This window comes from Poecile atricapillus, chromosome 12 (assembly GCF_030490865.1).
Source record: "Poecile atricapillus isolate bPoeAtr1 chromosome 12, bPoeAtr1.hap1, whole genome shotgun sequence".
NCBI lineage: Eukaryota > Metazoa > Chordata > Aves > Passeriformes > Paridae > Poecile > Poecile atricapillus.
Window position 1 is genome coordinate 9887527 of NC_081260.1, and position 576716 is coordinate 10464242.

At 39.3% G+C, this 576716-nt stretch overlaps 6 protein-coding genes across 35 annotated transcripts in view; 2 read left to right on the forward strand and 4 right to left on the reverse strand.

The window, feature by feature from the left end:
• Nucleotides 1-12543: 12543 nt before the first annotated feature.
• On the forward strand, nucleotides 12544-247499 carry TENM1 (teneurin transmembrane protein 1). 5 transcript variants are annotated; one of them, XM_058847819.1, is made up of 34 exons: nucleotides 12607-12823; nucleotides 37800-38060; nucleotides 50892-50903; nucleotides 77846-77879; nucleotides 79966-79976; nucleotides 93649-93886; nucleotides 106165-106403; nucleotides 116818-116970; nucleotides 122240-122439; nucleotides 123685-123895; nucleotides 127106-127207; nucleotides 128249-128443; nucleotides 131339-131539; nucleotides 151112-151297; nucleotides 152164-152187; nucleotides 154458-154604; nucleotides 166225-166441; nucleotides 173394-173513; nucleotides 175257-175518; nucleotides 178063-178330; nucleotides 183670-183813; nucleotides 188420-188669; nucleotides 189532-189552; nucleotides 192941-193173; nucleotides 202801-202955; nucleotides 221420-221786; nucleotides 223552-224062; nucleotides 229054-229226; nucleotides 231461-231696; nucleotides 237673-237969; nucleotides 242130-242517; nucleotides 243230-244450; nucleotides 244941-245083; nucleotides 246500-247258. In XM_058847819.1, the coding sequence occupies exons 1-34, from the start codon at nucleotides 12607-12609 to the stop codon at nucleotides 247256-247258; spliced, it is 8196 nt and encodes a 2731-aa protein (XP_058703802.1). The 5 variants fall into 5 exon arrangements, with proteins under 5 accessions (XP_058703800.1, XP_058703802.1, XP_058703803.1 ...); XM_058847820.1 differs by having other exon boundaries at nucleotides 116821-116970; XM_058847822.1 differs by lacking the exon at nucleotides 189532-189552.
• A 7528-nt stretch (nucleotides 247500-255027) lies between these two features.
• SH2D1A (SH2 domain containing 1A) lies at nucleotides 255028-271429 on the reverse strand. Its single transcript, XM_058847938.1, has 4 exons — nucleotides 271210-271429; nucleotides 258369-258432; nucleotides 255890-256025; nucleotides 255028-255530 (listed from the first exon to the last, which is right to left on the reverse strand). The coding sequence occupies exons 1-4, from the start codon at nucleotides 271344-271346 to the stop codon at nucleotides 255490-255492; spliced, it is 378 nt and encodes a 125-aa protein (XP_058703921.1). The 5' UTR covers nucleotides 271347-271429; the 3' UTR covers nucleotides 255028-255489.
• A 51311-nt stretch (nucleotides 271430-322740) lies between these two features.
• On the reverse strand, nucleotides 322741-399581 carry STAG2 (STAG2 cohesin complex component). 6 transcript variants are annotated; one of them, XM_058847509.1, is made up of 34 exons: nucleotides 399398-399581; nucleotides 363402-363470; nucleotides 361428-361506; nucleotides 360064-360225; nucleotides 357231-357327; nucleotides 355888-355964; nucleotides 353512-353716; nucleotides 351168-351319; nucleotides 349883-349956; nucleotides 349645-349768; nucleotides 348522-348620; nucleotides 348348-348427; nucleotides 347723-347830; nucleotides 346759-346870; nucleotides 346024-346141; nucleotides 345209-345312; nucleotides 344254-344346; nucleotides 343971-344060; nucleotides 342701-342904; nucleotides 341114-341184; nucleotides 340697-340784; nucleotides 340511-340591; nucleotides 337350-337442; nucleotides 335053-335227; nucleotides 334452-334591; nucleotides 333221-333322; nucleotides 331568-331716; nucleotides 330921-331049; nucleotides 330370-330575; nucleotides 329787-329976; nucleotides 329588-329701; nucleotides 328680-328806; nucleotides 328278-328355; nucleotides 322741-325846 (listed from the first exon to the last, which is right to left on the reverse strand). In XM_058847509.1, the coding sequence occupies exons 2-34, from the start codon at nucleotides 363443-363445 to the stop codon at nucleotides 325823-325825; spliced, it is 3789 nt and encodes a 1262-aa protein (XP_058703492.1). In that variant the 5' UTR covers nucleotides 363446-363470; nucleotides 399398-399581; the 3' UTR covers nucleotides 322741-325822. The 6 variants fall into 6 exon arrangements, with proteins under 6 accessions (XP_058703492.1, XP_058703494.1, XP_058703490.1 ...); XM_058847511.1 differs by having other exon boundaries at nucleotides 329588-329671; nucleotides 363402-363543; nucleotides 399398-399551; XM_058847507.1 differs by having other exon boundaries at nucleotides 363402-363543; nucleotides 399398-399551.
• Nucleotides 399582-409151: 9570 nt separating this feature from the next.
• Nucleotides 409152-427146, reverse strand: XIAP (X-linked inhibitor of apoptosis). Of its 11 annotated transcripts, none has more exons than XM_058847515.1 (8): nucleotides 426688-427146; nucleotides 418022-418924; nucleotides 416414-416513; nucleotides 414857-414935; nucleotides 414225-414258; nucleotides 412129-412353; nucleotides 410578-410688; nucleotides 409152-410178 (listed from the first exon to the last, which is right to left on the reverse strand). In XM_058847515.1, coding segments are annotated over exons 1-8 (1722 nt in total). In that variant the 5' UTR covers nucleotides 426956-427146; the 3' UTR covers nucleotides 409152-410176. The 11 variants fall into 11 exon arrangements, with proteins under 11 accessions (XP_058703498.1, XP_058703506.1, XP_058703503.1 ...); XM_058847523.1 differs by having other exon boundaries at nucleotides 409152-410688; nucleotides 418022-418324; nucleotides 418625-418924; nucleotides 426688-427139; XM_058847520.1 differs by adding an exon at nucleotides 424604-424727 and having other exon boundaries at nucleotides 409152-410688; nucleotides 426688-426786.
• An 8498-nt stretch (nucleotides 427147-435644) lies between these two features.
• On the forward strand, nucleotides 435645-485219 carry THOC2 (THO complex subunit 2). 9 transcript variants are annotated; one of them, XM_058847499.1, is made up of 40 exons: nucleotides 435646-435832; nucleotides 441554-441609; nucleotides 442779-442870; nucleotides 444019-444070; nucleotides 446197-446267; nucleotides 446970-447091; nucleotides 447855-447988; nucleotides 449462-449628; nucleotides 450350-450442; nucleotides 452882-453037; nucleotides 455988-456160; nucleotides 456303-456498; nucleotides 458197-458238; nucleotides 458912-458953; nucleotides 459954-460084; nucleotides 460171-460272; nucleotides 460819-460903; nucleotides 461872-461965; nucleotides 462396-462476; nucleotides 462756-462852; nucleotides 464609-464726; nucleotides 465231-465410; nucleotides 466016-466180; nucleotides 466852-467127; nucleotides 467577-467718; nucleotides 470078-470235; nucleotides 470934-471062; nucleotides 471559-471690; nucleotides 471776-471960; nucleotides 472693-472877; nucleotides 473174-473279; nucleotides 473650-474086; nucleotides 474947-475005; nucleotides 476439-476555; nucleotides 480550-480687; nucleotides 481035-481104; nucleotides 481182-481339; nucleotides 481981-482057; nucleotides 482159-482206; nucleotides 484361-485219. In XM_058847499.1, the coding sequence occupies exons 1-39, from the start codon at nucleotides 435771-435773 to the stop codon at nucleotides 482184-482186; spliced, it is 4908 nt and encodes a 1635-aa protein (XP_058703482.1). In that variant the 5' UTR covers nucleotides 435646-435770; the 3' UTR covers nucleotides 482187-482206; nucleotides 484361-485219. The 9 variants fall into 9 exon arrangements, 7 of the variants coding, with proteins under 7 accessions (XP_058703482.1, XP_058703485.1, XP_058703483.1 ...); XM_058847502.1 differs by having other exon boundaries at nucleotides 476520-476555; XM_058847500.1 differs by having other exon boundaries at nucleotides 473177-473279.
• Nucleotides 485220-494406: 9187 nt separating this feature from the next.
• GRIA3 (glutamate ionotropic receptor AMPA type subunit 3) overlaps nucleotides 494407-576716 on the reverse strand; it is a 145782-nt gene continuing 63472 nt past the window's right edge. Inside the window, exons 4-16 of one of the 3 annotated variants that reach the window (XM_058848112.1) lie at nucleotides 574306-574493; nucleotides 557614-557667; nucleotides 555989-556150; nucleotides 551886-552053; nucleotides 548558-548662; nucleotides 547153-547260; nucleotides 545780-545986; nucleotides 535505-535881; nucleotides 528553-528751; nucleotides 514172-514419; nucleotides 497642-497756; nucleotides 495247-495494; nucleotides 494407-494662 (exon numbers count right to left, since the gene is read on the reverse strand). In XM_058848112.1, coding sequence (XP_058704095.1) covers nucleotides 495249-495494; nucleotides 497642-497756; nucleotides 514172-514419; nucleotides 528553-528751; nucleotides 535505-535881; nucleotides 545780-545986; nucleotides 547153-547260; nucleotides 548558-548662; nucleotides 551886-552053; nucleotides 555989-556150; nucleotides 557614-557667; nucleotides 574306-574493 — 2177 coding nt within the window. In that variant the 3' untranslated portion in view covers nucleotides 494407-494662; nucleotides 495247-495248. Of the gene's footprint in view, nucleotides 494663-495246; nucleotides 495495-497641; nucleotides 497757-513498; nucleotides 513614-514171; nucleotides 514420-528552; nucleotides 528752-535504; nucleotides 535882-545779; nucleotides 545987-547152; nucleotides 547261-548557; nucleotides 548663-551885; nucleotides 552054-555988; nucleotides 556151-557613; nucleotides 557668-574305; nucleotides 574494-576716 lie in introns of all 3 variants that reach the window. The other 2 variants (XM_058848115.1, XM_058848113.1) reach the window with 2 other exon arrangements.

A 576716-nucleotide genomic window follows, 5' to 3' on the forward strand; every position in this document is an offset into this window, starting at 1 on the left:
TGTCAGAACTTACGCTCTGGGAGTATCTGCAGACTTGTCTTTGTATGAAGAGGATCACACTGTACAGCTACAGAGATTTGGGTGGGGTTGGGGGGCTGTTTTTCATTTGGTTTGGTTGTGGTTTTTTGTTGTGATTGGTTGGTTAGCTGGGGTTTTTTTATTTGTTTCATCTTGAACAGTGCTCACTTGTTCCTTAATTTCACAGGCTGCTGTAGGTGCGCATGAAGTTGTATTTTATTTGATCTACTTCAGAGGAGTTAGTGCAGACATTTCTCATGTCTTTTTTAATGGTGATCCTATCCTTACTTCATGAAGGTCTTAAACTGGTCTTTGACTGTAAACAGATTTCTTAACTATAGAACAAGAAATTACTTTCATTTTTTTTTTGAATGTTTCATACTTTCCATTTTCAGTGTAATGTAATAGCAGAAAATCAGACATAAGCTTTTAAGAGAATGATGATCTTCACAAGGTTAATATATGTTTCCAGCCTGTCTCTGGTGCATGTCTGCAGTTACAACAGTGCTGGTAAAATGGTAGCATTTAGGAAGGTATCCTTAGGCTACTTAACTTTTCTTTTTAGAGCAGTTATATTAATATGAGACATCTTTAATAGAAGTTGACATAAACCTTGTCACATAGCAAATTGCTGAACTTTGGAACTCCTCTACACCTAAAAGCACTGAAATGTGTATTTAGAATTGCCTCCAGACCAGCATCGACTCCAAATGTTTTCTTAGGGGAGCTTATTTAGGTGACTACTTGTGATATGAGTTATGTAGGTAAGTTACGATTTTCATGGTCTTTTGTCCCTGAACTTTCTTAATTTTAAAAATATACTAAATACTCTGTGAAGCTCTATGGCACAATTTTCTTCAAAATTATATTTATCTTTCAGCATCATCCCCTGCTGACTTGCTCTCTTGTGCAGATCAGCACTGGCTTACTTCGTTAATGTCACAGCTGCATTTTTCTGCTTCCCCCAGCATCTTGTACATATAAACCAAAGCACAGTTGAAATACCTGTGCTGGGAATGTCTCTCATTTCATTACCAGCCTGCCCATAAATGAAGACAGACCAGAAATGCAAGTTGTTTCACAGAATGGGTAAGAAATATGGGGACTGTTTCAGGGCATTGTCATTCTGCACAGGGTCATGGTGCAGGACACAGTGTGAGTGAGTGTGGGTGGCAGACTTCTTCCTGACCTTTTACATGATCGTGTCATGGGGCACAATGCAGCAGCCAGTAACCAAATTCTGCTGGCAGAGTGTCCTTGAGGCTTTGAGTGTTTTTGGGTATTTACAAATGTTGCAAACTAGAATATGAGGTGGTAGATGAGAGTTAACATCCCTTCTCAATTGAAAGCAAGTTTTTGGAAGAAATTAAATCACTGGCAGATGTAAAAGGCAGGTGCCCATTTCATAAGCTCAGTATGGATGTATTTGATATGGGAGAATATAAAAAAGGATATGCACTGAACCAAGCATAATGCAATTCAACCGTAGGTTACAGAAAGGTCATTTTCTTGCCTTGTTGGCTGGAAAAAGACAGCAGAGCTCTAACATATAATTGTGTTCTGTGACAGTAAAAGGAGTCTTTTGGTGCTTTGGGAAAGGAAAGTGACATTTTCCTTGCTGAGAGAAACACAGCTTCACATTAAACGTACACTACAGTGCTCCCAATGTAAATAGAATTAGCAGGGGCAAAATTGTTACCCACAAGGATAATGATTCTATTTTTTTAATTGCAGCTAGTATAGACAGATGCGTGTGCACATGTATAAAAGCAACAGACAAGAGTCATATTTCAATTTCATCCTTCTCTCTCTCCTTGCTGTGATTTCTCAGCTGAAGAAAGGGAGCTGAGCTAAAAGAAGTCATTGTACAGGTGCTAAGAAGACTGTGTTCTTGCCAGGTAGGGTGGTCTAAGTGATATTATTATATTTGACACAGAAGAACTTAATTAGCTGAGAATTTGGAGCACTTAATTGAAAAACAGAAGTGTGGCATTGTTTAATTTTTCCTATTTCATGTACCTGTGGTGTGGTTGTAGTCACGCTTTTCTCCCTTGGTAGTCCCTGGGGTTCAGAGGCTATTGATTTCTTTCTGAAGGTTTATCTTCCTGTCAGCATTCAAACAGAAGAATAGGACTGCTTAATTTTTACATGTCTTTGTTTAGTTACTTGCTTAGTGGGAAGAAGCAGTTGCAGCAAAGTCCCATTTACTTTTGAACTGGAATTGGTTATTGCAGAATACCAGTTTCCAAAAAGAAGTAGGCTGCTTGAGTCCCTCTCAAAAAGGATTTTTGGGGATAGTATAGCCTAAACTAGGAGAAAGGACAGTCAGAAGCACTTACACTGAAAAAAAGGCATGGGCAAACAGCTCTACCAAGAGTAAATAAAAATTAGTACTTCAGAGATTGATGGTAAGAGTAGGAAGATTGTTTCAACTGGAGTTTACCATGTTAGAATTGTTTAAACGTAAAATCAGTGCCTCCCTTTAAGTGTATTTCTACAGAAGACTCTATTTTCCTATTTTTTTGGGAAAACAGATGTAGGCAAGATGTAGTCAAGAAGCTGCTTGTAATAAGAGTGCAAAAACTGTGATGCTAATAGGCAGAATATGTTAAAATGTGAATAATGCTTAAACAATAAGCATCTTACCTGTTCTAAAGTCTAAATTAAAGAAGGCCTGGGCATAAAAGGCAGTAGTCTTCCACAAACAAACTAGTTTGTAGTTTTTATATGGTTGCATGATTGTATGTTTGTAGTCTGTTACATTCCCAGATGTAGCTAAGCCTTTGGGAATACAGCTGGGAAATTTTTCAGTGCCAGCACTACCTGCATTTTCTTTGTAGAGTATTACAGAAAATTGTATAATCAATTTGCAAAAACTGCAAAGTTTTGGATGGACAACTTAAAATAATCTCTGCCAAGAAGGCTTTACAGACTGGTGAAAAAGGATGGATACATAATATACTTCCAGTGTGCACTACAGAAGACTCTCGGTACTTGCAGGAGAAATTTCTAGCAAACATTCATTACAAAGGATTCTCTATTGAAATGAGAACAAAGGTTCCACTAAAAAGATCTCAGAGGATTCAAATGTACCTTTTCATAGGTGACATGCTGATACAAGCCAGTTCTCAAGGGGTTGCATCAAGACATAAATCAGCAGTAATTTCAACCCTGCAAGATCACAGCACTATCATGAACAGAAAGAAAATCAATCTGACACCAGCTCAAATAATAGCAGTTCTGGGAGTCACAGGATATAGTACAGGTCTACTGGGAGGGTCTGCTTGTCAGAACAATGGCACTTGAAGACACTGAATACTTTGGCAGACATCAAAGCAAGAAGAAAAGGAACAGAAAGATCACTTCTCAGGCATGATGGTGTCACTCAAACGAATCACAACCTGAGCGATGCTTCAGCGGAAGGTGAAGCAGATGTTGGTCGTGTGGTCAGGCAGTAGTCAGGTCTTCCTGCAAAAAGTACTTCAAATGCATGAAAAGCTTTTCAAATTTCAACTTAGTGGCTGATATCGGAACTGCATAGTACTTGATGTTTCTTCTCAGAGTTAGAAGAGCAGAAGTTAAGAAAACTATTTTAGAAAAGACTGAAAAGTTCACTTTCTATGTGCAGTAAATAATGGTGGTTTCATGAAAGTTCTTAGAACTGCTGTGATAACTTAGTTGAGAATCTTGCAAGACATTAAACTACAGATCATATGCTTTCAGTGAGTACACCAGTGTTGTAAGCCTCTGCTGGAAATAAAACAAGTTGCTGAATCGGTGCTGCTTCTAGAAATTCTAGAATGTAGCAAAAAATAAATTGCCCCAAAAAGGTCATGAATCTAATTATGAACAAGCCACATCAAATCTGAGAAGTGGACAATGCTAAAGAGATGCTGATAATATTTAAGATAATGTGTCCTGTTAGGAAGCTTCACTTGGAGGTGGGGAGCTGGTGTCAGCATTTGCTTTCAGAGATTTTTAGTAGGTGGATTTTTTTATTTTGCAAAGGGAAATGAAAATTGCTAAGGTCCCATGAGATCTACCACAACAATTCCTAATGCCCAGAGAAATATTAAAAAAAAAAACTACCAGGAAAATTGTGACTTTATTGTGATGTCAACTGATGAAATCTTTTGTCTCATCAAATGTGATGATAATTAGACTTGTTCATATGATTTGATAGTCCATTTGATAGTCTGGTTAATGTCTAATTTGCTTAAAGAAGACTTCCATTATTCTAATTAAAAACAGGGAGAGTGAACATGAAGAAAAAATTGTCAGCTGAATGTTTTTAAACACCATTGCCATGGCATCCTTGTATCAGTGAAAATCTAATGCTTGAACTGAGGTTTAGATGTTCCACAGTATCCGTGTGTTGTAAATTATTCTCATATTCTAAGCTTATTGTGATACAAAATTTAAATTGGTGTCTCAAAAAATTAATAAGATCTACACTGAACATGTAATTTTCAATTTTTGTAATCTCTTCACAGCTAAACCTGATTTTAACAATTACTTTTTTGCTAATTAAGCATTAGTGGGTCTTCTTAATTAAGCACACAGTTGGAAAAGAGACAATAATTATCTCAATTTGATGGCTATGCCAATTTGCATTATCAAAAAATAACTGAAGCACATTCAATTTTCTTGTCATATACAAATACTGCTTGCCAAGCTCTGGTGTATTTTAGAACAGTGTACCTTCCAAAGTTACTCCTAGATGAAATAAGCGTTCCATTTTTCCTACCTGCATATGCACAATGCGCGTGTACACCTCACTGTTGTATTGCATTGTTAGATCAATTAGAGCAGTTAGATATATGTGTGTGTGTGTGTGTGTGTATATATATATAGAGTTAGAAATATTTTTAGAGTATTTGACTCCTCAGCTCAGAAGAGCACCAACATTCAACTGTATTTTCATAGAACTCAGCAACTAAGTGGAGTATTCCAATTTTAGGTCTTTACAATGCAAAAATATGCTCTTGTCAACAGAGCAGTAATCACAACAGTGAAAAACAAGCTGAGCTTCCACTGGCAAACCTGTACAGCCTGAGGAAGCTTAGTTGTCCCAGGCATTCTTGAATGTGAGGGGGAGCATTCCTTTTCTTCAGGTCTATTATCCTCTTAAAATGTCTTTTACTAAGACAGTAAAATGTCTTTTACTTTTACAGCTTTGACTGCACATCCTCCTTGGAGGAAGAAAATAGTTCTGGGAGATCCATGTTGGAATATCTATTCCTGTAGTCTCAAACTACACTCTCATATAGCCAGATTTCCTTTATCTCTTTCCCTGTAATTGTCCCTGCCATGCAGTTAGGAATTAAGTTGAAAAGGCAGTAAAGCACTTGACCATGTGCTATATGGATACTAACTGTGAAGCAGGGAGCACAGTGCCTGTGGAAAAGCAGGCCGCATAACTTTCTCAGTCTCACCTGAGAAAGTGGCCTGGGAAACCATAAGTAGGAATTAAAACAATCCTCAGAGATAGAAAACAGCCTTGCAGGTGCTGTTTGTCAGTTCCTTGTTTTCTTGCAAGAGGAGGTCGAGGGATAGTGTACCCTGCTGAACAATGATGGTGATGTGTTAGTTCACTAACCAGTAAGAGTTTTGCTTTCTGTACTTTCACGTATCAGTCTATAAAAAAGATCTGAGGTAATAAACCAAGAGAAATTCTCCAGTTCGACTCCAAAAGAGAATCTGTGTCATTCTTCTCGCCGTTCCCAATAGAGCGACAGTGCTAGGGGCTAAATCTGTAAATATTAAGCACTTGGCTAGTTTTACTTAAACCCAGACTTTTTCATGTTCTTTAGAATTCTTAGTTGAAGTATTGAGATGGTGGGAGACTGTTCACAATTTTTCCATTTTTTTAAATGCAAAAATGTTCACACTATGAGTTAATCTGCAATGCTGCCTTATGCGAGGCAGACACTCTGGTTCAGGAGCAGCACGGTGGCCATGCCCAGGCCACTGGGTCCATCTGCACACAACACCAATGTGATGGATGGCAGAAATGGCGTTTATTGCTGGAGAATTTGACACTTTATAACCTAGGTTCACAGTGTTACTCCCATCTGCTTTCATCACAGCTAGGTGCTATTGGCTAATTACAGGGCAATTACCATACACTGTGGAGGAGAAGGGTGACTATCTTTCCGTTACATCCCAAATTCTTCCGAGCGCTGGGCCCTAGCTTCCCACACTGCAATATAATTAGGAATTATATTTCCTAAAATACAGCTCTTCTGAAAGACTCTGTGGTCAAGAGATACTCTGAAACCTGTCCAGGATATATCACCCTGAATCCTGAATGTACTTTGTCCCACGGAAGTAGAACTTGAGCTTTTGTCCATGCATCTCAGTAACATCAAATTACGAGTTTCCAAAAGAAAACATTAGGGACTTGTGTGATTCTTATACTCAGTGAGTGGCAGTTCTCCAAGTAAAACGAAGGGCACGTGTTGGACAAGAATTCTGTGTCACAGTTGAGTAGCTGACATAACGTATGTTTTTAAGATCACTTTCAGTCTTGCCATATGCCACTAAGTACTGCAACAACCTGACTTTCTTTGCAATTTTATTCTGCGCTGTTTTTTCTTTGAAACTTGAGATGTAATGGACAACACTTTGAATTACTAAAATTAAATTAGACTTTGACTAATTTTAAATGATCATTAAATGTGAAAATGAACTTTATTCTGCTTGCATCTATCACAATGACATGTAAATGTATGAGCCAGTGTAATCCATCCAAAAGTTAAAAGAGCACATTCTCTAGGCTAGAGTGTGTTAAACCCATAGCGTGGCCCTGAAAATTCTGGTTTGCATCTACATATCTGATTTAGAAATATACGTGAAAAAACATATTCTAAGATTGTAATCTTATATCTGTGCATCTGTTCCTCTTAAGAGGTGCTGTGTAGTCCACCTGCAGGAATTATACAATGTCTCACCATTTTACAATCCCACTCATTCCCTGATAAACACTGGACATGTTTTACCTACTGATCCATACATCCTTATGTCATTTTCAAACATCTTTTGATGTGTTAATACTTTGTGAACCACAGAAAATGTTCATATGAATTTTGGTAGGTTTTGTTTGTTGTTTTTTTTCAATTCTGTTTCTTCAGGGAATTTTTAAAATTCTGAATCTTCTAGGGATTGCATTCTTTCTTGATTTTAGTATGAGGTTTTTCCTTCTGTTGAAAAGTATTATCTACTTCTATCCTCCAGACATAGGCAGATTTTCTATATTTCTCCCATAATATCTAATTCCGTGTACCACATAGAAACATAATTTCTTCCTGCTGTAATGCTGTTCAACTCCTTTAGCTGGTACCTTCCTTGCTGTGTTCTTTAAGACTGAATTTAAAGGTACTTTCTTTGTTTATAATCTCTACACAAATATTTGAGGGATAAATTTTTTGAAAGTATGTACAAGGTCAGAATGTTTTTCCTTTTTTTCTTGGTATTGCATTTCTCAGAGGTTTAAATCAAGAGCATTTGCTCTGTTTTGCCTTTCATATTTTGCAGTTTTATATTTCAGAAAGACCTGCACAATAAAGGTGCTGTTCTTTTTGCCTTCAGCAGTCCAGAGCTGATATTGCTGCTTAGCAGTGTGCTTTCAGAAACTACTGGGCTGAAAAGGCAATAAGCAAACAGTAGCTTTCAGATAAGGGTAAGCATTGAAAGAAAGGCAGTATAGGAGAGAAGGAACGCAGTTCTGTGGTTATACTTTAGCATTATAACTGCAATTACATTTTAATTCTAAGTAGCCTGGAATATCTGAGTATTAAACATAATGATTAGCTGAGGCCAACAAAGGTTACACTTTTTCATGTTTTTGATCTTGTACGCTTCTTGAGGACCCTGTTCATCTACATGAAACTCATTAGCAACCATAACCTGACCTCTCTAAATAATTCTGGACTTACTGGAAACCAACTGGGTATGCCACTGGTGATTTGATGGGGCTGATGGTGGGTAATCACTATGGAAATTTGTTCATTAAATGGGCACCCTATCAGAGCAGCTTATTAAGAATTTATAAAAAGCACTATTACAGTAACGTGATCTCTGGGGCACCGCAGTACTTGAGTGCAGAGCCTCTGTGCAGTGTAAATGCACACAGTGAGTTTCATTCTCAAATACTTATTGATGGGCACTGCAAACAGCCTCAGCTCAGCCTTCCTCATAGCCAGGTACCCTGACCTTACTGAGCTCTGGAGCAGGAAGGCTGATCTGAGTAGAACAGGGTAGTAGGAGGCTGAGGGGAGAGGATCTTGATGTAAGTGAAAGTTTAAAATAGTTTCTAATAACATCTACAATGTGCACTTAGAAGGCTGCACAAATCATACATAAAAATCCTATATATGTCCGTGCTAGTTCCATTATTTCAAGGGTGGCATTTTCCTATCCTGTAGACCTTTCTGCAAAAGTATTTCATTGTGAATAGTTGTTCATTCTTCTACAAAATTGACTGTGAGATGCATGTGATATCTATTTTAAAATATGGTTCAGAATTACCTGCTATTCAGTGCCTAAATATATATTTCACATTTATGTCTATGTATGTATATAATAAACACATAATATTTTCCTTTTGTATTTTTATTACATATTTTTTGAAAACATTCAATAACAGAACTATGATGGAAAGGGCAAAAAGTGCTACTTGTGAGGAGGGGAGCATTAAGACACTTAAGGAAAGGTCACTTACAGGAACTGAAAGCTTTTATGAGACTTATCATTTTGCTGACAGGGTCAGCTTGATATTGATTGGCTGGGTGTTCTGTTTAGTTACTTGAGGGCCAGTTATTTGAAGAAACCTGTGTAAACATCCAGCCAATGTTCTTCATACCCGTGCCCTCTTTCAGCATTTTGAGTTGCTTACTGCATTGTATTTTTCCAAACAAATATGAAATAAAGTTCAAGTATTTGATTGCTATTGTTTAAATTCAGGTTATCGTACCATACCATTGTTTGTTAAATTTACGTGAATCTCTTACTGTAGAAAAGGTTGAAGATTTGATCTGTATTAAATTATGTGTTTCTGATGCATAAAATTATTTTTTATTGAAAAATTTTATGAGGTATTTTTCCAGTTCTTGAAAATTGTTTATCAGCTGCTTTCATGTCAGGCCCAGGTGGCTGTGGGTTTATGAGACACTAATGCCCTAAGCAAAAATAAAGGAAGCACAAGCTTGGTCCCTGTGTGAAAGGAAGCCAAAGTTTCCTGTGACATTCTGTGCTCTGGTGCTGCATCTTTAAGTCTTTGTGAGCCTTTAGCACTGCTGAGTTTTTGATGGCTGTGGTAAACTGAGGTTGGCATGGGGAGGGAAGAGTTAGGCAGGTGAGCTGAAGGTTTTCTTCCTTCAGGTAGTGAATGAGTAGGTGAGCTGGGATGTGTCTACATTACATCTGTGTCCATATCCTTCCACCACAAAGGGTATAAAACTGCATGCTGGGTCTTTCTGATCTGTGCAGAGTGCACTGAAGATGATGGGGATTCCAGCCTGGTGCTGATGTGGCTTGGTGGTCAGAAGTACCGTGGTAAAGCTGAGCTGTGGCATCACACACATGTGCCAGGGCTTTGTCCTCCTGCTGCTGCAAATGTAGGCATGTGCAGCAATGGCAGCAGTAGCATTCCTGAGCAGGGGCAGTGGGATGTTATGGTATTCAGGAGTTGGTTATATTTTTTAATCATTTTTGTCCTTATATAACAAGGTATAATAAAAATATAGCTTTTAAGGGCATATTTCATTAGTTTAGAATTGAAAAAATGCACATCCTTTACATAAGAAGGTAGCACATATGAAAATACTGCAGTGAAAGAGAAATGTATGGAATATGTAATTAATATGAATTGCTTGCATTAAATGATTTCGTTTGTCTGCTGCCTTGGTTAACGTCATTACATATATTCCTGCTACAAACAGTCCTCACAGACTAAAGACTTTGGTTATTAAACCTTGTTTTAAAAGAATACAAATAAATCTTCCTTAAATAGTTGTTTACTGCAACTTAAGTTTTATGGGTCTCTGTGCATCCTAAAACAATTTATTACTTGTTTAAGAAGAAAAATCACTTGAAACCTCCCCCAACATAGATGCACAGCATCTTTTATGGGGAACTTCTGTGTTTTGGTTTTGTGGGGGCTTTTTTGTTTGTTTTGATAATGAGCCAAATTTTGCAGAATCATGGTTTTGCACTTTTGAAAGCAGGATGCACTGCCTACATCCAAGGCTGCTTGCACTTGTTGCCTTCCTGGCAAAATTTATTCCTTCTCTACTGCATCTTCTTAATATAGGTCCTGAATTTCTCCTTGCTTTCCTCTGGCTTCTGTAGCTTTGTCTCCATTTATTCTGTCAGACAGAATATATTGGAAGGCTTTTCCCTGTCAGTAACCATTTCTACAGAGTCATCAGTTCATCTTTTATGCCAGCTCTGTGCTTGCAAGTCACGGCCCCTTTGCATTCTTCTGTCCCTATTAAAGCAACTCACAGAATAAGTGCTGAACTTAGGCAATAATAGGAAGTCTTGGGAAATAACAGTAAATTATTTAAGCAAATAGCTTCGGAGAAACAAGGATTACTTGGTAGTAACTTGTGCAGAACCATCTTTTCACTATCTGGACGCAGTGCAGCCAGCCCACAGCACAAGTCCTTGTCCAGGGCTACAGCCCCATGATGTGCTGTCAGCTGGCCTTGCTCTCTGCCAGCTCTTTGCTTCATAGTTTTGATTGTCTCTATCTTGAAGACTTTTTTATTGGCTTGGGTGCTTTCAAGCCCACTTTGTTGAGTAGGACATGTGAGTTGTTTTTTGTTTGGGTCTCTTTGGGGTTACTAGAGCTCTTTATCCAGGTGCCATTGATTTCTGAAGGGCTGTGTTCCATGTCAGGTTAAAGGGCTGGACATAACTCCCTGAGATTTAGTGTTTCAAGCAAAGACATACCTTCAACCTCTTTCCCCAGATAACCTCCTGGAACCTGGAGAAAACAAAGAAGGCAAGGCTTGCACTCCACAGTGGTACTTCTGCTGCAGTGGTCTGTCTCATTTCTTCCCTCCCAGAGTTTTCTGGATTTTGTTTTTTTGTTACAATGTTAGAAGCCTTATTCCCTTCTCACATTATGTGTAGTGTTTCCCACTCCTGCTCAGGAAAGTGATCCTTTCAAAAGTATTGGGAGGACACACAAGCAGGAGATGAAGTTCTGGAACACTGTGCAGCACCACCAGGTGTCTCAAATACTCAGTTTCAGAAGTTGGTCATCTCTTTACCTCTCTCAGAAGTGCTTTCTGTGGGGTTTTTATGTTTACCTTTTATGTGTTTTCACTTTTTCTGTTTTGCTTTTGGAGATTCTGTTTTTATGCTCACAGCTGTTAGTACGTGGGGTTAAAGTCCTTGTTGCAGATGGGAAATGGGCTGATATCAAGCTGAGTATGAAACTTATTTCTGTGTACTGCTGACCTTAAAATCAAGAAGAAGCTGTGGGAAATTGCTTTCTATTTAAGCAAAATCTCTTTGAACTTCCATGGGGGCTTTTTTGTCTTCTAGCAGTAATGTTTACAGGCACCTTTTTTTTGTTACATTTGTTTTTCTAGGTTAATAATATCTGCTAATCTAAAAAGGAAATGACAAAAACTACCAAACCAAACAAAGCTCCCTGTTTGTGAGCTGTGCTTTTATGAATGCTGTGCCATAATCCCTGTTGTTTCATCCCAGAGTTTGTCTTAAAATTAGTGATGGAAACAGCTTAATGAAGGCAAGGATACAGGACAAGCGTCCCACTTCCAGCTGCAGTGCAGATGATTTTAAGGATATTGGATTTGAACATCATTATACAAATGCGTTCACGAAACTCAAGATGCTGTTTGGAAGCTTCCATTGAGGATTTGTATTAGCATGTGTCAGCAGAAATTCACATGGGAGTTGGAGGGAAGGAAAAGGGGTTGTAATGCAGGGTAGAAGCTTTTTCCTGTTGAAATGGCCTCAAAATCTAAAGGAAAATGGCCTTTTCCAATGCACACTTTTCTAGAGAAATGTGGAATATTTTTATTTTTTAAAAGTTTGGTGGCTTTCTAATGTCTGAAGTTTCTTATTCTTGATTAGGTGTAAGTCACCGGGGAATACTTAAAAAGAGCGAACTTTCTGCTTTCTAGAGTTCATATTTTAAAAGACTTAAAATATTATTTTCACTGAAGATGAATATGCATCCATTTAGAGAAATATTAAATGTTCCATTTTAGCTTTGATACCAAATAAAAGATTTTTGTATAAGATGCAGCTATTGCTTGGTCTTAAAGGACAGTGATTTGGTTTTAATTTTTTCCTTCAGGTAGTTGTTATTTTAATTCTATTTTAAAAAGCCCGAACAGTAAAATATGACATATTCAGTTTCTTTCCTGGATTATAGTGATATTAATGAAATTTAATTGGTTTATATAATAAAAAATAAAACTGACCTTTTTGACCTGAAAGTATATAGTATGTCTGAAAAGAATTATTGTTGTTGTTTTTTTTCCAGGACTGTTTCCTTAAGACACTCCAGTTGCTTGTTTTCATGACTTTGAGCCTATTTAATCAGAGATGGAGCAGATGGACTGCAAACCCTACCAGCCACTATCAAAAGTTAAACATGAAGTGGATCTAACTTACACAAGTTCTTCAGATGAAAGTGAAGATGGTGGAAAGCAAAGGCAGTCTTATGACTCAAGAGAAACTCTGAATGAATATAGCCAAGAGCTAAGACTTAACTATAACAGTCATAGCAGAAAAAGAAAAGCCATCGATCAGTCCACACAAGGTAAATAATTCATTTTATCTACTAATTATGATTATTAGTTCCTGATTGTGCACTATGAAACAATATCAGGAGTTGAGCAAACATTTTGTTCTCAAAGGCTTATAGCATCAACCCACTTTTTACCTATTTTTAATCGTACTACAATATGAGAAATTTTGGATTTTTTTTTTTTATTGAAGAAAAAGTGTTTTTTTAACCAGATGGACTGACTGCTATTCTGGAAATCATTACATGCTAACTACAGACAAATATTTTCTTTAGTAGGAACTACTCTTAGTAGTTTTTAGTGATTAATTATTTACTGCCTTTGCCTATGTTGGGTGCATTTTGCTATAAAATCAGAGTTGAGGCTGCAGGCTATCTCTGCATGTGCTTACAAAGCCTGTGAATTAATTCAAATACAACAATTCTCTTAACATTTCTAATCATATAAATAATCGAGTAATTTAAAAACTGAAGTTAATTAGTGTATTGTAAGAAAAAAAAACAAGAGTTAAGTTTCTGTTTTAGTCTTTTGCATGATTTGGACAAATATTTGAACAGTGATGATAGCTGAACTAAGGTTAGGAAAAGCTACTATTTGATTAGAGACAGAAGCTAAAGACTAAGACTAAAGAAATGGAAGGAATGAGCAGAATTTACTGCAACATTTCCTGTCAAACTGTGAAACCCACATGCTGCTTTTGTACTCAGTGAACAACAGGGCTTATCTGATGCTTTCAGCTCTGTCCCCAGTCCAGGCAGGATGGTGGGACAGGGAGAATATTTGTAGGAATCAGTGTATTAGAAGCAGTGAGAGTCCTGTCCCTTAAAGCTAACAGCAGCAGGGTTCCAGGGCCAGTCACTCCCTGCTATACAAGGAAGTGGTTCAATTATATTAAGGTGTGGCCAGTACTTACCAACTAAAAATTATGGTACTTATTTAAAAAAAAACAAACCCAAAATCTTCAAACAAGCCACATCATACACACACCCCCTGCCCCCAAAGCCCTCACTCAGAAAAGTCTTCTTCAATTTTCTGAAGATAAAAATAATTCTATTTTTCTGCAAGGAAATGAAAAATAGGCTTTTTGAAGACGGAAAATTTGTCTCTTCTGTGATATGTAAATTAATGTGAAATTTGGAACACCTGTGCTACATAGTTATTGCAGAGTTTTTGTTTTTTACTGTAGATATTCTGCTTCAAGTTAACACCCATAATACTGGTGTTGTCTGAAAGTACCTGTAATTCACAGGAGTAGTAGTACTTGGCTGCCTCAATTTATGTGCATATATTCCCTCCAAAGGGCTGCAAAACTGCTATTTCTGGGAAGAAAAAGTCATGAACATAGATTCAACAGAGGATTGTTTAGAAAACAGATCTGTTTGTTGTCTGTGACTTTATCTTGAACATGCTATGAGAGTTGAATTAACTGAGATATGGCTGTATTATTGTACCTCTGGGTGTACATGTTCTTGTAGATCTCCTTAGAGCAACTCCCTCCTTGCTTGGACCTGTGGCTGTGAAAGCAAAACCTCAGCATGGACCTGGCCCTTGAAGAACATTGGGTCTGCAGTGCTTGCTGCTATTGATACTCCTGTCAACTGCAGCATCACTGGCTTGGGCACCTCTAAAAGGGCATCAATCACTACTTGTAGGCATTAGAAACCAGCCTCTGTGTCGTGTTGAATTTATTCTTCCAGAACATTACCTTTGAAAGCAATCACATTAATAATTTTGGAGAAATGGCCAAATTAGTGTGCATTTCTGTAAGAAGTTGTCAGGCATGAACTTAGCTCAGATACTCAGGAGTGACCTGTAAGGAATCAGTTATGTGCATATGCAGACCAGAAAGTATTTTGCACTCATGTTGTATGATTATTTTGTTGAAATTATATGCCCCAAGATTTTTCCATTCAAATTATTTTTTATGAGATACTGTATGAATTTTCAGATCTTCTATTTTTCAAACACTGGTATTTTTCTTTTTGATGAAGGACAGTCTTTTACTGCTTCAAACTGCAGGATGAGGCTTGATATCTGTGTTTGTAGAAAATTTACTTAAGCTTCTAAGAGTACTTTGCCAATATGTAGGGCGGCTCTTAAATATTTCCTTATCTGCTAGGCACCTTCTTCCCTGAATCGTGTAGGTCAGTATATTATTATTTAATACTGTATTATTCACCTCAAAACTTTTTTGAAATCCTGTTCATGTGCACTGATTTGTTATGATGGAGTTGAACCTGTACTAGAAATCATAGTTTTCTCTTGTCTTTTGTAATGAATTTAGTTTGGAATTGCTGACATTGTAGTTGAACTGCCAAGTATATCCATTTGGCTTCTCTGGAATTCATCCTGGCATCTTTCTAGTCATTTAAATCATGCTTTTTCTCTGCCACAAATTGAACCTAAATATTTGGCCTGGCAGATTTGGAACATAAAACTGGTGGTGCTCAAAATTCAAGGAGCAAAACAGTTTGTAAAGCTGTGTGTGAAATTTCAGACTTCAGGCAGATGCGATTGCAGTTCTAGTGCAATCAGTCTGTTTCCAAAAGGATCCCAGGTTTCACAGTGTGGGACCTGGGAGTTCCTGGTGATAGTTGTTTTTTACTCAGTCAACACGAGGAAAAAGGTTCGGGTGTGAACTATGAATCTGGATGAATCCATAAAAATGTAAATGGATTTATTTTTAAAATCCATATATTTTCTAAAATGCCTCATCAGAATATTTAACAAAGCTGTTGTTCATGTTTGGTGTATCTTGAGAATGTAGAAAAAGAAATTTAAAAAGCAAAACCAAAACCCCCACAGCACCCCCTTCTCAAAGGGATGGTTCTGCAAGGAGTGCTGCATCATGCCAGTGCTGGAGACTTGCCTAAAATAATTCTACCTGTAAAGGCTGCTGGGGCATCAAAGGTTGTATCCCCAGTTAGTGCCATAATGCTCTTCTTTAGTGGCATAATATTCTTCTCTAGTTAGAGTTGAAATAGTACCCTGTGTGTGATGAATTAACAGAGTGCACAGTGAGGATAACACCCATGAACCTCATCCTGGAAAGGTGTGAGAGCAGACGAGAGCAGTACACACAGTAACAGTCCTGCATGGAGTGATAATGATGACTGTGAGGTGGCATTCCAAGGAGCTCTAATGATGGAATGTGAGAAGAAACGGTCAGAATAAAATCATTAGTACACAGAAACTTCTAACAGGAACAAGTGTAGGGGTGTGAGTACTGATCTAGTTAGGTTTGTGAGAAGAATCGGCAGTTCAGATGTTCATGGAAATTAAAAGAATTTGAATTGGCTACTTAAGCATGATTGGTTATATAAATTAGATTGTGCAGTCATCTGAATGTAGTAAATAGCTTCAGAGTAAAATGTTATTTGCACAAAATACTGCTGTATCTCAGCCATTTCTGTGAATATTTTTGTTATAAACAGTTTGTCTATTTCATTATTAGTGTCAATACTGAGGAATTATTTCTATGAAAATGTTCAATAGAAATCTGTGATTATGTAAAATCATAGTACATGGGTTTTATACATTTGCATAAATGGACAATCTGTATTAAACCAGAACTTGACATGACATGAACTTAAAGGAAGCTTTTCAAGAGTTCATCCTGCAGTATTGAAAAGCACTGATAGTGTTTTACAAAACATTTTTTGTGTCATTTTGAAAGGCTATGTGATCATATAAATGGCAAACACTGAAAACAGCATCCAAATACAGAATACTTAACTGCTTACACTTAATTCCTTACAGTTCCCAAAATTATATCTCAAATGCTACACTTCAGAGATGTTGGTTAGTTTTACAGGTCTTACAGGAAAAAATATCAAAGAAAAATACCTAAATAAGTACATAAATTATCTATAGATCAAGCAGATTTTTACATGCTGTTCTTCAGGTTTAGTACTGGTGTTCTTTATATAGAGTCCAGTCCTGAATTCTGTGTCTGGTGTTACTTGCATCAGAAACTTGCAGTTATCTGACAATTGGAGATTTACTAAATAACACCACAGACTCTTTCAAGCCCAACTAAATTTTACTCAAGTAAATTTGGCTCATTGTGAGCAGATACAAAAATCTCATGATGAAGCATCATTGACTCCCAAAGACTCAGTGCTAAGCACATAATGTGCATATCTAAAAATGCATTATCTTAGTCACTGGAAGGTTCTGAATCCTTCTTGTCTGAAGATATGTAAACCTGCCATATCTCATCCTGGCAAGATCCTCTTGCAAAGTAAATTCCTGGCAGACCCAATATCATATAGTTTGGAGATACTGGCAAACAGAGTAAATTAATTCTTGGAAGAATTGGTAAACATACAGTTTTGTCCTTGAAAGAGATGGAGTAGTAGATTTGGCAGAAGTTGTCAGAAATGTTGCTCTTCTAGGAAAATCATTGATGGACCTGGCTGTGAGGAAGAAAAAGTTCTTATAGATGCACCATACGTAGATTGCCTCTCAAGCTTATTTGTGACATGTTTACATAATTAGAACTGTTTTCTCCCACAGCTTTCTCTGTTTCCACCAAAGCAAATATGAAAGGAGCTGTACTCTACAAATACTGGAAGTACAGAAGAGCTTTCTGGCTTTTAGGTTAATTATAGATTTGTAAGAAAACACTAGTTTAGAGGAATGAATTCCTGATAGGATAATTATCTGGGATTGAGTCATTGGCATGATAAAGTTTATTGATTGTTAACAATATGAGCATATGGCAGTAAATTTCTGGTTAGATAAACGTTCCTTTCCTGGCAAGTATATTGAACTGCATTATGAGCAAGGCAAAATGGAGTTGTTCCTCACAGGAGAATCCAACAGCAAATAATTTCTGGTAAATCTGTGAGAAAAATCAGCATTGATAGTATTGTAGGAAATGACAGAATGCCTCAAAAAATTGGCCTATTTTGCTTTTAGCCCATTAAAAAGTAAGGAAACCCTTTTTGTGGACAAAAGCTCCATTGGTGACATGTTTTGTAAAAAGTGCATATAAGATTATCTTCCGGAGCAATAGGTAAACAGATCCAGCTAAATGTTCAAAGTCTTCATCAAATGAACTCCATTGACTTCATGGAGAGGCCAGGGTCACAGTGTGAGAAAGCTCTGCAGCCTAAGGCCACTTCTGTCTCATCCTCTCTCTTTTAGCATTCTGATGTTGCCATCTGATTCCTCTTTCTGCTCTCTGATATATCCTAGCAATAGCAAGAGTATAGAGGCAACAGAAATATTTCCGTGCTGAAAAGCACTTTTGTTCCCTAGAAGGGAGAAGCTGCTTGCAAGGTGCAGGAGTAGGAGGTCTGTTTTGCTATGTATTAAAGTTCAGCAATTTTCTGCTTACTAGGAAGGAAGATTTAAACACATCTTAACATCATATGACCAGTCAAAACCAGTTTTACTGATGGTCCTAGACATAAATAAAAGGCATGCTGACAAGCACTGGTGGGAAATTGTCCTGTCAGGAAAATGTCATGGTGGTGTTTTGTCATCTGTGAAGTAGCAAAAGCTTTTTACATAATAACTGTGTTCTCCTCTGATTCCAAAATTATGTAAATCCATTCAGGACAGCAGATCTTTGTGTCTGTGCCAGGACCATGGAGAGCTGAATTTGGACTGTATGTAGTATGTGCTTTTAGTTACAATTACCTTATTTTTAAATTATGTGTGAAGGAAAAAAAAAGCCTTTATTGGATTCTCCCCTTAATCTGTTATGTATAATACTAGATAACAAACTAACAAACCACAAGTCTGTGGTCTTGGGAGCTCTCCCAGAGGAAACCAATGTCAGTAGAGTGATTTTTCATTGTTTTAATAGAGATTTGGAGCACTTATCTGGGTGAATTTAGGACTCTATGCTCATAAACTTCCACAAAAAGCAGTTAGTGAAGGGGAAAATTTTATTGAGGGGCATCCCAAATCTCTTGTTATAAAGAAAGTAGAGCTCCAGTGGTAACCTGGTGGCCAGTGGAACAGGGTGTTACAGTTCAATATCACTCCACCTGCCAGTTATATATTTGGGTGCCATTTAGTACTCAGGTGATAAAGACTATCAATATAAAATATATTACATTGGCTGTTTATTAACATGTAAACAGCACGTGGTGAAATGCATGTTTTATGTTTGTAGCTGAAAGGGAGATGGTTAGTTTTGAGAAGGACAAGAAAAAGAACGTCAAAAGAAAAAAAAATGCTCTCAAGAGAACTACTGCTATGCAGTCTTTTAGAAGTATGGTAGTTTGGAACTCTTCAGCTAGGTGTAGTTACTTCTTTTGTTCCCTGTGTTTTCCTTATGATGAGAGTCATCGGTTAATGAAGGAAGAGATTTTTTTTTAACCTTTAAGCTGCATCATTTGTTCAGGGTTCTGCCTTGAGCTGCTGTGGAAGGTGATTGTAGGACAGTAGAATGATGCATTCCTGGGTACTGTAAGAGGAAGTTATGAGCAGGCTGGTTACAAATGAAACCAATTATTTTTGCAAGCACTTTCTTTGAAATTCTGATTTAAGGACAATTTTTTTTTTAAATGGAAGACTTCTGGTAATGTGCTATTACTAGAAAGGGTTAATATAAAAGCAGTTGAGGTGTTTTGTATTGTTAGGATTATTTATGGTTTTTTATTTTTTTATTTATTTTTTTTTACAAATGCCAGATTCTTAGACTTTTGATGTTTGGGGGGGTTGTTTTGCTAATTTTAGAAAATCTTCTGAAAACTTAAGCATGTTATGTACCTGTGTGCTTCAGAGCAGAGACTTGAAGCATAATGAAGTGATGTCTGTAGGTGCACACAGTTTATCCCTTGTACTGTCTCCTGAAAGGGGCTCAGCTCAGTAAAGGTTGATTTAAAGGTCCTTCAGATTTCTGGGCTGTGGACTAGCGGAAGGAAGCGACAGCTAATAAGCTCCATCTCCTGTTGCTGTATGTTACACCATCTGCTCTGAGAGTTTATGAGCTTCATGTTGTCCAAAAAAATCACATATGAGGCAGAGTAAAAGACTCCACACTCCTAAAGCTTCAGTTCATTGTCTCCTCCTGTATTCCCTTGCACAAACAGGGATTCCTGGTGTGCTGTGCTTTGTTTGGCTGGCTGTGTTCTAATCATGGTGGTGTTGCTGTCTCCCAGAGAAAAACAGTGCCATGAGGAGTTCCCTGTGGCGTCCTGGACTGCAGCCTTCTGCTCTGTGGGGAGTATCTGCAAACTCTAAGGAAAGGAAAAGCAGCACTTAGATTCAGACCCCTTCCAGAGACTCTTTCTTGATTTGCCAAATAATTGGAAATTTCTCTCCTTGGAATAACTGGGGTGAGAAAACTGTATGTTTGTGCCTGCATTTGAAACCTCAGGGGGAATACTTCTCCTTCCCTTCATCAAATCAAAATACATGAGCAAACTGATTGTGCAGGCACTTTTTTCCCCACGAGGCTGAAGTGGGTGCTCCCTTCCTAGATCACAGCCATGTTTCAAAAGCTTGTAACCTGCTGTCACCATTCCTGTACGGCTGCTTCCAGTCCTGTCTCAGCTGCCATCATCTCTGTGAAAAAAAATGCCTCATACAATCAAAAATAGTTTCATTCTCATAAGTAATTCTTCTGATTTAGAAAGTGAATATCTGAGAGAGAGGGAAAAGTGAGAAAAAAACCTACAGAGAGAGGAAATAAACTAGCAAAGGATCACAGTGCATTTCCAATCCCCTGCTAACAAATCTCATCTAAAGAATAAAAAAAAGCATTCTCCAAATGTTACACAAGCTTAACAATCCATTTGTCAGTGCACAGATACAAACTATCTCAATTTCCATTCTCTTCTCTGAATCACCAGTTTTCCATTGTGTCAAATGCCAGAAATCATAAAAGTAAAAATGCAGAGTAACACAGCCAGTGTAACAGGAGCCGAGGTATTTGTGGAGGACTCATCCATGGGCGTGTTCAAGGTCAGGTTGGATGGGGCCCTAAGCCACCTGACGTAGTGAGTGCCATCCCAGCCCATAGCAGGGGGAGTGGAGCTATGTGATCTTCAAGATGCCTTCCAGCCCAAACCATTCTATGATTCTGAGAGATATGGCAGCCTTTACAGTAACCTGTGAATACTGATGAAATACCTACAGGAGAGGCTTAAACTTTTGAGTTAATGTTTTGGAATTCTGTTTGTCAAAACCTGGAGTTGTATCTGTTAAATATTCTTGTTGTATTAATAGAGCCTCTTCCTTACAAGATGCCAAGGGTTAAACCAAGATAGGAACAAGCATCAAGAAGTGGGTGTCAGAGCAGCGGAACCAGCACACAACTCTGCCTCTGCCCCAAAGTCTGGTTTAATGTACATTCTCTTGCTGTGTCTTTCATGTCACTCTCTTTGAAACAAAGAAGAGCTGTCATTTTCTGGAACTAGGAATCTGGTTTGCTTATCTTCATTTGTAGAGCAGATGCTGAAACAAAATAACATTTCTTTCCAGGGTTTCTCATTTATGTATCTGTCAGAAGGTTTTGTACATCTCAAAATAAAGAACTGTCAGGAAGTAGCTCAGTGAGACGATGACACTGCTGGATATCTGGATAAACAGTGTGGTGGGTGTACCCTAAACAATAGACAGCTTGAATTAGTTTTTCATTTGAGAAAAAGGCTCAAATTCTTCTGAACTTAGGTCTTTATGTGAAATAAACTGTGAATGTGATTTAAAATCTAAGGTTCTCTTTTCAAAATTTCAGTTTTATTGGAAGTTGTTTAAAATCAGTTTCCTGCTGACTGTCACTCTTCAGGAAGGCTTTACAACTGGATGATGTAGCTTTAACTCAGATTGCTGAAACAGCATGGAAGGAATAAGGTAATAGTTAACACAAGCAGAACAATTCTTTCACTGCCCCTACCCACCCAAACCCCAGTTACATAACAAAAAATGTGAATACTGAGTAACACTGCTGTAGTCACTTCCAGCTGTAACCCCAGGAAAAACAGTCTGACGACCTAGGAAAGTCACATATCAAAATAGAAAGTGACTGTGAAAGTCACCAAGAGATTAGGGAGCCAGCAAATTCAAATTATAATATTAGCACTGTGACTAATCAGATGTAGATTATAAGTTTTGTAAAAATCTATGCCTTATTCAGTATTAATGTCCTGGAATTGATGACCTTTATGGAAGTTGCATGTGTAAGAAAGAACATTAGCAACTGGACTGTCAAAATATTGTACTCAGAAATTGACTATTATAGAAATCCTTGTCTTTTTCTCTCAAAACTGAAGACAGTAGTATCTGACAAGCTGGATTCTGTGTTGCCACTGACTTTATCGATGTGAGGCTCTTTGCTCCACCCTTGATTTTTGAAGTGCCAAGGAAAGCCTAGTCCTGTGAGCCAGGAGTGTTCGCTTTGCTTTACAGACAAGGGAGGGCTGTTATTAGTTCAAGATCAGCATCAGGTTGTGCTGCTCATGGCCTCTGGAAGTGAGACTAGTCAGTCTTTGAGACTGAAGTGCCAAAAACGCCCTTCCTACATACCTGGCAAAGGAGAGGAATCTGGACCTCCTGCTGCTGGGACTTTTTGAACACAGAAGTCCAGTGTGAACTGTGTTGATCTTTCCTTGCAAAGGAACTAAATAAAAAAAATCAGTTACTCTATTCAGGTAGAGATAGGAATTATTTTTATAATTTCTTCCCAGTGTTTTCCTTACATTATTTCTGTTGGAGTTTTCATATTTGCTGTTCCTAGTATTTTTTAGTACTATTGTTATTACTAGATATGTTTGTAGTATTGTCAGTAGTAAAAGTTCTACCTGCATTGCTTTAAGGAGCAATCTTGTACCTTACACTGTTTAGTCCAGAAAAGTAACCAGAAAATGTTTTGTAAGATTTTTTGGGATATATGGAGATGCAGAACATTAAAGGAAAGGCAGAAATCAGAAGTGCATGTGCACGTTTGTGAACTTCGAACAAATATGGGGTTGTTCTGTGTAACTGGAGTAAATAACTAATAGTTTAAATTGATAGGTATTAGAAATGTTGACTAATAGTTGCCCCCAGAGGTATTCACCTCTGCTGCTTGCAAAATGTATTAGTGATTTCCTCTTGCTGATGTTTTCTCTTTTTGTACTTGGGCATGGATTTTGAAATTAATTTGTCTTTTACTCCTTCTGGAAGGAGATACAGAATTCATAAAGAGAAGGACATGGTATGAAAAAATCCTTGCATGGCAATTGAGAAAGGAAAAAAGGAAAATAACTGCCTGTTCTTACTGGATGAATCTTCATTTATGTGAGCGTATCTTGCATGACCATCATGTCTGTTACCTACTGTAAGAACTGTGATGAAAACACATGCATAACAATATTTCTTCTCCCATTGTGACTGCACCCACATAAAGAATATCTTGGTTGTATTAATATATATTTAATTTCTCCTCCCATGTATCCAAATTTTCTGAGACAGTTCTATATTTAATACTTAGTGAGTTCTAGTGAAAAAAGTAAAATAAACAAAGAAGTAATAAATTGACTGGGGTATCTGTTTGCATGATGTCACTGAGCACAGCATAGTTTAAGGTCAGAACACCCTGTACTTGTGTCTGTGATGAAGGACACTGTGCCCTTCACCTGCCCAGCTGGCACAAGCAGAACTTTCAACTTTACACTCTTGCTGCAGGTAAAGCTAAAACTGAACATAGTAACTTAAACATCCTTATTCAAGATATTAGCCTTATTCAGCCTTATACCAAGCTGGTGTTCTGATACACTGATGATGGTTTGCATTGCTTCCCCAACATTTAAACTTAGCTTGAGGAATTTTCACAGATACTTTGGGGGTTTTGTTGATTTTAAAAATTAATTTCCTAATTATTAATTTCCTTAATAAATTAATCCATTAATTTTTGTATAGGTTTGTGGTTTTAGTCCTAGGAGAAACTATCTGACACACAGTTTTGTATTTTGCTGTGGTCTTTGGATTAAGACTTTCTTTTTTGTAGAATTTTGCTGTGAAGATACAGGAGAAAATTAATTTCCTATGTCTGTTTATGGATAAAAATATGAAAAATCACGTGCCTGCTTTTAATACTAATTCTATATGAAAATAGTTCTTTGCCTTCACTACTGTAAATAAGAAAATAATATTTATTCTTTAACAACAAAGGAGCATATTATTAATTATGTATTGTGTGTGTGTCAGTACATAACCTTCAGTAGTAACCTTTGTCAGAAGTGTGTAATTAGTGGCTTTGGAAAGGAAATATTTTTAGGATTTACTTGGTTGGTTTGGTTTGCGTACAGATTCTCAAAGATTCTCAAAGGATTAATTGAGATGTTGATTCTAGGGATATGATTCAACCTGATAACAGTGAGACTTATGCCTGTAGGTGTGAGTTTAAGCTGATACTGTAGCAGCAATTACTTAAAAGTTTGCAGTTAATTGTTGGATTGTTGGCTATTGATCTGTAGAATGTTGGTGTTCAAGGATGGATGCTAATAGTTTTACTTTTATTGTATGCTAAGGAAACTAATCTGCTTTCAGACAATTAAAAAGAAAAAAGCCTTACTGAATTATTTGTGCATCTTTATGCCCTAGCTGCTGGATTGGACTTTTGAAGATTTCATTGTTTTTAAAGTATCTCTTGGCTCATCCCCACACTTTCACTACTTCATTGGTAGCATTTGAGGACTTTTGGCACACATTTTCTTTGGGATTTTTTGGGGGTTTGGGTTGGCTAGTTGATTGGTTTGTTTTCCCCCAGTCTGATAACATCTATTCAAAAATAAGGAAAACATTAAAAATTGAAAGTGTCCTATTTCAGTCCCTCAGTGGTGGCTGTTGTGCTTTTGGGGCAGTTGCCAGGTGTTCAGCTGGCTGGAGGCTTGTGCTGCTCACAAAGAAGTTGGCAGAGACTGGCTGTACCTTTAGAAATGGTTGCCTCTGAAGAATTTTATTACTGTAAAGAAGGAAGGTGTTCTCTGACAGAGATTTTGGAGTTGTGGAGAAAAGGAAGGGCTGGTGTTGGGTACCCCAACGCTATTTACTGCTTGCAGAAATAATTGCAGTGATGTATTTCTTGGTGTAGGGATGGGCATACATTCAGGAATGAAAAAGCTATTTTAGCTAATTTTCAGCTTGTATTTAGAAACTGTAATGGGGGGTAGCTCTGCCCTGCTGCAGGCTGGGTCTCCAGTTCATGAATTCCTGGCACCCATCTGTGTGTCATACAGCTGCACTAGACCTCGGTACAAAGAGAGCTGTGTCAGCTTTGGCCAACTTCTGCCTAACATTATCCCAGCTATCCAGTGAAATATTATTCAGCCTTGAATTCACCCATGTGATGAATATTCATTTCACAGGTAATTATTGTCATCCTTGAACAGCTCCACTCACACAGACCAAACTTCTCACGCAACCCATCATTGCTGTCACTGTTTTGGCAGCATGGAGCTTATGATTCCTCATGCTTTAATAATGCTCCATCATCTGTGCTATCAGATTTGGGTCAAATGACCATCATAAGGGTTAGAAAACTCTTCATTTATGCAATGCTTTAGGAAAAAAAAGAGGTACCTACCACTCATCTTTGCATGTGCTTCCCTAAATCCCTGACCTGAGCTAACAGCACGGTGGCCACCAAGAAGGCGCTTTGTTTGCTGTAACTTGATGCTCCGGTTTAGATACCCAATGTGATCAATTGAGTGTTCAGACAATATATTTCAGGATTTTTAAGTTTTTCTACAAGATTGTACTTACTAAAAGAAATCTCAGTCCTTAAATTGGATGTAGTAATGGCTTAACCAATTGTCAATTGAGTAGAATAATGTTGCTAAGCAAGTACCTATATTTCAGTTTAATTTTACGATCTTTTTGGAAGAATTATGTGCATAAAATACATTTTAATGGCTAATAAGTCCTGCTAAAGGATAAAAAATATACATAAATACTGTTTTATTTCTATTCTCTAAGTAAATATTATTACTGTCATTATTATTATCATTTAAATGAATAAAAGTGCTAAATAGCTACAATTATTGGTAACAGATTATAATGGTAATGATAGTGGTAAGAGATCAATAAGTGTCTGAACTGGTTAGAGTTCAGCAGCAGATTGTTTGCAAATGAGGCATTTACAAACTTGATGTCTTTGACAACATTCAGAACAATTTTACAATGTTTGTATCATTATTTTTTTAAATTAGCCTCAAAACATATTTTACAAATGTGTCCATTGTAATTTCAGCAAGCTAGTCTAAGCAAGAAGACAACTGTATTAAACAGGAAAATACTGACTTGTGACATTTTCTGGCCAGTATCTCTTCAGTTATTCAGTAGCAGAGCATCTGACAGGCTTCTTCTCACTCCGTGTTTAGTTGTCTGTCCCAGCATTTGTCCACTGATTCCTCATTTTGAATTGAAGAAAAGCAGGGAGATATGGGAAGGGGACAGCTGTGGGGTGTACATACTCTTCTGAATGTGTATGTTGTTGACAAGATAGTTGAAGACTATCATGTTCAAACCCACTGAGTTCAAGCCCATCCTCCCCTCCTTCTCCCTCCCCTGGGAGTGCCAGCACTGAAAATGCCTGCTCCTAATTCAGTGCTCAGTTCATGTGCTCTCTGGAATAGGGCTCAGGCTGCTTTCTCAGAGCTCTATCTGATTAGAGTCAAGTCAGCGAGGGTCTTGCTGTGTTTTTAAAGATCACTTGTTTAATCTCCTACAGCCAAATGTGTTGGGGGTTTTTCATTGACAACCACTTCTGGATGTGCTGCTTGCATCCTTTGCCAGTTGTCCTGATCAGCTGTGCTGTTTATTTCCCATTTGCTCTGTCACTGCTGTGTCTAATATTGGACACAGCACGAGATGGTGCAGCTCAGGAAATGGTGAAGCAGCTGGTAGGGAAATGAGACAATACTAAATGGAAAAATTGTGAAAAAAGGCAAAATCCACATGTGACTTGTACATTCTATGGGGAACTGGATTTTGTAAAGACTCTGCACTCAGCATATTTGAATGAAACAAATTTAATAGGAAAAAACAATGGAAAAGGGTTTTAAGGTCTGGTTAACACATAGTGCTATCTGCTGAAGAAACTTTTTTACAAATGTTCCGTTTTTTCTTGATCTGAAAAAAAAAAGCTTACATAACTGGATATTAGCGGGGGGGGGGGGCTCTGATGTGTTTTTTCCCTGTAAAATAGTAAATATTAAACTGAAAGAAAAATAGACACTTAATTCTGTGGACTGTCTCTAAGTACCTCTAAAATGCAATGTTTATTACAAAGAGAATATGCTGCATGTGTTAAAACTGTGAAGTTTATAGTTACATGTTTTAAGTCTTTTCATTCTGGGGGATTTTTCCCCCCTCCTTAATATAGTGAGTGCATGTGTGAGCTGGACTTTTCAGCGGAGGAAACAGTTGCTGCTGCAGTCCTTCCAGAACAGCCAACAGTAGAGCTAAACTGTGTTTTCACAGAATAAAACCGAAATAATTCAGACACTGAATGCTCCTATAGCATTCCTGTTCTTAGATCTCCAGCATGATTGAGAATTGCTCAGGTAAGGGTGGGGCCCTCTTCCTCTCAAACCACCTGACCCCTTGGCATGCATTGAAGTATATGAAGTTCCTCTAAACCAAATGTATATATTGTGCTTTTTCCTGATCATCTGTGGCCTTAGTGTTTGAATTCTGCACAGATTCTTTTAGCAGTACATATAAATGTCGTTGAACATGGTTTAATACACAGTTGCTCTCATTATTGTTTGAATCTGGTGTTTTCTCTGGAGTCTCTGTTTTCAGTGCTTTCTCCCTTATGTGCCCCTTTTCTGATCATGGCTTAATTACATTTTAAGTGCCTTCTGTGTTACTGTCTCCACTGCCTCAATTAGTTCACCTCCAACTGTGTGAATATTTTAATAACGAGGCTCAAAGTATTTCTGGCAATACAGAGTGTGAGCTCTGCTTATCAGCCCATGGCAAGCTTTCCTTCAGGGCATGACAGAGTTTACAGAGGCACTGTAGGTTAATATGTTAGTGCCATTTGGGTTTGATTTATTTTCTTTGGGTTAGTCTCAGCTGCAGTGCAGGCTCTTAACTTTGACTCTTCCTGAGCATCGTTGATCAAGCACCTTTGCAGAACCAAGAATTATGGAGAGCTCACAGGCTCACAGCTGTAGCACCCAAGGTATGTTAGCTATGAAGAAAGTCACCAGTGTGCAGCTTCTGTTTCACAAATAAATGACTGAAAGGCAGATGCTGGAAAAATTTAGAAGCAGATTTTATGGTCAGTGCAGTACTGTAGGCAGTTCTTCCTTGGCTTTCAATCTGCTAAGATACAAATTATTTCATTTTCTGATTTCCTTTATCAGGATTTATCTAACAAAGTTGGTAACAACTTCGAGCTCTCTCATGTTAGGTAGTCAGCCTCCCAACTGTCTTTCTACACTTTTGCAATATATTTGTATCTATTTATATGAAGATGAAGGGGATTTGGTTTTAATTGTAGATACTCAACACTACCTCTGATTTGCCTTAGAAAGAGTAGGTGTCTGCCTGCTAATTGTCAACATCGAGAAATCAGAGAAAACTATTTCAGTGTCAGTCAGTGACTTGTCATTTCCCAAGTATCAATTATATGGCTGTGTCTTTGTGAAAGATTAAAGCAGGGTGGTTAAATCTCAGGCTGGAGGTTTCAAAGTCAGAGGCTAGAATATCTGCTAAAATGAATGCCACAGGTCTAAAGGAGTGATTTAGTATTTTAAAACAATTACAGCTCACATTAAGAAAGGGCAGGGAAACTAAAGAGGGCTAGAGCTGTAAAAACCGTAGCCAAGCGCTCCTAGTGATACTGGAGTCGTTTCATCATGTTGTGGCTGTGTTCCCAAAGTTGGGCTAAGTTTTGATGCCAGATCATGGGATCTCACACTTGTTTAAACTTCATGACAATGTACAGAAGCCTTTTGATTTTGATACTTAATGCCCTTTGGTGTAGCACTGGAATGACGGTGGCACTTCCCTCTTTGGGAGCTCTGTATCGAATCTCGAGATGGAAAATCTTGTAGATACCATATTATATGCTTGAGAACTTTATCATGCTGACAAAAATGTCTCAAATTTTCATCTTGGTAATTATGATATGCATTTTAGGATAGTATATGTTTTAAGATGTATTTATTTAACTCAATTGATAATGATGTTGTGTGATGTCATAGTGATGCAAGATTACCCCCAAACTATTTTCTGGGGATACACAGCTGGAATGGTGCCACCACTTTCAGCTGAATTTCTTTGATGCATTTTGGTGACATAAGGTCCAACAATTTTGTGGTTTGCAGTTGCAGCTACAGAGTGTAGTAGTCTTTATAACAAACATAATTGCCTTTAGAAATACAGTGTAGAAGAACAAATGTCTGAGAATACCAGAAAATCTAATAAAGATCTTGTAAAAAAATTAGTTAAACAGTTGAAAAAAGTTGTTGTGATTGTACATGTAAAAATACAATATGCAAACCCAAAGATTCTAATATTAAACTGCAGCAGAGCTGACCTTTAAGTTTGAACTGCTGTTACTGAAATTGCTTTGGTAAACCGAACACTTGAGGACAGGAGGAAGCAGAAGTGGTCAGAATTATGTGAAGGCAGTTAACTCTCCCATCTCTTGATCAGATGGAACATTTGATGACAAAACCCTCAAGAGATCTGGGGGGAAGAGGGGCTGTTTGACTGACAAGCTGTGTCCCCAGTCGGCTGATCAAATGGAACAGACATGCCAAGTTGTCTTCCATGTGTTCTCACTGATGTCAGATTGACAGCAGGATGTAATTGGATGTGAATGGAAGTGCTGAGGAGCTTGTGCACATGCTCATGTTTTCTCTTTCGTCTTCCAAGATTAATCTGAAGGGTGAATTTGTTTGAATGTTTCTTAGCAGTTCAGTTTAAATTAAAAAATACACTGCTTTCATAGTAGATGTTAATTTATTAAGTTCATGCCCCCATATGTAAATTTTTGCATAATCTAGAAAAAAAAGAGGAAAAAGAAGTGCACATACCTGCACCCTTAATCAAACATAAGTCAGAATCAAACTGTTTAGCTGCCCCAAGTTTCATTATGGGGCATCTTGCAGTCTGATTTCAGGTTTTTTTCCAGTAGAAAAACACTAAAAAGCTGTTAGTAAATTTATGGAGAAAATGGAATATTTCAACAGTGCAAAATTGATTCATGGATTAGATTTTCAAAATCACAAACCAAAGCTAGATTTCTGGTTTTATTTTTGGGGCATAACCCAGTGTCTTTTGAAAGTCTCACCTAAGAGGTAGTTTTAAAATGCTTCATAGTCTGGTAGTCTGGCCAGCAATCATTGCCCCAGGGCAGGGTGCTGCTCCTGTTCTACTTGCTTCTGGGATGGCAGCATCTATTGCTTCTTGTGCTCTTGTGCACAAATACTGTTCCTTGGTTCCCATTCTCGCTGCACAAGGTGTTGCTGGTGTTGGGCATCTCTTCCTTTAAGGGATTTTGCCTCTACATGCTTAGACCTCTCACTGATACCTTCTCCCTTGCAAATACTGTTTCCTAATTTTCAGCATTTTTAATAGTTAATTGGAATGTGAAGAAATGGGACTTGGTCAGAGCAGTCATGCTGAAGCCTTTTGGTCCCTTGTGCTGAACTGACTCATTCACCGATCACTCACTGAAACTGGCACAAGGGGATCAAAACCTCCTCCCTCTACTCCAGCCTGGCTCCGTTTGCTCTCTGCCTTCCATTCATGTCACTTCAAAGGAAGATGGCTAGTAGTACCCTTGATACTCTCTTCAGCTACTTTAAAATTATATTAGAGCTTTGTAGTTGCTGGTGAAAGTTAAGGTGAGGAGCTGAGCTACTCTGATGATTCTTTTTGAGCATTGTCTGTGATCTGCGTGCCTCAGGTCTGCTGAATGTCCCAACAGTAAAGGAGAAGATTTCTGGGAAATCAGTGTTGATAGCAGCTCTCTAAAAGTCTTTCCACTATTACAAAGTTATGCACTTGCCAGATGCTTGCTCTGAGACAGTCACAATGACCTAAAGCCTAAGTACTACCCTGGCCCACTGACTGCATCGAATTAACTTCTGGATTTACAGCCCTGAAAATTAAAATTGAGTTTGGACTTCTGGATTTCTGCATGTGTAGCCTTGTAAAACTATATCAGTGAAATTTATAAAGATATCTGCTTTGCACACCTTTTATTTTAAAAAGATTTTGGTACTCACGTATCTAAAGTTACTGGTTTGACTGCAAATTTAAAAACTAAGAAATTTCAGTATTTTGAGATATAAAAAGTGTGTTTTAAATGTATTTTATAAACCACAATCAAAACCGTTAATAGGCATCATTTTCATATCTTTGTCTCCTTTTTGTTTTAGGAAGTGATATCTGTCATGCTTAGGTGTCACAGACTTCTAAAACTGAGGTTTGAATGAAAGGGATTTTGGTTTAATTTTAACTGCTTTCAGAAGTTTTTACCAGAAAAGCATGGCAGAGTTGAATTCAAGTTTGTAGGGACAGAGCAACAGTCTGAGGGTAATTTCACTTTGAAGAATGTTGGTACTCTGCACTCTCTTTTGTCAGACTTGAAAACAAGATAGAATCACAACATCAGCTTTGCCTGTTGAGGATTGTGAATGCTGGACTGGACTAGAGGTAGCAGTAAAGTACCCCACTGCTTCACACTGCTTCACAGGCTGCTTAATCTTGAGGAAGACTATTTGTTCATGTGAAACTCTTTCAAAAGGAAAAGTTAGTTAATCTGCTTGACATAGTTTGATTCATAGTTCTAGTGCCGTACATGAAAGTCTTAGTTATGGCTAGGTTTAATTTTGAAAATTTAATCACAAGAAGACAGGATTCATTATCTATTGCTTCCCTCAAACACAAATGGAAATGCCAAAACTTGTAATAGAAAAATTATTTTAGAGCCAAGGAGCTTCTAATATACTTGAAAGAAAACTGGACTCGATGATCTTGGAGGTCTCTTCCACCCTAGTCATTCTATTGTTGTTGTTGAATCCTGGTGTTGGAATGCTTTTCTCTTATGATAGAGCTTTTAGAAACAGAAAATATTTTTTTCTTTAAAATCCTTAGCTTTTTAATAGATTTTTGCATATGGAGAATTAAATTATAAATGAATCTATTGTAAAACAAGCTTTTCCAGACTCTAGTTCATCTGTAATACTAAAAGAATTCAATTTATCGTCACAAATGATATTGAGGTTCTTTCTCATCTGTGATAATTGTATTTTTACCCTCTTGTCTTTAGTAGGGTACAGTTAGTGTGGTCATTATTTGAGAATAAGTTGGTTTCCTTTATCTGAAATTTAGGTTAAATGCTAATTCCTGGCATTTGCTATGGTTTTATAACTTTAAAATTCATTAAAGGAGAGATATTTATGAGTACCTGCAGTAGAAATTTTTATTTAACAGAATCCTGTGAATGAAAGTATTTTACCTCATAAAGCCACATTTTGGAGTAGTAAAGGCCATAACCAGTAATAATTCAGATGTATTTGAATTTCAAGGATTACATTTCCAACCAATATTGTACAGAGAGTGTTGCTTCCTAAATTAAAATGATATCTGCTGCATCCACACTGTAGCTCCAAAGGTGCCTCCTCTGGCATCTTGTTAGTTGAGAAACTCTTGAAAAAAAAAATCTCTAACATTAAAAATTTCAAGTGATCTCCAACAGAATATGCTGCTTTTGGGGACAAAGAAAGTTCATTTATGTCTCCATAGGGTCAAGATGATTTCTGTGCAAAAAATTTGTTATTTATGTTGATTTCAACAGTATTGAAAATAAAAATTAATATCTGAGGACTCCAGGAGAATAATTTAAGAGATTCAGTCTACTTCTGTGCTCTTTCTTTAAACTTGTAGAATTAGTCTGAAGAAGATACTAGGAAGATATTTTCCATGAGGCGTGAGTGAAAACCTCATCCTCCGGTACCTCTAGGGAAGGACCTGAAGAATAAAGACTTTTTCTTCTTTATAAGTTTCACAAGCCAAAGAGTTTCCTGAAAGTGCAGCCTCCTTTCCTAATCCCTTAGCTGCCTAACCTGCAAATTTCACTCCTTATTGTAGTAACAAACTCTGATTCCTCCTTTATTCCTCCTTTAATTGTTACTACTGGTATTTTTGAACTTCCTGTCATCTCTGCTGGTAACTGGAGGTTAATGTAGGAAAGTGAGCTACATAAATAAGGGAATGCAAGGAAAAGTTGAAATATAGCAAAATAAAATGTGCAATACAATGCATTTGCTATAGATGTATAAAAATTCAAAAGGTATATTTTATATGGTCATTTATGTGCAATATGTATATCAGTTTTTATTTACTAAAATATATGCAGCTGAGAAACAGTTCCAGGCTGTAGCAATAATGCAATTGGTGATAAACATGAGATTTCTAAAACAAATTAATATTCAGTGTAATATGGTTTTGAAAAATAATTGATTTTTGGCTGCTTCTTCAATGATTTTTGTATGGATGGTTACTTGAGCTTAATGTCTTTGAATTATATTGTTCTAGGAAAGATGTGGTATGCTTTCAACATGGAAACAAGTAAGATCTTTGACTAAACAAAAAGCATATACACAAAAGCATTCAAAAAATGTATGTAGCAGGTTGTGTTTCATGAATGCCTTTATAAAGCAGCTTAAGGTCTCTGCACATTTAATTCTCAAGTCCAGCAACCAGCCAGTAAGCCACAGTCCTCAGGTGAAAAATGAGAAATTTTAAGGGCTGTTGAACACAAGAAATTTAGCAAAGTGCTCAATAGCCCTCAAAATTTCTCATTTAGGAGAATGCATATATATTGCTTCCAAAATGAAGGCAAACTTCAGGTTTTTGTTGTTTTTTTTTTATTTACATTTCTTCCTCACTCCTTCCCTCCCTCCCAATGTCTCTGAGTCTCTTATACCATGAGTAGCTGGTCTGCCATTCTGCTTGTTTAGCAGCACAGATAATGCACTGCAGATTAAAGGAGTAAGTTCAGTGTGAAAAAATATACACCAAGTTGTGGTGTAACACTAAAATCCCAACCCATAAACAAAAGTGCATTTTTGGGATACTTTTCCCTTGCATTCCCAATATACTCCCTCAGATATAAGCTATAAACATGATGCTTTTCAGGTTAATGTTTGTTATTTGCCTTTCTGGAGTTCCTTCCTTGTTCTCTTCCCCAGACTCTGATATTTCCAGTGTTCTCAAAAACCCTCCAGTCTGAAAGAGGACACCAGGCCAGATATGTATCATGGATTTAAAATTCCAGGACTGATATTTTCTCCTTGACTTTGAGCTATTTAGTCTCTTTAATAATTTTATATTAACAGGAAGAGCAATTTGTATTTTTTCACCAGAGAATTGATTTTGTGTGTGTTTGAGCACAGTGCATCCTCAGAAAAAGAACCAAGAATCAAGAATAAAATTAATTTGTGAATCAGTGATGTTTAAAGACTTTTAAAATCAATAAATTGCAATTGCTTAATTATTTGATGGAGTTCATACAAGGCACCTAATTGCAAGATGTCAAACTATTCCAGTTTATAAATAAATTATATTTTTCTGTAAGCTCTTTCTCTAATTGATCACATAGGTCAATTAAGTAATTTAAGTGATTATTTATCATTTTGTTATTTATACAAAATTTCCATAAGTGAATAGGAGAACTGGAAAGGAAGGTTCTTCATGCCCATCACTATTTATACTCTCATTTTATATTTCTTCTATCTTCTTTGTTTTTGGGTTATTTTTTCTCTGTTCTGAATATTTATTTATCGAAATAAATATTTATTTATATTCCCGGTTAGTTGGTAGAAATCAGCAAAATTCTTGGAAAATTGCAACAGTGAGGAGATTCCACAAGTCCTGCAAGTCCAAGTTTGCAGAATTACTGGGTTGGGGAGAAGAGCCTCCATGGTCTTTCACTAGGGTAATTTTTTTTATTTTTTTTTTTAACCTGTGCCAGAAAAACTAAGAGTTGCAGAAAGAGTAGCTGGCACACAATTACTCCTGACCATACAGTGGACAAAGAAATAGTCCTGATGATGCACTGGGATAAGTGTTTTGTATCTTCATGATAATCCTAACTGTAGGTTTTTAACTGTAATGCTGGCTAAATTGATGGCATAATAAAAAAGCCCTTCATGAGTTGCCTGGAGTTTTCAGTAGCTCTGTTAGTGAGCAAAGCTGGAGCTGTGCTAGAACTGCCAGGTCAGCTGCCCAGTTCTCATATCAGCCTTAAACAGCAGAGGCACCACTATCCAACTTCTCTTTAACTGCTTATCTCTGAGGAATTATTTTTCTTTTAAATAAAAAATTGTATTTAGACGGAGAAAGGAAGGGGTCTGTTAATTGAAATGCTGATTTAATTTTTTTTTTTAACAAAGCCTTCTTTCCTTCTCTTAGTCATTAGATTTTTTATATTTCTTCATGCATTACTTTTTGGAAAACTGAATTAGTATAAATGTGAGATAAAGTACTTGTTTTTTTAATGATTGTGTTACAGTTGGCTCCATGAGGGTCAAGAGTTAAAAAATCCTCTCATCATCTTCATAACTGCCACTTTTTTTCTCTCTCTGTTCATGCTAAAACTTGAATTTTGTATTAATGTTCTCTCATTTCTCTTGTGCCTATGTCTTTGTGGTATACTGAATCTGTCATAAATCTACTTGAACTTTATCTCCTTGTGGAAATATGTAGTATTTTAGGTAAAAAGGTTAGCTATGCAGACTTAACAGCAGCCACTTCTGCCATTGTAAAAGCTTTTCAGGGAATGCATCCAGTGGGAGTTAAAATCCTGAAAAGGCTTGTATACTTAAGAAATAGACTATTAAGGCAATAGATTTTGTTAAACTCGAGTTGAACATGAGTTATATTATAAAAATTCTCTTGCTGCAAAAGAAATAAATAAATAAATAAAAAAGGAATTAACATATAGACTGAAGGGTAAATTCTGTCCTTCTTAAAAATGTGTAACCTAATTAGCATTTTGTGGGATTTCTGGGATGAATTTTCCCCTTGGCATATGCAAATACAAACAGGGAGAACATGGGCCCCAGGCTGCTAATGGCAGACATCTGCCTGAAGGGACAGCCATGTAAGAAAATGCCTGCATCCTTGCCCCATGAGGACCTGTCATCAGCTGAGGTGATTCTTGAAGTTACAGGAAGATTTTTAATTATGGGGAAGTTCCTCACATGGTGAAAATAGGCAAAGATCTCTTTTGAAGGGGAAGAAGGATCAGATGATGTTTCTTGAAATCACACCTTGAAATTGTAAGGTGGACAGAGTTTAAATGCCATATATTCCCCAACTGCTTCCAAATATATTGGAATAGTATTCTCTTAGCCATCTCCACCTAACCTTGGAGTCAGCCTCAGTGTATTTATGAGAGACTTGGAGGACAGGGCTCCTGAAGGCACATCTCACCTTCTCGAGGATAGGGCTGGGATCACATCCTCCTCCTGTGAAGAAGAGGGAAAGATCAGAGTGGTGATGGAGCCCTTGGGATCATCCCCACATGTGTCCAAAAGGAGAAGGAGCAGTGGTGACTGGTGCTGCTGGGATGGGCCACCCAATGCAGCAGCTCCAGGCAAGACAAGGTGTCCTTCCATGACTCCTGTAGGAAAGTGAGGCTGTGGCCATGCTTTTCTGTTTGCTGCCCACCTTCTACCCTTGCCCTCCACAAATGAGGTTTCTGTTCCCTGAGCTCAAAGCCAAGACTACAGCCAAGGCCTTCAGGAATTTTTGGATGGCCAAAGAAAGATATATAGAAACAGATGACTTACAATTTCCTCAGGTGGTTCAATTTATATTTTAGCATTTGGTTTGTAGGTTTTGGTTGATACCTTCAAGAAAATACTAGGGCTTTTTTTAATTTCAGAAAGAGTGCTTAAAATCAGAATCATTCCTCTCACTAGCTGGTAGGTGGATTAGTTTGGCAAATTAAAGCTTTAGTTACGATGACTAGTAGAAAAGAGTATTTGTCCTTAGTCTTGATCAATGACTCTTGTCTCTAGTGTTTCTTTTCTAGAAACTGAAATACTGTATTCATATTTGATATTGTATTTAGTCTCTCAAGATGGCATCCCAGGTCTGATGTTCAATTAGGGAGTGAAGTTCTGTAATCCTTATTTAATTAGAACTCCCTGTCACAGTCCCTGTGAGTTGTATTTGTAATTGGATTCTCACAAGTGAGAATATGCAGAGGCTACCTCAAAGGGAAGTTGGAATTTGCTGATGTGTGTTACTTACCTGTAGTTCTTCGAGATTGTTTCCTCTGCATATTCACATTATGGGTCCTGTCCACCTCTGTTTGTCCTTGGGTTTCTACTGCCCAGCAGCTGCAGTGTTCAGTAAGAATAACTTGCAGCACTGTACAGCTCTCAAATCTGAGATGGTTTGGTGTCATGAGATGGCCCTTGTACAGTCCTAGTAGTCACTGCTCTTCTAGGAAGTTCCAGTAGGCCACCAGCACTGGAGAACCTAAACCCACTGGTGTGAATATGCAAGGACAGCACTCTCAAAGAGCAAGCCAATGGTAAGTACCCTTCTTTGTCTTTCATGATAAACCAAATATTTTAAATATCATTTTGTAAAATCCCTATTGGCAAATTTGCTACACTTTCCCTAGGATAAAAATATACTGAGTTTAATTTGGAGCTGCTGTCTTCCTGGCAAAACGTGAGAAAGTATCTGTGTTTGCAGATGCTCACTTCATTTGTAAATTGATGTGCAACTATCAGTGTGTGGGTGTGTACGTTTGAGCTATAATACATATTTCTATCAGATAAAAAGGCACAATTACAGTACAGCAGTATATATTTTATTATATGTTCTTCTAGTTGTATTATACTTAGAGTAGATTAGATAGCAGAGTAAGTCACTAACCAAAAAAAATCTTCTAATAGTGTGAACAGTGTTAATTCTCAAAACAGATTCTCCAAAAGAAAAGCAAAGTTACGTTGCTTTTCACTGCTACATTTTTTTCTGAACTTTTATTTTTTCCAGACGTGGAATTCTGCGAGACTCCTCATATCCTGTGCTCTGGCTATCAAACTGACTTACATGGGGTAGCTGAGCACAGTTACCCGCTGGAGGTGGGCTCGGATGTGGACACGGAAACAGAAGGTGGCGCATCCCCGGACCTCGCCCTGAGGATGTGGATGAGGGGGATCAAATCGGAACACAGCTCCTGCTTGTCAAGCCGGGCAAACTCAGCATTGTCCCTCACTGACACTGACCATGAAAGGAAGTCTGATGGGGAGAATGGTAATAAAGAAATGCATCTCATGTACTCAATAGTAGTAGTAATTTTTTCAAGACTTTCTTTTTCTACTTTTCTTATTTTCCTTTTTTCTTTCATTTTTCTGTTTTGATTTGTTTATTTTTTCCCCTTCATTCCTAGATGCCTGTACTGTATGTAAGGTATATTTATAATTTAGAAAACAAGACAAAAAAATGAAACAGTGATTTTGTTAAAACATCGTTTCTCTAGAGATGAATAACTTTCCCACGTTCTTCATTTTTATGTCATAAGACATTTATCATTTTAATTTGGTGGCCTATGAATTAGGTTCTAAAGTAAATCTATGTATGTGCATTTATATTGCATTTTGCATACAGTTGTTCCTGTGGCTTCTGGGCATAGCTTTAGGGCTCTTCAGCCAGGTGACTTGAAAAAGACAACCTGGAGTCCTAAATTCTCTATTTACTTCTAATCTTATGCTACACCTGAAGACATGTCTTTATCAGTAGGACAGACTGAACAGGTCTTCATTGTATCTCAGTTCTGTATTTCTCTGCATATGGAGAGTGGGCTCGTGGGCCACTTGGGTTTGGTTTTTGTGTATGTGTTTTCTAAATATTCATTCTCATTCAGGATTTTTGTATATGTTTGCTCTTCATACAATTTAGTGTGTCACAGAAGGGAAAAATGTCTATTTAATAAATAACGTGGGGAATTCATATTTTTTTATCTCTGCATTAAAATTGATTGAAAGCTACTCTGGTTCCTTATAGAGTATAGTAAGTAAACAAATTTATCATGCTTAAGATCAACAAGCTTAGCTGATATTTTAGTTTCTGTGTTTAATAGCTGCATGTTATGGCAGGTCTAGATGTCATTAAATATTGACACTTCGTTGTTGACAATGACATATTTTAGTGCCCCTGTAGTCATAAGGTTAATATAACTGAAAGAGGTTTCAGTTATAGATGGCATTTCTGTACTTACATGTTTGAATTTATCAAAGATGAAGCTCATAATTATATAATTTCACCTGGACATCTGCCAGTACCAACAATAATGTCCAATGTAGGCTCAAAAACATTACATTATCTACTTGAGGTTAAAAAAGAGATATTAGTGCATGGCTTGTTTCTAATTAAATATTCCTTGGAGAATTAAGCATTCTGTGCTATCACATTTTATTGTGTTGCTGGAACCCCATTTCCACTATGCAATGGCTGCTTGTCTTCCAGCTTCCTGCTTCTGTGGGATCCATCCTCTGTAAAGTGTTTGTTGCACAGGGAAGTTTTGTTTGGGCTTGGGGGATGCTGCGTGTTTGTGTTTTCCTAAGACATTGGGTTATAGATGGTGACTGAAGGAATTGAATCTGGTCTGCCTGGCATTGGTCACCCCTTAACTCTGGAAGTGGTTGAAAGGGAATGCTGCATGGAAGGAATGTGCATACTTGTGCCATTTACACTAAGAAATACATATTTCTCCTGTAAGCTGCGGGGAAGCAGAAGTATTGAAAGCAAATTAAGCACATAACAGAGTTCTGTATTTCAGTCTGGAGTGCAGTGATGCAGCTGGGTGCTGATGATATTTTGCTTAGTCGTACATGTACCACTAAATAAGTAATCTTCTGTAGATTAAAATTACTATAAATAGTGCATCTTCATCATCTTGCACAGATATAGCAAGAACCATGGGTTAAGTGTTGTTAAGATAGGGGCATATAATCATTGTGCTTCCCCACCAAAGAATGGTTTCTTCTAAAGGTTTGTCTCTGAGAATGTTTTTAATCAATTCAAACTGCTGTAGATAGAGTAGTCTTTTTGCATGTAGCTTTAATATTTCATTTCTTGTAAGCCTTATAACAATTTTTAAATCAGAGATTCATGCTTGAGGTGCTTGAATACCAATTTTAACTAAATAGATGGGAGAGGAAAGCAAGGGCAAGACCAAGTTGGAAGAGTTAGAAACAGAGCACAAGTTCACTTGAACTGTTTCGATGTCTCCAAGCAGGGCCAACTAAACAGTGCTTCCTGTGGTGTTGAATCATTATAATAATTACAGTCTTGAAAGCTAATGTCTGCATAAATTTGAACACCACAGTTCAAGCTATATTTGTTTATATTATTTGTTATTTCACAGGTAAGTTCATAGCCAAGATTCCTACTCCAGCGGGCAGTGTGTTTTTCGTCTGGGTAGGCACTCAGCAACAGAGCACTCTTTGAATACAGAAGTTCATAAATCTCTATTTGAATTATGTCATAGATGGCACATCTTCCTGTTTCTATGCAGTCCTTTCTGCCAGGGGCTTTATCAGAGAGACACAAATGCTGCATTTATCCATGTCAGTTTCTGCCATGGGAATGTGGGGTTTTTGCACCCACCAGTAACTACTCTGGTGTGAAATGGGAGAGTGCATGAGATCTGTTGCTGGAAGTACATGATATATTAGTTTCCGTGATACTTTCTGATTGCTGTAAAATATTTAGCAATTCTGGATTTCAAGGGATTGGCAAAATGGTATGTTGATGCAGCTATTTGGAGCTGAAGTAAAATTAATGAGAAAGGTAGAGTTGTTGCATGATTTGAGAAAACGTTGTTGTCCATATTTTAAAAGGGTCAGTAGGGTTTGGGGTTAACTTTTGGTTAAATTTTTTTTCTTCCTCTATGAGCACAGTTTTGCTACAAATGCAGAATAGGTCTTTTTGTGGTAACACTGGAACAATTGATGGTGTGTGGACTCCAGTAGATGTGCTTTCATGGCATTGATCGAAAGCTAATATACTTTGTAAAATTTTCTTCTTTTTTAGCTACTTCTTGACATTCTGTTCATTCTAAGATCTAGGTTGAAGTTCCCTGGCACAGGATATATACTTCTCTATTTATTCTGGGTAGCCCAATTTGAGAATTTGAGGACTGTTTTCCTTCATAGACACACCACCTCTGTGGTAATCACTGTTAAAACACACTCGTTTTGGCAGCATTGAACAGATTGTATGAAACAGCAACGTTCCCATTTAGTGTTGTCAAGTTAATGGCAACTAATAATAGCCTATTAGTGCACAGACTGCCTTCAGCTTTGCCTGAGGGTAAGCAAAACATATATTGACTGCACAAAATGAATGACCAATTTCTTGGGGATCATTGCTTATCTCTGGTATAGTATAAATTGCTCCATTTAAACAGTGTTACTCGGCAGTCAGTATGTGAATGTAAATTTCAGACAGCAACACCACAGAATAACCATATCTGAAATAGTTCCTTTATTCCATTGAAGACTGCACTTGCCCTCAGTTCCCTGGTACAGTGGTGTCTGTCACTGCAGCATGTTAGAACATCGAGTTTAGTGCTTTCATCTGCCAGATTACTGAGCTGGCAAATATATTTATTTCTTTGTTTATTTTTCTGGGGTATGTGGTCAAGAAGAGGATACAAACCTGATCTGCAGAAAGGGTAATCTCCAGGTATATCCCGAAAATTACATATCTTGAGACAGATCTGCCTCCCACCCTAGGTAGTGTACTAAAGAGAAGCCCATAGTCCATTTTGTGTCCATATAACCTTCCTCATTGTAGTTTCTTCAGTTCTTATGTTTTCCTTTACAGGATGTGTATGCAGCTGTGACGTGAGCAATTTGACCTCAAGTGCATTTATGCCATGCCATAATCTGTTTTTGAGCCACATTTGGCACATCTGCACAGCCATCAACTATTTTACTTTTAGCTGCTACAATTCAGTTGAGAGCTAGTACAGAACTTCAGCTGTTCCTGCAATAACACAATTTTTAACCTTTTTTATTTTGTCATATGCTTTGACATGGTTTTAAGTCTGACTTGTTTGGCTCATTCCTGACATCTACATGTTTTTATGCAATTAATTACTCTTTCTCTACACCACAGTGACAACCAGTAGGAGATTACAGGATTCCCAGTGCTGGAGTGTACTGTGAAATGCAGTCTTGTCTTGGATCCAGATTCCTGCTCAATTTCTTTGGCTGAATTATTTTATGACAACTGGGTATTAGCTGTCGTTCACAATGACTTCTTTGAGATCTGTAGGCAAGAAATTAGGGTGTTAGTACAGGCTGAAATACCACTGGTCATGCAATGTAACATTAGATCACTTGTGAGATGTGGTCAGGGGACATTTTTTAATAACATACTTGTCTTTTCAAAAACAAAGCAAAAAGGGGAAAAAAACAGTTGTGGAAAAATAATTTTTTTCCTTTTTGCCCACCCACATAAATTGTTGGGAAAATTCTTTCTTAATGTGAGTGTATGGGATCAGATTCTATTTGAAACAATACTTCTAAAAATAACAAACATTTTAAACAGCAGACTGCAAAGATGGGATAATAATATTAGCCATGTATTAATAAGTGGATGTAGTAGAGAATTTAGTAGGTTTCAGATCAAAGCTGAGTTTAATGAGATTGAAACATGTAAGATTATTCTTGTGTGATTCATCTAAGTATTTGTTTTATAGCCTGGGAGCAGTGATCCATTTAACAGCGCTTTTGACTGTCCCTAAATCTCTGGGGATTTTTCATTTTGATTAATGGACAGATGGGTGAGTTTTGGACAAGTCACCTTAGTTCTTTGCACTTCATATTCAGTATCTTAAAAGTGTCTGTTGAAGGGATGAAGGTATTTAATTAGTAAAGGAAATACTAGAATTGGTGATGCTCTATGAGAAGCACAGCTTTCTGAATACTGTTGTTATGCAGACATGGGGAGCATTTAGCTAAGGACTAGGCTTTGATTTAATGCATGGTGTGTGTCAGTAGACCTACTGTGAATTCACACCTGTTTAAATTAGGCTTGAATTTGGCTCTTCATAAAAGTCATGTATTTAATGTAAGAAAGTGACAACATTGCAATTGATGTTGCTGTTATTTACTGTTATTTTGTAAACAAGTCAGGCATTAAGCTGATCTCTGGCTTTCCCATTTCTCCAGGAAATTATTACTAACAGCTAAATTACAATAACAATGCTCTGAGAAGTGGGCATGTGGCTGCCTCTTTATGCAGGTTTGTGTTTTTAATAATGATGGCTGAAGCATATCCATTAGCTCCTGTCCTGGCACTCTCTATTTACAGTAGTGCAATTACGAAATGGAATTACTAATTTGCAAGTAGACCCATTAGGTTAAATATGTGTAAGTAGCCTTGAAAATATAAAGGTAAATATTGGTCTTAATCCCATTCCCTCTGTTTCATTTAATATTTTTCTCTTTGTTGTATGCTTTATTTTGCCTTTTTGTTGTGGTATGGATTGCATTCTGTTTGTACACTCCTGCCTATCAGATCATTTATGGCACGTAATACATTAAGGCAACCTCATCAATAAAATGCAAAAGCCCCCATGGTGAAATTCCTTCAACTTCCGTATTTTACTATAGCTTGTCAGATATTTGATTTATGATACTTTCAGGTATTTGACAGAAAAGGGACACTTATCTTCCCTTAATAAAAGACCTCTGTTGCTTTTATTGTGAAGTTTTTTTCATCTTCTAGTTTTTAGGTGCGTTTATGTTGGTTGCTTCTGCTGTTATTTCAAAGAAGGCTGCTTGGTGTGAAAAGAAGCATGTGAACCCCTGCAGTAACATAGCAGTGCCTTTTGGGGAGCATTGGCATATTCACTGACATGGTAACTGCTCTGCTGGAGTTGTTAAGAATGTAAGATGCTTTTGTTGACCTTAGAGTGGTTCCTTTGGAAATGTTACTGTCTCAAAGGTAGCATGTAAGTTATCTGAATTGCTTTGGGTAAGTGTGAGATGCTTCTGTAAGTACTGCAGCATCACCTCAGCTGCAATATCATGCAAGTCTTGAGCTTGTGCCCTCAGTATTTAAGCCATTTATGACATTGTTTATGTATGGAAATTCAACTAATGACTTTTTTGTCAGTATTGTGGGGCAAATTTTGCCTTTTAAAATTGCCATCTTTATTGCTTTTTCTGACTACCAAGGGCATTGCATCTGCATGTCTGCTGTTCTAATCTTTACAATGTGGTCTATTAAAATCAGTACACAGTATTAAAACATTCCCTTTTTTGTGGTTGTCTTTTAAGCACAATGAACACTAATTTAAAGACAGATATCAGTATTTAGTATCTTACATTAAAGATAATGGACCAGTGTTTAGAATTAAGCAGAAATACTTTCTGTGTTCCAGAATCTAAATGACCTTTGCCCGCAGCATAGTAAAAATTACCAGTGCATTTGCACAAGGTTGTGTCATTTTTATCCCTGCAGATTTTTTTTTTCTTTCATAGCCTTGAAGGAGGAGATGAAGGAAAGCTTGAGGAGAAGAGTCAGGTCTAATTTTTATTCCAGAAATCAGTAAATTGTCATTAAAGCTCAGAAAAATATCTCTTGGCTTTCCTCCCATGTGATGCAGGAAGTGTGGTGGATGTGTCTTAAGGAGCCTGCAGCAATATAAATTATCACTCTTTCTTTCATTTAAATCCTTTTTATTTTCTCAGTATTCTGGATATGAATGCAAAGGAAAATTATCTCCAGAAATATTTTACAGTGCAAAAATATATTGCAGTGATTCTGCAATTCTTGGGACTTCGGTTTATCTAGGCTGCCACAGGGGTGAAAACTGAGATGGGATGGACAGATAAGTGTCTGCTTTCTCTCAGGATGCTGCAGTGCAGAAGTGTAAGGATTGTCTGAATTTTCATTTCACAATCTTTATGAGATCAGGCAAATACTGAACAAAATACTTTTTCTCTTGTTAAGCATTCACTGTGAATTCTACAGGAGGACATCTCTGGACAAGTGTGTTACTGGGAACAGTTCCATTCTAAACAGTTGGCATGTCTATCCTGATGTTTTATTTATGTTGTTTTATTAAGTTTACAGTACTTTTTACTTCTCATCTCTTTTGGTTAGATTTTAACATGTTTTAGAAGATCAGCAATGTGATCTACAGAAACTACCTATAGTCATATTTTTTATGTATGTCCTTTGGAATTATTTAGTTTAATTTGAAAGACAATCAGTTTTCCTTATATGTCTTAAATTGTAGATGTTTCTACCAGTTGTAATCTGTTTTTCATCACAGTTTCGGATGTTCTTGTTAAAGCTGAAAGTTGAATATCATTGGTGCAAAATAAGGCTAAGGGAAAACTTGTGAACTCTGATCATGAAAGATTACAGTTAAGGCTGCTAGATAAATGAGATCAGGTTACTCTCATTTGGTTCCTTACCCTGTCAGCCAGAATGGTTTTAAATACAAAGGGAACTGGAGCTTTCCATCCCCACAGCAAAATGCTTTACAGCTGCCACATCACAGAATGGTTTGGAATGGAGGTAACCTTGAAGATCACCTTGTTCCACTCATGCCATGGGCAGGGACGCCTTCAGCTATCCCAGGTTACTCCAAGCCCCATTCAGCCTGGCCTTGGACACCTCCAGGATGGGGCAGCCACAGTTTCTCTGTGTCAGAAGCCTCAGAAGCCCCTGTGGGGCTTCTCCACCTTCACAGGGAAGTAATTCCCTATTATTTCCTCTAAACCCACCCTCTATCAATTTAAAGCCATTCACCCTTTTCCTTTCATTCTATGCCCTTGTCAAAAGTCCCTTTCCATCTGTCTTGTAGCCCTTTTAGGTTCTGGGAGGTGCTCTGTGATCTCCACAGAACCTTCTCTTCTCTAGCCCAAGCCTGTCTCCTTAGCTCCAACTCTCTGAGCATCTTCATGGCCTCCTTCTGACTTGCCCAAGCTGTAATATCATAAGTGAAATAAAAAGGTATCTAGCAAATGAGTACAGGACGGACACAGAAGTGACAAATACTGAAAAATTATCCTTTTAGGGTCTAGCAAGGTGTAATCTAAATACTACATTTTCTTGATTATGTGAGATCTAAGAATTTATTGTTCTGTGGATGAGAAAGGTTGTTCATTCTTCCTTTCCAATATTTTTTTTATTTTTACCCATTAATTCATTGTGTGTTAAATTACATGAGGAAGTATTTTCTTACATTTTTAAATTTGTCAGTATGTCATTTCCATTTCCTCTTGGGCTTGGAAGTAAGATGAAGATCAGCATAAATCTGTATTATTCAGAGTTACAAATATTACCATATCCCCATCTTACAAAAGGGGAGTATTAATAATAGCAAATAGCTTTCATCTAGAAGAAATGTAGTGACTGCTTCCTATGGCTGCAGTCTTCGTATTCCTCTCAAAGTGAAAGCTAAACTAAATGTATTAGCCTATTTCTAATTTCTGCAATAGAAAATAGGTTAGGAATGAGTTTTATATGAAATTTGAGTTCATTTTTCAGCATAAAGCAGTTTTGAATGCTGCTTGTTTCAACTTGCTTTTATATGAAGGGCTTACAAAGTAAAATTCAGCATTTTCTATATTAATTTTCTTCATTAAATCTTATCTTCCTCTATGCCCTCACTTTACACTTTGTAACATGAGCATAAGAAGAAATGTGTACAATTAGCTCTTCTAGAATATGGATTCGGGAGCACTGAATAATTCCTGCAGGCTGCTTCTTTTCCCTAACAGATGTTTTTGAGTAATATTTTAATCAGATTCACATATTCTGATGACTAATTATATTGCCAGTGTTTTTTTTCTTTGTCTTAAATTTCTACCCCAGATGATCTGTAGATTGTAGATTTTTTCACCATGTCCCCAACACTGACTTTCATCTGAGGAGCGCATGTCAGCTTCTGATCAGGAGCTGCTGGCCAGGAGCTGTTCTGGCAGCGTAGAGACTTGTTGTAAAGGAACCACATTCCTTTGCCTTGGGTGATCCAGAAAGGGAGCTGGGAATGGTCTTTGATTCCATGAAACCACATATCCTAAAAGATATCTATGTGGGAGGAAATACCTGCAAGTGAGGATGGCCTAGGACATCAGGTTAGGGTTGTTCAGCTTTTTTGCTGGAAATCTTGTTAAAAGGTTTGTCAAAAGCAGGTAACAAAGGGACAAAAGTTGAGGTATTTCTAGACTGTGTATTGTATTATGATTCATAGCACTCCTCCCTCCTATTTAATTGGAAGAGTTTTACTCTCATCTTTCAATGTAGCTTTTAAACTTTTTTCTCTCTGCTTACAATTATTTTTGAGTAAATGTATATTACGAATTGATACATACCTTTTATATATACCAAAGTCACAGTAAGCGTTGTTCAGACTTGTCTGGCCTTCTCATTGCTTTGTTCAACATCAGTGTCAAGTAACACTTTGGGTTTTCCTGTTTGATTAATTTTTCTCCAAACAGTGCTTTTGAGACAACAAACTTTTTTATTGCCCAATCACTCTAAGGTCTTTTAGAGCAAGTATTTTTCTTTGGCAGAAGTGGTGGGGACATAATACATGCCTGGGATTTATGTTTTTCTTCGTAATTTCATATAAACATACCTCCAGTTAGTTACACAATCAGAAAGTATCTGATGTAATTTGCTTGAAATGAATCTTACTTGTATCTCCTTGAATTGTTGAGTAAGAGAGCTGCTTGTGAGCTGTGCACTGTCAGTGGAACCTGATGAGCGATGCAGGATTTACAGCCCAGCACTAGAGACTTCTGTGTTATTTTCTTTATGACAAAACAACTTGTGGATGCTTGCACCTTTTGATTACCATGGAAAGGTTTAGGTTATGCTGCTGATCATAGATGGGGGTGGAACATTTGCTGTAAAGCGATAAAGCTCCTGATGAAGGGAAAATCTCCAGGTTTATTTTTATGTACTTGTAAATTTTTGTTGAGGCCAAAAGATCTTCCAGAATATTACATAATTTCCTTTTATAAGGAAGATGATAGTGATATATATTTATAAGGAAGCATATGTGACTAGAAATGAGACTTCACATTTTGTGCCTTTTTCAAAAATCCTCAGCCTTTCTTTCTCCCAGCTGAGAAGTTGTTCCAGTGCTTCTCCATTGCTTTGAAAAAAGGAAGGCCTCCCTTCCCATTCTGTGTGTGTGTGTGGGCAGCATGTGCTGGTGAGCATTTGTGAAGGTGGGCACAGTGGCTGCAGGGGCCAGGGCTGCTCTGCCAAAGGCATCAGAGCCTAAATGTATTTCCTCCAGGGCGTCTCTAATTATTCACTGTTTAGAGTTGCTGTTCTTCCTCTGCAGCAAGGGGCACTGCCCAAATGCTTTTCTGTGATGTGTTCAATGTGTCTACAACTATCTTTTATGTCTTTGCCTGTGGGGTAAAACATAATTGAGTCATTCTTCCTGAAGCCTGTGTGGTTGTGTATTCAGCCAGTACAGTTTTCATTTCAGAATTCCTACTGATGGTTGCATTGATTATTTTTATTTTAGACTGTAATTCTGTCTCCAGTCTATCGTTTTAATTTTTATAGTTCACTACCTATTGAACAGCAAATTCACCTATGTTTGGTTGTGTGCATATTTTTTTTAGAAATATAATCTCTTGAATCCAGATTTCTCAGTAGTAGCTAATAGCCTACAGTACTTGAAAGCTCCTTTTTCTTTTTATAACCTATCTCTTTTCCAATACATTTTCTGATTACTGCACTACAGTTCGATTTTTATTGAATTGTTTTAGAGTGTAATAATTCATTTCTGATCCCTAGTACCTTTTGTCCATGTCTGAAGTACTCCACATTATTTCAGTCACTCATTTTGTTGACATCTTTTCTCTAAAGGCAGTCTTCTGCAATATCTCTCAAAATATCTTTCTGACATCACCATTTCAGACTTCTGATATCCAATTTCTTTTTAATACAAAATCAAATAGAAAGTATTTTCTGTACTTCACCACCCAGCTCTAGTGGAATTTTTTGAGCTTTCTTCTAGATATCGTATACATTGCTTGGTGGCTAATAATGGCAAAAACAGCCATTACAGCTGTACATGCAATAAAATAAACACATTTATTTGAAATTGCTTTGCAACTCAAATAGTGCTTATTAATGTTAAATAGCTATAATAAGTGAAGTCTAAAGCAACTGAGTTTTTGCTTAAATCTGTGTAGAATTATTTGTTCATTAATTACTTCTGTAACAGTTTAGATTGACTTATTAAGTACTTTCTGTTTGGAAAAAGGAAAAAAACCCACACATTCCTTCAGGTTTTGCAGAAAGCTAAGTCAAATCCTGCAGTTTCAGTTAAGTTTCTCTTTCAGGCACAGTAAGAGCTCTTGAGAAACTGAATTGTGGCCACTCATATGGCAAGAAGCTTCTGGATAGAGAAATAGCAGTGAGTTGCCATTTTCAAATGGTTTGAGATTGTTTTGTTCCAAAGCTTCAGATTTGTGCAGTCATGAAAAAAAAAGTTCCCATGCATGGACTCAAGTAGGTGCATCTGGACTCTGGACAGCTGGCAGAGCTCAGGCTGTAGGTTCCCACAAGGGAAATTTAGGAGTCAGAATGTGGAAACAGAGCCTCAGCCAGCTGGGAAGCAAGAAGGGCAGTCCACAAAGTGGAGATGTTTGACTGTTGGCTTTGCCAGCTCGTATCATGTTTCAATGATAATCTTTGACAGAAATTTTCTGTATCACAAAAACCTACCCACAGTCTCCTGTTCCAGTATCCCTCTTGTTGCTGCCCTTTCAGTATGTGACTATGGAATTTGAAGTTTTAGATGCCCATGGAAGAGAAATGAAAACAGCAACTGAGTACTCTTTGGAGTAGCTCAAGTGTACAGCATGGCAGCCAAAAAATACATCACAGAAGCTTTTCATCCTGCTGCTTTCCCTTCTTCCTGCTGTAATGTTCTCTGGTTGCTTGCCTGTCTTAAAGACTCCTTGAGTCCTTTGAGAACAGCAACATATTTTGGTGATAGTGTTAGTAAAGGCTTTAGTAATATTCTGAGGCTTGAATCCTAAGTATCAGTGGACTGATAAAGCTGAAAAAACAGCTTAGTCAAGTGAAGAAGTGGAAACCGGAGGTGTCAAATGAATTTTCAAATACATGTATAATTTTGCAAAGCAGTTATTTCTAGAGTACTAGAGGACTTTCTAATACTCCCGAAATAGAGAGAAAGATCTTTTAAAGTGCATGTCAACCTCTTGCAGGATGCAAGTTTGGAAGTGGCTGCATTGCTTATACTGATAGGTGCTAAATGCATGCCTGCTCTGTCTCGATTCAGCTGCTTCTTGGAGCAGCTTGGACAGTTTGAGGCGTGGCAGTATCTTTATACCTCATAAGTGTGAGTGGTTGTGCTGAAATCTGTCGCTACACAAGTTAAAAAGGTAAGCAGGTAAAATGTGGAATTTGTTTATCTCTGTAAATTTTTTGCTGGCGTTTGGATTGATTTGCACAACTATAACATCAAAATTTCAGTTAATTTGAAAAACGTTACAAAATTCTTCAGATGAGAGAATTTCTTCTCTCTGTTTCATGTAAATGATCGATGTGCAGATACAAGAAAAGCAAACATCCCAAAAAGTAAACATTTCTTAACTCCTCATCTTTGAATTAGTTTCTCGACTTCTCTTGAATGTATCTTGTTCTGCTAACGTGAGGGCACCCAGGGAATTAGGTAGAGACATGCTTCTGGGTCACCTCAGTTCTGTGATGAACTGGTAACTGTGACTGAAATTTATAGTTATCCTTAAAGAAAATTTCCAAGAAGTAGAAAACCAGGTTTCACTGAGCTGTTATTTCAGAAGCTGAAACATGACAAAATGTAGTGTAAGTATAGAGAAAGCCATAGTCACTCGCATTCTGCTGGGTGGAATTTAAAGCATTTGGAAATACTCTGTGTTCATTACACCAGATCGCCTCTTCATGCAGGTTGTCTAGTATTACTAGAAATGCTTACCTATGTTCAGTATATGGAATGAAGTTTTATCAGTTAATGAAATAGTAGGAAAAAATGCGAAAAATAAGCCTAATCAGAATAATACACTGCCTTAGAGACAGGATATAAGTACAGTCTTAGTTAACTTTGTTAACCTTATCAGCTGGCAATTTTCTAATCTCCCAAACAATGCTTCTAGGCAGTGATTATTATTATTTGCATTAGAAGAACGCTAATAGATCGTCATCAAAATCAAGACTTATGTTACTTCACTTTATACAGATACAGCTAAAACATGAGCCAGTCCTCTGAAGATCCCAAATGATATAGATTTATATATATATATATATATATTGATTATTTTATCACTTTTCTTCCACAGGTTCATTCTAAGCCTGTAATATGCATGAAGTTCTTCAATAAAGAATTTTGTTATTAACTGGGAATTTATTATTCTTATCTGTTTTTTGGGTGGTATCAGGTCAGACTTCACACAACTGTTTAGTTTCTGCAGAGGGAACTTTCATTGTGTCAAGGAGAATTGTTTTTTATATTTTTAATTTATTGAAACCTTTGTTTCCCACATAGTATTTTGTAGCATAAAAGTAGCAATAGTTGAAACAGGGAAGTGGAACAGACCATTAAAAGGGTTACTTGCTGCCTTTATTGCCTATGTTTTGAAACATTAATTACCAAATATACTTGGTATTTTCAATTTTTAAATTATAAAAATTGTAGGTGTTTATTACAGTATTAAAATGTAGCTGGTTAGGCTTTTAATATCTGAAATGTGGGGATGATAGCATGACACAGTGTTAGGGGCATAAAAATATTTATGAGAAATTGTCATGAAATGTGTCAGAAATGTGATTCTTACCTGATACTTAAACTGCAGACATTAAAACATCATCCCTGACACACAAGTCAATACCAAATATTTCAAAGATCCAGAAGGATACACAGAAAATTGAATGAAATTCAATATGGGGAATAGTAACCAAATATAAAATATTTAACAAGAGCTATTTTAGAAAGCAGTAATGCTGAAAGGGAGCCTTAAGGGCCAGTAAATGAGATAAATGGAGCCAACAAGTCAAATGCTACTTTAGGCTGCATCTTTACATGTGTCTTGTCAGGGAACTATGAAATATTGCAGCTGTCATTAAGACTTCTCAGGTGAGTCACTTCTGAGCATTTCAACACCGGGGATGTATAAAATCAAAGAATCTCAGAGTAGTGTAAAATGCAGTTGTGTCTTTAGGACTTTTTCTTCAAGGAAAGGCTTTTTAAAAGGCCTGAATCTGTAGAGATAGTCTTAAGTTGTTACTCAGGTAATTGAAACAAGTATGGGGTGCAGGGAGGGAGGAGCTCTGTAAGATCTCACATCCTGGGTGATGCTGTCATCACCAGGAGCACCGTGCAGAATAGCAGCAGAACTCTGCTGGCAGACAACAGACCCAGCTGTGTTGGTTCAGGAGCTGTAAGTGGCAGTCTGAGGAATTTAAATATGAAATCAGAGACAGTTTCTAAACAGTGTAGTCATTCAACATGGGAATAATTTGCCAAGGGACCAAAGTCCTTATTACTTGGAGCCCTTGTGTTATGAGGGTTAATGTGAGGGTCACTGGTTGAAACTTGTTCTGACTGTGAAGGTGATCAGACTGGACGGGTGCATTGGCTCTTTCTTTGCTTCTGTAAAGCTATTGTGTTTCTACTGACTGTTAAATTTTTCCAACTTGTCTGTTTTTGAGTAGTATGAAGCAATAAATGAAATGGTAGAAGTTTTGTGGCTGCAAAACTGGTTTGTTTAAAAGCAGCCAATACATTTGAGTATATACTACAGAGGACATGGCAAGCATGTGATTATTGATTGCTGTTCTTCATCAGTTCGTAGTCTGTCACACTATACTAGGAACAGCGAGGTAGTAACGACACAGACTCTCTTAGCTGTGTTGTCCAAGAGAGCAAAGTTTTTTATTCTAGTTCCTGTTTTATAAACAGGTTCGAGAAGGTCCAAGAGGTAAAACTCTCATTGGTCATTAAACTTACACATCACTGTTATTGATCAAGTGGAACACCACCCCTTGACTGTTTTCCTGAACAACACCTGCAAAGATTGTTGTCCTTTACCAAGGACTGTTTGGATTCTTTCTTACACTTTCTCAGACCAGAGTGAGAGAAGCCTGTGTGACTTAGTTTCATACAGGCCCTGTGTTCCTGCTTGCTTTTTGCATTTAGCATCCACAGTAGTCAAATGAAGTAACCCAATACATCTTTCTATCTTTCACTCGTGTGTAGTCTATAGATTTAGCAGCTGCCCTAAACATTTGGTAACCAGCCCAAGCCCAAAAATTAACACTAAAAAATTAATTTTCTATTAACTAATAAGACAAGGGCTGTTCAATTTCTTTTTTATGCAGGAAGTTTATTGAATCTGAAGATGATACATCTGGGAACGAGCTGGTGGGATCCATTTGTAAAATAATAATGCCTACTCATCACAGAAGGACTTGTACAATAATCAGTTAGCCATTAAATAAAGGGGATTTTTGGTAGAATACAGGTGAAGGTATTTATCTATGGTAACCCAAACAGGCAAATGTTTATTAAAGATTTATGCAAAGAAATTAAAGAAATCTACATCTAATCAAACTATGCCAAGATTAAATTATAACCTTCCCTTTATTATCCTACCACATTGCTGCCCTCCCCTGACAAGGTGTTAATCACAGCTTCTTCCTGTGTGGTTTGCACTTCAAATTTCAGGTATAGCAAGGTCTGTTTCTTTTGAAGTTTTTCATCTATTGCAGTGCACTGGCTTTTCTGCCTCAGTTGGAGGCATTTGGTTTGTAGTCTTTTGATGGGTCCAGACAGATGTAATTTTTTGGTTCTTAAAGCTCTTGATTAGGGTGGACATTGCTAATTAATCCACTTTGCATTTTGAGTGGCTGATCTGTAAGGTGTCTGTCAGTGCAGTGTATCTCACCTGTAATTATATTTCATCTCCTCTGTTAGAAGCAGGCTTTCCTGAATACTTCCTCTGGAAAATTTGGAACTGGGGATGTGGTGTATCTCTTGAGCATTATCTGTATGTCTTGCCAAGTACTTGACATGGAAATTGAAGACCTGGGAAACTACAGGCTGGTCAGTTTACCTTTGATGCTGGACAAGATCAGGGAGCAAGTCCTCCTGGAAACTCTGCTAAGATGCATGGAAAATAAGGAGGTAATTGGTGATAGCCAACATCACTTCACTAAGGGCAAATCATGCCGGACAAATTTGGTCACCTTTCATGACAAGGTTACAGTGTTGGTGGATAAGGGAGAAGCAGCTGATATCATCTGCGTGGAACTGTGCAAAGCATTTGACATTGTTCTCATGACACCTCAAGATGTTCTCAAGACATCCTTGTCTCTAAACTGGAGAGCCATGGATTTGATACAAGGATGACTTGGGTGGATGGTTGGACTTAAGGAGTTGTGGTCAACATCTCAATGCCCAGGTGGAGGCCAGTGAGGAGTGAGTGGCATTCCTTGGGTGAGAAATGGAGCCAGTGCAGTTTAACATCTTTGTTATGACATGAACAGTGGGATCTAGGGCACCCTCAGCAGGTTTGCCAGTGGCACTGACCTGTGGGGTGTGGGTGATGATGGAGGCAAGGGATGCCATCCAGAGGGACCTGGATAGGCTGGAGAGGTGAGTCTGCACAAACCTCATAAAATTTGACAAGACCAAGTGCAAAGTCCTGCACCTGGTTTGAGGCAATCCTTAACAAAAAAATTATTTTGAGGAGAATTCTGCTTGTCTAAACCTTACAGACTGTTTCTTTGGAATAGAACTAACAGTGATTTTCTTATCCATGGGCTGGAATGTGACTATTTTGAGACCATTGGAAAAAGTTAAATTGCTTTGGAACAAATGTTAATCAGGTGTTGCCATTGTTCATTGAGAACCAGAGAAGTTTGACTTACATTTGAATATAAAACAGTATATTAACTTTATTGCAGTGTTTTTAAATACATTTGCAAACACATTTGGTATGTGGAAAAGACTGTCTTCCCTTTCATTATCGATTGCAGTTGAGTGCTACTCTTTTGTGACTTCTGCATCTAGTGAGGCAGAGGAATGTACTAAAGGCATTTTATCATCTCACATTAGAGCATTACACTTCATGACTGCCCCATCAACATTAAGGCATAGGAAACAATGACCCTTGGCCTAGAATTTTTTTTAACAAGATCCAGAATTCAAGTTATATATCAGTCTGGTTTTGTTTCCAAAGCACAGTGAGCAGATGTGACTGCAGCGAGCTCCAACAGCAGCATGTTCTGTGAGCTTACAATTACAGGGCATCTGAGCAGCTCAGTCCAGCTCAGCACTAGTGGCAAAGCCCAGTCACAACTTGTTTTATTTCAAACAGTAGCGGTACTTTTATTTGGCTTCTGACTAGTTTCCTTGGGAAAAACATTTTTTTTGAACTGGGGGTTTTACCTGAGGAAGGGCTGCATGATTTGACATTCATTGAGCCAGTTACCAGAATAGGAACAGAACATGATCTTGTGCTCTAGAAGTTCTAAAACTCAAGCATTTTGCTGGCATTTTCAGACATAGTTCTGCTACCTTATTACGAATTAATTTACAAGTGCTAATAATAGCTCATGGCAAAGGCACTCGTTATGTGTAAATACACGTGATTAAATTAATTTAATTATTACTGTCATTTACATGCTGACTAATCCTTACATTTTATGAATGAGAAGGTTTCAGCCATGCTGTATAAACGCATTTGTATGGGAGCAGAATTTGCTTCATCATGTTTCTACAACAAATACTGAAATCTGTCTTTATTCTTCATATAGGCAAAGACCACAGAGAAGTGAGCAGGGGAATGAAATGAGAATGTGTCTATATTGTGTATATCATTATGCCATGAAATTAAACAAAACATGTTCCCAGGGAGGTTGGAATAGTGATCTTCTGCATTGTGAATAGAAATGTGCCATGGGAAAGAGGTCTGGAACAAAGGAAAGTCATGTTCCTATATTCCTCAGTTAGTATAAACATTCACTGAGAAATTAAAGGTTTCTAGCAAAAATAATTTAACAATGTGTTGCCATCTCTGTTAAACTCGAATCTTTTCAGCCCTCTGAATATCATTTTGTGCTACAGATGCATTTTCAGTGTTTGGCTTTTCATGTGAAATAGTGCTGCTTTTTTGTATTTATTCTTCTCTTGTGATAATGATCATTAGTCTAAGAACATCAAATCTAGTTATCAAAAATATATCTAGTGTCAGAATTAAAGGTCTGTATGCATAAACATTTTGTCATAGTCACTGATTGCATTTTCTGCCTGTGACCTCTCCCTGTCATTTTGAGTTCACAGAAGAGACTGTTGCCACCATGATGATAAATTATTTGATGATTTAGTTCGTTTTAATTGTTCAGTGGGATCTTAAGTCTCATATATTGGCACTATTCAACCCCTGTTCTTACAGTAGTATCAGATTTCTATTGGCAATTCTATGGTGCTCATCACTGCGGCGTTCATCGCTATGCTATTCAAATACTTCATCTATGTTTATGTATTTCTCTTTGCAATAACCCTGGGAAACAATGGGGGATATTTACCTCCATTTTATGGGTAGGGATTCACCTATATAAATTAAGGGATTCACCAATATAAATTAAGTGAAAAATACCTGCTAAACTTGGGCATCTACTTTGAACTGCTCAACACCTGCTTTGTTTTAGAATACTTCAGATATTAGTGCAATATATGACTAAGAATAGCTCTCACTGACTTAAGTTGCAACTCTGTAGATTTATAAAAAAAGGCAAAATAAAAAGTGTAATTATTGTCTGTCACCAGTTGGTTTTGAGCAGTTTCTAACATCTAGGTTCAAATATTACCATTTACTCTACTTGAGCTGGCAAATGTTTGATTGCAGTAGGAAGCTGTTTTGGGTGGGGTTTTTTTTGTTCTGAGGTATGGTGTTTTAGTTTGGTTTTGGTTTCTTTTTTTCTCTCCACTCCTTTCCTTGAAGTTGAGTTCTTCCCCTGGTCTTGTCCCAGGTGCTTTTTTTCCAAGCCTGAGCTTTGCCCCAGAGCTTTTCTCTTTCTTAATTTCTTCCTTACCTAATTTCTTCCTCATGGACCTTGCATTCAGATTCAAGTCATCACAACAGTCTTCCAAGAGATCTGATCTCTGTTCCTGCTCAATTTGGTTTTGTGTGTTCTTCCTTTCGCTCTTTTTATTCTTATTTTTATTTAATTTATTCTGTTTTAATGATTCCCCCCCTCACTTCTTGTTTCCATTTATCTGGTTTCTGACCAGATGGTTTAATCATATCTTGTCTCTTCTGTAGTAGTTTCAGTCGGCTGACAGTCTTCTCCATCGTACTGAAGTGCCTTTAAGCAGAGGTCTTTGGGAGTGCAGAAGGAGGAAACCTCTGGAAGGCTCATTCCCTAGTGCTATCCTTGCTGGATGAGTGCAGGGAGCAGTGAGAGCAGAGACTTGAGCACTGTAGCCCTGGGCTGAAGTCTCCTCAGCCTCTCTACAATGTGGTGTGAGCATTTTCTGGTTACCCAGGGGTCTCTGAGGACTTGAGTGCATTCAGTTTGGATGCAAGACTGACATAAAAGCTAATGCTACCACAATTTGCAAATATTCTGTTCCAGCAACAGCTGGGGGCCCTGGAGCATTTCAGAGGAGCAGTCTCCAGTGACACATATAAAACACATTGTCCCCAACATCATCCTTAGAGGTGTCTGGGTGAATCCAAATAACTGTCCTGCTTCCCTGAACACCCTGAAGTAGTATGAGAGGTTAATTCCAAATGGTTAAAATTTCAGAAAAAACAAAATAATGTCATATTGCTGCAAGGAATGTGTTCAGAAGATTAGACAAATAGTTTAAGTGATAAACCAGCTTCCTACAACTTTCTCCTGAAAATAATTCTTTCAAAATTTAATTTCTGAAGTTTTGTTACATTAAGTTAGTGACCTCCTCCCTACCCTTGTTCTCCATAACATTCAGAGCCTGTTGTAATCTTGCTTTGTAAATCCATACACTGGTTAATGTAATTTCTGCACACAGTACATAATAATTGATTGACAGCATTGAAAATATATGTATGCACACATACAGATCTCAGCTCAGTGAAAGATGTGATGTGCAGCCTGAAGGTTTTTTAATTTACAGGTAATGTGATGGTTGTTTCCCGATTTTCAGTTGTGTAGTGATTATCATGCTATAACTTCAGTTTAAAAAATAGCCAGTGAACAGTCATATTGCAGTGTTTCACATTAGTGTCTCATTCTTGCAATATTCCAGTAGCCTAAACACATTCACCAAACAGTATGATTGTATACCAGATAATTCACCTGCTCTGCTGGAGAGTTGAGACAAATCCTGCCCAGAATCATCTGGTTTCTGAATGAAACATTATCCAGTTTACTGAAGAGTTCTGTTTTATTAATGGGTGTGGATGACACACATATTCTAGCCAGAGAGTATGAATTGTTCGTTTGGATTGCTCATATTTGTTCTGATGCATATTTGATGGTTTGAGAAGTGCAGTATTCCAGGGAACCTGTCCTGACAGTTGGGGTGAACAAAGAAAAATCCATTCATGGTGGAATCAACTTTCTTTAGGAGCACTAACAAGACTGGTATCATATAAAAGAATGCAAAAGTCTGGATTTTAATTTCTACTGCTATTAGGACTGGATTTATGTGTAGTTCTGTTGCAGCATGTCTCACCCTAGTTCCTTTCTGAAACTGTGATTAAGCCAAATACATTTTTCCATGCAGCATCATACATAAGTTGCAAGAAGTAAGTTGCAAGAAATGCTATGCCCTAACCCATGCTTATCTACACTGATGTCCTTGAAAAATATGCATTTAATGAATATAAATGTAATTATTCCCAAGAGTGCAAGTATTTGTTTATGCTGCTGGTTGTGTTTCCTATAGAAAGCGCTACTTTTGCTAATAATTACTTTAAAGTTAATACTTCCTATTACCTTGAATTATTTATGAAATTAAGCATGTGCTGCCACTTAGTGACCAGAAAAATGGAGAAAAGTTCCTTGATCTCCAGTTTTATTGGTTGAGTTACGCTCTTAGAAAGTAAAAATCCCACATTCTCTGTGTTTTGTGGTTGCTAAAAGCTACAAACAGATACTGTAAGGAATATTGCTGTATTTCTAAAGGCTTAGCTGGGGTTCAGCTCAGCTATTCTACAGTGTCTTGGTACACAGCTGTAGTCCAAGTGGTATAAGAGACCCATCACCACATTTATTCCTCTAAAAAGCAAGACTGTGGAGAAATTTGTTCTCCACTTGTTTGTTGTTTCTCTTCATTGCCATGCTTTGAGAAAGGAAATATCTCCTCTTTGTATTTCTATCTAGGGCCTTCTATCAACCCTAAATCTACTTACTTCCTCTGCCACACATTAAGAGTGGTTCTCCTATTTCACATGTACATTTTGTTCATCTGTGGTTTTAAACTGTTTCCTGACACTTTTCCTCAAGAGGAATGTAGTTTCTGAACATATACCAAAGTGTGGGCTCTTGACATCTTTGTGTTCCTCTAGAATATGAAACTCAAACTTAGCAGATGCTGTGCTTTCCTTCTATCCTTCACAGCTCTCTGAGGTAACAGGTTTGTGGTGGCCCTTAAATCCTTTCAGTTTATTCTTTTTTTCCTCTGTTTTTCAGGCTGCTGAAATACTTTATAAGAGATTTATTGCAAGAAGTGTTCAGTATGCTGTTCCTCTAGAGGGTCTCTTCCTCAGGAGTCTGCAGATCATTTTGAGGTCACACATGATGTATTAATAATGCCAGAGAAGGGCAGAGAGGCTACCAGCAAGCCTGTCTACGCCACCACTATTAGTTTTAGGAGTTTTAGGAGTTTGTGCCAGTAAAACTAACAGAGGGGGAAAATCCATAAATAGAAGCAGAATTTCTGCTGCCTTCCTCTACTTGAGGATTTTTCCTATGGCATTAAAGTAAAAGAAACACAGTATTCTAGTTCAGTCATAGAACAAGTTTTATAATCTGTTATGATCCACTGGGATCAATGGAAATTCTTGCTTTTTAACGCTTGAGGGGGACAACGATTGCTTCTCTTGGAGAACAGACTGGCTTCCAGGTTAAGAGGGAAGAAGATACTGGACTTGAGAAAATCTGATGAGCTTCACTAGGAACCATATATTTTGTTTATAAACCAGATTCAAGTATTTTAAATTAACAAAATTTAAAAGCCTAAAAGCCTAATTTATTAGAAGCAAAACTGTTCAGTTCAGGGATATTAACATTCTTATATTGGCCTTATATTAATTAAGGAGTGGAAAATTCTTTCTTCACTTGGTTACTAATTTTAAATACTACTACTGCTCTGGTTTTGTATATAGGAAAAACATCTATCTTCATGTAGAAGCTTTAGAAAATAAGATGCTCTCCTGTTATTAAATTGTTATTTCAGAAATTGTGGTAATGTCCCACTGAACTCTTTTAAATAAAACAGAGATTGCTGAGTTCTGTATCATATGGCTTGAAAGCATTGGCACAGAAGTGGAAGAGTGGCCTCAACTCTGCCTTGGGTGGCTGTGGTTAACCCCAAGCAGCTCAGTTGTGTGCCGGTGCCTACTCCAGTTCAGAAATAGACTTTTCACTGGCACAGTGGTGTGGCCTCATGCACCATGAGCTGTGGTGATGTGTCGTGAGAAGGTGACAGAGGAAGCAGGGACAGAAGGACAATGTACAATGAAATAGAGGTGCACATTAAAGCTGAGAGAGATGGGGATGACCCAGAAACAAATTGTGGTGGAAAGAAGAAAGAGGGGGAAAATCGAAGGAATTTGTGAAGAGCATGTAGCTGTTGGAAGCCATCCTTAAAAAAGTGTAATGAGGTCCTGATAATGTTGTAGGAAACAACATACTCTCATGCTGTGCGCTTTGAATCCTAGATAAGCTATTGAAGTGATTTATTCTTTTTCCTTGGATCAAACATGTAGGAAATGTTTTTATTCCATCCAGCAGTGAATGCAGTCCCATCAAACAACCTACTTAAGTAGCAGTTTCCCTGAGCTGACACCTGTCTCAGTATCCACAAGAGTACTTAAAAATGCTGCCAAAAAGAGAGAAATATATTATTAACTTGGTTCTCCAGAGCATCTTTCCAAATGGATGAGAAGTCAGGACACATGAATGTCTTGCTGCATTAGGAAGTGCATTAGCTCTATTTTGCTGTAGCAGAATTCTACAGTGGAAAGGTTAATAAGGGATCCTGGCATTTAAGTGCTCATAATCAGTCCTCCAGGTTTCCTGTCAGAAACTACAATGGACAGTGAGGGTGCCCTGATTGTCAGAGTACACCCAGGCCAGTCCTGAGCAGAGCACAGAGAGCATCAGCTGGACATACCCTGAGGCACCTTTCATGATGTCTGCAAAGTTTATTCTTTCTTTAGGAAATTTGGCAGAAAGTAGAGCCTATTTCAAACTCAAAGTACAATGTATTATATTTGTGGAAGGTAGAAAAGATGGCTGAATCATAACATTATGATTTTCATGTGTTCTCTTGTTTCATGGATTACAGAAAATTTTTTTTCTTCCCCTTCCTGGCTGTTTGCTCAGAATGACAAAAATACATAGTGAGATGATTAAATGAAAATAATTTTTTTTGTTTTAAAATACTTTGTTTCTGAAACCATTTCTCCACAGGAGTCCCTGTCTTCCCAGCTCATACGCAAAAGCTGGGGTTGACTTTAGTGACTGTACTGCTAGGAGAAAAGTCTTACAGGCTAGGTCCTCCTATTTCCTTAGATGTTTGTATTGGGAATGGGATAGTAGAGAAGAGACAGCAGGAAAAGAATGTACAACTGCCCTTAGTAGTTCTTTATGGTTTAATTCAGTCAGCCTGTATTCCACAGTCCATAGCTCAATTAAATTAACTTTATTTTCTTGCCTTTTTTTTGTAAACTCAGTCTGATGTTGAAAAACTAAATACATAGGTATGTCCCAGCTGCCTTCTATGGTTTTGCTTCAGTTTTATTTTTTAAATTCCACTTTGAATGTGGGCATGATTAGAAGTCAGTTCCTGTGTTTGCAAGTTTTGGACTGGAAGCACTGCAGGGGTGGGAAGGGCACTGTTCCTTACGTTACCCTGAAGCTGTTCTTTCCTCACTCTTAAAATGCACTTACACCACAGATCACCCTGACCACCTCTGTAATGGCCTGGTGACCCTGCTTCTGCTCAAGATCAGAACTGACCTGTAGAAAAAATAGTTCTTTTTCTCTGTTAATTCTCAGTGCAGAACCCTGAGCTAGTTACAATGCAGTTGTACAGGGGGTCCAAGCCGGGTGAAGTAACCAGGGGAGGTTGAGCAGAATTGTGGTTTCTCCAACTTCTCTCACACATTAAATTAATTTACAGTATCCTTATTTGTCTGGAGGTTTATTAATTGGCATGTGATCAGTGAAGACCTGCTGATGGATAGTGAGAAGTTGGTAGGGAATTTAAAAAAAAAACAGCTGTAACAATATGTGCTTGTAAACTCACATCTGGAAAGCCCACTAGACTTGTTTTCAGCAAATTTTGTCTTCCATTTAATTTTTTTGATTTATATATCAATTTATTTGTATTCTAGCACAGCTAATGAAATGATAAACTCTTGCATCACATGAAAGGCTGACTCTCAATAGATTTTCCAAGTATAATAGGCTCTCTTCCTTTCTTCTCCCACACATTCCCATTATGGCTGAAGGCTTGGAAATGGCTGGTGGAGGTTGATTGCTTAGTACCAGTTTCCCCAGTAGCAGTGAGATTGTTTCTAGACACTCAGGAAGGTGGGAACTGCCTTTGTGACTTTTCACTGCCAAGAGAGGTCCTCAAGCTTAGGTATCATAAGGTCTAGATTCTGCAGAATTATTTTAAAAGGTCAGTTGGGAAAAAAATTCTCTCTTTTCTCTGAGAATGCATATAAATATCCTGTGATTTTGTTCTCTGTTAAACTGATGATAAAAGAATTGCAGATTCTGCTGAATGAGTTGATCCATGTGCAGTTGTTTCAACAACATATTTGTAAAATAATCATACTCCTTTGCAAAGATATTTCTGATGTCAATGGAGAGAGAGGCTTCGGTGAACTTATCAAGGGTACTCCTGGGAAACAACCCTATGGCTGGCTTTTGTATCTTTATTTTTCTACTTCATTTTCAGTCCAAGAGTCACCAAATGCCACAGCTGGTGCCTTCCTGAGAAAGAGCTCTTCCCGCTGCTGGTGGTGGTGCCATTGGATCTTATTTAGTACTTAGGCTCAGTCAGCAGAGCTGGAGCTTTACAAATGGACATTTGCGTCATTTTCTTCTGTGTGTTTGTGCATGCTGATCTTTTAAATCCACAACAAAAGACAATACAGGAAAATTCTACCCATTAGGCTTTGCAGTTCTGTTACTGGGTTGTGAAATCTCATTTTCTTCTGCATCTAATCCAGAGATGTGATAGAATTGACTCCTAACAACTTCTTAGATTAATATTTTTCCTAATAGTTCTACTAACTAGAAATATATCTAATAGTCTGTCAAGGCACATAAGTGATGTTCTTCATACCCTTTGAGTACAACAGAAAACCTGAACGTAGAAGAGATTTCCTTATCTCTTCATCTGTGTTCATAAATGTGTGTTTTTCTTCTGCTTTGTTTTTTTTTCCATGGAAACTAATACATTTGGGAGGAGCAGCCTCAGCCTCCAGTTTACCTTGAATAGTAATGATCAGCAAAAAACTTGATTCTTATAAAAGACAGTCTTGAAATCAACTTCTTGGGGGTAGTATTGCTGGGATTGGTGTGATCTCCCCAGCTACACCATCCCTTCAAAATACCTCTTTGCTGTCCTGTTCCTGTTATAATTGATTCAGTTCTCCAGAGCTGCTTTATTTAATTTCCCCATTCCTGTTTTGTTTTGGGGTTTGGGGAAGAGGATGGAGAAGGGAGCGTATGAAGCGCTTCCTCTGTGGTCCCCAGAGCGTGTGCAGGAGTGAGGAAAGCTGAGACAAGTTCTCCAGATATACTTGGAGCACTGCCAGCTCTTTCCTTACCTCCACAGAACATGACAGCTCTCAAATGCAAATCATTCTCTTGTAGAAGCCTGAAACCATCTCTCATCTGTGTGTGTCCTGTACGATACATAGGTACCTCAGAAGCATTGGGCTATAGCAAAGCAAATCAGATTAATAACAAGAAAGTTACCTCAAACTTTATTAATAAACATAATTGAAAAAATGCATATTAAATTAGAAAGTCAGGTTGAAATGTCAGACAAGGATTTCTTGTGATATTTACTGATGCAAGCTTTATATCCTGAATCTCTGAAGTGAAAGAAAGGGTAATTAAAGGTACAACTGTAAAAATATCAGTGACTAACATCACAGGAGGGAAATTTGGGCTCTTCAGAATGGAAAAATCTTACCCATGCAGCATGACTTCTATGGCAGTATAATATTTGTACTGGTTGTTTACTGGTTGATAGCCCTTATTTATAAATGATAACCTGATATATTAAAGATTTGCATTTATAGGAAGTGGTGGGCTTCAGAATGACAACAGGCAGAGTTAAATCACTATGGTGTTGTGAATTGAGTATGGTTTTCTTCAAAATCTGGACTTCTAGAAACATAATCTTCCAAAGAGCCAAAGCAAGAACCTGTGTTTGGGATTTTTTATTTTCAATATTACAAGATACACATGTATCTATTAACTCTTCCTGTGTAGGATCTTTTTCCTTATTCCATCAGTTCTTGCAGAGTTGAGGACACATATTTGATGTTGTCAGTTGAGTTATATTTTCTTGAGGATGTTAGAAGATTCTCATATAAAGTAGGCAAAGACCATTTTTTTTTCCCAAATGTAAATCTACTTTAATTAACATGAAGGAGAAAAATCGCTGTCAGAGTTAAAGAAAAGAAACTGACTTCCTCTGTCAAATATCACTTGGGAAAATAAGTAAAGGTGCTTCAGGGTATAAAACAACTGCCAGAAAGTTCTGTTGTTTATGGAGGGAGATGGAGAGAATTTCTAATAAAGTATTTTCTTCACAGTGAAGGAAAACTCATAGGTTCAAACCAGTTTGTTCAATAGTTGCTTCAGTATTAAAATTGTAGTTTTCCAACTGTCAAATTCAAGTCAATGTAAAGACCATTGCAAGCTCTGGTTTCCTTTAGGAAAGAAGTTACATCAGCACTTGTATTTGCTGATCTGTGTTACAAATCAGTATTTTAGTAACCATAAGTACAATACAATTTTAGCTTTCACCACCAAAAGAATTCTTCAAAATTAATTGTGATTTTTTAAAATACAAATAAATAAGAGAGCTGTAACTTAAATTGACAAAAAGTGAGAAATTAAGTTCAAACACTAAATCTTTACCTAATTGTCTCTATAAATTAATTCTCTCCTATTAAATCTGGTATTGTCAGATGTGAGTTACAAAGTCATTTGTTATAGAATGTCAGCCTTAACTGTAATGAATGTTTTGTCATTCTGTTTCACACTCTTGAGGGCTTAAATCACTATTTATTTTCAGATTTATCTTTCTCTATTGATTTTCCACAAACATAACTATTTTTTCTTTGTCAATTAAATATTACATAAAGTATAGCCTCTCACCTCACATTTAATCTTTTCCCCCTAAACCTAAAATATAGTGGGAAAAACACACCTTTAGGAATGCCTCTTACATTCTGCTGCGGATTTAGATTTTTCTTCCTGAACTCTCATAAAGTTGTTTTTTTACCTTGGTGGATAAATGGGGCTCTAAATTTCATAAAGATTGCATTTCATATCTTCTGCTGGTGTTTCTAAATACTGTTACTAAAAAGCCAAGCAGATTTAAAAGCAGAGGGGTGTCAACAATTTAATTTTTGCGTGCATAGCACCGTGTTTACATGTGTTTAATATGTGCACTTGTACAGTTCGATACTAGACTTGGGCTGAGAAACAGATTCGGGATGAGTCTTTCTTGCTTCTCACAACGTGATAAGTGATTTGTATTGTTCACTGTCATTATTGTGGTGGTTTCACATTGATTGATATTTGGTGAAGAAGGAAGAAACCACCCATGGAAATGAGTTTTCTGAGGGAAGCTGCTAAGAGCTTCCTCTGTGCATAGGACAGGCCAATAGCTGGCTGGTTCTGAGAACTGACTACATTTTGCACCATTTAGGAATTAGGTCCACCTCTGTGAATTCCACATTTTAAAAACCACAAGCCTGGAAACTTTTTCCTCTTTGCTTCCAGTCTCAGAAGGGAATGGAGCTCTGGTGAGGCTGGCCCTGCTCCCCCACAGCCTGGGCAGCCTAGGGGGGAGGCCAGGCTGGACCCCAGCAGGGGATGGAGGCTGCGGGCCCCGGCCCCAGGCTGGGCCTGGCCACAGCTGCTGACATCTTGTCGGTGTTAAACCCCCCTGCTCCAGCTGGACCCAGCCAGGCTGAGGGAGGGACCCAGTGTGGCCTGAAATCCATCATCATTGCTGCGGCCACTGCCCACTAACATCTGCAGGCCTGGAAAGATTTAACCCTTTCAGTGCACAGACGAGACCTGCAGACCACGATTCTCCCCTTGGATGAGAGAAAAGGGCAAAATAAGGATGCGTAGAAGACAATGTGAAGACACCAAGGTCAGTAAAGGAAGAGTAAAGCCCTAGACAGAAGGTGAATGAGGAGATGCCATGGTGTTGGCTGAAAAATTCTTTTGATAACGCCATGGAGATGGACAATGATACACTGAAATATCCCCTTAAATTCAGGAGAGAGTATGGGGGGATGAAGAATTCAATCTGTAGCTGATGTGAACTGTAGTAGATGTGAGTAGAGTCATCTACTGATGAAGCCAAGCAGATGTTGAAGTAGCTGTGATCCCATGAGAAGCTTGAACAGAGAGTGAGATGAGAGTGATGAAGACTCTTTGCCCCCAGGCAGAGAAGAAAACCTCTGTTCCCAGAGATGAAGATCACAGAGACAGATGAAGAGAACCTTTGCCTTTGAACAATTCATCCTTAAAATAATACCCTTAAAATAATACTCTATGAAATGAGTTCATGGCCCATGGACACAGCTGTAAGAAGGCTGTGAAAATGGGGGAAATTTCACAATGGCAGAACTTTTCCCAGGCAGCTGCTATTCATGGAAATGAAAAGCCATGAGAAAACTTTCTTGTGGAGAAGTCTCCATGGCATGGCAAGAGAAAACTCCTCTCCCTACAAGAACTGATGAAAGTCTATTGTATAGCTGGTAACTGATTTAACATCCCAGGTTTTGTCTCTGTGTTGTCAGTTGAGAAAGGAAAGAGTTGGGCAGGGGGCGGAAAAGTGTTCTGGAGGTTTTATTATGATGCTTCTTATTCTTGTAGTCCTGTTAATAAAGTTTCTTTATACCTTTTATGTCTCTTTTGCCCTTCTCCTGTTCCATGTCTCACAGCAAGAAATGAGTAAGTGTGCTGGTGATTTTAGCCATCACTAAGCCCACCACAGTCATCTAGTGTTTCTGTGCTTCTTTCCTATCCACATGTTTAGAACTGATTGTATGTGTCTGTGTGCACATATCAGGTTTGTTATTTTGGTCTTTTCTATCAAGTACTCAGTAGTGGGACAAATGGCACAAGAGATAACTGGAATGAAAAGTAGTATGCAAAGAGATTCTTTTTCTTTTTTCTGAAATATGTCTCTATGTACATGAGCATTCAGTGTTTTATTGTGTTAACTCTCAAGTGTGTTGAAGTAACTTTCCTGTCTTTAAATTATTGGGAAAATTACTGATAAAGATTATTTCATTATTCAGTGGAAAGCCTTGATTAGCATGAGTGGGGATGGGTTTGTTAACTTGGGAGAGGAGACGGAGCTGATTTTAACATCAGTTTGTGAAGTGCCCCCGCCTAGGAAGGCAAAGATTTCGTTTCAGATAAGCATTGATAAAGTGAGAGGCATGGCTTTAAAGCCCAGGAAAAGTAAATCCCACCCTCTGCCTCAGGGGATGGGCCCTGAGAGCCTGGGAAGAGCTTCCCCACCCTGGACCCTCCTGGGGCGGCAGCCCAAGGAGTTCTGATGGTTCTGTGCCCCTGGGGTTTCTCCCTTGCTATGTTCTTATTAGACCCCAACCTTAAACTCCACCCTGGTTCTGTCCTATAAAACCCCCCACCCTGCCTCTGTTTGGGGCTCTGTCTCTGGATCTAAGCTGAATTTGTTCCTGTGTTGAATAAATGGTTTCCTGAGCAGAAGCCCGTCTCATTGGAGTCCCATGCCAGTCACCAGAATCCATAACCTCCCCAGACTTGATCTTGTAGCTGCAGAATGCAGCATCAGTTTACATCACAGAAGGAATTACAGAGGGATGCAAGGGCCAGTGGAGCTCTCGGGGGTGGTGTGCACAAAAATGGCTTGGCTTGGCTTGTCTTGCTGTATGTCACTCTACTGGGAATGGCGAGAAGAATGACACAGACTATCTTGTGTGTTGAACAGGAGAGCAAAGTTTATTACCTCAGATCTTCTTTTATAGACAGACACGTGAAAGTACAGAAAGGTAAAACTCTTATTGGTTAGTGAACTAACACATCACCATCATTGGTCAGTGGGGTTCACCACCCCTCGACCTTCTCTTGCAAGAAAACAAGAAATTGACAAACAGCACCTGCAAGGCTGTTTTCTATCTCTGAGGATTGCTTTAATTCCTCCTTATGGTTTCCCAGGACACATTCTCAGGCGAGACTGAGGAAGTTATGTGGCCTGCTTTTCCACAGACACTGTGCTGCCTGCTTTTGCACATCTTTGGCATCCATACCTGTACCCCATGTGTTTGCTAAAACACTGTTCTGAGAGCATAATTCCTCTGTTGCTTCATTGGAGAGAGATGCAGCTCCACAATTTGACTGAACTCATGAGTGTCCTTGAGCAAACCATTCACAGGGAATTCAGTGGCCTTTTTCTGGTTAGTAGGCTAAATTTGTATAAGCTGTTTTTGATTTCAGGGAAACTTAGGTCTAACAAAATTTTATTTTATTCCATTTTGGAATAAAACATTAAAAATAAATTAAATTTTATTATTCTGAATGTGTTTTGATTGTGTGAGCTGTTTCATTGCATGAAAATTTATTTTCTGACCTATAAATGATCTCTGTGTGTCTGTAATAAAAGTCTGGTGTGGTTTGTTCTTAGCAAACAGTGTATTCAATGGATTTAGCTTTTCTGCATAATTTTTCTGAGAAATATCATATAGGACAATAGTAATTTGATCTGTAATAATGTTTAGGAATTTTATAATTAGAACATTAAAATAAACTGAGTAGTTGGGCAATATCTTCTTAAACAAGATTAAATTAGCAACATACAGCTAATTATGTTGTGTTTCTGTTCAAGAAGATATTCCTAAGTTTCTGAAACAAAGCAGAACTAAAAATTAAGTCTTAAATATTTCCTGAACATACTTACTACTAATATCTGATTAGAATTATTAGGAAATCTGAATGGATAGCCTGAAGAGTCAGAGTTCACTAGATCATATCTCAAGATTATATTTTGTATGATCTACAAAAGCTTGGCAGAATCCTTCAGGCTGTACTGTAATGTTAGATGGAAAACATTGGTGTACACTGCACTTGGATAAGTCACACATCAGTACTTAGGTATCTGGCTTTCTTTGTTTTCAGGTTACAAGATGCTGAAGACTGAGAGTTCTGAAATTAATTCTGGAGATGTGCTGGTTAGCAGCAATAATTGAGTGTTTTCAGGAGCAGTACTTGTATAGCAGTGGTAATTTTGCTGAAACAGCAAGTGTTTAAAAGAGATAAAGTGAATTAGCTGGGGATGTTTTTAAGAGCAGTTGTATTGGAAATGGCTCAATTATTAAACAAAAGTGAGAGGTAATGTGGTTTTCAGTTGGTCCAGGACAACTCTGTAGGAAGGACACTCTTTGGTTAGAAACTGGGTTGGAATTTTGAGCTTCATTATCACTGGTTTATTCTGAATGATAAAGTTTTCTGTAGGCACTTACCTTTTTCAGGGCAGCACTGTATGAACTTTTATTTTAAGAATAATACAGCAGATCACCCATCCAGCTAGAACAGCTAGAATTTTTTTTATCCTGTCCACAAGGTAACTGAGTCTTTCTGTTTTGTTTGTTGGGGCTTTTTGGCTGGTTTGGGTTTTTTCTTGTGGGGGAGTGTCACTTTACTGTTTTAAGTCAAAACACAAGTTCTTTAATCAAGCTTTGCCTTTTGGTATTATTTTTCTCCTGTATCTATGTGTTTTGGACTTCTTTTCAGTCTAATTCATTAATAATTCAAAATTAATGTTCAGTAGCTTTGCACATGTTTAATTCTTGTGACTGAATTAGATTGCTTTCACATTGTCCTAATTATTGGTGCCTTATATTTCACAAGCCCAGCTTTGTAAGACTGTATTTTAATTCCTTGTCAGTGAGGTGAGAGGAAAACATTGTTAGCCTCTTTCTATCCAGCTGAGGCCAGGTGTTGTGCATTAACATTTAAGTAGTGCAATTAGGGCCAATTATGATTTAAAAAGAAACAATAAAATCTACATGAACCCAGTTTGTCACCCATACTTTTTTGTGGTTTCCTGGTTTTGCTTCATTTTCTAGGCATCTGTTCTCACTCTCCTCTTGATTACAGTAGGGCTTCAAGCTGACATTTGCATTGACAGGTTCGGTGTGTGAATGGAAGAGACTCTGGATGATAATGCAGAAAAAAAGAACTTGGGTCAGATTGCGCTTGATCACTTAATTTTCCATTTTATTATACATCTAAAGGATATAAGGTATACTGCTAACTACACAGATCCCAGGGAAGCTGGGGTGCTTTCAGATGCTGTTGAATATGTGTGAATATAAAGGCAATCGGTGCTAGCTGTGGGGATAGCTTTTAGAAGAATGGTAAATCTGATCAGCCACTTTGAGACTTCAGAACAAATTTCACGAGATTTATTTGCTGGGATGCCCTGTCAGTTTGCAATACCTAGTGCATATACCATCCTTTACCCTGTAAATTCTGTTACTTGGGTACTAGTTACATGCTTTCCTGTGACACCTGAGCATCAGTCATAGTTTCTGTCTTTTTGGTTGTGTTGCCCACATGTGTTAATAAAATGCTTGTATTTGGTGTGTAGCTGTTACTGGTATTGGTTACATGCTACTTTTGCATGTTTCCATTTGAGCTCAAGACAAGCTAATATAAATTATATCCTAATTAGTGGACCTAAAATTTATGTAAGGTACTCTATTTGGACTACATTTCCACAGAAGTGTGCTTCTGTGGGGATCTTGGATTGTCTCATAGATCTGAGTTCTTTGATAAGCCCCTTCCATTGCCAGAAAGCTCTTTCCTACTCTTCCTTACCCAGCGATAGTTGGTACTAGAGTATCATGTCTCACTTTCCACTTGTGACAGGAAGTCTTGCTACTTCTTCAAGTGCATGCTGTTGAGAGCAGATTTTAAGTCTCTGGGAAAAAAAAAAAAAAGGGGGTTCTTCATCAATCTCTGCCTATGAGACAAAATACGGTGAATTCTAAATAAAACAGAATAAGGTATTTGTAGTGATATTTGCATTTATACGTGTTTTTGGCAGGAATGTAATGACAAGTGAAATGCGAATATTTCATACTGTTTTCTCTCTTTTTCAATGTACATAGAAATTAAGACTGCTGCTTGTCAGATCTTGTCAGATCTCTTAAACTAATGGGGAGGCATAGTTGTGTGACTGCTTTCTTAGGTTCTGTTCTTAATGTTCAACCTCAGTGCATTTCTGACCTGTTCTTTAATCTCATGATGATTCTGAGATGCAGATGTTCAAGAAAATCCCAAGTGCTGGAAGACGAGTACCTTTCTGTTTGTGTAAATTGACACATTGACTTTAAAGAAAAGTTGAGTACATTTAATATTGACATATGTCTTGTATCTGCTTCATCATGTGATCTCTCACAGAATAGTAATGCAAAAAAATTGTTGAACAGTACGGTTTGTTTTGTATTAATATTTAATCAGATACCAAAAGCACTTAAAGGAGCTGGGGATGTGAGTGTTCTATTAGAAAGTGCTTCTTTGTTGCACTGAGCAGTTGCTACCCAAATAAATGAAACCAAGAAGTTTGTTCAAGTATCATTAAGTAATAAAAATTGTTCTGCTGGGAAAGCTTTTGTTTCAGTTTCTGTTTTTAAAGATTGTTTCTTCAGAATCAATCAAAAAGCAACTTCCTTGATGTTAAACACAAAGGTACAAATTAAGGCTAATAAACTGATACTGAGTGAGTCAGAGAAATACTGATAAATGTGAATGCCTCTGAGAGCATTCTGCAGCTCTGAGCTGTGCATGAACTGGACAGCTTTCTAAAGAAAATAATCAAATCAATGAAACATCAATTATTAATGTTTTTTAATGCTGGATAATTGGAAGAACTGAAAGAAAATCAGTATGTTGTTCCAATCCCAGAGAACAATGAGCACACCCAAGGTTTTGCAAGCCTAGCTTTCCCCAGCTTTGTCTCCTTCCCTGAGAGCATGTTGGGAGGCAGTGCTGCCAGGGTGATGTGAGGATTTCAGCTTTTGTTTCAAGTAAAATAGTGTTCCTCAGTCATGGGAAAGCATGGAATTATTTCCATTGGTCCTAAAGGCACTCACAGGGAAATGGATAAAAGGGCTTAAGAAAATCTCATAATTTAGACCTATACCTTGTTTTTTTGGAGCTTAAGTCATTACTTCTGTACACTCAGTCATAAATACGGTTGCAACCCGATATGGTCTTGATAATTGGAGTGTTGGATTTGACCATTGTAATGTTTGGTTTTGACCACGGAGTTTGACAGCAGCTCAGGCCCACCTCTTAGTCCTGTGGTACAGCAGTGGGCTGCTTGCTTTTGCTATGCACTGCCATTGCCAGCAGCTATTGTTTGTGCACAAATCAGTTGCTCATTGATTAATGGGCTTTGCAGGGGTAGGAAAAGTAGGCAGTAATGCTTGCAGCAATCACTTCAGTGCTCTTCTCCCCTCCCAAATTATACCTGGGGCATAGGTAACTGAAAAGTGCCTTGTATATTGGAATAGGTCCTTCTTTGCCCATTAGGGATTGCTGTAGGTTGTGCATCATCTTAATGTGTCAACAAAACACATTTTTTTCCTTCCCCCATTCCAACCACATCACCTTAAGGTCTTTCAAATCTCGATTCCTAAAGTTTCAAACTTGCTGGAATATTTCGAAGTCAGAACTTCCTTCCACTCTGAAAATGACCATGTGCTCATTCATGAGTGAACTCCTCACAGTTTCCTTGGCATTCTGGTACCTGAGTTCTTAAGGGTGTTTGTGTTCATTCTGTACAGAACAGTACTTCAGCCATTAGCACATAAGTCAGGTCCTGCTGCTGACTGCAGGCTGGTCAATTTGGATATGTTCTTCTAGAGTAGCAATATTGAAATCAATGAAGTAATTCCTTTGGTTTCCAGCTGAGAATCTGTTTTTTCACTCCAGTTCTTACACAGACAGATGGTCTTTTCTACAGCTGGAGCAGTGTTTCATACTGATATCTTAGATCACTTGAATTTTAAGGAGGTAGTTTTTATGTTTTCAATTGTCTTTCGATAAGTTTCATTGTGTTGCACAGCACAGCAAGTGGGATGAGATGTGGGTGCTTTATATACTAATTTTGGCAGTAATACTTTGCAGCAGTGTTTAAATGTCTAGAGATGCTATTTATTGGCATTCCATTCATTTTAAATATTGATAAGAAAACGTTCATTTATTTAATGCATAATTTCTGTCACCTTGTTTTGGCTGTGGAAAGAACTGATCTATTAACTTCAAACACAATATTTATGGATAAAATCTTTAAGCTTTAAAATTATAAATAATTAGCTGTTGTCACAGCACTAATTATTGTATATACAGTGTCAGCAGGGCTATAATCTATCTGTCCAATATGTATTCTGCTCAAATTACATTAATCATAACTTGCTTAAATGTTAGCAAATGATTCTGTAAAGTACTTGCAATAGTGATTCTTGCAGCCTAGAAATAATGAAGATGTAAATCACTTCTACGCATCATTGCCATAATATTCTTATGATAGGATTTGAAACTGCTGCATCCGCTTTTATACTAATATTTAAGACAGATATTCTTTGTGATGGCAGCATGGTGTAGTTCCTCAGTTTATTTCCAACTGTGTAGGTCCATGTCATAGTCAATTGAATTAATGAATTTAGATTAATTTTTCAAACTAGTCACGAAAGTCAATACTAGTCAAGTATACTCTAAATTCAGAATAACAATGTATACTTTTTGAACATGGCACATCACATTAGCAAGCATGCTTTGAGTAGATTTCATCCTATGAAATTCTGAATGTCAGATATAATTGTGTTTAGGGTTTTGTGTGAATATTATCTTCCCACTTAGTGGAAATTGTCATGGTTTACTTGCTTCAGCAAGAATATGCAATTTTATATGACAATATACTGCTTAATTTTGCATGCACTTGTTTATGTTGTGCAATTTCTTGATTCGTGTTCGGCTTTCTTAGTGTTTCTTAGTTTTGGAGTCCGTGCTCCTTTGTATATTAGCAATACCAGCTGCAACATTTTGTGATCAGCTCAAAAGCAAACATGCCTGCAAGCCTGAATGTTGAGAAGCGTAAGCAGAGTTTATTGAAGAGACCACCAGCTCAGAGCCTCTTTCCTAATTTCTTCTTGTGGGAAAGTACTGTAGAACTATTTACTTGTCATGCAGGTTTCATTTCAGAAGCTTCTGTCTATTGTTGAAGTGATAAACCTGAGCAGCCATACCAAGAGTTGAGTCATGATACCTGTAAGGCTGAGGCAGGAAAGATGAAGCTGAGCTAGTTTGCTTAACTCATGAGCAATTTTTTCTTTTTCCAGAGGTATTTTGTATGTTAAATTTCCAATCTGTACCATAAATTCCCATGCAGAATTTAGTAAATATGCAGAAAATTATTATAGTCTTCCAAGAGGAATTTAAACAACAATATTTAGGTAAAATTTTCAAGCTCATCTAACATGAGCTCAGTGGAATTGAAATTTTTGGAGGCTGTAGATTTCAGTCATTTTTTGAAGAGTGTCGGTACTTGGAAGGTTTGAGACCTTGTCCCTAACAAGGTTATCAGCCATTTGATGGCCATCATCATGCCTGAGAATCTCAGGAGAAGGGGATTTTAAAAGTGTTTTTATAAACAAAATGAATAAAAGTAAGACAGAGTAATAATGAGGAACTGCATTTGTCAGCTGCTTTCTGAAGTGTGCCATACTTGTTGCTAGGATAATAGAGAAAATTAATACATCCTGTCAGGACCGCATGACAAGAACACTGAAAAGCTCTGAAGTGACTGTACACAGTGGAATAGAGGAAATCCACTTTGATCTACCATTTTTGATGTTTTATAATTGCACTTATTATCAGGTCCTTTACTCTCTTCTTATTTGACACAAGATCCATTATCAGTGACAGCATGAATGCGAACATGGGCTTGATTTGCAAAACTACTTGGGATGAGGTAATGGGTAAAAAAAGCTTTTTGTTCCTAACTGTTGAGAAAAGAAAAAAAATTTAAATCATTTATGTTAGTGCTATCAGCTAATATCTTCTGAGAAATGCTCTACTTCCAGTATAATATTGTTTATATTCTGTGTTTGAGTAGAGCTTGTTTAATTAGCTCCCTAATGAAATACTGTGTAACAAAATGAAAATTTATCATTTGCTTTTATGCCTTTGTTCAAGTGAACTAGGGCAGGTCACTGTGCCCAGCCTGGACTAGGCACCGTTTTCTTTCATGCTGCATTTGAATAGAACTCATTTAGTATTTTATTTTCTTTTAAAAAATGCTGTCTATTGAAGATTTTCAAACAAAGGTATAAAGTGCTGTCCTTTTTGCTTTCCATGCTGTCTCTTATCTTTCTCCTGTGTGAGATGAGAAGTACTGCTTCACAAAGAGGCAGGTATCTTGTATTTTATTTGGCTATAGAGTAGAATTAGACTGTTTATATAGCATCAGGGGTATGTGCATACATTCAGAATCCATGCAGTCTTTCTCTTGTAGATTAAAAAAAAAGGTAAATTAGTTATTCAAATGGACTGAAGTTATGCACAACGTTTTATTTATTTCCTACTGCAATCAACAAGAAGCCCCTGTTGGCTGTATTTAGGCTACCTGGCTTGGTAGGTAAAGAAATAAATGACCAAAGTGCTGGTGACACTGGTCGGGGCAGACGCACTGCCCCAGGCGCCAGCCCAGTGCTGCATAAGAGCCCTTGAGCATCATCAGAACAGCTCCCTGATTTCAGAGTGCAGTCTATGACAGAGAAACCTGCCTCCCTGACTTCTGCCTTGGTTCTAAGTGTTGCCCGTACCTCAGTGGTAAAGCTTTAAAATGTAAAATCCCATTTCTTTGAATGTGTGCTGAAACACAAACATTTCAGGAAATGTGTCAATGCCAGTGACATTTCCCCAGAAAAGAGATCTCTGTCTGGAGGGGAAGCTCGTCGTCAGAGCAGGAGACTAACACAGGAAAGGCAGTTGTCAACATACTCACCTGGAAAGCCAGATAATGGTGAGGAGGAGGGTTGCTAATGATACCCTCATACCTGGTACACAATTAGTCTTCTCCCTTCCTCACTCTTTCTAATCTCTTGCAAGCTACTTCACTGCATATAAATAATCAAAGCTGAGCCTCCCATGCTCAGATGAAAGCTGTAAAGATTGGCTTTTCAGATTTATGAGGAGTCGTGTTTCCTCTGCTTTCTACCCTTAAGTGTTCTCTGCGCTGCCTGGTTGTGCCTGTATGCATTGGAGTCTGGTGAGCCGCACTGTCAAGTCTCAGGAAACTTGTCACCCTACATTCACTATTGCCAAGCTTAATAAGACTTAGCACTTCTGTAGTGCATTTTTATGTTCAAAGTGTTATAGGAATATTAAATCAAATACTGCTCTCAGCTGAACTGGATCCCCATTCATTGCTCAGTTTTGCTTGACAGTAAGAACTTGGGACAGAAAATAAAGGGCTTCATTGCACCAGTGGAAGCATCAGCAGAGACTGTGAGAGAGAAGGAATGTGCTACCATGCCCATCAAGAGAGTGCACATGGCAGTTCCCTTGCATTCATCTGGCTTATGTAAAAGGAAAATTAGACAGTGTCTCACTCCATTTATGCTTTTCCATTCCTGCTTTTGGGTGGGGAACATCACTGACTTTAAAGATAGGAGCTTGCCACCAATTTTTGTTACACATAAGGACCGCTTGTGCTTTCTGTACACTTCCAGTAGTAACTTCCTGCAGTCCTCCTCTGGAATCTGTGGCATTCCAGGTTCAGAATTTTATTATAACTCAAAAAATCCATTCTTGAAATTTTCCAGATGATTTTGCATATTCATTGATAGTGTGGACGTCATTCGCTTTAACAGCAGCCATTCAGTGATTCTTTTAATAATATAATCTAATAGAGGAGCTTTGTCTTTGGCTAATGCCTATGTGGCAGCTTTTATTAGGAGACATGGGGGTCTTTGCTGTTGCTGTGGGATTGGAAGGGGTTTTCTGTAGGTAAATAGAGTAATTTTGAAAGCTGGATGACATGTTTTGTTTTGTATAGTTAAATCATGATAATTTTAGCACTGCCTTTACAGCATGTGAAATTAAACAAATGCTTCACAATGAAGATGAACGCAAACACAGACAGTATTGTCATCCTCAGGGATCCTCTGGAAGGGAAGGATTATCTGGAAGGGAATGAATCACTAATCAGTAGATGAAAAACTTCCCTAACCATTTTACTTTGTATTAATGTTGGAGCTTGATCAATACCATAAATGTCAACTACAGTTTCTGTCATTTAGTTTGTACTAAATGACATGAAGTAAACATTTTGCATTAGCTATGCTGTCACGTGTGTGCAGCAGTGCTTTTAATACAGATGATGTAGCAAAATAATCATATTGTGCTATTGATGTGAAAGATACTCACATGAGATGAATTTTAGCTCAGCAGATGTTCTTTCTGCACTGGCTCTTTGGGACTAGTGCCGGTGCTTTGCAGCTCGCAGAGCGAATCTGGGTGCTGGCACATGCACTGCAGAACTGAGCTGGTGACAGATCCTTCCCTTCCCTCTTTTTTCCTGTCTAATCAACAGGACAGAATTAGAGTTTTCGAGATCACTGCAGGCTGCAAACGAGCCTGGAAGTGTCTCTGCAGCCATCTGATGTTCTCTCTTACATTAGGCAAAATTCTCATCTGAATTTGGACTGTGAACTACCATACAGCTGGTTTAGATTATGTCTTTATACTCAGTTCTTCTTTTTTCAGCTGGAACCAATTCACTGACATGTTACTCAAACATTTTTCAGCCATGTATTTTTTTCTGCAGTAGGGTATGCTTCATTTTGATATATGGTGTGTTGCTTTTTCTTCAATATAAGATTGTAAAAGAGCAAGTGAAGGAGGAGGAGGAAAGCTATGTTTTAGCAGCCCTCTCCTTTTTGATGTGTATGATTTTTTCTTTCTTTCCTCATTTCTACTTAATGTGAAATTCTGAAAAGCTCAGTTTCAGCTGAATGCTGCAACTCAGCTCTAATAATTACTTCTAAAAGATAATTTTGAAATTTTATAAGCTGAAACTGCCTACAGATCTTCATCCATTTTGTCCACCCTCTTTGGTAAAAGGTAACTATTGGACATATTATTCCCAGCTGTTTCTTCCACTTCCCTGGTACGTTTGCTTTATTTGCATTCAGTCTGGATATTCCATAGTAAGGGAAGGCAGGTGGATAAAGCACAGTGCAATGAACAGAACTATTCATTCTGTCCTTGCTTCCTTGATTATTCTGTTCCTCAGTGCTATGAGTTTGTCAGAGGGTGCTTTGTTACTTGGTTATTGCATCATTCAGATTGAAGAGCAGGAGTCCCATTTGTACTGCTCACAAAATCTGTATGAGGTTATTTCTAACAGTCGTGTATTTCAAAAGAGTTTTTTTGATGCAAGGAGGCATCAAAATTAGAATTGAAACATAAGTGTGAGGATTAGAAGGAGGCTATTCTGTTTTGGACAGTAAATCATGTGTTAAGTTTCAAATTGCTGTTCAAATGTCAATACCCAGCTCCCTCTGAGATCTGTAAATGAACTATTTCTTCTTTAGCTTTTAACTTCAGCATTACTGATGGTACATGACTTCAAGGCAGATTCATTCATTTCTTTTCAGCCATCAGAAGGGATTGCCCTAAACTTGTTTCACCAGTTGGCTGAGTAAATTACACTCTCCTCTTATTTTCCCTAAATGTCTTCTGATGAAACTAGCGATAACCTGATCACATAGGAAGAAATTTACCAATGGCTGGAATTTGGATGAGGTTCTCTGGCTGGAGCAGGATGCAGTCAGTGTTTTGCTCCATGCTATTCTAATAATGTTCTAAAATTAAATCCTTCAAGATTGCAAAAATTTAGTTTTGTAAATAAAAGGAAATATCAGCCTAACTTCTGTTCTTTCCACTGGATGGAAATTCAGTGGAGACTTTGTGTGTGTGTAAAATGTATAGATATATGTTACATACCTACACGCATATACCTGTCTTTTATATGCAGGGTTTAAAGTTATATACACTGAGATTTGTGTGTATACATGCTTACTCTATGTGGATGAATAATTATCTATATAAAATTCTATATATAAAATATTTGCCTCTCCTCTAAGTGACAATTAGTAGCAACAAGTTTCTAGGTTGTATTTGTTGTTAAAAACAAACAAACCCATTCCAGAGTATTCCTTATTATCCATTTTAAATTTCTGTCCCAACAGTTTCATTTAGTGATGCACTGTGCTTTTATTGTGAGTGTAAATAGCTGTGTATGTAAGTTCATGATGATGTTTCTCTATCATTAACATTTTGCTTCTCTTTAGATGACATAATCTGTTTAGTGTAACATCGCTAATCTACTCATCTGTTTGTAAAATCCCTTATATTTTCACCAGATTTTTTATGAAAAACAAGTGTCAAGAAAGAACAAATTACTCTACAAGATGTGTGTGTGAGGATTTAACACTACTTGCCTTTTTACTTTCTGTCCATTTTGCTTTATTTGCCATGCTGCTACATTCTTTTACTAAATCTGTACACAGAAAAGAAGTTTTCATTGAGCTGTTTGCAGGCATACTCAGGGCCATTTTCTCAGGACTTGGAGTTAATTTAGATCTCAGCAATTTGAGGTACCTTGCCTTTGCCAAAGTGAGTTTTCATCTGCTGATGTATGGTCCATTTGCATTCCTCTGCTGGACCTTCTTATTTTACAAATTGAAGTATGTTTGTGCCAACCTGTATTTTACTGGTTCAGTACTTCATTCCTTTCTAAATTACAAATACAATAACCCTGTTCCTGGAACAGAACCGTACAGTATTGCACAGCTGATATTTTGAAGTGGCAAATTTTCTGTTTCTAAACATATTAAAAGTAGATACTCCCTCTCAAAGTTGGGCTGTTTTCTTCTGTAGTTACATCTAGCAAACCAAGACAGAATAACATAATTGAAATCAATGGGGTTAATCACATATCATGCTGTTGTAACCAGAAGAAGAGATGGGCGCTAAATTTACCCCTAAATCTTCCAAATAAAGCCCTCTGTTCAGGTGTTTTGTCACAACAGGTTTTAAGCCATCATTCTGGCAATAAAAGGAAAATTAATGATTCTGTGAGGCATACAGCTTTTTGTACATAAAAATGAAGCAGCCTTAAAAACCTATTGACTTTCCAGTAGGTTAGTATTTTCTAGTAGGTGACTATAGTCTATAAAAGTCAAGCCTGAAACAGATTAACCTTAGTTCTTTGGAGCTGCTATAAATTGCTGAAATTTGCCTGAATACTAACTGTGTAACACAATAAAGTCTGATGTTTGACCTTGGAGGTGTAAAATTAATCGGAATCCGTAAATATATGGCCTCAGTTTAAAGAGGCACTATATCCCAAATTTTCTAGTGCAGATGTGCACTGTTGTTAATAAGACACTGAAAGCGCTTGGTCAGTAATTTTTTTTCCATGGACTTCATAGGTATAAAAATGTGTGAAATACCAAATTCTTTTCAAAATTCAAATGCTGAGCTGCCTACAGAAAGTTTCCAGCCTTGTCAGGTGGCCAAAACCATCAGGTGTGAAATTCTCTGAGCAGTATGAGGAAGCACTCACTGCTTGTGCAGTGCTGGTCCTGCTTTGTGAGTCTTTGTTCTGGCTTTATTTTCATGGATATTTCACACTTTCAAACAGTTTTCTTCTAAAAGCCATTTTTTCTCCATTTGAAGTTCTGAAACACGTAGGAGTTTGGCATAAGATTTAGAGCTGAACAAAGACTAATAATCTGTTTTCTGTTAAGAACCTGAATTCCTGAGAAGTTAGTGGGCTTGTTTTTCCTTGGTTGTAAGTACTGTAAGTTTCACTTGAGGTATAATTTATTATTATTATTATTATTATTATTATTATTATTATTATTACAACTTCACCTAGTCTGGAAAGTAAACAAAAATAGCTAATAATGAGTTCTGAATAATTTGGAGTTAGGTTTCAGAATGATGTGCAAGTACTTATTGCATCAAGCTCTCAGACTTTGAATCAGTTAAAGGGAAATTTCTTCTCTAGGAAAAGGTGAGAGAAGTTTTTGCCTTAGCACCAACTCTTGCACAGTTCGAACTCAAATTTTTATTTTTTTTTTTAATTTCGAATGAGTGTTTTGGTAAATCATGGAGTCTTTATTAAGGATGTCGTCCCATTTGATGTTTTCTTTTGTTGAGGTTTCAATAATTTAATTACAGGTCTTGATATGAAACTAATCATGCATGCATCCATATGAAGCTGGCATACTGAAAGCATAAAATCATTTAACAGTCATTACTATAAGCTGACGTCGGCCTGTAATTTTTGCAGTTAATGGGGGAGTTGATGCTTGGTGAACAATCCAATTAAAACTGGCAACAAAAGACTTAAAATGTCAGCCAAATTGCTTTTTAATAGTCAACGCAGCCGTCACAAAACATAAACATTAAAGTCCCCATAGCAGCATAAAGCTTCATGGTGAAACAATTCTAGAAAATGAATAATAATTACAGTATCCTGAGAATTCTTTTAATAGATCTGCGCTCATTAAAATACTTTGTTGAGTAGATTCATATGAAAAAGTATTTTTCCCTTGATACTTCTTTATGCATTTGTTTTGAAGGTTTTATTCAGTATTTTATAGATGTAATTTCTAGTAATATTCAAAAATGTGTGTCTTATTTACAATGAGTTTAAATAACTGTATATAGATAATCTTTGAGTGAAACACAGAAATGTCTTGTGAGGTGAACTGAGGATACAGTCAGAAAGAACTTTTACAGCCTACTGATGCTGTAAAATAATGTAACCTTTATTAATTTTGAATTGCACTTGAATTCTTTTGTAAGCTGAGCCAGACTAGCAGGAGAAGCTTGTTGAACCTACCAGGATGAAGTTAACCAGCTGAATCTGCTTCTGCAACAGTGGCCTTATTGGTGCTCTGCTTAGAAGATGGTTGCAGATGGTTAAGAGAGTGCAGGGCTCCTAACAATAGACACCAGCATGAAGTTAAAAGTGTTAAATAGTTCTGTGGAATCAGGGCATAGTCCCCAGTTTAGTGGGAAGGTTGAAACATATCAGAAGATGCACCTACTTGCTTCTAAGTGTCCAAATATGCTTTAGAGAGACTGATTTGAAAGCTGTGGCCTTGTGTTATATTCATTTCCAGGCATTACATTACCTGTTTCTGTGTGGTTGTTTTGTCTTTCCCTACAGAATTTTGGCTTTTCTTTGAAAAATAATGGATTTCCTGTTTACCATCAGTTACACGTGTTCCATTGTCTCTCCTTCCAGCCAGCTCAGGACTATAGGAGAAGTGTCAGCATACCTAAATAAAATGTTAGCAAACATCAATGCAGGTATAGATCTTTTTGTAGAAATATTTGTTTTATTTGTTCATTGAGAGGGACAAGAACTTGTAAATTTCCTCCAGGGATAAAAGGCAGGAGTAGTCAATCAGCTAATTCTTCACTGAGGTATATTCTTAAACTAATATAGTGTAACTTAGATACCATGTAAAATCATTTGATGAGCAACAAATAGCCACCTGTTATGCTATCTGACAATTACATGCAGCCTCCTTAAACGGTCCCTTGTAATTCTAAGGGTTACTAAGAAAAAATTGATGCTAACTATCTTACAGTTAAGGTTATCATTCTTCTTCCTTTTAAAAAACTTTGTTTCCCTTTTTAAAAACAATATTTTGCTCTTTAAATAGATAATTAAAAGATAATTTGAAATTTATGTCCATTTAAAAATTTGTTTCTCTTCTAAAGCAAAACTTCAAAACGACAATATATGTTTTGAAATTATTATTTATCTTAAAGAACTTTTCTCTAGGAAATTTGTCCAGTAAAGTTTGTGAACTAGAATGTAAGTGAAGTTGAAGGAAACAGTCTCTGGTTTCCTGTGAGCTCTCTACCTTGGCCAACTACGAATTAATAAGGTTGCTGAGAAAAATCTATCCTACCATAATTTATGTTTTATTTGAAAATCGGTTTATAGGTCAGACTGCTCTGATGAAAAGATAGAAAAGGACAAATGTACTTGGATTTTATTTGTTTTAATGTTGTCAGTGATATTTCTTGACCAGTGCTAAGCACATGTGCTTGCTGCTTGTCAACTTATTAACTGTAGTTAAAACTAAATTTCACTATAATGAAGTGGAAATCTCTTTTTGAATGAGGAAGGGTAGATGATCATATTCCTAATTCCCATTACAAATTTGAATGTAGGTGCAGCTATTCAGGAAGAGACAGATAAAAGCATTACTGGTTTCACCAAAAGCCCTTCATTTTCCTGGCTGATAGCCTGGTTCTTTATAAAGATTTCTCTCTGATATCCCAAACAAGAAGCAGGACATTGTAGCATCTGCTATGCTACACAGTCTACAGAGAAAGAGGAATCTCTTTAAAACTAAATCTCAGGCAATATGCCAGAATTAATTTCTACAGAGCCAGTACAGGGGATACAGATTTATAATAAGATGCCACCCTGTGAATTCTGGTTAAACTTTGTAGGGGAAGGGATGTTTGACCTCAGCTGCTAACTTTGAGCAAGCTGTCTTCTACTTCACTGCTCCTGTAGAGCACAGCCATTTAGACAGCCCCCAGCACTGCTGTGGTGCCCACTACCAAATTTTGACAAATTTGAGGATGATGTGCATATAAAGCCACAGTTATATTCTATGTATGTTTACCTATTATGGAGACATTTTACAGATGTTTCTAACCCTCCACAGGTTACTATATAACCATAGGTGAATGATTTTCATTTTTTTTTATACTCCCTATAATTATATAACAGTCACTGTAAATATATGTAAAGATACTCATATCAAACAATTTAATGTCAAGGTGAAATCCATAATAAAGCATATGGAATGCAGTTTTATTGAATAAAACTATATAGTTGTTTAAGCTACGAACATATTATTCAGAATATTATAAATATAGGCTCTAGTCTGTACTTCTCTTGATGTTCCCTAATTAGTATCTTTCTAAAAGGTTTGTCTTAAAAATGAAGTAAATAGATGTGGGTAGAGTCAAGTCCCAAATGATCCAGGGGAGCTTCCATTTTCTACATCTGTACATGATATTGATCATAAAAATAGATATAGGATTTCTAATTATGCACTGCAAAATCATGTCAGGAGACATTCTGGATGTCTGGTTTTGACAGGATAATCCAGAGTTATCCTGAGAAAAGCCTTTATGTAGCTAGGTGGGAGAAACTGAAGTATGGTTCATCCTTGAAGTGAGAAGTTAAGGTGCTTCCACCTTGAATTAAACGTAGAGTAAGTCTACAGTGCTGCTAACAAAGCATCAGCTCTGTCTCAGTCTAGTTGGCTACAAGACACGCTTGGGATCTTGCCCCCAGTAATCTCAGGGCCCATCAAGATTGAAGTTTGGGTCCTGATGTAACTGGCAGGTTTAACCATGACTTAGGGCTTATCTTTCTGTAGAGCCACAGAATACTCTATGTTTGCCAAGATATAAATTAACAAACTGATGTCTCTCATGGCTGGGCTTTAAGTTGAAGAAGATTCTGTACTTTGGTGAACTGGTAGGACTCATGTCACTGTCCCCAACCCAAAGGAGGCAAGTACTAAAAGGGAGGTCTTCCCCTCAGCCCTCACGGGGCATCAAGCTCAGATGCTGCTGGGCTTTATGTTACTTAGGTCTGTAACAGGGCATGGTCTCCAGCAGTCTTTTTTTCCTGAAAATATTGCAAACTAACAGGAACACAGATGAAGCAGGTAAGAGGCAGGCAGAGTGGTGAGAGAGTGGTTGTCTTGGCTTGAAAAGACAGGTGTCTGTCAAGGAAGGTAGAAACTTCCCTTGAAATGGAAAAAAAATGTAAACCACCCCCCATGACTCCTCCAAATTATTATAATCTTGAAATCAAGGGGCTCTCAGGCAAAGATAGTGAAATAGGAATAACAGTTCTTTACTAGGAAAATTAAAATAAAAATGCAGTAGTACAAAAAACCCACTGACAGTCAGAATACAACTGACAGTCTAGTGGGCAAGGTGTTAGTAGCAGTTCTGTTAAAGGGTGGCTGCAGCCCTCCTGGAGTGACAGACCTGGTTCTGTTGAAGCAATGATCCTGTAGAAGGGTGCAGTTTTCCTCTGAAGGTCCAGTGGTGTAGATGGGTCCTGTTCCCTCTGGGAATCCAGTGGAGAAAGGCTGCCTGTGGTGTTCCAAGGCTGGGATTATATCCAGGCAGGAATGCTTGGCTCCTCCCCCTGGGTGGAGCATCTCCCAATGGGATGATGTCATTTTATCAGTCCTGCAGTGAGACTCAATGGCCATTAACAGAAGATATCTCTCTGGAGGGAAGGAGGGTTGTGGAAGAGATAAAGAACACTGCCACACCTAGTTTTAACAGATGGTAATAGAACACATACTTTTGTTTACATCTTGCATTGCAACCCAAGACAGTGGTTTAATATATCCATATTCATTTTATTTCCACTGACCTATTGGGCTGAATACATGGTGTATTTCAATATGATTTATAGTTGCTAATTCCATTACCCATAGATCCCTTTCAGAAAGCCCTCTCAGCTAATGAATTTAATAAGACAAGGGCCAAAACTTGAATATTTATCACTGCCAAGAACCATCAATAACTGTGGAAACATTAATTTTTACAGCCATGACAGCTTGCAGCCTATTTTACCAATCATAAACTGCTCTTTAATCAAAATCTGTTCACCTCTAAGGTCATCAAATATTTGCTGCCAGGCTACTTGTAAGTGCCTGTCTTTTGCAAACCTAGATGATAGGCTTACTCTGTAAGCTATAATTTCTCCCACTTTGTTCAGAGTTTTAGAATAGTGATTGTACTATCCCCTGTGAGTTCCCACTGATAGAAGTTACAGCTCGTGATATTGACTGAACCTACCACTTTTAAGTAATGGCAGGAATTACAATTTCTCCTGAAAATATCACCTTTAAGCTGGCTGGGAGCTGCCAGTCTTCACTGTGTGCTTTGAATGCTGTGTGATGTTAATTGTACCAGCAGCTGCTTGATCTGCTAAACAAACCACTGGAAGCCTGAGCTGATTGTTTAGGCTGTTCCCTCAGACTCCATCAGAACTGGAGTGCTGCTTTTCTTCTCCCTTCACATTTTGTCCTTGACCTCTCTGACTCAGCCACCAAGGGGCCTGTCTTGTGTTGGCACAGACTGTAGTGATTTAAGAGAATCCTGTCTCAGCTGGATGGGTATTAAAATCTGACAGATGTACCACCTGCAACGAAGGAGAGGAAGGGAGTGAGTAGTAGTTTCATTGCAAATTTTTCATATTAATTGACATAAATGTGAGCATTTCACATAAATAGAATGTTTTTCACATAAATATTATACATAGAGCACATTAGTAGTTAACAGCTATGTGAAGAAGTACCATAGAACAAAGCTATAATTCAGGCAGTTCAGTAAAATAAAAGCACTTCAGGAACTGTTGCTCTTCATTCCCCTCTGGCAATGTCAATTTTATATGAACACACATCAGCATGTTTGTATTGTCAGGTGCTTCTGCATGATAACATTTAAACCTTGCATTTCACCTTCAGTACACAGCATTATAACCTAAAACTCGTTTCAGGTTACAAACTACAACAGAGAGGGACATTTTATAGTGCAGTGTTTATGACCAAAATTATTCTACTTGAGCAATCAGGCTCCCAAGTTAAAACACTGAGTGATGGAGTTAATTAAGGAGGAGTAGTGCTGTTGTAGCTCTAATGCTCTACAGATATAAGTGCCTCTAAAGTGAGGCAAAGTTTGTCAGGAAAGGTAATGTCTTTCAATGCACCAGCTGATACAGCTGCAGAGAAAAAAGAACTAGCTTTGGGCCCAGAAGCCCTTCTTTTGGTTTGAGTATATTAACATTTCTGTCATCAGAAAAAGCAGAAACACTCCCCCACACACACTTTTTAAAAAAGGGTATATCAGCCTTATTTCAAGATTTGTGCAAAGTAAAACTGACAAGTATACAGTACAAAGACAACAGATGCCAGAATTTTTTGAGCCCTGAAAGACAGACTATTATTAAATGCATCCTACCCAGAAAGTTGGAAGAGGTGGTCTTGTGATAGTTACCTAGAGAAAAAACACTGCCTTTCCTTCTCTAATGAGTTCTAACCTCCATTCTTTGGCCTGATAAAATTCTCCCACGTCTTTCTACACCTGAGTCAAGAAATAGTTGTCTGCAGAGACCCTTTCAAGACACTTAAAATTTATTTTTGAAAACACTGAGATCTTAAGTATTTTTTTCACTTTTGTCATGCCACTAATGGAAGTTTTACCAGAAATGGAGCTCAGAAGTGTTACGATCCTGATGTGCAGTGATAATTACTGGCAAATGCAGGAGTCTTGCTGATGAAAATTCCTTTAATTAATACTTGATATCACATGAAGGTAATAGAGTCCCCTTATACTATTTGACTTGTGAAGATTCTCTAGTAGACAAGTTATACATTAATTTGTTTGTTAGAAATGGATCAAAAGTGTAAATTAAAGTATGGGAAAATCCCAGGCTCGTGTTAGTCTACCTAAGGAACCATAAACTTGCCTAAAGCTCCGTAAGGAATTTTAGCCAAGTTTGGTGCTATACTACAAGAGACTGTATTAATCAGAATTAAAGAAATACAAAACATACACTTCTGTAAAAACTGGAGTGTTTTATAGAAAGATCTGCTGGTGATGGTCCCATCATTCCTTTTTCCTCTGGTGTTCAAAACCAGGTAATTACATTTTTGTAAAGTCTCCTAGAATAAGATCCAGTATGAGTGTTTATAAAATATAGTTACTTAGGTCTTATAGGACAAGTTTAGCTTTTAATATAAAAACATTAAGAAAAGGAAGTGCTGCCATCATAAGCGGTCCTTACTGCCCCTGTGCTGAATACAGAGGCCTTACAGATCTTTCCAGTACATAAAGGGGTTATAAGAGCATGGGAGGGCTCATGCTTTTGATAAGGGCATGCAGTGATAGAAGGAATGGATTTAAACTGACAGAGACTGTCTTACATCAGATATTGGAAGTTCTTCCCCATGAGGGTAGGGAGGCCCTGGCACAGGGTGCCCAGAGAAGCTGTGGCTGCCCCATCCCTGAAAGGGTCCAGGGCCAGTCTGGAAGGGGCTTGGAGCAACCTGGGAAAGTGGAAGGTGTCCCTGCCCACAACAGGGGGTTGAAATTAGATGATCTTTAAAATCCCTCCCAGCCCAAACCATTCTACAATTCTAAGCATGCTTTAAAAATAATCACGGAGTGGTTTGTAAATGAGCAGTAATATACCCACAGAACTTTTAAATAAACTGAATTAAAGTCCCTGAACATATGTTGCTATTTCATTCAGTAAATAATGGATTGCTAGCTAATTCACACTCTACTGAGACACATCAAGTAAATTAAAAAAAATATATATATCCGGACATACCAAGAAATAATAAATTCAGGAACTGAAAAAATTAAAATACTTCAAAAGCACTACAGGTTAGATGCAAACCTTTTATGGTTCATTACGTTTTAGTATATTCTCTCTGATATACTTCACCTAATAACAATACAGGCTATTGTAGCCTTGTCAGTAAATGATAAAACAGTTCAATTACCCTGTCTTTTATATGGATCCAAAGAGTATAGTAAAGTATATTTCAGAACTGTTAGGAAAATAGTTCTGCCAAGGCTCGGCTAATTTTCAAAACTAACTTTAAATTATGTGTTAGCTAGTTGATTAAGCTGTTTATTTCATTTTTGCCAGTCTGTAAAGCAATTTGGCTACATGCTTATGATTACAAAGGCATTTTAGCCTGACTCTTAAGGAAAATGAGTTTGTATTAATGCTGCTCTTGTCCATCGTTCTGATCTGTCCATCTAATTCCTTTTGAACAAAACAGCAGCACTCAATCACCATGGTAGAGCCAGGGAAAGTCCTGAGTTAACTGACTTTCCACTGTCTGAAAAGCAGAAGCCTATTAAAAAAGCAAGATCTGAATTATTTCATATCCTGAAAGGAAAAGCAGTAGTATCAGAACTCAGGAGCTGAAGAGGAGCTGTTGAGATCTGTGCTGTGTAAGTGTGGAATACCAAGCTCCATTACAACAATTACCATGGAACAGCATGTGTTCAGTGTTATTTGTGGACCATCCAAAAGAACAAGCCAGAACCAAAGAAGAAGAAACATTCAGGAGAGAAAAATAACTGCTTCCTTCAAATTTCAAAGGAAAGAGAGAAAGTAGAACTCCATCAAGCTAGCAGAATTTCAAGGCGAGATTTTCTTGTTTCCAACTGCCATCTCTACTGCAGTTTCTCTTGGTGTGAGTGCATGAAGTTTGCTAAGTGCCTCAAAGAGTTCCTCAAGAGCAGAAGAGCTCAAATTAACACTTATTGTGTTAAAAAATTTAAAAAAACAGGTTAGAAGGAAGTTTGAGTAGAGTTTGTGAAGTGGATGGGGAATGTGCAAGTTGGAGTAAAAGAAATCACCAGAATTGTTGTCTGGATCTTTTCAGGAAACTTCACAGTTCTAGATGTGCTCTGCTGAAAGAAGAAAAATTAATAAAATTTATTTTAAAAAAATTACTCCTCAGGGGAAAGAATTTAGAAATTTTCTAAACAGTCTCTTTTGTCTGTAAAAAAATGAGCTAAATGCAGATGAGAAGGGCAGTGATGAAGACCAAGAGAATAATTTCTGGCTTGGTTACTCCTTAGGTGGAAATCTGATTTGAAGCAAATTATTCCAAGTGTAAAGTTTGAGCTGAAATATTGTTATATAGCAACATTTTTAGATGAATGAAAATTTCTATCACACCATGAAGACAATGAAAACAAATAAATCTCTATTTGTGTATTGTATAAATGTTTTAATGTACAAGAATTAAAAAATATGAACATTATTAGCAGCCATTAAAAATAAAAACAGCAGTTATTATAGATAGCATTAGGTAAGACAATTCCTGTATCGGTCTCATGCATTTTGGAAGCTTGTTGGCTTTAGACATCTTGCATAATATCCCCTTTCAGGTATTAAAATGATTTTTCAGCAAGTTATTTTATATAGTGTGCTGTTTATTTAGAGTCCTGAAGAATCCTAAGTGTACATACTAGATTTAATGCTGCTTTATATCCCAAGCAATATTTTTTGTCTCATAAAAATAATGAGATACAGACTTAGTTTCAAGCGAAATAGAAACAACTTTGCCAAATTAGAAAGTCTGTAAAAACTAATTGGAAACTCAGGCTGATTCTAAGCCTAATGAGTTTGCAGTGCTTCACTGAAACAAGGGTGTGATGAGGAAGACTTCTAAATCACCAAAATAATCAGGCTCCAGTGTAAGGCTTTCTGTGATGCCAATAGCTAGATGAGAGGGTGACAAGTGTGATAATTAAAAAGGAATCCCCCCAGGAAATCTGATGTATTGATATATGGTGATAAATTGCACAGGGAGATATAAGGTACCCTACGAGCCAGAGAGACTTTGTGTTCCAGAGGCAGAACCAGTCCCTTGCATGGAACAAACTAAACTCTGTCAGACAACTGTGTGCCATTGACGGGATAGGATAGATTAAAGGGGAAGAAGGGAACTAAATGATGTGTTGCCATATAGATTATGTCACAGTATTGTCACAGTACAGCTGATCTGCACTGGACAAGGTAAATCTGGCCATAACACAAATCCAATTTGGCTGGCCTAGTTCATGCCAGAACAAGTCCCTGGATAAGTTACACGGGACCCTCAGCCAACCCCGTTCAAGCTTAGTTGCAAGCACACCACTGGCCAGAGATCTGGGTGGAGATCGATCCCAGACAATGACCTGTCTAAGCCTGGGTGTTTTGAATTGACTAAATAAGTAAGTTCCAAACAATAATAAGGCCTGTTTATTCTGGTGATCAAGAGGACTTGAGTCACGGTTTCTGTCTCCAGCCGACAATCTGCACAAAACAGATTATACAGGTTTTTTCCCAAATACCTAGAGGAGCAGTCACCTTGGCATTTACTGCTCTTGATGTACCTTGTAGAGTCTAACTGTGTGTCCTGTTAAAAATCAGCATTTTTATAACAGGATAGTGGCTCAGCCATTGAAATGGCTTGTCATGCAAATTATAGGTTGTATAATAATCATGCAAATTTTCTGTGGATTGGATTTGAGATTGATACCTTAAACAAGGAAATGTCATTGATCAAACACATAAGGATGCTGGACATCAAATATTATGTGCAAAATTTGGGTAGCTTTCAGTTCTAAAATAGCGAGATACAGGATTTACCTAGATTAATTATTATATGAAAGTGCCTTAGCAGATTATTTTGGAGCCCTGGATTGTTGACTCCAGTGATTTAATTTACTGAGGTCTCCAGTTTTGTAATATGCTTAGAAATGCTTTTCTGGTGTATGCAAACAAATATTACAGCATAAACCTTAGTGCAACTGTAAGAATGCTGCCTTGATAAAAGATCAATGAAATTAAAAGGATTAAGCTTGGGCCAAATCTGTGACAGCTTTGCTTACCACAGCATTGAAAAGCTTATGTGGAGCACTAAACAACCTTGTTTCTCCAGCTGGGGTAAATTAGGACTGTCACAGAGAAAAAGGTGCTTTTTTTCCACAAGCCATTCCATGAAAGGAGGGAATACACTTCTGTCTTTCACCTTGAAGACATGTCATCTCATAATGTGAAGAAAGTATGTGTTGTAAATGGATGGCAACAGTTCCTTGCAGGGAATTTTTGCAGGGTCATCAGCGATTCACTCCAGCTGGATTTCTGCAAATTTAAATGGACATGTGCTAAGGTAAAAAGGGAAAGTGAGGGTGAGTACAGAAATGGGATACAGCTGTGTTAGACACTAAGGTGAAGTAGCTGGAGGAGTTTGTGGTTAACAAGTTCCCAGATCACTCAGTCTGGCAGCAGTTTTTACCACTATCTTTTTTACAACATGTTTGCTATTACCCACAGCTGTGTATCTGGCTGTACTGAGATTCTTTGGAGACTTTGGAGAAGTAGAGAAAGCAAGGTTTTATTGTTCCTTGAAAGTACCATTGCATCATGTTTGTGTCTTCATTGTCCTTTGCAGGAAGATTGAAGCTCAGTTGCTCAGGCTGAGCCACCTTGAGCCAAGTGGCAGCATTTGTTAGCACAGGAAAGGACCCTGTGCAGGTACAACATCTCTTTGGGGTCCTGAGGGGCAGCCTGAGGGTCCCATAGGGCAGTGGCAGCACAGGTAACAGGGTCTTGGGTACCCACCACAGGCATCATTGACATCAGATTGACATCAGATGACACAAGCATCTCCTTCTCAGACTGGTTCAGTGACTGTGAGCTCCCTGCCAGCTCATCTGCCTTTAGCTGCCATAAAAACCTTTTCTCTGGATGTCTTGATTCGTGCTTCAGAGACGTTTTCTCAGCTCTCATTTAACAAATGCAATAACAGACTCCAGAAGTGTATTAGCACTGTTTTATGAAATGTGTTTGTTAGGGGGTAGGACTTACTCAGTCATTTTTTCTCAAACTGAAGTGCAAGACTAATTTTTATACTATTTCTTTCATGGACGTTTTAAATGAGAATTATAGCTGGTGAAATCAGTTGGTATCTGTGCTGCCATTCAGTGTCAATTTATATGTTCTTTACTTTCATCCATGCAAAATTGTGACAAATTAAGTGAATGTTATACCACTATATTTTTTTGTTGTTTTTGCTTTATTTGTTTTGCTGTTGTTGTTGAATTACAGTGCTTTAGGGTGTGTCTGTATCTAATAGTTTCTGTTTCAATAGACTGTTATATTTTAAATTATTTCAAATATTGCAGCCACATTTACAGGAAACAGGGTAAAGAACATTATGAAGCACAATACTTTATTCGCAGTAACAGTTGTATCACAGGATCACAGAATGGTTTGAGTTGGAAGGGACCAGTTTCAAGCCCATGTTGTGGGCAGGAACACCTTCCACTAGACCAGGTTGCTCCAAGCCCTGTCCAACCTGGCCTTGAACTCTTGCAGGCATGAGTCAGCCACAGCTTCTCTGGGCAGCCTGTCCAGTGCCTCACCACCCTTACAACAAAGATTTACTTCCCAATATCTCCTGTGAATCTGTCCTACTCCAGTTTAAGACTTTAGTCTCCCCTTTCCTTTTTTAATTAAGATGAACATAACTGAACTACAAAACAACATCTAAAAACAGTCTTGATCTTTCTAAAATAATAATCCTCCGTGTGTTTGGTTGTCTTTTCCTTGCTGTTTCAGATATGCCTGGTAGCCCACATAACCAGTTCACCTTCAGGCCGCTGCCGCCGCCGCCTCCCCCACCGCACGCCTGCACCTGTGCCAGGAAGCCGCCTCCCTCGGCCGACTCCTTGCAGAGGAGATCCATGACCACGCGCAGCCAGCCCAGCCCTGCTCCCGTGCCCCCCACCAGCACACAAGATTCGGTGCATCTTCATAACAGCTGGGTCTTGAACAGCAACATACCCCTGGAAACCAGGTATGGACCAAGGGTGTGCGCAGAGGATCTCAGATGTCGAGGGAAAAAGAAACACAGTGGGGAGGAGGCCTGACATTGACACAAGCTGGTCATGGGTAATTACAAGTCTGCCATTTAGGACATGCCAATGTATTCTGCTTTGAGGCCATCTCAAGTAGCCACATGAGTCCTTATTTGCTTGATTCGTCTAGGTCAATAATATTCAAAAAAAAGCATGTTATGCAAAGTTTTGGAAGATAGTGATTCTTTTAATGTGTGTAGGTTACAGTGGCATTTTATGATCATGTGCAGTCAGGATTAGTGCTTGTGTGTTTGTCTTGCCCTCCCATATTCTCCCAGGACCATTTTGTAACCAGCAAATAGAAGTTTGGTTTAATCAGTGTACTTTGGCACTTCTGGAGTCACACAGAGTCAGGAATGATTGGGGTTTGAAGGGACCTTTGGAGATCATCTAGTCAGGCTGTAGCTTTCCTGTGGATAAGAAAAGACCAGAAATAATACTAAAATAGTATGTTTCTCAGTATGTATTTAAATACTTTATTGCATATATAGCCAAATAATATAATTTGATAATCATTTGGCAGTGGAGAAATGATACAGGTATTGGGCATGGCAAGACTCACCTCTGGGAGCTGGGGGAGGGAGGTACTCCAAAAAACAATTGAGAGCAAACACATTCTGTATTCAGGCAACTTACTTTTCAGTACCCCAAGGTCTGCACAATCTCCTCTGATTTTTTGGCTAAAATAAGCTTTTTTTTTTTTTTTTTTTCCCCCACCTGTTCCTCATAAGTATTAGCTAATTTGATGACTTTCAACTAGCTGTGTTTGCTGACTTGATTTTTAAAACAAGGTCGTGGTTTTCAGTCGTTTTCTTCTTCATTGTCAACAGAGCACTAGGAGGTTTTAACTAGGGTTTACTTTTGGTTTTGCCATTTTTAAGCATGTAAAGTGCAAGAGTTTGTGAACGTCATGTTTGGTGAAACAGATAAATTTCTGACATCCACCAATTGGATCCAGAAAATATAAGGTATCACACACAGAAATGTATATGCACAGAAAACAGTTTGGGGTTTTCTTTAATGCATATGTCCAAGGCCTAGTCATCACAATTAATCACTGAAACCTATATTTTGTTCTTTTTTAACAAGGTTGATTTTATTTTATTTTAAAAATTAATCTTAATATATATCTTTAAACACTTCTCTGCTGCTTATCAGAAGTGTCAAGTTTTAGTTCTGCTGTTAAGTTTGGGTTGAAGAACATGCCAATTCATTCTGAAATAAAACTTTCCTTATTTACGTTATGGACAAATCTCAAAAAGAATCAAGGAGGATGGAAAGTTTTCTGCAGAAGTGAACATAAACAACATTTTAGTTCAGCTGATCTTTCTAGAGCTAGAAGCTTCTGCTTACACAGTCTTTAGAAAGATAAACCTCTGCTGTTTCTGGTGTAACAAGCTTATATATCTGCCTATACTTTCTGCTGCAGGAAAGGTGGTCTCTGGGTGTTCTGTCCTGTGAACTTTTGGTTCTCTTCAATTAACAGTCAGATCTTCTTCAGGCTCTCTGCATTCATGTTCACTGCATTTCCATCACACTTCATTGGGGGAAATACTTTGCAATTTATTTTTCTTTTGAGTTCAGTTTAAATTTTTTTGTTTCTTATTATTTTTTGCAAATTTGAAGCTTCTAATACAAGACAAATACAGAGATATATAGCTATAACTGTAATTATATAAGGGGCTGTGCAGTGAATTAGGAATTCAGACTGGAAAACATCCTTTGGGTAGTCATTCACAGAGGCTGGAAATTTTCCATTTCTGACCCTTCAGTGGTTGTTTCAGCTGATTTCATGCCCCCACTGGTCACTCCCAGCAGCCTTTCATGAAGCTGGCTGGAAGACTGGATAATCCATAAGGAGAATCTGTGAGTCTGTTTGCCAGGCTGTATCTGCAGTTCGTGAGCAGACAAGCGCTATAGCAAGGGAACATTGTACTAAAAAATATTTGTCATCACCACTTCCTAGAAGTCTGCAGTGTACAGCACAGCCTTAGAGAAAATGAAGGGCTTGCAGCTTGTTTTTCCTTCCTTTACCAGGGAACAATTCTGCTATTATTGAACTGGCATTTTGGCCTAGTATATGGATTCCCTTGCTTTCCTTCTCCATTAAGGTTTAGTTGCCCATTAAAAATAATCCTACAGAATAAAGAGAAACATTTCAATGAAATGTTTCTGTGCCAAATCTTTAATAATACCAAATCTTCCTAATATCTACATATCTAATATATATAAGCAGATTTTTTTTTTTTACTAAATTTGGAACATTTGCAATCAAAAAGAAGACTCAGACAGTAACGTATTCCCTACTGTAACAACTAGGCAAAAATCAGAATACACATGTTCAGTTTTTCCTCCAACTCTGTCTCCTCTGAATCCATAAACGGAACATGTGTTTGATGTTTTATTTACTGCCATGGAATAGTAGAGAATTTTTAGACAGGGAAGGATTTCGTAGAACTAATCATGTGACTGTAAAACCTATTCACTCTGGATAGACAGAAATTAAGCGAGTTTATGAGTCTGTTCATAATGATAATGTGTTGTATTTATATAAAAGAAAATTCTCTAGTTCTGAAAATGTTTGCAGTACTCAGATTAAACATGTACTCGTACGTAATTAGAATTTGAAACCCTAGATCAGATGGCAAAGGGCTACAGTAAAGACATACACTGTGGCATGTGTGTTTGAAAGTTTTCTTGTACAGTGAAACCTGGTTACATTTTTATAGAAAAAGACAAATCAGAAATTTTGTTTTGTGCTTCATCTAGAGGTGTTACATGCACTAACCTGCAAAGCTGTTCTGTCAAGACCTAGCTTACGAATGCAGCTTTCTAATGATGAGACTGACTTGGAAAGATGAAATTACTTGTTCAGGTTCACACCAGCTTTTGTCAAAGCTGAAATTAGAGTCTTTCTGTGTGTCATTGCCAAGGCCAATTCGCTAACTCTGGCAGTTATTCTAATTATAAGCAACCTAAATAAAAACAAAAATTATGGACAGCTTTAAAACTCCAGAGGACATGTTATCAAACATCAGCTGCTGAGGGAACTGGAGAAGAGGTGCAATTGTAGGTGTAGCAGCTCAAACTCGTGACTGATTGTGCTGCAGCCTTTAGCACTGTGATGTGCTCAGAGATGCAAATGCAGTCTCCATCTATGCATGCACACACAGGGAAAAATAAACATAGCAGCCATTATTAAAATTGCTTATGAACATGCAGTAATTTCATTGCCATACAGAGAAACAATTTTTAAGCATTGCCAGAAAAAGACTGCAAGGATCTCTCACACCACATAAAGACATGGAAAATGTTGATTCTCTTTTTTACAATAATGTTATTGGGCTCTTACAAAAATTGATTTTTTTTCTCTCTCCCCCAGAATAAAGTACTTGCAACCTATTGCCTATTCCCTTCCTTTCCACTGAAATAATTGTTTTTTCAGGGTTCATAGATACTTTGCTCTAATGCTTCGAATTTGTGATTTACAGTGTAATACATTGTCATTATCTCTGACAGCCCCATCTGAACATAGCTTATTACATTTTATGGAGTGAGTATTAAACCCTGATAACTCCAAGGAATGTTATTCATTTTCGCCATGCCCTTCTAGTTAACTCAGTATTTTTTTCCATATCTTGTTTTCTTAGTTTGGTATTTTTCCTGCTGTTTGCTATTTATTTTCCCACTTCAGTCAAATCCCCAAAGAAGAAAAATCTAGATGTTCAGTAGGATTTTACCTGAAATTTTTCTTATCCTCCTTATAGTCTGTTACAGATCCCTCATGGCTAAACCATTGGTCACATTTATTTTGAGTTAAGTTTTGACATAGATTACCAATGCATTACAATTTTTAAGTTTTCTGTCTAAATCTCAAAATTTAGCTAATTTTGCTTTTGTTTCAAAGTGGAGTTTTTAGTCCTGTTTTGTTCATCAGTGTTTAAGATATTTACTTGTTCCTTCCTTTTATAAATCAAATTTCTTCCTAGTTCCTCTAGCCCATTTAGCAGTGTTGGCAGTAAGGTTAATGCTGTGCTGAATGGACTGAAATCTCCCTTCACTGCACTGGCAATGAGCCAAGTCCTGTGGAAAACGACAGCTTAATTTAAGCAATCTTATCACCATGGTAATAGCTCCTCTAAGGGGACAGTGAGGTACCAGACCATAAACCTGAGATTCAATTATCATTAATATATATATATATAAAACTTTGAAGTACTAGGATATTAAGAGGAGTATTTGGGGTGCAAGGCAGTAATTATTTTTGGTTACAATTCCACAATTGTTTGATTAAAGTTTGATTGTCTCTAAACACTTGAAACTTTGGGAGTTTTGGAGTTCAAGAAGTGTATTTGAATCATCATATAGATGGGATCATTCCTTTCCATGTTACATAGTTATTAAGGGTATATAGGTATGATTAGCTGTGTTTGTTTTCCTGAAAATAACTTGATTATGTTTCTGTTTGCTATAGGGGAGATCTTGACAAGAAGCAAGAAATTTATTCTGCACTATGGTTTAGCTTTGTTTATTTTAAATCAACCTCATAGTTATTTTTTCTCTTCAGGAAAGTACATTGGTAACCTTTCAAATTACAGACACCTGTACACAGCCCCTTTCTATCTAAGCCGGAGTAATTTTAAAAGCAAAATTAATTAAATAAAATTGCATCTAGAAATTCACATTCAGTTCAGTGTGAGCTCCAGGAAGGTTTGGTCTTTCTTCTTGGTCTTGGCATTTGAACATCTTGTGGATCTTGTGAATCTTGCCTCCAGTGCAGAGACTCAGAAAGCACTTTTTTGTCTTGATTTTTTTCCCAGTTCAAGGTTTCCATAGCAAACAGAGCAGCTTTTACAGCTCCCAAGGCAGACAGGTGTTAATGGTCATAAGCCACCAAATCAGGAGACACTTTCTACTTGAACAATGCAATTCACTGGGAACTTGTTTGCAAATGGAGCCTACTCCTGAGTTAAATGACCAGATTTGGGGCTATTCCAAGAATAAATGCAGGGGAGGGATTACTTTATGATCTTTTCTTCAAATTATGTTGGCCAGTATTTGCTATTATGACATTTCTCTTGTATTTTCTCATTTTCTGCCTAATTAAACAATAAATCAATGTATATAGAGGTTGACCGTATCAAAACAAGGGTTTTAAATTCATTCTGAGTCCCATGTGTTTTCACTGTGCAGCAGAACTGAAAATATTTGTCTTCTGAATTCCAAAAGATAAATTGAAGACTGTCAGTATGACCATGAACTGAAAATAAAAGCTGTAAATATGACCTTAAATTTAATAATGTGAGAATGAAGGTGGCTTTTATGGAAATAAAAATATAAACATTTGTCAGCTACAGTGAAGTACAACTTCCATGTCAGCAGCAATGGCACTTGAGGTCCTGCTTTTCAGTAGTTTGAGATCCAGCCACTAAGGACAATAGGGTAATTTAAATTGTTCATACACTCCATTGCATTTTTTCTTTGTGAGGAGCTCTGTTGTGGGCTTCCCTGGAAGAGTGGGATAGTATTTGTGTAAGGGTTTTTATGGCGACTAAATATAGTAACTTGAACAATCATGCTGCAGATACTCCTTGCTCATTATTTTGAATAATATGATGGTATCTAAAATTATAACTGAATGTAAAGCCATGTTGTGATTTTATGGCCACCAATGAGCAAGCAGCCTTTTAGCTTTCTATGAAATAGTGTTTCCATTTACAAAACCAGAAACAGGCTGAGTCTAAATTTTGAAAGAGGGTCTAGGCTGTGAGAAGGGGTCAGAAACATGAAAAAAGGACTACCTTTCCCAAAGGTTTCCAAAAAATTACCAAATATTTACAAAAAAAACCAGATATATGTGTGTAATGTTTCTGCCCAGAAATTTTCTATTTTCTGGCTAGCTATTTCTAGGAAAACTGCTTTCGAAGACTAAATAGTATTTATATCATTAATGTGATAGAACTCTTGTCAGGTAAACTTTGTCTTATTTGTCACAGTAGCTGTGCAGCTTGGATTAGACCATATGCACATGAGTGTAAGTACTTGGAAGCAGACTGAAATGCTGGTAACAAAATCAGTTAGAATATGCATGAATATTCACAGGAAGAAATTGATGGCAAAGAGAACTGAGGGTCAACTACTTCAGTTACTCATTCCTTTCTTTAAGTCATGCTTCCAACCACAGAATATAGGGAATAAAATTACAATATTGGGATTTTTATCCTTCTTGATTAATTGTTTCAAAGTACTCTGCTAATATTATATACTTTATATGATTTATATAAATATCGTAACTACTATTTTTCATATTTTCTACAAAATAATCTTAGCATTTGTTGAGGAAAAATAAACAGAGCAAGCCATGAGCTTATTCCTTCCTTACATCACAAGTTTCTGTTTTGTTGTTTATGTGTTGGTTGTTTTACTTAGCTGTTGTTTGAGTTGGAGTGCTACAGCAAAGTTCTAAGCCACAAAGAGCACTTTTGAAAATTACTGAATTAATGTAGAGCTGTCACAATGTATAAGAGTTATAAAGCCCATACTGGTATATGCAGGAGTAATTTATGTCCTCAGTGTGATAATTTTGGTTTTTAGGTTTTTTTTCATTAATGAAACCAGAAAGCACTTGTATTTTGGACAACAGTTCCAATATAGAAGCTATTCTTGATTGATTTTGGCACCATCCAATATTTTTATAATTATTGTCACAGATATTGTCACCAGACTTGAAAGTTTAGTCACCTGGTTAACAGGCATAGCTTGCCTACAGCAACATCAGACAAGTGAGCCAGCATGGCTTGTTGTTCAGTACTGGAGCAAAAAACAAGGGATGCAGATTCCTTTTATATCCTTTCACACCCAGGGTCACAGTGCTCAGTTTTCAGATGCTACGTAAAGAAAACATGAGTGAATAAAGGGAAGCAATTCTATGTGAATGATTCAAAAAGCAAGTCCAGCTCAAAGAGGAAATGTTAATGAAGTGGTTCTATTCCCAGAGATAAATTGGAGGGGGGGATGTTCAAATTTATTTTGATTATACATGGAAAAACAGAATTATAAAATAAATTAGATAAGTAGTTTTCATTGCAATTTCTGTCTTCCTTCACCCATGACCATCCTTGTTCCCATAGTTCTTGTATGCTAGAAGGTGAATCAAAGGCTATAAAATTATAGGTCAGTTCTATCTATAAGTCATGTCTTATATTCAGATAGTTTTCCTGGGTTGGTTTTCAAGATGAGGGTATAGTGTGTACATCTTTGTGATCAAGTGGGTGTCTTGGTTTTTATATCTATAATAGTTGCCTTGGTTTTTTACACTGTATAGTTTGTTGAGAGCCATATGGGAGATTTATAAAAATATATTCTGATTATTATGTAATTTATTATTGCATTATATAATGCATATATATATGTATTTTATATATATACACGCATATACATTTATATAACGTATTATTTAGAAGTGTCCTATTCTTTCCCCTCTCACTTTGACTACAGAATAGAATGGATAGAAAACCAGGAGAGAGCTAATTTCTGCTTCTTACTACTGTCATAGGAAATATTAAGTGACTTAAAATGGGCAGGTAACAAAGTCTTCTTTTCAGTGTTTGCCAAAGTAGATCGACAGCTGTATCAGTTCCAAATCCCTTTTGGCTACCATCTCTATATATTTTCTGGCTAGGCCAGTAAACAGAATCCTTCTTAGTTTCATCTGCTATGCCTCTTAAAAATTTCTTTTGCACTTCTGTTGACATCTAAAGGAATTATTTCATTTAAATATCTGTATAGATATACAATTATATACATTATATGCAGCTATAAAATGTAGTTGAAAGGAAATAGATCAAATTAAATGATTGAACTGAAGTCTTCTTAGTTTTTTCTATCACATAGCTTTGCAGCAATTTGTAATGCTTCAGGTAACTACTTCTTGGATGTGAAACATATACAGATACAAATGCATTCCTACTTGGTTTATCCAGGACAAATGCAGACTAACTTTTTGGCCAAGGTATAGCAAGATTTGTGTTTCTGACTTAGCTGTTGGCTCCCTTTCAATTCTGCTGTTGTTCTTCATTTTTTCTTCTTACAAACTCATGATTTTTAATGGAAATGGAAGGACAGCCTGTTATAGGAACAAATGAAGGTATGGGACTAAAGATGCTTGGCACAGAGTTAATGCATAGAAAGTTACAGAATTGATACCAAGCCCTTGACAAAGTTGAGGGACATTTCTACAGTATCAGGATATAAAAATATTTTCTCAGAATTGAATTACAGAATTCTGTGTGGGGTTAATCTGGTTTCTGTAATAGCATTATGTTATTGCCACATGAATTCAGTTGGGATGTTGCTTCAAACTTTTATAAGACTTAAATTGCTGTTCCAGATAAGAAGCCAAAAGTACATAACAAAATATCCTGATGGAGAAGCATGTAAAGAAATTAACTTTTCTCTAGCCTTCTCCTAGCTAAGAATTCATCATTTGTATGAACTCTGCTCTTGGAGTTATCTGCCATTCCTCGTGAGGTTAAACAAGAGCACTTGGATGAACCATAGGAAACTGCTTCTGCACAGAATGAAGTGGTTCTGCCATCAGCAGGACTGACAGGTCTGATTGCAGGCCTTGTGTCAGCTGAACATCCCAATAAATCCCTTCCCTTCCCCTTTGCTGGGTGTGGCAGTGGCAGGTGGGAGTGTGCTTCCACTTCACTGCCCAGGCTGTGCTCTGCTGGGCAGGAGGGCAAACACTTCTGTGTGGCAAAGGAACCTCACTGGGGCTGATGCTGTTTTCCTTGCTCCTGTGGAGGGCTTTGGTCCTGATACCATCTTTTTCTTTTAATTTCTCTTGAGAGGATTCAAAGTTCAAAAGTCTTACATTTGTGGAGATGAACAGATGGATGAACAGCTAAACAGACATTGTGGTTACCTCAAGAGGGAATGCTTTCCAACCACTTCTTCTATGTGTAAAGCTATTTCTGAGCCTTTAATATTTATTTATGTGGAGGAGTTATCAGTGTAATAATATTAAGTGACTTCTATTTCACCAACAAGTGCCTTACAAATTATGTCCTATATTTCTCTTTTTAAGAGAAATATCATCTTCTTTATGGATATTTTTGATGTTTTGTGAAAATTTAGTTTTTCTCCGCTTGAGAGGAGTGGTGCTATCAATCACCCTTATAAATGCTCTGATTTTTCTTGTGTTCTCAGTTTACAAAAAAAAAAACAAAACCAAAAAGCCACCACCACCACCGGCCTTAGCTTTTCTCTAAGATCAAGTATTAAAGCACACATCAGGCTGCAGTCACAGCTAAACTTTTGAACTGCTTTTATTATTTTGAACTGGTTTTATTATTTTGCTCTTTAGAAAGAGAGCCTGATTTTATAGAATTGATAGCAACAGTTTAGCATGTCCTGACATCCTTTGGGAACTGTGGTGTGCTCAGAGAGATGAGGAGTCATCTGAGTTTATAAGAACATAGTCACAGTCTGGCTTTGGAAATTGGTCTTTGGGCCAGAAGTGTTTTTCAAATACTATAGAAATGTCTTTGGGTTCTCAGTACATGCTGCCAAAAATGAAAGTTGTAAACAATTGGGTTTTTTAAACATTTTCTCAGCATTATTTCACTGGTTGCTCAGTTTCAGTGTACCATTGCTTCAGAATCTCAGTTTTATTACAAATTAGAGCAATGTAAATTCTCCTCTGTGTGAATGGAGTCATGTGTCCAAAAGAGAGTGATCTGGATCCAGGTTCTGTACAGTCTTCTGCTAATAGAGAAGTGCCTTCGCACACTAGCGCTATATCATCAAGCTCCTGTTAAAAATTCCTGTGCAAGAGTATGAAATTTTTTCTGGCTATTGATTGCAGCTTGTTAGAGCCTTAATAATAACAGTTTTCTGTTCAGCATTTCCTTCCCTTTACCTCTGATACCTTTGAGCTATGTACCATAAAGGACAATCAATACTGCCAATATCAGACCCTTTTCCTGTAATTTCCAAAAAATTTAAATGAGAAATTATCAAATAAGTAGGTTTTTGTCATTATGTCCTGAACAATTAAAGCATGTAAAGAACAACTGACTTCTTATAATTGTAATATTTGTGTGTGTATATATGCGTGGGTTTGTATATATACATACATCTCATATGTATATGCTTGTATCTAATAACATGTCTTATTTTATGTGGTGATTCTTCTTCTATTTCCATGAATATCAGCAGGAATTTTACCATGACATTTTCTCCTACCAAAAGTCTAAGTGACTGTGTATCTTGTTAACTGCTGACTGAGAAAAAACTTCCCATACTTGCAAAAGCTTTCATGTGAGACAACAAAGCACTGAATCCAAAATAACCAGCTGTGCTCTCATGGCCTGATAGGAAGGAAGCAGGTTTATATAGTCCTGTAAACATTTCTTTTACTTCATTTGAATTTATTGTTTTACTGCATATGAGTTTATAATTTTTGAACTAAACCAGAGGTAACATTACAATGTGGAGAGCAATGCCATCTTTCTAATGTGTGCATCTACAGCTGTGGAAGTCAGTGGGAAGGAAAACTAGATTGTGTTGTCTGATGCACTGCCAGAATGCTGTACTCAGTCCAGGGTCAGATGTCAAGTTTTGTCTGAGTGCAGCTCATCTGGGTAATAATCATGAAGCAGAAGTAGCTAATACTCAAATTTCATTCTTGTGGATTAGTCATAAGACTCCTGATAACATGTTCCTGTTATTACTCCTGTAAACTGCTATGCAAGCTAACCCGTATTCTCACTTGCTTTCTTTTTTATGAAACTAAAGGGCTCTTTAAAAGATAAAACTGCTCTGTAATACCTTTTTATTTTCTATAATTTGGCATTTTGAAAACTGTAACCTTTCTTTTAAAATCTTATAGTGGAAATACATAATACCATATTCATTACACCATTTTAGCAATTACCGTTTCAGGAATGTGTATTTACAATATTCTTAAAGTCAAATGTCACAGTATAACCATGTTTCATACAGTGGAGTGTTTGATCCTGCGTACATCCCGCTGTGTATTCATCAAAGAAATTCTCCCAGCATGGATTGAGTAATCCATATATGCATTCGAAAACTCATCTTGTGCCTTGTTGAGGGTGTAAGGCACATTTGCCATTGGGAAGATTCTGGACCATGTCACTTGTTTTCTCAGCTTGAGACAAAGGAACACCAAGATGCTTCAAACTCCTTCGGCTGCATGCTGTGGCATGAGTTTTAGAGGGGCACCTGTCAGAAAAGAGGGCACTGATGAAGCTTCCTCTGTTATATAAAACAAAGGCAAGAAAGATGAAAGAAAGCTGGTATTTGCAAAAGAATATGTCGTTGGTATGGTCAGCCCTGAACTAGCCCTTTTGGCCACAATTTCTGAGCACATTAATTAACATTAAATAACCTTCCCTAAATTCTCTTGGAGAGCCCTTGCCAGTCCTCCTATAAAAAACTACTCTATACTTCTGCACCCTAACCTGTTCTGCAAGGCATATTTTTGTACCTTATTTTTTGTGCTAATGTAAGTCTTTGCTATTTTTTCTTGGAAGGTAATCAGTCCTGCAAAGTATGCTGAAATAGGCCTCCAAAGTAATTCTTTCTTAGCATGTTTGAGAATCACTGCAGTAGGCAAAAGCATTTGAAGAAAAACTATTCTCAAAATAGCTCAATTAAGAACAGTAAATAAATTGTGCTCACCTATATAGTAACTGAATTTCTTCAGAATGGATTATCCTTGTAAATCAGGTGACTAGTCACTTTTTTTTTTTAATTTTCTGTATTCCATGGTAAGAAATATATGTTCACAGTGGAGTATTCCAGGTGAATATACCAGTTAGGTGTGGATGGAGGGGATATTGCTGGCAACAGTCCCCATGTCTCTGTCACACCTGTGTAAAGGCACACAGGGGCTGCTCATCTTGGAGGATCCCAGTACTCTACTGAGCATCAACCCTCCTTCAGCATTACTCTGAAACATGGGGAAATTAGCTGAGAATTTAGTTATGTTTCGTTGTCTCACTAAAACATTGCTGGAGCTCTTGTTACAAAACTTGCAGAGGGTATTCAAATACACATTTTCCTGTCTTGTCTGGTATTTTCTGTGGCTATATGCAGTATATTACTATACAGTGCTTGTATAGTTTCTTTTGCTTTTTACATACAGGGTGGTTTTACAACATCATTCTTTGTCTTCTCTTTGTAGGCATTTCCTGTTTAAACATGGATCTGGGTCTTCAGCTATCTTCAGCGCAGCCAGTCAGAACTATCCCCTAACTTCCAATACTGTTTACTCTCCACCTCCTAGGCCTCTTCCTAGAAGTACCTTTTCCAGACCTGCCTTCACTTTTAACAAACCTTACAGGTGTTGCAACTGGAAGTGCACAGCTCTGAGTGCCACTGCTATCACAGTGACTCTGGCACTGTTGCTCGCCTATGTCATTGGTAAGCCCTGATCCTTTCCTCTGCTCAATTATTCTTTTACCTCCTCTGCTCTGTCATCTTGCTTGCTTTGCACTAACACAATTCATGTTTTACTAATACTTGCCATTTGTGCTTTTTAAATCCTGGCAGACGAAACATTGGATTGGCTAAAGGTTGAACATAGTATTCTCATTAACTTTCTACTCTGTTAACCTTGATGCTGCCTAACAGAGAAAGAAATATTATTCAAGATTACATGTTTATACTAGCAGATGACTCCTACTGATTTTAATTGCTGTGATATTTTCTTAAACATTCGATTTTCATATTACGCCTTACAACATTGTTGCTCTTAAAGAATTATTGGGAAGTACTAGTAATGTTTAATTGTGTTTTGCCTTGCTACCCTGAGTTAATTTCTTAAGTCTCATCACCATTTAAATCTTACACAATTTTCCTCCTAGTTTTTAAATCTTACACAAATTTCCTCCTATCATTTGCTAGAATGACAACTAACTCTAAAAATATTTTTATAACATGTTGTCTAAGATTTTGTTACCCCTTTATTGAATTTATGTTTACAAAATGGGTTACATAGTACCAACTTTGCCATTTTGTTAGCAGAATACATTGGACAGGTTTATCAGAGTAGCTGGAAAGGGCTTCCTCAGGTTTGGGGTTTGTTGGGGTTTTTTTCCAGAGGACAGGTGTTTGGAGGTGGCCTGGAGTCAATGTGGTTACAACCATACTTACAGCAATTTTCTGTGATTTCTTACATAACATTTAGCCTGAACTTTAGTTATTGCATTGGGTTTTCAATCTGAATTGAAAATATTAAAGAACATTTTGTGTGTAGAATTTTAGAATGTGACTGTGGCTTCTGTAAACATAGGGAAATAAAATTACTTTTTGCTGCCTCACACACACTCTTAGACTGTTGTTTAGATGGCAGTTCACAGGTGCCAGGAGCCAGAGTATTCCTGATGCTCTGTAGCTTGAATAGGAATAATTCCAGGTTTGCCTGAAAGAGTGCAGTTCATACTTGGTAAAACTTGACAGAGATACAAGTACAGATACCTCCAAACTGATAAATGGCTACTGATTTTTTATACTCTCTTAATAATCTATAACTATAGATTATATATAGTATAGATATATATATATCTATATATAAATTATAACTCTTATATATATAAATCTATATATAGATTATAACTTAATAATCTGTAACTCTTAATCTCTCTTAATAATCTAACTATCTATAGTGAAAATTATTAAAATTTTAGTAATTTCTTGTTTCCCACTGAGGTTTTCTTTGGTCTCAAAGTTTTCTTTGGTGACAAAGTTTTGGCTATAGTCAGCAAGATGCTCATCAGGAGGGATTTTTTGCTAACATCCTTACCTAATGCATATGGGAAAGCAGATCTGAGCATTTCTGGTGCATGATGATTTGAAAGCACCTGAGGATCTTGTAAGCTCCATTAATTGCAGATTTACATAACAGCTGGTGAGCATATGCCCTCAGTTAGGACTGGCTGTATCATTTTTGCAGCCTCATCTGTTTGCTACACATTTTATCCCACCCACACCATTTAGATTTTATCTGGATGATGCGCTGCCTCTTTCATCCCTGTTTAAATTTCAGTCTGCCACTGAAATTTCTGTAACTTTCTAGGGATATACTGCTATATGTCATCAGCCTGAGAAGGCTGGAAGCACTCCTTGTCACCATGAATTAAAGAGCTCTGTGTGACTCTCCTGTAGATGTGTCTGTCATATCTTGGTAACACAAGGGTGTAGCATGCTTTCTTTAGTTAGGCAGAAGCAGGTAAAATGGAGATGTCTTTGCATTTTATGAATTATTACTATTTCTATTAGTGTTTTCTGTGGAAAAAAATATAAATTTTTGAACCAGGAGTTCTAATTCAGAAAAATTTTCAGGATGCCATTGTTTGCTCTTTTTTACCCCAGAAGTTTTTGAGTTGCATAAGCTTTCCTGCAGATTCAGGTAATATTAGTTAGCTTATTCCAAGTGAATATTCCTTCTGCCCATCTCTGGCTGGTTAAATATTTCCATAAGTTTATGGTGTCTTCTTATGACTCAGATACCTTAGCTCTTTTGCTTTTGCTAGGTTTGAATCATAGCATATAAACTGTTTCCAGAGTTCACTGGCTCCATAGGCTTGCATATTTGCATCTCTTTTCACATCAAAAAATTAAATGTGCATGTTTTAAATGAGTAGTTGAATATAAAAATTCAGACTGTATGTAACACTTTGAAGTTAAAATTCACTCCCCCAAGTGTTTTCTCTTTGCTCACCATGATTCAGATCCCTCAGTCCATCAGGTTTTCTTTAAGTCAGAGGAAGTTATGTCTGAGCAATCACTACAGACATGGGCCCACATTTTAAAACAAAACTCAATTTCAGGATCAAACTTAACCTGTGATCAGCTCAACAGTTGCTACTGGAAAAGTAAAGGAGACTTTTAAAAGGCAAAATTGTTTTCATCAGTGTATTCTTTTGGCATAGCCTGCATTAATTTACCATGAACTACAAATTCAGGCCAACTGAGTGTTGATCAAAATTTAACATCAAGCTTTTTATTTTCCTATTCTAAGAACTTAAATGTTCTTTTTCAAGTATTTTTTCATTGCTGTTTAATGCTTGACTTTCACTGCCATTTAATGCATGTTCCTTTTAAAAAGATGCCCAAGTCTCAGCCTCAAGTCAGAACATCTCCAAAGTTGTAGAGATGTGAAGCTTATTCCAGATCAAAATTTACAAGTGGCTCTTGTATTTGCAATGTACTGAGACCTGTTCCAGAGTGCTCTAAGCTATGATTCCTTTTCAATCAAAAGGTAAACAAGCAAAATGGTTTTATTCTTTTATTTTTCAGCCTTTCCTTCTTATCAGTAAGATTCGATAGCAAAGCTTTTACATAAAAACATGTAATTCTTCTATATTTTGTCTCCTTTGAACTACTACTCAGTTTAAAAAAATAATATTTCTCCATTAATCCTCTTTTGGCCTATAATCACTGTGTTTACTATTTGGCCTTTCTGAAATAAATTTGACTATTATGTGGACAGTAAGGAAATTATAGAATGCTGTTGGTGGTTGTGTAACAGCAGATTTGTTGAAAATCTTTAGTTTATCAAGAAAAACACATATTTTCACTTCAACAGGAGTAATTTTTTGTGAATAGGTTTTAAAGTCGAAGTAGTTACTCCAAAAAAACCTTATTTCATAATGTGCATGTTTGGTCTTCAGACTGTTGGAGGTGTAATTGTAAATGCATTGAATTATTTTCTTAGGGAACTAAGTCCTACATGCTTTATTTTAAATTTTCTGTTTTCCTCGGTGTTGAGAAATATAAATCATGTAAATCTGGGGCACAGTTGTTGAAGTTGCCCACAAAGTGGGCAGTGAGGCAGGTGAGCATTTGGGATACACCTTGGAGGGGATGTTGGTGCCTCTCACCAATGCATGGGGGGCTGCAGCAGCTTCACCAGCAGTTCCTGGTCTGCCTGAGAGTCTTACCAAAAAATTAAAGAGTAAATTAGGTAAATACAAGAGCTAGAATAAGAAATATTTCTTTTGTTTTTATGCAGCACCACATTATTTCCTTTAAGCCCAATACAATGGGTGCTGTGGCTGCTCATTTAATAGTTATTTTTAGCCCATTTGTGAGTAGGATTTTTCTTCCGTCATACTTCACCATTTTATCAATAGCTGATTTGGACTTGCAAATCACTGGTCCTATTGATCAAAGGTGCCAAACTCCTACTGTTCCTATTGATTTCAGCAGGTGATGCAAATGTTCAGTGCCTCTGAAAATTGCATCTCATGTTCTTGGATTTAACCATCCCTGACTATGAAATGACTATTTTATATACAAATGAATTCTCAAGTATGAATATGAAGTCGTCCCTATCCTTCATGATATTATCACTATTTATGAGTAGGCACTGGAGGTGGGTGTTGGGTCTTAAATTATATTCACATGAAGGGTAAGGAAATTAAAGCCTCTGTGCTGCCTGACACTGTGACCTGTCATTTCTCACTCCATGTACAAGGGAGAGGAGGGATGGTTTCAACATTCGGAAAGGCCAGGCCAGATTTTAAGGACATATGTATCTCAGTGCATAGATTTATAACATTGGTTACATCACTTTAGACAGTGTATAACAGGAGGAAACAAAGAAGTATGCCCAGACAGATCAAGGGGGAAATATAGTGCTGTACTCTGGAGAATATAATGGTATAGTAAACTGCGCTAGGTGTTTCAGGGTTATGCAAACATGATACATATGCATAACCCTGAAATGCCATTGAACTCCTTAATGGGAGAGCTCTTACTGAGACAGATACATCAAGGGTCTCTGAGCTGGGACTTGTGGTGTCTGCTCTCCTGGATGCTGAGTCTTGCTGAGGAGCTTGATACTGTCACAAATCTCTAAGTATTCAGAGGAGAAGCATTTACTGTTGCCCAAGACTAGGTTTTGTTTGTTCCTAAGTATAAAATATGACTTGCTAATGAAAAATGAAGCCATCATCCCTCTAGAAGAATTGCAGGACAGGAGGGTATATTTGTATTTTCAGGTATAAAAGTATGTTAGGTATAAAGAAAAGACTTCTTAAAAAAGAGGAGAGTGCTGAGAGGTAAAATGTCTATAACAAATACATGGAAGAAGTCCTTATTTCATTAAATGCCCTAGATGATCAAAACAATTTACCATTTTAATATGGATTTTTTAAAATATTCTGAAGATTCAATCAAATATTAAAAGTCTGAAACTCTGCAATCTGTTTACAACAGAATGAAATAGTATTTTATTTGTAAAATGGGCTTACAGATTATCATCTCTTCTAAAGGTCAGGATCAGAACTCTGATTCTGGCTCTTGTGTCCAGGTATTTTTCTCAACTGGAACTGAGACTGCATCTGTGGCTTCATGCCACAGTGAAATCCAGTTTTATAAGCAGAACCTGCTAGCAGTTACAGAAACAAATAATTTTCTGGCACTTAGAGCAGGTGCAGAAAGAGTAGTGTTGCTGATATACATTCTATAAAAGCTCTTCTGAAATCTGGGCTTCAGGAGGATGATCTACTGAGATTCTGTAAAACAGCAGAGAAAGCTAAACAGAAGCCTTTAGTGGAGGTCAGCAATTTCGAGGGTCTTCACATTTGCAGGATTTTTTGTCCTTTGAAATTCATCTTGCAGGTAATAAGTACTTACTGCACAGGACTTTTTTGACGTCTCCTCACTACTGAGTGTCTCTTTTGCACTGAAGCCAAGGCTCTTATTCATTTTCTGCCAAACATGTAGCACCAAAGTTGACAAGCTGTGCTTACACAGAAGGTAGATAAGAATAAATTAAATTAGATCATTGGCTTCCTAGCAGATGGCAGGTTAATCCAGTTTACAAAGCAAGTTCTGAAAAAAGTTCTTGTATCTTTGTGGATATTTACTTGAGTACGCGGTGGAATTGTGTGGGCTGAGGTAGTCAGTCTGGAATTGTCAGTTTGTTTTGTTTAAATTTTGAACAAAATAAGTGATCTGGTTAGTTACTTCAGAGATAAAGACCCAAGCATGGGTTCTGAGCATGGCCTGAATGCTTTCACTTACAGCAGCGAAGTGAAGCAACAAAAACATGTCTCTGAATAGGAAAAATCCCATAGGTAGCATAAAGTTACACCCACTTTTCATCTCTTTGCTGAGAGATTCCATGAAAGAAATTTATAGAAATATCAGATTATGTAGGCCTTTTGTCACAGTACAGCTGGTCTGTAGCTGGATGGATATATCTGGCCATAATAAGAAGCCAAATTTGACTCTCCTATTTCAATAAACAAGTCCCTGGGTGAGCGATGATAGGATGGATTTGAGCACATATGAAGGATCACAACCAGTCCCATTTGATTCTGAGTGCAGACATCTCACTGGTCACAGAGCTGGGCAGTGTTAGGACCCAGACCAGTGAACTGTCTAAACCCAGGAAATTCAAATCCCCTGTAAAAAGAGCTGGTGTAATAAACTCTTTGCTGTTTGTCTTATGATCATCAGACTGAAACCATGATTCTGTCTCCAACCCACGACCACACGGAACAGCCTTTAATACTTCTTTTCCTGCAAGAGATCTGTTTTATACTTAATTTTCTTTTTTTTTCTTTTTTCTTTTTTCTTTTTTTTTTTACCTAAGAAACATAATAATTTAACTAAGAAAAGCTCTGTATTATTACTAGGATCTTCTGTCCTGGAGAGAGGGAGGTAATTTAAAATTACCCTGCATAGCTCCACTGTGGCCTGGCCAGGGCAGGGTGGCTGAGGAAAAAATTTAGGTCCATCATAATCCTGTGGCATCCTCCAGTCTCTTCAAATACATTGACTACAGACTCCTTCAAATTTAGCTTCTGCTATAACATCCATAATGCATTTAAAAAAATAAAATGAAATATTTGTCTACTTTTGTGTTTGAATTTTATCAGAAACTTTGAGTTCAAAAGGGCTATCTAATAAACTATAAATGAAATATAGGTATGGTAGCATCCGTCATGTAAGCCCTATCTCCCAACATTATGTAAAGAGGGTCAAATTTTGCCATAAGATCAATTTTGCCTCCAGATCACCTCAGTGAAATTAATGTACAACTCTGTTCATGGCAATGTACAACTCATAGATTGCACAAAGTAAAGTAATAATGTGATTATTGACAGGGGATTATACTGGATGTTCAAGCGAGCCAAGAAAGATTATCTTTTCAGATGAGTGCAGTTCCACCCAGCAGGGAAAATATTGCACTTAGCTGTCAGAGGAGAGGTTTGGTTAGGCCAGCTGATGGAAGTTAGGGGCTGATGCTCCTGCTGACTCACCTCAGCTCCTCCTAACAAAAGTATGAATTTTGCAATCATGCCAGCTGACAAGCTGTTTCATCTCCATTTGCCTGCCGGTCCTTGGGTCTTGCCTGAAACTGAGGCAACTCAGCAGTAACCTTACACACCCTACTAGGACCTGAAGTATTTTAGGTGATGCAAAATACAGGGTATGTGACTGCAGAATGTTTTTTGAATACCAGATAGTCAGAGCCAGAGTAACTTTTGATTCTTCTGTAATATAAGTATAGTCATCAAACTTCAAAGGCTGTTCTGTGTGAACTTGAGCAACATCATATAATCCTTACATCCTTAGTCCTAATGGTGGGTTTCATACTGTTAGTCAGCAGCCAGCCCTCAAGGGTGCTGCTGTCAAGGTCTTCAGAAGGTTGAGCTCTGAGGAGAGGCAGAGACATTCATCAGAAAGCAAAACCCCCTCCTTACCCAGCCCAGTACTAGAGTGATGGTATAATTTCCTATTTGTTCAGTGGAGTAGGATCTTACACCTGGGCATTACACATGGGAAATACAGCTGAGAGCCTTGTAAATGGATTGATGCCGTGGGAAATGACATTGTGGCCCACACTTGAATTGCATAGTGTTTTCTGTGCCTTTTTTGTAAAAACTAGAAATTCACTAGAAAAAAATCAAAGGGAGAATAACTCGAAAAATAAGTTCTTTTGAACTTTTTAATGAAATTCAGTACATGCCTACTTATTTCTAAGGAGATTTGAGAGATGGAGATTTGAAAGTTTTACGTAATCTTATTTGGTGAAATAACTGTGTATTTAAAACATGCTGTACATATGTCATAGGAAAAAAGCTCAGTAGGATTTTGTATACCCTAGGTAAAAGGAAAGTATCACAGAAAATGAAGAGGTTAGGGAGGGCTCTGTGTCTGCTAAATAAATATCTATTATTCCCTGTAGTTAACTTCTGAAAAAGGTATCTCTGGGAATTAATGCCTTCGCTGGTGCTTGCGGTGTGGTTAGTCTCAGTGACACCTGGATCTGAAGGTAATTTCTCAATAGCTATAATTAATGTAATAAAAACTGGAGTGATTTTAAGATTGCAAGGTGACTGGGTTTCAACAGCGTTAGAAGTCGTTCAGATAAGTTCACACAGATCTTATTTTCACAGCCATGTGCTTTGCTGTCCCCCCCTCAGTTGTGCCATTGTTTAGCACAAGTCTGGTGCCCCGTGTCACCTCCCAGGGATGAGACATCCGAGCCTGGCAGAGACCCCCCTCTCTGCAACGCAGTTGGTGTTTCCAAGGAGGAAGCTGACTGTCAAACGTTGATACAGATAGTTTTGCAGCTTGCCAAGCTTTGGCACGAGCTATAAAAACAACAGCACTTCCCCAGCCTGAAGGAAGACAAAGCCAGTAAAGGATTGGAATTGGTGCAAATTGGATGATAACATGCACAGAGTGTGCAGTGTGGCAAAGGCATGCACCAAGGAAAAGGTGCAGCACACATTCAGCCCTGGCTTTGTGACATACCCTCTGCAGCATGTGCAAATGCTGTCCTAGGAAATGAATAATAGCAACAATGGGAATAGTGTAGGAAAGCAACTATATTATATTCAGGATTCCATAACCACTAAAAGCTTATTGATGTGTGCAGTTGTGTTTTGCTTCTAGTGATCTGTTTCAAGTGCTTATATAATTCTTTGGATTAGTATAAATGAAATGTGCATTCATTAACTATCAGTCTCATTGAACTGTGTTCCCTTTCGTTGTTAATAACTCTCTAAATAATAATAATGTGCAGAAGCTCAAGCCAGGAGCAAGAGCACTTATCTAGAGATGTCAAGGCTGCTTTTTGTTGCACATGGCAGTGATCTGTCTCACTTTAAGAATCTCAAAACTTAGACCTTAACTCTATGTGATCTGACTGAAAGACCCTTTTCAAAGTATTATCATGGTCCCTTGATGATTTCTAGACCACAGAATATGAAACAATCCAGGCTTGAGATCTCACCAGTGACAACTAGAAAGCTTGAAAGTACACTTCTAATACCTCTTCTGGGGGCTTGGTATGCACTGCCCTGTCTCCAGAGTCCAGATCTGATGGTGAGTCAGTGGTTTGAGATGCAGTAAATTTCTCACAAATACTGTCACCTCACTAATTCAGTAGTAATGCTCTCATTTGCTTGATTTGTATCTGTAGTTTGGTGACCCTGGAGTGCACTGATCTGAAATTAATGACTAGATAGGCAGCTTTGCATTCTTGTGTTAGTTTCTCAAAGCTCTTGACAGGAATCCATTCAAGGCTTGGGATTTTGTTGAATTTTTATAATTTAACTTTTCAGCATGCAAGGGAGACCTTTGGCCAAACACATGGGAAATGGACTTCAAGATTCCTGGTTGTAGTGAAATATTTTCCTTGAAATATTTACAACTGCAGAATAAAACCATGTACTTTCTTTATGCAAGACCCATTCTAGATCACTGTTATTTCTCCTAGGAGTCTCTGAGGTTCTTACATGGTTCAGGAAGAGCAAATATATTGCATTTTAGGCTCCTTCTGTGAGCAGATCCTGCTCAGTGCAAATTGCTGCATGTGACTAAAGAGCTGCTGCTCAGGTTTTGCTCTCTATGTGACAATTTCAGGTCCTCAGTGGAGGTCATCCTGAATCCATATTTTAGTGGGTTATCAGTCCTCCCTGCTGAGTTACTTCTATGCTAAGGCAACCTCTTCCTTGAAACAATTTGCCCTTCTCAGTAATTGAATTGCCCTTCTAGGTAATTGTCTAGACTAGTGCAGTAGTATCATGTTATACTAAAATAAGATCCACTGTTACTGTGTTTCTCCAGTTATCCTTCAAGGCCTCAGATCAAATACAAAGGGAAAGCAGAAAACATGAATGGCTCTGCAGGCAAAGGAGAGTAGGCAGCCCCTGTGTATGGCAATAAAGATAGTTTATAAGTTCTTGAAAGGATTATTTAGTAGTTTTCCTTGTACATACGCAAGTAACAATTCTATTCCTGTTAACTTGTGTTGTAAAATAATTGCATATATTTTAGATGTAGAGTGATCTTTTTATCTACAGTGCAGTTCTAGAGTAAGTCTCGAGTCAATGTTTTTGCTAATGTTTAACCTAAATGAAAGGGTTTCAGTGCAGTGGGCACAATTTCACTTCAAACTGGATTGGAAAGGTGAGAAATTTTAGTTGGTGTCATTGCTTTTGTCAGCAAATTCTGAGATCTTTGGCAGTCAAAAGCTGAGGGACAACACTGATAAAGCATTAGAATCTGTAACACAATAGTGAATTTATTCAACTGTTATCCTTTTAATTGCAAGTAATTCCATTAATTGCTGCAGAAATTCATCACACTAACCTGGCTGAGCTCCAGAAAAAAGTGTGGAAACTAATTAAACATTGAGTTTTAAGGTAAAATGGTAAATTGCTCATTAGCCCCCTTGAAATTCTGATTTATTACTAGCAGAATAAAGTAATACTTGACTTTGCAGAAACTGGGTCATAGCGTTCTTTCATAGTCTCACTGAAGGTGCTGTAGTTTAGACATCAATTAATTGGTCTTCATTTTTTTGCAGCAGTACACTTGTTTGGTTTAACCTGGCAACTACAGCCTGTGGAAGGGCAGCTGTATGAAAATGGAGTTAGCAAAGGAAATAAAGGAATAGAATCCATGGATACTACTTACTCACCAATCGGAGGAAAAGCTTCGGATAAAACAGAAAAAAAAGGTACGTGTAAATGAGAAGCCAGACGGATGATGAATAGTTAAACATTACTGCTGTTCAGATCCTCCATTTCCTACATTTTGATAGTATTTTGACTTCAGGTTCTTCTTCACTATAATTTTAGAACAGGTATGGAAACCCATAACCAGATAGGTTCCTTTAGCAGAACTCTCACTGAAATTAGCAGCCGGCCCATTAGAAAAGGAAGGTTCAGTAGCACGGTGAGGGAAGAGATGAGAGTGTTTGACTTCTGTCCTAAGACAAGCAAGGGGAGACCATATTTGCCTTGTTCCCTCTTGTGCAGAGGGCATGATGCTGTGCCTGTCTTGCAGACCAAAGTCAGTCTCAGGCAAAGGGAACCTCTCTGCATTGATAGGTCAGAATGTGCAGAAGAGTAGAAATTCTAATGCTTTTCAGGGCGTCTAATTCTTGAAGGCGTTAGCTTAAGTACAGGGTCCTGTCACATCCCAGCTGACCCAGTCACAGTGAATCAGTTCCCAGGAATCTACCACAGCTTCACAAAATGCCTGAGCCAGTCTGGCAGCTCCCTGCTGCCAGGGGCACAGCCCTGTTCTGCCCTCCCACCTCCCTGTGCAGCTCTGTCCCTGTGCCCACTGCACAACCTGGCCACGTCAGTCCTTCATGGCAGCAGAAAATGGCTTTGTTAAAGAATGCAAATCATCTTCTGCCAAGGAAGTGGCTGAAACAGACCTCTTGAGGTGCCAGAGCTAGGATAGGAAAGGAGTGGACTGTGCAGCGAGGGTGTGAAGCAGAGAGAAGAAACTGTTTGAGATGTGCAATTCCTTCCTCTTAAGTCCTGTCATTTAATGTTGTTAGATCACCTGCTCCAGGATTAGTGGCAGGCTCTGGCCCATGCTTCCCATCAACCATCGTGACAATGCTTTCTGACCATAAAAAGCAGATGGTCTTCCCATTTCTTTTTATGGTACTCAGAAAGAGTGGATGAATCAGATCAAAGTGGATGGGAGTGGAATATGAAACCTAATCTTTCCAGTTGTTAAGAGAAAAGTAAAATTGTACTGGTAGCTCTGCAGTGATCAGAGATTTCCAGAGATTTCAAATTTTAGAGCAGAGCAGGGATCTAATTTTGTGTGTTCTGAGTAAGATCCACAGCTGAAAACAGGCAACAAAGCAGAACATTGTCACACCAGGCCCTCCAGGAGGAAGATTACACTGCACATCAATAATCTTGCAAATCAGTGTGGCACAACTGGACAGAGATCATATTAGGTAAATGAACAATAGAAATACATGTAAGGAGACAATGATGTTGTTTTCAATTATTTCATCCCTTAGAATGGATTTGTAGTGAGTTGCAGAAAATGTTTTATACACTTTTGTATTTTTGTCCTGGTGCACCATGGAAAATATCTCAAGCAGTTCTTTTCAACTGCATTAAATCATTTTGCCAATCTATTACAGATTTAATGAAAGCTTTTCCAATGCATTTGACTTCCAAAGAAGGATGTATAGAAAAAACATCCAAAATATCAAAAATCTTAAAAAATTAGATGGTTGGAAACAGAGGAAAGAATATGCAAGTCAGTAGGACTGAGTGTAGTAGGTAAAAATGCAAACCACCTGCCTCACCCCTGAAAATCGCAGTTTTTAGCCACCCAACTCCCCTCAACACTAAAGAACAGAGTCCTGTGATAGCAAAGCCATTTCATTGAGGACTTATCCAGCAGTTTCAGAGGTCGGTCATGAAGAGACTGACACTGTTGTCTCACTTGTTGTCTCACCAGTGACACTAGAAAGCTTAAAAGTACACTTCTAATACCTCTTCTGGGGGCTTGGTATGCACTGCCCTGTCTCCAGAGTCCAGATCTGATGGTGAGTCAGTGGTTTGAGATGCAGTAAATTTCTCACAAATACTGTCACCTCACTAATTCAGTAGTAATGGTGTGTCCCCTTTCACCTTTTGGGGGGAACGTGTAATCCAGAGTTTAAGATAGCAAGGAGTATACACTTGGGAAAACAGAAGAAAAATCACATGGAATCAGTACATGCATGGTGTGATTCTGGCTGCTCTTTTCTCATTTTCTTTCTTTCCATCACTTTTAATATATATAATTAATTTTATTCCCAGTCCTCATAAGAAATTCTCCATCTAGAAGTGATGAAAAGGAGCACTTGGAAACAGGCAACTCCTTTCCCTACAGCAGGACACCACAGAAGGTTGATGCTTTGCCTGTGAACTTGAAGCCTCTGGTGTAATTTCACATGGATAAATAACTGCTGTCAGATACTGTGACCACCTCACATTTTCTCAACTCAATGCAGCAGCACAGAATGCTTTTCCAGACTTCAAGAGCATATATTTTAAACTAATATTTTAATGAAAATTAGGTTTATAAGCCAGCAAGTCAGATTTCTTCAGGAAATCTTCGCTTTGTGTAACACACTGACCCACAGCCATGAGTTAACATTTTAATATGTAGTAATGTGATTAAAAAGTCAGATATCGTATTGATGCCAGGATTTAATAGGAGAGTACAAGGAAATTGATTGTTTCAGGATCAGTAATAATAAGCATATGGGTATATTATTGTGGAGGTCATTGACACCATGCTGTTCAGAGTTTTTCTTGAAACCAAGAGAAACCTGTGATTAGGAATCTATCTTCTGTTTTAGACTTCTAACGAAACTGTGCTTAGAAAGCATAGGGGAGAATTAATACTCTAGTTGGCAAGATTGGGAGCCGTACAAGGAATTGAATATAGTTAATTAAATGATACTTTGTTATACAAAAAATGTTTTTACAACAAGAGCAGAATTGTATTGCAGCACTGTAATTTTAAAAGCTTATTTTGGACTTTTTCAAGAACGAGCAAGGAAGTACACAAGGATAGTCTGTGAGGAGTGTGTTTTCAGGTGCCTTTTTTGTATAGCCAAATACCTGCTTAGTTCAACTCAACACAGAAACAAAGCTAAATTATTTTTTTGTAAAGAAAGCAGAGTGACCCAGTGAATATGAAAATATGCATTTCAGATGTGACTCCTACAACAGCATTTCCATGCTCTGTGGTTGTCTGAAAAATTAGCATTTGAAAGGTAGAGATTCTGCAACTGCATCCTATCAGCAGGAGCAGATAGCATGTATATTTTCCTGTTAGCACTGTGAACAGCAGCATGCACTTCTCTCCCAAGGGATGAGATATATATACATCTAAGTGCATCTGGGGGTTTTTTTATGTTTATATTTAATTAATGCTAAAGCAAAGGTATTTTCAGCTAAATGTGGCAAAACTCCCGAGGTACATCACAACACTAATTTGATATTCAACGTAATTTGATAACGTCAGTTAGGGAGAATTCACCTAGACTGAAGACATAAACACTTTTTCTTTTCAACAAGGAAACAGACCTTCTCACTTGAAAATACAAGAAGTAGTTACTGCATGTTAAAGACCTTGAACATTAACCAATAATGTCTTTAACTTCAAAAATTATTCTGTATCCTTGACTTAGTGCTTTACTGTCCTGTAATTGAATCATATTAATTACCATGTGTCAATACCATCAAAAAGTACCATAGTGTTTTACTTAAGCCAGGGTAATTGCTTGTAAAGAATCATTAAGAATGAATATCTCTAGAGTATTGGAAATAGGGGAGAAGGTTTTTAAATTTACATAAGCCTCCCCTCTCCTCTTTTATGGGTTTGGGTTGAAAGTGATCTACTTTCATTGTACAACAGAGAAAGTTTAATTCTCTTTTCAAAACTCAATATTCAAGATTTTTTCCATGAAGCAAATTGGGAAGAAGTAGTCTCACCTTGAACATTGTTAGAGTAGCAGTTTGGAAATATTTTAACTCACAAACTAACTGGTGTATTTTTAGAGTACTAGATTACAAGTTTCTACTCTAAAAATAGATGTATTTATGTGGTGAGGTGTTATAAGTTAGCCCCTCATTCTTGCTGTGGGTTTGGTGACACAAAGCTGCTGTAAAGCTGGAAGATCTGGTACCCTGAGAATTGCTCCTGCCTTGTAAATTAAATATCTATTCATTAAGAATGCTAAGTACTTCCTACGCTAGTTAAAGCCTATGTAAGGTCCCACTGAGGGTCTTTGTTATTAACACACTCAGGCAAAAGCTTTACTACTGCTGTTTTAATTTTCAGGGGTGATTTATAAAATTTCACGTGCATTATGTTGGATATTTATATGCATTTATTGTAAAAGATGAGGCTCCAGTCACTTTGCTCCCTATTTTTTTCATCGTGATTATGGAATGAAAGGAAACAGATGGATGTGGCTGCTGAATTCAATCTTCTCTTGACTTGTCCTCTAACAGCACACACTATCCTGCTTTTATTCTAGTTCAGAGTATGGAAATGTCAGTAGAGTCTTAGAAACCTTTAAATGGAATTAGCTCAAATGTTAGCAGGATTGGGTCTGTGATTTGCAGCGTGGCACAATGCTGATCACAGACAGGAAGTAAAAAATATAAAGATGATGATATAAGCCAGCAAAGTAAACCAGCTCCAATTTAGTTTGGCAAAGCCTTATGCATTCCATTTCCCTTTTTGTTTCAGTGCTCTCTCACCCATGTGTGAAGTTACATATTGTTTAGATAGATGTCTGAAAATTTATTGTTCAGCATTATGAAATTATGCCAGTTTTGTCTTCAGAGTGCCTTTCTCTGTCCTCATGCCCCTATTACACTTTCATGAAGAAAGACCAAGCCAGAAGAAATGTTCTTTATTTCTCCAGGACTAGATTAACACTACCATAATAAAACCATTAGGAATGGTGATTAATAGAAATCCAAGCTTTGGACAGGGGCTCTGAACTACCAGATTTGACAGATTTTCTGTCCTCACTAGGGTCCATTTGTGTAGCTTCTGCAATGTCCCTTCAGCAGCTGTCTGAAATATGTGCCAGAGGAATAATTTCCCACTGTCCTCACTCTGTGTATTCACAGTTGAATGTGTTTTGTTTGCATAGTTGATGGGCAAAGACCATCACAGCACATCAGTACACAGCAGCAGTTCCACCTTTTCGTAATCTGTACAGTTTTATAAGATTTTCAGCAAAAAGCCAAAAAGCGTTACAAAAATACCCCATAACACCTGCTGTTGGAAATACATTGTGCATGTTCATTTGTGTTTTCCAACTTGTTGAATAAAAAATGCAGTTATTGGTGTTAGAAGTTGATTTTTGTATATTCCAATATATCTAAGGCATGTTTATACCTTTCTTCACACAGTGTAAATACTCAACTATTTGCTTGTTTCTGGAAAATTAGTGTTTCAGAAGGGCCAGGCCATAGACACAGGAGAAGTAGAGATTGGAGCACAGGTTATGCAGACCATCCCACCTGGTTTATTCTGGCGCTTCCAAATTACCATCCATCACCCCGTGTACCTGAAATTTAACATTTCACTGGCAAAGGATTCTCTACTGGGAATTTATGGCAGAAGAAACATCCCACCTACTCACACTCAGGTAACTGGAAATTATCCTGATTCTATCATACTTATATTTTTAAACAGCAGTGGACAGGAGTGTTCACAACACACTTTGAAAGCAGAGAGGAAGGAAGGGACTGGCTGTAACCACAGTCTGGTTACCCTTTTCTTTTACTGAGCTCTAGCAATACCTCAGGCTGTGCTCTCTCAGAGGAAGGGGCAGTGTTGTACCAGACAGGTCAGCAGCTGTGACTGCAGGGATGTGACTGTCTGGGAGGCTGGACACACACTGTCCTGTTGTGTAGATACAGCATCTTCTGTGCAAGGGATGACATTCCATTTCACCTGAAAATGCTTTAATCTTTTTATGAGTCCCTTAAAACAAACAGATTATACAGTCAGTATAAAGAGTTAATAGAAAAGAAAAAAGCTGTCTCTGGTTTCTAAGGTCAAAATTATTTTTGAGTGCTTACTCCTGGGGATTTTGCAAGAGAAAACCTAGTTTAGCAGTCATACACAATATTGCCTGGTGGTCACATTGTTTATAATGGCCCACTGGAGATCATCTACTTTAACCTCAAAAATTTTTAGTAGAGTTTTAATATTAGAAATAAGCACTTTTAGCTGTCACTGACTTTAATTGAATCTGTATCTTCAGTTGAGCTGACAATGAACTTTACTGAAAATAAAAATGCCTAAAAACTCTAGAGAAATACATATATTTCTTGAACAGGGATTCAGAGGAATCTCTGATGCTTTGAGGTAAACAGGCGTTAAAGTTGTCAGCATCAGCTTGCATTACTGAAATTAAATATAAATAAAAAGTATATTTAGGTTTTGATATCTGACAGTGATATTAAGGGGCAAGGATTTAAAAATCTGGTCTAGAACTGTTGTTCTACAGGTTTTTAATCTGCTCTTGGCATTTGAGATGAATAGCTGCATAGCACAGGCACTACACCTTGGGAATTTTGTAATTACTCCCTTTAGAGAGATACAATTTTTGGAGTAAACCTCCTGTATCTTGTGCAGCAAGTCTGATTTTACCCTGCCATAGCAAACAGCTCTGCCAGTTTTGATGCCATGTTTCTGACCTACAGTAATGCTTTTTATATGTAAACTGAAGCTAAATTGACTAGGTTATGCAATTGCTGTCCACATTGGTGAATACTTGGGCAATTCCTCTTAAGATTTCAACTGTTTATTCATGTTTAATGGAGACATGCAGAATAGATTAATGAATATTTGCTAGGTTGTTAATTTTTACTCATTATTATTTCAGTTTGATTTTGTAAAACTGATGGATGGAAAACAGTTAATTAAACAGGAACCAAAAAACTCAGAGGAGTCTCAGCAAGCTCCCAGGAACCTGATCTTAACTTCATTGCAAGAGACAGGTTTCATCGAGTACATGGATCAAGGAGCTTGGCATATGGCATTCTACAATGATGGAAAGAAAGTAGAGCAAGTGTTTGTACTAACTACAGCTATTGGTAAGAACAATCACAATATAATTGTTATTCTGATCATTACATTGCAAAGATGTATTTTATGTATTCCAGCTCCTCTTAAGTATTCTCTTAAGTATGTTTTATTCCATCTTAGTTTAATTAACCTCAGTGGAGCAACATTGTGTCTAAGCCAATATTAGATAAGTAGCAACATTTGTGTATTAAAAAATGGAAGTTATCAAATTAATTAGGGGTGAAGTTTTCATGTGTTAAGATTTTTATATGATACCTTAAATGCTTGAATGATTTCTGGTACTTTTTCAAGTAAAAGAGATATCTGCCCTCTCTACTTACATGGGCTGTAAATCCTACAAAAATTATCCAGGCTTTAAGTTCTCATTTCCAGTGTTTTAGTCAGTTGAAAGTTGAAAAATCTTTTGTGGATTTGTTTGTGAGTGTTTGATGGATGGATGTTGTTTTATGCAGTTATTCAAATGCATCATTTTGTTTGGAATACAGAGGACAAATACAGGAGGCAGTGTCCTGGTTGCATATGAGATTCCTCCTGCCCTTTGAACATGTATAGGTGGGAAAGTGTTTGCAGATGTAGGTGTTGTGAGTGAGCAGTCCTTGCACATAGGGCTTTTTTGGAATTTAAATTTAGGTAAAGTGTTGTATTTATGACAGTCTCAGTTTGCTGTAAGACTTTAACCACTGTACCCTTTAGTTAACCTGTTCTACCATATGTTTAGCAAGATGTCTTTACTAGTAATGGATGTGCCATCTGCTCTTCAGAAGAAGTGAATGCTATTTTTATTTCATGGTAAACACCTTGCAGAGCAGGACAGTATGATTCAAATATCAAGGTTCTGAAGGACTTGCATAAAAGAAAAAAAGTAGAAATTGAGATAGAGTTGTTCTGGTGTAACATTTCATATTTGCTCTGTTCAAAAAAGTTAAACTTCTGCAAGAAATATGCCGTTATTCAATTCCGTCTTAGAAAATAAGATTCAAGCAATTTATGAAGGATCTTTGCAGATGCTCTTCCAAGACCATAAAACCTGGCCAAACTCCAGCCCATCCCCGTATCCAAATTCCTGATCCTTTGTTTTTGTTATTGTAAGACAGCAGGGTTTATACACAAGAGTTTAAATAACATTTCATTTAGTAGCATAAGTTCTACTCCCCCCTCCCCCCAGTAAAAAAAATGAAATTAATTGCCAGAGTTTAATTCATGTTGCTTGTGATAAAAAAGTTGTCCATCCCTTCTGTGGCCAATAAGCAGAAGAGACAATGAAAGAGGGAAGTATGTGAGCCACAGTGCAGACAGGAATCCTTGTACTTCATCTTCAAAATGGCTGCAAGAGGATATTTTTGGGAAAAATTCTGTTCACACTGCTGCAAGAATCTACTGCTGGTGAATTTGAAAATACAGCCAGCTATTTTGTTTTCATAACCTGTGTATCTTCATCTCCTAGTTTTCAAGCATCATAACTTGATTGTTTCTTTGGGGATTTCCATTAAAAAAAATTAAAAATAAAAATAAAATAAAAAAAATCCTTGAGGCATTCTTCTTATTCTAACTCAGACTGGTCTGGAGTCATATTTGACATCTCTGCCAGCAAAGGAATCAGCCAGGGCCAGAAACCCTGAGAACAGAGCTTGGATGCATCTCTGCCAAATGCTCCTGTGAACCAGCCTTCATCATTATCTTTTTGATTGTATTTCAAGACGCTCCATGCTAGTTAGGTACAAAATTGATTTTTCTTACACTTTACTGAAATTCTGATCAGACTTTCCCAAGAAGGGTAAATTGCATGCAAAACTCAGCATGCTTCAAGTACTTCTGTTAACCAAATAAAGGGTAGCCCAAACTGGACATTACATTGAGGGGAAGTAACTTCTCAAACCATTCATACTTCATTTCAGGTCAATGTAGGGATCATTTGCCATTTGATTCTAGGAAAACTGAGAGAAGGCAGGCAAATGCACACATAGAGCAATAGAAGAGTTGATAATGAACAGTAATATAAAGCATTTCTGTGAAAAAAACTTCCTTCTAAAAATGAGCTGGTTTTTTTTTAACTTCAGAACAGACATCTGTGTACAGGTTATGGATATATGATGAAAAGATTCATATCAAATGTCTGTTCTTTAGCATAAACGGATAGCATGAGAAGAATGTATTCAAATAACCACAGGAGATTTTCAGAACCAATCCTTATCTAAGTGCTCATAATTCAGATCAAAGTGCACTTATATTAGTTGTTTCTATTAATTGTAGGTTCTGGGTTTTCTTATCTTTCCTCAGTTCTTTTTTGGGAAAGACATCAAGTTTCCCATTTTCCTATAGCCAGAGGTACTTTGCCATATTTGTTAGTGGATGTGGCCATTGGGCAGTCACATTCCCTGGCTCCAGAGCCTCTCTCCCATCCAGCACCTGCATGGGCTGCAGAGTCCTGGAGCTGCTCTGACAGTGACCTACTTCATACAGGATCATCTTAGCTTGAATTTACTTCATATTCTTTATTGAAAATCCATATAAATCAGTGAATCCACTGCATTCCTGTAGAAAATATGTGTATAAATTTCAACTAGCTAATCCATGTACATATAGGAGCCTCTCCTCAGATGTGTGAAGTTAAGTGGCCTAATATACAAAGCTGTTTGATAAAACATGGGAAAGTTTAAGATCAGAACCGAAGGTGGGTTTTTTTCCTTCAAATCTAGTTTAGTTCTTTATCACATTGAATTTCATCACTGTACAAAATATTATGTTTTTGTTTATCTGATTGTATAGAAGTGGAAATCCTGCCCTTCTCCAAGGGATTCAATTCACATGGTTCAAATAAGCACCATAGAAGGCAATTTACTCTATAAACAGGTTTCAAACAAATTACTTCAGCAAGAAAAGAAAGTGTTTAAGGTGGACGTTTTTCAGCAAATACTCAGGTTCCTGCAGTGCTTTTAATGGTGGTAAATTTTCCATGAACACTTACTTTAAAAGCTTTTTGGTGTAATATAAATGATGCACCTGTTATCTCAAAGCTGTCAAGAAAAATCTAATAAATATTTGTAAGCTGCTTGAACAGGAATTTTGTTTTATGCTCCCTATGAATGAAAATGGGCTTTTTACTGCTTCTGCACCTATTTGTATTTTGAGATATGTCCTGCAGAGTGAGGTGAAGATGCCATTCATTTTGATTCAACCAATTTATGTTTTTCTTTGTGCACAATTGCCTAAATAAACAGAAATTCTGGATGACTGCTCTACTAATTGCAATGGGAATGGAGAATGTATCTCAGGCCACTGCCACTGCTTCCCAGGATTCCTTGGTCCTGATTGTGCAAAAGGTAATCTCATATTAACTGACCCATGGTGCATGACAGGGATCATGATTATAGTGTGTGACTGCTGGGCTTGCAAAGATTCAAAGTGATTAAAGGAGATTAAATTCCTTTTTCCAGCCAGATGGCAGATACAGTACAAGCACACATGTGGAAAGTTTCTTTATGCTGTACTTAAGTTAACAAGGATCAACCACTTCTCTCTCCCTGAATTTCAAATTTAATAGGTTCCTCCATCCACCTTTGCATGCTGTCTGTAATTATAAAATACATTTTTTTAGTAGGTGTGTTAGCATAGCATAATGCTTTCTGGTATTTAAAAGTCACAAACAGTTTTGCTTTGGAGAAAACATAAGTAAATCAAATGCTTCTGTGGTCTTAACATGAATAGGGTGTAGATAAGAAACTTAAAGCAGCTTAGAGGCAGTTTTCCAGCATTAAGGCAAAAAAAAAAACCATGTTAAGTGAGCTTCTGTTTCAGATATTTCTGTCTGTATTATCCATTATCTGCTGTATGTGATGTCCAGAAGTTCTCATGATTTCCCAATGTCTCCTCAAATGTAGGGTTTATTTTTTTAAGGCTCAATTGGCTCCGAAATTGATACTGGATTGTAAAAGTAAGCTTCCACATTGCTGATTTACATATAGATCAGTAATGGCTACGATTCTAATTATATTATGTCTTCTTAGAAGAAAAAGGAAAAAGGCAGGATCTTGCTTCAGTTCACAGGAAAGAAATACTAATCTTACTGAAATTCAGGCATCCCTGCAAATTTTCTGCAGAGGCCAGTCAAGGGGAGAGATTTTTTCGTCTTCTAAGCTATCCCATTTCTGGTCAAAATTAAGGTACATGAGAGAACCAGACTGAGGAGGCAAGGACATTGTACTACTGCTGCACTACCTAGTTAAAAGATTTCAGTCTGTTACAAGCCTTGAACCAAATGAAGAATTGAGGAGCTGGAGTGGAAAAGCAATTTTACAGAATGATAAATGCAATAAATGTTAATCTATGTAAATATGTTAAAAAGGCCAATCTGCCTTCTTCAGATTCCTGTCCAGTGCTGTGCAGCGGAAATGGAGAATATGAGAAAGGTCACTGTGTGTGTCGAAATGGCTGGAAAGGACCAGAGTGTGATGTTCCAGAAGAGCAGTGTATCGATCCAACCTGCTTTGGCCATGGTACCTGTATCATGGGTGTCTGCATCTGTGTCCCTGGATACAAAGGAGAGATTTGTGAGGAAGGTTTGTGAAGTTTCCTCTCTATAGTCAGGGGTGTTGATTTTTGTCTTTAATTTCCATCTATGGTTTAAGGTAGTTAAAAACTCACAGAGATGTGATCAGCTTTCTATGAAACAGTACTGTTTTGCTCAAAACTACCTTTCCTGTCTCACAGAAAGTAATCTTAAGATAGAAAATTTTCAAAAATAACGGTATTCAGGTCTTGGTAACAGTCCAGTGGACTGATCACATAAAGTTCTCATTTTTATTTTAAAAGATGAAATTATTTTTATTTGGCCAAAAGCTCAGGGTAAAGCAGTCAGAAGATCATTTAAGCAAAACATGATGTGGTAGTTTTCCAAAGCAGCTTTTCCCTTTTCCATTCTGTTACATCTTAGATTTTTCTGACAATATAAAGCCAAAAGGGCGGCAAACAGGTTAATTTACCAGAACATATTGTGTAATTCTGCTGTCATATGTCAATTTTACTGGGAGCCTTTGCTCACGGCACTAAACTGGCATCTTCTAAGGCTTGGCTAACAAAAAGTGGGAAATTCTGTGAGAAGAAGCTACTGTATTTTTGCTGGTATGGCAGTGATGTGTCTCTACCCTCATCTATAAACAGAAGCAGTTGTTTCCCTCAGCATGTCTGAGATAGCTCATCAGCTTTGACTTTCTTCCCTTGTGCATAGCCTCAGAAAGCAGAACTCTTCCTTGTGCTTCCCTGATTTGATGATTTTTCACTAGTCCCCTTAGCCTGGAGCTACTGACAGCATACTTTGTGCTTCCTGCTATAGAGATTTTCAGTAATTCTTTTGAGTAGCACACACAAGAGGCTTTTTATGTTGCTTGAATTCTCTAGTCAGAAAAATGTCCAGGATGAATTTGATAGATTTGACATACCTGGATTAGTTTTTAAAGGGAGGATCAAGAGAATGCGTCTGACATAGTCAATTGTTGGTAGTTTCAGAAACCAAGAAAACCCAAATGGGAAAAAGCGAGTAATACACAGATTTCCTCAGTGAGGCCGTGATGCTGAACAAGCCTGTAGATGGTGAGAGGCTGACTGCTGTTTTTAGTTGATTTGTTTCTTCCCATAATGAGATCCTACAAAATGGTTGGGGGAAAAAACTGACATAAATGTACTCAGACAGCTATTGAAGCTAAGAGTAGGAAAACATTACATTTTTCTAATGAGAAACTTATTTAAATTTATTTTTTAAAAAAGGTGAAATTATGTAGAAATACAGATTTATGGTGGATGGAACAAACGTATGTAACCAAGTATGGTGGGTTTTTAACAGTGTTTGTAACACTGTGTCCTTGACATGACTGTTCAATTTGTATTGTAAAACATAAGTTGTGCAGTAGTTAGGGAATTCTGTCAGGAATTAAGATTATTTTATTATATGTAAACAAGATTTAGTCTTATAGCAGTGCTCTTAACACATATAGCAATAGATGTACTGTTCAGGGAGCACCAGTAACTGCATGTACGCATTGCTGTGGGGGTCCTTCAAATTTGTCCTGCAAGATTACCATTCCTAAAATGGAGTCACTCTATTAATTTTAAAATATCAGCAAAATAAAGAGGTGTCTCAGGATGAGAGAAAATTGCCATGTATTTTTGTCCTATGCACAGCAAGATGTGCATTGTCCAGAAACACTGATTCCATCTCAGAATTACACTGCGCTGTGCACAAGCCTGGAAGGCTGAAAAAGATACAAAATAAATCCTGAAATATGATGTTGAATTGGTGGCAAAGCAGTTCAAAAGAAGTTTGCTTCTTTATTTTTAGGTTGAAAGGTCCTATAAACAGGAGGCCATTAATTTCTATGTCTGAAGTATTTAGCCTTCCCTTCCTGAAGCAGAAAACATCTCTACATTCCCATAGCACAGGATACTATTTGTTAAGTTTACAGTTTAATTTTATTGTTAAAACAGTACTTGTGCTTACACTTGAGAAATACAGAGCAGAACTTTCAGAGTGGCTCTTTTACATCAGTTTGAAGCATGATATAACCTGGATAGACTTCTGGCTAATTGTTTCCCATGCTCAGACCCCACAGATCCTTCAGCTCTGCAGTCTTCCTGCAGCCTCCAGGGAAGGCTGGCTGCTTTCTGCTTAAAACCTGTCTTGTTAAAGCAGTATTTGGGCTTTGTGAAAGAATATGTTGTTCCATACAGCACTAACCAGCTTATTTAAATTCCTCTACAGAGCTCCTGAATTTTTCACTAGGAATAGTTTAATCCAAATTGAGAAGAAATTTAGTTCTTTGTTTGCAAATTGTTCATCAGTACATTATGACTTTTATGAAGCTGTTCATAACCTTCAATTGCGCAGCACATATTTTTTATGTGTATGGGAATTTTTTTTTACAGCAAGCATTGAGTCAGAGATTCACTACTCAATCTTAGGGGATAACCTTTTTTTTTTGTAGCAAATTTTCAGCTATAGAGATAGCTTTTCATAGGAAGGTGAAAGAATAAATCTTTCTTTTTCTAGATGTAAATAAAACACAGTCCACAAATATCCAAATGCAAGTACAAAGCGCAATTACAGAAATAACAATTAATTACTCCAGCTGTTTCCCAGCCCTACTACTGAAGCACAGACTTCACCAACTTAGACCAATTGATCTGTCCTGGGAATCTGTGTTTTAAAAATAAGAGAAAATCCATGACATGATTCATATGACCTCTAACAGTCTAAGTGCTTGCTTTTTTTCTTGTTTTCACTTATCCTTTTGCCCAGAAGTTAACAGACTGGTTTTCTCTTGTGTTTGTTAATATTGTTCCAGTTGGGTATTTGCACAAAAAAATCATCAAATTAATCTAAATCCCTGCTGTGTTTCACTAGTAAATAACTGCAAAGGTGTGAATTTTGTGCTCTAAGTTGTATATTCCCTGCTTTCCAGAGGACTGCCTGGATCCAATGTGCTCTGGCCACGGTGTGTGCGTCCAAGGGGAATGTCACTGCTCCACGGGCTGGGGCGGGGTGAACTGTGAGACTGCGCTGCCCGTGTGCCAGGAGCAGTGCTCAGGGCACGGCACCTTCCTCCTGGACACGGGACTCTGCAGCTGTGAGCCACAGTGGACGGGTCCAGACTGTTCCACAGGTATGATGGACATTTGGCTTTGTCAGCATTGCCTGTGCTTTCTGCTGCAGTCATGAAAGAATGTAGTTGCTGTTATTGTGCTAATAGCAATTTAAAAAACAAGATGGGGGTGAACCAGGAGTACTGTGGCATGGCACTTCATGGGCTTGTCAGCAGCTGGCTTTCAGTTGCCAAGGATAAGAAATGCATTTTCTCTGTGACAAGAATGTTTCTGCCTGATGGGGTGACATTGAAAACAGTAGTCCTGCAAGAGGGCAGATACCTCCTGACTTGCACTGGAGGCAAGTATGACTCTCACCTGAGCTGCTGAGCACCTGTCAGGGATTGCACCTCATGCAATTGGGGAATCCACAGTTCTGAGAAAGACTGGGAAGGTAGATTTTAAAAAAAAGTCCAAACACAATGACTGATGAGTAAGAAAGCTCTGTCAAAAAAATCTTTAAACAAAAAAGACCATAATTGTCTCACATTAGGATAAAAATTCTCTTCCTCCTTAGAGGACCATGAAGGTTTGATCCCCCTAAACTTGATTAAGAGTTTAAATGGATTTCCTACATGCTTTATACACTTAAATTTCATTTTCTTGAAATGAATGCACTTTGCACATTTGGTTCTGTAATGGAGCATGTCATTACCAGTGTAGGTACTACTGTTTTTTCCCCTGTAGAGCCCACAGAGCTAGAACCTCACGTGATAAGCAGCACATCCCAGTAGAGAATAGATGCAAGTGACAGATCTGCTGAATACTGTGGAATACAGCCAGTGGTCCAGTTCACCAATTTCTCTTAGAAATCATCATTCAGAAGAGCACTTGGAGCAGTATGAATTTCTGCTCCGATCTTTAAAGTGTGTGATTATGATATTTAAGTGGGGACTTATAAAATATTCCTTTACATGATGAATTTTTAAGTAACAAAATATTTACCTGCTAATAATTTTCAGTATTTGTTACAAGGACCTTGCATTTATTCTACACTCCAAAATTAATGTATGGAGTTTTAGTCTGATACTGTCAGGTATGGCACCTGCTTTGATTAGAATTGACTTTTTATTGGTTTTCACCAAAAGCCTAGTTGCTTGCATTTTTATCCTGTATTTTATTTCATATTGAAAATGTTCTCTGAAGCTTAGTATAACAGTAGTATTTCCATTAATGAAACAAATAATTAGGAGAGGTGTTAGCTATGTACTAATTTTTTACTCACAAAATACTGCAAACTAATTCTTTATTAATACAATGTTATTGTAGCTCATAAAGCAATATTAGTCTCAGATGGGTCTGTTGTGTCAGCTGCATGGGGCATTTAGATATTCAGTGAGGAATCAAAAGGCTAATAATAACCTCCAAAGCTGTTTTGAACATTTTTGGAAGGAAACCTCTTTGCCTTCATCAGTAGAGAAAGTACCTCTCTTCATCCCTACTGTATCCTGAGTTATCAAAGAATGCTTTTACAACTACCAACAGGCAGCAAAGCCAGATGCTTCAGACTTCTTTCAAATATATGTTTCTTCTTAGGTGTTAGACTAGATTGAGGCGGCTCTAGGCAGTACACTGAGTGTTAGACTGAAGTATAGTTGTTCATTAGTGCCTGAGATGTTCTTCCTGGGATCAGTGATTGCTGTGCATGTTGAAAATAAAGCTTGATTTTAGTGAGTAATGAAAACATCAAATGAATAAGTAAGGAAACATAAGAGGACTAACAAGGTCACAATAAACAAGTTGTCACATGTGAATGGAGAAAGTCACAAGGTTCTGTACAATGAAGAGGATGAAATGGGTAAAGCACAGACTGTTTGTTTAGAGTCAGACAACAGCAGAGCTTTGCAACTGAGAGACCAGCAGCCTGCCTCAAACCCTTGCACTTTACCATCTCTGTACCACATCATTCTCAGTGCTGTGAAAATTTCCCTTTCTGTAGCACCTTGAAGAATATAGGCTCTTGTCCTGAGGATTTCTGTGTTCCCCAGCAAATTCCAAATACTTTCAAAATACAAGGATACTTTATATCAAGTTTCATGTGATTTGTAAAATAGAAGTTAGTATATCCTGACAGACTTAAAAATGGAGAAGGAGCAAAGGTTCTAGAATGTTTTTGAATGTATTGTTCCAGATACAGTGCAGTCCAACCTGAAGAGGGATGAGCCACCTCTATGATTCCTTTCCCTACCTGCCTATCTCTAGCTCCTCAAATGATATAAACTTCCATTTTAAAAGTGGCAGACTGGGGAAAGACAAGAATTGGTATGGGTGGAAGAGAGATGAAGAGTGACTGTGACCCATGCCTGTCCTTAAGAATTGCCAATGTTTGAGGGCCCAGCCTGAGCTCTGGAATCATTCATGGATTTTTTCAGGCTGGAAAAGACCATGTTGTTCATGTTGTTGGATTTTCTGTAAAACATTACCAAAACATAACAATCATCCTTCAGTTTTTGCTTGACACTCATAGTTTCTGTTTAGTTTATTGAAAGTGAAGCTTCATACAGAGACTTGAAAAGGAAAGGTAATCTACCATTTCCTAGATAAATTGTTTCAATTATGTCTAGCCCTCTCTGCTAAAAAGTTCCCCTTCCACTCCTAATTTGAATAACTGCGAAGTCTTGCTATCATGTTGCTTTCTGTGAGGTGAAAGGCAGATTATTTGAAGTCCTTTCCACTGTCCAGCCTGATCTCTGTTCTGACCTGTGGACTGTCATAACCCAATACCACTGCACCACCTCCAGATACTCCTGCTGTTTCCAAAGTTATTTCTGGACAATTGCCATCCCTTGAGGGCCAGAAAATCCTCTTGCAGAACTCCAAAGCAGCTGTCAGGATATGTTTTCATTGTGTTTAAATTGGTTCTCAATAAAAGCAGCTCAATATGACTTGAAAGTTGTTCAGCCACTTAGTATTGCTAATCCTATACTGCTTGTAGGACGCAACTTAGGCTGGCTTTTTGTTCAGCTCTGTTAAGATCCATCCTTTCAATATCCTTAGCTGGATATCTGTTTCAGATATATTTGTCCTCTTTCTACCCTACAATATTGAACTTCCATGAAAAGTCATTTTCCTTTGTTAGCTCAGACTTCAATTTACCTCTCCCAGAGATGACATGGTTTTCATTTAAACTTTGCCTTGCTTCTTATTGGCATCTTTGTAAAGGCTCTTCCTCTCAGCTGACTACAAACATACAGATAATACACCTCTGATTATTCTGCCTTCTTTAGGCAGCATCAACTGAATTTCACCCTGGAGAGATTCTGGCAGATTTGTAGCTACACCAATCAAAACAACATTGCTGTGTCTTTTCTGCAGCCATATCATCTCCTGTGATCCAGAGAAGAAATTTAAGAAGTACCTTCTGTCTGTCTTTGGTTTATTATATTGACAAGATCAAAGATCAAAGTGTTCTAACTGTCTATATGGTTATAGACTGACCTGTATTTACCATGAGGTACATGGATTAGCCTGTTGTGCCAGTTTGCCAACTGGCCTGGATGCTGAGGGTCAAAAACAAGCTATGGCTTCCACTACTTCAAAATTACTCAGTGTCAGAAATCAGAGGAGCCACATGGAGTTATTCCAGCAGAGTTCCTCCAAGTCCTGTACCTGGGACACAGCTGTTACAATTCCAGTGGTAAGAATCCCTAGCTTGCAGTCATTATTGAAGTAATACAGTTGATTCTTCCATTCCTACTGGCCTGGGCAGACATTGCTTGCATCCTTTACCTGTGGTGGAGTCTGTGTTGAAATACACAGAGATCCAGTGTCTTCTTCTGAACAAATTTTAATTCTTTAGTTGTTTTACTTACTGTCCGTCGAACAGTCATCTGTCCTGCTTTCTGCAGTATTCTTTGGACTGTGCAAGGGATAAGGGGAGTTAGGTCCATTTTGCCTGAAGGGAAGCACAGGCATCAGGGTCAAGCTAAGCTGCTCTCAGGCAGAGATCCACAGAAATCTCTGAGAAGAGCTGTCTTTCACCATTTTAATTCTCAAAGTGTTTCCAAGACAACAAGAAACAGCACCAGCATTGCTACAGTTCTACATTGTCCAAGATGTTCCCAGCAGAAGCACCAACCATATGGCAAATAGGTCATCTTTAAGTATTGAAATGGCTTCAGCTCATCCTAAAAAAAAAGAAAATGTGATTTCATCTTCTCTAATAATTAGCCTGTGAAAAAACAAATGCTTCTCTGATATAAAGCACTGAAATTAAAAATCCATAATCCTCACAACACAAAGGAACATATTCTGTTTTGGAATTAATTTGTTGCTATCTTGTTTGCCACTTTCCCCACTTAATTTTAGTTTTTTCCTGCTTTTGTCCTCCTTTGGCAAGTCACACCAAAGTGCTCAAAGACATTTAGCCATTACCAGTTTAGCCATCTGACAGCAGATGTGCCCAAGAGAAATGCACAAGAGACTGAGTTCCACTTCTCATTTAGTCTTCCCCTGCCTCTACGAGGTGTTGAGAACAGAAGTTTCAGATTTTGTTCCAAGTCAGACTGATTACATAATATGTTTTGTGAAAACCAGCTGTAGTGAAAAAGGTCATCCTTGGAGTATTTCAGAGTCTCAGCATCTTTACACCATGCTGAACCCTGTTAAAATAGTATATGAAAATCCACTATCAGTCAGACCTTCAGCATACATCTCAGCTGGCCTGTGCAGTAGGGGTGTGAGCTGCCGGTACATGGCACAGTCAGTAGGATGGAAGACTGATACTACACTATTTTAATGTCACCAGGACTTCTGTGTAATCGTCTCTCTACTTACTGTCTATGGATCTTTGTTGCTTTATTTATAAGCTGTCACCCAAAATACTTTGATGTTAATGAGTCATCTCCCCTTGAGGCGTCTAGGCTGTGCTTTTCAGAAAGAGAAAATCAAACTCGTGAGTACTGACTGCTCCTGTCAGGTAAAAGGGAAGCTCTGGCTAATTGAAGGTGCAGCATCAACTGAACAAAAAAAACTCATCTTCTGTTCTCAGATTGACACCTTTAACGTGGAGCCTTGAGATTAAGGGAGAGATATATCAAGAGAAAATGGATGACAGAGTTGTTCAGCGGGGCAGAGCCTTGCATAAATTAGTGTAACTGCGGTGACACAGTGCAGTCCCAGTGTGTTTCAGGTGAGAATACAGCCCTGAGTCACTAATTAATTGCAACACTGTGCCTAAAATATTATAGACTGAGAAATATGTGACAGAGCTGATGCCTCTGACATCCTGTCCTGCATTCATTTCTTTAGAATCTATTCAGACAAAGTAGGCCAGTTTCTGTCCCCTTACTCCAGGACATTTGTCATAATTCCACTGAATCTATTTATATCACTGAAGCAACCTAATTATTATTGGGAAAAGAATACTGGCAGTTCTTAGTCACAGAAACATTCATCCTAAAATGATTATATGGAGATGGTATATATTTAGCATATCTATTTTTGGACAAGCTCTCCTAGCAAGATTGGTGGTAATTTTACAAAGGGTAAAAATGAATCAGCAGCCTCTTCTTTCGATATCTTATGGAGAAAAAAAAACTCTCTAAAACTGAAGTGCTTTAAAAATGCAAAATGTTGTAATTGTTGTAAATTGGTATGTGCAAAGTGGAGTAATTTAAAAATCATTAGAAGTCTGCATTTTTTACGGTAAAGTACTTCAAAAAGAAATGAAGGCATAATAAAGTATATTAATATAGTTCAAGACATCTCAAATAGGTTTCAAAATTAAACATCAAAAACTGCAACTTGAAAAAATAATTAGGTGAACTCATTTCATCATAATCAGAAACTCTTCAGGTTTAAGGAATTGCAATGTATGGGTGTCAGTCATTCTCATTTACCAAGGACAAGGATGTTGACTACAGTGAGCCTGTGGTAGTGAAAATAGCCTTGAAATATGCTCAGTACATGATGTGATGTTGTGCATTTTCTGTAGATTGCTCAGTTGCACATTGGTGCTTCCCCTTTGCTCCCTATTTTAGACAAATCTCAAGAACTTTTTAATTATACTAGAAACGTCTGCCACTGTTTTGTTCATAAGAAATTATGGACTTACTTAGTTTCATCTAACTGTCCTCTTTCTGTAATTTGTGAGGAGCTTTGCCTATTACTGCTCTGCTAATTAAAAGGGTGATTGAAGTTTCTTAGCTGTACATTGTCTAACATTGTAGAAAGACTCTTCCCTGTTACTGTATATTTCATTGAAAAGAAAAAAAAGTGTGTGACTAGTTTGATTTGTATCTCCTGTAGGGTTGCAAGAGTTTGCAAGAATGTATCTGGTGAGCAAGGTTTCTATTAAAAACATTCTAGTTAAAGATTGGAACACTTAATATGTATTGCTGCAGAATTTAAAACATGAGAAATTTAAGGCAGTGAAGAAGCACTCCAATAAAAATTAATTATCCTACATGTTTAAATCAGTCCACAAGGAACCAAAAATACCTGATGTAGTAATGTATTGATTCAAGAAATAGGGTAAGTTGAGGGTATGAGATATACAGTGAGGAAACATGGAGTGTTTTTCAGCTGACTGCTGCTTATTTTGCAGATGCCGAAAATAATGGCCCTTTCCTTTCCTTTTTCTTCCTGAAAATTAAGATTCTTAATCTATTGCTGTCTGCACCTCATTCAGCAATTAATGGAAATATTCCTCATTCCAGTGTAAATGCAATTTAGTTAAGTCAGTTTTTGTAAAGCCTAGTCTAATCTACAGCAAGGTGTTACTTTTTTCACAGGGTGGAATCCACAGACCCAGTTTTGGATGCTTTTATCTCAGCAACTCCTGGCTTACCCAGGAGGGTGATACCCAAATTGCTCTGGTGATGGCAAAATGGTTCTGTTTACGCTCCATTCTGGGTAGCTGACAGAGGCTTTCCTTTCTGTCTGCATGGCATTGTGCCTCTACAGGGGGTCCATCCTGTCAGGAATGTCCCTCTCACTGTGCTTTGTGCTAGGCCAGCCTCAGGAGAGTGATGCAGCACTGGTGCAAGGTCCTGCAGATTGCAAAACTAGTGCTCTTAACATAGAGATGCTTCATTACCTAGTACCAAAACCTGGCGAGTAAGTAGCAGGTGAGTAAACCTGGGGTTTTAGTAGCAGCTCAGGTGCCAAAATGGTTCAAGGACCCTTGAATTAGGTAAGGTAAGCAAGGGGTTTAAGGGTGTATGTTTGTAGTTAAATGCCTGGATCCCTCTTTTACATCTCAACCTTACCACCGACACAGGTGTCAATCTACTGAACAGGGATTAAGAACCACGCTAAAACAACTGACAGGATATAGGATGGAAAGTTCTTTCATGAACAGTCAAGAAAATGTTAAGATGAAAATTATGACTACAGAAGACTTGTACTCCACAATAACCCTTTGTAAAAGAGTACTCTGAAGTAGAGAAGCTGTGGTAATGTTCTGCTGGTGGATGCTGCAGTGCAGGGGGAAAAGCAGCTCAGGTGGGCAACAGAAAAGAAATTACATAGGAAATCTTCCACTTCTAATTTGCTAAGCCAAATCCAAAGATGAAACTCTCACAAATTATCCATACCACTGTCTTTTATAGGAGAGTTCTTATGTTAGAGTGAGCTTCTATTACCTCACAGCTGAAAAAGCACAAATGGGAATTGCTAGAGCAAGGGTACAAAAGAGCACTAGAACAACTAGAGGTTTTGTCCTTCAGTGAATTTTGGAACATCTATTGTGCAAAATGTGTTGTATCAGTCCCTAAAAACCAGATATTTTTAGTATTTTTGGTTGTTATGGTAAGTGTTGTACCTATCATTTCAACATATTTACACAGCAGAGTCTGTGAATTTTAACTTCCTCTGAGAATAGGCAATTGCTATTGGTAAAAGCCTATGAGAACTTCCCTACATACTGCATTTCTAAGTTGTTGCAAGGGTTATATCTGTAGACATACAAGGATTTCCCAGTCTCTGCCCTCCTTAAGGACATTGGCTTAAATGTTTTGACTCAAGTAATATGTTTTAAATAAAACTAAATTTATAATAATTATTCAAGAATATTTTAATGGCACTGGGGTCAAAAACTTCATGTGTGTTGTAGCTACCGTGTACACTTGGGTATGTCACTCTTCAGTCCAGGAAGCCTTGGCTATTTTATAAACAGATTGTTAAAATAGTGTCTATCACCAATAATCCAGAATTATTTTCTGACAGAGTGCAGAGAGCTGGTTGTTCACATGGCACGATTGTTCACATGTCATATGTGGAATTTAAAAATGCCCTGAAGAAGGTGCCAGCCTGGTGGCACCTCTGCCAGCTCTGAGGAGCTGGTACCAGGCTCCACAGAAAAAATGCAAGTCATGAGCTGCACCTTTGGTTTGGCAGCACTCAGGCAGATCAGCAGCTGCCAGATGCATGCTGCTATTTCTGTTTGTGCTGCTGACACAGAGGAAGTTATGGTTTATTTACTGGGAACTGCTTTGTGTCTCTACTCACCTGCACAGGCTCAGCTGTGTGCACCAGGGACATTTGCTTCCTGTGTGTGGATGGACACAGTGTTTGTGGGCAGGTGCTGAGCACTGTGGGACTTGTGCTAACTGAGGCCACACTCCTTGGTTTTGGGGAAGAGCTTGTTATGCCTCACTGCAGAATTTGTCCAAGGAACTGTTTATTTGTGCTAAAATGGGAGGAAGCAAGGCCAGCTTCTTCATCTGCTTTTGATTTTGCCTGTGAACCTGAGATGTTACTTAAAAGCTAGTAATGACTTTTGATTTCTCACAATAGTTTTTCCTGTAATACAGATTGATTGTTGGGAACACACATACCAAAGCCTTATTTTAGTTGATTCAGTGTTTCATTGAGTGATAGAATGACTTGGGTTTAAAGGCACCCTCCAACTTCCCTGCTGTGAACAGGGACATCTTCCACTAGATCATGTTTCTCAGGGCCCCTTCCAACCTGGCATTGAACACTTCCAGGGATGAGGCACCCACGGCTTCTCTGGACGACCTGTGTCTGTGACTCACCACCCTCAGAGTTAAGAATTTCTTCCTAATACCTAATCTTAATCTACCTTCTTTCAGTTTGAAGCCATTTCCCTGTGTTCTGTCACTGCAGCCCTTTTCCACCATTCTTCTCCCTCCTCCTTGCTCCCTTCAGGTACTGGAAGGCCACAGTTTGGTCACCCTGAAGCTTCTCCAGGCTTAACGGATTTCTATCTGTCCATGTAGAATGGCTCTTCACTGAAAAAAATAAGATAAAAATCACATCATTTTAAAAGCATTCAGTCCCAGGGCATAGATGTACATTCTGCAAATTATTATCCCCTTTCCTTCTGAGTGCCAGCTCTGTGTGTGATTTGGGCAACAATGGCATCTCTGTCACTTGTGGGCTGCCATTGCTATTACAGAGATGAAACTGAATAGATTTTCATGTAATACATTCATAAGTGTATGCCAATGCCCACCTTTTCAGCATTTTCAGCTTTTTCAAAATAGGATAAGTAAAATATACATTCATTACTGAAGTCAGCAAGTACATCCAACTTTCAAAGCACAGACCAGCACAATTTTTGTGAGGGGACCCACATTCAAAGGTCATCCTGTAAGCCAGCGAATTAAAGATTGGTGCCTACTTGTTGGAAATAATACTTAAATAAATCATTATTTCTTTAGTGGGTATCAATAATCAAACTTAGTAATTAAATAATTGTGAAAAGCTTTATATTCTGAGCAGAGCCTGAATCAGTGTTAACAATAGTTGTTCTGCGATATGCTTATACAGACATATCCTGATCCCCTCAGACAATCTGGTGAACTTTTGCTGCAAATAAGTATCTCAAAATCTTTATTTTCTTTTGATGCTGTATTAGTTCAGGCTGTACCTGTGAGACAGCTATATTGAATGAACCTACTGAGCCATCTCTTTGCCTATTTCCCTTTTCCCCACAAAGCCATGGTTGTTCTTCAGGTTTCTCATCGTTATCACAGGCCTCATGCCTTCCCTGATTCTTGTGGTCTGTCACTTGCTCAACAGGTTTCCCATTTTTCCTGCACAACTGGCTTTTCAGTCCAAGGAACTGTGAATTGCATTTTCCCCTCTGTGAGTGAGCACAAAGCCATTGCTTTCATCTCTCTCATTATGGCTCATGACAGATTGTTCTGGACTGCTTTCATACCACTCTCCTGATCAAACAAAATACCGAACAAGGTAGACATTGCACAGCACTTCCTTTTGTGGTTCTTGGGGTGTTGCAGAGTATTTCAGAGCTTGTTAGTCAAAGTCTCCATTGATGACTGACCCTCACTGCTTTGCTGCAAGTACAACTTGAAATGAAACAGTGAAGACAAATTATAAAACAGGACCAAATTTGACAAGGAAACTCCACATTTACTTGGACAACAGTATTTTAAAAATGTCCTGGTCTGTGTGCTTTTCCCTGCCCTTGTGTCAGTTTAATTTTCCTTGCTATTAGGTTACACTTCTACTCATTTATTTTAAATGTTGCCCAAGCTGGCCTTGTCCAGCCTGCCAACCTGTATCATCTTAAGAAAGAGACAAGTTCTGCAGCTGAAGTCTCTTATGTGGCAAGCCCAGCATAGTTGTATTCTCCTTTGCCCCAGTGCAATGGCTGGGTACACAGAGATGTTCCCAGTGCCAAATGAGGAATCCTTTTCAGTGGTATCAATTTTCAGTGCTTTGGCTGCCTGAAATGGAGTATCTGTTAGTATGTTTACCATTACCAGTCCAGCTTCTTCAGGCTGTATTGATTACATTTTTGTACTGTAAAAATACCATTTTGAACCACAGTGAAATCGATATAGAGTGAGGTTTTTTATATACATAAATTGGATTTGGATCAGGACGAAAATCTTCATCAGATGAAAAATAAAACTGGGTGAAAAAAGTGTGATAAAACATCTCAGAAGGGGAAAAAGTTGCTCTGTCATTTCCCCAGCCTCTGTTGTATTTGCCCTCTAGACCTTTCTGTCTGTCCACTGATTACTTTTCTACACAAATACATTTTGTATGCAAGCAAATTGAGGCTTCCAGTTTTGAAAAGGTGCTTGTAAATAGATGTAGCATTATCAGAAACTACCTTGCAGGGCCTTTTAAATGCAATTGCATTCATACATTTTGTGATGCACAGTAGTGCTAATGGCAACCTTCCTACTGGAGGCCAGAAGAGTTATTTATAGAGTACCTAATGAATCAAGAATAAGTTCAATGAGATGATGGTAGGATTATTTCCAGAAAGCAATTAAAACCACCACTGTATGGATAGTGAAACATTCTGAGTAACAAACAGTGAGGATATGGCATTTTAGTTCCAGTGGGTTTATTTTATATGTTGTGATGTGTGGTAAGAAAATAAGAAAGGTAGTTAGGTAACTGCAAGGCTAGACACCAGGAAGTTTTCTACATAGAACTTAGAGTAGGAAGGTTTAAAGTGAAGTAATGTTTGGGGAATGAAGAAGTTTTGGGGAAGTTTTGTCTTTGGTAGATGGAGTTGATCATTGTGCAATTGTGTCTGAATTATCCCAAATAATAGTCAGGGCTGTGTGAAGTTTGGATCCCCCACATTTATTTTCTGAAGTTACTGGCTATTCAGTAGTTCTTTTCTGCAACTCTAGTCTATCTGAGGAAGACCCAACCTTCTGAAGTGCCTTTGCCTCCTGGCAGAACAGCTCCTGAGATAATACTTAGTAAGACTTACAGTGCCTGGGCCAGATTTCAGCTGTGCTGGTTTTTTTAAAACACTAATGAGACCAAACAAAAGCTTATTTTCTGGAATCACTAATCTATTTCATGACAAAACCCAGAGATCTACTGAAGAGAAAATTGAAACAGGTTATCAGTCATGTAATCATGCAGGAAAGGGGGTAGTTAATATGAATTTGAGTATTAGAAGACATCAAGAAAACACATGAAAAAAATGGTGTTTAAGGGGGCTAAGGCATGTCCATGTTTGTGTAATTCATGGAAAACTGTAAATAGTTGGAGTATGTTATGAGCCTCTCTAACATTGCTCAGAGCCAGAAATGAGGGCAGATGAAATTTAGAGTTGGACATGTTTTCTCCTTAAGATTTTTTCCAAATAATTCTTCTTTGCCTTAACACAGCTTTATATGCATGCTACAGTCTTGCTTCGTGACAGTGTCAGAAAAGATAAATATCAATAGCTGAATAAATTTAAGCATTCTAGTCTGATAGCAGACTGTAACAGAAAAGTATTTCAGACAAATGTTTCAGTTCAGGTGAGATGAATCTCACTCTTTGAGTCTTTTGTTGGGATGGGGCCACCCTGTCCCACTTTGGGCAAGGACAGAATCTTTGGAAATGACTATGAAAATTATTTTGTAAAGATATATGATAATAAATTCAATGCAATAGTTTTGCAGAAAGAGTTGCTTTGAATTTATTCACCCAACTATAGCACATTATTCTGGTATTGTGAGGTGACCTTTAATATATTTCAGTGTCAGATATTAGTATGCAATGCATGAAGAGAAGGATAAGGAATGTTGGATCAAGAGAAATTTAGATTGAAAGCATATTTGTCTGTGAAGATGGTCTGATAGTGGTATGAATTGCCTGTCATAGTATAGTCCTGTTCTCTGTTGCTGGGAGCTTTTCAGGGATGCCAGGTATGATTTAACTTGAAACAATAATAGATGATCCTGTGAAGTCCTGTGCAGGTCTGTTCTTTATAAATTTATGTTAAAATAGATTAGTCATTTGGAGATGATCTATCATATTGATTTATTTCTGATTGTACTAAATTTCATATTAAGTTCTGTGGCAAGTTCCCATCACATGTTCCTCAGTGGTGCAGAGGATAGGGAGGAGACGGGCAGTGCAGCATTGCTGCCTCTCCACAAAGGAGCCTGATTTCAGTTTTCCAAAGGAAACATGCTCACAAAACCTGGCAGCTGACAAGAGAAGGACTCCAGCATTAATGTTTTGAAGAAATCTGCAAATCCTTTTGATTTGCATCTCAAGCTTGAGGAGCAGGTGGCACTGGACACTGGTATAACAGATGTAGTACTGCTGTGTTGCCCCTAAAACTGCTGTGCTGACCTTGACTCATCATAGATCATAGTATGGCTCGGGTTAGATGGGATCTTAAAGATCTTCCAATTCCAGCTCCCTGCCATGGGCAAAGACATCTTCTGCAAGACCAGGATGCTCCAAGCCCCATCCAACCTGGCCTTGAACACTTCCAAGGATGGTTTCTTGGCATAGCTGTGGTTGACTAAGAATGTAAAAAATGACACACCTAACTAACATACTGTGACACTGCTGGAAAAGCCAAGATCAGATGCAGTTAACATCCAGATTGCCAAGGAAGCTTATGTAAATTGGTAAATAAGATAAGCTGTACCATAAAAATATAATCTTCTCTAGACTATGTATAACTTGATGTCTGCATGAAACCTTTACAGTTTACATGCACTCCTCCATAACATTCTTTAAGGGGAGCAAATTTCCATTAGATTTTACGGGAAAAAAAAAGCTCAAGTGCTTTTGAAACTCCTAAAACTTTACATTTTTGAACTTTTTTGTGGTGTAAAAAATTATATTAATAAAGTCAGTTGCTGAAAATGAAAGCTAAGAGAGAATTGTCTCCAGGACACAGCAGGAAGGTAATTTAAAAAGCTCAGGAACATTGTTGAAATTATCACACAAACTTATTAAATGCAATGTATATTTAAATTGAAAAAACTTCTTTATTAGGTCTAGATAGGTGATTTTTTTGCTGCCTCTGGCAGTTAAGGTTATTGGGTGAGACTGAGGGTAGATTAATTTCTAATCTTTATGGAAAGCCACATATTAAAAAATGGATAGCAAAATTATTAATATAATACTGAAAGTTTAGACTATCTGTAGAACAAGACTCACCACCATAAACGAAAGTAGAATGAGTGTTTCATAGTATTTGGCCACCTTTGTTTACATATAGTTTTGTATTCTTAGCCTGATTTTCTAGGAGTTATTTCTGACACATGTTGAATTAACATTAAAGTCTTCCCTTATCATTACAAATTATAAAATATTTAGCTTTAATTTTCCTTTTCATAACACATAAGTAGGAACTTATTATAAAACACATTTGAAAGAACTCATTGTTGACTTAGGTAATTAAAATGAAGAGTGTGGAGTGAAATTTTAATGCTTTTTAGATTAGCTCAGGAATAATCAACTATTTGTCTCCTTCTCAAGAATATGTACAAATAATGGTTCACAGCTCACATTTGCCTTTTTCCAAGAAATTAATGAGCATTCAGATTTAAGGACATGTCAGTAAAAATTCTAGACTGAGTTGAACATTTTTTAAGTCTCTTCTACATTAATTAGTGTGAGTCTAAGGACTCAGAATTTTATATTTGATGCAAACTGTGTTTGATGAAAGTCTGAGGGAAGCTGTCGGGGTCGATTGAGGCCAGCCTCCGGCACTCTGCCAGCACGATGCTCACAGTGACTCTGCATGGCTGGGCTTTCTTCAAGAACAAAATTAACTTTCCAGGCCTACATTTAGAGAACCTTGTTTGGATTTCAAAGTGTACAAAAACTGACACAGGGTCATGAATTACTGTGAATTTGGGTGACTCGGTTTCCTGGGATCCCTGAAAATTCACATATACTGAGGAGTGGGTCTCAGCCACAGACCAGCCTGCAACCCAGCTTGCTGCACAAGGTCTGCCCAGAGCTCAGGCAGGCAGGTGTATATCCCACTAAACCGTGACACAGAGGAGTGGCAGGGAGGAGGTGGGTTTATGTAAGCCTACAAGCCTAAGCCACCAACATGGTCAAGGAATTGTGAGCATGCCACTGTACATTTTAAGAATGAGTGGCAATTAATGGAACAACACAAGTAAAGGCTTGTAATGTAATATCCCTGAGTCAACTAATCCAAACTGTACCTGTTGTCACCTGCCTCCCTTGTTGTCTTACGTAAGTCATCTCTTTGCTCTTGTGTTTTGCAGTCAGATGATGGCACAGCTTATGGCTCCTCAGCAGGACAGTCTCTGTCCAGGCTGGGATTTGCATCCTTTCCCTCATCCTGCCTGTATTGCTGCTTTGATCTCTCCTTGGGCTGATTTAGCTCAGCTAGCTGTCAGGTATTAACCCAAGAAAATAAACTGAATAATTATCTGACAGTTCCATGATCTGAATCATCTCACCGGTTTCACATCTAGGCAGGGATCACAGAGCCAGGAGATGGATGAAGAGGAGTGGAATAGCTGTTTCAATCAGAGAAGACATTTTTGGCTGTCTCAACTGCTGCACTGACCTACAGCTCAAAGGCCTTCTGCACTGTGCTGGCTCTGCTGCATTTTGTGGTGCTTCTATGTCCTGTAGGACCAGCTGCTTTGGAAGGAGGAAGATGCTCCAGTGAACTGAACAGTCGCACCATATCTGACTTGCTGTCCAGCTTCACTTCTGTGTGAATTTTTACCACATCATCTTTATTTATTTACCTAGTTAAAATTATTGTATAATTTCTCATTGCAGTTGGTCCCTGGGCACTCACTGGAGTATCTAAATTTGTCCAGTCTGGGAGAAACCCTCAATACAAACACAAATGCTAATGCGGCTCCCTGCTACACAGAGATTTCTGAGTTTGTTTATCTGCAGGAGGAATTAAGAAATAGTTTTGCATTTAAAAGCAGGACAACCTGAACTGATAATTCTTTTTTTTGATCTTAGTTGTTTGAATTAGCTGTGGATTAAAGCTGCATGTTCTGCCACAGCATTAATAGGATGACGTTAGGCTTGATTTCCCCTGCTTTGCATGAGAAATCTGTGGAGAATCTTGGATTTGCTTGGCAGAAGAATACATTATCATGATAAACAGCATTCCTGAAGCCTTATGAAATCACCAAAAAGAATGTAAGTCTCAAGGTTGCCTCAGTGACAACAAAGTGTGAATTGGCTGAACCTCAGGTCAGCTAGGGTGGCTGAGGAAAGTGTTTGGTCCAGACTAAGTAACTTCATTTCATTACATCTGGTGCTTACAAAATTTGGTTTGGTTTTCATTAAAGGACATTTAGACTTTTTATTTTGGGGGAAAAACTCATTTTTAGAAGGAAATGCAAGAACTAGGTAAGTTAATTTCAAGTATGATCTTATGCTGGAAAATAGAACAAAAAAAAAGAAGCCTTATGGGTGAAGACTATATGGACTGACCTAGGATATTTTTTTATAAGATAGGTAATGTAGTATCTCCACTTCATTAAAGATTAAGAACTTAAGTTGTGTTTAAATATTTTATTCAATGTGTAGGGAAAACAGTGGAAAAACTTTCTAACATTTTAAGGTCTGTTTAATTTTTATGCTTTAACTGAGGAACGTGTGCAAGATCTAGCTCTGTCCCTGTGGTAGGAATATGCCTACGTTGCCTTCAGGTCCATGCTGTTATTTCTTTTGCTTGGAAGATGAGTTTGTCATGATTAGATTCTGCAGGGTAGACAGACATGAGATGCAGCCATGCATGCCATGTGTGGGAATATGTTCAAGGTTTTCCACAGCTGGTTCTTTGGTCTGTTTACAGATAGAGAAGTGGCAGGATCTGCTAGCACTGCTGACAGGGTCAGAAGCTCTATGGATTGCTTTGTTTCCTCACTTCAATCATTGCACTTCAGTATTTCAATGCCTACAATCTTCCCTAAAGGTTTGAAGTCAGTTGAACTAAGCCAGGCCCACAACTGCAGAAATCAGTGTAGTAGAATGTCAATCCAGAGGGTCAAAAAGACCATCAGTTCCACTTACCTCAGAATATTGTAAACTACAAAATATTTCTTAATATTCTCTTAACAATCTTTGCCACTTGAAGTAAATTATCAAAAGCTGTAATTATAATGAGCTAGACAGAGATCAGGGAAGATCAAACACATCCCTCCAGCAGCCTAAATTCTTGAAAGTATTTGCTAGATTTAATTCTCAGGAGTAGGCCAATGCCCAAGCTGGAAAGATAGGTTCAAATAAAACCAGCGATCCGCTGCCAGTCTTCTTGGGGGTGATGCTTTTGTGACCTGGTGGGATCAATTTTCTTCCTAAACGTAGGAGCAAGTATTTGGACAGCTTCAGTACCAATGGAATAAGAAAGCAAGTCCTCCTATAGTCCTCCGAGCGATCTCCCAGGCTTCCAAGGAACAAACAAGTAACAAAACAAAAGAGCCAAGACAAATTATGCAGCAAGGGGGAAGAAATCCTTTCCAGTACCTGCAGGCAGGCAGTCCAAGGCGTGAAGCAGTTAGATTAGTATATGATCAGCAGGCAGTAATCAAGACTTTCTAAGGAATAATGCCCCAGACTCAGCACAATTTTTCATTTGAATATAACAGAGCAGTCTCTTTCCTTATCTTACGTATTGCTTTTCAGGAATATCATAGAATCATATCATCAGATGATTATTTTTATCTTGTTCTCCAGTATAACACAACTGCCTGTCCAAGTAGTAAATTTAGTTATTTTTTTATATAGCTGATTATGACTTCCTAAGGACAGTACTTTGCAGTTGCTTTTACTGGATTTTGTGTGATATTCTATACCATGCCTTCTGCTTCTGAATTTGAGTTGGACAATGCTCTTGCAGTTTGTCACTCACCCATCACTTTGACTGTGCACTGTTCTGTCACCCTGGCTATTAACAAAAATAAAGGCTAAGTTCTCACTCAAGACAGCTCAGCACGTCTTTGATGTCACTGTGCTGTTCAAGTTCTGTGCTGCTTTTTTCTTTTGTTAAAATGATTGGAAGATAAGATTTCAATTTAAACTTTAAAAACTTTTCTTGGTATGTAAGTGACAACATTTGTCACTACAAATGCTTTTAAGGATGTTTATATACAATAGTTCCAAGATCTAAATGATCTTTGTTTAAAATCTGTCAGGGGAAAAATCCTGCCACAACTAAATATGTAGCACTGACATTTGAGATCAGAGCAGAGTGTTTGGCATATACTTTAAGTGCTATCAGCTGCTTTCCAAGAGGAAGGAGACATTTCTGTAGCAGGTTAATTGTGGGATAACAAGCAAATACTGTGTCTTTACAATAATTATTTTAAATAAATTCGAGCTATGTGGAACCTTTCTATAATGAAACCATTCTTTTCACAGAACAACTTTGGTATACATGGAAGTAGAATTGGTGATGTATTGAAACAATTCATTTCATGATCAGGGCTGTTCTACAGTGCCTAGGTAGAGAAATTCTTCCAAGGGCAGTGAAGGAGGTATTACTTGAAACAGCTTTCCTGGTTTCTTAGCAGGTCATGACCTTCTCATGAAGGTCAGGAAGGAAAAAAAAGTCTGAATCCTCAAAAGCCATTTTAGAACTAGGGGGATCTGAATGGCCTGTAGGTCATGTATTGTTGCATACTGCTGTCAGAGTGAGGTGCTTGCCTCGTCTCTTACTCCCTTTCTGGTGGCTGTCTGTACTGCAAGTGAAGACCATTTTGTCATCACTACAGTCATTTGTATATCTAAAAGATTGGTTTGCTTATATGTATTTTGTGTGGCACTCTGTCCTTTAATTCAGCTCAAAATATTTGAGTTTGTAAGAGTTTTTAGAATTGAGTCTCAGAAGAATTAGTCAAAAGATTTGGACTTTTTAATGACGTTGTTTGTCTGGTTCAGATCTATTGCTCTAACCTCTGCAAAGCCATCATTTGCAGTCCCCACCACAAACAAATAAATGATCTGACAAGTAACTGCTAAAGAAGGAGGCAGCCAGATTGCTTAAGGTCTGTGCTGAATGACAAAATCTCATGTTTGATCCAGCTGATGAATGATATTTATACAGAAGTGAATTAGTCTTTGTTTCGGTTTAGAAGACAGGTGTCTGCTAGGGAGGGCAGGAGCCTCCCTCGGAATGAAAATGTAGACCCCCTCCCCTCCCTCCAAATTACTGTAATTTTGAAATCAGGGGGCTCTCAGGCAGAGATCTGGGGATAGGAATAACAGTTCTTTACTAGTATGTATAACCAGGCAAACAAACAACAATAACTACAGTGTTAACAACAAAACAGAACCAGGGACCCCGTGACAGCCTTCTCGGCTGAGACGGGAAGGGATGGAGGAGAGGCTTTGTTCCCAAACCCCCTGGGGCAGTCCCAGTGCTCCTGCAGGGCTCTGAGGAACACCCAGCTGGAACAGCAGGGATGAGCAGAGATCCTGGGCCGGTGGCTGAGGTGGATCAGCAGCTCCGCGGCGGTGCCTGGCACTGCCACACGTCCCGGCAGGACAGGGGGTGTGGGAGCCCACAGACGAAGAAGGAAGAAGGAGAAGAAGCAGCAGCAGCTGTATCTGGGTAATGGCAAATTCCCTTCTCCAAAAGGCAACAGCTCCGAGAGAGTGTCTTGCTCTCAAGCCCAAGAAGCCACCCAGCCCCCAGCTGCCCCTGCCCTTCCCCTCCCCTGCCCCTCTTCCCCCCTGGCCCCAGACAAACTTTGTGTTTCTCGAGCACCCAACAAGTACCATCAATCAGGTGTCCCCACAGCTAATGGGTAAAAATTCCGTAGGTGAGAAGGAACAAAAGGAAGGACACCCAACCAAACCCCAACAGTCTTGATGCAAATTCTGTTTGCAGTATGAAAGTGCTGTTCCACATGGTGTACTTTTGTTTTTCTGTGCAGAGCTGTGTACCCTGGACTGTGGCAGCCACGGGGTCTGCTCCAGAGGGATATGCCAGTGTGAAGAGGGCTGGGTGGGTCCCACCTGCGAAGAACGGACCTGCCATTCCCACTGTGCCGAGCACGGGCAGTGCAAGGACGGGAAGTGTGAGTGCAGCCCTGGATGGGAAGGGGACCACTGCACCATTGGTAAGGGGCTTTTGTATCTCAAGAAATGAAATACATAAAATCTTAATCCAGTCCTACACAGATCGCCATCATTCTGATCATCTGTTCTGATTGAAATCAGTTTGGGGAAACAGAGACTCAGAATCCAGACAGGTGTAAAAAAGGTGCCTCCGCACGCTGTTGGCACAGCTTTCTGTATAGAGGAAATAACATTAATTAATTAAAAAAAAAAAAATCACAGAAAGGAAAGATAGCTCAGTCCTAACATATCTTTGGGATGTGTTCATGTGTGAATTTTATAGTCAGGAAGGAAAAAAAAATGTTTAAAAAATAGAAGGTGTGAGGAGACAAAGCTATTATTTACCTTATGTAATTGTTGCATTAAATCTCTTGCCTTTCCATCTGAGGATTTATATATTTTGCTTACTGCTAATGGTATTTTTCCTAGAGCTGACTTCTAACAATATTCCTAATGAGGTAAAGCTTTCAGATCTTTTTAGAAGTCAAGATAATTCATTCCCTGGCTCTAGAATTCACTAAATCAGATTTGCTAAATCAAGAATTAGGTTTGTGATGGAGGAACAGCCTAATTTTCTGAAGATTGTTTAGAGCAAATCCACAGAAGGACCAAAACACTTAAAAAGACAAAAAGACCTGCTGTTGGCATTGTAGACAGTACCAGGCGTGGCCCCAGCACACTTGTCATCAAATGGAGAACGGTCACAAACACAGTGTTCTGGTCACAGCAGCAGGAATTGATCTGCCTGCAGGAAGAGGGAGACATTTTATATCTAATCCCCAGGTGTGAAGCCATAAGCAAATATACGTTTGGTTTCATGTGGTACAGAAGTTTGACCCATCTCAGTTTTGTTCTTTTCTTTTTTAAGCTCACTACTTAGATGCTGTTCAAGGTAAGCTTTTCATATCAGCATTCCAAAAAAAGTCATGAAAATATACAAAAGTATTGGGAATGGAATATTTTCTGTTACTCATTTTATTCAAGTTTCTGTTCTGCTAGGTTCCCAGAATAGATGACATATTTGTTTATGGAGGTATATATAGATATATATGCACACACAGAGACAGAGATTTACAGCAGAAACTGCAGTTTTTAATAAGTAATGTGCTCAACTCATTTGCAAAGTTGTAGCAATGTAAGCATGTTTTACAGGGCCATCTGATGTGCTGTGTTAGGCAAATCCATTTTTTGCTCTTGTTTACCATTCAAAGTAATGCCAGAGCTGAGCACTTGCTAAAAAGCTCGTCTTGATACTGTCTCCCATGAGAAGTAAAAAAAATACTCTTTTGTCATTTATGCTTGAAGTAAGTTTTGCTAGAGAAGTACTCTTGCTTTCTAAAGCTGTCTGTGCCAGATGTGATCTAGTTCTCTTCAAATCATTTGATACAAGAGTTAAATTTGATGTTGCATTGTGTCTGGTGCTGTTCATTTGATTCCTGTGCCTTGCCGCAGGTCCTGCTCATTCATGTCAGTGCAAGAACCTTCCCCCAGTGGGACAGCAATCCCTCTGCCTGGCCCACGCTGAGCAGAGCAGTGATGCTCAGCCCCTTCCAAAAGTGCTGCTCACTGAAATACCAAACTAACCATTACTTCCAAAAGAGCTCAGTGCTTATTTTCTGTTTCTTACTTTATTTCTTTGGAATTAGATAATAATAAAAGCACATAAGCATTCATTTTATTGCATTTATAGACTTTGAGGGTAACCATACACAGTAGCAAAATACAGTCATGTACAGAAATTAATTAACTCAGCCAAGTCATTGAAAGTGGAAAGACACTAACATTACCCAAAAGAGCTCTCACGTTTCCCTGTCCCCCAACTCCCTGAAGGAGGGTTTTATAGTATATTTGGTTTTTGCCAAGTTCATGTTGTTTTGGAGTAGCATCTTCTATAACTCAGTGTGAGATAAGGGTGCCACCCATCTCCAGTTCTTCAGAGCAAGAGAGTCAGACTCTCTGATCCCTCTGTTTTGCAGATGTGATTGATAAAGTGTGCCAAGGGTGAGAAGGAGGGAGATTGTGTGTCTCATGTAAAGTTACCAGAAAATGTGCTGCATGTGGGGCTGTGAATCGCAGCCTGACAGACCAGGCTCTCCAGCTGGCTCCTCCAAAGTCCATTTGGAGCATCTTGGGGCTGGCAGGCACTGATTCTTCTTTCCTCATCAAAAAAACCCTCTCTCTGATAAGGCCTGTGTGTTGATGATCAGTATCAGGTGCTCAGGAGCTTTCAGACCCTGTATGTGTCCATGGTGGCAAAAAGTAAGGAGCCATCTTAGATTTGATGGCGCTCACTCTGTTAAACTTACTGCCAAGCTTTATCCATTGTCCTTTGGCTCCATGTGTGACAAATGTCTGAGCTGGCACTGCACTATGCAAGCAGATGGACATGAGTGTACACATCCAAGAGACCGTTCCTTTCTCACTCTTACAGGCAAGAAATCTAGATGTGAATTTCCAAGTTACTATTGATTCAGAGCTTGCAAGTATATAATCAAGAGGATGCTACAGTCCTTGGTCCAGTTTTGATCTAGAATCAATGCCACCAAAGGGCATGTGTTGGTTCTGTTGGAATCAGCTATAAGGGAAGAAAGTGGAACAGGAAGGCAATATTTCCTCAATTGCCGTCTGTGGAAAGTGTGTGCTGTAGCATAAATCAAATAGGCTTTTTCTCAGTCAGATGAGTATTTATGAACAGAATAAAAAGGTCACTTCCACTCGCTGCAATGTGTAGGATTATGTCCACAGATGCCAGTTTGTCATTTAGACAATATTTTCCATGTGCATCTTTGATATAAATTTTGATTATGTGTATGATATTGTTAGTGAACAACAGTTTATTTTTCAATAGAGAAAGAGATGGACATGACTTTAGAACTTCATAGCTTGACTTTGCTCACTTTTTTCCTGTGCACAAAATATTAAACACTAAAAAAAATCTTCATTCCTCACTGAGAAACTACTTTTGGGCAAGCAAAGGGAAGGACTAAGTTGGGGATTTTTCCATATTCAGCCAGAAATGTAAGTGGCTTCCAAGCTGTGATTGTTTAAAGGGAGCAAGTATAGTACTAGAAGTAGGAATGCTAATGAATAATTGCAACTGCAAAATAAGAGGAAATATCCCTTAATGAAAACTCTTTTTTTTTTTCACACCTTCTGTTTTAGATGGTTGCCCAGGTCTCTGCTATGGAAATGGGAGGTGCACTCTTGATCAGAATGGGTGGCACTGTGTTTGTCAAGTGGGCTGGAGTGGCTCGGGATGTAACGTTGTCATGGAAATGGTGTGTGCAGATAACCTGGACAATGATGGAGGTATGATACATAATTCATGTGTCTCTGTTTATCTGTCACATCCTTGACTGTCATTTAAATCCACAGTTTTGGTGTATGCTTTCCTTTTTATCATAAAATGTCAATGTTTGTCTGTTTGCTCAAGACAGTTGTTCCACTGACTTCATCTGAAGCAGCAGAGTGAGGGAACAGTATGCTGATGCTACTGAAGGCAGAAAGTATCTGTGGCCATATCTACAATCCCAGTACTTGTTTTTTTCTCATAAAACGCAAAACACAACAAAAGTGTAATAAGTAATTTCTTGTATCTCCTTTCCACTCTTCCTCATGATTCTGTCAGTCTTCGAGAAAAAAACAGCCAAGAAATACCCAAATGAAAAAAAACTTCTGTGCCTGTCAAAACGCATCCAATTAGTCTTCTATTATTATTAATTTAATACATTTGCAAGCATAAAGTGCACATTTACAGTTGCTTTTAAAATTAGTCTCTCTCTTAATATTTCTACTGAGACACAGCACAGTTCTTGCAATTATCTGGACCTACTTTTGAAGGACTGTTGAGGAAACTAGTATAGAAATTGGGCAGAAGAGATTTTGGAAAGTACCATAAACAGAGCCCTGTACTGAAATAATCATTTGCTCCTTTCTATCAGTTGAACAAGGGCATTTGGCACTAGGTGCTCCTCACCTCAGTCCTGTATGATCTTGATTTCGTTCTAAGGTTGCATTAGTTTTAGGTTTGCTGGGTAAAACACTGTTCTTTCATACATAGGTCTCTGCTTCCTTTCCAATAGCTGGTTCTAATATATGAGTTTGAGCATTTTTTTTTTTAAGAAAAAACATCCATCTCTATTTCAAACTTGCCATTGGGAGAGAAGCCACAATATTCCTGACTGGTTGCTCTCAGAGTTAATTATTTTTCCTATCTCTTTAAGGAATACTCATTTACTGAACAGTCAAGGACTATTGCTTTTCTCTCCTTCACCTACTACCAGCCTTTACTGTGTGCTTGTACCATCCTCAGAGCTGTGCAGCTTTCTCATTCAGAGAACGGATTCAAGGCCAGGTTGGATGAGGCTTTGAGAAACCTGGTCTAGTGCAAGATGTCCCTCTGCCTCCTCACGTCAGAGGGTTGGAACAAAGTGATCTTTAAGGTCCTTTATGATCAGCCCCAAATATGGTTAATTTTTTTTTCCTTAGATTTTATACTGAGATGTATTAAAATACATATTGTTTTATTGTGTCACACCTAAAGACCATATCAGTGTCCTGGATGAGATCTTATACTTGACTGTAGGGGCAAACCTTGCTATGATGGTTGTCTGTTTTCTTCTAGGTCATTGATAAATTAAACTTGATGTAGGTCCAAGAACTGAGGTCACTGTGGGACCTCAATAGAAACATTCTGACTCAGTGATGATTCCTCATTTACAGATATATTTTGAGACCTTCTGATTTTATATCCTGTGGGCTCTAAGACCCTGCTGTCCTTTGGCAAAGGCTTCCTCATTTTTGAGCCTTATTCAAAATCACCTTATTCCTCTCATATCCTTCCTTTTCCTCCTTATTTCCAAGAGGTCCAAGAATCCTGTCTCTGCCCACTGTGTGTGCTCTCCTGCACTAGTGTGTGTCCCTGTCACACAAGGTCCCACAGCTGGCATCCCTGCCCCCCTGTGCTCTCCCATCTGTCGCTGCTCTCCCCCGCTGTCCAAGCCACTGACTCACCCGCCCGCTCTCTTAAATCTGCCCACTAAAACCCTGTTTAGTCTGTAATGTATGGAAAGCATTTTCTGATACACTCTGTGAACTGGCTCCGTATAAACTGCCCTGTACTGTGATTTTGGGTGCTTTATATGCTGCAATAACAGCAAGTTATTGGAAGAGTTGGCACTTTTAACTCTAAATCTCCTTGAATTTGTCAGTTTAAAGCAGACACTTCACATCATTTCACTGCAGGTTTTAAAAGCAATTTTCTTTTCCCTTTTTAATGGCAACATAACATGGACTAGGACAGCTCTGTTGACATTAAAATTAGAGATATGTGCAGAGAGGAATATTTAATTAATCTGACTACTATGGATGGGCTAAATGTAATTAAGTTTTCTTCACAATCAATTTCATATAAGAAAAGAAAATTGTATCTACATATTACAACCACTTTTCTTTATATATATATATATATATATATATGAAGTTCATAGGACCTGATTTGGCATAAGTATAAATTACAAACATTCCCCTAAAGTCATTGGAGTTACACCAGTATTAGATGAACATGAAATCAGAAGCTGTGTGTTTCAGAGTTTGTATACCAACACAACAGGAAAATCAGGAATTGGGAAGGAGGTGTGACTTTAACTCTTAAGTCCTGTTTGCTGGGACGTTGAGCCTTAGACTATGAGAATATTATGGTGGCATAGCAAGTTTCCATCCATCAAGCTACACAGCTGGAGTGGGTCCATCAGGATGGAAGTTACTAGCATTTTCACCTGCAGCTGAGATGAGTTAAAGAAACACAGCTGACAGTTGGTAACTTCCTGAGGCCTTAGGATGTGATCATAGTCAGTGACACATAGCCCCAGATAATTTAGTGCCCTTGTATAGGCTAAATCATGGAATTCTCACCTAGCAAAGGGCTTAATCATTCCGGTTGTGTTTAAATTAAACATTTATGTATCAGTCCTATTGTGCTTCAAGTTCATTAGGAGGTGGTCACCACCAAAGAACAAAGCTGAAGTAAAGTTGAGCAATTATAATTTCAAACAGACTCTAATTTTAGGACATAAACAAATGGACACCTTTGTGTAGTTTAATGTTATTTTTTCAGTTAATTTGTCCCATGGTACTTTCAGGGATGGAAAAAAATGAGATTTTTATCATTTAAAACTACATTCCTACACAATAGGAAAAAACACAGGTTAGTCCCAACCATAAGGATTCAATAATGTCATTTAATTGGCATGAGGAAGTGTTAGTGTTGTTGTTTGCCCTGTATTAAGAGCACAAAAGCTTTGAGAGGGGGAAAGTCTTGCATTAATTTTTTAAGGACTGATCTAATCATATAAAGAAAAGGCATAAGCATATTCACAGGCATCCTGGTCCTGCAGCCACTGAAGCACCAAGATCCCTTCAGTGCAGTTACTGCTGGTGATAAGATAAAGCACATGTGGAACTATTCTTGGGGGCAGGGAAAGTACAATTTCTTTTAGAGCCCCATTAGGATTCGCTGCACTTGTTCCCTGGCTCTACCATAGCTGCCTTTCCCATTCCAGCTCATAACTCTCTGTTAGCTTTTTCCTGCTCGCAGACTTAAGGGCATGTTTACCTGTTCAAATATCACTACAAATATCAGTGAAAAGGTCTTAGCATTATAACAGATGCACGACGGCATGGTTTGCACTTGCTCTTATGGAGTGCTTCTGGAGTCTGTTAGCAGTGTGATGTCCATTAAAAAATGCCAAGGAGTCAAACAGGTGTCCTTTGCAGTGGGGCCTTTCCCTCACTGTGATTTCCCTTTCCCTCAGGGTAATTCCCCGTTCCTTACTCTCCTTCTTTAACTGTCACAACTGACATGATTTTGGCTTATAAAATGGCAATTCAGCTCATGTGAGCTGGTCATTTCCTCTTGTTCTGCTGCTAATTTAATCTCATTGGAAGCTCCAGTAGCTCCAGATCTCTAGAAAGCTCTGCTGAGTTCTTTGCAGGCTAAGTGCCCGTGTCTTGGGGCAGGGGGGAGAACACACACTGCTGAGGTGTGGGGACACACAGGGCGCTCGTGGGTCACACCCCACTCAGTTGTAGCCAAGATAAAATTTTCCTGGTTTTTGGACATATTTTTACCCAGCTGCTGCACAAGCAGGTCTTTGTCTCAAGCTGAAAGTTGCAGCCTGTCACTCTTATTAGTTACTTTGATACAGATCTCTCTTTTAAATTTGCCTGCATCTCCTTTTATGATTCTTCTTTCATGAATCAATCTTGCCTGTTTGTTTTTAAGGAAAATGATGTTTACTACAAGCTTTGAATTCTTTTCCAAATATGCCTTCAGTCACTTCAGACAGTTATTGTAGCTTTCTCCAAGCTTTTCCAAGCACAGGGAAATATATGAGTCAGCATAGCCTTGGTTTGATAACCAGTCCTGCTAAAATATTGATGTATTTCTGACCTGTCCATTGGCATTTTAATAACCTATCCATCACAGAGATATTGAGTCCATATATAAGTAATATGCTATTATTACCCTATATAAATAATACTGATGGGGAATGGTTTTCATTGCTGCTGAACAGCGAGGACTCTCTAGGGATACTTAGTTTCTGAAAACCCTGATATATTCATATTGTCCTGAGTGTGGAAGGCCAAACACTACTGATACTCACTGAGTAAAACACTTGAAGCCTTTACATAGGTACACTGATGGGTTTCCTCATATAAACACCAGTGTTCTCAGTTAACAGTCTCACTGTCTGCTGCATATTATGTGTTATGGATAAAATTTGGGCACTTTGAATTAATGCATAAAAATAAGCTTTAGAGACTCTTTGACAGTTGCTGCTGCTGATGCTTAGTCTCTTCTGAAGTTACTCTTTGATTCTGTTTGCTTAGATTCCTGGCAACACTAATTAGACTGAACTGAGCCTGTGGTGAATAAAGTCAACACAGGCAATATTTAAGGAGAGTCTTAAATCTCATTTTTTTACTTTCTGTGAAAACATTCTGGACATAGATCTCACAGCTCCATCTCTGGTTTGCACTCACTGGGATCAGTGTAGGCAGAGCAGGAGTGCAGTGACACACACATACCCCTCTGGGCTGCTCTGCAGCAGTGAAAATGAAAGTCATTGGTACTTACAGAATTATAGAATATCCTGAGCTGAACAGGACCCACAAGAATCATGAAAGTGCAGCTCCTGACCCTACACAGGACAGCCCCAGAAATTACTCTGTGTATCTGAGCATGTTATCCAAACTTTCGAGCTGTCAGGTTTTGTGCTGTTTTGTGCTGTTTTGTGCTGTGACAGCTTTCCAGGAGAGCCTGTTCCAGTGCCCAACCACCCTCTGGGTGAAGAACCTTTTCCTAATATCCAACCTAAACCTCCCCTGACACAGCTTCATGTCCTGTCACTGGTCACCAGAGAGGAGAGATCAGTGTCTGTCCCTCTGCAGGTGTAGAACACCACAATTGTCATAGTGGAGTTCTGAGACCTCTCTTTCCTGGTTTGGCCAGTTGATCATGGCAGAATAAATTGGGACAGGTACGATGGAGTGGCCAAAGATAGATTTTAATGTTCACAGAGACCACATGGCCCAAGGGGCTGCCTCCAAAGACCTGGGGGCATGGTTAACCTGGCATTACATAGGGATATCTCAGGACAGATATCCAATCATGACCGCAGGACAGGGGTTTTGACTTTGTAAGTCTAAGGTAGGATGACTCCATCAGAACCCCCCCAGCACGCTGCATCCCAAGGCCTCAGGTCCACTCCCTTTGCATTAGGAACCCAGTCCAGGGTATCATCCATCCCAGCTAATTTGGTTCCCACACACAATGAGGTCTTCTTCAGTCTCCCCCAGGCTGAACAAGCCAAGTGATCTCTGATGTTCCTCTTAGGGCTTCACCTAGAGACCTTTCACTATCTTCATAGCTCTGCTTTGGAAATTTTCTGATAGCTTTATATCTTTCTTATGATACGTCATGGTGCCCAAAACTAAGCACAATGTACTGGTTAGAAATTAGAGTTTCAAGTCATTGAGCAAGTACATCATTAGGATGTGTTTGTGAGCATGTCTACATACATGTTCATGCACCATATAAGCATTTACACCACTTCTGGTATTCTGGTAGTTGATATTACCACAAAACTTCAAATCTATTAGTTTACATTAACCATGTAGTTAACTTCAGTACATCTTCTGCATGTGTGAAAAAAGATTGAAAAGTTGAGAGCTCTATTCATTTAATGAACTTTTAAGAAGAAGAATAGCAATTTTAGTTATGTTTTCCTCATCAGAACTTAGTGGTAGTGGATAGTTTATTAAAATAACTAATATCAGCAATATGGGAGGTACAGTTTGATTGAATTTTTCATTTCCATAGCCAGTTAATAAAGTGTCTCAGTGGTTTAATAGAAAAGAAGCTGCTGTGTAAGTTGTTGTGTGCTTCACTGGTGAGGTGGGAAGCCACCACTGCTGGTGTGACCCACTTTGTTCTTTGTCCCCTTACCAGTGTCCCCATGCAGTGCCTCTTTACTGTCCTTGGGTGCTCCTGAAATTGTATCGAGACAATTTGTACCAATTGTGAATCCATTTTCAGGAACATGAGTTACTGTAATATTCCCATATTTGTACTCATGAGTTGCAAGTACTACAGAGGTGGATGAGAAGAATAGAGATGCTGGAATTCGAAAAGTAGGTGACAGAGTTTGTATCAGGCACAAAATATATGACTTGTTCAATGTTCTTTAACTTAGAGCTGACAAAATGCTTTTTTCATTTCCAACTGTTTTTTTTATTTTAATGAGACCTTAACACAAGTATTCTGCAGAACATGGGAGGCTCTAATACAAGAAGTACGAAATACACACATTGTGCAGCATTTTCCCAGACACAGAAGGTAGAGAGATAGATATTGCTGGAAAGTAGCCAGTGGGTAGGACCGTTGCCAATTTTTCTGGCTGCTGAAGGTGATCATCCCTGTAGAAGAGAGATTGATGCCCAATGTCTACATCAGAAAATGTGCTGTACCAAGAACAACATGAGCCTTCTATGACTGCAGCAGAAGCATAGCTGAGGAAGTAATTTCACAACACTTGTGATGTTCCGTTATATGGAATAAGGTACCTATCTATCATCTATCTATCTATCTATCTATCTATCTATCTATCTATCTATCTATCTGCAAGAAAATATATTTTGTTTGATGGAAAACTTTGTGTGATTCCATTGACACATACTCCTGACCCCATAAATATTAATAGCATTCCTCATAGAAAGCTTCCTGAAAAAATCTGTTCGCCAGCACAGGAATGGGAAAATCTTGTTCTAATTCTGTGATCTATTGCAATGCAGATAGGAGTGCTGTGACTGAAAACAGAGCAACTTGTTTTGACATGCTCTGCCTTCTCTTTGAGGTTGTTTAAATTATTGAAGAGTACTATGAAGTGCTTTATATCCTGAAGTCAATCTTTGTGAATTCTATTTTAGCAGTAATATTAAACATATTTTAATTTTCTAATTCGCTTTCAAAACCAAAATCCCATTTCATCATTATCCTTGCATACAAAGGTACCTGGAAGATGGGTAGCCATAATCTCAGACTCATCAAAATGTAAATCACTTTATTATATAATCTGCAGTGTACTGTGAATGTGCCTGTCTTTCATATAAAATAAATTTAAAAATGCTAATAACAAACCAAAACCATTTACACATCTGTAATACATTTTAGTCTGCACCTACGCTGTGATGCACTTTGGGGTAACTGACAGTAAAAACTTCAGTGTACAGGATCCCCTGCTGTATGAATTACAGTGTTTGCTGTTTGTAGTAGTTTGTTCATGCTCCTGACTGTTGTCTCCTGAGATTTAAAAGAAGCCCTGCTGATTTACTAACACAGTGAACTTTTTAATAGTTGGTTCCTGATATGAAAATTTAACTAAAATTGTGACAATTGGTTGAGAACTGACTAATATATTTGTAGCATTTTTGAGTGAATGAATTTGACAATAGAGTTTATAAACAAGATTTATTTGGCATTTTTTAGTGGGTTATTCTCCTGGATTTAAAATCTCATTTCAAATAGGATTGGCTTCTTGAAAAATTTATCCTCACATGCACTTACCAACAAGATTTTCATTATCACTACCTGCATCCATATGTGGCTTGTGATTCTATACCAGCTTGGCTTACCTGGCTCATTTTGATGGATATCATGCTAAATTATAGGAGTTCTCTTTCAAGGACTTAGATTTGGATTTTCTTCCTTTTATTTCTTTTAAATTGTTTAATTTAAAGTCAATGTCTTGAATGAGCCTAAAATGGAACAAAGATTGTATTTTGGCTTAATAGTTCCCTGTTTGCCCAGAAAAGGGTGTTTTATTATTTTACTTCTTCACAAAATGAGAAAAATATTTTTCAGTTCTATGCAAGTCAGTTTCTCTTCTAAATTTTGTGTGACTTTTTGGAGAAAAGCTGGAAGTTTCATTATTCAGACAATTGTAGTTAATTATTCTAAAATACACACGGCAGGCTGATCCAAATACATGGTTTTAAGAGTCCACAGAGAAGGTGGTGTTTCTGCACCTCCTGCCTCACTGCTTGTGAAGCATCTTCTGTGAGCCTAACATATGTCTTCTCTTTCATTCTGCATGTCTGTGAAGGGAGATTGAAATAAATTCCTATCTGATCAATCAAAATTTTTTTTAAAAAATACACCATGAGAAAGACAACCCATGAATTCTAGGTCTGTGACCAAGAACGCTTCTCCTTTGCATTAATGCTGCTATTTTGGGTAGCAGTTTCTTTCACTGATGCCTTTGTAAGCCTTTGTTGACTGTAAGCTGTTCCTGCTGAATCCAGCACTTCACATTTGTGGTGCTGTTAGGATACACACCAGTCTCAAAATGACTTGTTCAGATGTGCTTCTGAGACTTCACACCTCCTAATGGGAAACCCACCCTGTTGTAGCCCTGGGAGGCTGAAGAGGCAAATGAAACCAGGTGCAAGTAATTCAAACCAAAATAACTCCACTAGCAGAACCTGGAAGAGTTTATAGGGCAGTCATGTTGCTGACAAGTAAGCTGCAAAGAAGAGAGGAAAATTGAGTCTGACTGGAAGATGGAAAACTGCTAGCTCTCTCCTTGGTTTATTTTTGTGTAGAGCCTTAATGCAGTGTGTTGGTCACCACGTATGTAAGCTCTTGACTGAAATAGAGGAAAATGAGAACTCTATTAGAAAAAGCAAAATAGTTAAGTGCTATTTTTGTAGCTATTTCTTTCCTAGGGAGATCTTAATATTCTAATATTCCTATGACCTTTCACTTTTATTTCTTACATAAATGAGAGAATCAGGTCAGTTCCCACATCTAATGGCTTGTTGACAAGGAAGAAAATTCATCAGAATTGCTAGTGTGGAATAAATTACTCCAAAATAGCTTCGTCATGGATATGGATCCTCTTATTCTGAAATAAGTGTTTCTTTTTTCTGATTAGCACATAATCTTCTAGATCAATGTTTGTCAAGTTTCTCAGGTAGACAGTGGTGAGCTTGTAGAAATTGGTATCTTCCAGAAAATCCTTTGACTCCTTGAACAACACTTGCCATTGCCATAACCCTTCCACTGGCAGAGCCCAGCCCTAAATGGCCTGACCACATCAGAGCCATCTGCAGGCAGCACCAGTATAAACCACAGCAAGAGATTTCAATGTCTTTAGGACATTTTCAAATCTAGTAGAATTGTTTAATGTTAATAGTCTTGGATGATCTGCTGAAAAGCATCTGTCATTTGATGCTTTTCAGTTCACTTATTAAGAATATAGAAAGCTTCATTCCTTGGACAAAAAACAAATTTTTTTTCCCCCTTGCAGTTCCAAGAATGCTCTTCGAGTTTCAACCTAAAACCCTCTTTTTTTTTTTTTTTTTTTTTTTTCTTCTTTTTTTTTTTTTTTTTTGCATCAGAACACACTGAAAACTACTCTGGTTCATGTTGTGAACTCCTCCATCCACTTCCTGTGTGCTTTTGTTTAGACTGGAAGCCCTTTATTGTTTTATCTTGCAGATATCCTAGCAGATTTCAGTTGCTTCTTAGGCTTTCCTGAATATAGAGTGACTGCTGCACACAAAGTCAATAAACTCCATATTGCCCTATGAAATTCTTCTTCCGCTGCTGGCAAATGCCTATTGTCTCCAGGATTTGGGAATGTGGAAAGAGTTTGAAGCACACACTGACCTGTAGCCATGCCAGCTCTGCTGGAGCTGAGGGTCCTAGATTATTGTTGCTAGCTATCTACAGTTGCCCTTGGCTCATTATCACAAAAAACTAGCCTGCTCTATCTGATTTCCCAGCTGCAGAGGATACATTTGTTAATATTTTTTGCTTAGCCAAGCAGTTATCTTGCTTAAGGTCAGGCAGGGATTTTTCAGATGCCAGGAAAGCCCATTTCATTATATGTGTTTGTTCTGTAGAAGGGCTTTTGCTTTCTTTTCAAAGTGAATGTTTTATGCTGCTGTTTACTGAGCAGTCACACAGAGCTCTGTTGAGAGAACAGTAGGTTTGGCTGAGGATTGGTCTCACACCCATTAAAGTCAATGACAAAATTCCAAGAGCTTCCCTGCTGGCACAGTTTGCCTGGAGGAGGTGCAGTTTGATAGACTTCAAGGTGTTTGTATGAACAGAACATGCAAAGTCAAAACTTGAAGTGAAAATATCTGACAGTATGTTGATCCTATAGCATTCCAGTTTTAACACACGGGAGATCCATACAGTGATATGATGACTCTGCATTTATTCAGACCAACCACGTTAGAAATACAAAGAGGTGTCTTTATTGAAAGATAAAACACCTTTAGTTGCTTTAAATGCAAGAAACACAGCTGCTAAGTCATAAAGTGGATGTTGAAGAAGATTGCTGGATATTTTACTATCTCCTATTAAATCTGTTTCTGATTGAGTATGTAATTTAGGCAATTTGGACATGTAAGCTGCTGATAGAAGCAATTAAATGCCAATAGCCCAATTTTAAGTTTTATTTAGGTTCCTAATTTAGATGCACTTCAGTTCTTCAATTTTTATCACAAGCTTTAGATATTTAAGTAACTTAATTTTACCCACAAATGTTGCTGCAAGTTTGTCCATGAAGAAATGTAGATTTCTGGAAAAAAATCTATTATTTCTTCTATTTTTCATACTTGAAAATGGACAGAACGGGTATGGCTTTATTTTTATTTTCCAAATTTTCTTTTGTGGTACAAACATCTATAGAGAAGACTGTAACTGTTTGGTCACTGGGATAGAGCCTGAATCAAACTGTATATTCATATATCAACTGCAGGAGTGCAGTTGTGATTATGTGCTTTCTGAATCATTCTGGTTTTGCAATCAGTAAATGAAAAGTAAATATCCTAAACCACTTGTAAAACTATTGTAGGGATTAAAACAGAAGTCAGACAACTATAACAAGTACATTTTTTTTACTACTGCAGTGGGGACACTTAGGAGAGTTGGATGAATTTCAGACCTTGTTACTGGGGACTGGTTAGTGAGTGTATGTCCACCTGGGGTGACCAGGCAGTGCTGACAAGAAAGGGCTGTTAGAGGGAGCAGCTGCACCGTGTGGATCACATTGCACTGACAAGTGAAGTGTAATGACTTTCCTCTGTGTGTTCTGCAGGGAAGACTGTCCTGCTCTTCCCTATTCACTTAATTTGTAGGTTCTGTTTTCATATTGAATGTGATACAGTGACACAATGACTGAGACAAATACCCCTCCTGGACTAAGCATGTGCATTAATGCTTTATTGAATTTGACTGTCATAATCAGCATGTCTTCACATTGATTACATCCCTCCTGTGCTCTTTAATAATAATTGTGGTGCTTTATTCTCAGAACCGCTCAATTTCCTGAAGATTCCATTCTTTCCATTTTAGATGGCTTGACAGACTGTGTAGACCCTGACTGTTGTCAGCAAAGCAATTGTTACTCAAGTCCTCTCTGCCAGGGTTCGCCTGATCCCCTTGACCTTATTCAGCACAGTCAGCCACCTTTCTCTCAGCATCCTCCAAGGCTTTTTTATGATCGAATCAGATTCCTTATTGGGAAGGAAAGCACTCATGTAATCCCAGGAGATGTCTCATTTGAGAGCAGGTGAGTCTTCTTTTAAATGAAAGACTTTTCTGAATATTGAGAACTGCAATTGAATTATTTAACCATGAAAAAATGGGATACCTGAGAATTCTTCACCAGTGTTCATAAAATACTTAAGAGGATAGAAAACTTTAAAGTCCCAACAGCTGAGGATCTTGCTTATCAGATTGTTGTTGCTACCTGTCTGACTGGTGGAAGTGTCCCAGCAACAAACTCTACCGTTCCTAATAACAAGACTGACTGTTGTGGAAGGTAAGTTGTCTCATACTTGTAAAAACAGCAGGGGAATTCAGCCCTTCACACTGTACTTACATAATGGCAGGATTCAGGACAAGTTGGGTTCACATCTGCTGTCTTCAGTCACCTTTCTGCCCAATACAATTTGATTGGTATTTACAGTGTAATGAATTTAATATGTGCCACTTACACATAATTTACTCATACATTTAAAAACTTCCTTGGTTTTGCTACACCTTGATAAAGCAGTGTGGAGTTTACTGTTTTGTGCTGCAGGTTTCATGCAGAGAGTAGAGTGATCCCTGAGTGTTTCTGGGATTGGCTTTGCCCTTTTGCAGGAAGGAACTGTGCAGTAGAAAAAGGGCACTTACTTGCTCAGAAAACCTGGTAACACATATTTTCTTGAACATTTGGAATAGAGGGACACATAAGTTTTTATGCTGCAGTTCTCTTGGGAAGCTATAACTTACATGCTGACAAAGAGATCCACAAATCATCCACATCACCTGACTATTACCTTGTCAACTAGGCCAATGCATTAAATAAACCATGTTCCAGTAACAAGCACATAAGAATTTTTTATTTTCACGGTACATAACACTTAGATTACAACCTCAACACAATCCTGCACACAAATTCAGTGCACTTTTTTCTTCAGCATTAATTTTTAATAAAGTAAATTTGTAAACAGCCATTATTGATCTGAAATACAACATTTAATCACTATTAATAATGTAACAGGATGTTATAAATATGTAGAACAATTGGCCATGAAGATGAATTCCATGACAAGCACCCGCCTGCCACTGGTGGGTCTGTTGGAGTGTTGCACTTATGAATGAGATCAGTGTTCTTGGGGCAGGGTCCTTGGCTGGCTCTGTGTGCAGTTTAAACCAAAATTCACCACTGAAAAATTTCCCTCATTAAAATGCCTCACAGTGAGGAGTTTCCAGAGAGGAGGTGAGTGCTTAAGTTGCCTGTACAGTGTTCTGTGACACTGCAAATGTTAGCAGCCAGATTGCACATAATCCCATCAATGTGCTTTTATAGATATAAGGAATTGATCTTTTAAAGCTATCATTGATGGGATTTAACTTGGATTTAAAAGCTTTTTCTGAGTATTTCGTTTCTTTACCCTGATACTTGCCATGACTTTGAAGACTAAAGAGCAGTGAAGTTCCATGTGGGAGCAGCAGCCCAACCTCCCCATGGCTTCTAACTTCCTGCCACTGAGGAGCAGGACTTTACTGGCATTGGTGTTCACTAACACCCCAGTTATCATTTCCTCACATTGTAGACAAATTCATAGTTAGTTTGGTGAGAAAATCATTGGAATTCAGATGAGGGTGGCTGCATCTTTAGAGTCAGGGCAGTGCCTGGAGATTCATGCTGTGCTGTGTCTCCAGGCGTTTGTCAACAGTAATCTACAATGTACTGGGCAGCCCAAAGGGGTCCTCAGTCCACACTTTGCTTCATTCTTGAGTCTTCCAGGCTGTTGAAATATTGTTCATCCATAAGTCAAATGTTATTAAAAACTGACAGAATTTCACTCAAGGATGAGAGATAAGCAGGGTCTCTGAAAGAGGCAATAGATAAACTGTGCTGCCTCTGACATTGCCAATCTGACTGTCATCTTGTGTTGGTTCTTCTCCTGGGAATTAAGATTACTGAAAAAAATACAGAAAGACAACTGCTGCTACAGTAAAAAACATCAGAAATCTGTGATCCAGCCTATCTGCTAAAGACCAAAGAATGCTTGGGGAGTTTTAATCTCCTTTGGGCTGTTGCTGAAAAGGTTGTGTCTAGGCAAATGATACTAACTAATGGCTGCCTGCAATGCTGCTGATTTTATAGCATTGGTGGTTAAAAATGAAATGTCGGAAGGATTGGATGTAATAGTGGCATGCATTTATTTCAGAGCACTGGCATCCACTCCCACTGGTGCTCCAATTTTGCAAAGCCCTATCTGCCTCTTTTTTTTTTTAATTTCCCTTTACAAGATATCTCTGAGACCATTAGGAGGATTAAGGAAGAGACATCTATCCAATGTTTTCAGTCTTCTGATTCAAATGACATTGTGCAGTGTTTTACTATACCACAGGTCAGTGGAATTCTAGTATGGGTGATGTTTGCATGAATCTCACTGGAGACAAAATGATGTTGATTATATCTTGGAAAGCTATCAAAAACGGTGAAGATATCTCTGTCCTTCATACTGGAACTGTTTGGTCTCTGCCATATCCTGGAATTTTCCAAATAATCTGACATAGTAAAACTAGTTGTTCTGACAGCTTGCTGAGACATCTATCCCTGTGCATTTGCATCTTGGACTTTAGCTTAGGTCTAATATTTAAACATTTGGCTTATACAGTACAGTCAGGATGTTGCATGAGCCATTGCTAAATACCACACCAAAAATAAATGTTAAGGGGCTACATGTTTGAAAAAAAATTCACTTTTTGTTATGTCAAAACTATGTCATATGCACTGGATTTTTACAAACTCCCACTTAAATTGTGACATGGCAAAAGGCAGATTAGAGACATTCTGGATAAATGGAAATGTGCTTGCTTACATCAGGCATGGTTTTAACCTACTGTGTGTAGCAGGGTATAGCAGATTATTATAGTTTTGTCAACTTCTGTTCTCAGGAAAGTTTTTAGCTTGTTTCTTTGCTGAGGTTTTTTTGTAATGCATGCTGCTAGCAAGCTATTTGACTCACTGCAAATTGCCCACGAAAGGGTCCACTGTATGGTACTGAATTAATTACCCTTCAAATGTTGCTTACAGCAACGTTGTCAGCAGGAAGAAATGAATGTACCTCACTAGCCTTCAGCTTAATTTCTCTCATTGAAGATTTTAATCAGAAATGTAATACAGTAAATGACATCTTCTGGTAATGTGACACTTGTAAATTCACAAGCTGCTTGACAGAGTTCCATATTTGAGCCTAATGTCTCAGCCTGAGGTGCTTATTGGAAACTTAACATGCAAAACAAAAGCAAAAAAATAGCAGGTAAGTAGCAGACGAGCAAGGCAGAATGATGGTAAAAGAATAATGCTTGACAAGTACTGAAAGAATACATCAAAAATTTAAACTTCTGTTCATATTTTAAATTAGAGATGTCAAACAAACTGCCTGACAGCGGAGACCTGAGATCCACAGAGTAGTGAGTTCCTCAGTTACTTATGGAATGACCCATGAAGCGTTGACAGAGGAGTCCTACTTATTTTAGGCCACCTGCAACCCGTGGGAATCTCAGCTTTCTTTCAAAAAGCCAACTGCTCCCTCTGGAGTTGCAGATTTAGTACAGCTTGCCAGGGGAATGGGAACATTTTTAATGCATTTGAAAACACTAAGGCATCTTATCAGGCCATGTTCCTGCCCAGCTTCACCAAATTAGAGAAGACATTTTTGCACTTACTTTCAAGTCAAAACAGCTTGGAAAGCCTTAGGTCTGAAGTTATGCAATCATCACAAATAGGTGGCTGTTGGACAGATAGTACAAGTTATCCCCCATGAGAAAGCAAAACAGGGCAGTCACGAGAGTGTGGAATAAGTCTTAGAGGCAGAAAGTACAGTGCATTGAGGAGACATCATGATCTTTAGAGGTTTCTTTGCTCAAATGAAGAGAAGCAGTGAGTGGTAGCAAGGCCTCCAGCTCATCTGGGAAGAGGATGAATGTGGAAGCACGGAAGCGTGAAGTGGCAGTTGGCTGTGAAGGGACATCACTGCAGGGAACATGCTCTAAAAGCTCTGGTAAGGGAAGGAATTAAGTGAGGTGTTCTCTAAGCAGCAGAGCTGCAGAGAACCTGTGTCCAGCATGCCTGAGCACATGGGGTCTGCTCTGTGAGCTGCCAGGGCACTGGGAAACAAGGGAGAGCTGGCTGCAAGCTGGGGCTCTTGGTTACTCCTGAGCCTTGGAGACTCGTGCTGGTCGTAAAGTAACTCAAAAATGTTTTCATAGCTGCAGTAAATGCCAGAATTAAAGCTAATTCTGATCAAATCTTAGTCCAAGATTTAGTAGGTTCTGGTTACTCAAAAAGAGGCCAGAAAAGACTCTTCATCTTAGAGTAGGCGATAAAGAGACATTAAATAGTGGGGACAAATGTAGGAACACAGAGGCAGGCTTAGGACATTTAAAATCTAAGAGATTACAAAGACAATTCAGTACAGATAAATATAGATTAATGAGGTTTTTGTGTCTTTATCACATACTGTAATGGCTTGTAAAATATGAAGACTAAAAAAGGACAATGTTGAAAGATAAGTCTCTTAAAATTATTTATAAGTAATAGGAAGTAAAGAGTATTAATAAAGGAAAGGCAGGCCATGGATGAAATAATGGAGATTTTGATGAGCTGTTATCATACAAATCTGTGTGCTTGAAAAAATGAGGACAGAGTAGTGTCAGAAGACAGGTCTGTGTGGAATGAACAAAGAGGAGTGTAAGAACAATGCACTGAATAATTACTGAATTACTCCCAGGGGTCTCACACTCACACCAATGTGTGTTGTAAATATGTGGAGTGCACTAATAAAGGTGTTAGAAAAGAAAATACACATCTGTTGATGTTAGAAATACAGGAAAATAATAGAAACAAGTATTTTCTACTCTAACAAATCAAAGAGTAATTGGACCTGGCTGTTCTGTTGAGTGAGTCTTGTGAGTCTGTGGAGACAAACAGGAGCTCAATTGCCTTCAGTGGAGCAGCAGATTTTGGGCCACAAATAGGGCCACAAGCAATTACTTTATGGACAAAACAAAACAGGTGATAAATCAGAACTCTTGTTTTGCACACTGGCAGTAATACAGCATCTCCCGTTCCTCTAGGATTTATCAGCATCTTTCCATGGCCTAGGAGCATGGAATTCCTATTAGCAACTGTGGTGAATGGTGTACTCACAAAAAGGTTAATTTGATCAGTTGCATTTTCTCAAGTCATAGTCAGATAGGTTTGATGATATCATGGTGATAAATCAGTGCCCTGTTAGTGGCTTGGGAGAATGGGATCTTAAGAGGCATGTCAAAATTTTAAGAAATTTATGTTCTCCAATTTCTGCATATGATTTCATTGGATCATGGTCAATTAATCTGTCTAGGGATATTTTTTTAATTCATTTTTTTTTAATTCCATTTAATTCACATTTAATTCATATGTAGACTCCTAAATAACCTTTGTCTGAGGAGCTATTAAGTTTTTTCCTTTACATCATGTATTGAGATGTGTCAATACATGTTTTTCCTTTACATCATGTGAGTAGATGTGTCTGTTGAGGTTTGCCACAAATTTTCAAATTGCAAAAGAAACATAACAATGTCTAAATTTATGCTTGTCATTTATATTGAGTTATTAATGCCAGTTCGCTTTATAAGTATTCTATTGGTTTTGACCCTTAATGTCTTAATGTTACCAAAAGACTTCTGCATACACTGTCCATTTCATTATATCAAACTGCAGTTCCAGGAAATAGATGCAGTAGTGTCATGAGCTTCCAAGCCCTGTGTTGGTTCAGCCAGTGCAGGTATATCGATGTGGTGTAGCTGACAGCCTGGGGCAAAAATAGTGGGAGGAATTTCAATGGAATGTAGCTGTGTAAACCCTGGGAAAATCCCACTAGGTCCTAATCTACACCATAAGGATATTTTACGTCTTACTCCTCATCCTTAGGAGACCTGATTCCTTTATGTTTCATTATTCACATAGATAAAAGGCTAAAGCCAAGAAAAAGAGTAATTTCTTCACTATTTCTGTGACTAAGGTGTAAGCAATGGCCTGAAAGGACAACAGTGGAGGTTCAAATTGGACAGTAGGAAGAACTTGCCATGAGCAGAGCACTCATACAGAGGCACTGGAATGGGTTACTTGGTGAGCTTATAGAGTTAGACAAGCATCTGTCTGGACTGATGTAGGCATAGTTGATCTAACCTGAGGCAAAGGAATGCACAAGATAAAGTCTTGTAGTCTTTCCTTTCAGCTCTCATTTTCTATGATTCTGTGATCCTGTTAGCCTCCGATTAGACGCACTTAGTAATGAGTTCACTTTCCTGTCCATTGACTTTGATGTGTTCTGCTGTGCAGACATGTTCCAACTTCTTCACTGGAATGTGAGGATAAAGTGGAAAGTGGGTGCAAGTACAGTGCATCCCAGAGGGAATTTAGAAGGGCATCACATGTGGTGGGGGATTGAGAAAAATGCATGTTACACTTGATTAGGCACCCTGTGAATTTACCTATATAATTTTGAAGTTCGGTGGAGCCCGTGTGTCTCACTGCTGCCTTATCACATTAGTTCAGCTTTTTTCTAATAGACAGCAATGTCCTATACCTAGCAGCAGAGAATGAGGTTTCTTTCTCTCACAAGCCATCACTCCCTAGAGCTGCAGCAAGCTAAATCCCACTATCAGTGAAACCTTTGCAGTATCATTCAGTGGCAGAACAAACAGTACCCTAGAATATGTCAGAGAACGGGAATATATTCTCCCTATACCAAAGGTTTATGGGAGAGTCTGTGTGTTGTCCTTATGAGAGAATGCTTTTTCAAATCAATCTTTTGCACCTGTATGACTTCTCTTCCAAAACTCAGTAGTCACTCTGATACCAGAGTGGTTCTGTCTGTCTGGGACCAAAGCACAGCCCAGTTTCTGAAATCAATGCCCTTCTTACCTTCCTTATGTTTGTAACATGTTGTTGTCTACTCTGCTTGTTACAGACGGGCATGTGTCATCCGAGGCCAGGTTGTAGCAATCGATGGAACACCTTTGGTTGGAGTGAACGTCAGTTTTCTGCACCACAATGAGTATGGATACACCATCAGTCGACAGGATGGAAGGTCAGGCTTTCATATATGATCCTCCACTGGTTTAGGTTTGTGTAGTTATTGCCATCTGCCAACTTCTGTTCATGTACAAAATTTTCATAGACATCACAGTTCACAGTGTGGCTTGAGGATGACATCTGGCCTTCTGCTCTGGGAGCACAGTTAATTGGAGCACTCTATAGCAAAAAGACAAAAAAAAAAGAAAGAAACCTGAACTGCAACAAAATTACAGTGACATTCGAACTCCTGGAGTCAAAATGTGCCAGGTCTGCTGTAGCAGTACCTTCTTGACCTTGGAATATTATCACAAGTCAGGTTTTCCAGGAAATATCTTCCCGCATTTTTTGTTGTTGTTAAGTGTGAATCATCCACCTAGTTTATTGAGGTGTCAATGAAGTGAAATCTTTTAGCTGATCACCTGAGACACACAAGGAAAACTGGGAACAAGAGTCTTTCCAAAGACAAATGGTTAAATTGCTGTTCCATAACCAGCCCTGACTTCCTCTTCTTCACCAGCCTTGCAGGTGTGAGTTCATTTCTCAATGACAGGTGAGATTTCAATATATTCTATATTGCGCTCCAGGGTTGGGCATCCATTTGCAATAGGGTCATGACTTGCTCCTGAACTTCAATTAAGCTGTTAAGAGCAGTTTGAGACTTCATCTTCCTTGGATGGATTGTGAATTACAGAAATCTGAAGCTATCTTCCAGTAGGGAAAAAGGGGTGCAATTTGTCACTGTTTCCACAACTATGTTTTTTGTTTGGCTTTGCCAATTTATAAAAGTAAAGAGTGTGCATATTTATTTCACCTTAGTTTATTGACTTTCAAATCACACTACTGAAAGTTAGTAATTATCATTTCCTCCTTACGCTAGCCTGGATAAAGTTGTTGCATTAAAATATGCTACCTGTATTTTGCTGTGAATGTAATCGGTGTCATTTGGGAAATGTGATGAGATATGCATAATTAAGTCTGACTTCTTATCACAGTTTGTTACCATCAAAAACCTCCATAATAGATGCATTCAGTAATAAAGAGAGTGAAGTAGCTATTTACATATTACCTTGTGTTGCCTGACTGTGGATGTCAGAAATTCTGAAATTGAGACTGTGCATCATGCCTTCTGTGTCCCACTGTTCTGCAGCCCAGATGTGCCAAAGGTTCTTCGCGGTAGCTCCCAGAGGATCACCCTACTTGTTTTCAAGAGCTGACTCAGTTCTCAGTGCAATTAATCACCATCTTTCCCAAAAATTTCATATCCTCTACAGGGAAGTCATATGCTCAGTGTACTTACTCAACCTTTTCCTCCTGGTGCTTTTAGAAAAAGGGAAAAGGTTATGTTAATAGAGCTAAGGCCTAACAGGCTTTAAGCCTTCTTATTCTGCATGCTCTTCATGCATAGATGATGAGTGGCATCCTTTTTCTAGGATAGGAATTTTTTTCATATAAACCAAAGCAACTGGGTTCACAATTTTATTAGTATTGATGCTAGTTGATAAATAGAGGGGAGAGAGGCCCAGTAACAGAGAAATTCTGTGCCTTGGTGTTGATGCATACAGGGAGAAAGCACACAGAGGTAAAGCTTCTTTGTGGATACCAAGGTGATGCAAAGACTGTATGCTTGAATGATTTCACATACTAAATTAAAAGCTGTAATAACGAACATAAAGTTTTTGTTTGTGATGCATTGAAAGATGTGGTAATGTGATGAAAAAACAAAAATAAACAAAACAGTTTGTTTTGTCTTTTCCAGTTTTGACCTGGTGGCTGTTGGAGGAATCTCTGTCACTCTAGTTTTTGACAGATCTCCTTTTATATCTGAAAAAAGAACACTTTGGTTGCCTTGGAATAGATTTATCATTGTAGACAAAGTTGTAATGCAAAGAACAGAGTTGGATACACCATCTTGTGACATCAGTAGTTTTATCAGTCCAAATCCAATTGTACTTCCTTCCCCACTGACAGCATTTGGAGGTTCCTGTCCTGAAAGAGGAACTGTTATTCCAGAATTACAGGTAATGAAAACACTTTTAAATTAACAGTTTGTTCTCCTTGCAGAACCAGGTTTAGACAATCTTGAAAGATAGTGAGTAAATAACTGCTGTAATGTCATTCACTTGGCAGAATAACACCAAGGCATATCTATTTAGTACTGTTTAACAAGATTCTGTTGGCTTTATTATTTCCTTACTTTTTAATATTTAAAGGTGCTTTATTTCTTACCTTCAAGTAGAAGGAAGTAGGGAATGCTAACATGAATTATTATTGAAACCATGATTTATTATTGAAACCATGATTTGTTGATAATGATGCACAAAACCATTTCTAGCTACAGATGATCAGTACAACTTCCCAAGCATCAGTGTGAGAGATGATGCTTTGGGCATCACTGGGGGTGTTTCATCCATTCAAAGCTTTATGTCAGATTCTTGGGTTTTATTACTTTCTTTCCACAGTAGAGCAATTTCAACATGATCTTTAGGACTTGTTTTTTAATTTAAATTGTTTTTTTTCTTGACACTCCCTGAAGTGTTTGAAGTAATTTCTAATTAATCTTGTAATTAACTGTTCTTTTACTTGGGACTTAAAAGAGGTTGTGAGAATCGAACACACAACAAAACACAGTTCAGGTCATATCAATGCCCTTAATTTGTAGTATGTTCTTTGAAAAGTTAGATTTTAAAGAATAAGACCACTTTTGGATTCTCTTTTAATTTCATCAAGAAAGCCTGGAAGATACTTGGGAGGGTACCTGTAGCCTTATAAAAGTGTTGCTACTTTATTCTACATGTGAGAGACCTCTGCTTGAACTGAATTATGTCTAAACACCTCCAGAACTGTTATCATGCTCCATCCAATTGATGGTTAGAGCATTGCTTCACAGAATGTACGAAGTGAAACTAATGAACATAAATTAAGAATAACTGCTGCACACCAGTAAAAAAACGACTGGGTCACAGTGCTCCACATGAGGTATGCCTAGGTGGTCTTTGAACATCAGGGTACTCAAAGATGCAGTCTAGTACTCAGAAACTCAGAAACCACTCCCAAATTCTTTCCTTTTTTTTTTTTTTTTGTCATTGGAGGTTTCTTAAGAGTGTTGAGTTTCATTGTATGGTTCTGGGAATTGAGCAAAAATTAACTGAGAATAATAGGAGACAAAGTTATATTAGCATATATTAATGCATGAATATTTCTTCCTGCTTTTCTATTAAAAAATGAAAAGGAATGTCAGACGTATAACAGAGAGGACAGCTGGGATGTCAGCAGGAAAGAAGGGGAACACTGCAAATCAGGAACAATAAAAGGAGCAGGATTTCCCTGGCAGCACTACATTTCATATGTTGAAATGACAAGTGCTGGCAGGCCTCCAGCTGTACCGCAGCAATGCTCTGACAGTGATACTGTTGCAGTGTGTAAATAAAATTGGTTGAAAATGATCTGTTGTTAAGTAAGGAAAATTTAAAAACTGGAAAATATAAACAAAGCAGTTTGTCTTTTTCCAAGCATGGTGAATTTAACATTGTGACAGGTCGATTCATTAGTACAGAAATGCACTAACATAATTAACTTTGTTAACCACAGCCTAGTTTTCAGGTGGCTTTTGAGTGACTGTGGTAGCATCCTCCAAGGATCCGCTCCTCCTCACAGTCTGTCCCAGAACAGCTCTTTTCTCCCAGGAGCTAAATCCCTTTTTGTTGCTCCAAGCCCCACATCATTCAAAAGGTCAAGGCCAAATTTCTTTTTTCCCCTGACAAGCTCTGAGCCTTTGCAGTTCTTCCAGTTGCTGAGGGCCCATCTCCATTGCAGTGGGAATTGATATCACCCCACAGTGGGCATATCCAAGCTTGCTTTAATCCAAGTGGTTCAGACAGCAGCTCTGACAGCAGGGCCCTGGGATTTGAGTTCATTGCACTCCCTGGGGAGTTACCTGGGAGCGAGATGACTCTGATGCTCAGGCTGTTTCATCCTCACTGCTGTGTGTCCCCAGTTAGCTTGCTAGGTTCCTAATGCTGCTCCTTCATACACCATGACCCTTCTTGCTGGAGCTTGGCCTAGCTCCACAAATGGTTTAGCAGGAAACTGTCCTTTCTTAACAGTCCCCAAGTTAAAGTTACTGTCTCCAAATCAGGATAGTATCTTAACTTCACAATGCATACGATAGAAGGTGTATGTATATTTTTAAAAAATTTAATTGTATTCCAGCTAAGAGCACTTGGTAAGTAAACCAAGTAATAAAGACAAGGTAAAGCTGTACAGCGTGTGTGTAAGAATATGTGCACAGATGCAGAATTTGCTCTTCAGTAGATACCAGTAAAGCATCAAAGGAAGAGGCTGTTTATCAAACAGACAGCCTGCCATCCAGTAAGTTGACCAAGCAGTGTCTGATGTTGGACATTTTGTCATGTGCCTGACTACTGCATTGCTGAAATAAACCAGTTGTTTCAGTGGTGCTGTGTTCACATTGTAATTGTGAAAGGTAAAAGAATTACCTGCTCTTACTATTACAATTTTGCATTTTTCTTGGCTGTAGATATAACGATGTGGTTTTTTCCAAGGTGGTCCAAGAGGAAATCGCAATTCCTTCAAGTTTTGTGAAGCTGAGTTATCTCAGTAGTCGGACACCAGGGTATAAAACTTTGCTGCGCATTATTTTGACACACACAACCATCCCTTCTGGAATGGCAAAAGTCCATCTCATAGTTGCTGTTGAAGGACGTCTGCTTCAGAAATGGTTTCCTGCTGCAGCCAATTTGGTGTATACATTTGCCTGGAATAAGACAGATATATATGGACAGAAGGTTTCTGGTCTGGCTGAGGCAATGGGTATGTAGAATCATCTTGATGTAAGCAGAAGCATTCACATACATCAAGCCAGGAAAATATGGCAAATAAATTTTGTTGCTGCTCCTACATTCTTTTAAATCAAATGCCTCTTTAGCTAAAGTCACTGAAGTGACTTGTATGATTTCCCAAAAACATTTATTTTCTTGTTCTTCCAATGTCATCTTTCTAATTTAATCAATTTGAAAATTCCCTTTTCCCTCAGAGAATGGTTGTGTACTAACAGCATTATATTCAGCTGTCTCTGTTTTTGAATGTTACTTTGAATATGACCTTTGGTGTGTCATTGTTTCTGTCATTTTTTGGCTGTGACATTTAAAATGTCATTTCCGCTTAGGGTTTGCAAAATTCTAACTTTTGGGCATCCTTTCTTACTACATTTCATGTCTCTTAACAGTTAAAACTAATTGATTTGTTGTTTAAAGATGTTTATCCAAAAATCATTGTGTCTGATAGGCTTTGTTCAGCAAGCAGCACAGGCTATTATGAGAATTGCTATAGAAGTGCTGTCTGTGCAAACACGTTTTATTTAGCCAGCATTTTTTTCATTAATTTCATTATTTGTTTTTTTTAAGGGCTTTCTATTTTTTAATTTAATTTGATGTTATCTTGTTCAATGGACTAATAGATGCTTTGTATTAGAATTACTTACTTTACAAGCAAAGCTTAGTATTGTGAATCACAACCCCATTCACTTCTGTAGCAGTTCTGTTTGCTTTTTATGTCAGGGCAATTATAACCAGAAGCACTGGGAGATCAGGCTGTAAGGCAAGAGTAGCAGGGGTGACAGAGCTGTGTTCCTTCACAAGGAATATGCTTCATTCCATGTATGAAAATGCTGTTCTGAGGGGCAGCCAGGAGCTTTCTTCAGGATCTGTTGTGTTGTCCATGTAGGCAGAGTGCCTGCAGAGTGGCCTGGGCAGAGCCCAAAGGTGCCAGCCAGGATCTGCAGCTCCCGGGGCCTCTGGTGTTACTGTGTGCACCAGACAGGTGTTCTGGGAGGCACCTCTGGGGAGGCAATGGGGAAAAGGAAGATTGTAGCATTTTCCTTTCCATCTCTTCCCTGAAAGTACTGCAGGCATAGACTGACAGGGATGTCCATGATGGGTTATGAGACCGAACTGTGGAATATGATTACATAATGCAATACACAAAGGACGAGGTCAGACAAAGCTTTTCCCAGAACTGTGTTCCTGCTGTCTCCTTGAACACACACAACATGGGCTGCTGCCTACAGGGACATTCCCACATTCTCTCCTTACCCATGGGCCACCACTCACATGCATTTGATCATGAAATGAGCCAAATCAAGAGCAAATTCAGCTGAAAACTGAAGCAACCAAGGAATAAGCGATACATTTTTGGCTTCATTAGTTTCCTGATCTGCTATGAATGCTCATGCAGAAGCTCAGGTCTTCTTATTCCAGCTGTAGCTCACACATTGCATTGGCCTAAAGGAGTCCAACCTCCAGCCTTGGGTGCAAGGTCTCCAGAACTGCTGCATCTTCTCTCCTATCTGAAACTGATCTTCCAGTTCTGGCTCACATCTCCAGAATAGTGGGCAACTTTTTGCTGGGGTCAGTCAGGTGCTGGCACTGACACCGAGATTCTGAACACCCCAGTGTGGTGTGTGGCAAGGAGCAGCAGTGCCCTTCTCAGCCGCTTGAGATGCAGGAGGCCCTGTGAGGGAGTAGATCCAGCCTTGACCCATTGCTGATGTTTGTTTGTTTTTTCAGTGAGGGAAGGTATCAAGTGAGTTGTTGACATATTTGTGCAAATCTAGAAATAATAAAATATTCCAGCTTTCCCTTTGGCACTCCCATGGATGATCAGGCAGGGCCAGGTGGGTCACAGGTGCCACCTGGGGCTTTCCTCAGCTTGGCTATGTGTGTCCTGTGTCCAGAGGCTGTCACTGTCTCATGTTTGAGAGGGAACAGTTGACTATGCTGCTCCCACTGCATCATTTAAGAGTCCTGTAATGATGATGAAGTCCAGTACATATCCAGACTTTAAAACATTTTAATTCAAATACACAGCATCTCATTAAAGGATACTGTAGTTAGTTTTTCAAATTAGGAACAGATGAGCTTCATGTGTTTAAATATGAATAAAGCTTACACAATAGCACTGGATAACAACATTTAAATAATTTAATTGGTGCTTCATTTTTTTTATTTTCCTTAAAAGTTTAGGTTAATTTTTGCTGCTTTCAAAATAGGAGCAAAAATCTTGATATTTTAAGTGCATTACTAGCATGCTTTGTTAGATTCCAATAAAGCTTTATTTAAATTGACACACTGGTTACTCAGAGACCTTTATCTGCATCCATTATATGAATTTTTGTCAAAATAATTTCTTCTGCCAGTATATTACCAATATTTAATAATGCATTCTGTTTGGTATTCATTTTAATTAAATTAGATTGGAGCAGGTTGAAGTCCTGGAACTCAGGACTATAACCATCTGGTTTTGGTTTTCTAAATACTATAAACATCTATATTTTTCTTCAGGGTTATTGACAGCACTGATCACATAACCAGTTACAGAAAACAAGACTTTCTGAGCATATTTCCACATGCAAATGGTTCTGTTTAATCTTGTTGGAGAAATGTTTGCTGGCATGTGTCCAGTCCCCAAGCTCCTCACAAGAGGCCATTTTCTTGGAGTAACAGCTGAGATGACAAAGCAGCATTTTTTTGTTCTGAATAAATCAGCATCATGTGGATGTTGACACAAAAGCTTGGTGGTGGAGTCTATGTCCCCTTGTAATCTAATACAAGAGAAGGATTTCAGTCAATTACTCAATAAATGCTCCTGTGTAACTCCATACAGATTCCTGCAAGCCCCTACATCCCACGCAGCAGCACTGAGGGGTCTGCAAGGATGGACCCTCTTGGGGGTGGGCATAAATGAGCTCTCCAACAGCCCTACCTGGTGCTGTGGTTGATTGTTCAAAGAAAGTGGATGCAGATAAGTACAAATATTTCAGGGGAGGTTGAAATAGAGTTTACTGTTCTGCTTAATTCTTACCTGGTTTTTGGCAACAGCCCTTAAGCTGTATGTCTGGCACTGATTATTCTTCTCAATAGCTGCATGAAAATAATTGGATTTTGATACGGATGGTCAGTAGATCTTTTGAAATCTATTTTGAGACTGCAAGGAGCAGGACTTGCTGGCTCTTAAAGTCTAAAACCATAGTCGCTAAAGTTCACATTCATACAATGAAATCTCAGTCACCACAAAAAAGTGCTATAAATTAATTGGATCAGAAAGTAACACCCCACAATGAGGGTAAGCTGACAGATTTTAATTTCACTTACAAAATTACATTTCTCAAAACCTGCACCTAACAAAATACGATTATACCAGTATTATGCTTTGCCTTGATCATTTTGCATGCAAAATGACTGATGGGAAGTTTTCATGAGTATAACACCAGGACTTCCAGTTAGATGGATTGAGAAACCCTGCTTTAAATCACACAGATATTTCTTTTGGGAGCACAGAGCATAGGTGTCTTTGATAAATAAGGGTAAATTTGCATAGAAACTTGGTTGTAGACACACATAAAGTGAGTGTGTGTCCATATGTCTCTTGTTGATGAGAGGGGACAAAAAGACATCTATGCACAGTAGCTGTGAGAGCAGGAAACAGTGAACTTCTAAGAAAGGGGATGATAACCTCTGGAGAGTATTTGGCAGCTCAGAAACATCACCTGTAGGCAGGGAATACTGAGGCTTTACGGAGTTAGCTCCAGCCTTGGTAAAGATGCACCAGCAGATCCATGAGCATGGATTCCAGGTGCTGTAAATTGTTATGCCTCCCTTGCCCAGCTCTCAGCACGCTCCCTCCCAGCATCTGATACCTGTCCTGTGGGTCCCTAACAGGTCACTGAGCAAGGCTGAGGGGCTGTGTTAGAGGGCACACACAGCTGACCCAGGATTGAACGCGTTAAGCGCATGACTGGAGGAAAGATGTTAATGTGTAGGTGGGAAATCTGAGGTTGCTTCATAGGAAAAATCTGCCTTTTTTTCTTCTCTCTGCATTAACACCTAGAAAATAGTGTGCTCAGTTACTGAACCCTTCTGACTCATCCCAGCACAGGATGTGGCTGTTCTGGAAATTCTGTGCCCTTTCTTGGGCACTCAGCTCAGGGTGGTACCCAGAAGCTTTGCTGGTGTTGGTTGTAAGAGCTCCTGTAACAGAAGAATTGCACAAAGTGGCTGCTGGACCCTCAAACTGAAACCTGTAATGTTTGAAACATACAGTATTTACAGTGCTTAAGGAGATGTGGTTTTTACAAGTCAGAGTTTAGCTGCAAAAGCAGCTTCTTTCTGCTAAAATGGTGAAGCAGCTCTAGAGCTGTTACTGTAAGGAACAGCTTTCAGTTTGCCATAAAACATTTATCTTACAAATATTCCCTATTAGAGCTGGTCAAAATATTTTGATTGTATATCATAATGGAATTTAGGTGGTATTTAAATTATGTATGGTTTAAGTAAAATATATCTAAAGTTGTTACATAGAAAAAGTGGAAAGAAACTATTAAAAATGTTTAATTTTTTTTAATTTTGTATCTTAAAATATTTTTTTAAACATTGTTGAACTATTTCAATATTTCCTAGGTCACATTATGGAATTTGGTGTCAAAAAATACTCTTCCCTTATGAATGAGTTTCACTGAAATCTAGTAAACTTAGAGATAAATAATTTTTGAAAGGTTGGTATATTAGAGATATCAAAAATTTTGAAGTTTTGTTTTGTTTTATGGAAGTACTAAAGGAAAAGGTTTTTAATTAATTTGAGTTCCCAAAACCCACCATCCTTAGGGAAATTCAAGATTTGTCATCAGATATTTTGGTAATGTGCAAGCCTATTGAGATAAATGTGTAACTCTAGAAATGTTCAGCTTGTCAATCCGTTTCTGCCTAACTATAATTTTTACAGTCAGCAAACAAATAAAAACCAATTTGTTTTAGCATGGATTCTTTTCTATTTAAGTTGTTATTCAGGTAATTAGAAAAAAATGCAATAAACAATCAAGTCAGGAGTCATTGGAAGAGATTTATAATCTTATTAAATCCATAACTGATACCACAGACAATCTTCTGCTTTGAAGCAGTAGTAACTATAGCTGTAATAACATACTAATCTCTTAAAACCCTTTTTTCAAAGAATACCATACAACAATAGCGATCAGGCAGAGGAAAATTAGTGGCATCATTACTTGACAGATGAATATCAAAACCTAGAATGAAAAACTGCCTAGCAGTTCACAGAGAAAAAGGTAGACTGAGAGATGTTTAATTATTTGTTTGCAGTGTCAGTGGGATATGAATATGAAACATGTCCTGATTTTATTCTGTGGGAGAAGAGAACCGTAATCCTTCAAGGCTTTGAAATGGATGCTTCAAATCTGGGTGGCTGGTCTATAAACAAACACCATGTATTAAATCCACAAAGTGGTAAGTCGCTCCTTTATTTACTGCCCACGCTGAAGGAGAATACAAATTTTAAAGGAATTAATTGTTCAGATTTTAAGTGTTACACTTCCTAATGTGTAATCCTCTGTGAATGTGCACCCTCATTTATTGAGAGCTGAACTGTAAATGCCATCTGAAAGAATATTTTTAATGTTCTGACTCCTGGGGTTTAGACGTTAATATCACCAACTCTTGCGATCGCTAACACATTGTGGTCATTCAAACGGGAAAAGGGCAAATTAATTTGGGTTCATTCTTGCACAGCTGGTATAGAAGTGCCACATTTCGGGTCAGCCTGTAGTGTGTTACATTCTCAGTGAAGTGTCTACACCCCTAATTCATCCTATGACTGCCATCATTTTGTAGCAACACAGCCCCAGGCAGACAAGCCCTGTGTTATCACAGACCAGTGATGATGATCACTTCCAAACCCACACTGCCAGTCCGGTGTGCAGCAGCTTTTATGGCTGCCCACTCTGTGGAGAAGCACAGTAAGTCACTCCTCAGTACAAGCAATCCAAGACATTTTGAAGCATTAATAAAAAAACTGTGTCATAACATTAACCTGGCAGAAATATTCTTCAAGCATAGAGGCTTGAATATTTTTTCCCCTTTGCATTTTCCCAGTTTTATACCTGGGGAGGTTTCTTTTCCTCCATGAATCTCTATGATCAGGAAGTAGTGGGACTAAATTATTAAAACAATACTAGTAGATAAATTATGGTAACTATATATGGTTTTGCCAATAAACAGATATCTCATTGCCCAGAAGAGAAACTTGGGGTCAGATTTTAATACTTAGAAGTCAACAGAGTATTGGATTCAGTAAAGTTCTCTCAATTTGCTCCAGCTGAGAGTCAGTCCAATAAAATCTATTTCCATCTGCAAACTTCAGTTGATGAAGATTCATGCACAGATGTATGGCTCTCAAATTTTACAAGTTCTGTTGCTGAATGCGCAGCTACAGTATAAATATTCCAAATACAAAAGGTCAGATTTAGTTTGTAAATTATTTGGATTTCTGTTTTGATTTAAAATAGTTTGACATTTTAAACAGCAGTTCTTTCATTCCCTGTCTTATTTGTTTGTATAGATTGTCCATTTTAAATGCCAGCTATTGACATTTAACAAAGAGAAATCTGACCTCAGTCAGCTGAGCCCCAACTGTGAGTCTCATAGTCTGCTCCTTAGTGCCAATTTACCACTTGCATAGCTAATTTCAAGACTAAATTGCTGGCAGTAACTCCTATTTATACAACTACCTGATAGCTGCAGTAGCTGCTACTACAGTTCACCCCATAGGCACTAACATGTTCTGAGATTTTGTAAAGTACACAATTGTAATCCAAGCAGGGCTAAACCATTGCTCTCCTGAGCACAAGGTATGTGGTGACAAATTGCTTCCTGTCTCCATCTCAGCTGTGTGGCTCAGAATGCCAGAGGGCACTGACCTGTCAGCCTCAAGCCACCTCCTCTCAAATCGGCTGTGCCGTGCCCACTGCATGGATGGGGAATGTGCAGCTTCTCACACCTGCTCCTCTTCCTCACGTGTTCCTGCTCTGCTGGCCATGATCATGGCTGAAGTCAGGGAAAGCTGCCAAACGTCTCTACCCATCACTTGAAGAGACACAGGAGGGAAAGAGAGAGCATCGACACATCTGATTTGAAATCCAGGGTCTCTTCTGTTTGCAGTTGGCATGTCAGAGCATCTCCAGCGAGGTGACAAAGCCCAGGCTCAGGGATGTGTCAGGGGTTCCTCAGGACTGTTTCAGGCTTTGAGCACCCATACCTGGCTCGTGTACAACTAGAAAAGCAGCTAAGGGCAGAAAAACAATTACTATAACAAAGCTGGTGCACACTTACCAGAGCAGCCTGTAGGTTCATATTAAAGCAACAAAACAAAATAATGAACAGTGGTAACCAAAAAGATAACAAGTGTGCTTCTGGTCTTACCTAGAAACAAGTGAACTGCGCTTCTATTTCAGATATATAAAGTGGGCTTTAATTAAGAATAAGAATATGATTCAAACTAGAATTATGTATTTCAGACTTAATCTCCATGCCACCATGACTGATATGAAAAGCACTGAGTAGCCTTCTTGAGTATGAATATATTAAGATTTTTCACTTTTTAATTAAAGCATCTCCTCTGTATGTATGAAGAACTGCTCTTTTTAGAAGGATAAAAGTTTTATGATTTTGAAACACTGCCACTGCATTAACTACAGAAACATCATTGGAATATAACATTCTCTACTGCAAATTGCAATTTTATTTTCAAACTAAAACTAGAAGCACTTTGCTTGATTTACTAGTCCTGAAGAGCTTATATCTAACTTCAGCCGCTAAGCCTGGTCACCCAGCAGGTCTGCTACTGTGCATGACATTCCTCATGCTCAGAGCCAGGGTAGATATTCTTCTTTCCCACCCTATGAAGGTTGCTCATTTTAGAGAGGTTACAAAATAAACTGAGAAGCAAGAAATAGATGCAGTTTTACAGACTTGCAATTCATAGTAATGTGGAGGTACATGTATTGACATGCAGAAACCTTAGCAAGTGAAAACTGTGTTCTACTGCCAGATGGATTTACAAAAAGAAAAAAAAAAAATGCCCAATTGCAGCAGAACTAATGTGAAATAACAAACATTGTTCCAATGTGGCTGTCACTGAAAACTCAGGTTTTTTAAATGCATGCAGTTTTGCATCAGTCTGTCTGTTAGATTAACAAAGGCTCACATCCTGTTCTCAACTACACTCGACTGCTCTTTTCCCACCTTTTTTTCCTCACAAGTTTGGAGGTTTGATCATGTCTAATTTGTGACATGATTAGAGTTTAATGTTTTCTGGTACAAAGGTTTTTGTCAGTTTGGAAGATCATCAGGGCATTTCTCATAATCAAGAAGAGAACAGATACCATAAATATTAGTTCCTACACTGAGGTCTTTTAAAGACACCTGTATCTCATGAATACAAATGAATGTGCTATTAATCAATTTTTCAGGTTGTTATTTGAATTAATTTTTTTTTTCTGATGGGCAAGTGCACTGATTCCGTTTTTATTTATCTGGGGCAAGGAGGAGTAGTTTTAGAGGGACTTTATGCTTTAAGGTAATTTCAACCCCAGTGCAACAGAGCATTAATCAACTAAATTTAAAGCAGCAGCTTGAAAGCCTGATATTAAGCACACACTTATATTTATTGACAGCAAAACATATTCTCCAGAGCCCTAATTATTTACTGGCATTTTAAGAGGATGTTGAAAGATTACCTTAACATTGTAATTTCAGACAAAGGGCAGCATCTTCATTTCACAGTATTTTTCTCCACTGCATAAGAGAGAATATTACCATTTATTTTACAGGCATATTTCCAGGATGCTTTTTTTTTTAAGACATCATTCAGACAAATCTATGCATTATGTCCTCTATTGCTCATAAATACTTATTTTCTTTAAAATATAATTCCTTCAAAATAGCTGTGGTAACATTCAGTAATTACCAAGGTGAATTTTATCTTCACATTTACCTGAAAGTCACAAAAAACATTTTAAACAAAAGTTCATAGAGTCAATACATAAATACATTTGCTCTACTTTGGGAAAACTCAGACATGTCTCAACATGTACTTCCTGCAGTGTCTAGAATATTCTCATTTCCCAGCATGAGTCCTCCAGAAAGTAAATTCCCTTGTGTTTGTTCCTTTAATAGTGCCAATTTTCTGATGAAGTACTGGGCCCTTTCAAGGGAAATAAGAAAATTCGGACTAGGATCTAAAAGTGTACCTATCTTCTGTTTGCAGTAGCCAAATTCTTGCAATAATATGTCATTTCAAAGATACTTTTTAAATATATTACCACATTATTACCTAAAATAAACACTGTAGCTGTCAACTTGAGAAAATACATCTTTGTACTAGTTCTGGTATCACCAACCTAGTTGAGACTTTGTATAAGGTATGCTGCAGAGCATTACTAGAATACACTGTTTCAGCCTTTATGGCAGAAGGTGGGCTGTTATTGCTGGGAAGATGTTCGCTGGTGCCTCACAATTGCTCCTTGACTCTTGGTTTTGCTGCACTTGGCACCATTTTCATACACCGTGAAGTACTCACAGTTGAATTTGAATATTGATTTTGTACTGCCACGCGGTGCTCTTTTGTGAAAAATGCATAGTGGTCCTGCTATTAATCTCCTTTAATTAAATATTCAAACTGCCTAAGAAATGCTTCTGCTACCTAATAAAAATTTATGAATAAAATGAATATTAAAGCAGTAATCCCCAAGAAATCAGATAGCACTGCAATTAGCAGTCAATTTGTTAGAGCATTAGCCAACGATGAGTTCTCCTCCTGATGTTGGCTTTAAAATAGCCGCTAGCCACCGATGAACAAAATCATGACAGTGGAACTTGGGATGATCAAAATTGAAAAAGATTAGTGGAACCCTGTATCAGTCTAAAATATCAGATGGTTTTTGCTATTTTGGTAATCTGATTTTCTAGAGGATTTTGTAATCCAAAACTGCAGAACAGTTTAAATGTCATACATTTGCTTATTTTGTCTCTGTTTGCTTCCCTTCCCTTCCTTTAGGAATTGTGCACAAAGGAAATGGGGAAAACATGTTCATTTCCCAGCAGCCTCCAGTCATCTCCACTGTGATGGGCAATGGACACCAGAGGAGTGTCTCTTGCTCCAACTGCAATGGGCTTGCCCTCAACAGCAAACTCTTTGCCCCAGTTGCACTCGCTTCTGGGCCTGATGGAAGTGTCTATATTGGGGACTTCAATTATGTCAGACGTATCTTTCCCTCTGGAAATACAATTGGCATATTAGAATTAAGGTAAAAAAATAATTGGCTTTCTCTGAATAGTGTGCATAATCCTGGCTGTGATATGCCTGTGAAAACTAGGGTGAGCTTTTATCCCTTGGGACTTGATGAAAAACCCGCATGTGGTTACTCTGTGGTCACGTTTGTCATCAGCTGTCAAACCAACTTCCCAGAAACCTTACTTATAGTCATCAGTTTAACAGGATGTTTTAAGTGGCCTTTAGAACAGGCCTTGTATAATGAACTTCTGCAAATTGCAGAATTAATAAAGCTGATTTTTCTTTCTGTGAGGTTTTCCATGCATTTTCTCCAAAAGTAGAATATACTATGATGCATATTTTTGAAAAAAGCTGCATAATTCCACAGCAAACATGCAGAGAATCATGTCAAGTCACAACACTAGGCCTATAGACTTACCATATTTACCAGTTAATACTATTACACTGTTCCTCATGCAGCAGAGGATGTGGCTCAGTTTAAGCAGACAGGGGCATCACAGATGTGTGAGAGGCTGAGCCTGGGCTGTCCTGACTCTCCTGTTATTACCACCCCAACTTCCCATTCCCTTTGAGGGACACAGGGGAAGGCAGGAAAGATTTTGGACATTAATACATGAAATTTCTCTTATTCAACATCCATCTAGCTAACATTGCTGGTGATTATTCTGTGTGCTGATTGTTCAGAATTAACTTGGCAGTGTGTGGACATTGCAAAGGAAATAGTTCGAGAGAAAGAAATACCAAGTAAGAGGATAAACAATGTTTTTAATTAGTGGGATACAGGTCTATGAGCAGTCAGGTAAAGAGCACAGTTATGTTGAGGACTAACATTTCTTTTTCTTTCCTTCTAAACCTCAACTAATCTGCCTTTCCAGGAATAGAGACACAAGACACAGGTAAGTAAAATGTAATAACTGGTATGTGAACCACGTTTGAGGAGACAGTCTTACAAAAGTCCTTTTAGAAGTCTGGATATAGAGAAACACTCTGAATTTAATAAATATAAATGGTAATAAATACAAATGTTAATCCAATTCACCTTTTCTTATAGTACAGAAAGTTTACAGATTTGTTCCCGTTGAAGGAGTAAAGTCTCCCTCTAAAAATCAGTTTGCGGATCACCAAGAAGAGATGGAGAGTTTAAAACCTGAACACAGTGTACATTTCATAGCTGTCATACCTGTTTCACATGGTGTTTGACTGATCACAGATATAGCCATCCAAGGAAACAGTAGTTTTACAAAAATACAGTTTAAAAGGCTACAGAAACACATTGTACTTTAGTGCTTTAGAGGTTCCAGGATACCATGGGCTTTAAAACCTGCCAGTTATAGAGTGCATGGCAGAGCCCAGAACTGAAGATGCTGTGTCAAAGCTCATTTCTTGCTGCTCCTGTTAAAGACAAAGCAAGTGACTTTTCCCCTTTCCAGCTGGCATTTTAGCATTGCAATTTAGATTTCTTTAAAGGAATGAACATTGCACATTAGGCTTCTGTGACAGACGCTGAGGGAATTGGCTCCAACAATCCAGCTGCAGAAGTGATGTTGCATGCTAGAGAGAGACAGCAAGGCACTCTGTCTCCTTAGAAATAAACTTCTTAGTGTTCCAGTACTTAAATGAGATAAATAAACTGGCACTAGTACAAGATAAGACAGTAACTTCATGGCATAGTAGGGGGCAGAATGTGGACTGAACTGTGTTTACAGCATGAGGGTATGGGCTGGAATTGCTCACTTTAGTCACAGGACTGCTATTGAATATTATAAATTATTTACCAGATTATGTCACATCTCATATATTTTACAATTAAAACTTAAAAAGGAAGAATAATGTCTAGTTGGTAAGTGCAAGGTTCCATTTTCTAACGGAAGGGTTGTTTCCACTTGCTTTAAACTGACCAGTATCTTTTTAAACTAAATTTCTCTATAATGAATTCAAAACATAAAACAGCTTTTACACTTAGAGGTTTCTTTTGAAAGTAGATTTTTTCTTTTTAATACCTGTTCCCTAGTACTAGTTTCTTGAGATGAGCTTCAACCTTCATTAATTATGGCAATATTCAAGTACCCCAGCCCTATTATTTTCAATAGTAATATATCTGCCACTATTCTGTCCAAATGAATTTTGTAGAAAATTAGAGGAAATCAGTTAATGTAGTCTTTAAGGTGATATGAGAGTAGTCAACAATCCCACTGTGTGCCCTTCTCTTGAGGCTTTAAAGGTCATAGTCGTGGTGGAAATTTATAGAATGAATGCTCAAAGAAGCAGCAGGTAAAAGATGGCTCCAGACAGTCCAGGTAGGAAAAGGCTTCAAAATCCAGCTCCTCTACACAACTTTTAGCCTCCAAAAGAGTTCTTTTTACCACATAAAAATGACAATACTGTGTAAAAAGGGAGAGTTTGGCAACCAGTAAACAGAAAAAGCCACTGATCTTATTTTTGACTGTTTACTAACACCTTATCCTATTTGTTTTTCTCATCATCATAGTTTTAATAAGCTATAGCAAAGCTGTTTAACTGGTAAAAATGGGAACTAAACTTTGAGAAAAATACAAAGAAAAATTTAGTACAGAATAGTACTGAAAAGATTAATTTTAAAATCTAGTCTATTTCATATAGTTTTCAAAAAGCTAATTTAAATCAACTCGGATTAATGTCTGATTACAATCTTCTGCAGAAATAGTAAGTTTTTTTAATTGTGTTCCATTTTTTTACTAGTACTCTTTAAGCATTTTAGTATGCAAGGCTTTAAGCATAAACATGAAAAGTTTTCTAACAGCTGGTCTATTAAATGCAATGACAAGGATGACAGAAAATGTGTCTACAAGGAGAATATAGAGTGACCCCTGGTTCTCCGTAGTTTCTGCATACTGAACAACATGTTTATTTAAAATAAAGAATTCTCCTTGCAACTTTTTTCATAGAAATGTTTTATTTAAAAGTCATCATTTGGCTGGCCAGTTACTCCTGACCTCAATCCAGAGAGCAAAAATGATTTCTTGATATTTTCAACAAACAAATTTTATAGTGGTGATACTCTGGCATTAATTGCTTTTAGCTCATCCTCTTACTCATCTTTCATCATACCACTTCCCTGTGGTTCCCAGGACTGGATTTCACATCTGTTCCCCAGCTCTGGGAATATCACTGAAGGTTGTCAAACCACCACAAATAGAGCTGGCCTAGGTGAGAGGAGAAACTCACTTCACAACTTTGTTGCAGCAGTCTTAAGTGTTAGTTAATTGTACCAATATTAATGAAATATCTCTTAAGAAAAGTAAGAAGGGGAGGTATTTTTTACAATATTTTTTATCTAACTGGGCATATAGAGCCCAGACACTTGTCAGAAATCTCCTCCTCCCCCTTAGAGGAACATGGTAGTTGTTAAAAATAGTGTCTGAGCACCTAAACTCTCAGCCTTTGCTTCTCTCTCACCATTTCAGTAACCAACTGTGTGATTTAAAGGATCTCTATCTGGATTTTTAGTTAGCCCCCACTGCAGGCTCAGCAGGCTCAGGACTCTAGCATGGTGTGCCATGTGCTTAAAAAATCTCTTCAAACTGGAAATTAACTTTGCACTGAAAAAGAAACTAAAAGTCTTACTGGATAATAAGATGCAGCCCAGTTTTCAGATTAGAATTTATGATCCTCACCATTTAATTTAGCATATGTAAATATTTTTTTAAATAATATTTTATAATCTCAATAAGGCAGTGACAGTGCATGAATAATGGTGCATTAATTCATGCTAGTTGCACTGACAGTACTTGGCCTTCTGCCTTGCTCCTGACAAGAGAGTCAGCATGAATAAAGGCACCATATTTCACACCTTCATATTTCCTAAGGTTTAGAAGGTTTAGATAAAAATAACCAAGAGTAGGTATTTGTGCCCATCTAGAACAGCCTGTGATTCACTTTGCTGCAACTCATAGATTTGTTTTTGGTGTCAAGAGTACTAGGACCTATCAGATATAGAAAAATTATCTTGCTTTTGATAGTAATAATTATAACTAAACTGAAGTCACTCCAGTTAGCTTTGTCCTGAGAGCTTTGGTACTGATGGGCAGACGTACTGCCCCAGTACCAGTCTCTGCCCCAACTCCCTAACTCAGTGGTTGAGCTCCATAGCAGGACACTGGTGGTGTTTTGAGCTGCTCTCACGACTCTGTCCTCTTCAGATCACTGAGCTGATGTCTTCAGATAAGTAGAGTACAATTGTTATGCTGCCACAGAGAGGTAAAAGGATAAATAAGTTGACTCTGATGCTCTTCTCTTCTGTTTTAGTACAAGTCCTGCACATAAATATTACTTGGCCGTTGATCCAGTATCAGAATCCCTTTACTTATCAGATACCAACACCAGAAAAGTCTACAAAGCAAAATCCCTCACTGAAACAAAGGATCTGGCCAAAAATGCAGACGTGGTGGCAGGAACAGGTGATCAGTGCCTTCCTTTTGACCAAAGTCACTGTGGGGATGGTGGAAAGGCATCCGAGGCCTCTCTCAACAGCCCAAGAGGTAAGAAAAGACCGTATCTGGAGTACTTGGTGTTGGTCACCTGTTATTTCCTTTCATTATTTAGGAACTCAGATGTAACTGGATGTACAAAAATGTGTCTGTGGCAATGATTTAACCAACTATCAAGCCAGATCACTTCATGAGGCTTACTCATGTCTGCAGTACAACCAGTCCTTTATGAGAGACCAGCATGGGCAGCAGGCTCCAGCTTGAGTCCTCTGATTACTCTTCCCTGTATGACAACACTCCTCTTTCATTACCTTTCAATTGCAAGGTGGCAACGTTTAATTATATGTAACTCTTAAGCAAATTATATGGTTTCAAAGTCCATTTTTTAGATTTTATGCATCAGGTGAGTGTTGTAATGTTAACGGAGCTTACTCATACACATCAAGTCAGGGCTGTTCAAATCAGCCAGCAAAATCGAGTTTTTTCAGAAATCTAGTTTGTCCTTTCTTATTAACACACTTTGCAAAAGATGAGCATCTCCCTGCTGCACATCCCTGTCAGAGTACATCCAGTATTGTCACAGGCAAAATGCATGTGAAGCCTTGAATCCCCACCAAAGCCACAATTAATCCCCTTGCAGTGTGCACTAGAACTGTGATAAAGTCTCTGGATTTGGTGCTCTAAAGCAGCTGATCACCTTCAGCTCCCACTGCAATCCCTGGAACAAAGGGTACTCAGCAGCTCCCAAGGCAGAGCCCTGCGTGGGCTGTGCTCTGCTTCCCCTGTGCCTGCTCACGGCTCGCTCGGAGGAAGGGGTTTGATTATTTTTCGTGAGCTAATAAAGGAAGGCTGTACATCAGTAGGAAATTAGAATGTATATCCAGGCAGAAATACCTCTAAGACAAGCAAATAATCCTGGTTTAAGATTTAGCAAGAGACACGTTGTAATTATAGAGTGACTTTAGCATGTCTTTAATGATAGAAGGTAAGTGTGAGGTAAGTACAAATAAATGTTAATCTTCAGGCAGCTAATTAATGTAATGAATCGCTTCTAAAAATACTAGAGAACAAAGGTTTTCAGTTCCTTTATCAGGAAAGTGTGATTCTGTGAAAGTGATCAATGTTTTATTTCTGATTACAATTGATTATATCAAATTACAATACAATCCGTTGTTCCATCTTACTTTCTTAGTAGGGAAATATGTTGATGAAAATGTGGTATACTGTTTACTTTAAAGATATTCATACTTACTTCTTTAATAGAAGGTTCTAGTCATAAAGAAATGATGAGGAATAAAGGATGAAGATGAGGATTTTTTGCACAGCCAGCAATTACTAAAAAGAAATTGTCAGCAATGACTCTTCTATTGGCAAATTCAGGCCATGATTAAAGGGTGCTTTAGGTTTATGTGTCTCCTCTAAATAACACCAGCTTGAAATGATCCAGTTTGTTATATTTTTCATTTTAATCTTGAGGAAGTCTGGACTGCCACATGCCCTTTTTGTATGGAGCCTAACAAAATGCAGCATCAGCTCGTGGTCCCTAGCAGTGTAATCAATGCAGCATCCTAACAGCCTAGTAGCTACGGGTCCTTTTTTTCCCCTGAACTCTAAGAGGTTGAATAACCCTGGAAAGTAGAAGGAAGTGTTTGTCTGGTACCCAAATATTTTTTTTAAGAAACAGAGATGTCTCCCATACCTTAATACAGTTTTAGAGATTCTTTTGGATCACCTATTTTGCTTGTTCTTGAAATACTTGTCAAGACGGAAGATGTCATATTTCTGTTGAAATAACATTCAAACAGTATAAAGAAAACTATTTTCTCTAGGAAGCAGGAAATTTTGACAAAAACTTCTTAACCATGTTTAAAAATCCTTGGACACCCAGACACACAGTGTTATATAGCATTTGACCACAGAAGTAAAACAATTGTTTCTGGTTTCATACCTCTGAGATTTTTACAGTGTAACAGGAGGGCCCAGGCAAAGACAGAATAATTGGCAAGTTATGATTAAATATAATCAATTGCATTATTCAATGAATAATTTGTATTTATTTTTTAAGCTGATACAGGTATATTATTAGGATTTTTTACTTTGCTTGCCTACTTGTTTTTGTCCTGAGTATTCCTTTTTCCCATTATAAAAATAAATTTCCCCCTTACTTGATAGAAAGATAATATTTAGTCCATTTAGTGCTTGTCTGACCTTGGTTAGCTATATCTTAAGAGCTGGACTCTAATTTTTGCTACTAGCTGCTTGTAACTGAATAAGGGCTTATCTGTTTAGCCATTTGCAAAATTGGTACGAAATTCTTACTGTGTAACACTTGTGAAGCTTAATCCTGTTTGGTAACATCCTCAAAGGTATGTTAATAGGTGGAAATTCAAATTCTCTTTCTTACTTTTCTGGATGAAAGTTGCTTTGAATAATGCTTTAACTTTTCTGAACTCATACCCATTTTTCTTCTTCTTTGAACATGCAGGGAGAGTCCTAGTTTGTTTTGTAATTTTTTAAGTCTCTCATGAATGTTTATTTCTCATTATCTTTATTTGGCAAGACTGTCTTTGCCTAGTGACCAGGAATTAAATGCTAGACAGGAAAATATCATGAAGTGGCACTAATCAATTCTGATTTCATCTTTCCACAACTTTCATTTTACAGTTAGCAAACACATGTAGCTTTGTTCAGTCTGTTCCCAATTCTCTGTGAAAGACTAGAGATGGGGCTTAGTGAATATTAATCTTAGAGTATTGTATGTTGAGCTGACTTTGAAAGATGCTTTTAAACATGCATGGCTGATGTAGTTGAAATTTGAACTTCAATATATTATTTTTACTGCAACTTTCTTTAATTCTGCAGAGATCTCAGACTAATGAGTCATGTAATAGATGACCAAGTACTTAAGCAGAATGTGAAATGATACAAGGTGGGGACATAAAATAAGATCTGTGACAAGCTGAACACATTTATTACACAAGAAGATATTGAAAATGAAGAAGTAACTACACAAAATATTAATCATTGACTGAATTCCAATCACTTGAACTTTACTAAGATTTACAAGAGATTTTAATTTTGGGGTGGGGAATTCTGTTTGGTGGGTTTGGAGATTTTTTAAATAAAAATTATTTATGGCACATCTATCATCAGCACTATCTTTTAAACAATCTGCTTAGTACTTATGACAAAGTAGTTGAAGATCATGTTCTGTTTTTAACTAGATTAGTCATCAAGTATTGGAGCAGTAAGAAGCACTAAAATGAGTGGAAATACTTGGGACTTGTACTTAGCCCTGCAAAGCCAATACTTGAATCAACACCATTAAATACTTACCTACCCTGCCCTTCAGAAGTCAGTGGGCTTTAGACCTGCAAATAGATTTGACTTTCTAAGTATAATTGACAGAGGCAGTGAGAGTTTGAGACAATCAAATTACCACATTTTGCTGAGCTCCAGTGTCTCCCAGGCAGTAGGGTAAGAAAAGTGTCTGATCAACATCTGATTTCCATTACCTTGTGTCTGTGACCAGCATTCAGACAGGACAGCTCTGCTGGAAATGCAGGCTGTGTAACTTCTGTGAAAACAGTAGGTCCCTCCAGTGATGCCACCCTAAACATCAGAAGATATTTACACCTTTTCTAAACCCAAGGACTAAATCTAAAGATGAAAACATTTAAGGTCCTGCAGTGTCTTTCATTCCTGCAGTTTTTTCATTCCTGGGTCCAGACCAGCATCTCAAACTAGGTGCACACACTGTCTGTGCAAGTCATGTCAGAGCCTCGAGAAATTTGACTGCACACCGAGTACAGAGTATTTGGATGCAGTGCAGTGACCTCACTGAAGATGCAGTGACCTTGAAGCACCAGGGAAATAGAGAAGGTTGGAGTAAGTTCTAAGTCCCATGCACAGAAGTACTTTATCCACAGCTGTAGCAAAGAACTTTTTCGCTCAGACCAATGGCCATGAGATAGAAACACAAATGAAAGCATAATGTAAAAATAGGTTCAGCAGTATAGTTTTATCTGTTTTGCTTGCAGTTACTTTACTAAGGAAATACTACTTTAAAAAATCATGGTTTGGAGATGTGTTCGTCCTAGTAGCTTGCATCCTGAAATAATCAGTCTTGTAGCTCCTCATCCTCAGCAATACATTCTAGAGTAAATAAAGTTGTAACAGCTGCTCAGACTAAACCTTTACACTTTCCAAATGGCAGTAGCCCATTTTTAGGACTGCTCCTGTTCAGCTAAAAGATTCCTTTTATTTTCAGTAGGATGCACAACCGAATTCTTATTATAGCCTTTTGTGACAACAGACACATTTGGTAATGATTAATGCTATTTTTCCAGCAATCTTTGCTATTCTGTAAATTCCAAGACCCTTTTAACCTTCCCATAGAATTCAAAAAAGAACGGGCTGAGATTTTTCATTAGCAATATATAAAGTTAGAAACAGACATGCCAAAGTAATTTGCAGTCTCAATTCATTGTTATATATGCATCATAAAATCAGCAAAAAATATATAACTTCATGTGTTATTTTTCTCTTCAGTAGCCTTAGCTACCTGTGATTTCCAAAGTATGGGAAAATTGTAGAATGTTGTAAACTTTTTGGACAGCAGGTTTTTCCTAAATTTCATCCGACATTCATCTGAACTCATAAACCATTTGCTTTTCTATTCACTCATGTCAGCAGGATGACCCCAGTCATCATGTCTCAGGCTGGAAGCTGAACATTTTCATTCACAGTTAGTAGCTAAAAACACTGCTCCAAGTCTACTGATCTGCCTCTAAAGAGAGCAGCACTCAAGTGCTGAAGTCATGTTCCAGCTGACAAAGAACTACTGAATATTTTGCAGCTAGTGCTGAGACAGTAAGGAAGTAAAGATGACAAAGATCACAAGGCAACAGACTGCAAATCATTTGAATCATATTTTGAGTGGTGTATTATGGTAACCTATAAATAACTAATTGCATAAAATTGCTTTAGTTCCTAGATGGCAGCTTTAATTAAAAGCACTGAAGACATTTAGAAGTTTAGAAATGGATGGCATGTAATTTGCCCTTTTAGCACCATAAAATGGTAATTAACCAATTTGATTCACTTCTTCCTATTAAAAGTTTTATGAGAATCTCAAGTTCCTTCTAAATACAGTTGTTCTTCAGCAGAAGGTGGCATTCTCTTTTATCCATCCTCACTGGTAGTTGTAGATGTTGTTTTAAAAATTCTTCAGAAGTTTAATGAGAAGTTTGCAATATAGAATGCTCATTTGTAAGTTTTTAGCTGAGCAAAAAGTACAAAGTAGAATTTCTAGAAGGGGGCAACATGTAGTTCTAGCTGCTCTTTATCGGCATGTTTGAAAAGGATTTGTTCCCAAAAAAAGCTTCTCTTAGGATGCAAGTGTGGGATATGATATCGGGTAAAAAAGAAAATATTTTAGGGAATTTACTATATTACATTTAATCCATATTTTTAGGACTATAAGTTTAACTCCTGAAATGCCAAAATTTCTAGACTGAATGACATATGTATTTTGAATTTATACCTATGATAACTACACAAAAAGCAATCAGTTGCTTTCTGAGTGCTATTTGCTTTTATAATGGTATATGTATGTGCACTAAGGCAGAGCTGTCAAGGGAAATAACTCCTTAACCAAAACTGCTCTGGATAACAAGTAACAGGAGAGGTTATAGTCATCCTTCTGTGTTTATCATGGATGTACCCAGCCTCTGTACTAATTATTATTTTATGAAGAAAACAGTTATAAAAAGGAAAACTTTGTGCATACTTCTAGTAATAATGTTTAGTCACTACATTTGACAGCATTACCAGCAGTTAATTTTTAATGTTAGTTAACAGAATTAAAATGGTACTGATTAAAAGACTTCTGAGTGTTACAAATATTGTTCCAAAATGTTTGCATGTAAATCCACTGGAGATAGATCTTCATAAAAACTACTGTTTCATGTTCAGGTACAAAATTCAGCCCTGTGTAGGACATTCCCAGTGACTAAAATATGACCAAAACCAGTCCTCCAGCACAAGCATGTCGCTCAGTGAGACTGATACTCAGCTCTGAAACTAAATCCTGGCACAGATTTATTTTGTCCTTACCCAGATAAAAGTTTTTAAGGAGAAATCTGTATGTAAGCAGGGTAAGTCTGTCATTTGTGCAGTAGGTCATAGGTCCCTTTAGTGCCCAAAGACATCATCAGTTGGGCATAGAATTTAGTGCTACAGTTCCTTAAAAAAAGAAAAACAGAATCAGACAGAGAGTCTAATACAAACTACATCTCCTTCTCTGAAAAGAAAAAGATTTAAAAAAAAAAAATGTACCTTTCTTACTCATGGGGTGAGGAGTGCTCCCACTTGCACTCAAGTGCAATTCATTACCCTCAGCATGTGCATGTTTCCTCCCCCAGTTCCATGGTGATTAAATCACAATTGCTGTGCTGTGTGTGATTTGATTTTGCATTACACTGTACATCAGAAAAGGATTAAAAATAAGCTCTTGGAGTACAGATTACATGTAGCATCATGTAAGATGTGACAGGAGCATTAATGAATCCAACTCTAATGAATAAATTGGGACAGTTTAGCCACAAATCTGTATTGTTTTCCAATGGATGCTTTATGTAGAGTATTTGTCAACAAGACTTAAATGCATAATTTTTTCAAGTAGGTAAAGTCGTGTTGTTTTACTGCAGAGCCATGAGCTCTGGAAGGAGTAGATCATTGCAGAACATCTATACACTCACTGGTACTTGAAGAAACTGGCTTATTAGGAGGTACCAGGAATTTAATGCAAATACTGAAGACATGAGCTAATTTATGCTATTGCACTGGCATATGTCTTTCCCTTGCAGACAGGTTGCTTTTCTGTGGTGGCTGGAGAGCAACATGAACTCTAGAAACATTAAAAGATCCTTGCTTTTCTTATATAGTCAGTGTTTGAAATCCATTCAGTAACACAGCTGAGTAGCTTTATTTCATTGCAGCATAATTTTTGATTTTTATATAATGGATGGTTTGCAGCCAACACAGCCATCTGTTCTCAGGGAAATTGCGCAAAACAGAAGATGCACTTGCCCTAGTGACAGATCCTGGCCTTGTGTTATCTGTGGTGTGGATCTGATCCAGCTGAAAAACAAAGCTCCTCGCTTACCATGCAGCACCTCCCCTCTGCAAAGGCAGGCTCAGGCACAGCCCATGTGCTGCCCTTCCCACACACATCAGGTTTCTCATTTCAGCTTGTGAACCACACTGGAAAGCAAATCAGATCCCATCTAGTATCGCTACATGGTGCAGTATCAGTGAGATAGAGGTACAGTGGACCATCCCTTCCCAAAACTGGAACACACAAGTCACCCCTGACACCAAAACAAACCTCTTGGCTCCTCAGATTCGCTCTTTACCTCAGCTCACCTTCAGCCTTTTGGGTTTGGACTTGTCAGGAGCCGATAACAGCCAGGAGCTTAACAGTCATTCTGGAGTTTCCAAAAGCACAGTTACTTTCTAAATAAAGATTGAAGATCCTCTAAGGGTACCAAGGAGTCACGATTTATGAGCTCGCAGGCAGGGAGTCAGGCTCTGAGACTGTCTGCTCCTCCTTTAGCCTTTTTATAACCTCCCAGTTTTTCCCAGCTGACCCATCCATCCCCCACTAGATTATTTCAGTTCCCCAGGTGACATCTGTCCTGCAGAACTTTCAGCCACCTCACATTATGAGGAGATGTAACCTAGCCCTGTACCTTGGGCACTTAGCAGTCCATGGGCACTTTTTGTCCTGGACAGAGGAGATGACAGGATGGTGAGTACCCTCCTCTAAGGGCAGTTCACAGCCAGATGGATACACTGCATTGGCAATTTAAAGAATTAGTTTCAACTCCAAACACTGCTGATAACCAGAGAGCTGGATGCAGTAGGGAGTTTTGCACACTAGAGTTAACTGCTGTGGCTCTTGGATTTCTTTATGTGATGATACCCTTAGAACTTTGTAATCACACCCTCAGACCTTTGCAAGGTGCCTGAGCATCACCTGTGGTGAGGAGGTACCTCAGAAGCAGTCACGGGCAGCCAGCCCCCTGGTGTTAACACTGCAAGAGAAAGCCTATTACACTCAGTTATGTATGCAACTCAAACTCAATCCCCAGGCATTTCCAGCTGCCAAGTAAAGATATGTTTAGGGCTTGGGGAGCCCATCCTCCCTTCTTCCCAGCCCCATGGGAGATGCATGTCCTCCATCAGGGTTTCCATGTCCCGCCTCTGCCCCCCAGACTGCTTAATCTCTCTTTCCTCCAGCTGTAACTGCTACTATATATTAAAGTAAAAAACCTTAAATATAAGGAGCTGGGGTTGGAAGCTGAGGAAATTCAGTTTTAGGCTATTTTTCTTTTTTAATGGCATGTGGAATTGCTGTGTGGGATCCTAAACTGGCCTGCAGACAAGTCTTTTGTAGACTTACAGTACATACAGCCTTCAGTTGTGCTAAATGCAGGGGACAAAAATCAAGAACCATATAAGCCACTGTCCAGACCATCTGTTCGAGTCCTCTGCCTTTCATTTCTGTGTAGCAGAACATAAATTCATTATTAAAATAGCTTGGCTGTGCACAGCAGCTGCTATAATTGCAAAGTTATGCAACTTTAAGTGGGAAATTATGAAGTAGTTCAAAGCAAGAAATTGAGCGGTTTTGGTAGAAAGGATTTCACAAGTCTAACATGAATAGAAGTGCTTTTCTAGTTATATTTTCAATATTTCAGGGAAATAAGATCTTACAGTTCAAATTGAATGCAGGAAGAACTGCAGGGGAGCTGTTAGACTGGGGCAGAACAAAGCTGGGCATGAGTTGTGGCGTAAGCTGCTTGTGGGAGACAGTAAACCTTCCATTCCTCAGTTTCCCCACTGAAATACAGAGGACCATGACCTTTCCTGTGCACAGCCCTGGCATTTGAGTTCCATCCCTCAAGTGCAGTGCAGTGCTGCAGGAGCTATTGCAGATCCAGGAGTCGGAGAACTGCCCCATCTCCTGCTGGTGACCACAGCTGTCATGAGCCTGGTTCCAGTGCAGGACCATCATTTTGGGCAGCACTGCACTGTGATACATACTGCAGCACAGCTGCTCCTTCTGCCTGCTGAGCAGAGCCTGATCTGCACCATTTGTATGTACAGCCCCTATCAGAATAGGTCTCTTTGGCCTTCTGTGGATACTTCTTCCTTGCTCAGACACTCTCATCATTCAGAGTGTATAGCAATTAAAAAATCGTCTCTGCATAAGAATGAAGAAAGTGAAATGAAAATGAAAAAAAATCAACTGTATGATAAGTTTTTTAGAAAAGCTAATATTGCTCATTTTGTGATAGATGTGAAGTTATTGAAGAGCCTTGTTCTAAGTATGTAAAATTATATTAAAAGCAAAGCCTTTGCTGTTTTGTTTTGTTTCATCCTCACATCTTCCCTCTTTCTCTTTAAGTCTAAGCAAATCTGATAGATAGGTATGACTTTCCTTATACAGTTTGTATAAGCCTCAAATAGTAATGGGTGGGGGAAATAATGTCATACGTTTTTTAAATCAGCAGATTCTCATAGTCTAAGAGTGGAAGTGTTTTAAGCTCATACTTTTTAATCAAGATAATGCCAGTACTAACACTCTTTTTACCCTTACCCTTCTTCCAGGTATCACTGTAGATAAGCACGGATTTATTTACTTTGTTGATGGTACAATGATACGGAAAATTGATGAGAACGGTGTGATCACAACAATAATAGGTTCAAATGGCCTCACATCAACCCAGCCATTGAGCTGTGACTCTGGGATGGACATCACTCAGGTAGACACCTCGTTTTTATGTGTTGTCACTTTGATACACATTGTTGAGACAGATCACTTACCTTCTTGTACCAAGATTATATATCGAGTATACTGGATGAGTCATATAATTCTGAATGGCACAGTATGGAGTAGTTCTTCACTCACATGATTATTTTGAGGTGTATAAGTGTAAAATCACACATGATTTTTTCCCCAGGAGATGGCCTGTGAATGTACAGAGGGTCTTATACAAAGAATACAAACTTCTTTAAAAAGTTGCTTGCTACTCTGAGATAGATCTTCTAAGAAGGTAATTAGAAGTTTAAAGTGCTTTCCTTCAGTCCAGAATTCAGACTTATATTCTTGAACTAGAAAATGGAAAAAAATAGATATTTTGTTAGATCTGAATCTGTTCTGAGTCATGGAGGAGCATTAGAGTAAGTGATTACACAACAGCAATACTGTGATGAAACTATTACATTTCAATTTCTCAAAATGCTTTCCAGTTCTTATGTCAAGAGCAATGAAATAGGAATAGTGAAATAGGAATAGTAAAATAAGAATAAAAGAACTTACCACATCTCTAGTTCATGCTAAAAATGAAATATGGATAATCATGGAGAAACACAAATGGTACTCTTGAATAGTCAGTGAGCCACACCTACAGACGGCACAAGGAAGGACTTGGCCTTTGCCAAGAAATAATTGAATGAATCAGCTTCAAAACAGGGGAGAAGCTGTACTTGAAAAAATCATGAGGCAGTCAAATGACATACTAAACTATAATGGACTGTGGCAGCTAATAACCAGGATCAGGTTAATTTTGCATTTCATTTTCTCCCTACCCTCTCCTATGTCCTTTGCAACTGGAGAATCATGTGCATAACAATGGTAAGAGCTTGTTGCTTGTTTCTAAGTAGATTTTAAGTAATAGCAAATGACTGTGTATTGCATTCACATACCTGAAGAACATGGGGTCAATGTTTTGGTTAGTTTTATCAAATATCACAGGTCAAATGAAGGGATCTAATGCTGCTGTTGTAGAAGCTCTCAGAGATTTTATTTCTAGAATCAGAACAGGAAAAGTGTCAGTGTTCCATTTCACATGTTACTGAATCACAGCATTCTTACAAGGGGCCCTCTGGAGATCTCCCAATCCTATCCCCCTGCCAAGGCAGGGTGACCTGGGGCAGGTGATGCAGGAGTGCACCTGGGGGGTTTGGATGTCTCCAGAGATGGAGACTCCATGACCTCCCTGGGCTGCTGTTCCAGTGTTCTGCCACGCTCAACTTAAAGAACTTCTTCCTCATGTTGAGATTAAACTTCTTTTGATCTTGCGTGTTTAGTGTTTCAGTGGACCCTCTGTGTTTGCAAATGCAGGGAGGAGAACCTCAGCCTCCCTGTTCCCAGTTCTAAGACAGACCTTTGTACTCTCTCAGGTCCAGTTGATGTGTAATTATGCCATATAAAGTAGAACAGAGTCAGCTGGCTTAGCTGTGCTAAACCCAAACTTAAATTAGCCTGGCAATTGTTTTAAGATTATAGAGCTTCTGGGTACCTTGTCTCTTGCTCTGGCCCCTTGCCTTGAGGCCAGCCAGTCGTGCAGGTGCTGAGCAGCAGCTGACAGCCAGCAGCATTCCCACTCCACTGCTGCCCACCAGCTGGCAGGAGCGGTGCTTCATGGAACCTGCAGCTGCCTGGAGCACATTCACTTGCTTCTTGGATACATCTAACAACTGCCTGGGGCACCCATAACCAGATTAGGTATCTCTGAGGTCATGGAAGGGTGCCAGGTGCAGCGTCTGCTCCCTGCCTTCTCCTTCTGGATCTGCGCTCTCAGGCTGTAGAAATAATTGCTTTATTTGCCTAATGTAATATGTGCTGTGTATTTGTGTTCAAATTTTTGCTGATTTTTCTCAGTAAGAAAATGTCTCACTAAATCTCAAATAGGGAGTTTTAATAGTTTTCATTTCCTTTTGAAAAATGTGACTACCCGTTTGCAAATAAGTATCAGCAGAGGGTCTGACAAATTTAGAAATAAAATTATTTATTAAATTAAAACTTAATTTGAAAAGTGAACATTTTGGGCTGAAATCAAATGTCCTAAATTTGTCAAGTAGATTTAAATAGCCCTAAAATCTTAGTTCTTCATAGGTTAGCTACTTGCCAGAAACAAGTTTCATTTACCTCACCCTGCAACATAGTTTCAATGCCATGGAGGATGGGCTTCTGCAAAGTCATAGGTAAGAAAGATGTCATAGAGCAAATCATTCTTCATACATATGGGGTATGGTCTCCTTTTCATAGAAGCAGGAATAAGCACTTCTTTTTTCCATGAACACTTCAGGTGTTTCCATACTGCAGCATCTACAGGAAAATATGGCTGCACATTTCTTAAATTTTTTCAGTTTTGTCAGTGTTCTGTGAAACTAAGACACAGTCTTACCCATAAATTGAGATAGTCTTCAATTAAATTGTGAATGCATGACAGTAAATATTCTAAAAAACATAGTAAGTTACAGCATATAAACATGTCCCTAAAAAGTCGCCAGTCTCATTTTCTAAGGGTAGCAATACTATATAATTTTCTGTATATTTTTCACTGGTAAGTGAAGTCTCAATGTGGACACTATGCAACCTAAAGCCTTTGGAAGCATTTCTTGTTTGGAGGATTTGTTTTGAGGGGGTTTAAGTAAACCCCTTTATTGAAATATTTCACAAAGTCCGCACTTTTTGAGGTATTTCACATAGAGAGTAAATCATAGGCATGAAATAAAAACCAAGAATACATGTTCTGAAAAGTATCAAATTTTCTCAGTCATCTTCTTCCAGAATTGTTGCTGATAACCAGAAAAGCCTATGAAATCATCACATCCCCTTGAAGTCAAGCATGTTAATCTGGAATTATAACAATGAAAATAATGGAATGATATTTTCACTTAGAAACAAGTGTATATCCTTGCAAGACTGCTGAGTTTATTCCAGAATGGCATAAACATGAATGAAAAATGAATTTGGCCCATCTCCACTTAAATTAGTTTTTGGCTAAGTCACAAATGGCATTTAAATCAAGAGAATGTGGGTTGCTCACAAATTGTATATTTAGAGAGACTTACAAAATAGGTTAATAAAATCATTTCTCAAAGCTAAATTTGTTCTGACAGTAAAATCAACAACTTGCCCAAACTCAGTATTTCTTAATTAACTGAAGTATAAAAATGTACTCTTGGAATAAATATGTGGAGTAACTGTCCATTGCAAACACCACAGTAAATGACAAGCTTTGACTTTAGGACATTCACTTTAATAAATTCGTTGATTATGAAAGGGTTTAATCATTTGTTCCAATATCAGTTTTCATGGTATTATTCTTGGTAATTGTTACGTGTTTATTATTTACCACCTTCCCCTTCTTAAGCATAATATTCTGCACTCGTAATCAGGGGAGGAAAGGACAGATGGGGCTGAAAAGATTATATGTTGTGGCAAATAAACGAACATGCTCTGACTAATTACTTTGATCTCATACTTTACTGGTGGGATTTTAATCTGAATTTAGAAGGAAAGGGATACTCAGTTTAAGTGTTAATATGGTACACCAGCATTCTCAGTACTGTTTCAGCCTGTTCAGAACTTGGATAACTTTTCTTCTCTGCACAGATCACTTCAGTGTTCCTCAATCAGTTAATAGATAGAGCAAATCTAAAGAAAATGGCTCTTCAGAGCTATGCATGTGAAAATCTGTGTGTATGTGCTCAACACTCACTATTGATGCCAGGACCTCAGCAGACACCTACATGGTCATGAGCCACAACAGGAGTGCCAAGGGAAGGGACTGGAGTTGGAGAGAGAAAAAAAAGAGATGGGATCATCATTCTGTTTCACTGCCTGATGGCTTTGGGCCGGATCCTCATCTAGACCAGAGACCTCTCTAGATTGCTTTTTATCTCACATGTACACACTCTCTGTGTGTTTGCACATCCCTAAGGTGCACTGACATTTTTTAGTTTTGTTATTGGTAGTAGATGAGAGCACATTGTGTGGGTATATGTCTGTCTGTCTGCCTGTCAGTATTCTTCTCCTCACAGTAAATTAAAAGCTTGGGCCAATTTCAAACAAATTTGTAGAGAAACACCTGCCTTCAGCAATTAAATTCCTACATGTTCCATAAAAAATATTAATCCAACTGGAGAACAGAAACCTAAGGTGCCCTTTCAAAAGGAAATATTGCAGCATAAGCTTTCTTTTATTAAACTCCAGAGATTCTACTCAGGATGTAATAAATGCCCCATTCACAGGAAAACTTCATTTTGCGCTTGGATCTTATTAAACTCTGAAGTCAGTCAGCCATGCGACAGAAGTCCTTAGGAAACCAGACTTCATCAGATCCAGTGTTCTTGCAAGTTATATTGACGTTGTGGGAGTTTTTGTGTGAAAGTAAAAACACTACAGCTCATCTTGAGTGATAAGCTTTGCTGTTCTGCTTCCATTGCTACAGTGAAAGCTGAGGAGAGAATTAGCAGATATTTCTACCATCTTGCAATTTCATCCTGTATCTTTCCTCCCATGAGAAATATGTGGGCTGAATTTCCACTGCTCCAAACCACAAGTCATTTATATCTGTGTGAGTGGCTGCAGGTATTATTTGGGAGCTGTTTAAATGAATCTCAAGCACAGTCACTGCAAATACAGAGACCAAACATTTGCAAGTCAACAGAAAATGAATCCCAAGAGCTTTTTCTTCGCCTGTAACCATGGCCTTGTTCTTGTACTTATGTCAGTCCCACTAGGCATGAGTCTGTGCCAAAGCAATAGCTCTGACCTGATTGATGGTGTTAATAACTGTCACTGCCGTGTTCCGAAATGAAAGGTCTGGTTTGAAGACTTTTTCTTGACATTTGCACTTCATCAGCCTTTGTTCAGCAGTTCTCCATGTGAGGGAACCATCTATATTGTGTTGCCTCACATAAACTTCAGTGACACTGCAAAATGTTTTGCTCCCTTATAAAAATGTGACAGTGTTACTTATGTAGGCAATTTTCTTGCACAGGTCAAATTAAAAGGCAGATTCCTAGATCAGGGTTTAAAAGCCATGCATGGCAGGAATGTCCTGGACAGCCTGCTTTGAATGATGGAAAAGAGGGGAGAGGGTAATAAGTAATGCTGTTAATGACCTACTTGAAATAGTGAAGTGAAGGACAGACTGCTGGGAAGCAGAAGTGAAGATGAGCAGAATTGCTTGAAAATGTATTATACATCTCAAAAATGCAAACGCTGACATTGCTCCCACAGTCACAAGTGCTGCAGGCACTCCCCAGCAGCATCTGCACAGGCACAATATGCTTCAGTGGCATTATGGAAGCCTTTTGAGCAGAACAAAAAGCTCCCAGGATATGGTGACCTCGCTGGAAAGCAGCAATGAGGGTCTGCTCATCGGAGCAAGCACAGCCTGAACAGAACTTTCACTGGGTACGTTTGGAGGAAGGAAAGAAAAATATGAAAAGCAAAAATATGATCTGATGGCCGGGTGAGAACAGGGGCAGCGAGCTGCCAGCACAAAACCAAATTGATTCTAGGCTGAAGTACTTTTAAGACAGAGAGTAGAATATTGCAGAGCAACTGCAAGATTACATGGGGCTGATTAATTAATTAGTATTGTAGGTCAGAACACACACTATTCTTTTAGATGTTTCTCTACGTACCTGACATTATGAACTGCGTTCTTGTAAAAGCAGAAAGAAAAGGCATATTTTAACACTAGGTGTACAATATTCTAATTGTGCCATCAGAAAGGGATAACTTTGTTTTCACTGAAAAACTACTCCTGCTCTTCCTTTCCTTTCAGTCCTCTACCTATGTCTTTTGATACATTCTTCTAGCTGTGAGCAGTTAATGCAGCATAAATATTCCAAATTTCTGAACAAAAGCACGCAAAGCAGAAATAACAATTTATAGACCCTTTTATTTTATTAGTGGTCTTCCTTTATAGAAGACTTCCAGAGCTTTTTTCTTTTTAGAAAAGATTTTTTTTTCTGGGTCTTGCTGGATGAAGGAGCCCGCAAAAGCTGTTTTTTTTTTTTCCAAAACAGTCATCTTGTTCTCTGGTTCTTTTTTCTCTACTGCTTAATTTCATGTTCTTTCTTCTCTGGCTTTGCTGGAGTACCAGAAAAGATAACTAGAGTGGAAGTCGTGGCCCCAGAAAAGTCAGCAACTGTTTTGCCACTGACTTCAGTGGAACCAGGACTTTGCCAAGCTTAATTGAAAGGGTAGTGAGAGGCGAGTGTGTAGCAAGGAGCAACTGTATCTCACAACAAGGTATGTGCTTCTGAGAAATGGACCAGAACAGGTCTTCACTGAGGCATTTTCAAACCTTTTCAAAAATGAGGCATCCTTCCAATTAATTGTTATTCTTTGGAAACCATAAGTCTATACAAAATCATTCCAGCCATAATAGCATATGCAGGAACAAGCAGTCATTAGCATCTATACTTTGAAGCAAAACCAAGCCGAAAGTCTTTTTTAAAAGGGATCTTCAGGTATAAGGGCAAATAATCTTTTCCTAGGGGTACAGGATCAGCTAATCTTCAATAGAAGCTGAGAGAAAAGAGGCTCATAGGATTAGGACCTCAGGTGAAAAAAAGTCTGAGAGCTCATAAATCAAACTTGCAGGTGTATAATGTGATTTTTTGAATATCAAGCAGAAAGCAGGCTGGTTTCATCAGAACTAATTTATATTGCAATCAAATTCTTCTATCACTGAATTTGAAATATTAGTCATAGACGCAAGATAGCATCCAATGAAGTCACACTGCAAATTCTCCCTTAAAGCCCAAGTATTCTGTTTGTATTGGGCACCTGCAAAAAAGCAATTTATTTCAATTATCTGCCATAAATAATCCATTACAACTGAGTAAAACACTATGTACGTTTTAATGAACTTCCATCGATTGCATCCTTTCCTTTGATTGTTGAGGCAGTTTTAGACATTTGATGGGGAAGTGAAGGAGATCTGCTCATGACTTCCCTCTTACTTCCTTCTACACAGAGACAGGTTTTTAATTATTTTTTAAAAAATTTGTTTCTAATAAGTAACTGCAAGAAGGAAGAATCTTCTGTAAGAATTGGATGGCTGGGGAGAAGGGAGCAGCTCAGCCCTGAGTCCCTGAGTGCTCTCAGATGCATCCTTCCAACCAGAGCCTCTACACTCACCGAACGCTGCCTGCACACGCACAAAGCCCTTGCACATAACCACCCACCAATTCCAGCTCATCCAAGCTGCCTGGCCACCCCCAGACTTTCTCTAGCTCACCCACCACCTGTGGCACACTGCCCAGCTCCACAAACTCCTGACCCTCTCTTAGCCATCTGCGGAATGGATTCCTAGATGAGAAGCCTCTCTTATTTTGGGCTCTCCAGTCTTTCATGAGCAACCAACTTCTCTCAGTGTTCCACCTTTTATTCCATATGTGCAAGTAGCCTTTGATTATCTCTCTTATCTAAATATGGTTACAGTACAAAGGAGTCAAGTAGATCAGTTATTTTTGGCAGAGGCAATTTTGTATTGCACTGTGGAAAACGTTCAGTACAGCTTTGCCAGACTGGTGGGAGTCTGCAATGTGTTGAGATATATTGGTTACTACATCTGTCTTTTCTCATCTGTTGCAGAGACATAATGGACAAAATGTAAGCGTGAAGGAGATATTGATACCTAATCTATTATCTATATATGCATATACAACTGAGTATACATACAGCTGTATGTGGTTTCTCCATACACTGCAGAGCTACCATAAGTAATCAGATAGTGAAAGCTGGTCCCTGCTATCCTGGGCTCCAAGCCCAAGGTCATTCTGCTTAGAAGAGAATGTGGGTGTTGAAGGGAACATGCAGAGCCAAGCCAAGCAGGCAATGTCCCTCCTTTTGTTTTAATCCAGTGGTTCATCCACATCCACCTTCAAGGTTTGCCTGTGATTTAAGAAACAGCTATTGTCCTGGTTTAGGGAAAATTTGGGAAAGAACCTCCAAATGGGGTCCCCCCAGAAAACAAATCCAAGTGGCCTCTCCCCGCAACTGGTTCAGGAAAGGAGATTTCCTTGGAGAGAAGTGGAAAAAAACTGTTTATTTAACAGAAATTTAATAATGTTAAACAATAAAACCTCTCACTGTTCAATGAAGTGGCAAATCCAGGCAAAAGTCCTTTTCATGTGATGCAGCTCAGTCCGCTCAGGTTCTTATCAGTCCCTCTGGTGCTGGAAAGTGCCGAGGCCCAGGCCCCAGTGGGCCACAGGCGTGAGCTCCTGGGGTTTGGCTGGGTGTTCAGTCCAGAGCAGGTTTAAACAGGTCCAAGAAAAAAATAAAAGAAAAAAAAAAAAGGTCCAGGGAACTCCTCTACCTCAGCTAGCTAAAAACTAACTAAAAGCAGAAGAGAACTCTGTCCTGCTGTCTGTCGGTGCTGCAGACACCACAGTCCAGGAGCGGGATGCAGGGCAGTGAGTGCTCTTTCTCAACACAAACTGCGGCTTCTTCTTTCCCTGCTTCATTCTCAGAGCCAGTCTTAAAAGTGCAAAACTTAATATGTAACATAAACCAGGTGACTGGGGATACAAGCATCATAAAGTCACCCCAGGACAGATATTTTGATGGAGGTAGTTCCTACTTAAGCTATGTTTTTCAAAATTTTCAGGACTGGAACTGTGTGCATGTTGCTTTCCTCCTCTCACCAAGCAGCCCTTCACATATTTATGGGCTAAAGGACCTCCCACAGATGTAACAAGGTTTTTGTGTTATGAAGTGAATAACAATAATAACTGAGCTCTGTGTGGAGCTGTCCTTACTGCCTCTGTTTCAAACCTTTTAGATTGTGCACTGTATTCTGGTTTGGCCATTTGGAAATGTTGCACAGCTGTTTTTTAGGGAGGGGGCCAGGAGAGTGACAACCAAATGGGTTGTCACAAGTCTGGAGTTTGAGTACAGGGCAGGTTTGAGGGCAGAAGACACCAGAGGTGGTCTGTCCTGCAGAGATGTCACACGCTGCAGGGATAGGAATTCTTGCTTTGGCTTGGTCAGAGTAGGTATTGTGGCAGGAGCTGCAGCCTGGGCAGTGACAGCTAAGAATGCCTGATTTCACCTCTCCATAATACCGTGTTTGCTGCAGCATCTTTTCTACCAGTGGCTGTGACAAGGGAAAAAATAATGAAAAGACACTGTGTCAGTGGAGGAAAAAAATGCAAATATCAGGACAGAAATGGGTTCTACCCATTTGTTGTATGACACACAGAGGGTGTGCTTAATGTTGTGCTTTATGGGCTTCAGGTCACAGAGAGCTGCAAACAGAATGATAGAGAGCACCATTTTATACAGTATGTTACTCTGACAATAACACATTTACAAACAAATTAGTTAAAAATGTCTGAAGGACATTCAGCTTTTATAAACTGGGCCTCATCTCCTGCTGATAGCTTCCTTTGGGATGAGTATGGCATGCAAAATGATACATTGCCTTAGAGAATAAATTTATGAAGTTTAGTAATGTAGGTCACATTGCAGGAAATCATAAGAGTCTGAACATCACTCAATAGCCATTCAATCAACTGCTCAAAGCAAAATGGGAAACTGAACAGTGTGTAGTCTCCGGTGAGAACCAGAAAAAGTCATGATATGATGAAAACCCTTTAGGTCCTCCATCCATATGTATTTCTTTTTTATTTCTTTTTTCTTGCCAATTCAGAATTAAAATTCTTTGTCCATATCAACAGTGACAATAAAACCAATGTGATTTTTGCTATTGCTATCATGAGCTATAAGTCTGTTGGAGTGTTCATGAAAGGTGTGCCAAAAATTTAGAGAACCAGAGGAGTTCAAATGGTTGAAGTTTGTATAAGTAGTCTAGTCCTAAGGAACTAATTTCATTGTGAAATTATTTTGTATGCTTTCAGACAGCCAAAAAGATTTATGCTATTTGCTTCATTTTTTTTGTATTTGGTTTGAAGGAATAAGAAAGAGATTTTAAAAGGACATTTCTGGACCTAGTACTTGCTAGGGATTCCTTTAGCTTTCTGGGTCTAGAAGCTGCTTGAAGCCTGAGATTCAGGTATTTAGGACCTCACTAGAGATGTCAAGGGTCGTTCTGAAGTCATCTAGGACTTTTTAAGGCATGGGATCTTTCTAGACCTACAGCTTATGGACCAGGGGAATCCATGGCTTCTGGAGCATGGCTAGAGAGCCACTGGATCTTTTTCCTGGGATAGTAGTCTGCCTAGGATTTCTGTGGAGCCCTTTGAGCCATTCTAGGCCTGAAGCCATTCTATGCCTTTCTAAATTTAGAACTCAGCTGCTGAAAATCAAAAACTATTTATTGATCTGAATAGGAACCTATTGCAAAACTTATTTCAGGTGCATTTTTAAAATCTCTTTCCTAGAGTCTTTTTGGAAGGCAAGGAAAGAGAATGCCTCACCTTCTACATCCAAGTTTATCCATCACAGGCTTGAGATCTGTTATTGAGTCAAGTAGTAATTACTGAATTTTGATTAAAAAAAACTTTAGTCCTAAACGTTATCCTTGTAAGCTGTTCTGGCACAGTCTGACAGATGTGCATTACAGCAGTAACCAAAGCTCTGAACTGACAGAAATTTAAGGCAGAGTGCCTGCTTGCAGTCTCAGACTGGAATCAAATGTTCTCCACTACATTTTCTTATATTTAATCAACATAAATGCTTGCACAGAAGAGTAGCTGCACAGAATGAAGTTGTCTTGTTTGTTCTGCAAAATGCAAGGTGCCTAATTTTTTTCTGTTAGCTGTTTGAAGTCTTACAGCAGTATGTGTTTGCTTTCCATTCAGCACCACAGCTAGTTCGTTTGCATTCGTCTTCCTCTGTTGAAAGAGCTATTGTGCAAATACTTGTGAAAGATTAGTTGCAGAAAATTATCTTGTGATAACAATTGATCTTGGTGCTAATTTCTCTAAGTAAGAACTCAAATTACTTCTGTTGCTTTTTCTGCCTACCATTTCTATATCTATAAGGAAAAAAAGTGTGTAATTTAAAGGTAATCACGAAACTTTTCTGTAGCTGTCTTGCTTTAACTTTCTTCTGCAATTCAGTTAAAGCATTAGTTCACTCGTACAATGGATTTTAAAAAGCTATTACTACTGAATTGCATAACATTGTAGGGATTTGCCATAGAAGATGCCCTGCCATAAGCATGAATTGCAGGATAGCTATTTTTCCCATCCTATTTTCATTCCCTTGCAGAAGTTGTATTTGCGAGTTTAACTCTTAAGGGAAAGCTTAAACCACAGAAGTGAATTTGTATTTTCTTGTGAAAGCTGTGGAGTTGTCATTTGTTCTGATCCTTGTATGAATGTGTTCCACAGCCCTGATCTGGCTGAGGAGCAGTTTTGACATCCACATCTCAACTGGAAACCTCCTAGCAGCAACTCCTCGTTCTTCGTATCCCCCTGTCCCACTTTCTGCCCATCCCTGGAGTTAAAGGAGCTCTGCCCTGAGGAGCAGAGCTGTTGTCAGAGGTCAAGATCCTGCAGAGGCAGGCAGTTTCCTGGGCACAAATCTGCTGGAAGTTTTCATCTCAATAATTTAATTTAAATTTTCATTTTGAGCTTGACTCAGAATTCAGGGAAGAGTCTGAGTATTTGGGTGATAGATATATTCACAGTGGCTGGTGTTGCTGAAAGGCAGGGGGGTTGCCTTTTTCAGTTTTGGAAATTTCGTTTTATGTATCCTTTCATCCTCTTAGTTTTCAGGCCAGATGATTCAGGCTTTTATGAACCTCAGCAGTTATTGGAAACAAAAGACACAATAGCATGCTAGCTCCAGCCCCTCACTGTTCTCAAACAGCTCTTAATTACTGTCTCAATTAAAGCTTTTCCAGATACTCCTTTTACCTTATCTGCATTGGCAGCACACTGGCTTTCTGTATCCAGAATTTCTGAGCCCAAAACAGAGATGAAGCCAAAACTCAAGATTTATGCAACCCCACTTTTGGGCCATCTTGTCTGACAAGCCCCAGGACCTGGAACTGTGAGTTACAAAGTGAGGCAGAACAGAGCCAGTCCTGTTATTAGCTAGATTTCCACCTGGTCCCATTCCCTCCTTTTGGCTGTGCAAATTACCTGCAGCATGTTTGGAGGACATCTATTCCCACTCCAGCACTGGAGACATGTTTGGGTTCGATTCAAATTCATGGTCTATTTTGAGATACTTTAATTGAGGAGTCTAAGATTCCTCCTCTCAGAGGTACCAGTCTGTTCTAAATACTTTATAAATTCCTTCTGGGCACTTAACAAAGTGTTTCTTTCATAGCCTGTGTAAACCATGGGTACCATGTTTAAACAGACTTAAATGGCTTAGCAATCTAAGTCCCATTGATTTTCATAGTCAGTGTGCTTATGTGACACTGGATAATATTCCCTCTATTGTTAAATAAAGACGATTTGAAAACCGTCCCCATAGAAATCAACTTTTCCTGTCGATTTACTAGACCCCAGATACAGTCTTTGAAGTTGTGAAGCAGTAAAAAATAACAAGAAATTATGGTTTCATAATTTCTTTTTATTTTTTATTGCTTCACAACTTCAGAAGAACAGAGCTGGGAAATGAGCACAGCAAGTCTTGTGGCGAGTGAAGCAAAAACAAGCAGTGACAACTGTTAAAGCGGTGCCTTTCCTTCCTATTCCTGCAGCAGGTCCCTCATCAGCTGCAAATAATTGACAGCAAAAGCAGGTTGGCAGGGAGACTCTCTAAGCCAAGATCCTGGAGAACTGGTGGCCTCAGACCTCTGAGTCTGTAATGTGCCACAGCTGCTTTCCCAGCCCAGGGTAGAAAACAGCAGCCATTAAGCTGTAAAACTCATTTATTTGGGTTTTTCACTGGGGACCAGTGAGTGGAGAGAGCAATATTTGTGAAGTCTAGGCCAGGGACTGCTACAGCTGAACTGTAAAATTCTGGATTTTATACTATGAAGCGTCGAAAGCAGGAGACACAAAGGCTCCTCCAGCATGGGTTGAGGCTGTAATCCCACCATAGGGAAGGGTTCCTCAGTGTCAAACCACAGGACCTGAATTGTGTTGCCATGTGCCATTAAAAAAGGAGCAAAACTGACATGAGGAGCTGACAGTGTCAGTGCCAACAAAAGGAAGAGCCCAGAGTGAGAGCAAACTGACAGAAAATGATGAAAAAATACATGTGATTGTCAACGGGAAAAAAATAGAGAGAAATATATTTAGTGAGACATCCTGTGAAGAGTTCAGGGAAGCAGAACCAGTCTCCTTCAGCCTTCTGAACTACTGGCTCACTCCTAATGGCCTACCTGTGTGAGTCCTGCCTGGGAGCCCCTTCTTTTCTAGGAGGAAGGAGAAAGAAGGGTTTAGGCAGGAAGAGAGAAAAATGCTATTTAGAATAAATAGAGAATAAAAGGGTTTGGCCTGGAAACAACATCTGGAGTATAAATAGGACCCATGGGAATGGCCTAAATCTGTGTCAGGGGAGACTTAGGTTGGATATTAGGAAAAGGTTCTTCCCCCAGAGGGTGGTCGGGCACTGGAACAGGGAAGTGTTCATAGCACCAAGTCTGACAGAGTTCAAAGAGCATTTGGATAATGTCCTCAGGCACATGGTGGGATTTTTGGGGTTGTGCTATGCAAGGTAAGGAGTTGGACTCGACAAATGCGGGTCCTGCCCTCTCAGGATATTCTGTGACTCTTAGGATAAATAAAAAGGAGATTAAAAAATGGAAGTTAGCAGAAAAGGAGAAATACAGAAGAGGCCATGAGCAGGTCTTCAAGTGCATATCCTAGAGCTGAAGAAAGGCAGAGGCAGCATAAACAGAAGTGCTTGAAGCTGAGCAGCACAGATAGGAAGTAATCCATCAGTGAGAACTATCAGAAAAAATTTGGCATGAATTTCATGCTACTACAAGAAATTGAATCGAAATAAACAAGCAATGCATGGCAAGAAATCAAAGCAATGGTGAAGTCTTTCTAGGGATTTATGCAGCTTCTTTTAATCCATGATAAATGAAACTTATCCCAGTAAAATTTACCCCCACAACCAAACAGTTAAGCTCTTGAAACTGGTATTTGCAGACAAGAAAAAATTTTTCACTCTTTACTTGTCTTACTTTGATATGAACAGTATAAATTGTTTGATATGATTTGTTTAAAACAGTACCAAAAATGGCTCAGCCATCAAATGTCAAGCAAAATGTGCAGAAAGTTTTATCCATATGTTCAAAACCAAAAGTGAAGCAGTGTTCTTCACAAACTAACCCATGGATGTGTACTTCCTCAGGCATGTATGCTTAAGTGTATGTGTGGATTCTCCTAGCAGTGCCATTGGGCAAAAGAACTCACACTAGTAGTTTATTTGTCAAGCTTTGCTGTGGGAAAATGGAGTGGGTTTGTGTGGCAAGGTTTGTGTTAGCAGAGGGGCTGCAGGGATGGCTTCTGTGAGAAGCCCCCATGTCCAGTGGATCCGAGGCCACCTGGCACCAAGATGGACCCAATGCTGGCCAAGGCATTAGCAGCAGTGGTGACACCTCTGGGATAATGTGTCTAAGAAAGAGAAAAAACCTCCTCAAGAGAGAGGAGTGAGAATATGTGAGAGGAACAGCTTTGCAGACAGCCAGGTCAGTGAGGATGGAGGAGGAGATGCTCTAGGTGCTGGAGCAGAGATTCCTTTGTAGTCTGTGTTGCAGCCCATGGTGAGATCTCCCAATGAAAATTCATTTAAACTAAAGCCACCTTAGTGCACTTTGTGTTTTCCAGAACACTTGACATGAAAAAATGTATTAGAAAGCCAGACCGGTGGGTGTTAATTTTGCACTTCTCAAACCAGAGATGGATTATTAGATATAGCTGGAGTCTTTATGTTGACAGTTAAATGTTAAATTCCCAGAAAAGCTGACATATTAATACTTATATGCAAAAAGTCTCATTGCTCAAGGGTTCACTTTGTCAATGATTTCCATTGCAAATACTCAATCTCCCATGAACCAAGCCAGAATTGTCACCTGAAAATTTCAGTCTGTGAAGAGTAAACAAACCCTGGCTGGTTGTTTATAATGGGATAATCAGCAATGCCATTTCTGGTCACTGCTCAAAAAAAAAAAAATCCCCATTGAATATAAGAAAAAATGCTTGGAATTGGCCTAATTTGGACTTACAAAAATGTATACATATTTGGAAAAGGACGTTTTTTACACAGACTTGTGAAGTACTGCTTCAAATTTAAAGATATATTAACTGATTTAATATTCTAACTCTTAACTGAGGTTTTGTCTTGAAAAATTTTGTAGTAGACACAGTGGTGTCAGATGAAAATCGAGGTGCTTCTCTGTAATATGTTTATTGGCTTTGAATGAAGCACAACTGATGGTTTGGTCACAGAACTGCCAGAGGGTAGCTTGGTTTAACAAGAAGTAAACAACCAGGGACTTTTCAAGGTAACAGTGAACCTGAGGGTGCAGTTACACTTCAGCTTAAACTGATTTAGGTGATTAGTTTTTTGCCGGCAAACTGTCCTGAACCTGCTCTCTGTAGGAACACATAAGCTGGCCTTGCTATTGGGGGCTGCACTGGGAGAAGGGATGGAGTGGGACAGCAGCAGTCCCATCTTCCACCAGTTTAAGATGTCATGAAGGCTAATCCTGACAAGAACAGTGCAGATTATTTCTAAGTCTGTAAAATTCTTGTTCAGATTCGGAATGCTCAGTGATTTGTGCTATTGTGTATGTTTGATTTTACCATTATCTATTTACCTATTTCACCATTTTTCCCCCCTCCAATTTCACCAGCATAAGCTTGCAGTGTGCAGCAGTTGGTTTTTATGCTGCAGTCTCCAGACAGGTGTATCCTACCTTTAATATTTCAGATGAAATTTAACCATGGATAAACCATCCATGACTGTTTTAAACCACAGAAGGGAACCTGTAGGAATGACCTTCAGTTAGCTTTGCAGAGCACAGAGCTGGGTAGCAGTTCTGGTGTAGGAATAAAAATTGTTGGGATGTTTCCAACTAAAATTTTATTTATTTTTACCTCACTGCAGCTAATTTTACAGATATGAGCAGTATGAAAGCAAATATGCTTGCAGTTAACAGCTGTTAAGCTTTAGGCACATCGCTTCAAGTGAAATGTGCAGCTGCATAAGAGTTTCTTCTATCTCAGTAAACCAAATCAGCCTCAAATAAACCAGAGAAAAAGTTGTTTAGGCCAAAACTAGTCCCTCTTTATCTGCAGAACACCAGACATACCTTCACAGTGGGAAGAATTCACATTATTTGCTGGGCAAAGGCAGTGTAGCTGATCCATAAGAGAAAACCAGCTATCAAAACATGGCAGGTACTAGGCAAGGTCATTACGGTAAAATAGATGGTTTTGTCCCAGATTTGTAATTGTGAATAATCTAGTTACAGTTAATCAAAGATTATTTTTACCACAATACCATCTGTGGAGGCCCTTAAAGTTGAAGGTGTCTATTGCCATTAAAATTAATCCATCTACTTTGGTAGAAAAAACAATTATTCTGCATTAAAAGGTGCATTGCAAATACGTTTTTTTCCAAGCTTCCTGGAGAAAGCCATGTAGAGATTTTTCAGTTAAGTGAAGAGTTTTATTTGGTGTCCCAGTGAACTCTCAGCTGAAGCAAGAGCTAAGAGTGGTGTGCAAACCAGCCTCAGAGCAGTGGGTGGCACCCAGGCAGTCACACGTGCACAGAAATTAGCACTGTTATGAGAGGAGTCTGTTTCCAACTGCCTCATCACATTCAGCATCATTTGGAATGACTCAAGCACCTGGTTCAGAAGAAATCTTGAGCCCAACAGCATTACTCTTGTTGCCAGTTATGATGCTGTCTGGTCAAAAGGACTGGGCACAAGGAGGATTTGGATTGCTCTGTGAACCTTCGTAATTGTGTGGTAACCATGCAGGATGAGACACGGCAGCCGCAGTGCCCTCACATTATTAAAACATCAGATACCAAACCAACAGTGCACTTCTGGAAATGAGATTATTCAAGAAATACTGCTGCTTGAGAAAGGGAGAGACTTGGCCTCCAGCCTGGCTGCCAAGCTGACCCCAGGCAAGCAGGTGGCTAGTGATGGCCACACACTCCACCATATGGTATTCCTCAGTGCTGAGCATTGTGTTAGCATCAGCAGTCTCTACATTCATAGTGCTTTTAATTAGCACAGTGGAAAAATAAGCAAAAACAGCATCAAAATCAGTAAGTGAAATAGTAAAAGCTTCTGTGACATATAAAGCATATAACATTTACATTTTAGGCTGGTAATTATTGTCTTCTGATGATTGAAATATTTAAACCAGAAAAATTCCCCTCAGATAAACGCAGCCATCTCTTCATGAAGGATAACAAGTAAAGCATCCTGAGACAGACAAAAATGTGATTTCTCACAGTCTCAGGGACTCAGTTGTTTTCTGACCTTTCCAGAGACAACCTGGAGTCCAAATCCTCCACTGGCCAAGAGCTGGTGAGAGGGACCAGCCTGCTCTGTTGTTGTTGTTTCCCAGTTCAGCAATCTTGCGCTGCCTTTCTCGGCAGAAGGAGTTTGAAGCACTGGCCAACACATGCTGTAATCAGCAGCCTGTGTGTACTGGTTGCCTTTTGGGTTGACAGGCAGCCCCACTTTTCATTTGAAGCATGTTTGATTCCTCTGGATCACAGTGCAAAAGGTATCAGATGAGTGAGGTCATCTTCCAGCTTGGTTTGAAACTTCCTTTGGTTGCCATTCTCACCTGCATGGAGAAAGGCAAGAAGCTACCCTTAAGTATGACGAATTTACTTAATCCATGACTGAAATAATGAATTCATAAAGCAGAATCATTACAAATAATTATGCTTAGCTACATTATCATACAAAGTATGATATATTGATGTATTATTTTGTTACAAAGTATTAAGCTTATATTTCTTGTGGCATATAAGTCTTATTAACATTTCTTGCTTAGTAAATAAATAATGGAAATGTGTCCTACCCTTCCAGTATGTCATTTTCCTTTTGTGCTAACAGGCAATTAAAGTGTTATGACATTGACAACCTCTCACTGTTTTCCACTCTGCCAGCATTGACTGCAACCTTGGAACAATAACATTCAGACCTAGAAAATTTTCTGGCTGAAGTTGCATGACATGAAGTGTGTGTTTTTATTTGCATGACTGCATAGGTATAATAAAGTTCCCATTTTAATGGACTTGTGCAAATACCTCTCAGAGGATGCTAAATTACTTTTCAAAGCAAATTTTGTTCCACACTGGTGTGGGACCTCGGAAAAGAGTATGCTTGTTGAAATTTGTTCCAAACCTAATTAAAGGTACTAGAGAAGCAGTGCTGAGAGAATCTGCCAGATGTCTTGATGATGTGATCAGAGATGGTTGAATAAAACTGCCATACTGCCCTAATCATTCTTTTTCCCTTTTTTCTCCCTGCCTTCCCCTTAATGTTTTTTCCAGGTGCGGTTAGAGTGGCCAACAGACCTCACAGTGAACCCTCTGGACAATTCACTGTATGTCCTGGACAACAACATTGTCCTGCAGATCTCTGAGAACAGGCGTGTGCGGATTATTGCGGGGCGCCCCATACACTGCCAGGTGCCCGGCATTGACCACTTCCTGGTGAGCAAGGTGGCCATCCATTCCACCCTGGAGTCAGCCAGGGCCATCGCTGTGTCCCACAGTGGAATCCTCTACATCGCAGAGACGGATGAAAGGAAAATCAACCGTATCCAGCAGGTCACAACCAACGGTGAAATTTCTATTATTGCAGGAGCCCCATCAGATTGTGACTGCAAGATTGATCCTAATTGTGATTGTTTTTCAGGTAAAGAGATGCTTGTTATTTCCTGTCTGTTATCTGTTGAGCTTCTCTGATAAAGCTGCAGATCAGCAAAGTAACAAGGGGAAGGCGAGACAAGCAATGATTCCATTTCCTTGGAAAGCCCAAAACTTTTTCAGCAGATCTTTGTGAATTTAATCCATTGACTTCTGAGATGTGAGTCTTCCGTTTCCACTGGAGGAACTTCAGGATGGTCCTAGCTTTTTCTCTTTTGATACAGTGATTACACACTATTCAGAATTATTTCCAAATCTAGCTTTCTGTGTCAGCTGCATTTGTCCCTGTTGAAGATGGTACCAAATTGTACCTAAATGCTACTGGAACAGAGGGGCTTCATATCAACACACCAGCTTATGCCTTCTCATCACTCATGTCTTGCTGCATCACCAGAAAAATGGTGCAAACATATAGTGTGCAGAATTTCTTCTTCTTTGTGTGTTTTAAACTGGAACAGCCAGTGCCAGGCCTGCAGTGCACTTCTGGACATTCTCAGCAGCAGAGCCACTCTCCCCTGCCTGCACCAAAACAAAGTGTGGCTCTCTTATTTCATAAAAACATAATGGGACAAAGGGCAACATTCCCATACAGAGGTGCGCAGTATGTTGCCATCTTGACATCTCTAAGAACCACCATGTTCAGCTCCGTAATAATGTCATCATAATTCTTAAGCCTCTCATTTCAAGTAAAAGGTTAATTACTGACAAGAAAGCATTAAGTATGTTGAGAACAGAGAGGAAAAAATGCAAATGGTCTTCCAGAGAAGGTGGGTGGCTAACCCAGCATTGTAATGATAATCAAAGCCTCCTGTGCATTGCCAAATGTTGCCAGCTTTAGTGGTGGCTGCAGGAGACCAGTGAAGAACAGAATTCTGGACAGGATTCCTACAGGGGAAAACTACTCTCAGTGCTGAAAAGTTAAAAAACTGTGGCAAATCTAATGTTTGTGCCAGCCTGGTTTGGTGAAAAGGCGGGATCAGCTTGGCAGAAAGATCCACTGATTTTTCCATTTCCAAGGAAGCATGCCCAAACACTTCAGCAATTTCATGTCTCAGTCAGGAGGAGAGCAATACACACAATAATGTGGTTTTCCCTTAGAGTGAGGTTTAATATGCTTTCTTCCTAGTTACAGAAAATCCTGCTCATGTAAACTCATTTTGATAGACACATACAGCCCACAATAATGCAAAAGTCCTTTTGAAACCTTAAAGACACAAACCAAGTGTAACTAAAGTAAATTGTCAAGAGATATTGAAAGGGATTGTTTCTCAAGGCACTTCTTGGCTACTGTTCTGATTTTGTTTTCCTGTAGTGTTGAGTTTTTAATAACTATAAACTAATCTTTTTTTCAGTATCATTTTAGCTGAATTACTGGGTTTTATTTTCTTTTTGTTTACAACACAATTCTACTTTAACAACATGCCAACAGACTTTAAGTAGGGAATGAAATGTCAGGTATCATGGTCTTTTCTTTCATAATTCTGCATTAAAGCTTTCCTTAACAGCAGGGTTTGGGACACAGCAAAAATGCTGTGAATTAGATAATTTATATTCCTGTTTGTCTTCAGTGAGAATTGTAATTCAGTGAGAATTTAGAATTGTACTAACCTTGGATAATAGGGATTTAATTAGTTGGAAGAGGATATTGTTTTATTGACCTGTAAATGATACTGAGGAGAAGCAGTGTGTTAGGCTTAGAGGATCAGCTTAAACAAGGACATTAGAGATTGCTAAAATTACCATTTCTCCTCCAGGTGATGGTGGATATGCCAAAAATGCAAAGCTGAAAGCACCTTCTTCCCTAGCAGTGTCTCCCGATGACACACTGTACGTGGCAGACCTGGGCAACGTGCGCATCCGCGCCGTGAGCCGGAACAAGGCTCACCTCAGCGACACCAACCTGTACGAGATCGCCTCACCTGCCGACCAGGAGCTCTACCAGTTCACCATCAACGGCACCCACCTGCACACGCTCAACCTCATCACCAGGGACTACATCTACAACTTCTCCTACAGTGGGGAGGGGGATGTTGGCACCATCACCAGCAGCAACGGGAACTCGGTTCACATCCGCAGGGACACGAGCGGGCTGCCCCTGTGGGTCGTGGTGCCGGGGGGCCAGGTCTACTGGCTCACCATAAGTAGCAATGGGGTTCTGAAAAGGGTGTATGCCCAAGGCTACAACCTAGCCCTTATGACATATCCTGGAAACACGGGGCTTTTAGCAACCAAGAGTGATGAAAACGGATGGACAACTGTGTATGAGTAAGTCCACGCCATTAAATGCCTGGTGCAAGGAAGCCAATTTTAAATGAGCGCTGAAACTTTTTTAGATAGTTCTAGTCATTTAAAAAGAAACCCTGCTACTAACACTGTGTGAGACAGGAAAAGCAGTGCTGTTGCACAAGCTTTTAAAACAAAGCACTATCATTTCTTAGGTGCTTAAACTTGTCATATGTAAATGCTCTGTGCACTGTGCCTGTTAAGTACAGCAGAAATTGCCTGAAATTACACTTCATTTGCTCTTTCTTATTGTGAATCTGTTTCTCTAAATGAAAATACGATTTTTTTTTTTGTAACTTAAGTGGTACAGGGAAGTTGTGATATGAGTCAGGAATTTGTAAATTCCTGAGGAGGGCAAAAAGGGGAAAATTAGCATACTCATCAGAGAAGGGAGTGTTGCAAAGAAAATTGAGAATCTCAGTGGAAGGAATATTCAAAGACAAGAGTGAGCTTGTCACTATCAGCAGGGGTAAAGATATATAATAACAGCAAAAGGATATGTTATAGCAAAAGCCTATATATAAGGGGAGTAGGAAAGGCTTCATAAAGAAGACCATTGACAGAACTTCTAAAAAGCAAGACAAGACAGTAAAAGATGGAGTCAGAACATTCCAATCTGGTCCCAGAGAAAGAACAACCCAAGAGAAAGTTCATTTTTGATTTATAAAGAGGTGTGTTGTGTCAGGATTTCTCATTATTCATAATTAATTGTCATAATCTCTGTTGGAGGATGCAGTAAGTGCTGGATGGAAATCATGTTCCTAGTTCAGAGTCCTTAAGGAGGATAATAGTGCCTGATTTCTGTGGAACGTAGGAGTTCATGGTCAAAAATTAAAATGAAAATGGTCCGGGTGAGATTGGAACAAAAAACACATTGATAGGAAGGGAGTTACTGCCTGAGTCACCTGGAGAGGTAGTTGTGTCCCTGTCATTACAGGTTTTTAGAATTACAATTTCTTCAAACAAAAGTAGGATAAAAGCAGAGGAAGTGCTACCTAGTATGTGGGTTTTTATTCAGCAGGATGTTTCTTCATCCTGTTCTCTATTATTCTGCCAAAGACTAAATTAATAGGATGGGCATAAGTATAAGCCATTAGAGAGGGCCTTTTTTACAATACATGGGAAAACAAAAGCATACAGGATCTTCCTGATTCAGTTGTCGTTATTGAACATCTATTGATGGAAATTTAAACTCTCTTGCAACAACACAAAGCTCACTGTTACCCTGGTGCTGTTCAAACACTGATCAGAGTCACCTTTTATAAACAGAACTGACTGTAAATGTATGTGTGGTTCTTTTTAATAATTTCAGTGCTCAGAGTTAGCCATTTATATCCCCACTTGATGATGGTGTCAGTCCAGGCCACGGACCAATGACACTTTCAAAGAGCCTTTAGAGTAGCTCCAAGTCATGTCTATTAAAATGCTGAACAGAGGGCCTTGTAGCAAGGCCTTGATTGTTAGAGCATGGGAGAGCAGCATATTTTTAGTCATGTGCCTTTTAGTCCTGGCATTCTTACTCTGTCCCACTGACATTGAGCATAAACTGTTTCACACAACTATCACTTTTTCCTCTTTTTAAAGTACAGCTCAAGTGTTGAAAGATCTCTTAAAGGACTTTACCTGCTTACAAGTGCCTCCCACTATATGTAGTACAGATCTATTCATGAAGTACCTGTGCCTGGAAGGATTTATATGATGTGTATGGTTAACACAAAGAAATTTTGCTAAATTATACAGTTTTACATACTTCCCCAGCTTTAACTGCAGGCTGGGTAACACTGTCCTCACCAGTGCTTTGAGTTGTCCAGGCTTTGCATGACCACACACTCCTGCCAGCTTACATCAGTCAAGGAAAATTAACAGAATTACAACTTTATCATTACAAAAACAGCAACAAAATTAAATAATGTCAATTAAATAAAATTATGTCATTAATATTTATGTTCAACCCAATAGCTGAAGTAATTTTCATGATACGTTACAAATTCCTCAATGACTGAAACACAGAATGTGACCTGATCTGCTCCAGTCAGAGGGACAGTGGGCTGTAAGCAACTCTGTGCTGAACATTTGTGCTTTCAGGAGATGCTGCTCACCTGCTGCCATGAATAGGGCTGTGATGGCTTTAGTTGTCTTTTACCCAAATACTGTTTTCCAGGGAGGTCACATTCTGTGCTGACAGCCAGTTTCAGTTTGAAAGTTAGAATTTTTTGAAGGGTTTATTTATATATATTAATTGCTTGTGAGCATCAATGATAATTGGAACTTCCAAATTGCTTGAAGTCATCTTCTGTGCTTAAGCTAGATTTGCATTCACATCCAAAAGTTCAACCCATGGCACTGTCAAGCTGAAATAGGGATGGGTTTGTTTAACAACACATCACACATACTTGGGAATATGAGCAAAGATAATGACCTGTTCAGAACATCTACCTGTATGTCAGATTCACTTGCAGAGGGAAATTATTAAGAGGTAGAGAACCACCTACAAAAGTACTTGTCATCCATCTACTCTAATCTGATGGAACTGAAGTGCTGAAAGACCTCTTGCATACAATTATAGCTAATGTACAATTTTAAGTCATCTAGATTTCTTTTAATATTGTGTCATTAAAGCTGTAAAAGGGGAGGGGAAGCAATGGGCCTCTATTAAATCAAGGACAAGAAAACACCTGCAAGAAACAACTCTCTCTGAAAAAATTAATTAGACCGCTTTCCCTTTGAAATGATATAACTCTTAACTGCGCTACACAAAGAAATGCAAATGGATTGTGAAGCAATATCCCCATGTGTGCATTTCAAAACCTGGTGAGCACTTCCTCATGTGAGTACTGAAATCAATGCAATTATTTGCATGATTAAATGGTCACTGACATGATTAACAGTGGCATAACTGAGCCCCAAATTAACATTAAGAAATATGTCATGATTCCCCCTCTATTAGTATGGGTAGGACATTGCAGGAGCTGAGTCCCAGTGTACTGCTATTCATCATGTGGAAGGTGACAGAACCTGTACAGAGGGCTGAGTTTCTTGGAGCAATTGGAAAGAAAAAAAACCCTTTAGATGATTGTGCTGTGGAATCAATACTGAGACACTCTTCTGCATGTCCTCTTTGAAGTCAGAGGGACCATCTGCATGAGTGAGAGGCCTCTGGTGTGTGTGTTCGAGTCTCATTACAAGTCAGCACCTATCTGGCCAGCCAGCCAGGAGCAGTTTATCCCATTTTCAGCTAGACAGGGAGTTTTGTATCTCAGCAGTAGCACTATCAGCAGCAAAACTGGATCCTTAGTGAAGATGGATCCCGTGTCTTGAGCACAGGTACATTGCAATAAAACAGCTGTATTTGCACCTTAAAAATGCAGGTTTGGGGGATTTTCTGTGGTACAGTAGCACATCCAAATAACCTACCAAGCTGTCATACCTGTTTGATCAAGCAGTAAATGAAATATAACTGCCTGATGTTCGTGGAGTTTTCTAATGATGAAAAGTAGTGATCTGAGTCAATTTTAATCGCTGCCTGTGGCACGCAGTCATCTTGCACAGAACCAGCATAAGGAGAGAATGTAAATAAGTCATACAATATATACAAGGGCAGGTGAAAAGGAGAGAGATTATTTTGAATGTAATGTTTGATTAATTTTAACTTATTTGTCAAAAAAACACAAGATGGTCACTAGTTCATTCTCCAGTGTTTAATTGAAAAAGAACAACTGCTCTACTTTCTTTAAATATTGGAGGGAAGACAAAAAATCCTGATTTTTTTTCTCCAATACTTCTTGTGACATGTTGATTTTGTCTGACTAATTAGGGTCAAATAAAGATCCTAAAGAAATTATGTCAATACCTTAAAGGGAAGGACAAAGCCAGATCATCTGCTGATGTGATTTGGAAGAGCTTCATTGGCAACAGTGCAGTTCCACCAGCTGATATACCAGTTTGGTCTGTGAGAGGAAACAGCTAATAAAACATGAAAACTTAATTATGCTTTCATACCTGCACAATAAATTTCTGTTTTATGAACACGAGTTGGTTTTGTTCATGCAAATACTCTGCACTATCAGTGAGTTGTCTTAAGTGAATAAAAACATGTCAGCATCAATAAGATTTTTAAGATGTGAGGCATTATTATGAAACAGTATCAAGCACCAAGCAATACTCTGTTCTGGTTTCCATGTGAACCATCAGAAAGAAGAAATATGTTGGTAGAACTGAAAAGACCTGTTAGAAATGCTGCTCCAGAGCTCTGGAATTAATTATTGACTTTTTCGTAACATAGCCAGATTAACAATCAAGTACCTTGAGCTAAAAGAATTTCTTTTGCGCTGATGAAGTTTAAGTGAACTGAAATGTGGTGCTCTAGATTCTAGGTGAGAAGTTCCTGCTGATTTAAGTAGACCCATGGGAAACAAAACACAAGAGCAAAACCCATGTAGGCAACTTACTTCCTGCAGATTCAATCTAATTTTATCACTGTTGTTATGCTTTAGGTCCCCTTTTTACATTCACCACTCATATTATGTGCTTCACACATCTGTGACAAAAGGTAGCTTTTAAGTGTTGCAGGAGGAAAGAACTGGTTATATTTAATCATATGGGAACAAAAATGCCGTTTTAGGGGTGAGTTGGATGCCTGGCCACCGAGTGACCTCCAGTGGCCTTGTTCCTACATCGCAGCCCACTGGGGGAAACCCCAATCAGCTGTGAGCAGCACAGAAACCTCTGGCAGAGGCTGGGTGATGTAGGTAACATCTCGTAGTATTCCCAGTTGTATTTGATCCAGCACAACTGAAAAAGACTCCAAGCAGGCATTTGGACTAGGTACTGAATGCATTTTGAGTTACTAAATTGACCAATTACCTTTTTTACTTAGTGTTGACAATGCTTTGTACTTTTTCACTACTTTTTCTGCTTTTAGGAGTATCTGCACAGCAATAGTGTTTTTATGGCTATTTAACATCATTTTGCAGGTATGACTCTGACGGCCACCTGACCAATGCAACCTTCCCAACAGGGGAAGTCAGCAGCTTCCACAGTGATGTTGAAAAACTGACACGAGTGGAACTTGATACTTCAAACAGGGAGAATGTGATCACAGCCACAAATTTCTCAGCTACCTCTGCAATATATACGTTAAAACAAGGTAATAAAAGCATTTTTGTTCATGTTATTTCTTCCCAAATCATTGTTTCAAACCCTAGACATTACTGCATTTTAAACTGTCAGCCAAAAAAGAAGACGTTAAAAGTAGTTCATTTGTTTCTTCCTTGCTTCAGCACAAAGAGCTATAATTCTCTGGGGCTACCAGTTAGAAACAAGCCACAAGTTAATTCTTCTTCTCCTAGAAGAATCCAGTGGATAAAATCTGATTATTGAAATCTCTGATGTTTCCAGGCTTTACATGCTACTTTCTGCTTCAGCAGACTTGGACTTTCTGCTTGGAGGACTTGGGCAAACCTGTAATACACTGAGCTTTGTTTTTCTAAGATGTACTTGAATGACAGGTCCCACTGATGTTTTAACGCTGAAATGCCTTGTTTGGCCAATACTGTGTGTTCTTTCTGGTAGTTCTGTGACCTGGTGACAGCACTTGTAGGAAGGGGGAGAATGTTGCCCACCTCTGCTGGTGGCTGCCTTGGGGATTAGATTTTGAATCAACCCCTGTAGACACCACAGTATTTCCCTGGTAATATCATACATCTCAAAAAAACTCTGCTTTCTGCCTAATGGAAGTGCCCCAGTGTCCTCCTCCAGATTTTGCAGATTTATCACCAGAGTTCTGGGTTTGCATAGTTTAATCGATCTGGGGTCTTTTGTCCTTGTTGGGTTTTTTTGTTGTCAATGGATTGTTCAGGCTTTGAGAGAGCAGTTACTGGGAAATAGCTCTCTGATGTCTTTCCAGGTGTGTTAGAAAAAAGATTTTTAACTGAGCACATCACAGAACTTTCCTTTCTCTCAAGTTTTGATCTATAAGAAAAAACTAGGAAGAACTCACATGATACCCACTCATTTCTCTTTACTATTAAGTGGTATAGACAGCACTGCATAAATAGAAATAATTGTATTGTTCTGTCACCTGTTAGGCTTTGTCCAAGTGACTTCATCTGCTCTCTGCCTCATCTGCTGCCTGATCTGTCTGTCCTTAAATCTGAAATGCTTCAGAGTTGGTAAATTATCAAAGTCTGTCACAGGAAAGTGCTTGCACACATCAGGCAGTGCCAAAAACTAACAGCTCTAGTTATTATTGTATGTGTCATATAAATTCATATAACTTACACATTTACATATCTCTGAGAAACTAGCACAAAGCACCATGTGAACAGCCAGTCAGGTGTGGTATCCTTACATCAAATTATCTTTACTTTCTGGCATACCCTACTGTTTTCCTTGTACTCACATCTCAAGAGCTGGACCAGTTATTTCTGTGTGGACTAGCTTAAAAAGAAGGGATGCTTTGGATACTCCCTAGCTGAAGTGAGTTCAGTCTCACTGTAAGGGTGAGACTTTTGTATGTTAGCATTAACAAGTTGGAGTTCCCCCTGGCAGCTGAGCTGCGTGAACCTCCCAGCCTGAGCAGATGCCAGACAGTGTGGCCCAGCTCTGTCTGCAGAAGAGGAATTACAGTGCCCAGGCAAGGGAAAGGAGCTCCAGCATCTGTTGCCTTCATACACTGTCAGTGGAGACCTGCTCTGGACCCTCCACATACTTCTGGTAGTTTAGGGGAGAGGAAGGCTGTGCTGGGTCACTCCAGCTCCCTTAACAGCCCTCTGTGGCACAGTCCTGGGCCTCTGGAGCTGCTCACTGTGCCACCATTGCTGATCATTAATTTTTCTGCCAACAGTCACTTCCCAGTTGGTCTGTTGCACCAGGCTTCAGGCTTGTGGCTGATCATCCCTGTGCCTCAACCAGGGTTCTGCTGCTAATGGGGAGAGGATGAGCTTTTTGTACAATGACACAGGGAAAAGGGACAGAATGGGAGACTGGCTGTCATCCCAGATATTTGAAAACAGCTTTCTTGTTTGACCTCAGATACTCTTGCAGTTGTTCAAAGAGTACATTTTCCTATTGGGATCTGCTAAAATCATCACAGTATCAGTGGTCAATACACAGCTTATGGTTTTACATACTTTTAAGCTGAAAGCAAAAATTCTTTATTCCTGCTGCAGGAATAAATCATCTGGCCAAATGTAATAAAAAGTTATTCAGACTTAGGAAGGCCTGGGGGTTACAGCATGCAAAACTCACACTGTAGTTTGTGTTCAGCTGTCTGTAACCTCCCTGGGTTACAAACTCAGCCCTGTTGCACCTAACATTTGGTTTATAAATCTGGAGATCTGAACTTCTCTCTGTTCTCTGATTTTTGTTGTTCTTTGACAGATAACACACAGAACATCTACCGGGTCAGCCCAGATGGGTCTCTGAGAGTCACCTTTGCCAGTGGAATGGAAATCACGCTTAACACGGAACCTCACATTCTAGCAGGGGTTGTCAGCCCCACATTAGGGAAGTGCAATATCTCCCTTCCTGGAGAGCATAACTCAAATCTCATTGAATGGAGGCAAAGGAGGGAGCAAACCAAAGGCAATATCTCTACATTTGAGAGAAGGCTAAGGGTAAGGCTTCCTCTTGTGTAAGTGCAGTGTTTCCTTTGAAAGTCATTGAACTGAAATCATGTTGAAATGTTACATTTTCTAAGAATGAAAATTTTGTATCAGTGGTGCACCCCAGCCATGAATTTCAAAACTCAACTCCTCCAACAGTCTCAGGGATGTTTGATCTCTGCTTGAATTTGATTGTAAGATTTGACCTTAAGACATAATTATTTCTTTTCTTCCTCTTCTTTTTCAACTAAGAACTTAATTATGGCTTTGGAAGAAGCTGTGAGCAAAGGACAGTGCATAGTAACTCTGGCACAACAGCAAAGTTGGAGTCTCTCAGATCCATCAACCCTCTTTGTTCTGGGGGAGCTAAGGGGTGCCAGCTGCTGCCCAGGGCAGAGGCTCTTGCAGAAAGCACTTTGGGTGTCCTGGCCAGTGCTTTTCCTGCGACTCAGAGCAATGTAGAGCCTTCCTGTGTATCCAGACAGGCTGTGTATTAATTCTGCCCTCTGCCACATGCTCTCAAACCCCCAACTCCCTCTGGCTGGGTTACACCACAGCTCCAAAAAAGACTTGCTTTAACATTGCATCGTTGGTTTATTTTTACCTGTGAGTACAGTGACAGATGGTCAACATTTAGCATGTAATTACATAACACCATGGCTCAAAGAGATCGCTACTTTGCTAAACAGTTTTTTTATTAAATCAGTTCTGGTTTTCACATGAATACCACTTAAAATGCCTGCACTAGTAGTACAACTGGGAATTTTTGCCTTAAAAATATTGTTATTGACTACAACCTTTCTGGGTAGGATTTATGTATGAAGGTACCTGTTAGCTCTGAAAATATATATATGATTATTAAAATCTCTGGATTGTCAAAACCACCAAAATCAAAACCAACTCATTTTGATTATGAGATACTATAGATTTTTTGTAAGTGTACCATCTGTTTGCTTTTCAACTGTTCAATCAAAAATGCAAGACTTGTAAGATCTGGCCAGACTGGATGCTGTATGTAAAACACCTGTTTGAAATGCCATTGTTCAGATTTGACAGTCACAGTTACTTTTTAGGATATTGCAAGTGGGCAAAAACTTATTTTAGTTTTTCTTGCCCATCTTCTGCCTCCTTCCTCTCTAAATTAGTGTGAGGCCTCTAGTCCTGTCTGGGGAGGTGAACTTAGCACCATGATAAACATGTTAAGATGGCAGGATCCAAACTGTGGCTTCCTTGGCTCATGTTGCCTACTCAGTTGGAGGCTTTCTGTGTGACTTTGTGCTTAATTAACTGTATGGCATTTTTTTCTATGAGTATCTTATGTAATAAGATCATAAAGAAAGGATGTAGTCAGTCGTCTATTCTGCTTACATTGCCAGGGACTAGCTGTTTATCACAATTCTATTTAATACAAATACTTCATCTTGCAGAGTTTCACCATTATGCAGTTTGTATTTTCTGTTGTTGAAATTGATTGTACTTTCTTTTGCATTTTCACCTGTTTCTATGTGATCTTTAACACTGCCTGGCAAAAAAAAAAATAAAGGAAATTCACAAATTTGTTAGGATTAAATGCATTCTGGCTGGAGGCATAATGTGTATTGAAATATTGCAACATGGTATGCAGAGGTCAGCTGATTGACCTACCTCTGGAAGAGGCTGTTCGTGGACAAAACTACTCATGTATTCCTCCTCTTCCCCCTTCCCCTTCATCCAAAGAGAGGATGGAAGGTGAAAGACAAGCATAAGAATAATTTTGGTACACTGATGTCTTTTACTCTTTGTCCTTCTAAAAGTGTGCACTAGCAACATAGCTCTTGAACATCACATTCTTATTTCTGTAAGCTATGTCTTTTTATACCTATACAAGGTATAAAATCTATCCAAGATCAAGAGGACTTATGAATTGTCCCTGCCTGCTCAGAAGGACAAGCCTGTACTGCAGTCCTGACTGTACTGACTCCCGTGGCTCTACTGAGCTCTAGCGCTGTTTTACTGACAGCTGTCAGGGCAAGGCTGGAGGGAACCTGGTGGGATAGCACAGGTTCCTCTAAAAGGAGAATTTTAGAGTGGAAAGGAGGAGAAATGTTAGAATCATAGAATCATTTATATTTGAAAAGACCTCTAAGATCATCAAGTCCAATTGTATTCTGTACAAAGGAGACACCATGCAAATAGGCACAAGGGAAAGGGACCGACAGACTACTGAGGCTGGTAATACCATGAAGACTTTAGGGAATAGCAGAAATAACTGGATCCTGGAGTTCATCTTTATCACAGAGATGCCTGCATGGTATGCTGGTGGAATGGAGAGTCAGTGGAGATGGAAGGAGCTGGAACAGTGCAGCAAAGGAATCTACCCAGAGGCAGCTCTCTTATCTTGGTGATTTTAGGAAATGCTGCACAGCAGGAACAAAAGTACCATTCCTACAGTGTGTTTGAAACAGTACACCAACTAATGAAATGAATTTAGGACTTACTGTGGACAGATCCTTGAGTACTGCTGGGAAAGAAAAAGATAACATCATTGGAAGTCATGCTGGATGAGATTCTGGGCAGACCTTCTGTAAACTTTTAGTGAATTATATTTTTAAAATAAAGTATTTAAACATTTAATATGCCATGCCTGGCACAATAAGAAGTGTGTTAGAAAGCTTGCAATGTAGGGCAGAAAGAACTATGCTGAACTTTGAAAATATATGTAAAGAAAAGCTCCAGGGATTGGAGCAGTTCTCAGTGGAAATGAACAGACTTGCAGGAGCCTCAGTTAAAGAAAAAAAAAACAGCACAATGGAAGAGTTTTCTGAGAAAGAAAGAAAAAAGGCATAGAAATGAGGTATAAAGATGTTACTTAGAAATCGTCATGAACCTGATACCATCAGTGAAACAAACGGCTTTGCCAGAAAGTATAAATTAGAAGGCAGGTAGCTGGGGATGAGATAAAGGATGACCTACTTGAAGAGAAGAAAGAGAATAAAGCTTTTCCATCTCTGCCTGGTCCTACCTTTTTTGATTCTAATAGCAATTAGCAATCATCTTGAAAGCATGTCACTCTATTAGTGTTATTTCCAGTTTTGGAAAGAGGTCACTGTTAGCATGTTCTGAATAATGCTGGAAACACTGGATTTTAAAAAATTTGACTTCTGCATGATGTGAATTCTGCTCTGGAGATAGGTCAGAAGTGAGTAAGTTAACTGAAATGCTGGAACAGTCAACTTTATCTCAGGGTCTAAATCAATTAGGGAAACAGAAATTAACCACAGGTTTCCTTTAAGTGAAGAACTGCTTGCCCCAGCACTTCCTGAATGTATATAAAACAGTCTGTGGGCATGTATGCATTTTATATTAATAATAAATCTATGTACAATCAGGCATTTTAACATCAATCTTAATCTAGCAAGATTTCTTTTTTATCAAGAACTGCTATTTTAATTGACTTCTAAAAATGAAGCAAAGACTGCTGTTAAATCTGATGAGCATGATGCATAGTAATACACTGATTAGAATGCAACTCTGCTCCCTCCTGACTTTTGCATAACTTGAGGAACGTGGCATTGGATGCAGTCCAGGTTTTATAACTAAGTGTCTACAAAATTGAAAATTGAATGCTTGGCCAGTCTTACTTATTTTTGCTTTTTTTTTTTTTTAATAACAACAAGAGAAGTAACTCACTGGCCTCATTTCAAAAGTCCTGCAGACACAGGCTTTAACAGCCATGTTCATTATTGCATTTAGCAAATCATCTGCCTTTATTTACCAGTCTTACATCAAATTCTAAAGATGGGACCAAGTCCTCTGCCAGGGTTATATGAGTTTGCGTTGGCTCAAATCAAAACACAGACAAGGAAAGAATGCAATTATCTCATCTGACTTACACATCAGGCAGGGTGGGCAGGATATGCTTGGAAATTAAATCAAAAGAAGTGCACATTTATGTGATATTTACACTGCAAGATTTCTAGCTAAAAAACTAAAACTGGAACTAGAGTCAACAGATGTTTAATAAATATAGAATAAATATATATTTTTATGCACTTCTAACATTATTGAAGTCAGCTGAATTTTCTCCCTATTTTCATTAGCTGGTATTCCAACCTGACATTGCTTTCAGAAACCAGTTTTTCCTGGCTCATAGCAGAACACAAGTTCCAGCCACTCTCAGGGGGCTCCTTACTATGGTTTATGTATCTTGGAGGAGTCGTTTCATGAAGCCGCTGGAATTTGAAATCAGCTTGTCAATAGCAACATTGGGATGAGTTCTTCTACCCATTTATGATCCTGTCTTGCTTTGAGAATGGTGTTAAACTTAACTTTAATATAAGAAAGTAAACAAATGAGACATAAAATGTGCAATATAAGGGAAGTATTTTAACCTTATTTTAACTCTGTGAGTTTTCAATTACTGCTGCTTTCCACTTCACTGCTAATTCTGCCTGTTTGGTTTTCATTCTTATTTGTTGTATAGTCTCTGAAATTGAGATTGCAAGCAATTTTCTATTTGAGACTCTTCTTTGTCCTAACTGCATTCTACAATGATAATAATAGCAATAAGAACATTAAACATGTACATAGAACACAAATTAATATGACATAGGATATACCTCCTGCTTGCTTTTCAGTTGTTTTGCTGCCAAGAGGATTTTTTTTCAGAAATTTTAAGAAGTTTCAGAAGTTTGCTAAAAAATATATTATGTTAAACCTAAACCATCAAGCAAATATAAAAGTAAACGTAGTTGAACTGAGCATCACATTTTACTATCACTAGAGCATAATTTGTAATAGTTACAGCACTCTACAGGGGTATATAGGTATTTTACAGCTATTGTAAGTGAGCACTATTAGACGTGTGTATATAGAGCCCCAAAAATGGTGGTTGAAGAAAGAACACTTGCTTCTTCTAGATTCTCAGATTATTTTGTATCTAGAAACAGAGGAACAAAAAAGAAAAGTTCATCCTAATCACATCTTGAATTATTAACCAAGGTTTATTAACCATTTACTTCGTGGCTGTGCCTCCAGGTCTCAGAGAGGAGCAAGCACTGAGCCATGCTTTGTGCTGACACCTGCTCTGGCATTGTTTGTGCTGCAAGGAAGTTATTAATGAGAATAGAGCGATCAGATAAAATGTGGTAGATTAATGCAACAAGCACATTGAGCATTGATCTGAAGAAGACATGTCAGTGAACAATATTTTATGGTTCTCTGAATTATATATCTGATTTAAATGGTGTTTAATAGAGATTTCCCAGTGACTGAATGATCTAAGGAGGCAGATGATGATAGCACTGGATAAATGTATTTTGTCTTCATGAATCTGACTCAGTTTTGAACTTGATTTCAAATTGAGCACTGGGCTGTGTTCCATCTGTCAGACACAGCGAGCTGCTGGTCCCAGATGTGGTGAGATCTGCAACAAGGAATATGGTGAGTACCAGGCACAGCTGCTGCTGGCTTTCAGGAGTCTGGGAGTGAGGTGCTTTTGTGAGGAAGGATGAGGACACTGGTGAGCAGGGTTTGCAGGAGCTGCAAGCACAGCTCTGCCCTTTGCAGCACCAGGATGTGAGCTGGGCTGTGAGGGCTGTCCCAAAGCAGCAGCTGACCTGTCAGTGTTAACAGAGCTCAAGAGAGGATGTAGATAGTAGATCTTTCTTAGTTCATGGGCTTAACTACACATTTTTGGCTGGAATAAAGAATTTTATCCACAGCTGAGAAGAAGAAAAATTCAGGAAAAGGTGAGAGCAGAGGTGAGGGTTTAGCACATGGAAACAATCTGTAATGCCAAATATAATAACACTGAATGCAAGGAACAGTTTTGGGTTTTTTTGGTCCTTCTGTTTGTCATCTGAATCTTTTGTGTTTTCTTGTCTTCAGTAAGGCCCAAGTCACAATGTTAAACCATTGCTCACTTTGATTAGGGCTGACACAGACATGTCTGTGTTGGCTGTGCTTAGGATGCATTGTATTCTTACCATACTGTATCTTTGTGTTTAGACCCACAACAGAAACCTGCTCTCCATTGACTTTGACCATGTCACCAGAACAGGAAAGATTTATGATGATCATCGAAAATTCACTCTTCGAATTATGTATGACCAGACAGGACGCCCCATTTTATGGTCCCCCATCAGCAAGTACAATGAGGTCAATATCACTTATTCACACTCTGGATTAGTCACCTATATCCAAAGAGGAACCTGGACTGAGAAAATGGAGTATGATGCAAGTGGGAACATCGTTTCCAGAACATGGGCAGATGGTAAAATATGGAGTTACACATATCTAGAAAAGGTAAATCATTTTAAAAGTGGGGTTTATGCCAAGGCAAAAAAAAATTAGGGTTTATTATATTATATATATTTATTGTATAAATACTATAAATATTGTAAATTATAAATAGGTATTATATATTTATTTATTTATTTATTTATTTATTATATTTTGAACTACATTATAATGCTACCTCTTGCAAGACTGTTTAAGACTTTTAAACCAGAAAATGCATAGAATTACATAACTAGATAAAAATATCTCTGGATATGTGCAGACCTACATGTCACCTGCTCAGACCTTCAGTTTAGTTCTGCAGAAAGTTAGCAGCACCACAGGTTTGTTTAATTGGTAGGTCAAAACAATTTTCTGGTCTCAGTCCAAGTTCAAGTGAACAAAGGACACCCTAACTGCTGAAAATCGTGTTGCTACCCTGGATAACAGTCAGAAAGATAACAGTCCTGAAAGAGAACTTTTTTTCTCCCCACAAACACAGTTCTTTTATGCCAAAATTAGGAACCCATGAGCACAAGCTTACCTGTTCAGTGCTGTATGTTAAATAAGGGACTGATTCTGTGAGGAGAAAGCTGCAGTATTTAAGGAGGGGGCATTTAGGGGGGAAATATTAATATGAAATGAGTTGTTGCTCTGCTTTTATGATGACTTCACATCTAAATTCCCTGAATATTTTAAGTTGCATGTATATCTAGAGGAAATGGTCATAAAATGTAGAGATAAATATTGTACAAACCAAGGAGGAACATCTTCATCTGTAGTAACATTTTGTTTGGTCTTGTCTTCCAAAACTAGAGAGCTAGTCTCTATTTTTAAAGCTTTCAAAACTCAGTGCAAACTCATGTTCAAAGTTTTTTTAAATAGGAACATCTTGGACTATCCAATATACCCTGAGTTAGCAGAACATTTTCTCTGAACTTGTAAACCACAGGAAAAAGGCTATGGGGGGTAGGGGCAGAAGAGGTAACATTGATAGGAGGAAATCACACAGGAAATCCAGTGACTTTGAAATTACTTGTATACTGAAGAGTTCCAAATGTGTACTTTTAAGATAAATTGTGCTGTACTTATTTTGAATGTATTTAAGCTTGATCCTCAAAAAATTTAAACCTAACCCAGTGAAAAAAAATGATCAAGCCTGGAAAATGCATAAAAATGTGATTCCTCCTTGACTGCATGCAGTGTGGTTCTTGCATGTGTTAACAAGATTGGCAACCCCAGGAGCTTCAGAAGTTTGTTTCAGATAAATTTGTCAGAGCTTTTTTGTCTGTATGCTCTTTTGCAAATTACAAGTAAAAAGGGATTTTGTACAGCTTTCAAATATTTGGGCAATGTGCCTTTTGGAGGAATCTCTTTTTTTTTTTCTTTGGACCTATTTTTGAAAGATGTATGCTTCTTATTTTTCCAGACCACTTTGTCTGTGCTTAGTTTATGATGAACTCATAAATAGAATCTTATAACTTAATGCTGTTCTAGAATTCTACACAAACGGCCAAATCCTGATTTTGCAGAAGCAAGTGGCAAAAGTTTACTGATTCAGGTAGTAGCTTGGGTAATGCTGTAACTTGTCATTAAAATTATAGAAAGACATTCAGACCATGGACAATAATCACCCAGCTATTTAATGTACTTTCATGACTGTTGTTCGTTGTGCCAAAGAAAGATTAATTCACTGTCAAAATTAGACATTGAAATATAGCTTTGTGGCTCCATTAAAGTCAATAACTCATTGTGTTAATTATGTAATGATTGCTAAAGGTTGTAAGACCAAATAATTCCTTACATGAAAAAAAAATCAATTATATAGGTTGCTTCCAATTCCTAGTTATTTAATTCTTCATTTTTATCACTTGAGAGTTAACTGTACATCTTCAAAAATCTCTGCCCCTTAGAAAATTAGCTCAAATAATTAAGGTCTTAAAAAGCACTACAGCGTTAGCATTGTAAATAATTCTTACTGATGAGATTCAGCTGGCCAAAACTGAATCTCAAAGATCAAACAAGATCTCTTGTTTGGTCACTTTCCTCTATTAGTTAATGCTGTTATAAAATCTCCTGAATACTCCCAGCTCACTTCCAAAATCTGGCAGACAAAACAGATGAGTGTCTGTGTGTGTCTTTTGGGCAGAAATGACATCTAGTGGTGATTCTCAACATTTGTCTATTCCCAGCAGAGCTCCCAGTAATTGGCCACTGGCTGTTTATCTTGATACACCATACGGCATCAATCATTATGTGGTTGACCAGGTTCTGGTTGCTTTAATAAAATGACAGATTTTTGGATGTTTTATGAGCTACCCTCTGAAATTCTTTAAAACAATTAGAACACAATTTGTGCAGAGTTGAAAAATCTATTGTAATATTATTAGAATGAATTGGGAATTAATTTTTTTTTCCCTTTATGGTATCATCTAATAGGCTTGAGAAGATAGTCTCCAGCCCTTGTACTGTCTGTCTTTTTACTATCCTGGACAAAAGTGAAAAAGCCACAAAGTGCTGTAAAAATGGTACACAGGGGCACTAAAATTATATTGGGGATGTTTCTGATCTTGTTATTCATACTTTGTCAATGGCAGACAGCTTAAAAACAGGCACGGGAGCAGTATATAGAGAGAGGCATCACAGCAGTGCTAGGAGAGAGTTCAGCCAGTGATTTACTGCAGACTGGAGACTCTTGACTGAAGGTGGAAACAAAATAAATACAGTGCATGTTGGAAATGGTTGGTGGAGCAGCAATAAAGTGATCAGAAAATGCTTGGTGTGAAGGTCTGTCGTCACCAGTTGGCAGAGAGTGACCTGGAGTGGCATATGTTGGTGCTCTCTGGATGCTGTACAGGTGACAGATGTCTTTTGCTAAGGGCAGGAAGAGACACATCTTGGGCAGGCAGGGGGCTGGGGGTGCAGAGAGGATGGCCAAGGCTGAGCCTATCTCTGGCCCTTTGAATGGGCAGTTGGTTTATTTTGTCAGAGAAAAGGAGCTCAGGGCCAGTGTTACTTAACACGCTGCAGGGCTGATCTATTGTGTTTTCTTCCCAGAGAAGATTTTTGAGCTTAGAGGGGAAAAGATCCTGTTTTTTCTGTTTTCTTTCCCCGATACTCTATGACAAAGTAGCCATGCTGTTCCATGTAAGAGTTTGTTTTGTATGATGTCTCAGTCCTGCAGAAGCCTGATAAATTTGCTTGTGTGCATGGTAGGTGTGAGCTGTGGACTAAGAGCTGGGCAGTGCCAGTGCTCCAGAACAACTCAGGTATCGCAAGAAATGTGCAGTGTTCTGGTCCTGCCAAGCCACTTGCTAAAGCTGGGGGAAGGCTACAGAGTTCCCCCATATATTTTCATTCTGTGTTTTCATTATCTTTGTTTCAACAGTGACTGTTCACTAGCCAGCTTGTGCTCTGTGACACTGTGACTTTACATGGTGGGTGAGAAGGCATACAGAACCCAAACTTTATCAATAGAAAAAGTCTGCTGTGCTTGCACATTCACCTGCCAGATAAGCAAATCATATTTCATTAAGTAGCCACAATTAACCAACACAGGGCAAATACCAAGTACCTGTATAGAAATTATATTCTTTGTAAACATTAAAAGTAAACAATAGAAGTAGTCACACCAAAGAATCTGCAGAGTATTTTCATCCATCTGTAAGCATGGAGATATTATGAACTCCGGGGCATTGTGTATTTAAAAGAAGATACAGTGGAAAAGGGCTAGATGTGTGCTGGAGATAAGCAGAATGCCAATAAAAGCTAAACACCTCATACATGCACAGAGCTTTCCAGCTCTTCTAGATACATCTGCTGGTGCAGATGCTCTTTCTGTGTGTGAGGAAGAGTTTCCCTCTGTTATTGCTTCCTGAGTGGATGCCCTAAATATTTCAAAGCAACATAGCAAGTCAGCATGAGGCTGAAATGCTACTGAGAGTCACATCTGCCTTCCAGTTTGGAGGCCCTTGCCTCTGGACTTAGTAGACTTACCTCCTGCTCTGTATCACCTTGCTGGCCAGGTGTCCTGGAGCTGAAAGCTTCACTTGGAATTGTACAAAGAGTAAGAGCAAACAACAAGAGTGAGTGGTTGTTTCAGCATTTCCATAACCTTCGGGCACTCACTAGCTGGATCCCCACGTGCTTGATCCGCCCCTTACCGTGCTCTTGCTGTTTGCTTGCAGTCCGTGATGCTCTTGCTGCACAGCCAGCGGCGCTACATCTTCGAGTACGACCAGTCGGAGTCGCTGCAGTCGGTGACGATGCCCAGCATGGTGCGCCACGCCCTGCAGACCATGCTGTCCGTCGGCTACTACCGCAACATCTACACCCCTCCGGACAGCGGGGCCGCCTTCATCCAGGACCTCGCCAGGGACGGGCGGCTGCTGCAGACCTTGTACCCCGGCACGGGCCGCAGGGTCCTGTACAAGTACACCAAGCAGTCCCGGCTCTCCGAGATCCTGTATGACACTACGCAAGTCACATTCACCTACGAGGAATCTTCTGGGGTTATTAAAACAATACATTTAATGCATGATGGGTTCATCTGTACCATCAGATACAGGCAAACAGGTTTGTCTAACTCTGACTACTTTGCTAAAGTTTTTGGCTCCTTAAAATGTGACACTTATCATTCACGACACCCTGAACTTGCACTTACCTGGCATGAAATTCCACTATTTTTATGTTTACAGGTTCTTATATTTTATGTTTCACTGGAAAAATATGTGTGTATAGCTCTGTGTCTGCATCCATAGGTGAACATAGCTGTCCCACTTGAAATACAGTTTTCTTTTTATTGCTTGGTATGGAATAGATCTTAGAATGTTTTGTTGGTTTTATTCCTCTGTGTGGATATTTGCTAAATACTAAATCAAGTTGGTTTATTGTTTTTATTTTCAAGTTTCCCTGTTTACACCATAATATAACATAAATTCAAAAGGACTGCTTATATGAGGAATGAAATCACTGTGTGAAATAAATTTAGTTTAGAATTATCTTGTAAGTAAATAGAAATCATAATTATGAGTAAAACAGCATTCATTTAAATAAATATTAATAAAAGATAAATAATCTGTAGAGCAAGCATTAATAAAAGTTTGCGAGAGAACAATCTAACATATTCTTAGTTAATGGTATTTTCTGAGACAGCTAAGGAGTAGTAAGGCTAAAGGGCATACGTCAGGTCATGTCCTGTCTGTCCTAGATCTGTAGGGTAAGTAAACCAGGGGCATAAATCATTATCTTTCTTTTTTTTCCTCTTTCCCATATTTGTTTTGGACAGGTCCACTTATTGGTCGCCAGATCTTCAGGTTTAGTGAAGAAGGGCTTGTAAATGCCAGATTTGATTACAGCTATAACAACTTCCGTGTCACGAGCATGCAGGCCATGATCAACGAGACGCCCCTTCCCATAGATCTGTACCGTTATGTCGATGTTTCTGGCAGGACTGAACAATTTGGAAAATTCAGTGTCATTAATTATGATTTAAACCAAGTTATAACCACCACTGTGATGAAGCATACCAAAATCTTCAGTGCCAATGGTCAGGTGATTGAAGTACAGTATGAAATTCTCAAGTCTATTGCTTACTGGATGACCATCCAGTATGATAACATGGGTCGCATGGTGATCTGTGACATACGTGTGGGTGTAGATGCCAATATTACGAGGTATTTTTATGAATACGATGCTGATGGTCAGCTCCAGACTGTGTCTGTGAATGATAAAACCCAGTGGCGCTACAGCTATGACCTTAATGGCAACATCAACTTGCTGAGCCACGGGAACAGCGCGCGCCTCACTCCTCTGAGATACGACCTGAGAGATCGCATTACCAGGCTTGGGGAAATTCAATATAAAATGGACGAAGATGGTTTTCTCAGGCAAAGAGGCAATGAGATCTTTGAGTACAACTCTAATGGTTTGCTGAACAAAGCGTATAACAAAGTGTCTGGCTGGACTGTGCAATACTGTTATGATGGTCTTGGAAGACGAGTTGCAAGCAAATCAAGCCTAGGACAACACTTACAGTTCTTTTATGCTGATCTCTCCAACCCAATAAGAGTTACTCACTTGTACAATCACACAAGCTCAGAAATAACATCCCTGTATTATGATCTGCAAGGTCATCTCATTGCAATGGAATTAAGCAGTGGAGAAGAGTATTATGTTGCTTGTGATAATACTGGGACACCTCTAGCTGTGTTTAGCAGTCGAGGCCAAGTCATAAAAGAAATTTTGTACACCCCATATGGAGAGATCTACCAGGACACTAATCCAGATTTCGAGGTTATCATTGGTTTTCATGGAGGACTCTATGATTCTCTTACTAAATTAGTTCATCTGGGTCAGCGGGACTATGATGTCATTGCTGGTCGGTGGACAACACCAAATCACCGTATATGGAAGCACCTGAATGCTGTCCCACAACCATTTAATCTCTACTCGTTTGAAAATAATTACCCAGTTGGCAAAATCCAAGATGTTGCTAAGTATACAACAGGTAAAAGTAACCTGTCTTTCAAGAAAATGTCTCTAATGAAAATAAAACTTCTTCTCGAATTGTGTTATGGATTCAACATTCCCAAAATTTTTGCAACCAAAAAGTCTAATTTTAAATCTATTGAAGTAATTTCTTTAATAGATTGCATCTTACTGAGCTTGATCTGTTTTCTTTAACATTTATGGTAACCAAGAAAATAATTAATAGCTGCTTCTGTTGCTTTTCTCAGTGCTAAAATTAGGTGAAGAATGGAAGCAGCTTAATTTGAATTTTTTCTATTCTAAATAGATAGAAGGAATGCTATTGATTTGAGTATAGCTATGCTTTGTAACCAAATAATTTCCTTGCTACAATAAATGCTGCAGATAGTGCAGGAAACATAAATTGATGTGAAATAATTATTTCTGCATAGCTGGAATTTCTGCAGGCTGCCCTCACTTTTTCTAGGATTTATGAGCCTTTTTGCCAGCATCCTTTTCTTGTTTTGTAGACATTGGAAGTTGGCTAGAGCTGTTTGGTTTCCAGTTGCACAACGTGCTGCCTGGATTCCCAAAACCAGAGATAGAAGCTTTGGGGACAACATATGAACTTCTACAGCTTCAAACAAAAACCCAGGAGTGGGATCCTGGAAAGGTTAGCAAACATTCTCTTCAGCTGCTTTTAATACTAAATTAAGGAGTTTTAATCCAAAAAATTGGATATCAAGGAAAAAATGTGACTATATCTTTCAATGTAATAGGCAAAGTAAATTGTTTAAGAATGCTAGAAACTTTAATGTTGTCAATTACATACTGGCATCAGAGTGGAGTAGAGGTTCAAGGAGAAGCTTTTGGCAGCACAGTGAAGAAAATTTGCAGCTATTTATAGAGAAAATATCCAAATTTGAGGTGCAGGATGGGTAGAAGGGTAGAAGTGTTTGTGTGAATATTGAAAAAACACACAGAAAATCTTGTGGAATTAAAAAAATAAACCAGCAGATTTTCATCTTCGTTAGCAAAGATGCGACAAGCACTGGAAAATCACCGAGTGTATAAACAGCTTTACAACTCAGTACCTTTGCATAATTATTGCAGGAAACAGAAATGCTGCTATGGATTTATAAGGGGTCTCTAAATCTTAGTCTTACTCCAGGGCTTGTTTTCAGTAACAAAAGAGACAGAGTCAGGCAATCAGTGTGACTGCAACAGGACCAACTACCGATATTCGGAGCAGGCATTCACATTTTGCATATGAGCATCTGTTAACAAAGGTATATGATTTTGTAAAGATGCCTTTCCTCTATTGTAAAGAAAGCATAGAATGAAAGAGAATCATAGAAAGAAAGAAGCATAGAGCAACTGAGAGTTCACATTCATGTTCCCAGCATTTAAGACAGTTACCATCCACCAACTACAGAAGGCTGGAAGGTCAGAGCTCATGCCAGATGTAGGAGCATGTGCATGGAAAGTTATCATTTTGTGATGTTAAGCTATTCCAAGGCACAGAAAAGATGTAGTGACAGGTATAGTGTTAAAAGACAGAGAGCTGAAGTTTCTTCTAGCCTCTATGGGGAGCAAGATCTACAGATGTGATGTACTTGTCTACTATTCTAGTGTCTCAAGACCTTCACAACCTGCTTTCCTTAAAGAATGGGCTATAAAATTCATTACCATGGTTCTACAGAAGATGTAATTAAACACACAGAGACTAAGCAGAGGCACATGAAAGGGCATAGCTTTGAATTCAGGTTTCCCTGAACTGCTAATGGCTGAAAAACCAACCACGAGAATAACAGTCCAAGGGGGAGGAAAAATAAAAAAACAAATACAAAAATAGCATTTGTGATGAATACACTTCCATTTGTTTCCTAGAAATGAAGGAGTTGAAGAGACAGCACTACCATAAGCAATTAAAAACCCTGTACATATGCCCACATTCTGTAGGTGTGCACGATACTTTCCAAACAAATTGAACATCCATTCTAGGCAATTAAGAGATGAGTAGGGTTAGATACTCTAATGAACTTCAAGGTACCTTGCCTTCAAACTTAATTGATGCTTTCTTTTCCAGACAATCCTTGGCATTCAATGTGAGCTACAAAAGCAACTCCGAAACTTCATATCCTTGGACCAACTTCCTATGACACCCAGGTATAGCGATGGCAAGTGTTCTGAAGGAGTGAAGCAACTGAGATTTGCAGCTGTTCCTTCAGTATTTGGAAAAGGCATCAAATTCGCTATAAAGGACGGTATAGTGACAGCTGACGTTATCGGGGTGGCTAATGAGGACAGCCGGCGCATTGCTGCCATCCTCAACAATGCTCATTATCTGGAGAACCTGCATTTCACCATTGAGGGCCGGGACACCCATTACTTCATCAAGCTGGGCTCTTTGGAAGAAGATTTGGCCCTGATTGGCAGCACGGGGGGGCGCCGCATCCTGGAGAATGGCGTCAACGTGACGGTGTCGCAGATGACGTCAGTGATCAATGGCAGGACTAGACGCTTTGCCGACATCCAGCTCCAGCACGGTGCGCTCTGCTTCAACGTGCGCTACGGAACCACGGTGGAAGAGGAAAAGAACCATGTCCTGGAGATAGCCAGGCAGCGAGCTGTGGCTCAGGCCTGGACTAAGGAGCAGAGGCGGCTGCAGGAGGGGGAAGAAGGAATTCGGGCATGGACAGATGGAGAGAAACAGCAGCTTTTAAGCACTGGGCGGGTACAAGGCTACGATGGATATTTTGTTCTATCTGTGGAGCAGTATCTTGAACTTTCTGACAGTGCCAATAATATTCATTTCATGAGACAGAGTGAAATAGGCAGAAGGTAACAAAGAAAATCTCTGCCTTTGCGTCACCAAAGACTGCCTGTTTTTAAACGTAAAATGGTTTATTGTATTGGTTTTTCTAGATCAGAACTCTGTATATATAAATATAGAGGAAAAACATATCCAACTGCCTTTAAATGTGACAGAAGATGGTATTTTAATATTGTTTGTTTAACTCTTTGAGAGATGACAGTGACAATTTTTAGTTCTTGTGTGGCAGTATTCAAAAATTTCAGAAGCAGAGTCCTGCGAGCCGAGCGGCGCGACCTGCGCGCGAGGTGCCCAGGGTGACACTGCACAGCCCTGCGAGGCAGAGGCAAGTGCCATGTGCTCTGCCTTCTCCTAAAAAAACACAAGTTTTTTGTTGTTGATTTAATAATTCACCTGTTATTTAAATGGTTACAGATCCTGATTCTGCAACCCATATTTACCGAGTGTCTTTTATTCCAGTGAGATCTCCCATAAATTCAAGGGATTGCATACAGAAACCAGACTGTGTATGGAAACTTCACAGCTGCTCACCAACCCCACACATGTTCCTCACAGTTAAAAGCTAAGGGATTTTCTAACCTGAGAAATCTGACTTGGGTTGGATTCAGTATGTACAAGGATGTCCCCTATGGCCTTTGCTCAGCTGTGGCCACCCGTCAGCCACTCCATGCTGAGCATCACATTGTGTCCACTTGTGCATGTCAGGCCTCTCTCCCAGGGTTTTCCTCAGCACTGGGATATACTAGGGTCTGGCAGCACAAACAGAGCTGCCAGTCTGCTTGGTGGCACTGTGCTGGTCAGGCTTCAGCCAGACATGGGGTGGCTAAAGCGGGCTTAGTGGGCACTATAGTCTTCAGGAGGCTCTCCACTGTCATGTGTGCTCCAGTCTGGGCTGTAACCCAGTGCTTTGGGGACACCCCACTGGAAGCCCTCACAGAGCAGTGTCAGACTGTGCATCATCAGTCCTGCCTGTAGTCACTGGGCCAGGACTTGTCTTTGCACAGATGATTTGGAAGGTGCAGTGTTGTTGGGTTTAAGCATCATGCTCTTTTCATCTCAAATTAATAATCCTGTTTTAGTACTCATTTTTTCAAGTCTGAAGAAGATTGGTGGGTTGGGAGTTGATGAACCTAAGTGTGGATAGTAAATATGTTGATAAACGTAGAACATTTCGGGGATGACTCTTCACTTTTCAGCTCAATATCTAGAGCACATAGAAAAGCATTATATTGCATGGACAGACATTTTTATTTCCCAAGGTAACATGCCCTACTGGCACAGTTACTTCATAGCAGCATAGGTGATCCTTCCTCCAGCTTGTCATTTTTAAAAGACCTGATTATCAGGAGGTGGGTCAGGCACACAGGGAGGGGGGGATGGGCAAGCAGTTTTCCAGAGGGATCTAGAAGTTTTGTTATAGAGCCTGTGTATCCATAGCAGTGAAGTTATTGCACATTTCTTTCAGAACAGACATAGTAAATATATTGGAACAATTTCTGCTTGTATTTACGGAAGCCAACAATGTGCATTCTTTATCTTTCTGTCTTTTGTCCCCCAGTTTTCTTTTTTCCATTGTTTTTGGGCAAGTGGAGCAGACTGTACCCAAGTTAGAGATGAGCCTGAATCGGCACCTGAGATCTGAGCCCCTCCCTGGGGTTTGAGCTCAGGTCTCAGCCTCAGCCCATTAATGTCTCTTCCCAGATTCCTTTTGCTCCCCTGGGAGCCCAGTGCAGCTTTGGGGGTGCAGGATCAGGCTGAGTGGGAGCCTGGTCCCTGAAGTCCTCCTCTGTCCCCAGCCAGGGGGACCTATGGACCAAAATCTGCATATACACATTCTGATCAGGCTCATCATTAACTAATGTACAGAACAGGGAGCTGGCAACATCCATGTTTGACAGCTCAGATTTCTGTAATTTTCCATAAAATCACAGAGAATTTGAATACCTCCACACCAGCCTAAAAATGGACCTTCGAATCCTTGAGCCTCTAATACACTTCTAATCAATGGAAGAATAATTTATGAATTGTATATAGAGAGTGCATTCATAAATGTGATGATGTATTTTATCACTGATCCAAGATGTCAATATTAGAGTCTATTTTACTTATATTTTAAGCAATTATACTTTTTTGCAATTCACTAATGAGGATCATTTTCAAACTGCTTTAAATATCCATTATAAACAAATATTTGGAGCTATTAGAATTACCTTGAACTGTGCATTTCTAGTATGTAATACATATTTAGTTAGCTTGTGCCTTTAGTTTCTTAAAGTTATATTTGTATTATATGCAGGAAATGCACTTTGTATTACCTACAGTTGTGTTTTTTAATACTGCCTTGACTACTGTTGTTCTCATGTTATGCCAAAAGGTCAAAGAGTTAAATGTGTTACCAGTTTGTCTTTGAAAGTAGATTTGGCATTTTCCCATTTCCTGGGTGCAATCTAAAGTACATTTTAAACAATATTTCTTATGAGAATACAGTTTCATTAAGACTCACATGACAGTACATGGCCCAGTTACAAAAGCAAAAAGAAATGCCTTCATTGTAACAGTTCCTTAAATTTAGGAAACTAAATATAAATGTCTTGTTGAGATGACACTGCTCAAGAAACAAGTTATTGCTGAAAGAGCAAGGATAGGAGATTGAAGTCATATTATAGCTACATATGGGCCAGCCAGCAGTGATTTTTGAGAACTACATGAACAAATACCTTTGGACCATCGTGTTCATGAACAACCTCAGATGGAGGCAGGGAATATTTCAGTCTCCATTTTTTTCTCCTGAGTAGTTAGAGCAATTTCTCAGTGGGTTTTTTGGTGGGTTTGGGTTTTTTTATGTAGTTCTCCTTTTTTTTTTTTTTTTTTTTTAATTTTGTATTTTGCACTATAACCTAGAGACCCAGTGAGAAAAAAGAAAAAAAATAGCATGGAAATTTTTACTGTTATTTAGATCAGATAATTTGATGCTAGCATTCTGCACTGCAAACAAGGTTCTGAAAGAGGGAAAAATAAAATAAAATAATTAAAGTATAAAAAAAAATAAAAATAAATAAAATCCACTATTGCACACTATCCTGTAGCAAAGTATCTACCATGAGAAATACACGCTATATTTTTTATGACAGCCAAACAAATAGTGTGTACAAGTTAACATTTCCTTTGCTTTCATATTTATTTAGTAAATCTAGAACATTTCAAAGTTATAAATATATATATAGATATCTATGTAGAACATAGCCAAATAAATATATATGAAGTGGTCGATGTGCAACTGGGTATACACACCTTGGCTCTTTGGTTTTGAGCTCTCTTGCATCCCTCAGCTGGGCACTGGGCAGAGGTGGCCTCATGGCCTGGCCATGCTCTGGGGTCCCACCCTGCAACCCCTGCCCCAGGGCTGGGCCAGGGGCAGCAGCTCCTCCGCGGTGAGCAATGGGCATTGTTGGAAGCCAAGGTGCTGTTCCAAAAGGGAAAGTGGTTTAGGCAGAGGAGCTCGTGGTTTAGCTGAGCCAAAGGAGACAGGCAGTGTCCGGGGGTGTCCGTGTGTCCGGGGTGTTCCCCAGACTGCGGCTGATCCCATGTGGTGACACCCAGGTGACACCCAGCTCAGGCTGCACCAACAGCCCCAAGGGTTTTCCCATCAAATGCTGGCTGTTATTTAAACCTCTCCTTGATACAAAACATTACCAGGTCAAAAGCACCCTGACTGCCAGTGGAATCACTTTAAGGCAGAAACTAGGAATGTTTCTGGAAATGGAATTGCTGTGGATTTGTCTGGGCATTTGTCACCTGCCATTATTTGTCTAAGGAAACATGTTTGACAATTTCCAGTTTTTCCTTAGATCTCGTGATGGACTTTAGCCTTTTAATAAATGTTAGTATATCAGATCGTGTCCTTGACAGTATTTTACTTGTATGAACCATGATAAAACATTAAAATCTTCATACTCTTCTGGCAGAAATGTCAATAAAAAAGAAAAAGAAGCATAGCATACGATATATGTCAAAGTAATGTTCCTTTTTAGCTTTCTCATCAACAGTAAAAAATGTTTACAATGTATGCCAAGATCTTCACTTTCTGTCTAACACCAGTAAGAGGTTCTGATCTTACAGAAATTGTGTTTTAATGGCCTCAGCCTCGTTGCTAGGAAACAATAGATCCCAATTTTTTTATTCCTGCTCTAACTCCTGTGCTGAATAGTGACTGGATACTGTACAGGTTTATGTTATATGGCTGCAGTTAAATGGTCTGATGCATTTTGCTCTGGGTTTCAGACCAGAAGCATGCATTTTCTACAAGAACATCCCAGCAACACACTGTAAATATTGAAAGTTAATATATTATGTGTCGATATTTGAAAAAGAAAGTACTTTGACTATTTCATTTTTAAAAAATAAAGGTGCAAACTTACGGCATGTGATGTTGTCTTTGTTTACACCAGTTTACATCAGTATTTGAGGTCATGTAAAAGGTGCTTCCATAAAGCTAAAGGAGGACTTCAACCAATATTGATTGACTCAAAAGTTGAGGACAGGATGTTGCTTAGCAAGATTTAATTTTACTTCTGATTCACCAAAGTTCATGCTTATAACTCTGCAGGTTTTACTGCAGGTGAAATCCCAGCCAGTTTCTGTGTAAAGGTTACACAGAATTACAGAATTACATTTCATCAAACTGAATGTGAGAGAGAAAAAATATGCTGTTAAATGCCTTTGCACTCCTGATAATAGAGTGGGTGAAGTCAATGTTTCTGGTAGTGTGAGTAGCAAAGTTTAAGTATCTGCATGTTCTTTAGAGCTGACTCAAATAGATGTTGAATGATTCTGTGTTATCAAAAGTATGTACCCAGGAAAATAAAACATTGAAAGCCCAGTACATGCAGCAGAGAGAAGAAGCACATGAGTGGAGGGGCACAAGGAATGCGTAAGGCTAAAAAAATGGTTACATGGTGAAAAACCCAGCTGGGCTGGGTAAGAACCAAGCAGGAGAGCTGAGGCTGTGCTGGATGGATGAAAAAGAAGTGGTTCCAAAGGGGTGGATGCTCCAGTGGAAAAGGGAAGAAAACCATCCTGGGATATCGTATTGATGGAGTGCTGCACAATCTAGACAGGGAGCAGGGAAGGGCTTAGTGGAGCCAGAGCTGAGGGACCACCACTTGCTGCAGAGGAGCAGCATTGCCTTTGCTGGGGAGAGGGCCAGAGCAGGGAAAACACGGTGAACTACAAGCCACTTGCCACAGCTGGGGCTGTGGCAGCGAGGGGATAGGGGTGGAGGGCTGGCAGGGGAACAGGGCAGCAGCGAGGGGCCGAGCCCTGTGGGGCTGCAGCCTGAAGGAGAAGGTGGGAAGGAAGCAGCAGGCAATACTGACATCATGTGGGAAGTCATATCCACAAAATGCAGCTGCTTCTCTCTAAAAGGATCTGTAGCTTTTCACACCTAAGTCATTGTAGGAAATCAATATAATTTCCATTTTACTGTTCCCATAACCAAGCATCTACTTCTCATCTCACAGGCACCATCAGCTTCTCTCTGTTTCCACCTTGTTTAAGCCTACAGCAATTCCAGACCCTTGGGTACCCAAAAGAAACAATACAAGCCTCTGTCTTAATAATTTACACCAGAAATGGAAACAATATTCTCAGCTTTAAACAGAAATGGCATCTTCTGGCCTATTTTATGTATTTTTCAGAAGAACAATGTACTTCTGGAGTCAACCACAGTCAAACCAGTTATCCTCAGCTCACTGCACTGCAAAGCAGGCAGGCAGCTGCTGCTTGTGTGCTGCAGGTTTTCCACATGCAGCCTCAGCCTCAAGTCAATAGGACAGTTCTATAGGAAATTGCCCCTGGGCAAAGTTCTTCCCACTGCTTGCATCCCTACCACTGTGCAATCATCTGCCAGGGATGATTTCCAGGCACACCTGCTCCTGCTCCCAGCAGAGGCCAGATGAACAAGGGGTTTAGACCCAGCACTTGGAAAGCAGAAGAGTTCCCTGGGAAGGCTGGGGCTGCACACACACACTGCCAGCACCCAACAGCTCAGTGGGCTTTGGGGAATCATGGTTTGTAGAGCTGGAGAGGAACTGCCAGGGACCAGATGCCACAGGCTCACAGCAGGCTGGGGAACCTTTAAGGCAGGGAGGAGAAGGGAAAGCTTCAATGGGCACAAGTGACAGCAAACCAGGCAGTGCATTTACTGAGTTATGTAACGATAAAAAAACAGCCTTTAAATATTTTATTAAAGAGGAAATCATGCTGGATCTGCCACTGTATGGCACTGTATTAAGGTAAAACTAATTTCAACCAACAAGCACACGTACAAAGAAGGCACAGAGCAACACATGTACATGCAGTGTAAAATATGATGGGACAGTTCACCATAGATGAAATTTGGCCTTCAATTAGATAGAAACTGGTAATGAACTGAAAATGCCTCAACCACAACTCTGCAGCATTGTTGCCCACTAGTCCCCCTTAAGACAGGGCTGTTCATTTATTGCAGTTGCTCCTATTGCTACATGTGCTTCACAGAAAATCTTTTATCGCTTGCACTGTCTCCCTCACACACTCAGAGGGGTAAAAAGGTCAGCCTTTCAGTTTTATCAAATGCTGCTTGGAGCATTCCCACTTTGCTGAATCCTAGACTTGCAGCCCACTTAGTTCTGTCATTGTTCACATCCAACTTGCCTTTAGTAAGGTGAAAATAAGGCAGGTGTGGAGCCTCCTACTGTGCCACCAAGCTGCAGCTGGCAATGTCTGGTGAAATTCAGTTTTGTTCTCCCTGAATCGGCAGTCTGGCATTTCTGGAAAAAGCCTCTTTCTCTCTTACGAAATATTTTCAGCCTTCCAAGGTCTGCAGAAGAGAGAAGTATAGGCATAAAACATAACCAGAGCAACACAAAGGTGCCTATACGATGTTTAAGGGTTGTTTTTCTGTAATTATATATATTTTTGTAGTCCATTTGCAGTCACTGTTAGTCTTCTGCTTTGGCAGGGAGCATGTGAGACTCACATTCTTTTGGTAGCCAGCACCATTTATGTTTGTTGAAGCGTGACCATTGGTGGCACCAACCAGCCATCTGGACCAGACACATCCCCCTTGCACACAAACAAGGCTGGGCCCTAGCTGTGTTCCCTCCCAAAGCCCACAGGAACTCACACAAGCCTACCTGGCAAAAATCCACATAGAGGTTGTCTGGACTGTGGACTGCAGTGCAACACAGCCCTGTCTCCTCAAACACAGTCCCATGTCCTCAATCAAGAGGGCCATATAGGACACCTAGTCTGTTCAAAAGTGTTTCTTACTGTCTGCCAGTCCATTAGCACAATGCCATCACATTTGTTCCACCCCAAGCACAAAAGGCATGTCCTCTGAGTTCTCCAGTAGCCTCATGCTGACCCTGCAGAGCTGATGAGTCCTGTAGATTCAAAACTCCCCTCTAGGAGCCAAACAGTGGCAGGGAAATGCACAGAGAGGAAAAGAAAAGCTATAATGCGAATATATTTTTTTTAACTTCTATGCAAGAATGGCTTGTTTCAAGCACAGGGAACACCTAAGAGCAAAGAACAAGGCTTTCCACTTCATTGGGTGTTTTCAGTTACTCTGTGTATTACTTAAGCTCTTGGTCATTGGCGAAAACTACAGATTTTGTGGGAGGGCAGAGTAACTGGTTTGATGGGAAATCAGTTAGTGGGGGTCCTCATAGTGTCACATCTGGAATATCTTTAGAAACTGTATGAATGACAAACACACAGCCCATCCAAGGCAAGGACACTTTAATGTAAACAATGCTCCTAAGGTTATAAAAGGGCATTTGCCCAATTCTGCATAATGCCAACCAGAACAAAGCAAAGCAGGATCCAAAGTTAAGCAATGTAAAATTAATAACTAATTATTAATTAAGAACTGATCTTGAAGAGAAAAATATTTTTACTTGACAGTACAAAGGGAGAAAAAAACCATAAAAAATTTATCAGTTCATGTTTTTTTATCCTCTCTTGGGAAAAAACAAAACAAAACCAAAAAATATCCCACCCTAAGTTCAATGTATTCTGAAACTTAAACTTCTACATCTTGAGCAATAAATTCTATGAAATACACATTTCTGCAAATGTTTAAAAGAAAACTCGCAGAGTTGTGTTTGTTATCATATAAATCATATAAATCATTCTGTTTTAAAGCGTGGATTAGAGGAGATGCTGGAAGATGTGGTTATGTCACACCTGGGGAGACATCCTCATGATGGCTGCAGGTGGAAGTCATAGCCTTCATTCCTCCCTAAGAGAAATAATCACAAATATATGAACAGAGGAACACTGTAGGAAAACGGACAGTCCAGAAGGCTCATACCTCTGTGAGTGAGGGTGGTGGTGAGGGAAGGCAGCCAATGCTGCCGCAGCACTCAGGAATACATATTCAAAATCCATTTTCTTATCACATTGACAGGCCCTATCTGTAAAGAGCACCTGAGTGACAGCATTTCAAATCACACAATATGAAAGTTAGGGCACATTTTTGGCAATGTCACTCTTCTGGCTAGTTCAGGTCAAACATACAAATAAGTCTAAGACCTCTATCCCTGCCACCATGGAGGGCTCTGCTCAGCTGCAGCCAAGGTGTCCTCCCCCCACCAGTACCTGGGGAGTAGTTGGCTTTCATGTGGTTGACCACTGGGTTCTGCAGGGGTGTTACAATGCCTTGGTTGGGTTTCTGGAAGGCTGAAATGAGGTTGTGCACTTTCCGAAAGAGCCGCCGGTGGACCCCCGGCGCTGTCTGCAAAGCCGAAGGGGGAGAGGTGAGAAGGGGTGCTGGATACCCAGCAGCTCTGCTGGCACACAGGCCTCGTCCTCAGAAATGCACCTAGCTCCCAGGGAAGGAGCCAGCCATGGATGTGAAGCGCCTGATGTGCCAGTTCAAGGTGAGTCAGTGAGCTGCACTGCTCTCTGCTTTTCCCGGGGCATCCCAGCCTTCCTACACTGAGCAGTTTCCAGCAGCATTGCGAGAGAAAGTTGGAAGAGAGACAATTTCTGAATCGCTAGAAGAGAAACCCACACTGATTACCCACACTTACCTGCCACACTGATTAGGCAGACTTAGAAATGACCCTTTGCTATTTCTGACCCTGATTTATTGTAGCCAGTGATTGATCCTTACCAATAACTTCTTAGCCTGTATCAGTAAGATAGTTTCATCCTAGAAACACCAATGAGAAAACCTAGAGAGTAACCTGGGCTTACCACAGAGAAGGAATCTTCACACCACTAAATTGCACCAAGGACACAGTCTCTTTGCAAACCCTACTTGGAGCATTCAATATTGGCTTGTGTGTTCATTGAGTATTCCTGTCTACTTCTTGTACAAAGACAGCAGCCAAATGTTATCTATTTATTAGAAGTGGGAGTCTTTCTATCTGTCTACATTAGCAACTTTTCAAACAGTATGAAATGAAACTATGTGTGCTTTTAATCAAAAATCCAATGTTTGTGTTAAATCCTTCAGGATGTTCTCATAAGAACTCTTCACCAAAGTAAAGGGAGGACAAGCATGGGTCCTGTCATCATAGTCCCTCCCACTCAAGGGACACTGCTCTCACAGCAGCTGTGAGCTAAATCCAGCATCCCTTCCAGGAGTCCTCATGCTGGGTGGGATTTCACCAGCACTGTTTCAAATACCCTGCCTCATCCTTGAAAGATGGGTGTGACCTGATTTTACTCAGAGACTAACCAGCCACAGGGAAGGAAGCAGAAGCAGGAAAGGACCAGCTGCACCTGGAGTCTGTTTTGGCCTTGGAGGCACACTCTATGGGGGTAAGTTGGACCTAGGCTTCTGCATCTAACAGCTGAGGCCAGCGTGGTCTTTGCAACATTTACTTAACAGTTTCTGTTCCTTAAGGGAAGGGTTTGTATCATGGATCTGTAGCTAGGATCTTCTCCTTCAGTGAATGTACAGAGAAGCCTGGGCCTTCAGCACACCCATGGTGTGAAACACATAAGGCTTGCCTAAAATACAGCCAGGGAAAGCCCAAAAGCCACACATAGAACATCAGTGCAGGTCACAGGCCAGACATTGTAGCAGGACTATATAACATCAGAAAAACCTCACTGCAGATGGTGATGTCACCTGGAGCTAAAGGAGGCTGCAGCCTCAGTCAGGGAGTTACCCTCCACAGGATGTCCCTGGTGTCCTGGAATCCTTTCACAGATGCCAGTGCTTGCCCTGGCATGATGGGTGCACTGTCACCCTCATACTGCCCTGAAAAACTTCTGTCTTGGGCACTACAAATCCTAACCCTTACATCAACCACTAATGTCTTATAGAAAGAGTTAGTGGGTGCTACTCCCAAGGGTCTCATGGATAATTACCTACTCCACAGTAGTGTCAGTCACTTCTACCCCCTAATCTGTTTGGAGTAACCCAAGAATCAGTTGTCTTCCAGAATAACTTCTAATATAGTAATGGACAAGGAATTATGCCTATCTAGAAATCATAGAATATTTGAAATAAGTGTTCATTAACAAACAAACAGAAAGCTAATTATGAATTAATACACAGATTACATCCAAAGGAAAAAAATCATAAAATAAACAGAGATTAACATCCCAATTTCATCAACCTAAATGTTGTCTGTATTACAAGTAATATTTGTCTGTGCCCAAATTACCAGTTTCTTTCACATGGGGCAAAATATATTTTTATTAAGTTTAGGCTACCCTATATATTTTTCACTTATGATTAATTAATCTGGATTAATGAATTAAAACACAGTACACTGAAAATTATTTCTTTAATATTCTGACATTGATGGTACATAGGATAGAAGGAAACAGATTGTGCTTGTCAAATTATAAAACCACAATATTTTTGCCATTTAAAATGATGCAAAATGATGCACTATTGCATTATGCAACAGCTGAAATGAAACAGGGAATTAATTTATGAGTTCTAGACTGTCAGAGGTGGCACCAAGACACCTTACTGATGGATGCACTCTAGATCAATTGCCATCAATAAAAATCAGACAAGGCAGAAACATGAATAATTTGAATATATTTCATTAAATCTATAATCTATATCAGACAGGATGTAGAAATTTTCAGAGAAATGAGAAATACACACCTCAGCACTCCAGGATCCAGTTTCTGTCTGGGACACTCTGTAGGTATAAACATAACCCTGATGCCTGTGGGGAAAAAACAAACAAACAAAAAAACAAACAAATAAAAATAAAAACCTCAGGTATTTATTATTAATTTCTCCTGATACTTTTTCAAAAGAACTACACTGTTATGTGAGAGTCAGCTCATCTGCTCACTTTTTCTTAAAAATAAATTCACCTCTAAAGGCTCTAGGTAGCTAAAAACACCCACTGGCCAGATGCAGTGATAAACCTACTGGGGCTTTTTGGGATGAGAGGGATTGGTCTGACAGATCTAGTTTAGCAGTATTCAGTTATTTTAGGTTAAATGGTGTTGCTTTCATTCCCTTTTCATCATTTTTAGTATTTTTTTTTCAGTGACGTCCTTTCTCTGACACACACCAGAAACTCTTTCCCTGCAAAAAGAAAAGGTGTATTTTTGACAGGTAGCATTACTGTTCTGTGACTCATTTAAATGCAGATGTTAACAGAAGCAATGTCATTACTGTAATTTATTTGGAAAGCTATACCCAAAAAAAGGAGTTAAATCAATTACTCTTTGCTTCGTCCATAGGTTCCCAAATTTCAAATACTGATAAAAGAGACATATAAGAGTATGGAATCATCCTTCTTTTAAAATCAGAGTCTTTGGGGAATAAGGAGCCATAGACTAACAACACAAGGCACAACTCATGCCAAAGTCACTCTTGCTTCTCTCACAAACCCAACTCAGTGAATGATTTACATGTTAGATTACTACACTAATATCCAAAAATTTACCTTCAAATCAATTAATAGCAGCTCCATGGGTACAACATTAGTTTAGATGGTATTGATACACAGACAAAACCTCCCAACTAGTTAAAGTTAGAAAGTGTATGTTTATTATGATTACAACACCGGGCAACATGGGGAGTAAGCCTCTCAAAGATGTGTGCAAAATCCACAAAGCTCTTGCCCTCTTTTATCTACAAAAGTCTTACATATTCAGGTAATCATGTACTATGCCCATACATATGCATTTCCTAACCCCACCTAGCCCCACTTCATATTAAAATGAGCTCCAAGTACTGCACCTGCATAGTTCTTCTTTCTAATTGAGTTGGTGGGTCTTGAAATGGGTCAGTAGCCTTTTAAGATGATGCCCCTGCCGCAGTGACGGAAAGCCCGGAGCACCACGACTTCTCTAGAGAAGGAGCCCTGAAAAGGGCTGGGCCAAAGCGCGTGTGAGCAACTTCGGGCAGGCGAGTGATTCCAGCTCAGCTCAGCAGCGGCGGGCAGGCGACACGGGAAGCAGGGATGAGAAAACTGGTCCAGTGTTCCGCTAAGCACAAACCTTTATTCAGGCAGAGCTTTGTGCCAGCAACAGCTAATCTCCCGAACAGAGGAAAACCTGGGATATTTATAGGGGAGGAGAGGGGCGGGGGGAAGCCCGAGATACCTGTATCAGGGTGGGACAGCAGGGGGGAACACCAATGGGGCACAACAGTTTAACATATCTAACTCAAAGATCCCTGGGAGCGATACATTGCCTCTCTCTTACAGAGAAGTATCTTGTCTCCAGGGGAGAGCCAGGATCTTGGGCTCGGCAGGCTCCTCCACACCCACAGCCAGGAACCTCTTCCTCATGTTAAACTTATCATCTTCGTCTTGTTGGCAGGCTCTCTAATCCTTTGGCTGTAATCCAGACCTCCCTATCCTGGTTCTGGCTGGTTTCTGGGCCCAGGTACAGTTATGGTATCTTCATCTTCACAATGGCTCATCTTTCTTACCTCCTTCTACAAACACAACTAAGTCAAGCAAATAATATGTTGCCTTAGCTCGATTAGGACCATCTAATAATTATGAATCCTTCACATAGTTTCAACTACCCCTCTTAATCAAAATATATTGCCTCTGCCTTGCTAGCTACATTCTTAGCTTCTGAGTTCTTTTAACCCTTTGATTCAGTATCACATAAGAAAGATTGTATTGAGTTCAAGCACCATTTGGACTCTGCTCTCAGGCACATGGTGTGATTCTTGGGGCGTCCGGCACTGTGCCAAGGAGTTGGATTTATTGATCCTGATGGATCCCTTCTAACTCAGCATGTTCTATGATTCTATGCTTCTATTTCACACTACATAGATTTACATGAATACACAGCAGGATTTTAGGGACCATTCCCTATTTGACCATCACTTTTTATTCCTAAGAAAGCAGAAATATACTGTACTTCTTTCCAGTTATGCATAGCATTATAGCTGTTACTACAATATATGAGAAATCATCAATGACACAGATGTCATATGATTGAAGTCACTTATGATCTGTGTCATGGCTTCTGTAAAATTTCCTGTTTAAAAGTCATTACAGCATCCTTTGCAAAGTGGTGTCTGGTACAATTTGCCCAAGCAGGAAGTTGTTAAGAGCTGGCACTCTGCTACAACCCCGCAAAGTGGGAGCAAAATGCCTGTGGTAATTTGTGAGTTCTGCCCCCACCACTCGACTCCCACTGTGATCAGACACAGAGGTGAAGGACACAAAGCCATTCCCTCCCATCTGGGCTGCTGCAGGGACAAGCTCACTGTGCACAGCTGAGACACTGCCATCCTCTCCTCAAGTATGGGAATGTGCCTGATACTGCCTCACAATCCCACCACAACTTCATCCGCTTCTTCATGTCCACCAAGACAGCCTTTTCCCCAGACTTTCTATATGCCACCAGACAGACATGAAAAGCAGCTGGCCATGCTGACTTCATGGAAACCCAAGGAGGAAAGCTGCCAGCACTGCTTTTCCTCTCTTTTTTCCCCAGCAAGCTGCAGTCCAGCAGGGATTTGGACCTTAGGAAGAGATGTGAGCAACCTGTTGCAGCTGCAGGAGGAGGGAATATACGGAACTGCTTTCCTGTCATGGCACCGTGATCAGTGGTGTTTGAGGCCACAGCTCAAGCCCAGTTGGTTAAAAGCACATTTCTCTAAGCTACTAGATTATATATGTTCTTGTTCAGGGAATCCAGTGTCTACCTTTAGGGCCCTCAGACAGTCTTGTACCATGATGTTCTTTCTTAAAGACTGAGAGCTGTGCCTGTGTCATCAGCTTTCATGATAACATGATGTTCACATTAATCTTTTTTTAAAAATCACAAGCAGCTTTGCTGTACCTAAGTATGTAGAACACCAGCTAACACACGGTTACTGAAATGAGGATTTCATATGCCATAATGTACTGGGAAATACCAGAGAGGTCCTGGCATTTTGTTTCATCTTTCTGAAGTGGGTATTTAACCTTCCCCGCAGTGACTTTTTTTCAAGTCTCAAAGCCATCAGAATCAGTATCTATACATCTAAAACTCATTCTCTTGCCTTCTGTTTTCAATACTACACTGTGCATAAGGGTATGAACAACCTAGTTTAGTGGGTGGCATCCCTGCCTAGTTTAGTGGGTGGCATCAGGGCAAGATGGAACTAGATGATTAGATTAACTGGATGAACTAGAGGGTGTTTAAAGTCCCTTTCAACCCAAGCCATTTTATGATTCTATGATTCTACTACCCTGGCTTGGTTCTTGGTTTTCCCAAAAGAAATGTTTTTCTAACTCCCTCAGTCCCTTTAAAATCTGATTTTTCCACAAACAGCACAGCTGTCTGGAAAGCTGCCATTTGTTGTTTCTTTCAATGTTTTCTCTATATAAGAGGTTGCATGAGTTGAAGAGGTTGAGGGGCTGTGGTACTGTTCTCACTCTGAGCTGTCTGTTGGCTCTCAGCACTCTGCCAGACAGGTTTGCTAAGCAGAATGAATTGAAAAATAGGGGTCAGATAAAATAATATTCAGTATTGAAGTATGGTGAGACACAAGACAGGCAGCTATCCTGCATTTTTCAGAAAATTACACTGTAAAATATTTCAGCTGAGCACAGGGAAAGAACAAAGGATAGTTCAGATTAAAAGCCCATGAGGTTCTGACAAAGGAACAAGAATTTGAGAAGATGTATGCTTTGAGAACAGTGTGGAGAATCAGAGGAGAATGACATTGTTATCACAGCCTTGTGAGGGACAAGTGAGAGCTCTCCACTCTCCTGGCAAATGTTCATGATTTTCCCAGAGAAGGAAAGACTGAAAGGTCTAAGGGATTTTACTGTGCTTAAGTTGAAAACCACAACATTATCATCTATTATTGGCACTGAAACCACCAGGAAAGCAAGACACTGTGTAAATGGGAGATGATCTGGACTTCCACATCTGCCTCTTCAAAGGCAATGCACAAAGGAAGGAAGAAGAGGATGAACAGCTAGGTCTTCTCATTGAACTACTTTCCATTGGGACCTTGGTCCCCACAAAATGAATTACAGCTTTTCTGATAAGTACTCTCCCAATGAATGTGATCTTATCAAAACTTTCTATCGTGCAGCAGGAACTTACTTCATTACCACTTCAAAGAGTTTTTTACCTTCCATTTACAAGTTATATGATTTTGGGCCAAGTTTACTGCTACATGGGAAATAGCCTCCCACGAGAAAGGTTTTTATGATTTAATCTACCTAACATGAACTAAGATCAGTGTGGGCTGAAGGAAGATCAAGGTGTTTTTCTTAAAAGAAAAATTAACTACACAAATTAAAATTGAGATTGTAGAGGACATTACCTTCCAAAGAGTAAAGCATGTAACACTGGGCAAAAGCAGGTGAAAAGATTCATTTACTGAAGCTTGAGTCTCAGGAAATGGGAAATTCCCCAGCTAACATGAGAGGACAGCTCAATTTTCTACATTTTACTCTCTTTAGGGCAGGAAAAAAGCTCCAGGAGAGACACAATGTTCCTATATGCAGTCTGATCTCAGAGAGCACTCTCAGTGACACTGATGTACCAGCACATCTTGGAGGAGGACCAGTTCATGACACCCAGGTAAAAATTCACTGAAGGGCTCCCCCATCCTTTCATCTGTCCCAAGGACAGACAGAGGCTCACTCACCACAGCAAATCTCGAGGGACAGGAGCAATCATGAATTACCATCTTGATGAATGAAGCTCTATAAATTTTTGATCATAGGCAAAAAATGCCAAAATGCTGGGGAGGGGAGGCAGAAAAGAGCCATTGCTGTAAGGACAATACCAGATACCACTTATGAAAAAGTGCTTTTGGTCATTGATGACATTTTTATGACATTTCACTTTTTGTTTTTGTCTCCATAGGGAAGGACATGTTAAACCAGCTGGGAACTGCACTAACACAGTCTCTATTTCAATACTTTCCCTTGGAAAACTTTGTCAAAGGAACACCTAGGAAAAGTTGCTATTACAAGAACCAGTCCACTTTATATTATAGGCTTTTTTCTTTTCTTTATAGCCAGATAAGTCCTCCCAAAGAGTTACCAAGGCATAGTTCACAGATGACATACTGAAACACCATCTGTCTACCTGTCCTCTTCATTCCTCCTTTTTAGCTGTGATCAGACCTGTTAAAGCTGCATTTACTTTAACAAGTGAATGATTACAATCTTCTGCACCATTAAAATAGCCCGAGGACATTAGACGCATGCTGCAGATTAAAATTAATGATGACATTTCAGCTGCATGGTATACTTTAAAATCATTTCCAGATATTTTGCATCTCAGTTGAGAAATTTTATTTAACTAATTTTTATTCATTTTTGAGCCTAATTGAACAAATTAAAAGGGAGAAAGAGAGACAAGGGAAAGTCATGTCGGCAATAAATTACATCAATTTTTTCTTATGTATGTGTCTTTCTCTTCAGATGTCATTGCATTATGTCAATCAGCTCTTCTTGCCTGGTACATTTACAACCTGACCTTACCTTGGAATTTCACTTTACAACATAGTTTAAGAACCAGACCATGGTGTAGCCTACAAACAGTGGTTCTGATCATTATACTGCCCAGAGCCAGTTTCTTATAACTTTGCCATATTTCTTCATTTCATACTAAAATTTAATTTCTTAGGTGTTTGCCTCAGGCTTATTTAGGGATGGACAATGTAGAAGGGAACATGTTAGGCAAAACAGTGCTTTTCCCATATTAAAAAAAAATAATCTTCTAATTGTCAGAGGAGGTGGTGCCTAGTTTTCAGAGTAAGACATAAAATTTGTTTGAAAGAATGTATATCTCTTGCACTCTCTGAAAGCAGTAGTGGCTCTCTAGGCTGCAAGACAGGCACTCTCTAAAGGCTGTTAGCAGTTGTAGCATCACCATGCCTGGGTTGGTTGTACCATGGACACTCAGCCAAGCAGTGTCCATGATCTCAAATATATGTGTGTTGCCTAGCCTAGATTAGTCAGATAAAAACCAGAAGGTAATTTAGTAATTGGGCATCTGGGACAAGAAATTAGGGATTACATGGGATGGATGTGGAAGGAAAGAAAAGGGGGCCAATATCTATGCAAGCTGGGCAAAGAAAGAGAAATGAACATTGAACACCTGACAGAAAAACTAAATAAGTAAGGAAGGGGATATACAGAGGTAAAGGATGAGGGGGCTTGGTCTGGGAGCAGCACAAAATGCTGAAACAACCAGGAACAGAAGATGGATGTTTTGGAAGCCGAAGTTGTATGAAACAAGGAAACAGACCTCAGCAATGCAAGCAAAGTCAGCAAGTTGTGCAGAATAACACTGGGCAGCCTCAGAATCCCTTCCCATCAGCCTTACACTGGGAACACAAAGCTGGAGGGTACTGGAGATCTGGGCCTCCTCTGTCACCTTTCTCCCCTGTGAAACAGAGTTAAACTCTTCATCTCTCAAGCAGAGCTAATGCTTAGAAACCACTTAATGTTAAGGAGATGAGTACCACACTGCTCTGGAGAGGATCCCTGCTGGGGAGCTCAAGGGGACTCCATGCTTTTGGAGTAGATGTCAATGGCATGGACCAGATGAGCACAAGACATCAGGTTGGAGCCACTTCTGCCCTCTCAGAGGTGTTTGACAGGTGCACATCAGCCCCTGAATGCCCAGAGGGACCAAATTCGGGCAGTTTCCTGGTGGGCAGCCCTGGACAGGGAATGTGGGTGATGGCATGGGCACAACAGGAGCTACAGAGGTGGCAGATGGCTGCCACAAAGCCAAAACTCGTGAATTTAGGGGAATACACAGCAGTGCCGTGGAGCCTTTAAGGTTCTCCTCATTCTCTCCTGGAATTTGTATTTTCTGATAAACAGTCTGGTTCCCTCCTTATTTAGGTCTCAGCTAAGTACAGCAACTTAGAAATTACCACCCATCAGCTAACTCAAGCTGAAGAAATAGCACTCACATTGAGATCATGTGCAAGACAAGCCCCATGTCTGCAAGAGTGAATAAAATAGGTTAAACTGGTGTTTACATCTGAAAAGCCCAACAGAAGGACTGTAGCTTAACTCACAGCAGCACTTGAATTCACACTTCTGTCACTGATTTCTGTCACTGATTTCTGTCACTGTCCTTCATCAACACTTCTTGTGGGAAAAATTTACCCCCAAATATGACATCAGTAACACATATTAACTTGATGTAATGTTGTAGTATTGTAAAGAAAATACATTATCTTGATCTTCTCTTCTGAAATTATTAAAAGCTTAAAAGAGAAAGTTAAATCTTGTGAAACAGTTCTGAATTTATGCAGAGATTTCTGTAGAAGATTTTCAGTATCTTCACCATTTCAACACTCCTAATCATCTGAAGAAATACTGCTGATTTACCTAAAGAGCAAGTCTGTAGCCTTTCTGAGCAGGGTTTGTGTCAGTCTGGTAGAAGGAGATTCCAGCCAAAAGCAATACTTCAAAGAGGAATTTCTTCAAATTCAGAAATAAAGTATGAATTTCTTCAAATCTGAGATGCTAAGTGGAAGGATATTACCTTATGGCAGGCCATTAACACTAAGCTTCATCACTTCCATGATTCAGGCTGTCTACCTTTCCAAGAAAAGTCATTGGAATATGTGAAGGTCATTAACCAAGTTAGTTCTGCTCAGCAAAGACAACACTCACTCTTGTTAGCAGGTACCTGAAATACCTCAGTAAAATTTATCTTTGTGCTATAGAAGACTTTTTTCAAAGCTGAAAACAATGTGTAATATTTGCAACAGCAACACTGAATTGAGGGCCTTCTTCTGTTTTAAATTACATTTTAAATTATGATTATTATGTGAAGTGTTATTAAAAATGCAATTATTCTGTCATTTCTATCAAAAATAATACATAAGAAACAAAGGAAATGTTAAGCTGAAGCTTGCTTGTGATCCTGTATTACACTTTTGTACTGTGCAGATACAGATGTATCTGCTGCATCAGAAACTTTCGGCACATTGCCTTGAACTTGTGCACCGTGGTTACAGTGACAGAAAAAATAGCACACATAAAATCTGACAGGACTGCAGCCTATCCCAGTTGCCATTACTTTTGCTTCAAGAGCTCTAAACAGCTTTCAATTCCAGCTTTTGATTATTCTCCACAATTTTAATGCAGCGCAGTACACGAACGGCTGGTTTCAAACAAATCATCTGAACGTACAATTTGACAAGCACGTCGTGTTTGTCTTACTTAAAGCTCTGAAACAACTACTAACATTCTCAGTATTTTCAAGTATATGAATTTTAAAACCCAAACTACAAATGCTTTATCTTTGCCAATTCAGGCATGAGTTGCTTGTTTCTGCATGTGTGCTCATATATCTGTAAAGGAACATGGGGCTTGTGGAACTCTCAGGCATTTTATTTATACATTTTTCAGGCATGGTTGAAGAGGCTGTTCCTCAAAGTAGTCACCATGTGTCCCGTGTCCCCCATTGACTTCATTAGGAGCTGTGAGCACAGAGCATTTCTGAGTGTGCTAAAAATGTCAAATGGGGCATTGAGCAAAGAGGAAACCAGACCAGTAAAGAAAGCTCCCTGGAACAATGAGGTTTGATATTAAAACCCTGGTGTACTGTGTGTAGTATCTAACTTGTTTATGGGTAAAACATGTATGTGTTATAAAGCCTATGCATTTCTTCTTCACCAGTTTTCAGAAAAAATCTTGCTTTTCAATGCAACTCCAAAAATTTCCAGGAAAAGATTGTGTACCTTTGTTGACATATTCACAACATCCTTAAAGTATATATTATCAATTCAATAATCATATTCATACAATGAAAACCTGGGTGCATCTGGTATTAAAATCTTTGCCAAAATCTGAAAGCAGCACCTCTGTTTGCAAGAGCCCCAGAGCACACAATTGCAAATCAAATCCTTCCTATTCTTCCATGCATAGTTTAATTGTGGTCTTAAAATATTTTTGAAAGTGGGTCCTTTGTGCTTTGCCGCAGTCACACCAAGAAGATATTCATTATCTCTTTGAAGGCTTTCAGGCACACCATGTGCATATCCCAGCTTCAGAAAGTGGAAAGTGGCATTCAAGGGAGATAAATCAGTAGCTCAGGAGAAACAAAGAGAGAAAGCAGAGTTTTCTAGATGAATGCTCCAACAGGGTCCTGCCTGCTGCAGTTACCCACCTCTATAGGTCAGGTTTTATGCTACTACCTGTCTCTTTTATGCTTGCCCTGTAAAATCAGCGTCAGTCACCAGGGATTCATGAAGTCTTTGACTCTTCTCCTTTCTAAAGGTCAGGGCTCAGCTTTTTAATTGGAAAAGCAAAAGGTGAATGAGCCTGACCATGAACACTGCAGTCCTTATTGTGTGCCTTAAGAGGCTCAAAGCCTGTCAAAATATGTCAGGGCTTTTTGGAGGTGCTCAAGAGGGAGGATGTAGTGGTGATTGTGGCATTACAAATTTATGCAGCTTCTTGGGAAAAGGAGACATTGTTTGAGCAAAAGCAATGCAGTGAAATCACAGGACTTGACAATTACAGTACCTGGAGCTGGAAGTGCAGAGCAGCTACTAAAGTGAATTCAAGCAGATGATACCACTGTCACCCAAATATATGCTTAATTGCTCTTTTGATAAATATTTCTTTTCTCTTCATGAGAACTGTGCCATGTAATTCCCCACTGATGGGAAAAGGAACATAAGAAGGGTTGAAACTGGAAAGCTGCAGGGCTTTATGTTTATTTTGATTTGTTTTACTTCCCCAGGGAAGTGGAGGGAGAGGGGAAAGAAGATAGACTGAACATGTCTTGATTTTGGAAAATTGGACTATTTTTCTCTTTTTTTTATTCTAAGGGCAATAGAAACACTACCAGCAGTATAAAACAGATACATTCCCTTTAGAAATTTTCACTGGAAACCTGCAAAATATTTTGTTTAGCTCTGATACTTATTGCAGTATATATAATGGCTGACCAGCTTTATTTCCCATGTTTCAGAGATCATTTCTTCTAGTAAATTCATCTTTCATCTGAACTTCACGTGTCTATATATTCCTATAGTGATCTTCAGCATGGATTCTGAACCAAAATGTAAATTGATTAATAACTTTGTTATTCCTAAAAATGTTCATGATTAATTTAGAATGAAGTGTTTTTAAAAAGCAGAGACTTACTTATTCTATCTTTAATTTTCTCTTTCTTACAGAGTGAATGCAGCAACTGCATGTTTCTCTCAGTTTTTATCAGAGCGTCCCTGCACATGCATGTTTGTCACCTGTTCCATCTCTGCCCATGATGTTCAGACTGGAATTTGGGCAGGTTATGTCCATTGGCTTCTTTTGCCAAAGCCAGACTTAGCATTCTCCATGGAATACATATCTCCATCTCTCATGCCTTCCTTTCCTGCTCCTCAAGTCTCTCCACTAAAGTGCTCTGCTTTGCCTGTCAAGGCACTTCTCTAGTTTAAAGCCCACATTTCTTCAATGGGCTATAAACATGTCATTGTCACCTCAGTGTGGGATCCTCCCCTGATATGAAAAATGTCTCCACAGTTATTGTGTGATATGCTGTTTACCATATCTGCTATTTCTTACCTAATTAGTTTAATTGAATAGTAAGAAGTATTGGAACCAAGGCTTAATTCTATCATTCTTCAGCCACCTTTCTTTCTGTATCAGTTCATATTCATCATTTTTCATTTAAATTTTATCCAGATTTATCCAAGATTCTATTACAAATTTCCTGTATAGAATAACTATTAATGATCTATGTTATGTAAGAAGCCAGCATAACATTCACCATCATCTTTTTTTTCTTTTTTTTTTCTGTTACCCTTTTGTTTTTATCATACATATGTTTGAATGCAACACACCTGAAGGCATGAATGGCCCATAATTTCTGGAAGCAATGTGGTCTGTTTCTTACTGAAGTATCTTTTCTTCCAAAGATTGTGGAGCTTGACAGTTAGAAATGCTTTAACTTCTTCCTATTTTCATTTTTCATATTTTATTTAATTTCATTCGTTCTTTCAAAGGGCATAAATTACTACTAATATATAAAAAATCCCAACTGATTGTGTACAACTGAAAGACCTTGTTACATACCTACATCCTGATTTAGACTGATGGTGGACCTATTCTAGTATTGTCTATCTTATTCAGCATTGTAACACTCTTCCTGACCCTTTCTCTAATGTCTTAGTGTTTCACCTGCACTGAATGACTTCTGAGTGTAAGGCTGATATATCCCCATTTCCTCTGATAGTTATTTTAAAAAGATTCTGCTTTTATTGCCTATTCCCATCACAGGAACCTTAGCACTCCTTATCTCTTGCTATGTCTATTCCATTTTCATTTAACTCAAGATGCCTCTTATTTCCCATTTTTCAGCTTGCTGTTAAGGTATTTGTTAGCAGGAGCACCTAACTTGGTTCACCTGATTTCATGAGAGAAGAAAAAATACATCCTCTGCCACAAAAATTTTCCCTGAGAAGAGGATAGTGTATTTTTGGATTGTCTATAACCTTCTTGCGTGTCTCCATTTACTGGTCTATAACAGGAAGATAATGATGCTCACCGAGGGCTTAATTACATATTGTCAGAAAGGTATTCAAGGGATTTAGGGAAAACCTGTCTTGGGACCCTTCTTCCTCTTGTGTTTTTTTGCCAGGTACCTGAATTCCCTGTTAGCTAATATCATGCTGGACCTAAAAGGGTTTTCTCTAGTGTTCCTTCTCCTACTGAAGTAAGGCATAAGTATCATCTTTGTTCTTCTGATGTAATGGTAGTGTCACCAGGGCTTCCAAGAATTTTGCCAACAGTAGGGTAATTAAGTTTCCCCATTAAAATGAGGTCCTATGAACATAAAATCCCCCAGCTCTCCCAGGGGAACCTTTACGCTCTCTCTGACCGACCATCCCATCAGATCTCTCCCTTTTCACCCTATTTGATGAAACATTATCGCCTAGTTTGTTACCATCAATATTTCATGTGCATTACAGGTAGTTTGCTCACAGCCTCATGGCTTGTGGGACTGAGAGCAATCTGAACAAAGGCACATTCTGGATGCCAGGACTTGGTGTTACTTTTCCCGATGACAAGGTCATGGGGATGCTGCTGAGCACACCCATGAGCACACTAGGGAAGCAGGAGGACACAGGCAGAAAGCAAGAGGGTTATCCAGCACAAAGAGGCAGCACACACCATCCTGAGCCAAGTCGCCTGGCACTTCTCCACGGCACCTTACTTATCCTTCCCATGTGCCTGCCTGCTTTCTCTTTATGGCTTTTTGCCTGTAGGAAGCATGGGCTCTGCAAGGCAAAACCTGCTCCTCTTTTGCTTTGCAAGGGACCCCACAGCACTTATTGCACCCTTCTGTCTTTAAGTCAAGGTGAAGGAGCCAAAATTCTCACTCACGTAAGCAGACGGTAACATTAGAACACATTTTCTTGCGGGGGTACCCCATATTGTGGAGGACAATGTTGGAAATCAGCTGCCACCCGGCCAGCCCTTGCCAGCCCGGCATTTCCAGCCCGCTGCCCTGGCTCCCGCACTCACAGCACGCAGAGGCAGTAGACCCCCGGGATGCTCTCGCTGTCCCGCAGCAGGTAGCTGCCGTCCGTGCCCGCCGCCAGCAGCAGCTTCTCCCCAGCCTCTCGGGTGATGGCCCCGTGGTAGACGGGCACTGTGTCCATGCCAGGGCCGTCTCCTGCTGCAGCTGCTCTCCCTGTGCTTGGCGCTGCCTCCGACTGTGCCTCAGCCGTGCGCTCCCTCAGCCTCCCCGTCTTGGTGGCAGATGTAAACAGGATGTGCTCGCACCCCTGAAGCCTCTGCACGGGGTGAGAGCAACTGAGGAAAGAGTGAGGAACGAACACAGAATTTTTGTGGGTATTTTTTTCCTTTTCCCCTTTCACATAGGCTATACCACCCTGGCACGGTCACAGCTCTCCTGCAGGGGTGTCATGTCACATCCCCCCGCAGCCATGCGGCCCCCGCTCAGCAGGGATGGGGCTGATGGCCGCGGGGACAATGGCTGGGACAGGGAGTGAAGGACCAGGGCACTGCTGTCAGCGGCTGTGCCAGGCACTTCTCTCTTCTGGTGTTAACTCAAGGGGATTATCAACCTGAGCAGGGATTATTTTTTAACCTCTTGTTTTTAAAATCCCCAGGTATGAAACTAGAGGAGGTGAGCTGACCTCACTGTCACTGTCCCACCAGACCACTCACCTCAGGCTGCAGGTGTGAGCACAGCCCCTGCTCCACGCCAGCCGCTCCAGTGCCCACAGACAGCAGCCCCAGCTGATTCACCTCATGAGGGAGAGTTTTCAAAGCCTTTGGTGCTGTTTCATCACTGTTGATTCGGGGTGATCATTACTCCCACTTGGAGGCAGCAACAGCCTTGGCACAAGCAGAGACCCCCCACATTTTCCTAGATGCTGCTGGTGCCACTGCTACCTTCATGTGGGGCATGAGCTGGCATCCAAAATCCAGAGCCATGTCTGAAAGAGCCATTTCTCTTCACCTGCTGTGTCTGAAGACATTTTCTCAGTATACTTGTCAATTGAATGCTCCCACATGCACATGCAGGTCTGTTTGCAGACAAGCTCTCAATGTGCTTTATACCCCCACAGATATTTCCACCCCACAGATAAGTCCACCCATGGAAAAGCTAAGCATGCTTCCCTGCAGTTATGGCCACGAGGTCGGCTCCATGAGGCTGCAGCAAGCTTAGGGCTAAATTGATCCCTAGCATGAGGCTGCCATCTTCCCTTAAAGAGCCACGTTCCCACACCTGTGTGCATGAGCAAGAAGTCAGTAAAATATAGCAATAAGTATGGGTTGTGGTTATGATTGACTGCTTTTAAATTGAGTTTACTAGCAGGACAGAGCAAGATGAAATAATCTCATCCAGGTACTCGCAGATGCTGTGTCCTTGTTGAAGTTAAGGGTAGGTGAAAAAATAGCTTTTAAGATACACACAATTCAGGAAGAGAAATTAAATTTTAAAATACTAAAAATAATGGCTGCTCTTTTTAAGTTTCAGTCAATCAAAGTGTTTTCTCTCAAACATTTCACAGTGCATGTCTTTACGTTTTGATCTTCAATATAGTTTTTCCTTGGAAATGTGTTTTTCAAATTAGCTGTAGTTTTTCCTTTTGAGGGATAGGCATTTCTGATCAGGGTAGCTTATGCATGGGGCACTGCACAAGTCACTGATGGCAAAGCTGCAGTGCTTGGAGGCTGAGAGCCTCTTTCCCCACAGGGAGACCCTGGCAAGTGACTGCGCCCTTGGCTGGCACTGAGATGCTGAGAAAGCTGCAGAAACCTCAGCTGAAGAGAGACTGAAAACTCCCACCACCAAGTTTATGGCCTTTCTATCTCATTATGCAGGTATTCATTACCCTCTTTAGGTGAACCTGGGGACTCAGACATCCTGCTTGGTTTTTTAAACCAGTTGTTAAAGTATTTGCACATAAAGAAGCTGCTGCCTAGTGCAAATCTGATTAATGTGGATGGCAACAAGCTGTAAAGCTGCTGCCTATTTCTCCTCATTTGGGTGCTCTTGGGGATTTCATCCAACTTTCCCATTTCTTAACCTATTCTCAATATTAATAGCTGATTCCAGAACAAGTATGTGTATAATTAGCTGGAGAGGAAAACCAGCCAGAATCATTTAATTCTGCAGCTTTTGTTGTCCCACTGATCAGATTTCAACTAAAGAAAATCATAAAACTTTCCACTGTGAGATCCTTTCCTAATGGGGAATCACCACATTACCCAACCTACATTCTCCAGCACCTGGATGAAGAAACATCTATTACTGTAAAACAGCTGTAAACACAAAACTTGACTCATCTGGTTAAGAAATCTATACAACTCCAGCTATTGATCTCAACTCCAGGCTTCCATACAAATCCCTTTACAGCCCCACTGATTAGGGGAATTGCAGCTTTTAAGAAATCACAGAAATGCTGTTTTTGGGAACAAGGGACAGTAACACGGAGGCACCTGTCAAGGACTGAAATGGTCCATGCCTTAAACATCGTTATGAAGCAGTTTTGCCCATTACAGCAAAAACCTGTATAAAGACACTACAAGCGCAGAAGCCCACTCCTCCTTGAAGATGCCTGACTGGAACTTTGGACCCTGAGTTAAGCCATGTAGATAAAATGGAGGGGACACTATTGTTCAATAATCTCAGGCTGAGGGAGAAGAATGCATCCACAAGAAATCCAAACCCAGCAGCTGCGCTGAGGATCATCTCTGTCTGGGTTGGGGTGTGGGAGACCACAGCCTACAGAGGCCAGATTTACACAGACACCCCCCCGCAGCCAAGGGTAGGGGCACAGGGTTTTTTGTGCATGGTGTAACCCCTGGTCAGAGGCACTGAACATCCATACTCCTTTACACAAATAGGCCCAGCTATAGAATCCCCAACCCCACAGGCCACATGCATGGGACATCTACACGGGAGGCAGTTGCGGGGCTGTCATAATTCATCAAAGACCCCCAAAGTGCTCCCCAGGCTCATGGCTGAGGCCTTGCACCACAGTATTGCATGTGATGCAAAGTGATGCAACAGATCTAGAGCCTGCTGCAAGAGACTGACAAACTGCCCTCCTCCCTGGGGGAGGTACCTGGGCATTCCCACCTGGCCTGAGCATATATTATTCCATTGGATTCTGTGGTTTTTGGGGGACCCTCACCACCAAGAAGACTAGCTGGAGAGGATCAAAGGAACATTGTTGGGATCCAGGGAATGGCGATATTTTCTTTATTCTGTCTCTGTCACTCTCTTTCTGTCCCTCCTCCCATCTCTTTTCTATTTCTTTCTCTTCCTTTCTCTTGGCTCTCTCATTCTCTCATACTTACTATTAAATAAAATCCATACAATTGACTTTGGCATATGGTCTCATTTGCACCTTAATTCAGACAGAGGCTTTTCTAATAAATGTAAAAACCAGACCAGACAGCACCAAGCAGGATAAACTAAACCAAAGGACATAGGAGCTTCCTGGGCTGAGAAAAGAGAAACCATGACATGCTAACACAGCTCTGTACCACACTAGTGAGGCTGGAGGAATGCCCCCAAACGAGCCATCTTCACTGCAGTTTGGCATTCAGTCAGATGCATACTGACTGCTCCGGATTTTATCCATTTAATCTTGTGGATCTAAAGCATTGTTTGCCATCCTATTTCACACTGCTGCATCTGTGCCATGGGACTGAGATGGCAAAATAAAGCAGCAGGCTTGGGAGCATAGGGAAGTGAGAGAGAATTGAGGGTCAAAGGGATGCTGCTCCCATTGGGATTATGTACCCATCACCTTCCACAGAAAATGGTGATTTCTTTAAGCACCCAAGCACTGCCCTGTAGGACACTGCACACTTGTCTTGTTTTGTTTGGAGACTATTCAGCATATTTTGAACACCACTGTTTTGTGCCTTCCCTAAATCAGTCCAGCTAGCAATTCCTGCAGTATGCTCTAAAAAATACATGAAGGAAAGGAAGTACTTAAGAGTGCTCTGAAATATTTGGTCATGAAAAACAGGCATGGACAGATAGGACTTCATAGACCTCTTGGGTCATCAAGTCTACTTCTTTGCTATCTTAGCCAAACACATCATTCAGAAACTCATTTAAGTCCATCTTAAAAGTAGTTTGGGATTTGTTGTTGTTTTTTCCACTGTTCTCACTGGAAAGCAATTTCAGAACATTGCTATTCTGTTGTTGGGAAACCTGCTTCCAGTTCCTAGCCTAAATTTATTCATGACCAATTTATGCTCATTTGTTCTTGTGCCAATGTTGTCCTTCAGTTTAAATAGATGTTTTCTCTTCCTAGAGCTTATGCCCCTGCAGTATTTATAGTGGCTTCCCTCAGCATTCATTTTGCCAAATTCCTCTGCACTGCAGGCTCTCCCTTTCCATGGTCACTCTAATCATCTTTTTCCACAGTTTCCCAAAACTGAAGAGAATAATTTGTGAATAGTGTGCACTATCCTGGCTGATTTCTAACACTTGCCTCATACACCATTAGAGGTGTTTCACTACCCTGGTGAAAATACCTAGATTTGTATCTGTGTTTTCACTTCCTTAGTGTTTTCTTACCTATGAGCATGGTATAGTAGAAAACTGATTAACAAAACCCAGATGCACGAACTGGCAGTCAAATCCTTCTGAATTTTGTCTAATTTATCCTACTCTCAAGGTCACTCGGTTCTTCCTAAATGAGAGTGTTATTCATCTCTGCAGTGACAGTGCCTCCCTCCCTTATGCCACTGGTAAATTCCATTAGCATACACTTATTTTTTTATGGGATCATCATTAATTAAAAATGTTAAATATTACTAGACCCAAGACTGATGTCTTGGGTCTAGTAATAAGCTTTACTAGTAATAAGTAAGAATCCTTACTACTTTCCCTCAGTACTGATCTCCTCCTACCCTCACATTCTTACTCACTTTTTGATTTCTGTCTTTATCTTCCCTTTTAGGTAATAATTTCCCACATGGCACTGTACCAAATGCTGTACTTAAGTTTAGATAATTAGCTGTAAGCACTTCCTTTGTCTAAAAAATCAATTACGATGACATTTCAGGTGCCGGAACTTGTAGAAGTACTTGAGAAGTGGCAGTAGGGAGAGAGAAAATGAAATTATCTGAAGTTTTTTTAACACCTTTTGAAAGATTTGGGCTGATTTTCATTTTCAGATGAGCTGCTTCATTCATCCCTAGCAATGACATTTTCATACATTGTTGAATTTTATAACAATTCTGAATATTATAACATTAATGCAAGACCATCATTAAAATTCTCAGTTATTGTTACTTGACTGAAAATAAGAATGACCTTCAAGACCTTTATGAAATTAATGCTACTGCAGAACTGTTATAGGAAGGCCTTGTATAAAGGGCTATAAAGCAAGACAAAAAGCAAACTACCTGCATTGGTAGCATTGCTGATACAACAGTGTTATCATAAATGCCATCCCTGTAGAAGTACTGAAAAAGCACCTTCAAAACCAGGAGCTTTTGTAAAGTTTTTGACAAAATATCTAACTGATAAAATGCCACATTAAAACACAGCTAACTTTAAATATTATTTTCACTATTTCATGTCACTTTCATTTTTAGTGTAATCTGAAAAAATATTCAGAATGGTATAGAATAGTATCTGCAGAGAGATATTTGCTATTCCCATAACAAAATAATGCTGAGATTCAGAAAAACATCGGTTATTTTAGAGTTTCTGCAGAGTCACCATTATCATGTTTCCTTTTTGAGCTGAAATGAAAGAGGTTGAGAAAAGCAGTCTACAATTAGCAAATGTGTGATTAGCTGCAAGGTTCTGGGCATCAATGCAGAAGGAGAAGACAAAGAACTGGTGGCTTAAAATTCACAAGTAAGCATGTATTTATACAGTCTCCATGTTAGTCATCATATTCTATACGTGTTGCTTGGGAAAAAGAGGGCAGAAATGGAAGCTGATTATAATAAATAGAGTTTGGATATAGGTTTTGATTCCAGGTTTATATTCTGGGACACACAAATCATTCATATTAAGAAAGGCCAGCCTGGGTTTAGCCTGGAGCAAAGGAGGATGCCCTCTTGCTCTCTACAACTCCCCAAAAGGAGGGTGATGGAAGGTGAGGTCTCTTCTCCCAAGTAACAAGTGACAGGATGAGAGGAAAGGCCTCAAGCTGCACCAGGGAAGATCTAAATTTGATATTAGGAAAAGTTTTTTTCATGGAAAGGATGGCAAGCATTGGAACAGACTGCCCAGGGAAGTGGCACCATCCCTGGAAGTGTTCAAAAATTGTGTAGACATGGCACATTGTGATTTAACACTGTGAACATGGTAGCTGGTCAGGGTGGTTGTAGATTCATGCTTTTGCCCCCATTAAATTAAATGTATAGGCTAAGGGAAAACTGCATTACCTCAGAATATTCAGTCCTCAAGGTGCACATTAGCTACTATGAGAATTTCCTTATGGTGCTGAGAACTTGAGAAAATAAACTTTCTCATCACCGGGAAATTAGGTGTTTGGTGCCATCAATCAGAACTCATTGTGGAGAAGAACCAAGAATGCAAAAGGTTGTGGACCTTTATGAATGAAACTCATCAACAATTGTCTTCTGAGCACAGGTAAATGCCCAAAATACCATAAATGATGACATTTCACTGAACTTTAACAGTATTATTTCCTCTGCGTAGCCTCCCTGCTTACCTGCACAGTTGTTTTGAATGTTTTGTGAGCAAGATAACACTAAAATTGAAAGCTATGTCATATAGGTGAAATTCATATTAAAAGTCATCTATGTTTTAATGCGGTTTCTTTTGCCAGTTAATATTTTGTATATCTTCTTTCTGCAGAAGCAGTGCAAGAGCGGGCTATTTTGCAGGTGCATGTGCATTACCAAGCAGAGATGCTGTTTCTGATAGTATCAACATAAGAAAATCTACTCAGAAGCTTGAACCTTTTTAGTTTTTGCTATTACACTTTCAACAACTCTTTCCTGTAAAATTCGGCAATGTGCAGGCAGTCATCAGCATTAGGCACCCAGCTGCTTTGAAGCCCAGGACCTCCATGTCTTTATGATTTAGCTGAGCCAACTTCAAAGTTGACAGGGCTAAATCACATCAGGGTACTCTCAGGGCGAAGCAAATGTCCACGCGGGATCTCTTCCTGGATACATTCCTGTGTGAGCAAGTCAGCAGTTGAATATTCAGCTTTAGAAACCAGATTTACACACACACACAGAAGCTAAAGTTGATTTGCTGACATCACATGAGTTTCTAATGGATATTTATCTGAATTACAACAGCACCATGCAATTAGGCATAAATAAGGGCCTTTCTTCTGGAAGGGAGGAAAGTTTATCAGTTCTGAACCATATGCAATTGTGTGTCTAATCTCTGCCTGCAATTATTTCAAATGTAGATCCAGATGATAGCATTTATATTCATTCTGAGATTCATTGAGTTTGAGGCCAGAAGGGATCATTATACCATCTGGCCTGACCTCCTGGATGCCACAGACCATTACATTTTCCCAATTACCTCTATATCAAGCCCTGTAACATGTGTTTGACTAAAGCATAACTATTTTTGACTAAAGCTTATCTCCCAGTAAGGCACCTAGTCTTGATGTGAGGCCATCAAGAGGAGAGAATCCACCACTTTGTGAGTATTTTGTTCCAATGGCTAAGCACGCTCACCATTAAAAATATAGGTCATGTTTCCAATTCAAATGTGTCTGGCTCCAGATTCCACCCACTGGATCTCATTACACTTTTCAAAGCTAAGCCAAAAAGCTCTTTGACACCCATTATTTTTTTCCCTAAGTAAGTGTGTTTATTCCCCGGAGACAAGTCACCTCTCAAGTATTTTGTTTGGTTTTTTCCTAATAAGCTTTGGTGAACTCTGAAAAATCACAGAGCAAAGTCGTTTTTGCAGTCCTTCTGTGTATTTTTATTTTACTTGGTATCTATTTCAACAGTGCCCAGATCTCATGGTGCCAACGATGCACACAAGGAGCACAGGAGTCTCTGCCACCCTGGTAGCACATTCTGACCGGCTCTCCTGTTAGGAAGTCTATATCATATCATATCATATCATATCATATCATATCATATCATATCATATCATATCATATCATATCATATCATATCATATCATATCTCTCATCTATAATGAAGTTTCTCCTTCCCAGTACCCAGCTGTAGGGTGAGGCAAACAACACTCTGCTGAAGGTTCATAAATACAGAATTCAGAATGTACCGGTTGATCCCAATGGGAGCAGTTTATTGTATAATCCAGGTTTCTTTTATGGGAGTTCTCACCTCATCATCCCATACTATCAATTTGTGGTGATGCACAAACAGCTTTCCCTGAAACCAAACATTGCTCATGGCAAAATAAAAATGTGGTCTGTCCACATTTCTGTATCCAGCTAGAGTTTCTAGCATTTTGAGATTCCAATCATAAGTCTACCTGTAATGGCACAAAGGGAAAATATATGGATGGGAGGTGTTAAGATTTAGGTTGTTTATTAACTGAGTTTAAACTAATGGTTTGAACAGATAATTCAGTACAGCCCAGGAGGTATTCCCTTATTGGACTGTGATTTTTCATTTCATGAGTTATTCAAAAGCTATTGTGGTGATATTCTATTGGTTTCAGCACAGAGAAATACACACACATACTTGCACTGAGTATTTTATGGAGACACCAAACACGCCCTCATTGCATGCTTGCTTCACACACCAGGCTGTCACCAAATCAGACACAACCTCAATAAGGAGGAAAAAAAAACATATTCTGGTTATACTAATAGTTCTTGGAAAGCTTTGTCTTAGTAGTTTGGGAACAGCTTGCTTTTCTGTCCTACATCACAGACTTCAGCAATAAGAAATATTTTATTTCTGTACAACAAAACCCAAACCAAAAAACACCGAAGTAACATGTTCATGTATACACATATACACATACACACACATGTGGAGCTTATGCATTTTAAAATTGCTATGCGTATGTCAGGGGGTGACTTTACCTTTAAGATAGATTTGAGAGTTAAAGAAGTTGAAGTTGCTGGTGGCTGATGGGAGTCTTTTCTCCTGACCAATTATCGGTCATTTCTAAGAATTGACAGCAGTTTTGACCATTGAAAAGTGAAATCAACTTGTGAACACCGCCTCAACATGTAAAGCCAGAGCTCTCTTGTCCTCTTTGTTTCCTGGCTGTGAAAGGTAACTGAGCTTTAGCTGGTTCCCATTCCCTGCCCAGCCCATGTGGCCGGGCAGGGGCTGGGCTGGGCCCAGCGGCTCCCGGCCGGGAGATGGGGCCTGCGGGGCTTGCCCCGGGCTCTGGCTGGGCCAGGCCGGTCCCTGGCTCAGCTGCAGTTTTTGCTGTGACTGAATTCACCAGAGACTGCTGAGTAAAGAAAGGAAAAAAGCTCTTGACCTGCAGCAGGCTGAGACAGTGACCACACTCTCCAGAGCAGCCATGAAGAATCTTCCATCACAGACAGCTCCAGCTGCTGCTCCAGCAGAGATCACAGAACCATTTACAAAGCCTGGGCAAGATTTTAACTCTTTCATTACCCAGATGAGACTTGCAGATTAATCCTTTTATCCAGAGAGAGAAAAAGAGAGTAATCAACATGTAAAGAGACTTTATAAACTATTAGAGACAGTAAAGAAAAGAATTAAGCTTCAGAAAAGGTAGAGAATAAGGAGATGCTTTATAAGCTGAAATATTTTTCTGTTAAAGCTATGGAGATGGACAATAGTGTCCTGAAAAAAACTCCTTTAATTCATGACAGAGTATATAGAGAAGAATAGAGTGTTCAAAGTTTGGATTTTGAGCAAAAGGTGGAGTAATTATGATACAGTGAGGTGCTGGAACAGAAGGAGAGAAGTAATAGTTGAAAGTTTGGGGTCGCTTGAGAGAGAGAAAACTTCTGTTTTCCAGGGAAGCTCACAGAGACAGATGAAGAGAACTTTTGCCTTTGAATAACTCATTCTTAAAATGATATCCCTAGACTCATTGACCCATACACACCTCAGAGTGATGTGAAATGGGAGGAGTGAACTGATGACAGATTTCCGGGCAGCTGGCATCAGAAAAATAGAAAGCTGTAACAGAAGTAGCTTTATTGTGAGAAACTCCATAGATTAGCAGAAGACTTCTGTTTCTCTACAAAGGCTGATGAAAAGACTCTAGCAGGAATTGGGACTGTTTTAAACACCAAAGTTCCAAGGTTTTTTTTGTCTCTATGTTGTCATATGAACAAGGGAATGGTGGGTAGTGGGGGATAAAAGGGTTTTCTGGAAGTTTATTCTGGTGTTCTTGTAGTTTTGTTAATAAACTTACTTTATTTCCTTTTAAGTTTTAAGCCTGTTTTGCTCTTGTTCTAATCCATATCTCACAGCAAGAAATAAGTAATTTTTTAGTTACTGCTTTAAAACCGTGACAGTGTATTAAATTATTTTTCTTTTTTCTGGCAGATGATGAAAAATGCCCTCATTAAATGTTATCTTTTCTCACTGACAAAAGACTGCAATAGAGTTATTTTGCTTCAGCCCAAGCCAGAAATCTTGCATTGGACTCAATGTCAGGCAATACCATCTGCTCATAACCTACACAAATACTAAGATGACAGTAGTTCCAATCCTGTTCTGATTGAAATCGACAGCAGAACTGCCCTGCTTGTAATGAGAGCATGATCAGTGAAACTTCTCTTGATAGACAACAGGAAACATGGGGTTTTTTGGAGAGCAGCAATCTCTAGGCAAGGGCTACCCAGCATTCAAATACAGATTAGCAGAACACTGCAGATCTGGTATCCCCAAGCAAGGCATTGAAAGTCTGTGAGTGGACTAATCCCACGTCCTTTTAATTTCACTATTGATTACAGACTCAAATACACTGAAAGAAAAGAGCAAAAGAAATTGAGCTGGCCAAGACACCAACATTTACATGGCCACAAGAGACTCTTACTCCTTATATCACTGTCACAGCTCTGTGCATTTAAGGCTGTTCCCTGAGGCAGATGAGGGTTTTTCAAAGGTTAGAAGCTAAGCAGATGAAGTCTGGGTGATGCAGAGGATCCACATAACTTTGGGTCACTGCTTTCAATCTGTAACAAATGGGTCCCCTCTGAGAGCCAGCAGGCTCATGCAAGTGCCTGCAGGAAGCCATTCCCCTTGGCTGGCATGCCTTGGCAGCCCTGTGGGTTGGGAAGCCTTGTCCCAGGCATGGCTGACCCCTCCATGTAAGAGGCAAGGTGAGCCAGAAGGACAAGATGAGGAAGAGTGCATGGGATACAAACCTGTCAGAGTTCAAGAAGCATTTCAACCACACTCTCAAACACATGGTGTGATTTTTGGGGCTGTCCCCCACAAAGCCAGAAATTTGACTTGATGATCTTTGTGGGTCCCTTTGAATTCAGGATATTCTATGATTCTGTGTTGGCTTACTACTGTATTTTAAGATAAATAAAACTGTGTCAGGCACAAAGACACACAGTCTTCAAGGCTGAAAGGGAAGCCTTGCCTTTGCCTCCCTTGACATGTCTCTTGGCCCATGGGTAATAAAATTTGAGATGACAAAGGCCAGTGGGGAGCAGAAAAAGCTAAAAGCACCAAAAATGTCATACTTCCTCGTGTCAAAGAGGAAGTTTTATTTGGAGCTGAAACTTGCTGCTTGACTTGGCATAACACACCCATGAAAGGTTGGTATCAGGGTTGTGTAGGTGGGTCCCAAGTCCCAGCCTTGGTAGAGACCCCCCCTGAGGCTGCTGCCCCTGCAGGACTGGCTCCTTAAAAGCAACTATAAAGTATTTTGTGTACTTGAGCCATGTTTTATTTGTATGTAGTCAACATGGCTGTCATGGGGATAGTGTCTAAATACCCTGATGGTGTTTGGGGACAGTATTTTTATCCTGACCTCCCTGCCTGGGTGAGACCATATTCCTCTCTTCCTGGGACCTTAAATCTGCAGGTACTGGCAGTTATTTTGCTGGGGGACCTGTCACCTAAAATACCAGTGAAAATCCTCACTTCAACTGGTACAAGGAAAATGTGTATGAAAAAATGAGAGACTAGATTGGTTAGATACTATTTTTTTTTTTTTTTTGCACAGTGCTTATCACAAATCCCCTCACAGCAAAAAACATTTAGCTGTGTTGGAACAATTTGCACTCAGACTTTCCAACCTGTAGTTCAAAAAATGTAAACATCAGGCCATTAAGATTTAATAGCTTTTTATATTCTCCATGGAAGCTTTTACTATGAACTATTCATAAGCATGCTCAGGGTTGTCCAAAAAAAACATTAGGGCTTTGCATACAGAGGAATGAATGTGCTCAGGAACATCTTCAAGTACCAGGCTGCAATGACCTGCCCTCAGAGAGACTCCAGCCCTCCAAAGAGAGCCCAGCCCGCTGGTCTGGGGCAATCCAATGGCAATGGGACACTCAGGGACCACACTGGTGCCAGCTGAGGAAACAGTGCCAGCCATGTGGGCACATCATTCTGTAGTGCTAAATGTAGGTGTTTGACTTCAATTTCCTGCTCTTGTTTGACAGATAGAACAGGCAGAAATCTCTGACCAGAATTATTTTCCTACCTCAGAGAGCTTCTCACCAAATATGAAGGAGTTTTCCCCCACACAGATTGTATTGCAAACTTTAAAGTAAAATACAGTCTTGATTTTAGTTTCATTTAGTTTGTTTTTACATAAATACTTCATTAAATACTTGCCTTCCATATTGTTGAAACACTTTCTTTACTATTCTTCCTGCAATATTTTCACCTAAAATTTGTAAGACACAATAGAATAAACCTGTCAGACTTTAGGGTGTTTTATTTTTGTAACTTCTCTAAAATTTCCTCTGTTTTTACAAAAATTTCAGCAAAGTAAACCTAACTTTTATATTCTGTAATAACATGTGCATACTTTAACTGAAAAACTACTGAGCAAATACTGAGTGAAAAAAGGAAAAACCAATAAAAGGTCAGAAATTAGAGAATTCAAGATAGCATATTGCATTTCATAGAAAGAGGGGACAGTCACTGAAAAAAAAACAAAAACATGCTTTTTTCTTTACTAAGCCATGTCGTGACTACAAGCCAGTGGAAATATTTCTCTTAATTCCCAGATATTTTAGGTCAGATAATTTCATGGAGTACCACATTTTTATCCCCTTCCTTTCTTATCAGTTTTACCCCCTGGAACAAGCCACATCTTTCATTAATAAGGGTATTTACCAGTTTGATTAAAGTCCAGCTAGTTACAATATAAACATAGGTTTGAAACCCCCTCCAATTCAACATCTGTAAAACACTCACATGCCTTAATTTTCATGAAGAAAGAATGAAGATTTTTTTAAAACGTCCCCATATTCCTAATCAGTCACAAAAGTGATAAGTTTATGCAGATAAGATTATGTGCTTTCTTTACACATCTTAAAATGTCACACTTCACTTCCAATGGCAAATCTAGGTAGGGACAAAGTATTTATAGCAACACCATTAAAAAAATCATAATCCATTTGTTCTACGCAGTTGGTGCTCTATTAATGCATATATTTGCCACTGCCTTGATTAGGGAAAATCTAATAACATGGAACTAGATCACTAATTTTTGACCTCCTACTTCTCAGTTTCCTTCAATGGGTTCCTTCAACTGTTTTACTGAGTTCTTTTTAAACTATATTCATTGAAAATTATACAGTAAAACTCATTCAGCAGATTATTTCTTCATAGAGGAAGTGTGAAAGTGTGAAATTACCTAAACCTAGAGCAGCTTTGGGAACAATGCAATGAGTCTTTAGCACTGCAATCCCGCTCACCTGCTAGTAGAGATCACCATTTCTCCAGAAAATAGCCCCCACTAGTCCATAATGTTCATCTATCTTTTTCTCACCCATAGGCAAGATTTGTTTCCTTCCCTTTGGCACATTTTTTCCCTGGTAGTGCAAACTGGTCTTCTTCTGTCCCTCTTCCCTACACTGAACATTACCTCCCACACATTCACTGTGCTCTCCTCAGCTTCAAAGGAACAGAAACCTCCCAACAGCTGTAAGAAATAAAGTCAGTAACAGCTCCTGGTCTATCTGAACTGGTGGCAATACTACATTTTTTCACTGTGTTCATCTTCCCTGATGCTTTCCCCATGATAGGACACATGTTCCACTGTGAGAGATGCAGTCAGGCTGAGCAGACAGAGGCAGGAGAGGGTGAACAGAGCTCAGGAACCATTGTTTTCTCTACTCCTACCTACTTAAAAAAATCCTTTTCTTGTTCTTCTCCAAGCTCTCTCTAAGCACTACAAGCAATTAAAGGCTGACTACATGGGAGAGGATTCGATTTTGCAAGAGAACAAGTAGAACAGTGATATTTTTCATGAATTAAAACATCCAACAAAATCAGTGCTGGGCACATGTTCCTTACCTTCCTGAGTATATTTTGTGCAGTTAGACAAAACAGAGCTCAAAATTGCATCCAGGGCAATGGATAAAGATTGCTGTATCACCACAGACTGCAAAAGGAGAACATTTCAGGTAAAAAAATTCTGAAAAATATGTGTTTGAGAAATAATTTCAGATCCCTCCATGTAATATGGAAGACATAGTCTTGTAAATACAGCTCTACTTAACTTTTATCTCACATACAAGCTTCAATCATCACACAGCACTTGTTTCCAGCACATATTCCTGTGTGTGAGCCTATGGCATGTTCAGTTTCCAAGAGGTACTTTGGAGCCACAAGCTCAGCCTGATTTTATAGCCTGATCTGCAATAACCACCCTGCAAACCATGTCACTTTGTATGAAGGCCAAGAAATTATTTTCACTATCAAACAACTTTAGAACCTTGTTTAAAACATTCTTTTGTTTCATTTCTGCCTCTTCACTTCAAATAGGTTTTTGGTCCTATTTTTTGTGCAGGTCTGTTCTAAAGATGACATGAAGCACAATGCTGCAGCTCAAATACACAAGACTCATCTGCCCTGGCTGCTGAGAGGTGCTAATCTACAACATCCTCTTGATTGCCTGGCAGGATATGCAAGATGAAAGGACCTCAGGTTCCAGATCAACTACCAAAAAATTAGTAGTGGCCTAAGTATTATCCAAAAATTGGAAAGGTCAACAATCCCACCCTAAATGTGTCTTTCTGTTCTTGAAGCAGAAGTTTAGGACATAATTTGCTGACTATCATAACCATAATGTTATTTAAATGGAATTCCTTCTGAATGTAATTTGCCACCAAAGTTTATTGAGCTTATTTTAACATCTTAGTGGGAGATTAAAAATTAAACTATCACTTCAACTATTTTTATAAAGGTTACATTAGTACTTTTCATTTCTTTATTGCCTTACTGAATGTCAGGGCACAGAGCACTCAGCGAAGCCTGACAGTGGCTAAGAGGCATAAAGGTCATGCCATGTGCATTTGCTTCAAAAGTTCAACCTGTGCTTTGCCTAGAAAACCATTCACAAAATTACTGCCTACAACAAAAATAAATAAAACTGGAGATCATCCATACACAGAGAACCAGAGACACTGAAAAAGCTCTGACCTGGGGAAACCCACCCATTCTCAGAGCTATCTTTACATTTTTGTTTCAAAATTCATAATTTCAAAATTCAAAATACATGTTGTTTTAAATTCAGACACAGAGCTCACCTCTGCCTACATGGAGCAGTATGATTACACCCTCTTATTGCAGCTGGAACATGAGGAGTTTGACAGAGCTTGTTTTGCTCCCCAGAGCCCTGGGATTCTTCTGAGGCCCAGAACAATAATAAATATTAATATAATGCAAATTAATTATTAACAATAATAAAACAAATTATGGGTGATTACATAATAGGTGATAACAGAAATTAATTCATATTGAAGCATGTGTCTGCTCTGGTCTTGCCCCAAGCACTCACAAACATCTCTTCATTGTCATTAGTGTACCTTAATATAATAATTTAAAAATTAATTTAAAATATGCATCATCAGTTGAAAAAAATTTTTGTCCACTTCAAAGGAACAAATATTTCATAGTAGGGTTTAAATTGAATTGAGACATGAAGTATTTGGTTAACAGGGCACTTAAACTTTATTAGAGGTTAGTGCATCACTTTTACTGCTGTTGCAGTGTTAATCTCAGGGTTCTTTTAAGGAGCCGCTCTGAAGTCATTACTATCTGAAGACACTTAAAAATTCAGGATGTAAGCAGAAGGAGAGTGGGGGGTCATTTCTGACAGGACAAGGAAAGAAACCTTTTGTGGTCCAAGCCCTGAGGGCAGACAGGCCATTGCCACCACCCAGCCACTCTCGGCACAGGGCACTGAGAGCCCTGGGGCAGCACCACAGAGCCCAGCAACAAACTCAGAGCTTCCCAGGAGGTGGCTGTAAAATAAAAAAGGCATTAGTGAAAGTGTTCATGCTGTGGAAGGTGTGCAGGGTTGAGACATTGGGGGTCCGAGTTGGATGAGCTTTTTGTCACTTCTCCTCTTGCACAATCACCACAGCTGTTACAGAGAGAAGAAGACAGAAACAAAGGAAATTCCACACAACTGGCTGAGAAAAATGTCCAGCAAGATGTAACAATTCATCCAGGGCCAGACAGCATTTTGGCTGATCAGCTTTCCTGTGCACTGGGGCTGCCAGTCCATCTCTGCCACATGCCCTGAGGTCCCACACCTCACTCTGTACATCGTGTGGTTTACGTTAGTTTCTTTTTAATTCTGTTTTCATGAGGTTTGACACAAACACAAAGGTGATCAACTGTAAATGTGAAGTGTTGCATGGCCCTGCAAAAACCAGAGCACGACAGCCTGTAGCAGGTTCTGCACAGGGCAGCACAGGAGCCTCCTGCACCACCTCGCTTCAGCTGAACCAAACTGGGCTGCTCTTGACGTCTGAGCGGTTTTCTCCTCTGGGGAGAGAGTATAATGTACAGTATTTCTCATGATGCCTTTTTTTGGTTGTTTTCTTCTATATCTGGTTTCTCTGGTTTTCCTCCCTATGCTTCTATATAAGCTTTTTCCAGGGCCCTAGACATCTCTGTACATTACCAGGTACAATGGCCTGCAACTCTTGAATGTGCGTAAACTTGGGAAATTTATTCTCAATTTGAGATCCTGTTTAAATGAGACAATTTTTAGACCAAGAAGTCTTTCTTTTTGAATTTGCAATATATAAAAGTCCTATCAGTGAACCACTTGGGCGTAGTAGAAATGCACAAGCCAAAAAGCTACAGTTCTGTAAGTGCTTTTTTCTCTTATGCTATTTGTTCTTCATTACAACAATGCAAAACAGTGGAAAGAAAAATTAAGAAGAAAAATTAGAGTCTGGTTAGCAAGGGAGATATAAGCTAATAACAGTCACTGTTATACTTCCATATGCTGCTTAATGAATCAATGCTGGCAGGATAAAAGATTGCTGGTGCCTGAGGCACTTAATAACAGTGTGTAACATAACATGCATTTCCCTTTAGGTGTCACTCTAAAAAGTTGGTATGGACAATTTCTGTTTCTAAAGTAATGAGAGCAGAGGGTGATGCTGTCAAGATGAGGAATTTTGGCCGCATTGTGTGAAGCTGTACGCAGGCAGGCAGTTTGTCATGCAGCTGGGCAGGACTTGGGGGCAGGAGGGTCACCCCAAGGCTGAGGGCAGGACTGTCCTCCCCACCCTGGGCACCACTGGAGACCTGGCACTGTCACCAGCTCCAAGGATGTTGGACAGGTTTAGAAATGAGCATGGGAGCTGCTCGTGTGAGAGGTACTGAAAACATGCAAGCATCAGCTGCTCCCCTCAGAGCCCACACAGCTGGAAACAAAGAGAATGAACATGAATAAAATGCAGTGCATGGAACTGCCTCCTGTCAGCAGAGATGTTTGTTGCAGGTGCTGCAATGCACAACTTACAGATAATAGCATTAACCTGAAAAAAAACTCTTAATATTTGGCTTCATCTTCATCGCATCTCACATATTCCCCCCACCATGGGCTGTCACACTTTCCTTTGGCCTCTACCTCATAGCTTCTCCTGTACAAGTTTACCTGTGGAAGGAGCCATTGTTCCTGCTCCTCTGTGGCTGCTTCCTTTATGTCCAAGTCTGCTCTCCAAAGCATCCTCATTGGTATCAAGTGTGCAATCAGCAGTGAAAAACTTTAGGATTCATTGTAGTGATGTATGTAAGGCTTGAACTGTATTATCTCAGCTAGTAATTAACACTAGGAAGAGATCCTGCACAGTGTAACAATAGCTATAAAATTGCTTCATCCACACGGGATGCAGAGAGAATAAATTATACTATATGATCATTATTATTATTTTTGGGTTTTTTGACATTTGCTTCTGCTAAATCTTGTAACATCCTTCATGAACTTACTTCTTTTCAAAATGACTTCCTGGCAGAAAAAAAGGTATTAAAACTCTAAAAGGGATGTCACATCATTTTAGAATAAGTCAAGATCAGCTAGTTCCCTTTTTAAGCACAAAACTTCACACTGCTCCCTGCCTGCTGGGGAGAAGCTGCCTGCACTCTTCTGTCTGCCACATTCCATGTCTGGGCAATGAAGGAAAACAAACAGAGACAATGAGAGGGTGCAGCACGGTACCAGAAATACCAGCTGACCTGGTATTGCAGGGGATCAGGTTTAAAGACTAATTTCTTAGGAGCTGCAGTGAGAGAATCTTAATCATACTGGTATGGCAAAAGAGCATCACCCTGACACAAATCTCCAGTGCTCTTTCAAATATCCATGGTGACAGTAACTGCAGCCACTGGTTTGTGTCCTTTGACTATAAGCCAGTTTATACAATTAATAACGCATCCCTGCCCAATCAACAGAATGATCCATCCTTGCCCCTAGGTACTAATCATGTGTCAAGACAATTAATTGCAGAGATGTACTATGTGAGAAAGGTTGTCCTAAATGTAAAATGTGGCAATTTTTCTGAAAGGCCCAAGGCAACAATCATCTGAATATCCCTGCTTACAGTAACGCTGCCCTCTCTAAATGAGAGAGGAGAACTTAGTCAACATGAGACCTAAAAAAAATCCTTCCTCTGACTTCAAGCCCACGAGATCCAGAGCACTCTGCCACCTCCCGCTGAGCAGAATCACACTCTTCAGTAAAGGTTACAATTTTCCACTTACATTGGATCAAAAGTCCCTGAATGGCTAAACTTAAATGCTGATCACCACAAAGGGTTTTTAAGAAGTTGGGGTTTTTTCTCTCACCAACTCTCCTAGTGCACAAGAAGCATTTCCCTCACGGAAGCCTGGTCTGGCACCAGGGAAGGCTTGCCATTGATTTTCACAGAAATATAATCAGATCTCCCGCTATTCACGACCTTACTGGGTGTGTAATTGGGTGAAGATGAGGGGAGCCAGCAGGGAGCCTGAGGACACAGGTTTGGGCATGGAAATGAGTCAATATGTCACAGTGCACTTTGTTTCTCTTAGTCTACTCCTCCTTTCTCCAAGGGAAACAGAAAAATCAAATGGGTCTGCACAAGGAGGGCCAAGTCCTCTCCAGTGACTCCCTCCTTGCTTCAGCCTCTTGACATCTGCTCTGGCACTGCTCCATGCTGTCACCTGTCCAGGGACAGCCTTCTCAAGAGAGGGAGAAAGATCCTATGATGATGATTAGTCAAGGAGCAACCAGAACCTCTTTGCCCCATCAGCAACCTGGTAGTTGTCAGGGTCCTTCCTTCTGTGTGGGAAGCAGCCCTGTCTGCAAGAGCCATGGCAGAGCCTTGGTGACTGGGAGTCGCCATCTCCTCACTGCCCCACCTTGTCTTTTGATTTTTCACTTTGACTCATTGCTCCCAGTCATCCCTGTCATCAATAATAAGAGGTGCTGAGGCACATTATACAAATGCATGTGCTTAATCATCTTGATATCTGAGAGGAGCTGTGTAGATAAGAAGAGCTTTTATTGCCTTTTTACGGTGGCAATGTGAACCCTCCAGGGCTGCACAGGATGACTGCAGCCACACAAGGTTCCAGCAGCAGCGTGCACCCCCTGGTGCAAAAAAAAAGAGGAGAAAAGCCCTTCCATTCTGCACTGGGTGGATTTAATCTCATGCGCCACTTCAGGATCTGGTGAGTCCCACCAAGTCTGTAATGTAGACTCAAGATAATCTTCCCCCATTTTGATGTATCTCTTCTTGGCTCATCCTTACCAGGAAAGGACACAGCCAGACTCCTTGGCTACTTTGGTACATGCCATTCCACCCTGCCTGGAACATGTGGCTCTCTTCATCCCACTGTGAAAAGCCACCCGTGCCCTCATCATCAATTTCTTTCATGTACAACAAATTGTACTTATAACCCAGGCAGAATTCCCCTGAGAGTCTGAAATGACATTTCTCAGGATGTGACAATAAAGCACCATTTGTGCTCTGCCTCTTATCTGTTCACCCTTTCAGTTAAGCTTTCACCCTGTGCATTAGAGAAATGAGTCATCTTCACCATCTCTCATGCATTCGCATTCACAGTACCTTGCCTTAATCTTCAGTTTTTCACTATCACCTGAAATATATGCTATTTAATATCTAATATTACTTTATGGGGGAAAACCACTAAAAATAAATCACAGTTATAATGAGAAGTTTCCAAAGACTCTAATCCTAAAATGCACTCCTGTAATAGCACAAGGGGATCTCCACGCTCAGTATTAAAAGGATTATTTTTCAGTGCATCCCCAGTTTCCCAGATACACACAGCTCTTCATTTTAACCTGCAAATGACTCCATAGATTAACAGAGAGACAAAACTCAATCAAGCATGTCTGTCATTGCGATTATGGCCTGGCTGTAAAGCAATTTCACAGAATGGGAGAGGACCATGATATACCTACCACAGCTTAAAAGCCTTCTTCATTGCACCAGATTTACATAACTTTATTCAGTGTTATACATTAAAGGTTCAGAAAAAATTCATATTTGCCCATAGGGATGGGAAATGAGCAAAGCGGTGACACTGGAGGTAGTTTATCTTTTGGATTGGGTTTTGCACATGCAGAATTCCACTCTTGCTTTTTGGCAACACCTTTTGGCTTGCACAGACCCAATAACTGTAAGGGATTATTTGTATATTTGACTTTTCTATCTAATAAAAAATAATAATAAGTTGTGAAGATTGAATTAGAGACCTCAGTGTATTTTGGTTTTGACTCAGGCTGTGGAGTTTGGTGGGGAAAATGTAGCCCTTAACTCTACACCAAGAAAATATACCAAGATCCTTGTGGTCTCTGCTTGAAGATCTCCCAGAGTTACTATAGCACACCTTCAAAAAACCACCCCCCAATGGCAATTTTAGACCCATGTCTATGAATTTACATTGCCATGTACAGGCATTTGCAAATTCTGACATGCCTCCAAATACTTAATCTGTCTGAAAATTTCTTCAAGCAGTTTCTGATAGTTTAGGCAGGAATTGTGGACTTTCAAAATGAAAACTGAAATTCTTACTCTTGCAAAAACACTAAATGATATGAGAGTTGACATGTCAGCCATCCTGGGCTCCAGAATGAGCGTTCATACTTATTTTAGTGGGAAATGAGCAGGTGTGCAAAGGCTCCTGCTAAGCCCCTGCATCTGCAGGAAACAAGAACCTGCCCCAGTTTCTGCAGAGCTGCTGGGTTCAGGTTCAGGCAGAGCATGGTTGGGTGATGCTGCACCATATTCCTGAAAGAAAATGGGCACAAATCATAAAGTCATAGAATCATTTTGGTTGGAAAAGACCCAAAGATCATTGGGTCCAACCATTAAAGCACATTGCCAAATCCACCACCAAACCACAACTCTTAAGTCACAGCAGAAGTCTCTCTACACTGGGAAATTGAATATGCCTTGAAAACTCAAAATAGCCAGCCCTGATTTGGTCAAATCAATGCAACCAAAGGTAGTATGGAGACTTTCAAAAAAGTCGATCACATTTTCTGAGGAATTGCTAAATCATGCCATTTTCAGAGAGAAAACCACAATGATTCTTGGCAGCGTGCACCTTGTTCCCTTAAGGGCAAGGGAAAAACTGAGGGTCAGGGCTGCCTCTCCAGGGTAGCTGGTCAGGGGTGCTGATTGTTGTTCCTTATTATGAAAACTCTCTTTTGCCCTCTGCAATAGAAGATAGAAATTTGATGCCATTTCACTTTGTCTTTTTCCCTAGATTCTGATTCTTCAAGGCTAAAGCTGAGCTCCCTGGAATGACTCTGGAACTGAAACATATACCTAAATACTTGGCTGAATCAGTCCCTCTTGAAGTATAAGGAGGAAGATATTCAAGCTTTCTAATCCAGCAACACAGCAGGGAAACTGCTTCTTGTCTCTGCATGATTGTGTAATTGCTTTTCAAAGAGAGAAGTGAGTTTCTCTATCCACATTGCACTAACAAATCTCAGAAGTCACTTTGGTCTTTCAGCCTAACTTTCAACATTATTTGTTATGGATAAAACGAAAGACACTTCTATTTCCATAGCTGACAAGCTTTGCCTCAGGGTATGCATTTATTTTCCATGCTGTTGATCTCTTCCTCCAACTATCAGGCTAATTCATCAGATTAATAAAGGACGATTTAGCTTCCTGCAGGGTATTATTGATCTCTCAGGGAACATGGCAGTTGTTTGCTTTGCCACCTTTCCCCTGAGCAAAGGGGATGATTTTAAATATTTCTAATGCTTGAAGTCTACAGCTGGCTCTCACCAAGCAGCTACAGAGGAGCAAAAGGCAGCAACAAAGGGGAAATGAAAAATGTATCACCTGAATCCATCTTTCCCCACGTCAGTACACATCAGTGTGTCCAGAGCACACAGTCTCAGCAAGGAGGGGGAAGTGAGCACCTGGCTCCAGCAAGAGGCTCCAGGAAGACAAGGCATATCTGGGTTGGGCTAGCACAAATTTAATCCACCCACACCGGGCATTACTTCAAACATGCAGTGCAGTTCATAGATTATCAGGTCAGAAAGGCCCCCTGTGTCAGACCCTGCTAGATTCTGTTTCAGAAATCTTCATGTGTCATCTAACACAGAAACAAGAGTGTCTCCTTACCAGTGCTGAAACTCCTCCCTCTATCCCAGCAAAACCATTCCTTCAAGCTACAGTTCTGGATGAAGAGCTTTAATTCTCCATAATCTCTCAGTTGTCCTCTGGCTCCCTGCTTGTCTGGGCAGCAGTCCCTGTTCCACAAACACAGCCTGGCTCCTGACTTCCAGGATGTAGGGCTTGATGCTTGACCTTATTAAAAAACAAACAAACAATTACTGTTTATTTGTGCCAAGCTAGAAAGCCCAAATGATCAGCCTCTGTGACTTACTACTTCATTGTGGAGATAGAACTGTCTGGGACTGGTAATGAATTGAGCCTGTAGGCAGGACATTAGCAGGCCTGTCAATATCATTATAATTATGCTTCCAGAATGTTCTTAGTTCTCTCCCCTGACTGGCTGTTGTTCACCGCATTATTTTTAATGTTCGTAATCCCAGTCTGTAATTGGAACACTGCCTTCAGACCTACCCTCAGATCTTCTGTACATATACTGTTGTACACACCCTTTTCACACCTTTTGTGGTTGACCCTATACTGTGTGTTCTCCTTTTGCCATTTGTTATTTTGCCATTAAAGTGGTTTTACTTTTCGGCTCACCCAACTGTGCCCATCCCGTTTATTTGCCACACCACTCCCAGCTGGCTAGGGTTCGAGGTCACATAAGCCGAAATGCAACCCTTCATTCTTCACTTTTCTTCTGATTTTATGTCTTCTGTGTCTGTTTAATTTTCTCCCCAAAACCACAGACAGGTGTTAAACTGTGACAGAGAAAGACCTGAGCCCCACCAGCACTGGGCACACACAAGCTCCCTTGCTCCCCTGTTTACAGCTCTGTTGTGAGGCTTGTAAATCACTTGCCTTGAAATACACTCAGTATGTACTACATTAACTTTATATAATTCTAATTCCTTAACAAACAGTTTTGGAAAATCAAATATCTCTGTAAATTACAACATTATTACCTTTAGCAGTTTAATTTTCAATCTCATTAAAAATATATGAAATTCTTTTCTGTAACCCTACAGTGAATGGAATAACTTGGAATAGGTCCCCATCCTTCATTAGTCATACCCTCCCATGTGCTGTTCCACGTATGTCTAGGTCTAGTGTTAAGCTGGGCTGTCCTCAGCTGGTTTCCAAGCTTGCTTTCACTGCTGCCCACCTGTGATAGTCCAAGCATTGCTGACAATCACTACAACCACTTCTGAGAGCTGTGTGGCCAGTATCAGTCACCAGTGGTGGCCCATGCTATGCTGCTCACTCAGGGTCACTGTGGGACACCCCACCCTGCAGTATGACCACAGCTGAAACTGGGTTCCCCACAAACATGACACATTTATTGAACACCTCTACAAGGATTAAGTGCCTTTTCTGTACTATCAGTGGGGTTTTTGCATTATCAAAACATTTTTTTTGCAGGACTCAGCTGGTACCTGATGAAATAAATGCCTTTTCTTCCCAGTATATTCTGAAAATTATTGAGCTCTGCTTGTATCCTTTTCCTTCCTATACAAAAGGAAGCCCCATTTTCTCAAATATAGAAAAGTTTTGGAACCAGAATTAGGCAGGAAAATATTTGAAAAGAAGGGGTTGGGGACTGGTTTCCCCCAGTGGCAGGAGATCTGAGTAATTAAACTGGATGATTAAAGACTAGCCCACCCCATGACGCTGCCGGTGTGTTATAGATAGGTAATGTAATGATTGGCTCTCGCAATTAGGGGATAAATATTGTGTGTATGTTAAGAGAAGCTTTATTGATGTACAGCTGTTACTGTGATTTGTTGTTTAGATGTCCCCTGCTCTCCCCACAGGCCCGTCTCCCCCTGCACAGCCCTTTGTGACCAGGGGAGGAGCGCTGTGAGGGAGGCGTGGCATGGCAGCCCCTCACCTCCAATCAAGTTACAAGAAAGTCGTGTCCACCAATGGGCAGCGAAGAAGAGTTGACTGACAGCCTTGGGGAGGGGCCTGAGGCAGCACCAGGGTATAGAAGGTGGAGCAGCCATTTTGTGAGTTCATGGCTGCCAGTAACAAACTCTGGCGTCACTGTCCTTTTTCCTTATTCAGTCCTTTGTTGTATTTTTTAAGGTTTAATAAATCTTTCATAAGCATTTTAAAAGTGAGGGGTCATTTCTCACATGGTGTCTGACTATGCTCCCATCTCCCATTCAGGCACATTTCTCATCCTTATCCCTTAGCCCTGCCGTTTTAGTCCCACTTAACGAGGCTGTGTTCATTTGTCTGATTTTTGGCATGAGAGATAAAACAAAGCTATCCCAAATTTCTGTCCATAAATCCCAGTAAGTAGATTGGATGGACCTAGATTAAAAAGGAAAATAACTGCAGAGAACTTATTTTGGAAATGAAAGGCTTTAAAACTGATTTGCTGATATGTCATTTGCTTGATGTCATCGTTCTATAAGTGGGTTATGATTGTTCTCACGAATGCAAAGTGATATGCAAATACATGCATCATGTCCTGCTGCTTCCAGTTTCATTTGCCTCTTTCCTAGTCTTTTCTTTCCCTTCCCCCAGAGTCTCCCAGAAGCATTTGTCCCACTTGCATTTATGTCACAAGCATTTTGAGAAGCATTTGTCCCACTTGCAAGGCCAGGGACAAAGGTAGTGGAAAAGGCAAAGAAAACCGCACTACACCTTCTCTGACACATACATGTTTTGTGATGGTTTATGTCCCTGTCACATAGTGTGCAGTTTCACTTCTGCCCTTGAAAAACAACTGAAAGACCATTGCCAGTATACATGGCAATGTATCTTGCTTGACAATTTTTCTCTGGTTTTAGAAAACACAGCAAGTTTATAGTCAGCCATCCTCCCTCCATGAGTGACACCTTCGCTGTCCCAGGTGTTTTAAAGCAAGCAGGACTCACCAGGGCAGTCAGAAAGTCTTCCTAAAAACAAAGAGCAATTTGCAGCACAGAAATAACCAGTGCTCTCCCACAGAAAGGGAAACTTGAGTGGAGTTTTTATCTCTTACTCTACACAGTGCTACTCATAATCTTTAGGACCCCCAGAACAAGACTGAACTCAGGGTGAAACCCAGTTCAAAAGTGATGGAGTTTGTGACTAGAGATTGACATGGCAAATCTGCCCCTGGAAGTGCTGGCGAGGGGCTTGGAGCCTGTGCTGGTTCTCTCCTGCTCTGCCCACTCAGCAGGTTCCACCACCGTGGGTGGGTGCTGGGCGGGGGCCAGGACTGGCCATGCCCCATGGGGTGTCTGGTGCTTGGGCTGCCTGCAGGTCCTGTGCTGGCAGCTCTGTGGGAAGTGGCTGCTGCTCCTAATTAAATAGCACATGGAAAAAATGAGTATTTAAAAGGTTTAATAAAAGACAATTAGGAGACAGAAATAAAACAAATAATTAAATTAATGAACAAATATGGCCAGGTGCCTTGGCATTCAGCCAAGAGCACACCTTACTAATAAAGGCTCATTCCTTAAAAGCACTAGCTTCCTGTATATTCATAAATCCCTCTACATGATTCAAACATTCCTCTTAAGTTTAGATGTTCTTTTGCTTGGTTTCAACTTCTCCCCGCCCCCCCCGCCCCCCAACAGATCAATCTTATTTTGGTCCATTTAGTCTCATACTCTTTGATAACAGAGGCTCAATAAATTCCTCCCCTGGAGCTCTGGTCACTGCCATCTTCATCTGGATAAGATAATGGAGGGCGGGGTTCTGACTATCTTTTCATTCTCTGGGTTATATGAACAATAGCAGTCTTTATTTTAATACTATGCTATAGCCTAATATTTGTATGTATCACACTACTATTTCTAAGTTTCATTACTAGCAAAAATAAAATAAACTGTATTAATACAGCAACGTTTTCTAACATTATATATATAGCATTCATTTTAATATTTGTGAAAAGCCAATAATATAAGATATTCTTATAACACACAGATCCATACCTGCCCATCAGCCTGGTGGCCGTGAGCCCTTCTCCTGCCTTGGGGCTGGAATTAATGCTGCTGCAAGACAACATAAGTTGCAGCTTGAAAACGATAGATCAGGTGTACACTTACTGTCATTAAAAGGCTTTAAATTGGTTTACAATTAGAAAAGGAAAAAAAAAAATTACCACAAAAGACCAAGATACAGTTGCAAACGGCTGAATACAAATTACAGGGTGAAATTAAACTCATCTTGACGTTGCTTTAGGACTTAGCAATGCACATCCACAGCACTGTCCCTTAGCAAGGGACACAGATGCTGACTCTGCATAGTGGCCAAATTTTAAAGCACTGTCACATTAACAAATGTAGCTTTGAAATACTGGATGTCTCTTGAATAATTTTTGGTCTGTTTTTATAATGTGGAATCAAAAGATTTGAAGCCTTAGAACTGAATTGCAAAAACTTTGCATAGTCTCCACCCAGATCTAATATCTGTGTTGTTAGTAATTATTAATATATTAGTAACCTGCTACATGACAACAAAGTGAATATATACTATATATTTTAATATATATAAATGTTGCCGCTGAAGATGAATAGATCACATGGACACAGGTCGAGGTGTGGTGAAAGGAAGAGAAATTTTATTTTTCCTCCCAGGATTTATAGGTTTCTGACCATGGCCAGGGATTGGATGGTCAGGATAACACTTTCTCACTGCACTGGCCATGAGAGATGCCCATTACAAGACGTGTAACAGAAAGAATGTACACATATCTATATTTACAGTTACTGTCCTGGGAAAGTCCTTAGAAAACCATGTCAGCAACCTCAGAAGCTGAGTTTTCAGGGTGACATATAAATATATAAGTGTATCTATAGCTATATAATAGGTCTGTGAGCTACAATATAGTTTTGTAAAGGAGTGATCTAGGAGTGATCCAATTTTCTTCAGTTCTTAAATTTCACTCTACACTGAGAATATTTACATTTCAAACCCATCAAACAGTCACTGGGTAAAAATTCATTAATAATTTTGTCACAAAAATCAGAACCCAGACTGCCATTCTTCCAGGACAGCCTGAGCCAGCCAGCCATGGTCCTTCCCTCCAGGCCAAGTGAACCACATCTTGCTGCTGCTGCTGCTGGGGCTGAGGTGGGAGAGGGCAAGTGCTCGTGCCCAGGGAAGCCCAGTGCCTGACAGTGAGGGACATCTCCAAACAGGGGAGGTGTGACACAAAGTCATCTCAGGCAGGAATGAATAGTCCACTCTGGTGTCACCCACCTGGTACAAACAGTGGCTTATCATGACAGGGACTGATGGACCAGTCCCTTTCCTCAGTCTGTCAAAGGAGGGCTGTAACTCTCCCTGTGTTTTACCCCAGTCTGCCTGGGAAATCAAAGCTGTTTGACTATTCTGTGCTTTGTGAACCCTTAAATAGCTTGTTACAAACTGGTTTAACATCGAGGACCAAGGGAAGCTATGCCTCTGTGAATAAAATGGATAATACTCAGAAAGGTGCAAAATATACCCAAAAGTGTGATTAAAACTAAATGAAGTTAGACATTGGTGTCAAAAAATTGATATACTTTATTTAATAGTAAAAGAGGGAGGGAGGGAGGGTTGGGGCGGAGGGACAGGGGGAGACTGACGGGGGTTAGGTGGAAGCATATAATCCTTCTGAGGGTCCCAACAATGTCTGGTTGCTCCCCTCCATTTGGTCTTCTTGGTGGTGAGGGTCCCCTGCCAGCACTGTGGCACACCACACAGAAGAGTATAGAAGCTACTGGATTGATGTATGTTTGGGCCAAGTGGGAATGCCAACGTGCCACCCTTGGGGAGGGCAAGGCACTCTCCCTTGCGACGCGGTGGATCTGTTCAATCATCCCTGGTGTAGGGTCTGAAGACCCCTTTGGGGGAGAGGGGGGCTTTGATGGGCCATGACACATCCTCCACTGTCTTTCACGTGTATTCCACTTTTCCTGGGGTAAAGGGGCCTCACAGCTGAGCTCTGCACGGCAGAGGGTGGGCACTCACTGCCTCTCACCAGAGGCTTTTTCACCACACACCCAAAACCTCCCCTCCCCTGCTTTGGTATGAGGGCCTGTGTGAGCCTGCAGCTGATAGCCCTGGGGTGTGGTCTTGTCTTGGGTTGCAATGCAAGATATAACCAAAAGTATATATTCTATTATTATCTGTTGAAACCAGATGGGGCGTTTTTCTTTATCTCTTCCATGACCCATCCCTCGTAACTGGGGGATATATTTTGTTAATGGGCCAGCTGTTAAAACCAGGTGTGACAGTGTTCTTTATCTCTTCCACAGCCCATCCTTCCTCCAGGAGGGTATCTTCTCTTAATGGGCCATTGAGTCTCACTGCATGACTGATAAAATTACATCATCCCACTGTGAGATGCTCCACCCAGGGGGAAGAGCCAAGCATCTAAACCTGGATATCTTTGGAGACTTGGAACACCCCAGCAGCTTTTCTCCAGTGAGTTCCCAGAGGAGAGAGACTGGATCCATCGACACCACTGGACCTTCAGAGGCAAACTACGCCCTTCTACAGGATCATTGCTTCAACAGAACCAGGTCTGTCACTCCAGGAGGACTGCAGCCACCATTTAATTGGACTGCTACCAGCACTCTGACTAACAGGGTGTCAGGTTGTATTCTGACTCTGTCAGTGGAATGTTTTTCTGTTGGTTTTCTTTTTTTGTACTACTGCATTTTTATTTTAATTTTCCTAGTAAAGAACAGTTGTTTCTATTCCCTTATCTTTGCTTGAGAGCCCCTTGATTTCAAGATTATAACAATTTGGTGGGGGGGGGGGGTTTACATTTTTTGATTTCAAGGGAGGTTTCTGTCTTCCTTAGCAGACATCTGTCTTTTCAAACAAAGACTGGTCTCCACCCCGAAGGTGCTTGATCCCTCTGTGAATGTATCTTTTTCTCTGCAGACCTGAGTTTACCTTATCTCCATCAGCGAGAAGTTCAGGGCCTCAGTCAGAAGGCCTGTTCAGGGTGTGGTGGTCTTCTCTGCAGCTTTTGCAATACAAAAGTTTTGCTGTAATGGGCATTAAGATACCTACATGAAGGTGTTTAAGCCATAAATCATAACAGTCTCTGACATATCTTTCAGCTGAAGAACAGACCAGGTCACAGAGAACACAACCAAATGTCCATTGATTTGTTCTCCTACCTACCTTCCATGGAAGGGTGGGAAGAGAAGGCAGAGCAGGGAACTCACAGCAGAAGGATCATGGAAGTCTGGAACAAGATGCTGAAGTCACCGTCTTCTACAGTCATGAGGAATCAGGAGAGGGAACTCTCAGCCCCTCAGCATTTCAGGTCAGTGCTGGGGACCCATACATGTGGTAGCCATGTAAGACAAAGAGACAACAGTGTTCCAGTCCCAGTTCAGCATCATTAGCTAAACACTGGTGTCACAGGGACTGAACAGTTCTCATATAAAGTTTTTCTTCTGAAACATTAGCCATCAACAAAGATCTTTCTCAGTATGAATTATGGAGTGTTATTTTCTTTTTAATTGCTTTTATTTACACTGAAAGCTTTAAGCATCAGCCTGATAATTATCATAAACCAATTTGTCATAGGGAATACTGATTTTGGGAATCAGGACTTGACAATCGAAATTGTAGAGAGATATGTTTTATTCCATCAGCTGACAGCATCAGGGACGCATGGGGGGATACCTCCTCCAAGCCATGTGCACCTGGTCAGGACAGGTTCCAGCTATAAATACACACTGATATGTATTTATGCCCACCCACCTCTGCTTTCTCTCACTTTGTGTTATAATCAGCTGCCACGCCTCCTAGTGGTTGTGGGCTGGGGTCTTTGGGATGAAAACCAAATGTCTTCCTCGGTGATTGCTGTTTGATTTCTGCTTCTGGGCAGGCACAGTGGAGGTTTGGCTCTCCCTCAGGTCAGTTTGTCCTGCCCAAAACCACCCATCTGGTCCTGGCTGGTTTTTGGAGCCACAGGTTTCTGCTTTGTCGGATTTTCACAACACCTCGGTCTTGCTTTGCTGAATCTTCACAATATATCTTATCTTAATGTTTTTTCACTGGCAACTAAGTTCCTATGTGGTTTGTTACAAACTGTTTCTGCTGGGTGCTCTATTTCTCCTCCACCTCTTTAAGCATATTATAGGCTTCTAAAATTCTGATTTTTCAAAACCATATATGTTCCCCATTTCAGTACAATAAACCCTTATCTAGTGCTTATAAGGAGATGATTCTCCTGCATCAGAGGAATTGGAAGGAAATAAGAAGCTACACTTAAAAATGCTAGAGTGTGCACCCAGGTTGCTGCAGTTAGGGTAAATGTTTGCCAACAAATGTGATGGTAGAAAAAACCTTCAGAGCCAGCAGTAGTGTTTATTTATGGAGAAATGCCCAGATGGTGGTCAGGGGCTGGCACCCACCCTCACTGACCTGCCCTGGTTGAGTCAGGGGTCACCCTGCTGCCCTTGAACCTTCCGCAGGGCTCTCCTGCAAGAGCGTTGAAGGGGACCTATGTCCCAAATGCTGCTCCCCAGAGCTGAAACCAGGGAATGGCAAGCGTGTGGCTATAGTCTGTGTGGTTGCTGGTGGTATTGTGGCCTGCTGTCTTTCTTCTCTGTTACTCACTCCCTCTTCCCTTGCTCACTGACTGTGATGACATTTCTGCTCAGAGAGAACATCACCAAATACCTTCTGTAAGGAAACTTCACACTGCTCCAATCCCTTCTCTTAGAGAAGGTCTGACTATTTAAAACCAGCACCAAAAGAAGCCTGGCTAGAGGCATGGAAAATTTTAGACAAAGCAATTGCAGCCTCAGCTAGCTCCAAGACACCCTGACAAAGGAAGAGCAACTTGAGACAAGTTCCAGGTAGAGCTTCTGTGCCAGAGCTCAGTCTAGGGGGATGGGCTAGGGTTCCCCACAGCCTGGAGAGGAGGTGGAAACGATGTGTGCTCTGAGCCCCCCAGATATCTGTGGGAGTGAGAAGGAGGCAGCAAAAGAGAGCTGTAACAGGGTCTGAATGTTTTGAACTCCCCTGACAGCCAGGTGCTGTAGCGCACCTTATCTGTGTGAGATCTCGCAGCAGCGAGCGCTTCACAGCCCCATCCTGGAGCAGGCACCACAGACTGCTCCGCTTGCTGCATCACCCCAGGTTTTACTAGCACTGCAAAATTTCCACTCCACGACCAGTTTCAGCAGAATGGGCTTTATTTTGCAGAGTGATCTTGAAATATACAAGAATACAGTGGTTTGGCGGGGCAGGGTGGGATGAAAGCCCGACATGACTCAGGACGTGATCTCAGGGATCTTTCCAGGGAATGGCACATCCCAGGGCTGGAGGGGCACCCTATGCCTGCTGCCTCAGGAGCTGCCAGCTTCACCCAGCAGGGGCACAGAGTGCTCAGCATGGTGACAGCAAGAGTGACAGCCCCAGCCCTGGGTGCAGCCAGCACCTCCTTGTGCTGCAGGGCTGAGATCTGCTGAGAATAGCTGCTGGGCTATTCCTTCTCCAGCAGGGAAACCCTTGCATTCCACAAATCCATTGATGCTTCAGGATTTTCATTTGATTTCTCTGATCCATGCAGCTGCCCTGGGTTGGCCAGCAGAAGGTTCTGGGACTTGGGCTGTGATGCGACTTGAGTCGAGTGGAAGCAGCAGCACAGGAACATCTTCCATGGGGCTGGGGCCTCCTGCCTTCACCCAAATATTCATTTCAGCCTCCAGACCTTCATATAAAGTATCATCAAATAATTTACAGAAGGTGTCATCTGCAGGCTACAGCCAAAAGGAATGTTTATTTAAGACACTGTGTGGATTGTTATACAAGGTCCTGATGGATTAATCCTATCTGAGAATTTACAGATACTGCAGGAACATGGCCAACAATTTGGATTAGTTGAGATTAAACTCAGACTGAGTTGGTTTTCCTCCCTTAGGAAATCTCAGCCCTAGGTCTACAGATATTTTTTGAAGGCAAGATGTAGACAAGAACAACTTTTACACCTTCCAGCAGGCACCTGAAGTACTTTTCCATCAATCACCTTTGATATACAGAGGCAGAAGTGTGAGCTACTTCATTAAGAGCCCTCACACATAACTGGGTACATTTACATATTAATCAGACAGCTGAGCTGCTAATCTTTCTATCTTATATGCCTCTGTAACCATTAGTCAGAGCCAGGTGCTGTTAAATACTCCAGGTACCACCAAGTGCTCTAAAATCAAGATGAGTGTGGATGACAGGGAAAGGCTCAGATTTACAATGCTCCCATAGAGCCAAGCTCTGTTAACTCTGCCAGGGTAACATAAATACACACATCTAACACCAGGAGCTTTAATCCAGTGGGAGCACTGAGTGAGGTGAGGCATTCCCACTGCCAAGAGACTTCAGTGATTCCCACAGAAATAAAGGCTGGTTCCAGTTCCCCCTTCTCCAGGCTCTTTGCTACTGTCTGAGCAGCACTAGGCACCTGGCACAAGATCCTGGGAGTAAAGGAAGACAGAGAAACTATCTCCCTCCACCCCTGATAGCCCACAAGACAACCCTGCTTGTCTCTCAAGGGCAGCAGCTTCCCCACATCTTAACACAGGGCTCAAGTGGGGTGGGAGAACTCAGCCCCAGTTCTTACCACAGAATGATAGAATCACAGAATTCAGACTTCAGACATCATCTTGTTCTAGCCCCCTGCTATGGGCAGGGATGTCTTCCTCTAGACCAGGTTCCTCAGGGTCCCATCCAACTGGAACACTTCCAGGGATGGGGCAGCCACAGCATCTCTGGGCAACCTGTGCCAGGGCCTCCCTACTCTCACAGGGAAGAAAGGATTAGTCTTTTTCAAAGTTCAGATGGTTTTCTGGACAAGATTTGGTCCCTGGGTAAATCAATCACAGCAAAAGTGGTTGATGCAAGGAGGGATGTGCGGAAACTGCTCTGAAGTCAATGATGGACTGACATGGAACCCGGCAGAGGATGCAGTCAGTGGCTCCACAATCAAGCTGCTGCTCACTGTGGTGCACCCAGCATCAGGCTCAGGTACAGCACAGTAGTTGCTTGGTTTTCTGTTTATCCTGTTAATTTGCCATTCCAGCACCTGAAAATCCACATCCTCAGCTTCCCATCTCCCTCCCTCCAGCGCCTCTCACACAGCTCTCCACCTGGCTTGTGTGGTACCTGGCTTTGAGCTGCTGAATTAAATTCTCTCCATCCTCCAAGAGCAGACAACATTGTGAGATTTAACCTTTGGGTGTGAGGTTTAACCTCCATGTGCCTGTTCCTCGGCACCACACACATCGCCATTGCCTCCACCCCAAGTACAGGTGACCAGTGTGAGCAGGGCACAGGGACAACCAGTACCCAGTGGTCACACACTGACAGCTGCAGACTACACAAAAACCACAAACACCTTTATAGGTGCAAATTACCTTTGCCAACGAAGTGATCTGTGGTTCTGCTTCCTCCTTGCAGAACCATCAGTTTACATTTCCTGGGCTTTAGTTAAAGAAAAGAAAAACAATGTATGTGGCTTCAGTGATCACACAGGCTCTGCAGAGCACTCTGATCTTCCCTGCTTTGGGCCTCTGAGTTTTTTTCCTACCACTTCCTCCAGATTAAAAGGATGGAAAGGTGATCCAGATCCTGATGAACGGCTTCATGCTTTTGCCATGGAACATTACCTGGATAATGCTCTCAGTGCTCACAGTGGCACCAGACTGGCTTTGCTGCCTGGCTGCAGCACAGACACTCAGCTGGCAGCACACTCTCTGCTGCTACCCTGACACCCCAGCACCTCTCCCTCACATCCAAACAGCCACTCAGACCCCCAACAGCTCGGAATTGCTGTGCCATCCCCAGCCCATGGCACCAGGAAGGTGCTGAAGCACAGGGATGCTTTGGAGACCATGAGCCTCTGCACAATCTGTTCTAGACCCACAACTAAGAGGTTTTGCCAGGGGTTGTGGTTCTTAGAAGAGAGCCTGGATGCCCCACTGATGCCATTAGAACCCATCCCTGCAGCTGCACCTATTCCTGGAGGTGCTCCTCTTCCTCAGCCCATAGGAAAGGTAGATTTTGGAAACCACCAGCAATTCATGCTCCTTGTCTGGAGAGCCTGCACACAGCACTGGTGCTTTGCAGGCAACGGATCTCTCCTCCATTTTAAACTGATTTTTATACTGTTGATTGGTTTCGTCAAACTATTTTATTGATTGGAAATATTTCCAACTGCTGCACTCTGGGCATAAATGTTAAAGAGGAGATGAGGGGACACAGGCCTTATGTCCTGGCTCAGTCTTGAGCCTGGCTGAACACCCACCCCTGGCCCAGTGGCCTTGTTTGACCCAGGCCAAAAGCTGGGAGAAAGGAGATGGGACACAGTAACATCCACATCTGTATTTCTACCTTCCAGACAGAAGCACAAGTACAGCAGCCCTGTTTGAGCTGAAATAAAGCCTTGGCTGTGAATGACCCCGTGTAGGGGTGTTTGATGGAGAAGGAGGGGTCACAGCCACCACAGGCAGAGCAGGGCCACACACAGCCCTGGGACACAGCAGGGACACTTCCAGCAGCGTGGAGGCATGGAGGTGGAAATAGGGTGAGGCTGCTGTCTGAAATACCACCCTGACATGTTATTGGCACCTCACATCTCACCCCCATCTCCTGGTCTCATCACAAGGCATACAGATGCTCTCCATCACTCTGCCACTCACATGGCCCTGCCTCACTGTCCTCCCTGTCACTTGCCTTGGAGCATCCCTGTGAATGCCAAGAGTGACTCTGCTCAGTCAGACATGGAGGGTTCAGGCTGGCCCCTTTCCTGGATGCAGCCCAGTAATGCCTGCTTTGTCTGGCTCAAAACAGAGGGATGTGCCCAGGGTGAGATGGGCACAGCTTGCTTTTGGGTCAGGATTATTTATTCATTATTACTTATTCATAATTTTTAAATGAGCTTTATAGCTTGGTTCTGATTTTTGGCATTTGCCTCCCCTATGAGCATGTGAAACATCACATCAAATGCAATGGGGCAAAACCTCCAGCCCCTGAAACACCAAACTGCTGAACGATGGTTGCTTTTACCACATTTACACAGGGCAGAGCATCTCTGTTCCTTGCAGAGTAGCAGCAGCAGGCATTACCACAAGGAAAAGCTGGTTATACCAGATAGGAGGTGATGATGTGGGGACTTTCATTTCACACATGAACCATTAACAAATGAGTCCATAGAGAGCATTTATCATAGAAAGCCCAACTTTCTCATGCTAGAAAGTTTTACCTTTTCTGTGGTTTATTAGTTATTTGGTTTAAACAGTGGAAAGAACCTGTCTTAATTGAGCCATGCTTCGGCTGCTGCTTCATTCTAACAAATTTCAGCATATATTGGTATTTTCGTATAAAACCCAAAGTCACATGACCAAGACACTGTGGAGTTTCCATGGAATAAGCCAGGAGGAGTCAAGACAGGCAACAGAAGGCCCTTGGACTTGCTGCTGTACTGGGAAACAAGGCTTCCACCTGGATCCTATTGAGTGGATTCCATGGCCTTTTCTACCCCTCAAGAACAGACACCCCCCCCACCCCTTTCCTGCAGGAAAGCAAAACTGAGTCCCCATTCTTATTGAGGAAACCCTAATTTCCATTTCATTTCATCGTCTCTTTGCAGCTGCAGGTAGCATTGACCTCCTCCAACTGCCTGAGCCCCAGAAGTGCTCCTGGGGGAAGGAAAGGTCCAACTCTCACCTGTGGGAAGGAAATAGAGTTACTTTTAAATCATTGTTAAGTACAGTTATTTAATAGCTTCCAAAAGGTCCACTCTCAGCCCTCAAATTACATATATCACATGAAATTTGCACTGACCACTCAGTAGATGAAGCACTTTTTTCCCTTTTTATCAGAAATGAACATACAGCCAGAAATACTGGCAAAGCCAGCTGCCCTTCAGACAGTGGATTCCACAGATGAGTTACTCCCCAACAGTGTGCAGCACAGATCTGCCCGTGTAAGTGGCCCCATGGGGACTGTCACACGGCCCTTCACAGAGCAGTGCTGGTACGGAAAAAATCAATGCAATGCAACAATGAACAAAACTCATCTTAACACTCACATTTTCCAGTCTCGATTCAGCCTCTTGAAACCAATGGAATTATTTCCTTTGCCACAGATGTCTGCATTACACAGATCCATGGGGCTTGTGGGACACCTCTGAGTGGTCCTCCCCTTTGGGCAGCACAAAGGCTTCCCAGTATTTAGCAGCATCCAAGAGGATCCAAAAGACCAAACACTGGGTGTTGTCTCCAGGGGCAGCAGCAGAGCTGCCTTCTTGTCCAGCCCCTCTATTCCACCTTTTTGATTTATTTACCTAAGTGCTGCCAAGTCTCCAGTTCCACAAAACCATGACTTCATCCATGAGGGAAGCAGACACAGTGCTTCTCTTTCCCCTCCAGCATCCATCAGCATCTACAAGTGACCCAAAGCACAGAGGGAACAGCCCTGTGCAAGTTTGTGGTGGTTGTGCATGGCTGGAAGGGCCCTGGGGCCCTGCAGGGTCTTATTTCAAGAAAAATTGTAGAATCACAGCATGGTTTTGGCTGGAGGCACCTGGAAGATTATCATCTTCCAACCCCCTGCCATAAGCAGGAATATTTTCCTTCAGACCAGGTTCCTCAGGGCCCCATCCAAACTGAATGCTTCCAGGGATGGGGCAGCCACAGCTTCTCTGGGCAACCCATTCCAGTTCACCACCACACTCACAGGGAAGAATTACTTCCTAATATCTCACCTAGACCCACCCTCTGACAATTTAAAGCCATTTCCCTTTGTTCTATCACTGCATGCTCTTGTCAAAAGCCCCTTTCCAGCTGGAAGGTGCTATAAATCTCCCTGGAACCTTCTCTTCTCTGGGCTGAACAGGCCCATCTCTCAGCATGTCTCCATAGGGGAGGGGCTTCAGGCCTCTGAGCATCTCCCTTTGTATTATTTTTCATCTGGTGTGGGACTTGTCTTCCCCTGTCCTCTTCTGTGAAAGGAGAGTAGGAAAGGGCTGAGCTGTGGCTCCTTTGGGAAAGCCAGGCTTGATCAGGAGGAGGAGCAAATAAAGGGATTAAGAAAAGTTTAACTATTTTTCTCTCCATCATATTTGGACCCCAAACATAAATAAGTTAAAGATGCTAGTATTAGACTTCAGTGCTTGCAAATATGGCACGGCTGCTTTGCAGTTCTGGGCAGAGGGCTCAGAGCTGCTGCTGCTGCCATGCCCAGACACTTCTTGCTCTTCTGTGCAGGCTTTGATGGCAGCTGATGTTGCTCTGTGCCTAAAATATTTTAAATGGCTAAGCCACCCCAAATGTCTTGGCAGCGATCAAGTGTCCTGTAGATAGATCACACTGCTATTTCTGGACTGTTCTATAAATACGCCTTTTGTCTGGAAACCGCGGTCAGAGGCAGAAGCCAAACCTCTGCCCAGCGCTTCACCTCTCCTTTTTGCAACTGGCCTCCTTTCTTCCCTAATCAAAATTCCTTCTGGATTAAAACCCATTTCTCCTCAGATACAGCTATTGAGGGAGCTGGGGGTGGGCAGGAGCCCGCCCCTCCACCCAGTGCCTGCTGAGTGTGAGCTGCAAGGAGGTTTAGGTTCATTTCCTGGGGACAGGGGCTCCTACTGCAGGGCTCCTTGGGGCAATTTTAGCACCTTCACCAGTGCCAGCAAACAAAGTCCAGGACTGTCCCAGCAGTGCTGCCCCCAATGTTCTGGTGCCTTATCCAGCCTTAACTCACTAATCCCTGACATGCTGAAATTCTCCCACCATGTCCCAGGGGCACAAGGCACAGCCATGGAGCAAGTCCTGGAGCACCCCTGCAATGGGATCACCCTGGGCTCAGCTGCAGGGCAGCACAAACCCCACAGCTGCAAAAATTGCAAAGTTGAAAAAGCAAAAAAATTGTCAAAGTCTCACCTGGGATGGAAAAATTTGTGTGTTCACTGTTTCCTTCCTCATCCACTGCTCTGCTCCGCAGAGAGACAGAGCCCAGACAGGCTCCTGCTGCCTCCTCCCTCTGAGACACAGGGATTTACCACCAAGCAGCACCTCCTGCAGCACAGATTTATACAGCCCGAACTCTTATTTACACTTCAATTCTGTCACTGCCCGTGCACAAACACAAATCACATTGCTTTCCCCAGACATTCTTGCCAGAAAGGCTGCATAGGTTTTCCCCCGATATTGAAGAGTGAAATGCTGCCATACTAGTAGCTAGATATTAAAAATAAATAAATTGGGAAAAAAGGCAGCAGCCAGCAGCTCTGATTGAAGATTAACAGGTGTTTGGATTTACAAAGAGATAGTGCTTTAACTTAAGCACCTGAGTGACTGATTACATTTTTAAGACTCTTCAACTGCTTTGTACTTGAATTAGATGATGCACATTTAAAAACCCATCCCCAGGTGAGTTCTGGGCCTTTTTGGAGATCTGGCATCAAAGCAGCAGACAGACGGGAGTCACAGGCCAAGCAATGAAATGCAGTAAGCACTCACTGAGTGCCATCACTCACGCCTGGTGCTTTGAACACAGTTTGGAACAGAAACACGAATATCTATTTTTTATGAGTGACCCAGCACAAACCACTTTAGTCTGACCAGAGATGCAGAGTGAGCAGTTAATCAGAACAAACACTTACTCAGGTGCCTGAAAGGCTGCAGAACCCCAGAGCAAGAACAAAGCATTTTTTCAGAATCCACTTTTTTTCCTTTCCCCTTCCTGAACCATCAAGAAAGGTCACAAAACCTTTGCAGGCTTCTGTCACAAGCCCAGAATACAGTGGGCTTCCTCTCCAGCCAGTAAGGTCCTATGCCAAGATGGTGGGAGTATTCACATCCAGGCTCCAGGGCATGGAAAGCAGGACAGATATCTGTGGGATGGACAGACAGACACCCACAGGATGGAGCCTGGCCTGACAAAATGTGAATGTCAAATGATACCTGGTGGGACTGCTTGGCCCATCCCCACCAATTACTGTGCCCTAGGGACAGCACCCTCAAGCTGACCCCACTTGAAGTCTTTCTTCCACCACCTTGCAGCCATTTACTCAGGACAGATATAAATCTTTTTCCCTGCCCCCTGTGGGGCAGGTGGGAAATGGAGCAAGGCAGTGGGAGTGGTGTTCCCAGTGCATCCAGAGAAGGGCCATGGAGCTGGGGAAGGGTTTGGAGCACAAGTCCAAAGAGAAGAAGCTGGAGAACTCAGTATGGAGAAAAGGAGCTTTGGGGGGACCAGAGACTCCAGAACTGCCTGAATGGAGGATGGCCAGGGGGCAGTTGGGCTCTTCTGCCAGGTAACAAGTTACAGGATTAAAGGAAATGACCTCCAATTGTGCCCAGGGAGGTTTAGATTGGATATTCGTGAATATTTTTCTGCCTAAAGGGTTGTCAAGCACTGAACAGCAAGCATTATGCAGCCTATTGTCAAGTCCCTATTCCTGAAGGGATTTAAAAGATGTATTGGCCCTTGGACATAGCTTAGTAGTGGCCTTGGTAGTGCTGTCTAAATGGTTGGACTTGATGGTCTGTGTTGGTTTTGCTCAGCCTGGTTTTTGGTAGCAGGGGGCCACAGAGGTGGCTTCTGTGAGAAGCTGCTGGAAGCTTCCACCATGTCCATCAGAGCTGAGCCCTGATGGCTTTGAAGATGGACATGCTGCTGGCCAAAACTGGGTAAGTTAGAGAGGCTGGTAATGCCTCTGTGATAAATTTTAAAATATTTAAAAAGAAAATCAAAACAAAGGGGGGCACAGCTTTTTTCTAGTCAGAGGAGGAAGTGAGAACATGTGAGGGAAACAACATGGAGACACCAAGGTCAGTGGAGAAGGAGGGGCAGGAGGTGCTGCAGGCCCCAGAGCTGAGATTGCTCTGCAGGCCGTGGTGAGGCAGCTGTGCCCCTGCAGCCCGTGGGGATCCCCAGGGAATGCAGAGATCCACCCACAGCCCACAGGGATCCACAGGGAATGCAGAGATCCACCCACAGCCCACAGGGATCCACAGGGAATGCAGAGATCCACCCACAGCCCACAGGGATCCCCAGGGAATGCAGAGATCCACCCACAGCCCGTGGGGATCCCCAGGGAATGCAGAGATCCACCCACAGCCCGTGGGGATCCACAGGGAATGCAGAGATCCACCCACAGCCCGTGGGGATCCCCAGGGAATGCAGAGATCCACCCACAGCCCGTGGGAGAGGGGCCCATGCTGGAGCAGGTGGATGCCTGGACAGGCTGTGATCCAGTGGGAGACCCAGTGGAGAGGGGGCCCTGCTTCCAGGCTGGAGCAGCCTGTCCTTGGAGGACAGCACCCTGTGGAAAGAGGGACCATGTTGCAGTAGTTTTGGGAGGGCTGTGTGCCCGAGGAGGGACTCACATTGCAGCAGGTGCAGTAGGGCTGCTGCTCATGAGATTTGGAGCCAGGCTGGAGAAGTTCAAGGAGAACAATCTCCCATGGGAGGGATCCCAAAGTCTCACAGGGAAAGGACTCCTCTCCCAGAACAGTGGAAGAAAATCTTGGATGACAAAGTGACCAAAACCCCCACACCCTGTCTCCCTGTGCAGTCAGTGGGAGGGAGGGGTTGGGGGAAGAAAAGGTGTTTTAAGGGCTTATTTTACTTCTCATTATCCTCCTCTGATTTTGCTAGCAATAAATTCACTTTGTACTTCTAAGCTGAGCCTGTTTTGCCCTTGGAGTCCTTTTTGTCCCAGCCCTTATATCAACTCATGAACACTTAGTTAATTTTTTTTTTCTCCTCTGCCCAGCTGTGGTGGGGGAGGGTGAGTGAGTAGCTGTTGTGGATCCCAACAGTGATGGTTCTTTCCTAACCTAAATAATTCTATGTCTCAATGTTCCCTGGACACACAGGGAACAGGGTCCAGCACTCATGGCCCCTCAGCCAGCAGGGGCAGGCCCCAGGGAACACAGCCCAGCAAGGGTGCAGCTGGAGGCTGTCAGGGACAGAAAACACTATTGTGGCCAACTAGGGACTAGAGGTGTTTGACTAAATCAGTTTTTAAATTATTCACTTACTTCTTTAAAGGGAGTGCACTGCTGCCCAGCACACTGGAAATTCACAAGCTCTTGTTTCCATCCAGGTCTCGGCTCTTAGACACAGTTGTGGGATTGGAGCCATCTGTAACCACTGCCCCATCCCAGTGCCCGAGGACTCCCCGGGGATCTCCCTGGAATGGCTCTGTGCACACAGGGACTCAAACAGGCCACACTCACTTGCAGGAGGGCTGTACCCATACATCCTGCAACACCAGCAAACCCCTTTCTTTGTGGAGAAGGGCTGAGTGTCCATTTGTGGGATCACACAGGGCTGGGGGCTGGGAGCCTGGAAAGGAGCCAGAACCCAGCACAGGCCTTGGAGCTGCTTTTCTCTCACCTGCTGGGGTTTGAACAACAAGCGAGACAGGGCCTCTCATTCATCTGATGCACACACGATTTTGTGATGAAAGACATTCAAAAACCTGCAAAGAGCCCCACTGCCAGGGGAAGCTGTCCTGCCACAGGGGCCCATTCTCTGCAGGCAGGAATTGCCTTTCCTGCCTCAGCAACCTGAGCAGAGCTCCTGCCAGCTCATCATCACCGAGCAAGTTTATGCAGAGCTTTCTACCTTCTGTGGCATCCCAATTCCATTCCATTCCATTCCATTCCATTTTAGTGACTTCAGATTTTCCACCCAACACTAAAGTTTCCTTCAAAGCTCAGGTTTTTAGAACAGTACCAGCAGTTTCCTCCTCAGTCACATCTCTCTCCATTTGCTGGCAGGTCCATTTTCCTTAATGGCCTCTTTTCCCAGGGCTTGTGTGGATCCACCTAACCAAGAAATAACCAGCTTGACTGGTATTAACAAATTTCCCTGTTTTCCCCTCTCCTACAAGTACTTATTCCCCTCTCTTATATATCTCATTTGATTCCAATTCCTCCTCTTATCCCCTCTCAGTCTTTTCCCCAAACTCAATTATGAAAGAGACACTCCAGCTCACTGCACCCGCACAGGCCAGCCCACAGCTCACCCCGTGATGTCACAGCTCCTCTCACACTGGGTTTTTAGGTGGATGCCCTGTACAGCCCATAGCACTCCCCACCCTCATTTATGAATGGAAGACAATCACGGAGCTCCACCCTGTGGCAGAGAAACAGCAGGAAGAAGTCTAAAGGCTCCTAAATTAAGCAAGCCAAATGGTACTGTCCATCTTCCCTCAAGCCATTTCCTGCCCGTCTTTCCCAAGGTTGTGCAGCTCTGGCACCTCCCTGCCTCTCAGTTAGGTGGGCTCCCAGAAGTTGGGAAGGCAGTGGAAGAGGATTGTAGCATCTCTTCCTGTCTATGGAGAGCACTCAGTAACACTGTGTGATGCTGCTTGTAAGGATGTGACCTACCTAATATTGCGAAATTGGAATTTCTGTATTCTGCTGTGCTATTCAGATGTATGCAGAACCTTTTCAAGTGGAATTCTGATTTTAATTTGCACATGAACTTTTAAAAGTTGCAGAAGGTGGTCTTTCATGACAGAGTGAAGGAAATCATAGGAAATGACAATTTAGATGGGAGGCTCCATGTGACCTCCAACAGTGCTGCAGGGAATCACAGACTTCACTGCTACTGAAAGACACTGTAATGATTTGAGAAAATCTGTTCAATGGCTTGGACACCAACCTGACACTGGAGAAGATGTGTGTACATCAGACCTCAACCATTCCCACAGCTCAGCCTTCTGTCAAGCAGTTGCAGTGACACAGAATGATGTTTTTGCTAAAATTCCACTGTGGAGTGAATCGAGCAGCCGACAGCACCAGTATCCAACCCTCTCTCACAAGCATGTTCACATCCACACTTCCCATCCAGAAACAGCTGTCAGACAGGACAACACAAGACGTGTGGCCCCACTGACAGCCCAGGAAAGTGTTAACAGAAGTTCAAACCCCACTCCCTCCATCTCTGCTGGACCCAGAGCACTGTAGAACCTTTACTGTCCTGCTGTGGGGAATAGCCCCGCTCAACACAAAGAATTTGATGTCATAGGGTGTTGAGAACTCACCTCTGCAACACATTTCCAACATGAGCCCCTCTGAGGGGGGATACACTGTCCTGCACAATTTCAAGAAGGGCAATAAGGAGCCATTTAAAACCCTCCCACCTGAGGCTCTCCTGGTTTCCCAGCTGATGGAGGGCACCCATTCCCATGCTGCCCCAGCTCACCCACCACTCCCAATCCATCTCCAGTAAACTGCTGGCTCTTCTCCACGGCTCCCCAGCCCAGAGCCCCTCCTCAGTGAGAGCCCTGGAAACACAGAGCCACCAGCTCAGCTCCATGGCCACAACGCTCTGCACAGTGGCACTGCAGAGATGAAATAAAATGGATCCAGTTACACAAGTACAAAGGGGAGGCAAAGAAAACCAAGAAATCTGACGTTATTGTGGTCATTTCCTCAAGAAAGCAGGTTTTGCTCCCATTTCCTTGAACATCTATTTTATCATTCAAACAGTGCCTCACTGATGGAAAGAAGAACCTGCAAAGTTTTAGTCAGGCTTAAAACAAATTCATCTACAGAGCCAAGGAGACTTCAAATACCCTAGAGAGGGTGGAGACAGAAACATTCATTATTTAATAGAAAGCATATAAAGTTTGATAGATCCCAAATTCCTTTTTAAATGACACTGATTAGTCCTAATTGGTGAAGGAGGTGGCATTACCTCAACCCTGACATCTACTCAGGAGCTGAATACTTAGTCAAAATCTAGTAGAAATATACTCAAATTTTAAATAAAAATTGTGGTTTTTTTTTTCTTTTCCTATGCCAAGAATATATTTGACAATTAATTGTGCAAATGTTGAATGAGTTGAGAAATTGCAACAATTTGAGAAGGAATGTTTCAGGAGGGCAGTAAAAAAGTCAAGGACAGCACTCTGGTCAGGCTGCCAATTTCATACCCAAGGCTGAAAAGAACTGATGTAGTTAACTGCTATTAATGAAATTATATAGCTGTGTATCTTCTATTATCAGCTACCTAGCAGTAGCCATGCAGTTCCCCATGTTACTGCTTTTATGCTTTACTGGTATCCACAGGCTCTGTGTCTCCAAAGGCCAAGGTGAGGGTGGGTGCTCACAGACATCACTGCCAGACTGTCCTACACCTAGGTCAGGCAGCAACAAAAGGGGGGCAAATAATCAGTATCTCCCAGGCTGAAAAACTTTGTTGCTGTGACAAATCCATTCAGAAGACAGACTAAAAGAAAATGTGGGGAAAATATGTAAAGTTGAATGACTAGCTTCTGTGGAATTGCATTCTCAAATTCCTGCTGAACATGCTCAAACTTTTCAATTTCTTTTTCTTTTTAGCTGGAGGGCCACTGAGAGGACACAGTAAGACATATTAGCAGAGAACACAATCCAGAAGACATTGAAACACATCTTTTTTCACTGATGATTCAGAGAGAACATCTTCTCAAGGCCCCAGCTGGAGACACTACCATGTGGTGAGGACCTCCCGTTTTAGTTATTATCTTTAGAGGGGCCCTATAGGAGAAATGGAGAGCAGCCCCTGTGATGGAAATGGAAAACCAGCTTACACAGCATTCATCCCCACTGATCCATAATGAAGTGTGGATGTGAAACAAGCCCAGATAGTTCCCCAGAGATATCATAGGGAGAATATGGAATTTATACTATAATTTGAGTCTGTTAAGGGAGCTCTTGTGGTGGCCACGTATCCCTATAATACCAGGGAGACAACTTTGCTGTTGCAGGGGTCACTTCAGCTGTAAAGCATAGGCATCTCTTAGGCTACTGCAGGACCCACACAGGGAGGTAGGAGTATCTGTACAACATAAAGCACCACAACATCCACTTCTGGGCTATTTTGGGTGCTAGTATAAATTTAGCTACATCTATGCTGCACTTAGGCCTGAAAAAAAAAGTATTCTCAGTTCCCCAAATTTCTAGCAAGTGAAGAATGTTGAAGCCTTCTCCAAGGGAGCCCAGCATCACTCACCTGACCCCTCTCTCCAGGGAGAGGTATCATCCTCACCACAGCAACACTCCAGCACTTAAAACCTATTTTCCATTACACATCTAAACCAGAGCATCTGTAAAGCACATCCTGACACTACTGAAAAGTGTAATCTGCTCTCAAATTTCTCAGCCACTGAAACCATGCAAAAATCTCCTGGTTTATTTTTCTACTCTGTCAGGTCCTTCATTTCTAGGCTCCTGTAATTTAATACTTTTCTTCCATATTAATATTTTTGTAAGAAGGAGAACTCAGCCTGTTTTGATAAATTTATTCCTGCTGACTCCAGAAGTACTTTTATTTTGTTCATTAACAGAGCTAAATCCCCACCCTCTGCAGAGGGGAGGCTGGAGCACCCTGCAGAGCTTCTCAGGTAGGAACAGCATTCAGCACTTTAAACTGCAAAGAGGCTCCAGGGACCAGTCAGACACCAGTGCACTCACCCCTTCCCAGTGTCCTGCAACAGCTCCTGGGGCCCCAGTGACACAGGGGAGAGACAAAGTCCCCAGACATAGGTCACAAAGCACAGTGGAGAATCAATCCTCAGCCTGACTCTCACCACAAAACCTCTGAAAGTATCCTTTAAGAAGGTTGCTCTCTTCATCACTATTATTCTTCTCCTCAATGAAAGGGTCTTGTTAAGAAACTATCTTCACCCTGCTGTGGTTTCTCTGCTCTGAAAAAATGATTAATTTTTTTTTTACCACAAAGTGACAAGAACAGATCTGCTTATTTGTATGTTCTTGAAGAGATTTAGTTTGTGCAGATCTGCAGGAACAAAGTGATAGAAGAATAAAAAGCATGGGGGGTGGGGTGCAGAAATCCCCAGCCCTGCAAGAGACCTTATCCTGGGGGGAAGACAGCTGTGAATCAGGCATGGCAGCAACATTCCCATCAGGACATCAGGTCAAATCCAGCCCCAAGAAGGCTGGGAGATAGCAGGGACCAGGCTGTGCCAGCAGGGCACAGGGCAGCCCCCAACTCTGGAGGTCAGGCTCCTCCTGGCTGGGACAAGTGATGGAAACAGGAATTGTGGCACAGGGTGCTCCATTGGGACAGGCATAGAACCCCTTTCCCATCCCACAACTCTATAATCTCACTAAAAATTATATCTGGTTTGGATACAGTAACAAACATTTTGTTGCTTTTACAACATTTTGGATGTCATAAAAAATTACTTGCAACATATCCTCGATCTGGTCGCAATTTCTTTTCCTTGTTGGAGACTAGGAGCTGTCATAAAAGTCTCAAGTTGTCTGTCAAGATGAAGGTTATCTTCACTTGGTAATGTTAGGTGTCAAGAACTATACTGAAATAACATTAAAAAGCCTTGGTTGTCCAAAAATGAGATATATTAAAAAAATACAATAGGGACCAAAGATAACTAGAAAAACTCCCTGTGTTTTGGAGCAGTGACAGAAAAAAATATCTGAATCTCCACCAGGGATAGTGGCAACAGAAACAGAAATAACAGAAAGAACACCCAATGTTTGAACAAATCAAAGAGGCCAAATTCAATGAATAAATTACCACAAATTATCTACCCAGAGCTGACTCTCATACAAAGCCAGGGAACTCTCTCCCCTAAATGCTATGGTACTAGAATGAAAATAGAATTAATTCTTTGACTTTGCAAAAGCTGCAAGGCATCACTTATATACTGATTTGAGCTGCCTCTACTACTTGAGCTTTATGTTGTGTAATTGCCAGACTTGTCCTTTGGAAGCAAAGCTCTTCATAATCAGCTGTACCACAAACATGAGTTTATTTAATGATCTGTACCTGAGCAAAGACATGGCTCATTCACTCCAAATTCTTGTAACATGCACCTTCCTTTACTTTAAAACTGTATGGAAAAGTCCCTCATCACAAGAATCATTGCTCTGAAATTCAGAAAATAATCATCCCAGTCAGTAATGTTACACAGGTGAAGGAGGGTCCCCACTAAGTCCTACAGGGATTAGGGGTGTACTTTATGCTGATGAATCAGATCTGTATCTTTATTCCTATACCACAACACTTTGAAAGCCTTGACCCAACATCAGGTTGGTTTATTTCTAATCCTTTCCTGAAAAGAAGTTAATTATCTCACTCTGCAGGCAGGTGAGACAGGACTGCATTTCCTGGCTCAGGCTGACCACACTGAGCAATTTAAAATTAAATTGAGGGAGTCATAAGGTGGCTGACCCAGGGTTACAGGACTGGAAAGGCTGCTGACAGCTCATTGATAATAGGAATGATAATTAGTAATAATAAACTGCTGTTTCAGAGAAGATAGGCACCCCACATGTCTGATACCATGCAGGAGGCAGAGCCTGAGGAGGAACCACATGATGGCCAAGCTGTCAGCCGGGCCCCAATGTGGTGACTGGTCAGAGCATCTTTGCTCTCCAGATGAGTTATGTCAGTGTAAATGAGATCTGGAGCTCTCATCTGTGTGAATGTTTGTGGCTGGTACAACACCAGTCGTTACCCACCCACAAGACACCCTGCCAAGTTACCAGTTTTGATTATACATCACTGAGTGCTGTGGTTTGGCTCCATGGACCATTCCACACATGATTCATTTCAGGTAAATGAATGAGAGATGAACAGCAAATCAAATTCAAAAAGAAAAGAAGAAACTTGACTTTCCTTGTGAGTAGGGATTAAGAAAAAACTAACAGACATGTCTTTTGAACTTTACTAATGGATCAAGTGGCCTAAATTGAAACAGCATGTGAAGAGACAATGCTTTTAAACTGTTTAATCCACAAAATCTGCAGCTCTATCACAATTTGAGACGAATCAGTAGTGTGCCAGAACAAACACAAACAGCCTATTTCTCTTTGGTTAACTCAACACAAATCCCAGGAAAAGCTAGCACAAATAGCTGATATTGCCTCATTGGCAGTCTCTCTGCTCTACAGGGCACCCTTTCTTTCTGTCAGATCTACAAATCTGACCCAAGTGAGCTACTGAACTATGCAGTTAAAAGTCAGTCTGAAGTAGAAGATGAAGCATTGCAAGGTTAAAAAAAAATAAATAAAAGAATTTGTAATGAAAGCAGCTTTAAATAGAACATGTGCTTCTTTTACTTCACAGCCAACAAGCTGCTTTCACCTCATAGAAGCTATTGATACGAGCAAGAAAAAAAGGGTCCCTAATGAGGAAAACGACCAATAGTCCCAACCTGTACATTTCTCCAGTTACAAGCATTTACACAGTAAGCCCTCAAACTGTAACACCATCAGTCCCTCAAACAGAATGGAAGTGACAAGATACTGTTTTCACTGACAATGCCACTTCCCTAATCCACACTAGGTTTCACAGAGCACTTTTGATTCTTGTCTGTAATGGAAGTGTTCAGTTAAAAAAACCACCCCAAGAAATCGGCTTTTCAAGATTCAGAAGATTATAAACTGGCAACAGAAATAATGGAAAGACAGTTTTTGTCAGTTGATACGTAAGAACAGTTGTGTAAAAGACAGCTCAGTGTTTTAAGATGAACAATACAAAAAGCAGGCTAAATATAAGATATGCCACATCTTAAAGTGCTTTTGTGCATGATATGAAAAACAAGTGGATGTGGTTTGCCTTTTTGCTTTTGGTGGAGTACAGCAGTTTGAAAAGAAGAAAACAGAATTTAAGCCTGTGAAAAGAGTGTGTTATTATAGTAAGAGATGGGTGCATATGTCATTCAAAAACTGTGGTTTAACTGCTTTTCACAAAGCAGCAGCCAATGCAAGGCTTCCCTGACAGCCATATGGGAAATAGGTGTCATGGGCAGCTCCTGGTCAGGATACAGGGGCTGCAGCTCTCCAGCATGGAAACCCCAGTGATGGCCAGCTTGGGATCAAAGCAGTGCTAAAGCCCTGAGCCAACCCAGCCCTCCCATGAGCTGCAGGAACCACAGCACAGTGTTCACACCACGTCCCATAGCTGGGGCCCTACAGATGTATAGGGGACTTAGGGACAAAAGCTGAAGGGCAGAGGTACTGAAAAAGCAGTCTAGAGAAGGGCTACATGTGCACAAGGAGACCATCCCTGCTAAATTTCTGAGAGATCATTCCAGCTGTACCCACAGCCCACCAGACAGGTAACAAGCTGCTGTTGTGTGCACTGATCTCTCACCTGCTATTACCCACCTCAACAAACAGGACACTGTCTGCAACCTCATTAATTCATTTCCCCAAGACTTGTTGTATTACTTGAGTGCTTTCATGAAGTAACTTCCAACTTCACATCTTCCTAATTTGAGATGTTCTAGGTCTCCAAAGGTTTTATTACTTTTATATTTTATTTTGTTAGGTTCTTTTAAATAGCTTTTCTGAAAGTGCAGAATTCAAGATGTTATCAGCTGAACACAACTTTCATTTTTAAAGTGGCTAACTTCAGCTTTTTCTTCTACAAAAACAGTTAATATACACAAAACATGATGACTTCCCTTATTTTCCAATCAAAAAACTGCTGAGAAAAGCTCAGCAGAAATTACACAATCAGGTTTAGGAAGCATGATGACGTTAAAGAACCGTACATATTCTCTGAAGGACAGGGTCATTTTCTGTCAGTCAGCCATCCAACCACTTTAACGTACTTTGGATCATTTTGCTAGGCACAGTTACTTAGCTTCTTACCACTGTACTGCCACAATGATTTACCTGTGGTAAATAAAACCAGATAAAACTTGGCAGCAGCTACAAAAAAACACAACAACAAGCAGCAACTGAATTTCTAGGTGGAAGCCACCATTTACAACAGCTGTAACAACATCTAACTGGTAAAAACTTGAAAAAAATATGAAAATTGAGATTTAATCAAAGAAATAGATTCAAGAAGGATCACCAATATGAAGAGAGCTACAGGAGAGACGAACAGCTGAAGAAAATGACAGGCACAATTCACACGGAATTGTTACTTCTAAAACAGAATTATAGAACAATACTGTCCTGCACTATGTTGTTTCTTGAGTATGTGTCATCATCCACCTCCATAAAAAATATGATCCCTTTTGGATGCCAACAAACATATATGAAATTAAACAATATCAGGACAAGAAATTACATAGGATTATGAAAAATCAGGCAATGGCATAAGCTACATTTCAGTATCATAAACTGGTCAAATATTAAGTTAAAGCAGTTAAGTAGGAAAGAAAATATTTTTAAAGAATCAATTTCTGTTTTACCAAAAGAATTCTGAAGCACAAATTCACAATTTTGACAAATGGTTCAAAGAATGAACAAGTCCTTGATATTCATCGGGCTATTAAAAAAAAAGAAGTGTCCATAGGTAAAAAAGCAGGAACACATTGTTGTGAATCAAAGCAACTCAAAAAAATGCAGTATGGGTAGGAAGTTAATTGTATGCTGTCCTGAAATCCCACACAAATACAAGTGTATGGGTAAACTAGGGGGAAAACAGAGGGGCAGATTTTAAAGAGGCGTTTTTTTAATAATACTGAGATTAAAGATGGGGATTTATGACTTCTAACACACTACAGGAATCAGCATCACAACCAAAGGAGAAAAAAACAAACAAACAAACAACAGCCATCACTAATGTCTTACGTATTGTCTTTGGTTGTTTAATATCAAGAAATACTTTTTACAGAATATGTGTAGACTATTCCTTTGAAATTCATTCTGTGTCAATACCTTCCCTGTGGCCTCTCTGGTAAACCAGAGGACAGACTACTTTCTCTGATTAGTTTGCTTTTTTCTACATTTTTATCATATCTGTCTTCAAAACTCCAATTTCTTCCATTTACAGGCTTTTGTACCAAAAAGGTTTAACTAGAACAGATTTTACACTGTATAGTGAAGGTATTTTTCTTGCATTATAAACTTAGAACCTAATAAAACAGTTTTCCACAAGATACTATTGAATTTACAGCAGGATTTAGAGACAGGAATAATGAACATTTGCAATAATAATACCTAAAATAAAAACCAACCCAAAACTCCTACAGTTACATTAGCAAGGATTAAAAGTGTTATCGCTAAGATTTTTAAATTACTGCTTTAAAAACTCTTGTACCAGAAAGGAGTTTTCAGTCCCCAGCTAGAGGTGCTCAGTAGTTGAGGAGAGGGGAATGGGAGGGGAAGGATGTTTAGGGTTTTCCCCTCATTCCCTTGCTGTCTGGCCAATTAAGCTCAGAATGTTTACCAAGTGTATGATCAATTTAAGGAATGGAAAGTAGCATACACATTTAATGGCATTTCTATTGGACTATGTACAGCATCTCCAATGTCAGAATCAAGAGCATTCTGAGTAAAAACAGATAATGGTTATTAAGAAAAAGAAACCAAAAGAAAGGCTATTAATACACCTTTAAAAAACGTAACACAAAAATAATTAACCACTGCTTTCTTGGCATGTAAAAGTTCTATACAAATTTTAAAAATTTTATTTGCAGGTACTAACCTCTTCAAAAGCTCACTCTGTATTTACACTAATTCTTTTAACAAGTTTATCTCAAAGCATATTTAAAACAATCATGATTGCATTAACTTTTCTGCTTTAAATTATTACCCAATTAGTGCTTTATTCACATTTTAAAAACTTGTACAATTTATTACAAATATAAAACAGTGCAGTTTTTCATACATTATCCCAACTCTGAGACAAACACTTAAAAGACATGGAAAAAGATTTTGATTTCTATAAACATAACATTTGCATTACTCATACCCCTTTTTTCACTGTCCTCCCATAACCCCAATTTAAAAAGATCAAACATACAACATACTGTAGGTTTATTTTTATTCAAAAAGTTACTGTCTCAAGACATAAATACAAATCAGAAAACAGTACAATTAGGACAATAGAATGTGGAGGACAACAGGTTAAGGTAAATATATAAAACATTTTTAGCTGGTTGAAAACAAAGCTGTAAGAACTGCTTTCACAAAGAAACACTCCTTCAAGAGTAAGAAAAATCAACTTAAGTTTAAAATCATATATACAGTCCTCTCAGCAGTTCTATTAAATGCAGTGGTGTGGAAAACAATATAGGCAGTACTTTTAGACATGAGAGTATTTATTTATGTAAAATGAGTTAGGCAGATCTAGTTTTGATTTTGTTGTTACCCCATGACCTAGTAAAATAATTATACTTTATCATGATCCTTTAGATAATCTATGGTTTTTGGCTACCACAGCCGAATGTTTGATTTCTGAGTCTAAAAACAGGAAGCCTTTTTGTATTCACCCATTTGGGGAGATTCTTGTATTGCAAGCGTATTAAGGCATGGAATGATTAAAATAATATACCTCAAGAACTGAGAGACAACTGACAAAAAATATACATATGTAATATAAGTTAATATTTCCTTTAAAATGATGTCTAGCTGCCTAAGCCTTGCAAAATGAGTCAATGTCAAAATGGCATAGATCCACTTTCTGTTTTAGACCAAATTTAATTTATTTGTGAATGGACACAAAATGAAGTTTAATTAAAGCTTAGCTTTCAAAGAATATTATGGGCTGTTTATGAGTTTCTATTATCCAATCTAATTTACATATAGAGGAAATGTACTGTAACCTGTTAGAAGTATCTTTAACCTGAAGACTGCTTGCAAAGACAGATAGATAAAACAATATAAAATACAAATTTAAAAATCATTTTTAAAGCATGAATTCTCATGCTCTTCTATTTTTAAACATTGTTAAACTTTCAATATATTTCTGAAACCTCATAATTTTAAGTTGGAATTTAAAAGTAAGAAAAAACTAAACAAACTGCGCAATTATAAAATCAGCACCAATTTATATATATATATAATTTTATTTAAAATTTAGATCCCTATTCCCACACTCTAATAAGCTGTATAATTTTTGTTTAGAATTTTTCTGCAAACATACTACAATAAGCTTCTTTTATTTGGAGACAAAATACAGTGGCACTACTGGAAGGAATTTCACAACATTACATTTTTCTTAAAGGACAAGCAAACTTTCAGGGTTGGTAATGGGCAAGCAAGAGTGAAATCTGTTACGTTCTGGTAGCTTATAGCTTATGGACCTTTCTGAGAAGGCTAACATGAAGCTTTTGGAATAAAAAATGTGTTTTAGATTAAAAAGCTATTAAAATTCTGCTTTATGTATTTTTTTCCATGATTAATTAATACAAACCTTCTGTTGCTGAAGTTTGAATTTAATTGAAAATACTGACAACTCTTCTGGTTCATTCTATCACTGTGAGAAAACCAATCCACCTACTATTACAGTTCATGGACGTGAACAGCAATCCAGCAGAGTTTGTGATTATTTAGTATAGCCAGCAAATGTATAGAGAGAGGGGCTCAAATCTGTACCAAACACCTCTCAGACTGTTAAGATTAAAACTCAGAGGGAATACTTCTTATGATCCAGAAATAAACTGATAGCACATAAATAAAATATTGATTTTTTTCCCAACAAAAAGTGTAACTTATCCTCAAATTGTTTACTTGTCCTTTACATTTCTTTTTTTCTTTCAGGCAAGCAAAACTGCCCCTTCAATGCACTTGATCTTGAAAGCATGTCATTCTCCTTAGAGAAAAATCTGTTCAGAATTTCACTGTATCTACCACAATTTTCTATTGAAAAACTTCCTCTTCCACTTAGAAAATGACTTCACCACTGATTTATTTGCTGCTCTGGTATTAAAACATTGACACCCCAAGAACCTAAAAAAAAAGTTAGAAATGGTGTCAATTTGTAGTCTAATACACATTTAACAAATAACAAAGCAATTAGTATATAATTTAAGACACTTCAAGATATATTAAGGCATTATTAAGTTTATTTTTTTTCTAAACCAGGTTAACCACACTTCTGATTTGGGTAATAATATGAAAAGGGCTCCTCATTCATTAGAAATATTTTTCTCACACTTGAAATTTACTAGATCTAGTAGGAATAAAGTCTGTTTTAATTATTTTAGGTAATAGTTGCAAAAGAGTTTTTAGTTAGGTGCCTAACTCAGACCTCTTTGACAATGACATTCTGTTGGCATTAATCTGAAATCAAGTGTGTTATTACCAGCACTAAACCTGGGACAAAACTCTCCAGAGACTGGCCGCTGCTGTGTCTGTGATCACAGAAACCACAGTCCATCCCACATCAGCCAACCAGGACACAAATTTAACATTTCCTAGGAAATGTATCCACTCTGTCAGGAAGACAGTGAAAAATCAAACAATCATCAGGCAAAATCAAGCAACTGTACTTCAAGAGATTGTGTAACTAGGGAAAGAAAAAGCTTTCCTGAAACAAAGAATCAGTTTCCACTTCCCATGTGAGAATAAGCCATACAGCTTTCTGTGCCAATGGAAGTACATATGACCACTGATGTGCCAAAAAAACCCCAGTAGATCCAGATTTTGTGACTGTCCTAGCTTTTATAGGACTTTATAAAATCAGCAAAAGCCAAAACAGACTGAACCTTAACACTACTATTCATACTTATCTGTTTATAAAACAATTTTTTCTGTTCTTTGAATTAAATTCACTTTGGGTGCCTCCTACAACAGACCACACAGAACTGGTGCCAGCAATAACTGGGTACATCAGACTATAAGTCTGATCATAAACCATGTGCATCTGAGTAAATTAAACAGTTTTATTATGTCTACGTCTATTAAAAACAAGCGCAACAACTCCAAGAATAAGGGACCTCTGAAATAAATTACACGAATAAAGCGAATTAACTTTATTCTGAGAAGTTTTTGCATGTGTGCGATGGTTTGGTTACACTGAACGCTGACTGCACGTTACCCCGTGGCCTGGCTCCCGCCGGGGGCTCTGGGAAGGAGCGGCCCCGCCCGGCGCTCCCCGCGCTGCTGTGCTGCCCCCGCGCGGCCGCTCCCGCGCACTGCGCCCGCGGCACAGCGGGGCCGGCCGGGGAGCTCAACCTGCTACAGCAGCGGTCCCAGCTATCCTTACAGCTGGAAAGATAAAAGGGCCCTCAAATCAATTCAATGCAACCTGGAGAGGGCCAAGGTTTCAGCACTGTCAGACTAAAAAGTGACTGGTACTTCACAGATCAGTCCAGGAAAAATCGAGGAGGGGAAGAACTATTGTAAAACAATGTCAGAGAACAGGCGAGATATTTTCTTGGTGTTACTTCAGGAACAGAACACACAACAGCCAGATGCACAACCTAACTGATTCATTATTACTAAAGCAAAGCCCTATTGGTACAAAATATATGGATTTGCATTTAAAACAGTATTTAGGACTTCTTTCCCCCATAAACAGGTTCATGCTGCAACAATACTGTAAAAAAATACATAACCATCTTCCAAATTCCACCAAGCTGTCCAAGATTCCCAGGAAGCCTTGTTGTACTGTCCTCTGCTGGCTTGCTGCAGCTTGTTATTTCCAGTGTAATTTTGTACCAGCTACCCAAGGTCAAAAATGGCTGCATACTTTACAAGTGGTTCAAGACAGAAGGAATCCCTCATGCAGATTTTTAAAAGAGAATAGAGACTGCAGATTTACCAAGTCGGATAAAAGGGCAACTGCAAGCAGAAACTACAGACTTCGGATGTTTTGGACCTAAAACTTCATATGGAAAGAAAAAATACCTCTCATCTCTATAAACAGATATCTGTATTATCTCTTAATTTCTCCATTATCTTACTTATGCACAAAAGTAAACATGCCAATTAAAAAAAAAATAACGAAAACCAAACCACAAAATGCAAACTATCTAAAGCTGACATTTCATAATGACATCAGAGTCACTGAACTAAGCTCAGCACAACAGGAAACTTGCCTTTAATACTATGTATGCACATTTCTTTATTTTTGTAATGCTCTTTGCTACCAGCCTTTGCGAGGGTCTTTTCCATAACAGATGTGTTTTCTGCTCAGAATCATAGGCTTTTAATTTTTACATAACTATATACAGATATTAAGAACAAAAATCCTATAAACTTGCAAGGAACACTGACTATCCTAGAAGGTATGGAGCTGACTTACTGTACCAGTCTGTCAAAATAATCTATAACAATGACAACCTGAAGATTGCATTCTTTCCATTTAGAATCTGAAGAGAGTATGGCAACCTTAAGACTTATTTACATTACTTTCCCCTTACATAAGTTAACCTACCGATTCATCCATGATTGAAGCGGGGTCAAAGAAATCTGGTTTTAGTTCCGTTCTTTCTCTCCTGTTCTTTGATGGTGGCTTTAGGAAGCAAACAAACAAACAAGTTAAGTGTAATTCCACCAGAAAAACAGTTTTACACTGTAGTCAGTGAAGCTGAACTCTCAAGGGCTGAGAATTCACAAGTGATAAATGCTATTAGTTATGACAGGAAGTGTTTTTGCTTTTTGTATAGCAGTTGGAGCAGATGGCTCTTGTATACAGACAACAGCACAGCCCCTTAACAATTCAGAAAGCAACCAGAATGATTTTTGTTTTATCAGAAGAAAAATTTAATTCAAATATCTTACTTTAAAAGCAGAAATACAAATCCCAAGATCACTAAAAGAAAAGCAAATTTCTTACTAGGTCTATGTCCATGGTGTCAAAATCCATGCCTTCATTAAGATCTTCAATCCGCCCTTCTGATGACATCATCACATCTTCAACAATTGGCTCTTCATCATCTTCCATTAGACTTGTGCCACGTCGACTGAAATGAAAAGCAATACTGTTTAGCACTAAATCAAGTTACCTTTTATCTATTTAATAAGCTAATTCTCAGTACGGGACTCTCAACAAATGATAATTCCATTGGATAAAACAGAAATTAAGTAATGAATTAAATGCACAATTACTACCAAAGAAAGCTGGTGTTAAACCAACAGAAAAGACTAAGAGAGTGTGGGAGAATGCCTGACAAAGGTCAGTTTAGATAACTGTGGCACACTGCTAAATGGGTATTCGGAAAGGGTCTGAGAACTGACAAGCAGATCTACTCCATAACTAATTTATGCTCAAGTCAGAAGGAATTTAAGTCTTGCCACCTAAAGAAAAATTGTTTCTGCCTTATGATAAGGCCAGGAAAAATGTCTTTGAAATAAAGTAAATGTGTAAAACCACTACAAATACACCTAAACAGTCGTTCATCCTCTTTCCTCATAAATTCTACATGAAACATCAGATCTTATGAGTAAACTGAGGAGTAATTCTAATTATACTAATTAGTGTCACTGTATTTTAAAAAAGCCACCGCTGAAACTATGTTACATGAAGTACTGGTATTAAAACAATCAAAAAAAAGTAGGGGAAAGATGTAAAACTCCTCAATACATATGCCCATATTGCAACCTGTACTTTTTTCTGTAGAACCTGAGTCCTTAAGAATGCAGAGAACTTTTGAACTTAGAAGATGTATCCCTCTTAAAGGGTGTTACCACTGCATTTATAAATCCCCTCCCTGACTCACTGACGGAACGTGTCACTCCACTCACATGGCGTGTTGCAAGTTGCTTCTCAGCTTGACGTAGTTCATCGCTGCCCTCTCCTGTTGTTGTCGCGCGGCTTCTTCCTGTTGCCTTTGAGCCAACATCCACGTTACTTGCGTGCTTAAAAAGACCATTATTCTATTTTAAACATGTACTGGTTTTGTGTATGAACACTAACACAAAGCAGACCTACTCATGTACATACTTGTAGTCGAGCGGCGGTTGGTGGTGCTCAGGCTGCATAGGATAGACACCCATGTAGTTCTCATCAGGTCGCAATCTCTTGGGTTCCCTCATTATCGTGGAAGTGAGCTGAGGTGTCTGCATCATGACTGGTGTGTGCATTGACTGCTCCCTGTTCAGCCACATACTGTCACTACTGCTGCTTTCTTCAGCTGGAAGCAAACACAGGAAGAACATCTGTTAAGTTTTTATCAAACTAGTTTGAAAGTCAATGTTGAAACACAAATTACATGCATGACAGAGAATCAACTGCTTTACTTTTTGTCACAAAGTCATACATGTGCCTCAAAGGGCCTGGATTTATAATTTCTGGCTGGAGCATTTCTATACTTCCCTGTATGATTTAAGACTGTGTAGTACCCTTATTTCCTTCTCTGAATCAAATGAATAGCTTTCCCACTAAAACACATACATGATCAGAAGGTACTTGTTCTGAAAAAATACATTAAGCCATACCAATACAGTCACACTAAAAAATATGGAAGAATATGTGCAGTTTATATGAATATGTATTCTAGTAAATTTTAAGATGTGAGAAGTTCTACCTTCAGGTACTTTCCGCTTGCCTGTTGCTGGCTTTGTCTTCTTATTTCTTACTGTAGATCCTCGACTACTGATTCCACTAATCACTGACATGGTATCATCATCCCCACCAGCTAATAAAGAGTTTCGGTAGGACATGAGAGGAAGCCACACATCTTCTCTTCGCAGAGACATCTGAAAGGTCATGAACTTCTCCAAGTAAACATACCTTTAAATGAAAAAAGAAATACAGAGATGCAAAAAATCTGTAACAAATGTTACTATGTCAAGATAAGTAACTACTGAAATTCTCAGCCTATGTTTCTCATCTAGTTAAGAGAGGCCAGACAACAGCAAATCAGAAATACAATTTCTGTTCATCCACCATAAATTGAAAAGTAACAATGATAAATACAATTTACCCGCTGTGAGTATACTTGACTACATCAGTGTAAAATTACCCTGATGTGTCAAAGATTCCACTTTAGATGAATACAATACACAAGTATTTATTCTGATGTGCGTCTTTTGTGGTTATCATTACAAATACTAAGAATATTAAGAAAATACTTACACTGTTCTTTTGTCTTGTCTGAGAAGTTTCGAGGAGAACTCACTGAGAATATCAAGAAATGCCAAATTTAATGGTGGGTGGCTCTCACCTTGTGGATTAGGCTCCTTAAAAGCAAATTCTATACCGTCCCTATAAACAAATAAATAATTACATCAGAAAAAGAACAGAAGTTCAAAGCACTGTGAGCTACCAAAACTAAACCCTTTTGAAGCAATAATTTGATGTTTCCATATTCCAGCAAAAAAAGTGAACACTAGTCATTATTTGAATCTGGACACACTTTCTGTCACAAAATTTCTACCGGGCATTTCAAGTTTTCTGCGTGAGGCCAACATGACCACCACTGACAATGAAGTGGATCTGTTCTTATTGTTATGGACCAGACATTAAAAAGGCTTTTTCATTATAGTATCAATACTGCTATCATTTACATACTTATATGATGATGCTGGAGAACACCAACAACATGAAACATTTAGCGTTTTTTTAGAGACAAAACTGCAGTCATCTCCTAATTAATACATGGACTACATCATCTCTGTGACTGATGCACTTAGTATTAACAAACTGATTTTCAAAGACAAAAAAGACTATCTTTTGTTAGTCAATGAGTGTTTACAAAAATGTAATACAAGGCACACAATTACTTGTGTAACATAGCAATAGCTTCTCTTGTTTTCAACTGATCCAATCCAAATGTTAAAGCAAAACGTCGAGCAAGTTCCTTTATGCCACTAAATGTCGGTGATGATCTGTCAAAATTATAACCATTTTCTTGAATCATTTCATTGAAGAGCTGTATGGAATAAATAGAGAATTTTTCATGTATTAAAAAAATGATGCCAAACTTTGAACCAATATACACAGAGCTAAATTTCAGTTTAAAAGTATGTTTCACAGCTTTTATTCCTCCCATTCCTAATCTGACAAAACCAAGAGACAAACACAGACGTTTTGGACAGCAAAGTCAAAGCTACTCTTGAAGAGTCTGCACCCCAGAGATAAACTCTGAAAAGCACTGTCCAAGCACTCATCAAACTGCATATATACTGGATGACAGATTTCAGTGCTTCACCAAATCAGGTGTTCTAAACTTGAGAATACAAAAAATTAGTAGGATTCCCTAATTACATACACTAACATGTCTTCAGGGAAATTGCCAAAGACACCGGAAATTCTGTCACTGATTATGAGATTTTTAAGTACTCATCAATAGTTGTCAAAGCCAAATACTCTGAACTTTACAGTCTTTCCTTTGATCAATCCTCTTCTCATCCTACTAAATCTGACTGTAATTCACTTCAATAATAAATTTCAATTTTTAAAAATTTTTGTCTAATAGACCCTTCACTCTTTTGTATCACAAAGAAACTAAAAAAAGTGTTTAGTTACATATTTTACACTGCAGTTCCACTGGCTACTGAAGTGTCATGCTGCTATCAAAAGGAAAGGCCTCATCCTTGTTTTGGCAATATCCATACTGACAAACCACTCCTTGCTTTAATAAGGACTATTTCTGTTTTGTCTCCACCAGGATCGATATCTAGATCTATATTTATTATCTAGCTTTAGTCAAAAAATCAGGGATAGAGAAAATAAATTTGGGTAGATTTTCCTTTCATGGATAGCAGTGATCTATGCTGGATTACAGTGTTTTGGAAATATATGTCTGTGCTGTTCTGAGTCTGTGAATAAAATCCATGCAGATGGTTTATGTGAGCAGATGAATCAAATGCTAACTTTAACTGAATTCATCAGGTTTCCACACAAACAAACTTTACTGAAGAGAGCATTAAATTATATTTTAATGTCTAATGTGTGAAGTCCCTACTGAACATTAAGAAATTACTAAAACTTCAAATTAATTCTGAGAATAGTTAAAAAAAAACCCAAAACCAAATCAAGACACAAAAGCAAAAAAAAACCCACAAAAAAACCCAGACCCCCTACCACACAGGCAGGAAGTATTTCTCTCTTGACTAACAAACTGCTCATTTCACAACACAAATATATCTGAATACATTACTTAAACTATTGTTTTAGAGTTATGAAGGTTTCATAGTTACATTAATTTTGTATTTATTGGCCTCTCCTACATTTTTTGTGGTACAGTATTTGTTTAAGTATAGGAAGACTTCTGGCAGTTTTTCCCATAGTCACAGAAAATGTGTTTCAGTTTAGACTTATTTATCCCTACCATCCATAAAAATTTCTTCATCAATACCTCAAATTAGTTACTAAACAACAGGACATCATCTACAGTATGGAATTTCATGCATAAAAATACTGTCAATTCTTACCTGCTGCAAACTAAGAATGAGTGTTTTAGCACACTGGATTTTGTCTATCTGTCGTGTTTTACTCATTGTTTCTTTAATAATATCACCATAGTCATTGTAATACTAGGAAAAACAAAAAATAAAAGTTAACTGTCAATGTTAGTTGAAAACATTGCAACTACTGAATTCTTCTGAAAACAAAACCTAGGATATGTTCTTTTAGAAAGAAAAATCAAACACTATCTAAAGGAAAAAACCCCAACATGTTCATGATTACACCAAAATTACACTCTAAACTGCCTCCACAGTAATGATTTTTTAAAAACCTAAATCCAAAAAGAATAAACCCACTTTTCATTCTTGCAATGAGTATTACTTTAGAGGCAGAATGACCTATTTATCTTCAAGGCCATGACATATTTGTTAATGACACGTGTTCACCCCTTCAGGGTGCAAGATTAGAATCTATTTTTAGTAACTCCTCTAACTGTGGTGGGGAGTTTTATTTTCTTTGCTGAAAGGAGGCACTTACAGACAGCATCATAGCCATAATTTGTCCAACAAAGACAGCTGTCTGTTCAATTTTTTAAGTATTTCAGGTTTAAGAAAGACCCAGTTAGTTATTTGGAGAATCGAAATATATGTAGGGCACTCAGACGGATAAAAGCAGGCTGCCCAAATGTTAAGTTTTTAAGGAAATCACCAAGGAGCAAAGCTTTATCATATTCACAAAATGAGAACTCATATTAGTGTGCAGCTGTGAATCCCACGAGCCAGGAGAGGTTTTCATATTTAAGTGAGATTGAAACAGATATAAAGATAATGGGGGGAGGGGTAGAGGGGACTCAAATTTTACTTCTCTTCTATGAAGTTTAAACTTAAATTATTTGATGAGGCTGGACATCATGGAGTTGACCTTGGGAAGAACATTTTCAAAAGGGCTACTAAACTAATAAGTGAATTAAAAATACACCATCAATCAGAATAAGAAAATAAAGCTAGTAAAAACAACATTAAAATACTTAGTCAGTTTCCCTCCTCAGTCCCCACCACCCATACACTGGAACTGTAAAACTCATCTCAGTAATTTTTCCCCCTACATACAAAAAAAGGGCCTACAACTCCAGAGTTTTAAATTCTTCACATTTTGAAACAGCTATCTTTTAAGGTGAAAAAAAACAAGAGTTAAAAAATCCAGAACTAATGTATTCTAATTGTTTTATGAAGTATCACTACTAAGCTGCAAATTTACCTTCATATATTGCTTGAAAATATCCGCAGCTGTGTTCATTTCCACCACAGTATATACAATGAGTTTACAGAAAGCTGCAAGTAGGTTTCTTCTTTTGTGCAATGCTTCAATTTTGCTGGCTTCATCATCCTGCTGTCCATCTAGAAAGAGTTCAAAACAGGAAAACTGTCAGGTTTAAAGACTCCATGCTTAAACATTTATATACAAAACTGATATGGGCTAGTGGTCATGATTCAGAAAATCAGATCTCAGTTCTGATGGCAATGCACTTCACTGTCCACTGACATGTGTCTTACCCTGACACAGAGACAAATATTTGAGCCTATTAAACCAAACCTTTACTGCAATTATCCCTACATGTTCCCAATAAAGAAAATCCTTTAATCAGCTGCTGACATTTAAAAGACACACCTACCTCTGTGCATATGCACACCTCTCAATGACAAAATGAAATGAAAATAAAAAAAAAAACCAAAACAGGCAAATAAGAAAAAACCCAACAACAAAATACCACCACCACAAAAAACCAGAAATGCACAAGGAAGCAATGATATTAGTTAGAAAACAAATAATATAAAGGAATCTTAAGCTTTGTACAAACCAGCACTATTATTATCATCATCCTGATCAATGAAGACATGATCTAAAATAAAACTGAGTAGTTCAGATTGCAAAGAAGAATCAGGAGTGTAAACAAGTGGCTCCAACATGTCACGTCCTCCTGTCATAATCTGATGGCTGAAGATCATCAACACATCACACAGAATTGTGAAAGCCTGTTAAAAAGAAACCATAGTAAATACTTGCTTGGAAAGTGTATTTTGTTTAGAATAATGTAGCTGCACTTGACAAAATACTTGAGATCTCAACAGTGTACAGAGGCCACTAAAGTCCTACGCAACTACAAAGGCCAACTGAAGTCAAAATGTGCGTAGCTTCACACAGTAGGCTCCTGAATCAAGAATGAGTCTCCAAATAAAAATATTGCACAGATTATGCCAACTAAATATAAAAATATTGCAAGATTAAAACATGAGAAGCCTGAAACTCCCAAATTCTACCTGATGCATACTACATTAGGTCACTAAAGAACTTCATGGACTCTGACCATAGTACAGTTGCCTTTTTGCTGCCTTTTCTTAAAATGGTTTTGATCACATTTGTTTAACATGTAACAGCTGAGATTCTTCAATCTCTTTAAATCCTGATGTCCAAAAATCTAAACATGCAACCAACTTTTCTGTTTTGCTAACTAACTTGTGCATCTGATACCAGATTTAAATGCCTGTACTCCACTGTGCCTGGTTCAAATGTCTTAGTACCTGACACAAAGACTGACACTCTTCAAACAGACCAAGGCAACAAGCTGTTTAGTGCTGCACCTTCTGTTTGGCTCTAATCTCCAAGTACTTCCATGAACAGGTCTGTTCTCTAACTCCTCATAGTGAATATTACTAATTCCTGGCCACAGAAAAATACACATGCTCCTCTGAAGTCCCTTGTGTCCTTTCATGGAATTAGAGAAGGGAGGTAGAACCAACACCAAGTGTAACATTGTGCCCTACATGACAGGTACCCTGTGCAACTAGGCAGCTCTAGTTTCTAGAGTGTTCACCGGAGTCTGAGAGTCATACAGCCTCTTAGGGAAACCTACTCAGAGATTCAGTAATTTTTGTTGCTAGCACTTTCACACCCTACACCTTGTGACTATTATACTAGCTAGCTCTTTGACATAGAACATGCCTATTAAGCTCCAGGAATTATTCTTGTTCTAGCAAGAGTTTCAAAAGCTGCAATTGTGCCATTCAGTAGACCAGATTTTCCACTTCAACCAGGTTATTATTATCTTCAGCAGCAAAAAGGCTCCTGGCTTTCTACTTCTTTAATTAAACTGTCTACCTAGAAGATAATCTGGTCTTTCCCCTGTAGATACATACTTAATTTTCTTTCATTTTAGCATTTTAAAGATTGTTAAAGGCATTTACTTAGAATTAATTCTGCTATCAGTAACCTGTGTACCTCACTGGAACTTCAAATTCCTACGAGTGTCCTGGCCAAAGAACTATTTGCCCATAGATTGAAGAGACTCAGCCCCTACAGTTCAATTATTTTTTTTTTCACCATTATCCTCAGAACTCAAGACAAGTTTTTCCCAATATGATGTCTCAATTCTTTTTGAAACAGAAGCAAAAACTATAACCAACAGAGCAGTGTGACTACAAAAAAAAATCCCATTTCCCAACAATAAACTCTCCTAGGTTACAGTGCATACTTGTGCATGTATAAACATACACACACTGAACTACTCATTTTTTTCCTCCTGATTTTGAAATGCCCAAATTCTTGGGACTCTGAAAAACTGAGGAATATATTGTATTATGGAGCAACACAGAGAAGGGAAACTGCACCTTTATGGAGCAACACAGAGAAGGGAAGCTGCACCTGCATGCATTCAAAGACAGAACAAAAAAAAAAAAAATCTCTTAAATTGCTGTCCTTAGCTCTTCCAGTTTTGAGCCTATGAATCCACAACTCCACAGAGATGTGAGTCATTAATGCATGGTAAGCAAGAGGTTTGAAATGGAACTCTTTCACTCAGCTTACACCCAGAAGGCTTCTACAGTGCACCTGCAGAGTCATTACTTCAAGAAACAAAAAAGCTCCTTTGCATAAAACATTATGCTGCCTAAAATTACTCGAAAGAATCAAGTTTAAATTGATTCTGAAATCCTATGTACATAAGGAGGATAAGCACACAAGTATGCATTCACACTCAAAGGGCACTCAGCCTGAACATCCAGGACATCATGTTCCCACATATGTGCCAAAAACATTAGCAAGAACTTTTCAGTATAAAAGTACAGTATTAGAAGACGCCACGTAACAACAGCCACTAACCTGCTCCTTAACAGCAGTATTTACATTGGTCAGGTAGTGTTGACAGATCTGACAGAACACTCTCATCTGCTTCTTTAGACGTAGAAGATCCTCCTTTAAAGAGAATGATTTCATGTAATAGTTTTGCCTTTTCAATTTTATAGTCCCATTTAGTGCATGCACTTTCAGAGAGCATTCCACCACAGACCTTAGTGATAACATTCAAGTTCACTGCATTATTTTAAAAAAATCACTATTACAAATAAAATTAGCAAGTAGCAATTTCCTTAACTTTGTCATTCTGTGTAGCACAGAGGAGATGGCAATTGGGATGAAAACTGTTCCATTTTATAAAAAAAAAAGTAATTAAAAAACCTCAAAAACAAACCTAAAAAACCCTAACAACTCCCCTCACCCCCCAAAAATCCCAGTGCATAAAGTGTTTTCTCTTTAAAATATATGTATTTTCAGCTTAAAGGCTAGATTTTAGGCAGGTGTTCATAACTAAAAAAGACAATCTTACATGGTACTATTTTATTTTTTTTAGTTCACTCATTTGGGATGAAGTGGAACATCAGATGAGAGTTGGTTTTCTTATCCCCTTTCATTAAAAAAAAAAAAAAAAAAAAATCGTTTCCTGAGTTGCAATAACTTCCCAAAAAAATCTAGATTACCGAGCAAACAAAGTATCAAATTGGTCTAAGTACCACCCACATGTGTAACACAGTTGGTGTTACTCCATCATGTGGATATTTAGCCCTGTAGAACTGGGGAAGTTGTAATACAGGACCAACTGTGTAACCAGCATCAGTGCAGACAAACACAGAATACACCTGAGGGAAGTTTAAAAACCAGGCCTAAAATCTAAACTGTAACAAGTCTCTCCCTTCAAGAAAGCGGGTAACACACTGGGTACAGCACATCATTTAAACCCAACAGGATTAACAAAAGCAACAGCTGCTTCTTGACAGGAATTTAAGTATAAGACTATTTTAGAAGTCCTTTTCTACACAAAACCTTTTTTCTCCACAGTTACCAGTTACAATGATGCTAAGAGAACTATACGTGGGATATTTTCTTTTATATAGAATTATTTGTTAACATTTTTATTAAAATTGAACTACTTATATAGTCTTTAATTTAGTGCATGCATTATGAAGCTAATTCCCATACTTAGTTCACAAACCTGTTCATTTAGAGCAAAGTTAGCAGCTGTTGACAATGTTGTCAGGGGCCAAAAAAAGCGCCAACCAACCAACTAAAAAAACCAACCAACCAAATCTTTAGGCACAGTACATGTCTGTCACTTCCGTTTCTGTGCTTATTTTTTGCTGCTGTACATTCCACTTTCATTGAACAGAAATCAACAGAACTTTTGTAGGTACTGAGTATATTTGGCAGCAGTCAAGCAGATAAATATAATAGTTGTAATTCAGAAGTTAAACCAATGAAAGCTTTAATTTACCGAATTTTATTATGTAGAAGCAGAAAATAGTCTGAATAAGGGACCGCTTTTTAATTAAGTTCTTTTCATTCCTGCTGGAAGTATTACAAATTACATTTTGCTGCAAAACAGCTAGGTTAATCTTAATTTCGAAACTAACTTGTCAGTATTTCGCTCATCTTCTGCAATTAGCCTTGTGATAAAGCTTTAATCAGTTCAAAAACCTCAAGACTGCTGTTTACCCCTTAAGGAATAAGGTAACAAAGCCTCCTAATCTTTCACACACCTACATACCTCTCTACAATCTGTGCAGCCACTTATCAGGTATTTGGGGTTGGAAATGTTAAAAGCCATTAAAAATGCAGATGGATAAACTAGCCAGCCAGTGGTCAAGTTCATATTCACCTATAACACCTTCAGACTACAATTACTCACTGGACTAAAGAAGTCTCAACAGGTGAAAAGCACCATAATCTGATACAGGTGTTCTCTGTTATAAAATCATTAGTACAAGTTACATAGCATGATTTTCCACTCCTGCATCTACCAGAAGCTTAAACTACCACATCCTATAATAAAAAAAAAAAAAAAAAAAAAAAAGGAAAAATGTATGTATCCTCACATTAAAATAAGAGTATCATAATAATGGATTATTAATTACTCATACATTATTAATGCCGTGAGTTCCCTTTGTTTTCTCCCTAGTAAATTGTGGCAGTCATATACAACTTCTTTTTCATATATTAATGACAAGCATGATAATCAAAGTGTTTAAAAAACCTGAAGAATTGACTTGTCTCCACTCTGACATAAAGGTGTGTTAACAGTAACTCCAATAATGAAGTGCAACTCCAGACTAGATTTCCAGTAAAAAAGCCCTCTTCTTACAGGACTGCAGAAAAAGTATGTTTGATTACAGGGATTACATTTTTTTAATTTTAGACAGAGAAATCATTAAAATGTTTCAGCACGTACAATCTTCATTCTCAACTACCTCAGCCTTTCAAAAATAGCCTTTTTTTATTTGGCAGCTCGTACAGTGAACCACCTAATCAACCTCTTCAAGCAGTGCTGGGTACAGGAAACCTTAATCCCTTCTCTAAGATTTTTCAGGAAGAAAGATGACATTTTCCAGAGCTTTGCCCTTCAAGATTACTATACATAGAACCAGAACAGGGCCTCTCATCATTCTGTGAAAAAATCTGAAATTTAACTTAATCTTTTCACATCTTTATTTAACAATAGATTTAAAAGACTGATGAAGAGTAAAATAGGATTGCAACATGCTAAGCAATACGAATACTATGATAGTGTACAAATTTTTAGATCTCACCAACTTGTCACTGATACTTGAAGGTTTCCAAACAAATTCAAATCCACTACCTCAGATTTCTAAGACTGATTATACTGTGTTTGGTAACTTCCATTCTACCCCTTCTTATCATTGTTACTGTGCCTGATAGATATCATGTTTACTTATTATTACTTAAAAATTCCAGCAAATTAAACATAACACTCATATTTAAATAATAAAAACAATTATAGGAGGTATTATATTTTTAAGTAAAGAATGTGACTACTAAAGCTATTAATTCAGAATAATTTATTTAAAAAGCAGGATTAGGTAGGTATCAATATAAAGAAAATTTCTAGTCTCAATTCCATCACAGTTCCCACTTGATGACACTGCAGCTATGTACAAATGTTTATTTACTAATACAACTGGAACAAGGCATACCTTTGTGGAACTGCTTTCAGTAACTTTTGCTAGCTGCCAAAGGATTACATAATGAGTACACTGCAGTGCATGAATAACAATCTGAAACGAAAAGGAAAAAAAAAACATTAGATGACAAAGGATAATAAAAGAGAGAAACAAAAGCTATTTGTTGTTGTGCCTAAAGAATACATTTTAACTACAGACCTGTTCTGGCATGTCTCCATTTTCAATGCCAGTTTTTAATAGCTTGTAGTTGCAGCCAAACAAGTCCCATCTTGATAGGTCATGAGCACTAGAAGCATTAGAAATGAAGCAAAAAATATTATTTAACTGATACTTTTTCTGCAATCCAAGGTTAACAACTAATAAAAGCTTAACTGGTCCAAAAAAAAAATAAAGTGTTGAAAAAACCAGCCACTGAATACCTCCCCACCCAAATCAACACATACACACTAAAAAAAAAAAAGAAAAAGCAAAAAAAATCCCATGAAGTTGCAATAAAAAGTAAGATACATCATATTAAAAACAAACAACCCCCCACACCACAAACCCTGATACTGAATTACAAACAAACAATCCCCCACACCACAAATCCTGACAGACGTGCAGAAGCCAACTTACTTATGAAAAGCAGTGATTCTCTTCAGTGTTGACAAAACTTGATATGCATCATCTTCATCAGGTTCCTCCCCCTATTCAATAATCATACAGTGAGATATCTCAAGTAGTGTGGTCCAAGTGAACTGGGGAACTTACTTAAACCAAACACATGCCCCCCCAAACTTCTGGGCAGGAGTGAGTGCAGACCTGATTCTAAACTACTTATGTCACATATGCTTTTAGAAGAGTTAGAGAGATAGGGCAGCAAGCAGCTCATATCTAGAGATGGAGTCAATGATGTTAAATGTATTTTCCAACCCAGATAATTCTACAATTCTATAAAATAGCATCAGAAGAAAGAGAGGAGGAGGGGGGTAGGGAGGAAGAAGGGAGAAAAAACCTGAAAATGCCTAGGCTAGCAGGATACAATGTATAATGTAGGTGCTTCTATTTTCTCTGAAGAATCCAGCAGAGGCCACTGTCAGACAAAAGACACTGGACTAGATGGGCCACAGGTCAATACTTCAGTGTTACTTTAATCACAGAAAAAAGTCTTTGAGTGAGGTAAGGGAACTGGTTTGTTCTAATCTTCCCGTAAGTTCTGACAAAGTTGCATTTAGTGAAAAAAAGAGTAAAAATTAAAGGGTCAAAAAAGTATCTATTTGTACATAAAACAACCTGAGGTCAAGAAACTCCTCCTTAGTCTAGCAGAGATAATCCAAGTTTTACTAATCTGTAGTTGCATAACAATCAAAGAACTAAGGATTTCAACACTTCCACCGAAGTATTTGCCATTTTCCTTCAAGCCAACTTCTGACATCTTACTTCCTTGCTTTACCTCTCATTCTTTCTTTTCATCACAAAGGGAAACAAATGGGTACATTTCTTGTTTAGGATTTCTAGCATTGAGTTCTAGTTCAGAACAAAAAGCAAAGGAAAAAAAGGAGAGCTTGATAAACTACATGCATCTAAGAAATGTTAAGAATGAAGCTGTCAAAAAGACACTTCCTAAGCTCCTTACCACCGATGAAAAGGAGAAACAAGTTTTGTCTGAATGTCAGAGATCTCACTTAGTGAAGTTAAATACTCTTATAAGAAGATTCTCACTTTTCAGATCAACACAGTGTGGGAACAAAGTTATTTTTGATCTACTAACTGCATCTTCTTGCACTCAGGAAGGGAGGGGAGTGTTTTCTAGAGATTTCGATATTTAACAATCGCAACATGCAACCACAGGCAAGACTAGCTACATCTGTAGCTAGTACATCTGAGGAGAATACTACAGGAATTACAATACTACAACTCTCAAATATATAATCCTCAAAAGCTAAGAGGAAAAGGTTTATGTATTAATTGTTTATCTGAAACTTATCTCAAATTCCCAAAGGACTCTTGTCAAAAGGAGATCAAAATTAAAGACTGTCTTGATTTAGAAGAACAGTCTGTGTTCACACAATCACAGCAGCAACACTGTTGTATTATTGCACCCAACAGTTTTGAAAATCAGAGGGAATCTCTCATCCCTAGCACTGACTTATAGAGGAAGACAGAAAAAAGACTGAAAATATTTACAAGGGCAGGAAAAGGTGATCTTGCACATTAAAATACCTCTTGCAGGAAGTCCTCAAGAAGTCGATTAAACTTGTCTGACAATTCATCTATTAACTGACTTCTTGCAATGTCAACCCTGTTAAAGATTGTGAATTCTTCATTACAGAGAGCATGGTAGGTTTTTGAACAGGCTTCCAAAACATCTGTATCTGTGTGCTTCTCCACAATATCCCGGATTTGTCGCAGTAAGGCATCCAAATGCTACAAGGAAGATGAGCCAAAGAAGAAAATATGCATTTTTATTTTCATATATATATATATGTACACACACAAAAATACACACACACATTTTTAATAAACCTTAAAGAATTTTAAATTCTTTTTATTACTTATGTAACTATGATACAGAACACAAACACCTTCTAGAAAATCAGTGAAGCTTCTGAGAAATTAAGTCTATTTATCAAACATTAAGTTGGAACTTGTCAAAGACCAAATCACAGAAGTGATTAAAAATTTGCTATTGTTGGTATGGTCTTACCTAACACTTGAATTTGCAATGACAACTGAACAACACAGAAGTATATACCTCCCACTCACACAAACATCTATGCGTGTTTGTGTGTGTCTTAAAAGCTGTATAATCTAAGATTTAGTTTCATAACACTCTACTGTCTAACAACTAAAGCCAACTTGAGCTGTTCACATATTCCTCCCATCAACCTGAGTTGCTCACTGATGCTCGATCACTGCTGGCTATGCTGTCAACTACACATTTATCACTTTTTGACTCTAATGATTTCCAGCTACTTCCTTCACAATGCAATAAGCACATTTGAGAAGGAGACAATAGAGATGAGAGCAGCTTCAACTTCATCATCATAGCAGATCAAATGAGAGCAGTAACTGCATCATTTCGGATCTGGTATTCTTCCTCTTTTTCATGCAGTGATGATAGTGGCTTTCTATTTTCAGTGATAGAAAAAGAAAACTTACTGAGCTGTTTCTACATGCTTTATCTGTCAGACAGTTATCTCAAATATGACTACAAACCAGCAATAAATACTCTCGATTTAAGTTCATCTAACTGGCAAGATTTTTTGTTAAAACTGGCCAGACAGGCCTTAGAAAACTCAAATTTTTGGTATCTCTTCTTAGAGCAGCAAGTCACAACTCTGAAATCAAAGTCGCACTATCGCTAAGGGTTACAATAAATAAAATCTCCTTTACACAAAAAAGCACTCCTAAAATGGTGACTGAAATTCCAGTGACGAAGTCTAAATTCTGTGACTTTTCCTTTTATGTTAATGTGTGAATATTACCATACCTTTTCTAATCGCCCTGTTGTATAAATTTCCAAATCAAAGTACTGTGGCAACTGCAGTAAGTTGGTGACTTTTTCTGCATCTACAGAATACTGTAAAATTGGCAAGGAAAAAAGTTTAGATTAAAAAGTCTTGGACAACATAATTCATTGTAGAATAAGTAAATATAAACAAAGATTAGTAAGAAAAAAATAAAACTCGTGACAAGCTGTATCATTAATTACAGAAATACACTTGTAAACATTTAAACCACCATCCATCAGCAAGAAATGGAATTAAACCTACCTTTGCTAGCAACTGAGGAAGTGCCACCGCAAAAAGCTCAGTAATTTTTGTCCTGTCATCCAACTGGGTTTTCTTTTCCTTTGCTGTCAGCACCTAAAATATTGGTATTGTGAGGATTTTACAACTAAAAGTTATGGTGCAAAGTTTCATTATCATTAATGGAATTATTATTAGGTACATGGACCTCTAAAATCACTGTAAAATATCAATGTAAAGCAGGAGGGATGTGTGCAATTAAAAAAAAAAAAAGAAAAAAACAACACTCAGCATTCAAAAAATGCAATGCAAAGTCAGTCCTAACACTATTATCTTGAAAACAGTAGTGATAACATAGAACAAAAGGTTTACCTTTCCTGCAACAAAATACCATGACTGGAATAACAATATAAGAATGGGAACTCCTTTGGCTTACAACTTTAAACAATATTTACCCTATTAATTTGTCAATCCTATCTTCATACAAGCTTTCAACCTGTTCTTAAATGGGTTTCTTACCAATTTATGCACCAGTCTTGAGAAAAGAATGCTTAATGCCTCAGCAAAAGAGGCTGTCTAAACTCCGTATAATTACAGAAAAGCCAATTGATGGACTGGTCTTCTTCCAAGAGACTATGGAGTGTATTTTCCTTTCCCTCACTTAACTCTTTCACACTGAAAATACTTGTAGCTTTTCCCAAACACTGATTCTTGTCCTCCTTTCAAACCAATACTGTTTTCAAAATAAATTTTTATTATCTTAAATAATACAAACAAATGCAGTAGTTCGATCAGTACTAAGCACGTGCCCAAATCCAGAAAAAGCAAACTAGCCAGGGTAGTCAAATGTGGAGACCAAAGCTGAATCTCCAGTCTCAGTTCCTTCAGCACTAATAGCCTACAATCTTTTCCTTCTTCCCACAGTGGCCCCACAGAGCCACTCCCACATCTCTAGATGAGTAGATATTTTGCTTCATACCCTTTTCCCCATTCCTCTTCCCACAGGAGGATGACATTCAGCCGCTTGCCGAATTGTACAAAGCATTATTTCAATCAGTGCGCTTTCCTGTCTGTCTGTTAAAGCTGAAATTTAGGAAACAGATGTTAATACACAACTTACTTTTCATTTTCCAGAGGGATTAAGATATGTTGGGGTTTTTGTTTGGGTTTTGAGGGTTTTTTTTTGTTTAAGGCAAAAAGACAGGCATGTAGACCAACAGCTCATTTCCAGAGGTGGGGGTGGCAGAGGGGATACGGAAAGTAAGTACCTTATAAAATGACACCAGAAAATATTGAAAAATTGAGGGAATATCACTGGATGAGTCACAGGACAGAATGGGACAAACAGTAAGTTTTATAATTATTTTACTTCTTTTCTATTTTTCAGAGGTCCATATACCAGGACCTATGAATTAAAGGATTCTGCCAGGGGTTTTGTTTGGGTCTACTGTCATCAAAGAAATTCTGGTATTTTTCCACATGGTAGTTATAGCAATACATCAACCAGTTTCATAAGCAACTTAGTTTCTCTAATGCTAAAAACGCAGCCTGAACTTGTGGAACACCAAGGCAACACTGCATGCTAATTCCTTCTCTTGTCCTCTAACCATTGCTCTTGTGTCACACTTCCATACCAGGTGGTGATCTCTTTCTACTGTTCCTCATATTTCATAATTGGCATTACTGACTTCTTACAGTCAGAAACCCAGAAGATATATGTGAACATTTTTTTCCTTATTTCAAGCCTAACAAAAACTGCACAGCAATAGAAACAAAGATCTACAAAACTCTTACGTTCTTCTCCATTGAGAGGCTCCTCCAGCAGAAGACTGTTCATACATTCCCAGTCCTTCAAGAGGTCTGTTGCACAGTCCCACATGCTGTCCACAAGATAAGCAGCATGTTCATGCAACTAAAATAGGAACAGATAAAGTATTTTATCAGCAATGAAGATTATTACAGAACTACAATACATAGAATTTCTTGCTCTTGCCTCCTGTCTGTGGCAAAAATACAGAGCAAGTTTTTCAAGGTCTCTGGTTAAACATAAGATTTTCTTCCCCAATTAACTCAAAAAGATGAATCCAGACCAACAGATACATGGAGTAGTACTACGAGATCTATCAGAACTTGGGGGATAGGTGGGTAGGGATTGTGGTTTTTTTTTTGCTTTTTTCTCTCTCCTTATAATCTATTAGATCACAATTTCTTTACGTTTATACATTGTCATGTTTCTCAGAGTAACACTTTTACAGCCCATCTCAATACTGTGAAGATTTTCCTCCAAGTAAATAAAACCACATGAAACAGTCTTTTCACCCCCAGGTTGCTCAAACAACAGGAAAACCCGGACAGATTCATGGCTGTTAACCATGTGAGTGGTTGTTCCCCACTCACTGGTTAACAGGTTGTTAACCAGTGAGGGGGGAAAAGAAAAACAACCACAAAATTTAACTGACAAAAATTAGAACCACAACAAAAATCCACACGCACCATGAAAAACAGGAATATCCCTGAAATCAAACTTACTTCACTTTCCAAAAAGAAAAACACTAATGTCTTCACAAGATTAGCATTTGGACTTTGTCTTCCTCTCCTTTTCAGCATTCCATCATCTTCAGCATCTCTGCGGCTGAAAAGCCTAGAAGAAAAATTATTTATTGACAAGTTTCTTCTTTATTGCCTTCACCATAGTAAACTCACATAAAAATATCAGTTTTTTACACATTAAGTACCTTGTTGCTTGGCTCCATATTTTATTTTGAAAGGAAGTAATTTGGGACAAGTATCATTTGAACAATTTCATATATGCATTTTGTATATGCTGAGTTGATAACCCACTGACTGTTTCCAGTGAGATTAATAATTATAACAAAATGCTTTACAAACATCAGTGATAACTGCAGGTGCTTGAGGTCCTATGCTCCTCCTCAGCAAACGGTATTTTCTGAACCTCCCTACAGGAGACTTTAAAGCAGCTAAGAAATATTGGAAGGAAGTCTGAAAAGTGTTAGATGGAAACTCTTATTTTGTTCTCCTACACACCTGACATGTTGGATTTTTAGTGGATTTTTAAAATGAAAAATATTTTGTGAAATGGTTATATGGGACAATGGGGAAGAGGCAGGCACAGGAGAAGAACTACAAATGGGAAAACACTCATGATTCAAGCCCAAGTTTTAGGCTCCAAACTACATAAGCATTTTAAGACATTTCACAGGAAGAATGGGAAAGGAGAAGACATAGGAACATTTTTATTATATTCCATGAAGGTACAAGCTTTCAAAGTGCAGCCTTCAAAACTGCTATTTCCAATTTAGAAAAACTAGAGCAGTTCAAAAAATACTGTACTGTTACATTGTCTCTTCTTTCTTAAGGCCACTTTATGATTCTTTTTTCCTTTTCTAGATCTAGTAAAAATCATCGTATTAATGCAAACAAATGCACAAAAAACTACAGGAGCTAGAAGTTAACTGTAATTTCTTCATCTTACTTTTTATAAAGAAATTCTCCTGCAGCAACTGCTACGGGCCGATGAGCTGAATAAACCAGGTGGTAGACATTTTCACAGTCTTCTGCAGTCAGAACTTCTTCACTACTCCTAGGGGTAGGGATGGGAAGAAAGAAAGAAAGAAAAAAACCAAAAAGGCTGAGTCAACAAAGTATGAACTCTAATGAGGGAGATGGAAATAAATGAAAACCTAAAGCTCTTCCTTCAATTTATCATCCTAGAACTCCAGTCTTAGTTCCAAAGTCTTCCTGAACAAAATATACTGATGAAGTAGGAGCTATTGCTAGAAGGTTATGCTCAAGAGTTCAACTACTGTGCAATGTTCAATATATTCTGTGTTCTTCATTTCAAACATTCCATGATAGTTTTAAACTATGAGGTTTAATTCAAAGTTCCTAGCCCTTACACCTACTGAACTGTGGGATGTAAGCAGTAACCCTGTTCTAGACAGATTACCTTTGGAATTCCATTTTCTTTGAATGTAAGATGTATAGACATTTCTACAGCCTTCAGGCTATCTGAGGTGTCATGCTGGCCTCACCCACAAGAATGAGAAACACTTAAGTTTCAGTATTTGTTGTATGTAAGAAAATACACATGTACTTACTGTAAAACAAGAGTGAGTAATTTTATTGCTTGGACTGCAACATCATATTCTTTGTCAAGAGTCATAGACACAATTCTATCCTAAGAACACAAAAGAAAATATTTTTGAAGAGGAAAGAAGTGTAATGCAACTTTAAAAAAATCATATATACCCAATGTAAGAAGTAACACTAACCTTGAACCGACTGGTGAAGAGTTCCAATTTGGAATTAAGCTCCTTATTATAGTAAAGCCCTTGCAAAGCAGTTAGGCATTTAAGTCTTACTTCTCCTTGCTAAAATAAAATTAAGAACTGAATTAAAAGTCAAGTATAGGATACACATGATCTTCACGTCATACAAGGCAAGTTTCTTTTACAGTCAGAATTAATTCAAAAACAGAGATTAAAAGTTGTCACAATACACTATCAATAATCACGTTAATGACGTAAGAATATAACCTTGTTTGTAACAAGGCAGTGAAGCAACAAAAGCAAACAAAGCCCCCCACAGTCTTACTGCAGTTACTACCTCCATTAATCAGAATATGCCTGTTGCATTCTTTCTAAACTCTCAAGATATTTCTATCATTGACAATCATCTCTTGCTCAGTCAAAATTACTAAGTAGATAATGAGAGAAATAATGAGAGAAATATTCCTCCTGAAATACAAGATCTGCTTCAGCAAAGAACATGACCTCACCCCACTGCTAGAGGTTACTGGGTTTTTACACCAAGCCGATGAACAGCACAGCAAGACTGAGCATCCCTCATTTCTTTCACTTAAAATTCAACAGCTTGAAACTTCTGATGCAAGAACTGAGGCAATGTACTAACTCAATAATGAGTCAAGGAGTATTTGCAAACTATATTACTCCCTCCAAGCAGAGAATAGTCTCTAGGGGGTAGCTGGTAAATAACAGCTTGAGGCACTAACCAGCATAAAAAGGGGGCTTTTCCATGCTTTTTAAATGAGAATGCTAGAGACTTTCGTAGCTTGGTAAAACAGAGTACTGCCAGGCTATAGGGATGACATGCATTAATTAGAAGTAGTTAAACACTATGAAGTACAAGTCTGCATCAGCAATAAATCATCAGAAAAGACCATTTGCCTACAAATAACAGTTCCTTAAAAAATCTCCAAAAACATTCAAAACATACAAGTCTGGCCTATAGGTATTTTGAAATGCTTCTAAGTGATAAGGAAAGCAGTGACTGACTCAAACAGTTAAGAGATCCAAAGCTAGTCTGGAAAGATCAAAAGCCAAAACCAAGGAGTTCTGCTTCTTGGTTCTGCTCCTTTTGCTCAGTGCAGTTTACCTTGTCATGCATAGTCCACCCCACATATTTTAAGTAGCTGTCATTGAGAAAGGCGTCACTGTACATTTTCATCCATATTCCGATCTCCTCAATGCAGATGGCTCTTATTTCAGCAATTGCATCTCTGTAGAGGGAAGTGGGGCAGTAAGTTCAAACAGATGAGTAATTAGAAATAACCTGCCACCAGCTTCCAGAATAAATTAATGATGCTACACATTACTTACTAAGAGAAACTTACCGGTATCTATGCACAAAAACACCTTTAAATATTGCATTCATCATGTTTTCTATTTCATCCTGATTTTCTTGAAGCTGAAAGAACGTAGAGAATACATAAACAGTGAGCAGCACTTTTACAGTCAGATCAGATGGTGCTGATGCTAGACAAACTAAATTAACATTTATAAGTGTGACCATTAAATCCTTTCACAGATTCAGAAATATTCACAGATCTGTTTCACAGTACAATATGCTATTATTTAAGAAATCATATTACCACAACATACAAATTTTATTAAATTCAAACCACTGGAAAACTGTTCTTCAAGTGTAACAAAGACATCTTGGGTTTCTGAAAGGTCCCTCTTAATTAATTTATAAGGAAACCTGATTTAATTTTCTAGTAACATCATTGCTTTTTTACATATCTATGTATTACTCACACATCTAACAAAACTACTTTGAATGGGTCATTAAGAGATCAGTCTCAAATTGCAAGATCTTTGGGAGATGACCAGAAGACAAACTTGCTAGTTTGTCTCAACTGTCAGGAGAAAAAACCCTTAAACAGGTAACAGTGAAAATGCTGAAGAGCAAAGGTGAGATGTTTCCTCTGATCGTGAAGAAGTTATTCCTGATGTCTAAAAACTACAAACCTAAAAGAAAACAAACATCACCAACACCACACAAAAAAAGACCAAAAACAAACAAAAAACCAAACCACCAATTGCTCCAAAAGTAAAAACTGAAACCTGATTGAATTAAGGCTTTCAACAAGACAATACTGTCAGCAATGAATCAGCAAGTCTCTTACACAAAAGAAAGGAAACAGAAGTAGACTGCATTTTCAATTTTGATAATACTTTCTGTACATGAAAAAAGCCTTATCTAAAGCTTTTAAATACACTTTCTGCTAAGATCATTATTGACATTATAAAAGCAGTATTTTGCTCCAAGATCATGGAGATCTTCTCTAGAAGACAAAACCTGTCAATGTACAGTAATTTTTGTTACATATTTAAGCTCAATGTAGGAAACTCATAAAGAAATAAAACAAAAATGTATCTATTACTGATTGAAGTCTCTCTCACTAACTTCACTACAAAACTACTGTTTTTAAAGACTCTACATTTACTTCTTTTTACAGAAAAGTAGACAGTAAGAAGCACCTTTCAAAGAACTTGAACAATCTGAAGAGTCAGAGAGACGGATAACTACCAAAACCAACTGCAGAACAAGATTATTAGCTGCCATTTATGAACAGTTATCAATACTTACCAGCAACCAGCTAGAATTGTACTAACCTCCTTTCTCTTCTGTAATAAGAGTTCCAGCCTATCATTAGCTCGTTTCCCAATTATTTTATTTCGCTCTGCTTCATACTGCCGCTGTGTGTTGTCCATGTTAATACTTAGATTTAATGCCACATTCACTAAAGCAGTCATCAGTTTCATGGCTAGAAAAATAAGTGAAAATAAGGATTATTTAAAAGGTTACCTGATCTAAGAAAACTTAGAAAAATCTTGACACCTCTTCCTGACAACCCTTTCTGTATCTGTGAAAACATATTCACTGTAAATTTTTTGATACACAAACTTATGCAATGTTTTACCAAACACTGCATTGTTATTTATCAAGACAATAGATACAATATTGCTATTCTGTTCTTTTTGTTATTTCTTTAATGCTATAAGCATTATTTTTATTATTAAGTATATTATTATTGTTGAATTGAGATATACGATCTGTTTCCTCCCCAAAATGAAGGTAGAATGTAAGATTTACAAACATAGCCCAAGAAATACTAGAAGAATTCTGTTATCATTCTGTTAGACTGGCACCATTCAGTCTTAAATATATACATTTCTTCCTTCAAAAAGAAACATCTTAGACAACCAACACCACCATATCACACCAATTTTTTTCCCTCAAATTAATTTTATCAAGGTGCAGGTTTTTCAAAGATTCATTTATTAGCAGAAGCAGAGAAAGCACATTAGCAAACCACAAGACAGAAAACAGAAAACCAAAATATAGAATACACTTCCATGGGATTTTTGGTGTCCTTTTATTTTTAGATCAACCTTTAAAAGGGTGCAGACACATACCCTTTTTTCAGAAACTAGGTGATCAATTGTGTACTTGCTAGTCTTGTGAGCTTCTGTAAAAAGGCATAAAAGGGCTTGCACTGGCAGAGCACACACAGAAAATTCTTGTGCATGTATCATCAGCATAAAGCTGATGAGCAAGGCTTAAAGACATGCAGTTATATTGAAATACCATCTCACATTGTGATGTCCAAGATTAAAGAACCAGTCTGAGTTAATCATAGAAGCCAAAATTACCAGAAGTACCAGTAAATATGGATACAAGGATTTCCATATAAAATACAATCTTCAGCAATACAAGCAGTAAAACTCAGACGAACACACAAAACCAACAGAATTGACTATTGATGTGAACAAATGAAAACACATGGCTTTTAAGTATTTTGTTTGACAGAAACTAACACGCAACAGGGCAATTTCTGCAACTTTTATTTAGGCACAGCTCGAAAAGAAAAACAAAGGTAGAAACTTGCTTTTTAAGACCTTGAATTTGTATTAGTCATAAAGTACAATGGTCACAACTGATGATACAGCAAGAGCTGTAAATTTTACTGAAATAAAAGGTTTTGTTCCTCTCTCCATAGGAAATGCTCTGGCTGGTAGAAGTCTCACACACCAGCAGCCCCATGTGCAGTATGCTAATATAAATTCAAGACAGCTATCAAGGATACAGAAGGACTGACAGGACAGTCAGGACTGAAGCTGGCTGTAAATCAGCCAGCTCAAGGGAAACTAACAATAATTACCTCCAATGTGGCAAATGCTCAGCAACACACACAGACTAAATTTACGTTGTTCAAAGTAAAATCGTTACAATAAGCTGACAGCCAATGACACAATGCCATTCACAACCCTTCCTCAGTAATCAGTGCAAGTTTAGGACTCCTTTATCCAAGAAGCTCATCCTTTGTCCATACAAAGACATATTTCCTTGAAACACTCTATACTTAACTCATAAGGGATTTCTTCACAATTTAACACACTGGGAAAACATTATGTGAAAATGTCAGCTACATAAAACATAAATTTAGAGACTGTATTACTGATGAAAAAATTCTTTTAAATAATTTCTAATGGAAAGACTGGAAATGCAACTTTACAAAGCGCCATGGCTTTAATACGTAGCACAATTTAAGTTTGTAGTAAAAATTCTATCCAATGTAAACTAAAGCTTCCGTTTGACTTAATGCAGAGTATGAAGAGGTTCAACTACATTTGAGATTAAGACACTTACAGCCTTATTTATGACCAAAGACAAACTAGTAAATCAATTGAAAAGCTTCTATTTACTTTTCTAAAGGTAATAAGAATTAAGTACCAGACAGATAGCAAAGAATGCTCTAAAATAGTGCTGTTTCTCATTAACAAAAATCCAAGATAAAAAGCTGTCCCAAAGCAAGTTGCATTAGATAAAAACTGTACCACACAATAAAACACAAGCTGAATGCTGAATATCAAGAAGTTTAACCAGAGTAATTTTGTCCTGTGCAACACAAAACATTAAATGTAAGCAATACCCAAATAAATGTAATTCACTGACCTGCCAGTGTGCTAGTGTGCCGAAACGCTCTGACTTGTGAGTCTGACAGCCCCGTAAGCAGTGAAATGACAGTATCCATCATATATTCATCATATATGATGCTATATTGACATTGTCGGACGAGTACTCCAATGAACTCACAAAAACTGGATTTGAACTTTTTCCACTGGGGGCCAGCCATAGTTAGTGGATAATCTCCACTATCCTATTAAAACACAGAAAAGGAAACAGAAAATTGTTTCAAACATCTTAAAAGTTATTTCATTAAATAAAGATTAAGAAGAGATGGGTGCAACTTTAAAGCCAAAATCTCAGAGGCCTTAAAAATGATACATCAGAAGAATATGATTCCATAAATGTGAATATATTTTGCAGTTGAGGCTTGTTATAATAACACAAAGACAACATTCTAACTACTAGTTTATCTTTTTTGTTTGATGAAAATAAATAAATAAATAAAATTTGCCTTGCAAATCTACTTTGTTACACTAGAACCATCACATGAACAGTAAGATTTCAAGTTTAGGAACAGGTTGAGATCATAATGAAGTTTACAGGGAAACGCATCTTAAGAGTGAAACCTTCTGAAGCCATAAAATTACCTACTACAACACCTTGAATATAACAAATGTGAGTCCTCTCCTGGTATGGGAGCCTTTACAAATAATGGCAAAATGACAGGGAGAAAAAAAGAATCATTCATGTCAGTGCCTCTATGAACAGTTTCTTTAAGAGGTTGAAAAATAAAGAAAGTATCCATGAAAAGGGATTAGAAATCTGGGAGCTGCTCATTAAAATTCTGTTACAAGAAAAAGTGAGCATGACATAGTGATAAAAAAACTGATGTACCAACAGTCCCAGGTGTGTCTTTATAAATATCACACAATATTGCCTTAGAGTAATCAAATCCATTTATGCATTGAGGTTGTTTTAAGGAATGCTAAAATCCTTTTAAAGATAATACTACTACATTTTCTCCTCGGTTAAAGTTACGGATTTTTTTAATTATTGGAGGGGTGGCAGTGGAAGGAATTGTTTCTGTACTAGACAAATTTGAGAAGGAGGTTTTAAAGCTGCATTTACATTCTCTGGAACACAGGATGAAAGGAACACCACTTAAACCTGGGAAAACCAAAACCAAATGAAAGCCAAATGAAACCAACAAAAAAAACCCCAAAACAAAATAAAAACTACAGCAAACAAAACCAAAATAACCCCACCACCCACCAAAAGAAAAAACCCAATACATCTCATTTACCCCAACACTCTGTGGACAGAAAGTGACAATTTAAGGGCAAAAAAACCTGTAATCCTCATGAAAGGAATAGCATTAGCCTTCAACTGGAGAACAATCAAATCTAGGCTCTGTCCTGGGGTGACTTTATGATGCTTGCATCCCCAGTGGTCTGTTCTGTTTGTTACATATTAAGTTCTGCACTTTTAAGACTGGCTCTGAGAGCGAAGTGGGGAAGCAGCAGCGCGCAGTTTGTGTTCTGAAACAGCGCTCACTGCCCCGCACGCTGCTCTGGGCTGTGCTGTCTGCACGATGGACACACAGCAGGACAGAGCTCTCCTCTGCTGTTTCAGCTAGCTGAGACAGAGAAGTTCCCTGGCCTGTTTTGGGGTTTTTTTCCCCTTTTTTCTTCGATCTGTTCAAACCTGCTCTGGACTGAAAACCCAGACAAACCCCGGGTGCTCACGCCTGTGGCCCACTGGTGTGGGACACCATGCCGGAGGGACTGATAAGAGACTGAGCGAGCCAAGCTACACCCCACAACAAGGACTTTTCTGGATTTGCCATCTCATCAAACAGCAAGAGGTTTTATTGTTTAATATTAATCAAATTCTGTTAAACAAACAGGTTTTTTTTCCACTTTTCTCTAAGGAAATACTTTTTCCCAAACCAGCTTGGGATGGGGCCACTTAAATTTGCTTTCTGGAGGAACCCCATTTGGAGGTTTTCTCCCAAATTTGCCCTAAACCAGAACAGGCCCCCACAATTTGTAGATTAATGAGTGCAAAGAAATAAATGTAGTGACCACTTTAAGAGACAATTTAAGGCCTTATATAAACAGCAATATAGGGATGCATCCCCCATAGCACCACCATAGTAGGAGTTCCCACTATTCAAAAACTGAAAGTCAATATTGATTTCTTAACCCATTAGTAAGTTGCATACACACAGAACTTTCTTATTTCACTGAACTTGTAAGACTAGGAAGTAGAGTTTAATATTTTCATTCATAATTCATCATTTTTATTAATTTTTGTAACTAATTATTCTTGAAATAAGTATCTAGCAATGTGATCCAGCAAGATTAGGACAGGTACAAAGAAAATAAAAATTAATACATAATCAGCACTTCGTTAAATTACCTCATCAAATTCTTCAGTCATTTTTCGGATTATTTCAGAATTCTGCATATGTCGGAACATCTCTGCTGTAACAACTCCTACAATTTAGATATTAGGTCATTAGCGCTGCTAATATGAATACTGTAGATGGCAGAAGACATGCCTCCTGCTACAATGTCAAAATAACCCATTTTCACCTAATCTACTGATTACACACATTATTGACAAATTTCACTTTTTATCTTCTAGCATCCACGTGTAACAAGTACTTAGCCCCATTTATTTATGTGGGGTTTATTATTGTTCTTCTTAAGTAGTGTGTTTGTGTCCATGTATACACACACATCTGGAACTTACTCATTAACTCATATTCAAAGTCAAAGATACTTGTGCCAGACCTCTGTATCAGTAAGCATTGTACCATCTGAAGTGACCTTTTGGCACTCAAGATTCTAAATGGTGCAAGACAATTTTGAACAGCTCTATTGCTACTTATTATCTTTTGCACTGTAATAAACATACTGCTTTCATGCAATTTCTATTTGTCTTGGCCTCAAATTGTTAGATCCCCTGAAGTTTGTTGCAAAATTCATGACAAGGATCATTAAAAAAAAAGAAAGCATTAAAAGATCCTGCAGCTTTATCTTGCAACAAAAATCAAAAGGTCCCTATTCTTGAAAGTGCAGATAACCTCTGAGGAACACTGTAAACTTTCTGGAGATTTACACATGTTTAAAGTTGATCAGGACAGAGAAACACTTAAGCAGAACAAATTACATCCAGTCCTCGTCTATCAAGCATAGTGACACTGCAAGGCAAGTTACCTTCTCTTTAAGAGGAGATATGAGATAAAAGAATGGAGGACATGGAAATGAGGAAAGAAAAACCAGAAAATGAAGGAAAAAAATATATATGGAAACACAATCTTACTGTAGACAGGCTACCATAAAGTTGTCCATAATATCTTTTGAAGCTAAAGCTATGAAGCAATCTTAATCCATGATAAAAAATAGGTATATCAAAATTAGGATTCCAAGACTGAACAGGTTGAACTATCAGTGATGGGACACAAGATTTCTGAAATAATAGCAGGAACAGAGGAAGAGGAAGCATGTGTTAAGTACCAGTACTGATTTCTATCTGCTGTAAATATAAAAGGCTTCATCAACACTTTAAACTACGGTGTAAGGTTTCTAAACCTCCTACTCCCACCTTCAGAAATACTTGTTTAACTCCAAAAACCTGATAATGTAAACTAGCTCTGGGCATGAAGCAGTCTTACAGGCTCAGTAGCATGAAAGCAGAGATTGAGAATCATACTAGAATATTACTTAAATGGATGAGTAACCATTTCAGTATCTTACCTTTGCAGCCTGAACACTGAATAAAGAAATTAATGAGATCAAGAAGTGCTATATCTCGGTCATGTTTGTATGACTCTATCCAGTCATCCACTACAGACTGAAAGAAAACAAATAAAAAGCAACTGCTCAGTTTTCATAAATTGAAGACATGGTTACTTAACTGCTTTCCAGTAAGTGATTCTTCTTCATCCCTTTAAGTAATTTCCACCCTCTTTTTTGATTACTACATAACTAAATGTTTAAATGATCTTTTATTGCATATGTTCTCAAGAACTCATTTTATTCTATAAACATATACCAGTACAAAACTGACACCTAAACATAAAGCACAGGAATACCATATACTCCTACATTAACGTTTTTGAAGGAAGAATGCAAAAATAATTGGGGTATTTTACAGAATCAGGTTTTTTATTTACGCCCTCCCCCTGCTCTGCCAAACCACTGACACTTCTCTGGAGATACTATCTGTGCATTTATTTCTAACAGCTACAACTCCCTATACTCCTTAAAAAAATCTGCCCCTTTGATGAACTTTGCTTCATCCACATTTGCCATAACAGGATGAGCGGCACTGGTCTACACTCCACAGATATTAATTACTCTGTAGTCAGTAAGGCAAATAGGAACAAGCACGTTTTATTAAATGACCTTAATGTGAAGCTATTAAACCTGTGATAATCATTTTGACAAAACAAAATTTACATGCAATTATGTTTTAACCATCCATTTGTAGAGTGAAAACCATCTACTGTCAAGGTCATAAAAGCACAGACTCAAATAATTTTATTAATACAGGTACAAATGATTCACTTTAGTATCAAGTTCTCAGGTTTAACTTTTTTTAGTATGTTAGTACCCTTCCCTAAATGATGGAATAATTCAGAATTTCAAATGACAGCTGGACTATGCAGTATCTCCGAAGCTTCTGATCTGTATTCTCAGTGCTTACTCTCACAGGCAATATCGCTGTGAGGAAAAAGAAAACATACTGCCATCAAGGAAAACTTCTGAACGGCTAAATGCCTCTTCCTTGAATCTCAGATTGTTTGTAGTGTGATGCACAACTTTTGTCAGTACAACAAAAAGAATGAAAAACTCAAAGTGAAACTGTCATGGTCTTTCCAGTAGGAACAGAACCTATGAACTAGACCTGAGTGGACTGGCCTGAAGGGAAGAATGAAATATGGAGAAAACAAATTGGCTTCTAAAGAATATCACCATGCAAGAACTAAGAATTATAGGAATGTAATAAATATTTCAACTAGGCAGCCTTGTTTTCAAAATCTATTAAATTTAAAGAAGCTCCAGCAAAATACTTGTTTCTTAAAACATTTTGTCTCTGTGAATGAACCACCTCTTTTTGCCAGGGAACAGACATTAATTCACAGAATCACAGAATGGATTAGGTTGGAAAAGACCTTTGAGGTCATCAAGTCCAACCTATGACTTAACACCACCTTGCCAACTAATTCAGAAGTACAGAACAGAAATTAAAGTAAAATAGTTAATTTAAAATTATTACCAAAATTTTTCCAGATAAGCGAACACCAAGGGCCATGGAAAAAAATTTTGTACTCTGACTGAAATGGACTTTAGTTTAAAAATTATTTGAATTCTTTTCTTTTTAATTTTAAAAAATTGACAAAGATTCAGGTATCAATTTCCCAGTTTAACAGAGTAATCAGACCTGGCAAAGCTCAATTTTGCCCTTAGAAAGCAAAATATTTTGATGGTATATCATTTTAAACAGCTAAAATGTCATGAAGATACAATTACTGATAACTGGCTGAACAAGTTGCACATGGAGCAACAGTTAGAGAAGTATGTTTTTGCATCTGCTTTGAAATAGAACAAAACAAACAATTTCTCTGTGCAAATACATCCAAGTAATTTGTTTTTGTTCCCAGCTGTAAGGTGCCTTGCAGGTGCCTGCAAACCTTGAGAGAATCGTACAGCAACCCAGCTTCCTGCATATGTATTATAGGAGCTGCAAATGCTAGATTTCTGGTCCCAAAGACAGTTTTTCTTCCACACTGCCAGGAGTCACATGAGTGAGTCAGCAGGAAAGCTTCGTGGCTGATAGGCTTACACTTATTACACTTTAACCCTATCTTGACTGGGTGACTCACTGAATTTTAAAATAAAAAACAACAAAAACAGTGATGTATTTCTTATTAGTCTTATTTCAATCCTGTTAGTAAATGCAGTGGGGAGGGTGCCTAATGATACTTGAAAGAGTTAAATTTCCCTTAAGTTGACTTGGCCAGAATATATTACTACACTTCAATTGGCTAGAATTTGGGTCAGGAAATTTAAAGAGGAACCTCTAAGTTGCAGCTAGTGATTTTACTTTGGATGAGAGAAGCAACTATCTATTTTCAGATAATCTAAGCTCTGGATGCATGTAAAAACTACTGATTCATGTTAAGGTCTATGACAATAATAAAGTCCAGTAAGGTCTATGACAACAATAAGTCTAAACCACCATAGAAGAAGGACTGCCACACAAAAAGGATGTTAAAGTTATGTAATCTAAAACAACCTTTCTTCATTCAGGATACTAAAAACTTACTTTGAATCGTAGTATGAATTTTTTTGTTTCATATGTGATTATTAATGAATAACATTCAGAAATTAAGTATCAATTCATTCAAATGCAAAGACCAACAAAGCAAAACCACTTTATTTTGATACTTATACACAACTAAAACAGCAAATTGAAGGAAAACAATTACTTTAGATTTCATTTGATTAAATTGCATGTAGAAGAAAATATTGCTCTACTTAAATTGTACCTATATCCAAGTCATAGAGCTATCCCAGGTCTTACCTGCATAGCACTCTTGCCCATTTTAACTACTTCAAAGAGCATCATGTTTTCCACACCATTCTGTTGGTGATGTCCATTCATCCGATTCGGACCACCAGGTTTCCCTCCTCCGTTACCACTTTTTCCCTTCTCTGCTGGTCCTTTTTTTCCTTTTTTACAGGTCTGCAATCACACACACACGAGGTTTTACTTAATTATTATGAAGTATTAAAAAAAAAAAAAAAAATCACTATCCATACCATGACAAATATAGACAAGACCCTTGATTTTCAGCAACCATATTTTTTAAATGTTTTATATGTATCTATGTGTATGTATATGTGTGTACAATATATATATATATAAATTCAGAAGATCCTGAGTGATACAATGACCAGGTTTCTCCTTACCTCATTTAAAATCTTTTAGCAACTAAAAATGTGATTAGTGTGTATAACACAGATCTTTCATGTATTTAAATCGTAAAACAGATTATACGTATTTCCTTTAAAACAGCTAAGGTGATTCCCTTAACACATCACCAAATCTCCTCTGCCATTCATTAGCCTTTTGTTCTTTCATTTGAATATACATTGACAAATGGGGGGGGGGGGGGGTGAGGAAGAGCAGACAGGCATTTTTGTATTTGATTTCCCAAATGAAGTATGACTTACACAAAGAAGAAAGAAAAACATTAAGTACAAATTACATGACCATTGTATAAAATCTATCACCACCTCTCAACAAGCAGGTACTCTGCACTAGAGTACAGGCTCGTGGGGTGTCCAGTGAAGGGTCACAGTCCAGGCAGCGTACAGCAGGGAAGGAGCCACACATGGTGGCTCTGAAGCCTGTGAGAGGCACATGGGGAGGAAAACTCTCCAAGGAAGGGAAAAGAAGGGCTGGGAACCAGGTTTAGACCTCCCACCCCACTACTGTAACCTCCTGTCTGCAACCTGTTAAAAAAAGCACTTTTAACTGAATTATTGTTCTGTTCACTTTTTAAACTAAAAGACATAGAATACGTGATAAATTTAAGTATATGTATAATATACTAATATACATATTTAAGTATATGTATAATATAATTTATTAAGTATAATATATTAATCCATGATGAATAGGATGGAAAATATGCTAAGAGACTGATCAAATCAAAGCTTATCCTTTCCTGCCCTACCTCCCTTGTGCCTTCAGAGCAGTAAGGAAATATCACAGAAACAGTCAAGACGAAGCATTTCCATGCAATTACAAATACGAACTCTCTTCACAGAACACTTGCATTTTCAGAAAATATTCCTTGCTCATTCAACTTCAAAGCAAGTGCTAAACTCTTCAATTCGTAACTGTAGAAATGTTTCAGTATCCCTACAGATAGAACATACTTTGCCTTTGCCTTGTTTTTGGTTTTTGCCTTCAATATCCTCAAAGTCTGTATCAGAAGAGAAGTGTGTTTCAGACTCCCTGCAAAGAAAAAAAGACAAACCATTCACACATTTCATCAGAAATATTCTTAAATATGCTATAAAAAATCACAGTATGCTCTCAGTCCAGTAAGTCAACACCAACAGTAAAACTTTTCCCAAGCCTGCTGTTGAGGAACAGAGCATATCCCCACACTCGCAGCCTATCCTGTCTCCTCCAAACAATGTACCTGAGAAGGAAGCCATCCAGGAAAATTAAAAGATCTGAGGGTAGGTAGAAAATAGCAGCAGGCTGGGAACCACGCTTTGACATGTGATAAACATGAAAACATCTCAAAAACCAAAGAGTTTTAAATATTGGTCACAAATCCTTAAACAAAATGAGGAGGAGAAAAAACCCAACAGCAAAAAAAAACAACCCAAAAGCATCACTTTCCCTGACAACCAAAGTGTCTTAACAAATTTCTTCATGCTGTTAGAAACTTAAGAAGAAATTAAGAGGTTTGCTTATGTTGAAAGGTACAGAGAAGAAGTTTTGGTGAGGTTTCCTCATCAAAATGATACGCTGTAGTTCTGTTTAGGTTTATAAAGTAAAAACACTAAATACACAAACTCATTTGTTTGATTTCCTACATATTAAAATATGCTGCATTGACACACAAATCCTTAATTGGCAACATCGATAGGAAGGTGTGTGAAATGACCTGAATTACTAATAGAGAATGCTTGGCTTGTGTAGTAGTCTCTATTTCTACATTTCCTGTAGAAATTAAGTTAAATGATGCTACAAGAGCTCATTTTAACACACAGATGCAGTACAATGAATTTTAAGCTGCTATCACAAATTTCTGATACAAAGTTCCTGATTCAATTAACAAAACAATCAGAAATATGACCGGAGGCACGGGAGACTCATTCCTATGGATTTATTTATAACCTTCTGACACACTCTAGAAACTTAGTCTCTCACGACTGCAAGTGTCTGAAAGGAGTTGCTGCCTTTTGACATGGATTCTGCTGTGTCTGGCTTTGCTGACTATATAAGCTGATATAGACTGGAAAAGCCTGCAACCCAGGGCATTGGAGGGGAAGAATGAAAGAAAGAAAAAAGGTGGAAAAAATTTCCTCTATAAAGATTCCTATCTGTTCTTATTTTCACAGGAAAGAACTAAATACAAATTCCAAGCATTTCACTAAGCAATAAACTGCAACAACAGAGTAGAAAACCATTATAAACAGTTGTAAAAACATTATTTTATATTAAACCATCTTCCAATTTATTTCCAATCTTTTATTTCTCACTGGAAAAAAACAAACACCCACACAAATGAACTCATTGATACAAAACTGCACCTTTGCATCTTTTTAGACTTCATACCCAAGTTAATCCATTTCAACGGTCTAGAGAAATGTATTTGTGCCAATCCCTTAACAAAAAAAGGGGATGAACTGGATTCTTTTGGTCTGCTTAAAATACTTTACTCCTCTATCCAAAAGCGTAATCTGTACCTAATTCTAAATCTTGGAAACTTAAATATCTGTTTCTTAAAAATTGTGGGAAGACAAAAGGCTTAGTAAAATTATGTCAAAAACACCAAGGAACCGATGCCTGTGGGAAGCCATTACTTTGGCCTTAACTAAAGCATTTGGCATTACATATTTAAAATATTAAGTGACCTGCCCCAGGTAAGGGCAAATTTTTCAACTACTTTATTTAAAATCAGATTTTAAAAAATATTTTAAAAACTTAATTAAGTTACTCCTGAATTAATACTCAAGAAAAAATTAAAACAATGCTTTTATCAATCTCAATAGAAAAAAAATACAGAACACTGTCCTTTATTATGTTTCCTTGTTTCCAAGAGAAAGTAAACCACAACACAAAAAAGAGACCATACATTTACAAACAGAACTACAAATTTTTAAAGTACTTACTGAAGGAGAGTAAAATCAGTTGGTATTTCTGGAGCTGCTATCATTTCTTTATCATCTTCTGGAACACCACTGTATTAGAAAGATATTCAAAAAGCAGTCTGAAGTGTAAGCTTACTTTTTTTTCTTCCTTTGTAGCAGACTTCTAGAATAAAATAGATCAAAATACACAGTGAAAATTATTCTACATATGGAAGGATAAAACAGTTGGAAGCAGAAAATGTATATCCCATCATCCTGTTTCCAACCAAGCTTTCTCCTGTTTAAAGATTTTGAGTCCTCTCATGATGCTACCACAAAGTGACTCCACAAATGGTAAGAGCATTGCAGTAAAACAATAATACAGAAACACTGTAAAAAAACCCAACCAAACAAAATATAACAAAAAACCCAAACAAGTAAATAAAAACCGAAGCAAAAAACCTCCAAAAACAACAAAAAATAATTTTAAAAAAATCAAAACCCCACCACACACATTTTCTGAATAGGATGAGCAAACTGCAATGGTTTTCATAACATAACATAGTAGAGCCCAGAATGGGTAACACTAGGGTAATTCTAGTTGACCAAACAAAACCAGACTTGATGTTGAACTTGAAGGACAACATGTGTATATTTTAAAATATTATATATAGCAAATTTGTATCTCCAACTTGCCAACTTCCATGTAATTTCCCATAAATATAAGCTCTTACAATAAACTCTTATAATCAGATGCTTCACAACTCCATGTCTTCCAGAGCTGATAAACCAGGCTTACAACAGGTTTAACATTTGAAACATTTGTCAAGGCTCTTAGGAGTATCAAGGAAGATAATACTAACCACATAGTATAAAGGCAAACATTGAAAACACAACTGTTTTAGCAAGAAAACTAAAGATTGTGAACTACCCTTTTTAAACTTCATCATAATACTGTTCATTATAATAAATTTAGAGTTTTGTCTTATTTTTCCTATTCTTAAGGGGGAAAAAAATCACCCTGGATACTTCAAAAGCAAGTTTTTGCCATCTGGGCTGAAGTTTTCTATGTCACTTGGCTCCCCAGGGTAACTTTTACACAGTGAAATTAAGAAAGCATGATGTTCAAGTATTTTGAAGATAGCATACCAAGAAGGAAAATTGTCAGAGTCAGTCTGCTGACTATACAGCTTTCTGGAGTGATTAGGTATTTGAGGGAAATATTTAATTTTGGCATGCTAAGCACATGTTGCTCAAAGTCTGGTAGCTCTGCTCGAAACTGCATTTCAACCAAGCATGTGGCAGAGAGGCTGGACAGGTTTTCTCCTGCACATGCTTATTCCAAATGCTAGGGGCCACTGTAGCTTCCAGGATTTAGAGAGATGAGAGAAACCATAAACCCTGTACTTATTACATTCTCTCTTTCTTCACATTTCACATAATTACATTAAAGCAGAGAACCAAAGTGGAAATAAATAGTGGCAAAAGCAAGGAGGTTCAAGATGATTAATTTCAAGACAGTCCACAACTCCTAAAGCATGTTCCATCCAAAACACAGCAGAAGACAAAAAGCTTCTGAAATAAAAACCCTGCTGCAGAATGGCAGTACCCTCTGCTACTGCATTCCTCCCTTCTCTAAAGGCACCACATGGGCACACAACCCGTGCACGCCATTTACACTCCCCGTAGCAACCCATGGTCCCAGGCACAGTAACAGCCCCTACCCAGTCATTCACCTTTGTAGGCTCTGCCAATTCAGCATCAACCAAGTCCCCACTAAAATGGGCAAAATACAACTCAAGTATTTTTCCCCCAGATTCTCGTGTTAAACTGGTTCAACAGCACATATCCAGAGTCAAGGCACAGAAAACACAAGACTGCACAGCCACCAGCAGGAGAGGGAAGGGTAAAATTCTCTTCTTTGGTGGCAAGATGCTATTACACCATCCAGGCTGTCTGTGAAATGCCATGCTCAGAAGCTAACATATCAGAAAGCTCTACACACTTTGGAATTTTTTAATGTATTTTGTATTTATTTATTTCTTAACATTTTCTTTGATTCCAATAAGCAATTCAAACTTGGAAAAAAGAAACACACTTTAATGCCTTGGTCATCAGGCTGGCACCTGCTCAGCTGTACAGGGAGGGGGGAAAAAAAAAAAAGAAAAATGAAGAAGATAAAACTGTACAAGTTATTTTTGAGGTATGCTTGTGATTCAGTGCCAGTGCAAAGCAGAGATGCAAACATCAAAAATCACACTGCCCAGTTTCAAGTTCAACCTGTCTATCAATGTGTTGGTATTTGACTCTTTCTAGTTTACCTTTTTCAATGTTAAGAGGCAAGACATCTACTGAAGTGACAATCAGGATCCTTACATGCAAATTGGCTTCTTATATGAAACCCAAACATACTATCCTACCGAATTTTGCAAAAATCTCCGAAAATTATTACAACCATAGAAATTAAAGAAAAAAAACCCAGAACCATGAAAAAGAATGGGCAAATTATTAGAGTACTTGTTCTGTACATCAAACAAGCCAAATAAATCACTAACAAAAGCTGTCTGCCTTTTACACCAATTTGGTGCAAATTTGACACCAGGTGTGAAGCTTCATTTCCAGAAATGACCAAAAAACCACTTGCATTTGTCCTAGTAAAGAATAATTTTACAAGATTTATACACGTCTAGAGTGAAGGTTTTTTGATGCTCAGCCAACAGGGTCAACTCAGTCCAGTAAGCTCTCTGGCAGTGGCCAAGAGAAGCTGCCCAAGGAAGAATGTTATTTCCTTTATAGCCAAGTTTCCCTGAATACCTTCCTAGCATCCAGAAATAATCCATGGATTTTGCTGGCCAGAGGTTGTCCCAAAAACTTCAAAACACCTTTATTTTTTCCATTAATATTTCCAAATAGTAGACTATCTTCCATCCAAGAACTCCCACAGCCAAATTCCATACTATGAAAAGGCTTTAAATACTATATAAATTCTACACTATTCGTACTGTAAAAATTCTTTGCCTTGAATTCATCACTTTCCAACTTTTTGTCATGTTCTCTTGTTCTGGCATGGGAAAAGAGCGACATTGGTCATTCCCCAATGACCCTTCATCTCATCACCTTCTGGAAATTCAAGACTACTGCCAGCCATGTCTTCTTCATGCCCACACTGAATGACTCATTCAAAACATGCTGTTCAGGAAGCCAATACGAAAGGACACTCATATGGATGATTTTCCTACCAAAACTTTTTAAATCTATCAGGTTCATATACCACAGTGAAATCTGAAAAGAAAGAAGGTAAATTTTTGCAGATGTCATTCCAAACAGTGCAAGTTGACCTTATCTATTAAATGTGTTCTAATGAACAGCTTATTTTAAGAACTCTAGGAAGTTAACTCTAAACTAAACGGTATCATAAAAATCAGCTCAAGTTTCTTTTTTGGCATGTTCACAGACTTCCAACTTTAATTTTCCCAAGCAGATACTGAAATCTCTCAAGCCTGTGAAAACTTTAAAAGGCATTCAACTTTGTGAAATCATAATTAAATTATTAACTATAAAAAGAAAATGTATCCTGCTGAAGGATCACAAGGTGGAGCTCTAGCCTAAAGCTAACTGAAGAAACTCCAAAAGACAGGTCATCCAGAGGTTGACCTAGTTATTTCTCTGCCATAAACTTTATAACAGATTGCTAAAATTGCAATAATATTGTAGCCCATGCACTTTAGATTTGTATTTAGATTGTTAAGACACCAGAGGATTTCTTCATCTTTTGTGAAATAAAGGCAGATACATGTTTTATTCCAATGACTCTTACAAAGACAGAAATGCATACAGCTGCTGTACTATAACTGATCTCGGTATTTAGCTTTCAAAACAAGCAGAAGAATTTCAAAGAACATTTTAAGAGCAGAAATAATGTATTATTGTAGCTTGCTATTTAAAATTTCACTAACAAAATATTAATGAACTAAAAAACCTACTGGAAACAACAGGAGCAGTACAGCAACAGTAATCATACATAATGCTTCCAACTATAAATGTAGGAGGGGTTTCTGCTTCAAAGAATTTGACTGATAGAAGCAAGCAGCAAGCACAAAACTCTATCAAGACTCCAAACGCATATTCATTGAGAAACAGATTTTTATCTTAAAGGCTATTTATCCCTATTACATGAATATTTAGGTATGGTTGTGATAAACTCAAATATACTGGCCAAATGTTGACTCTGCCAAAAGTTGATAGAATTCACCAGCACAATTCACACAATAACACATACGCTGTCATCAGCAGTTGCTGAGGGCTACCTATGCTCCCACAATTCCTATTACATGCATAGATACACTAATGCAATTCAGTGAGCAGCGTCTGCTCTAAGAATATACCTAATTATGTATATATATATACACACACTATAAAGAATCACAAAAATTGTCTCAAACGTTTGTGTTTTGTATACTTGTGTAAATGCAGTAACTCCAGTGTTACTGGTCAAGCTCACTGTGAGGTTTCAGATGGGTTTTGGTTGGGAAGCATTCCCTACACAGGCTGTTTATTTTGGTTGCTGTTGGATCCTTGGCATCTATCACCTGGAAGTTTTATAATGCAAATCAGTAAAACAGTTACCATTTTTTTGGGAAGGCAGAGATGCAAAGTTTAAAAAATGGCTACATGGCCAGGACAAAGATTTGGGTAATGCAGTATAGGCTGTTCAGAGATGTATTTTTTCCCCCCCCTGTAATTCAATTAATCACCTGTAAAATCAAGGACCTCACTTAATTCAGGAAATTACAATTTCTCAAACTGTGATGCTGAAGAGTATGGCTGAAGTTCATCTCTGAATTATTTACCTATCCATGAATGAGTGATGCTTCAGGACCAATTATGCAGCAGCAACAGTTAAAATACTAACCATATAGAATTTAAATAAGGATCAGAAATACGTCCAGTATTTTCCCTTAACTATTTTAGAAGAGAAAGGCAGTATCAGCTACATTATACCTCTAACCACTTTTTCAGAAAAACTAGAATGTGCTTAACCTTTTGTTTGATAAAATGATGTTTGGTTATTCAGGAATAAAAAACAAAACAAAACAACAAAAAAACAGACAAATCTGCTTCTTCATACTCCTTTTGCTTTTATTTCTGTAAGTGGATTTTAAGCAAGATTTTGAGAAATTGCATGACATTCACTACAGACCTCAAAGAGTGTGTTATTTCTACTAATAGTATACAACCTAATATTTCAGCTGCCAACAAGCTTTAAAGCAATTCTGCAATTTGAGTAAAATACAGAAAACATACTTGAAGTATAATTCTGTAATGTAACTGTACTTTAATATATAGCTATAACCGTATCAGCAGCTTTGATCATGTTAAGATAGTGCAAACAAGACTAAACAAAACAATAATGCAATTAATATCTTTATCTGTGTGGTTATTTTTGTGCTGTTTGCTTAACAAATGAGACTTGTAATTCCTTTACAGAAAGGCCTGAACTAGAGACCATCAATCTACATACTTCCTTGCTCACAAAGAGAGATGCAGTCATTATACACAGGACCAGTCCACTGTGCCAATGCCACTGAACAGGTAACATGCCAAGAACCTAGATGACTGAATTCACACAGCTCTTATCTTTTCAGTCTCTTTCTTCACTTTTTTTTCCCTGAACTTCCAATTGTTACATCCCATCCACACAACTTGGGACTACACATCTATCCATCTTTCAAAACAGGAATCTTTTGTTTTAAAAAACAAACAAACAAACAAAAACCACCATCAAAACAAAAATTTTTTTTTTAAAAAAAGCCATGTTGTGATGGTTGTTGATTTTATGCCACTACTACCATTTTTTCCCCTGGCCTGCTCTTTATTCATTTTTTATAACATTTGCTCTTTAGTTCATACAATAAGTCTGATGAATAAGTGAGAAAGAGCCATCTCAGAAAATGCTTTTCCAACACCGTGGGCTGTCACTGAAAGCAGTAGGTTTTCCTTTCCTCTCTCTAAACACAGGAAAGCTTCTGCTCCTTCTGGCACTCAGGCAACCCAGCAGCAAGCAAATTATAAAACCAAAACCATTTCCGTCTCCCATGATTAGCCCTCCATTGGATCAGCCAACTGAATCAATTTCTCCTGCAGCCACACAAGTCACTGGATGCAGCACGTGCAGCTGAAACCTACCTTCACAACAGAGCCACTGAGGAGCTTTGCCAAGGTCAGAGCATCACCACCAGCGGGCAGAGCTCTGCTGCGACACAGGAACTCATATACCTACGTGGCAATCTGGAGGCAATGCAAGGTTCCTGCTGTTTCTGCAGCTCTGTGGGGCTAAGCAGGCACTGAGGTCCCAGTCGCTCACCAGCTCCCACTTACACACCTGCCAAGGGGGGAGAAGCCCCACACACAAACACCATGCCAGGGACACATATCGCCTATGACAGCATCTTCTGTCTCTAAATTCATCAGGCACCTGCCCAGTCTCACCTGCCTCTTCAAAGTATCCTCCCTACTCCTTTTCCACATACATTTCCTCCATTATACAGCAGACAGCACACGCACCTAGAGAACCATTCACTTCTCACCAGCCCTCAGCCAGAAGCCCAGCTGAGAGCAGCTGAGGACCCCCAGAACCTGAGAGCCAGCCAGGAAACAGTCAAGCATGTGGAAAACATAGGCCTCCAGAGGTAATGCACACACTGGTCAACACAAAGTAAAATTTGTTTTCATGGTTTAATGCAGTGAAAGCAAAATCCTAAACAGGCTTTATTGAGGGGGGAGAAGGAAGAATGAAAGAAAAAATTAATTTAAATGGCATATGAAAGAAGTCAGGCTAAAACTCAAAGTGAAGGTTATATCCCAATTTTAGAGACTTTTTGAAATGTGAATAATATACAAGGACCTTTGTACCAACGTAATAAGTCTGTCAATCTCAATTACACCACCAAATAATCCTCCTCTCATTAAAAGTATTTTTTGATTTTTGCTAGTTTTATTAAATATGTGGAACAACTATTACAGGAGGAAAAGAGCTTTCTACAGTGAGTGCTTCACAGTCATAGGATTGCTCATTAAAGTACCATTAATAACATCAATATCTTTAATGAAGCTATATGCTATTTTGAAACATAAATACACTACTACTGCTTGAATCCTATGAGATTTTTACAGTGGCAACTAGTAATTCACACTGTCCAGTAAAAACACTCAATACATGCATTACAATACCTGAAAGACTACTGGACTGTAAAATAAATGCAACTATTATGCTTATTAAAGGGGAAGATACCTGTGTTACTCTCTAATGATTCTGCCCAACAACACTATCAAGCTTTACTAAAATGCACCTGATATTCCCATATATCTTTAAAACTGTTTGGGTTTGGATCTCTTAAAAAACGCAAAGGCAAGATAACAAAAGTAGAAGTTACACCTCATTGTGCTTGTCACATCTTTCCTTGCCAAAGAAGAAATTGCTTCCAGATGTTGCAGTCTGACTGCGTGGAAAATGAGGCTCTTAGGAAGAATAAAAGCCAAGTCAGATAATGACCAAGACTTTAAAGAAATAAATAAATGGGGGGGGGGGGGGGGGGGGGAAGTGGGGAAAAAGCCACATATGCCTACCTAAGTCAAAGTAGAAGTAGTTGTTCATTTATGATACTAGGCAAACACAACCTCCAGCAGCCTAAATACCATAAATTTTCAAACTAAACTACAGAATAGAACAATATGCCTCTTTATATACTGATTTTTCAAAAATGCACTTTGCACATCCCCTCAAAATCTTTGCTCTTGTAAAAGCTAGGGATGAAGACATGCACAGTCCATAGCAAGCAGGTAACATGCTCCACAGCAAATCCTTGAGCAGAATTAGCATTGTTCAAACGTACAGCCAACAGCAACGAATTACTTCAATACACAGGCTGGAGGCAGGGTTTTCCAACTGACAATGCATCCCCCATCTAGCAAGCTCTATTTTTTGTTCTGCCACTGATCAATGCGAGCCTGAAAGTTGCCTCACTTTAGCAGAGTCCCACTGTTTACCCTCCTACCATACAGATTTTCCCGCTAGAAAAGTGCAGGTCACTAGGGGTTAAGTGCCCAAAATTTTGGGCATTTTAAAGAACAACTACATTTGATGACAAATTCTGGAGGAAGGACTATACAAGTGCATACTGCAATAGCTTGAGCTGCTATTCTAATACAATTCAGTATTAGATGGCTGAAATAAGGGAAAACCCTGTAAAAAAAAATTACTGAAGACTGGAAAGTAAAATCTCTCAAGCACATCTCCCAGTCAACTTGTATCAGCCCAGGTCACAGCACACTTTAGATAGCCCTTTGCAGAAACCCCTGTACTCCCCTGCATGGTGATCCCAAGCCTTCCATGATCAGAAGGAAAAAGGAGACCAACTCTGTTCTATCTTTGGTCAGCTGAGATTCACCAGTTTATTAGCTGAAGCTTCACACTTTACAAAAATGTTTGAACTGGCTCCAGACAGTAACTAAAAGAGACTAAATTCACCACAGAAATAAACAGAAAATAATATAGACACAAGCCAAATGGTGGTAGTCTTACCTGGACATTTAAAATAATTTTTAAAAAACCAAACCAACAGAAAAAGTGTGGGAGGATACTTCATTTAATATCATCCTGCTGTTTTCTGTCAAGCCAGCCCAGCTTTTTTTCTACTGGGCCTGGGCTACAGCAAGAGCATCACTGCCTAGAATTCTCCTAGGCCACCTGCAGGGCCGCAGCTGCTCTGCACCCAGCCCTAGGTGCTCTCCCACCCACCCGCTCCATCACCGCTGCACCCACAGTCTCGCAGCAACACTGGAAAACTCACTGAATAAGTGCAGCTCCAAAGACTGCCAACACCTCACCATTCGTGTCCATCCCTCCTCCCTGGCCCAAAAGAAAATCTATGCCATCATAAACAAAAAGGAATATTTAAGAATAGGTAAATAAACATTGTACCACATCCAAACCAAGCAGTATGACAGCTAAAACCTAGGCCTTTCATAAGCAGATTACGACTCTTTGAACAATCAACCTAAATAATCATCCTTACAAAATAAAATTCAAGCAAACTACACATGTATGCGAAAGTTGGCTTCACTTCCAAAAGAGAAGAAATAAAGATAAAAACCTTGTTATATTTCATTAAACACTTATCTCAGCAACTCTGCCAACCTCAGAACATCTGTGCTCCATACATCCTCAGTCACAACTTAAACATTTTTAATACCCAATATTTTGTTCTTGTTCTCCCTCATAACATTTGGGCTAAAAGCCCAATTGATTTGTTTGGAGAGTTGCAGTACTGAATACTAATTTTATATGAAACAGCAGTTGTCATGTGCGTGGCTTTCCCCCATACCTTTAGAGAACTGAATATATTCACAATGAAGAACCTGCATAACTCATTAATTAATTAATGACTGGATGAAAAAATTATATATCATCACTAAGTCTAAACACAACTCTCTCTTTTTTCTTTATTCATCCTAAAACAGAGTGCTCTTAAAAAAATTTTGTGGGAGAGATGAGTGGCACCGAAACCTCACGTATGGAGACTTAAGAGTTAATTATGAACATTCACTGAACATCCAGAGGAAAGCAGCCTGGCCAATTGCATATGTCTTAAGAGAACATGGCAAAAATATTGGCATTATTTAAATCAATCAGTTTTTTAAACTCTGTAATTGCTTACTTGTGGCAGGTAAAAAATTAAGCCAACTGAGAGTGCTCTACCAAACCAGGCCTGCTTTATGAAAGCTAACATGAAAAAGAGTATCAAAGCCAGGTTTTTTAGAGACCAATCTCATTTTACTAAGTAAGCTGACAAATATCAAGGGAGTCTTGATGTGTGCAAAATATTCTGAAGAAAAGGTTAGTGAGACTTGTCCTTTTGAAGTTATCTTCTGTTATAAGTGCCACTATTACTGTGGAGGACTATTCTTTATGCAGAAACATCCATTCTACACAGACCTAAAATATACAAATAGAGCTTGTTAAATCAACCAAAAATTAAACCTTTGGTTTTTTCATTTAATCTCAAAAGAAAAAAAAATATCCATAAAGCCGTACCCCTCTACACATTTGCTCTTGAGTAAAGTTTATCACATAAATAAAGCTAGTATCTCCCTCCTCTTTCAAGAGGATACAGCTAAATCTATATTATGTTGAAAATTTACTGATGACATTATGCAAATATCAAAATTTGTAGAAAATACTTTATTTGAGCCATATTCAATACAATGAAAATATTAAAACTACAACTATCAGACTTACAAGCCCAACAACATAGTAGAAGCTGTTGAGATAAGGTACTTATTTTCAGCCTTTTTCCTGTATTTTCTTAAAGAAAAAAAAAAAAAAGAGCAGTAGTGCCAGATGTCTCTTAAACAAGCTACATGTGCTATGATTCCTCCCCCTTCCCCCACTCCAAGAGAGGCATTCTGGAACAGGGTGTACCCATAGCACCAGTGAGCTGAATTCCCAACTGCCCCATGCTCTCAGAGATTCGGGAAACCCACTGCATTTTTCCAGCACCTGGACGTACTAATCCCCTCACCTCCAGCACATGGAACAAGGCTTGCATGCTAAATACTGCTTTCTTTTTACTTCCTTCCAGCTGAGACAAAAATGCCATCTTGGGCATAAGGCAAGAAATCCAGCTATTGTCTTTACCTGATGTCACACACAAAAAGAACATCCTTTCTTAGCCATCATAGCTTAGTCGCTCCTTCACTATAGGGCATCCCAAAAACCATTTCTGCCTGCTAGAAGTTAGTTGGTAAGTATGTACAAAAGATAAAATAAGGTTACATTGCTGAGTTGACTGAATTTACGTCAGCTACAGTGTAACTTGTACAGAAGTTTCATACCCATGATGTTGTAGGGCAAATTCTGATACAGTTACTGATGACCAACCATTTCCAGGACTCTTAGCAGGATGCTGTGGGGGGGTTGGAGAACTTGCGGGGGGGGGAGCTTTACAAGATTGATAATTATTATTCCACTGGAGATGAAAAGAAAGAACAAAAAACCCACCAACCCAACTCAAAAAAACTAAAGAAACCATTTTGTATGATCTGGTGTACAGTCAGATCTATTAATGGCAACTCATTTGCAATGACAATTAAAGCTAATATTCTGAATTTGCAAACATAGAATACTGAAGAGCTGACAAATCCCATCCTGCTGACTTTCATAGCATAGGAGGTAACCTCTGACAGAGGGATGGAAATGTCAACTGCCACAGAGAAAGCCATGAAAGGACAACTAACAAATCTATAGTTGTCCAACAATTGCATGGAAAGGTACTTTATTCACCATAGTTTCAGCTTTTAATTTATTATCGGAACTGTATCATCTTCTTGTGGTTTTCAATTCATGATAATATTTGCCTTATCAGTTTGCAATCACCTCTAATTATTAAAACAAGAACAGCCAGAATGCAAGTGCTGTATCTCTCACTATGTCTTCTCCAACAACTGTTTTAGTTTTGCAATTATCTGCATTCCTACTCCTAGCATAGGTTTCTCTGTTTTGTACCAAACACCAGCCCCCCACCTCCCAACACTCAAATCAGAAACAGGTAGCTCAGCAACTGAGAACACAACATACTGTTACATGTAGAGTTTTTCAATTCTCATTCTCTGACATTTCTCAGTAAATTAAATTCCAAGTATTTTGAACAGGTGGACAGAAAAGGGATTATTAAAATAGGCAATACCTCTTTCAGAGTGCTTTGATCTTTCTAGTCCATTTTATGTTGTGCAGATGCAATGCTGAAGTAAGTCAATATATTTTCTCTAAACACATATTTAATTTTCTGAAATAGAATTTTAATCTTGTTGAATCCCTCATATTAAGTTATTCAGTTCTCCTAGATACCTACTCAAGAGTAGTGTTTCTTTGACATAATTAGTTAGCCATCAATTATATAATTATTTATTACTCCTGTGTTGAACCAAGCAGACTCTGTTCTCACTCATGTCTAACAGATTCGGTTCTCTAGCTACTTTTAACACAATTCTGTGATCACTGCTCAGAATTGTTACAACAAATCTTAACACCTAATGGCAAATAAAAACTTTTTAACCAAGTTAAGATTCTGCAAAATCATTTACTAATTACACTAAGTTCACAGCTCCTGAATCCATTATTTGCTTACAAAAATTACTTAATTGCATGCAGTTCATCATCACAGGGTGGGCTATACATTATGGAAAAAGGGAAGAAATTTAAAATTAGGTAACTGGATTAGGATTCATGCATGTTCAAATACCTTTACACAGAAAATAACCTAGTATGCTTCAGTATCATGAAGAAGCAAATTTTTTTCAAGTCATCACTTAATGCCTCAGGCACCAATTTCAAAAGAACACTGGATGAACAATGAACTGCTTCTACTACTACATTATAGTAATCTCTTTACTAATGCAAACTGCCAACTTTGTGTTCTTACTCAAAAAGTCACTTGCTGTTTAGAATTGCTCTGGCAATAAATCAGCAGTATAGAATTCTCATGCTGTTGTACCACTAATCAGGATTACAAGTATAGTATCTTGTTTCAACTCAAATGGAATTTCTATACAGGCATGCCACTGGAAGTTAGTATCACCTGACAAAGTAGCTGCATGTAATGTTTAGTTACAGTAACACAATGCTCTGACTGAAATGTATTTACCATCTTTCCTTTAGTTTGCTCTCATTAACTAAATGTAATCACTGTTAATGTTTCAGAGTACGGTTTAATTGCTCACCTAATATATATTAAAAAACTTTCGTTGTTTTGATCATGATCTATTACACAAGTGTCAAAACATCGGTTACTAGTCAATCAACTGGTCTGGAGAAGTAACTGCATAAACCTTATTGAAACACACTTAGCAGGTATATCTGGGAAGATTCAAATGTCAACAATCAAAAGTTAGGTCTTTACAAGATTTTTCTTTTTCTCCCTATTTCAGCATCATTGACTGTTGCTTTCACATGGATATCACATTAAGAAGACTTTATATATTAAAATCACATTCTGCTTGGAGTAAGTTTCCTGTACTCCACAATACACATGCCAGGGGCCATTGATACATATACCTGGATCCTCTGCAATTCCATAAACGTCAAAGGCAAGACTAATATTCCATTCAGAGGATGCTGTCTTGCCATCTGACTGCCTTGGTCGTGAAACAATATAAAACAATTTCCAGCACAAGTTAAGAAGAGGTAATATCATCTAACAATCTAATTGTTAGACAAGAACATTTTTATCCAAGTGTAAATCAGGTCTGGTGGTTTTTCAGCTTGACCTCCACTTACTATAATCTTGCCCCAGGGTATGAAAATCCTAGATCATTAAATGCTACAAATTTAGTCTCACAAGCAACCTAAAACGAACCTACAATGAGAGCCACAGTTTTCAACTGATGTTAAGTGTTGCAGACAATAGTGATAATAAATAACACAATGTCAAATTGGGCTTTTCTTTGGCAGATTTTGTGTTTGGGTTTTTTGTGGGTTTTTTTAAGAAACACCATGACTATCTTTAGTATATGTTTTTTTTATTTCAGGATGTTTTTGAGATTAAGGGAAAGTAACTTTAAATTCAGAGATCAAGAGAAAAACAATGTACTGGTTTTTAAAATTTAGATAGATTTCAGTTGTAAATTTTTTAAGTTTTTCAGAGAAAAGATGGGTTAAGACAAAGCTGCCCACTTCTTACAGTTATGAGAAACATTTTAAATGCCAGCTTTCCTACAATTCTATAGTCAACAGACATTTTAGGAACTGCTACCAATTCATTACTGTGAAACAGATGCCTGCCAAAAAATTAATTACAGAATATAAATTTTATTACTATGTGAATTAACTTAAGACTTCATATGCTAAGTGCAAAAACTATCCTAGAACTGCAAATGCTAGTATAATACACAGCACACTATGAAATCACGGCAGAAGGAAAAAAACACCAGGAAGGTATGCATGCACTTCTTGCAGCTGATCATAGCAAGATAGACCTGCTAGGCCACAAAGTAGTAAAATTCCGCTTGTGCAAGTCTTAGCTGCAGGGAAGGAACAAAGGTAAGAGCAGCAACCCAGCAGAGAGGGAGCCAGACAGCAGCACCAAACCTTTAAAAAGGTCAGAGAAGATGGATGACAGCCCCAAACAAGCAGTAATTAGCTCCTCCTGAACTTAACTTAGGTGGTAAGGAAAGGTCTAAGGACACAGCTGGGGTAGCTGAAAGACTAAAGCACAAGAATGGCAAAGACACAGCTGTTCAACAGCAAAAGAAAATCACAGCACACAAACACCATCTGAGAAATGAAAAAAAAGCTTTTGCAAGACCCAGAAATATCATTCAATTTACAGAACTCTGCATAGGTCTCCAAGGCAATTAACTCCAATTAACATCCATGTATATTAATAAAAACAAGAAAGCACAGCAAGTTAAAATTCAGATATCAAATATTAGTACTGAATTTACACACAGTAAACATACCACCAGTGACAAGCTCTAAATAAGCCTTTTCACTCTTGTAGCGATGCATAAAAATAATACTCCATCAAAACTCTTATTCACACAGCTTTCTTGCAAACAAATGCATAAAACTCTTAACACTTAGGACATAATTAAGGAAATAATTCTGGCATTTTATGACTACAAAAAAATTCAACGCACAAAGGATACCTTACCCTTTCAGGCCTAACAAAACGTCCTCAGGATTCTCTGTATCATATACAAATACACATATCTTCCTTGCAAGTGAAATAATTGTATAATGAGTACAGACTACCAAGATACATTCTGCAGCAAGGAAAGTTTAATCATTCTTTACATTACAGTATTTCTGTATTTAATTCTGCATTAAAGCCTGAATATACACATTTTAGAAAGGCAATTACAGTCCCCTAAAGCCCCCCAAAAGAACATTTAATAGAGAAAATTAAAGTTGTTTCAATTGCAGTTAAGCACTGCATAATATAAACTGAGAATTTTAACAATATCAACAACCTGACTTCCCTAAGAATCAATACCCTTAATTTAAATATAAGGGGGAAAAAAATTTGCAGAGAAAAAGACAACTGTCCAACACTATTTCAAGAAGCAGATACCAAAATATTTTCATGTCCTCCAGTAAGTCTGAAGAAAACAATGTGCTCATCAAGCAATTCACTTTACATCATCAAGCATTTCACTTTACATACAAGGTACAATCTTGGAGCAATACATGCAGCAATTTCCAGCTCAAGAAATCTCCAAGTATTTGTTGGACTGCTATATTTACAACCCTCAAGCACTGGCATAAAATTATGCTATTAAATGTTTCCCCTTTACCAAAACAATGCTCTTGTTCACAATGGCAGCTAATATTTGCAGGGGAGAGAAGACAAAGAAGTACCCTGGCTATTTAAACCACATCTCTCACCAATTAACACATCAGGGTACAAACACTACAACAATTCCCTATTCCCTATTCTGAAACTGAAAGATAAAATTCAAGTTTTAATGCTTACTGTTCCCAAAATCTACATTAAAAAAAACCACACTAAACAAATCTTATTTCTTTAGTAATAAATTACATGGTTTAAAACATGTGCATCTCCTGCACAGTAGTGTAACAAACTGAGACCATACGGTGTGCTGGAACCAACAAAACCAAACAAAAAATATTTAAACTGTCCAGGTAAAAATACCATTTGATGTTTTCTATATCACAGAGTCTCTAATGTGCAGTGACATACTACTTCTCAGCAGTTCTCATCTAGGCAACATGATGGCAAAACCTAAACGTTTTCATGTGATTTTTTTTGGTTTCCTGGAGTACACAAGGCTAACAGGGGGGTCAGGGGTGCAGAAACAATATGAAGCACCCACAGATTGCCTGATGACTAGAAAAAACCACAGAATTTTTATCTTCCTCAGGAAAATGAAGAAAATGCATTTTGTATAGAAATTCAGTTTGTAAAAATCTATCAACATGTCTGTCAGCAAGACTGAGAAGTAGACAGAACTCACACTGGAACAATGAATACAGGTAAAATGTCACATAGAAGACATCCACAAAACCTAAGCAGACTGGAGAGAGATCTTTAATGATGAACAAAAAAAAAAAAAAAAAGAAAGAGAATCAGTGATGGGAAGAGAAACACTACATAGTGACCATGTTTAAATATTCAGTCCCAATGGCTGATAATCATATTCTGTAAGTAGTAGGATCAGAGGTGTGATGTTGCAAATGCAATAAATCCCCAAGGAAACAATATGTATTCAAGGTCTTTTCTTGAAACTGCTTGTGACTGAAGCAGCATCAGTAACATGGATGCACACACAGGTAGCAATCCCTCCATCCACTGTCAGGGAGAGAACAAAAAGTGAATGACCCCATGACTTGGTCACCCCTTCATCAGTACAAAGCCACAAGTATCAAGCCAGCACTATTCCAGCATTCTAGTCCCCCCAGTCACATTAAAGGAGGGATACATGAGCATTTTGTCATGAGTGGGAAGAACTTACTACTAAAAACTTTGTTAAGCCACAATTGGCAAAATTCTCCTCTTTCATGGGAAATACTGATGTTTGAGTATTTTTAATAAAGACAAAATCACTCATGAAGAGTAATATTTTAGGAAAAATTGATAAAATTATAATTTATTAATTTCCAGTCACGTGAAACAAACTTTTATAACTGACACCAAACACAGGTTATCTGTGTTCCAATGAAACAGTTTGAAACCAGAAATAGGAATGAACACAAAAAGCCCAAAGAAAACTGTAAACCTGGACTAAAAAGTATTCCTCTTCCTAATCTTCCCCCAGCCATTTCACACTAGACAATTTTTTTTGCTATGGCTGCTTTAGTGCTGACTGTATTTTCATGTGGGGCGCAAAAAAAAAAGACATTGTAACAGATGATATCTAGTTCTTCAAAACCTTCTTGAGTATTAGCATATAGACATATAGACTCACTTGCATCCCTATCTATCCATCCTTGTAGCACAGGTACCTATATGATCTCTTACTGATCGGAAGAAAAATCAAGAACCAGGCATTCTCACAGAAGTTTTAAGTCTCATTTTAGCCTGTGACAATTGCTATGAACTCCTGGAAGGCTTCTGCAATTCCCAAACTAAAAACCCTACAAATGCATGGAGTATGGGCAGTCAAATTACAAACCCAGGCAGTAAATCATCAGATGATTCAGCAGCAGTTCTAATGCCATAAGGAGGATGATTTTCAGTGAAATCCATTTGGACAAAGTGTATAAATTGAAATATATTGTCCACCGTAAATATTTGCAAAAATGTAACCATTATTTTTTAAAAGGCAGCTTTTTAACTACAAACTTTTTAACTATATAACTGTCCTTAAAACAGGCTATTAAACTAACAGTTACCCTTCAGACAAGGCAGTCTCGAATTGCTCCCTGAAAAAGCCAAAAGATTGACAGAAGTGTTCTCAAGAAACGCTGTAAGACAAGATTTTTTTTTTTTTTAAAGTTAAGGCACAAAATTGTGAAAAATTCTATGGAATCTTCTAGTGGCTACCTCCTGAATCTCACATGCTTTATTCTGTTATGTGACAAAACACTAAGCACTCAATGCATGCAATTTTTTTTTTCCCTCCACAGCTGGACACCAGTGCAGTATAAACGCTCCTGACAAGAAATTAAGAGGATTTTTTAGCAGGATGTGAGTTTTACAACAGGCCTTTGAGCAAGGTATATTGTACAAAGTTAAAACATGGTTGGCCAAAGAATACAGAGCTGGATGACTATCCAAAATGTTCAATCTACCTAGGAGTTTTTGGCTACTCCAAGGTTAAACAACTGAAATGTTAAAGCTCACCTCAGTTTCAAGGTTCCATCACTGAAATCATATAAAGGAAAGAGCAAGACCATCAAAGCTCACATCTTCCTTTTAAATTCTTCCCTTAGCTTTGAAAGAGCTGCAGTGCCCATCTGACTTAACACTAACAAACCCCACTTCCCTCAAGAACTCAGCAACCCACCTGCTTGCCTATTTACTTGTGGCCTTCAACAATCACTTTTCTAAGCTTGGGTTTTCACAGCCCAGTTTATGTAGCACACATTATTACATACCCAAGTTAGATCAGAAGCAGCACTTAAAAAAAAAAAAAAAAGATACTATTATGACCAGAAAATTTCTTACAGACATTTATTCAAGAGTACAATCCTGTACATCTCACTGCAAAGTACTGAATAATTTCAATTAAAGGTGACTGATCTAATGTAAAAACCTGTCCTGATTTAGTGAAAAAGTGTGTGCTCTTTACCCTCTCCATCAATACATACAAGAACAAAATGAAATTTAAGTTTGAAAACTGCTTTATGAACTTGAATTCATGACTAAGCAGATTGTGGAGCTTCACAATCTTACAGGTAGGCATATCTAAAGAAGCCTAAAACTGTATTTTTAAAAAAATAATTTTAAAAAGCCTTTGTAATACTGCATAGGAAACTGTACATCTAGATAAAGAATTGTGAGTGACAAAATCAGGGAAAATATTTTATTTCTGCCTTTCCAGCCTTTTGCCCTAACTGGTATTAAGTGATCAAGTCTACTTCCCCAGCAATGAACAGGTCCCTAAGACCCCAGGGTGCCCTCACACTCCCCCTGGTTTAGCAGATTTTTTTTAAAAGGTCCTGGTAGAGTTTCCTATGCTTTGTCAGTGGTAGTGGTTGATGTGGACCCATTAGCCTACATCTCCATTACTGACAACACCCCCCTTCCTACTTGTTACTCAAAAGACCACTTACGTAACAAGATGAACTAGTAAACATCAATGCAAAAAAAAAAATCATTTACAGTTAAATATGGCAGCACTATCATGTCTTGAAGAGCATTCCAGAAGACAGAGTAGTTAAGAGTGTTAAATGACAGGTGCTAATCATAAATCTAAATATCTGGGGGCAGGAATGAGAGAGCAGGAGGAAAAAATGAAAATGGCATGGTTAAAGAATTACTTCAGGAAAGTAACTGCTACCAAATTATCATCAGAAGATTAATATTCTGCCATTATGATATGGACTGTATTTACCTGCCATATTAATTAGTATTTATTAAGTAAAATTAGGCTTTTCTGCAGTATCTTTAATTAAAATCTCAATGAAGAGCTAGGTACTCTAGTAATTCTTCACAGTTATAAGGAAGTTCAACAATAATGTAACTTATGAATTTCATTTTGTACCCTGTGAATCAATACAAGGAGATAATGCACACAGCAGGTATGCTCACCTATAGTGTCAACATACACAGTCCACAAGAAACAACACCCAGGGGAACAATAACCCATTGCATGACATTTTTAGAACAAAAAAACCAGCTCATTCCAAAATTAAGCCACCAAAGAGTCTAAACGCAGACTAATTTACGAGACAGTCAAAAACTGCAGCATGATACTTAAATCACACCATCTTCCATGGTTTCTGCATAAGCATTTGTCTTCTGTGCCAACAAGACATGAAAGCACACCCAAGAGTCCTTTGACAGTGAGAACACAAGTGTTCATACTTGGACAAAAGTAGTCCAGATTACACACTCAAAGAACCTTGATGTCCCTTAGACTGAGGCCCACAACTCCTTTTCTGTAATTTTGCATTTACCAGATCTTCTGTCCTGGACAGAAGGTATGCGATCCATCATTAATCCTGCTGGATCACAGGTTGATTTTACAAACAGGAAGAAGAAAGTTAGCACAGGAAGAATAAGTCAGCATCTTCCTAATAACATGCAGCTGTGGCATTTTTTATTTATTGACACTTACAAATGCTGTCAGGCTATGAGATTTAACTATTTTACAACTTAAAAAACAATCTGAAGCAATACTAAAAGCAGTATTACAGACAATGGAAGCCCTTCCTTTATGTAGCCAGCACAGGTTGAATTGTGTGCTTTGGGGGAAAAGGAGGTTGTCAAGAACACAGATGAAGAAAGAGAAGACACATACAGAACACACAGCTTCAAAAGTCACCATTAATCTACAGAATTAAAATACAATAGTATTTTTAGAATAAAAACCTTAACTTACATAGCAGGATTAAGTATCTCCAAAAGTAAACACCTTATTTGTCCAGTAAAACAAATACAGCCTATAACAAACCAAAATACAGTGGTATATACCCAACCACGTTTTCCTTAAAGGAACTCCTTCCTGCCATGAGTTTGCATTTTCTTCAACGTTGATTTATCATTATACTATATCATTAAAATAGTCTAAGCAACTTTTTCCTTACCACTTTTGATAGCTCTATTTCTCAGCAATTTACATTTCTCTTAACATAAACAACCTATTTTGCTCTCCTTTTGAACTCATTCCATGTATAACCATAAAGACATTCCTTAGCATCACTTTCTCAAGATTTGATAATCTAGTAAAAACACTGGTGAAATACATTTTTCAAGTAACTTTTTTTGCTTGTTATTACCATAGAAGATAAAAACTTCGGATTTGCTACAAGATACTGTTTCAGGATGTGACAATTGCAATAATTAAGGTTTTGTATGATGCCCAAAACAGCAATGATTTTACAGCAATATTCAGCTTATACTGTTGGATATCTCATTAATTCAGCCATTTACAGGTTCCCCAAAACACATGATGAATCATTCTCCATTTCATTTGAAGTATAATGTATTCCAGATCAGTGGCTCCAGAGAACCCCTTAAATCTAAGTAACACAGATATCCCGTGTTTCCATGACTCTTGGTCATAGAAACTATAGAAACTATGCTCTATGATACTATGGTACACAACTCTAATATATGACCTGCAAAACAAACCCTTCTACTCTACATGTCATTGTTAAGTATTTTGTACAGAAACTACTAAACCTAAAAATTGAATATACATTTTAAACTACCATGCCCTCCAGCAGTTAAAAGGTTTTACACCACTATCATTAAATAGAATATAAAGCACATGTTATACAAAATGCATTCTACAACTTAAGCACTTCCATCATTCCCACTTATATTCATATTTCACAATCTTAGCCTTTTCTACGTCTTCTCAACTTGTCACTGACCTGTAGAAAAGGAAGCTGTTCAACCATAACAACTTTGCCAAATTCTAGTAATTTCAAATTTTATTCTGTTACTCCTTTCGCGTATCAACTTAGAGGACATTTATACCAATTTTTGAAGATATTGCATTAACTATCCTCTTTTTTTGATAAATAATGAATGAAACTACAAACAATAACCATATTAGCTTGATAATACAATAAAATAGATGGGTTGCTACTGGAGAAAGAGCAGTCCCACTGGCCCCTTGCATTTACTTCTGGCCATACCTCATAGTCAAAAGCACCTGTCATATTCTTTATTGAGCAACAACCTATTAATTTCTTTTCAAATTAATTAGCTCCTCAACAGTTTAATAAGCTGAGCTGGCTCAACAAGAGAGTCGTGTGGCCGGTGCTCTTTTGAAAATCAGTGAGACACTACGGCAGACAAAATCAACCGTCCAATTCCATCAAAAGCAAACAGAAATGTCCGTACTGTTCTGGTAACTACAACTGCTCTAGAAGTTGCCATACACTGCTCCAAATCCAGCCTACTCTCTCTGGCTATGGCACTACAAGGAGTATTTAGTACAACACCCAAGTGCCTGTACTAAGCGTTACCTAGCCAGCTATGAAACAGAAAAGCCTGGCCCCAGCCCCACAAGCTGTTTTTTCCACAGTAATGAAAATTCTTAACTCACTCTAGTTTGTGCTGTCTGAATAAATTCAATGTTCTGATAAGCCAACAGTTGATCGCCTTTGCCTAAAGCCTACATAAAATGGCAATGAAAGCAGCAGAGATGTGACAGAAATAGCAAATTGTTAAATTCCTGCAGAAAAATGAACCACTAGCTCATTCTACCAAGCACAACCTAGACTGGTTTCACATAGGTTCTCTAATCCATTAATTATTGCAAAATTACTTCAACACATCATACATGATTAGAATCTACCATTCATCCAAGAAAAGCCAGGACTAGCTTTATTCCTACACAGACAGCACTCACCACTCAGTAGGTTCAATATCCCAAGAGTATGTAATGAGAACTAGTTCTATTTCTAATTATTTTCTTCATTGATTTGTGTAGCTTCTACAAATAATGCTATTACAAATGAAAACAAAATTTAAAAAATACATTAATTTAGGGGATTTCTTTTTGAATTCTCTGTTAAAAGTTTAAGACCAATAGGTCTAATCCGCTTCATTTCCCTTAGCATTCTGTGAGTGTCTCCAAGATGGAACCCAGTACAATGGAGGAGTGTCCAGGCCAGTCGTGGTGAAGAAAATGAGCTGGTTTAGCACACTACCACACCTATACTAAGGACCCTGACATCTCAATACTTCTTCCTATTAATCCATGCTGTTTCCAGCATGCAATTCACTGTATAAAACTCTTTAATGTTTAACTCCCAAAGCAAAAGCTGCAATGACAAATTCTTAACACTTAAGCCAGAACTGAGGCCACACTTTAAAAAGATGCTTAACATGAAAACATATCCAATCCAAATTCAAAGACACATTTATCACTTCATGCAAACTACAGCTGTAAATTACATGAAGAAAACTATTTTATTATCTCTTCAAAATAAAAGGAAGCTGTAGAAAATCTGGTTAATACAATGCAAAACAAGCTATCTGCAAAAACTGCCACTCAAAAGGGACATTTTTAATTATAAATCTGTTTTAAATCCATACATTTATTTTTTAGATACTGCTGCAGCAAAACACTGCCATACAACACAGTAGTCAATTAGTCGTGATTAGATTTAGCATTAACAAAAACAATATAACAGTAATTTTCAAAGTAAAAATAGGGGACCATAATATAAACATCCACAGCTGCTTTAGGTTTGGTGCTGTGAGAACCTTACAATAATTAAACCACTAATAGCTTAAAGAATTTGTCATAGCAGTTCTATTTAATAAATATCAGGTAACTGAAAACAGGCATTTATAATGCCAAAACACAAGTAGCGTAAACCTTAGTAACTTTTACAGGTATTTTCAACCTAACCATACATTTTAAGATGAATGACAGTTCTTAAGCAGCAAGCTCAGAATGAACATTACTCTCACAGTACTACTTGTTATGAATATGCCATGGCTCCCCAGACTGGAAGGAAATAAACCTTAATATTGCAGAAACAAAAACCAACACAGAAAAGCTTGAAATACCACAAACAAAATGAACACAATGTGATTCCTTCCCACAGTCACCATTTTACAATGCAGAGACCTCCTGAAGAGTAGCAATGCACTCCATTCGTAACTTTTTTCTACATCACATGAAACCAGAAGAGTACAGCAACAAAAGATGGTATGTTAATGAGATGATAAAGATTATTCTTACTATTCTAGTTACAGCATTTTGTTCTTCTGACATCAAAAAAATAGGGGTCATAACTGTCTGTTACTGATTTATACTGACAGAAATTAGGCTCAAATATTAAATAAAGATTAGTTAATATTTGCAGAAGAGTTTGAACATACAAAATGCTATGTAAGTAGCCAGTATTAAGTCTTCCCACACAATCATTCTGGCATGCTTCCAAGCAGGGAAGTCCCACAGAAACATTTCAACAGCAGTAAGAAGAAACAGAGAGCTCAGGCAATTGCAGCTATATTCACAACAATCCTTCTAAGGAGCACCTGCAAAACTGGGGAGAACCAATGCCCACTGCCTGCTACAAATTCCAACACCAAAAAAGAAACTCCAGCTCCAACACAGCTTATGTAAATGCATGCTGAACAACCCACATCTCTGTAATCCTCTGTACAACCTAAAATGATCTGCAGAACTCCAAACACCTTGTAAATATGACTTTCCTGCTTGCCTAGTATTCCTGACCAGACTACAACTTCACAAACCGAAGTCAGCCTTCAGTGTAGGTGTCAGTTTGGTTTTCATACAGAATCTTATTTTCAATACATCACAGTTCTGCCCAGAGTAGAATAGTTTTCCCGGATTTAAAATCTCTCATCCAAAATGGCGAGGAATTAGGCAGTGAGTCACAATGTAATAGCTTCTGAGCATTCAAGAGCAAAGCTCTTCCCAAACACATAAAGACGGCCGGCATCTTCTTAGCTAGAATCCCATGTCGCAAAGAACACTCTGCAAGCTTTCTTCCAAGGGGGAAAGAAAGCAAAATGGTCTAAATTGACCCAAAAGTGAGGTAAAGAGGAGAGTCACATGATATATTCAGGCATTTCTCAATATCTCTGAAGGACAATATTAATACTTTATGAGACTAAAAAATTGTATGTCTGATTTAATTATCATGTACACTAAGAGATAAGACCTGTAGCCTCAGCATGCCCCAAAAATCACCGAACCTATGAGTGATAGGACTTATGATCACTGCATAGCATGGTCCATATTCTGTAAACAGGCCAAAGCCACACCTCATGTAAAGAACTGGCACTGCAGCTTCCAGGAACCACAGAAAACTCAAGAGTGCAAAGGCTCATAATAAGATCTAACCACAGCAGGCTGGTAAGCATCCAGCTGAAGGAGGAGGTCTAACAGGGTTTTTACAACAGCATTTGATTAACTATGCCAAAGCTGCAAGAAAAATCTTCTATAACTGTTCTTAAAATCTTCTCTTACCCCTTCCATCTTATTCCCAGTAACACCTGCACAACTTCTAACCAGCACACAGACTGAAACCAGAGAAAAATATACATCATCTTCCTGCCTGCATAAATTCATGCAAATGAACTGCAGTCCTGAATTTCCTTGTGGAACTCTAATTGATCTATGACAAACTTTGCAACATTTCAGGGAGTTGGGGGAAAAGATAAAATGGAGATCACTGCAGAGATTAGAGGACTACTTTTGGAACTGGCATGTCAGTCTGGTGGTTTTTATGAGTAAGACCAGGTACAAAAGTAGTAGATGACAGCAGGAATAAAGTCTTCTTATCCTGGCCCTACAGTTACAGAAGACACTGCTACTACTGTTTGGCCAGGTAACTGATAAAACACTTCACTTACTGAAATATTGAGTATTTCTGTATTCTTATTGGCCAAAGGATCCAATATCCTCTTTCATGCAAAAGCAGCACACATTTCACACCACAGGAATTTAACCCACAGAAAAATACTCTTCTTCAGAGTTTAGCTCCTTAAAGCAGTTCAGCTGTAGGGTTCAAGCAGTCATAAAACACAACAACAGAGCATATGGACACAGAGACAGAACCACCCTAGTAAGCAGCACCTACTGTAGTAAGGAATTGCCCTGTAATTGGGAAAGCTCATCTTCAGTAGCTTGGAGTGAACAAGCATGGAAGGAAGAACACAATGAATGAGAGAGGAAACTGCATGTGAAGTTACGTTGAAAAATTACTTTGTTACATAACTGCTCAATTATGTTCTTTCTCATCAGCGAAGTAGCTAGTCTCTCCACCAGCTACCCTCACAGAAAAAACTACATTTTCAATGGATCATCAGTTTGATTTCTCCCCTCCAAATCCCGTTCAAAAAGCCTTTAATGTTTGATAGCTAGAAACTGAAGAATTAAACATTCACGACAAACATTTGCACCTTTCCATGTCTGGCAATGCATTCCAAGATTATGATTCTACATTAGAGCCTTAATTACTTATACTGTACGTATCTAGTAACTCAATGCCAACATATTCCACAATAGAATAAAAAAGAGAAGATGACAGAAGTGGACATACAATGTACTTTTGAAATGGCTCTAGTATTCATCACCATATTCTTACACGTTCCTGTCTTGCTATATTTTCCTTCATCACAGTAATCACATTTCATCTCCCAGGATGCTTAACTCCTTATATACTAACAAACAAGTGCTTATTGTAAAGGAACTGAAAAACTTCAGTAAGTTTCTTAAATCCCCAAGCTCCAGGAACATTGAGTCAATCTTGCATCCAAAAGAACCATTAGAATTTTTCCATGCTTCCCTTAACTGGAGATAGGGGAAGGCTAAGCCCATTTGTAGGATTATGCAAGAATGCATAAATCCTCTCTTGTAAACAAAACCTCTCTAACCAGTTTTGAATGCAAGGTATGCTGTGCATAGTTTACAGCCCCTTGGCACAAAAAGGAAAACCCTTGAGAATTCAATTTTACAGAGATTGCTACTGCATTTGGGGGTGAATAGGAAGAATCTTAATGAGTGACTACTGTATATGAAGAGGATGACTTTGTGAATTTTCTTGTATCCAATGCTATTGAATTGAAAGTGTCTAAAAATGTTTTTGACATTTTTGTATCATATTGATGTAAACAATCTGTATCATGCCACCTTTGAAAGTTTCTGTTTAATACCAAGTACTAATCTGAGCTACAATCATACTCTAAGTTAACTTTCATAAAACCGCTGTACTGCTGAATAGAAATTGAGCAGTATAACAGAGACAATGCAATTGCAGCAAGAGAAATAGAATTCCTAAAGGATTATTTTTTTTATTATATTTCAACTGTCAAGCCACAGCCCATCTGTGTACAAAATCTGGTTTGTTTCATAGCAGAGTGGTAATAAAGCATACACATCACTGCATCAGCAATACTTTTTAATTGATAAACATTTTAAATTAATCAAATACTAATATCAGCTTTGAAAACACAACTTCTCAAAACTAGTTGGATGGAAGCACACAATAAAACAAGAACAGCTTAAACATAGCATATTGAAAATAAATGTAATTGAGTGGGGAAGAAAACCCAAACATTTTCCATTTTTGAAGCATTTCCCTTGTTAAACCATTTCTATGTTTGGTCAATCAACATGCAAAAGCCAGTTTCACCTTTTCTTTAGCCAACTGTTTATTAGGCAAGTAACAACAGACCTATACCACAGATCCAAGAGAGATACTTGTGCAGCTTTCCTTTCTGGTTACCATAGTTTCAAATGAACTGTAGGTTTCTAGAAATAATACTTATGAGAAGGAATAAAAATATAACTGCTTAAATATGAAAACTGCAAGAAGAAGCATTTTGATTAGTGTATGAATGACACTTAAGTGAATAGGTAAATGCTTAGGAAAGGAGTTTTATTTGCAAGACTTCATCAGACACAGTAAGTGAAGCTTGAGCACAGACAGAAGATAAATACAGCACATGAAACAAGAGGGAAGAGAAAAGTAGGTACCAAAAAGTCATTTACCTCTTTTTCTAAAATTCCCAGCAAAAAAAACATTACAAGCTCTAAATCAGGACATTAGTCCCAAGCCTCCAGCATCAGGGGATACTTTCTAAACATATACTGGAGGGGTGAAGCACATGAAGCTTCACAGGAATTTAAGATAACTTTAAAATCTGAAATAAAGAAGGACCTTCCAATAGGAACGGCCTAATAGATTGTCAGAGAGATTGTGGAAACTTTATCCCCTGAGACATTCAAAACTTGACAAGGAGCCTTACAGGATAGGATTTAAGAAGGCTGGATTAGACCTCCAGGAGTCCTTTCCCACCTAAGCAACTCAGTGACCAAGAACACAAATAATTTTTTCACTGTGGCATTACTTCCAGGAAGCAACTGTGCATTCATTACACAAAGCTTATTTCACTGGTGTTAAAAGAAAGTATTTTGGATACAGTTGTCCAAACAGGTACATAAGAAACAATAAAAATAGTATATAGCCATACACCAAACTGGAACTTTCCTACTAGAATACCATTCCCATCCCAAAACAATACAAAACAGCCAGGTTTCACAAATACTAATGTTATTAATCTTAAATTATTAATATGATACTTTCCTTTTCAAATATATTTAAATTGTATTCTTTACCCTAAATCAAATTACAATGTATCAATTCTCTTCCCTATTTCCCTGCCACAAGCACAGCTCTGCCATACGATATATAGACTACAGCCATTGGTTGTTCTCATTTTGAAAAAAAAAAGGCTTGATCAAGTCTTCCCAGTTTCCTCCCTTGGAAAGAACATCATAATAATCTTACACAAATTGAATTAGTTCACCACAATATCCATAATTATAAAAAATGTCTTATTCCAGGACTCCTGTCAGACAGTCACCTTCAGATTGAAAACCAGACACCTCAAATGCATGCATAAATGACGAGTCTGTGTTCTTGACACTTACTACTTATACTGGAGATTTTTGTAACTTCAGTAATCCATATATTCAATTACCCACAGCACATTAATAAAAGTAACACATTAAAAAATACAGACCTTTAATATTCACACCCTTACTCAATACAAACTCTGCTTATAATGAACTCTCCTTGCTGGAAGATTATACTCTGACAAAAATAAAAAAGTCAAGTAATTATATCACTTGCTTATTATCTGCTTACTAAGACTTGATATGGTCCAAATTTTCAGTTGATCCTTCTTAAGGGATGAACTGAGTTTTACGTAAAGGAATAACAGACAATAGCATGAAAGATTGAAAAAGCCTTATCTTGAACAGCTTATTTTTATTTGCAAACAAAGCAGAAGTCAATTTTCTTTCACCCAGATACGATGCTGCAAGGAAGGTCTTAGGCTGAAATCTTCAGTTCAGTAAAAAGCTACAATTCAGCCATAACCAAGAACTGCAACATTACCTCCCCATTGTCAATGCCCACCTCTTTCCAGTCAGTTCACATGGACTAAGCAATAAGAAAATAACTGCATTAAGTCCTCTTTGCTATGTGACCACACAAAGTACAACATACACCCTCCCAGAAAGCAGAGTGTTCATCACATGATGCCTGCAGTCGCTGGGACTGAGGTACCACTGGAGCGGGAGAAACCTGAGGGGAGCCTGCAGGTAAGGTCATGTATCCTCCACACCACCCACAGCTCACTCACAGGCCAGAAACTAAGCAGCATTTCACCAAACCTTTGCCACAACTCCAAAGTCAAATTTGGAATGCAACCCCGAATAAATAAAACATGCATATCTAAGGTTCGTTGTTACTTTTTAAAAATGGTCTGTAGTTTCAGAGATGTTTTGTCTTTTCCAAAATGCCAGTATATTCAAATGCATTATTTTGTTAAGAAGAAACCCTGAAATTTCAGCTATAATTCTTATCAATCTAAATCACTGCAAAGATATCCATTATATGGCAACAGACACCATTTGAGACCTTTTTGAAAACACAAGCAGAAGTCATCAGCTTGTTCTATCAACCCTTGAACAATGGGAACAGATGCAAAAAACACTTTCCTGTCTAGAGGTACAGAGAAGCTGTAACAAAAAACTGCCACAGAAAACAAAATGTTTTCTAGTGTCACACATATTCCCTTACTCTAATACAATAACTAATGTTTACTGAAATAAATCATAGAAAAGTAAAATGCATAAAAGGTTGTGTAAGGGCAGGACTAATAAGCCATTAAATTCAGAGCCATAAGAAAATAAACCACTCACCTACCTGCCAAAAAAAAATTCACAAAAAAAACCCCTAAAACCAACCAACACATGTTCTCAGATACTTTTTTGGGTAGGTATTGTGATCAGCTTCTCAATCACAGATCACAAACTACCCTGCTATATATGACAATCTTCTTACATCTACTCCCTCTTCTGATCATATTCTTGTACAAAAATAAGCCTTCCAAAGGCAGAAATCATAGTTAGCTACACAATCAAAAAAAAAAAAAATGTGCAGAATAGACAACAATGAAGTATATACCTGGACAAAGCAGCTATCAGACAACTAACTTATTTTTCCCTCCGAAGCCACAATAAGTCAAAAGCAAGTTGAACACAAATATAGTCCTACATGTCCTTCATTTCTGACTCAAACTGGCATAAAGAAGTTTAAATACAGACTAGTCCTGGGCTCCTTCATGCAAATCTGTAGCCAGTAAAAGCTAGGAAAAGCCAGCTGCCACATGAAAGCCACAGGGGTACCACAAGGGATCAAATTTTCCCACACTGCTATCTCCAAAATTGGGTGCCAGATCTCAGAAAATGCTTGTGAAAGAAATATTTCCCTTTCCCTCTTCTCTACCCAAGATCTCATAGATCTAGGACAATTAAACAGTGGAAAACTTGGAAAATACAGAGATACTAAAAACTGATTGAATATTCTGTGAAATAATGGGATGGCATAACCCATCAAATCTAGGATTCTGGTCTAGTCTCAGTGATTTCACCCATCAAACTGACAGGATCAAGAAAAAAATAATATAGTTTATGTGCTGATACACTCAAAGACTGAAACATCTTTCTCAAGACAAGCTTCCCAACTTCAACAAACCAGCACCAGTCATACAATTGTCTTTGATGATCTAAATGAAGGTCACCTTCAGAGATTACCCTTACTTTGTATTTATTCTCACAAAAAAAAATTTCTAACTTTACCAGATTTTTATGAACTTCAAGATGAGAATACTTTTGGAAAATAAATTCTAGTTAAAACAACATAGGATTAAAATTTAAATTTTAACCTTTTACTCTCAAAATGAATTTTGCTATAGCACACTTAAGTAAATATCCGACCTTGTCAAAAATCACATCAGATCCTAAGGCTTACCCTTAAAACCACAAATGCAGAACTCTTTGAAAGTTAATTTTTTTTTTTCTAACATAAAAAGTCACTGTACTAATCTTCAAACACAACTTGCGAAATCTGTTCACTGAATGGAAGTGCTTAACTGGTTTACTCTCCAAATGAGTCTTTCAGAGCGAACAGATGCTCGCCCAAGAGCTGCAGTTCCGCAGATGTGACACTGCCAAGGCGACCGAAGGCACTCCCCGGCACTTCCCCGCGCCCCATCGCTCAGCAGGCTCCCCCGGCCGCGCAGCCGCGGCCCCGCCGCCGGGGCGCCCCCTGGGGACCGGGGGCGGTCCCTGCGCAGCCGCCGGGGGCTCGGCACGCCCCGCGCTCCGTCCCGCCGGGAGCGGCCCCGCGCACCGAACCAGGGCGTTCCACGTGCCTGCAGCCCCGTTCCGCTCCACCTCTGAGTCTACAGGACAGGAGGGGCAGGAAGCAGGAGGTCCAGAACAGCCCGCACCGCAGGACTGCCGGTGCCAATGACTCGGGAACTATGGGACTTTGAAGAATTACCATTTTTACTTAGCCTTTGAGTTTAAAAGAGGAATTCATCTAAAACGCTGGATGGTATTGAATCTAAACCACGGCTACAGACGATGTCACCATTTACGTTTTTGTGATGCACATGAAAAGAAGTTCTTTCCATTCCTCCATATATTTGCTGTGTGCAAGCTTTTTTTTTTTTTCCAACCTAAAACTCCAATTCCCTGCTCACCTCTGTTTCCCAAGGACTAAATTATCACTCTCTTCCTCTATCTCAATGATCCTCATATAAGATGAAGTTTTCAGAATACGAATGTTTTAAATGATACCGAGAAAGAGAGCAAAGCTTTTATTTAAAAGTATTAAACTGGTATGCTGATGGCTGCTATCAATCACTTCTTTCCATGACAAAACAAGTACTCAATCAGATGAAGCTCTTGGAAATTCTCACATCTCGCTGACAGAGACCAAATAGACAACATATTCCTGTTTCCAGTATGTTCTCTTAATTACATCAAAAAAAGAAAAAAGAGGAAGACAAACAAACACAAAGCAACATCCACCACCAAAACCCAAGAGAACCATTTGGAAATTCACACCTACAATATTCTGAGTTTTCAATTTAGTCAGAGAAGAAATGGCCACTGTAGGCAGAGATCACACTGAGTCGAAAACCTTGTCTCATCTGACAAAACACAGAATTCCACAGAATACCACAACCAACAAGCACAAGTAACAAGCAGAAATATTTGCTTATTTTCTGGGATTCATTTGGTGAAAATAAGCAACCAAAGTATTTCAGATTTCTGTAAAACATACAACCTTTTCTTAATGACACACAAGTTTCAGAAAAGCTCCTAAAATATTTGCCTGCAGCAAAACAACTGAGACAGTAAGACCACAAATGAAAACGGCAAACGAGGAATGACAAAAGAGCAATCTAATTTTAAAAAGTTCACAAAGCCTTGATGTGCCAACATCATTTCATGACAAGTAAGTCTAACACAGTTGCTCCCACCACCAAGAGCAGGAACTTTCAACTGGTTTGTTTGCTGCAGCTATTTTCTACAGAAGACTGCAGTAGCATGTAATACTCAAGAAAAGCTGTCTACATTACTTTTTTTATATAATTCAGTTGCTATTGGTAAGTTATACTAAGACAAAACAAACCTAGACAGTATTTAACTGACAATTATATTTACACTCCTTCCAAGTGGAAATTATTTCACTCCAAACATTGAAAGACTTGAACATGTAAAGTTCAAATATGATATATTTGTGGAATTTGATTTAAATTACCAACCAGCTAACTGAATACTCCAATTTATAAAACAAATGCTATTCAAGTAACATAATGCATTTTTAAACTAAGTATTTTAATACTCTATGAACTAGCAATTTCTTGTCATTTCACAAAACCCCATTTTTTAAAAATATATTCAAATATCACAGAATCCTTGATTTGAAACAACTCAAATTAATTTCAGTTTTCATTTCCAAAACATCAAGACCTTATATCTAAAAGACGAGAGCTGTACATAAATTTTAACTTCACTTATTAAATACAGGTTTAACAAATCCTTACTTTGCTTATTGACTTTATTCAGCATTATCTTCCTGAAACTGTAAATGCATGAAAAAGCTACAAAAGCATACCTCTGGCCCAAGTACATAACTTGGAAGTTATCTGAATGCTAGGAAGTATCACAGAAAAATTAAAGTCTCTCCTATCACCTAGTTCCATGCTTGTGGGTTTTTTGGTTGGTTGAATTTAAGCTTATACAACAGCCATCCTTAAGTTTACCACAGCTAACCTTAATACAAACAACAGCAACAGAAATTCAGGAGTTTGTCTCATAGGTTGCACAAAGCCCACCTGTAGACAACACCATAAAATGTCACCTTTTTTGTCAAGAATGACCAACATGAGCCCTATTAGTTACAGAGCAAGATCTATCTGTCAGAGATGGGATTCAATTAATATTTTTCTCCTCTGTATAACTTCGAAGCTTTTTTAGTCTTTGATTAATCAGAACAGTGTGGGAATTCCAGCCCGTTTACCTCCAGGGCTTTCAGTAGCAAAAATATTCACGTTTATGCTAAAAGCAAGGCAGCTCTTACACCATGTTTCATTTAGTAATTAAATTGTTATAAAAAACACAAACTGTGTTTACCCAATAAAGAGCCCTATACCAGATCTGTGGTATTGAGTTTGTGACTGATCATCAGGAAGACAAATCCACAAAATTATGAGTTGAGGATAATGAACAAGTGATACCAAGATGACAGAGATTAATGATGGTCAATTGCATAATCACTCATGGTATTTTATTTCTCTACATACAATCAGCCAGCCTGTACAAGGATAAGTCTTGGAAGAGTTCAATATGAGATAAATATTGCAGGAATAATAAATAGATTGATTTAAGGAAAAGAGACTATGAAAAACGGAAAAAGCTGTTTCGAATAGCCAAACACTACAAACGAGAAAGAAATAATCAATCACAAATCGAGACGGAACTGCCAAGAGTTCACAGGGAGACTTATGGTTGGTGAACACCTCGTCGTAGGAACTCTCATTCTTGGTCATTTAAAACAGGATTCAACAAAACGGATAAAAAAGGTCGTGCAACGGCTTCCAGAGAAGCGATCCAAAAGGCATTTTCCTCCGGTTCCCTTCCAGCAGCCCCGCGAGACGTGCAAGCAGGATGCCGAGCGGAGCCCGAGCAGCGCCGGCCGCGCTCGCCCCGAGCCGAGCGGAGGGGCCCGGCCGGGCTCGGAGGAAGAGACCGCCTCCCGCGCGGCGGTGGCCAATGGGCGGCGGGCGCGGCCCGAGGCGCGGCGAGCAGGCCCGGCGGGGCCGCCGTGACGCACTTCGGCAACCGCCCGCCCGCCCGGACCGCGCCGGCACGGCCCCCCCGCAACCCGCGCCGGGCGTCGGCCCCGGGGCGCGCAGCGAAAACGCGGGGTCACACCGGCGGCTCAGGCGCCTCCGAGACCGGACACGCCAGGGTGTGGCTCGGGGAGCGCACGGGAAGGGAGAGCTTTCGACCGCGGGGGTGGGCGGGGGGGGGGGGCAGCAGCGCTACCCGGGCTGCCAAAAAGTAATTAAAAAATAAAACAAACGGAAAAAATCCCAAACAAACAAAAAACAATACCAAACCGAACAACCAACCACCCACTCGCCCTGAGTAACTAGAACACCGGACGAGGAGGTGATCGAAACTTTGTGTCACCTCCTAACGCCGCATCCCATGGGAACACAAGAAAGCAGAGCCGGGCCCAGGCAGTACAATAAAAAACATAAATACAATAAAAGCACCGAAAGAGGGGCCCGAACGCTTCCGCGCCAGCTCTCGGGGGCAAGGGGGGAAAAAAAAAAGGAAAAAAAAAAAATATTGAGGTCGGTGGGTCCCGGATTTCCACGGGGCAGACGGATTATACCCAATGCTACCAGAAGAGAGGAAGGCATGGAGGCAGCGCGGCCGGGAGCACAGCGGTGCGGGCCCCCAGGGCCAGCACGCCCAGCACCAGGGATGCGCTCGGGCAGGGAGAGGAATTCCCGGAAAACAGGGCCTCCTAGCCCAGCCATCTGCGGTCGCTCACTCCTCCGTCCCTCCGTCCCTAACCGCAGCAACACCTATATATGTATATAGTTATATATATATAAATCTTTAAAAAAAAAAAAAAAAAATCCGTGTAGAGAAAACCGCCCAGAAAAGAGAAACACCAGGAAAGCTCTCGTTTCCTACCTGGGCAGGGTTCAGCTCAGTTCAGTGCGTGCCGAGGAGGAGGGGGCAGAGGAACACTATCTAAAACAAAAGTGGCGCCAAAACCCCCCAGTAAGAAGCATTCTCCTTCCTCCTCCTCCTGTCCCCCTCCCCCACCGGGGCCGGCGAGAGCCCAACGGGGTTCCAGCAACACGCGGCTCCCGGCATCGGGCGTCCCCGGCACAAGTTGGCAAGCGCCCTTTCTTTAAAAAAAAAATAAAGGAAGCCGAACGGAAACTGCACAACTCTTCCTCTTAGCGGACAGCCGCCGAGGAGCTCAGCCAAAGTCACTCGGAGGGGAAAACTCGACCCACAGAGGCCTTCCCCGAGCTGCGCGCCGGGGCGGGGGGGCAGCGAAGGGAGGCGGTGGGGAAGGTGCAGGTCAGTTCCTACGTCCTCACTTGGGCCGAAGGAGCCCCCCTCCCGCCAGCCCTCCTATGCAATCATGGGGAAGGGCGGCCAGAGTTGCCTCAGCTCTCGGAAGAGAAACTGAGGAGACAAACCCCGATCCCTCGGCACTACCCTGCGAGGGGAACCCACCGGGAGCGGGCTGGAAGAAAGAACTCGGCTGCTGGGCAGTGGGGAGCAGGGGGAAAGGAGCTGTGGCCAGTGCTGTCAGGGGTGCGAGTCCCCTGCCCGCGGCCCCCCCCCGACATTCGACCCCGAGGCACCGATAGCCGCCCCACCATTTTCTCTGCGCGGCCCAGCGCTCTCCCAGAGCACGGCTCGGGCCCCGACCCAATTCCCCTCGCTTGCCCACCCGAGCGGCCCGACCCGGCTCGCCCGCACACACACCCCACGCACACAATGCCCGAGTCCTCCATCTTGCCGGCAGCCCCTACTCGGCTCGGCAAAAGGGGGGAGGAGGAGGAGGAGGAGAAGGCGGTTCTCCATTTTAGCTCGCCGAGCGCCGGGCCCGGCCTGCCCGCGACCGGCTCTGGGGAGGAGGAAAGGGGCCGGGGCGGGCAGGGGGGCCGCTTTCGGCGCCCTCTCTCACTCGCGCTCGGCTCGCCTCCCCCCTCCCCGCCACGGCGCGCAGGGAACGGGGGGTGGGGAAGCGGGGGGCTGGAGTGTTTTCGCGGCTCGGCCCCGCCGTCCTCCATCTTGGCTGCGCGCAGTCCCCGCGGCCAGCCGGCCTGGCGCCCCGCGCGGGCCCGGGGGCCGCGGGCCCCCGCCCGGCTTCTCATCGCCGCCGCGCACCGCGATCCCGTATCCCCCCGCCAAACTTCCAGAAGCTTCGCCGCCATTTTCTAACTTACCTTGCCCAGTGTCGGCGTAGGCAGCGAGGAGGCCCTGGCGCGCAGCTCCGCTCCCGTATCCCCGGCGCGGCTCGCCGGCTGGCGCGCCCGTCCCGGCCGGTGCCGGGCTGTGGGCGCGGAGGGGGCGCGGGGCGCGGGCGGGTCGGGGTTATTTAATTTGGCGGCGGCGCTGGGGATTGTTTGGGGTGTTCGCTGCTCGGCGGCTCGCGGGCGAATGGAGGGCGCAGGCGCCACCTGGCGGCCGCCCAGCGGGGCCCGCTCTCCTGGGCGTGGGGCGACACCTGCCGGCCGGCCGCGGCGGCGCCGAGCCGAGCGGGGTAAACAAGGTGCGGCGCATGCGCGGGGCCGCGCGCGGGGCGGGCGCGCAGCTGCCGTGGGGCGGGCCCGGGATCGGATCGAGAGCGGGGCCGCGGCACGGCCTAAAAAGGAGCGGCAGCTCGGACGCGGGGCCAGCCCAAGGGACGCGCCCGGCCGCACGCAGGCCTGGGGCTCTTTGCCGTTGCACCCTTGCAGTACTTAGACATAATCGTCCGGCCGGGGCGAAATTGGGCCTTACTGAAGCGCCCCGCGCAGCCAACGCCGCAGGGCCGCCCTCGCTCCCTACGTTCTGCCGCCAGGAAGCGAAGTCGTGCGCGAAGGAGCCCGGGGCTCGGGAGATAAGCGCACGGCTGCCCGCACGGTTGCAGGGTGCCTTATCTTGGGAAGTGCAGGACGCGCACAGAAGCAATGTCTGCTGGCACCGATGGCAGCTCGCGTGGTCGGGAGCGTTCTCCAGGGACGCTTTCTGCTTCTGCCCATCGCCCAGTGTGTTCCTAGTTAAATGAGCATTTGTGGATTCCCTTTTTGTCCTTGCATGAGGATTATATGAACCTAAAGCGGTCCATATAAGCAGAACAGAATTCTTAAGGTAACCAGATACACAATATGTGACACCTGCGTATTTTTCACTTTATTGTGTAATGCTAAGCACGTCGCTTTTGCTGAATAGTTCCACGTAAGATTATATTTAGATCAGTCAGCACAATAATAGTTTTGTCCCGGTAATTAGTCTCTAATCACCCTCTTGTGTTTATCTACTTATAATTTTGGGGACAGCGTTAGCATAACTAAGCAGTCACTAAGCTGAGTTACTCTGCTCACCTGCTTAACAAAGACAGGATACTTAAGAGTTTCCAGCAGGTCCGTCTTTTCAAAACTAAGATGAGGCATCCTGCAGAAGAAAATGGCACTTAAAATGGAAACCATGATTAGATCAGGAGTATTTTAAATTAAAAAAAAAAAAACAAAAACAACAACAACAAAAAAAAACAAACCAAAAGAAAGTGTGACATAAGTTGATGACACTTAGGAATTCTAGATACAATCTGTCAGTACATGAGACAGGCTTACAAAAATAATTTATATTCTATAGCTTGAATTCACATTTCAGAATAGTTTTGCACTTTCAGTCAAGTTCAGGGGAAATTAACAAGAAAATAAGCAGAAAGACAGCCTTATAGGGAACACTTTAGCATCCTGAATGCTCAGTCATACAATTATGTTCACAATTTCAATTACAGCTACAGATGCTGGTGGTGATCTTTAATGTTAATCTGATAGTATCTGGAAATTGTAAAAGAATTGTGTATTTAAAAAAAACCACCAAACTTAATGTAAGCCTTAAAAATTATCTCTAGTGTTATAAAAGACACTTAGGAATAGATGGAAAAGAGCTGGATCCATTTGTGCCTTTCCCATACAAAGTCAACTTCTGACAGCTGCCAAACAGACAATCTTTCCATAGAAATAAACTACATTTTTCCTGCACGCCAAATTCCAGTAATGTGTCTTCTGCTTGAGACACAATAGGGATAATTCACATTACAACTCCAATCCAAAACTTTGCAAGATTATAGCAGTTTACTTCAGGAACTGGCAGGAGCACAACACAAGACAGCTCCAGACAGCTGTGCATGAAATACATGTACAGCACATGTATTTCATTTTATTCCAAAAACACTGTAGTTCACGCTTGAGCTCACAGCTGAGAGGTTTTAGGTAAATGTTCTTACCTAATGTGAAGAAAACATGACATAGTTTTTAAGGTGTGGTTTTGAAGGAATGTGTGTACAAGCACTGACAATACCATGGCAGAGAGTTCAGCCCATTTCCAAAGCTGACTCAGGCCTTGGAAGCCCAGATCCATAACACTTCTGGGTGTCCTGACTCACACGACAGAATTTGCTTTTTTTGGCTTGTGACAAAGCTCTAGAGACCAGACTCCAGGTGCAGCAGCACATTACAAACCCCTGGTCACAGAGCCTGCCTAAGAGGATTTCACACTCTCCAGTTCAATTTCCTCCCTTGCAGTTGTTCCATTCAGCTGTTTGCTCAGCCCTGTCTTAGCAAAACTGTTGCCTCATCAGAGAAGGGGGGAGGGACATTTGTTTTCTAAGGGACCGTTTTGATTCCTGCCCCCCCAACCCAGATAATTTCTCTGAGCTGTTCCAGTACAACTGCAGGAGCACTTCAGTCAGCACAGCTGATGGTGCTCAGCTCTGTGGTTAGGTCAGGAAAGTTTCTGCTCTGCTCCAGTGACCAGAAGACAAGAATTTCTTAAGTCAACTGAGCCCTGTGAGGATTCCTCACCTTTAAGGGGGCCAAACTGGCTCTTTGAAGAGCCTAAATCCTTTATTTTCCTCATTAAGAGATCATTCTTCTGGGACTGAGCCTTCCAGTTGGTACAAGAGGGAAGATGATGAAAAGCAATTCCTCTGCAAGCACACCACTCCTTTCTAAGCTACCAGTTTCAGAGTGGGCTTCTACCATTGTTTCAGGCTTTGAGAAAAAACCAAAGACCATCCTGAAGTTTCTGTATAGTTTTAGCACACTAGCATCCTTTCCAATACAATGAGAATGTAAAAGAAAAATAAGTGCTATCTAAGCATTATAAAGAGAGATATTTTCAATTCTGACCTGTCTAGGAAGGATTTATATCTGATAAAAAAAGTTCTGTGAAAAACTAGGAGAAAGTATTTCACAGGACTATCTTTCTCAAAAAAGCTACTCTTTAGGTGCTTCAAATTCTACCATTTCTGATATTGAGCCCAATTTAGAGAGGATTTAACAAAGACTTTACAGGCACTGTTATTATGCTTGATCCAAAGAGACCTTCATGATCAGTCACACACAGGAAACTGAGCAAGGAGAGGGCAGATACCAATTCTCTGTCTGAATTAATGGCCAGAGATTCACCACTAGAGAAGATCAGAATAAAATCAAGCTGCCAGATGGCTGATTCATTTTCCCAGGCAGGAGATTCATGCTCATGCTGCTTCCTTTTCTTTTCATGCTTCTTTTTCTTTCTCCTGAATAATAGGAACCCCCTCTGCAGTTAGATTTCCTCATTTGTATTATTAAAAAACCAACAACAAACAAAACAAAACAACCAATCAGAAACAAACAACAAAACCAAAAGAAAATAAAAACCAAACAAAACCAAAACAAAAATACACCAAAAAACCAACAATCAAAAAAACCCAACACCAACACACCACTACCACCAATCATTTATTTATTTATAGACTTTTCTTTAGGAAATTGGAAAAAGAAACCAGAATTTGTATACTGAATTTGTCTCAAGGTGAGATGGTAGCTGTGATGGCCTGTATTGAATAAGCCACGACCATACTTTTGTCTGTTGAGATGGGTAAAGAGGGAAAAAGCAGTCTTCCCAGTCAAAATTTTTTTCTCAGATTTTTGAATCTGGCTTAGTCACTCCAGGGAAATCTGCTCTAAATCCTTTTGAAGATGAGCTATTACATAAGAAACAAAAATAAAGACCAAAAAATGGGTTACTTTCCCATAATTTGCAGGAGAGAGATTGCACATCAGTAGCTCTTTAGGTCTTTCCCTGCTCTGTGAATAATTTCTTCCTTTTTCCATTTATGTAAGTCTCCCTTGTATGTCCCTATTTCTCGCTAGATCTTTCCAGAACTTATGTCTGAATTTTCTTTGATTCAGTAAGTTTCTGCCTGCTCCTTCTGTGAAGGAGCACAGAATCACAGTTTGTCCCATACCACTACAAAGGAAGGAAGTTTTAACTCCCCTTCATTATCAGCTCTAAAAATTAACAGAATCCCAGTAAGTCTCAGATGCCTTCCTGCTAATTGCATTATGAGCAGGAGCTTTACTCCTTTGTGCCGCTTGTTACTCAAAGGTCCATGCTCATTCCCCTGTTTGAATGAGGTACTCTTTCTATGTCTCATTCTTTGAGATAAAAATCCCTTAGCCAGGTTCTAAAGTTCCATCAGCAAACTGTGTAAAGGCCACACCAGTTTTTGGTAGGAAATAATGAAAAGCCCTTCCTTCTCCTGGCTGCAGTCAGGATGAGTCGCTTTCAATTGAGGCATCACTTCACCCTAGGTACAGGAACAAGTGTTACCAATCAGGCCACCTCTCTTGGATTCAGGACACAATGTGCTCCTGTTTTTGGATGTAGAGAAGTTTTGGAAGACACAGGCAAGACATTTTTGTGTCCTGTAGCTATGGCCAGGCAGAGGGACCATGAGTCAAGGTCCATTTTATGAGTCACTATAACAGCATCAGTGACAAAGTCTGAGGAGGAAGAACAGGAACCAGAGAAACATGTTTCAGACTGGGTAGGCCAGGTAAGTGGTAGGGCCCACTTAAAGGCAGCAAAGAACAGAGTGTGCAACAGAAAAAGGGCTGGGGTGAGAAGCTGCCAAGAACTGAAATAAAATCAAGCAGGCCAAATAGCACAACTGGTGCCAAGCAAGGCAAACAGCTTTAGCTGATAAACAGCTAAAACCCAGTGAAACTACATCATACTCTGGATGTGTAGGGCACCTAACCCATCAGGAACACAAAAGAGTTCTCAGCTGATCAGAGCTCATGGGGCTCCAGCCCCCTTAAGACTCTGACATGGAGCCAGTGGTTGCCTAAAAAAGGGAGAAAGGAGGTTGGCTTGGTTAGGTGAAATTAGAGTGGAACTGAGACAGAAATGACATTATTCAGCTTAACCTCTCCCCAAGATCATAGAGCAAAACAATTATAAACAAAGTCAAACACTTTTGTGTTTAAGCTCTGAAGAAAATCCTCTATCAAATACATGGGACAGCATTTCTCTGTATGTGCAGGCAAACATAAGATTTGGATGATGTACTTTGGTCTTTTCCCCCAGACTACTAAGGCTGGAACTTAGGGAGTTAAAGGGGAAGTCTAGGAAACAGAGGGTTGTTACTAACAGATCAAGGAACAGATAACTCCTTCAGATAAACTTGTATGGTTTTCTGGGACTGACCTACCACATTCCCAAGGTCCTCTATATATGTCTGTCCCTAACACGACTTTCCTTTGGTTTAGTTTTCACCATCAACCAACTTCAAGGTTTCTTTCAGAGTGTGTTTCTCATAAGTCACTCTCCTACTGACAGTTGTGTCTGGGGCTCAAGGCCTTTTCTGCTGCCTCAACTCTTGACACAGTGGGTGGTGGAAGCAAAGCAGTGTGATCATGTCATTAGCTGAGATTAAAGGTTTTTGTAAATAGCACAATGCATAACAAGTAGCAAGGAATACAACAGTTTATGACATGTTGGTGGGTTGCACAGATGTTCAAAACCGTTAAGATAAAAATACTTCTTTTAGACTGCAACTTTCTTTAGTGTGACAGTAGCAGTCCTCCAAAGCCTCAGTGCCAGCAGCTGTGAATGAAGTGTTTTCCCCTCTGTGACACAGGGCACACCTGGGGTGTTCATCATAAACATCGAGAACAGCAATTCCCACTCTCACTCCCCCAGGGAGTCCCCACTTCTCCCTGTACCTCTGTTTCCAGCTGTGGGCCTAGCAGAAGTGAAGCTTCCAACCTAGAACATGGGTCTTCCTAAAAGAAACTTGCAATTGCCAATTAGGCCTTTAAGAAAGCAACTGCTGACAAAGTTATAGAAGTCCTAAATTGTGACGCAGATGCCAAACTGATGTTTTTGGTACATCTATTTTGCAAAACACCCATTTGAAGCAGCAGTTACTTTTCTGGTGGCCCAGCAGACAGAGCTGCCATACCGACTCCAGTAGTATCACATGGGTCTGTTACACAGGACAGGGAGGCAAAGTCAGTCCTGGACTCAGAAGCTTCTCTCTGTAACACAGGAGCAAAAAGGAAGACATTGCCAGTGGCTTGACATCCACTTTTGAAAAGCTTGTATTCAAAAGATTAACTATTTGGCTTAAGTGATGACTCTCATACACTGCAAAATTAAGTTACATAAGAGAAATTGTGTCAATAGTTTTGTGTCAATAGCAAGATCTAACTATATATAATCAAAAATATATAACATTAACAAATTTAAATGTTGTCTTGGTAATCTTGGAAGGTTCTATTAATTCACTCTTTAAAATTTGAAGGTGACCATAGACATTTATACTAAACCCAGCATTTCTACAATTATTGTAATGATTGTTCTAGGTATTTTCACAGTGGGACTCTGCAAATGTGTTTTTCATTTTTTGACAGCAAGCACCATTTTTTAATCTGAGACCAAAACTAATTCCTGTATCTCTCCAATACATTTTCAGCAATTATTACTTATCACACAATTTATCTCAGCCAACACAGTAGCTATCCAGCCTATAAACCTGTAAATTTAGTAATTATCTAAAAGCAACCAAGTAGTTTTTGATCCACTTTAAATATTATGTACTCACAATATAATTAATAACATTTTGTCCCAGATTTTTCCTGGGTTTTTGTTTATCCAAATAATTCAAAAATTAATATGAATTAATAATCTTATTTCCAGTCCTAGGAAAAAGCAAGTTTCTTGGTAAATTAGTCACAGAGCCATGTTCCCTGAGTTAACCCTTGTAGTTTTACTGTAATGTTGTCACTATTGCTTAATAGGAATTCATGGTTAAGAAAAAATTATAAAGATAGAATCTGAATTTCAGCACACGTTGTTTATCATCACAGGCCATTTGCCTTCTCACACAAAGCCACATTACAATTACAGCACATTAATTGCTGTACAGCAGCATCATTAGAGCTCTTTAAGTGACATGACACAGTCACATGACACAATGGCATTTGCCAAGATGAGAAGGTACTTTCAACAACCTGAATCAGTATGATCCATGGCAGGAGCTGGGGGGAGGAAAGATTTTCTTGATCAAGTTTTCAAGCTACTCAGTAAAACTTAATGCATGAAAACTACACAAAAAACTGGTAAGAGGGAGTGTATTCACTCATACTTCAGTGCCATGAAGAATTAAGGTGGTCTTCCCATCTGACCCTGTGGAGAAGGGGACCAGCACCCTTCACAAGCCACGTTCAAGAACTGAGGCCAATCCAGCTGCTCTGCACAAGACCAACATGGAGAAGCCTTGGTGGCAGCACTGAAAGCACCTCTGCAGCCTTCTCTGGCATCTGGCCTTGCTGACAGCAGTCAGTCATGCACAACATAACAAAGAACGCCAAGTAACAGCTCCCTGTTCAAATCCTCACTGCCACAGGAAAACACTGCAAAAGCCAGAAAAACCTCCAGCTCCTCCTTTACTCTATGAAGAGCTGACCTTCACACACCAGGTACTTGAACTTGCTATCCTTGTGAGACAGAGCAGATTCTCTTCCAAGTAGCTCCTGAAGACCACAGCAGCAAAGGTCACTGCTCCTGGTAATGCTCCATCCTAGAGAACATCACTTCAGCTTGGTTTCATATGAACACCATATTCAACTGCCTGCATTAACCTCCTACCCAGTTATAATTAAATTCCAACCACCCATTGTATTTACATTTCTGTTAATTACAATAAAAACAAATAAAAAAGGTCACTTTGAAACCCATGCTGATTAACAGCAACGCTTTGAAAACTTTAACAAACTATTTGTCCTATAGTTTCAGACTACACAAACAGCTAACAAAAAAACCCACTGAAGAACTGTGGTCAAAACTAACCACACAATGTTAAAATGAATATTTAAATACTCCAATTAAAAAAAAAAAAAAAAAAAAACCAAACAAAAAACCCCAAACCAACAACCAATCCCCAAGCTATAATAATTTAAGAAGTTTTTATTGTATTATAAGCTTAAGATCAAGTCTCAAAACAAATTTTAAAAAAGTCTAGACAGCTCCAAGCTGTAGAGACAGAAGCTTCTGCAATCAGCTGAGTAAGTCTGTGTGTTTCAGACCCCACGTTTCAAGGCAGTGAGAAAAAGCTCCATGCATTAACAAAAACATTGACTCTTTGAGTTCTCCTTATTTTAGCCTTCTGTTTCTAAATAAGCCACACACTTCCCTTGCTTTTTAAGGAACACACTTTCAGAGCCTTATAGAAAACCCTTGCAAATCTCTCATTTATCCAGAGTAGCAAGTAGTTCGGCTGCTACAAATAACACCAAAGAAAGATAGTATACAGAAGCCACTAGAACAAAGTTACTGAATACTTATACTTGAACATATTGCATACCTCCCAGGTAACTCATACAAAAATCAAGTCCCAGGGCACCCATGTCCTGCTGCTAACCTGCTTTTCAAAGCCCCTGTGCTTCCACTCCATTCATTTGCATCCTTCATTTCTCTCTCTTTAAACACTCAGCCCAATATTAGAAACCATGTAATTTCTTCTGTTTCTTTAAGATAGTGAAAATCAAAGTAAATTGGAAAAGACATCTTCCCAATTCAAGCCGTCAGAATTTGATGACTATGCTAATTATTTTTTTTTCATTTAGTCTGAATAGAACTCTGATTATAGTTTCTTTTAAAAAAACCTGAACCTACAGAGCAGTTATTTTGTGATCTCACTAAAAGGCTTTTAACCCTTTAATGTCCCTAAGTAATTACAATTTGAATTGCTATATAGCTGTATCTTTTATAATATTAATGAAAAAGCTGCAGTAAGGGATATGTATATAAAAATATAAAAATATACCTTTCAGAAGTCAACAAGCTTTACCATGAAGCAATCATGCAATGTAGGACAATGTGTTTGCCCTCCATTGCAGTGTAGAAGGTTCTGTGTGTGACCTACTTCCCAGCTTTTCTCAGACAATTTACATACTACATTTACACCCCAAATCACCTCCTTGCTGAGATTTAGTTTTGTAACAGTTTAGTTAAATTTGGTCAGTCTCTTTTGCAGACAGGACTTTGAGCTGCTTGCCAGCTTTTGCAGCCTGTGAGTTGGATCCAGCTGATCCAAACAGCCTCTCTCACATGACTCAGGTCAAGCTTAGGTAACCAACCATCTGCTTAAACAAGTCAGCACCACACGGTGTGCAGCCTTAACTAAACAAGCTATTTCAGGCAAGATACACTGTGCTAAGAACCCCTCTTCGATTTTCCTTGATATGGACAGAAAACCCTCCCTGTAAGGAAGAGCGGGAGCTAGGAACAAGGCTGTCTGGATTGCCAGTCCATATCTGTCCCAAAAAATCCCTGTATGCATTAATTATCTGAAACATTAAACTCCTCACAAAGGCACAGAAAGGAAAAATAAAATTGATTTATTTATTAATTTCTACTTATCATCTACTCCCAAGACCAAATTCAACCACAAAATATAGCAAAACTAATGTTAGATTTATAATTAACAAACTTTAATCTACACAAGCAACAGATTTTTATTTCCTTTCTGATTAAAATATATTCATTACCCTTAATAGCACTCAGGTTAAATTAACAAGTTTAATTATAAAACAAAAAGCAACAGCAAGCAGTCTTCTGTTTTTTTTTTTTAATGTGAGAATCAAATACACTGACCAAGGAACATAGGATTGCACTTTATTTTAAATATTCATACCACTACACAGCATAGATTTAAAAAAATAGAAAAGGTAGATAATACATTTCTGTGTATCCAAAACTTTTGTAACATGAAAAACAGTGTTCTGTATATTCGACATTCTAAACCCTAGTGTGTAGAACTCAAAAATATATACACAGAACATATCAGCAGCTCCACAAAATAAGGAAGTCACATAATTAAGCAGTGATCGTAAAAAAGCTGTGATACCTTAAAAATCAGAAATGAAGGATCAGTCCAGCAAAATATAGTTTAGGTATTTTAAGGTGGCATTCATGAGAATAGTTCTTAACTTTTAAATTTAAATGCTGCAAACTGACATGAAAAAAAAGGAAAGATTCCTAATTCACTGCCAGTGAATTTTAGAAAAGCATTTTCTAGGAGATAAAAATAGATGAAAACATATGATATGAAACAGTGCAAAGTGTTAGCAGATAAATCAGTTAGGATGATGCTGATAGTGATGTTTAAAAAAACAAAGAAGAAAAATGTCAAACTGAACATCTTTATGTGTAGGGGGCAAATTTTAAATGAGCCTTCTCTCATGAAGGGCACAGGGTACATGTCCTTCATTTCTCTTGAGTTATCTTTTAATCAACAAAATTAATGTACGTTTTATATAAAGATGGATCTTTGTAAAAAACAGATGACTAAAACCAGTTTACTGAAGACAATTTATACCTCTGAATCAGAAAAATAGATGGGGAGACAGGAATTAAATTATAACAGACAAACCTACAAAGTAGCAGAAGTAACCATAAGGTTACAGCAGCAGGTTTATGTGTGTTGTCTGAACTATGTCACAACCAAAGTTACAGAAAAAAAAGAGACTATTTTCAATCCTACATTTTATTTTTAAAAAGCTAAAATTTCAGGTATAATATACATGTGTACAATTATATTTTAAATTAACTTACTCAAAAATTTTATATAGGGACAGGCTCTTTGTACAACTCTGTTTGCACAAACTTCAGTCATAGAGTCCTACCAAAGAGAAGCAAAGGAATGATCACATAAATAAAGGTTAACATTACTTGGGCTTTCCCATAACAGGTCTATGAACTGAAGTTACAAAATATACATATTTGCCTTTCATACATATTGCGTTATACATACAAAAAATTTCACCTAAGGAAAATAATTTGTAAAGTGTTAAAATGTGTAGAGTTTAACAGCAGAAAAATCTAAATCCTGCCATATGGTTACATTCTGGAATTAACTGCATTTTTTACATTACATTACACATTTTTAAAGTAACATTTAACAGGAAACATTTGTGGCCATAATGCTGTGTACTTCATTAATACATAAAAATTTCCTGTATTTTCATAATATCCTTACGACATAGAGGGCATTCATTAAGTAATTGAGCACATTCCTTACAGGCAACTAGGTGACCACAGGGAATGAAGACAACTGACACGTCCTTAGCCATACAGATTTTACAGAGCTTTTCTTCCTGCAAACGTCTTAACTTCTCTTCAGTACTGAGGTCTAAGGAAAACAGACACATAAAAAGAAGTTAACATACTACCACTGAATCTCATTCTTTTTTTTTTTTTTCTCTTTATGCACAAGGACAAGGTTTTCTTCATATCATTTAAAGGTCACACCCTTAAAAAGAACCAAGAAAAATTACAAGAGCGAGGAATCCTAGCTGCAGCATGGAATCCTCTTTTTTTATTTCCCCCTCTATCCCATTACATCTCCCAGGCCAATGCAAGCAGGGAGTGCATCTATCTGTATTTGTAAAAACTTGAAATACCTATAGAATTTAGGATATCTGTGTTTCAATCAGAAACCTTTCTTTTCACAGACCTCTCACTGACAAGTTCCCCAAAATTTGAGCAGAAGGTGAAAGAAAGGCTCATTGCTACTGATTAAGTAATTTGGGTTTTATTTCTTTTTCTGAATTTTCCCAATGAGAAAAATGAGGATGTGACTTCCTTCCCTGCCGCCATTTTCAAGATGCCCAATTTCAAAAAGCTTAAAATCTGTAACACAGAAGGAGTCAATCTGGCATTGCACATGAGCTCTTTATTATTCCAATATGCCCCATTTGAAAACAAAAAATTCACCTTCCCCTGCCACTTGGGGCAAGCTCTGCACAGCCAACCACCAAAATAAGGTCCAGCTGCACTGCAAGTTCTTCATCTCCCACAATGTCCTATTAAAAATCTTATTAAAAGGAGTGGGTTGGTAAGATCTCTGCTTATCATGCCAACCAAATAGTCTTTGCCCTCCCTATAAATTCACCCATATGCTTGTCTTAAATTACTAGTCTCCTGAATCAGAAGTCCTGGGTTTGGTCTGTTTGCAGAGTGCACCACACAGGCTTTCTGAGCACGACTTGCATGCCCCAGAAAAGATGGAACATAAATAACTGAATAAAATCACCATTTAGATGCACACTTGTTCTCATTGGCCAAGAATGAAAATACTTCTACCCCAAGCAAAGTTACATACTGCAAAATAAATGCCCTCCCACTGTGACTTTTTTGTATTAAATACACCAAATATGACAATGTCTTCCTATGTCTATTTCATTTTGCCACATCTATAGTTCATCTTATAACTATATTCTTGTAGCTATTTTTGCTTTTATTTTGAAATATAATTGTCACAACGATTTTGGCTTTTTTTGTTAGCACATACAACCCTTCCCAGAAGCATGCTAGACTGTCAGTATTACACACCTTTGAGATACCAATACTACTTATTTTAGAGATGATATTTATAAATGCTGCTACACTCCAAGTTTTTTAACACCCTGTTTGTTAAGAGTGTTTTTTTAATGTCCCAAACCAAATATCTTTAATTTTAATTCACAATACTGTAAGTTTACCATAGGTAAGACTGGGATCAGAGGGCAGAATAAACAGAAAACATTAAAAAATATTTCACAGACTAAAGAACTGATATGAAAGTACACACAGAGGTTTTGTAACTGAATAAGCTCATCTTGCTCAACTGGGATTTCATTTGGTTCTTCTTCCCTTGTATTTTCTTTATGAGCACTTAAGTCTGCTACCAGATGCTCAACAGATGTGTGACTTTCTCCAGTCATCTGCAATCTCTTTTCCATGGTGTTCCTAATCTCAGACAAACTGAAACCCATGGCTATGGCACTTTGTACCAAAGGATTCTGTAAGAGATCATCTAAAACAAGAAATTAAAAACAAAACAAAAACACTTTAAAAAGGATGAATCTGATTATCTGACAATTTTGACTGCAGTACTCTAAGACACATATTTGCAAACAAATATGTAGCCAAAGGAACCACATTTTCATTTTGAGACTTTTGCTAATTGTAAAGACTGCAGATTTGAGTTTTCTTCTATCTTTCCCAGTCTCCCCTCATCTATTTATATTATAGAAATCCTCCTGGATTTGCTATTCAAATCAACTACTTCAAATTAAATAATGTGCCCTATATAATTATCATCACAAATTTTGTAGCTGAATGTTAAATGAAATTCATCCAAAGTTACAAGTCACAATGGATAAGTATCATTATATCAATTTTAATTCAGTTCAGGGAAGGAAAAAACCTCATACATATGTTGAGAGAAACTAATTAATAATTTGAATTTATAAAACCAAAACACAGCACCACCACCAACAAGCAGGTCTATCCATGGTAAGACACAACACCGCTTGTGGAAACCATTTTTTAGTCTGTTGGACCTTCCCCCTCCTTTTACTTATCAACATTGTTCAGACAGCAATATTTTAAAATTTTTAGTAACTAAGACTTTCTTTTTTTTTAAGGTTCTTTTATTTTCATTTTCATCAATGAGCAGTATGGGAGACATTTCTAAGCAGGTTTTGTGTAGCCACTCTTACCAACAATAGCTCCCATTCCCTGGTGTCTTAAGTTGCAATGCAAGATGTAACCAAAGGTATGTGTTCTATTACCACCTGCTAAAAATCAGGTGTGGCAGTGTTCTTTATCTCTTCCCATCCTCCCTCCAGAAAGGTATCTTCTGTTAATGGCCATTGAGTCTCACTGCAGGACTGATAAAATGACATCATCCCATTGGGAGATGCTCCACCCAGGGGGAGGAGCCAAGCATTCCTGCCTGGATATGATCTGAGCCTTGGAACACCACAGGCAGCCTTTCTCCACTGGATTCCCAGAGGGAACAGGACCCATCTACACCACTGGACCTTCAGAGGAAAACTGCACCCTTCTACAGGATCATTGCTTCAACAGAACCAGGTCTGTCACTCCAGGACTGCAGCTACCATTTAATCAGACTGCTACCAACACCCTGCCCAACAGGGTGTCAGTTGTATTCTGACTCTGTTAGTAATTTTTCCTGTACTACTGCATTTTTATTTTAATTTTCCTAATAAAGAACTGTTATTCCTATTCCCATATCTTTGCCTGAGAATCCCTTGATTTCAAAATTATAATAATTTGGAGGGGGGTGTTACATTTTCTCCATTTCAAGGGAGGCTTCTGCCTTCCTTAGCAGACACCTGTCTTCTCAAAGACACCAGGGATGAAGCTGCTTGACTGGCCTCCAATTACCCCTTTAACTGTTTTGTCTTTTTATTGCTTGGTATTCGTGGAAAGCATTGCAGGAAAGCGTAATAATAACACATAATAGACTACTTGCTCAACTTCCTAGTCCTTGCCATTGGACAGAACAGCTCTTCCTGACCCACGAGAAAGGGCTGATTCTGTTCAGTATTCTTCAACATTCATCCCACAGCACTACTAATTCAATTCTTGATGCACACTCACTAGCTAGAAGACTGCATCCTATACAAACTTCTTCCATGGTTCACAACTACTACATTATTTACCAAATTATAATTATATTTCCTCTAAGAGAAATAAAATACATTGTGAAGTTCTTTTGAAGCAATGAAGCAAGGGAAGAGTATCATCCAACAATTTTCCTGTTGTGGTTCATTTTAAAATGTAATAAGGTTATTTTTAAAATTAACCATTCTTGTCACTATACATTCAAATATGGATATTCCAAAATGGGGGGAACTGTTAGTTTTAAACAGGTACCTTTAGGAAGTACTATCCCTTCAGCAGCTTCTGTCTAAAAGTGAAATATAAAGAAACAAAATTACAGTTCTGGAGAAAGTAGATAGAAATACATACAGTTACAAAATAAAAACATAGCTATTTGATCGCAAGTTATTTGAGTGACTAAAACTATTTAATCTGTCTGAACAAAATAATCAGTATTTTGTTATAATTTTAACTCATCTCCGCAATAATCCTGTGTACATGATTCTTAGTCTACAAAAGAATTCTAAAACATTATCAGTTTTACATTTTAGTGACTACATACAAATTTAACAATGCTCTACCACCAAGAAAAGAAAATGTAGCTGCTATTATTCATCATAAACCTTAGGTTCCCAGGCTATAAAACAAATGGCACTTGTTCAGTATCCAATACACAAGGTTCACAAGGTGCCCTGGCTGTGATCCATAACCCAGCTATGGAGCACTGGAAGATGGGTACACCCTGATTGACAGAACCAAAACATACCACAATTTTTTCACTTTCTGCCAATGAAAGTAACACCAGGTAGATTAAATGATAGGCACATAATTAAAAGGTAGCTTCATATAAAAATTACATTGATTTTTTCTATTTCACCAAAATTATTAATAAGTAAGAAACTTACTGTTGAATCTCTACATCCATCTCTTAAGTGAACATTATTTATAAATTCTATCCCCTTTTCCTTTCTCACAAATGTGCATCTAAAAATAAGAATATTTAGATTTAACAAAATTGCATTAGCTACAAAAATTCATTACATAACTATGGAGGCTTTGATAAATTTCCTACATTATACAGACTGCCTCTTTTCAAAATCTCTAAATATTTAGTCAACATTTGTGATGTCACCATAATATTTCTGAGAACATCTTAAACAATTAAGCAGTATTAATTAATTAAGCAGTATATATTTCTTATATTTTTGGTAAAAAAGAAAGCTTAAGAGTTGGCCATGACAGATCATGACACACATTTCTAAAAGTAAAGGATCACTCAAATGTAAAACAAACATTATGTTAAAATGCTTGTTCTTTTAGTCTTTCACAATCAAAGCAAACAGTCACTGGTCAGACAGGTGCTTTCCATGCTTTCTTTCATTATTTTCCAGTCAGTCTTAGCCACTGGGCAGAGCTCTTCCCTACCAGAAGATTTAGGGAATGCCATAACTCCTTAACAGGAGTTCTCCAGCTCCAGCAGTTACTTCACCTTCAGGAACAGACAGCTGCTGTGAGACTGATACACTGCCACTGAGGCTGATGTGCAAACAAAACCCCCAAAAAAGACTATGATCTGAGAGGAAGTAATCAAATCTGAGATAATTTAATTAACCTAAACCAAAATCAAACCCATAAAAGAGAAGTGAAATGTAGCAAGAAAACATTCCTAAACTATTCACTGCACCACACTAAAAACTTGGAATCATCTCTCTTTCAAGTGGCAGAGACTAATAATTAAAAACTGCCTGTACCACTATTTAAAAAGGGAATTTCTAATGCATAATTACCAGTCTCCAACTTCCAGAGAGCTTTTCACCACAGGAAAGGAATTTGGGAGTCAATGCATAAAAGACCATGATTATATCAATATTATACAAGTAACTAAGTCTTTGTATTTGGATAGCTTCTGTCCACCTGTGGGAACTACTAAGTCATACTATTCTTCCTTTCCTCAACACAGATTTTAGACAACATTGGCAATCTTTCTAAAAACTACTTCTTGTATTTCTACTATTGTTTGGAATCCTTAATCCTTTCAAATTAGAGAGAACTATCTTTTACATTCCATGCCACTACTGACTCCTTTGGGTTTGTTTGTTTGCTCTATGGCAGCTGTTTACTCATTTTGTATCTTAGCATGTTACAAACTTTTACATGTACGAGGCTATTAAATCAATCATTACAATGTAGCACTTGGACAACAAGAAAAACCCTCAGATACATATTGACAAAACTGCACAATTATTCTGGCTGAGAAAGCAAGCAGCAGTTAAATCCAGACACAGATACCTTCCCTTTAATAAAACTACAAATAAGACAACATAAAATTATTTGCATAAATCTAAACAGTGTTAAGCCATAATCAACCTTCTCAAGCCTTTATTAGTATGCTCTGTCATTAAAATGCAAAGTACTGTAATTAAGACTCAGACACACACCGAGAAAACGCTGAGATACCTTACCCAGGAAACCATTTGGCATGTTGATCCCAAGGGTCTTCATTTTCCTTCCATTCTTGCAATCCTCCACCACAGTGGAAACACACAACATGATCACCATTACCTGAGGAAACACACAAGAATAAAGTTAACATACTTTGTGCAGGTGTAAAACCAAGCTTTCAACTAAAGTGTAACATTAAGGTAAGAAATATTTCTTTTACTGATTTACAATTTCAACTGAAAATAAATTCATTTTAACAGAGGACAACACACATGGTTTGAAACAAATGTTCAGGGGAGAACTGAGCTTAAAAAAACACAAAATAAGAGAAGCAAGTTTCCTGAATTTTATTTTAGTAAGCAATTATACAGACAAAAACCAGAAGCTGAATATACTCTATTATCATGGAGCTCAATCCAACGGTAAACAAGGCCTGAAGATGTCTGCCACAAAGAACAAGAGAAGTTTACATGGGTTTGTGGTCCTCCATTTCCCATTAAGATCAACAGGCCCTAACTAGCAATAGCAAAACCAGCGGAGAACTGCATCCTCTCTGTTCCAGCACTGTACCTACTGTGATCCAAGACTGCACCAGAAACTGCTTAAATATTATTTTTATTAGAATGAGAGGAGGTATGGATAGTGTTTGCCTAGAGAGTTAAATTCTTCTCAGGCCGCAGGGAACAGTTTTCACAGACATCACCTGAAGAGCCCTTGGTTTGATAAGTTGGTGCCAAGCTAGTGCAACTCCACCATACAGATCTTTGGACACTTTTATGAATCCCAGAAGAAATCAATAAAATAGTTTGAGTGGGTACAAATATTGTCCATTTATAATCCATACAGGAATATAGCAAAGATTTTATTTATGGCCACAACTAAAATAAACGGAATCCTACTATAAAGTTTTGAGACGTACTGAGAGAGAAGTAAGATGAGAGCAAGAAATTATCCCAGATAATCCCCTTTTCCTTGTGACCAAGTAAGAGCAACACTTTGCACTTGTACAGTATCTCTCAGTGAGGAGTTTTAAATGGTACTGTGCAATTCCATCTAATTGAGAATGCACAGAGATGGTGTCTTAGCCAAATCAAACACTACATGTCTAAGAGTAAATGCTCTTCCACTGGTACCACTGTCTTCATAAACTAGGCAGTAGTGGTATTTGGTGGTTTTGGGTGTCTACATGCCATGATAATGCAAACACATATTAACTAAGTACAATGGCACACAACCTCAATTGTCTTGTTCACAAGCTTTTGTACAGGCCACAGGCCCATTCCTTACACCTAAGGTCTGGAGGACAGCACTTTGTTTCTTAAAAAATATTAATTCAAATAATTGTCATTGTGTAAGATGCACTGTAAAGGTTTTAACAGTCAAAATAAATACTTGGCTCTTTTACTGCTAATAAATTTATGATCAAGTCTACATTTTGCTAGTAAACATACTTGATACAATGTATGCAATTTTACATAAAAACTGTGTAAAGTTTACAGAATAAAGAGATTCTGGCAAATTGTTCCATATAAAAATTTTAAAAATTTTGTATTTCTTTCATAACAAGATACTTCCTCATGTACAATTTCCTCATAAAAGGTATTAAGTCATTGCAAGGTCTGGCTTACCTGTGCTATAGAATCCAGCTTCTGCAAGTTGCTCCTTGTCAACAGGATATATCCAAGATAAAAATGTTTGTAAGCGTTTTCCATATTTTGCCATAGAGGGATTCCTTGGGTGCTCTGCATTGTTCAGACCACTTATGCCATGCTCAGCAGGAATAGATTCACTTGAAATATTTCCAACATCCCGGCCCAGGACAAAAAGGCATTTGGGAAAATGCCTTTTGTGTTCTGACCAAGCTCTGTCAGTGGGTTCCCAGTTCTTCAATTTTCCACCACAACAAAAACATGCCACTTGGTCACCAACACCTGTATAATAAAATCCAGCATTAGCTAATTCCTGTGGAGTCAACTGGCCATTGAGCGGCCAGTTGTGGAAAGACTTTAACCTTGTTTCTTCACTGCACATAGCAGGGTTTTTAGGATACAAACTATCTGACATATCCACAACCTGCCTAGTCCTCAAAAGGTAATCTGCCTCCACATGAGGGTCATCCAGAGCACATGGGAGGGCTGAATTGCCGGAACCATTTTCAGTTCTGCTCTGGTAGTTCTGGGCAACAGGATCCATGTTAGCTTCCAGAAAAGCAGATTCAGTAATAAACTTGCATTTGGGGGCAAGCTGTTTGTGCCTCTCAGCTGCAGAATCCCCAGGCAGCCATCCTTCAATAGTTGTATGGCAACTGAAGCACTTCACTTTGTCACCTTCTCCAGTATAAACAAAGCCAGCTTGTGCTAGAGCTAACACCGAAACAGGACAGTCCTGTGGAAATCCAACAAAAGTTCCCTGTCGGTCATGCTCCTGTGCCCATTCCTGGGCACTGTCAGTGTGTGCAGAGGCATAAGCTTCTGAGTTCTGTGGGACATTACACGTCATTTCTTCATAAGCAGGGCTCTCCTTTAGATTTCCTAAACAAAGAATACAGATTTTCATTTCCCAGACAGAAGGATAGATCATACCCATTCACAACCCTGGAAGCTGGCTAAATTCAGCTACCATCCTTTATACATTAAAATAACAACTCTTCCTCTTCTCCCTCATTTCACTCTTGCCCGTATTACCTGCCACACAGAGGCAAACACCATGGTACTAAAACCAAAATAATAAAAAATTTGTGAAGAAAAGCAGAAAAATCAAGATGTCTTAGAGGCCTATAAACATTTACCTGGAGAACACACAGGTTTAAAACTTTAAAAGTATGTTATATTTCTTAATAAAGATTGCAAGAATGAAATCAACAAAATACTTTAATAAAGTTCTGGCCAAAACCCTGCCAAAAGGCTTCTGAACCCAAGATAAAAAGTTACTAATTTAAAATACTGATCTGAACCAGACCATAGTTGCAAGATTTTAGAGGTCAGTTCTCAAACACAACTATATATTATCCTCATATGAAGGCCATGACCCCCATACCCATTACGGGTGGGCAGCAACTGCTAAAACCATCATCAAAAAGAAAAAAAGGTTTTTTTTTCTTGTGTTATAGTGTAAAGACATGCCTCAAATTGTATTTTAGCAAAATATCTTGTGAAATAAACTATCAGATATTTCCTTGGGTCATTTTACCAAAGTGCTGGGCATTGCTTTTAAGATCAGTGTTTTGGGACTACCCAGCACTAGTGTTTATGTCCAGCATATGCTTCCACTTTTCCACACCCTGCCTACACCCTCTAGAAAAATTCCTGTGCCTCTGCCATCACCCCAGCTTTTCCTCCCTTCCCTCCATGAAGGAATGTCATTCTTCTTAGCACTTGTCACACATTCCTATCCCTGCCTACACTTCTCCAGGGTGAGTACCAACTACCAGTTCTGCCTCGTGTCCCTTCTGTGCCAGAAAGCTGCTAAGAGCACTCAAACAAGTCCCTTCTTTGCTGAGGGTGAAACAAAGCAACTTGGCTGCAGCAGGTCCTGTGCAAGAACCACAAATTGACAGAGCCATCACCTTCATCCCAACATGGATGAAATCAAAGCACAGTAAACATTCATCTCTGTCCAGACAAGTGCAGTGATACTATTCACTTAAAAAGTCTTGGCTACTGCTGTTACACATCTTGAAGTGGTAAATTAAATTATAATGAGATTGCCCAAATAAACTTCTTAGCACAAAGCAGTAATAGTTCAGCAATGAGCAAAAGGAAAGGCATGTAAGGAAGAACAAAGTATGTATTTAACTAAACAAGTGTTCTTCTCCATTTTCTATAGGAATCCTGGAATATATCTATTTCCAGTCTATATAAGGTAGGCCAGCACACAAAAATATAGCTTCCTCACAACCTGCATTAATATTGATTATACATTCTGTAACGTCAATGAAGATGTTACAATGATTACTTCTATAACACCTGATTTAGCTTCTACAAAATCTTTTTTAGGGTCCAGAAAGGGGAGGGGGAAATTAAAATGCCTATGTATTGCAGGACTGCTACATCCTCTGCCAAGATGACACAGATAATTAAGCAGGTGGAGAAAACGTGACATCAGTCACCTGGTTCAGGTGCTTCATGTAATCATGGATACAAGACCTCTGAGCACCAGCTTTTACTCTGTCTGTCCGTCAGTTCATGACTAATGTAATAACACTAGAAATTATACTGTGGCTTTCTGTTTCAGCTTAGCAAACTCAGAAATAGCATCTGAATAAATTGCATTGACTGACCTACAAATCTGACCTATATGCTTGTTTTGACTCTGAAGGGCAAAATACCCAAAACCAGTAATTACATTTAGTAATATGAAAACTATCATAGAACACGTATTCTTCATATACATACATATATTTAAAACAATTATTTTTTATAATGAAATCTTAAAAGCTTTCATGTTTATTGTTCATGTCGATTTCTTTATAAAACCTTACTTTTAAGCCTCTAGAACAGTTCCTGCAAAGATCTCAAGTGACCTTAAGCATCTACCACTACTACACTTGAAACAATTGGTATTACTCAAAACCACTTAGCTGCATAGTAATTTTCTTATCTCCATGCCTGAAAGACTTCCTGCAACAACACAAAACCTACCTCACATCCTTCAGAGACTCCTTCTCAAACTGTCCACTGAAAAACCCCAAACAAACGTTTATGGGTTTTGCTGCATGAATAGCAGTATACCTCTATTTCTATTGTATCTATACAGAAATTATTTCAGAAACAGTGAAAAAATCTTCCTTTTAAATTTTGAACAATTTTTTATGTAATTAGTTTGTTCTACAATGCTATGATAGTTCAAAAATCCTTCTGTTAACATTGTGAATAAAAAAGAAATTATGCCCTCCCCGTGGTGATAATGAAAATATTTGCCACATTTGGATTCTCTGGAGACAATCCTCAAAATCAAAACAGTATAAAAAGCATATACCAGGAAATTAGTAAGTACTGACACAGAAGGGACAATCACAACAGATCTATGAACTAGCTTTTTCTAATTGTATCAACAACATAATTTAATCATGGTCACTTGGAGAAGAAAGGTTCAATTATCATTCTAAAAGGCTCTCAAAGCAACGTCTAACAACTGCAACAACAGAAGCAGGACCAGTCCCTCCCAGGTACAGGCAAGGTTTAACAATGTTCCAGCCACACTATGAAGCCCTTCCCTTAAAACAGTCCCTCAAAACATGGCTGGTTTACATTTCACTCCAGTTTTATCTATGAGAAACATCTTTATCAAACATTGAGGCAAACTCCTTGCCTGTGTAAAGTACTGTTTTATATACAACATTAGTACTACTTTAAATAAAGTATCATGTTAATTATTTCTATTTCAAACAACTGTTAAAAGCAACTATTCAAAGTGTAAAATTACAGCTAGGTTAGGCAGAGCATTTCTGCACAGGTTTCTCAGCAGTTGTGGAACTCCAGTAAGTTGGAATAACGATTTAGAACAATATCTGGCATCATAACAGCACTCAGACAGATATTAACTGCAGCAGAAAAATGAGTGAGGGTTAATTTTTGAATAGTTTACAGCTAAGAAAAATAAATTGACAAAAATCTGCTACCTAAGATGGGCACACAAGACTTTACAATATATACCAGTAGCCAACCAGAAGTCAGTATATACTCTAAATATAACGAAATTAAGGCATTTTGCATAGGTTTTAATTAACCACATGTGAATTAAAGGTAGAAGGTCCAGAAATATTAAAGATCATCCTCACTTCTAAAAGCCAGATATCTTAACTATTATTGAAGCATTATATATCTTTTTATACAGTGAGTAAACAATGTTTATTTTAGCCTGAAAGGATTCCAGAAGCTGAGCCAAGCTTAATCCTGGTTTTAAACATCTGAAGGCTATTTGCCACAAGACACCCCCCTCCTTCAACCTGAATTACCAATTTATATAACCTATTGATTATGTTTCAGAAGAAAAAGTAGAGACAAAAATATATAGCAAAAATGTTAACTTATTCAAAATGCAAAATTGTACACTGTAGGTCTGCAAAACAAACATGTTTAATTCAGCTTTTAAAATATTAACAAGTATTGATTTTATGCAAAAATACATGATCATATTATCTGGAGCTGAAAAGTATCAAATGAAAAGTACAAAACTCACTTTTCCCTTTCAAGTACGTTTTACTAGATACGATTATTTCCATCTTTAACCCCAATGTCAATTGGCACTATAAGGAGTTCTTTTTAATTTTTTTACATGACTAGCATGGCAGCAACCTCCAAATCAGAAATCTACGTGCACAATCCCATGTTCCTGACCAAAGGGTACATGTTAGTGTTTACTGTTGACTGAATTTTGAAATGTGAGTAGTGCACCAAGTAAATATCAAACAGAACATACTGTACCAGCTGACACACAGATTATGCATATGTCACTTCAACGAACTTCAGTTTCTGCCTGCTCAGCTGCAATTACATCAAGGAAGGTGCATGTTGCTGACTGAAAACCTACTTATAAAGATTAAAATGACCACAAACATGATATATTTAAACAGGGGTTGCAAATTTCAACATATTTGTATCTAATTATCAATAGCCATTTAAAAAAAAAAAAAAAAAAAGTTCTGTTCAGATATTTTTGATTTATTTTAGAAAGAGGGTATGTACAGAATGCCTCCTGATTCCGTGCCAAAGCTTACATAACTCTATCAGCTCAGCTTTATTTGTCTGTTCTTCTAACAGGTCGTACTTAGCCTCCCCTCAGGGTTTGTCATCACAGGAAGTCAGCTGCTCACAGTTTTAGTAGGCTATTACATCTTCCTGATTTTTGACTTAAGTCACAAAGACTTTTATGCTCTCCCTGTCTACAAAATGTACATAACCAGGCCAACAGAAACATACAATTTTGAGAACTATTTTCACACGGCATTTTTCTTCATGAAAAAGTCATATGGGTATGGAATAGAGAAACAAAAAAGATGGATTCATGGCTGCTAAGGGAGAGAAAAAATCCTTTTTGAGAACTTTCAAGTTAAATGTCACCAGAACTTTAGCTGTATGTATCAGAAGGAAGGAGTAAATACCAGCTTCTATAAGAAGAACTGGCCTGCTGTATCCCAAGTAAAATATTGCTCCTGTGGCTAAGAAACAGAAAAAAAATACTGAGTCAACAGGAGTTATTAAAAAGAACAGCCAGTAGTAAAAAATGTCTATTAAAATCTGCAGTGCCCTGAGATGATCTTTCCTGAGTATGAGCTATGCTTCAGCTTTTAGGGCTACATTCTTCTTTCACAAATAATTGAAATTTTCAGTGGAAGAAAAATATGGAAAAAGAGGGTGGTTTTTCATCAGGGAGATATTATGATAAGAAACTTCAGCTACAGCAACATGATTCATGCCACAGCAAAACTGCTGAATCTTCTGGATTCCAAGGCAAGGAGAAGCACTGGAGAAGCACTGGACCGGCACCTCCTGCCTCACCCACTGTCAAGGGCATTCCCTGCCCTGCCAGTGCTCCTGCCCACAGCAGCCACGCTGAACTCAACACTCACAGTCACTCAGTGGCAGCCTGAGAGAGACCAGCATCCTAACACTTCCTGGGGTCACAGCATGAATGTTTCATTATTAAAGAATAGGAAGAATCTGCATACACACACATATATACATATCAATATATAAGGCATGTGTATTTATATACACACACATCCCTCATCATCTTGTAAACTTGGAAATTTCTCCTGGATTATCCTTGATATTTTATTTTTAACTTTGTCAGGAATTGGGGATGACTTGGGAGCTAATTTTAATATTTTACCAAAAACAAAATATGAAAGTTGTTCCTGTACAAAATACTCTCTTGCCTTTCTATTTAATAAGAAACTCTCCAAATCATTAAAGGGGAAGGACAATTATCTGCAAGACATAAGCAGCTTCATTTTACATTTTATATGACAGGAATGACACTCAATTCAAGTTTTGCAGCATGCCTTCTCCATCTCAACAGCCTTTCGGTCTTCACACACAGCTACACTTTTCATATTTAAAGATCTTGTGGTTTCTCAAGCCTGACTTTAAATTGTTATGCTCAGAATATTTTGGATTAGAACTCTGTAAAAAAGACCTATGCTATGAAAAATAAAAAGCAGCAAAGGACTGTAGACTGTTAAACAAAACAATACAAAAGGTACTTACAACAATTCTCCCTAAGACATTAGTATCCAATCAGACCAAGTATAGCAATGGATTAATCTAAGCAGATACTGGTTTTATTGCTATTTTCTACCAATCTTTAGAACAAATTATAATATTTACATCCCTGTTGGTAGGAAAAAAAAAAAAAAAAACAAGGTTGAAAACTTTTTTCACATAACCTTCAGCATTGTTTATGAAGCCACAACTTCAAAGCTATGACCAAAAAAAAAAAAACATTTTAAAATTCTCTCTCTTGGCCAAGAAATCCAAATTAAAATATAATCTAAAGCTGAAAGAGTCTGAGGTCAGGGAAAGTCTGAAATGTAGATGCTTTATTAAAACTAGCAAGGGATATAAATTTGGGATACTCCAGAACATCCAAACACAACAAAACAAAATCGTACAATTAAAAACTATAGGGCAGAAAAAATAAGAACATAAAGTAGACAGATTTAAATCCCACAACACTTCCCTCGCCTGGGAAATTCTGTATCTGATTACAAATTTGATTTCTGGAACTCTTCAGCTCCCTGCAGCTGTACCACCCACCTTGGGAGGACAGCAGCAGCTAGAAATTCTAACACAGGTACACATGGCATGAAATGAAATCCATTTTGACACTTCTAAAATTGAGATATGAACACATATTTCCTTACTTTTCCGGTAACAAATGCAAGTCTGTATCATATCAGTGGAAGAAGTCAAAAAAACGCACAACCAACCATCCTCATCAGTATTCTTTCACTTTTGCTGCTGATTGCAAAGGGCAAGGTCAGGGGAAGTGCAGAACAATCATACACTTATTCCTTTGCACTTCTTGGCCACTGTTATAGGTGCCAAGCTTTTCATGAAAGGAACTAGTTGGGGATTCTTTAAAGGACCTCAAAGAAAACTGCAAACCAATCAAGTAGATAGCAAAAGGAAGCAATTAAGAAAATGAAAAATATCCAGATAAAAGCTTAACCAACCAATCCATCGCACAAAGACTTGCTTTCTTAGAGACAATACTTACACTGTTGACTTCTCTGTTATGTGGTGATTTACTCCAAGATGAACAATGAGTAGTTAAGTTAATCTGTATCCTACCGCTCTTCGTCCAGGTATTAGGTTTAAAAAAAGGTATTTGACAAACACGGTAAAAGAGGATTTTTTCATGCAGTGGGTTGCTTTTCCTTCAAAATCGGTCTACTCTAAGATCTTGTAGTTTCTACATGTTCATTTAGGAAAATAAATTCTCCCAATTAGCTACATGAAGTATTGGCATTAAAACTGCAATGTAGCAGTGAAGGGATAATGAAAGTAGTGCTGTAAACCCGTTTGCATTTTGCAACAGATGCAGATGAAAAACAGTGCAAAAATTATCGAAACTAAAATGCGTACTTACACCCATTTAGAGGGCTCTCAGCAGAAGCATCAGACAAGTAAGTAAAGAAGCAGAAATACACTCACTATTAATGAGAAATATGTAAGCATACGATCACAGACATTGTTCAAAAGAGAACTGCTTGAACTTAAATTACCGCTGAAAGAAATTACTTTGAGTGAAGTTCTCCCTATAGAATTCTTAAAAGCTACTGTAATCGAATAACACTGCATTTTTATTAACAAGAAGCAGTTCTAGAAAGTGATGCGTCTAATAAAATTAATAAAAAAATAAAATAAAAGAGTGCGCAAGGAGAGACAATACTCAAATATGTCAAAAGAACTACAGAGACCACAGAAGCGCTTATTAGCAGAGACAATTTTTCATCCACTTTTGCAAAAAGCAGCATTGAAGGCTCGAGCCGGGACACGGTTCGGGACAGGGACAGGGCCCGGCCCGGCCGTTCCCGCAGGGGCGGCGCGCCCGTCCCCATGGCAACGCCTCACCGGCCGGGACCTCCTGCCGCCTCCGTCAGCGACCGGGGCCAGCGGCGGCCGCACCGGCCCCCGACATCCCCGGCACAGCCGTGATAGCGGGGGCAGAGCTGAGGGGCCGAGCCCCTCCGCTCCACGCGGAGAGCCTCGCCGAGCTACCTGGAGCAACCTGGACCACCTCCGGGTCCCGCCGCCGCCCCGGTCCCGCCTCTGCCGCGGGCACTCACCGGGCGCATCCCGTCCCGTCCGGTCCCCGACGAGGGAGCCTGTGTCGGCAGCGCTCTCCGAGAAGATGGCAGCTCCCGGCAGCCTCAGCGCCACTCGGGAAGGAGCAGCGTCCCCTGGCGGCGCGGTGGGGGCACGGCGGGCGGGCTCCCGCCGGCGGAAGGCGGCGCGTGGCGGCAGCGGGCGGGAAATGCAGAGCGGCCCCTCGGTCCCGCTCCTCGTTCCCTTCGCCCCCTCTGCCCCTTCGGTCCCCACAGCTCCGCTTTTCATCCCCCTCAGCCCCGCTTCTCATTCCTCTCATTCCCCTCTGCCCCCTCGGTCCCCACAGCCCCGCTTCTCTTGCCCCTCAGCCAGCTCAGTCGCCACAACGCCCTCAGTTTCCTTGGGCCCCTCGGCCCCACTCCTCCATTTCTCCGTCCGTTTAGTGCCTCAGTTCCCGCCGCTCCCGGCTCCGCGCTGGCCTCGCCTCTCTTCCCTCAGCACCTCCAACAGCCCTTTCATGTCACACCACCTTCTCCAGGCGATTTCATGTCTCTCTCTTGTCCCTGCAGAGTTGCAGCTTGTTATGATTTAAATCTGTTAAACCATAATTTTTTTGGGACTTGAATTTTCCAAATCAGACAGAAACCTCAGGCTATTTTCTTTGGTAGTTGTAGCCAAAAATCATCATTCTCATGGCTAAGATTAAGATGGTTCTGAACATTAAAATATTCCTTTAACCTTTTTTCTAAAATCTCAGGTGACCTCATTGTTGACCCAGCATATTTAATGTAGCCAGAGTGCTTGGTTGCATGTCAGGGACCTGCTTCCTGCTATACTCAGGAAAACCCAGCTACTTGGAATAATGTTTTCAAACTTTTTTGGTTTTCCCTTTGTGCATGTTTGCAATAGTGACTAACTTTTTTCAGACCAGGTATCTCCAAAGACTTGCAGCAGATAGTGTGGACAATTTCAGGAGCAGTGTAGTTATACAATGTCTTAGAATATTTGCAGATTCCAGGGCTTACACTGAAAGCCCTTTTGAGTAAGGATTGCTTCTCACTTTGGTTTCCAGCACCTACAAAGATCCCAGTTTGATTCAAAGCTTCTAGTTATTACAAGTAACTATAGTATACCGTAAGTAATGAAATAGTAACAAACTCACTTTGATTGATTAGGAAAAAAAACATATAATGGTTATTCAGTAATCAACAACAGTACTCAATAACTTAGGATGGAATTCCACATGCCACTTCCTCTTCATTCATAAAATAATGACCTGAAATCTATAACATAATATTTACTGATGTAGCACAATGGTGATGCTGAGCCTTTAAGAAATAAACAGTTCTATTGCAGTACTGAGTCACATCCATCTAAACTTATTCCACATCAGTCCAAAGCCAAGATCATTTATTTAAGAATCTTTGGCACAATAAGAGATTTGCACCTTAACTCTGCAATGTAAACATGAATATTTAATCTTCTAAGTCCTTGTCATACCACATTATTAATACATTCAGTTGCAGTGATTTTCACAAAGGCCCTTGCTCTGTTGAGGTTTGATACTGCTCCAAATGAAACAGATTGTTTTCAGAGGTCACAAAGTGGTTTTGCAAAGCTTATAGCTGCCAAATAAATTTAGCCATATCAGACCCCAAAACTCAACCAGCCTAGAAGTAGAACAAGTCCCCGGATCAGTTACAGGGGACATTCAGTTTGAGTTTATATGCAAGCACATCACTGGTAAAAGAGCTGGGCAGTGCTAAAGCCTTGACCAATAAGTAGTCTAGACCTGGGAGCTTTGAACTGACTGTGTAAGTAGGTTCCAAAGAATAAAACGGGCTGTTTGTCTGATGATCAAGAGAGGACTTGAGTAGTGATTTCTGCCTCCCAACCCACGACCCACATGTAACATCCCAGAAACCTTTCCATCAAAAACTATGAGATAAAATAAAACTGAAAAAAATCAGATCATACAAAAAGTACAGTCTCTTTGAAATTTTCTTTACACAATCGTGTTAAAAATTTCAGTCAGTTACAACCTGTTTGAGTCAGATAAACATAAACTGGACTTAGTACACAGTTCTTCGACACAAACTGTTTAGTCAACAATGGGTCAAGAGTCACAGAGGTTCATACGGGAAACTATGTTTGTTGACATAATCCCTAAGAAATTAATGAAATTTTTTTCCTACTCATTTCATTGTTTATCAATTGGACCATTAGTACCAGATTAACAAATGGAGTGAAAACACTATGCAATGCAGAGCTGGGATTTCAGAGGTGCAGCAAAGGAGAAAGTCAAATATGGAAAAATGACAAAATGGCGAACAAGGAACATTTTCTCATGAGTATGACAATACAAAATTGAATAACTAATAAGTAACAGATGCCGGAAAGCTGCCTTTTCCTTTGAATTATATCCAGTGCTTTCACTACCATTGGAAGAAGAGATGCAGTCATTTGATAGGAAAGCCATGCATTTGTATGATGGTCCACAGAAAATCAAGTCTAATTCTCTCTTCCAAAGCAGTAGGACACTTTCTCTTTATCCACAGCATTTACTATTACAGCACATTCTTTTTTTCTTTTTGTTGCAAGCAGGTGATAAACATCATTCTTGTTACATTTGCATGAAGGCAGTGGAGGAGTCTGAAGGGAAGTTTGAGAAAAATAGAGGCATAATTATAGTACAGAAACAGGAAAAGCTGAAAAAATCTGATGAGCCTTTTCAGCTTCAGCAATGAAATCTTACGCAGGACAAACATTCCTATAACTCCCACATCCATTGCTCATCGGACAATGCAATAAAATACCTTCTTATTAAAACTAAAACAATAAAATAATGGCAACAGCACTTGATAATACATATATACATGATAATTCCCTGTGGGAAAGTTAGCATCTGAACAAGTAAAAACCAAATCTTCCTTTGATGACTTAGTATACTGCTGCTGAAACTACTTCTAAGTTCACTTCAGTGTCACGTCAAATCAAACAGTTTACATTCCTTCACAATCCCCTGAGCAGATGAGCTAAGATAAATGCCAAATGAAGAGGAAAATACAACTAATGATTTATCTTAGTTCTGTTCAAACTGATTAATGCAAGAAATAATTATCTAGAGCTGGAACTTTTAATTTAGCAAGCATGAGACATATGGCTACATACATCGTTTTCTATTCATAACTCCTTCATGCTGGAATATTAGTGCTGGCACACAGGTACTATGTAAGTCTGATATAATAAGTAGAAAAATGGCGAGTTCAAGGCAATGCTTGCCTATTTCTTGCATGCTTCCACATGTATGCCCTGACAGGAGAAAAGAGCCAGAGAGAAACAAAGAGGAATGCTGTGTAACAAACATGTCCCTTTAACTGATCACTTCGGTCATTAATTATACCCACATCCTGTTGATGATGTCTGAGAGTTATTATATATGTGGGCAACTCAATATCACCATCCAAATCTTAGCAAAGTAAGCTTATTAAATGCTTTACATTCCTGTAGAAGCTTTAAAAATATATTCTTCACACATCAAAAGCAGGTGTATTTAATTAAGTATCCTCTGACCTTGAACTCACAAACTATCAGAAAGAGATGAAGCAGCAGAACAGAGAGCAACAGACAAGGTGCCCCAGGCTACTTTCCCGGCTGGGATCAAGAACGAGGAATCCTGACTGAGAGTTCCAGAAATAGCTTCTTTGACTCCTAATCGTCTGCAAACCTCAAGTGTAGGTAGGGGTTTAGAATTTCTCTGACATGATTATCATTAGCCAGACACACTTTCAATTTAACATACCTGGTATCTGGGTAACACAACCCAAACAAGGGTGTGGACTGTGTTAGTAAGAGCCCGATTTACCAAATTCAGGTTTTACCTTCAAACCTTCATATTCTCTCACTACCAATGCACTAATACTGTTAACCCCTGAAAATAAACCACCTCTGCCAAGGGATAAGAGCCTGCCAACTTCATTAACAGCCAACCAATAGCTCTGGCAAACTGCACGTACTGCCCACCCACTCATAAGTGGTGACTGCAAATGATGGCTTCCTACATTTCCTGCGTCATTAGCACCCAGACAATCGTCTCCAGAGGCTCCAGCCACCTGGAGCTTCTCTGCACACAGGCCAGAGGAGAGGGGCAGAAGGAGCTGATACAACACACCCTTCGTCTGTGTCACCACAGGCTTATTACAGACTAAAGCTTCAAAAGGGATTTTGTCAGCAGAGCACAATAAGCCATCCCATTTTCTGTGAGATATCTGTAATCCAAGAGGTGTAAGGAAACAGCCATCCTGAAGAATATCCAGATCTACTAGATCAATGACTGCATGATGAGCTGTGACCCTTACAAGTTGTACTCTGCTTTTCTGGATTACTGGACTTAGAAAGCACTACAATATTCCAAATTACACTGCCAGTGATATTGTCACTGCTCAGCTTGCAAAATATGCACAATTCAAAGATTTTTTTATATTTTCACACTTTACATACTCTTATCTTGAAATTCCAGTAATTGACCTTGATATGGCATTTTCAAGGAAGGTGTATGCACTGGAAGACAAAATATTGCTTAATTAATGTATTAATTTTTTATTGTACCATCATTCTTCAGAGCAGGCAAGCAGGAATTGTCAATGCAATGGGTCCAGCACAGGCTGGCAGTGAGTCCCATTAGATCAGCTGATCCTCATTCTTCAAATAAATCCCAGCAGCAATGGTCTTACTAGATCTCCACTTCTGCACCAACATTTTGCCATTTGGTGATACTGTGATTAAAGAAGTAATTGTCCTGTTCCCTGTTTTTGTAGGTTTCTCTGTTGCTCAGAGTTGCTGCTGCTGAAACAGAGATTGTGTGTGGGGGTCTTTTTGTATTTCCTTGTCAGTGATAATCAGAAAAAAACGAACAGGATTCTTTAGAGCTATATGCTCTGATGGGAGAGAAATACACACTGAAGTAGTGAAACATATTGTCAAGCAAATAACTGCTGTTCCAATCACATTACTTCAGGCATTGCTTCCAGCACTATTTTTAACAAAGCCCCTTGTTCACAGGCATTATGCAGAAGAGTTTAATTTAGTCCTTCTGCCCTTCATAATTCATCAGCAGGTTGTGTGAATATACACACAACCAACAAGCTAAGCCTTGACGAGAAATTTGGTCAATGGGATCTGGAAATGGAATCTAAATCTACAGTTGGCTCTTGGCTGTGTTGGCAAGTGGTAAAGAAAAGCAAACAACTCTGACTGATTTCTGTGAGCTGAAAACAAGCAAAGCTCTTCAGAATGGTGTCATCCTCCATATTCCCTGATCTTAACTAAATCTGGGACATTTTATAGCTCAGGATGATACAGTGACATTGAGTTTAGCTATGAAAAAACCCAAAAGTTGCAAGTTATGTTTGACAATCACAGTCTGAGAATGTTTCTCATTTCAGTTATCCAGATCAATGGAAACAGCCAGTATTAGCTAATGTTTAGGATTCTTCCTTGCCTAGACAGCATTTACCAAATCGAAATTCTCTGAATAATGTGGAATTATGCGTCCTTTATACCTTTATTTCTTCTGTGTGAGAATCTGGGAAATGTCTAGAGAAAACGAACAGGAGCAATCATGAAACAATTACTGTTATAAAAAAAAAAGGGAATGTAGAACAATTAATTCTTACATGGACATGATGCAAAAGTGCATGATACAAAAGTAATAAAAGACATTTTATTCCAAAGTCATTCTTAATTATCTGCGCAGAAAAAGTAAAGCACTCAGAGCAGATAATAAAGTTGTGCCTGAATTCCATGAAGCTGCTTAATACAGAGTAAATGAGCTGTTGGATGCTTTATTTCTTTTGATTTTGCTCATTTCCAGGTCTCAAAATGGATGTCTGTAGTATTTATTTAGAAAACCAGGAATAAATATATTTTTATAACATCCAATTACCACTGATATTTTTTTCTAGCTATGTATTTGCTGGGTACTGTACTACACCCTTGAAAACCTTGTATTTACTGTTCACTTAAGTAACTTCCCGCTGCTATCCAGCTGTTACCACAGTGGTGACACAGGCATTTCCTTTAATGTAGCTGGGACAAAGCCTTCAGACTACTTTTTTATTCAGGCAGGAAGCACAGTAGGTGACTTAAGACTGTGCTGTGACATATCCTGCCTTTGCAGGCATCATTTTTCCTTCTTTTCAAAATTTTATTTTATTGCATTATTTAGAAAGGTAAATGTCAACCTGTAGAAATAACAGAAGGAAACACAAAACTGTCCTGGCTTTTAACAAGGTTCTCTGACTCATTTGTACAAATCTTGGGATGCCCAGGGTGCTTTTTCTAGCACACAAAAGCCTCATGAAAAGATGAAGAATAAACTATAAGGCCTGTTTTATAGAACTAAAATATAAGTCTTATTTTTTAACCTAGGAATTCCTCATAATTCAGCTAAAATCAGGTGGTACTGAGCAAGACATTTCACTACATAAAGATGTCCACCACAAAAGCAAGGATAAATCATAACTGAGTATCACTTTATAGCCTGGAATAAAGACTACTCCATGTCAAAAATATATTATTCTGAAGAGGAATTGGTACATACTTAAAAATATTTTGATTTGCCTAATTTACCTTATTCAAATGCATGACTGTGTTTTAGAGCTTATATGTCATATGTATAATGCATATTAATTAAGTATATTTTATATAAATTCTACCACAGATGTTTTGTATAGTACCCTAGAAATATTGTGGAATCAAACTCTTCTCAGAGTAGATTTTAAAATTGTTTCTGTCGTGTATTTCTACATTGCATATACTGTCTTCTATTTTCAGCCTGTCTCAGTCTGTTACTAATATACTTCAAGTAAGAAGTGGTTTAGAGTCCTCAAGTAAACTTGTGATTTAACCTGCTGGTTCTGCAATGACTTCATGGCTTTATTCTACTGCATTTCTCCATGACTGTCTCCTCCTCTTCATCATGAAGGCAAAATCTCACATTTTTACATTCAGACCTTACATGGTTATTCCTACATACATCCTTGCACCTAATATATTTTCCTAGATTCTTGTTTTCTATTTTTGTGTCTCTTAGGCTTATCTTTTGAATAGACTTACTGTATTTGCTTATAACACCCTCTCATGTTATTCCTTAGGCCTGCAATTCTGTGCCTCTTATCATCCACATATATGTTTTACATATATTTAATTTTTAAAAAAAAAATAACCTATCATAAATAGATTAGGCACCTGTAAACTGAGTGTATCTCCTATCACACTCCATATGCTATGCTTGGAATGTGGTCTTTATCTAATTTAAAATATGAGAAGCAGAGAATCTGCCTCCTCTATTACCTGTGTTAGTTCAGTTTATGGGCTGTAAGGGATCCCCTTGTAGTAAGTGTTAGTCATAGGGCCCAAGAACAGCAGCATTCTGCACAACACACAGCTTGCAGGAACTGGCTGTGAACAGTAACTAAAATAACACTACTTCCTCTCTCAGGTAGAGTTATGTAGATTTGATGAAATGCTAGACTTTCTGATCAGAGCTATTTTGTGAGTGCAAAGCTGTTACAGCAAGGGCTGGCAAGCTGTATGTTTCAGTTCAGCGCAGAGAACACAGCACAAGGCAGAGAGCACAGCAGTGCTGCCACTGGTACAGGGGCACTGAGGCCTCACCTTTTGATTTTATTTCAAACTCCCCATTTTCTGAAGTTTCATCAAATTTGTGAAGCAATTTACACTACAATAGAGGAGGAAGCATGTACAAGACTGATAACGTAGGTAAAATAAAGACTTGAGGAAAGAGATATGTCTGGAAAGACCAAAAACATGAGCTGCCTGACCAAATGGAGTATTTTAACCCTTATATCCCAATTAGCAACTGAAAGGAACACAAAACAACTTGCGGAAACTTAATGGAGATGAGCGACATGCAACAAAATAGGCACACGCATTTGGGATGACACTCGGAATATAACATCCACACAATTGCTTGTCCTAAGCGCTTGTATCTGAAAGACCATTTAGATGCGTCACAGTAAGTTTTACACAAATCCTTTTTAACCGTTTATTTATTCGAACGATTTACCGTTCTCACCATTTCTGCGAGCAGGCGTCTCGCACCTCCGCCGTACGCGGGACTGGCAGCGCCCAACGCACACGCGGCACACGAGGCAGCCCGGCCCACGCCTCTGCTGCGCGCAGCGCGCTGCCAGTGCGCCCCGCACAGTGCACCACGGCACGGCTCAAACACGCGCAGCGTGCTGGCAGTGCGCACCGCACAGCGCACCACGGCACGGCTCAAACACGCGCAGCGTGCTGGCAGTGCGCTCCGCACAGTGCACCACGGCACGGCTCAAACGCGCGCAGCGTGCTGCCAGTGCGCTCCGCACAGTGCACCACGGCACGGCTCAAACACGCGCAGCGTGCTGGCAGTGCGCTCCGCACAGTGCACCACGGCACGGCTCAAACGCGCGCAGCGTGCTGGCAGTGCGCTCCGCACAGCGCACCACGGCACGGCTCAAACGCGCGCAGCGTGCTGCCAGTGCGCTCCGCACAGTGCACCACGGCACGGCTCAAACGCGCGCAGCGTGCTGGCAGTGCGCGCCGCACAGTGCACCACGGCACGGCTCAAACGCGCGCAGCGTGCCGCCAGTGCGCGCCGCACAGCGCACCACGGCACGGCTCAAATGCGCACAGCGTGCTGGCAGTGCGCGCCGCACAGTGCACCACGGCACGGCTCTAATGTGCGCGGCACGACTCGACTCGACTCGGCTCGGCTCGGCTCGGCTCGGCTCGGCTCGGCTCGGCTCGGCTCGCCCGGCTCTAATGCGCAGATCACAGCTCTAACGCGCACACGACGCACGCACCGCCGAGGCTTTAACGCGCACGCGCGGGAGGCACCGCGCCCCGCCCCGCCCCGCCGTTCTAACGCACACGCGCGGTCGTGGCACCGCCCCGCCGCCCCCGCGCGCAGGCGCAGTCCTCCCCGCCGGCTCTCCGCACGGCGCGGTCGCATCCCGCGGTTTCTCGCGGCTCGTCCGTCCCCTCTGACCCGGCGCCGCCGCTGTTCCATCCGGGCCCTCGGCGCTACACGGGGAAGATGGCGGCGCTGCTCCCGGCCGAGTGGATAAAGAACTGGGAGAAAGGCGGCAAGAATGAGTTGTGAGTGCGGGGCCTCGCCGTGCGGAGGGATGGGGCGCTGCGGCCCGCTGGAGGGAGGCGGGGGCGCCTGGGCCTCGCTGGCCCGGAGAGGCTGGGGAACGGCGGAGAGGACATCGGTCGGGGCTGCGTCCTTGCTGCTGGGCGTAGGGTCGAAACCGTGGTTGGGAGGAGGGCCTGGGCTTCTCTCCCGTCCGGTTCGGCCGGGTGCTGCCGCCCTCCGCCGACGCTCGGCCCCCGTAGCTGGGCCCAGCTTTCCCGGCGCCCCGAGCGCCCCCTTCCACCCTCTGGGCCAGATTGGTCGGGAGTCGGGCTCATCTTCAGCCGCCCCCTGTGGTAATACGGACCCTGAAGCGTTCCTGTGTCGTTGGCCCTGCAATGCTGACCTTTGTGGCAGAGGCCTTAGTCCCCGTTACCACGTTTTTACCGATTCCGGTACGACTGGCCCCGTATTCTTTGATTCAGGCAAAATACGATCACGTAGTCATGCTTGTTTTATTCTACAAAGTAACCTTTGTGCACGGAGAGGTCCGGTTGCAACCTCTTAAATTAATCCAGGTGTGCCAGGAGCTTTCCATTCTGGGCCTGTGCCTGTTTTAAGCCATCTTTGTGACAGGTTCACTAAATGTTGTGATTCAGGAGTACATCTCTTCAGGGAGTAATTTACCAGTTTGGTCATTTCACATTTCTCCGCTAAACAGGGGTGTCCTCTTCACTAACTGTATGTTTTTTGCATGCTCTTATTGTAATTCTTCCATATGCTTTTGGTTTTTGTTGTAAGTAAAAAATCCTGCAGTTTTAAATCTGGATGTTGAAGGGATCACTTAGAGAAACACTTCTTGATAATCACTCATTATTTTCTTTTGTTCACGTCTTCTGAAAGGTTGTGCAGCTTTGGCAATGAATCTTCCTTGTGCATGAAGGAAACGGCAGTGGGTTGGAGATTCGAGAATGTAGAGAATCCCTGCACAAAACACTGTTCTTTCCAGAGCTAGCATTTTGTAGTGAAGGGTGCCCCCTTTATAGTCATGTAATTTTTGTTTTGAGTTGTGCTGGAACCATTATCGTGTTAATGTGCAAGCTGAACGTGTTGAGAGATTGTGTGGAGTTTGCAAGAGGACAGACATTTCATAGCTGATCGTGTAATGGCAACTGTACTGTTCTCACTGGATTCTCAGCACTCTGAGCTTTGGAAGAGGCAACTTACCTCAGCTTTTGACCATGATAAAACCTTTTAGGATTTTTCTCTCCCCTTAGAGCAGTACTTCTTAAACATGATGGGAAGAAAGTGTTCATCTGTGGTGTGACCAATAAAACAAAATGATTAGCTAGATTCCTGTATTTGTGGTACTCACACTTCATTTGGAATACATAAATGATGTTCTAGGCACGACTTAAAGAGCAGTTTGCAGATGAGGCCATATGTTTTAAAAGAAATGTAATTGTGTCTGGATCACAGTTGTCAGGTTTCACAGTGGTAGCTTTATAAATCCAAGGAATATACATGAACTTATTTTCTAGAATCTAAAGTATATACCTGTTGATAATATTTAGATAACTTTTAGGAAGCCAGCTTTATTGGGACAGTCTTCAGTGCATGACTTTGTTTCTTTTTCCAAAACTTCCTATTTTCTGAATTACTAGAGGAAAACAGAGCTAGGATGCTATCATTTCAGAGTGAAACACATGAAATGTTTTTAAACATTAAAGTAAAAAGGGAATAAATACAATAACACTACTTATTTTTATTGAATTATTTATCGAATATCAGTATGCTCAAGACAAAAAATTAGGTCTAGGCCTAAGTTCACTCTTGGTCTTTGTGGGTCAAAGTTAAGATAATGCATTATAATGATGTTAGAAAAGTGGGAAGGGGAAGGGTGCTGCAGAAGGACAAAATTGACATTATGAGCAAATAGAAGAATTACAAAAATTTAGAAGGATTTTTGTAGGCATTTAAATGGGATAAAAATCCTTCATAATTAGTAGAAAAAGATTAGTTCTTATGGAAAAAGATGCTGGAGCATGAAATGGCTTACATGATTTGGCTAGATAAGTTGAGATAGTATTTTGGCAGCTAGTAGTTACCTAAATAAAAACACATTTCTGTGTTTTGAAGGAGTATGAAACTATATTGAGAGAAGGAAATGGTTTGTTTTAATTTGGCAATTCAGCTTCTACTGGGATTAATAATGGATACTTAAGATAATTTTTTTTTTTAATGGTGTGATAGTTTTAATTATATGATCAACTTGTCATGATTTAACAGTACTAGCCAGAAATCAAGGGTAAGGATTTTGTGTGTCTTACAGTTATAATATACTTTAATGTACATGAGTAATGCAGTGGTGACCATTTGCTTCCAAGATATTGTTCAAAACAGTACAAACTTGGAATTTAATTAACCAAACTACTGAAAATGTATCTAATAAAAATACATAAATGTGGTAGTTTCAAGTGTATGTACCTGCCAAAGTTACATTGGTCAGGATGTGGTCATCTTACATGTTGCTTTTTTGTTCAGATCCTTCTCTAATTATGCTCATTTATTTGCTACTGCCAGATGCTGGTGTGCAGATGAAATCTGAGGGTGACTACTTATGCTGCTCAGACTGGACTCTTTGTAGACCTACTTGTGTGTACTATCTCTGTAGGAAAACTGTTGTGTTTTCAACAGCAAGATGCTGGTCTATGACTGCAGCCCTCATGAACATTTATAACACACATACTGACTGGCACCTTACCTTGTTTTGTGACAGATTCAACACATGAAGGAGCCTTTAGCATGGATGGAGGGCTTTAATAAGTGTCTGCATGACAGTTCATGCAATGTGTTAAGTCTTAATATAAACTAAAGCCTAACATTCTGCAAATGAGAAATTTTGAGACCTGATCTTTCGGGCACTTCCAGCTTGTTACTTTAAGTCAACACTGTAACCTTGGTCATGCAAGGGAAGGGTTAAGAATCAGCAAAAGAGAATTTGGTTGTAGTTGTGCCATTCTGACTGCAAAATGTAATTGATTGTACTTTATCTCACCTAAAGAACTACCTGCATCAGTTGAATTATGCATATACTTAAATACTAGTAGGTACATGCACTTTGTGATAATTACTGCTTTAATCCACATGTAGGAGTGAAATGGAGGTTATAGGACATGGTGTATGAATTGGGAGGCCTCATTTCCGGTGCTGCCTCTGCCATGCAAACTTGTTCACACTGCTTCAGAATTTGTGTTTTAAGCAAATCTATCCCATCATAGTCCAAAATAAATTTAATTTTGAAACTGTGGTTTTCAAAAGTGTTTTGGTGCATTTTTTAAAAAATATTTTTGCTTTCTACGTTATCTTATTTTTTAGTTGTATTCTGTACACATTACACAGTTCTACTTTAAGATGGAGAGATGTAGGTTTTAGTAGAGCAGGGAAGTTCTCCATCCTAAGCTTGCAGCAATGAGCTACCAGATTGGAGTAATAAGTCAAGTGAACACTTATCAGATTATGTCTTTTGAAGGTGCAACTGTTTTGATTTTAATTTCATGCAGTTAGCTGAGACTAGATGAATTAATCTCTCACTTTGTTGTTACTGGAAAGGAGGGTTTCTGCCTTGTCTTCAGTCACCAGGGTGCCTCTGTGGCCTCCTGGTCAGTGCTTCAGCTTGCAGAGGTGGCTGAAGACTTGGGTTTTGACCAGTTTTCTGCCAGGTTTGTCAGCTGCACTGATGTAACTGATGGGAGGACTAAAACTGCTGCTGAAAAGGGAGGAAGTGTTTGTGAATGTGTCCCATTTCTGCAGCAGCAAGCCTTTAAATCACTGCAGCTGTACTGTGTGGCAGCACCTACAGGAAAGGTGGTCTTCCTTTGAGAGAATGCCTCTAGAAAAGAGTAGAATCATAAAAATAAATATTCTTGCCTACTTTTCTTTTTTCTCAAATTTAATAATTCTGGGGGGTTCTAATTGCAAATATTAAGCATGTTGTTTTGCAGATTCATCTCAAGAGTTTTTTCTATTGATCAAACAGATTTGTGTCTTTAATGTGATGTTGGAGGATTGCCGGAAGGGGAATGGGAAGGGGTTGAAACTCTTGATTTTGTATTAAGATATACTTAAAAGAACTCATCAGTCCAAGTAGACAGGGCTATTCCTTTTGTAACCTGGTTGAGGATACCATCTTAGGACATAGGGGCCAAAGTGTGTATCTCAGGTAATTTTTTTTTAATCTGATGTTTCACTTCATTGTTATTTGCATACAGAACTTAGAATTGAGTGCTTTTAGGGTACCTTCTTTATGAAGGAGTAATTAAAATTTAAGAAAATCGATTTTTGTTGAATTGATATACTTTTTAGGGACAGCTGGAGGAAAAAATCTATTCAAATAAAAAAAGGTGTACTTATCATTAATGAAAAATAATATACTTATTCCCCTGTTTTGCTGTCTGTTCTGGTTATTTCCAAACATATTGCATTCTCTTCAACAGAGTTTAGGACATCTTCGCCATGCCTTTGCTTTTTGCTGAGGTTCTAGGCTTCTGCTGATTGTTATGTGTGAAATTCCCTAGTTATCTAAATGGTGTGTATACCTTACATTTGCTAGTTATAATCCTTTGATTGCTGGAACAGCCATTTAGTCCTGCTAGAGAAGTGGTAATCTATATAGGATGCAAATAGAATGAATAATGGATTGCTACAGAACTATTTTTTACTGTTATTTTTTGTGATAAGTCTCTGCAATAATTGTATATATCTGCCTTGAGACATCTTAAAATGGCTCCCACAGCAAAGTGTAGTATTGCCATCTTATGTAGGAATGAGATGTAGCTCTGATACCCTCCTCAGTTTCTGCACATGAAAGATACTTTGAAAAATATGTGAACTTTTGGTTGAAAATGTGCAAATGTGACAAAAGGTCTTAAAATATGTCCTGATGTCTGTTATGATAAATCACTGCCCTTTTTAAATACTTTTTTACTTTTTTAAATATGAAACTGCTTTTGAAACCTCATGCTGGGGCAACAGTAGAGGTAGAGAAGAGGGAAGATCCTTGTATCTTGGAATCATGTCCATTTCTAAGCTGCCAGAGTAGTTAAGAAGCCTTTAAGCATTTATTTTCTAGCACAGGGAACTATTAATTTATCTCATGTAACAGTCTGCACAGTACTTAGAGTACTTTTTGCATATGGCTGTTTGGTTGAGGGAACCCTGGGAGCAACCAGTGACAATGCAACATGACAGGTTTTTGCTTCCTATACTGGATTATTTTAGGGACTAGAATAATGAAAAATTCTGTCTTACTCTTGGGAAAACATTGCATGAGGAAATCATGCACATAATTTAATCTTAAAAGTTTTTTACAATCAGTAGTTTGAAAACTACTGTAGTCATAGTAATTCTATGAGAAGCATTTTCTCATTGGATAATGACAGTAGATTATTGCTAGGACTTCCATGCTTCTGCATTTCCTCATGTTCTCACTTTTCTCAAGGAGGTGTAATATTGGGAAGCATATTTATATGTATATGAGATCTATTGGGAATCTTTTGTTTCTTTGCTGTTCTAACTTCTCTGAATAAAGGTTTACTTTGGAAAAATTAAAATGTCATCATCTATTTAAAGTGCCCAAAGCTAAAGCTCTTAGCCAGAGCATCAACCAAAAAAGAACCCCAAAACATTTATATGCTAATATCTTATGATTTTTAAAAAAAAAAAAAAAATTTGTTTTATTTTAGTGTGCAGTTGTGTCGTGCTCTCAGTGAAAACAAAAACCATGATGTGGGTTTCAGAGGTAAGTCACATGGTTTATTTGTTGTTTTTAGTTACATAAAAAACAAGCCTGGAAACTGTTTATTATGGTACCTTTGCATGCTTGGAACAGTCATGTGTGGTGACCATTAGTGTGTGCTAAAGCTGAATACTACAAATACTAACGTCCACTACAAGGATTGCTTTCAGACATCCAGAGATTTCTTTGTTGTGGGTTGTGGCAGCATCATCCAGTATTTGATCTGTGCTGTAGAAACTGGAATTCCATTTTGCAAACTCAGCATACAACTAGGTTTTATTTTAAAAATTAAATGTATGAACCCTAATTTGTGCAAGTGTGAAATTATCCGATCTATTTAAAAAATAAATTGTTTTAATTTACCCACAGTGGTCTGTTGTCACCACATTACTGACTACATGACTTAGGGCATTAAGATCTGTATAACTTGTTACTGAATATAGTTTATTGAGCAAACCATGTGGTCAAAGTGCAGGGTGAAAGCATTTCATTATTTTTCATGTAGTAAAAACACAACGTTTTTGTGTATTGTTTAAGAACCTTACAGGTTTCTCACAGCTGGTTTTACAACCACCATGTTTACATTGCAAGGTTTTTCTCAAGTGGAATACCTCTGTTCAGTGCTTCAGCTTATTACAAGCATTTGTAAGATTGCATTCTTGAGTTATAGGGGACTTTCCTTTAAAAAATGAAATAAAAAATAATCCTTATCGAGCATTTTTTCTTCCAATTAAATTTTATTTTCTTCTAGAGAAATAGTTTTTGAGAGCATATCTATGATGAGACATGACTAGGAAAGTTCTGTAATGTTTTCTATGTATGTATAATATGATATTTATGTGAATTAGAAGGTAAAGGTGTTGTTAAGCCAACTGTCAAGACTCAAGTTACTATATGCAGGATGGTAATTTTTCTTCCCATTTTACTGTTATTCCATGAACTGTCCAGAGAAGGTGGATCATCACTCACTTTATGCTTGTGTGGTATCTTAGATATTGATGATCAGTTTTAATCTGTCAGCAATAACAAAGTAATCCCCATTATTGGTAAGGGAAGCATATCCCCTTTACTTGTCTGTTGTCTGAAGTCTTCAGCATTACTGTAAACATTGCTTTTACAGTTAGATAAAGGATTAGCTAATATGTTTTCTGTCATCTCTTGTTTTTCAACAGATATTCAGCAGGCTTTGTATGAGCTTGCTTACCACGTTGTTAGAGGAAACTTAAAGCATGATCAAGCTTCTAATGTTCTTGGTGATGTCATAGTAAGTATATATTTGTAATTGCATACTTATTAAAATCTTTCTTACAAAAGCCCAAATGAAATCCAAGGAGGAAAATATTCAAGAGATTTTTCTTTGACGTGTCTAAATAAGTCATTCTTGTCAAATTCTTGATTTGTGTATACTTGATACATATGTAGACTGTCAGGGTTTCATTTTTTCCCTCTACTTTTCGTGGTGAGGAATAGGTGTTTCAGCATAAATCAAAAATTAAGTCACTTTTTAAGGGCACATGAAGACTGAAGTTGTTAATAAATAAGTTGTTAATATATACTAGAAATAAATGTCACTTGCTGATGCAGCACATCTGTGATGCCACCTACTGTTTTTAACAGTGTGACGATGTGCCTGCCATTTTGCTGTTGGGATGTCCAAGTTCTTGAAATAATGCATTAGACTTATTTTTGTTTGAAAAAGGTTTTTCTTAAAACACTTTGAATAAGTAGAGAAAATAGGGAAAAGAGTAATTTCCTCTAAACTTCCAAGCTTACCAAATATTGCTGTTTCTTGAAAAGCAAACTAGGAAAAATACATTAAAAAAATCTTTCAGAAATTATTTCTTATTTTTGGTAAGTTGCTGTTTCGACATGTATGGAACGTTAAGGAAAAATGTGTTGTGGTAATCTAGTGTAAGCTTTTTAGGTTTTTTGAACTTGAGCATTGGTGTTGAGGGAAGGCAAGGCTGTAGGGCACCTTGATGTTGGAGTGATATGTGAAATGTTGGGTCTTGTAGAGAATTATCTTCTCTTTAGTACCTGAGAAACTGCAGGTCACTTTCTGGGTTTCTTCTCCTCACTCAGGGCTAAAGAGCCATGGGCTATAGAGGTGGAAGGATTAACTAGGGGGTTTTGTCCTTGGTCACAAATACACTTAATTACATTAAAATTAATTACATTTCAAGGTTACGGGATTTCACTATGTATAAATAATTAGTACAGCACTTATATTAGATATTAGTCAGTAATTAAGCATCTTCATTATTAATATGAATTATTAGTAACATAAATAATGTGCATTACTAATTAACCTGAACTTTATGATGACACATTGTTTTCTATAATGCAAAAATTTTCTAAGCAATGCATATTGGAATTTTTATGTTCATTAAATGAGATCTTGTTTCTTCTTAGGAATTCCGAGAAGACATGCCTTCTATCCTAGCTGATGTATTCTGCATATTAGGTAAGTTGGGTTCCCTTCCTTTCAGCCTTGCAATAGATTTGGAGAAATTCATGTTTTGTGTCTGCTTGCTTACTTCTTCAGGAAAATTCATTAAATCTGTGAAGCATGATTTCTCTTCACAAAACATGTATTGATTCTTCATCAGTGTATCTGTACATCACTTGTTAATGTCTTTTCATTCTGCTTTGTTCTGTTATAGTTTCCAGAAGTTTGCCTATTAAAGGCAGTGGAAGTTGATCTGCCAAGAATAGTTAAAGGAGCTAGCTTGTAAGAATGTTGGATGTTAGCTAATGGAATCAGTGACTTAGTGCTGTTATCATTCTTAAATATTTTAAATAAAAGTTGACTTCCTGGTAGGTAGATACTTTCTCCTCAGAATGTGTTCTGTAAACATTATTGTCTGTACAGTCACTGTTAGTGAAATGGAGCTTATGCTGATTGTCCAGAAATCTAAAGGCAAATGGCATTGAGTCACTTATCTGCCAGCTGAGCAAGCTTTAAAGATGTGCATGTCTTATTCTGGTGATAACTTCTGGATTTTTATGTTGTAATATTGATCTAAAGCTGTTGCCCTCATGTCTTCCAGCTTTCAGTGCCTGCAGTTTCTGTCTTGCTCCATGTGTGTGTTTTTCAACAAATTTCAGAAAATTCTTTAGTTGGTCTGCTCATCACACATATCCTGTGTGTTCTGTATATTGAAGGAGTAGTGCATCTTCTGTGACGTGGTTGCCTATGAAGAGAGGCACCTCATTAAGTTTGCATGTGCAGCCTTAGTTTTATACATCTGAATGATAACTTGACTTAGTTTTATTCATACTGTTTCATTCTATGTATTTGGATCATAATTTTGTAATAACTGGTTTTCATAATGCAGTATTACACTGATGTCCTTTTCCTTTTTTATCTGCAGTAGAAGGCTTGAATTACCTACTTCTTGAACTACTTGAATAACTGAAACTAGTTATTCATTCATATTTATTCACTTGAATAACAGAAACTAGTTTATCTGTCTGCCTTTTTCTATTTATTTTTCTTTTCCCTCTTTCCTTTAAGTTAGTGTGTAGCCAAATGCCATGCTTTCACTAGTAGCAGGGAATAGTATGGCCAAGGAGCTAGGTTTCAAACTTTGGGAAAAAGGACGTTTGACAATTTCTTGCATGTTTCCTCTAACCTCTTTTTTACTTTAATTAGTATTTCCTACTAGCAGGATTTTTTTCCCAATTGTTTTATGTGTTTCAATGTATGAGAATTTTGATTTGTCCACTCATCCACATACCCTGGAAAAATTTTTTACTGCAGACTGTTCTCTGGCTGAGAGTCTTGGCTGCTTAAGGTCCAGGCTGATCTGGCTGGTCTATTGCCTTCACTTCTACCCTGCTACATCACTGGTTTTCAGTCTCTCTAGGGTCTTCTTTCTCACATTTTTGTTGCTGATGTTTTCTCTGTGGGTCTGATTTTAATGTGTGGTGGGTTTTTTTTGTTTGTTTATTGTAATGTCTGCCTTGCATTCTTTTACGGAGTTTTCTACTCCTTTTACAGCTCCTCACTTCCTATAATGATGTGCTTTTTTAAAACTGCTTTAGAAGGTTTTCTTCCCTGTCCAGTGTTCCATAGTCTGTCTTCCCATAGGAGCGAATTGCTTTCAGTAGTTGACAATACAGAAGAAATTAATGGTAATACAGAACCATAGCTGCTAAAAGACTGCAGACAGAGTAAATGGTAGTTCTCTGAAGCCACAGGGAAAAAGATTAGAACATTACCTTAAGGCCACGATCATGCAGTTCTCTTCAGTGGTTCGTATTTCTGGTTTTGTGCTTATTGTTGATCTTCGATGCTTGCCATAAGCATTATTGCAACAAAGAGAATGGCAAGAAAAATTATTGCACTATTCGTCTGGTTTATGTTTTACCTTTTCATGAGACTTGTGGATGTGAGAGTTGTCATCAAAATACTATGTGAACCCCATGGGGGATGAGTGGGTGGGAAGTGGCAAGAAACTGCCATGTTATCAGTAAGTTTCTTTCCCTTGTGTTATCATTAGCATTTATCAGAATAGCTATAAAAGAAGAAACTCTCAAAATTTCTTCAGTAAAAATTGCTTTTTTTACCCCCATCTTCTTTTGTAGATATTGAAACAAGTTGTTTAGAAGAAAAAAATAAGAGGGATCATTTTACTCAACTGGTATTGGCCTGTTTGGTAAGTTACCCTTAGGATGTCTTTTGGCAAAATTGCATGTCAAAATCTGACAAGAAAAATAAGAGTGTTAAAGCTTGATTTTTCTTCTTTTCCCCAGAGAAGACTATGAGTGTTTTCCAAATGCCCAAATAATTAAAAAATTCATCTCCAAAATGTTGTGATAGAAAAATATAGTACAGCTCCCTCTTGAGTTCTTTAAAGAGTTTTGAAAACTTAAATTTTTCCACCTGCAAGTTCACCAGAAATTTTGCTTCTGAAGTATGCTTTGAGTTGCACTTCTTTATGTAACCTCCTCTTGTGTTTAGAAGTAGCATTCCTAAATGCATAGAATAAGCCTGATTTGTAGGAAAGTTCAGCATATAAAAATAAGACTTTTTAAAAAATGCAGAATACGCTTTGTAAATATGCAGTTCCTGATAGTAATGTCCCTGGATGCTATGCAGTGTATACTTGGTAACCAGAAATTAGACTCTAGGGCTTGTTTCTTCAAGGTGCTCTTGAAGAAATTTGAATTGTATATAAAATCTACCATTCTGAAATTCCAGTTTCAGTTAATAGTGTCAGTTTTGTATGCTTCTGTGTTTGAAGAAAATGCAAACATTTTTCTGTTTTCAGAACGCACATGTAACATAAGTTAATAATTGTGTGGTTTCTAGGTCTTTGTAATTTACAAATTTGGTGTGTGTTTTTGGTGTTTTTTAGTATCTTGTATCTGACACTGTCCTAAAGGAGCGTTTAGATCCAGAGACGCTGGAGTCATTGGGACTCATCAAGCAGTCTCAACAGTTCAATCAAAAATCTGTTAAAATAAAGACAAAACTATTGTAAGTTTTGGGGCAGGGGTTGTTTGGGGAGTGGATGGGGAGGGGCAATGAAGATTAGTCTGGTAACAATGTTTTCTACCAGGTACTCAGTTTTCTTTGGGAAATATGTTTTGTTGCACTTTAACTTGCTAATGACAAAAGAATTTTGTTAGCCCTTAGTTTTCAAGCTCCTGAGAAGTATAAAATCTTTCTCATGTTAGCTATGGCTTTTGCTGCAGGGATTCCATATACGCAGATTAATTAATATTTATTTGTGATATACAAATTTATAAAGTATAACAAAATTAATTATTGTTCTTGCATCAGTTAAGAATAGGTTTTGTTTTCATAACTAGGCAAATGTAGTTATTTTAGTTTGGTCAATGTGGGTTATGTCTTTTTTGATATATGTTTGGTTTCTGTCTCGGCATTGAGTGTTTCAGTGTCAAAGAACATCCCTTGAAACAAGAGTAGGTTCTTAAGCATGGACTGCCACAGAGCAGTTCTCCAGAACAGTGTGTAGAACAAACTTTCCTGTTTAGTGTAAGTCTAATCTTTTTAATTATCTGCATTTGAAATAAGAGCTGGATTTGTTTGGAGAGTGCTTGCTACCCTACTGGTATTCATATGCTGCATTTAATAGTTTTTGAAACAACTCAGATAAATAATGAGTTCTTAAAAATGTGTTCAGAATTAGCTTTTTGTATAACAAATTGCTAAGAGCATAAATAATCTTCACTGGATGCATGTTACACAACAGTATTTAATTTCACTTCATTTGCAGTTATAAGCAACAGAAGTTTAATTTGCTGAGAGAGGAGAATGAAGGTTATGCAAAGCTCATTGCAGAGCTGGGTCAAGACTTATCCGGAAATATCACTAGTGATTTAATCCTTGAAAATATCAAATCTTTAATAGGTAAGGAATTTGTTGAAAGAATATGGGCATTGGTTTTCCTATATGATCTTATGACTACAGAAGGTAGATCATCTTGAATAGAAGAATTAGGGTGTCTTGAAGGTCCTGTTTCTGTGGAAAAAATAATTTAGGGAATATTGTGTAAGTATACTTAAATACTGAATTTATTGTGTAGCCTCAGATATGCATGCTGTGATTTTAAAATATTTTGAAGATGTGCTTGTCAGTCAGATTGGAGCATAACAAAGTAATGCTTTTTATTATTGAATGTATTAGTTCAGTGCATGAACATCCTTTTATTCTTGAAGCTATTGAATGAGTGATTCCTTGTGAAGAGAAATGAGAAGTAGTAAATGTTCTTCCTTTATCTAGTTCTTTTAGTGAGTTTTCCATATTTCTAAGTTGAGTCATGATGAGAATCTCACAGTCAAAGTGGAAAATGTTAAAAACAGGAAATACCTGTAATTACCTTTGGTTTACACTTTCTTATTGAACAAAGAATTTTGTACAATATATTGATGTTTGTGCCAGTGCCTGTCTCATGTGGTGCCAGTGCAGTAACGGGTAAAAAGCTGTGCTGCCATTTTATAAAAAAAAGAAAAAAATTTAATATTTCAAAGTGTTTTGCCTGAGTGTCAAATTTCTCTAGCAATAATACTTATTTTGGGAGAGATCAAGAGAATAGGATAGTTTTTCTACTTATTACAGTGAAAAAATACGTCAATTTTGAAGCATTTTGTGATAAAATATTTTTCTTTCCGGAATTTTAGGAATTGCACATAGACTTCCTACAACATGTCAATTCTTTTAGAGTACTAACTTAGAGCAGGTTCTGGTGTAATGGAAGCAGCTTTTGGAAAGAAAGGCTCATGCTGTTATATATCTGCATAGTGGATGTGCCTGGATAAAACGTGTCATGGCACAATGAGGAAAATAGTCTAGATGTGTATTTCTTGGATACAAGTAATATTTCTGCCTCAAGTATGTTTCCTGGAGTTTTGGTGGAAAGTTTATATAGTAAAATAGAGGTATGATTTCAGCATTAGCTTACCTGATCTGTATTTTTGCTCTTGCTCCCCTTCAAATAAAGGAACTGTTCCCTCTTCTGCTGGCAATAATGCTGAATTAATAGGACAGTACCACCAGGAGGATCAGGGTCTAGCTCAAACCATAACAGCTTTTGGGGTGTAAAGTAATTCTTAGCTGGCTGATTTGTATGACTGAATGAATATATATGGCATCACAAGGGGAGGAGCAGCAGCTCATGTCTTTTGCTGGCCCTGTGGTGTTGGTGAGGTCACGTTTTTAACTGTTAAATGCTCCCTTTAAGGTGTTAATTTCTACTTTTTCTGTAATCTGGGTTGGAAATCCTGTTCAGTATTTTTGTGTAGTTCAGTATTCAACAAATCAAAATAATCACGGGAGATGAAAATTAGCAATGTTAAACTTTTCTGCTCTGTCCTTCTCCACCAGGATGTTTCAATCTTGATCCTAACAGAGTTTTGGATATCATCCTAGAAGTCTATGAGTGCAGGCCTGAGTATGATGATTTCTTTGTGCCACTCATAGAGTCTTACATGTACATGTGTGAACCTCAAACTCTATGCCATATCCTTGGGTTCAAATTCAAGTTTTATCAGGTAATGTATTTCCACTCTTAATTTTTGGGTTTTGTCGTTGGTGGTTGAACTGCAGTCAGTAATAAGAGATTTTCTGCAGGTGTTGGTTTTTTTTTTTTTTTTTTTTTGGTTGGTTGGGGTTTTTCGTTTTTTTGGGGGGTTTTTTAGGTTTTTGTGTTGGTTTTGTGGTTTTTTGTGACTTTTTTGTTTTTTACACATAGAAATTAGTTTTTAAGTTGTAAAATTCTGGTATTAAAAGCAATAATTTCATTATTTGAGTGGGAGTCTCTTACTGTATTTTACAGGAGAATGCTTATTGTTCTCTTAAAAGAGCTGAAAAATCTTGATACCTTCCACTTGAACTTGTAGAGTTATGTAAGGACTGGCATGAACAAAGAGACTGTACATTATAAGTGAGACTTATCCCAGGAGTGAGGAGCATGTTTGCAGGGGAGTCATGGTTGATACTTGATAATATAGTCAAGGGGTTTTTTTTAAATGTAGTTAGGAATTGCATACAACAACCACAGGGTGCAAAGATAAAGTTTTTGTTTCTGAAGATACTGAATGTGTATTGCAGTTGAATCTAGTGACTTGGAAGTAATAGCAGTTAAATAACATGGTAACAAGGAGACTTGTGGGTTAATATGTTTTATCTGAACAGGGATTGAGTGGTTCCTGTTTCATAACCTTCTGCTATGGTCTGATTGCTTTTTTCTTAAATTTCCAATGTCCATTTTAGGATCCAAGTGGTGAGACCCCTTCCTCCTTATACAGAGTTGCTGCTGTCCTTTTGCAACATAATCTTATAGATTTGGAAGATCTTTATGTTCATGTAAGTGACAATATTACTCTGATAGATGCCAAAGCTAAGGATATTTAAAAAAATGAAAATCAGATACTTAACCCTTTTCCTAAATTTTCAGCTTCATGACGTTTTGTGTAATAGACATTCTGTGTATCGTAGGTGTACAGTATTTAGTGACCCTTAAAATTTTCAGTGCTTTTTTAATGTGACATATTCAAATAAGCACACATTGAAATATGAATGCTGATAAACTTCTTTTGAATTATCTGTAACATCCTCCAGATTGTTTACCTTCTGGCAGAGTGGGAAGTTGGAGGTAAATGCCTAAGTAATCTTCCTTAAGAGTTAGACCTGTTGAGTTTTGCTTTACAAGATCAGTTTTTGAGAAAAGTGGTAGGACAGTGTCAGCTCCAAACATTCTTTTAGTTAAATAGTAGGAGTATTTTATTTAAATACTTGCATGGTCCTGAATAGGCCTCTCATTCTTTACCAGAATTCAGACCATTTGTTAGGTTGAAGGAATGAAATGGACTTATGTGTTCAGATCTAATCAGAGACTTACTCTCTGCAGTCTGACAGGCTTATCAACCAGCCAACATTTCAGTTTGATGAATGGTTAACAGAATGTTGTAGTTATCAAATTAATTTTGCATTATACGAGGATTTTTAATTTCAGAATATCCATGGATAGCCTTAAGATAAGAAATTTTAAGAGTCACCTCTTCCACTCAAATAAAGAGTTCTAGTTACATCTGTGGAAGGTTTGGAATTCTGCCATTCATTTTTGTGGCATTTCATAGCCTTAGTCACAATCTCATCAATATTGACTTGTTAATAACTGTCCCTGGCTTCTTAGGAGTATTTTGGCTGAAAATGTGGGGTGGAGCAAGAGTAGGACTGCATGTCTCAGATAAATGGTGTGGAGTGAGGAATGTGTGACGATAATGCTTGTTTTTAAGATAATGTTTGTAAGCTTACAAAACATGCTCAGACTTGGGCTTACAGTGACTTGTGTAATCTCAGCGCAGACTTGTGCAGGTATGGGCATGTTTTCTGCCAGTCTCACAGCTTGAGGGTCCCTGCAGACATTTGCACTGTTCACCTGCATGATGGTGATTCTCAATCTCATTCCAGAATCTCTCTGCCAGTCTCTGTCTTCGCATGTTTAGGATGGTATATTTTTTTTATCTCTTTTCAGTTCAGGCTTAATTTAACTTGCTGTGAAAGTTTCTATCAAATAATGAGCATGTTGGTGTTCAGTCTGGAGGGATGTTCATTGTGTGGCTCCCATATGAGAGCATTACCTGGATTATTGCTCATATTAAAAGAGTGTTCTTCCCACCTCTGCCCTCCCTGCCCTTTGATGCTGGTAAAAACTGTTCTCAATTAGTGTGTGTATACACACAGCCATATAGAAAGAAAGTATGGCATCCTAAAGATACAATTTACCCATTGAAATTCCACACTAGGTACTTCTGGTGAAGCTTAGTAGTTTTCCTTTTTTTTCCTTTTTTTTTAGTAGTTCATTTCTCAAATTAGAAAAATGCAGCTCCTTAAACCTTTTACCTTTCCAAGTGTGATTTGTTCTCCCCCAAATTTCTGTGAAATGGAGTAATTCTTTCTTCTTTCAATGATCACTTTGGGCAAAGAAAAAACGATAAAAATCTTCTCCTGTTAAAACATTAGAAAGAAAGATGAGTGTACCAAATAGGTCATGACTGCAGAAAATTTTGATTGCTTACTTGCAGCAAAGTGTGATCTTGGTTTCAGGAGCTGAGTTGAAGTTTGGCTTTGTCAGAAAAAGAGCTTTTTGTCTGCCTCACAACTTGACCTTTTAATTTCTGAGTGTAGGTTTATATTCCTCACCCTGATTATTCACAAGTACAAAACTATGCTGAGTTTTTTTTTCATACTATGTACTTTATCTAAGATAATTTTTAAAGAACAGATGTTACATATGTTTAACCCATGTTGCTCATAAATAAAAAATTTGGTAAGCTTTAAATGGTATTTCTTTAAAATAAAGGTGCAATCAAAGTGTGGCTAAGTAGGTTACCTAGTTACCTAGTTTTCCTAGGTGATTAAATTTTTCTTCTCTTTAGATGAGCAGTATTTTGAATATTCATTTGGATTAGAGGCACTGAGTTGTGTTAATGTTATCATGGAGTATGTGTGTAATTGTTGCCATAAAGATAAATTGGTAAACTTGAAGAATGGTAAATTGGAGGGCAACAGACATCAAATGGTTGTGAAGAAGTAGTGTAGTTTTATTTCTCATGAGTCCTTGATTTCAGAATGGTCTACTATTAGTGTAATTCCCTGTTTGGGATGATTGCAGCAAGGAAAAGAAATTGATTTCCTGAAAGACTGTCAGATTAGTAGCAAGAAAGGAGAAAGTTCTCCAAGCTCAGGTGATCCACAGTAGCAGTTATCACTTCAGTTTTCAGATACGTTCTGTTTTTTCAGCTTCTACCAGGGGATAATGCCATCATTGAGGAGCACAAGCGAGAGATAGTGGAAGCTAAACAAATTGTCAGAAAACTTACAATGGTTGTCTTATCATCTGAAAAGACTGAGGAAAAGGAGAAAGAAAAGGAAAAAGAGGAGGAGAAAACTGAAAAGGTATGACTGAGTAGCTTTCTTTTAAGTAAAATTATTTGAATTACATTAAACAAAACAATTGTTATAAAAACATACTTGTATTTATTTAAAAAGCAGTTACGTACTTCTTGGATGGCTTGTATTTGTCTTCTGACTGCACTTCTGTTATATTGAATGTGCAAAAGTGTGTGGTTTGGGGTTTATTCTGGATTTCTGTACATAAAAGATTCTTGGTTTAATAGCTAATTGATTTCTTCCCTCTCTTTTTGTTGTATTGGCTCAAATAAGTAGGCCCCAGCATTTATACACATCACAGCCTTTAACAACTGTACTTCAAGGCTTCATGATAGTATAATTCTAGTTGATTTCATAAAAATAAAACATAAGTTGTCTCAATCAAGAATTGGGACAATAAAGAATTGCCAGACTTAGGAATATTGGTATAATTATCCTCCATAGTAGAAAAAGCTTATCAATGAAGATTTTTAGTTGTAACTGCTCACCGTACTTTCCTTTAAGCCTGCATCTCCATACGTGTAAATTTATACTCTTCTTTAAAGTTTCTACTATGTCAAATTCATATTGCTCTAGGTCTAATTTGATTTAGTGTGTCCAAGCCTTATTTTAGAAACAAAATTATTTGATCTCTTAGAGGCCAGTCTGTTGTCATCTTCATTTGAGTGCTTAAGTACTTCTTAAACACCATATTTAAAACAAAAATAAAAAAAGAAAAATAAATGCTTGATATATGCATTTTTAAGTTGCATGCTTAGGGGGGGGAGTATGGAGAGGGATTCATCAGTCTTGATGGTTTCTGTTTTTGAATTTCTGTATCCTGCTGGATTCCTTATCAATCTGGTTTGTCTACCTATTCCTACTTCTACTCCCCCTTGATTCTGTTAATCTCTGACCTTCTGCCTTCCATTTTTCTTTCATAGCTTGAAAAATCTAATTCCATTTTCTTCCCTCCAGCACCTGATTCAGTCACTGTCCTCTGGCTCTCAATTGCAGCAACAGCTGCCACTTAAACAGATTCCTTTCACTCATTTTAAATTTCTAATCCCCCTACCTCCTGCTTGTGCCACAGTGCTTTGGTCCATCTTCTCTGCTGTCAGATGGGCCTACCCAGAATTTTCTGAAGTCTGCTTGTCTCCCTGTTCTAGTGGAAAAATAAACTCTTGATGGGACATGAGGAGTGTATGCATTGCAAGTAATGTCAGAAGAATTAAAACAGCTTTCATGGTTAAGCTTTAGAATTAAGAGCTAGGGAATTTTAAGCTCTAGCAGAAACTGCAGCATTTTTCTGAAGGATTAAAATGACAAAGTTTGAGCCTATATGATGGGAAAAATAAGAACTGTTCTTAACAGAAACCTATTTCTGTTACTGCACACACTGTTACGCAATCTGTGCTGTTTCTTGAAAAGCTTGTTTCTGTGTTAGAAGTATTTTTGTATGTGCTTAGCTGGGCACTTCATAGCAGTTATGGGAGTAACTACATGTGAAAGTTGTTGTCAGCCTAAGTTTAGGCACACTGTATCCAGCATGTCATTTTAATGTACTAGTTTTGCTACAGTATCATGGAATAAATGCCTGTGTAAACAAAGCAATGTTTAAAAGTTATTGACCTGACTTTTCTTTTAAATCTAAAAAGTGCTTATTTTGTGTGGTTAAAATTCATTATTATCTCATGAGGCTAATATGGAGAATTTAGTCTTGACAAATGTGCTGTCTACTTTTGCCTTTTAAGATGCATTTACCATAACTCTGTGATAGGACATCCAGGCAGGTCAGAGTATGGGCAGCAGGAATGGGTTTGACAGGAGTTCCAGACTGATCCCTCTGTGCCAGACATGTCTTGGCTTTTGGAGAGCTCATGTCAGAACCTGCTTACCCAAAAGTCAAGCAGCATGTGAGCTCCGTAAGTTCAGCATGAATAGAGAGACCTTACTTGGCTTTCCTCTACATATTACCGTGTGCTATTCAGTTTTCTATTTTCAAAACTATCAGAAAAATATTTGACAGTGTTAAACGGGGAAAAAAAACCCCAAACCACTAAAACAACCAAACAGTAGAACCACAGGAGTGTCTGTTTTATAATTAATTATTGTTTTTGTCAGTAGGCCTCCTCTGCTTGTGTGGTTTAACTAAAAGAATATTTTGCTTTAAAATAATAAAAATATTTTGTCCTAGACTTGTAATCTTCCTTCCCGGGGTGTAAACTTAATCTTAGGCTTGTAGCTACTTACAGCTAGTTTTCCTTACTGTTAGTCACTTCAGAATATACTTACTGTGGGAGCCAGGGAAAACTGAGGTATAACAATAAAATATATCATTACCATGCCCCTGAAAAAGTGCTTCAAGTCATGACCTTAATTGTAGAGTCCTGTTTCCTCTTATGTCTGTATTGCAAAGGGAATTTTTTGAAAACTTTGTATAGACTTGCACTTAAGTCTAGATAATTTCCTAGAACAGATGCTAATGTGAAACTTGTCATACAGGCACACTGGGACAGAGAAAGGGTTTGAGCATGGCCTAGCTTTTTTTTATTCTCATCTGCTTTTGCAAGAGAAGTTTGTGCTTTTAAAACCAGAAAAACACATAGCATAAAGGATTCTTAAGTGCTTGTATTGTTATTAAAGTGTCCTGTAAGGAAATAAGCTGCAACAGATTGTGACAGTTTGAAAAATATGTGATCAGATCAAATATGTATCTGACATACATCAGACAACTTGATAAATTTCTATTTTATTTTTAACTTTTTCTTTGATCCAGTTGTTAAATTCTACATGGACTGGTGTATAATTTCTTTTGAAGTTTGCATATTGTCTAAATGTCTAGCTAAATGTTATTTTGCATATGTTTTTACTACACAGGTGATATACAAGGCTTTTTTCTCTAGCTGTGGATTGCAACTGATTAAGAAGTATTGAGGAGACTTAATGAACACGCTTATTCTTTATTATCTTGCAGCCTCCTGATAATCAAAAACTTGGCTTATTGGAAGCCTTATTAAAAATTGGTGATTGGCACCATGCACAAAGTATTATGGATCAGATGCCTCCGTTTTACTCTACTTCACACAAGCCGATTGCAATTGCACTTTGCCAGCTTGTCCATGTGACAATTGAGCCTCTGTACCGCAGGTAAAGTGACGACCACAATTCTGCTACACAGGGGAAAAACAATTTCTTTTCAGTGTGAATTCACTAATAAGCCTAATTATAGATACATTTCTGAAGTTTTGAGTTCTGTTTCATGTGAAATGCTGCACATTATACTTTTCAGAGTTGGTGTACCTAAAGGAGCTAAAGGGTCACCTGTTTCCTCTTTGCCGAACAAGAGAGCACCAAAACAAGCAGAGAGCTTTGAGGAATTGAGAAAGGAAGTGTTCAACATGCTTTGTTACCTTGGTCCTCATCTGTCCCACGATCCCATTTTATTTGCAAAAGTAGTGCGCCTTGGAAAAGCATTTATGAAAGAGGTTGGTATGACACAACAGCTGGTCAAAACATAAAAAAATAAGAATTATTCTGGTGTCAAAAAATGCTTGTCCTGCTAATTGTATGATATTCAAATGCTGAAACAAAAGTTTCGACTCAGGACAAACTTGGATAATCTTATTTTAATTTTTGATCAATTTTATGATCTATAAACATCTTTATGAACAACTTAAGACACTGTAGGTTTATAACTATGGGTATTTAGTGACATCTAGTTTCCCACTTTGGTATTCATATTTTAAAATATTATCTGTGTGTGTACAGTTAAAAAACCCAACAGACATATGCTACGGACTGCCTGGAAGCTTCTACATTATTACAGCACCAATGTAGTCAATGAGGACTGAGAGCCTAATACACGTGCAGTACAAATAATTTCAGCTTTCTATTCCAGCTGTTAGGTTACTTGGGAAGCAGAGGATGTTGCATCCTTCACGTTTTTTCCCCATTCTGTCTAGTTAAAATGCTACTGCTGTTGATTTTGTGTCAGTGACAAATCTTTGGATTCTTCTAAGGATGAGTTCAATGTGGCAATTGCTTCAAGTTGCTGACTTCAGAAATTAATTGATCTCTTGAGATGGGTTACTGTCTAGTGACCATATCTTTACCATGTGTCTGTCTATTGAAGGATTGGCAGTGTGACCTGTTTTAAAAGGCTGCAAGTTGCATTTATATTCTGAACTCCCTTAAAATATATTCAGTTCAGATTGAGGCTTATGATTACTTTTGCTGCTTTTCTGGAATTTTGCTATTGAACTAGCAGTTTCTGGTTTATTCTCAAGTTAACAATAGGGGGTTTAATTTTTTTTTTTGACAGCAGCTCAAAGAAACTTTGGAATAAATAATTTTGAAATTGCTGCTATTATCAATGAACAACCGGTCCACCTCCCCAAAACTTAAAAATCATGGATGGTGTTACCCAGCATTTTATTTTAACTTATGACAGAAAATTTGATTGATCTAAGTGGTACTGGAGGGGAAATTTTCAGTTTTATAACTTTCTTTTTCTTAAAAGTATTTTTATTTCCACTGAAACTAACAAATATTGGAATGCTCATAGTTTGTATACTGCCTGAGGGGAGGCTTTCATGTCCAGCTATACCTGATGATGCAGAGCTAAGAGCACAGATAATTCTTGGGATTGAGGATCTTTTTGTTCAAAGTAGCAGATTTTGTCAAGAAAATTTATTCTTGTTAGGTTCCAAGATGCAGTGATAAGTGAAAGACCTAAAATAACTTTGGGTTCCATGTAGTCTTTGTAATAAAATAATGGGAATGTCAATTATTTCCCTACTTCCAAATCTCTATAATTTCTTCTCGTCTAGAATGGTGAGATTTCCCAGTGGTAAATACTCTCACTTTATAGTATGCTTATTTCTTGCGGCCAGTGAGAAGACTGATTTCACTTCAGTGATATTTTGCAATGACAGTGCAGTTAAGTTGGAAATTATAATTTTAAGGGACTAATGCATTTTATTGCTGTCAGCAGACTATTAGGACTGCTTTGTAATTGAAGTATTGAATGTCTGTGAGAAAGCCCTGTTTCTGATGATATGCACAGTGAAATGGAGATTACTTGCTTATAGAATCTCTTGTGCAGGTTTATTGTAAATATACTTATATAACAGTTTTAATGTGTTTCTGACAAGAATGAGCAACATTTTAGCTATTTGCTCTAGGCTGGAACTGTGAAGAAATTCGTCAGTGACAGAGTGGTTAAGGTAACACAGGGAAAGTTATTTCTAATGCATTGTTGCCATCAGCATGTTCTAGTTGTGAAACTACATTTAACACAGTAGAAATATTGTAACTGAAGGTAATTTAACTCTTAAGTTAACCCATACAGTAGTTTAAAAGTTAGTATACTAACACTGCACTGCAGCTTTCATGCTAAAGTGTACCTTTAAAATAATTGTGGACTTACTGGTGTGATAGCTTAATATGCTTTTCATGGTGAGTGGAACAAGCAGAGAGAAAAAGTAATGTAATAATGAAGACTAAAAGCTTAAGAAGGTGTTATTGTGAGACAAAGATGGGGAAATAGTCTATGGCTGTTGGTAGCTGCAGATTTTTTAGGTAGAAGGTGAATGCTTAGGCATTTTTTTCCTCTCCAGTAAGAAAATTCAATATTTCATATGTAATAGCAAGTTTCCTTGTACCTTTAGCTATTATTTCTTTCTGGACAAAATTGCACAAAGCCTCTCTATATGTAAGGAATGCATTTCATCTGTGCATTTGAATTTCTGTTTAAAAATACTTTAATGCTGACAGATGTGGCAAATTAAACATTTAAATGATGCTTGGCCTGTCAGGTTTATGCTTTTGCTGAGATAGCCCTGCTGAAGCTGTCTTACATTAACTGTACTATAATTAACATGATTGTCTTTGTTATAGTTTCAGTCTGATGGAAGCAAACAAGAAGATAAAGAGAAAATGGTGAGTTTATTTTGGACGAAGGTGTTTTTATGCAAGATTGTAATGGTGACCAAATGTGCATTTTACTTCTTATTTGCTCAGAATCAGCTGGAATCCTCCAGCTACTTATTCTATAAATACACTTCATGGTGGGGAAAAGCATAAAGACAAATTGGACATAGTGGGAGGTGTTTATTGGTACAATGATTTTTTTTTAAATTGCTTAATTTATTTACTTCAAAATTTTCTAATTTATTATCAAGATCGTTTACAGTGAAATCCAGATGTTTAGTTGAAATCTAACTTAATAAACAAGTGGGTTTTTTTTATTTTTTAATCAATAAGTTTTCAGTATGAATTTTCTGCAGTTTTCATTGTTATGTATTCCTTTCTCACTTACCATGATTTCCTGAATCATTGTAGAAAAAAATATTTTCTGGGTTTTGCTTTTTATTTATTTATTTTTTTTTAAAATTGTTGTTGCTGCTAGTTATTCTAGAATAGCTCAGTGGAAAGGAGAAATGTTTAAGAAAGGGTCAGGATAGGATACTGAAAACATGGACATTGGAAACGTGTCCTGCAAACATGTATAACGCTTTCAGGTTTTTATCTGAAATTTTGAAAATGGAAGTAAAGATAAGGAATACCTTAATACATTGAAAGCAGTTGCCAAAATGAACTTTTTCCTATGTTGTTGTGCTTCATGCAAGTCCACACAATATGCATTTTTTAATGGGATGTTTGATTCGAAAATGAGTGCAACCTACTGAAGATTGCAGTAGCTTTGTTCTGGTATCTTATATAGGCAGATAAAATATTGACAATATATATAGTCCATAAATTATATACTAAATGATTTATGATGATAGATATTTCTAGGTCCTATTTAGATTTTTGTTCTGGAAGTCTTAATCTTGTGGTATACTTGTTTTTTAATCAAATTTTCCATTCATGCATCTGTGCATGGCATGTATAACATTGCTTCTAAGATAGTTACCTTGGGGTTTTGTCTTTATCCCAGGAGACTCTGTTCAGCTGTTTGTTGAGTATTACTGATCAAGTCTTGCTTCCATCTCTTTCCTTGATGGACTGCAATGCATGCATGTCTGAGGAATTATGGGGAATGTTCAAAACCTTTCCGTACCAGTACCGGTGAGTAGAATGATTTGTTTCCATCCTTTGGAATGGGCTGTTCAGATGTCAGTTCTGAAATTCCTTTTCCTGTATAACTTTTCCAGGTACCGTCTCTATGGGCAATGGAAGAATGAAACATATAATAGTCACCCACTTCTTGTGAAAGTTAAAGCTCAAACCATAGACCGAGCCAAATACATTATGAAGTAAGTGGTCTATTCCCATAAATAATAATGAACTGTAATACAGTGTATTCCATATTACCAGCTGGAGAAAAAAAAGCTTGACAAATACATTCCCTGACTAATGACTTACTAATTTCTCAAATAGTCCTTGTTTAACGTAATATTTAATTATATTACATTATATATAATATAAAATTATAATTAATATTTAATGTATTGTGGTTAAAAACCATCAAATAACCAAGGATACAGACAAATTTGTCACGTTTGATGTATGTGGTACAGATTTCACTGACAAATTCTGAAAGCAAAATGTTTGAAGTTGAAGCTAGAATATGGTCCATAGTAATAGAGGGACAACTGAATTGGTTGTTCTGTCTGCATCTTGGAGAATTTCTCAATTTCCATTTCTCAATGGATTAGTATTTCTATGCTGAGATGTCTTGAAAACACATTTGATAGCGAGAATTTAGTCTCTGAGACTAAAAGGTGTTTCTTCAGTGAAACTAACCTGTTTTAATATTCTTCTAGCTTGTCTTTTGTAATAAAATATGTCCTTATTTACAGGCGCTTAACTAAGGAAAATGTGAAACCCTCTGGAAGACAAATTGGGAAGCTCAGCCACAGCAATCCTACAATTTTATTTGATTATGTATGTAGTTACCTGTATTTGAGTGCTGTTTCATCCTGACAACAGATAATTGAAGTTCAGGAAGGGACCTGCAGTTCAAATTTCATTATTTTTTACTTTTGATACAAATTTTAAAATATAGTAATTTTTTAGTAGTGCACATAGTAAGGTACTAAATATGACTTATTAATACTTAGATATTAAATATGGAAACATCTCTTGAAAAACCAACTGCAGAAAAAGTTTTAATTTCAGATAGCAGAGGTGGGTCTCAGGTACAGGTTATGCAGAATGTGAATTCAGGTTAAGTTACTCTGACAGTTGTCTATGAGTGGGGTGGAGATGGATCAGGGTCATTAGAAGAAAATGCAAAGCTTTGAAGTCTGAAATGCACCTATGAAGTTGGGAAGGATTTTTAAGATTGCTTGGTGCTACAGAGTGCTGGAGAGGTGTTAAAATGTGTTGATGGGCCTCCATCTTAGTCGCAACTGTGACTTAAGGGCATTGATTTACCAGTTTTTAGATTTTACTTGAAGAAATTACTGCTGCAATACGCACACGTGTGTCATGTACCAAAGAGAGCATCCTGGAACTTGATTAATACAGTTTACTTCTAGTCTTTCATGACCTAGCTTCATGGTTTCAGTTGTTTTTTTTTTTAAATAGTCTTGTATTACAACTACGTGTTGTAGCAACAGGAAATCCTGCTGATAAGGTTTAGGATTCTTAAAAAAATAATAGGAAAAAAATGTTTTCATTATTTTATTTGCTGATAATTGAAAAGGGAAAATATACAGAATGGTTTTTACATGTTAGAGACATGTTTCACCGATATCTTTAAGGTACTGGATAGATTAATGAGATTACCTGCTTACTTTGACAGTTGTTTAGGACCTTAGAAAAATTAATTTTAAGCATGTTTTGTGTAGGTTTTGAAGGCAAGTTTGTTAAAAGCCCCTGTTCAGCTGAATGTCTGTTGTAACTTGCAGATTTTATCGCAAATACAAAAATATGATAACTTGATAACTCCGGTTGTTGATTCGCTGAAATACCTCACTTCCCTGAACTATGATGTCTTGGCATGTATCCTTTGATGTAAATCACTACATCACTTATTGATAAAGCTGCAGTTGTAGCCAGATTAAATCTGTTATCTGTGAGTAAATATTGTGTTTTCTCTTCTTGTTGCTTTTTGCTGGAAATTTTAGTGAAGTTTGCAAATACCTTTGCATTTGTAGTGGGTTATGGAATCCTCTCTTAATTATTTCACACTATGAAAATTATTATTGTTTTTACTACTTTCACTCTTGAAAGCATAGTAATCTTGTAAATAGTGAGGTAATACTGCTTGTAGGTTACTTTTTCATGTTTTTTAATTTTTTTAAAGCCATAGCTCTGTTAATGCTTACTGTGCTTATATATCATGTTTATATATTACAAAAGCCAGAAAAACAAGTCTGTAACTTTTGTGCTTGTAAGTAGAGGAGAAATACTCTCTTTAACTCCATTAAAGATTGTATCATTGAAGCACTGGCAAACCCTGAGAAGGAGAGAATGAAGCATGATGACACTACAATCTCAAGCTGGCTGCAGAGTTAGTATTCTTGTTTCATTTATTACAATATGTTTAAAATACTTCACACACGCCCCCCCCCTCCCCATGATCTATTGAACCATTGACCATTATGATCAATATTTCACTTGCACCTACTGGTTACTATTTTCAACAAAATGGAGAGCTGGCAAGTTTAATCAATAGGATTGTTTTTCCCTTTGTATTACAGAAATGCATGTATTGCTAAGATGCCATGTGCACTTTGTTTATGTTTAGTTAATAAAGAGGTGAAGTCACAGCTGTTTCCCTTTGTTCTAGGTCTGGCAAGCTTTTGTGGTGCCATTTTCCGAAAATACCCAATTGAACTTGCAGGCCTTCTGCAGTATGTGGCCAACCAGCTGAAAGCTGGCAAAAGGCAAGTATTGCTCAATGGATCCTTATAAACTCAGCTTTTATAAAGTGCTATTTAGGTGTTTGCCAATACACAGGCACCTGACGTAGTTGTTGCTCTAGCACTTGTAAACTCTGTTCATAGCACTGGGAAGGTTAAATACCAGAAAGAAAGAATGATATACTCTTCAGTACATTACTTTTCCTCTAATTGTATTGCTGTGACATTCCTGAAACAGTGATTTTTCATCTTTAATTTATTTTAATAGTTTTCTTAACAGCTAACCAGACAGGGGAAAAAAACCTGCCAGTGTGTAATTACATCACGGAAGTTATTGTACATTATTTAAAAAATAGCATCCATTATATAAAGCAGTGTGACTGTTACAGTTTGTTTTTCTTTTCTCATGTCTTCTCTGCAGGAATGGCTCTTAACATTTTAATATTATTTAAATACTTTATCTAATTAATTTAGTGGTAGTTTAATTGCTTCTTCCTGTGTCAATGCCAATCATAACTCAAAACAAGTTTTCCAGTTTGACTTTTCCTTTTGTCTTTCCATTGTCATCACTTAGTAGTATTGTTTCATTTACTTACTTAATTTTAATGTTATCACATAGGTGAGTATCAGCTTATTTTTATTAGAAATCCCCATATGGTTGTTGAATGGCAGCTTACCAATGGTGATAACACAGCATGTTATTTTAGGGTAGTTATGTTGAGAAATGTAGTTTTTTTCCCCTTCCTTGCAACATAGACATTCACTCTCATACGCTCCTCTGTCCCTACTTTTTGTTCTGATGATGGCAATCACATTGAGCTACAGAGGAAGGGTAAGTAATGTTTATTGTTTTTTCCCAAAATTACAACTGAAAGTATTTTGGGAAAAAAAAAAAAAGGTCAGTTTAGTACTTGGGGATCATAAAAATAAAATGGATTTACCTGTATGACCAGTTTCACAGGACTACAATATTCAGGTATTTGAATTGGAGCTTATGCTGGTATTGCACAGTTCATAGAAAAAAAAGTACTTATGGTTGGAACAGCAAACAAAAATACAAGCTGTATGAATTATTTAAAGATGGTACTTTCTTTTGGAAGGCATGGGTCAATGCTTTTTATAAGTAAGTCACAGAAATTTCAGAAGTTAACTGGAAAACATTGCTTTGTTTTGTGTGATTGGGATACAATTTGCTATACTTCTGTCAAAGAAAAGTCATTGTCCTTATGGAATTCAGGAAGTAAAACCTAGTCTCTGGGCAGGATGGGTAATGGAATATTTTATATATTGTGTTTCAAGTAAAAATAAGATGTTTTTCATGTTCCTAAGTAACCTCTCCAGACTACCTTTGCCAATGCATTTCTAAGGCTGTGTACAATTCTAGAAACTCTTAACAAAATATAAAATATTCCATATTCATTAAATAACTGTGTAGATATAGTTTGAAACATGGACAGCAACAAAAGGGAGCAATAAACTTTGGTTAATTTGCTGATACTTAATAGCACCACATTCACTACCATCTTCAAAAACAATTAAGGTGTTCTGAAGGGGTTCTGAAATCCATCTGTGGAATGACTGCATTGCTTTTAAGTACAAGCTTTTTTCTTGCAATTAAGAAATCCTTGTGCTTGACATACCAGTTTCTTCTTGAAAAAAGAATGAGAATGTTGTTTAACATGCACTGTGGTGCTGCTATGTAATATATATTGAGTGTCATAGCTTCCGGTTCTTAAACAAATTGTCTTGTTTTTACTCCACTTGTCTGTTTTCTTTGCAGCTTTGATTTGCTTATTTTAAAAGAGGTAGTGCAGAAAATGGCGGGGATAGAAATTACGGAAGAAATGACGATGGAACAATTGGAAGCCATGACTGGTGGAGAACAACTGAAAGCTGAGGTGTGTTTGTGTTAAATTTAATAATAACTATTGCTTTTTATTTGTGGTTCTAAAGACTCTGGTTCAATAACTCTGGCAGCATAGCTGAGAAAAGTGTGTGCCTTCTTGGAATTTCTGCCTCTTTTGAGCTTACAGGCCTTGAGAGAGGCAGCCAATGTAGTGGAGATGTGAACCTTAATTCTTGTGCACCACAGCATCTCATTTTCAAGGAGAGAGTGTTACATGACAGACCTGTGCATTCCAGCAGCCACTGAGCTTGGATGTGGTGTAGTCCTGCTGGCTCAGCCCTGCTCGGGGGAGTAGCAAAAACTATTTAAAACATACAAGACTCGTTAATTTCTGATTCTTCTATACATACATTGCAGTTCAGTATCCAGAGAGTTTGACTGATGGACAGGAAACTCTATGGCTGTTAATTCATCAGTATTTCTGCAGTCAGCATACATAGATTCCGTTTGTGATGCACTATTTTCCAGCTTGGGTAACTTCTTCTGTACTGTGCAGGGTGGATACTTTGGTCAAATCAGGAATACAAAGAAGTCATCGCAGAGATTAAAAGATGCTTTATTGGACCATGATCTTGCCCTCCCACTGTGCCTGCTTATGGCTCAACAGAGAAATGGTGTTGTCTTTCAAGAAGGAGGGGAAAAACATCTGAAGCTGGTGGGAAAACTGTATGATCAGGCAAGTAAAAACACCTGTTTTAATGAGATCCCCTCCTTTTTGTTAACTTCTAGTTTATCAGCACAGTATGTAAGGATTCAGCACATAAATAATGAAAATGTTTAGAATTATATATAAGAATACAGTGCAATAAATAAAAATACATAGGAATTTTAAAACTAATTGCAGGGTTGCTCTATTTTAATATATGGGTGTATTAAAAGTATATTATATTGACAAGTGACCTCTGAGTAAAAGAGCAAAGCATCCATTATCATAAAAAGTTAAATTCTTATTTTTTAAGTGTCCATTGTGTTTTTCTAATCTTACTTTGGTAAATTAAACTTCCTTTCTTTAAAAAAAATACTTTGCTGCCTCAGGCAGTAGGAACTAGTTGCATTCCATTTTGGTGGATTAGAATGCTCTTGAGTTCTGGTGGCTTTTCTAGGTGGAGTTTCTTATTTTATTGTTCTTCCCCCATTAGATTTTTTTTTCTCTACTATTTGGTGTTAGCATTTTTAACAAGAAGCGAAAAATTTTAAAAAAGCAAGCTTTGAAGCTCTCCCTAACTTAATTGTTGAACAAAATAATAATGTTTGCTAACTTTTTGTATTTTTTACTTGTAGTGCCATGACACCTTGGTACAATTTGGTGGGTTTTTAGCATCCAATCTAAGCACAGAGGATTACATTAAGCGAGTGCCTTCTATTGATGTTCTTTGTAATGAGTTTCACACACCTCACGATGCTGCATTTTTCCTCTCAAGACCCATGTATGCACACCACATTTCAGTGAGTACAACTCTTCTGTTTGTCTGCTCGCAGTGCTGCTCTGATACCTGTTACCAGTACATGTGGTAGGTTCCAGATAAAAATTGTTTGCTAAATAGAACTTGCAAAGTTTTCTGAGTAGAATTAAAAATAGAAACTTTGGGCTGGAACAGGTTATCCTTAATCTTTTTAGAAAATATGACCCATGTGTCAGCTTTGACACAACTGACAGAAGTAGCTAATGAAGTCACCTGTTTGGATGTCTTGGGCTATCAAGAGGAATTCTTTCCCTCCCTATTCCCTTGAAGGTATAAGTTCTGCTGCAGGTGTTTTAGGTGGATTTTTGCTGTGGAGGAAAGTGTTGCAGCTGGCAAATGGTGTGCTATCTCAGGAAGTGTCAGAAATTAATTTGTTCCTGCATCTAAAAAATTCAATATGGAGAGCAGTTTTTACTTGGTGTAGTATAGTATGTTACTATAACAGGTAGCAGCATCAGTGAAGAGCGATAAATCCATCCAATAAGGATGAAGACTAAAGGTTCTGTATAAGGTTCTTCAGTGCTTTATGTACTGACATTTCAGTAGTAAATGTTGTATAGAAAAGTTTTTGAGAAAAGTTAAATTATTCTATTAAGTTTAATTTTTGTATATGTAGATTACAGTTTTTTATTTATTTTATTTTTTTATCCACAGTCAAAGTATGATGAGCTAAAGAAAGCTGAGAAGGGAAATAAACAGCAGCACAAAGTTCACAAATACATTACATCATGTGAGCTGGTGATGGCTCCTGTTCACGAAGCTGTGATTTCTCTGCACCTCCCTAAAGTATGGGATGACATCAGCCCTCAGTTTTACGCTACATTCTGGTCTCTAACAATGTATGACCTTGCCGTGCCACACAGCAGCTATGACAGAGAAGTCAATAAACTTAAAGTCCAGATGAAAGCCATAGATGACAATCAGGAAATGGTATGTTGATATCATTTTGTGGTTCAGTTTAAACTTTTCTAGCCTTGCAAGTGTTTCTTTTCGTGAAGTATTATATTAAGGTTGTTTAGATCTATGAAGTTTTGTCTCCTGGTTCATCCATTCTGATTTGCCACGTTAACCTAATCTGGATTGACTTTCCTTCATAATTTCTATGTTAAAAGTACTGATGACTCCACTAAGTGAAAATTACTGGAAAATCAATTTCAGAAAGCAGGTCTTGAGACCTGTATCTATGGTTTGTCTGTTCACTCTTGTCTTAACTTAAATAGTAACTAAACCATTAAATTCATAAAATCAGTTGATTATTAGAGCAGAACATTTTTGAGTGAGAAGGTTTTTAAGTATTCTTTAGTATTACCAGGAACATATTGCTCCATCTATAGCAAGTTTTAGTATAATACTAAATTAGTTACACTGACATTTTATAGCCTCCAAATAAAAAGAAAAAAGAAAAAGAACGTTGCACAGCTTTGCAGGACAAGCTCCTTGAAGAGGAGAAGAAGCAGTTGGAGCATGTGCAGAGGGTTCTGCAGAGACTGAAACTAGAGAAAGATAACTGGCTTCTGGCAAGTAAGTGTGTCCAAGGGAAATGCTGTGGATGTTTTTATAGTCATCACTGTCTCCAGAACTTCCTTGCAATAATACTGTTAATGTTAATTTGAAAATTTGATCTCTTTATATGATGAGGTCTGTTAGTGAGGTAAATTTTTAGTTAGAATGTAATGTGTCTTTGAAAATGCTGAGTCATTGGTTTTCATAGAGAAGTTTTGTTTCTTGCAATGTCAAGACTTTTTAAATTTTGCCCTAGTTTAGAAAATAAGTTAGAGACTGACCAATTCAGTGGAAACTTATAATTGCAAGCTGGCTTGTACTTGTTAACTGCAGTTAGAATGCTGCTAAGTTAGTATAATTGCTACAGAACAAAAAGTAGGCATGTAAAGTCTCAATGACTGGTTTGGGTTAACTTAGTTTGTTTGAGTTCTGTGATTAGGAGCAATATGCCAGAATTTGGGTTCCAAACCCTGTTTCAATGACAAGATAAGTGTTGTGCCAGCCTAACAGCCTCATTCAGTGAGACAGCATGCACATGTTTCATAGAGCAGATATGCAGCAAGCAGAATCAAGTTTTTTCTCCTACAAAACGTCTGTAATGTTTCATGTTGCTTGTGAACTCTGGTGGAATGGTTAATCTGAAATGTTTTTCTCTGGTCAGTTTTCTTCTCTGGATGAACTTTGAGTTTGTAACTGGAAGTAGTAGTTCGTCTGTTCCCAAGAAGCCTAGCATAATCCAGTGGAAAAGAGTTTTGTTGTCCAACTCATGTAAGATCCATCCAACTGGTTTAATGAAGAAACACTGTTCCCTATAAATACTTAATGTACTGTAGTAAATGAACTACAAGAAATTACTGGTTGAAAAATTGCTCGTTGATAAAAACTTGGTATAAAGGTGACTTTGTAAATTTGTCTATGTAAAGAATCACCCAAAAGTGTGTAGAAAATAGTTTGCATAGGTATACACATAACTCTTTGTGGTATACTGGGAATAGCTTATTGTAGGCTCTTGTGCTCAGGCTTCAGTTGAATGAAGTTTCCCAGCGTTGTATCCAGAGGCAAACTTACAGTTTCAGCAGTTTGCTCATTAAAATAAATAATCTGTAATTGTACTACATGAGGAAGTAGAACAGCACATCCACTGTAGTAGTGGGCTTTATTATTATTTTTTAAATTATTTATATTTAATTTTTTTAAGACTGCCATCCTGTCTACAGACTTTTGATAGAGTGTTTGTACCCTTATGAATAGGTTAATTTTTGGTAGAGTAGACAGGTAGCTTTAGCAATTGGAGACTACTTATTCTGACTGGCTTTTACTTGCTTTGTCTGTACACTTCTGAAGCAACACATTGTCCTATGAACTGTGATTCCCTTGGTAGATTTTTCCTTTTTGTTAGTTATCAAATGTTTGTTATAACCTTTGAGGGGTAGATACTAAAATTAAGCAAAGTCAGTATCAAGTTTTTAGTTAAGTAAAAGTTTGACAGTCCTTTCTTGAGCAAGCTTTATTCTGTGAGCATTGCGAAATTGAAGCAAGTAAACCTTGGGAATTATGAATTATTGTGGCCTGTGCAAAACCACCAGTGGTTCTTGTAAGGATCATGACTGTTCTTCCTTTGAGGGCACTTTGAATCCACTTAGTCTTTGATTCTGTACTTCCTCTGATCTCGCTTTCATGCTGTAAATTCCTCTCAGCTTGTTTTTATGTTCTTTATTGCCATGGGACCAGTTTGGCTATGTGTTGGGCTGTTGAGTTTACCAACCTATGGTTGATCAAACAGAAACAGGTAACTTGAACTTGATACAGTGCAGTCGTTTACTGAGTGGTAGAGAGAAACTTTCACAAAATGGGTGTGTATTGGGGTAGTGGTTTACTGAAGGCTGTTCTTTAAATTCCTCTGTGTGTTTGATTAATTGGAAAAATGATTATTAATGGACTCTGTAGAGACAATATGTTCTTCAGTTTTGAAGGAAACCAAACAAAGTCAGCCCAATGCAGAAAGATGAAAGAAAGTGTTCTAGGGAAATAGCAGGTGGCGTTTGCTTTGCTGATGTACACAATTTGAGCAGGTGGAGAAGTTCACTGAAGATTTCCCAGAACGTGTTTTTAGCCTTGTGTGAAAGAAGAATTTTAGCAGTAAGATATAAGCATTTGCTACATCTATTCTATCTCCACCCTCAAACAGTTGCACTTATATTGACTTTTTCTGATCAGTGCCAAAGATATGTCTGAAATACAAGTGGCCAAATGTGCAAACACCAGAATATGGATCTGTCATACTGAACTTCTTGGGAAGAGAGTAGTTGAATGATAAGCCATTAATTTACTTCATTTTTCTTTTCTTTTTTCCCCTCTCAACTTTTGTTGTTTGAAGAATCTACCAAAAATGAGACTATCACCAAATTTTTACAGTTGTGTATATTTCCTCGATGCATTTTTTCGGCAATTGATGCAGTTTACTGTGCTCACTTTGTTGAACTGGTGCATCAGCAGAAAACACCCAATTTCTCCACACTTCTCTGCTATGACCGAGTAAGTAGCTAAAACTGTGTGTATCTACATCATTACCACTATGAACATCCCAAACTAGTGTCCCCCCTGCTTCCCAAAAGAGGTAAACAAGATCAGTTTGAAAGTTGTGTTTCATTCTAGAATCTGTGACAATCAGAAGTTCACTTTTATATTTCAGATCTTATGATCAAAGTTTTCTTAAAGCTTTAAGGGTTTATTTTCAATAAATGTTGTTTGTGTTTTACCCTAGTGAGTCTGGAATTTCAGAGCAAAGTCATTAGCTGTCTTAGGAGTTGTTTTCAGGTTTTGTAACCTTTAAGTAATCAGTATTTCCATGACCTGCTCTCATCTTCCCATTTTAGCTGTGTGTGCCATTTTCTTATTGTCCATCACCAGCAACAAAAAACTCTTTTGCATCAGCTTGGCTAGATGTTTACTTATACCAGCTCAAATCATTATTAATCTGAAAATAAAGCAATTACATCAGTGAAGACACTTGAACTGTTGAACAGTGTGTCAGCAGCAGCTGTATGCTTGGATTCTGCGCTAGGTGTGAAGGATCAGCAGTTGGGGAAACAAACAATATTTTATAAGAAGTCTGTTGTATTTGGAAACCAGCTTAATGGTGGTTTAGATGAGAGAAATGTATCATTTTTGTTAGGTTTTTTGCTTTTGTAATTCAGTAAGGTCATAGTAACATTTTCTTGCTCTATTCACAGGTTTTCTCTGATATTATATATACAGTTGCAAGTTGCACGGAAAATGAAGCCAGTAGATACGGCAGGTTTTTATGCTGTATGCTGGAGACCGTGACCAGATGGCACAGTGACAGAGTCATATATGAAAAGGTATAGAAAACTACTAAAATAAGTTTGCTCATTAGAATATGTGCTAACCATTTGTGTAATTTAGCCCAATAAAAATGGATTTAGTGAAACTGTTAGATATAAAAACAATGCAATTGAATTTTTCTGATGGCATGATCATAAAATCGACTTGTATATTACTATAATTCATGTAGTTTTGATGGAAGTAATTTTGTATGGTGTTAAAAGATATATTTGCTAAAAAACCACTTCCATTTCTGATTTTCACATGGCTTACCTCGAAGATAATTTAGGGAGCATATGGAAACTCACTTTATACTCCTTGCACAAGCTAGTTAAATTATTAATAATCTTTTCTCTCATCCACTACTTAAATTTCAATTAAATTAGCTTCAAAAAGATGTGAGTCACAAAAAACTGTAAAGTGTAATCGTGTCTCATTCTTTAGAGCTTAGGTTTTAGAATTACTGGTTTTGTTTCCTGAAAAATAATTTTTTCCTATTTGATGTGCATGTAGGAATGTGGCAACTATCCAGGCTTCCTAACTATATTACGAGCAACTGGATTTGATGGTGGAAATAAGGCTGATCAATTGGATTATGAGAATTTTAGACACGTGGTACACAAGTGGCACTATAAATTAACTAAGGTAAATAGAGATGCCAAAAACATTACATTTTTTGAATGCTTTAAAAAAACCCCAACAACTTCATTAGATTTAATTTATGTTTTAGGCTTCTGTGCACTGTCTGGAAACAGGTGAATATACACATATCAGAAACATCCTGATTGTGCTGACCAAAATCCTTCCATGGTATCCAAAAGTGCTGAATCTGGGTCAAGCCTTGGAAAGAAGAGTACACAAGATATGTCAGGAAGAGAAAGAGAAGAGACCTGATCTATATGCATTGGCTATGGGGTAACAACAACTTATTTAAGAAAGTGGTTAAAAGTGGATCATGAAAGGCATCTAAAGACTCGGAACTGTTACAGTCCTAACATTTGATTTTTACCTTATCACAGAAGATTTCGCTATCCTGCATCTTGGTGCTGGCAGTGTGAATGAAAACATTCATTTTGTGCTGGATGATCACTAATTTCCTTTACAAGACTCTAGTAAAACACTTAAAATAGTAAAGATTTCTACTCAGAAGAGCATAGCTTAATTTTAGAGAAATAATATAGCAGCAAGGAGATAGGAGGTATAGTAAAAGGAAGAATGCAAAGGGCTATTTCTGCAAGACTGGCTAGATATTGAAAGTGCATATGATCCTAAAATGCTTAGTTACATCTTACATCTTCCTGTGGTGAATGTGAAATCATCCTTGTATGCCTGAGGGGCAGTTCAGGTTGCCCTAACAGTCTGAAGTTCTGTCAGTAGTCAGTTTGTTCTGTGTGTTTGCCCAGGGGTGTGTGTATGTGTGGTGGTGAGGAAGAGGGTGTGGAAGTAGGGCTGCTTCTTGTGTCTAGTGGGTTTGTTTGTTTTTCTTTTTCTTTTGAGCTCATCGATACAGGGGGAAGAAACTGCGTATCAGTTTTTCCTAACTGTGAAATAAATAACAGATGAACTGTTAGATTAGATCCACATTTAAGATTCAATCCATGTTTTGCTTTATGTTTGTGCATATTTAACAATCTGTGCGACTTGCAGCTATTCTGGACAGTTGAAAAGTAGGAAGCCTTTCATGATACCTGAAAATGAGTTTCACCACAAAGACCCACCTGCCAGGAATGCTGTACCTGCAACAGTACAAAATGGGCCAGGTGGTGCTGGGATGCCTACGTCTCTCGCAATAAATACAGTTAGACTGGAAGAGGGCGCTACTGAGGAGACTGGTAAATACACCTATGATTATTATATGTTTATTTTTTAGTAGAATTTTTTGGACATTACAGGCTTCTCTCAAAATTTGCCTCATTAGGCTAAAAAGAAAAAGTATAAATTTTATGCTAAATAGTATCAGTGCGTGTTCTTTAATTTCACTTGGTTTTGGGAGAGAGTGATCTGCTGCCTATTTTAGCTGTTAGCGATGCATGACCTGACATGAGTATGCTCAGCTACTCATTGTATATTAACCAATAAGATATAGATTAACTACTTGAAATAGAGCTGTTCTCTTTCTTTTTTTAAGCAGATAAACTAAAGGAGAAGTCTCAGGGTGTGGTGAAAGTTATTAATAAAACTGTCAACGCTACACCGAAGGTGACAACAAGCAACGGAAACAGTGCATCTAATAGGTGAGAAAACCTGTTCTTACACATTCTCTATTTTCTTCCTTCCAAGCCATAGAAATACACTTGAAAATGACCTGCCTTTTATTTTTACTTCGGGGTTCTGTGTAAATAGTTTCCATTTCTTAAAGTTTAAAAAATGACATTATTTCTTTCAAAATACGCTGTTTTACTGGTAAATACATTTCATTTTAGTTACAAAGGACAAATAAGAACATTTGCTTGTTGTTGTTCTGATAAAGAAACAGCAAATCTGAAATCTTACAGTGTCTGCTCCAGGAAAATTCTGTCAAACATTCAGAAGTGAAACTTCTGTGACAGAGCTAGAGCTTTATGTTTCTGTATATGCTAATTGTCCATTTTATTTTTGATGCAGCAAAATTATTAAAGAGAAAGATGATAAGGAAAAAAGTGGGAAGGAAAAAGATAAAGAAAAAAAAGACAAGACTCCAGCTGCCACTCCGGAGATGAAGGCACTTGGGAAAGATGGGAAAGATAAACCGAAGGAAGAACGGGCAAACAAAGATGAGAAAGCAAGAGAGATCAAGGAGAAAACGCCAAAATCTGACAAAGAAAAGGAAAAAGTGAAGAAAGAAGAAAAAGCTTCAAAAGAAGAAAAGTCCAAGATGGTTGTTACCATCATTGAGTCAAAGTCAACTGCAGAAAAGGAGAGAGAAAAGGAGCCATCCAGAGAAAGAGATCTAGCAAAGGAAATTAAATCCAAGGAAAATGCTAAAGGAGGAGAAAAGGTGCCAGTAGCTGGGTCCTTGAAGTCACCTGTTCCCAGATCAGAAACATCAGAATCTGAAAGGGGTATGTTTGAATATTTAGTTTCTGTTCTTGTCTAGAAAAATAGAATGTGTCACTTGAAAATCACTGAGTGTCAAAACATGCCAGAGAAGTTGAGAGAGAATCTCTGCATAATAAGTGAGATGTTGACTAGCTTTTCAATTCAGTCATTATTTAAAGGAGGTGGTCAGAATATCTCCAAAAGGCAAACTATGTGAATGTGTGAATTTGACGCATCTCCAGTGAATGCTTGTTCTCACAAACCCTAATGTTTTTTAAATGTAAGTCTAAATGGTCTTTTATTATAATGTATAACTTTGACCATTTTGCAAGTTTTGCAAAAGTATAATGAAAAAACTTTGTGCGTTCTTTGAGAGCTTCATGGCAACCTTTGAATTAGAAGAAAACAGGGAAAGTGAAAGATACAGGCCTTTGCATCTTTAAGAAGGTTGCAGGAAGCTTTATCTGTCCCTTCTTATATTAAGGGTTAGCAAATCCTTATGTTATTACCTGAGGCTGATGTTGAGTTTTATATTTGTGTTGCTTAAGGCAAAAGCACATAAGGGAAGGCTATAGTGTTTTCTATTGGGTTCACCTGTTCAGGGTCTTCATAGCAATTCTGAAATTCAGATACTGACTTCCATAAAATAGAAATTTGGAGTGAGCATAATTTTGTAGCAGTTTGTTCACAGTACACTTCTGCTGCAAACTTTCATAAAGGTGGTCGAGGTATGCTACTAACTTTAGATAGCTTAAGGAAAATGAAATTCACACAGCAGTAAGAAATCTAGCTGTAATTATGTTGGTACTTCAGAAAGTGATATTATTTGATTCTCCTCTTTGAACTGTGTTTTAATAATGCCATTGTTCTGTTCTTTCCTCAGAACAAAAACGACGCAAAGTTGATACACATTCTTCTCCATCACATTCCTCAACAGTAAAGGTTAGTATAGCCTGAGGAAGGCAGCACCCATGTTAGGCTCACAAGTTTGGGATGCCAGTATTCGACTTCCTTCAAGTTTTGTGCCAAGTATATCACTGGAACCACTGGAGGTTTTATGTTGCATTAGAAAATGCATTCCTTTTCTTTATTGGCGGACTGTCTTTTTTTCTATAAAAATATTTTTTAATTAACCAAAATAATGCTTCAAGGACCTAGCACAAATTTTGTAAAATAGTGTTTGGAAATTTCAAGAGAATTTTTACACAGAAGTGCCTCATTGCTTTAAGCAGTCAGTTTTTTTGGAGTGCAATGGTAGCTACAAGCAAATGAGTCTTTGCAACAGAGTGGAGCATATTTTTCTGCACTTCTTTGAAGAATCTGTAGCACTGAAGATTTCTGGATGATACGGGATGTACGATACCTCTGAATTCATCAGGCTTCTTGATGAGCATCATACCGATATGTGCCTTCTAAGGAGGAGTCTTGAAAGGAGTTCCATTTTAAAGTCTCCTTGGTGATCAGTTCTCCTGTAGTTGTGTATATTCAGTGCGCATGCAGCTTCTGTTGTACCTTCCCTTCGAGGTTTGTTTATTTCCAATGGGTTCCCACCGTGTTGAGCCCTGCGTTACGATAAAACCAGATGTGGCCACCAAGCCTCCTATCCAGCAAAGAGAAACCCCAAGCACTCAAGCGCAGCACAAAACCATGGGCGTAGCCTACTTGAAGACTCAGGGTAGCCATTCCTTGCTCCATATTTATATTTTTCTAAACCATCTATGTTCATGGAATCTTTGAATTTGCAGTACGTTGAACATTTAAAACTGTAAGTTACCAATACTTCATCAAGAGCACTGTGATGGATTATGTGGGTCTTTAAACTTCATCATCTTACCAACTTTAGAACAAGTTCTTCTCTTTTTTCTGTTTTTTCAAAGTACATCTTTTTCTATGTAAAATAGAAAAAAATCTTTCGTTTACTGGAAAGATTTAATTTAGTTTTGGAGAATTCAAATAGGTTTTACTAGTTTTGAGGAAACAGGTGACAGTGATAAGTAGTCAGTGATGCAGTTTTTTATAAATTGCAGCATAAGGTCATTCTAGAGTAACTTCTACCACATTTAAATGAAAGTGGAGAAGATACAGGTTTAAAAGTATTTTAAACCTGTTTCACCTCTTGTTCAGCTATAGAGTTAAGACTACTTTTTCTTTATATTTTTGTCTAGGCAGGAGAGTGTGTTTCACTGCTTTAGGAAGAATTAGATATAGACTTAATTTTGTAGTTTATTTAATAGCAGAGTCTAGAGAATAGATAATGACTGTCTTTTTTCACCCCCTACTTTGTTTTTAAAAAGTATTTCAGTTTCTAGCTTTATTCAGAGTACGGTATTAACATAAGATTTATTCCAGAAGCAGTAGCTGTTTTTTGTTTCAAGGGCACGGCCGTGCTTCCCAAAGTCCCTCTGGTTTCTGAAAACTATTCCAGCTCACGTATCATCTCCGTTCATTTTCTGCAGGACAACCTCAACGAACTCAAGGACTCTTCAGCAAAGGTTTGAATCTTTTAGAAACCAGCCAAGTTTATTTTCATGTTTTGTTTCAGAGAGAAGTTAACTTTTGCTCTAGTGGCAAGCTCCCATTGGAAATTCAAGTGCCATTCCTGGAAATACTAGCATAGTAATAGAGGGATGAGGTTTTTTTGGTCCTGGTGTGTAAATCCTCTGTACAGGAGACATGGTTGATAATGTAGAAGCAACATAACAAAAATCCCCTGAATTTACCTTTCTGTCAAAATTTTGGAGGGATGTGGTATGTTGGTGTCTCTTCCATTCCCCTCTAAAACGTGTGAATACACAGTAATATCCTTATGATTAAGCCATTTGTTTGGTTGAAAAGCTAATAGAATAGCTAAAATAGTTCTTAGAATTATTTGAGGGGTTTTGAATATACCAGTTAAAGAGCAGTAGTTAGTTAAAGAATATTTGAGACATCTCTGGAATATTGATACTCTTTCCCCTTACAACTGTATTCATGTTCTATGAATAGTACTAGTGCTATAATATTGTGTTTCTAAGCATCAGAGACAGCCTCCTGAATTATCATCTTCGTGTATTTGCTTCCTGTAAATACACTTCAGTTTCATTATCTTAGGAGAAGGGATACTAAAGAATGCTCTCAGGAGTTCATAGAATCAGAATCCCAGGTTGGAAGGGACCTCAAGGATCAGCTGTTCCAGCCTTTTTGGCAAAAATGTGGTGTAGGCAAGATGGCCCAGCATCCTCTCTAGCCAGCTCTTACAAATGTCCAATGTTGGGGAATCCATCACTTCCCTGAGGAGATACTCCAATGACTGATTGTTCTTGGTGTGAAGTGTTTCCCTCTTGTTTCCAAGTGGAATCTTCCCAGGAGTAAGTTATATCCATTATCCATTATTTTTCCGTGTGACTCCTTGTTAAAAGGGCATCTCCCCTTGTAGCCACCCGGTGCTAAGGTCTCCTCCAAGTCTCCTCTTCTCATGGCTGATCATAACCTGTTCACCCTGCCTTCCCTCTCATGTCAGCCTCCCAAGCCTTGGATCAGCTTTTGTGGCCCTTCTGCACCATCTCTGGCCTGTCCGCTTCCTTTTTGTATAGTAGGGACCAAAACTGAGTGCAGTGTTCTGGGTGTGGCCTGACAAGCTGGGGGAACATTGTAGTTTAGACAGATTCTGTAACTATCTTGTTGCTTTTTTTAAAACCCAAGCACATTGTAACTGTTGTACAGTAACAGTCAGCCACTGCTCACCTGCTGATAGATCAGGGGATCTGTCAGGGACTGACAGGAAATGGATCAAATCTTCTAAAGTTGCTGTTAAGGTTTTTGATTACACAGTCAGTCCCACATGCAGTACCTAAACTGCACAAAAGTTTATCACTTGGAAAATGCTGACCATTTGGACTTTTTGGATACTTTTTGGGTTTACCTAGGATTATTTATATTCACTTAATTTACAAATGTGTTATGGATTTCCATTTTCTGTTCTGTATTTACACTATTGTTTTAGTTGTAGTTATCTTTATGTAAAGTGTTTAGAACACTTTGTATGTTTTTAATCAAAATAGCTGTGATTCTGTAATGGACACTTGCTGGTGGATTTTTTTTTTTTAAATTGAATTTTTCCAATATCAGCTGTATCTTATTATAGGGAGAGTGTATACAGGAAACATCCTTTAGTCTTGCCACTGATGAAACTACAGTGTCTGTAGGTTGAATCCAGATACTTTTATAAATCATCATCATATCTTGTATATTTAATTTTTTTTAAATTTGAAAACTGTAGTATTTGTCAAATAGCTACCTTTGCCTGAAGGGTGGTATATGGGAGTCTCTAAAATCTCCCTTTTCCCTTCCTTATGGTATGAGTCAAAATTTAGCTGGTTAATTGAAATGTTGCTTACATTTTCATTACTTTAACTAAAGTTTTATTTAAAAATATTTATTTTACTTATTAGCACATTGATTTAATTAAGGACACAGTGGAAGTCTTTGTAATTAAATTAACAGCAAACAGCTTTATTTTTCTAGTTAATTTGAAAAGTTATGTTTTAGAATTAACTGTAATGTGTTTGTGTAGACTTAGCTGGAAGTGTATTGCAGTTGTGTGACCTTTTAATGGATTTATTCTTTAGGTATTTGGGGAATAGGGGGTCTCCAACCCGTTTCTTCCTTTTCTAAATGCTCTTTTCTAATCTTTCTCACTTAATGAACTAATCTTCACTCTTCAGTGCCGTCCTAACAGACTTAAAGCACTTCATGACAGTGTTCCCTGTACATGGTGTAAGACAAGTTAAATGTTCTTTACTTCCATGTACTTATTTGGGGAAGGGATGGGGTATTCAGAAGCCTGTAAGTTTTATGAGTTTGGCTTCTACTGAAAGTTAAAAGTCTAGTGTTGTTGTCTGCTTACAGATTTTCTTTATTCCTGACTTGGCTCAGTTTCTGGAGCCAGACAATGGAAATAATCGGTTTACACTGCAGGTTATAAAATAAATGGTGCCAGACTTGAGTTAGGTTTTTTCCTTGCTTTGGCATTTGTCCACACTGAAGCACCCTAGAAGCAAGCTGATAAAATCTTTCTGGTAAAGGTGGAGGATGGAGGTAGTTTTCCAAAACTCTGAATTGGAATGGTAGAGGAGCAGTGGAATCTGTCATAAATAGCCATGAGAACACAAGAAATTGGATAGGAGAAAGCAGAGCTATGAGTTTGCTTTCTCCTGTGGAAAGCAGCTCTAGGACACAACTGAATGGGGCTGTTTAGAGAAAACATATTTGCATGTCATTGTCAGCAAAGAAGAGAGCAGGGATAAATTTACTTGTGGAATGGTGTGGTAGGAAATGGAGCAAGAAAAGAGGAGTGAGGGAGAAGAGCAAAAAGAAATACCTAGTGAAAGAAGTATTGAAGGTTCAGTATCTCTTGTAGATAATAAAATTCCAGTGAAATAGTAAAAGGCAAGAGACCTAAATTTGGTCAGTGTGACTTCTAGCATATAGGATCACTAACATCAGGTTTTGGTAAGTTAAACATTTACTGAAACTGGGGAAGGACAGAACTGCTTTAATTTTGAAAGTTGTTTGAAACACTAATTGGTTTGGTTCAAGTGATACATTGATTGTTTTAAACTAATCTTCCACTTACCTTTTTATTGGTGTCCTTTTAAGTAAGGTGTCTCTCAAAAAAGAAATACAGAGAACATTTTAATAAAGATATTTTAGTCCCCAAATAAAATTGTTAACTTGTGGAACTGGGGAAAGATTGAAGTATACTGATTTAAATTTGTGTGCTGGTGTAATTTAAATACCAAGGGAAATGGTTTTAATTTAAAATACGCTCTTAATATTTCTTAGATCTAACTGTATAATTGTTTTAAAAAAGACAGATATAATTATTGTAATGTATCCATATTTATATAACACATGCACTGCCTGTTTTGTGGAGCTTACCAGAATTGGTTAGAAGAGATAGTGGAATAACAACGTAGAACACATTACAGAAAAGAACAATTCTTTTCTATGTTCAGCTGTTTTTCTCATTTGAAGGTTAGAAATTAAAGACATTATTCAAAGTATTGTCTTAAATACTTCGTTGATAAAGGTTATTCTTTAAAAAGAAATTATAGCTTGTTTAAACAGCTGATTCCAGTCCTTCATTCCAGGCAGGATTGTAGGTATTATTATTGCAGGTGTTACTGAGTCCAGTAACCTTCATATCCTGTTTTTGTAGCCCCGTGTCTGATTTGTCTTCATGCATCCAACAGTCATGGTGAACAGTGTTGTGTGTATTTAATATAAATGTTTCAGTTAAGAGAAAATATTCTTGAATTGAGTAAATAAGCTGTAGGTTAAATTATAGACTACAAGTTCAAACATGTCTTCAGTCACTCTTGGTTTTGCTAATAAAGTATTTATGTTTAATATTTGAGCTAGATCTGATATGTTAAAATAAGACTTTTTTATTTACACGTCTAGGAATACATGTTAATATTTGGTGATGTTGCCTTAATTTAACAGCACTACATAAACCACACTACTCCAACACTGTCCAAGAGTAAGGAGAGAGAAGTGGAGAAGAAAGATTTGGACAAGTCAAGGGAAAGATCCAGAGAGAGAGAGAAGAAAGATGAAAAGGACAGGAAAGATCGAAAAAGGGTTGGTGACATTTTTAATGAACTAGTTTAGACAGTTGGTATGTGCTTGGAAAACTTTCTGTTCCAAGGCCTTCCAATAATAATTGTCTGTACAGCCCATCTGAGCAGAAGTTTTCCATATGTGAGGTGGTTTTTTGTTCTGTTAATCTTTCAAAGGTCGGTTTGCAGTAATACATTCAAACCTCTTCTCCCTCCAAACCGATCTCCAGAAACTTCACACGAGATGTAACACCTCAGTTACATTCTAAGGATTCAAAAATTACTACTCCAAAATAAGAATACAAGCAGGTGCTACTTCAGGAGTGTGTTTTAGTCTGCTAACATCTGCATAATTGTATTTGGTGCCAGGATCATTCAAACAGTGACCGAGAGGTACCGCAGGATTCAACTAAAAGACGCAAAGAGGAAAATGGCACAAGTACGTATTTTACTTTCTTGTGTGTGTTTGTCTGGCTTTTACTTGTTGTGAATTACAACTTGCTGTTCTGTTTTTAGCTGGTTCTTCAAAACACAGCAAAAGTGAAAGTCCTTCTGATTCCCCTCGATTAAATGAAAAAGAGAAGGAGAAAAACAAATCAAAATCTTCGGGAAAAGACAAAGGTGACTCAATCAAGGCAGAAAAGATGGAGAAGAGCTCCTCTGGTAGCAAAAAGGTAAAATAAGCTGTTCTCTTGTTTATTTGTTGTTGTTGCTGACAGAACAAGCTGATATTATTTTCCTAAAATTTATTGCTGCTTTGTAGCCTAAATTAGAAGGATGTGCTGCAAATGTGAAGAAAATGCTTCTGCAACTTCTGGTATCTTGTGGCTTAAAATATCTCATCAGTCACTCCTGGCAGGAGGAGGCTACTTTGAAGGACTAGTTCATTTTGGCAGTAGCCAGGAAAATTCAGAACTTATACATTAGGTTCTGAATAACCTAAAATATTTACAGACTGCTTTGGTAAGCAAGTAGATGAAAAGAGGCTTAACATACATATGAACTAGTCTGCAATTCAGATTTCCATGAGCATGTGTCAGCACAGCTGCTTCTGGTGAAAGCAGAGGTATGTTGCAGTTATATTCGTGTTCACCAAACAGTGGCTCCCAATTGCAGCTCTGCTGCTAGCACTTGTCAGAGAACTGGATGAGAAAGATAAAATAATCTCAGAAATCATAGAAGCTGAGTACTGTCATTTTGAGTGATGATTTTTTTTGAGCTATGTCTAATTATAATGTTAAATGTTACAGTCCTCCTAAATGTCCTGTACAATAGGTACCATAATAAGCTATTTCCCATATGTGTATTTTTAAAGGAATCAAGACATGATAAAGAAAAAACAGAGAAGAAAGAAAAACGAGACAGTACTGGGGGGAAAGAAGAAAAGAAACAATATCCTTTTGAACACTGGTATTTCAGAAAATTTCCACAAATGAGCTTCCCTTTTTTATATGTAGCAAAATATGTGTCTTTTTCCTTAACACTGAATTTACTCATAAATCTTCAGACAAGCATAGATAATGAAGATTCTTTCAGGCAAGGTAAAAATGTTTCTTACTTAATTTGTTTGATTTGGTATCTCCCGTGGTTCCTGTTGACTGGTAATGGATATACAGACAAAACAGCCTGAAGTCACTCAGGGTGGCAGGGTGGTGTTTTGGGGGTTTTTGGTTGTTTTGTGGGGATTTTTTTTTGATTGATGATGTTTCATGTTTGGGCATTTTATGGGTATGTGTGGTTTTGGGTGGGTTAGATTTGTTTTAATATTATTATTATTATTTTTATAGTTCTGTTATTATTTGTAAGTTTTTATTACTACCCCTGGGGAAAAATATTTCCTCATCATCATCACAGAGATTATGTAGATGCTCAGATTATTTTGGGGGAAAAAAAAAAAAAGAGACAGGGAATATGGCATGTCAGCACTGCTTGGTGGAGTTGCATCTTCCTTATTTTTTCCAAGAGAAGTTGTCATACAAAAGCAGAGGTGGATTCATGTCATTCTGTTAGTCATCACTCTTAATAATCTAAGTGTTAACAATGTCTTGCCTAATATAAAACTTGAGTTTTGTATCTTCTTCAACAAAAGCAGTTGCTTTTAAACCTCAGTGCTGCATGGGGCAGTTGATCAGCTCAGTGTCTCTGCATAATCTTTCATCTGGTCTGATTTGAGGAGGAAGAAGATAAAGGGAAACTTTGGCATGGAAACATGGACTATTTAAAGAAAAAAAAGAAAGTTTAGGGTATTTTGAGTAACCCTTATTCAGACTGGATCTTCTGGAAAAATAGCTTGTTCTTTGAAGCTGATGAGGCTCTAAATGGTTTGGGGTTTTTTTCAGACATGCAGCTATGTGGACATTTAAATTTTGTTTTATGGTTATGAGGGTGGGAGCTTTTTCTCCTCTACACTGAGCCATTTTAAGAGTCTTGAAATGTTTTGTTTTCAGTTATTTGAGAAGTGTCCCAGTGAACTTAAGTTAGTTCATCTGATCTATCCAACTTTAGTCACAGGGCACTCTTTTATCTTTATACATAAGGCAGTGTACATTACATTACATTTACATTTTAAGGAAGAAAAAAAAGAAAAAAACAAAATCCAAATGTCTGAGAAAAGTTTCCACTCATGGATTGTGACCTCAGAGCAAAGGGGGCTTATTTCAAAAAGGATCTTGTTTGTTTTCCATTTGGTGTTAAGGCTCATTCAGCCATGGCAGCTGAGGGCACATAAGTGAAGGGGTTTGGGTAACAAAGCTTATGCTGGTACTAGGTGCTCTTTGGTGGTAAAAAGATGCGAGTTCAGGTTATTGCTTCTTAGTACTATTTCTTTTTAACTTCTTGAAAAAAATGAAAGATACTTCTGTGAATAGTTCCCAAACTGAAAATTATGAGCATTCTCTGCAAAGAATTTGCTGGAATTTTCTTGGCTCTTTGTTCTTCATAGCTGTTATTGTCTGATCACTGTAGAGGAATCCCAGCTTTTTCCCTATTCTTTGAAATGCTATTTGGGAACAAAAGAAAAAAGGCAGTCGTGGTAGATCAAGTTCACTACTGAGCACTTGCAGCTTCTTGAATAATAAAATATAAAGTTTTGTCTTTGACTAGCAATTCAGTGTAAAGTGAAGATTGTCATTAGTTTAAAAAGCACAACTGTGTTCTGCTGACTGTAAGTAGCAAGTGCTCAGGTAAATGTCAGTTGTACTGTGGAATTCACATCCAGCTGTGTAATGTGCTAAACTGGAGCTTTTGGCCTGGAACACTGACAGTACCCCACTGTGTGCATAGTGAAGTATGAAAAAGTGCTTTGTATAGCAACACAGTTGTGGAATCTCATCCTGTGCTCCTGTTAAATCTTTGGTATCGTTCTTCCTAATGTACAATGTCTGATTGACTGCATTTATTTCTTGCCTAATTTAGAGACAGTAAGATTTTGAAAGGGTTGCACCTCTAAAGGAGTTTATACCCTCACAAATGACTGTTTGTTTCCTATTTGTATGTTTAAATTAGCGTTCACTACTTACAGTGCAGTGGTCAGAGTTATGTAGTTCTTGCTGTGGAATAAGCTAGAGTTAGGGAATGATAAAAACAGTTTTATTTCCCCCCTCATTCTTTGAGCTGTGAATGGAATAAAATGTGAAGTTGTGAGATCAGTGTTCTCTTGAACATCTAATTCTGATTATGTACACCTTTTGTTGCAGGTGACATTGAAATGGGAAGATATCCAGCTGTGACCAGAAATGTATTTTCCAGAGTATAGATTGCACAGAAAATTGTGAATGAAGAGGACCCATCTGCATCTCCTTAAATTATTCAATTCTCTGCTTTATTTCCCCATGCTAAGGACTTAATTGTTAAGTTGTACATTACTGTATTTTTAACTTGTTGCTTAGTTTCTTATACATTTATTTTCAGTACCTGGCTGAAAGTGTTACCTATTCCATATTTTAGCACAATGTGCTGCAAACAAACAGTTGCCATAGTGCAAATGAGGTTTCATGTGTACATAGTTCCACTTTAGTTTGTCGAAAATACTGCCTGAGTTTAGTAATTCTTTCAATTTGAAATTGCATTCTTTTAGATGTTTGAAAACCACAAATAAACAGTTATTGAACCTTTTTGGATTTACCTCATTTAAACTCAGTTTTTATTTATTACTTGGCCTGTTTTTAATATCGGTAACTAAAAAAAAAAAAAAAGTTAAGTGGGAGCACTGTTTTCATGCAATGCTTAGGGATTATTTGTATATTGTGTATAACGTTGACTTGTTTAAAAAAAACAATGAATGAACCCTGCCCCATCCCAATCTAAACCTGTGCTCAGTTGTCCCGTCACACCTTTTGTTTGTCATGTTGTTTTTAGATTGATTGGAAATGCTCTCTTCAAAACTGAAATAAATTAAGTTTCAGTTACAGCTACAGGAGCTTTCTATTGCTGAACTTTAGTCTGAAAATTTCACAATGACATTTTTAAAAAAAACAAAAAAATTTTTTATCTGCTAAATTCTACCAGTGTAACCTTTTTTCTAAATAAACGATAGTTTTCTCAATGGGTCGTAAATCATTCTCTGTGTGGTCACTTTATTACTTCTGTGTGTTGTTATGAAAATTGGATGTTGGAATCATGGTGGGGGTGGTTCCTGTCTTTGCTGAGGAGCCCTCTGTACCTGCCCTGTTTTAGATGCCAGGTGCTGGTTACAGAGTGTGGTGCCTGCTGTGCAGTGACAGATGTGCTGCCCTTCTCCAGCGGTTTCCAGGAGCTCGGGGTTTGCCTACCTGCATTCAGTCAATGAGTTTCTTTTGAGCCATTTGTCCCTTGTCCAAACGCCATTAAAATCTCGGTTTTGTATCAAATATTAATACTATTGAACACAGGGACTTGTCTCTTAAATATTTGGGGGTTTGTTGGGGTTTGGTAAGATTTTCTTTTTTTAATACAATATAGAGGGAATTTTGATCAAAACCTGAGCATCCTTGGTGCTTTCAGTAACCTGGGATTTGGAACAGAAGCACGTTGTCTTGATGCATGTATTCGAAATACTAAACATTAAGAAATTGTAGTGCATCTAGACTTTGTCAGTAAAACTCTCCTGATTAGCTTTTTTCTGATTACTAAGTGAATCATAGAAGATTACAAATCCTGGCCCTGCAGTGGAAGAAAGACACAGACAAATTGGGAAGAGAATTGGGTAAGAGTTATCCAGCTAATTAGAGGTGAGAAAGAATTATTAGAAAGAAGACTAACTACACTAAATACTCAGGTCTTTTTAATGACCTCATTAGGGCAGTCTAAAATGAAACACTTGTATCAAAGTCACTCCAGTCCTTGGGCTTTACTGGAATGTGAATGAGGCGAGGCTTTGTGCAGGGCTGCTGCCACCAGCCTCTCCTGAGCTCAGAGCTGCCACACCAAGGTGGGTGAAGAAGGCCACCATGGAGGTTTCTGAATACAGTGTAATCTCCAAAAACCAGGAGACCATCTGTCATCCCAGACACTGACAGGGAAGTTGAAACAATAATTTAGAATTCAGCTTGGAGGAAGTGTGGACCCGCTCCTGGCAGGAGGGTTTGTCCTCACCTGTGATGCCGTGATGGCAGGAGCAGTGGTATTTACACATCCCTGGAAGCAGTAGCGGGGAGAAGGGATGTGGGATGTTACACTGACCCTATCATGGGTTTGGCAAGTGCAGACACACCCCCAGCACACTGCAGCAGTCAAAAGAGAGTGATTAAACTTTGTGAAAGCATTTTGTGTTGTGGCTGGGATAACTTGGATGTGCTCTGCAATGTCCTCATTTCCTGAGAGGGACCATAGGAACAGTTTCTGGCCAAGTTCATGCCTGTTGGGAGGGTTTCTTTCCCCAGACACATTGCAAAATATAGCTGGTCCTTCTGAGCCTTCTTCCTTATGTGGTTGTCTGCGGGGATTCAGGTGCATTTGTGGAGACAGCAGTGAGGGTTTGGTGGTGGGAGTTGTATACAGGGTACAGCCAAGGGGAATCAGTGAGTCCCAGAGGGCTGGAGAAAGCATGGAGCTGGCCAGGTTGTGGCTGTAGTTTCTGCACTGAAGGGTTGATCAGGCATTGGAACAGGCTGTCCAGGGTAGTGGTGAAACCACCATCCCTGGAAGTGTTCGAAAGATGTGTGAGTGTGACACTTAGGGCCATGGATTAGTGGTGATCATGGCAGCGCTGGGTTAAGGGTTGAACTCAGTGGGTAAGTCTTTCCCAATCTAAACGTTTTTATGATTTTAGATGATTGTGGGGAAGAACATACAGGGCAGGGAGTGTGGGCAAACAGCCCTGCCCGGCTGCAGTCCTGGCCCGTGGTCCTGGGGGAAAACCCAGTACCCAGAACCCATTAATTAAGCACTAATGTGATGTTCTAATTGCTGTGTATAATCAGCAGCATCTGTGATAGGTCACAGCTTCAGCTATTTCATAATAAGGTGTTTTCCCTCAACACTGGCAAACGTCCCTTGTTTAAAGGGCAAGGGAATATTAAATAAACACCATTTATATTTATTTGCCTTGGATCAAACTACGGCTCTTACATTAATTTTGGAGGATTTTTTTTGGCAATTAGCCTGCTCAGGCCATATTTGGAAATGAAATGCAATATTTGTCAAAAGGCTTGGAATGATATTAAAAATCTGCTTCACCAGAGAACAGGGGAAGGAGGATGCTGAGGCTCGCGGTGCTCGCCTGGGGCCGGGGCCGAAGGGTCTGGTGGAGGCGGCCACAGAAAGCGGCTTTTCCCCCGTCCCGACCGCGGCATGGCAGTGTTGCACCGAGCACGGCATCGCACAGATTCCCCGCGCTTCCCGAATCCATGGCCTCCTGGTGTCACAGATCTGCAGAACGCTTTGGGTTGGATGGGACCTTGAAGATAACCCCGTTCCAACCCTCTGTCGTGGTAGGGATGCTGTCCTCTAGACCAGGTTGCTCTGAGACTTGAATGCTTCCAGGGATGGGGCAGCCACAGCTGCTCTGGGCAACCTGAGCAAATGCCTCAGCAGGTGCTCTGAGGTCTTACCAGAGCCTTCTTTCCTGTGGGCTGAACAGCTCCAACTCTGGGGCTGTTTCCAGAGGAGAGGGGCTCCAGCCCTCTGAGTTTCTTTGTGGCCTCCCCTGGACTCACTCCAGCAGGTCCCTGCCCTTATTTTGTGCCCCCCAAAACTGGACACTGCTACAGGTGGGATCTCAGAAGAGCAGAATAGAGAGAGTACAAGAATCTGCATCAACCTGCTGACCATGCTTCTTGTGATGCTGCCCAGGATATGGTTGGTTTTCTGGGCTGTAAGTGAATAGAAGTTATCCCACAGTTATCCCCTTTCCCCCACGGCCCTTCATGCCCCCCTCTGTTCCTGGAGTGGGCACCAAGCCCTCGTCTCCTCTTCCCTGCTCTTGTGGCCCTGGCCCCAAACCTGCCCACATCAACTGGCCCAGGGCCCAAGCACTGCTCTCCCACACTCTGCTCTGCTTCTGTATTCCTTTAATCAATTTCTGGTATTACATCATACCCTTCCCTACTTGTTACAGCATATCAAGCATCTGCCACATGCTCATTAATTGGCCAATTACTTTATTTATGTGCTAAAGATTCTCTAAAGCACCAGTCATTACCAGCATCATGGCTTTGGTTTGTGTTGTGCATCTTTTACAGGCTTTAAGTGCCTTACCCACTCCTTGCCATCAAGGCTGGGGTGCGTGCCTGCACCCCTGTTAACCTTTTGTGGTCCAGTCACCAGCTCAATCCCATTTCTGAGCCCTATGCTGGTCCCCACTCTGAGAGGACAGGTCAGTAATCACTGCCAAGTTACCCAGCCCTTCCTCAGAGGCATTTTTCTTTGGATTTATCTTGTTTTCTACTGCTGCCTTCAACTTCTCCCTGCCTGAAATTACGACGAAGTAACAAAACCCTGGAACCACAAAAATGATGGGAGAATCCCCCATAACTGTCTGCTGGGGCAGGTGAGGTGCCACCACACATCCTGGTTTTGATCCTCATCTGCTGCTACAAATCAGCTCCAAGTTCACCCTGAGGTGTCAGCTCTGCCCGTTTGCTGGGAGGTGCCAGCAGCCTCCTCAGCAGGGGGAAATTGCAGCAGAGTAGGATCTTGTCCTCTTGCTCTGCTGTAAGATGTCCTGTCATCCTCAAAATGCCACAGTAGCATAAGTAATTTAGGGCTATAACACTTCAGTGATAGGAACAGCAATAAATAAACACTTGGTGTGTGCACCAAGGTTTCATTATCCCACCCCTTGTGTCAGCTTACGGAGGCACCACCATCCAACACATCAGTCAGCCAGTGCTGTGGTGTCCAGCAAAACCAGCGCTGCAGGTGCTTCCAGTGGGTTTTACCAGCTGCACCAGGGAAGAGCAGAGGTTTTAGTGCTGCACTGGCTGTGTGTATGGCAGCTCCTGTGCTCAGACTCCTCTCTGGGTACTGTGTGCTGTCTGGCTGCTCCTTGCCTGGTGGGGCAGCTGCTGCCAGTGCCTGTGCCTGTACCCTGTGCCTGTTTTTGTTGATGCTGTTGCAGTGGTGGTGCCTATTACAAATCAGTCTCAGTAATTCCTCTGTTAACTGATGAAATAAAGACAAGAAAGCCCAAGCCCAAGTCAGAGCAGGACTGGGATATTGATTGGCAGCTTTTGGCCAAACCTGCCTACCACAGGGCACACAAAAGAGGGGCATCCCAATGTGGGGCTGGGGCTCCAGCCTGGAGCTCCTGGGCTGGGACAGATGCAGCAGTGGGTGCCCTGGCCCCGCTGGTGCTGTCCCATGGTATAATGCCAGCCTGGGCCCTTCCTGCAGCTGCAGTGCCACAGGGGCACCATGCTGCTGCTCCTGGGGACTCTGTCCTCCCTGATACCAATTTCAGATACATTATATTCTTAGTAAATGCTACTATGAAATTTATAATATCCATGCAAATATTATCTCTGTGCTTAAATCCTTTAGGTTAATTGAATAGAGTTATCATTATTCAGATCTTGTTTACGTATTGCTGCCTGCAAAATAAGAGCAAATTTTCCAGACTGAAATGATGAATACGGGCACCAAAGACGTTTTGTAATTTAATTTTAATATCCATGACATATTAATATTTTTATAACCATAAAGAATAATTATTTAAAAAAAAAATAAATGTTGCAGTGCTTTGCACAAAACATTGGAAGGAAAATCTATGCCACAAAGACACAGTATTTATTTTATTTTGTTGTTAGGTGTGGTGTGCCATGGGAAGGAGCTGCTATTGGTATGGATTTTTAGGCTCAAACTTGAACACCGTTGAGGTCCATTTGCTGCCACCGATGGCTCTTGGAATTTGATGCATTACTCTGAATTTTTCCTATTTATTCCCCACCTGCAGAAGTCTAGGGACAAGGTCATGCTGGGGTGTGTTGGAGCTCAGCATTCCAGGGGCGCCATGCAACCCTGCTGCCATTGATGGAGTCTGTGCAGGTTTTGGTTCACTGCCCTTGTGGCCCAGGGAGGTTCCAGACTGGACCATCTCCTGGCTCTCACCCCTGTGGTCACAGATGTACCTGAGGCCATCCCCCACCCCATCCCAGCTGGCCAGGCTCTCCCAGCTCACTGAGTGCAGCTGTGCCACTTCACCACAGCCCTAACTGCTCTGTCACACCTGACACATATTTATTAGAGAAACTTAACACCCATTGTGCAGGACCTGGCCCTGGCAGGGCAGCGCTGCAGTGACTGCTCACTCAGGGCAGGGTTGGCATCAGCCTGGCACTGGCCTGTGCTGGGGCTCAGTGGGCACACTGAGCCCTGCTTGCAGACACATTTTGGCAGGTCTGGAAGAAGGAGCATAACTCACCCCCGTGGCTGTGTGCGGCTGTCAGGCAGCAGGGAGTGGGTCAAGACAGCTCTCTAGAAAAATGCAGCCCACCCACGTTGGCCTGGATGTTGAGCATGAAATGAAAGCTGAAGGACAGAACATTTTTTCCATGCCTCCCTGCGCTCATTGTGTGGGCACTTTACACATAAATAGGCTCATTCCGTGAGGCCTCCTTGTGCCCTGTGGGAAGGGAGGTCCCACATGGAGCCCAGTGTGCTCAGCACAGAGCCCTGCTTACACCCAGGACAACCTGAAACCTTCATCCATGTAAGGTGGTTTAGAGTTGAGTAATTGTTGTTTATTGCTCTGATTTAGTCCTTGCTTATTCCTGAGCTTATCTGAAGTTGCTGAAGCCTCGGCTGAAGACACAGGGTGTGCTCAGCATGTGTCCTCCCCCTACACTCATGTACAAGGAGTGCCAGTGGCAGCTCCACGGGGATTGGGGCTGGGCTCAAGCAGCCTCATGTTTGGGACCCACTGCCAGGCACCAGGTGCTGAGCTGGGAAAAGTACCAGTGACTGCAAATACATTTTTCCCATTTCCCCCGCAGCCAGAGGCAGTGCCACAGGGACACTCCAGGCATCTCCTGTTTTGGCCAAACCACTCAGGTCCATGCCCACCTGCTCTGCAGTAGTGCTACTGCTCACTTCACTGGTGGGTTGTTATTATTTTTCAGAAGCTGATCTTTTAATCTCCAGTCATTCAAGAGAAGCCTGGTGCTGCTCCAGCTCAGCCCCAGAGGCCCTGGGTGCTAACACTAGTGTCACCCTCAGTGGTCCCTGGAAGAAGCCCAGGAAGCTGGTTCCTGATGGGGACCGTGAGGCTCATGTGGCCAGGGGTAGCCCCAGAGAGGCTGGCCCTGCTGGGGTGTGGTTTGGGTACACACCAGCTGTTTAATACCAGGATTACTCCCCACAGTTCATAGTTTGTGGTGACTTGGAAAAACTACATCATGGGTGATGTAAACTCAAAAAATCAGTGCTGGGATTAGCTGCAATGTTGGTTGAAAGGTTTTTTTTTCCTTGAAGAAGCATTGCTGAAAAGCTGAGAATTGCAGGAAAATACATCTGCTTAGTAAACATTTAAGGAACTTATTTACCCATGCTACTGCCCACTGCAGTGGCAGGGCAGAGCATCTCCCACCCTGGCTGGAGCCCTGAGGCTTCTCCCCTGCTCCTTCCCTGCTCCTCACAGGGTACTCCTTGTTCCTCGCACCTTGCAGGATCAACCAGCTTCCATCAGTGGTATCAAATAAAAAATGAGTTGGTTTGTAGGTTACCAAACCAGAAATACCCATTTCCCAGCAGTGTCCTCAGTTCAGTTTGGGGGCCCCTAAACTGGTCAGACTGGAAAGGCTTTGAGCAACCTGGTCTAGAGAAAGGTGCTCCTGCCCTTGGTGGGGCTGTTGGAACTGGGTGATCCTTCGAAGAGAAATCTTTCCAGGATTCTGTGGTAAACATCTGAGGAGAAACCCAGACTGGTCAAAGGGAGAGCAGTAGGGATGGATTCTTTCTCCCCTGAAGAAAAGCAAGCTTTTTAATTTTTTTTTCTTTACAGTTTTATTTACAAAATGTATTAAAACTCTTTGTACAACACCTCATCAAAATGAGGCTCAGTAATTGATGCCCACACATGCAGTTTATGCTTTTACAGCCATTAGTTTGCTTGGCAATTTTTCTGTTCACTCAAGTGCAGTTTCAACAACCAAAAATAGGAACTTAAATTACAAAAAAAACAAAAAAGGAGGAAAAAAAAGAAAAAGGAAAGAACCCCCAAAGCCCCTGAAGCAAAACAAATTAAAAAAATATACCAAAACAAATCATTATGACACTACTGCCAAACTTCTGATAGCTTGAAGTTGGTAGCCAGAATTGGTAAGCACTCAACACATTTTAGATTTACATGCAAGTCTAAAAAATATCAAACCATTTACCAAACTCCCTTCACTGGTGTGAAGCCTCCACTCTTAAAAATTGATTTGATAAACATACATCTTTTATACACCTTTTAAGAAAAACATTTGTTTTAAATACAACTCATAACTGCACAGCTTTAGCTCACCCTTGCTAGGGATGTGATTGTGTTCAGAAGTTGAAAAAAATGAAAAGAAAATGAAAACAAAATAGTTTTTTTGTCAATATCTTGTTAAAAACTTGAACAATAAATTATTCTCCTATGAGCTTTTAAAATGATTTTATATTACATTTTGTTGGAAATACATATTTTTAACAAGACTTCATTTTTGTTTTTTTGGTTTTTTTTTTTTTTTTTTTTGTGTTTAAATCCTATTAAAAGTTCAAATCTATCATCAGCAAACTAAACGCCTAAGGGTCAGACTGATTTAAATGAGTTTCTTTTTCATTGTATGTTACTGATGAAATAAAACTCTATCATAAACTACGGAAAATACATATTGTCGATTAGAGGTAATTAGTATGCAGATATTCCATTAAACATTTTCCATGTGATTGACAATATGTTTAAAGTTTTGTGTTTTGTTGTTTTTTTTTTCTTTTTCTTTTTTTTTTTTTTTTGTGATTTTTATTTTTAGAGATGAAGTTAAGTAGTTTCCAGGCAGAGGTTCAAGGCTGGAATGCTGCTGCTGTCTAAGACGTTGGATGTGAGTAATAGTGAGCTCATCCTGGAGCAGAGGTGGCCGGAGCGCAGCGTCCTCCTCACAGAGAGGCAGGAACAGGAGCATCCTTCACCAGGCATGAAACAAGAGTTGGCAGGAGCTGATATAATATAACAGTACTAGCAGGAGTCATGTAGGATTGCTTACTATTACTCTGGAACTGCAGTTCTAACTGGAGTTACTATCCTCTTTCCTTGCTTCTGTTTTACAAGGACCATTACTGAGAAGCATTAGCTGAGCACGGTGCTTGGTGGGAGAGAACTGGGGAGAAGCAGAAGCCAGCCCTAGGAAAAACTAACCTGCCCTTCTCTTGCTTCATTGCTTGATATTAAAAAGTGAATTTAAATGCAAATGCACAGCAAGAAGAGAGATATATGGTCTAAACTTAAACAGCAAGTGGCTTTTCCTTTTTTTTTTTTTAATAATTTTAAAAGCCACCCAATGTCATTTTAATAAAGCACCTGTAGGTATGCTTGATGATAGAACAAAAAAAAAGGAATGCAATATTTTCTGCCTGCACTTTAGCTACCTTGTCAAGAAATTAATTTACTAATCTGGAAGCAAGACATGCAGTTCCACAAATTATTTTTGGATTTACAGGTTCACAGTCATTGACCTTAATTGGTTTGAATGCACGGATTCTTTCCTTCAGGTGTTACACCTTTTGCTGCTATACAGAATTACTCAAATTAGCTGGAAAAGTTAAAGTGGCCCAGAAAAAAAAAATAAAATCACACCACTGTAAGTAAATACAGAAACATCTTGACATCAGCTCATACAAGCAGTGGCAGGCCAGTCCACGTTTGCACGCAGCAGATTTCTGAGGCTTTGTGTCAGGAGGAGTTTCATAATTTGATACGACTGGGGTGGCTGATGAAACCAGCTGCGGTTGCTTTCAGGACACAAGTTCAGTTACTGTGCAGTGGTATCAAAGAATGGCTTTTGTTGCACTGGTCTTTTTTACAAGATTTTTTTTTTTTTTCACATACCAATATCTTGTTACCAGACCTTTCCTTTTTCCCTTTCATATGTCTTTTCTTTTTTCTTTTCTTTTCTTTTCTTTTCTTTTCTTTTCTTTTCTTTTCTTTTCTTTTCTTTTCTTTTCTTTTCTTTTCTTTTCTTTTCTTTTCTTTTCTTTTCTTTTCTTTTCTTTTCTTTTCTTTTCTTTTCTTTTCTTTTCTTTTTTCTTTCCTTTTCCTTTTCCTTTTCCTTTTTATTTTATTTTTTTTTCCTTTCCTTTTCTTCTCTTCTTTTTCTTTTACTTCTTTGAAGCAAAGCAAGAATATTTCAGTGATGGTTTGCATTGTTGTGAGTCTCAGAGTCTTCCATAAGGCACTGAAGGAAAAAATACCAGTTTTTCCTATTAAAAGTACATTGCACCATCATCAACGCGTGTCATGCCTGACACCTCGGAAAGAGTACAACTGGCTCAGATGGTCCAAATCCATGAAGCAGCCACATTCTCTGCTGCTTTTTTGTCTTGCATGCTGTCAGGGTGAAGATCTAAAATAAAACCAGAAAGATTTCATCACTGCCTGGCAGCAAGGGGCAGGGGAGTTCAGGCCATGGAGGGGAACAGACTGTGGGCAAGGGGCTAACCAGGCCTTTTCAGAATCATTTGTCAGCAATTCAGCTCACTTTTCCTGCTTTAGAACTCATGAATTCTAGTGCAGAAGGTTTGGTTCTATTGCAAGTTCTTTGGAAACTTCCTAAAAGCACTTACCTGACCTGATTATAGCTTACAAAACAAAGAGGAAGAGATCAGCAACAAGAGAGATGAGAATTCCCATTACAGTGATTTTTAAAGCAATTAACAAAATACTTTCATTTGAACTAGCATGATGCTAGAGGAGTTGCTCACTTCTGCACAAAGCCAACTACCTCTGTGTGTAAAACAGAATGGTACCTTTCTGATCCTACTTCTGATTAGGGAAGAAATTTAAATGACTGATACTTAAAAACTACCACAAGATGGTGTTTCAAAAGCCTCTTGCAGCAGCCCCCTGGTACACACAACAGGATAGCATGAACAGCTAAAAAATGAAAGAAGAAAACCCAGGGGGTTTATTCCTGGCCCGCAGCCGTACCCCTAGATTTTCACACTTTCTGTGCCGTACACGTTGTAGCCTTCTCTGTAGGTAGCGTAATTCTGGGTGTTGGTGGTGGGAGCAGGTTTGAAGTTCTGTGTGTTCTTGGTGAGTTTCATTCGCTTGGACTCAGCCCGAGACTTGTAGCAGAACTCAATCAGTGCCACCATCATGGCCAGCCCCAGGCCTCCCACAAGGATATAGAACACGCCAGCAACATTGCTCAGGCTCAGAGCGCTCGTCTTGTCCTAAGAGAAACGAGCCACACCGTCAGTTCTGCTGTGAGGAGCAGACAGACAGACAGACAGACAACAGGCTACTTTGCATTAGCCCTAGCTGGAATAGCTACACTCATGCTGTTCAGTGTCTGGCCCATGGACCAGTGCTGTCCCCCCATCCCCACAGCCTGGGGCTGCACAGCAGTGACTGCTCTGTCCTCCACCCTGTGGTGGGTGAAACCCTGGCTGACTCCAAGGCAATGAGGTTTTTTTGGCCACTGACTTCCCCAGGCCTTCGGTGTCCCAGAGCAAGATTGCCTACAGCCGAGCATCCCTGGTAGCAAAGGCACTGGGGGAAAGTTTGCTGGTGGCTGCATAAAACAGCAGGATTTACAGAAGGCCATGACAAAACTAGAAAAGAAAAAGCCAAACCACTACAGACTTGGGTTTGGCCAATGTAGGTAAAATTCTTGAGATGCTGCTAAACTTAACTACCTTTTTACAACAGTTAAGGAAAAAGCCCACCCTAGAAAGATGGTCAGTTACTTAGAGGTCAAATAGCAGAGCCCTGAGCTAAATAAACTAGCACCTTCTGTAGAGTGAGTTATTGAATGAAACCAGATATTGTGACACAAAAATCACTGGTCAGGGTTTATCTTCCTTCAATACATGTCAGATGGGGAGAAGCTTGCATTTTTTAGAACAGGGTTCTGGAATGGGATTAGGTAGAGCTGCAACCCTTCTGCTGCTGCATGGGTGGGTGGCTGTGGGCAGGAACAGCTCCTGGCTGGCACAGCTGGCTGGGCTGCCATGCCACACTGGCTAGGTGGACAGGCAGGTGCCAGAGAAATTTGTCTGTGCACAGAGAAGACGCTGCTGACAGAGCTTGGTTAACGAATCTCTCTAGGGAGAGCTAAATTTGCATATAATCAGAGTAAAATATCATCTACCTTGTATGTGTATGTCACAGGCAGTTTGGTATGTGTGGTTGTAGCAAACAACCTGCCATTTAAACTAAAGATCTTAATCATTTATACCTCTTTTCAATCACAGTTCCTCTGGCAGCTGCTGTGTGTTCAGGTATCCCATGATCCCAAATTTATCTACTACAACAGCTACTGGGTTGTGCCCTAAGCAACTTCCAGCCCTACTGAAATCAATGAAATTTTATTATTGGCTTCACTGAAACTTGATGTCCTCCGACACTGAAAGGGTGCTTTGAAATTATAGTTTTCTGTTTGAATGATTACAGAGAGCACTTCCAAAGGCACCAGAGGAGTTAGGCACTCAACTGCGACCGATTTCAGCTGGAACTGGATTCCTCCTCCTCTTGGTGCCTTTGAAAATGTCCTTCACTCTAACAAGCCCAGCACTTTACAGAGTTTTTCTCCCCAGTGGGTCTATAAGCATAAAAAAAAAAAAAAATCCTTCTTTTGACTGAATGGTGTAAATAAATATTCCCTACAATTTAAGTGTGCAGCTACTGGGCCAATCGACCTCAGGGGTGGGACCTGCCCTAGGGTCTACAATGGTCCTGCATGAGGCTGGACAGACCCATAGCATGACTGGTGGACGACAGGATAGTACAGCAGCAAAATGGTTAAAAGCAGTATAAAAAGGAATATACAATATTTAGGTAATGATTAACCATTAGTATTTCTAGATTTTTTTTTTTTTTAAATCCAACCAATTTCAAAATGAACTGGCAATCAGGGCAGGAAAGGCACTTTTTCCTTATCAGCTGTCTGTCCTGAAAGTTTGTGCCCTTAGCAAGCATTGTGACTGTTTCCCAAACTGACATGTAGAGAAACTAAGTAATAATTTTGAAACAAAAATGTGTTTTTTCAATAAAAATTAGAAAATATGCTGGCCTGAATAAAAGACAGTGACTGTGCTAAAACTTGCACATTTAAATGAAGACACCAGCTTGAAAGGCTTTGGGGGCTTCTCTTAGCATGTTTCTAGGAAAATACACAGTGAAACATACTTACAACTACAGTCTGTTACTGCATATAAGAAATATGCTGTCATGTTCTGAGACTTACTTATTTTTTTCTATTCTTTTCTTTCATCCTTCAAAATGTAAATAGCAATTTTTGAAAGTCATTCTTGGTATAAACAAACAGTGGGTCAAAATGTGATTGCTAATCAGTACAAAAAGACCTTCAGTGACTGACCTTACTTCCGGAGTCCTTGGCTCCACATTCACCCTTATCGTACCACCATTTGTTTTTCAGCTTGTCTAAGATGCCTTGTTCACTGAGTTTCAATACTGCAAGGTTTACAGGAGTTCTTCACGTGGGAAATAACATAAATAACATTATATTATGTTATTTTATGTTATTCAATCTTTAAACTACTTCAAAACTATACAAAGCGATAAAGCAGGGTTCCTGGCCACAAAGTATTTACACTGCAGGCAACTGGATCATCCCCTTAAAGTTAAAACTAGAGCATCTCTACATTACCAGGTCCTGCCCATATCGCTTTGAGTAATCGGCACTCACTGTTAAATGAAGGCAGTAGAAACAAAGCAAGGCCAATCTCCCACTTTGGTGCCCCGCAGGCACTTGCAGTAGCTTTACAGATTTGTGTGGGTTTGATCCAGCAGTACCCCCCTATTGCACTAACAGACAGATGCCCCCACACCAGCCACTGTGACTTCTCATGGCTGAACAATGCTTGTAGCCCCTGATCCCTGGCAGCCCCCATGCCTGGCAGGTTTCTGCACAACTGCAAAGCAAAAACCCCCAGGCTGGATCCATGGAGGGGGATTTTGCCAGCTGTCACAGCCACTTCCCTGCTGGCACTGGCTTCTCCAGCTCTCATGGCTGGCGCTGCAGGGGTTGTGCTCAGAGGCATCGTGCTCCGCTGCACACCCCAGAGCTGCTGCATCTCCAACTCCCCCAGTCCAGGGAACTGCAGCAGAAAAGAAGCAAATGCAGACCTCTATGAAGCAAATTAATGAATATGGAAACGCTGGCTGAAAGTGCCCAGGGTGGGAAATGTTGGCAGGATAAACGGAGTTGCTGACTGGTGCTGCCAAGAGCCCACAGCCCAGAGGAACTGAGCTCATCTGCCCCTTCCGCATGGGAAGCAGCACCTGAGGAGCTCTCAGTTAGGTTTTGTCATTTCCACTTCCTCCTTATGTGATGATTTGATTTTTTTCCTGCCTGTTTCCATGAGACAGGCTCCCTGTGTAAGGAACATCTTCAGTTCCAGCTCCTGCTTGAACAGCTCTGATCCCCTGCTCCACAGCCACGCAGGGCTGTGTCCTTATCCTCAGCAAAGCTCTGCCACTTTGCACAGGATGACACCAGGCAGACACATGCACAGCCTGCTCTGGGTCCATTCAAGGCCTGCTGTCAGCAGAGGAGACACAGGAGCTCAGCCCGTGTCTGCCTCATGTCTGGCTCTTGCTGCTCCCTGCTTCCCACCCCTGCCCAAAGTGCCTGACTGTGTGCAGAGCAGAAGAGACTCAGGAGAAAGAGGAGTAAGACCTATACAGAACATCTTAAAGATAAGCTAAATTGCACAGTGGCATTTAGGGAAACATCCCCAGACTGGGAGGGCTCACAACTCTGAACAACAGGAATGACTGAGTGGTGCTGTGTCTGGGGCAGGGCAAGATGCTGGAAGAAGTAGCTGGTAAAGAAAAGCCCTGTTCCCTCATCTGCCAAAAAGCTGCTTTTGAGGTGGCTGTGAGACTGTTGGTGGCTGATGTTGGGAAGAGCTCTCAGAGATGCTCTGTGTGCTTTGGCAGGAGAGTGGCAGGCGAGCCCAGGAAGCTCATGGGGTATCATGAGAAAAATTGTATTCAAGAACTCCTGAGCTGAATGCTCCACAGGCTGCTCTGACATGACCCTATGTAGTGTTACCCAGGCCAGCAGGGAGGCAAGAGCAGAGAAAAGCCATCCAGGTGGGGACAACCACTGGTCCCAGCAACAGCACTGCCAGCACTGCCTTTCAGCTGTCCAAGCAGAGACAGCACCACTCACTCCTGGCCTGCACAAGGCTCAGTTTGACACCAGCCAAGACTTTATTTTTATAAAATGGCTATTTTAGAGCGGCAGCTGTAATCTAATTAAGTATCAATCAGGGCTGGCTGTACACACTCAGCTGGACACAGCCAATGGATGGCAGTGACAAGCCACACGAGGCAGACCGTGTTCGCAGGCCCAGCACTGGCAATAGGCAGAGCTCCTCTACCAGGAGCCAGGGGCATCCTAAAAAGCCAGCTGTGCTGCAGCTACACCTGCATCCTTGTACAGGTAGGGCTGTAAAACATTAACAGGATCAAAGCACACTCCAAGACACTGCCAACACCCTGGGGGTGCAGGTAACACACCTGCCCCACTCAGGTACACCAACAGGGAGCGGCCAGGTCCTGGCCAAGCCACCACCATGGACCCACTTGGGCCACTGGGCTGTGCCAAGACCTCCGGTGACCCCCAGACGAACACACTACGAGCAGCCGTGCACGCCTGCAAAGCCAGCCAGTGAAAGCTCAGTGCCTTTACCTTCCCATTACAAGCCCCAGCAGAGAGCAGGGTGAATTATTGCTCAGAGAACAGTACTCTCATTTTAAATTTCATTTAAAAGCTATTCAGTTTGGAGAGATTTTATGCAATACATCTCTCAGCTTTGAAAAGCACTGTGCAGCTGAGAATACGCAAACAATAGGAAGAAGGTTATAAACACCTTTCCTCCTACCTGCATATTTTATTGTGCAAATTTTCCCCTCCCCCCAGTCCTATTCCAAACACTATTTTTAATTTGCATGCCTTTGTAAACCCTATCCGGAGTACTGAGAATTTGCATAACATCCAATACATTATAGATTAGCTTTCACAACATTATACAGTATTGGGAAATGAGGAGGCTTAATATGCTAATTAGGGTGCTTTATTTTTTTTTTTAAGCCAAGATTGCAGCTAATTGCGCACACACAACTGCCAAAAAGAAAAAAAAAAGTAGTAAACTAAAATTATCTTAACTAAACAGACGGGAATTTGCCTAAACTGGGGTTTTCATTATCATTTGTCACAGCCCTGTTTTCCAGGTGAGGTACCACACTCCCTCAGCCTGGGTAGGAGAGAGGTGATTTGGTCCATCTACTCAGCACAAGGGGCTGAGTGGGATGGGCAGACAGGTGCCAAGAAGTCACTCCTTGCTTCAGACTCACTCAGGCTTTGCTGGTGGAACTGTCACCATGCCAGGGTGCTCTCTGATGCTGGGGCTGTCCCCATCCTGCCTGGCACGGGTGCTGAGCATGTGGCTGGTACCAGAGGGTCAGGTCATGTATGGAGGGAGCAGGGCAGGCAAGTCAGACATAAAAGAGTAGCTGGTGGCTGTCTCTCCCTGCCTTGGACTGTCCTGTCCCCCCAGCACACAGATGACCTGAAGACTTGCCTGAGCAAGTTCCCAGCCTCCCTTGGTTCAGCTGCTTCACTGGGCAGGACACCTTGTACCTGAGCAAGGACACCCTCTCAATGTGCAAGAAAAGGTACCAATTTGTGAAGCATTAAATACTGCTTGTTTCATCAAAGTCCTCAGGAACAATTTTGCCTGGTTCCAGAAAATTCCCAAAACCTCCTAATGCACGAGCTGCTTCCTTTGCACCAGGATTTGAGAAACCTTATGGTGGGAGAAGGTATGATGCCTCTGCAATCCCTGGTCCAGCACTTCAGGAATGCAGTATGAGCTGGTGCAGGATGGATTCCTCAAATCCCAAATTCCCAAGATAAGTAGGTATGTTGGAAAGTGAGCCTGGTTGCTGATGCATTTTCCCACTGCTCATCTCTGAGTAGCTGTTTAGCCTGGTTCAATTTAACAGTCAGAGTCAGTCATAGCTTTGGCCAAGATCCTGATGGAAGTGCAGAGAGCCATGTCTGGATCCTGGTATTTTTCACTGAGTACTGAATAGTGCCCAAAGAACACAAATCCTCTATGTCACCCCTCAGCTCACACCCAGCCAGTCCCAACAAGGTCCCTTGGGCAGTACCAGCGCCAATCCTGTGCCAGCCAGCCTAAGGCCACCAAGATGCAAGGTGTTCTGTTGGTTGTCGCAAAGGGAACTGCAGGGTTCTTCTAGGAACAATGGCTGCTGGGTCAAGGAAGGGGATTTTTCATAGCTCGCCCTGGCACTGGTTGACTGAGGGGGGATTTTTAGAATTGTCTTAGAGGCAGAAGAATGGAAACGCCAAATTACTTGTCTGGGTCCCATGGGAAGGCTGTGTCACCAGACACCTGCTTCTCTTGCTGTCCACCTCAGAGGATCATTTCCACATTTTCTGGAGCTGTGTCTCAAAAGAATTCCATTTCCTTGTAGTTTTCTTGGGATACTTTTGTGCTTTCCAGTTGTTTTATTTTAATTATGTTGCTCTTGTTGGGCTGTATGGGATATCCTATGAAGTCCTCAGCCCTTTCCTAGGTGGCTTTCATTATTTTGCCATGTTTTAATTTATGATGGGATTCTTTTTCATCTCCCCTGTGTGGTTTCCAGATCTCTCTCTGGTTGCTTTGATAAAAGTAAAATGTTCAGAGGTTTGAGAGCTTGCATTTTCTTGTTGTGCGCTGTAGGCCAAGAAAACGAGATGAAGCCATTTAGACCAGGATGTCAGCATTCTGGATTCCATAGCATGGTGTTCTTGTCCAGAAACTTGCAGTGGTTTTCTTCCTTCCCATAACTGAAGGATTTTGTTGTTTCCTTGCTTTTGCTTTTCATCTAATATATCTGAATCATCCAGGCTTAAACCTGTGAGGTTGGTTCTCTTGGGCAGCTCTACCAAACCCTGCTAAATCTTTTTCTTACAAATGACTGGAAGACTCGAATTTAGTGAAACAAAACCAGGAGCCTCATATGGGATAGTACTGCCCTCAGAGGGGAATTAAGCCATCTGCTATGGTTGTTTTTTTTAAGAGAGGCATGACTGTAAGATCAATGACCACCTGTTTTATAGGCTTTACAGAAACTGCCATAAATGCGATTTTATACCTTGACAGAAGTGCGCTTTATTGGTGTTTCAGCTGTTTCATTTCTCTGCCACCCTGTTAGGAGACTCTGTTCGGGTGCTGGCAGCATAACCTTCCCCTCTTCAGCCATCAGCTACTGCTAGAAAACAAGCTGTGCCAGACTTTTTCTGGATTTAGTATGACATCATCCCAAAGGGAACCTCCTTTTCCTTTTGCTGTGTGGCCCTGGGGCCTCCTCCCTGCTGCACTTCAGCCCATCTGGGTGCAGGACACCAGACACAGAACTTTTGCACCCTTTCCTGCTAGTGGACCCAGATGAAAGGATGATACTGATGGAGTGAACTGATTTTTGAAAAACAAACTCATTAAAATCTCACTCCTAAGCTGGGTCCTCAAAACTTCAGGTTCAAGTAAAAAACTTTGTCCACCTCTCTCTCAAATTCAGGAAGTGCTACAGCACTTTGTCATGCAGGTTGATCCTGTATAAAACATGGCACTGTTTCCAGGCTGAGTATGTTCACCATGAACATGCTCCTTCTCAGAAGAAGGAGCTGCTATGTGCTCTTTGCAGAGCATTTATTACATTTGTATTCCATTATTACCCATCTTCCATTCATGCAATTATTATGGAAAAGAGGGAACACCATGACACAGAGGCCATCTGTGCTCTTCTCTTTGAGACAGCCTTACCTGTCTGAGGGATTTCTTGCCTTGTCTCCTCTTACCAAAGCCCCAGTTTCAGGTTAGTTGCAGTAAATTTTATCTCCACTGAGAAAACTGGTGGTGTTATAATATTTCTTTCCATTCTTCCTGGCCAGAACAAGGTTGAAGACAAGTAAATTAATCATCCAAGAAGTAGATCCCTATTAGTCCCAAAAGTGGGAAGGTAGAACTTCTGACCCTCTCAAATCATAACAGGTTTTTAGTGGTGTGATTAATGGCTTTTTAGGTTAATTGTCATGATTTCACCTGCACCTATTTAAAGAAGATAACCCCAGACCAGATGTTCTACCTACTGCCATCACTAACTTCTACCAGATTAGCACACATGCCCAGCCGGCTGCAGTCCTGCATATGATTGCAAAAGCTGGCCAGGCTGCTCCTTGTGGCAGTTGGGTTCCAGTTACTGGCCATCATGTTTGTGTGCTAGTGCTGTAAACAGGACCCTCTCCTGAACAAACTTGGACTGCAGTGAAGAGTCTGAGCAGTTTCTTGGAAAAGCGCTGGTAATTTATGAAAAGAACATTGCGATCTTGCCAGAAAAAGGGCATTTTCCAGGAAAGATGCCAGTGCCTTTGTATCCAGTGTTTGGGTTGGTCCTCACAAGTTGCAGCAGGCGATGCAAGGAGTTGGTGACCAGTAGAGGTGAGAACTGGGAACAGAAGTCACTTTAGGACATGAACATCTCACCCAATAATCTGCAGACTTTTTTCAGCTCTAACTGGTGTCTGAGTGGCATGAAGTCTCAGCAACACTGTAGTTATGTTTATTACTTGCAATCTGTAAAGATTTAAGTGATTATTGGAACAGCTATGGATAATTCACATCCCATTCCGTGCTCTAATAGATGTAATATAAATGTTATATCCAAACCCAATCACTGCCAAGAAGAGTGAATGAACTCGGCAGACAGCACACTGTTCCTTTCAAACCAGATGAACCATTGCTCAGAATTCATTTAGAATTTTTAGATGCAACTTTTCAGAATAGCAAAGTAAAAGGTGTAACAAGCAAGGTGCTTCAAAGCACCAATTAAGGGGCGTCCTCAGGGGGGCACAGGATGTGGAGGGGAGGGCAGTGCATGGGCTGCACTGTATCTCCCAGGCCATGGGATGACTACTCATGGGCTTCCCTGGCACCTCTCACTACCTGGGTTTTACAGCTGCAAATGTTCCCTCACCCACCATCAGCTGATTCCCAATTTCCTGTAGAGTGTCCAGTATGCAGGGTACAGTGTGGCATTTTCACAACAGTGTTACTTGCAGCACCTTGAGAGTCCAAATATAGCTTTTTTGGGGGGCTAAGGATAAAGAAATCACCCGTGAACTTGAAGGAAGACCAGAATAACATCCAGCATTGAGAGTTCCTCTATGGTCTTGAAAGCATCCCTTCTTCGTATGTGCCTGGGGCTGTGGCTCAGGATAGCAGAGCACAAGCTGCAGCAGACCTGATCAGCACTTCAGCCATGGAGGGATGCCCTGCTGGCTTAGGAGATGTCAAATACCAGGCAAGAACTCCAACCACTGCAGCTTCACTGCTCATGAGTGGCCCCTGCACAGGAGAGCTCCACAGGCTTCTGCAGGGCTACTTGGCCAGGACATTGATGTCCCCAGCAGCACCAGGGAGGGACACGGGCCATCTCACCCAGCAATACAGAGCTCATTTAGAGGTGAAGCTAAGAAATTTAAGGCCAATGGCAGTGGGAGTCCTTCTCACAAAAGCAGACGGATGCTGGCTCCAAACATACAGCAAATATGGTCATCAGGAGAACTGTCCTTTGCTAACAGACCTCCCTGTGAACTTAATAGTGCAGCTACCACAATGCACAATCATGTGTGGTCACCAACAGGCCCTTGTTCATTTTTCCCAGCAGTACAACAGCAGACAACAAATTCTTCTGGTTGGAAAAGTGTTGTGGAAATGCAGGCACACATCACTTGGGATGCAGCACTTACAGCAAAGCTGTTTGTGATTCCCCGTACCTTGGTACTGGCCCTTGGGGTGCATAGGAGAAGGTGAAATCACAGTGTTGAAGACAACCCTGGGCTCTGGCTGTGTCACAGTGCATGGCATAGAACTGCTGTAAATCTGGTCCAGTATCTGGCTAGGCCAGGTTTATTTCTGATTTGTCGTTAGAGCAACAGACAGCCACATGAGGCTTCTGGCAAATTTATCCCTCCTAAAAGTGCAAATCTGTTCCTCCTAATGAAAGGTGACACCCTCCCTCTGTGTAAGAGTGCTGCCCCCACCAAGCCCCATGGTCAGAACAAGGGTTCATCCTCTGCAAAGGGCTCATTGCCCTCCTGGCTAAATCTCAGTGATGTGAAGGAGGTGAGAGTCCATGGTGGTACCAGGTCCTGGTTAGTACATTATAGAGTGGCTTTGGACTTGTTTTATCATTAAATAATAATAAACTTGTTTTATAATTAAATAATCCCTGCTGGTTTTGCCTAATACTTTTAATTTAGGAATCTGACATATTTAGAGCACTCTCACTTCTACAGCAAGAAATGTTTCCTTTGTTCCTTATGACCAGAGCTGTCCTTGCTGGAACATCCTTGGGATTGCAGATATCAGCATAACCCAACCAAAACCATTATAACATCAAAGAATTCAGATGTTAAACACTTGGGTTTCTAAAATCCACCTCACAGTGTCAGAGAAAGGCAAATGGAATAAGGTGCAAACAAATAAGCATTTTCAAAATCCAAAATGCTTCCTAAAATCCTCTTGGGTAAAACTACTGAAAACACTGAATTAATTGTTCCTGTTGGTGTCACTGGCTAATCTCCATTAACTTCAGGGGAAGCACAGAGGGCAGCTTGCTGTAGACATGTGAGACATGTCATATTTACCATGCTCTGAGAGGCAAATATCTGAGATTATAGAAAAACAGAATAGTCTGAGCTGGAAAGGACCAACAAGGACCACTGAATCCAACCCTTAAGTGAAAGGCCCATATAGGGATTGAACCCATAACCTCAGTGTTATCAGCTCCCTGCTCTGCTCAGCTGAGCCACCCTCAGTGTGACCCTGAACAATGGCACCACTGCCTGGCACTGCATCAAGCCGTGCAGAGAAATCCATCACTGCCACACATCACACAGAACCACCAGCCTTCCCCACCCTGCTGGCAGAAGGAGGGGAGGTGATGCTGAATGGGGCCTCCAGTCCTGTTGACTGGAGCTGAGCAGGCCAGAAGGCAAGTGGCCAGTGCTGTCTCCCTGCGCCAGCCCACACAGGCACACGGCTGGGCTGGGACTGACAAAGGCAGAAATCAAGCCCAGGTTCTCTGCTTAATTTGACAGGATACCATAAAAAACTCACTAACCATCTTGGTATCGTTAAAATATAAAGACAGAAACAATCTAGGAAGATACACCAAATCCAGCACTACTCTCTAGAGGGCACCGCTTGCAGTTAAAGACCCCTCTAAATCAAATAAGGCACTTTATTCCCCCAAACTGGATAAATCCCAGCCTGATCTGTAACTACTGAATGGACTTTTTGTCAGATCTTGTTACTGAAATAACTTCTGAATAGATACAAAACCTGCGGGTGAATACATTGTCCAAGGGCTCTGCTCTTGCTCAGATCAGATCATCCATCTGCCTGTTGCAATTTACCAGTTTAGCAATGTTTCTGTGCCATGACTTCATGCTTTGTGACACACCCACACGTGAGGAATGGGGAAGACCTTGGAGATGGGCTTGTTATCCAAACCCACTATGTTTGTTTAAAGACTACAGGTGCCTGGTACCTCAAGCAGGAGTGAAGAGCCCTGAAAATACAGGCATAAACCCATATGGTCAATCCCTGTTCCTTCTTGTCAATCACTACTTCCTACCTTCTCTCTCAAAAAGTGATTTTGGTATTCCACACTAAACATTCAATTTCTTTTTTGAGTAATAAGCCCTTGGTTGCTCTTTGCTACCGTTTCAGACCCACACCACTTTTTCCTTGCACTGTGTTACCAGCAGTAGCACATCTCCAAGATTTAACATTTGAGGGATTGAAATGATTTATGAGTGGGCAGAGGAAGGGATAAAAGTGAAAGCCATCTAGTTTGGAAAGACAAAGAGCTTGCAAAATTAGAAAATTAAAACTCAGCACCTCAAGCTCTATATATCCCCCAGCCACCTAAGAAATATGCTGCATGTTGATGGCTGGGGTAGTGCCTGGAGGCAGAGTGATAAATCCCCTGGCAGGGGACATTGTTTTTCCTCAATGGCAGAGCCAACAGCAGTTCTCTTTGCTTAAGGCCCTGGGGCCCTGAGTGATGGTGAGGAGCATCCTGGGGCTGCAGCTCCCTGGCTGCCAGGGGATGGGTTTAGCTCCTGATGCGGATGCAGTAACTGCAGTAGTTCTCCATAACAGGACTTGGTTATAGTCTCCATTGCTGGGCAGAGGTAACCTGCCATTACAGGTTGGAGCATACAGTTTATCCTTGTGGAATCTGAAGCATTTTTCCTTTGGTCACAAGGTATGCATTTTAAATTCAGGTGTTTGAATGATCTCATGATGTCATTGCATAATCTATATTCTGTGCACATCTCTACAGAGCCTAATATGTTACCAGCTGAGGCTGCAAGTTCCTCTGCTCTCTGCAGAGCTTGTAGCCTGTGTTTGGCAGCAGCAGTTGTCTATATGAAATAATATTTACATGTGTCACAAATGTAGCTCAAACAAATTAAACTCTGTATTAATAGGATCATAATTTAAGAGAAATGCCAAGTGCTAATGCAATAATACATGCTGACTGGATTAGGAAATACAATCCATAACAAGTCATTGTAGCTCATTCACAGCAGTGCCAGAGACACTTGAGGTACGGATGTGGCGAGAGGGTGGAAGGAAGAGCAAAGGAGGGCAGGTGCCCAAACCTATGTCTGAAAGAGCGGCATGGACCTTTCCTGCCATTGCTTCAGTCCTTTCTAACCTGGATGGGTATGAGCAAGAGACTCAACTTACCTTGTATGCCGGCTATCCCCTCACCTTCTCTTTCTCTTGTCTCTAGGCACATCCATTTTCCCCCCCATCTTTATTTTCCTCTTGAAACGGCTTCTTCTGTGACTCCTGCTCTTGGGTCCTCAGTAGGCTGCAGATAGATGCTGCTTACTCCAAAGGCTACACAAGACATTCAAAGAACAGCTAAGTCGTGATCGTGTGTACAAAAGCTAGAGGCATTTGGCCCATAGTTACAGTGCTGGTGAGCACAGAGAAATCCACAGAGCAGCATCAGTGCCTTCGTCCACGTGAGCCCAATGCTGAAACATTAGTCACTTTGAAGAAGAAGAAAGGCATTTACTTTTCCCTTTGTATATTAAATGACAGCAGTTACTATTAAAGAGAAACAACCAAGCACAGACCCCCAGGGAGACATTCAAAGGAAGGGCCCTGCTCCTGCTGCTGGGAGTTCCACTTCCATCTGCTGGTTTTCCTTTTTTCCTTTTCCAGTACCACAGAGCCTTCAGCCTTGACTTCTCCCATACTGATACTTACAATGCAGGATAAATGACTCATGTAAGCAATCTATGGAAATTAACCTTTAAGCACCACAGATATTATCAAAAGGAGTGCACAATTAACAAGTCTTTAAGGTTTCTTGCAGCCATAAAGGTAGGACTCGCCATCCCTGCATGAGCCCCAGGTCTGCCACAATTAATGCTGCACAAACGTGTGTCTCCTTGCACACTCAGGTCTTGAGTTGGCTTTGGCAAGACAGCAAAGCCCTAAAGGTTATACTGACAAAACTAAACCATTCCCAATTCTTGGATACCACCAGAACTGACTCCACCAACTCCTTCCTAGCACAGGCAAACTACTCTTCCCAAATTATGGTGCTGCTTCTCCCAGTTCTATTTCTAGGAAAATATCTTCAACAATCTGCACAACAGCACTGTCATTTCTGCAAACCAGAGCAGGCTTTCTGCCCTTCTTGGCACTGCTCTGAGATGCTCCAATGAACTTCTAAAGCATTAAGACTTCATCACTGGCACAAAACAGTATTATTTCCTAATATGATATAAAGTAATAGCTGTCAATTAAACCAATATTCTGGTGTCTTCCTTTTAAAGCATTATTTTGCTTTGTCACTAATTTGCACAATACAGTAATTTCATATTACTTTCCCAGCTCTGAGCATGAATTAGCTCTGTGTTACTGTCACTGGCTCTGATCAGCCATTTTATCTTTTTCCAGCTCATAACACAGGCCTATAGAATGGATGACAAGGAAATTCATGCTGATGAATATAATTTCAAACAAATTGCTCAAATAAATCGTGCTGCATCTTTTTAAGATAGCCATTTCCCCAAATGTTCTCTCTTATGCACGACGTGTTTGGCAGTGGTGCTCTTTAGGCATCAGGTATCATCTAAAATAAAGCATAACAGATTTCGTCTAAAAATATGCCACTTAAAAAAATTATGCTGCAAATGTTAACGGCTGTGCTGAAAATGTATCAAAGCAAATCAGCACACAGACAAGGGGGAACAGATTCCATCTGCTAATGGCCACACTCACAACTCCCAAAGTCTTGGGAACGGGATACTGTATGGAGCACAGCTCTGAGGGCAGAACCCAACGAGCACACTGGAAAAGTAATTCTATGATTAAAAAGAAACAATTGGAAAATGAAATAATATTACATTGCATGTCATTTCTCTGATGTACTCCAAAAGAGGTACCAGCCTAAAAAAGAATATATTAAAGAAATTAAGTCAAACAATTAGCAAGGAATCTTAGCTCGTGAAGCTGGTGAGAAGCTGCATTCAAACATTCTCCATCCATGTTGGTTGTCATTAAATGTTACCATGGAGGTATAAGAATACAAGAAATTTATCAACAGCAGAACTACAGAAATTTATCTTAGCAGAAAATTGTTCCTATGCAACTGAATAATTAGTTTCACATAAGTCACTCAGCCTGTGACTGCTGTCTTGATCCCCTTTTGTCTAATTCTTGTTAAATCCCTATTCAGCTATCACTCAGCTCCAAGATTATAGGATTGCATAATAAACAAAATAATTAGTTTCCAAACTAGTAATACACCGAAACATATTTCCTGGAATATGCTTTTTTTACAACTTCTATTTTGTATTCTCTCATGACTGAGAATTCAGCTTGCATGTATAAGAGCATTTGAAGAGAGGGTAATTTTATGAAACTAAATTCATGCTCATTTAGAAGGGATAAATGGACAAGTTTTGATGCATATACCAGAATGTCTGCATCAGCCAAGTCAGTCCACTTGTACTGACATGCATCCCAGAAAAATTATGTATAGGTGGAGCATATTATCCTTCAGACTTGTTAAATAAGGACCACTACTGAAATGGGGTAATTCCCTTTGCCAGGGCACCGAAGGCACTGCAGAGCACACTGGCACCCTCTGCTCCACACCAGCACTGGCACAGACTGGTAGCACTGAAAACAAGACACATGCCAGCCTTTAAAACAAACTCATTAAAATGGCGCAATCTCTTTAGTCTTGAATTATGAATTGGGAGCATGGAATGCCCACAGGCCTAACCTTACATTCTCTGTAAACCAACAGATTCAAAACCTGCAGAAAGCCAATTTAATACCTTTTCTTTTTCCTGCTGCAAGATTCAAAATCCTTGTGAAAATGGCAGTCACTGTTTAATTTTCCAGAGGTAATGAAGATATGGTAACAAGAGATGAACTCACAACTCAAAATCATTCCTCTCCAAACACAGGCACACCACATGTGAGACCGCAGGCAGGACAAGCACACGAGAAATGACCGGGTCCTTTGCAGTACAACGATGGGCACTGGCACAAGCAAACGGGCTCATACTTACCTTTGGCTTTCAGCATGAGCTGAAGTGTCAGAGTCACAGAAGAATTTAGCTAAAGAAACTGGCACCACCAGTCTGACATGACTCACATCTACACACAGTCCATTGTCAGAAGGTAGGAAGTGACGATTGCAGACTCTGGGCAGCGATTTCCCAAGACTTGGTCTCTACTGGGGAAGCTGAGAGAGGATTCTGTCAGCTCAGCCGGTAGAGAGAGCTGCCCTGAGTGAGCAATGGTTGTCATGAGATGGAGGGCAAGGTCTGTAACTTCACCTCAGGTGCCTTCACCACCTCATCCTGATTCCCCCAGCTGCCACCTCCTTTAAAGTAAAAGGGAAAAAACCAACACTTTTGAAGCGACTCCTCTGAATGCTCTACAAATGATGCTGTGTTCATATAAACAATTAACCGGAGAGATGGGATGAGATGACGAGGGCAACTTCTGGTGGGAGGACAGTGAGGAGAGAGAGGCCAGCAGACTCTTGGAGCTGTAGTGCACAGGGGGCAGCACCAGAGCTCATCTTTCCCCAGAGGGCAGCAGGGCTTCTGCTGGGCTGGGGCAGGGCCTGGCGGGTGATGGGGTTGTGCTGGGAAGGCATTGCCTGTCTGCCGCAACTGCGCCGCAGCGCAGTCTGCAGTACTCAGGGCCTACAGAACTACCTCAAAGGAAAAGCCACTTTGTAACGAAAAAGCTCTTTGATTACCACACCTCTAGAAACAGCCACTAACCCCTTCCCCACTTCCCTTAGCTTAGTCTTCTGTGGGAGGTCTTCTACATACCATGTTCTCCTCTCTGGGGACTTCTGCCAGCTGAGCTGTGCCCCAAGAGTTGATGACTATAGATCACCACAGCATGTTACAACAAACTACAGACAGACATCACTTAGGACTAAACCAGCAAAACACACATTATTGTGTTTGCTCCCCTTCCTTCTTCTCTGGGTACCAACTCATGTTACCACAGCACCACAGACTCCATTCCCTCAACATTGCCTGACCAGGCGAAGGCCCTGCCAGAGAGACAGCATCATTCATTGTAAAACATCTTCCAGCACAAGCAAAAATAGAAGGATGGCCCTGCCCTAATTATGACCATTTAAAAAGCCCTCTTCAGTTTCCTTAGGGCGGTAAGTGTTATTGGCTGGGTTTAATTCAATGAACTTGAAGCAATGAAGTTCATTGAAGCTGGTTTGTATGGAGAGTTTTCTTTCAGGGAGGCAGCATTAGACAATGAGGTGCTGGATGCCAGGAGGATATGAAACATTTAATATACTGGCAAATATGACATATAAAAATGTTCTGTGAAGGATGAGCAGCAGAGCTAAAAAGCATAAAAAAGCTTGTGCTCATCTCCAGGCTGCTGCTGAGCACTGCAGACCTCCAGCTACTGAATCAATCCAAATTAAAGAGCTTTTCCTTCCTTTAATATTACACAGTGGCTTTTGCAAGCAGCAGACATGACACGCTGAGCAACTTCCTATGTAGCCAACTGTATGCAACTCATATTAATAGATTGCTGCAGTAATTTGCAGTAATTGTCCGAAACTGCAGTTTACTGTTATTATTGATTTTGGACCAAATCTGAAGCATTTTTATTGGAGAGATTAGGAGTCATTGTTCCCTAAAGATCTGGTTTTACTAGATGTGAGAGAGTGTCACTATAAAAATGAATTTCAGTACTTTTCAGTATAGCAGTGTCATTTAAATTAATTTTCCTGGTAATTCCTGCACCCACAGTGACCAACAGCACCCAGCCAACTTAGCTGTAGTTTAACCTTGCTGGGTTAAAGACTGCAGAAACTGCCAGTCCTAAAGGGCAAAGCTGACAAGAGGAAAGCACACTAGTTAACATTTGCAATACATGGGCTCATTGAAGCAACTTTGTGAAGGTACAGTACAGACTGCCTGGAAGGCTAGGAGAAGTCTCAGCTCAGCAGAAGGCAGTGATAAGGTTTCCACTGCTGCCACTGGAGCCAGATTTGAGTCCACATCTGTATCAAAGGCATGTCAAACACAGATACGGGGCTCCTGCACAGGCGTGTGAAGAAGATTGGTCAGTACAAAAGGTGACATTTGAGTACTCCAGGCAAAATTTCCAAAACCTCTCCAAAAGGGCAAAGGAAACTGAAGCTCTTTCACCTCTAGGTCTGTGCTGGCACAGTTAGTCCTGGCCAAAAAAAGTCTCATAAACCCTTGCCCTCAGCGACCAGAGGTGATCATTGGTTTCTTGAACAGTTACCTCACCGATTTACTCTGTGTAGGTCCCACCAATACTAGACTTTTTATCTGTTAGTTAAATAAGGTTTCCAAGCTTGAACAAACCCGCTGATGATATTAAATAAGACCGTTTCTTTGAAAGAGCTACTGAGCAAGAAAAAAGTTTTTTTACCCCATCACAATTAGTGAAATAGTTTTCATCTGCTTTCTTTTTGATTTTTTTTTCTTGAGAAGCAAAATAACAGCCTTGCCGATTACTCTTTGCTAAGGTACCCGATTGTGGTGACATTGAGGCTGACCTTGGAGTCACCTCCCCCGCTGCCGCACTCTCCTTTGTCGTACCACCATTTGTTTTTCAATTTGTCCAAGAGGCCTTGCTCATTCAGTTTTAATACTGCCAGGTTAACAGCATTTCTTGAAACGATAAAACATAACTTGTAAGAAAAAATGCACAAATGCTTAGGAAATCGTAACGTATAAAAAAAGGAGCACAAGAGGACAAATTGGCTAAAATTTCACAGAACGTGGAGCTACCAAAATGTCTGTACAGCAAATACAGGGTTAAATATTGGAAGGTGGCATGGAGGATAACATTTGCTCAAAACTGAAGTGTGCGGGATGGGGAAATCGTCTTTGAGAAAAAAAGTAACAAGAACACCACATCATGCAGTTAACATTCGTCACATATGGCACGTTAACTTGGCTTTTACCATTTAAATTGAAAAAGCCATTGAACTGTAAAATTAAAACAGCAACAAACAATCAGAGAGGACAACACGAAGAGAACACAAAAAAATGGATGCATTAAATAAATGAAACCATAATTTACCGTCTTATTTAACTCCATGGAATATTGAAGATTTTAAACTTTTAAGTTACCTCAAAATCCACAAGAAAGAAAATGACAACACAATACATCAGGGTAGGTGGAATACTATAACAACATGGATATTGTTATATTATTCCACCCACCTTAATGCTGAGCCTTTGGGGGTTGCTACACCATAGCCCTTGGAATCCAGGTTTCCTCCAACTTTCATGGTGTCGCAGGGCTTGCGCTGCTCGATGTACTCGTTCATCGTGGACTCCAGCAGGAAGGCAAATTTCCCCTTGGACTTCCGCACCCTCGCCACTCCATCCGCTGTCGTCTTGGTGAACACCGAGGGCTCGGCCGACTTCATGTATGACCACATCTTCTCATAGACAGCTATTTTTGACCTCTGGGAGAGATGAAAGGAGGGAAATGAAGAGTCACATTGGCAAGACTGAGCTCCTTGGGCTTAGCTGGCTTAGCTTCCTGTAACTGATTAAGGCTAACAGATAAAAAAAGTCAAGGTAGCTTGGAGAGAGAGACATTGCTCCCTGAACAAAGACCAAATGACAAAATGGGGAGGGAGAAGCATACCTCAGACATTTATTCTACTGATTGCTGAGTAACTGGCAGCCTTGGAATGAGCAACGGTGTGTGCCCATCCCAGCCTTGGCTCCTGTTCTGTGCTGGGTTTACCTGCCCGTGTGCTGCTCTGCTACTGAGCCAGAGGGAGGGTGGGAAATCCCAGCTCATCCATCATGGCAAACAGATGCAAAAGGAGCCTCTCCTCTTCACACAAATCCTCAGCATTGTTTTTTTTTATGCTAACTGCAGCTAGGAAGGGCTGGCATTTGCTTATTACAAGTTTTCAGCAAGGCAGGAGTGTGCTTTTCACAGTGGTGATGGCAGGTCTATGATACAGGAGACCATGATATTCTAGTGGCTGCCAATAGAGATGCTCAAACAAGGGATATAAATAGCAATTACAAAATATTTTATGACTCAATAGTCAAATATTCAGAATTTGGTTTCTCATTTTCCTAAAAGACAGCAAATACAAGTATTAGCAATAAGCTGAAAAAATAATGGTTAACTGCCTGTCACCCATCTATATTTTTTCCTGATTCCCCTGTTTCAAGACTGAGCAAACCCTAACAACCTCTAGCACAGCATACAAGCTTTGCAAACCTGGAAATGTTGAGAAATGTGTTATTTCCCTTTCTCGCTCTTCCCCACCAGTAACATTTAAGCCACCCTCAGATCTCAAAGCCACCTCCAGACTGTCAAGAATTTGTATCCTGGACTACCGGTTAAACTTTCCTGCCTGGTCAAAAGAAGGAAGTAATGTCAACTGCATTTCTCCAAAGTCTATAAATCCTAAGGATTTATATAAGACTTTCAGTCCAAGTTGTGGGTATCTTGAATTTATGCCTCCTATTCCTTGCCAGTTCCCTGTCCACAGCTTTCCTTGCAGAATAGGAATGAAGCAGGCAGTAGCTAAATCTAGTTCAGATTTAGCAAACTGGGGTGGAAGACTGCTAATGTCCATCAGCTTGATGATCAAGACATGTTTCCTCCTCATTCAGGACAATTTAATGCATTTTGAATAATGCAATGCTTAACAACCAGCCTCCAAACACTTCACAGGGAGTAAGCCCTCCCTGCACTGCTCCTCAGATTAACATGCTCAGCTGGTGTTGCTACAGTGCAAAGAGAGGAGCACGGAAGGCAGAATTTTATTTTAGCCTTCCTGATGAACTGAAAAACAACCAAAAATGCAAAACAATTAAAATCAGCCCATCTGACAACAGGGAATCAGAGAGACAACAATACAGCCCAGTTACAAGGGGGGCTGGCTGGGTGGCAGATGTGAAAAACAGGTCAGAGAGAGCATCTCCTGGCTGAAGAGGGGCTGTACAGCTTTGTTTGTCCAGAATCAGGAAAAAGAGGGAAGTAACTGGGGCTTGGAATGGTCCTTACACAGCTGAAAGAACCTGGATTTTCCTGACCTTTCCCTGCAACAGCAAAACTGGATAGCCTGAGATGAGGACAGTAGCTCTGAAGCTGAGTGGGGAGTGCAGCAGGGACTGCCTGGCAAGGAGTGGTGAGCCTCAGCTGACTGCAGGACCATGGATTCTGCCCAAGGAGGGAACCTCACTGGGGCTCAGGGCCAGGCACCCATGGGCTGGCAGCCAGAACACTGGATAGCCACTTTATCACTGCCTGCTCGAGGTGCCCTCTCCCAGCATGCTGAGTTGGTGCTCCTGCTTTTCCAACAATCCTCTTAATGGATGTGGGCATTTCCTCATCTCCTGCCCTGTTGGAAGCTGCCCAGGGCACTGCATGACTCCCACGAACCTGCCAGAGGGGCTGCAGAGATTTCAGGGATACCAGAAGCACCAGGAGGTGGTGACTGTCATGTCTCAGTGGCTGCCACCACCCCTGTGCCCTGTGGGCAGCAGAGCAGCGTGACAGCAGTGCACCTATGCAGGTGGCACTGCAGGCAGTGTCCCAGGCACTGCCCATGGCCAGCCTGCCAGCCCTTCCTGTGCAGCTCTCTTGGGCAGAAAGGGAACATAAAACAGCCTGGCTGGCCAACACAGAGACTGCAAGAGCAGTAGCTATCCTGGTGTGCCTTAGTTTCAAGGTTCTCTTACTTGCAGCCTTCATCTTCTTTTAACATAAATAACACAAACACACCTAGCCATTTATATTTGCAAATAGGCACCCAAGGGACAAAAGGAAGCTAGAAAACCATCTTTACTCTTTATACCTCTCAGCAAGCTTAAGTCGTGCACCTTCCAAATTGTGCTTGCACTACGTATACTTTTGCTTGTTTTCCTCTGCAGTGTGCCTTTAATTACCCAGATAAAACAGATTTTCTTTTCCTTTCAGTCTTTTATCTCACACATGAATTATCTGTCTGTAATAAGTTCTTTCATACTCTTTCCACCTGGCCTGACTACCTGAAAGCAATGGCCAGTACATCTGTGCATTGTTAATAATGACAGTTATCTATTGAGTGCCAACAGCATGCTCAGGGCTGTACACGCTCCAAACAAAGCATGTTCCCTGCTCCAAGGGCAAAGGGTGAATATCATCATTCATGCTTCAGAAAATCAAATTCTACAACTGAAAATCTGATCTCTTTTCAACTTCAACAAATAGCCTAAGCTTTATAGTCTGTTGCCTTCATTTAACTCTTCTGGATGATGTAGTTAAAAATCAGTTCTCGTTTCTATATGGTCATTGCCCACCTCTTCTTCTGCCAAGTGGGATTTTCATAATATCTTGTTATTATCAAATTAACTAAATAAGAATAGCAGTCAGATCTAGTAGAAGTAGACAAAAATTCAAGCTAGAAATGAACAAAGCATGGGTTGACTGGGAAAGGTTACTCTAAAATGCATCAGGCATATGTTAGTTTTGGAGCACAGTCTGGCTGAGGATCCTGGGATCCTGAGAGAGAGGACCAGGGATGTGATGGGCTCTGGCCATTAAGTCCTGCTTGGTTAGTGCTGCTTTTTGCAGCCATTCACCCAAATTCACAATAAGGTGAAAGTAATTACTTACAATGAGGCCTCTTGGAGAAAGGGACTGTGCCACCAGATGAGCTGTGATACCTGCACATGTGCTCATCAACGCTTGAGGGCATTTTCTGATCCTAGAGCCATATTTTAAACCTGCTCAATTCCATGAAACAAGCAGTTGATTAAAGCTGGTCAAAGATGCAATGGGATGAAATGACAGATGGTATTTTTAATAAATGTTTCTTTTCCCAATTTTCCAAATGCTTTAACAAAACCCAACCACCCCAGAAGCCCGTGAAATACTTTAAGAAAATAAAAATGTCTTTCCTAACTACGAAGCTCCAAATTCTGTGTTGAAAGAACATTCTTACCCATCTGTCCCCCTCTGCAGACATTCACACTGCCTCTTTCTCCCAGCCCCCCTAGGAGTCTGACACCCATGAGAGGGGCCAGACAGCAGAAGCAGCCACAGAGAAAGGATTTACACTCCAAAATAAGAAAAGGTCTGACAGATCTGCACTGTTGCTAGAGTTCAGTGGCAGTAAAACATTTTCCCTGTCAATAAAGTGTTACTTTTAAAGAGATACTTAGGGGGAAAAAACCTTAAAAGCAAAGATTTAAGCCAATTCAAAGCCCGTAACTGCAGCAACTTCCCATGCTCTGCAACTCCCATTTCTTTGATATTGCTCTCCAGAAGTCCGCCACACACATTTCCTCAGGATTTCAAGGGGATATTATTATAATTTTTTTCTTAAAAGCATCATTTTCAGTGTTTCATCTAGGTCCTGAGACACATTAAAGCATATTTTCATTATCGCAGCCTTACTGCAGATATAAATAGAACTGGCCTTTGCTTTGTCAATAATGCTGTTTTTTTTTTTTTTTTCTTTATTTGGATGTCTTTATGCAGAAGTATGAGCCACAAACACCACAGCCAAGGGTGCAGGCAGCTCCCTTCTGTGTCAGCAGAGCCAGCAGCTCTTGTGCCAAGGACTCACTTCACTTGGCCCATTACTAATTGGCACCTAAACACACGTTGCTTCTGAGTAGCAATGCATTAATTTGAAAAGAAGATGCCAATACCATCAGTCCACAATTTTAATACTGTCTCTCATTCTAATTCTCCTAGTTTTGATGTGTCGTTAGCTCAAGCAGTGAAATGAAAAATCAGCCAGAGTGTGTGGCAGCATCCAAAAGCATGGCCAGTCAGGGCTGGGTGAGTGATACAGGCACGGGAAGGAGGCAAGTTTGCTTCTCAGTTGCAGCCATTTCTTCAACCCATCCAGCAACAAAAAACTCAGCAACCACAAATGTGGCTCCAGCTGAGCTAGACCTGGTGCCTTCATTTCACTTTTGCACATTCCAAATCACCTAGAGATGCCTAGCAAACACCAGCACATCTCGGACAATTCCTTAACATCGGTTAAATTTAGCTCTAAATTATGAAGCCTTCTCCCAATGACCAAATTCCCTTCCCCCTCTGCAGACATCTGTCTCACACTTCTGCTAAAAGTGACATGGTATCACCTCCTCCACTACTGAGTAGGGGTGAAGCTGCTGTGTTTGAAGAAAGCAACATTTCTCCTTTGTAGTTAAAGTACATTATAGGGATGTCCTTTACTTATTTTAGAATGTTTAACTCTCCCTACCACCTCCTCCACAACCTGAAGGTCTTCATCAAAATGTCTCCTTGTGCACCCCATTGGGGTATTTTATTAAAAATTACTAAAATGGTCCTTAATTTCTTATGACAGGAACCAGGAAGTGATTTCCCAGCAGTCAAGCTCAAATTGTTCTCCTATAGGTGAGGGTTGTTGATCATCCAGTCATAAGCCAAATTTTATTTTAAAAATCCCGTTATATATTCTGTTTTATAGTTTAAAAAAAAATTAGATTGTACTGATGTTAATTTTTTTACGTCTGCCTTCAAAATTAAGACTGATAAACAAAGCCATAAAAAAAATAAATAAAAAAGCATGTGGAGCATCCTGACCGCAGCACACACATAAAGGTAGGCAGAGACATCAATAAAGGTCCTAAAGCAGCAGACTTACCACTCCTCTCTGCTGCACGGACTATGACTACATTATAGCTCCTTAACAAGGGAGATTTACAGCCCTTAAATCAGACAGATGTTGCTGATACAAAACACAAAGGCCTATACTAAAATCAGTGCAAGTATTTAATCTGAATAATATATGCTGCCTTTATACAGATACACACCTCACTGAGATGAACTTGGGCAGTTAAGTGTGAACTGTACCTTCATTATCATCACTCATTGCTCTTCCTCCACGTGTGCAATTAGCTCTTCTGCAGCAGCTAATGAGTCCAGGAGCTTATGAACCATTTAAAAGCAAGCTACTAAACAGGAATGAAAAAACTGCCAAGAGACTCCCTCGGTACTGCTGTTGCTGCCTGGCTTAGGCCCCACTGAGATCCACTGGGTTTAGGCAGTTGCTTGACTGAACCTCTAATATGGCAAATTGCAATGGAGTGGCACCACCGTATTTACTGTTTGAATATGGCTTTGATTTGATGCCTTTCCATTCCCCCCCAAGCCTGATGTTGAGTCATCCCTGGCACAGCTGCCTCTGGGGCGGGAGTGAGAAACACTGGTGGAAGCCCTCAGCCCAATCTCAGCCCTGGAGCACATGGAGGCCAGCCTAATGGTGATGCTACATAAGAACATGATAAATATTATTAGTAAGGTCCCTCTGCCTGAGATTTCCAAGCTCCTTATTGAGAAGGTAAAAATAGGTCTCATGAAGACCAGAGGGCACCATTAGTCCCCTTTCCCCAGTGAGGACACGAAAGCAGATATGTCATTTACTGAAGGTCACAGGGCAGAGTATAACAGATCAATGTCACAGCTTTTAGCCACAGATAACTTGTGATGCCAGCAATTTACTTACCTATATAGACAGAAAAATCAATCCCATAATTACATGAACCTCTCTTGCTTTTATTACATTCTCGGCAGAAGAAAATAGGTCAGGGCATTTATCTTCTAGCAAGGCCAAACCTCAAGTTTACCAATCTCTACCCACAGTTTATGAATTTGTGGGATGCCACAGAAAAGCAAGGTTCAAGCATGCACATGTAAACTAGGCTGTATGTTTGTAGGAACCCACAAATCTTTGAGAGTGCATGCACACCCGTAACTAGCAATATTTTGCAGCCAAGCATGTGATGGGAGACACTGTCATGTTGGTTTCTTGCCCAAATGATAACTTAAGCTTTAGAAATGACATTTTTCTTTCCCACTTGAGGCAAATGAAGTCCAGAGAGCAAAAGGATCAGGCCTGCAAATCCCTGAGCTGCTGCTTTTCTCTAGAATCCTCTATGTCAAGATGAAAACTACCCCATGCATGGGGCTGAGAGACAGGGAGTCCAGCAGGGGGCTGGTGGAGGTGGTGATGGTGGAGAAGGACAGTCCAGAGCAGTGCTGCCCACCCAAATAGCTGGGGAAGCAGCCTAATAAGACTCCTCCAAGCTTCAGCATCATTAGTTTTTCCACACCTGACATAAACAGTGGCCTGATTACAAAATAAAATGTCTTACAGAAATAATACAATATTTTAGGAATTGTGTTTTTAAACTTTCTCCCTGTGTATCATGGTCCTTTTCAAAGCGTGACCTGTGGCAGCAGGCAGGTGATGTGCTGTAGCTGCTTTAAAAAACACCTTTTCTGCAGCGAGCTCTGCTCACACAGACAAGCAGAGTCACTCTGGCTGCAACCAGACATTGCTGACATGTCAGTAACAGTCTGAGCAGTGGAATGTAAATCAAGATGTAAAGACATCCTTTCCTGGCACAACACTGAACTTCAGCCTTTCCTCCTTGTTGCAATGCTGATTGTGAAATTAAAATGAAAGTCTTTACCAGAGACAAGCTGCCTTTGTAAATCCTGTGTGACTCAGGGACAGAGCCAGCACTTGGGCAGTGCTCGCCCCAAGGAAGCAGTGCTGAGGGGGTGATAGGGTGGCACATGCCAGGGATCTGGACAGCAGTGCTGGGTAAGCCTGTCTGTCTGTCTGTCTGCCCAGGGAGCAGGAGCAGCACACACTCGAGCTGGCCAGAGGGAGGCTTACGTCATCCTTCAGGCTAAGGGGCATCTTTCCAGCAGTGACATATTCAGCAGAGTTGTCTTGTCTGGGCAACTGAGCAGCACAACCAGCCCTGCTCTGGATTTGGCCCGTAATAAATTAACGGAGAACGGCATTTCCAGCACACGATCTGAACACTGTCAGGTCTAATGAGTTTTCAGCTCCAGACAGAAAAGGCCAATACACAGGCAATGATGGAGAAATCCCAGCAGATTGCAAGAGGGGATGTTTCATATTCACATCATTGGAGTTTCTAAACCTTCATGTATTTTCTAATTATGTAAAAGTAACAGTAGCAGTGCTGTGAGTCATTTATCAGCACCCATGTATTTTAAATGAATCTCTAATTAGCATGCACTAATGTGACACAGCAGTATTACATAAAGTAGTAGAGACTTGAAAAACCAGGGTCCTCGCTGTCTTGAGCAATGCCATTATCATTATCATAGAGCTGCTCTCCCAAAAGCAGAGTATTCAAATAGCAAGTGATTTCCTCCCCAGGCACTCTCTGCTTTGTGATACAGATACAGCGTTAATCCACTGTGAGCTGCTATGCCTGGCCTCCCATGGGCTGCAGCCCCTCTGTGCCCACTTCCCATGGGCTGCAGCCCCTCTGTGCCCACTTCCCATGGGCTGCAGCCCCTCTGTGCCCACTTCCCATGGGCTGCAGCCCCTCTGTGCCCACTTCCCATGGGCTGCAGCCTCTCTCACTACCTGACCCCCAGGACCCACAGACTGGGTCACAGAGGGTGACTGCTGGGTGGTATGGAGACAGAGGTGAGCTGGAAAGCCTAAACCACAAACACAAGAACTGATAGACAAATGACATCTGTTATCGAAGATACTAGAAAGATTTATTTGAATATTTGTTACTAAGTGTTGACTGAAAGCTTTGCTAAATCCTGGCTTGCCTGCTGGAATTAGTAAAATGGCTCAGCCACCTTAAGCCCAGCACCATTCAAATGCTTCTTTTCCGAGGAGTGGATGATGGATGAACTGTTAATTTCAGTTCCTGTAAGGATACATTTTCCTCTCCAATCTATAGGCCTAAAGACATTAGATCACTTCATGGGAAACCATTTCTTTTGCAATTATGTCACATTTGATTTCCTGCTGCCTTTAAAACTGCCTGTTGGCAATGTGGCAGAAAAGGAGGTTCAAGAGATTAAACGAACCCCACAAGCAGACCATCTAACATCCATGTAATGGAGAGGCTCTGACCTCTCTGCACACATACATTCACCTTTTAATATTTGCACATGCTCCCACTGATATCAAATAGGGAAAGAGAAAATATATGGGTGAATAAAATTTTCACACCTGTGTTGAAAACCAGTTAAACTACAGTACTTTTGATGATTAGCCACTGCCACATTGTGTATCTCAGATCTATAAAACTCATCGTTGAAGCTACCACTTTTCTGTGATGTTCTATTCTTTAAAACCCATAAATACAATCATAAAATATTTCTGTCAGGAATTTGTTATGATGACTGTGTTGTTTCACTTGATGTCAAGAACACAGAAAGCTCCAAACTGCTAATCACAGTTTTATCCTAAGGCAAAAGCAAAGCGTTTGTATGATGGCTCTGCTAGAAACAAGTCCTTCATCTTCACTAGCAAAATAAATTTTGAAATTAAAAATCAAAGAGTTTAACTACAGATGAAATCCTTAGCGCTGCATGCACAGAGTTCACAATGGTGTTTTTAACAGGCTCCAATGATGATCTCAGTATCATTTGACTGCACAGAATGCATGAAAATTGTACAGCAGCTATGGGTGTATAACACAGGGCTTCTCCTTACCTAAGCTGCTTGCTTTTGGAATTTATTTCCCCCTGGTTTTCACACAACCTTATCATCAGAGGAAAGCAAGGAGCTCTTTAACTTATAACAGGATGTAACACACTGAGGCTTCTGAATGCATTACGGTCATAATTCCTCACTCTCTCCTGAGGCTCTGGGATGGAGCTGTGCTCCTCCTTGGCTGCCTGACTGCCATTGGCCTCATCTGCCACAATCAGAGGCACCTGAATGGGGAATCCTCTCTGCATGCTGCCAGCTTGGGGGGCAAGTGGCACTTGGTTCTTTCAAGCCAGGAGGGACCCACTGGTGCCACCACAGCCCCTCCTCACACAGCCCAACACAAGGCTCTACTGAGCAGGAGGGGAAGTCTGAGTTACCCCATGTGTTTTTAGCTGAAGGTATTTTGAAATCCTTTTGATGGGTTAAAGAAATGTTTTATTTTAATTTCAGTAGAATTTGGAGTTCATTTGCTCCTTCACTGCTCTTCCAGATAAATGTTCATTTTGTGCTTTGGTGCTAATCTGCCTGATGCTTTTTTCTTTGCTTTCAAACAAATTGTATTCTATGTTGCCTTTAGTTTTACCAGCTAAACAATTTGGTACTTTAATTTCTTTTCAAGAGACAACTCACCAGTCCCCTTCCCACTTACAGTTTTTTCCAGTAGCTGTTGGAATGTCAAAGCACCTCTCCTCAGTATGGGCAACCAGAAATGCAAAGCCTCTTGTCAGCACATCTTATGCTTTTCTATCTGTCCCTGCTGAACTATTGTTTTGAAACCAAGAAGAGACCAAAATGGGGAACATCTTAAGAGGCCATCCTTATAATGACTTCCTGTGTCTTAAAAACTGTAGGTTTATACGTATTTTATGTATAGACAAAGTCCAGAAAGGACATCCATCTGAACTTGGTTTGCAAAGAATCACTTTTTGAGGAAACTGATGAACCAACTGTAAGTGCTGGAACAACCATCACGCCCAAAGGATCTTTGGCCTTTCTACTGAAATTCCTAACAGATCTGGAAATTAATGACATTTCCAGGCGAAAAAATCAAGAACTGACTTTAGGGCAGCAAGTCATTCCACCTGAGGCATGGGACAGCCACTGACATCCTTAAACTTGTGCTGAGAAATATACAAAGAAAAATTTCTACAACAAAATAACATTGAGATCTTCTTTTCTCCTTAATTAGTTAACAGTGATTAACTACACAAGTTCTCAGTGAAGTGTACTAGCAGGTCAGCTGTGTTTGTCAGTGATCAAACATACACTTGGCAAGTCATTTTGCAGAAGGCTCTTAACAGAGATATCTGCTATCAATTAAAAGAAACCACCATAAATTCAAGGGTGATTTGTATTTCTAAGTGTCTACAAACATGTTCTGCTCATGCTGAAGTTCAAATGCAGCCAAGTTTAGACAAGAATCACTAATTGGTTGTAAAGGTCATGCCTTTAGAATATATGCATATTGGAGGTGAAATGTATTAGAGTGTGGTATTATACTTAGGCTCAGTGCTAAATTTGGAATAAATGGCATTATATTGATTTGATAAGCTGCTCAGATATGCTGAAACTTTAATTGAATGTATAAGAAGATGTTAATTCTAACAGTTATACCCTTAAAAGTAGCTTAGGGATTTGAAACTTCTTTCTCATGCAAGCCTTCACCAACCTTCAAGAAAGAGAAAGAGGAATTTTGGAGTCCTTAATCTGAGACCATGTGTCAATAAATATCTCAGGAGAGGTTCTTTCTTTTCCTTTTCAATATGGATGAGTGCCCTTTGAAAGCCAAAAGGGAATTGATGTAATCTATTGATTGCCATTTAAATGCCTTTATTAGCTAATTAGCGCAAAATGTAAGATGTTTCTGAGCAGAAACAAGCAACAGCCATGAGAATACAGGAAGGTTCCTCTGAATCTTAGGTATACTGGGAGGACAAATGCCCTTATGCAGAGAATCACCAGCAAGTGAGGAGTGTAAATAGTGTCTGCAGTGAAACTGTTACAACATACTAACTCCGGCTGGAATTGTGAGAGCAGTGTTGGAACTGTGAGAGCAGCGCTGGGACTGTGAGAGCAGCGCTGGGACTGTGAGAGCAGTGCTGGGACTGTGAGAGCAGCGCTGGGACTGTGAGAGCAGCATTGGAACTGTGAGAGCAGCGCTGGGACTGTGAGAGCAGCATCATGCCAACAGCAGCCGCTGTGCAAGCCCCAAGCAGCAGCGGTGTATCCAGCTTAACCCCCATAGCTGGGAGAGCATCTACCCGGGAGACACCGCGCTGTTTAGGGAAACCGCCAAGACTGAAAAATAGGTCACGAGCTGGAGTCTGCCCAGGTCTGAAGTGGCTCAAAGTCATTACCATCTGTTCATCTGAATTGAGAGGCTGGTATCAGTCCAGTTTCAGGTATTCACACTGTTAAAAAAACCTTCAAAAGTGATCCTGTCTGGAAATGAGGCTGGCAGAAGGGAGGCACAGCCTGGAAGTTCTAAAGCAGCTCCTTCTAGCACATGCAGATGTGCTAGATCCCCACAAGATGGCGGGGATCTGAAGCTCACTTACACATCATCCCTTTATGAGGCATCAGGAGGCAATTCTTCCCTTCTACTGTCAGTCTGGCACCTTCCACTGGCCAACATCAGCCATTAAGATCGGTATCTGATTAGTATCTTTGAGAAACATTTTAGCCTTACAGCTCTAGAAAGAGATATACCCATACAAACTTCTTAATGGGATCTTGGAGACTGTTCTGAACATCCCCCAACCCCTGCCAAAATCCCCCATGTGAAGCCTTGGCCAAGCTATAAAGTCAAGTTACTCCTTTCTCACTGAGTAAATTATCATGAGCTACTCAGCTAACTGCTGTTTAAATTAGCAAAATGCTGGGGGAAAATGGGTGGAGGGTATTCCCCTTACAAAGACGATAAGCATCACCCTGTACTTAGGAGAACTCGGCTTTTTCCAACTAAGAGCACTGTCACTCCCACTGATGGCTCTGATAGCAGAGTGAAAAGAGATGCCAAGGGAGAAATAGTCCCCTAAAACAGAGAGGTGAAGTCTGTGCTGCAGGACCTCAAAAAGCAAGAGTCCTCTAAATTATTTCAAGTTCCAGCCACCTTTACTATCTTATTAAGTAACTAATAAAGATTGCACAATGAAGTACTTATGTGAACATATGTGTTTATTCTAAGGCAAAGCTTTTGCCCTTTTCAAACAAACTAAAGAAGACTCTAATTACAACACTTTCATGGATGCATCACCTTATTTGAATTAATTATTCTGCAAAAGTTAATACAACTGAAATTATGTTGTGTGCCTTGAGAATGCCAAAGAGGGAGAAGCATGCTTAGGGCTCATTCTTCCTGCCTGGCTCAAACACCCACTGCTGGTTCTCTGCTCTCATCCATGCCCACCCGACTCCTGTCTGGCCTGATGTAGCTGGCAACTCCTGACAGATAAGCTCACTTACAACCCTGCTTCCCCTAGCAGCAGCAGACAGACATAGCTCATCTCAAGATTATTAGCAGCACAACAAAGCATTCATACATTTACCAGACTTTGTATCCTTTCACATGAAACACTCATTCCTTTGATCTCTCTGTGAGAAGGGGATTCCTTGTTGTGTCAAACTATTAAGGAAATGAAGGAACATCCCAATACAATCCCTCTTTCTATATGAACTGTAACAAGACAGTCAAAAGAAGGCATTTTTCCCCCTAAGATCAGTATAGTGACTATAAACAGCACCAATATTTCTAAACGAGTTGTGCTACTGCTTTTGACAGGTTCACTCAACTCATTTTTGCTGTAGAGATAATACTGCCTTGAGTTCATAATTAAGCAGAATAAAAAATTTTATACACTAATGTCACCCTTACAAGGTCAGTGCTTATCTCACAGGATTTTAACACAAACAGAAGCTGTTATAATGTACCTGCTACCACAGTTAATTAAGAACCACTGAGTTTCTCTTTTAATAGAAAGACACTACAGGCAGAGTGCAAAAGCTTCATAAAAGACCTTTGCATTCCTCTTCAGGTTTACATCAGATGTCTATGTAAATGTGTGTGTGTTTGCAGTCATGTATTGAAATTTCAAGTAAATTCAAGGGGCCCTGAGTACTTCTCCAAGGAGCCCTCAGTATTTCATCAGCCTACAGCAGCAAGGGTTTTTTTGTCTCCCTTCTCCCTCCTGCTTGCACTTGGCCAGTATGCATGACAGGCAGTAATTAGTCCTGCAGCACTGACCACTCTTCTATACAAAAAAAATGCTGGTTTGAATGGCATCTGATTGGCACTGCTGAGAGAGAACCAAGAGCTCCCTGAAAGGCCTTGAGCATTCCAGTTCACCCTTGGAAAGATCAGAAATAAGAACTTTTCAGGACAATGTTTTCAGAGACATAGAAGTGGACTGAGATCCTATTTTGAGTTTCTAATGCTTCTCATAAAACTCTGCAGTTCAGCCTGTGGTTTGGCAAGAGAAGAAAGAAAGGATGATCTTAAATAAAAGTGTGTACCTGCCCCTACCCCCAAATCTTGCAAACCCCGCGTCTCCCTAACCAAGGTGAAAAACAACCAGAGTTCTGCGGTACAAAGTGTTTACCCGACTGTCAGATACAGCCACAGCCAGACGCTGGTGAGAAATGAAGACACAACGATGGCAGCAATCAATTCTCCACCAGGAATGAACACAGACCTCCCATCCCCCCTTCATTCTGGCAAGTGAGCACCGACATCGGATGGCATTACTGGCTGCCAGCTGGGCACACACAGCAAGTAGGTCAAGAGCATCATTCCTTGCAAGAGTTTTCTCTGCTAAATATTGTGCCAATGACTGCATTATTGCTTGTCAGACCAAGGCTCTGAAACTGGTGTTACAAAACGCTTCCCATGACAGCAGAGGTCAGGTTTTCCATCTTGACATGTTTAAGGTTAAGCAAAACCACCCATTTTTGATAAAATGCTTTTTGATATTAAAATCTGCACTCAGGCCTGTCCTGATTGCACAAAGCAGCTTTCACCAGGACGGCTATTACAGCTGGGTAAAATCAAACAACTGAAAACCATAAATTAGGCACTTTAAGGAGATTTAACAGACTTACTCTAAAGAATTCTTTGGTTGAGCCTGAATCCAAAGTGCCATAGGCTATTTCAGTTTGTTTAGCCAGGTCCTCTGCACTCTCTATGGGTGAAACCATCCTTTCCACCGTAAGGAAGGCAGCGAGATTAGCAGTGTAGGAAGAGATAATGATGAGAGTGAAGAACCACCAGACTCCTCCAACAATTCGCCCTGAGAGAGATCTATGGAAAAACACACATCATTAAATTGCTTTGAATAATCCTTGATTTTTTCTTTCTTCACTGAAGAGAAATTCACATGCACAACCCTTTTGTCCAGATCTTCCAAGTATCTGTGAACAGGTGGACTGTGAACCAGCTCCTGATAACCTTCCTCAGGAGTGAAAAATCAGTGCACACCTGGTCTTTCCTAGTGCAACTCTTTTTGTAGTCTTTCAGTGAAAACAAGAACAGCAAATTAAGAGATAATTCATTTAAGAAGAGGAATGAGCTCTCTTGACTTCCACAAATCCTCTGTTGGAGAAGGCTTTTGCCAGAAGATTTTTGTTGTCTCTGCATGCCCAGCCTTTCCCTGTGCTAGACATTCTGGGACATGCCAGCATCATGTCCCTTTGCCCAGCTTGGAGGACACAAATGCACCTTTTCCTGCATTTACTCCCAAAATGTAACATACAGTAAACTGCAAAAAGGAATCTGAGTAAACATGCAAAAGAATGTACCAAAAATGATCCAGTATCCTTCTCTCATCACAACCTAGCAGGAATTATAAAATGAATCTGCATATTGAAGTGAGAAGAGAGGCTGGTTTGGTTTATATTTTATGTTAAAATTTGCATGTTGCACTGTTCCAAGTCAAGCATATCCCTGCTTTATAAGCACAGAGCAACAGAGAAGGAAACAGAAAAAAAAAAAAGTGTTTAGTTTTTGTTGTGGTCTTTGGTTTTTGTATGTTAAAGTGATTCCATAAGGACTTAAGAAAAAGCCTACTTGCAAACACGTAATTACAAAACACCTAATAGTCAGAAGGTCTGGATCCTGTCAGCAAGAGCTCTTGATGCTTTACAGCAATTGAACATCAGCCTTGAAGTATTTGATCTGGGCTGAAGGATGGCAGTGACACATCACTCTGCTGGGTGGGGAATTTCATTGCCATGTACATTGCTTGTTCTTCAAATACAGCATGTTGACCAAGAATCATTTCAACTGCTGAAACAAAGCTATTTCATGTTTTCCCTTAGCTCTACTGATACCAATGGAGAAAGAATCAATCCCAGAGACATCTGTGGAACCTGGGTGCTGTAGTCCTCAGTTTGTGTGAAGAGAAAAAACAGAAAACTCTTACCTCTTTATTTGTTTCCTTCAAGCCTCTCAGTGCCATCCCCAGACAGTGGGTACAAGTTGTCCTACCAACAGATGGAGATAGGCAAAAACCAAAAGTCTCATGACATGCCCCCACCACACCCACACAGGGGGTTTGCTGGTAAACAGCCCAGTCTTGGCCAGAGCCTGAGATTGCCTGAGCCATTAAAAAAATGCCATTAAATTATTTAGAAAAAAACCCACAAAAAACCCCCAAAACCAAACCAAACAAAAAAACCCCAACCATATCCATACAACATTAAAGATCATAAGAAAGAAAAAGATCACCAACACAATAAAAACAGAGAGCTCTATCTGGAATATGTGAGAGGAATGTGGAGAAAGGTGAAGCACCATTGTTCTCCACTCTCCTCTGCCCAAGGAGATAAAGCAGCAGCTCCCACTGAGAGGGCAGATGAAGGCTGGTTCCTCAGAGTAGGCATAATTCCACCAGATCACTCACAAGTGGAGGAGGCCTCCCTTTCTCGAGGGCCTCCCAAGAGGACAAAAGGCTTCCAAGCTTCAGCCTGGGCTGTGCAGACATTGTGCTCATTAACACAGGGCCACTGAGTTGCTGCAAAGGGAATTTGCAGGAATATAAACACAGAATAATGCCTTAAGTCATGGAATCTATCTACCTTACTCTACATTCTTTGTAGGTATCATGTGAGTGGGATTTTGCAGATAGCTGCAGGCCTTTTTGGCCAGTTTCTTTAACAGGTAGGGTCTTGGCTTTAGCTATTTGGTAAAGCTCAATACTGTCTCACTTGGGCTGATACAATTTTCTCCAACTACAAATCAGTGCCTGCTGAACTTGTCTAATAAGGCTTCCTTTGGAGCCAGCAAAGAAAAAGAGAAGAGCCTGACACCCTCAGAAAGAGATTTATCTCGCTGTAGTGTGGAATAAATCTAAAGTTGTCCATCTGTCTCATGACTTCAGAGGGAACTAAGATGCCTCACTAAAAACCAGTCTATCGTTTTCAGATGGCTACATCAGGTGGAATTCATTCTCTAGCTCCGTTCTTCATTACACACTTTTCATCTTCAGACAAGGACTAGAATTGAATTTCTCCTCCCTGCAGTGATGTGGAAAGTTTCAGAGCTGGACTGAGGAGGGTTTTGGCTGGCAGGTCCAGCAGATGAAACATCTACTTCCCTACAGCAGGACAAGCTCTATCTGGAGTTTCCAGGTTCCCATGGCCCTCTTGCTTTAAGGTAGATCTTGAAATAGGAAGATGAAAAAAAGATTTATCCGGGTGTTCTCATAAATTCAGTGGAAGCATTGGGAATAAAATAGTATGTGTTCATTTTCCCTATAGTTTCCCATGGGAAACATCTTACTTTCATTGGTAGCTGCCCCTTCTGTTGGTAGGACAGATGGGTTGCTAGGATGGAGATGTGCAGAAGACAAGTGTTTTCCAAACCAGTGAAACTTCAAGCTTTCACTGCTGCGACAATAAAAGGTTTGTGCCAGGCTGCATGTTCAGACAGCATCCTACACACTGAGAAAGGTAAAAATACCTTGCCCCAGAGGTCTAGCAACCTGCATGAACCAAGTCAGACAGATACAGGAAAAGGACCACCTGAGAGGCAGGAGATGGGAACAAGGGGATCCCTTGATGAAAAAGGCACTTCCCCAAGGGTCCTATGTGCAAGAGAGGGTCTTGCTAGATGGGGACCAGAGCTGTTCTCAGAAGAGTTGAGGTCACTTCAAGGAGAACTGGATGTCACTACAGTTGTTTCTCCCAGAGTCTTCCAATGAGCACAGAAAGGAGGATTAAACAGCAGCTACTATGGAGCAGTCTGGGCTGACACAGCTGTCACTTGGTGTCACAGGATGAGGCAAAAGAAAAATCAAATAAACCACAAAGTTGATAATGAAGAAAAGACAGACAGACAGACAGACAGACACTTGAAGAACAAGAACATGGACAAGCATGGGCTGGCAGCCTCCTTGACCAAAGAACCCCAATTCCCCCCGTCCATCTGCTCAAATGAAGACTCCTTATACCCACTGCAGGGGCTGGTGTAGAGGAATGCAGGAGAAAAAGGGTTAGTACAGGTACACTGGGCTAGTAATCAGAGAGTGCCTGTTTGGTTTATACTGTGAAGCACAGAAATGTTTTTCTATTACTCAGATAATAAACTCAATCACAGTTTTTAATACCAAGCACCACTTTTTCTGATGTAAGCCATACCATGTCCACATGTGCAATGATGTAATTAAAAACAACCAATTAATGCTTTAGCTTAATACAGTTTTCCAAATCACCTCAATAAATAGATACTTCGTATTTTGTATGACATTTTTAAAAAGTGAATTAAAGTGCTAACAAATGAGAGAAGCAACACAGATCTGGAACAGCAGGATTATAACTCAATTGTCAAAACAAAGTCAGATGGTGTTTTCAAAAGCAAGTGAACAGAAGAGTGCATACCTTGAGAGGAAATTTAAAAGGAAGCATGGAGTCAAATGAGAGCAAATTAGTAACGAGAGAAAAAACAAAATAAACATTCAAATTCACATTCAGTTTCCAGGAGAATAATATATATAAAATACATTCAAACAAAACCTCATTTATCAAAATAGTTTGGATTTTGTTTCTGCTCAAATAAAAGATATTTGATTTCCTATATTACAGATACATAATAAGCTTCTGACATTACTCCATTTTTAACTGGGCTGTTTGGATCGATATAAGATGGTTGTTATGCTGACAAATAACCCTGAGCACTTGTCCTAGTGTGGAGCCCCTCAATATCCCAAGCACACCTCAGCTGGTACTCCCAAGCTCCGGGCCCAGCCTTTTGCTCTCACGCCCAGCCAGCCCTCGGCCTCAGAGACACAACAGGCAGACACAGCATCTGAAGCGCTGGCTTGAGATGCTCCACCACAGGAATGGCAGTGGGAGTTTCAGGAATGTCAGGTTACCCTCTCATTGGTAGTGTGAAAGTCCCACAAATTCATTCCCATGGCCTTTAATAGGAGTCTCTTGAGTCTTCTGCTGTGAAAGCAGGGACCTAGAAATACACCCTCTACATGACTAACCTCTTGAGACAGCTTTTAATAACCCCCCTGTCTTATTCCATCAGCAATTAATTAATCTAGCCTTTTTGTTCTACATGAATAAAGAGCAAAATGAAAATACATGCTCTCATAGAGATTTCAAAGATATTTTTGCTCAGAACAGTGTTACAAATTTGACTGTTTTTTCCTGATTCCATTTGCTGTACACATCTTACATAAAAGCAAGTTTAATAATATACTTTTGATCCCTCAAAAGTGAATTTTCAATGCTTTAGCTCTCTATGCAGAAAACACAGCAGCCTTTGATAGCAGAACAAAACTGCTGAAATAAATGTTGATTACATCAAGGGATGCACTAACCCCCAGCCTTTGGCTGCTCTCTGATTCTGTTTAGATGACTCCTATTAAATACAGAGAGGAGAGTATAGGGATATATCCTCTGGAATATCCACACAGCATACTCACCGAGGATAGATCTAACTAGTCATTAGATGTCACAGCTGTTCCACACAAAGGCAGCTGAAAGAGCCTTTATCAGCAAGTACAAAAGTGATCTCTCCAGACTGCTTGTCGGCATCTCTCTACGAGTGCTGTATGCTCTCATATAAGAAATTTATTCAGACAAAATTCACAATGGAAGAATGAAGCCCCTTTTAGTGGCAATAAAATAGTATGAAACATTCATATAGTCAATGTACTGTGAATGGTGCAACCTTACAAAGATACAGATTAAGAATGGAATACTTGGGAATAGTCCCTTCTACAGAAAAGAAATTTGACATTTTAATCAACCTCAATCAACATATCAGTCAAAGGAACAGTGTTTCTGGAATTTAAACCAAGGTATTAAATTTCTCTTTTTTTTCTGTAACAATGCATGTAACTGCCTGGAATGTTATAATGGAAGATAACAAAATAACTGGACAATATCTTCAAATGAAGGCCATATATTAATACCGAGCTAATAGCTTCTGATGGACAGATAAAATAAATAGATATACTGCTGTCTCTCTTCTGTTTTTGTAGGTGTTCCCAAGGCACTTAGTGTGGTTGTATTGAAAAAACCCAATGTGTTCCACTTGTTATATAAGGTAAATGGCTGACCATGCCAAAGAGTCACATGAGAGCTTCTCAAAAATCCTATGCACTTCTATTTAACTGTCAATAACCAGACCTAGCGGAAACAGTGCGATGCCTGCAGCTTTCCATGTGATGTCCCAGTGCTTATTTCCCGGTCCTTTATATTGGGCACACACATGGTCAACAGCAATTTAAATGATATCACTACTCATCCCCTTTAACAGCAAGCAGTGGGGCAAAGTGTCAGTGCAGGTTTGAGGCACAAGGCAGAAACAGGGAGTGCAAACAGGGGGAGGAGGCCAACAGCTGTCAGTGCACAGGGGGGCAGCATACCCAGACACCAGGAACTCGGGAAACTGACACAAATCTATAGGATGATTATTGCACACTAACAGACAAAATCATGATCCTTCCCACAAAACTTCATAGAAATTTTGTCACTTCAGTGAGGCCACTCAAGACTATTAATAAACATTCTGCTTATCTTACCAGGCGTTTTTAATAAATAAAATAGCTGGAAACTGGTTATTAAATTATTGTCGTGCAAAATAAAATTATTGCTTCATCACCAAGAAACTAGATAATTTTACTGCTTATAGCAAGCACATCACCAAAATATTTAACCAGTGTAAATGCAGAAACATGATAGATGTTATTAAAAAAAAAAATAAAGTCTGTGAAACACATTGTTCAATTAGTGTGAGCTTCACTATTTTCATTTGGTTTTTAAAATACTTCTATAAAAAGAAATATAATTCTACAATAGTTAATAGCAGTGCTCTTTGTTAAATAGGTACTAATATCAATTATACTTTACTACTGCCTTATCCAGAAAGAATGTCTGCATGGATAAGAAATATCTTTATGGAAACTGGCAATGCTTATTAGATCAGAATGACTGTGAACAGTGGGACAACAAATTAGACTGGACTGAAATAACAATACACATAGAGGACAGTAGCACAGTATATCTGGAGACATGAACATGTGCAAAATGGTGGTAAGTAGAAGGATGAAAGGATGGTTAAAGAAGAAAAAAATTGGAGAAATCAGGCTCAAAAGAAAGTAAAAAGACTAGCAGGAGCCTTGATGGGGGTGGAGATGCTTTAAAGTGCTGTTGCATGTGACTTTTAAAAATAAATAATATTTTGCAAAGCAGAATGTGTTATATGCACCAAGGAGATGACCGTAAAATGAGATATGCAGCAAAAACACGGTAGCCCTCCAAGCATTGCTGAAAACAGAAAACCCTATGCATTTTACAGCCTCAACATGGTGAATATAAGTTTGGCAGAAATGCATAAATGGCACAATAAGCAATGCTACTCACTCTGGAGGCAAATGTTAACAAGCATGGTGGCTTGATGAGGATGCTGAATATTGAATGGAAATGTCAAAATAAAAATATTTGTAATTAAAAAGAAATTTGAGAAAGTAACATATATGCACCATGGCATCAGAAAATGACCATAAAATGCAAAAAGGTGATGGAGTGTTATGGAACAAACCTTGGAGAAATATCGCATCCTTGCTGCATAAAGGCACCCAGGGAAAACCAAAGGCTGTTAAATATTCCAAACTCATTTGGAGGGTCAGGAGGATTCTGAGGGTCACGTGGTTCTTCAGTGTTGTCTTCCAAGTGCCACTCATAAGGGCTGAATCTGCTGACTAGGAAAAGAACTACGCTGACGCCAATGTAAGCAAAGACTATACACATCCAAATTTCATAAGCCAAAGGATCCAGGAAAGAGAATACGCCTGGTTTAGATTTCTGAGGCTTCTTGATCATGATGGAGATACCCAGGCTCATAAAGGGTTTGGAAAAGTCTATGACTTCTTCTCGCACCAATGTTATGGTGAGGGGGGCAACAGCTATATCTGCTCTCTGAAAAGGGAAAACAAACCCAAGTAAGTTACAAGTCAGACACAACAGCATCACAATCTAGAGTCTCAGACTAATGAATCAGATGATAAATTACAAGAGTGAGTGGAAATAAATTCTTTGCAGGCTACTTTGCAGTCACTGGAGTTAAGAACTACATGATATTAACAGAAAATTATTAACAAGAAAAATTACAATCAAATCTGTTCAAGAGGTTCATGACAGCAGCAGATATTTCAATTAAGTTAAAACAGATGAATAAACACTGCACAAACTGGACAGTGAGATGGCAACCAACACAATGTCATTTCTAGTAATGGTCTGTAACCACCCATTTGTCTTGAAGACTTCGGACAAATTCTGTGTTTGCTATGTTCTAATTTTATCTTTTTCATTCATTCAGCAAGTTCTCTTGCCTTAATAATTAGTCCAAGATCTTTAAAAGGAACTGATGAGAAGTAATCAGTCACTGAATTTCAGCTGCACTTGGGTGCTACTACTTGTACGCTCTTTAAAACTCCACTGCAGTAAGGGACAGAGGATAGTAAATACTGGAGGGATAGGAACCAGACAGACCCTTTCTGTGGTCAATGAAGAACAGTTAACACAGGAGAATGCAGTGTCATGTATGCCCTCCTGTCTTAGAGACCTTGGCTTTACAGGCTTGTAACAGACTCTGTTCTGGGGCTGTCACCCGGAAGCACAACTGCATCATTCATCATTCACCTGTGTGCTGGTGAACGAATGCCCTTCCCTTCAATCTATATACATCCTTGCTGGATTCTGTGGGTAGGCAGGCATGTGAAAACAAATTACTTAGTTTTCTGATTAAAAATTAAAATTCCAGAATAGATTTTCAACATATTTAACTGTACCTGTACTTCTATGCTACAAAGATTCAAGTCATGTTACTAAGATACTCTAGCCAAGAATGGAATGCTAAAAAAAGAGCCCTGTCCATTTGAAGAGTGTTATGAGAGTCTACATACCTACATACGATATTTTAAACACTCTAACTATTCATGTTATCGATATTTTTAAAGAAGGCCTTTCATTGATAATTAAGAATTTCAGAAAGAAAAATGATTCTTCGGGAAACCTTAACCTATCAGTACCTAAACCACTGTGCACCTTTTAAATCAGATTTTTTCCCCACTAGTAACTAGGCATCTCTTTCTGGTGGAAAAATAAAGCCTGATTAAGTGGAAGATTGAATAAAAGTTAATGGGAAATGTTAATAAGATATGATTAAAATCTGTGCCATAAAATAATTAAATATACCTTTATGTAAATCTGATGGTGAAGTACATGACTGTCATTAATATCTGATTAGCTCCTCCTAGCTATTGGTTTGGGTTTTACATTTGATAAGCAGAAATGGCAAAGGCCACTCATACAGCTGATCACAGCATTGTGGGCTTGGTGTCTGCGGGTGCTTGGCAGCATCATGCAGCCATCCTGGAGCACTGCTCAGAGTCTGCAGACCAAGACCAGTGACAGCTTTGTCAGATGAGGACTGGCCCTCCCCACAGCTGCTTCTCTCTGCAGGGCACCCACAACCTCGAGGTTTGCTCCAGCCACCCAATAATATCTCTCGACAGCTCATACCAGCATGTGCAGCTACAAGGTATGTGCACAAGTTCACTGCTTGGAATAATCTGATAAAACCATGCCTGTGTGCATGTAAGGAAGTCACTTGGAAACCATGGCCCTGGGTGCCCCCTCTGACAGCCCTGCTCAGCCCCTTTTGACAGTCATGTGTGGGACACTGCCTTTCCCCTTGAGTGGCCCTTTCCTCAAGGAGAAAACCTCAGCTGATTTGTGGTCACTTACTGCAAAAATCTAGCTGAATGTAGCTTGAATTTTAAAATTGAAAATGCCCTTGGATGTCTGGATGTTTACTGGCTTTGCAGATGAATGTGCTCATCACCTAAGTAATGGACAGACTGGAGGGGAGGATATGGGTAGAGTAAGGTACCATCTTCAGAAGATGTTGGAACTTGTTCACTGAGGAATTCCCCCAAAACATATGCTTCTTTTATTGATGCCTTAAGTTTTAGCTTTCATATTTTCAGATTCTGTGCTGCTTAGGTGTATAGATCCGAGCTTCATATCAAGTGTTAGTGAGCTCTCTTCACAGAGTAGGTAGACAAAACAATTCCTTTTCCAGCTTGAGACCAAGGACAACCGTTAAAAGTTTCAGGCCCAAAAGCATAAACAATAGAATGAAGAGAGAAAACAAGAAGGATGGGACCTCATAGTCCAAAGCTGTAATTGGACAATTAACCTCAATATGCAAATGGACTAAAACGTCTAAAGGTGTGAAACTTTGTGACTGGTTAGGCATTTTTGTGACCATTTTGGGTCCATCTTGGGTGTAGCCCTGGCCAGGCTCTTGTACTGCCCAAGGAGTATATTTTAAGGCCTTTTAATATATACATACTTTATCCTTTAACTGTCTAGTCTCTGTTCTAGGTCAGCCTTCTCAAGGCATCATTATTAGCTGCTGCTTGTTGAGTTAAACACCAGATATCTGCAGTCAGGGTGAGATTCACAAGGAACACCAGTTTAAATTTAGTCAGAATCCACAGCCAGCTGTAAGACCTTAGTCTTAGTTCTGACCATGCCACTGTACTTCTTGTTGAACTAATGAGGTACTTATAAGTTAATTCTTATTAGAGCAAGCTTATGGATCAGGACCCCTGCGGAGACTTAGCAATGGCTCCACGTGAAACTTGGGTAGAATGCAGGTTCCCACCAGCCACTTCTGCACATGGACTGCCAGCCTTGGAACACCCCATGCTTTTCAGTTGTAAAAGCATGTAGTTTCTGGAGCATTTTCATGGACTTGGAGAATTTTAATTCTCCCAAAGTAATATTTTAATTGCTAAAGTAGACATGGTGGAACTGTTTCTAAAGTGCTGATGCAGCATGCAATAAGGTCTGTATCTCCTTCAAGCCCAGCTGAGTTCATGCAGGATGTTCCTGTGGGGGGATGAAGCTGGTGCTGAAGCACAGACAAATCACTTGTTAAAGCCCTGACTGTTACCCATGTTCATATCATACAATACAGTTTTCTTTGTAAATAATTTTGAACTGCATTTTAATATTAAATGGAATACAAATATTAATTTTCTCATACATTTCAGCCTTCCTGCTTTCCAACCATCCCTACCAAAGGCATTCACTGTATTGGAAACACCAAAAACCACCCTCATCCCTTAGTGAACATGGCAGCAAATGGTTTCTGCAAAGCGAACAAGCATGGATTCACACACAGGGTCTTGGGAAACCAGGGCACTGAGAGTGGACCAGCTACAATCTAACACCCAAGTCTGGTTGGTCACTACTTCCCTGAATATTAGCTGCACTAGGGAGGTTAAAAACAGTTCTCTCTTTGCTTATTTATTTAGAGATACAGTATTTGAAATGGAGAGCTTATGGAGAGCTCTAAGCACCCTAAAGGATCATTAATAACTGCAGCACTGTTGAGAAATTCCCTCCCTGTTATGGCTGCAGATAAGCAGAACCCATACAAATTGAGCTCGATTAAAAAGAACACAACCACAAACATGCTCTTCTTCGTACAGAACTGGAGAGGGGTTTAAGAACCTCAACAACTGAGCTTGCTAATCACTCATGACTAATGGTGTTTCAAACATCATCTTCACTGCATTTGAGCTGGGCGAGAAATGTCATGGATTCCTCTGAGGCTTGTTCTGTCTTTGCCTACTAGTGTGGGAGGGATGGATTTAGAGAGGACAGGCAGCACAGAGGCTCTGCCCACTCTGCTCAAAGATGACACCAGGGAGCTGCAAACCTCGACTCTTATGGGGAGGGATAAAAAAAAAATAGCAAATGGGAATATCCTTCTACATGAAGAATGAAAAATGATAAGATGTTCCACCTCTGTAATCCAACAGGAGGGACAAGATTCTTCTGCTTACAGACCTACTGTGCACTAGAGACAGTGAGAGATTTGGGCTATGCCCCTGCCTGCACATGCTTTGGGTCACTCCTGCTCACAGAAATGAACACCTCCTTTGCTTGAGGGCTGCTTTTCAAGAAGGGAGTCAGGACTGCAGTCGTTTGTGTGATGGGACACCAGGTAGCACCCCAGCTCTGTGCAGACTGAAGCAGAGGGACACTGATTGACTTCCATTGGCAGCCAAACCTCTGGGCACCCCAAAAGTCCTGGATGCAGGTACACACGGACACCAGAAGAAGCAACATTGCAATAGTGACTGTCCCTGAGCATGTTTTAACACTTCTCAGTGCAGTCTGAGGTTTCCAGGTACCAGAAAAGAGTGTCAGACAGAGCAACACATCACACGTGGTATCAGCTGGTAAGAGCTACCTTTGTAAAGGCAGTCCAATATCCCCAAGGATATTCAGGGTGTGTTGGAAGGCCAGGTCATGGGGGCAATGTGGTTTTAACACATTAGCTCACACTTATTTAAAGACAACAGGTCATATCTGACTAGCAACATGCTGCATTGAAGTCTTAATGTGCCCTAGCTGAGCAGTGTTAAAAGATATTAAGGTGTTAAAATGGCAGTTGGCCCTGTCTGCCACAGTTTGTCAAAGTTAAATCCATTTGTGATTTCTGTGGATGTCCACAGCTCATTCTGACACACTCCTGCTATTCACAGATGGAGACATAAAGAGTACATCTGCTTTTGGGGCTGTGGACATACGTGTGCCTCCTCTGCCTGTGCCTGGACTCAGGTCAGCCAAAGCCCAGGACCATGGCAGTGTGGCTCTGTGCCAGGGCTGTGAACCTGTTCCCCACCACAGCTCAGCCTGGTCAGGGACCCCACATCTGTCCACATGTACAGGATGAGGGTCTGTCTGAGCTGCAGTACAGGCCTTTGGGGACCTGTACCTGGGCATCCCTGCTGCAGAAACCAGGAGTCAGGAGCAAAGGATGAGCTTCTCCCACTCATGGCACAGTCAGGCTCTGCCACAGACTAAGAGCATGTGGGAGGTTTTAAGGAAAAGTAGGAATAGAATTAGTCTGCCTCTCTGCTATGATTCAAAGGCTTTATGTGCCATCTCTAGTATTTCTACATGCTGCTGGTAGAGCCAGAGAGGCCAGCACCACACGAGGCTGGTTAGTCTGCTAAAGGCAGGGAGATGTGTCGGCAGTCCCACTCTGACAGACTGCGGAGGCTGCTGTGTTCTGGGGACTGCCTGTCCTTTACATCCTTGCTTCATTCCTTTGTGCTATTTTACATATTGAGAGGCTTGTTTTAACCTGAGCAGAGTTTTAAAGGCTGTAAGGTCTGGCTGCTCTTTTCATTCCCAAAGCATTTGTAGTTACAATTAAGATCTGTGTTAAAACTACTGTCAATTAGTCTCAGTGCTGTGAAAAGCATCAGGCCCGGGGAGGGATGGCTTCCCCTGGCTGAACAGGGAAGGAAGAACAGCAGCCTGCTTTAAAAAGGGAAGAAGAAATAAAAGCCTACAGAAAGAGGCTGACCCCACAGAAGAGAAAAGACGACTGTCTAGTGCTTAGCAGCTGGTGGGTACAAAGCCCCGAGCACAGGGGCCGAGGGAGGTGCTGCTGCTCCTCAGCCCCAGCCAAGGGCACGTCCTCAGCCCATGGGTCACTGCAGGACAGCACTTGCCTTACTGGATTGCTCTGCTGCTTAGATTTAAATAGTGATTCAGTCTCCTGGACTGAGAATGATTTAGCTACTTCCCTTCTGAAATGTCCAACAAAAAAGCTTTACCTATTTTCTATTTTTATTCTGTTGAAAGTTTCCAATATGCTTTGGAAATTTCTTAGTTTAAAAAAATAACTGCTTGAAGGAGTATATGGCAGGATGAGGATGGTAGGTTATTTTGACACTATCAGAGTGAAAGAGCAAAATTAAGGTTTTTTTCAGCCTGAACCAACATTTTTTGATATATGAAAAACCAAATACATTTCTTTTTATGCCCAATTTCATTATTAATTAGTATTATAATTAGCATTATTACTACTACTACTACTACTATTACCATCACTAACATTTAAAAATTGCTAGCAAACCACAAAGCTCTGTTATTTCCTCTTCAACAAGACTGCTGGGTTCTCCTGCCTGAAGCAAAGGAGTTTGGGAATATCTGCTCAGGCAGAATTCCCTGCCTCTGGGACTGCCATCCCTCTGCAACCAGGTGCATTGGTATAGCCCCTGGCAAAGCCAAAGGAAAGGCCCAAGGGGGACAGCTGAGATTGTCCTTGACTTCAGGGACCCTACAGTACAGCAGACTTTTATGCCCTCCAATCAGACCTGATGTGATATGAGACAGGGGAGGGAGAATTTTTAATGGGAAACATTTTAGTGTGTAAATGGCAATGTGTAACTCCTGGGACTGCTCCAGCTGGCCTAGCTAATGCTGACCTCCAGTGAGTTTTACACTCCAGACCTGCAGAACAGTGACACATCAACCCTGTTGCTTTGGGTACAGCTCAGTGCACACTGAGCCCCCTCCCCTCCAATGCAGTGGACTGGAGGCTGCCTTTTCTCCCCTGACTTTGTGCTGCATTCCATAGGAAGCAAGAGCAATAGCAACAATGAACTGGCACAACCCAAACATTAAATACAGTTAATTAGGGTTTTAACATTAAAATGACAAGCCATTCATTTTCTATGACTGTCCTAAGAGCAATTTTAGAAGAGCCGCATGCATGGAGCTATGCAAAAAAGGGCTCAGTATTCAAAAAGCCAGCTGAGATGCCCCAGCAGTGCCAGGTGGTGGCAAGGAGGCTGCTGGGTCAGGAATATGCTGTATTTGACAAATGACTAGTCACTGGTTATCACTTGAGACAAATGCAATCTAAAGTATTGTGTTTCTGCCACAGCTCAGCTCAGCTGCTGGATAACTGGTACAAAACCAATCAGGACCCTTTTATCCTACTAAGTCTATCTTCCATAGATGCTAACAAAGGTACTTAAAATCTAATCTGTCTCTTGTCTTCCCAAAATGGAATCCAGAGGAGCCAAATTTGAGTCATTTTGCTGACAAGATTCACAGGGGCATTACGGTAACATAGTTTTAGTTCCCTAATAGAGTTTTAAGCCCGTGAGAGATATAGGAAAGTCAGCACGTAAATGAGGCGCTTGCTCCAAATAATTAGCACTTCTATTAGTGCTCCAAATAAATAGCACTTTCTCATCTTCAAAGGGCTTAGTGCACATTCTTATCAGTGTGGTACACAGCCCCCTCTCAAGGGATGGAGAAAGAGGCCAAGGGTGTTTCACAATGTTTGCAAATAGAGCTGGGAAAAGGTCTGGAGGGCTGGTGGGGTTTGTACTCAGAGTTCAGGGGCTATTTTCCCTGCTTACAGAAAGCCAGGTGGATTTCCATGCAGCTTGCAAGCTCAGTTCAGCTGGGTAGTTTGAGGAGCTGGCTCAGCAGTGCAGGGCTGGAAGCATTAACCTGGGTCTGCACTCAATCCTCACGGGACACATCTGACCTTTGAATAATTGAGCATTGCAGTGGGGAGGCTTCAGTAACAGAGCTCACAGCATGAGTACAGGAACTGTTGGGGGTCAGGGAGGGAAACATTCCTCAATTTTTCATTAGCAAGAAAACATAGATGAAAACTGCTCAGAATACAAAGGAACTGACCTTTTTGCAGGGGAAAATGAAAATAGTGGGGTGGTTTTGGATCTGTCTTAAGGAATGGTCTGTGGTGCCTGTAGGGCTGGCTTTGCTGGTGTGGAAAGGTCATAAGTATGGTTAGGGCTGATTGATGCTAAGGAGGCAAAGCTCTCTGAGTTAGCCTGATCCCAAGAGGCTGTGGAAAAGGCAGCTGCAGCCAACCTGCTTATCACACATTGGTTTGGGTTGGAAAGCACCTTTAAAGATCATCTAGTTCAAACTCCCTGCAGTAACAAGGGACATTTTCCACTAGATCAGAGTGTTTAGAGCCCTGGCCAGCTTCACCTTCAATGTTTCCAGGGATGGAAACACTGCTCCTCTGGGTAACCTGGGCCATGTCCTCAGCACCCTCACTATGAAGAATTTCTTCCTCATATCTAATCTGAATCTACCTTCTTTCAGTTTAAAGCCATTCCCCCTTGTCTTATCACTAGATGACCCTCTAAAACATCCCTCTCCACCTATCTTGTAGCCCCTTTAGGTGTTGGAAGGTACTCTAAGGTCACTTTGGAACCTTCATTTCACCAGGCTGAAGAGTCTCAAGTTTCTCAGCCTTTCCTCACAGGACAGGTGCTTCAGCCCTCAGAGCACTTTTGAGGCTCTTTATGCAGGTGGATGTGGTATGGCACAGCAGCTGCACAGACTAATCTTACTGGGCTCAAGACACAAAAACCATAGCCCACAACACACCTTTCCTCCCCTAGTGTAGACAGTCCCTATGCTCTGACTGTTACCAGCAATTTCAGGTTCTCTTTTGCCATGCTTTTTCCACATGGTATGGTTATTTTTTAAGTGAATGAGCAAATTACATTGCTTGTCTCTTGCAAGTACATCAAAAGGACCCAATTACAGCTGATACTCTTGGCAGTTCTTGAACCATACACAGAGCAACTGAGGGTACAGGTTTCCAGTGCAGTGTAATTTGCTTGGAACTAAACTAAGCCTTTGCTTCAGAGGTTCTCAGTGGACTTGTGTTCTCTAAGAGAGCGAACATCAGTTTCCCAAATTGCACAACTGAGGCATGGGGAGTTCAGAAGATTTGCATAATGTCAAACCTCAAAGCAACAGGGAAGCAAAGAAGTAATCCAAGGGTCCAGAACCGTGTTTACTCTCTGTAATCAGTAGATTTCCCTCCCTGCCATAATACAATACAACAAAAATATTGTTATTTCTATAAAACATTTTCAAGTTGAACAGACTACCAATTACACAATAAGGCACCAGGACTGACTGCTCCAGAGTAAGAAAACTTGTGAAAATCTAGCAATTACTTAAAAAAGACTGATTCATTTGAAAAGAATTATCTCACCAAACATTTTGCAAGAATGATGATGCATTATCCCAAGGAAATTTTGAGGTGACTTTTAGAAATTACACTCAGCCACAGAACAAAAGGAGGCAATTGAAATATGCGCTTCTGCTCAGATATTTTTAATAAAGGAAAGCTTGTTAAAAATAAACTGCAAAAAAGATTTGGGCGGAATCACAAATCATCTCATTAGCATTTGAGGAAAAAAAAAGATGAAATATCAGCTTGAGAAGTCTTTTCTGCAAAGCCAATTTTCTCCCCCTTCCATCTGGTTTATCTGTATTCCAAAATTCTCATTTTCAAAGAAGTTTCTAAAATGGCAGTTCCGGACTGTTTTTGTTCTTACTAAACAAAGTGATGTACACCCAATATAGAAATATAAAGAGGAATGCAGTGAATTAGCTTTTTTTTTTTTTTGTCTGACAGTTGATTTTTGAAGCCAAACCGAGTGTTTAAAGAGAAAAAACCATGTGGGTGATTTCACACCTGCATTGCTTCTTACCCTCAAAAGCAACCATGGAGTTAAATGGGTCTGGTCAAACACAAACCAAGATCAGTGACCCAGCAAGGCTCAGCATTCCAGATCAGACCTTTAATAAGAGGGACACCCCCCCAGCACTTAGGAAAAAAGGAGATCTGGCAAATGAAGAAGAAGCATATGAAGAGCAAACTGAAAATTCTGCTGTAAACAAGAATTCGAAATTTGCCCAATGCTACTTCTCAACATTTTGTGGACTCTGATTTGGAGAACAGCAGTAAAAAAAGTGACACTTTCCTGCAATGAAACAATTAGAAAAGTAGACTATAAAAAGGGCAATACAAAGAAATATTTAGATTTTTAAAGGCAGTATTCAAGTAGATGATTTTATTTTGCAGTTTATTAACTTAGAGCATAAATTTTTATAAAGAACATTAAAATGAAGGTTAAGAGAAACTTACCCCATAGACCAGTTCACCCACCATGCCATTCCATATCTTAGTCTCAGGGTCCCTAGCTCCATATTTCCCATCTCCAACAATTGACAGTTTGTATTTTATTCCAACATGTTTTGCTATTTCAGAAGCTAAGTCTACACAATATCCTTCATATCTCTCATTCCCTTCTAGTTGTTCATGGTTTTTCTTATACATTACATATGGTGATTCCTTTGAAACAAAAGTAAAGATCAAAAATCTATGAATGTAAAATACAGCTGTAAACCACACAAAATGAGAGCTCTTATTATCCTTTATATTATTGGCAATTATTTACAATATTTCTTGCTTTGGTACAGAAATTAGAAACACAGACTTCTGCAGTATAAAATTCCTTGGCTGATCTTACATCCACACATCCTATTGACTGTATTCCTAGTAAGGAGCCATTGATGACAACAGAACTTTGTTAAAAAGTTACACTTCTGTTTGCATTATTAGGCCTGATTAGACGGTCAAGTAGCATCATTGTAGCAAAAATTCAAGTTTTAACATTTAAAGACTGACATATCCTACACCTGTTCCATCACCACAATTTCCTAAGGCCCCAGTGGCCAAGAATGGGGCTCTGATGGAGTTATTTTCAAAGGAGCCTAAGGGAAGCTAGGTTGAAATTCTCAGCAGCATTTTTTTGTCACTGAATTCCCTTAGCCTTCTTGGAAAATTCTAGTTGAAATGCTGATTATATCTAAATCCATAGAAGTAAAAATACAATGCTTCAGGAAACAGCAAAAATTGACTCATGCTTAGTAGAATTGTAAAAGTCGCAAAAGTCACAACAAATGCAGTACAGAGCAGTTCTGTAGAGGCGCTGGGACTGACACAGGTGCTGCTGCTTGTGACACACAGGAAGAGCTTTGCTCCTTTGGAATTGCACAGGTAAAAGCTGCTTTTCACCCAGTGCTAGAGCAGTTCCAGTTCTCTACAGGCTTCATTGTGCCACCCTTACTCAGTCCACAGGGGTTGAGTTTACAGGAGCTGCACCTGAGTGAGGGGTGCAAGATTTGACTCTACAACAGAAAGGCCAATCTCTGTGCTCATTTACACGCATGCATAATAACTTCACTTATATGAGGCACTTAATCGAATTCAAGTGTCTGAGAAGCAGCAAAGCACAATGGTGACCTCAGTGAGCTCCTCCTGTGAGCAGACATATATAAGTCAGCAGGGTCAAGCCCTCAGAACATCTCTGGAAGATACTGAACTTTCCAGTCACTTGAATTCACACAAGTATTCAACAGTATCCAGCATCTGCCTCCTGACAAGGCATCTAACAGACCTCAGGAGTCACGTGCCTTGTTTCCTAAACACAAACATACTAAGAACATAAAACTTACCAAGATGGTAGTGACTACTATAGTTCTGTTCTCCACAGATGAAGTGTCATTAGAGGGCAGCTGATCTAATGCTGGTACATATCTTTCATATTCATTCCAATAACCAGCCTATAAAAATGGAGATTGTTACCTCATTACATCCCTTTACAAGGACTTGTACCTGAACTTGTAAGAGCAACTGTCAAAACATATGGTTTTGTAATATTTCTCACTCACTGTTTTTGTCATTAAGGGACTACATTAGCTTTACATCCATTTCCTTAAAGAAAAAATGTTCTCAAACCCAAGAGCAAATCAGTACAAGCCAAATCTAAGTGAAAATACATATTCAATTCTCCCTATGTCAATTCACATTAGTATGGTGCCTGTGGAATAAATTCCCATATATCCACAGCACAAGAACATACTACAGACAAGAAAATAAACTGCAGAGCATTCTGAGTAAAATTCTCTGATTTTGTGATTTTTATCCAATACAGCCCCAGCAGACCTGAGCTGGCTTTAGAGCAGATGCATAGACATTAGCAATGCAGGCACAGCTGCATTATCTTGAGTATGGAACACAAAACCCTCTGTGAGCATGAGGTGACTTTATCAGCTGGCTTGTGCTGACCTTTGGCTGCATCACTAGGCTATCACAAAAGCTTTTGTATTTCTGCGCAACACAGACGAACACTGTTCTCTGCATTGTACACCTCCCTGAGACACTGGGCCATGTTTAGAGGTATTTAGTTATCAAATGTGCAGAAATGTTTAAGGAGTCTCAGTGGTGATCAAGCAGGTTAAGAACCCATCTCCAGGTGAAATCAGGGGATTTAAGATACTCACCTACACACATTCCTCTCTCAGTACTTTTGTGACCCTGTCTACCTAATTATTTTTGAACATCTGCATTAAACTTCTTTTATAACACCAATCTAGGAAACTATTCCACTTACAATCTATATTTTATTTAGGAGACAAGAGAATTAATATGAAATTTTAATTAAAACCAAGCTTATTTTCTTTTAATTTTACAAGGTTTCACTGGTTCCAGCTTCACTATGGCTCCAAAGCCTTATATGGAGATAGAAGGAAAGATGGAGAGGAATTTAGAAGATAGGACTAAGCACAGGACTATGACAGCAGGTATCATACTTGGCAGTGAAAAAGCTCCAGAAGGGTTTTAAAGGAAAATGTTGTGTTTGAAGCTGACATGGAAACCAGTGAAGATGTTAAGCAGGGTGAGTGGTTTAGTCCAGGAACTGAATATAACAAGGTTCCTGGGATAGGGAAGACAGCATGAAGGGGGCACTCCTCAGGACCCTGTTATTACATTGCATCTCTGGTATTTTTCAATTCAATTGGTTTGATGGAATAAATATTTGTGAAGGTGTGAAATCTGGATCCATGTCTTGAAACTCACCTTCCGTGATCCAGCAGCTTTCATTTCATACACATCAATTGTGTAATTTGTTCTCCGACCATAGGTGTCGAACTGGATGTTCCCTGTCATTCCTTGAACTTGCACCTTGAGGGTATAAACAGAAAAATATTTTAATAAAAGATTCACTTTCTTTTTTATCTATGTAAGAGACTTTCACTGCTTCTGACACAGCCAGTTGTACTGTTCAAAACAGCCTCAGTGCCCATTCTCTGAGCTCCAGCTGTACGTATTTGTTAGCACTCAGTTGATGACTTGCTGCCGGAGTGAGCTGCATTTAAGTGAAATTAGCCCTGCATATATGTTAAATGTAAGAAAGACTGATTCTGCCATGCTTGGTCACGCTGGGTTCACTGGCACAGAACAGAGCACCAGCGAGGCACAAGCAACAATTAGTGCAGTTAAACTCCTCACAACATGGCACAGAGTGATCTGCAGTACAGACCAGAATGGCATATCATTCACTCTGGGAAGTACTTTATTTTAAGATCAGTCCTAGTGTAGGAGAAAGGAACAAATGTCTTCTCTGAATGAGCACAGACAATTGCCTCTACTGGTTATGGAGTTTTGGTCTCAGTCAGGATGGATGGGTGTACAGACAGTAAATCATTACCGTTACCTACTCACATGAATCATCTGAAAGGGAAGTATAAAGTACTTCGCCTCAAAAAAAGCGCCTTTCTTATTTCCCTTTATGAAAGGATGAAGTATTTTCATTTATCACTTATCAACTCTGACAAGCTGTCATCTCAGGCAGAAGAGGTAACAGTTGCAAACTTCAGTAGGGGCAAATTAGCTTTAATATTTAGCAAAAACTGTAGAAGTTACAGGAAGAGGTGATGCTAGACTAGTCAAAGGCAAACTGTTCAGGGCTGGTGACTGATCTGCTGTTCACTGTTTAGAGATAAGGTGTAAGGCTATATAGAACAAAAATTACATGGACCTCAAATTATCCTCAAATTCATTCAAATTTGAATATCCTCAGATTATTATTATTCACACTGACATATAGGGAGTTCCTTTCTATTGGTAAGTGGATTCAAACCTTCTTTAAAATTGTTTTTATGATTATGGGGACTGGAAAAAATCTGAGGTTTTCCTATCTCCAGAAAGCAAGAGAGATGAATTGCACTTTGAAAACCAAATTGACCCCAGGAGCTCTTATCAACTGTGGACTGCGCAAATGTATTTGTAGGGTAGTCGACACATAAGTTGCAACCAGACGTGAGTTGCTGAGCCTGCCTTTGGCATTTACTGGAAGCTGTCTGGCTACTTTAGCACAGCAGTAACTGGGTGTCTCACAGAGCTTGTTACACTGGCTCCATCCTGATGCCCATTGAGATATAAGCTTCATGCACTGGACATGACTGTGCACCTTTTGGCTTCCAATTTAATTTCTTTCTCTCTTTGGTGGGGAAACTCAGCACTTTGTAGAAGTGTCTGAGTGCCTGGCTGCACTGAGGCAGGAAGGCTTGCCAGGACTCAAACACTTGGTGGCAGCGTGTGGAGGCAATCGCAGAGTCGCTGTTTATGTGTCCAAACATGTTCAGGTAAACTGTCTGCCACTGACCTGGTGTATTAGAACCAGCTTCAGAAACAAAATTTTCAAGGCTGTTGGAAAGAAGTTTCAAATAATGCCTAACTATCGCTATAGTGAGGCACTGGACCTTCTGCTGGCACAGGACAGCAAGGATACCTTGGAAAAAGCATTCTTATCTGAGTTGATGCTACAGAGTGGAGAGGAAAAATTATCATTAAATCAATGGTGTTTTTTTCCTGAGCAAAGATTCAAGATCATTGTCTGAATAGAAGAAGAGAAGGTGATAGACAGGATGGGTAGTGGAAGGCCATGTGGTGTGATCTTGGGTAGCTCTCATTGGAGGTGTATATAAACTTCATCCACATTACTCTGAATAGCTAAAAAGAGTTCAAGACAATCAGCTAGAAGTCAAACTACTGCATTTTTTTGCCAATAGTGCCTTTTTATATCTTTCCAATATGTTTTTAAAATAAATTCTCCTAAATAAGGGAGTATACTATTGCAGTGTTGGTTTTCTCTATTGACATGAATACCTTGTTTATGAGTACAGTACAAATTCTTTAACTATTGTGAAGACTGAATTAAGTTATTTCTCTTCAAAAGTGTGTAATGCTACACTAATGAATGTGCAGTTAGGGCATACGTTAGGAGGTAAAAAATGGCATAAAAATAAATTTTTTTTTTTTTTTTAAAAAAAAGAGTTCTCGCTTTTTTTATGTGAGACTAAACCATCTCAGTTTTAAGAGTGATATAATCTGATTATAACTATCCACAACTCATTGTAATATTCTGATATAATCTTTCCATTTTGGTAGCTGAGAAAAAGCACGAATTAAGCTAAGTATATGAAGACTGACCTAGGATTTGTTTACACCTAACACAGGCTTAATTCTGATCTCACTCACTTCAGTTCTATGTCTGCATTAATATAATCAATGGTAACAGGTTTGAGAGTTATTTGTGCCAGATTAAAAGAAGCAATCCTGTCTTTTGTATCTACAAAAACATTATCCAATTTTTCCTGCTGTCACTTGCTTTAACACAAATAGCAGACTTAAAATAGTTAAAAATCAATAAAATTAGAGACAAGTGAGGTAGGATCCCATGCCATAACTAGTGTTAGGAATAAAAATTTGGCTATGCAGAAGGTAATCTGGCTGAGGGCAAAGTTATGGCAGGAATTAGAAGTGGTTGGAGGCTAAACTGTTCCTAGGTTCAGGCTGGTGCAGAGATCTATGAGTACTGCTATGACAAACAACAATTTCCCCACTGTTTTAAACCAAGCTGAGTTGACTTTTTACTGGCAAATTATCAAAACTGCTCCCATGCATTTAAGTTCATGAATATATCTATCCCTGTGAGAATTACAACACATGTGCCGAAGACCCAATCTAGTTCTGTTGCTCACATTTGCAGGATCAGCCTGACATTAGAAACCCCCAATACACGTTTGACTGCAAAATGGCTCATGCTCACTCTCCTGGGAAGCTGGGGTGTTACAGGGGATCTGGGATTGTAGGTGTTCTCGTGAGGACAATCAGGAAGCCACTGAATCAGTGTCAGAAGGACTTTGGCCCAAGTTTTGAGAGCTAGTATGTTATGTCTTGTCCTCTACTGAATATATTTTATCCATCCTTTGAAATTCATCATTAATTTTGTTTTTACTTTGTTTCCCCTGAGAACCTTCAGCTGCTTGTGTGAGTACAGAAGCAGGACACAAGCACTACAAAATTACTGCTGTTTCTCTTTAGCTGTTATCTTTGCCCTTACCATTTTAAGTGCTCTTTCTATATCAATTCCTTGGCTCCACGGCACTGCAGGGTTAGCCAGGCAGTCTCCAGCACTGCCTCTCCTGGAGACATCAACACGCTGCCTTCGGAGGTACCGGAAAGCCTCTGCTATGACCAGGACTGCATCATGGGTCAGTGCAGACGTATACTGCAATTGATACAAAGTAAATATGGTGACAAATTGCAATTTTAGAATTGCCTCAGGTTATCACATCAAGTTCTCCTCTTTGTTAGAACAGAAGAATTGTGCTTGCAGACCCCTCTGCTTGCTCTCTGTCTTTCAGCTGGTGCTTTGTAACAACTCCATCTATTTCAATTAGCACATTAAAAATATTTTCATTCTATATTGCATATAGCAGCAAAATAACAATACCAGTTCATAGTTGCACAAAATTTCAATTTAATTGGAAACTTGCTCATCTAGATGAGCTTACTATAAAAGTCTGCAATTCCATGCTGGACCATATTGATATCAAAGGGAAGCTTACATTTGAGTTTTTGCTTTAGGGTTTTTTGTTGTTGTTGTTTTTAATAAGATTGCCAAGAGAGCTTTGACTTGAAGTTAACATAAATCATTTCTGTTTGGATCACAATCCTGATTAGGTAGCATCTGTGGCAAGGAATAGATAAGATTACTTTTCTTAGAAAAGAGCTATACAAGCAAATAATCAGAAGATACATTTTCAGCATTACATCACCTTGCTAATTCCCTATCTGCCTTCCCTTACTCCATTATAAATCTGCAGAGGATGGTAAGCTCTGTGTAGCAGCAGCTCTTGAACAAAACCCCCAGAAAACTTAACTTACGTGTTCCTGTTGCTGTCAACTTAATTTACTGCTCATCGCATGTTATCTGGTGACACCCCCCCTCAATGCTATAAATGTAGTATCACCTAGCAAATGGCATCGAAGAGGGGTTTTTCTATATTTTTTTCTGCATGTATCTGTTTTCTGAAAGTTAGTCCCTCCTAGAGTGGCCTGGGCTTTGTATATGACATCCCTGGGTTCCACTGGCATTACAGCACACCTGTAATTTCAGGGTCTGTGTAAAGGAGACCCTCTCAGCATGGACCTACTGGGAGAAATTGAACATGCTCAGTCTGTAAGAGCAGATTTCAAGTCCCTTGTAAGTGATCCTCAATAACTCCACATCATTTTTAAGAGAACAAAGGAAGAAATGAAGAATGGAACATGTATCTGGCCCCTCTTTGGCTGTCTATGTTCCCATAGAGATCATGCCTCCTGAGGAAGCTCATGCTGGAATTCAGGCCACAAGATCTGCTGCCCATGTGTGAGTTATAAAGGCAGAAATCCAAGTTTCAGGTGCTTGTTCAGCTACTCTCTTTGTAGATAAGATTAATTATATTCAGAAATTAATTCTATCCTGTAGGGCAGGATAGCACAATTGGAGGCCCTGCATTCTTTAAAACTGAGTATTTTACTGCAATTTCTTCAGTTTGATATCAAGCCATAGGAACTTTGCACAGAACAAGGTGTGTCTGCATGTGCAGATCAAGAGAATTGCATCTGATAAAAAAGAGTGCAAAGGCAGGGCTGTGAAGAAGGTTAAAGAGCGGACACATCTCACTGAGCTTTAAATGATAGCAGCTTATAAACTTAGTGGGAGTGGGTGGTGGTTCCTGCTCTGAATGTCCAGCACTCTTCTTATCTTACCCACCTTTACCTCTCCCTGTGATGCTTTGCAATAATCACTCTCTCCTCTTTTAGAAAGTTAAAGGTTATACATCACAATCCACACAGTAATACAGAACTGGACAGTAGTTTTAAGGTATTTGTTCCTGTATTAAAAAAAAACCTCTTTTAATAGCTGTCCAATCTAGCACTACATAAAACTTACACATTGATAGTTTTTTCAGCAGACTGCGTCAATTGTCAGTAACCTTAATGCAGTCCCTTCCAAGTCATGCCAAGAGAGCTATCTAATTTTCTACTTTATTTGAATTCTACTTATAAATGCATGAGCATGCAAAGAGAAAAAAGAGAGAAAGAAGGGAAAGGCTGATAAAATACAGAATAAATTAAACATCAGGACTTTAATCTCTAGGCAATTTTATTTCCTAATCAAAAATATTGTACATCAATTTTTAAGTATGCTTTTTGTCTGATTGACAAATACTGTGCACATTTCTATAATGAGATGTACATTTGTGGAAAGGTAATGTAATCTTTGTGTTTCTACCATATACTTAAGATTCTTTTTAAGGAGGGAGAATAATTTTTTCCTCAAGGTAAATTGCTTTCAAGTGGAATAATATCATCTCAGGTTAACTTTGTATATTTCAGAGCTTTTAAAATTAGTATGATACTTATCTTCACTTCTGCATCTCTGCTAGAAAGCTTTAGAAAGCAGGACTAAGTCCTAATCCAGGCAACAATACACTAATCATGTTTCTGTGGGCCTCTGTTTGCCTTTCTCTGCTTCCTCTGAAATGCCAGCAAGGCTGTGGGACGGCATGGGATTAAGGAAATTTTCCTCCCTCACAGAAATGACATGATCCCAGGGATGGAAAAGTATCTCTCCAAATGGCACCAGTCATTTGTGAATGGCACTGCTAGGAAAAGCAGACCCTTGTAAGTGGCTTCTATTCTGTCTGTAGCCCAGCACAGTGCTACTGCCTACCCTGGTGCCCCCTATGCATGGAACCAGACTAGATTTTTCCTTCCTATCTAGTATTTTAATGCTTTCCTGAATTTTGTCTTACTCATATCGAGACATTATTCCAGTTTATCCAAGTAATTTTGAATTCCAAATCTGTTCCATCAATTTCACAGAATTCACAGAATGACTAGGTTGGAAGAGACCTTCAAGATTATCGAGACAAACCCATGCCCTAACACCTCAACTAGATCATGGCACCAAGTGCCATCTCCAGTCTTTTTTTAAACACATCCAGGGATTGTGACTCCACCACCTCCCCAGGCAGATAATTCCATTAGTTTATCAGTCTTTCTGTAAATAATATCCAATCTACATTTCTCCTGTCACAGCTTGAGACTGTCCTCTCGTTCTGTCAGTTGCTGCCTGGTGAAAGAGATCAAGCCCCGCCTGGCTACAACCTCCTTTCAGGGAGTTGTAGAGAGTGATAAGGTCACATCTGAGACTCCTTTGCTCCAGACTAAACAACCCCAGCTCCCTTTTGCATGTGTCCTTCCCAAATCAAACATGAAAAACGTGAATTGTCTCATCAGGGCAGTAGTTTTTAGGTTTCATTGCTCTGAGAAACGAGTCTGTTATTACCATACCCAGATTTCATTCAACTATGGATAGCAGTGAAAAAGAACAGATCTTACCAAAACAGGAATGTAATAGGAATATTATTAATATGCAGTAGTCCTAGAAGATTTTACGACTTCTGTGCCTGGACAGAGATTCCCTGATGCACTCCTTCACTGGACAGTGAATAGCATCTCCCTCTATGATAGAGATGCTGAGGCAGAAAAATATCTGGGTGAGACAGTAACAGGTTGCAAGTTTCCTAATAACAGGTGCATTCACTTCATTTAATCTGTGACAGTTTTGGTGAACCTGGGACTTCTATCCAAAAAAAATTTGAAAAATTTTATTGGTTTCAATTATAATAGCCAGACTGTTTAAATAAAGGACAGTGGTGCAGAACAGAGGGTTAGATTATGAGGGTAACTGCCAGCAGTAACTGGGAAGTGGCAGTGGCTCCTTAGAGAATCCAGAGCTACTTCATTTTGCATGTGAAATTCTCTATTACCATTAAAATGAACTAGTAATCCACATTTTGCATCTAAAACCTAACCTAACTAGTCCCCATATCCAGCCCTAGACTAATTCAAGATCTTCATGTTAGATGTTTTTATATCCACTGCACAGTGACAGGATTTGCAAGACCAAGCCTTTGCTTCTGAGGAGCTCCCACCATGGTCAGCACCTATAACAGCCTCTGCTTCTTTCTTCTGGAAGGACAGTGAATGTTGCAACATATTCTCATCAGGGATGTGTATCACACTCATGCACATGTATCTGAGGTTAAAACCCCCCAAAGAATTGTTAAAAGCATATAATGTCCATCACTGACAAGTTAAAATAAATACCTTTAATGGTGAGTTTTTGGCTTCAGGGAATTCCCTTTCATCAAGCCTCATCCAACGCTGTAGAAACTGTTGTACCATTGGGTTTTCATTATTAACAATCTGGAATCCAGTAATGTTGGCACCTCCATGCATTACTCTCTCCAGAACAATGTCTGTGAAACCCTGGGAGGACACACATAGAAAAAAAAATCATTGTCATCCAAAGCCACTTTCCTCTGGCTCAGTTTTACCTGCTACAAGTGCAGCACAAAAGACACCACTTAATGTCCCTCTTGTTAGCTGAAAATGTTCAATCAAAGAGACAACTGCTATCACAATTAGGATTTTGGTATTGGCATAGAATAGAATTTAAAACATCTTGTTCTTTTCAATAGAAAACTTCCCTTTTGGGTTGTGGCAATGTGGTTGGTAGTATTTGCCATTCAGAAAGAAAATAGCAGGGAAACTTGAAGTACCGTTTCCTCTTTTGTCCTAATCATGGTGAAAACTGGTCAAGGACCTAAAATCTCATCTGTATAGCAAAGAGAACACAGAGGTTCAGGGCTGGGGAAGAAAACCACTCAATCTCTTGCTAGGCAGTTCTCCATCACAGCATCACTCAGCATGTCACGTGCAAGCAGAATGGGATGATTCTCTCCCACTCTGTTGTTATTTATACCTGAGGCAGTAAATTGGAGTCTTTTTGATTAGTATGACTTGATTGCAGTCATGTTGATCTGAATGTCAATGGTTACACAAACTAAAAGGCAACCCAGAATAAGAACCTCTGTATTTCTATGCACGAGCTAATCAGTGAGATCATGACTGCTTCTTATAATGCAAAACGATGCATCTTAAAGTCATACAGTACTTATACTAAATAAGAGTATTTAAAAATTTGTCTTTCCTGCTTTAATCACACCAAAACATGGATAACAGAGAATCTTTGAGTATTAGGATTGCCAACCAGAAAGTAAGAGTTTTGGAAAAACTCACATTTTTCTACTCACAGTAGACATAGAACCTGAAAATGAGTATTCCTGCAAAACTAATTACAATACAAGACTTTTTATAAGGAGCTTAAGTAGATGGTGCTTCAAAATCATGACAAACATCCTGAAAGTCAATCCTACTCTACAAAAGATGCTCTGATACAAACAGAAATGCATGGCCTCTTCCTGGTAGGTCAGCACATACACAGGCACAACCCTACACTCTGAAATACAAAAGGAAAGGTAAACAGTTTTGGTGATTTACTTCATAGAATTATTCTAATTTGCAGCTTTTTACCACTTATACAGAAATATGCTACAATTACTTTTCCTGGCATGTTTAAATTCAAAATATGTTATATAGGAAATCACAGTCACAAGTATCTCATTTATGAGGATAGAAATTACTGGAAAATATATAATTAAATTATTACTTTAAAATTAGTAGAGGAATTGATGTTTTCTGACAAAAGAAACTGAGTAGAGATGACATACCAGTTATAGTATTTACTGATGTAATTTCTCAAAATCCAAGTACTCATCCATGCATTTCCACTTCCTGATTAAAGTTTCCACAACCTGAACAGAATATTTTACCCTCTAAAATGTAGCTAAAATGTAAAATGTATACTTTCCATGAAGAAAAATTCTTACCAGGTTAGCTAACATGTAGTGATAGCCTCTAGAATGTTTGCCGAGGACTACAACCTGTGTGGAGAAAAACATTGCATATTATTCAGTTGTAAGATGACTCTTAACTAGTGGAAAAGAGACAGAGAATGAACATTTTGATAATCTTCCACGTTGAATCCATGGGCAGCATGAAAATTCCAGATCTGTGTCGTTACAGACAAGATGCAGTCATTTGTGTTTTTCAAACACATGGGCAGAGTACAACAAAGAGTAACTCATGAGGCTGAGAAGACTCTGCTTGCAGAGATGACCTTACCTGGCAAATTCACTCTTGTGGTCACAGTGACCACCCTGCTGACCAGGTTAATTTTAGTTACCCATTCAAGAATTTCTGCTCTGAAATGAGGTAACACTGTATCCAATGTAAACTCTCATTTACTTCGTTCCTTGTTTGTGGAACGTAGGAGAGGTGCAGGAGACAGTCCAGCCACTCGCTGTGTTTATTAACCTGTACCAGCACAGAAGGGCTGGGTAGGCTCCAAGTTGTCCAGGGAATTCCCTACCTGGCCTGGCCAAGCCTTTTCATGTATGAATGTCTAAAGTTAAATTCCCAAAGTTATAAGCAGTGACCTTTATTGCCTTTTGACAGGTTTCAAAAGGCCTGAAAACTTGTTATTTCCAGTGCATCTAAATGGATACATCTGACCTTACAATGTTTTGTCAAAATTGCAACTAAATATTATGCTGCGCATTCCACTAAGCAACATCTCCTGCCTCGCTGACCTCACATGGGCATCTCTCTGTACAAACAGTCATTAAATGGAATTGCTAAGAGACAAAAGGGCAGCAGGATGAACTCAGCAGCTGGATTCTCTGATGGTAATGGGGAACAGTGGAGGCAGCACTGTCTGGCAAGCCTGAACTCTGCCATCCTGTGTGCTCCCTGCCACTCCAGGAATGCTGCACTTTTGCATAAGGAAGGAAAACACATGCTTCCCATGTCTACACAGTTGGCAGCTGGCTCACCAGGAGAGCCACTTGTGCAAAACTGTGCCCTCTCCTTCAGATTATAATCTCACAAACACCCATCCAGTCCCATAGCCATCAAATGGAACAACATCCACCAGCAAGAATTTAATTTGTAATTGTGGTGATTGCATGGATTCAGGACATAATCCATTCTACCCAGGCTTGCTGGGTTAAAAACAGCACACAATGCTGGTAATACACACAAGTATTATCATAGCATATGTCCTACAAGCAGCTCAAGCAAACAGATGATGCTTAATGGAGAATCATCTGAGAATCTATACATAACCATACAAATGTACTCCATGATCACAGAAAAATATTCCAAATGCTGCACTTTAAAAGACAACATAACCACTTACATCTTCGTTAAAAACAGACTACATTTGAGTCACTGACTTTAGATATACTGCTAAGCCTGCTCACGTTCTTGATTAAATTATTAAGTTCCCAATTGCCTCTTTGGGTAGTATTGTCCTTAATACATGCCACTTCTTTTAAATTCACATTTAATTCTGTAGGAATTTGTGTACTTCCAGCAGCCTGAAAATAAATTGTTCACGTCCTCTTGAGAACTGTATGTACACTCTGTTGGTAGAAAGCATCTGCTTTCCTACGTTCACATTTGTTTTCTGTGGAAATATGCAGGCTTCCTTCAGATCATCTGGTGTGCATGCTATTCGCATACTGAACTCCCTGTATGTTTCAATTTCACCTTAAAGGCAGGTTCACCTTAGAGGCAAAATAATTATTTAAGAACAACAATTGTGATTTTAACCTTAACAACAAATAAGAAAGCTTTTACATTTCTATTCAGAAATGTGTTTAAGAGAAAAATATCACTACAGATGAAGTCAGGCTATGTAAGAAAAACATACATGGAACTACTAGAGGCATCAAGAGCAATACTGCAAACAGGAAATGTAGGACTCATTAGCATAGATCAGACTCAAGTTTTGTCTCATCTGTTGTCATGTCTTCAAAATGACTCTGTTTATTAAAGCTTTGAGAGGTCCAACGTGCTACAGTCAAGCTTTAATTCATAAAGCATCTTTCAGAAGTGACCTGACAGCATTGCTATTCATACAATCAACCATGTTGGCTCGTAAGTATCGAACTGGATCTTAACAATGTGTTTAAAATTCACTACACACTACATAGCTGTCCTAAATCTTAACAAGTACAACTGTCCTCCTCCCTCACTTTCCACCCTGTACCAACTGTCCAGCATGTTGAAGGGAGCTGCTGGATTAGCGAGCCCAGCAGAAACAATCACAGACATGTGTTACTCCCAGGGGAGCAAAGTGATGAATAAAGCTTTTTTATGAAGAAGGAAAACAGGAGTATAACAGTATAACAGGAGTATAACAAATAAATCTCATCAACTGCTGATATATTGTGAAGCTTATACAGAAAGTGGGATATTGAAGAGTGGTGGTGAATAGAAAGCCAGGATTACAGGACAAGGATTACACAGAGCTACATGTCGTTCGTAAATTTGACTTCTGAGACTTAATAGTGGTTTCACCTTGACTGAAAGAAAAGCTTATAAGATTTTACACTGAACATAGGAGAAGAGAAAAAAAATGGCTGGAAACCATTATGAATAATTCAGATTTCTGATCCCACATAATTCTTGCTTTGTAGATAAAAAGATCATAATGCAAGGTTTGATATAGAATCCAATAAAGTTTGTATTTTTAATTAACTCTTTGGATATTTCAAATTAATTAAGAGAACATCTAGAGGGAAAATAACTAAAATGTATCTGCTTTCAAAATAAAAGTGAAATCTGCTGGTCAGCACCAGGCTTACTTGAAGTACAGACCTATATGTCAGATTGAGAAATTAAGTCAGCACTGGCAATTTCACTTTTCCTTTTGCCTATGGGAGTTATTTTTTGAATGCTAACATAAAGACAATTTGGTTTCCACTGCATCTGTCATCATTATAATAAATAGGCAACTACAGATTTTTGCCTTAGTTTTTAGATTTTTCTTAAAGTTTTGGGAGACAGCACTAAAGATATTAACTGGCTAATATTAAGTTGGTATGAACCATTGTGGTATTTCTAGAGCAATAATGATAATTCTCTCATGAGGACACCCATGTCTTTCCTACACTGGTGAGCTCAGAACTGTACATGGCACCTCAGATGCAGTCTCACCACTGCAGAGTAAAAAGGAAGGGTCACCTCTAGTGACTGTGCTAATCCAGTGCAGCCCAGGATGCTGGTGGTCTTTGCTGTGACAGCACAGTGCTGACTTGTGGTCAGCTTGACTGTCAGGACCCCAAGATCCTTCCCTGCAGAGCTGCTTTCCAGCCAGGAAGCCTCTACCTGGACTGTACTGGTGCATGGGGTCATTCTTCTTCAGGCTTTGCACTTCCCTTTGTTGAACTTCATGAGGTTCCACTCTGCTCATCATCACCATCAGCCTGTCCAAACCTTGTAGCACAACTACTTCGTGTATCACACCTCTTAATTTGGTATCATCTACAAACTTGCTGAGACTGCACTCCATCCCACAACCTTCAGATCCCTCAGAGAGAGGTTAAACAGGATTAGCCCCAGTACCCTCAGGGTAACCCAAATAACCTCCAGCTGGCCTCTGTGTTGATGATCACAACCCTCTAAGCCCAGCAGTTCAGTCATTTTTAAATCCACCTTGCTGTCTCTCTGGGCTTTAATTTTAAAAAGTCACTGAAAAATACAAGCTAAGAGGATATGCTTGCACTTTTACTGAGAAAAGGAGCTATCATAACTTTGGCAGCAGTGAAAGTAAAACTACCATTAATACCTGTCCAATTAATACCTGTTAGGAGCATATCTCCCCTACACTTGAATCCATTGCCATCTGGTCAGTTTAGTCTGACCAGGTTGTCAGACTAAAGGATTTATCACCCTTTATTTACAAATGAGAGAGGAAAACAAACAAAAAAAATAGATCACGATAGTACAGACTACCTAATCTACAGCTCAAAACCACAATATTTTATGAGTCTATTAGATCTTTCCATAAGATCATCCATACTGGTGCTGACAGGCAGTATTGTCACAAAGAAGGTCTGAAAATTTTTACTGTGCTTTTCAAGTGGCAGAAATACTCCACTTTAACAGAATGACAGGCAGAGATCTGACCTGCTGCAATGTGTCTTTCCATTTCGACCATATCTGGGAACAATGAGGCACTGTTAACTGTAGAGCTCTTTTCTAGGTTTTAGTAAGACAGTAGTAAGAAAAATGAGATTTCCTGTAAGATCAGAGTTAAAAAGTACCTGTTTTCTTTGTTGAGGTTATCTGTACATAAATTTGGGTTCCATTGTTGCAAAAAGCCCATACTTGAAAAAAGAATCTACTGTTTTTCAAGTATACATGCATATTACTGAGGACAGGAGAACTTAGCTACTTCTAGTTAGCAGTAATGTGCCTTTACACCTTGCTATAGAAACACGATTATGACACCTTTGCTTTCAAAGCAGTGAGCAGATGTCTGAAGTGATCACACAGTTCTTTCTTTCCCACAGCAAACAAGCAAAACTAATAAATGGACTCTGGTATAAGAAAATTTTAACAGCATCATAGGATAGCTATCAGTGTTGATTGCACTTCATGGGCGCAGAGGGATATCAAGCATAGCAACAACTATATGGCAAGCCTAAATTGTTGTGGAGCACACTATCTTCTCACCTGGGTAGCAGGTCAGGTGTTTTCTATTGAAAGCATTTATGTTCTGAGGATGGACTTGAGGTTATCTCAGATCTGAGCAGCTCATACCTACATTGTATTGAATGACTGAAAAGTTGTGCCTGGTGATGCAGCAGCCTATTGAACCAGTGGTACTGGCTAATTTGTCTTCAGGAGAAAATGAAGAATGGAGAGGAACAGAATATTAGGGTGACCATCCAATTAGTTTAATAGAAACTGAAGGCAAGGCCCAAAAAGTTGTCAGTACATTCGCAAGATGTTTAACCTCCCTTGAGTGCCATCTGCAAGTACTGCATCTCAGCTCCGTTCCTGCACCTCAGGAAAAGGAGGAACTTATGAAGCACTTCAGAGTCCTCTTCCTGGCCTCCTATCGACTCTTCCTCCAGTGGGGAGCTGCCTACAGGGTCTGCAGCCATGGCACTGCAGTTCTCTGCTTCAGTGCACTACAAACAGCAATGCAGACACCTCCTAGAGCATTACCATGTGAGCAATGGACAGCAGTACATAATCATTCCTCACTATGTTTGCTCTGCACAGGTCACCCCTTGTCACATAAATTTTCCAGATAGGAGTAGGAAAAACAGGAGGAGAACAGAAAATAAAACTTCTGTTGTGGGAACAGGACTTTCCTCATCTAACCAGATATCACCGTAAAAATAAGATCCCTTGTAACCTTAGTAGGTCAATTTTACTATAAGCTTGCAGAGCCCACTCACCTGTTTTCCAATTTTCACATAAGTCTCTGAAGGAAGATCAAATTCCCTTTGAGGATTACAAACACTAGACAAGGTTCAATTTTCTCTCAGTAAATTTATAAAAAAGGGTTTTTTTGGTGTCATGATTTTGTCTCTGTCTATAACACTAACACCACCAGTGCCAATATATGAGGTTCCACAGGAACTACTATCTCATGGTGACAAAAGATACATCCCAGCTACTGGTAGTCTGTCACTGTCAAACAAGTGATGCCTGTCCTGTCTTTAATTCTGCAGAGACGAAACCATTTCCACATTCTGCAGGAGCTGCTTCCCTCATAAAAAGGGTCAAAACCTTGTGACGGTAACTGTAGTGCAAACCCAGGGAAGGCGATTTATCTCTTCACTTGGTATTAATGGGACAGGAATCAGGCCACCAGGGATAGTGATGCTGTAAAATATGCAGTAAACAATGATTTCATTTATATGAAGAATGAGTACTATATTAAATTTGAGTTAAATATTAAATGAAGACTGTGTTAAATATTAAGATGAAGATTCCACACACATATTATTTGTTGCAGATAAAAATAACTGAATACATATTTCCGATGAATTCATCCACCATTTCAAAGTCTTCATGCTCTTTAGAGAATGCCACAAATCCACACACAGTCCCAATTGATGTATTTTTGTGAGGTATTTGGACCTAAGAATTTTACTTCCATGCTACTGCCACCTTATACATTTGTGACTACACTTTATAACCAAATCCTCATTTATCTCTACAGCACAATATCAAGATCATTTTTTGCGCATATAAAATATTCTTCAAACAGCTTTTGGCTGTTCTGCAACGAATCTCTCATGGGAGAGTCTCTCCTAGAGAACCAGAATCTCCTAGGAGAAGAGGACAAAAATGTGCTTGGCAGAAGCAGGGAATTGATGCCTCTGAAGCGCTTCATTAGGTTTTCCCCCTCTGGCCCCCTTCTTGTGTCCCTCTGTCCCTTGCCTCTCTCCTTCATGATAGTCATACCATGAGTGAAATTCTGCTTTTAGGCCATCTCCAGATAGATGATGGTTGTACATGTTAGTCCTTGGAGGGTGATTAAATGCAACATCTGAAAGCTGTGTTGTGCTTTGTTCTCCCTCCATATGGCTAAAACTTTTTTTCCCATACCTAATCTGACATTTGCTGACTGAAGATTGTGTAGAGGAATACACATTTAATTTGTGCATAAGAGGTTACATCAGAAATTATTTCAGAAAAAAAAAGTACAAACTGCAACATTGGTTCCGAGGGCATGATACCTTCTCCTAATTTCTTTCACTGCGCTGACAAAATTTTCTGTGCCCTGAAAAAATTTTCTTAAACTCATTTTTATTGATATATCTTAGCAATATTGACAGATTAACTAATCTGTTGGCCCAATTATTGTTAAAGGACATAATCAACTTCAAAACATCAAATCAGAGCACACAGAGATGAAGAGTTTTATCATCTCTGGTAACTGCCACTCATAATCACAATTATTTACTCTTTAAGCGGAATAAAAAAAACTTTCCATCAAAATTTCCTCTGTTCAGACGGAGAAAACAAGTGTTATATCTCTCAGGACTGCATCTCTCTTCACAACTCAAATCCTTCAATACAAAATACATTAAAAAGAATCAAAACTTAAACTACTTTTCATCACTTGAAGCTAGTTCACTAAAAACAAGATCAGATACAAAAGGCTGTTACAACCACAACAAAAATTCTTTGTACCATGTAGAAAGGATACTCAAAATTGCTGAGACCTTTCTCCCTTTTTTTGCCAAGATACCTTCAAGAAAAGATAGTTGTTCCCAGACAGCTTCCTTGAAGAGATATATCATAGAAATTTTTAATTAGTGAATTCTTTAGATTCTTAAGTAAGGGTAATGAACTAAAAATCCATTTGTGTTCTGGAGGAGCTTTTGCAGCTGTATTTATGGGAAGCAAGTGACTTATTACATATGTTACTGTGCAGCAGTGGTTTTCACACATAGGTAATTTTAAGGAGATAATATTTAAATTGTCTATGCAGTTCTAGTATATTTTTTGAGAAATATCTTCCCTCAAGAAATGATAATGAAAAATGATTTAACATCCAAGGAAGTTCCAGTACTTTTTCAAGCCTCTGTAAAATCCTAAGTTATCCTAAAATTTAAATTTCACATAAAATTTCCCATAGAGGCTTTAGATCTCAGAGAAATCACAATAAAGTTCCTTTCCTAGCAACATTCCTACTTACATTTCCTTCAATCTACAGTGCAACCAGCTCCAATCCCATGTAACGTGGTTTCACCACAGTACCATCCTCATTTCCAGCTTCCCATACCCTCTCTTTCCCTATGCTGTCTCCTTGCTCCTCAGCAGCTCTTGCAGACCTACAAGTCCATATCAGGTAGATCAAAACCACCCCTATCAAAGCTGACTTTTAGCTTAGCGTGCTGTTGTAGTTTAGGGCCTGGCGATGCGGAAGAATTCGGGATGTTACCAGCCTTGCTTGAACCCCCACAGCGTGCTTCCCTAAATTTCACACCACCTGAAGTCACTTTCACAAAGATTGCTAATAATAGTAGTATTACATTTATTCTTAGTTGTCCAAACCTTCTGCAGAAGCCAGAAGTGCTTCAGCACTGTCACACAATTTGATGGTGTATCCACATCACTAATAGGCAGCTCTTTTGTGCCTTTGGATCATGTGCCCAAAGCCTATGACACAGGAGATACCCAACGTCCCTTTTGGCTTTCAATTCCATTAAACTGTACAACCAACACCCTTGAGAGCCCACCCTTGCAATCACAGATGCACATAAACAATGCTCATTTCTTCTTTTCATATCCCACAGCATAAACAAAACTTCCTCAGTCTCAGCTGCTCAAAATAAAAAAGGATCTATATCCATTGGGGGAAGAAAGGAAGAAATTAGGTAAACTGAGTCACACAGTTTTCATTTTAAAAACACACAAATTTCCCATTTTCTCCATAGTTCCCATCAGCATGTCAGTGTAAAATCCCAGTGTTATTCCCTGGAATTGGACAAGAGTCCTTGGAAAAAGAATTCTGCTTATATAAACTATTACTGCATGTCAGGATCACTTCAAACTATTATTTGGATATAACCCAGAAGTGTCGCAGTAATTCAGTCCCAGTGCTCGCATGAGAATTTTTTGGAAGAGGCTTTGTACTGCAGAGCACTGCCTTTAAGCAGACCAAAAATACTGAATAGTAGCCATTCTTTTTTTCTTTTTTTTTTTTTTTTCTTTTTAAACATTTCCTTTCCTTTTCAAATGCCCTACAATATTAAGAAAAAAAAGGCAGTGCAATCTCCTCTAGGAAAGACAAGGTTACTTTTTCTTATATTTTTTTTTATTATAAATAGCATTTTACTGTGACTGGAATAGCACTCAGTTCATTTTTTTCAATGCTTTCAAAGAGTCTGAAAGGTTTATTCTGCTTCATATAAGCAGCACTCTGCAATACGCCCATATAACTTGGTGCATAAAGCATGAACTGAAAAAGATTATGAAGAGCTAATTTATTTTCACTAGATTTGGTTTATGCAGCAGGGGTGACTGTTTTACTCATATGAGGTAATAGAGGAATATTTTTCTTTTCTGATTCTTTACATGCATTTTTCCAGGATAGAAGATACTTAGGGTATTTTTAAGGGTCTATGTATATTGTTGATAATTTTATTTATCACACATTTGGGAAGAAAGAACTTACAGTAATATATACACCATTATACCTCCACATGCATGCCTATGGTGTGACACGAACAAATGTAGTTTAGTAACATGGGCTTTTTTTTTTTTAAGTCAGGGAACTTTAGTTTTCTCTAAAATTATTATGCTGCTTTCCAGCTCACTGGTTGGATACTGTGGTGTAAGCTTGTATTTGAGTTGAGTTGATTGATAGGGCCTGATTATCTATATATTTAGTCCAGACTGCCCCTGATGTCTTAAATCTGCTCCCCAGAGGTGGAATGCACAGTGGAATTGCACAGTTAAGAGGGTGGGATAAGAGACAGGAATCCCATATCAATGTGTAATTACAGCAGTGAGAGACTGGACTGGGATGCTACTTTGCCATAATATGGCCTGATCCAAACCCATCTGGAGCCTGGAGCAAATGCATCACAGCTCTGGATCACAGCTCTGGACCTCACATTTGGGGACATATCCCCACAAGACAGTAGCTATGAACTCTCAGAGTGTCCCAGACTGCACCACCAGCAGCTGGGCTCAAAAGGCCCAGGGGGGTTGCCGCCCCATTCTGAAAATCTTGCTGTCTGAACTGCAGTGTTACTGTGCTCTATGGGATACATGTGGGACCACCTTGGTCTATGAGGGGCTCTGAAAAGCCCCAGTGGTTCTCCTCCTCCCCTAAATACGTGGTTCATATCACACTGAAACCATTAATCCCAGCTTAGTGAGCTATGAAAAAAAGACACACGATCTTGTGCAGCTTTTCTTTTACAGAGTTGGGACTTCTTCCCTTGTAAATGAACTGATGAGACACCAGAACTATCGTGCTGTCTCTGGTGATGTACAACGCCTGTTTGCACAGTGGTACTGTGCTATTACTATTCATTTTGATAGTGTGTTTCCTTCCTCTCCCTGCAGTTGGTTCATCTGAATTGTTGCCAAGATGGTTGGTTGCCTTGGAAACTAATTAAGGAAAGGCTTTGGCTAGAAGCAGAGTTTCAAGCATTAAACTATTTGAGAGACAGATGCAGAAATTAAGGTAATGTCTGCTAAGATGAAAGGGCTTATCCTTTATGTTTAAGAAGAAAGAACAACATTTAAATGCCAGGACTGAAACAAAGCAACTTAAACACAAACTGATTTTTAAAACTTGGAAGAGATGACTGAGTGAGGGGCTTCAAAATCAATCAGGAGCTTAGAAGGGGTGACAAAGATTCCCAAAGCTATTAGAGATGGAGAGATGGAAAATAGGGAAAGACAAAAATTCAGGGGATCATATGTTGAACAAATTATAGCCAGCCCTCCCTTTCCCTCAAATACTCTGTGTCTTTAAAACACTTCTTGTAAACATTGTTTTTGAAAAATACCTGTAGAGCTAATGAAAGACCAAATCCTCTCTTCCAGTCCAGGTATGGCACAAGAAGCATCCATGAGTACAACTGCTCCCAAAGCTCACCAAATCCAACAGGGAAAGGTGAGGGCCAATTGTCACTGCTGGACACAAAATGTGTCACACGGACGCGGTTCGAGGTGTGGTGAAAGAGAGAGAGTCCTTTATTTATTCTTTCAGTATTTATAGATTTTCGACCACGACCAGGGATTGGATAGTCAGGTTAACACCTTCCCAACTGCGCTGGCTGTGAGAGATGTCCATCAAAAGGCCTATCTTTAATGGAATGTATAAACATCTATGTTTATAGTTACTTTCCTGGGAAAGTGGCTAGAACTTGTAGAAAAACAATATCAAGGGCCTGATTCTCAGGGCAACAGCCAATGGCCTTCAGAACCTCTGTACTTGTCGACAAGGGTAACAATTTGAGCAGCTCAGACAGTGTGGATGCAGGCTAAACAGTGAGTGGGACCCTCAGAGGGCTCAGGGCAAACACATGCACCATTTCTGTGCACTGAAAAGCTGCATAGAAAGATGAACTATGAAGAAAATTGAGCTTTCACAGCTACCTATTAACTGAATTTAAAAGTAAATACAATCTCTGTATGAGCACAGTGATATAAATTTAAATATAATCTCCAGGATAATGGTTGACTCTTTACTTGCAACAGCATAACAAAGATTCTGGTTCTCTGTACATTTAATGGCAATGCAGAGGTTGCCATGTAAATATGACTGTAACAGCATAACTGCATACTACAAATACTGTGGTAAGAAATATGCAAAGTATTAAAAGCAGATGCATGTGTGTGCATTGGTGTGTGCATTTATATCTCATAAATTATAATAAAACGAGTAACTGCTACAATCATAGAAAAATAAAAACTCTGATGGTGACTTCAGGTTCATATGCTGCTGGCACAAGAAACAAGAGCTGCTTGGCAGCAATATTCTACATACAGCAGCTTCCACCTTCACAGTGAGATGTTTCTGGCATTAATTATTATTACTACTGATCAGATACATTAAAAACTGTGCTTTAATATCTTTTGAATACTTTTAAGCTTTGTGTGCCATTACTTCAATCATTCTGCAGAATGACTAATAATGCTCTGATAAGTTCCTGTCATTTAGAACCTGGCTTGTTTTATGAAATCTGGATGATGGCTTTGGAGAGACATTCCTTTTTACAACCTAGAAATTCTTTCCTCAGGTATGTGTGAAATGTGCGGTATGTGGGGTAATATATGTTACTCTCTCTGCTTTAGCAATTCATCTCCTGCCCTTTATGAGTTTCACAGCTGACAGGAGCAGGCCCTTTAAGGCAGATACAGCTGTCACTTCTGACTTATGCCCATTCTTACTGGCTATGTACTGAGGGTGCCTGACCTAAGTAATTCCCCTTTCCTCCCCATATGCCCATATGGACTTGGGAGCTGCTGAAACTCCCTGGCTGTGAAGGGAAAGAAATGACCTTTTATTCTGCTTTACATCCTGATTACAACAATACTCATGGGTATCCAATCAAAAAATGTCCTAAATTTTAAGTTTCTAGTTCATTGGAAATGTAAAAATGAACTGTACCAGTTTCAGAGTGAAGTTACACAACACTCTACAAAGTAGATACTCTCTAGGAGCCTCAGCTGAACCCCACTGCTCCACACAACTCCAGACAGAGGATAAAATCAGCCTGTGACACAGCTGTGGCCCTGTGCCCTGGAGTAGGTGACGGGCACACTGCTCTGGAGGGTCTGCTCTGAGCAGTGCAGTACCTTCAGAGGACACGGCACTCCTGGGCTTCAAAAGCAAAGCAGAAGCTGAAGCTACTCATAGCTCTGCTTCAAGTGTTCCTCTGTATTCGTAGGCAATTGTATTTTAAATTGCTATTTTAAATTGCTATGGAGAACACTGGCAAATCCCCACCAGACCATCTATTTATAATGGACCACATATACCAGGAAGTTTACATGAGAGGTCTTGAATCTCTTCAGTTACATTTTCCCCTATTGCTATTTTTAATGACAGTTCCTCAACCCAATACTGCAGTTTGGTTATTACGAAACTCTAAATGTGAAAGCTGTTGTGCAGTGAGCTCATTCCCTTGAGATCAGAGCAGCTCTGCAGGGAGATGCAGCTGGGGCTGTACTGAAGAACCTGCACACCTCCATCCTAATCTCAGAATTTCAGACTTGAAGGTTGTCATAGCCAGTCTGTGCACAGGACAGAGTTCAGTCAATCAGATTACCCTCCTTAATCCTAGAGATGCTTCACTTTGTCTTCCACAGTCTGGCTGTCATTGTAAAACTTTGAGGACTGCATTCTCTACTGTAGTATTACTTTTGCTTTGTGAGATGCCTTTACTTAATACAGACACTGCCTTGAAGCCTAACCTTCATGACTAAGTTTGGAGATAGTGTCCTTTTGATAAAAGCATGCAGTCTCTGAAATAAACAGGTCTTTTGTAAAGTTTCACCATTTTGACCCTGAATGGAGTTTCTTCCTGCTCATTTGCCCTCAAGAGGTTTTCTTCTAAGTGGACACAAAGCCACTCTAGTCTGAGATACAGTTTATTTTCCTGGGAATAAGAAAAACATATTTCTTAACTCAAAAATGTGTCTCTACATACATGGTTGAACAGGCTAAGCCTTACTGTTAGCTCTCAGAAGAAAATGTTCTTCTGCTTATGGGAACAAAATTTTATATCTATCTGTGAAGAAATACAGAATATTTTAGCATCAAGGGATAAGAAGGGTGGGGAGCTTATGAATTTTGCATGATATAAGTGTTGCTATCTGCATGCCTGAGAGGCCAGTAGATGATTGAATTTGATATAGTTTTGTTGTGCAAGGGGGATATAGATCCACATGCTCAGTGGTTATAGAACTATAGGGCAAGCGAACAAACAGATGGCAACTTATGGAATAACTACTGATTTCTCTGCTTCCCTCTATTCTACAGCTGAAGAGGTTTGGGCAGGGTATTCACCTCCAGGACAAAATATAAGGCCCATCACAAGATCTTCTGAATGGGGAGTGAAAACAGATAAACAGCAGTATGAAATTTGGCACAACACAGGATACTCAAGCAGAGTAGGAGCTGAAATGCCCTCTTTCCCCAACCTTGTATTTATAGCCAGGAAAATCAGGTATCAGACTGCCCTGAGAAGAGAAATACTTCATATGACAGGTTACAGGTCTTGGAAATGTAGAGACATACACATGTGCCATATGCATACAGAATACTCAAGGTCACTGATTCACGTGTCTGTACATTGCTGGAAGAAGGTACAGAATATTCCAGAATGACCTGAAGTCTCAAAAGAAAATCCCCAGATGTGTAATTGTCTTTGGATGAGACTGTATTTTTGGAAGAGATGTATACCCTGGTCTGAACTGGTTGAAAAAAGGATCAAAGGAAGAGAAGTGTGCACAGTGACCAGCCAGATACAGGAAAAGAGGTCACTCTTACTGAATTCAAGCACTAACACAAAGCCATGATACATGGTTCCTGGAGCAGAGCACTGACAAGCTTGCTGAATGTGCTGGCCAAGAGCCCAAAAGTCTGATAGCAAACTCAGTGCGTGTGTAGACTGTTTAGTGGTTTACAGTCTGTTTATTTCTGCTATGACTTTTCTTCTTGAAAAAGTTCTATTTAAGCCTCTGAAATCCAGGGTCACTGGCAAATACTGCTGCTGACTCAGAATGAAAAAGCAGGTGCCACACAGTAACCACATAAATCCCCTCCCTGGAGGGAAGCATCACTCCCAGAAGCTGATGGGAGGGTTGACCTTTGGAGTTCTGCTCCTAGAAGGCCAAAAAAGGGAGAGGGATGGAGAGGCAGCTGAATTGAGGCAGCCTGTACTAGCCCTCTGTGGGACACAGTTTGTCCATCAGTACTCTGACACAGCAGTTCAGACAGGTAGTGTCTTGGCTTCCTTTTGTTCTCACTGGGAAAAACAAACCCATCTGCAAATGTGTATCAGCAAGTGGCAACAGGCTCAGATGTTACTGCTTCTCAGCTGAGCAGCCTTCCTAGACTCCACATATAGCACTGAATTGACTTTTTAAACTGCAATAAAATGCTAGATTTGAAATAAGCAAATCCAGACTTATCTCTCCCCTCAATAATATGCTATCAGCGAACATACTTGGCTGAAAAAAGGACAGCTCTTCATTTCCCTAAGCAAACTGGATGGATGGATTTAAATATGATACATGTTTGTGAAAACTTTTAACTACTTTATGAGAAGATAACAGGGTAAGCAGAGGAGATGGAAGGAAAAGTCTACAATGATTGTTCAGCTATTAACCTAGGGTCCATTCACCATTACTGACCTTCCCTGTAGAAATTTAAGTCATTGCTTTTCAGTAGCCAGTTAAAAAACCTCTGGAAATTGTTGACAGAAGATATTTTTAGTGTCAGGGGCACCAGCATGTACTGTATGGTTTGGGGAAACCTGGAGGCCCCAGCAGAAAATTTTTACTTAACAATGCTATTCACATTGACAGAAGACCGAATCGTACATTTAATAAAATTTAAACTTCACTAGGGTTGAATTTAGAATAGTAGCAGAAGAAAAGAGTTGCCAGGTTTTTTTGTTATATGGTTTGCTTGGTATTCAGTTTCCCTTTTAGGCACTGAAATAGTTTGACTTTTTTTCTCTTGGACAATAGAAGAAAAAATGAGAACAAATGTAAATGAAGTCAGATCAAACAAAAAGCCTGCTTGTCAGCTGAGAGTGGGCCCAAAGAGCTCTTTAAGCTTGGCTCAGGAGTGCTCTCCTGAAGCATTTTCAGAAGAGTGGGCTGTGGGTAGGTATGGTGTTTTGCATCTTTTCCAAGAATATGAGCAAACGAAAGAAAAAAAAAAAGGAAAAAAAAAGAAGTTTCTTACACTTTTCAGTATGAATTTCCCTAAAGAAAGCACTCACCATATTGCCTAAAAATACATCGTAAAATGCAATGCTGTGCATTAGCACCGCAACCACACCAGTTGTCAGAGTTAGGGACCAGCATGGCTTGTGCCCTGTTCTTTTGAACACCTCTTTCCTTGCTCTGTAAGTAGAACCCATGGCGCCTGGCTGTCCCCACAGACTGATCCTCAGTGATACACCTCAAAGTTTGACAGGAACCGAATATTTTGAGAAGGAAGACAGTGAATATGTTTTTAATGTTTCCCAGGGTTTATGGCAGTGAGGTCAGTTTGTTGGTAGTTTACAATTAAGAAATATGCTAATGCTTCATGAAATTTAAATGCTACTCTTCATCTATTCCATACTATGAACCCACAGTTAAATTTACAAAGTGGCAGCAATCAGAAGGTTCTTCTGTCTTAATGCATCTGAATTCTCTCATACCTGTGAATAACCAAGCAGCATGGATTTGGTGCCACACCAGCACCAGTTCTACTGTGAGCCCAGGCAGCAGTGAACTGTCCTGCATCTGCTTCTGACAATTTGTATCTGTTACTGTACCTCTTGAAGCACATTGCAGAGCACAGTGACATAGGCATAATGAGTAGCCTGGGATGGCCATAGGGTATGGCCATTCCTCTGGGGTGAAGAAAACACTGGGAAAGCCATGCAAGAGCGAAACAGTCGCTCCAAATGCATCTTCTCCAACAAAGGTGCCTAGACCCCATCACCCACAATTTAAACCTGTCAACAGCAGGGGCTGTGCAAAGGGGAGGGCTTCATGTACCAAAATGTACTAACAAATTGTTTGGACTACCAGTTGAATTTTTCATTAGCAGGGTTTCCTTCTGGGAATTCTTTAAGGTGATTCTGTGATACTTCACTGGCTTTTTATTTCTTGTTTCATGTTCCACTTAAAAAACTGCACCTGTCTTGCAATCCTTACAAGCAGCCTTGATTCCAGTAATGTTACTCTGGCAGCTGAAGTTTTAGTTCTTTACCTACTTAAAAATAATTCATTATTAACATTTGGGAAAAAAATATCACAGAGACATTTCCTGGTAGGTTACATCTAAGTGCTGCCACCAACTATGAGCATCACTGTGACATTTTAATTTTACTAGGTAACTTCTAGTTGTTGGGACATCTCAAAGGATACTTAATAACCTCTAGAAATAAGCACTTCTGGAAATATTAATGATATCTGTCACAGAGAGATCACAATTTCTGAAAAGCAGATACCTGCTCCAAAATGGTGTTGATTCTGTCTACTTCACAGTCAATTAAGTATCTTTTTTCTTGCCGTCTGTCCATCTCCTCTATAATTCTTCTGAACTCTTGAACATCTTTTATGCTTCCTACAGATCTGGCTGTCACTTGCCAGTTGTTCTGTACTGCAGCTTCCATAATTGCCTGAAGAATGGAAAATCCTGTGGGGGAAGAGACAATAAAACTATTTAAAAGCAGAACAAAAATAAAAACTATTTCAAATGTTTGACGAAGGGCTCACAAAAACTTGCATCATCTAAAGAGACACAGACTCACTGAGAGCCTGCAAGCACTTCGCTGCTTGAGAAAACAACAGCGTAGGGACCAGTTTCTTCTTTCAGCTATGCCATTGGCAAAGTCACTGACTTCAGCAGGACGTCTTGGCGGTATATTACTGCAAGACATATCAGAATCTGTCCAATATACCATATTACGAGCCTCTCAGGGATGTTTATGGTCATGCTGGGGTCTACGCCAGCTGAGAATAGGAGCATGCAGCCATTACTTGGGCAGAAGTCCATCAGCCTGAGGAGAGGGACAAAAGGGGTGATTTGCCTGTGCAGACTGCAGCAATGGGTCATTAACTGGCAGGGATCCAAGCACTGCACAAGAATGTCAATTAAGTCATTGCACCGGTCATTGGAGCCACAACCACAAGAGAGTACTTTACTGATACTCACTTTGATTTCAAAAAATGTTTTTAAATATGGAGTCTAGCAGCATTAACCACACTTTCAATATGTTCATTAAGGTAAAACTAACTCATTTAGCATCCTCGACATAGAAGAGAAGCCGCACAGAACGACGAAGGACTACACAATGGGAAATACAGAGGCAAGCAGCATTTCAATTTCTCATGAACAGCTGTACCTCAGTGAAAGGCAGAACCCAAGTCAAATCCCTAAGAGAAAAGTGGTTGAACTAAAGACAGAATCTCTGTCAAATCATGCTTATGTAGGATATTGAATTGCATCCCTTTATTTTAATATGTAGCTGGGAACCTGTTTCAATTCAGGAAATTTAATTTTTTGGATAGCTTGAATTGTTTCAATTCTGGGCAGATGCCAATCAAAGACAGAGGTCATTTACTTCAAGCACACTTAGTGGTTTTCAGTAGAGTTTTATTGTACTGAAGCATATCCATGTGAGTGCTGTTTCTGTCCAGACAATTTATTTCCAAAACTTTCAGTCCAATTATTTAGTCATACTGTGGATTTCTTATCCACAGCCAGATTTGAAAAGCTTACACACAACCACATAAATATACAGGATCAACAACCAATTAACCATGCTCTGTGATAACCAGTTCTCTGAAACTGAAAGGAGTTTGAGCTACAGAGGAACAACATGTTCACTGCTGCAAATTACACCAACAGCTATTCTGAACTCAGACATCCTTGTAGAGGTACAACAATAACAAAGAACTTGTGCTGCAGCCTGATCATCCACAGCCTGCTGTAAATCTGTAGTGGCTGTCTGAAGCCAGAGGAGCTGCACCATTACCTCATTACAGACACAAACAAGGAAAGAATGATTTTTGGGATTACAATTAGATTATCATAATTTACCGTGTGACTTCCTTAGGTCTCACTCAAATGCCCTCACTTTCCCTGTGCAGCCTCCTTGGTTCTTAATGCTTTTCTTTGTATGAATGCACTTTACTATCCCATGAAAGGTAGTGACAATTAATATGTACACTGGTTGAGAATTCTTTCTGGCATCTTCTTTCCTCTGAGACTACTGAAAGAGAGGCATTTACATATGTATAATACAATGAACTCAGTTTTCCTTAACATCACATTTTACAAAAATGATTGTGATGTCTGTGACAGCATTGTGATTGCATTACATGTAACAGGAAGATCTAAGCCTAAGATACTTTGTTGGCTGCAAACAAGGAATTTTTATGTGGAAACATAAATACCACTAATGGGGATTTACAAATGCTTTGTGTACAAAGATGTGCTTTTGAAAAGACTGGTTTCCATTCAGTAATAAATATTTACAACTTTGTTTCATCATTCATATAACATCTAAGTATGAACCTTTAGCTTGCTGTAAACAACAAGTCCATAAATCCAGGATTTTTTACTTCAGATTGAAGAAATTAGTTCAAAATATTATGAAAAATTGACACTTCAAATGTATCTGTAGCTGTGTTTTTTGCTAATGACACATACAAAGCCTACCAACTATCTCAAGGAAAGAAGGAAAATGAATATGCTGGAGTGAAGATGCCATTGGTTGACAGCCATGCTCCCAGTTTCAGCTAACACTGAGTCAGAATTTGCTTTGTCAAATGTTGAACATCTCAGAAGAAAGTTGGGAAAATTTCCTAATTTTGTGCAATTGCATGTTTGTGTGGGTGTGAGAATATGTGTATT

What these genes read in the sequence shown, in the direction of transcription:
- THOC2 (XM_058847499.1), top strand. Translation starts at nt 435,771, where the DNA reads ATGGCGGCGCTGCTCCCGGCCGAGTGGATAAAGAACTGGGAGAAAGGC. An exon ending in AAATATCAAATCTTTAATAG is followed by an intron (nt 447,989 to 449,461) that starts GTAAGGAATTTG and finishes CTTCTCCACCAG; the next exon opens with GATGTTTCAATCTTGATCCT. An exon ending in GAGAACAACTGAAAGCTGAG is followed by an intron (nt 464,727 to 465,230) that starts GTGTGTTTGTGT and finishes TGTACTGTGCAG; the next exon opens with GGTGGATACTTTGGTCAAAT.
- TENM1 (XM_058847819.1), top strand. Translation starts at nt 12,607, where the DNA reads ATGGAGCAGATGGACTGCAAACCCTACCAGCCACTATCAAAAGTTAAA. An exon ending in CATCGATCAGTCCACACAAG is followed by an intron (nt 12,824 to 37,799) that starts GTAAATAATTCA and finishes TATTTTTTCCAG; the next exon opens with ACGTGGAATTCTGCGAGACT. An exon ending in CATTTGAGAGAAGGCTAAGG is followed by an intron (nt 231,697 to 237,672) that starts GTAAGGCTTCCT and finishes CTTTGTGTTTAG; the next exon opens with ACCCACAACAGAAACCTGCT.
- STAG2 (XM_058847509.1), bottom strand. Translation starts at nt 363,445, where the DNA reads ATGATAGCAGCTCCAGAAATACCAACTGATTTTACTCTCCTTCA. An exon ending in AAAAACAAGGCAAAGGCAAA is followed by an intron (nt 360,226 to 361,427) that starts GTATGTTCTATC and finishes GTGTGATTGCAG; the next exon opens with ACCTGTAAAAAAGGAAAAAA. An exon ending in CAAGCGGAAAGTACCTGAAG is followed by an intron (nt 329,977 to 330,369) that starts GTAGAACTTCTC and finishes GTTTGCTTCCAG; the next exon opens with CTGAAGAAAGCAGCAGTAGT.
- XIAP (XM_058847514.1), bottom strand. Translation starts at nt 426,955, where the DNA reads ATGAAAAGCGGAGCTGTGGGGACCGAAGGGGCAGAGGGGGCGAAGGGA. An exon ending in CATGCCAAATGGTTTCCTGG is followed by an intron (nt 414,936 to 416,413) that starts GTAAGGTATCTC and finishes TCTTATTTTTAG; the next exon opens with ATGCACATTTGTGAGAAAGG. An exon ending in ATGGATGTAGAGATTCAACA is followed by an intron (nt 414,259 to 414,856) that starts GTAAGTTTCTTA and finishes TTTCACTTTTAG; the next exon opens with ACAGAAGCTGCTGAAGGGAT.
- SH2D1A (XM_058847938.1), bottom strand. Translation starts at nt 271,346, where the DNA reads ATGGACACAGTGCCCGTCTACCACGGGGCCATCACCCGAGAGGCTGGG. An exon ending in GTCTACTGCCTCTGCGTGCT is followed by an intron (nt 258,433 to 271,209) that starts GTGAGTGCGGGA and finishes TTTTCCCCACAG; the next exon opens with GCATCAGGGTTATGTTTATA. An exon ending in GAAAGCCAACTACTCCCCAG is followed by an intron (nt 255,531 to 255,889) that starts GTACTGGTGGGG and finishes TATTTCTCTTAG; the next exon opens with GGAGGAATGAAGGCTATGAC.